Source organism: Lonchura striata, chromosome 2 (genome assembly GCF_046129695.1).
Source record: "Lonchura striata isolate bLonStr1 chromosome 2, bLonStr1.mat, whole genome shotgun sequence".
Taxonomy (NCBI): domain Eukaryota; kingdom Metazoa; phylum Chordata; class Aves; order Passeriformes; family Estrildidae; genus Lonchura; species Lonchura striata.
In genome coordinates, this window is record NC_134604.1 from 22797330 (window position 1) to 23374045 (window position 576716).

General features: G+C 41.2%; 8 protein-coding genes, 2 long non-coding RNA genes and 6 other non-coding genes across 25 annotated transcripts; 7 read left to right on the forward strand and 9 right to left on the reverse strand.

Annotated features, from left to right (window-relative positions):
• Positions 1-40834: 40834 nt before the first annotated feature.
• LOC144248658 (uncharacterized) lies at positions 40835-186870 on the reverse strand. Its single transcript, XR_013341972.1, has 5 exons — positions 186793-186870; positions 166110-166196; positions 101874-101970; positions 52882-53106; positions 40835-40888 (listed from the first exon to the last, which is right to left on the reverse strand). It is a non-coding gene; the product is annotated as an uncharacterized LOC144248658 (long non-coding RNA).
• Positions 186871-201923: 15053 nt separating this feature from the next.
• Positions 201924-309005, forward strand: COL8A1 (collagen type VIII alpha 1 chain). 2 transcript variants are annotated; one of them, XM_077781217.1, is made up of 5 exons: positions 201924-202013; positions 218649-218775; positions 258745-258859; positions 303380-303695; positions 305470-309005. In XM_077781217.1, exons 4-5 carry the CDS (start codon positions 303383-303385, stop codon positions 307374-307376), a joined length of 2220 nt encoding a protein of 739 aa, XP_077637343.1. In that variant the 5' UTR covers positions 201924-202013; positions 218649-218775; positions 258745-258859; positions 303380-303382; the 3' UTR covers positions 307377-309005. The 2 variants fall into 2 exon arrangements, with proteins under 2 accessions (XP_077637343.1, XP_021404531.1); XM_021548856.3 differs by lacking the exons at positions 201924-202013; positions 218649-218775; positions 258745-258859 and adding an exon at positions 299118-299149.
• A 1045-nt stretch (positions 309006-310050) lies between these two features.
• On the reverse strand, positions 310051-357194 carry ST3GAL6 (ST3 beta-galactoside alpha-2,3-sialyltransferase 6). 2 transcript variants are annotated; one of them, XM_021548858.1, is made up of 11 exons: positions 356828-357194; positions 333477-333576; positions 332628-332708; positions 331294-331371; positions 329188-329291; positions 327357-327420; positions 321693-321788; positions 321098-321284; positions 319920-320057; positions 316286-316438; positions 310051-314580 (listed from the first exon to the last, which is right to left on the reverse strand). In XM_021548858.1, the coding sequence occupies exons 1-11, from the start codon at positions 356850-356852 to the stop codon at positions 314500-314502; spliced, it is 1107 nt and encodes a 368-aa protein (XP_021404533.1). In that variant the 5' UTR covers positions 356853-357194; the 3' UTR covers positions 310051-314499. The 2 variants fall into 2 exon arrangements, with proteins under 2 accessions (XP_021404533.1, XP_021404542.1); XM_021548867.1 differs by lacking the exon at positions 332628-332708.
• A 2005-nt stretch (positions 357195-359199) lies between these two features.
• Positions 359200-385564, reverse strand: LOC144245880 (uncharacterized). The gene is made up of 3 exons (XR_013339449.1): positions 385384-385564; positions 383212-383298; positions 359200-359376 (listed from the first exon to the last, which is right to left on the reverse strand). It is a non-coding gene; the product is annotated as an uncharacterized LOC144245880 (long non-coding RNA).
• Positions 385565-387913: 2349 nt separating this feature from the next.
• On the forward strand, positions 387914-397069 carry CPOX (coproporphyrinogen oxidase). 3 transcript variants are annotated; one of them, XR_013339448.1, is made up of 7 exons: positions 387914-388321; positions 388417-388560; positions 389253-389363; positions 389766-389907; positions 392694-392912; positions 394583-395363; positions 396529-396710. XR_013339448.1 is itself a non-coding variant. In XM_021548857.1 (7 exons), the coding sequence occupies exons 1-7, from the start codon at positions 387928-387930 to the stop codon at positions 396614-396616; spliced, it is 1203 nt and encodes a 400-aa protein (XP_021404532.1). In that variant the 5' UTR covers positions 387914-387927; the 3' UTR covers positions 396617-397069. The 3 variants fall into 3 exon arrangements, 2 of the variants coding, with proteins under 2 accessions (XP_021404532.1, XP_077637342.1); XM_021548857.1 differs by having other exon boundaries at positions 394583-394687; positions 396529-397069; XM_077781216.1 differs by lacking the exon at positions 388417-388560 and having other exon boundaries at positions 394583-394687; positions 396529-397069.
• Positions 397070-397528: 459 nt separating this feature from the next.
• Positions 397529-397600, reverse strand: TRNAD-GUC (transfer RNA aspartic acid (anticodon GUC)). The gene has a single exon. It is a non-coding gene; the product is annotated as a tRNA-Asp (tRNA).
• Positions 397601-397888: 288 nt separating this feature from the next.
• On the reverse strand, positions 397889-397962 carry TRNAI-AAU (transfer RNA isoleucine (anticodon AAU)). Its single transcript has one exon. It is a non-coding gene; the product is annotated as a tRNA-Ile (tRNA).
• Positions 397963-409126: 11164 nt separating this feature from the next.
• TRNAH-GUG (transfer RNA histidin (anticodon GUG)) lies at positions 409127-409198 on the forward strand. Its single transcript has one exon. It is a non-coding gene; the product is annotated as a tRNA-His (tRNA).
• Positions 409199-409714: 516 nt separating this feature from the next.
• TRNAS-AGA (transfer RNA serine (anticodon AGA)) lies at positions 409715-409796 on the forward strand. The gene has a single exon. It is a non-coding gene; the product is annotated as a tRNA-Ser (tRNA).
• Positions 409797-410597: 801 nt separating this feature from the next.
• On the reverse strand, positions 410598-410671 carry TRNAI-AAU (transfer RNA isoleucine (anticodon AAU)). The gene has a single exon. It is a non-coding gene; the product is annotated as a tRNA-Ile (tRNA).
• Positions 410672-410968: 297 nt separating this feature from the next.
• TRNAL-CAG (transfer RNA leucine (anticodon CAG)) lies at positions 410969-411051 on the reverse strand. Its single transcript has one exon. It is a non-coding gene; the product is annotated as a tRNA-Leu (tRNA).
• A 1290-nt stretch (positions 411052-412341) lies between these two features.
• TTF2 (transcription termination factor 2) lies at positions 412342-430287 on the reverse strand. Of its 2 annotated transcripts, XM_021549041.2 has the most exons (23): positions 430184-430287; positions 429991-430102; positions 429697-429783; positions 428551-428617; positions 427145-428092; positions 426115-426241; positions 425096-425278; positions 424720-424877; positions 423394-423475; positions 422982-423095; positions 422219-422369; positions 421402-421507; positions 420231-420421; positions 419184-419337; positions 418390-418481; positions 417608-417690; positions 416989-417125; positions 416341-416511; positions 415704-415762; positions 414695-414848; positions 414520-414602; positions 413486-413560; positions 412342-412684 (listed from the first exon to the last, which is right to left on the reverse strand). In XM_021549041.2, exons 1-23 carry the CDS (start codon positions 430209-430211, stop codon positions 412540-412542), a joined length of 3507 nt encoding a protein of 1168 aa, XP_021404716.1. In that variant the 5' UTR covers positions 430212-430287; the 3' UTR covers positions 412342-412539. The 2 variants fall into 2 exon arrangements, with proteins under 2 accessions (XP_021404716.1, XP_077637344.1); XM_077781218.1 differs by having other exon boundaries at positions 429991-430248.
• A 304-nt stretch (positions 430288-430591) lies between these two features.
• GPR161 (G protein-coupled receptor 161) lies at positions 430592-441014 on the reverse strand. 2 transcript variants are annotated; one of them, XM_077781219.1, is made up of 8 exons: positions 440919-441014; positions 440268-440357; positions 439316-439405; positions 438811-438924; positions 437563-438287; positions 435966-436070; positions 434604-434723; positions 430592-433296 (listed from the first exon to the last, which is right to left on the reverse strand). In XM_077781219.1, exons 3-8 carry the CDS (start codon positions 439336-439338, stop codon positions 433049-433051), a joined length of 1335 nt encoding a protein of 444 aa, XP_077637345.1. In that variant the 5' UTR covers positions 439339-439405; positions 440268-440357; positions 440919-441014; the 3' UTR covers positions 430592-433048. The 2 variants fall into 2 exon arrangements, with proteins under 2 accessions (XP_077637345.1, XP_021404767.2); XM_021549092.3 differs by lacking the exons at positions 439316-439405; positions 440268-440357; positions 440919-441014 and having other exon boundaries at positions 438811-439222.
• A 2030-nt stretch (positions 441015-443044) lies between these two features.
• Positions 443045-449773, forward strand: TIPRL (TOR signaling pathway regulator). 2 transcript variants are annotated; one of them, XM_021548836.3, is made up of 8 exons: positions 443045-443270; positions 445640-445819; positions 446632-446731; positions 447573-447704; positions 448109-448204; positions 448886-448948; positions 449221-449320; positions 449607-449773. In XM_021548836.3, exons 1-7 carry the CDS (start codon positions 443170-443172, stop codon positions 449308-449310), a joined length of 762 nt encoding a protein of 253 aa, XP_021404511.2. In that variant the 5' UTR covers positions 443045-443169; the 3' UTR covers positions 449311-449320; positions 449607-449773. The 2 variants fall into 2 exon arrangements, with proteins under 2 accessions (XP_021404511.2, XP_021404509.2); XM_021548834.3 differs by lacking the exon at positions 449221-449320.
• A 112-nt stretch (positions 449774-449885) lies between these two features.
• On the forward strand, positions 449886-462622 carry SFT2D2 (SFT2 domain containing 2). 2 transcript variants are annotated; one of them, XM_021548838.3, is made up of 8 exons: positions 449886-452779; positions 453290-453376; positions 453697-453782; positions 454878-454959; positions 456970-457005; positions 457130-457188; positions 457909-457938; positions 458532-462622. In XM_021548838.3, exons 1-8 carry the CDS (start codon positions 452732-452734, stop codon positions 458569-458571), a joined length of 468 nt encoding a protein of 155 aa, XP_021404513.1. In that variant the 5' UTR covers positions 449886-452731; the 3' UTR covers positions 458572-462622. The 2 variants fall into 2 exon arrangements, with proteins under 2 accessions (XP_021404513.1, XP_021404512.1); XM_021548837.3 differs by lacking the exon at positions 449886-452779 and adding an exon at positions 452850-453002.
• An 8527-nt stretch (positions 462623-471149) lies between these two features.
• TBX19 (T-box transcription factor 19) lies at positions 471150-484163 on the forward strand. Of its 2 annotated transcripts, none has more exons than XM_031504018.2 (8): positions 471150-471361; positions 476921-477185; positions 479055-479189; positions 479966-480027; positions 481051-481112; positions 481754-481942; positions 482945-483077; positions 483929-484163. In XM_031504018.2, the coding sequence occupies exons 1-8, from the start codon at positions 471165-471167 to the stop codon at positions 484161-484163; spliced, it is 1278 nt and encodes a 425-aa protein (XP_031359878.1). In that variant the 5' UTR covers positions 471150-471164. The 2 variants fall into 2 exon arrangements, with proteins under 2 accessions (XP_031359878.1, XP_077646823.1); XM_077790697.1 differs by having other exon boundaries at positions 471165-471361; positions 481826-481942.
• The last annotated feature ends 92553 nt before the right edge of the window (positions 484164-576716 follow it).

A 576716-nucleotide genomic window follows, 5' to 3' on the forward strand; every position in this document is an offset into this window, starting at 1 on the left:
ACTGTGTGTTGCTTTGCAAGAAGAATGTTGTGCTTATGTAGATCACACAGGTATTGTAAAAGACACGATGGCTGAGTTACGCAAACAAATAGAACAATGAAAAAGAGAGAGAGAATCCCAGCAGAGTTGGTATGAATCCTGGTTCACCTATTCTCCCTGGCTAACCACTCTATTATCCACCCTTGCAGGACCAGTAATTTTACTAATTCTAATACTTACTTTTGGGCCATGTATTCTTAGCAAGCTTATTACACTAGTGAAAAATAGGTTAGAAGCTGCACATTTAATGATAGTAAGGCCAAAGTATGAGCCACTTAGCGGAGTAGAGACTGAAGAGTATTTAGAATTGAGCAAAAGGAAATTAGAGCGCTTTAATGAACAAAAAGGGGGTTAAAAATAAAAAGGGGGGATATTGTTAGGAAAATAAGGCCTTTTTGTTCATAATATAGAGTCTCTCACATTCACAGAATAGAGTTTTTACTTAGAGTTTTCACTTGTCTGAACATGTTCTCATTTTGCCAGGCATTCCAGTAACTATCTCTCAAGGACAATTCCGTTACGAACTTTTTAGGGAGTTGAAACTGTTTTGAGAAAGTTGCTGCTAGGCACCCAAACACCTAAGCGAATAGATATCTTTCAAGGACAGTTCCGTTACAGACTTAGCAAAACATGTAAACGTGCCTAGAGATAACATTTCTTGTTTTGAGAAAATTTCCAGGTCGCAGAGACAACCTTGAGGAAGACCACTGGCGCCACCAAGAGGCAGAAAATGACCACCTAACAACAGGGTGCGCCTGCGCAGAAAAGACACCAGAACGTCACCAGAACGTCACACATCTGGAAGAGACAACCCAATAAGTGGGGGGGAAACGGGGAACTAGGCGCGGTAGTTGAAACGACTGCCGCCCAGCGCGCGCTGGTTTGCTTTCGCTTTCTGCTATTAATAAATCCTTTTAATTGGATTTGACAGCCTATTGTGCTCGTTTATAGCACCCCCTTAATTTGTTTTGGTATAGATTGTTATAAACGAGAGTTTATTTTAGCCAGATTAAAAAATAAAAATAATTTTATTAACGGTCAAATTCTATCTAGCCAGCCACACAGAAAGGACAGAGCCGAGCCCGGGGTCGACCCTGGGTGTGCAACAAGGAGTCAGCCTCAGCAGAGGTTTTCCCCTAAGCCCACACACCTCCATCCTGGCACAGGCGGTTTTTATAGGGAAAATTCTGCCTGAGGCCAAGGTTTTAGCAATCAGTCCTTTCTTCTATTCGGAGTCCATATGTTAATAAGGATTTCTTTTTGGTGATGAGGAGAAAAATTCAATGTTGGGTGTTTATGGGAAGGCTTCATTCACATGGATCTGTCTGAGTATTTCCATGATATCCATCTTGGACGATCAGCACAGACGATCAGCAGACAATGGCCCATCTCCCGGCCGAGCCACATCTGTTTACTTGTAAATCAGTTTCCAGTATACACTCAAGTCTCACCTACAAAAAGGGGGGGGAGGAACTAATACAACGGGCATGATTTAACAAGCATCCAATATTACATATTTCATACAAGGAATGGCGCAAATTATATTTACTATACATAACAAAATGAAACCAGATTGCTGAATCTAGTTGTAACAATCTCAGCCTTGTGGCTAATACCAGAAAACGGCTAGTCAGGTCTTGTTTCTGTTTAAAGCACCTTGCCCACAATCTGCTTGGTCTTATCCCTCCCCAGCAATGAGCAATCCGAACTTTATGACAGTATTCACTAGTGAAATGTATAAAGGGATAACAGTTACACTCTGGCACAGAACATTTGATTGAGATAGTCGTTTACTTGGCGGCACAGGGTTATTTTCAAACCTTCGGGGCGGGGCGGGTGGGGGGGTGAGGGGGGGGTGGGGGGGTGGAGGGGGAAGGTGATTTCCCACTCCGGTGCCCGGTCCTGGAGATTGACTTTCTTCACCCTTGACAAGTGTGTCTGCCCCTTTTCTGCAGTTTGTATAGCAGTATCTGTAGTTAAAAGGACAATATAGGGTTCCTCCTAATGAGGTGTGAATGCTGACTCCTTCTATACTTTTACCAGTATTCTGTGCCCAGGCTGTATTTTACTTATTGCTGTATCTTATATATCAAGAAGCCTGGGGGGTGGGGGCTGTGCTGCATGATCACCCCCTTGAGATTCTTCTTTAATGCTCTCAGGTATGGTTGTATCTGTCCTTTCTCTACTCCTGCATGCCCTACAGGCATACCAGGGGTATAAGGCATCCTATTTCAAAAGGTGAAAATCCCATTTCAGAATGAGGCATAGTTCTTATGTTTAATAAGGCCAACGGGATGCATTTTATTTATGACATTTGTTTCTAACATCAATTTGGCTAATTGGGCTTCTAACGTTTGATTAATTCTTTTGACTTGCCCGGAACTCTGAGGGTGCCATGGGGTGTGATAGCCCCACTGAGTACCTAAGGTCTCTGCCAATTGTTTGATAATTTTTGAAGTAAAATGTGTTCCTTAGTCCGAATTAATGCAGCTTGCTAACCCATATCGAGGTATGATTTCTTCCAATAAGAATCTCGATACTGTTTGGGCTGTAGCCCTGGAGCTTGGGAAAGCCTCCACCCAGTGGGTTAGTTTACCCGCTATGACTAATAAAGATTTGTTTCTCTTGACCTTAGGTAGATCAGTGAAATCTACTTGGATTCTTTCAAAAGGTCGGTAAGCTGCTGTGAGACTCCCTATTAGGTTTTGGGAGTTTGCCCTATTTATTTTCTTGCAAATTATGCACCCTTGCACCTCTTGTTTAGCCAATTGTATATACTTCTGCAGCTAAAGAATCTCAGGAATTGCTTTGTTAGGGCTTGGGCCACCCAGTGTGTCTGTTAATGTAATCTCCTTAGAATTTTCTTAGTATATTCCTTTGACAATAATTCCCTCCCGTCTGGTAACTTCCACTTACCTTCTTCCAGATGCCCCCCCAATCCTCTGACAATCTTTTTTCTCCTTTTTGGAGAGTAGAAAGTTGAATTATTTGGTTTCCTCTTTTTAACTTCTGGGATACTTACCTTTAATAAGGCTGCGCTTTTCGCCTCTTTGACGGCTAAATCCTGAACTGCATCCCAGTTTGGTTTCCTTTTACGTGAACCACAGTAATAGTTTCTGGCACTCTGATGGCTTTTAGGATTTGTTTAATTATTTCTTTATGAATCAGTCCCTTTCCCTGTATATTTAGCAGACCCCTTTTTTCCCAGATTTTTCCAAAGGTTAGTGAAAATTGTCTCCTTTTTATCAAGAAGTTTAACAGGGCTGTAATTCCTGCCCTTATATCTTCCTCTTTAGGACTAGCCACCAATAGATCGTCTATATATTGCAACCATTTTGTCCCAGGAAATGGCACAAACTCAGTTAATAATTTTTCAAGGGATTGGCTAAAAAGATAAGTTGAGTCTGTTATAAATTGTGACACGGCAATTTGAAGTGTCTTAATTCAATAAAGCAATTTTATTTAAAATTAGCAAGCAAGTAAGGCAGGCAAAAATTCAGCGCTGGGCGGCCGGGGAGTCTCCTGCTCCACCAATGGCGCGCAAAAATGTTCTGTCCTAACCTTCCTTTTATCCCCCCTTTTCTCTTTGCAGACGTGACTCTCCAAATGTAGTCTGAGTCTGGTCGTTGTGATAGCTTCTAAGTCTCTTCTTTTGAGATACAGCAAGCAGACCAGATACACACATGCCCAGGACTTTAATCTCAACCTCCTTATCACCTTGTAAGCAAATAAGCATTTCAAAGACACACCAGTACATTCTTAGCCACTATCTTATGCAAAACAAATTAGGTTAACATATTACAGTACATTCTTATGCAAACTAAGACAAGCAAGCATATTACAGTGAACAAATTATCTTCTACTTATTTCAATTTCCCCCTTTTCTTGTTCATCTTTATTTTGTTCACTGAATCTTTGTAACTCCTGGTGACTTAGTATTAGGGTCTCATCCACATTGTGTATGGGTTTATATTTTGCCCTAATGAGCATTAAATGTGCTGCCTCTAATCGTCTTTTTACTATTTTTATTGCCTTATTGAAGATGCATGGCCCAAAGGTCAGTCCCAATATTATCAGTATCAGAGGTCCTGCAAGGGTGGATAGCAAGGTAGTTAACCAAGGAGATTGATTGAACTATGATTCATACTAACTTTGCTGTGCCTCTCTTTCCCTCTTTCTCTGCTCTAATCTTCTCCTTAATTCTGCCATGGTGTCTGTAACAATTCCAGTATGATCAGCGTATGCACAGCATTCCTCTTTTAGGGCTACACATAATTCCCCTTGTTGTAATAATAGCAAGTCTAAACCCCTTCTGTTCTGCAACACTACCTCAGATAGGGACCTTAATGATTTTACCAATCCATCGATGGCCTGCTCAATTTTACTCAGATCTTCATCTACTGAAATTCTTAATGCTTTAAATTCCTTTTGTTGATTTACTAGGGATGCCACCCCAGTTCCAGCTCCTATTAGTATTGTTCCTTATAACTCGTGAATCCTCCCATCTTCTTAAAGTCTACTTGAAAGGTTCATGAGTAGTTACTTCCGCAGTATTACAATATATACAAAGGAAAATCACAAGCAGTAAGCAAATGGTATGTGGGGTCTGGTTTCTCACACTGCAACAATTATACCTTTGAGCTCAAAAACTATTTCTGCCTTTGTTACTCCCAGTCCCGGGGTAGTTCCGCAAATATTGCTTGCGTATTCTATCCTGAGGGCTCCTTCCTCCACAGCTGTTTACTCCTCTGCCTTGCCTGTCGACTCGGGTGCTTCGAGCCACAGGTTGTACTATCTTCTTGGCAGCAAGAGTATTCTTCAGGAGGGGATTTATGCCCTCTGGTGCCTTGCCGCATGCAATAAGAACGCCAGTTCTGATCTTTTACCTCTGGTGCGGTACAATTGACCCCTTTTAGGTCTTTCTTACAAAGGCCTTTTATGATCTCTGCCACAAATGGGCTCGGCTCGTTTGTATGGTAGCAGTAATTTGAGAAAATTTCCCACCACTCTTTAGATTCCAATCGGATTTCCCCTCTAGTCACTTTACAAGTCAGTATCTAAGCTGTAATCTCTCTTTGTACGTTCCAACAGGAATTGCAAGTTCCTCGTGGAGGATACCCTCTGTTGCAATGTGACCACCACCGTTTCCCACACACCTTACAGATATAGCATACAAAAGGATAGCAATTGCAATTTTGATTTTTACACTTTACTCTAACACTTGAATTACTAATTAGCTCACTATCTAAGTAATATAAGTCTGATGTGTATTCAATCTGATAAGAGTCCATTAGTTTCTCTGTAACTTCAATTTCAGGTTCCTGGGAGGACTGGTTACTTGCTACACAGTGTTGTTAACTGGTCCTTTTACTCGACTGGCATGTGTCCATCTTCTTTCTGCAGTCCGAATTGCAGTTTCTGTAGTGAGTAACACAAGATAAGGACCTTCCCATTGTGGGGTTAGTGTAGATTCTTTCCAGGATTTTATTAACACATAGTTTCCTGGGTGTATTTTATGTATTTTTAAATCTAAAGGGGGTCTTTGCGTAATGATTCCTTTTTCCCAAAGTTCATTGCGGCGTTTCATTAAAGCAATAATATATGAGGTTATTTTATAGTCTTTTAACTGGGGGTGGTCTCGGGGTTCTTCTAAATCATATGGCATCCCGTATAGCATTTCAAAAGAGGAAATCCCAACATCTGCTCTGGGTCTTGTTCTTATGTACAATAGGGCTAAAGGGAGACACTTGACCCATGTCAATTTTGTTTCTATTATTAATTTGGTTAATTGCTTTTTTAGTTCCTCATTCATTCTTTCCACTCTTCCCGAACTCTGGGGATGCCATGGGGTATGGTATTCCCACTTAATTCCCAGAGCATGTGAGATATCCTCAGTTATTTTGGACACAAAGTGAGGTCCCCTATCAGAATCTATTGTTTCTACTATCCCATATCTAGGGATTATTTCTTCTAATAATATTCTGACCACTGTCTGAGCAGTAGTCCGAGTAGTGGGGTAAGCTTCTACAAAATGGGTGAGATGATCTACTATTATTAACAAATATTTATATCTACCCACTTTAGGCAATTCAGTGAAGTCTATTTGTATTTTGGCAAAAGGCCTGTGAGCTAATTCCCTTCCTCCCATGGGTCTTTCCCTAAGATGTTTTCTGTTTACTTTTTGACAGATCAGACAATCTCCCACTACTCTTTTAGCCAAATCATAGATTCCAATACTCATATATTTAGTGGCAAATTGATCTACTAATGCCTGAGTTCCCCAATGAGTCTGGTCATGCAATCTTTGCAAAATTTCTGAGGCCTTGCTTTTAGGTAAAACAGTTCTCCCATCTGGGAGCTTCCATTGTCCATCAGACCCCTCCTCAATTTCCATTTTTTGTAATTTTTCCTTTTCTTGAGTGGTAAAACTATATTTTTGCCATTTTTCTTTGGGGGAGTTCACAGATACAGTGTCGCTCTGCCCCATGTTCCCCTGAGTTCGTAGGGCTGCTTTTTTGGCTTCTTGGTCAGCTAAATTATTTCCTCTGTTTCTAAAGTCCAATCCTCTCTGGTGTCCCCTTAAGTGGACCACAGCAATTTGAGCCGGGCCCCTTAAGGCATTTAAAACTTGGACAATTAGCTCTTGATGAATTAGATCTTTTCCCTGTGAGTTTATAAGTCCCCTTTCTTCTCAAATTTTTCCAAATGTGTGCACTACCCCATATGCATATTTAGAGTCTGTGTATATTGTTCCAATTTTTCCTTTTAATAACCTTAAAGCCCTGAGTACTGCATATAATTCACAAGCTTGTGCAGACCAGGAGTTACTTAGTGGTCCGGATTCAATTACTTTTAAATCTTTTTATGGATTTGTAACTACTGGAAACCGGGCCAAAGTCCTCTTATTTATTTCTCTTAAATTGTGCACTAATCTGTAGGACCCATCTGACTTCTTTACAGGCAGGATGGGAGTATTGAAGGGAGACATACAGGGCTCTAAAAACCCTTTTTCCAATAGCCTATCTATTTCAGGTTTTAGTCTTAATTTTTCCTCCCTAGGGATAGGGTATTGTTTTATTCTTATGGGTTTGCCAGGATTACTTATTTCTACTGAGAAAGGCTTAATCTGCAATTTCCTCACCGTTTCTGGGGTATACCACACTTCAGGATTAATTTTCTTTTCATCCTCCACCCTTAAAGGGCAGAGCTTTATCTGTAATTCTTTATTTACAACTTCTAAATTAATACCCAATTCTATTATCAGATCTCTTCCTAATAAATTGTAATCTGCTTTAGGTACCAGTAGTAAAGAACCTATACCACATTTGGAATTAGTTTCTACCATCACATCCTTGATAACAGATACCTTAAAGGGCTCTCCTTTTGCCCCAATTACATGTACAGTGTCAGATGACTTTTTACATCTAAGCGGCAAGGCTTGCACTGTGGATCTTTCAGCCCTGGTATCCACTAAAAATTCTATCTCTTGTTGTTGGGGTCCCACTTTAAGCTTTACCAAGGGCTCCTTATGATGTTTCTTTACATACGTAAATAACCCACCTATTTTAAAGTATCATAGCTTAAATAATAGTGTGTACACAATGATTTCAAATTACTTCCACAGAAATGCAAGGGGGAAGAATAGTTTTTGTAGTAGACATTTCATAAAATGACTGCACACTAAGCTGAATTTGTATAAGCTGAGGCAGGAATTCACTCTTCTAAGTTTAGATTGTCCTGGCATTATTCTAGCTTAGGGGGAGAGGATGGAGTCTACAACATCATTGATGTGGCTGCTGTCATTTTTAAATGCACGAGGTTTCACAGCATACAGCAGGAAAGCAGAGACCGCATTTGAAGATCATACAAAGGATTAACCAGTTTCTGCTTAAGAACACCTTTTTTTTTTTTTTTTTTTTTTTTTAGTGTCTTCCCTTAAATGCAGAAAATAAGTATCAAACGAATGAACAGCCTTACTAAGAAGTTGTTACAAGCTCATTAACTGTGTTTACATCTGAAAGGAAAGGGCTTTTTGCCTTTCAGAAGCAAATGAGCTGAATTACTCAGGTCATGTTTTGCACTCCGGCTGATTTTACCAGTGCAGGCACCAAGGCTTCAACACATGCAGTTCTGACAATGTCTGCAATTACTTGTGAAAACTATTCTTGCACACATTGTTTCCCTGAATCTCAGACTTACTTAAAATAGACATAATGCTCTGGCTGATAGCAATTTCAGTATTTTGAAAGTAATAAGGAAGAACTGCTTAGAAGAAGTTTTTTGTGCTGTAACTAACAGTTGTTTACAATGTCTCTAGGCACAAAACCCTATAATCTGTCATTAGCAGACAGTGATTTTCAGTGATGATATCAAAGTACTGGTTATTGAAAGGGAGCTCTTTCTATAGTACACTTCCCTGGACCATGCTCCCTGCTAGGGAGACTTACTTCAATACTTACTTCACTGTGTACCTAAGAAAACAAGTTAAGCAGAGCTCAGAATGAATTGACTAATCTAAGAACTTCAAAAAGCGGCTTCCCAACCTTAATTTCTGTTCCCCCAGACAGTAGCAGCAGCAGTGTGGGAAGTGTCCTGAAAGGGTGGAGGTAGGACCATGTTTGAACAGTAAGTTATGTGACAACTGTACAATTAAATGACAATAACAATACATTTGCATTTAAGAATTGAAGCTGCAGAAGCAAAAGGCTTCTTAAGGAGGGCAAGATAATGTGGTCCATTCTAAAAAGTAAATAAAAGCACTGCCAGCGTCTCACCCCATATAGGCTCCACTGCATGTCCCAAAATCTTGAAAAGGCTGAGCAGCTACACTGCAGTGTGGGTGGAAGCAGAAATTTTGGCACTGGAGAGTAATGCAAGAGTGCAGCTGTCCAAACAAGGGTGGTTTACACCATAAGCTCCATCAGGTTGACATTTCTAACCCCACTGCCACCTCTGGGGCTGGCAGTGAAGGGACCTTGCTGCTTCTCTGCTGGCCTGGGGCCTCACACCCCTAATCTTCCTTAAAGGCCTTCTCATCCACTATCTACATTCCTTGCATGGGAATTAGGGTTAGGCCCTTCCCGCACACTTCCATACAATAATGTATCATTTTAACTTTGTCTTTCCCTTTTCTAGATGGGAAAGCATCTCAATTAATTATCATCAAACCCAAGGGGCTTGGGAATCTGGGGAAACTTAGCATGGGTCCCCTCTCCCATGGGACCAGAGGGCTTGCTTTTCCTCTGTCCCATCTTCCGGAGTGCACTCAGTTTCTCACACACGTGCTCCCCTGGTTCGTGGCCCAGCCCCTCGCGGGGAATGGAAAACGCACTAATACAGAGTCCGCACTCACTTGGTCTCCACGAGACCTCTCACACACAGCACTCCGGGAAAACCACCCCAAACCGAGCGGAAAACCGGCCTATACTCACGCGTCCTACGCCTTCGCTGGTTCTTTGTGCACAAAGATTACAGGGGTAACCTGTTCTCTTTTGCCCGTTACTCAATTTAGGTTCGTCGGTGGAGAGTGATCAGAAAGCCTGGGGCAGCCGGGCCGCCATAAGGGCGGGGCGCCTCCCGATCGTCCCGTAGCGACTGATCTACTTCTCCATCCGAGTCACGGCACCAAATTGTTATAAATTGTGACACGGCAATTTGAAGTGTCTTAATTCAATAAAGCAATTTTATTTAAAATTAGCAAGCAAGTAAGGCAGGCAAAAATTCAGCGCTGGGCGGCCGGGGAGTCTCCTGCTCCACCAATGGCGCGCAAAAATGTTCTGTCCCAACCTTCCTTTTATCCCCCCTTTTCTCTTTGCAGACGTGACTCTCCAAATGTAGTCTGAGTCTGGTCGTTGTGATAGCTTCTAAGTCTCTTCTTTTGAGATACAGCAAGCAGACCAGATACACACACGCCCAGGACTTTAATCTCAACCTCCTTATCACCTTGTAAGCAAATAAGCATTTCAAAGACACACCAGTACATTCTTAGCCACTATCTTATGCAAAACAAATTAGGTTAACATATTACAGTACATTCTTATGCAAACTAAGACAAGCAAGCATATTACAGTGAACAAATTATCTTCTACTTATTTCAGAGTCTACAAACCCTTGAGGGAGAGGGGTCTATCTTAATTGCCGTTTTCTTTGTGTCTCCAGGTCTTCCCACTGGAAGGCAAAGTAGTCCCGATTTTCCTCAGCTAGAGGAAAAGTCCAAAAAGGCATTCTAGAGATATGTTATTCAACAGACTATAAGGATTAGAGACCGTGGGTAATTGCTATCAGGTTTTGTATTGCCAATATAGGTGTGTAATGTCTGGACATGCAGGGTTCCAATGTACCCTTCTTTAATAAATCTTCAATTATTGGCTTTAGCCCCCTCCTCCCTTCTAAAGGGATGGGGTATTGTTTGATCCTTATGGGATCTTCCGGTCTCTCAATTTCTATATGTATAGCTTTCATGTTCAATCTGCCAGCTTCGCCAGACCCTGGGATCAATCTTCTCCTCCTCAGTGGTTAAAGTATGCAGATTTACCTGTGAATCCCTTGCAATTACACTTATTCCTAGCGCTACCACCAAATATATTTCTAATAAGTTATAATCAGCTTCTTCTACCAATAAAATATCACCCAAACAAATGTTATTATCAGATTCAATTTCTACATCCTTTAGGACAGACACCAGAAAGGTTTGCACTTTTGCCCCAATCACAGTCATAAAAATCCTTGCCTTTGATACATCCAGGAGGCAGTCCTTGGGCTGTGTTTCTTGAATCAACTAAAAGATTTACAGTAAAAGCATTCAGGAGCACTTACCTGTTTTGTCTTTTGTCCTGGCTTCTTCCCTGGGGGCTTTTGAAGTAGCGCCGGTTTCCCGTTGTTTGGGCTTGCTCCTGTGTGTTTGCTTTTCTAATTGCTGCTACTAACACCCTGGCTTGTGGGGTTTTTTTGGGGTTTTTTGGGGGGTTTTTTTGGGTTTTTTTGTGTGTTTTTTTTTTTTTTTTGCTTGTTTGTTTGTTTTTTTGTTTTGTTTTGTTTTGGGTTTTTTTGTGGTGTTGTTTTTTTTTTTTGGGTTTTTTTTTTTTTTATATCCCCCGTATGGGAACGTTTACAAACCTGATGACTCTGGGGGCGGTTGGGAGTCTCTTAAAGGGTATAGATTAGGTTTGTCCCTTTCATTATCGCTATCCTCTGTGTTTTCTCTCCTCGTCTTACACTGAGTTCTACTGGCGGGAGGAGATGTGTTTTTCCCAAGTGAGAAGCATGTGTGTGTGTGTCCCCGTGTTGTGTGAGATGAGGGGGAGAGGTTGAGAAGGTCTCAGCCTGTCTGCAGCTGATATTTGTGCATTAGGTGGCGATACAGACTGATCTGGAGGTGCGGGTGGGGGGGTGGGCTGCCGAGACCTGTGTTTGTGATGTGCTTGAGGAACTCGGTATGGGGGTGGCAGCTTTCCCCATACTTACCTCGCAGCCAGTGGTCTTAACAGGGAGCAGATGCACGCTGGCATATTCCCACACAGCCTGGCAGAATGCAGCTCCTCATTGTCCCACTCCTATTTTAGGCGAAAATGCACAGTACAACTTTATACTGACCAGAAACAAAACAAATTCGATACTGAATTCCAAAAACCGCAGTTGAGAAGTGAAAGCACTTAGGTTTCAGCCCTGCAGAGCAGCAGCAGCAGCTTGTGCTGCTTTTAAAACTGCCGGCTGCAGGAACTGGGACTCCCCTACGCCATGTGGCCGAGCGGCGACCAGCGCCGCCCGTGCGTGGCAGGAAAGCCCTGGCTGTGCTTCCCCTCTGCCCACGCCCCCCCCGCCGCTATCGGGAGCCGCTGCTGCCTCCCGCGGCACTAACGGGGTAGGTAGGAGCCCCCTCCCCCTCTCCCTGCCGCCGTTAATAATTAATAAGATTTTCTTTTTTGGTGATGAAGAAGAACAATTCAGTGTCTGGAGTTGGTGAATCCCTTGATTGAATACGCTGCATTCACATGTATCTGCCCGAGGATTTCCATGATATCCATCTCGGGTCGTTCACTCAACGATGATCAGTGCATCTCTCCAGACATGGCCCATCCCCATCTCCTGGCCGAGCCACATCCTTTTACGTGTAAATCGGGTTTCAACATACACCAGGTTTCACCTGCAAGGATGGGGGGTAGTCCTAATACAAATGTGTATACTCCAACAAATATTAAATATGACATATATCATATTAGAAATGGCGCAGATTGTATCTACTACATATAACACAATGAATCATTGTCAATTTTCCATTTCTTTAGCAGTAGATTCCTACTTCCACTATGCTTTTCTATGAAAGCATGGTTTTGTGTAGCATGCCATTTTCTAGCAAGAGACATTTTTGCAACTGAGCTCATCTGTCTCTCAGAAAAGATATTGTAAGAAGTGAAAAACATATTACTATGCAGTGACAAATGAGGAAATAAAAGAGTATGAGAAGCAGCTCTGTGATACTAAGGTGAGACAAGAAGGAGGAGGAGGTGCTCCAGCTGACAGAGCCAAGAATCCCCCACAGTCCCTGGAGGACATCATAGTGAAGCAGGTTGTCTCCCAGCAGTCCCTGGAGAACCGTGAAGGAACACATACCTACACTGCAGATCGTCTAGGGCTCCATGCCACAGCAGGTGAATGTGCCTTGAAGGAAGCTGCACCTTGTGGAGCAGAAGGGCATCCTTGAGGTCTTCTTTAGTGGAAGAGTATGTGCAAATGTCCAACAGCTGCTAACTTGAATCTATTATCTTTCCACTTATTGCCATAAGTAAGAAGACAATGTAAGAACTAGAAGCCTCAATTCTTTTGCTTGAGGCTCCCATTCTCTCTGCCACTCCTTTAAAATTTTGTTTTCTAGGAAATAAAATCCAAGAGAAAGTCCTTAAGGCTTGATGTTCAGGCTTTTCAGAAAATAGGGAGGGCAAATAACTCTTGTCACTATCATTTTTTAAAAATAGAACTAAAAAAAGTTAAATTCCTGTTTTCTAAGGACTTACGGAAAACAATTGGTAGAAGTGATGAGATTGAAGAGTATCATTAATCTGAAAAGAGACTATCATTTAGGTACCTCAGTTGTGTACAAGGTTTTTACCAGGAACTCTAGACTTTTAAACAGACTTTGGACACAATAGTTATCTCTGGGAATATTTTAGGATGTATAGTACATTCATCTTTAAATAGCGCTAGCTGGTTTATAGTTATATATTTCATTTTAAATTTGATTTGAAAAGAAAGATTGGTGATCCGATCATTTACAATTCTGAAGCATTTCAGTTGTTGACAGTTGTTGCTGTCTTCTGAGGGCAGGAAAACAACATTTGTAGCAATACTGAAACAAACTAATTGGGAAAATAGTTTCCCTCATTCTTTTCTGTCTATTCTAACAGGAACAACAGCAAACCCACTCCTGTCGCGGCGCGGCATGCGCCCCCCCTCGCCGCGATACCCCGAGCGGTGGCATGCTGGGCGGCGAGAGGGAAGAGAACAGGTGGCCGCTCCCCCCGGGGTGCTCTGCTGTCCCAGTCGGTGGCGCGGGAACAGAGGGAGGCGACACGGGACTTGGGGGTGAACAAGATGGATTTATTCGATGAGCCCCAAGACCTTGTGAAGAGGGCGAACAAAGGTTTTATACAGAACTCAAGAGGAGGGGAGTAGGAACAGCAACCAATGAGGGTAGGGCTGGGGAGGAGTTTAAGGAGGGACTAACATAGCACAGACTAATCAGGGGAACCAGGGGAGTGGAGTAACACAAAGTAACCAATAGGGTGTTGAGCCTCACTAAATTGACAGGGAATGGTCTGGAAGCAGGGGAGGAGGCTGAGAGGAATGACAGGGAATGTTCTGGGGAAACTGGCAGGGAAAGGGAGGATTGACAACTTGGAGAGGAGTGGGTTAGGGAAGAGCTTGGGGAGATTGACAGCTGGGGAGAGGAGGAGACTGGGGGGTTGGGGGGTGAACAGACATTGAACAAATATTAAATGAAATAAAAACACACCACCACATCTCCCCCTTTCTTTTTACAAAAGGAAGGAGAGTTCTGGCGTTTAAAAATATCAGTGCATCATATAAATAATATAAACTTCATATACAAGATACAGCAAAATCATATGGTAAAATTATAAATTACTAAATGGACATAAGTTGAAAACCATCAGAAAAATATCATTGAAGTTCACTAAAAGGAAATTAGGATTTTAAACTGCTACTTCAAATTACTTTTTACTTAAATTTTCCAATTATCCACTCATTTTATGCTTGCTGCCCCCTCTGATTATCTCCCAGTGTTGCCCTTCTCCTGTCGTTCCTATATGGCTGCCCTCTAAAGTTTCTCTGATACTGATAGCCGTCATCTCTGCTTCTGCTGGGTGGTCCTTTCCAGGCCTCCTCATTTCTTTGGAACAGGTATCCTCCCCTGCTGGAATAACCCCTGTCAGGTCTGGGCCTTCTGCCTCCTCCGTAAGTCTGGTTATAGAACTGCTTGGATCTGCCACTCCTCAGCATGTCAGAAACTTCAGTGTCATCTTCAGAGCTCTCCTCCCTCGTTCTCTGGGCCCTGCTTTCCATCTGCACATTCCCAATGCCCTTGGACTCTCTCCCTTTAGCAGGCCTCTCCTTCCGGCTGGGAGTGCCGGGTTTCAGTTCATTTTTGGGAGGTTCTGCCAGCAGTGGCTGCGTGCCAGGCCCTGCCGTCGGCCTCTCTGGGCCCTGTGTCTGTGGAGAGCGTTGCTGCTGTTGAGCCAGTTGGAGATGGGTGGCTATGCGGAGGAGCTGGAACTGGCGGTGCTGGAACGGCTGCTGCTTGGCTCAGGTTGAGGGACTGGCCTGCCCCGCTGGAGGAAGCCTGGGCCACTACCATGGTGCTGGTCCAATTATAGCTGAGTGAGATCTGCGGGCGGCCAAAATAAACCAGTCCCCTTCCTCTGCAGCGCCACGCTCACAGGTTTGGGCGCAGCACCGAGATAACCGACAAGAGACTGGATGGTGCTCGGGCCTGCGGCAGCAGCAGCAGAGGGCCGGAGGTGAGTGGACTAGGAAGGGCACCAGACTGTATAGAAAGTGCCTGCAACTTTGTCTGGCTAAATTGCTCTTACATCAGACACAAAACTACCCAAAACTTGCTGTTTTGCTGCTCTGAGTAGCAATCCAAAATAATATAAATAATATTAGATGAAATGGTTAAGTGATTGAAAACAAACAAAAATAAATATTGGAATTTAATTGAAACAACTGAAATAAAACAATAAAAATAAAATATTTGAATTTGAATAAAACAATTATAATTAAATTAATTGGAATTAAAATTGTGTAATTGTAATAAAGAAACAATTGTAACAAACAATGATAATAAAGATAAGTAATGCGTTAAAATAATTTAAATGAATAAATCTAAGAAACAATTAAATAGAATTGAAATCAGATTAACCAAGAATAATTAAAAATCAGGTGATTGAAATAGAAGGAAATAATTAACAGAATTTAAACTAAATAATTGAATTAGAATGATTAAAATCACCACTATCCAATTTAAATAGAATGATTAAATAGAATTATTGGAATTAAATAATTAAATTGGACAATTTTTTGTCTAATAACACAATCAAATAAAGTAATTGATAAACTGAAAACAATTAAGATGTAGATTTAATATAAAACTATATTATTCAAATGATTCCAACAAAAACAACTAAGTAAGATAATTTGAATAATTTATATTAAAAGATCAACTAAATATAACTAATAAATTTTAAACCTCGCAGCAATGCAGCAAGCCTGAAGTGACGCAGCAGCTACGTGACAAAAAGCGCAGCAGAATTTGTAGCTCGATCCGATTTAGGCCTTGATTAATCGCGTCGCTTGTGATGTTTGGCAGAGTTGGAGCAACAAGTGGTGACATGGATTTTCCAGTTTTCTTGTTTACTTGCAAAATGGGTATAGTATCTTGGGTATTAATAAAATGGGATGATTTTTCTTTCTATAAAATATAACTCAACAAGTAGATTATTCGAAAAATAATTAGAAGCAAAAAGAAGAATTTGTAGTTAAATAAAAAGGAACATTGGGTAGGGTACATTAAGGAATAGGCTAGGGGAATCAGACAATCACTTAATTAGTGATTGCCATGATTAACAGGGGAATCGGTAAGGGGTGGACAGGGATGCCGCCATTTTAGGGGGAAGACAAAATGGCGGATCCTCAGTCCCGGGTTTCGGCTCTATGTCCTTGGAGGAAGATCCCTTCTGATCCTTCCGCTCAGAGGACGAGCCCGAAGAAGGATAGGGGAATATCCAACCCCGCCTCCCCCAATAGGAACTGGCCTCGTGCAGGGACGGTGCAGGGCTATTGGGAGAGAGATGGGACTGGCGGGAAACCAGGGGCGGAAAAGAAGGGTCAAGGCGGGAAAATGGGTTCCAAGCGGCGTGGCCAGTGCCATCTTGGGAGGGGGTGCCGGGCACACTGCCCTTGGCCTGAGCAGTGTCTGGCAGGGCCCTTGGGGCGGCTCGGCCACAGCCATCCCCAAGGGAGGATAGGAAAAAGGTTTAGGAAAGTCCGAGGGGATGAGGGTATGGGGAGCTTCACAGAAGCAAAAGGGAAATTTACAGGAGGGGGGCCCGACTCAGCTGGATATAAAGGGCCTCTTTTAACAACCCTCCCATAATTAACATGTCGCCCTCTTAGCTGTTCCCTACTGGTGTTTTTTCTACCCCCTCCGTCCAGCCCAGCATGGGGAGGGGAGGGGAGGATAGAAAAAACAACCCTCTCAAGAAAAAGAAAAAGTGATCAAATATGGGTCCCCACAGAAGACTAGGGGAAAAGTACTACTCAGGGGTAGCCCTCCCCCAGAAAAAGAAAACCCACCCGCCTGCCAGGGACATGCCACAGACAGCCCCTGTCTGGGCGCAGACGGGGGTTAAAATGCAAAAAGAAAAGTGGCAGACCCAGCCACCCGTCGGGGCGACCCCCACCCCGTATAGCCCACCTTACCTTCTGGGCCCGGGCAGTGATAACTTCAATCTTTTCCTTGATCCGCTGGAAGAATCGTGCACAAACTGGTGATGTTCCCTCTCGGTCTGGCCCTTCCGGAGGCCTGGGTGTTCCCGCTAAACCAAGACTCGTCCCCGAAGCCTTGGTTTCGGCCACTATCGGCCTCCGGTGGTCTCACTGCCGATGATGACTGAGGAACCCCTTCTCGGTCAGCCCTTCTTCAGGCTCCCCCGAGCCACTGCCAAACTGCCCCTCTTCGCCCTTAGGTAAGTCTACCCGCCAAAAAGCTTTGCAGCCCGGCCGTGGCTGCTCCTGGGCAGGTAGAGAGCACGATGACAAGGGTGAAAGAGGGTCCCGGAGCCTCAATCTTCTCCGCTCGGCGTTCGGCTCCTCTTAGCACCGGGCAGAGCTCCCACGGCCGCAGATGTTCCTCTTCCCTCCTTCTTCTTCTGTGAGGCGGGCACCCCCACAGATTTGCCCATTTTTTCTAAAAGATGAAGGAGGGAACCATCCTCTGCTACCATTTGTCGCGGCGCGGCATGCGCCCCCCCTCGCCGCGATACCCCGAGCGGTGGCATGCTGGGCGGCGAGAGGGAAGAGAACGGGCGGCCGCTCCCCCCGGGGTGCTCTGCTGTCCCAGTCGGTGGCGCGGGAACAGAGGGAGGCGACACGGGACTTGGGGGTGAACAAGATGGATTTATTCGATGAGCCCCAAGACCTTGTGAAGAGGGCGAACAATGGTTTTATACAGAACTCAAGAGGCGGGGAGTAGGAACAGCAACCAATGAGGGTAGGGCTGGGGAGGAGTTTAAGGAGGGACTAACATAGCACAGACTAATCAGGGGAACCAGGGGAGTGGAGTAACACAAAGTAACCAATAGGGTGTTGAGCCTCACTAAATTGACAGGGAATGGTCTGGAAGCAGGGGAGGAGGCTGAGAGGAATGACAGGGAATGTTCTGGGGAAACTGGCAGGGAAAGGGAGGATTGACAACTTGGAGAGGAGTGGGTTAGGGAAGAGCTTGGGGAGATTGACAGCTGGGGAGAGGAGGAGATTGGGGGGTTGGGGGGTGAACAGACATTGAACAAATATTAAATGAAATAAAAACACACCACCGCACACTCCTATCAGTCTGAGTTGCCCTAGCACTCATGGATGCAAACTTGTAGTGGCTAGTATTTTATAGCACACATTTCTGATGCTGCTTGTTAACTGTTGTGCAGAAGGATCTGTAATGTATTTACACAGGAGGACACGCCTGAATTGCTTCAGTTGTCTCTGAACCAGATAACTAAGCTGGCCCTCATTTTCTGAGATCTTGCTGTGCTAGCCCCCAAACTCATTTCCTTAAAATGTGTCTTACTTTCGACCAAAGCACTTTGTTACTTCATGATGTAATCTGTTGTTCTTAATGTTCAGGCGATTGTTTTATAACCATAAGAACATATTCCAGTAAGCAGGTAGAACATCTGTCTTAAGTAGTAGACATCACTTGGCTTTGGTTCATGGATCATAACATCTGCAAGGAATGTAATTTACAATCAATAGATGGGCTGGGTTAACTGGCCACAGGTTTAGGAATCTTTCTCCAATTCATTTGGCTTTAAATTTTAGCTCTTCTCATTTCAAGTGTGTCTTTATTAAAGCAATCAACTATTTATGACCTGTACCACAGTGAAGAACAATAAACAGTGGCTGAGCATCACACAACAAGTCTAATAAGAAGAACGGTCTGAGCCCCCAGTGTAACACAGGGGTTGCGTAATGAAGCCTGAGTCCTCCAGGCATCTTCTCAACCTGTAGAAGAGCAGACTCTGAAGAAATATTATAGCAGCCCTCCAGTATCTGAAGGCAGCCTAGCAGAAGGACGGAGATGAACTACACAAGGACACATGGTCAAAACTCATCATAAAAAAAAATAGCAATTATTCCCCCAGGGCCAAGGGGAAATCTGAAAAAAATCCCTCAGCATTCTAGTCTCAGAAGGAACTTTGGGGTACCCATGGGAGGGATACTGAGGAACCCCACAACATGTGGAATGCTTCTAGAGAAAGTATGACCAGATCTGTGTACAAGTTCTTCAGAACACCTAGTTTATAATTTCAATCAATCCAAATAGACATGTATAAATTACTACAAAATGTTTGTTCCAGAGAAAGCAGAGTGTGCTCTGTGTTTATCAGGAACAGGCTGGAATTGTAGAATGTGTATTGCTCTGAGTAAGAATCCTGGAATGAAAAGCTGAATTCTTCTTCCTGCTTGCTTGGTTTCCTTTTGGTTTGTTTGGGTTTTTTTTTGGGTTTTTTTTTTTTGGTTGGTTTTTTTTTTTTTTTTGGCTCAAGAAGGATATTGACATGATTTGCTGAGCCTTCCTGCATTACTGTGAAAAAAATTCCCTTGTCACAGAAAAACACACACCTTCAGTTAGGAGGCAGTAAAAGAACAAGCACACAGTTTGCAGAAATACTGCATTATAAACAGGTTGTAAAACATTTGAATCTGTAATTTTTAGAATATAATTCTGTGATTTTCAGTGAAAGAATAAAAGGAAAAATTCTTAGGATATAAGAGCAGGACCAGATAATTGGCATATTTACATTTGGGAAAGTTGTGGTCTTGTGTAGCAATTTAGTAGGTTTTCCTCAACTAACTCTCAACAGAAAAGATCAGCGCAAAGGAGATGTCTGCAGAATTTGTTCCAAACAATCAAGTCCCTTACAGAAAAGTAGAGTCCTCAGAAATTTGTCCGTTTACCACACATCATTTTCAGCTAGAATCAGTCTTCTGGTGCTTTGTAGGCTGAGATTGCAATCTTCCTGGAAAACTGTCAGGAAGCTATGGAAACAATGAAATCTTGGGAAGAAAAGATGTATCCCAGAGTGGATGGTAAAAAGACTGCAACCGCTGCACCTATTTTGGGAGCTGACTCAAAGATTTCTCCTGTTTCATGACTTGACTCTCTGCTGGGCTGTCTGGCGAAGGGCCAGCACTCCAATGACGCAAGAGCTGGTGCAGGGCCCACAGGTCAGGGCCTTTTCCTGGACACCAAAGGCAGTGTTAAGATAAAATCTGAACTGAGTTCTGGCCAACATCAGACTGCAACCATCATTTACTCATTCCTCATCTTTCACGATGTTGCAGCTGGATTTGTACATCTGAAAGCTGGGAGATAATAATGTGTGAAGCCTGAATGGAATTTTTCATATATAGGAAACAACAGGGAGGAAGCTATATGAGCAGGAGCAGCAAAAAACAGTGGAAGGACTCTCTTTGCAAAAGATAGCTTAGTGGATGGAGTTCACGTGACTGAAATAATTTCCATCTTTACAGCACGTTTTTGGAAGCAATGGAAACAACTTATCCATATCACTGCCCTTGGAAGTAAGCAAGCAGCATTTTTCTCATATTATGAATGGCAATATTGGAATAAATAATTTGAAGCCACAGAAAACAATGATAGGGCTGGGACTGGATAATCAAAACATGAAGTAACCAACCACTGTACACAGATTAAATGCACATTTTCATTAACTGGGCCATGCAAGCACTCACAAAAACTCCATGAACTGACCACCTCTGTAAAACAATAAAACAATATGATCCCCACCTTGTAGATAGGGAATTGAAATGCAAATATATTTTGTCACACAGGAAAAAGCAGGATCTGAATCAGATGTTCAAAGATCTGGCCCCATGCCTTAAGCAGAAAATAATGCTTTCAGTTCATAAAAGTGTATAGATAAAACTGTTCTTTCTCATCTTTTATGGTCTAGTTTAGTAAAGAAAATAGCAAAAGATCAGTAAGTGTGCTGTTAACTCAAAGCCAGCTTGCTGATAAGAGAACATGCTTTGATGTCTGAGGAATGTTTTTTGACTTTTTGTTAAGTTGGTGGGGGAGGGGGGGTGGAATGAAAGTGTGTTTTGTGTAGAGATGATTTCCAGACTTGAATTATTTCCCTCTGTAAACTCCTTTTGTCCTTGGATACATCTTTTTCCAAAATTACCCAGGGTTGACCCGTATGGATGGCACTGTATAAACTGCTTAAGCTTCTTTCCAAACTGCAAATTTCTGTGAAAACTTAGTAGGACAAATACATGGATCCATTATCTTCACTTCCCCGTCTGCACTGGGAAAATGTGTTTCAAAAGCATTGATTCCCCAGAATGTGTAAATAAATTTGATTAGGGCAGTTGTGCAGAGAAATGCTGTTGTGCTGTCATCTCCTCACCCCTCTGGATGCTGGATGCCTTGGCCCTGATAATTAGCATCAGCTCCCATGGGAGCAGAAATGTGCTGACTAAACTAGTGTTCCTCTTATCTGGGTTTCCTACTGTGCTGGGAGTTCTTTGCTTTAATTTCATTAACTGCCTTAAAGCCCAGCACGTGCAAAATATCATCTTTTTTCAGCAAAATCTGCATTAAGGCAAAATACACTGTTTAATAGCCTAGTTAGTGGGGTGAACAAAGAGCTGTGTGACAGTTTCTTAATGTGAGCGAATGCCAGTTCAAATCTATTTAACCACTGTAAATTGATTTGAAGGCAGCACCAGATGTGCCACTAGATTTCCATTTATTCCTTAGAAAGTCAATTAAATGCATATTGTCTGGAAATTGTCCCAGGGAAGCACATGTGATATGTGTCTCCAGGCTTTGACAAAAGACCATTTTTTGAAGCTTCAGACAGGCATAAAGGGTGCTCAGCATCTCCCATGAGACTCAGAGCATAATGGCTGGCCACAGTTTAAGTGGAATCTGCTTTGAGTAATATGACCTAGATTCAAGAAGTCTTTTGAGTAATTCTGTGAATGGAAGACTCAAATCAAAGCAGATATAAACCATAATAATCCTTTCCTACAGAACCCAGATGAAACTACTTTGCTTCAATAATCAACATCATAATTCTTCAGTTCTATTTTATTTTGCAATGTTCATTTCCTGTGGCTGTTTTCTAAGGAAACCTAACTCCCTAATACATCCACTTGGAGAGAGTTTCCTCTGCTCACAGAAAGGTACTAAAAGGTGCAAAAGTTCAAACATACTCAGCAGCAGATGAGCTCACCCTCCCCAGATCTTTGCAGCTGATTATAATAAAAACATCATCTCCAATGTGACCAGTTCTTGCCATTGAAAAGTAATAATGTCATCTCTGGTGGGATCCTGGATGACATACAGCTAGTATTAAAACACACATATTTCTCCAGATTTCTCTGCAGCCTGTAATTTCCTTTAGGGGAACGGCTATGTGATTGGGCAGAGTTTAAAGAGGGTAAAGGAATAAACACTCTGTTAATATTAAAGGGAAACAGAAAAGAGGACTGCCGTAGTAAAAGAGATTCTAGCTTGGTACTTGGGGTAAACATGTCAGGCAGCACTGATAATATGGGTTGATATCTATTCTTATTTATTATATCGGAAGTTACATGGCTTTGAATTTTAAAAGTTGATATTAGCATTATTCCTTCAAGCTAAAGATGTTATTGTCAAGTCTGATCAAATAGCCCATTGAAATATTTGCTTTATGGAGCATTCGTTCAATTGATCAGAACATTTAGATTAGCATCTGTTGTACAAGAAATTTGCCTTTCTGTGCAAGAATCCTATCTCCAAGATAGATCACAGACTTCTAAATTCTATTGGGCCTGGTGGCCTCAAGTAAGACCAGCAGTATTCCTGCAGAAAGAATAAAGCCCAAAATACTTGCTGAGTATGTGTCCTTGCTCATGATAGATGCATGATTACTTGCCTAGCATTGAATTTGTGGCAGTCTTCCTTTCTAGAGAAAAAAGAACCAAAACCATTATATTATGCATATCTGTCATGAAAGAGAATATTAAATACTATTACTTGCAGACAAAATAATTCAAAAACCTTAAGAAACATCAGATAAGAATGACAATATACCCCAGAGTTTGCTTGAGACAACCAAAGCTGCGGGAGGCTATGCCCTTTCCAGACACTTCTCTCAGCTAGATTCCATCACCAGGCAGAGCAATGTATTGTAATAAAAATGTAATATCATCCCTTTTAAGAAGATATCTCCCATCTTTTGGGAAGGCAGTAACATAAAGCTAAGAAAGGAATCTCCTCAGAAACATCCCACCCAGACTAGAGAGTCTGAATGCAAGAAACAGGGCCACTACATATTCATATTGAGTCACACTCTTTTTGTACACAGACAATGTATTTTCAAAGAAAAGGATACTGTGTTATTTTAACAGAGCAAGAGGAATTGCTAGCATTGCAGACTAATCAGCGTATTGGGAATTGTTCAGTAGGTACTGCTTTATCTTCACACAACCCAAACAGACCTTAGAATGTGTATTAGGCACTGATGGTTTCACTAACTTCATTAAAGCCTCTATAGCTCTTCCCAGCTCTTTATTATTTCTCTAAGAAGAGATCACAGAACTAAGTGGGCCTGAGATTATGAATAATTTACATTGTACTATCTATCATGACTTCTTAGGATTACTTTTGGGAAGTAAGAGGTTACAGAAAGTTTAAGGTAGGCCTACACCTGACACAGCTCAAAATTTGAGAAGATATGGGGCATTTGAAAAGAAGTTACTGCTGCCCATATCATCAGTGCTGAGAAAACACTTGGGATGCTTTAAAGACCATGCAAAAGGAGGATTAAAAGGCAAAGTCTTGGTTTGTTGAGATTCCCCTGTAGGAACTCAAACAGAACTTACAGAAATTGTAAGTCAGGTTAAACAGAACTTTTTATTCAAAACCAATACCCAGAGTCCTCTGTAAGGCCATATCCATACACAAATTACCTCTCAGAAATTGTTACACCTCAACTGAAGTAACACCACAACTTCTCTGAACTTTGGATGGCAAGAAATGGCTACCCATAATTCAGCTTCACTTCAAAACTGACACAAGTTGTTTGTTTTTTCCCCAGAGCTAATGAGTCATGTTCTATGTAAACTGTCACTGTACTTTCCAGGGCTCATCAATGTTCAGTAAGCAAATGAACATTTTCCTAGAGACAAAGCAAGGCAAGGCTGAAACAGCATTTCTGGGAAGGAAGTGTTTCTGTAGGGTTTAGAAGATGCAGGAAGAGTCAAATGAACCTGAAAATAGACATGGCTTTTCTGAAGTTAACTTAGAGACATTTTGTAGTAGCGACTTGGGATCTTAATTAGAGATATTTAATTATGTGCTGTTCCCAACAGCTGCATTTTTGAAAAGCTGCTCAATGAATACCAATTTTACTGCTCTGAGGAAAAGTGGCTGTGAGTGTTACATGTGTATTCAACATAGCACAGACAAACATTACAATTCAAATTCTAGTGGAGACAAACACTGAATTCCCTGTGAGAGCTGGTGTGACCAGACTCAGTGCATTATAGTGAGTGCCTGCAGAGGAGCAGGAACATGTGTGCCAAATGCTGTAGATACAAAACTGAAAGACAGAAATACAAAGTACAGGCAGACAGAGCTACAGACTCTTGGCTCTGCTTGTTGAATGAACACAAGAACAATCCAGTGCACCTTCAGAAGGGTTGCCCCTAAATATCCTGTTACCAACTCAATTTTTTTCAAAAAAACCCCAGAAATTCTCTTGTGAACCAAAAGAGATTAAGGGTTTGATAATTTCTTGCCAAGTAGACAGTGTTATGCTTCATACCCTTGTGTAGAAGCTCACAACAGAAACCTAAAGAAGATAAAGATGAAGTAAATGTGTAATGAAACTTGCAGTTTTCTGTGTTGCATTCTAACCTGGTTTTCACTCATCTCATGTAGAGTTACATGCCCTCAATCAAACAAAAACTTCAAAGCTTTGGCAAAGTCTAATTTGTTGCCAGCAACTTGCCCCCTGCAGCTAACAGGAGAGCATTTGACAAACTTAAAGCTTGGGTGGTTGGAAATCATCCTGCAATTTCATCTTAAATATTCATAGTTAAGCAGCTTTAGTAAAATAATTCAATAGTTCCCTAACAGTATCTACACCATTATCTATACCCAGCCACAGTGCATTTGTGCAACTCCAAAGCTGCATTTCCCAGAAGATGTTGACTTCAGTTTTGAATTTTTGGGTATAAAGAGTGGGAGTAGGCTTTTTTCAAGTCACAAGAGACCATTCGAAAGAATTATTTTAAAAACAAGCTTTTCATTAAAGCATCCTGACTTGGAAAAATTCTTGTCACATACTCTTAAAAAATAAACTACAAGCTTAGACAAGTAGGACTCACATAAGCAGGGATATAGAAATACTACCAAGGCAATAGTCAAAGAAAAACTTTTATGTTTTTTGTATGTCATTTTTATGCAGATTTTGAGCTACTGTGAGGTGGGTGAGTGTGAGGAACAGCAAAGTCCAGCTGTTCTCTAACACTGGGGAACAGCTGGAAGCCAAGCATAACAAAGACAATAGGGCAGAAGCTGTGTCAACCCCATGCTGCCAAAGTAAACCAAACAGGGCCAGCCAGGCGTGGCAGCCAGAGATAGCCTAGAGCCCAGATCATACGTGGGGGTGAGCTAGACCTAAGGAACGTGAAATAAGGCAAAAGCTGAAATAATGCGAGATTTAGAGCAATTCATTGTATCTTATGAATTAAATAATTCCTAGATAGAAAGGAAGAACCAGACACCTCCTGTGATTATCCACTATGAACTGCAGTGCAGAATCTGCAGCTCATCCCCTTACCAGCATCCTTTCTACCTGCCTGAATGGGTCAGATTTGCCTAGGGTAAGATGAAATATATTTTAAGACAAAGACCCTGTTTTCCTTAGTGCTTTTCAAAGCTGATGCAGTTTCTGTGTTTCCCATCTTGGAAAGCAACATCAAAAAAAGAATAAACTGCAGGCTGGTGACATCTGCAAACTGCAGTAGAACACAGCTTGTTTATCTGTCAGCCTGTCAGACTCACCTATGATTTAACTTCTGTGTTTTCTGTGTCCATGAGAAATGTTACAGGATCTCCCAGGTCAAAGGTATCTTGGAAGGAAGAAAACAGGCACAACAGCAGCTTTGTGAGTATGTTGATCATTAGAGATTTTTGCCAGTGATAAAAAATATGCTTAAATTTTACTTCACTGAAAAATATTCAGTAAGGATAGCAGGTATTCCTCTTGAGAAAAAGGTAGCAAACAAACTTCCATTGACTTTAACTGTTGGTTGAAGAAAGGAGAAAAAAAAGGTAGAGCAACTTTTGAGACCATAGCTGGGTTCGTGCTGTCCTCTACTGGTGAAGAACACAAGTTACGGTACGTGTAAGCAGTACTCAAATAGTATGAGATCTTTTAACAATCCTTCGAAGAAACGAAATTGAATACGAAAAGAAACGAAAGTGTAATAGCTGTCCAAACTAATCTATTATCAGTATTAAAATAAAATACTTGTGTGCATGTGTCTAAAAGCACAGTCCTCTGACTGCAGTTGCTTCAAGTAAATCCATCAGTTCAATGTAAACTTTCTGCCATTACTGTGTATGCAGGAAATGCTTCCCAATTCTTTCAATTCTCCATCTTCTTTTTCTTCTTCTTATATTTCTTTTTAAAAATCCAGCTACAAAATACAAGTAAAACAGGAAAAATGCAGTATATGCCTATACAAACAAACATCCCTTTCTCTTTCAGCTTCTGTCGGAAGAGACAACCTGATGGACAGCATGTATTCAAGCAGAGATTCTTGCAAATATATTCTAGAAAGGCTGACAGTGGCTTTTCATAGGCATGGGTTGTGTTTGGGTGGTTCTGTCCATCACTCTGCTCACATACCCAAGTGAACAGTGGAGTTCCAATTCCAGTGATGTTTGCTGAGCCCAGTACAGCCACCCAGCTCAGTGCCAGCAGAGCAACGTAACATCAGTACAACATCTTCATGCAGAACGACAAATGAGTCTCCAAAAGACATTAGGAAATGTCCTGCAGAGCCTTGTTTAACTGCAAGAGTAAACAATTGATGAGGAGAAGAACATGGCACACAGGCAGCATTCATCATAACAGATTGCTCATTGTTTTATCTAGAGTGAGATCCAGAAAGTTTAAACATCTGCCTCTCTCCTGCAAAGCTTGGGTCACAAAGTCTCCTATGGGTCTCTGCACAGACCTGAAAATTCATAGCTAGAGAGGCTCAAGCACAGTCTGATTTCTGAATCTGTATAATGATTTTAATTCTTTTTTGACTTGCACACTTGGTGTGTGGCTGGGATACAAGTTTAGTTCTTCATTCTACCTTCCTCTATGGCAGCCCCATTTCCTCCCATCCTCAGTAAGGATTCACAGGGATTAAGAGCGGATTTACAGCCTCTTCTGTGGTAACCATGGCAGTATACCAGGGCTGAAGAGAAATTCTGAGAGTTCAAAAAAGAGTTGCCCCTGGTGTGATGCAGTATAAGATTAATCAAATTTTTCCTTTACTTATCTGGAGGCTCCTGTGCTATACCAACGCCCAGGAACACCTGGAAACAGCTGTAAACCACCACTAGAAAGGGGTAATTTTGCCTCAGGGCAATCCAGAGGGAGCATGAGATGACATAACCTGCCTTCACAGATCCTTGAGCTGTTCTTGCACTAAACAAAGAACACTCTTAGAGTTACACCCTAAGGACAGAAATGGAACAGGATGAAAAGGACAGGATGAAGAGGTCATCTTTGTTGTGTTTGCTTTCTGAGGAAAGAAACCCCATCCATCAGAGGTTATCAGAGAAGGGATTTTATTTTTAGAATGCTCTTGTTCCCAAGAAACTCAAGAGATTTTTTATATTTGACTTGAAGGGGAACAAAATACTGCTCTTGGGGAATGAAGTCTTGCATTACCAAATAAGAAATATGTTTAGGAAAACCTTTGGAAAAATCCAGGCAATTGCTGTTGAAGAAATTTATCTATAGAGAGAAGTCTTCATGTCAATTCTGGAACATTATTTTGTCATGCTGTTACTTTTATAAGGTACTGGCTTACAGTATCTTCCAGAACCTATTAAAATTAATGGGGATCACACTTTTTTAATTAGCACTGGATTAGAAGAGTGAGAATTTTACAGAGGAAAAGAGAGAATATGATTTAATAAATTTAGTTAATCTTTTTTTGCAGTAACTGAAAATATCTTCCAACACATACAAATGTAATTAAAGACAAAGATAAAAATCCCATCCAACAAAGTTCTATACAGCTTAGATCTGGTAAAGTATTTGCACAATTACTGGAGACAGTGTATTTGTCCTTGTACAGCATTTCTGATATTGAAGAAGCCTTCATGTATTTTTCCTTTTGCTATTAAGCTGTAAATAATGATTTTCTGTTAGCCCTGGTTTGTAAAAGTATCAACAAACTACACTAAAACTAAAACTAATTTCTTCAAACAAAACCAGCTAAAACTGACAGTTAAGTATCTTTAAAAATGGTTTTCAAGCAACAACTGAGAAAAAAGGAATATATCACTGGAAGACAGTTTTCCTGTATTGGCATTTTTGCTGTTCTGTAAGTCAAATTTCACAGGTTTTCCATCTAGTAGTGGAAAGATGATTAGTCTGCAGGTGATTAATTCTGTGGAGGAGAGGACTGGTTCCAATTGAGGTTACAGTTATGGCTGATTCTCTGGAGTGTCAGGGATGGCTGTATGGCTACAGTGGGGGTTCAGGTTCAGGAGAGGAAGAGCTGGACAAATACATTTAATACATTTACTGCAGGATCTTGTCAGTAGGGTATGTCTAGGATGAGGGCTGGTGCTGGTAAGGATTTACAGCTTCTGGCTAGTTGCAATTGGAACAGTAGACCAACAGTTTCAGGACTAGATCAAGAGATCTAGTCCTGAATAATGTGTAATTCATCCTCTGACAGAAAACAGTGACTGGGCTAAGGATGCAAGACCGTTCACTGTCATGAATGCTCTTAGGTGGTTTAGGATCACAGGTCGAGTAAAAGATGGCTAAGGTCTTGGTTTTATGTTATGCTTCAAAAGCTAAGGAAAACCAGCAAACTTTGATATGAGAGAAGCCACTCATTGTGGTATGAACTCAATAGAACTTATTGGTATTGTATTTAAAAAAACATCCTGATCTTGAATTTTATGGTCTAGGAAAGGGGAGGCTACAAGAGCAATTTAATAGGTGGACCTACAAAGTTCTGCAGGAATAATGTATGAGCTACTATTTGTAGTGAGCTGTGTGGTTCTTTCAGAACTTAGTTTTTAGGGTGTCTGGGTTGGTGGGGTTTTATTTTGTTTATTGGCTAACATTATGCTCAAGGTAAAGAAAGATGAATGTAGAAAATGTTAGTGTGGTTTCGTGCAGGACATTGAGACCTAGAACAAGGAGATTGAAATTTAGACAAATTTAAAACTGCAGTTCAGGAAAGTGGGGGCAGCAGAGGTCAGCTTATTCCTGGAGCCCTTCAGTTCTCCAGTGCAGGATGAAAGCCATGGTTAGGAAGGGTGTGTGCTTTCTGCATGGATGAGTAAGGCTTCTGCTGAGAGGGGAGCAATGGTTGGTGCTGTGTTTTATATAAACAAAGCCTGAGAAACATGTTCTATGCCTGGGTTCTGTGAGACCAATAATTCCCATTTCACTGTTAATCTAAGTCGTGAAGAGCAGGAAAGTAATCTGTGAAAGAAGTTGGGGCATGGATAAAACTCTCGACAAGACTTTAAATTGGGATTTGCTTTAGGTCTCTAAGTTGCTCCATGTTCAAGGTATGTTTTGATAAAGCTGAGGTAAAGTTTGACATCAAGAACAGTTAATTAATATTCATTTCAGTATGGCTGGAAAGGAGGATCTGGAGAAATGTGATGTTGCCAGTTCTGTTGGGATAGAATAGGGGTTGGATTTTGGGATGGACACTGGATTTATGCCTTCTGGTTATTTTTGGAGAGGGGAAGGTGTTAACAGGGGTCTGAGGAAGGCTAAGATGATTCCTTTCTAGATTATTTTGAGACTGGATAGAATTATTTGCTGTAAAGAAAACCAAGCAAGCAAGAAATCATGGTTTTGAGCTGTCTGTGAGACTGGTAAATAGCATTGCAATTGTTTCATCCCATTAACGCATGTTTTATTTGAAAATTTAAAGATTCTTTCCTTTTTATTTTATTTGAAATGTATATATATGTTAAAATGTCAAAAAAGTTTTTAAGCAAAACAGTATATTAAATACTGACGGGTGGGACAAAACATGTGCTTTTATTAATGGTCATTTTTAAATTCGTGTGCCAGGTTTTCCAAAATAGATATTTTCCCCAACTTTTCCATTTGGCTAAATAGCCTAAAATCCTCTTTCATAGAGCTAAATTCCTTTGCCATACCTGATTTAACTTCATGCATGGAGACAGATACAGTCAGAAAAAATTAAAGAGAAAAATGTAAACATTGATGGTATTAGTGACAAAGTAAACAGTTTAGGTGTTTAATGTATCACTATGACACAGCACAGGGCAGCACAAGAAGTGTATTAATGGTATTGTCTGCCTAAGCTTCCACTGTTCACCTCTGTTGTTTTCCTTGTTTTGGAGATGAATGCAAAGTTTCAACATTCAGAATAGTCCTCCTGGCAAGCATTATGAATATTAAATATTTATGTTTGAAATCTGTTCAGATCCAACCTTGGAATAATTTTGAGTTTGTTTATGACCAATTAATATGCTATATAAATTTCAGATTCTGCCATCTGAGTAAGATGAATGCAAAGAATGAAGGACAATATCCTGTACTTCTAATTTGATTTTCCCATCAGTGTTTGTTTGAACTCTATCTGTAGGTCAGGACAGTGGATATCTGTGCAAATATTTTCTGCTTACTCCAGCCAGAACTGTGTGTATAATTCCAGTTAAAATTTCAGCAATAGTTTATAGTCAGTTAAGATGACTTTTTCCACATAGAAAATAACACTTTCAGATTGAGAACTTTATTAATGAGATATATGTGTTGCTTGCCTGTGGCAGAACTTTGTATTTATGCAGTCCAGACCTCCCTCTAGCTCCAGATCTTGACTGGAGTTTGAAGAATCTTAAAATCTTCAGAAAATGAAATTTTATTGAACATCAGAGATTTGCTGTGCACACAGAGAAAACAGAAGATAAATAATTGGCAGAAGAATGTAGTGAGTCAACCTGCAGAACGATGGTAAAACATGTGGAAGAAGACAGCAGCAGGTAGAGGACGCAGTTCCCCTTTGGGTCAGCTGGATGTGTTTCTCCATCACGTTTAAGTTTTGTCTCTCATTCCAAGTATGATCAGCCTTACTTATGAGTGACAGGGAGGCAGGAAGAGGGGGAAAAGGCATTTCTGTGATTTTCAGCTTGGAAAAACAAAGTGGGAATGTCTTCCAGATAAATCTGGACACTTTGGGTTTTCTTGAAAGATCTAAACATTGTTATTTCCTCTGATTTTGTATGCAGTATCTGAAAGAGAGTGACTTGCAAGTGTTCCCATGGTCTTTGCATACACAAAGAGAAATGAGACATTTTCAATGGCATTTATTTTAGATTGATGGAAGGAACAAGGAGCCAGGCAGCTTCCAAGAGGCTGTTACCATAGTGGGATCCTGAACAGAGTTTGAGAACAGTCTGGCTGCTCCCTCTGAGCACAGACACAGCTACTGGGAAATGGAAAGGTGTCTGCTATCAGCAGTAGACAGACATAGCAAGCTCATGAAGCAAAATTCATATATTAACAGGGAAATGTCCTCAAAACAGGAAAAGATGGAGTCAGGATTTTGGGTTTGATCACAGAGTGGCCCACTGGAGAGACAGGCCTGCTTGCAAAAGTTGGATGAGTAGTCAGATTGCAGCTTTGAACACTCAAAAGATACTCAGAAATGGGCAGTGGATTCAGATACAGCATCAAGTGGGTTTATGTTTTTCTACCAGTACTGTGTGCAGAATAAATGTGAAATAAATTCAGATCACCCCCATTACAGAGGAGAAAATAAATTAGTTTCCCCCACTGTGCATCTCATATCAAGATCACTTTGAGAACTGATAACTTCAAACCTGAGAATGCAGCTGTTTGTAAACAGTTTCAGGCCCAGTTTGCCCAGTCTGTATTTCACATCATCTCAGTTTTTCACACAACATATACGTTCATACTACTTTAGGTAAATACTCCATCCAATCCCCTCCTGAAATTTTGTAACTCTTTTGGTTCCCTCATAAATTACACAGAAAATAACAGAAATTAAAAAAAAAAAAAATCTGTTGTAAGTATTTGGCTATTGAAACACAGAGCAACCGGAAGATTTACACAATCCTCCAGATGTTGTCTTGGTATGAAGATCATGGTAGTTTTATCCATGACAGAGTAGAATACAAAGAAATTGTGTCATGTGTAAGAGAAACCCAAAAGCATTTAAACTGGTCATTGCCCAGCTTACTTCTTCTCCCATTATAGAGAAGGCTTTTCGTGGCTAAAATAGTATCTCCAAATAATCCAGATTCTTTCAGAGCATTTCTGCATCAGTTTACTGGTCCTCTTGTGCTGATTCCACTCCTCCCATGTTGAGGGTTGGGACTGGATGATCTTTAAGGTCCCTTCCAACACATAACATTCTATTATTCTGGGATTCCATGTTTCTGAACTGTGGAGCTTTCCACAGTCATGGTTTCCTTTAGGATGGAAACTGAAGAGTGATGGAGTGGACAGGAAAAAGGAAACAATACCCCTCAGAAGGAAGGACAGGAAATCTGAAGTTGGTTTTGGAAGAGAAAATATAAAAAATCTGAGAATCTAAACATTATATTTTGACAGTATCAAATGAAAATTATCTTGACTGCAGACTCAGAGATCTTTGGCTCTGTCTACATTCTTAAACTTCTACATATATTTGAAGTCTAAAAAGAATGAATCCTGCAAGACTGAGTTTTCAAATTGCAAGTGGGAGCCTTGAAGCTGTCCAGATTCTGAAAAAGAATTGCTCGAGACCTTACTTGCTGCACCTTTAACATTGTCATCCCCAGAGCTATTCAGATAGTGTTCCAAAGCTGTGACTCAGAAAATGAGGCCTCCAGGGAGTTTTTCTCACCTAGTAAAAGCAGCCAAAATCCAGGTTTAACACCAGAGCAGGCTTCTATTATAAGAGTGTTAGTGTAATGATGGATCCCTCTGAGACACTCTAGGATGACATCTGTGATGATAAGAGCTCTCCCCAGTCAGTTTTCCTCTGTCTCTGTTCAGTGACCCTCAGAAAAACAACATGAAATCTGACAAACACATTCCAGGAACATTACTTATGGTACATTTTAGTGACTTCAGCTACAAATATTTCCTCCTGTTTTTCTCATTGTTGTAATCATTGCATGACAAAATAGCTCTCAGTATTCACTATCACAATTGATTTAACCTATCTGTTTTATACAAGCCAACCTATCTGCTTCTAATTTCATTTTGCTTTCAAAACAAGTTTATATAATAGGCTAAGATGTTTTTTTGTAATTTCTAACAACTCCAGACAACCAATCTAGACTTCTATGTGTGGGAATCCAGAGCTTCCCTCTGGCTGCCCGGAAGGTCTGGGACCCTGGCAGGGGGTCAGGAACCCCCCTATACAGAGCCCCCAGAGACACTGTCTCTGATCTCTGTCCATAGAAAAGAGTTTTCAATCTTACAGGATGAATTACCAGCTCTGAGTGTTTGATATAAGTAATAATTAAGTGTGGCATGGGTGCAAAAGTAAAATTTTAGGATTCTAGATTAGGGGTCAAAGGGGACAAGATGGAGGAAATGGGGTGTGTCTTATCCTTTTTCTTCTTCTTCATGCCCTCCACGTTTCACTGTAGTGTTGGCATTTTTCTATTGGCTTAGGCTGGGGACACACTGTTCAACGTAGGTGACAGATATTGGCACATTATTGTAAATATAGCACAGGTAGTTTCTGGTATATAATGTTTGTAACATCCCACTGAGGGCAGAGCCCCACACGCTGCCCTGCAGGACAGAGCTTCGGCAGGGCAGCAGAACATGTTAGAGATAAGCAAGAATAAACATCCTTGAAAACAGCACAGACAAATTATTGCTTCTTCTTTGGCAACGGGGCAGAAAGACAGACTTTCTACAATCTCGGATTCATCAATACCACAGATTCTGACACTATGGATCTCAATCACTTGTAGCTATAATAAGATAAAATCTCTGAAGGAACTTTTGTCATGAGAGCATTGTGGCAGGCCAAACTGCATAGATGGAGGGGCTTCAGAGCAATACTTGGCAGAAAAAAAATCAGTGTATTGGAGACTTACAACTGTTCAGTTCAGTATAATAGGACTGAGTCCAAAAGAAAAAGGGGGTGCATTAATGATTTCGGAATTGGAAGGGGGGGGTCTGATTTCAGCTCATTTAATTTGTCAGGATTTCTGATTCTTTAATGGCAAGCTTTGCAGAATGGAAGATATAGCTTTTAAATGCATTTAAACACATTAAAATGCAGTGGAATGGAAGCGCATTTTCTGAAGGGTACAATTTCTGCCAAAAACAGAGAGAAGAAGCCATGTCATTTTTACCAGATGATAGCTTTCTAAAGCTACCAAATTATCTTTGCAGCTACAAAAGTAACTCTATTCTCTTTCCTTCAGGGATTTGAAATATTAAGAGCCAGTTTAGTTGTCTTTTATTCCCCTGATTCTGTCTTTTCTAGCTTTTGTACTTTCCTTATTACTCTGCATGTCTCTGAGCACACTTTTTTCTGTACCATTTTCCCAGCTACTGAATGCAAAACTTTGTAAGAAATCTCTAAAACTTTCATCCTGGGTAAACTAAATTACAGATTTAAGAGCAAAACAAAACCATATCTCAAGAGTTCTTTATCTTTACAATCTTCAGAAGCATTTCAGGACAGTGTCCAAAATTCATAATGCAATTAAGATACTGTCTTCTGGCATTGGTGCAGTTGAGACTAATCCTCTTCAATGTTTTGACTCAATGATAAATATTTCTAATGGCTATCTTTATTGAAAACTTGGGGCTCCTTCTATCTGGACATGGATTCCTATCAGACAGTTTAAAGCCTTGGATTAACCTTCAAGCAATCAAAGCATTAACTCTTTTTGATTGTGAAGAGCTAACTTCCCCAGACATGAGTAGGTATATGGCTCTTGGCTGGTTCTTAGATATATTTTACATTTGTAAAATGTAAAATATATCTAAGAACGGGAAGAGAGAAAAGTTTGAGCAAGGTTCACAATCAGTAAGAAGCTGCAGTGATCGTAACTCCAGGAAAGCCTTGCTCCCCATTCATATACTGCCTTTGGCCTGGCCAGACTGAAGCTGTTTGCATGTTCTTGTTTTGGTCTGAAACAAAAAGACATGAAGAGACCAACTGTGGAGAGTAAGAGCTTGTAGGAAATTGCATGTTTTAATTTACTGTACCAGTATTCTGCAATTCAAAATGTTGATCGTTTATGTGCGTACATTTTCAGACGTAAATTAAATACATCAGTTGTGCCTGGAACTAGCTGACACAACTGAGACGTACCATTTATTTTCCTTAAATAAACCAAGCTTATTTTCCTAATTTTTTCTTTAAGTTTTTATATGGTCCTATATTGTATATTGTAAAAAAATGACATGATAAATGGATGCCTCTCCAGGGTGTTCCACTGCAAAGAATGCATCTGCCATTTGGTAATGAAAGAAGAAACAGCTTTTTGTTTCTTCACAAGCCAGATGCAAAAACATTGGATATTGAAACTGCAAATAGAGTAGGGACAAATGGTAGATATTTAGAGGTTGTGCTTTTCTCCTTTGAGGGAAGATTTTTTATTAAATTCTGAAATTTAAACTAAACATAAAAGTCTTTGAAGTACAGACACTGAGGCTGTCATTAAGTGAATCTCATTAGAGTTAAGGAGAGATTCCCTGCAATGCAAGCCCTTGGAATAACATTTTACCACTTCAGTCTGAAGCACAGACCTGTTTACATAAGTGAGTTGATCAGAAATAGTTTCTGGCCAAACAAATGTTCAAGATTAATGGTGAACACATGTTGTATTTTGTTATCTAAAACAACACCCAAATTCTCAACTGAAATCTAGGTTATGTGATGACATGGAGTGTTGGTTAAGGGTATTTCCTGCTTTTGGAGTGTTAATTCTGTGCATTTTGATTGCCTTTTGGAGAATGCAGTTGGGCTCTTTGTAGAAGAATTTCACTCAATTACTATGGAAGGGATGAATTTTCTTTCCTGCTGTAGGGTAAAGAAGTGTAGGCCTGAGAGGTGCCTCAATTATGTATGTAGAGATCACAGAATTATTTTATCCACAAGGACAACAATGAGATTACTAGCAAAAGCAGCTCCTCCCTCAATTCAAGCTATTCTATAGTGTTAGGATACCAGCGGAGCTTATGGCACAGCAAGAGGTTTGGTATTACCCTGGTTCACCAGAAATCACAGTTACGTGCTGCTGGTTCTAGGTGGTTGACTCCATTCTGCTGAATTGGTCTACAGCCTGGAGGCCTTATTAGAGCTCCCAGTGTTACTGAATAATTAAATAGAACTGATGTAGAAACAGTCCATGATGTACAACAGACCAGGCATGTTTACCTTTGTATTAAAGAGAAACTCAAGCCATTAAATCAATGAAGCTAAAGGAAGTTGAAACTAGCCATTAATATGGAACTGGACATCAGATGGATATCCTGGTAGACAACAAGTTGAACATATAGAGATGTGCTTTTGCAGCAAAGGTGGCTGTTGCTGCTGTGTAAGGGAAGGGCATGGCCAGTAACTTAAAGAAGGTGGTTCCTCACTCAGCCTGGTGAGGCCACCTGGAGTGCTGGGCCCAGTGCTGGGCTCCTCACTACAAGAGGGATGTGAGCATGTGAGCATACCTCAGCCAGTCCAGGGAAGCACCACAAAAATCACAAATGGATTGGAGCATCTGACATAGTAGGAAAGGCTGAGGGCTGGGATTGTTTGACTTTGGTAAGAGTAGGTAGGAGTAGAGGGAATTCTTAATAGCATGGATGGAGACCTGATAGAGTGGGTGTAAAGAAAATAGAGCCAGACTCTTCTCAGTGGTATCCAGTGGAAGGACAAGAGGCAATGAGCACAAACTGAAATGCAAGAAATTTTGTTTGAACACCAGAAAGCTATTTTTTTTTAACTGAAGGATGATTCAGGATTTTCATAGGTTGCCCTGTGAGGTTGTGAGTCTCTGTCCTTGAAGATATTCAAACCCAGCTGAGTATTGTCCTGAGCAACCTGTTGCAGTTGAGTGCCGCGCTCCCGCCCAAATCCCTTTTCTCTCAGCCCCGGCTAGCTCTTGTGGGGCGAGGGCGGGCAATGGAGGCACCCTCCGCCACTCCCAGCTGGGGTTTGGAGAGTGCCTTTGTGGGTTCTGGGCAGCGCTAGCAAGCCTCGCGGTGGTAAATGAAGAGCGGATCCTGCTGGAGGCTAAGTCCGAGTTTATTGTAGCCCAACGGGGCCAAATATCCTAGAATGGTGCCAGCCAACAGGAACAAGCACAAGGTGCTTGCACTGGCTTATAAACTGTAAGGGAGGGGTATCCAACGACCAATGGGGATAGGGATAGGGGGTGGCTCCGGGATGGGGGCATATGGTGGAGTCCAATGGGGGAAAGATATGGGGGGAGCCCCAGGTCCTCGCCCAATCACCCGGTGCCCTGAGTAGAAGCTTCTGGATGGATGGGAAGGGGCACTGAGTGATAGACAAGGCACCCGGGGGGGGTAAAATGCCTCTTTCAGGGTGATGGATAGATACTGGGAAGGCGGGAAGGGAGGACAAGGCGGGAAAACTGGGGATAAACCAAGTTGCACACGGGGGTACAAAGGAATAAACCAATACATAATACAGGGATAATAAAACATACAAATAACGCAACTCCACAGTTGAGCCTGCTTTGACCAGGGGGGTTAGATTACATAAACTCTAGAGATTTCTTTTCATCCTAACCATTCTGTAATTCTGCAATTACAGACTTAGCCATGCAAGTGAGTGTGATACACTGGGGATTCATTGTCCATGTCTCAGCTGCACTCAATATTGACAGCTGAGCATTCCAACTCCTATACGAGTGATTATCACCTACAAATTTACTCCTCAGTGTGTCTCTGGCAGATGCTTTCTACCTTACAGTTCTGTGTCCTATCTGTCAGAAGGAGAATCATGAAAATGGAAAAGCAAGAGATAGAAGAGTGTTGGAACTCAAAATGTCTCTCAGACATTTTTAGAGGTTCCAGGACTTGGTCAGGAGCATTTTAGACCCTGGCAGGCAGCTGGAAACAGCTGTGATTTTGAGTTTGAGCCATGGAATGAGTTACCAACTTTGAAGGTGGAACAAGCAGTCACAAAGGGTTAGATAGTATAGTAAAAGTAGTTACAAAACAGAGGGAAAAATTTTTTAGTATTGTACGGGGGGGGGTTTTAGCACCTGTACAGGGGGGGTTTTATTTTGCACATGGTTCTAAGTTCCAAGAAGTTCTAAGATGGAGGAAAGCGGGCTGATCCTGTTCTTCCTCCTTCTTCTTCCTTGCCTCCATGTTCTTGGTGATGTTGGCACTCACAGATTGGTTTAGAGCAGAAAAGCACTTTGTAATATAGGTAGTAGGTATTGGGGGAAAAGTATAAACATGTAATACGTAATGTATCATATAAAAGATAGCAGCAGCCCTGGGCTGGCGGAGAGAAGAAGAAGACAGCAGACAGAGAGGATGTCCGGGTGTGTGTGTCTCTCTGCATGGGCTGCTGACCAAACAGCCGCAGACCGAGAAGACAATCTTTTAGATAACTAATAAGAAACTGCCTTGAGACCGAACAACAAGAGACTGCGGAGTTTTTCTTTGGAAGCACGGGTTGGAGGAGAGACTTTACCAGCACACAAGACCCCAGACCAAACCCGGGGTTCCCACAGAAGAGGTTCTAGGATATGTACCCACATAACACAGACTGCAGCAGATTGTCCTACCTGGCATAAGAATGACCAAATACATCATTGTTGCTGGATCTATGGACCAAAGTCACATTTTCAATTCAGCACGTCAAAAACTCTGCCTGCACTGGTTCTGTCCATGACTGCATTACCTATTTCAGGTTACAGAGCTGCCAGTATTAGTGTTGCCTTTCTATTATGTATTGTTTCCCTACAATGAAAACTGAAGAAATACTAGCCTTTGGCCCACACCAGCAACTTCAAACAACTTTGTCACGCACCAGTTGGTGGCCATCTCCCTTTTTTAGAGGGTAAACCAAAGTCAAAATATAATCCATGGCCTCCAACTCATGGCTATGGGAGTTTCGAGGAGTGACAGCTGAATGTCACTCCCACAGGTTGCAGCTCTGTGCAAAAAAGCCAACAGTGGGAATTGGGATGACAAAGGCTAAACCTGCTTTTGTCAGAGCAGCATAGGAAATGTATGGTACAGTGGAAAAAGAACCCAGGGGTGCTTGTTGCTGTATCTGATCTCCACTTTACATTTTGTTCAACAATATGTCCATCCCTTGCCAACTAAGTTCTAAATTATTCATTTTGTTGCTGGATAGTCATATTTTGTGGGTAGCCACTAGTCAGTTTGAGTTATTCACTTCTACAAAATACTTCCTCTAGAAGGCACTGTAAACAGAATTAATTTTTAAATAGTTTGAGTTTTTTGAAAGCCATGAGCAATGGTTATTAATATTGGCACAGAACAAGTCACATACTGATGATTCAAGGGATAGAAACTGGAACATTTTGGACAGAACTGATGTTTTTATATTCACTTGCCTTATATCCAGACACTCTGGTGGTATAAGTGTTAATTATACCCAAGACAGCAAAGTGAGGAAGTCAGGTACTAATACGTGTGGTAAAATAAATCTTTAGATGAAGCAAACCTTGTATATTCAAATTTCTCAGTTACAACATGCAATTTTGTCATGCATCTCTTCTGCATGACAGAGGAGGAGGAAGGAGTTTGTCTCATTGAAGGCAGTGGAAAGTGTGCTTGATATAGCATGCACAAATATGGACATGAAGTTGTGAGGCTGCACTGCTCACTGCCCTTACAGATGCAAAGAAGCATGCACTCAGATTCCCGAACAACCTACAGTGATGTTTTCACTTGAAATTTTTTTGCATTGAAGCTCATTCTTGTGATAAAAAATGGTCACTCCCCAGCCAGTTAGCTAAACAAGCCAAGAAAACTGGCCACTTGGTGATTGCAGCCTAGCTACTGTGAGCACAACTGCGCATTGTTTTGCTTCCCTAAAAAAAAAAATTAAAAAAATCTCCAAGGCTTGCCACTGTTTGGAAAGAATCTATAATTTTTTTGCACATATCTAGACTGGTTTACTGCTTTTCAGTGTGACTTCTTGTTATGGTATCAGCCAGCTGGTAACAGCCAGTATGTACTTTTTGACTGCTGCTGACCAAGGCAGACTCTGAGAAATCTTCAAAAGCCAAAGAATTTGCCTGTAACTGAGTCAGTTTAAGCAGCCTACCATGAATTTGTAGCATGCCATACAATAAATTTTTGAGTCACCATCTGAAAACAGACTTGATGAATAAGTACTTGACAAGAAAATGAATCTGAAATTTCCAGCTGGTCTTATGCCAGGATTCTGCCATGGTCCCTTTGTCTCCAAAGTCAAGACACTTGAAGTGATCTCAATATAAATGACTATTATATATATCCTAATGTCGCGTTCAATAAGGGGCTGCACAGGGGCTTTGACAATGCCACCTTCTGTGGAGACACACAGAATCTGATGCAACAAGACACACAAACACACACACACAGAGACACACACACACACACACACACACACACACACACACACACACACACACACACACACACACATTGCCAGGGACTGTATAGAAATGAGGAGCTGCTTGGGTGTCCGGAGCCATGAGGGTAATACCCACCTCTCTCTTGTTGCAGTCTGACCAAGGACAACATGCCTAAAACACTCGCAGATCCTAAGGGAAAGAGAAATTATTGGTGTTTAATTCACCCACTAGGTGTCACAACGTCTTCATTTTTAACCAGTCTACTGAGTTTTTCTATGCCTACCAGAAAGAAAAAAGCTTAAGATGAAGGCAGGAAGCCAGTGTATTAGCCAGATACCTAGGCCTGCTCCAATCTAAATTCTTTTAGTAAAGTCAGGTTAGTAGATAGCACATTCAAAAGAAATAAAAATAGAGAAATCATCCCCATCCCTTTTGCAGATTACTTCTATAATTACTTCTATACTTCACTACACCATAGTGAAACACCAAGAATGTTATGAATACAGATGATTGTAAAGTCAGCATGCTTAATACATCACGGGATTCCTTTTTATATTTGTTTGTATTACCCTGCCAGAAATGAGCCCCAGATGCAGTAGAATGACAGGTAGATGAAAGTGAAAAAGGTTTTCCCACACTTACAATATGATTCTTCTTTCCAGAGTGTCTTAGAAGAGCTGATTATTTGAAAGTCCATCTGTGTTGTTACTGACAAATACTGTAATTTTTTGTGGCTTTGTTGACCAATAAATATACAGACACAAGTCTATGTACATATTTTAATATACATTCTTGGGAAAAACATGGGTCAGGAAGAGTTAATGCAACTACCCCTCCCATTGCCACGTACATTTCCTATGCTGCCATGCTCTCCAGGGATGTTCCACCACCTCCTGATCTGCTGGCTTTTCTATTGAAAAAGCTAGTTTCATGTTCTCCATTGAGCTGAGAATTTTATCTCCTTTCTTGCAAGTAGACAAATTCTCTTCAGGGTAATGTTGGAACATATTGGATTTTCAAGTGTGTGTACTTGAGGCAGCCAGGAAAGGGGTGAGGAGCTCTCTGTCTCTGTCTCTGTCTCTGTCTCTCTCTCTCTCTCTCTCTCTCTCTCTCTCTCTCTCTCCACAGTTTCCACAATACCCTTCTAAATGGGATAAAAAAGAGTTGTGGCCTTGTCAGGAGAAGGACAAACAAATGGTTCATGAGTGCTTTGCCCCTTCTCTCTACATATTACATATCACATTTAATGCACAAGGGTCTGGGGTAGACATGAACCCACCAGCCCAGGAAGAGGCAGGAGACCTGATCCATCAGCCTAGATGCTTCTGGGCACTTTTAGGAATTTGGCAAGAAGAGTGGACTGAAGCAGGTGCCCAGTATGGGCAGATGTTTTTTCCTCTGACCCCTTGTAGAGTACACATTTACTGGATGATGTACAGCTTGTTCTCTGAGCCAAAGGAAAAATCCAAACATTGCTGGCTGCAGTCAGATTCTTTTTGACCTCTTAAGTAGCTTAACATGGTACTGGCCTTCTTTCCCATTTTAGGTCTTTCCCTTCCTAAACAGCAGAAGGGATTTAATGATATAGCTTCTCAGGTACCTACATAATGCCATGAGCTGGATTTGTGATAATTGTCTTTATATTTTGTTCACTTTTTGAGACATCCTAGAGAAACAGGGAAATACAGAAGGGAACCTCACAAGTGACTTTGTCTCTTCTAGGTGCAAAGAGTGTTTTTATTGCAATGTGCTATGACTTTCCATCTTCCTATTCTTTAAGTTAGGAAATTGAGAATCAGCATTTGCACGAGAATTTAAGACTCTACAGTTTCCTGCATCCTTCAAAGTAAAGTCGCTGGGTGGTCTTGGCACTGAGCTCTCATATGGGGCCAGTAAAGGTGACTTTTAGAAGTGCAGAAACCAAGAGATCTGATTCACATTAAAAATATGTAATTAATCTACTCCTTAAATTAAGATTGATTCATATTCCATATTTTGTGTGGAAGCAACACGAAAGACTTCACCACTTAGGATTCAGTGGGCATTTTGGATATTTGTTTAAAAGGGAGGCTGTTCCACTTTTTACTTTTCTTTTCATAGTTGTCTCTTAATTTAATAACATTCCCTTAATATTTCCTTTGCTATTACAGAAATTCATATAAAATTTTCTTACTATTTTTCCAGTTTATTTGCCTTGGGCATTTGACAATATCTTCTGTCTGTCTGCTTCACTTTTGTAAAATTGGAAAGTGTTATAGTAAAATCACAGAAAAGCAGGGGAATTCAACAGCAGGTGCTGGGACTAAGAATATTTTCCACCCATTCTCTAAATTAATGGAGTGTATTTCAAACTGCCATAGTCTTTAATCTATAGATTTAGTTCATTAATCACCATTCTTAACAAATACAGGGCAAACTGAATGTCATTATTAATTAATTTATTTATTTATTGCATCTGATAGGAAATGGGAATATAATGCCTCAATTTATTTTCTGACCCCTCATTTTCAGGTCCTGAAACAAGCCCATGCCTCCTAGATTGAAGAACCTGCCATTTCTATAGCTGTATGCTCCTTCCCTTCCAAATCTGTTCTACCTATGTCTTCTCTTGTGCAGATGGGTTGTTTCTGGTTCAGTAAATACTTGTTGACTTGCATAAGGACAAATTATTTTGGAGCATTTTTGCCCTATAGGAAGTAATGCCTGTCTAGTGAGAATATAATGGAAACACCCTCAGGATATCCAGATGCTTTGCTTTAGCCAATTATATCTGAACATCAAGTATCATCTGAACAAAAGAGGTACATAATTTTTTCAAGAATTTCACATAAACTAGATTATGCACTGAGGAGGAAATGTTAGAAATTTCCTAATGTTCCTACAGAAACGTTATTAACACTACAAATTGTTTTGATCTCCAATACAAAATCCTACCAATGCCAGTTTGCAAATTGTACTCAAACTGTAGTAGAAGGCTGCAATGGGAATTACCAGAGACCTCAGATTAAACTCTTGAACAGCAGATCTAGGAGTTGATGAATCTTGCCAAATCAGAAGCTCTTCTGAGCATATGCAGAAACTTGGGTTTAGTGCCCAGGAGATCCCTTCTTGTCAAGGCTAGAGGATGTGAGTGCTTAACAGAGTCAGTTTTCCACACCTGGACTTGGCATCTAAACTCTATTTAAATCCCACTTCAGAACTAAGAAAGGACATTATATACTTGGTCTGCACTCTTCTCTTTTTTGCTGTTGGAAAACAGGGAAACTTTCACAGTGCTCCTCGAGATATACTGCTAGTACCCGCTTTAGGAAAGGTAGGGATTGTTACCTGTAAGCAGAGCTCACACATCAGTGAAGGAAGGGGAGCTGTTCTAGGGACTATGAAGTACTTGTACACTGTGACAAAGGGGACAATGACAAGGACCTCAGACTTACATGGATCTGCTCTTATCTTCTTCTCACACATAACAACCTGAACTTGAGGAGTTGAACTTGAAGAGGAGTAGACAAACACCTAGAGGGCAAATATAAGGTTTCCTTGTATCCTTAAAGAGAGACCAGTGATGATTCTGAATGAGAATTTTGACTGCTTAGGAGAAAATTTGCTTTAAAGTAGGAGGTACACAAACATAGAAAGACCATTTCATAGACAGAAGTCCTTGAAAAGCTATACCTTAAAACAACAGACTGTAGGATATGAGAAGCTGTAGTATTTTCATTAGACACAGAGGGATCTGAAATACTGTGAGATCAAATGACAAAGAGAGAAACATAAGAACATGGCATGGATAAACTGAGTTGAACAGCAGTCCCTGGAGACTTTGAGTAGGCAGCTGGACTGCTCTTATCTTGCAAACTTATTCAAGTGCTGATTTGAGATGTGTGCATCTCTTCATGAGATGGCTGCAAATTAGGACATCACTCTGGCTTGTAGAAATTTAATGAACAATATTCTCTTGTTGTTGTGTAATGGTTTTTGGCAGATGAACCAACATATAACCCATGGATATGGTTAATTACAATGACTCTGAAAAAATGAAAACTAGTCAGGATTGAATTGCTAGAACACTGCAATCTGTAACATGGTGAAATCAGAAAATGTCTTTAGGAAGCAAAAAAATGTTGCTAAGAGTTAACACCATCAGAAGGCATGTATTTCAGGGAGCTAAAATAAACCCACTGAAGTAGTTTGGTGACCCCAGAAGAAGGCAGTCGGAGCTATGTCTTGGTGGACCCACTTAACTGTGGAACATGTCACTCCATCAGCACAAGCATCTGTTTCAAAAGTGTATGTCATCAAAGAGGCTGATGAGATGAAATTGCAACGATTAGCCAAACACATACCTCATAAAATATGCATTCAAAGCACAGAACTCAAACTGAAAAAAAACCCAAGTTCTCACTATTGCTCTATAATGTTCCTTAAATAGCAGCTGGGAAAATCAGTTGCATGCAAATCTTAATGAATGAAATCTAAACTTGCTATCTCCAAGTTTTTGAGTGAATGCCACTGATGGGTCATTTACCAATGATACTGTTCAGTCTATTGGCCTTTTTATTCTAGACTTGTGTGTATAAAGCAGTCATTTATGACAATGGCCTCATTTTCACAGCAAGTGTTCCCATATGCTTGTGCTGAAATTGTAGTTTTCAGAGTCTCTAAAACAAGCCTGATTTTCTGAGTGGTTAAAGATGGTTTTTAGTTGTGTAACTTTCAGGCATCCCATATCAGAGAGTTTAGGCTAAGTGGAGAAAGCTAGAGAAGATCTCAGGCAGTTACTAAGTCCTGCCAAACCCCAGGGGACAGCTTATTCATCACATTTTATATACTGAAAACTTTGTGTCTTTGATATCTGGGAGTCACACAGCCAGTCACAAATCTTGTCAGGAATGAACACTGCAAGCAGCACAAAAAAAAATTTGGGGGGTTTTCTGTTTGGTTGTTTTGTTTTTTTTTTAAGTCTCCAATCAGCTGGACTAAACATCCTGGGCAGCCCTAATGGGGACTGGTCTCCCTGATAACCACAGAAACTGCTGATACTCAAGCAGAGCACTGAGAAATAACCTACTGAATGATAAATTGCTGACCAATGCAATCACTGAGCAACTTGTTCTTAATTAACATTTTGCCAGTCAATGTTAATTGATCAAGTTTTAGTACTACTTCACTTTGGACAGTCTTTTCTTGCTTTGATTTTATCTTTTGGCTTTGTAGAGCTATCTTGTCATATTAATGAAAAGCTATTCAGGGCATTCAGGTGGTATTCACATTATTTGAGATTTCTATGTAAAGTGGCATAAATTTTAACCTGCTTCTTTTGTCCTTAACCAGGAATTTTTCTTTGCACTTTATCTTCCTTCTTTTGTCAAGGAGGGCAAGACAGATGTGCTGGTACCTGAGTTTTAGAAACAGTCATTTGACTGACCTGACTAAGATCAACCTGTCACAGACTAATGGACATCCATTTGGGAGTAGGTAGTGAAGATGAGAGTTACTGTTTTCAGACTTTTTTGGGTAGCATGTTTTTGCCAGGTTGTCAAAGTTTTTGCATGCTGAGCTTACTGTAGAGGGACTAACTCCTATATAGCCTGAGAGAAATCACATTTTTAAAGTAACATCTCTGATTTATTGGGCATACATGTAGAGACGTCACTTTGGAGCTGGTGTCACAGTTCTGGGATATGAGCTCCTATTACTGCCAATTTGCTTCTAATTGGATAAACACCTTACTTACCTTACCTTCTCACACTGTTCTGTCACAGTCTGTAATGGTGAGTGCCTATCCATGGATACTCCTGGGCTGAGCAATAACAGCTCCAATAGGCCACCAAAATCCTGTACACAGTATCCCAAATTTAATGGAACACGAGCTGAAACCTGGCTAGCTCTGTTTGATGTATTTGACAGATATCATGTGTTCTGTCCCTTAAAATGCATTGAATTGTACAATTCAATATATGGCTCTGATGCCATCGGGGGAAGCCAAAGGGAAAGGAAGTTACTCTTTTCACAGAAACACAAAGACTTTGTGATTTCACTCTCTTATGAAAATGAGGTCAAAGAGATAGTGTCAGTGAAGAAGTGCAGAAACTGTCTTGAATTCACTGGGTGAGCACCCACTGACAGCGATGATTCAAATCCCAAACATTTCACTATTTTCAGCAGACTGGTGTTCCTATAATCCCCTGACAATACTGTAATGGATGAATGCCCAGTTTTAAAATCCAGAGAACAACAGTATACAAGAAATGGGATGTATGGGAAGTACTACATGCCTTCCTTACAATTTACCTGCACTGTCTTTATGATGATTAGGCAACATTTCCCTGAGGGCCAACTGGGTCATATGAGGTAAATAATGTATTGAGCAGGGTTTTTTTTTTTTTTTTTTAACCAGACATTGGCAGCAATAATTGAATCTAACATGTTTTACTAGACATTAATCTCTCGTTCTCTGGCTCTGGCTCACAAATGTGTCACCAAGAAGCTTTGCCATTCCTTTATAACTAATATTATTCAGAGTTATAATTTATTGGAGCTTCTGTGCTCTTCTTGTCTTGACTAGAATGAAATAAAATCCAGAAATGTCCATTTCTGTTTATGACCAAGAAAAATATTGTAATGTAGAGAGGTAGAGAGGACAAAATACCTAGAATTAACAGGAGGAAGTTTTAGGAAATTAAATTTATTTGAATAGCTTACACAGGAGTCTTTTTGAAAAGGTCATTTTAAAAAGAGGGGTCTCATATGCTTGAAAGGGCAGGACAAAGTGATGTTAATAATAATGAAACAGATTTGATTTTTGAATCTGTGCTTGAATGTATTTTGTGAGCAGTTAATTCCATTGATGGATTGTGTCCACAGATTGAAAGCTGAGGGTTTATTGGAAACATGTGTTTCTACAAAAATTGGTTCAACACTGATTTAAAAAATTATCTATGTACCCTGTCCTTTACCTTTACTTTCTCAGTGGAAATAGATTTAAAATTGAAAAAACTTGTCTTTTATCTAGTTTGCTATTAGTGTACTACTCTCATTTTTCTTTTGGTGGTATCATTAAAAAAAATTGTCTTACCTTCTTAATCAATATTCCTAGTTGTAGGACTGCTTCTGAGCTCACTCTTTGGTAATCAGGTGCATGATTCTAAAGCAGTTTTCAGTACAAGTTGTGCACATTACTGTTCATATGATTCTGTCTATCCTTAATAAAACCTCCTTGTAGTCAATCTGGAATTGTTAACTTTTCCACATTGTGTAGAGGACTGACTAAAAGCATGGCACAAACAAATGCTTTACTTATATTTGTTCCAGGTCTTTTCAAGTATCATCAGAGACAATCACTAAAAGGCAGTTCTTTGAATCCAGGTTTGTCAGCATTTCAGTCAAAATGCCTTGATTATTACAAACTCTTTGTCAGTCTCTCAAAAAATGTTTTGAAGGCACACTCTTCAAAAAGCAAGAAGCTTTTTGCAAAGAGATGTGTATGTTTTTCTCCACATGTTCTCCAGTGCACTGCAGTTGGAAAAAATACAGAGATTCAGGAAAAACACCAGAAAACATTTCAAAGCATCAAGTCATTTCAGCCTGGGATAAATGACAAGTAAAAGCAGCAGAGTTTCTATGGCACATGTCTAGTATCAAGCTGGATTTTTTTCCATCAGCCACAGCTAGAAGAACTACAGTACAGTGTAGTTCATCCTGTACATGACAATGGGTAGGCTAAGCAACCTTCTACAGTCCCTTTCTATTTCTGTGAGTGTGCAATTGCAAGGACCAAGAATGTCTACACATTGCAATTCAATCTTTTGAATTCAGCACTAGATTTGAAAATATTGCCATGTAACTCTAGGAAGTGGGGATCACTCAATCTCATAGACATTTCTATGTGTATTCAATGATTCCTCAACCAAATGCTATGAATTGAAAAGAATTCTGTTAGCTCAGACAAAATACGATAGACATTGATCAGCAATTGTTATTATTCCAAAGACTTTGGATTAGACTCCTGGTCAATACTCAAACCAAATGTTATATACATAACTGTAAATTATAGAATAATTTCGCACAAAAACAACACACCCAGCATACCATTAAAACCAGTTTTTGATAGGCCTAATTTTGGAAAATTAGCAGAACATCTGTGAAGTCATATATCAGGACAAGAATTATGCTCAATAAAAGACTGCAGAGTAACATCTATAAATCTCCACCTAATGTACTTTACATGAGCAAATATGAGGAGGGGAAACAAGGAACATACAGCTCTTTACCAGTGTTCCTGGTATTTTTAGTGGGTACCATGGTTAATACATGCCCTTATCTGTTCTACAGCTTCTGAGGAAGAGATTAGCAAAAAGTTTGTGTCATACCTCAATACAATTCTGAGAAAACTTACTGCTGTTAATTGTGTGTGATGGACTAAATTTGGTGCAAAATCAAACTTTGGCTCTGTATCTGCACTAAAAATATAGCTGTAGAGGGAAAATAGGACATTTTTAACAACTTAGCATTTATTGGACAAGGAAAGGTCTAAATAGTGCAGAATGGAAAAATGCTAAACATCTTTCACAAAAATAAGAATTACCCCTCCTTCATAGGCCCAGATAGCTTGCATGTGTGGTACAAAAATGTGTAATGGAAACCTGGGAAACAAAGAAGTCTTTTCAGGCTGAGGACTCCAGCTGTTCGCAGACTGTGGAAAAGAAAACAGACTTTATTCAATGTCTGCAGATGTTTCCAAACTTTCATAGTTCTAAAATTTAAATTCAGTTACCTAATCAATATTAAAGATCTGAGGGAAAATATGTTGACTATTGGATACAATTTAGGTGGTGAGGAATACAAAGGATTCAAACATTCTCAGGCAGAAAGATCTGGTGGCTTAGAGGCAGCAGCAGTTGAAAACAATGCTGGGAGAGAGCTCATGTTGGAATGATACATGAATGTTCATTTCTCAGCTGCCCTGATGCAACCTCGCTGGCTTTACTTGGAATGTGGTGTAACTCAAGTGTAGTTTACCTACTAGGCCTGATCATCTGGAAATGAGGACAAATTCCAACTTCAGTGGTGCTAAGATGTAATTCTGTGTCTACAGGATTCACAGCTGACAAAATACCATCAACAATGTGTTTTACAAATTTGGCAACAAAATCATGTGCAGCCTGAGATTAAAACATATGGATTTTATGCTGTCCACTCAAACAGGCATTAAGTTTGACATTTTACAGGCAGTAACTTGACATTTTTGTATTACATCAGTAATACAAACTTGTTTTACTGAAAAAGCACACATGGAAGAAGTGAGGCCTCTTTTCATCTGACAAGTAAAGGTATTTTTGCCTGGTGTGCACAACATCCCATTGCCACATATCTGACTTAGATTTTCTGCCATGTCTGTGCTGAATATTGTTATCACTGTTCATCCCTCAAACATTTGGTTTTTTAAACACTCCATTTTATAGAAACAATTAAAGCAAATCCCTTTGCTAAATTATTCCCAAGTGCAGATGGTGGTCCATTAATAAAAGGGGCCTAAATATATCTCACATCAACCCCAACACACTAGGCTGCATTACAGGATAGAAAAAATTCTTTCCTCTCTGCCAGCTCACATGAACAGTCTCTGTTCTGATAAACAAAAGATGGTAACTGGTGCCCTTAGCAATTTCTGAGATTTTTGGTTGATAGTATTATGGAAACTAAAGAAACTTCAGTTTCATTGGTTCTGAAAAGGACCAAGTACTACATGAGTTAAAGCCTCTGGATAAGAGCAGTGCAGCTAAGTAGATGTTCTTTGGAAAACCAAATTCATATGAGAATGAATCCAGAAGTTTTAAAATAATCTAGATGAAGTGGTTCAGTAAAACACTACAGGCTCACTTGGTCTATTGTCAGTTTATTGTCAATTTAAACATTTTTAATTTTCTTCATGTGTAAGAAAAATTAGTTCAAATCACCCATATCTGGATTCAGTATTCAAATCAATACTATATTGCTGAAGATCAGAATTTTAAAAATATTTGTTATAAAATAACAGAAAAAAATGACAATGCAGAAGTATAATGTTGGGGGTTCAGGGGAGATTAAATGAGGAGAGAAATCAGAGTGTGCTGTTCTGTACATGGATAGGCAGATAGTTTTATATGCTTGGCTTTTAATGATGATATGAAGCACCTTTCTGCCACATCACTATGTAAGAAGGGAGGGAGGTAGGGGAAATTTACTTTATTCTCTGTCCAAGATTGATTTAGCAAACACTAGCTGCTAAGCCTGTGAGGAACAGACTTCAGCTTGTCTGACTTCAAATGTGTTAAAACAAGTTCTGTATTATAACTGGACAAACCCCAAAGCTTTAGTGCTTTTTGGAGAAGGAAATTTTTCTTCTCTGTGTTTGTATAAAACCTAGTGTGCCCAGAAGTAGCACTTCCTTCTAATAATGAACATGGAAACATGTAACCAGTCTTAAACCAAATCCTGAATTACACGACCTCAGTCCAAGACCTCTTCCTGCAGTCTTCCCTGTGTCCATGTATGTATTACTCTCTAAAAGTTGCATTCAAATTTGTACTTTTTTAGAGCAATCAATAAGAAAGCCACCACAACAAAATCCTTGTCCTGCAGATGTCATTAATGGCTTTGTACGGCACGTGACCTTTTGACGGAATAACCTCTGTCCAGCTGCCAAAAGTATCTGATGAGTAAATTTCTTTTGTTTTTAGTGGGCTCCTTATGGATGAAGGTAGCTGGGAACTGAAAATCCTGCTGTGGTTAAGATCGCAACATACTTTACTTATCGTATCTTCCCAGATCTTAGAAGCATGTTGATTTGCTTCTCACATCAGACGGCTTGTCTTACATCTCATCTTCTGACAAATTCTCCAATTCCTAGGCATTTTTGGGCCATTGTTTAATATATTTTTATAGTGTGACTAGCTCAAGACCTTCCCTTCCTCACAAATCTAAATTTTCTTACTGCTTCACAATCCAGGGTTGGCACAATTATTTCAAATTATCTGCTTTTCAGATGATTCCCACACCATTCCCAGACTGTGAGACAGCCTGTTTATATGATGGAAGATACCAGAGGGAACCTTAGACTGATAGGCTAATTGTTTACATGAATGAAAAAAAAAAAAAAAATCAAAGTAATTTGACTTTCATACTCTGCATGTTCCCATGCTTCTGTCTGATTGTATCATCCTTGGTTTCCTGTGCTGAGCATCTCTCTGTCAAGTTCACTTCTTCCCCTTCACCTCTTCACTGTGGCCTATACTCCCTGTACAGGACCACCTTAGTTTCTGGAAGATCTCTTGCTTTCTAAGACTTACTATCTCAGTATTCTTGTGGGCAAGACAGGATAACCATAAGGAAGTAGCAGAGTGATGACTCTGAATGGAGAACGGATGATGCAAGCACAAAAAAAAAAAAATTACTGAACCATGTTAGGAAGCTAAAGGATAGTGCATTTATGCAGCTAGAAACAAGAAGTCATTGTTAGCCAGCCAGCCTAAAAGTCAGGTACCTGTATGTGCCCCAGTTCCTTTATTGGGTATCATGGATTTCTCTGCCTCATCCTTTGTTTTTTCAGACTGTTAAGTTCCATGTGAGAGGGATAATTCCTCTGCTTGTGAAAAGCACCTTTTTACACTGCTGTGATATTCTGCCCAGGATATTGGGCTCTGAAACTATTACAGTTTAAGCAAACTGGGAATCTCCCACTCGTGTTGCTTGAAGTTTGTGTTACAGAGTGTCTGAAGGAAAAAATTCCCAGTCTTCCTTTGTAGTCTGGCATGTACGTTTCACTCTTCACTTGGAACTGTTCCTTTCTTATTTACCTACTTCCTTCATTCTCAGAGCTAAATTTAGTTTATCCAGATGTTTCTTTTCTGAGACTACTAGCCTATCTCTACTTAATCTGTCACTCATTGCTTATGGAGTTGGCAAGGAACATCTAGAAAGTGAGGTACTGCTGAAGAGGATAAGAAAGATAAAGCTAGACAATAAAAATAGCAGAAACCTGTCCTGCAGTGGAACAAAATGAGTATCAGTTTAAGTTCTATATTAAATATATGTTTCTGTGAATGTTTAAAAACAAAAATGCAATTGATAGTACATTAATTCTTTTATAAAGAATTTTAGGACATTTTGAGAAAACGTGCCCAAAAAATACTGTTGACACTCACCTTATATGTTTCTCTGTGTGGACTCAGCTGTTGGTAATCTTTGTTTGGTTTACATGTTCTTATTTTTTCAGCACTTACATAATTTTAGACTAAGCTTTATAAATTACATGAGTGCTGAAAAGGTAGAGGAAACAAAGTTGTCTTGGTATGGGGGGAAGAACCATTTCAAAAGTTCTAGTCCAGCTGGCTTCAGCCCTGCAGTGCCTTTTGCATTAATCAGCTTCTCTGTGGTAAGGGGAGAGAGAAAAGCAAAGGAGAGAACAAACATTTTTCAGCTGAATTAGTCACAACAGCTGAATATGCACCCGGTTCAGTGAAACTTAAATTGCGTGATTCCATTCCATGTACGTCTGGAATCCTCAAAAATGCTCAACCTCTCAAGGCTTGCATAAACTTCTACTGTTCAGGTGCTAATAAACAGAATTGCACCTTGTTGACATACACTTTCACGGGAAAAATTTTAGTCAAATGGGTTTCATTGATCAGTTTTAATGCCCCTTGGTGAGGTTGGATTTTTGTCCCATGCCTGGAGCACAAAGCAATATGTAGCAGCAATGCTGTAGTGGCACAGCAATTACTTTCTGGGGTTCCTCTTGCTCTTTATAAGTAATAACCACAAGTTGCCCCACTGATTCAGTAAGCACTGTCATATTAAAAAGAAACAAAAGGAAAAAAACTGGCCAATGAAATTGTCTGACTTTCTAAGTTTCACAAGTAAAGAGTATTTTCAGTTGCCAGGAGGGCATTAGTCTTCCTGAGCTCCAGCAGCAAGAAGTCTCTAAGTTCTCCATATGGAGCCACACAGCCAGGCAGGCTGGAATGGTTCCTGTGGCAGGGCAAGTAACATCTTCTGTAGTAGACAAATCAATCTTAGAGAAGACCCTTTTGTATCATTCCTAGCAATTATTGCTTTCTGAGTCTCTGCAAAATGCACACTTACATGACTTTGGAAAATATTCTTTAAAGTTATTATTTCTTCACATATTCCTGATGCCAAGTCTTTGGTCCAATGACTTGTCACATGTCTGTCTGCTTTAGACTTTCATTACTCATGACTGTTCATTTTAGCATTTGTGTAATTCTAATTACTGGTACTATGTAAGCAGTGAGTCACACTGACAAATCAGCCCAATGGAGCGTGTAAAAGAAACTTAACCATGATGGAGTATCAGCAGGATTTATTATCCAAAATCACAATAAATTTACATGCTGATAATCAGAGACATAACTTCTCTACTGTAACTAAAATTCCACTATTCTCTCAACATTAAGCCTGTAATACATACCACTCCTGTGGATGTAAGCTGAATGAGGCTTTTCTTCCAAGGAATGCTACTAGTCTAAAGAGACTTTTTTGGATATGAGACCCACTACCATTAGACTTTTATATAGCACATCATTAACCTTAACATGCTGTCCCAATTTTAGTGGATTAGCTGTTCAGCAACTCAGAGAAGCTGTTGCAGGTCTTTTCATGAAGAAGAAGAAGAATGAGGAGTCCTATAGTATTACAAATTATAGAACATAATTGGCAAAATATTCAAGTGTCCTCCTGAAAAAAATCTGTGTTCAGCTAAGAACTTACAATAAAAGAAAATGTTTGTTTCCCATTTGGATTGGTTTCTTGTTAGTATTTGTTGTTTTCAATAATTTTTAGATAATGACTTAAACATTGAGCATACAGCATTTGATCCTGGTGTCTTTTGGAAGCATGGCTAATAGGTAGATGTGGCAAAAGGGAAAATACTTCTGAGTTAGGTGACACCAGAGCATACATGCTATTCTCTACTCTGGCCAACCAGCAGGAATAGGCACTTTGCAAAGTAATTCACAAAATTATATGAACTGTAGAATGAACTGCAGAATGAATTAAACAGAAAGCAATATGACATCCAAGGAAATGAATGTACCTGTAATGTATTTGCACTAGACAGAGGTTCAGTGACTCCTTATATTCTCTTTTTCCTGACAGAACTTAAACACAATATCATCTCTGCTTCAGATAGTCTTGGAATTGCAGATAGATGATGACATGTATTAATCTGAAGTTGCCCTCTTCTGATGTTCTTATCCAGACATCTCTTTCTAGTAACTTTTTGGTTGTAAGATCCTGGATCAGCTAGAGTTCAACTCAATTTGATATGATACTGCCATTTACTTTTCCATATATAACTAGTCCCAAAATGCAAAATATCAAGATAGAGGTAAATTAAAAATTACCTCCTTCAAGACAGAAAAGAAGGCTGCAGCTGTTCAAATTACAGTGAATAAAAATGACACAGTTTGTTATAGTAACAATTATTTTGCCTTGAATGCCTCACTTATTCCTATCTTTAAAGGATGCATTGGGGTCAACTTCTTTTTAGCAGTGAAAAAAGGATGTTTTGTGCACTGTCAGTAAGAGTTGTTTAAGGCCTTCACAGGTCTTTCTCTCTTAAGCATTTTGAAACCTTGTGTTGATACTTCACTGGGCCTCCAGGCTTCCCATATTAGTGAAGATTCTGTCTACTTTGCAGCCAGGAGAAAAAACCCAAGGCACTCTGAAATTAACCATCTGCCTTCTTGGAAGCAGGTTAACAACTAAAGAGACAAGTCTTGACTGACTATTTACACAAGAAGATTATGGCTCTGTAAGTAAGCTGGTATAACAGATTTGGTATATTATCTCTAAGTGTAGAGAGCCTAACAGCCTGCAGAACACCTACTTCATCACAAACTGGAGTTTACAAGAGGTTTTCAGCTGCAGAGATGTAACCGTGTGGGACTTGCTCATGGTGAATAACACTGGTTCCCTAATAATAGATGCTGCTACAAATATGATGTACTAAGGTCAGCGTTTCTTTAAAAATTCATAATCTAGAACTTTGCTCCCTCTGACTACAGTAGCAGAACTGTGACTGACTGGAGGGAGACCAGAGTGCTTTCCCAGAATGCACCCCAAAGAAATTGCCCAGGTTGTTTGGCACTCCCAGACAATGGTGTCAGCGCCCTTGCAGGGCCAGCCTGGCTTTCTGCTCTGTGCAAAGGCTTGAGCCCACAAGTCTCAAATCCTAGTCCCAGTTCTGCTGATAGAATTTGAGGCAATCCTTTGCCGGCAGTTTACAATCAGTATCTCAGTTATTCCATCTGCAAAATGGAGATGAAGACTTCATCTGTGTAACACTCTGAGACCAACTCAAAAAATTGCCAAATAAGATCTAGATTTTATTACTGTAAATAATAGTATCTCCAGGTCTACAGGGGTGCCATATTACAGAGCCTCTTTCTTTCCAGAATTATATAACTTTATTAGTTCTTTCACTGTTTTCTTTAAGGATACTTTTGGCAAACCTCTCAGGAATTAAAAAATTCCAGGTCCCATGCAATATTGATAACACAATGCAAAAGCCTGAACAAATACTTTTCTTTCTATTCCCTCTCCACCCTCCTGTTGCTGAAACAATATGAGGTTGTGTGATAAAAGATCATATCTGCTGTTCCAGAAAGACAGAGTTTTGTCCCTGTGCTACAGCTAGACTGTACATAAAAGGTCATTTCCAGGCAAAAGACACAATTTTAAACTAATTGAGTTCACAATGGAAAAGTCTTCAACATGGAGAAGTTAGATAATGCAATTTGAGAAAGACCAAGCTCATTTCTAAGGACAGAAAAGAGGCTGACTGAGACAGTTTGGTTTCTGTTTTATTTTAGGGCCTGACCTCTGTTTAAGTATTTGAGGCAATTGTAATGGTCCATGTTCGACACAGCAAAGAGCCAGGTGCTGCAGCAAGCACTAAATTGTTAATGTCACAAATGATCAATATATTTTTAAGTTCAATATCTGTCTGTGAAATTCCCATTCCATGGTTACATGCATTGATGGGTGCACTAAGGAATTATGAAGAGCAAGGTAGGACTTCTTAGCTTCAAAAAGTCCAGATGAATGTCATTTAAAAACCCTTACACTGCTTACATTTATGTCCCTTATATTACTTATGTATGTCTGTAGGGAGCGCTGTGCTCCTGGACGGTTTAGATGAATGGAGACGAGTGATCTCTGAAGGCTTCTCTTAGGATATAAAATTTATTAGGGATGGAGAAAGGTCTTGCTTGGAGCTGCCAGACGCAGCACGTGGCAAGGCTTAAGGGGACGGGGGAGGGGAAAGACAAGAAGATGCTCTAGGAGACAGTGGAGGTCCTAAGAAGGGGGAAGATCCAAGAGGGGGGGAAGTTCCAAGATGGGGGAAGTTCCAAGAGAGGGGAAGATCCAAGAGGGCGTCTGGCCCCTCGGAGACCCCTTATCAGGGGGCTTCAAGGTGAGCTGGAGCAAGACTTGGGCCAATGGGGTCACAGACACTTGATGTTTCAGGGGAGGGTTACAGGTGTAGGATGAACCATACATTTTGGGGATTGAGATGGAACAGTCCATTTGACTTTTGGACTTATCTGTAGGTAAGGGTATTGTCCAGCCAGTATGGAGGATTGTTTTCATCCTGGCTGTATTATTATGAATAATTATATTATCCATCCTTCCCAATATATGTCCTTATATCAATAATAGAAAATTGAATCTCTAATACTGATCATACTGGTTTTATCCAGAAAAAGCTCTAATTGGGATTTCAGTTCAGAGACAGAGGAGAAAAGGGGCCGCTGTAAAGAATTATGCTGAGACTGTTAAAGTTCAGTGAATTAGCATCTTAATATCTTCTGTATGGTCATTTTTGAACAATCTCTATGCTTTAAGCCTGACCACATTCCTCAGCCTCTTTCCTCCTCTCCCTCTGATCCCTCAGACACCTTTTCTTTAAAAGAGTTATGGCCTATGCAGCATTAGCTGTTCTTAGGACTGCAGAATAGTCCCTGCATATCTCTTGGTACTGCTTGGAGAAGCACTGTAGGCAACTGGAAGAGTCTTTCACTTGAATTTTGTCATGCCTTGAAAAAACATGAAGGTGGCTACCAAGTCTTAGATATTACCAGTCTCACTAGAAACAGACATTGTTGTGGTTACTGAAAGCACTACTTCCAAATATTTCTTTTAAAAAAACCCAACCATGTAAATACAAAGGACAAAATGAATAAAAAATAAACCAGCACACATCCTACGGGAAAATCCTGACATAATAATATTTTTGACTCCAGATAACTTGCATTTTGCAAAAAAAAAAAAAAAAAAAAAAAGCTCAAGGAAACAAAAATAACTACTCAATAAAATAAGAATTGAATGAGTATTTTCATATTATAATTTCATAAATAAAATAGATGTAAATTACTACAGGATGCTTATGCCCGCCTCACAGAGATATTAGATGGAAAGGAGGGAAGTGTCTTTTTAGGATCTTTTTAAAACAGCAGCAACTTTTCACTTGATGTTTAGCTCTTAGAAATTACAGAAATTACACAGCTAAGAAAAGAGTTGTTAGAACAAAATGGCAAAATCAAACAGGTACAGACAAAAGAAAGAGATAAAAAAATGGCTGTCCAAAAAACAGGTTTGAATGGAATTGTCTACTTTGATGTTCTTTTAAAGGGAACCCCTTTTCAGAAGTTGTATTTCCTGAAAATCAGGTTAATTTATGGTATCTAATGATATTATCCTTCCTCTCAAACTGAGAGATTCAGCATCAGCAGAGGTTTAGATTTCTGATACATCCCTATGACATATGATCATCCCTATCGTTTAGCCTTTAATTTTGTGGGTTTTTATTTTGTGAACACTTGCCAGACAGAACAAATAACCCCATAAACCTTTTGTCCACTGAGAGGAAGCCATTTTGCTATCAGTCAGCACAAAGAACAAGCAGAGAAGCCAGTGCAAATAAGGCAGGACAGAGCCTACAGGCAGGCTAAACTGAAAATTTGTGTTGTTCCTAATATATGTATAAATAAAAAAAATAAAATCATTATTTCTTCAACTTTGGAGATGAAAACTGTAATATATTTGAAACACTGACCAAGTCATGAGCATTGCTTTTTTAGTAACTGCGAGATGAAAAAAAACAACCAACTCTATAAAATTATTAAGATCATTCCTTGCTGGAATAGCAAAGGCCAAAGAAAAACAGTCAGAAAGGTTGACTTCCAGAAAGACTAGCAAAAAGATATCATTTAGAATCTGGTCTCTGTTAAAAAGCTGGAAATAAAAATGCTGTTTTGAACTGAGTACAATTTTTCCCAAGCTTTTAACAGACACGACTGGTTTGTTACTGTAGCACAGCTATTATTTAGAGGCTTGTCAAAGGCTGTTTTATCTAATAGGTTCTACAGACAAGTTTTGTGATAAACAGGAGAAGGTATAGAAGCGGCTCTAACTGATGGACACTGAGTTCAGTGTCTCGCAGGTGTGACTGTGTGGTGACATCCCCTGGGAAATGCTCATCTGTTTGCAAATCTGCCTGCATGCCTGCCTGCCTGCAGACAACAGAGATGTGGGTGGAAATTACTGCCAGAGACGGATGAATTCCCAGTTAACACAGGGCCCTTGATTTTTCTTGACATAGTGAAGGGACGGCTCTGCTGGCATGCTGACCTCCCTCTCTGGTGATTCAGACTCATATATTCATAGTGGTGGGCAAACCTCCCATGCTTCTGTTTTGAGTTTAGAGACACATCAGACTACTTTGAATTGGTGAACTTTTTCTTCCTGATTTAAACATGTTTGTTTGCTTTTCCCTGAAGGGAGGTTCAATGTGTAGAACATGTTCTTTTTCTAGCTAATCAGAAACATATTCCTGGTGGTGTTGAATGAAGAACATACCCAAAAGGTAAGCAGGTACAAGTGGTCCTTTTGTGCACAGACACAGAGATGCACTCTTAGCAGGCTTCTTCTGGTCTGGAGTCAGATGGAGTGGAGATTAGCAGGAGGAAAGAAATGAGACTTTGGATAACTCTCAGTTTATCATGTGGACTCTGAGTAGGAGAGCTATATAGGGTAAATACCCTACATTTACATCGGGGAATTACCATTTCCTTGTCATCTCCCTCCTCCTTCTCCTCCCCACACTGAGTTTGATTCTCTTCTCCCTTTCTCTACTTGTTTGCTTCATTCACATGCTTGAAGTATTTCTTGTTTGGTCCCATGTCCATCAGATGACCTTTACAACACACAATGTGAGTTAGGAGCTGCGTGAAAATCTCTGCATGATCGTTGCTTTCATACAGTTGCATAGCATGCAGGTAGCATCTATTAATATTTTAAACATGCTGAAAGGATTATGCTGGCTTCATTGCACACAGAGCATTTCACTACATTTATCCTCTGTTTTTCCAATAAGAGATATAAACCCAGTGATTTCAAAAACCTGTCTTAAAGGATCATTTCTTAGACCCCAGAGTTCACTTACTCAGTGGGGCTGTTTCCCAGAGAGGCACTAATCCTGAAAGAACCCTGATGGGGACAGTGGATGATAAATTTCTACAGCTGTACTGTAATATAAATTCAGGACAAGAAAGTTAAATGCACTTCTGTCCTGTTTTTGCAGAGGTACCTCATCACAGAGCAAGGGAAAAATAGCCCAAATTCTTCTTGGCTCCCATACATGTGGGCTTTGAAGGCAATTCTTAGTTCCACATGCCCAGTGATGAAAAAGATGGCAAGACTTCAGAGAAGCAAAAAATGGCTGGGAAGAGCAATACCCAGAGGAAAATGAAGGTGATAACATATAAACTGGTAAAAGAATGAGAAATGTTTAAACACAAAGAGGAAGATGGGTAACATTAATATAATACGCAAGATAGAATAGAATCACCAGGAAAAAAAAAAAGAAAAAGACAAGAAAAAGGTTGGTATTAGGGAAAACTTCATTAAACCGAGCTCTGTTTGTTGTTTAATAAGTAGATGGGCAAATGCAGTAGTGGAAACCCTGGGAGATTTAAAATGAGACAAGGAGAAGCACCATCAGCATGCAGAAGGGAAGATTATTCTACTGCTGGGAGGTGGAATGAACCATTCATTAGAACATTCATCTGTAATATTTTAATTGGCAAAGTGACAGCAAAAAAAAAGAAGTGGGAGGTAGAGGCTGATGCTTTATTTTAATTGAAAAGAAAAAGGAGTTACACCAATTAGCTAGGAAAAGACAATGGGGACCTCCCTGATACTAATTCTAATGAATTCAGTCTATGACAACTCAATGAAATATCTTCTATCATTGTGTTATTCAGAGAGAATATTTGCTATTAAATTTTATTGCTATCCTTTAAAATTTTAGATTTTATTATTAGTATGCTAGAACTTTCTTCACAAAATATTGACAAAAGAGCAGAATTTTCTGAGAATCTGAGAATTATTTAAGTTGAAAAGAACCTCTGAAGGCCATCTAATACAAGTCCCTGCTAAACGCAGATCCTTCTTTGAAGCTAGAACAGGTTTCTCAGGGTAGTACACAGCCAAATCTAGAATATTTCCAAAAATTAAAATTATAATATTTCCTTGAGCCTCTTGCTTCAGTGTTTGATCTCCTTTGCTGTAAATTTATTTTTCTGGAATCAAATCAGATTTTCACTTGCTATGTCTCTTCTCTTGAGCCATTAAATTGTCCCTTAAAATGACACCGTAACTATAAGATATATAAAGTGAAAGTTAGAAAACAATAAGGACACATTAAGGCATATTTTAAGATTAGGAAGTCTTTACAAGAATTTGAATTCTTCAGCAATCTCTCAGCCATTCTAGAAACACTTTTCTAGAATGAAAATTTCTTTCTGTCTGCCTGTAGTTTTGTAATAATTTGTGAAAAATTTCTTTTAGTGGCTTTCTCTGACCCCAAGCTCATAGCAGTAAATTAAAACCCCAAGTAAAATACCAGTAAACAGATCCTTGAATAATACTGATCAAGTAATGCATGGCTAAACATTAACTGAAAATAAATGAAGAAAAAAAATAGTGTATTTAAGATTACTAAGAGGGTAGCACAGTGTGGCATGGTGACATACAAGTAGTAAACCTAATCAATTTGTAAGTCAAATTGATTTACAAAAAAATATAATGAGATTGAAAACGGGCAGTAAACAGTGGTAATAATTATGAAATTCCCTATTGAGACAAGTCCTATTTCTTGGCACGCTGGTCTTGGTTAAATTGGTCCATGGACAACCTAAACAAGAATCACCAGACAAATGTCAATATTTGAAGTGAGAGAACAACAGGCATTTTGGATAGCAAGCACATTTTCTTTGGATCACCCACCTTTTCAGCTTCATGTTGTTCAAATATCAACAATATATATTTTAAGAGAATATGTATGTGTCAGACTAGGAGCACAGGTCTGTCAGAAGGATCATCCAAGAGTTTAGAAGAGGTTGCAAGTCTTTTCTCCAGCCTAAAAACTGAGGCATCCTAAAACCAGATTATTTCTTTTTTTGTTTCTTTCTTTCTTTTTTTTTTTTTTTAACTGTACTGAAATACTGTGTTTGTTCTTTTTAAACTACCTTATGACATTTCTATATGAGCTATAATACAAAAGGTTTTGGACACATTGATGTAACCTTACTCTGGTTAAGAATATATCAAATTCTACATTTGCCTCCACTATTCATGTCTGTGCCTCAGAATTTTTCAGGGGTTTCACTCATATGTTACTGATAATTTTCTCCACTTTAGTTTTCAGGGAGACAGCCCAAGGAGCTTGGGCAGATAAGTGTCTCAGGGATATTTACAGGGGTGCTCACAGGGAAGAGCCATGGGGTAAATGTATGGAGATGGTACTGAAAAAATCTTTGTCATTTTAATAAGGAATAAAGGAGTGCTCATGCTCATCTCTCACTGACTTTCCCCACATTCAGTGACTGAATTCAGATTTTGTTTGTATCAGTCTGGGGATTTAATAATCTGTCACTGCCTAATGGCTCTGCATGTAATCAAATACAGATATTGTGCTATATAGAATTCACCATAAAATTTTATGCTGGTTATTGTTACCACTGTGTCTGTCAGCTTGAACACCTGCTGTTTGGGGAAGCAACTGCCAGTTCTGACATCTGAATACAACCCGCAAAATTATAACCATGCATCACTCAAAACATCCTTTTCGAAGACACAGTCCAAGCATCATAATTTCCTTGGTTGGTTGCCTGTTAGTATCATTTGTACTAAGATCTTGGAGATAAGTAGAAAAAGTTTCCAGATCTACAGCCATGTATCCTAACTCTCAGACCACAAGAAAAAACATTACAAGTAAGGGGGTGAGGGGGGGAAATTACATTTTTTAAGCTATGAAATTATTATAAAGGTAGGAAAAACAAAGCCTTAGTTTTAGGGAGTTTGTCCATATGTTGGGTAGAACAAAGCAGAGAACTATCTTGATTATCTTTTTGTTAAGCAGCCAGCTAAAATTTTGCATGAAAAATCATAAAGCAAATTTTGCAATATTTTCTCAGTTTTGTGTGAGGGGAAAAAAAGAAAATTCTCATTTAAAAAAACCAACAAATATTAGATTTCTAAAAAAGTTTTCTTTCTCTTTTAAGGACACATGAACAACACACTACTTTGAATAGACCTTCAAATCAATACCTAAATAAGTACATTTAAGTGATTTTGAGAGTAAAAGTGAGCCCCATGGATTTACTTGGGGAGGGTAACAAGAAAGGATTTAGCACCCATTTGAAATGTGGACAATCCTCCATCATGTGACATGGCAACAGAGGAAAATAACTTTCAACCCAAAAGAGACATATTTGGCCTGTGAAGTTTCCTACCTTGTCTAAAAGCAGCCCTTGTCCTAAAGCCACCCCTGTGTATCTGCTAATACAAATAATGGAGATAGCTTTGTACAGAAAAGAGGTTTAGAGGGTTAAAGGTTCTGAGCAACAAGGAAGAGCCTTCTTATTTGTAATCATAAAAGTAAAAAGCTCATGTTCTTAATCCTGCTTTGGTTGAAGCTTTAAAATATTTTCATGCTGGTTTTAAGGCTTCATTGCTACAACTTATTGTTGCAGTTCTGCCCAACCTGTTAAATACAAGTTTAACTGCAGCTGCTAAAATATTTGTAAAGTCTTACCTCACAGCAAAATGGACTTGCACAGATGAAGACCAGGAGGAAGGCTATTAGTGATTCAAATTACAGGTCTCCAGTCCCAAATTCACTAGTGAATAAACAATTTGGTAAAACATCACAACTACATAGGCTGCTGAAAATCCTCTCTTTTTACTAGCACTAGGATGAATGAAGGTTTGTTAACTGCACCCTTGGTATGGATCTGGGTACTCAAATTACTCTGGCATGGAGTTAAATTACCTTAAGTGAATTGAATCTGCTAAGTAGAAACTCAGCATCTTAGCTTGGGTGACTAATCTAGTCTTCTGCTTTCTGGACAAACTGAACATTGATGTCATTCTTCTGAAATTAATGGCCTCAATTATTTGGGGCGGCTGCTGGCCCAGTGATTCAGCTGGACTTCATCTGAAATGTCTGTGAAAATGAAGTTTTCTAAAAGCATTTATTTTAAGATAGACATCATTATGTCACCTAGTAAAACTAAAAAAAAAGCACACACACATCTCTGCAAGAATTAACAATGAGATTGTCCTTTCAAGCCATCACATTGTAAGAAAAACTTCCTGCCAGGAAAGTCAGGAAATGTTTGACCAGAAAGACATATCTTATGCTGAAGTCTGGGAGCTTCTTTCCAAGTGGAATTAATTCCACTACTCAAACCTTTCAGCTACTCAAGAGTGAATATGTAAGCTAAATCATCATCATCATGTTTCCCAGCTGCCCAATACATTGAAATCTCTCCAGCATTTCATGGAAGAATGTTTTCTCTTGTCCATACTGAATAAAGTTCTCAATAGTTAAAAAAAATCCCTTTCTGAAAATATTCTGCCTGAATAATTTTAAAAGATTTTTTACACAAGTTATGGGTTTCACCAGAAAGCCCACAGCAATAATTTTTCACTACTTCAACACAGAGAATTTCAAATGTTTTGTTCTTTCACTGAGACTAGGAGGACACAGGTTCAGAAAATTGATTTCATTATATTTTTCAGCCATTGCAACAAAAATGGTTAAAAATCCAGAACAGGTTAAATGTTCATTCTCAAATAGATGAGAAACAAGATAATAAAATACCTCAGACTAAACATTTACACATTGTCTGCTTGGGCTGGAGTGCACGGACATTTGAGTTCTTTGGATTTCTGGTGGAGTCTTATGCTACAGCAAAGCATTTGGCTGAACTGCCAATGGCACCAGTTTACTCAGGAGGTTGCAGGCATCATTCCATCATTTCAAGATTCACATTGTCTGAACAAACATAAAAAATGTGGAAAAGAAGCTGAAGAATGTCAATGCAGCAGAGAATGAAACTGGACTTTGTGCTAGCTGGATGCCAATGCAGCATATTTCCCATCACACCCACACCTACTACTCAGATTGTGCAACATTTCATTTTCTATGAAGTGCATGTTCATCTGCTGAACAATTCAGCCTGAAGCATTTGGATTAGGAGGTTATAATGCCTATCAAAAAGGTTGAACTGCTTCCTCACATTTTAGCTGGACTAACAGCAAAATAATTTTAATATTAGGGAATATTCATCTGAATTTCAGGCTACAAACTAAGTCAGCTTTTTTTTCCTGAGAAGTAAACAACATCAGAGACTTAAAAAGTCATAAAGCTCAGTGCTACTGATAGTTCCAGACTTCCTAGCAACATATGAAAAAATCCAATTCTGTTGTACTAATGATGGAGGAGACAAAGAAGGGTAAAAATCCTTTTTCTGTCTGCAGGTTGGATGTAGCAAAATTAAATTCTGCATAAACAGTAGAGCTGTTCCCTTCTTCTTCTTCTCTGTCCCCTGGCCAGGTCTTGAGCCCTTCCTCCAGCTTTCAGAGACAATGCCAGCCCAGGAGACAGGAGAAGGAGAGAAACTTGCTGTAAGAATTGGTGATATTCCCCCTATAACAGGGTGCCTACCAGGATCCCCCTCAAAAAAGAGGCAGGTGGGAACTGGACATTACTGGGAAGCAGATCTTCCTGAGGCTGTGACTTCATTTTGGCTTAGTGCCCTGAGCATCTCAGTGAAAAGTGCTTGGTATATTGATCTGTTTCTAATGCTGAACCAGACCTAGGCTGAGATGGGTGTGCAGCCCTGGGGTGTCTTATCTCAACACGACGTCTAGACTTTGCTGTTCATATCATCATTTAGCTGCCATTACCATCTTCCTTGACCAGCGTGGGACATTTATTGTGTCCATTGGAATTGACCAACTGGCCAAAAGGGCCTGTAAGCTGGATGTTTGTACAGGGACTGGCTCCATGGGCCACTGTACCAGGGGCTGCTGTGTGTTACCTCAAAAATGCAAAAAGTGAATAAAGAAAAATTGCCAAGAAAAGGTTAGTAACACAACTGGGTCTACATTGTCCAAAGCCCATTACCTTGCTGTAAGAAATTGAAACCAATGCACTTCTATGAGGCAGTTGAGCAAATGGGAGTTTTCATAGGCTGAATAGAGACTTCTTGATGCTGCTCAAGAGGAACTGCAGGAAAATCCCAAGTGGATATAAGAAAATATAGACAAGGCAGAATTTACTGAGAGACACCTTAGCTCCAGGACCTCTTCCAATGATACCCACAAATTAAACTATGGGTGATTGGATATCTCACTTTCCTTGTAGAATCCTGAAGGATAATACACAAAGCCATCAAAATACTTTATGCCCTGGTGTCAATAAGTGACACATCCCTCTGTGGATAAGGTGTGATGGAGTAGAAGTGCCAGAGCACAGAGAGATCCTTGGCTTAAACACAGTGGATCCTCCCCACATCTATTTCTCTTCCTGGGTAGCTAATTATTTTGACTAGAATAGCTCTCACTAGTAACAATAGTTATATTTCCTACTAATATTTGTAGTGTGAAACAAAAGTGGTCAAACATTTCAATTGTTTTTATCACACAATCAGCATGCTTGGCAACAAGCTGCATGTAGATTCATAAGAGCATTCAGCTACTAACCCTCCTCTGAAATACTTATTTTTAGTGTTAGTTTTAAATGCAGTATGTACTGACCAAATTCTTGTTTTGTATTTTTGCATTCCCTCTGAATTTTCTCTTGCATATATTGTTACTCCTTCTGTTCTCTCCTAACCTATTTTGAAATGTTATTGTTTGTCATTTTATAGCTGCTGTATTTCACCTCAAAATTGGCTGCATTTCAGTTGTGGTCACTCATTACATCTAGTTTATCAGTCTCTGAAAGACTATGGGGGAAAAAGTGTTTAAAAGGAATAAAAATCACTATTATTATTTTGGATGAATAGATCTTTCACTATAACGACATGCCATAAAGAAGACTAGGATAATTAAGTTTAATGAAGACTATTCACCATTTCTACCCACACTGAAAATAATAGAAACATTTATTTTCTGAGAATGTGAGAATGTTTGCTGTCTCTGGACATTAGGCCCAAGAGATGCATGGCTGCAGCTAAGAAAAGTGCTGGTTAATAACTTGAGTCTTGAAAACATGATGTGCCTGATTAATAAGGCATGAGAGTTTTGCTGTGACTGTTTGAATCTTCAGCAACTCAAATATTTGCTACACACAGCCCCCAAAGAAAAGTGTTAGAGGCTAAGACATAGAAAAATCAGTCAAATTTAGTGCAGAAAAGCCAAGAAGATCTGGCAAGAGATCCCACACTTCTCACATCCCTCTGCTGCTAAAACATTCAGCCTATGTTCTACTTCCTGCAGCTTCCTTCAGGCTTCAGAAAAGACCATTTTTTAAGTGCTGAAAATGTAGGTCCCTGAAGAAAATTTAGATGCCAACGAGTTAGCAAATTTGTTGAAAAATCCCAAAATGGGATTGGACAGCTGATCACGAACAGCAGGAATAGCAATGCCCTTTGCCTCAATTAATTTAAACAACTAATTTAAACTCCTGTCTGCTTTGGATCATATTTTTTGTTCAGAATGAACCCATGGTCTATGGGTGTATCCTTTTCTATCCTATTCTGCCAATAATTTGTTGACTGCCCCTCCTGGGGGCAGGGGACAGTTGCATCTCATTTCCTTGGCCAGGGAATTTCCTCTTTTCCAGCAGTATATCTGCCAGCAGCCATCACATGAGTATTTTAGTAGTCTGAAAGATTGCATGTCGTTAGCTAAACCTAGGGAAGGCACAAGAGTTAGCTGGCCTGGATTTATCACCCATCAAAATCCTTATTAATTATTATGTAAGCCTGAACTAATATGAATGCTGGCCTCCATTATGCATTATATATGGATAAAACCCATTAGAAATAACCCTAACAGTTCTCAGGTAATCAAATTTTAAGGATGATCTCATTACCAACACACAGACTGTTTCATCACTTATTAGTGATTTTGTTTTAGATAGTGTTTGGGGAGAGTGTTTTGGGGATCCATTTGGGCTATGGAATTCTTTACGGGGGAGCAAACCAAGTTTTAAGATCATGTAGGTCAAAGGAATAAAAAGACCACTTCTTCAACCGGGTTATCTTCAAAACCAAACCAAACCAAAAGAAAGCAAAACAAAACTGTCCTTTTGCCTCCCATATATTAACAATGACCATTTCATCTATCCACAGGGGAAAACAGATACTGCTTATTAGTACTTTACGTATGTCCTAACACCTGCTGAATACACTGGCATACATTTACAGTGAATCATAAACACTTTCTTTATCATTTTTGCAAACCAGATTTTCTTTGAAGCTATCAGCAGCTTTGTCATAATATAATACTTCTCTATTCTCATTTTTCAACATACTAAAAATAAACACACAAGCCAGAACTAATAAAAAATCCAATAGAAGTATAAATAGGAATACATTTTTCAGAAACTTCTTCCATTCTTTATAGAAAATAATTCTGTATGCATCTGGTCAGAGAAAGAGCATGTTGGTGGTCTTGGACTCCCCCATTGCCTACCTCAAAGTACAAATAACAAGAGAAACTTGATAAGCACCTATTCACAAAGAAATGGCTCAAACCGAAACAGAGTTGTGGCAGATGGCTTGCACATTTCAGAGGAAGCACAATGAGTGATTTCAGTTTGGAAATTCTGCATGGGACTGGATGTGTGCTGATATGTACAAAGAGGTGAGAGGAAGGGATTCAGACAAAGTCACTGTATCTCTGACTTCTCTGGTGGTTGGTAATGTGTGTGGTATTCAGTAGAACATCAGCAATCATTCCAGGCTACAATGCTTTCTGGTGCCCCCAAGCAGTGCTTTGTAAACCCTGGGAAGATTTCCTCATACATCTGTTCATGGTTGTCACATGAATGAGCTATTTTTGTCATACCTGTGGACAGTAGTTATTTTCATCCTAGTTTATTTACTGCATAAGTGGAAAAGGAATCTTTTTTTAGTCACTATTCAGAGCAACATTCTAATTTTTTTCCACACAAGCCCTCTGCCTATCTTGGTATCTGGACATTTTAGTTCTCTTTTAGGTTAAAGGCAATTACATTGCTCATAACTTCAGCATCACTACCATACATACCATACCATACATAGATCTTTATAAGCAGAAAAAATAACTTATTTTCAAAGGTGAAGAGTTACAATGCAGACCCCACAACACACTCACACATGCACACGCGCATACACACACTTGCCTTTAAATAGAAGGCTTAAAATATTTTTCATGAAGCATTATTGGGATTTGGAACTTCAAGCAAACGTTTCTGAAGACAGGCCAGCTTTTAGAATTCTTATTAGATATTCCTCATCAAAATCTAGGAAATCTGCTTCTATTGTCTTTGCTGCTTTTTCTTCCTCAACTTTAATCTAGTCTCTCCCACTTTTACATCTCGTGAACTGTGGAACCTGCCTAGGTCATGGGATTCATGATATAGGAGAGCCAATATAACTGAAACATGCTGGGATTTCTCCTGTTTTGCAGGCTTTGTAACAGTCTGCAAATTCAGCTATAGTTTCAAGCCGACTTTATTTCCTTACTCCTCCTGCCAAGTGTCTCCTGTGGGACAGCACCCTGTCTTTCATAATAATGGTATGTTTTCCCCAGTGAGCATCTTATAATATGCTGGAAGCTGTATATCACGTTCAGAAGTGCTGACAATTAGTTTGTGTGAAGGAGAACACCATGCAGAGAAAATCAGGAGGCAGTAGTCCTGTGAACAACCACTCTTTCACAGAGATTTTCTTTTCATTTTTGGAAGAAAACAAGTTCTGAAGCAGAATTCATTGGCTCCTATCACAAATCGGATTCAGAATTCCAGGGTGATGTGAGGTGAAGTATAAAAGCTTTGCCATTTTTAGGCTATAGGAAGCATTTACACATCAGAATTAGGCAACTGGCATACGCATGTAAGCAGAAGCAGACCTTGCATGCTTTCTTCCAGATTTATTTAAACATGTCACCATGCAGAAAAGCTGCAGCCTTTCTTGACCAAATTAGAGTTTTACAGTGTCTGTGGTCAGAAGATAAATGGGCAGAAGACCGTGTCCTTAGTTTGATTTACAGGGACATTTTACACTATTCCCTTACCAAAGCAGGGTTTAAAAGGGGTCTATATCTGCTTTAAGACCAGACAAATGCACTGCCAACTTTAAATGCTTATGAAAATCAGGGCATTCATATTTGTGTCTCCAATTTCTCTATCAGATATAAAATATTATTTCCTTTAATTCCTTTATCTCTTATCTTTCTACAAGTGAAACTGTGCTTCATTACATGGTTTGAATTACTGAATGCAGGAAAATCACCATCTTAGCTTCATGTGTGAGATGGTGTGACAACAAGAACACAAAACTGCAAAAGAAAGACCTTTGTACAGACCCTACTTAGATTCAGTGTTTCTATTGCCCTTCCAGTCTGACTTAATAATGTATATGAACAGTTTAAGATCATAAGCAGCTCCTGAGAATATTTTTGTAACGTGTGTTCTGAATCATGTCTGGATACCAGCCAGCAGTGCTGACTCTCTGCTGCTGCAAGTTGCCTCCCTTTCTCTGCATCTCCTCAGGACTGACAGAGTGTGGGAGGAGAGTTTGAGGCCAGAACCTCCCTGCCCTCTTGCCTCCTCCTTTAGGGGCTGGAGGTGGGAAAGCCCTTCTCTGACTTCACTGGAGGAGCATGGGGAAGAATTGGCCTTGAATCTACACCTGTGTATCTCCTGTAAGCTGTCTGATGTAGAAAGCAAAGCTTCCCATCTCAAATGAGGCTGTTAAAAGGAGTCTGGATCTCAAGGACAAAGAGTAGTATCCCTTTGGGAGAAGGCACAGTGGATACTAATAAGTATTTAAACAAAGTTCAGGGAAAAGGAGCTAGCAGGTAAATGGAAGAGCAAAGGTGGAATATTAAGCTGCACAGTGGCAGTCTCAATCACCTTGTGAATTATCAGAATCAGAAATCAGTGAGTATTGTAAGTCATGTGCTATTAAAGAAAGGCAAAGTTCATTCTTTGTTATGGCCCCGTGTTGAACCAGCAGTGGTTCCATGCATAGTTCTCAAGTATACCTGGAAAATAGATTGCACATTCCATAGGGGAAAAAAAAAAACCTGAAAAATAAAATAAAATGGATACAATAAATTACCCACCAAACCATGTGCACAAAGAAAATAAAAAGACTGTTTGAACAGCTGGAATTTAAAACTTGTTATATCCCTGAGTTATTTATATTAATAAATGAACAGCTACAATTAAGGTTAAAATTATCATACACACTGGAAGAGAAACAGTCCTGTTATTATGGCTACCAAGAACTCATACCCTGCGACTGTGCTGGTAAAGGGCTCTGTGTTATTGGTGGTAACTTTAGATAGACATAAAAGTGTTTTTAACCACAACCACTTGAAGCACATGAACCGCTGTCCCAGCCCGTGGGGATCAAGAGAGTGCAGGGCTGAGGCTGACGCATTTCTGCTTTCATATTCAGTCCCTTAATACTTTTCTGAAGCTTCAATATTGAAACCAGACTAATGACATTCTCTGTAGCAGCTGCAAAAGTGGTTAGAAACAACCTAACCAAAGTGTACATAGAGGGGTTTTTTATGTTGCCTCTGCAGTTGTTTCTGGACAGAACTTTACTTAAACCTAAGGGAGAAAATGTAGCCTTAAGTCTCTTGGGTTTTTTAAACAAATTGTCTATTATGAGAAGTATCCAGGTTTTCACTCCCAGTCCTAAAGGAGAAAAAGCAGGTCACAAGGCAGCTTAAACCTTTTAAAATATCATTAAATCTTTCCAATCTGCAGTTGGAAACCCTGACTGTGAGGAGCAGAGATTGTGGATGTGGATCATTGTACCTGCACAGAGCCCTTGGAGAAGGTAGTAGAAATTCCTTAGGCAGAATCAAGCACAGAGAAAAAACCCTCAGTATCTGCAAGATCTTGATAAGAGAGATGCAGGAATTCAGCAGAACTGCTTGAAGTAAATACATTTGATCTAATGCTGTCTGAATTCTGATTCCACATTGCCAGTGGAGTTGGTATGTAGCAAGCACAGGGAAGCTCCTCACTTTTGATGAAATGCTCTGGAGGTAGTAAACACTTTTATGTGGACCTCATCCAAGAATGACTAAAGTTAGTGAGGGCAGGATTTCAACCTCAAAGTAATTTATAAAGGTCAGTGAAGTAAAAAGAAAGACTGTTATTGATTTTTATGGGCTTTGAATGCACTTGTTTTTCACCTTTGGGAATTTCAGTCAGATCAGAACTTTGTAAGTCTGATCTGAGCAACAAGAAGTTGTCCTTTTGTTAGGTATTTTCCCACACCCAAAACCACTAAAAACTCTCCCACATTTCAGTATGATTAGCTGTTGCTGTTCAGGTCTGTGGAGAAGGTCCAACCAGAATAAATAAAACCAGGAGAGAAAGCTATACATTTTGGAATCATATTTCATCACTTATGCCACAATATGCATTTTTTTCCAAATGACATTTAATTGCTTTCTTCGGAGGAGCTCCGTTTAAAGCAAGGTTTTCCTAAATAAATCCAGAAGTTTCTACATCTCAGACAAATGACACATCCTGCATTTAATCTGATTTCAAATAATTCCACTTGAAAACATGTTTTCTAATTTTTTTAGGTGGGTAAAATTAAGATAATAAGAATTGAGAAAAAGGATTATTGTTTCCCAGTTCTTTCAGTCAAATTGCATGTTTTCTTTTTTGATTCTCTACGGGGTTTTTTTAATGGTCTGTAAATGAAGCACAAAACTCATATATTAGGGCAAGAAATGAAGGAGATACATCTTGTGCATATGCTTAATAAGGGCTCAGGAAAGTAGTAGGTATTCTGGAAAACCCTGTCTTTCCTATCCCCTTTCTCCTTTCCACACACATGGAGCAAACTCTTCAAATGAGAGAATGGATATGCCAAGTCTAGGAAACACCTCCTATTTCCCACAGAAGGGTAGCTGAAGAACATTATGCAATTTTACATGCTGCACCTGAAAGTTAAGAACTGAAGAAACATTCATGGTACAGCATTCAATGACAACTGCAGATTCACTTGTTTCAGCTCGAGTAGCCACTTGTATGGACTGTGGTCTGTCCTCCTTCAGTCAGGCAGTGGTCCCAGAGAGCTTGGCCAGGCACCATAGAATTTTCCTGTGGAACAGACCTTCCCATAAGTGCTGCTGTATTTCTCATGCAAAACATTCACTATTGCCTTAAGTCCAAGGCTGCCTTCTTGTGGAGTCCATTATTGTCCTACTGTGCTTCCATTCCCTGCATGCAATTCAAGGTCATTGACTTTGGTGGATGGCCAGTTGTTGGATCAGAGCTGCTGAGGCTCTCAGCTGTGATGCAGAGCTCTGGTTAAGCTCCTTTTGGAGCCTGTGTGGAAGGCAGGAGCTGCCTGCCCCTGCACTAAGACTTGAGAAGTTTCAGAGAAGCTGCTTGGATCCTTTGGGTCATGGAGCAGGCTCCTGTATGCAGGAGTGCTGCAGCTTTGCTCAAAGGTAACTGGGGTCTAGACCAAGAGGGAGCAATTATCAACTGCTGCACGGAATCTGCATTACCAGAGCACACAGTACCTGTATAAGCATTTATTTTGAATAGAGTTAGGCACTTATTTTTCTCTTTTTTTTTTCCTTTTTTTTTTTTTTTTTTTTTTTTTAAAGTGAGCAGTAGATGTGGTAAAAGAAATGGAGCTCTGGAGGCAATGAAATAGACAAAAATTTGTTCCAAGATCAACTGAAAGAATTTTGAAGGCTAAAAGGCAATTTTCCTCATTTTCCTTGTATGAAACATTTGTCTACAGAGACAAATGTGCCAGAGTGGTCTGCTGTCGTGGTTTGACATGGAAAAAGAAATTTTCTTAGAAGGAAGAGGTCAGTTTGGATATTGATCAATTGAAGGTGGACATGCCTCTGAGAACACAGAGGGGTTAAAAGCAAAATTCTCAGGAGAACTCGCTCTCTTAAGTTTCAGTCAGCGTGCAGTGCAGACTCTCCCCTGCCTGGTGACGAGCTGGGTGGGGGAGGGGAAAAGCCATGTGGCCTTGGGAGGTAGGCCCAAAGGCGCAGGGACTGGGACCGGGCTGACCCCCTACAGATGGAAGGCTGGAGAAAACTGAGATGTCTCCATTCCCCCTCCCTTCAGAGTCTCTCTCTCTCTCAAGAGAAAGAGACAGAGGCAGTTTTGTCAGCAGTATGCTGCGGGGAAGGAGAAGAGCGGAGGGGCCTCAAGGTGCCCAGATGCCTGTGGGAGCCGGAGCCTGGGCAGTGAGCCATCCTTGGGAGTTGGGACTTTTAACCCTTCCTTGAGAAATGAAAGCTTTGTGAAATTTTTCTCCTCCTTGACTTGAAAGAGAGGAAGAGAGACAGCTTAGACCCTAGGATGTCAGAAAGAGAAATTCTGGGTGGGAGGAGATGATGGAGTAGCTTTTGGCTAGACTTTTTCTTGGTAGTCACAGACTAAACCGATCTTCTCCTCCAAGAGAGACTCCATTTTAGGAAGATGCTGGTGAGCCAAAGAGACCTGCTTCAGCTGAGAAAAGACAGAAGTAGAGCAAACAGAGAAAAGTTAGGGAGGTTTGTGGTGGTACCTCCTGTCTTCAGAGAAGAAGAAGAGAAGATCTCTGTTCTTAGACCCTCAGCCCCAGGGGAAAATGGGGGGGACTGTAGTCCCAAAAATGAAAAACTGAACTGTTGTTTTTTCCCCTCTTGGCAGGGCATCCTTGAAAGGAAAATCCTAAAAGCAGTCTGTCCATCTGTGCATTGGTGGTGAGAGCACTGTGCATGGGAAAGGAAAAGGGTCACCATGGCAAACTTTTTCTCCAGGCGGTGCCATGTGTGACATGGAAACACATGATGTGGCATCTGTGTTTCTTGGGGGGTCTGTGGCACAAGAGAGGCTCCTCTCTTCCTCGATGGACTGAGTATCGATTGTCTGGAGGGTGGAAACCTGACTGGGGTCCAGATTGTGTCTCGCTGTGGTTTGTTGGAGTTAGGTAGTGGGAGGAGGAATGCTTTGCAAGGTTTTCATTTTAATCTTTGTGTGTGGGGTTTTTTTTCTTTCTTTTTTAATTTATAGTAGTAGCTTAATAAAGTTTTTTTCCTTGTTATTAAGCTTGTGCCTGCTTTGTTCTGTTCTCAATTTCATTTCACAGCATTCAATTGAGAGATTGCATTTTCATGGGGGCGCTGGCATTGTGCCAGTGTCAAACCATGACATCTGCTTTGACATTTTTACTTCTGGTCCTTTTTCATTAGCATACCTTATAAATAAGGAAGCACAAAAAGCTTATTTTAAAAGCAATGATGACCAAAGGGTGGATTAAAATGCTTTGTTTCAGAGTAAATTAAATATCTGGAGCTGTCCAAAAATACCTGTTTGTTGTTTCTATTCTGACCTCTCCAAATGGAATCTAAATAATATTTCTTCAACTTTTTCCACTCACACACCAAGAAAAAAAGCCTTTATTCTTCTTACTGTATTCAGAAGTTGTCAACCATACATGAATTATGTGAGCTATCTTGAGGTACAGTTATGTGACCTAAAATCTATAACTTACCAGGCCAAATACCAAGCATTCTGTATGCTTGAACAAAGATTATTTTGCATTTTAATGAAAAATATACTGCAAGTAAGCTGAGGATTTAGAATTTTCTTATTCTCCTACCTAGAGATACTGTGAACGTCAAACACAGAAGTTGCAGTTAATAAAGTTTAGAAACTTAAAAAAAAAAAGAGAAATTGGCACTGGGGAGCTCCCATGTCTAGTTCTGGTGAGACAGTGGATCTGAAACCTGACATCGGTTCAGACTGGTTTATTGCAGGTGCCACTTGGATATTTATAAATCAATGGGACCAGATGGGATCCACCCTAGGATGATGAGGGAGCTGGCAGATGTGCTTGTGAAGCTGCTCTCCATCATTTATCAGGAGTCGTGGGTCACTGGTGAGGTCCCGGATGATTGGAAACTGGCCAATGTGACACCCATTTGCAAAAAAGGTAGGAAGGAGGATCCTAGTAATTACAGGCCAGTTAGCCTGACCTCAGTACCAGGTAAGATAATGGAACAGTTCATACTTAGTGCTATCACACAGCACTTAAAAGATGGCCAGGGTATCAGACCCAGTCAGCATGGGTTTACAAAGGGTAGGTCATATCTGACCAACCTGGTCTCCTTCTATGACCAGGTGACTCGTCTGGTAGATGCAGGAAGGGCTGTGGATGTTGTCTATTTAGACTTCAGCAAGGCTTTTGATACTGTTTCCCATAGCATACTCCTGGAAAAGCTGACAGCCCATGGCTTGGATGGGAGAACCCTTAGCTGGGCTAGGAACTGGCTGGATGGCTGGGCCCAGAAAGTGGTGGTGAACAGTGCTGCATCCAGCTGGGGCCAGTCACTAGTAGTGTCCCTCAGGGCTCTGTGCTGGGACCAGCTCTCTTTAATATTTTTATAGATGACATGGATGAGGGCATTGAGTCCTTCATGAGTAAATTTGCAGGTGACACTAAGCTGGGAGATTTGGATCGATTGGACGGATGGGCAGAGTCAACAGCATGAAGTTTAATAAGTCAAAGTGCTGAGTTCTGCATTTTGGACACAAAAATCCCCTACAGTGTTACAGGTTTGGGACAGTATGGCTGGACAGTGTCCAGACAGAAAGGGACCTGAGGGTGTTGGTCGACAGCCGGTTGAATATGAGCCAGCAGTGTGCCCTCATGGCCAAGAAGGCCAATGGCATCCTGGCCTGCATTAGGAATTGTGTGACCAGCAGGAGTAGGGAGGTTATTCTTCCCCTATACTTGGTGCTGGTGAGACCACATCTTGAGTGCTGTGTCCAGTTCTGGGCCATTCAGTTCAGGAAGGACATAGAGATACTTGAGAGCGTCCAGAGGAGGGCAACAAGGCTGGTGAGGGGCTTGGAACACTAGACCTATGAGGAATGTTTGAGGGAGTTTGGGTTATTTAGCCTGGAGAAGAGGAGGCTTAGAGGTGACCTTATTGCCCTCTACAGCTTCCTGAAGGGAGGCTGCAGACAGGTGGGGGTTGATCTCTTCCACTGTGCAGCAACTGGCAGAACAAGAGGACACAGTCTCAAGCTACGTCAGGGAAGATTTAGGTTGGATATTAGGAAAAAAATTTCCACTGAAAGAATAATAAAATACTGGAATTGTCTTCTTAGGGAGGTGGTGGAATCACCATCTCTGGATATGTTTAAAAAAAGACTGGATTTGGTACTTGGTGCTATAGTCTAATTGTGGTGTTAGGGCACAGGTTGGACTTGATGATTTTAGAGGTCTCTTCCAACCTCATTATTCTGTGATTCTGTGACTGTGATTCTGTGATTCTGTGATTCTGTGATTCTGTGATTGCCTGCCTTACATCTGGGTCAATGCAATTAAAGCAAAAGAACACAAGAAAAGTATCATAGTTTGGTACAACTGAAAGAAAAGGTCTATGATAAGGGGATAATTTGCAAAGTTTTTCAGGTTTTGGAAGTTAGATGTGGTCCTTGTAGGAGACTGGGAGGACCAGGGACAGTCAAAATATGAATGACATTTCCTTCAGTACATCGACATTATTTTTCATCATGCAAAGTGTTTGTTATTTTAGTGCCCTTTAAAGAGCACTGCTCTTCAGAAGCCACAATCTGCATGAATCAGGCCCCAGAAGTTATGAGAACTTCTACTCTGTGACCTCTACCAAAAGCACAGTGCACAGGGCATACAGGCATTTTGTGTGCACAGCCCAGCAGGCAAAGGGCTGCTCACAGCGCTGTGCCATATCCATACACCATTCATGTCTGCAGGATTTAAGATGCATTCAGACACTGGCATCCTAAAGATAGAAGGTCAGATATTCCCCAGACACATTCTCTGTGCCACAGGGATACTTCAACAGTAACAAAGTGCTACTACAGCTGTCAATGAAAAAGACAACTACAACTGCATCCCTTCTTCTCATCCCTTAAAAAAGGCAGCAGAGACAATGCAGGTATTTTGACATGTGAACCCAACTACTAAGAAAAGCAGGGTGTTAATACGTGTATACACTCAGTATGTGTATTTGTGTGTGTGTGGCTGGCATGAATGCTCACAGCAGTCAATTACCTGTATCAGGTGTGTTCCATGGGACTCTTCACAGTCCTGGCACCTTGACTGCTCAGCCTGGTGACCTGGCTCTGATCCCCCTGAACCTGCATTCTATACAAGGAGTTGTGACAGTGTGTATCTCTGAGAGTCAGGATGCAGCCAGAGTAGGTACACAGAGCATACAGCTGAGAAGTTATCCTAGATCTGACTGATGAGAGAACATCTACACAAACAGCCAGCAATGTTAAGCCTTGTAGTAAAAACTTATTTTCTCAATTTTCCATTAATACTTTTCACTGAGGTCATGGCACTCATGATCCTAATTCCACAGACCAGAAAGCCATCTGAGCAGTGAGAGGCAAGCAACACTGCTGCTGTCCTCCGGCAACAGTGATGGAAAGGAATCTCATATCTTTTTAGTTCTTAGTCCACTGGCAGCCTTATTGTTGCACAGATTGAGAGCTCTACTCCAGGTCGCTGAGGTATCATGAAGTGTGTTGTACATTAATTACACAAAGAGACAGGAGAGCCATTGCATCCAGAAGTATGTAATGTAACATATTAAATTCAAATATATAATATTGGAAGCGCACATACAATCGAAAATGCATAAGTTGATATGGAGACAAAATTTTTATAGTAATTTAAGTGATTTTTCAGTTACTTAGACCCCCTGAAAAAGAGGATATAAAGTCACCCAGTTCCATGCACATGAAATAGCAGACCAAAGACCTCCCTAGGTCCTCCGTCTGACGAGAACAAACAGTGAAGCTCTTCCAAGAGCAATTCAGTGTCAGTGCTCTGGGTCAATTCCTCTGGGAGCCTTTCTCTGAATACTGTCAAGATGTATTGGTGAAATTAAGGAAGCAGTGAGTTAACCTAGATGATAAAAGATAACTGGTAAAGGTAACATCTTAATACATCCATAGCTTTTACTCAACACTAGCTACTAAATTTTTTGCTTTATTTTCTCTGTTACTTTAATGTTTAGGATATACTGACCTCTCAGTCAATTCTAGACCTCTTTGCATACCAAGTGAGGGTATGCAAAGCAATTTATTCCCAGCACAGTATATGGAGAATATACAGACTTTGGGTTGGTTTTGGGAAGGATAGAGTTAATCTTGTTCATAGCAGTTCCTATAGAGCTTTGGATTTGTGATGAAAACAGTGTTGAGCACCCAGGCAGGTTTTAGGCACTCTGATCAGTGCTTGCACAGCACCATTTCTCATGACAGCAAGGCTGAGGGTTCACAGGAGGCTGGGAAGAGACACAGTGGGGACAGCTGATCCCAAATGACCACAGGGATATTCACACCGTAAGACGTTGTGCTTAGCAATAAAAACTGAGAGAAGAAGGAGGAAGGGGGGGCATCTGCAGTGACGGTGTTTGCCTTCCTGAGTCATCAACACATATGATGGAACCCAGCCTTCCTGGCAGGGCTGAACACCTGCTTGTCCATGGGAAGTAGAAAATTAATTCGCTGTTTCACTTTGCTTGTGCATACAACTGCCTTTATTATTAAACTGCCTTTATCTCTAAACACAAATTTTCTCACTTCAATCCTCTCAATTCTCTCCCTCATTCAGCTGGGAGAGAGTGAGTGAGCAATCTGGGTGGGAGTGAACTGCCTGTCAGGGCTAACCCACAGCATCTCCTAACATGCATGTTACAGTACATTTTTCCTTGGCACTCACTGTACATGCACATCTATCATGTCACAGCTCAGATGTGCTTAGAAGTCATCGACTTGGTATTATGAGATTTCACAGCTTCTGTCCGCAAGGGTGAGATGTAGGTTAATACTGTTTTTCAGAGTCTTAGATATACAATGTAAAAGCAAACAAATAAGCCTCTGAAGGGCACAATTTTTGCTACTGTGAACTAGGAATTGAGGCTGTGATGTGAATTTACCAAAAGAAAAGCTAGTACACATTCTGCTTAAGAGGTACCTTTTCCAACTTTAATGATTCTATGATTCTACCTCAGTTAATATCTGATAAAGCAAATGAACAACCTACAGAAACTGGAAGCCAAATGAGACAGGTTTTATGCTTGCACTGTATAGCTATCCAGTTGACAGCCATTGTTAGAGACAAGTGCATCAGCAGGGAGAATTTGTACAGCTGGCTTGCAACATGCAGTCAGCACAAAAGCTTAATGGATCCTTGGCAGAAATTAGGCTGGCAGAGCTTTGACCCAATGAGCACAAATCAATAATCTGATCAATGACCAGAGACCTCTGCCAGTCTTTAGGAAACAAATTACCCATCATATGCCAATCCAAGCAATTCACTTTCTGATTTTGTGATGGCTGTGCAGGGAGCATTGCTTTCATTTCCCTCCCCAGAACACCCCCAGCAGCAAAAGCAGAAGTTACAAGCCCGTTGATGGCCACTTACAAAGCTAAGCTCAACTGCAATTTGCTGCTGTTGAAGTCTGTAAAGATAAATCTGTGCTCACCACCTAAAGGATAGGTCTCTTATGTTCTTGAAGAGATTATTCAATGCACACAATGACAAAATTACCTCTTTTTAACAAAAAGAGTTTTCTTTAACCTTTCAAAACTGTGGCAATCCTATCCACTCCTTTTGGCTCGTCTGGCTTGGTATGCCTCCAAGTGTGAGCTGCAGCTCATTTTCTCCAAGGCAGAGAAGAAAGGACTTGCTGAAATTACTGCATCAAGGCATAAACTGTCTTTGGACATTGCAAATACTAAAATTTTACATGGGTTCAAAGAGAAATAGAAATTCATAGAAGACAAGTCCACTGAGGACTGCTAAATTCAACCATATGTAGCTCAGAAACCCCTGAGCTGCAAGTGGCTGGCAGCAAGGAGGGTATTTGGGGAAAAATACTGAGCATGCCTGTTTTCTTTGTATACTTCTTGGCTCATGTTGGAAGCAGGATACAGTGCTAATACGAACTTTGGTCTGATTCAGAGCGGCTGCTCATATATGTTGTATTAGTTAAAGAATCACATCTTCCATGCAGAAAAACTCTCTGCAATTAAAATAAATTTGTATTTTCCTGGCTAGTTTCAAAACTGCAGAAAGCATTTACAGCTTCCACTTTCCCCGACCCTGAATGACCTAACACCACAACCTCCCAGCTTGTGGCTCTGCTGCTTAACCTAGAGTCCACGGCTTGGTGCCACAGGTGGCATGAAGCCAGCAACACTCTGGTACCTCGTGTCTGGTGGAGAGCTGTGCCTGGGAACACATACGGCTGTGACAGGGCGTGTGCTTGTGTGGCACAGCATTTCACCAGCCAGGCTAACCCCTCTTGGCTCCGGAGCTGTGACTGCCCATCCCTGTCTGGGAGCCTCCCAGGGCTGGTGTGTGGGACAGGAGCCAGCAGCGGGCAGGAAGGGCAGGGGCACCTGGCACCAGTGCTGCCACCAAAGCAAACCCGGTGGAACCATGGCTGGGCTGCCTGCGATTATCATTTCTGCAGCTTCCAAGCCACCCTTCAGTACTTCCCATGGCCCTTGGGGGCAACACGACCTTCACTTCGAAAAACACTGTTGCAGGACAAGCAATCAGGGAGGGAGAGGCTGCTGACAAGGTGCAGCTGTGGATCTGGGTTAAATAAAAAGTTATTATTCCGTATTAATGGCTGCTCACTGGTCCCGGCACACAGCAAATGGCAAATGTGAGCCATTCGCAGCAGATATATATTTTTTAAAATTAGCCTGCTAAAGTAAAACCCAAATGTAAGTGAAACCAAAAACAAGGCCTTGGGCTTTAAAAGGACATGAAACAGAATGAGTGCATACATATTAACTTTCTGGTGAGAAGATATCTTTTCTTAAGCAGAAACAAGCACAAATATGGTTTCTGAAAAACCAATGCTAGAAATCAAGATTATAATTTATGCTTTTTCTATATTTACTGTTTTGTGGGGTTTTTTTCCAAACTAATGGCCACAATCCTTCTCCCTGACTTATTTTGCTTTGGGTAAAATAAAGCATACTCCTTAGGGGTGCCAGCTCCTGAAATTGCAATAATCACTAATAATGACCATGTGCAACCATTATTGTTTAGTCAGATCTTCTTGTGATTCTGATCTTCATCTGATTCTTCTTGTAGCTTTTTTTTTATGCAACACAAAACACAATAAAAACATCCCTCTGCCATCAAAATGAGAAATGAAAATGACTAAAGTATTTAACAATATTTCAGAAAAAAATGCATATTTCCAGCTGAGGGTGGAAAATAACAGCACTAAATGATAATTACAGTATAAATAAATAATGAGCTAATTAACAGGTCTAGGCTGGGAGATGAGTTGAAATACATTCGGTCATGTCTGGCAAGGTCAGGAGCATATCAACCTACTGAAAACTAGAGCATTTTTTGAAAGTTCTCTCCATTGAAAAATTCTCCTTAGATTGTCAGTGTCTCTTCGTGCAACATCTTGGGAGCTACACTAGGTAGGATTTACTGAATCCTAGCCATCTACCAGGGAATTTCTGAAGACTTCTGCCACATCTGCTGCCCAAACTTTACCACATTCAATACATGCACATATTTGGAAAAGCAAATCTAGGCAAGTGAGAAAATATTATGATGCATTCCACTGTTTCATGTTAAAGAGACAGTATGAAATCAAATTAAGCCTTTTTTGGGGAAAAGTATATTGGAAGAGAAATTAAGCCCAAAGCTAAGGAAATATTCTCAGGAAATTAAATACAAAAGCATTCCTTTCTTTGGAATATGCTTTTCTACTCTTTTGTCAGAATGTACTGTATTTGGAATACAACGAAGCTCCAGCTTCTACAAAGGCTTTCAGACAGGCAATGTTGCTGAAAGATCTGTGTGGAGCCCTGGAAAGAACCCTGCATGGACTGGGACTTACTCCTTTCTATTTCAACAAAAGAAAATATAATATTTTTTCCATTGTTGTGCAATCTAACTCATTACTGTTGAAAATGCTGAAAGTTGCACCAGTGACTGTTTGGAGGTCCAGCTGGATTTATGGCTGATTACACAGTTTTGAGAAGCTGCTATTTTTTGTCTAGTAAAATAAATCCCTAGAATGTGTTGGTAACCTCATAGTACAGGACAAGGCAGCAAAGTTGGCTGACAGAATGGAATGGTTAGAAGAGACCAGTGTGAGCTGATGTTCCCCAAAAGACACAAACAGCTTTTCCAAGAATAGGTGGGAAAGGAGGTGTACAACTGTCCCAAGATATTTTTTGCTGCCCAAGAACTGACTAATGAAAAGGCCAAGATGTCTCATTCATACAGATGAATATCCATAGGAATCATCTCCAATGCAGATGGACAACAAGAGGGACCCAAAAATGTATAAATAGTTACTCCTGAGTCCTAGACAAGATCAGGTCCCAAGAATCAGGGAAATTCAGTAGTTTTGGTAGGGTCTGTACTGACACACTCAGAGATTTATGACCTTTCATAAGCCACTGTGTGGGTATAATAATAGGATATGACAGTAAATGGTTGCTTCATCTTTGTTGCCAACATCTTTGCCTAGCAACTTACAGGTAGTCTTTCCTTCTGAGCAGCAAAGAACTTCAGCTAGAGCCACTTAATCTCAGTGAACACCACCTATTTTTTGCTCTGATGCAAAACTCCTCTTGGAGAGCAAAGAAAGGGAATCCACTCTTCATTTTTCAGCAACAGAAAAGAGGATGCATTGGTTGATTAAATTAACTTATTAACTGTTGGTTAAATAGGTAGAAACCAAATGCAAGAGAGGTTTTCAGAAAGCTTTGTCTATACCATGGTTTAGATGTGTACTAGTAGTGCAATTGGTGTCTAACAATCATACATTACAATGCATAGGAAAGGTTGATTTCCTATAGTTTTGTTTCCTACAATGGAGAGTTCTCTTTGTCATGGATGGGCGAAATGGGACCCAATACCACTGTAACTGGAGTGGCTGCCACAGAGTTGACAGACATACATTTTCCTGGTTTACAAAAATATCAGACTGGAATGAAAAAGTTAAAAGCTCACCCAAGATATTATTCTTTAGCCATGAAAATAGTTACATGTTTGAAAGCATTCATCACTTTATCACCACTTTGCAACATTCCAATGTGTTTTACATTTTTTCTTACTCTTATTAAATATGCCACTAACATTTCTTATTATTAGAAAAGAATGTATTAAGAAAAAAACACTCTGAAATACTTTCTAAACTTTTCTACAACTTCTATAGCTTGTGTGTGCTTCCTATTACTACCCACCATTCATTTATTTCCATTTTTTTCTTCCTGTGATGCTATTTGTTAACTAATCAACCATTCAAAACTAAATGCTGGATGTGCTTCACTGTTATTCTATATCTACTAAGAGACTTTTTGACATTTCATGTTTTAAGATGCTGTTATAACTTAGTTAAACTTTTACTAGTTCAGTTGAATTTTCCATGCCTGGTGTTTGTTCCAGGCTGTTGTTATTAGTGTGTTTTTAAATTTCAAGAGTCATGGTTGAATTGTTTCTAAGAAGGAAGTTAGGGAAAAATAAGTTTTTCCCACATTTGAAAAAAAATTAGGCCATTTATTGGACGCAACTTGTTTAATACTTTAAAGAATGTATATAAAATTTGGCAGGGGAAGGGACATCCCTGCCAGGAGTCCTTTTTGCTGTCTTTGTGAAAGCTTTTTAAAAAAATGCATTTCACACATCCTTAGTAAAGCCCTTGATTTTCTAGTATCTATGATCTCTGGAGACTCTAGCCCCACAAAGCACGGTCAGCACTCCCTAGGTGGGCCCTGCTGCCAAGCCAGGCTAGGGCTACTGGGGCCAGGACAGCAGTGGTTGCTGTCCCAGCATGGAATAGGAAGCCCACTGAAGCAAACTCAGTAGTGTATGTGCTGGACAGTATAAATAAAAAAGAGTTATTGAAAGTAGTGACTGTAATGTCAGACTGAAACCAGTGTTGTGTGCCTGTGAGAGACTGGCTGAATGGAGAGACAAGTGACTGAAGGAAGAGTCAGTGGGATCAGACAAAAAACACAAGGGTTGCCAAATTCAAGGGTTTTTTCTTGGTTTTATTGTTAAAACTGAAAAATGTTGTTAGAAACTGATTTCTGATTTTTATATTATTCCAGTGCAACAATGTTGATGACTTCAAGTGGAGTTACTGTCATTTTTTGGCAGCAGTATGAAGAGCAGAATTGGATCCTCCAGTTGCACTGGAAAACTTTCTGCCTTTCAAATGCACCAGTAAGAATTATGGCTTTCTATGTGCCTGTTACAAATGTGTTCAGCCCTGGAACACATCAAGTTGTTCTACAGACCTACAACAGTTCTCAAATGTCACATGCAGCAAACTAGGATTCTTTCAGCAAGAACAGTCAAGAAAGGCAGAAATGCATGGACCTTCCATAACTTTAAATAATGTTCTTCCAAGTGAATAATGACATATTTGGTTTGCTGCATTTTTCTTTATATTGAAGATGCCTTCATAGCAGGTGAAGAAAAGAAGCAAACCAGTTGCTTATCAGACAGGTTGAGCCATACAGAAGTGTTTGAATTAGAAATGTCATGAAAGCAGCCACTTAGAAGCTTTGTTTCCATATGAATATTGGTCTATTTAATCTACTTTGATGAGTGTTTACTTTTGAATAAAGTATGTGTACCCAAGTAAAACAAAAACCACTGCCACACCTGGCCATACTCTCCAGAGTGGATATAAAACACTTGATGTGTACAAAGCTCACTCTGGGATGGAGCACTACAGCAGGAGGTGAGAGGCCTCCAAGTCCTGACTCACAAACCCCCCACATTCTGCTCCCTAAATATGGCTGGCTGTCAAGTAAGTCTTCCCCAAAACTGGAAACTAAGCACATTATTCACCTCTGAAAGGCTCCATCGGTCAGGTTTCTGTTAACCCTACATTCTTCATTTGACCACTCATACGGGAAAACCCGATGACTTTACACAAAAGGGAAATCAGTGGCCTGGATATTGCATCCATTTTTAAAGCAAGAGATTTTGAAAAGAAAAAAACCAAACCTCTGAGCAAAACCTTATTAAGGCACATAAAAAATAAAATTTGTGAACACATGCTGATGAACAGAAAAACTCTGTTAAAACAGAGTAGCTGGAAGAGAGAGAACAAATGGGAGAAGCAGATGAAATGAGGAACAAATGTAGACATAATGATTAATTTATTTTAGAATGGACAGAAGCATTTATCCATAACTGTCTGCAATGAAACATACATATTTTTCTATGTATACAGTTTTGAGTTGGTACAGAGGCATTTTGTGATCTTGAGTGGAAAGGCAAGAGGGAATGTTTTTCTGTTTTTCTGGCCCTTGCTCAGAAAAGGATGTGATTTGTCTTTTGTGGGAGTTAAGAACATATTGTATCATTTTTCTGAACTGGAGTTTCTATGAAGAGATTCTTCATGCTATGAAAATGTTATGTCTCTAGCTATCAAAAGTCTCTAGATCTCAGTGATACTTTGCACTTACAACCTAATGATATTTTGAAACCTACTGAGTTTAAACTGCTGATTTATCACTCATTCATATCAAAACAAAGATTTGTTTATTTTTCCAGTTTTATGCTGTGATAATTCACTTTAGTGCATTTAAACTAGGAAAACATGGCACAGAATGTAAGTAGAACTTTTGATTAAAGAAAATATGCAGAAACAACACTATTAAGACACCAGTATCAAGCACTAAAATGTGAGGGGGAGTTTCAGAATCAATTGCTGCTTGATCAAAATAATTGTGGCCTTCCTGCATGCAGACATTTTCTACTGCAACCTTTAATCATATGTCATCTATTACATTTTCCACACAGAAACTCTATTTGTCCAATGGACAAAAAGGATGGTTCAAACTTTAAACAAAATACTGAATTATTGTCTTTGTCATGTGATGTGCAGCTGCCTCAGTCCCAGAACCTCTCCATTTCTCAGAGGAAATGACATTGATCTCTCAGTCAAGGGCCACAAGGCCTGCTGATTAAAGCATTATACACAAGCTAAGTATTGCTAATACCTTAACATAAATCCAGATGACAACTAAAAAACAATCAGAAAGATTTTGCAGAGAACCCATTATTGACTGATATAAGCAAATAAGGCTAGTGTAGGAAAATACTGAATTTTAGCCACATTCCAGAATTTGTATAGAACAGCACCAAACCATGTTATGCCCATAAGCCCCTTGCTTAGCTGACATAAATCTATCAAGATGTCACTAACATGCTATCTGACAGCTGTTACATGAAAAGTGCTGGCTCTGCTACAACAACTCGGGGAAAAATAGCAACTATGCAGATGAGAGGAGCTGCCTGAAATCCCTCTCAGCAAAGCTGAATTTCAAGGACAGTGATTCCATCATACCTGGCCTTTATAGTATCAGCTGTGGGCAGATGGTTTTTTTGATCAGTGGATTTTAACACAACTTCAAAACAGCAACAGAAACGGTGGTTCTGGTGTTGTTAGCTGTAATTTTAACATCATGTAAGTACGTATCCTCATATTCAGAAGTCATTCATTCTTGAATTCTTGCAGAAATGACAACTGAAGTGACAATTAAACTGGGAGACAAAAACTCTTTTCTGGAGGGTTTTCAGGAACCAATTGAGAACTGCTGTGCCTTGAAAGAAATGAGAAGAAAATTACTGCCAAAGGAGATTTCTTTCATTCAGAATTATTTCAAGATATCAACTTCATATCACTTTCAGGTCTTTTACCAAGCTCTCTTACTACAGATAATTTCTTAATATGTTTAAAGCAGTGATTGCCTGACTACCTTTGCTCTTCTAAGTTTTCAAGGGCCCAGTTACCAGCAAGGTAATAATCAGAAGCCACACACTCTAAATGCCTAAGAGGATGTAAAATATGGGATGGATAGTGTTGGCATGGGGACTGTGAGGTCAGGATTTTACGATTAGTTTTCGCATACCCTTTCAGGATGACTTTGTGAAGATCTTCTCCAGATGAAAATGTTTGAAGGTGTAATACTTAAGATCACCCTATAAAATTACCTTCCTCATTTCCTTCTCTGACTTACGTATTTTTATTGTGGTCAGGCAGATTTAATGTTTTTTTGGGAGATCCAAACAAATTGGGTTCCTAAATAGGGTTCTTTCCACAGCATGAGTAATTAACAAAAGTAATTTAATTTATATCCTCTTCATGTATATTCTTTTGAAGTCCTCTTATCAGTTACAATGTAAAAATTATAGCAATGTCTTATTATCCAGATTTATCTTAGTGGGTGTGTGTGTTGGGGCACATCCTTCCTCTTTCAAGGTTAAAATGAAATACATGACCAAAAACGATGGGCTGTGGTACAGCATCTTATGGAGAATAGAATTCTCAATAATTCATAGTATCAATTTAAAATGTAAAGGCAATGAGCACTGGGGAGCCTGTACCAGAGAGAATGGTGAAAAGCCATTAACCTGAAATATTTATGGAGAATCTTCAGTTCAACACTATGTCTGCACACTGATCTATCACTTGAAGGAATGAGTTAGAATTATTTGCTTTGTCTGCCTCTCAAGACCTTTTTGGCCCATTAGAAAAGAGTGCTTGTTTGGGGTTTTTTTTTATATTTTTGATCAATAAATGCATTAATTCCACATTTCTTTAGGTGTCCATTCATGAACCTGCTTCATGGAGGCAAAGGTTATATCTAGGCACCTAGAAATTAATAGCACTGATGGGAAAATACATCTACTTTCTCACATTTATAAAAATGTTTTCATAAGAAAACTTTTTTTAAAAGCAAGCATTTTTAGTCAACTAAATATTGCTTTGTGTCAAGAAAGCTGTTGGGAAAACCTCCAGTGCTGGTAAGAGCCATGTTTTCATGGATTTAGTAAGAAAAAGACATCAAAGTATTGGCTGGATTGTTTCATTTTTATTGCAGTTTTGGGGAATATTTAAAACCATGGTGCTAGACTTACTGCAATGCCCAATATCCCTGGAAACCGATGATGCAGAAATGGAAGCAGTGAATGGAAGCACATCAAACTAACAGTTACAGTCTCCAGAAACTTGAGCCACTTCAGTGCTAAGCCCAGCAAGGATTAGTGATCTCTTTCCTGACTGGGAACAGCATGCAGGAGGCCAGGATAAATGGCAGGGGCATGAGGATGCAGTGTCTTTATATCCATGCTCACTGTATCAGCAGCTTCCCTGAGTGTCTGCCTGAGAGAGATCTAAACTTTATGGGATGGCACCCCACAGCAGCTGGAAGACCAGCTGTGGGAAGTTCAAATACTGGGGTCCCATTGAGCCTTTTTTTAAATAGGAATTTAAAGGAAAATTATTTGCTAAGTCCCTTCAGTGGTATTATCAGGGCTCCAAGCCAGACCAGTTACAGAGACCCAAAGTAACCTGGAATTGCATCAGTTTTAACTTGCTGTCCAATAAGAGAAAAATATGATACCAGGGGGCTAGAGAGACTTAAAAAGGTTTCAGTCAGAGAGACCAGATGAAGAAAGGTGATCAGAAATGAATTCCAGGGCCTTTCCAATGATAAACTTCTTCAGGACAGCTAAGAAAATGAGGTGGAAATTATGTGATTTCACCTTCTCTGGAAGGGGGAAGGGGAACTTTAGGAAGTTCAACACCAAAATGCTCTGTTAAGAAAGTGGACACTTTTTATGCCTGGCATATTATGGTATATGGTGAATTGTGTAAATCATACAGTATATCCAGGATAATGGTAGGCTTTTATGCAGATATAACCTATATATAAGACTCTCGCACATCCCCTCCATACACTGCATTTTTACAGAAGGATTATTAAATTGCAGCTGATTTTTGTTTTTAAGATGGAAGGACATTGTGGGATAAGTAGGCTCCTTTGCACGGTTGGGGTGTAGGGAGGCAGAGATCTCTGAAGCTTGCTCTTAGGGAAAGAGGTTTATTGGGGGTGTAGGAAGGCCCGTGCTTCGTGCTCTCAGGCGTAGCACGTGGTCGGGCTTAGGAGGACGGGGGAGGGGAGAGAGAAACGGAGGGTTTAGGAGAGGGGAAGCCCCAGAGGGTGAGGAGGGAGGAGGTCCAAGAGCCCGCATGGCCGCTCAGAGCCCCCTTTTCAGGGGCTCCCAGGTGGGCTGGGACAAGGCATGGGCCAATGGGGTTACAGACTCTGTTTTAGGGGCAGGTACAGAGGTGCGGGATGAACCACAATCTTTTGCGGGGTGGGATGGAACAGTCCATTTCACTCCAGGATTCATCCAAGGGTAGAAGTGATATTCGGCTAGCTAAGATAACAATCATATCTATCTATCCTCTGCAACAGGACATAAATCCTATATTAATGTATTTTCATTGTTTGTCCCCTATGAATCAAAATAATGAGTTTTTCCAAATATTTCCATGGCTGATACATTTTTATTATTGCATATTAATAACACCCTTTATCTTTACACAGTCATGCAAGGTGAATCTGCTGTGGAGTAAAGGTCCAACTCATTGCTGTTCTCCAAAAGACAACTTGTAGTCAATATATTTGAAAGTTTTTCACAGACTTGTCACATTATATAGCTTTTAAAATTAATTTCATGTTGAGGAGAAGTGGAAGGAGGGAAAGGACTTCAGACAGGGGTCCCCAGTTGCTGCAGTATAATACCATGAAGAGATAAAGAGACAAAGCAATTTTAGAAATGCTTTGCATTTATTTGTGCATTTGTGATATCTTCCTATCAGCATGTGCTTCTACCAATGTTCTAATTTCACTTAATCAGCTCTTCCCTTCTATAATGTTCTGTATGTGAAAATAATCATATCTGCTCTCAAGTTTAATCTCATGAGGCCAAAGCAATACAGCTCTTATAAACTTCCCTCATAAAATATGTTCCTCACTTCCCATTTTAATTACTGAGCCTCTACATGTCTTCCAGTGTGAATTCATCTTTGTGGAGCACAGATTACTTGAATTTTCCACTAATGCTTTGTACAACACTGTACAGGGAGAGATGCTGTGTTGTTTGGAATGTTTATCCTAGCTCCACGCACACATCACTTACTTAGTGTGACAGTGACAACTGACAGTCATGTTCAGGCTGCTGTTAGGTATTTAATGCTACGTGTTCTTCTTGACTTCCTCTGCTGTCAGTGGTGGGAATGATCAGCTGGGCCCACTTTATCCTTTCCTCAGAAATATATCTGAAATAACTGGCCAGGACTGCCCTCAGAAAAGGTCTTGGCCTCTCTCAAAGGACCTCAGAGAGGATGCTGGGAGGCATTTCAGATTATGCATCTGTCTTTCAGATGTTAGGTGTTAGCTGTTTCAAGTGTTAGGACTCTTGGTCACAGGATCTTTTCTCCCAAGGGAATGAAGTCACTGACATGAGTTTTCACGACAGGAATTCACAGACCCAAATGGATTCTTTATCCAGCGAATGAAGGAAAGTTAAGCACACAAGAAAACAACTAAGGAAAAAAGGCGTGTTGGGCAAGAGCTGCCTAAAACAGATGAGCAAAAATGGTCAAACGAGCAGAGCAACTACAGTCCTGCCACTTACACAGTTACTGAAAACGGCATGGTTTTTGCTACAAGTCATCCCTTTTGGCACAACTGCTATTGCTTTCTTTAGAGAAAAAAAAAGATGGGCAAAGGTGAGAACAGTGCTTTGTTTCCTATCACAGTGCAAGGAGTGGAACACAGGCTCTGAAAGGAGAAGCCTCACAAGTCCAGGGGGTTTGAGCTCATGTCTGTCCTCTCCCAAGGTAATAATCTCAGCTCCAAGTATCTAGCTGTGATGTGGAAACTATAGCACTTAGGAAAGCCATACAATGCTGTAAGGCCTGGAAGTTAACAAATAGAGAGGACCTACTTTTTATTTCAATTCTTTTGCTTACTTATTTTTGTCTTGCTCCTGAGTATAGGCACCTAGATTCCTGCTGAGACTAGAAGCCTCCATTTTTTTCCAGATTTCAGTCCTCAGTTCCTTACTCAGCAAAGTTTTCAGGGATGCTCTCAGCTTTCCCCAGATTGCTGGGACTGCAACTCCATTCCTGGAGATCTAAAGAGGCTGCCAGAAACAAATTGGAGTCTCTGGGAAATAGCGTGGAAAACCAGAATTGTTCTATAACTCTAAAATCAGACCCCTGTTTATTTTGATGTCCAAACACAGATTTAAATATTTAACTTCAGGCTGTGCACTTGAAAGATCTGTCTTTAAAAACCCTTTAAAATCCTCTCTGAGGTGGTTTGGGGTCACTGAATCTCATCTGGCTTCCCATAATTTCCCCTCTGACAGCACACAAACAGCACAGCTCTAGGACAGCCCATACAGACGCCATGGCAGCACAGGAGGCAGCAGGAGAAGGGCAGTGGTGGGGTGGAGGCAGTGGTGGGGCTCACTGTCCTCACTGGTCCCAGCACCCTGCAGACACTCAGCCCCAGCACAGGCCTCTGAGCAGCTCCATGACAGCAGAAACAGCCCTGGAGGATGAAAGGACAGTCTGCCTCCTCTGTGATCTCAGGGACGAATAACCTGGTTTGGGTTAAAAACATCCATTATACTTTTACTTATGAAACACCTGTGGAAAGGCAATGTGAGCCTCCTGAGGCACAGCAACCCTTACTAGAAGCTGCAAGCCTCCAGCTGGGCACTCTGTAATGAACCTCCATAATCATCTTGGGGTTTTTATCAGGCAGCTTGAGCCTTGCCTGTGTGCACCAGTCAAGCGAGGAGAAAGAAGCTCAGATTGGGAGGCTGGCCAGAATAGGAAGCATGGCAAGACCCTCCACTGCCATGTAGGCACTGATGACTGTGCAAAGAGGGATACAGGCAGCCACCTCAAAGTAGCAGGGCCAAAAATCAATCTCAGTGAGCAAGAGTTCACTGGCTGGAACAGCACCAGGCCGCTTGGAAATAGATAATAACACTGCCTCTACTTCACTTTCATAAGTTGGTGTTCACTCACCTTACAGTGAGAAATTCATGTTGGCAGAAGAAAAGAGAGAGTTTGACACAAGATATTCATCTTGCTTTTCCCCTGAACGCAGAGCCCATTAGTGTTCTCCAGACCATGCTTTGGCAAGAACAGCTTTTAACATTTTAAATTAATGTCTTATTTTACCTCAGTGAAACTTGTTGAGCTGGCAGTCTTTATGACTGAAGCCCTTTATTGAACACAAAGCACTTCCTGGGATGACACAACCAGAAGTGACACTGTTCCCTCCCATTTTATACTGCACAAAAAGAAGAAGCTGCTGTACTAATGATAGACTATATCCAACTACGAATAAAAATACTATGTTCCCACCACTAAAGCTACTCCTGGAACTCCTCAGGGTTCTTTTATTTCTAGGACCTGTCAATCATAAAACAGTTACTTCAACCCTCTGATGGTATTTATAAACTGATATACACTCCTATAAAAGATAGCATTTTAAAATTCTGGATGACTGCCCATGGGCTTGCAGTCCCTCCCTCACTAGACATTGATTTGTTCTCCTTCAAGGAGAATAATATTCACTACGTGTCCTGGTTTGAAAAACAAAACCAGTGAGAGGCTCTACGTCAGAAATACAATCTACTAGGAAAAAGGGAACAAAGAACCAAATACATACAATAGCACAAAAGAAGAACCACTGACAGAGTTAGAAATACAACCTGACACTTGCTGGCTAGGGCGGTGGTGGTAGCACATATGGTTCTGTCTAAGCAGTGTCTTGTAGACTGATGCAGTTTCCCTCTGGAGTTCCAGTGTAGAGAAGGTCTCAGCTGTTCTTCTTGGAAGAGGGGATCTACTTGCTGTCTGCACAACCCTGCTTATATCCTTGATGGCATCGTTTGGCTCCTCCCTATGGGGCAGAGCATCTCACAATAGAATGCTGTGGTCTTATCAGTCGTGTGGCTAAAAGAACAGGTCCTCCTGGAGGGATTTATCTCTGAGTCACGAGATAAGGAAAGAAAGGGATTGCAGCTCAAGGTGGTAATGGAATACACCCCAATATTATAACCTAGGACACTACATAAAGGTTACTATTCAGAGCATATTTGGATATGCTTGACTTGAAATCACCCATACACTTCTTATGAACTCCTGCTGCAGCTTCCTGGTGGGGTACATACGGAGTGAGGATTGAGAAAAGGTTTTCAGGCTTTGAGAAAAGCTATGTTGGTGCAAGAGTTCAGGATTGTCAGAGGAAGCCAGGCTGTTACCATACACTAATCCAGGCAGTGCCCTCCTGATCTGATAGACCTTTTGGCTCGACCTGTATTTCTTCTTGTATCATTTCCTGCAGACTGTAGCTGGTCTGCCTAGCCAAGATTTTCCTAGAAGATCCAGCTCCTGAAATTCTCACTGCCTATGGTTACATGGGATTTGCTGCACCTTCAAAGTCAAAACATGAGTTTGGACAAAAAATCTCAGGCAAAGTTTGAATTAGGGAATTTATTAGCTTTAGGTACATGATTGTATCCTTCTAAATGGTTATCACTTCACTCTCCTGTTGAAGAATTTCTGAGAGAGAGAGGGCATGATTTATGTCTGGAGTGAGAATTGAGCTACTCCACAGACTAGGCCTTGGTGGGGCCTGGTAGCCTTCGACGCAGTAAGAAATTATTTGTGGCGCAGTTAGAAATTATCTTATGGTAACTACAAAGTAATGAGCTATCTGAGTGTAAATTAGGGTAGAGCTGCAGTGTAAAAAGCCTGACCACCTTAAGGCAAAGGTAAACAATGTTAGCTTGCCAATGAGAGTGCCTTTTGTAAACTGTAAACTATATGGAAGTGTATATAAACTGCCATCTCACTAATAAATGGAGAACGTTTGATTGACCATATAGGCCTGACCTATTTTTGTCCTGTCCAGCACGCCCTCATATTATAAGATGTCCCTGCTTTTCTCTCCAGTTCAGCAAATCTGAATTTGTTCCTAAAATTGTTCTCTCCTTGAGCTTCAGATCTAAACTTCCTCTTCATCTGGGTGATCATACCTGGAGCACAGGACCTGGCCTAGCTATAATCTTTACCAGCTTCTTGGAGTGCTTCTAGCAACATCAACTGGATGTTCTTCCTTCAGATTACCATAGCATGGTATATGCTGTGGGATTCACTACTAAAGCCACAGCTCTTCTTACATTTTCCATATTTCTTCAACACAGAAGACTTTCTGGAAGGTGAAGAGGTGGCCCCAAAACACAGCCTCATCTTGGAACAAGCATGGGTTGGTGTGGTGGATCAGCATTTGTCTTGAATAGAATGGGGGGGGGGGGGGGAGTGTTTTTTTCAGAACAATAGTAAGGAATTTAAGCCTTTCACTTGAACCGAGGTAGAACTGTTCAATATGTAGACCAGATACCTTATGGGCATTATCCTGGGTTGTAAGATAAGCTTGTATTCTATTTGCCATCTGTTGGAAGTTGGGCAGGTTTGTTATCTCTCAAGAACAATGGTTTGCTCGAAGAGGTAATGGTTTGTTAATGGGCCATTGACTGACTCACTGCAGGCCTGGTAACATAACACCATCCCATTGTGAGATGTTCCACCCAGAGGGGGAAGCCAAGCACTCTTTTATAGTATAAAGGGGTAGCTTTTGGGGAGACGAAGCAGCTCTATCTTTGCGGGATTTTGCGGAGAAGCAGCTCCTTTGGCGGGATTCCCAGAGAAGCAGCTCCTTCGGCGGAACTCCCAGAGAAGCAGCTGGAGCGCGGTGAGGCAGCAGCGGCGGAGCTCGGAGGCGGCCCCGGCGCAGAGGCAGACCGGCCCCAACTGCCACCAGATCTTCAGAGAAAATGATACCCTTTCTAAAGATCACCACTTCAGCTGCAATTCATCAGCCACTGCAAGAGGAGCAGCTATCATTTCAACCGGACTGCTACCAACACCCCGAATCCTCAGGTTGTGGACTTTATCACTAGTTTTGTTTGTACCGATTGCATTTGCCTTTTTAAATTGCTACCTAGTTTTCTCCTAGTAAAGAATTGTTACTCCCATTCCCATATCTTTGCCTGAGAGCCTTTTAATTTAAAAATCCTAGTAATTCGGAGGGAGGGGGTTTACCTTCTCCATTGCACAGGAGGCTTTAGCCCTCCTTCACAGACTCCTGTCTTGTCAAACCAAGACAGGCATCTAGGAAAAACTGTCCCTCTCTAGACGACAAGAGTTGTTTAAGCCCCAGGCCACAGCTTTAGTGAACAATGAACCAACTTACAGGACCATTAGCATTGCCAAACTCCCAAATACTTTCTTGTGGAGATCAGTTCATGTAGCAGGTCATTCAGCTGTATTGTAATGAAGTCCTGCCTATAATTCCTGGCCTAGTGAAATAACATTGCTTAAGCTCTCACAGCATTGGGTAGGAGGAAAAACTCCAGGCTGGATTATGTTATCATCTGTAATACTATAACACACATTTTTCATCTTTGGCAGTTTCAACAGCGTTTGAAATCTTGCTGTAAAGTCCAAGGAAAGCAGAATATGAGACCTCTGTTGAGAATTTTCCTCTGACTTACATGTTTGTCACAAAAAGAGCTGACTTGAAGCTCAGAGAATTGAGAAAATTGAAAATAATACAGTGCAAAGATACTGAAAATTGCTCTTTTGCTTTGGAGAACCGGGGAGGTTCAGGGAAATAACACTGTAATAGTGCAGTAACTTTGCTGAAGAAGTTGTAGCATAATTGTTGATCTGCACTTCATTAGTGTTTTAAGAGTACTATTTTCCCCTGATTTAACTCCTGAACTAGAAATTAGGTAGTGCTCTTTTTTAACCAATTTTATCTCACAAAACCCAGGCATCGTCCTCTGCACCTTTGTTGTTATTTTGTTCCAGTGAGTTACGTTTGGACATTGAGCAGTCAAACCACCAATGCTTATGAGCTGTAAGTTTTAGTTTTCTAAGGAAGATACACAAAATGGAAATTGGCAGACTTGTGATTCCATTTCAGGGTGTCTGGCGAAAATATTTTGGATCAGTAACATATCTGAGAGAAGACTGCAGAATTGGCCAGACATCCTGTATGCAGTTTGCCAAAAAAGCCAGAGCAGCATCCACTCACAATTCAGATGCTTTTTAAGGTTCAGAAACATTTAATTAGAAGAGTATTCACTCTTTATGAAGTATGACTTATGGAACAGGGAAAGCTGAAATTAACCATTAATTGACAGCTTTATCCTGGGGATTTTTTCCTCTTCAACATAAACATTTGTCTTGAGCATTTTTTAAAAATTACAGTAGACTAGAAGTTTGCCAAATATTTAGTGGTTTTGTGAAGTTGTTTGGTATTCACGTCTACTACAGTTCTACAGAAAACAGTTCTAAGAGCCATTTCTTTCACATGGCTGGCAATCTAGAGAGGGGTGAAGGATAGCAAACATTAAAAAGATGTGCTAAAGAAAAATGTGATTTGAGCTGCAAAAACAAATAAAAGACATTTTTGCAGGGGCTGGATTCATGTCTTGCCAATATTTATTATAGTGTTTATCATTAGAACAGTGATTTTTCACATGTACAGTCTATTCCAAAAGATGTTGCCATGTTTTCAGCTCTTGAGCTTCCCGCCTTCCTGAGAGGAGATCAGAGGCTAATGAAAGCTCTCTCCTTCTCCACCCTTGTTTACATCCTCACAGGCCCATGCCACAACCCAGACAGCAGAACACGAGAGCTTCAGCTCCTTTTGGTTCTCTTCCAGACACATCACACACACACCAAAGGTCAGACCACATCTGAACTTTGAGGAGCTCCAAGCTTCACTTGACATTAAAAAGGGGAGAGAGTGTGAAAGAGGCCTGTGCTGCATTTTGCCCTGTCAGGGGTAACATGGGTGAACAGAGGTTTTTCACTCCTCATTCAGTCAGTGTAGAGGTCAATCACTTCCTAGCGCAGCCTACAGCCCAGAGCTGCACTGATCCATCTTCCCTTTTAAACAAACAGGTGACTTGATCCACCTTATTTGGCTCCCTAACTTACAGTTTTTGCTTCCACACCTGCATCCTGTAAAGCTCTGAGAAGGTTTCCTGCTGTTCTGTGATAGCTGTTTGCTATCTTTTTACTTCATTTTTAAGAGCCAGAAAGGTGCATGACAGCAGACTCAGCTGGTAGGCTTTGGTAGATAACTTATGCCACTTCAGTGTAAAAGTTAAAATTGAAAGCATTAAAGATAGAACAGAATTTATTTTAAACGGTAGCTGGACTCTCAGATTAGCTATTCTGTAATCCCAGTTCATTTTCAAGGAATGCCTGCCTGGGAAATCCTGAAGACCATCTGAGGACAGCTTTCAGTAACCACATATTACATGGAACTTTGCCAGGAGAAGGTGGAGAAAAGACCCCAGACACAGTGATCTCTCAGGAAGAAGTGTCAGGCCATAGATAGGAAGCTGTGCAATTCAAAGCTAAACAGTCAGTGCAGTTTTGAATTCTCTGAGGACCTGAAAAAAAGGTTTCTATTATGCTTCTGCAAATCATCTCACTGGAGATTTTATGAAGTGTTTTAGAGACCTATGATCACAAATGAGCAAATTTGTTTCTTGCTACCTGCATTTCAAAAAGCAGGTGCCAAGTTTTTCAGTACATGTGCTCTATCATGTGTAAAACAGAAGCCTTTTGTGGCAGGAATTAAGTGAGAACAGGCTATGTTTATACTTATCAAGTAGTGATGATATGCAAAAGCAGCTTTTCTATTTACAGGCTTGGCCTTTTGTTCTCACAGACTGTTCAGAAGGAATATGAAGAGAGGCCAGACTGCAAGACAAACTGCAACATTTCCTCCACGTCTCTGTGAAGAGGCTACTGACTAAAAAATCTAGTACTAACTAAAGAATCACTGATTCATTTCCAGATCTTAAACATTTATCCTTAATTACTATTTACTTGCATATTTAGGAACATTGGAATGGCCACAGATAAGAACCCTTTCATTCACAGTCTTCAAGATTAGATATTCATGCTAGCTGGCAAAAGGAAAGAAAAAGAAAATACCAAACCACCACTGACTTCCCTCTGTGCCAGACAGCTGCTTGGTCTTTCCCTCTGTGTCTGACTTCAGCTTTTGCTACACCATCATTTAGTTCTGCTCTCTCCTCTCCTCTTGCCTCGTTGCAAGAGCTGACAGGGTACATGGACTTCCATCCTGGCTTGAAAAACATAAAGTGTCACTCAAGACCATCTGAACATCATGTCCAGTTCCCATTCTTTATTAAAGAATGACCCTATCTTCTGGTACTATCTTGGTTTGAAAAGACAGAAGTCTGTGAAGGAAGGTAAGAGCCTCTTGTAAAATGGAAAAGGTAAACCCCTTCCTTCCAAATTACCACAATTTTAAAATTAAAAGGCTCTCAGGTAAAGATATGGGGATGGGAATAACAGTTCATTACTAGGAAAAACCTAAATTAAAAAAAAAATGTAATTAGTACAAACAAAACTACTGATAGAGTCAGAAACCTGACACCCTGAGGAGTCAGTGTGTTGGTAATAGTCCAATTAAATGGTGGCTGCTCCTCCTGGAGTGGCAGATGAAATGCTGCTGAAGCGGTGATCCTGTAGAAGGGTGTAGTTTTCTCTGAAGGTCTGATGATAGAGTAGATGGGCATGGTCTTCCTCTGGGAATCCAGCAGAGAAGACAGCTGCTCTTCTGGGAATCCAGCTAAGAGGCTGCCCTGACGTCCCAAAAAATGCTGATTTTATGCGGGTAGGGGTGCTTGGCTCCTCCCTCTGGGTGGAGCATCTCACAATGGGATGATGTAACTTTACCAGTCATGCAGTGAGTCATTCAATGGTCCATTAACAGAAGATATCTCCCCATAGGGAGACACTGTTTGTAGAGTTGTGTTTGCATCTGTATATCCCCTCATAATGGTTTGTCCTTCCATATCTCCTCTTTGTATCTGTCTGGTTCATCCCAGCTTTCCCATCAGTACCTGTATGTCAATCAAACACCAACCCATCCCCCTGTCTCCGCCCAGGTGAAGTGTCCATCACCTGGTGATCCTTCCCCTTTGTCCAGATCCTTCCCCCAGGGTCACCAGGTAACTGGACCCTGGCTGGGACTCCTCCCCCACCCCCTCCTCAGTGGTCTGAGGTCTTGCCCCCAGAGAGCCACTCCCATGTCCTTCCCCCATTGACTGCTTGGGTTTCTCCGCCCCCCTATATCTGGATGCTATGGGCAGGGAGATCCTCTGTCTTGCTCTGGAGATCCTTTGAGGTCAGATGTGGCCTGGGATCTCTCCAGGCCCTCATTAAACTTCGGAACTAATCCTGAGGGAGAGCGCCTCTTTCCTTTGCTTGTGGGACCAGCTCGTCTTTGGACTCACGTGGGAGCTTCTCCAAGTCCCCCAGGATCCAAGGAGAAATTCTTTCCCTCTGCCCAACTTGCCCCACTGCCCAGCTGGCCAGGGTCCACAGGGGATCTGTCCCTGTGGATTCAAGGGTGAGACGCAGCAATTGTTCTTGGAAGAGATAAGAAAACTGCCCAACAGGAGATACCTGCCCCACCTCCAACAGACGGCAAATAGAATACACGCTTATCTTACAAGCCAGGACAGATACAAACAGAATAACAATTTAAATAGAATAATAATTTAACAAACAGAATAATAATTTAAACAGTACAACTTTCCACTTTTAAGGTAGTTAGGCCATGCATTTATTTCGTGCACTACCAGCTAACGCCATATCACACTGTGGTTTCAACCAGAAAGTCCATTCTCAAAGTCCATTTCTGCTTTGGAGTCTTAACAAGATCTCATCTTTGTTCCACAGTAAAGATAAAGTGTAGAATTACTGGTGGATTAACTGCATCTTAGCTAGGCTGCAACCAAAGGGGTTTTGTTTACAACTTTTTTTTTTGTTTTGTCATTAGCTGACTAATTGACAGCACTCTAAAAATGTTTTGTGCTACTCTTTTCTAGGCTCTGAAAAGTTGTGCACTTTTTTATACCTGGTGCAAAATTCATGCTCTGTGACAGATTATTCTTGAAGACACATAGCCAAATCTAGGTTTAGAAATCCTAACACCCTCTTGAGCTTTACTTCCATCCACAAACAAAAGAAATAGTTGCAGTCTGTCAGATGCCCTTATTTGAGAGAACTTGTATCATTATTAATGTTGGTGTGGTTCCAGATCCTCTACTAGGAATAGGATCAGCTGTACAACAAGTTTCCATGCTGGAGATTTTCCAGTATTTGGAGCAGTGCAACATAAGTACTATAAATGTCAGCAGTGCTACTAATTGTTACATATTCGGGGTAAACAGAGTAGAAAGGGCAAAATTCAGTAATTTTAGGCCTCCATACCCCAATCATCACCCTTCTCCTAACATAGTCTATTACATCTGTACTCCATCAGTGGGGGGAAAAAAAATACTTGGCACCATCAGAAACACATGTAAGGCCAAGACAGTAATGTAATACGGATATCATCAGATAATCATAAGATATATTTAATTCAGGGCTTGATGACATGCATAGTTTTAAGAGTTTTGACCTAAGGAGAAATGAAACCTCATTTTGAATTCCCGAGGACTTTCAAGACTTCAGAATGCAAGGCTCTTTGATATATCTCAAGATTCCTTATTTTCCAAGACCAATAAATCAGGTGCCTTTTACTTCCTACCTGGTGCTGAATATTTTCTTCTCTTGCTGAAGGTAGTGGAAATTCAGGATATTCTTCAAATCCAAGGGGCTTTCAGCACCTCTGAAGGGTAGAACCTCTGTTAACACAAACACAGTCTTAGGTTATATTTTAGAAAACACATATTCTGGGAGATATTTATCAGAAAGCTTTTCTATGCCTAAAGTAAGAGCAAGGTAGTTTTAACTATGCATGAATTTTGATCCTTTATGTCCAATATAATCCTACTCATCTCCCTAGTCTTGACACAGAGTCTGATACAAAGCAGAGTGAATTTTTTTCTCCCCACAAACCCTATTTCAGGATTGATCCTAAAGTCATACGTTTATCCCTCTTTGAATTCAAGAAGAGAAGATGATCAGCACAAATTAGAATATTTTGTCTACTGTTGAATTTATTACAGAAGCTGCCATTTCATTATTATAAATGAGGTTTAAGCAACAATCTTCTTCTGTCAACGCTCTTTAAAGCATCTGCAGATGTCCTGTATTTCCAAGAAAAGACACTGAGTTTACGAGGTAGTCCTTGTGTGGATGGGCAGCTGTGCCAATAAAATTCCAAACCTTTCAGTTCTGAAAAAGTTCCATGTACTACTGAGACTGCATTCCTGAGACAGTAATGACTTCCCAAAGAGAGATGTACATTATTTTTTTCATTCTTTCTAAGCATAGGCAAAATTTTCCCTTTACACGTACTTTCTCCCTTACATATTTTTAAGACAATTTCCTTCTTTCTTCTTCTAGCATTGGTGATGTAAACCAGTTTCCTATGCCATGCTGAAGAGAGAGGGAATAACTGTCATTGTGAATTCTTTCAACATTATTTCACTTCAACTTCACACAAAATGACAAGAACACAGTTGGATAATTTTTGAAAGCTGAATAATATGCTGACACACAAAAGGGAGATATGAGTATCTTTGGTCATGATCAATACTAGCATTGAGCAACTGCATAAATTTCAGAACCTGAATTCTCAGATTTTTTTTGTTTACAGTTCTAAATTACATACATACAATGAGGAGAGTTAGAACACAAGTTTCTAGCTGATTAAAGATCTAACAGAACTGGATTTTAGCAGCTTTGTTCCACTCTTAACAAAATCTCAGCTGTTGTATTTTGTGTTCGCTATGATGAAATGAAAAAAAGCTAAATGAAATATTTTTACTCTATAAGAAAGAGAAACATGCTGTTTCCAAGTTTTTCTTCAAAGCAAATGTTATTTACTGTCTTTAAAAAATATTTTTTTATACTTCTAAGACAACATCAGAAATTAAATATGTACATGTACCTCACTGGTATAGATGCTCACACCTAAAAACAACCCATATAATATCAACCTAAATATAGAGTGATTGAAAAACTCTTCTATTGAAGGGGAGGAGGGAGGGAGGGCTGCATCTTCAGCTGGAATAGCCATGCTTAGTGCCTCTGTGTACTTTTGCAGCAAAGGGCCTGTAGGTGGATGCTGACTCCCAAGCAGGAGGTGTGATGTGAACAGAAGTGCAGCTCACCTGTGAGACACAGTCAGTTCTGGCTGAGCTTTCACATGTGTATTTGCCCCTCTGTCACAAGGCATTGCTGTATCTGTGTGGGCTAGATGTTATAATGCAAGCCTTGTCAAGAACATTGTATAAGGTCTCCATGCTCTTAACATCTCATGCTAACTCTCCCCTGCAGCTGGCAGACCTGTGTTCAGTTAGTCCAGCACTGAGGAAAACCAACAGTGGCAGTACTGCCAGCCTCGCTGTTTCTGTGCATTGCAAACAGATCCCTCTCCCATTCACTGTCAGGAACGGGAGCAGTTCTGTGATTTCTGCCATTTCGGTCTTGCACATCAAGGTGTGATGGCTGTGCTGCACTCACCTACACCCTCTAATACAAGGTGTGAGGTTCAAAGTGCCTGATCCAGGAGATTCTGAGTGTGCTGCTGCACCTGCCTTCTGCATAGTTTTGAAGAGGGAGTCCTTATAGTTTCATTTTTGCCCGTAGGACAAAGCATGAAAAGTTCAAGGGTTTCATGTTGGTATTGAGGGGATTTTGGCTGAATGTTTCAAGCTTGTGTGCTTAAATTTGCATAAATAAGGGAAGCTACTGTGTGTGTTCAGGTACACTTGTTTCCGTAACAATGTATAGATGAATTCTGCAGAATTTAAAATTTATATGCTTTGACCTTTATGAGGCTAAGATTAGGAACACTGAGCTATCTATTTCAGGTGGCTAAAATAAAAATCAATTTGAACCATAGTTCCAAAATCTTTACAGTAGTAAAATAGCTCCCATCCAAAACTTAATGAAATTAGAAGGCAAGTGTCCATGTGGACGCCAGGGAAGTAACAGCTACTTGGCAAGAACTTTCTTGGCTGTTGCTCCTCCAGATCATCCCTTAGCTTGCATTAGTGTTCCTTCACCCTCATTAATCAGTCACTAACCAACTGATTATATGAGATTGCCATCGCATACCAATTCTTAGATCGTTACAAAAAATTATACTTGAGATGTGTTCCTTCTGTTTCAGGAATTAAAAACTGGGCTTGAAAATTTGGTATATGACTGACCTCATCAAGGAATAAGTCTGGTCCTGCACTGATGGGAACAATCCTGGTCTCTTGGGAAAGGAATGTATGAGACAGAAATGCCCTTTTATCTCCTGACTGTATTTTGCTTAGACAGAGTAGAAAAATACTAAATGAGAGAGGTTAAACAAAAATAGAAAATGAATTTGATAAGAAAAAACAATAAATGAATGGGAGTTATGAAAAGTGACTACAGACTAAAAAGAACAGAATGAAGCCAAGAATGTGAAAAGGATTAGATGTTATGGAAAACAAATTAGTGAAATATCAAGAGGAAAAATAAGTAAAACATGAGATGCCCCTGAGAACTGCAGGCTGGGAGAAGGGAGCTAGTCAGGAGTAAGTAGCAATGATCAGAAAATTCAGCATGTATTTTAATTGGCACCAACAAGAGAAAATTACTTCAAATATGGCAAAAATATTTAATGCCCTGTAAAATACCAGCTTTATGCATATAACAGACTGACTGGTATAAAAATGTTTTTCTAGCTCCAAGCTTCACTTGACATTAAAAATTCTTGGAAAGGTAGGCTAGCGCTCTGCTTTTTCTACTCCAGGCCTTTTCTGAACATGTTAGGAAATACACATTGCTTTTTCTGGGCAATCTCATATGGGTGCCTCACTTTGATCAGAATGTTTCTCGCACACCAACATAGACCACAGAAGAGATACATAATCCTAGGTGATAGGTCTGACCAGTCACAGAATGTACCAGCCTGCTACAATTGCTCCAGTAAATTACAGCTTTTGTGAACAAATAATGATGATGATGATTATGATTATTATTTTTCCATATGTACCATGATCAAAATAAGAACCTTGACCTAAGGAATAATCTCCTACTTGGGACCTCCTAGTGATTTCTATGCCATCAAAATTATTTTAAGACCACATCATGATTCAATTTACTGTTAATTATGTAATATGTAGAACATATATTTTATCCTTAAAAACCCCTAGGTGTTAGAGTGACCCCATTGAAAGTATGCTTTACATTTAGGAGATAAGAAACATGTGGAGAGGCCACTATGCAATTGAAATTAGTGAAGGGACGTAGTGCAAGGCTTAAAGGCAAATATCAAATTCCGTTCAGCCTTGAGCAAAGTATATTGATTTGGGGGTTTTATATATATCTTCCAATTCTCTTAGTTGGAAAACAATTCTCTTGAAAAATGTTCTCTGCAAACTGTGCTAGAAGTCAGGAGTTTGGGTGGCTGTTTCTTCTTTGTTTGGGTTAGGGTTTTTTTTTGGTTGTTACAGGGTTTGGAATACAATGCGTGCACTCTGAGAGACTCCAGGGTGTGGCATGATGTCTGGTTACATGAGGTCCTTAGTGAACAGAACATAAAACACAGAGGTCAGGGAGTTTTCCAAAACTTCACAGAAGCATAGAATATTTTATGTTTTTCTGTTCAGCAAGCCATTATCCAGACTTGCCCTGAATTACATAATAGTAAGTTTTCCCAGGGCAGGCCTGAAAGATGAGGGCACTTACCTCCAGATTTGCTCTTGCTCACTGCACTCATGGTGGAACACTCTAAGAAACAGCTTGGGGTTGGGTTTGGGAATTTTTTTGAACCCCCTTCCCCATGATTCACAGAACTGATACTCATGTGGTTAGCCATAATTTTGTAAAAATGGGCTTTTGCTTGTAGCACTGGAAGTTGTCCTTAGTTTACAAGAGAATTTGCTAATAAAATGCCACCTAAAACAACCCAAGTACAAAAACTTTCTATGTTCTTACCACAGACACAAGGGGCTGCAAAGGAAGGATACTTTCGCACCTTGGACACTACAGCAAAAACTGTGGAACAGGATATGCAGAAGTGACTGGAACCTGACAGACAGATTTTACTACATTGTAGGCATTGACCTTCCAAAGGGCATGTAAGCTAAACACTGAAGCCAGATGTATCTTAAAATACAGTTTGAAATCATGCACACTCCCAGAAAAATAGCTCCCTAGTTTCTAGCCTCTTCCTCCCCTTTAGAATTACCATCCTAAGAGTACAGCACCCCAAAACCATTATTATTTTGATAATCTGAGTCACAATGTATTCAATTTCCCATCTATAAATACTTCATATAAAATTGATTTTTTGTTGTTGTTTTGTGGATATCCCATGGTTCAGGCAATTCTGTCTCAGTATGGATGTGCAAGCAGGAAAAGCAGCAGCTCCCTGACAGACTTATTGATGTTTACTGCTGACCAACAAAATGTAAAACAAATCTCTGATCATTTGCCAGGGTCACATCTGGGTGCAGAGAAGCAGCAGGATCACAGAGATTTTCCTTGTTCCTGTTACCTGGATGGATTATGACATGTGTTTTACATTGGATAGGCAAATTGATTCATATAAAATAAAAGCTTGAATATAGTCTATTTCTTAAGCTGTGCTTTCATAAGGTTTGTACAGATTCAGAGAGGTATGTCTTACTTTCCTTTTCAAGCCTTCCTGCTTGTGGCCTGGGCTTATCACAATATTTTCCTAGGGGGCTGTGTAGAGGAGACTTTCAGTATTTTTAGCTATTTCTGCTTCTAAGTATCATAGGATATTCTTACAAGCAAAGAAGCCCACAAGTTCTTTAACTTTGCAGGTTAAGAGAAGCAACAATGAGAAAAGTGTTTAAATATTAAGAAGAGATTGAACACAATTAGGAAAGCTTTATACTTATGAAACACTTTTTGGTCACTTGCTCAGCTTTACTTTAGAAGGCTATAAAGAGAGAATACTGCATTTGAATTTGTGAGCACTGTTTCTATCTGTCTGCAGTTTACTGGCTCCAAACCTACTGGATTTGTTAGGCATACTACCAAAGGGGTTAATGCAGACTCAGACAAATTCCCTGCCACAAGACATTCCCATGGCAAAAGTAATGAAAAAATCAGGAACTCTTGACAATTCTTCTGGCAACCACAGCCATGGAACCAGCAAATATCAATTTCTTTCTTTGCAAACCAGGCTTTGGGCACAGGGAGTGTTTTCTAATGCTGGCTTGCCTGTGCAAACATAAACTGCTGCTGTGACACAAGATGATCTCCTGTGCTTATTTGTGAGCAGTGTGTCAAGAAGAGGTAGCCTGCACCAATGGAATAAGGAGGGCTCCTTGTGCACCCAGGTATCCTTGCATAGACCCACAACAGGGCTTACAAAACTGCTCCTTGTACTCATACTTGTGGTTTGTTTTCTTTTGGGAACTTCAAAAATTTTTATTAAGCTGTTCAATAAAATTTAATGGGATTGGAGTTTCGTGCTGTGTTGAAGAGTTTACAATGTATAAAATACTGGCACTAAGAGAAAAAAAAAATAATTTAAATTATTTAGACTTTGTACTGATGCAGCCACTTCAAGAATTTCAAAACCCCATTTTGATCATTAATCACCACTCCCAGATGTCATGTATAAAAAGTATTACTAAACCGAATGCAGATGAGACATAGCAAGGATGCTAATTGGCTCGTCTGAGCTCATTCGGGATCTAATCCAAATATTCTGTTTAAATACATGACTATGGCTATTGCAGTTGCTGTTGCCTTAACAGCAGGATCCAAAGGATTGACTACAGCTCTGGAAAAGAATCAAGGAATCCATACTCCCAGCCAGCCTGCTCTGATCATCATACCTGGCCTGATCCCTGAATGAACAAGGGGACTAGGTATTGTAGGTCTATACTGAAAAATAGCTTAGAAATTGTCACTGTGTGATTTTATATTTTTAATGGATCTTTCATTTCTAAACAGATTTTCTATTTGCACATGCACACTTTTTTGTGTGTCTTCTGGTTTTTTCAGTTTAATCTTTTGTTTTGATAGTAATTTCCCAAGCCAGGTACCTTGAACCTGTCTGCAGGTTCCTGTCCTGATAGAGAAAAAAAAGAGTTGGCACATGCTTGTGAGGGCTGAGCTCAGCGTGGAGCCCTGCTAATGGTGCAGACTGAAACAGAGATTCTCTCTGGCTCTAAGCCTGAGCTAAGCCTGCATCTCCAGTAGCTGGGGATGCCAACCTTTCTGTATCAAGCCTGATACAGCACCACTACCAGGAAGTAAAATCTGCAAGCTCCTTTGACCACCATCCTCTAAAGAGCTGTACTGGAGAGGAACAGTGAGTCAGTTGTGATGGGATGCCATTTACTCCAGGCAGAATGAAGGTAGAGACAGGTTTTTTTGGTAGTATAGATGACATCCCACTTTCTGGGTGGTAGGTTGATGAGGTTCCTGCAGCCACCACCCTATTGCTGACAGGGATGCAATAAAGCAGTAACTGGCAGGTTGGATCCATGAACAGGGCTGCAGTGCTTGGAGGCACGCAGACCTCCCAGCACGGACCCACAACAAACCTTGTGGGAAGACCCTCCTTTATGTTCATGCTTCTGGAATTTGTTCACTATTCTGCATCCAAAGCTTTTCTGTGACATTCCTTGGTGGCCCTCAATCAAAAGGCTTAGTTTTTTGTCAGACATATTTGTGGTAAACCTGTTAGGGTCCAAGAAGACAGATTTTCAAGGAGCACTGCAACAGCAGCTGGATGCCCTGCACACAGTGCAGGACAAGCCCACAAGCCACACACTGCTGTAGGTTCTTTATGTGAGAAAGCTCCCCTGGACAAGCATACATTCTTCACTGTGTATGCTCTGTATTTTGATCTCCATCCTACACAAATTCTCAAGTCAAGAAATCATGTACACTAATTACTCAGATTTTTTATAGATAATTTCACTTCTTGGAAAAAAAAAGAAAAAAAACCAACCAAAAATAAGACAGTCTGAAATGGGGATTATTATTTTAAATCTTCTCTTCCTCAGTGACATCTGCTGGAAAGAGAAAAACAACTAATGTCAAGACTTTATGCTAATATGTCCTACATGCTGTACAGCATGCAAATGCTATCCACAGGACTCATTCAGAAGCTTTAATTCCAATAATGTCAATGTCTAATATCTAGTCAAAATTTAGAGATTACCCACAGTGAAAACCCATGGGAAACTCTCACCAGAAAAATTGCTGTTGGTGCAGTAATGCTCCTTTCAAAACAGAAGCAGGAGCCAATAGTTTGACAGGATCTGTTCTTGACTTAAGCCAAGTTTATTATTTTAAACTGCTTTTGAGAATTCCCCTGCATTTTAGTTGGTAAAAATAGCAAGCTCTGCAAAGACACAACATAAGACTTACAATAAATAACCCCTTTTAGAATCATTAGTCTTATTGTTCCTTCACAAGTTTAAAATCTGCGGAGAAATTTGCTTAAGGCCATGTTATTATTCACACTAATACCCAAAGAATTAACAAAATAACTATGTTTATGTGTTCAGAAGTAATTTATCCTTTGTCTGAGATAGCAATTCCCAACTGTGAGAGTTTCAGGAAAAGGTGGTTAAGAAGTTACTGCCAAAGACTCACATGTAACAAATGCCCCTCTCAGTTAAAACTGTATTGGGTAACAGCAAGACCTTTCTGGTTTGGAAACTCTAATTTTCATCTAGACTCTCAGTTCCTAAGAGATTATTAAAGAAGATTTTTGGCCCACTGAATGGGATTCATGGTGTGTGCTTGTGCTATAGAAAGAGGCCTCAATAATAAATGCTGTACCTTGAAGTGAAGTTCACAACCTATCTGAGGTCTCCTCAAAGTGCAAGGAAAGTACTGCTGCAGTTTTCACAGTTCCTCACACTGAACCCCACAAATACCACTGCATCCAAAAGTATCCTATAACAGAGAGGGCCACAAACATGTCATGTGTTCTGCAAGTTAATATTTGCTGTGTATGGTGAGTTAGGTGATGAGGATTCTGTAGTGAGGTACCTGCTGCTGAGTTATTTTCCAATCAGATAATATCCTCCTGGCTTCTGCACTGGAACAAATGAGTCCTTTTCAAGCTTCATCAAGGCTTTTATGCAGCAGAAGGATTAGGAGCCAAAGACAGAAAAGAAAGTTACAAGTTGAAAAAAATGCTCAGCATAAAACATCTGATGTGCCTCCTTGTTGTGAGTTCAGTTGCAGAACCAGTTCCGATTGCAAGTGTCACACAGTTTCTGCAAGGCAAGAGAGAGCGACATGGTGGACACAGGTGGGCAGAGCAAAGACTAAGAGATGGATTGCTGTGCAGGTTACACATGCAGGAACAAGGGATGTGGTTCTTGCCTTTAACAGGAGGAACGCGTGCACCTCTCACTTCAGCTTCACTGACAGCAGATAATGGGGGATATTCTCTGTAGATTGTTTCAGTGTCTAAACAAGACACACATATAGAGCTCCAAGGAGATATTTTTCCTTTGATAATTCTTCACCTGCTTATGTATTGCATAGCTTTATGTCTGATGTAATGGAAGAATCACAGAACAGGCAAATGTTGACAGCTCCACCATGCTCTAAGACACAAAGAGCCCAGGTCTACACACAGTCAAGTACTGTGACCCATGAGCAGTCAGAAGCCAAGAACAAGGGAATCAGAAATAAGAGGGGTATGGCATAAGGCAAAATCCCTCCCTACTGAGGGCAAAAGGAAAACTTCATAACACTGAAATGCTTATGAGCTCAGCCTGGCTCAAGGTCATGCTTGTTGACCAGGACCTGCAACAGAGAAGGTAAGAAAGAACAAAAAATGGAGAAGAGAGAAACTGACAAGATTTAGGATTGATTGCTTTGCAACTTGCTTTTGCAACTACAGAACTCTGCCAGCTAGACACAAGGGTCAGAAGTAGATGGGATATGGCTGCCTGAAGCCAGCTTGAGACCCACATGTTGGTGCAATATTCTACCTCTGAAAGTATCCTGATATATTTTAGTTTACCCTGTCACATCATCTGTCTCCTCCAGGCAAACAGACAAGTTACTTGATTCCTAAGAACTGAGGCAGATGAGAATCCAGCCCCAATATGAAGAAACCTTAAAGCAAGTTTAATGTCTATCAGTTCTCTCTCAGAGGAGAATAACGTTCTTCTGCATAAACTAGAGGCCCACAGTGGCTCTGAAATTCTTCTGGAGTACTGGTTTTTGAAATCTTCTCAGGAGAGCAAGGTAGGTCCATGATCACTGCTGGCAGGATGAGGGGCAAAACAGACTAAATTACCCAGTGCCCAGTAAAGCAGTGGGTGAAAGGCTTTTGCTCCTAAATCATTCATCAAAGGCAAAAGGCAAACCTCTGAATGTATGACCTCAAAGAAGGATAAGTTTTAGGTCCCCATTATAAACCGTAAAAATATTCACAATACAGAGGGAAATTACAACTGCACATGATTTGAACATCTAAAAAAAAACTTCAGATGAATGTACTTACTTAGAAGAGCGTAAGTAGCAGACAACAGATGGCAATGAATGTTTGTATCCAGACTTGAAATATGAAGTGTCAAATTAATACCTCATGAACTTTCTTAGGTCTTTCCCACATATTCTCTAAGAACAGCAACACATTCCCAACCAAATGTTAATGTTACTTACATCAAATAACTTGAATCAAGTAAAAAATAAGTATTGTTAATGCCAAAATCAATAAAAGTTGTACTTTTCAGTAAAAAACTGGAGCTTTAAACTTTGTAAAGACGTATTGTATCAGTTGTTACCTAGGAGGATGATCCTCCTATTATGGAGTTTTTTTATCACAGCTCAAAGGAAGCAAATACAGGTCTTATAGTTTCCTGGAAGCTGATAGTTTTGCCAATGTGATGCACTGAAGTGCTACCAGAATTATAGTTTTTTGTAGCAATAATTCAAGTCAAAAGGACCTGGAAATGAACCTGACTTTTGCCCTTGTATCTCAGACACCTTACAGCCAGGCAGAGAAAAAGTTACTTCATTCCCAGGCTAAATGAGCTGGAGGATTGGCTCCTTTGACTGCTGAAATCCCAAAACAACTCTGACTCAAAGGCAACAAACTATGTAGAAGGGATCCTGGCTTGGAATCTGATTTTCCTCCTGGAATTACATGATACTGAAAGAAAAATATACAGAAATTGATAGGCAATTTTTTTCACAATTGCCCAGAATACCAGTGGTTGATTAGACACTACTTGATAAGCCTGTGATTTAAAGGAAATCATAAACACCTCTACAATTAATCCAGGGAGAGAGGCCACTTCAGAAAAGGTAGGGAAGGTTCAGTGCCCTTCTGTTATGCAAGAAAACAAAGAAACCATCAGGGTTTGGACATGGATTCAACCCTAGGTGTGTACTGTAAACAGCAAAGAGGAAAACAGAAAGTAGGAGAAAAACAGCATTGCAAAGCACCAGTTTTTTATTGTACTTTGACAGAGAGACAGGCATGGATCTAGAGGTCAAGTAACTGCTTTTGTTCAAATATGGTCACATGAACATGGCTTGTGTACATCCTTCATGCATAAGCAGGACTACTTCTCCCTACCATCATCAGGGTGTTTTTTCCACATGGAAATAACATGTAGGAACTTTTAATTGCCTAATTGCTGGCATTTAAACAGGGATATCAACTTCCCCTACAAAAGGAAACTACTTTGGTAATTCTCATTTTCCCTACAAGAAACTAATAGTATGATATGATTAGCTGTTTAGTTTTATGCCTATATTTTAAAAAGAATACAAATTCAGACAACTAACAGGCTAATATATCATGGTCTGTATTGAGCACAGAAAAATATCAAACCTAGTCAGAACCTTCAGATTACAATCAGAGAAAAACTGTTGAGCTCCAATCCCAAAGCAGTTTGCAAGGAATAGTGATGTCCACAACAGCCAGTAAAACTGCTAGCAAACATAGCAAATGTCCCCTGATTATCAATGTCCCAGAGGGAAATAAATTGAAAACATGATAGCAAACCAAAATCAGCTAATGGACTTGACTGGAATACAAGGGAAAGGAATCATACCACAACTCACAGTAAGGATGAAGTGCCACATGTGCCACACAAAACACACTTTTGCAACTAAGAATGGAAACAGGGAAAAAATTCAGTAACCAGACAGATGGATCTTTGACCTGAAAATTACTGAGGCACAACAAAGGACCCTTAGCCTCATTTTTGCTATCACTTTCTGGATCAGGAACTTGGACATTCTTACCGCAAGAAAGACTGTCCCTTTGCATAGCCTTTTGGTGGCTTAGAATGCAGAGTATCCACAGGACAGTTTTTTAGAAGTTTGCAAAGTTCCTTAGACCATTAAGAATCAGGGAATGCTTTAATTGCTAGAGTGGTAGCTCTACCATAAAAGGAACCAACCACTCATCCTTAGGATGGTTCTAAAAGGTAAGGATAAAAGAAAGGTGGGTTGGCCAATTTTTGTGAAAGTTATTGATGGTACGGAAGTGAAATGATGGAAATGGCTTTTCCTGCCACTTCTTTTTTTTTTTTTTTCACAGTGCATTGAGATATTGAATATTCTTAGTTTTCTATACTGTTTCCATGTTCCCCAGACAGAACAGACAGGTAGGCCTCCTCACCCAGAAGCAATGGATTCCCCTCTACCATAACATTTTAAATGGGTGTCATTTCTTTTGGATGCTGACCCTTTTTTGTTTTTTCAGTTAACAAATGACATATCCTGTTATGACTATGTTCTCCTTATTTTATGCATTTTAACTTTCCATAAACCTCCCTTTCTAGGGAAATTTTTTAAAATGTGTGTGGCAGGTTCTTTAATTCATTTTTAGCTGTATCACAATATTGTATTTGGCTGCCTGATTAAGACTAAGATTTACATAACATTTAAGGCACACTATTTTCTGGACTGTCTGTCATGAGTTGATGGACAGCATAAAAGCCTGGACATCAAGCTGTGTAAATTCATATGGAAGAACTGAGTGGGGTCTACTTGGATTGGAGGGGGGAAGAATCTGGGGTTTGGAAAGCCCTATTCTCCTGTGTCTAAAAGGGTGCGGGAAAAACATCTGAACAGAACTCGTGTTACTATCCTACAACCGGATCATTCATCACTTTAGGTAAACACATCTTTCTTGAAACATTTGGAGTATCTTTTAAGATTTTTAGACTAAAACAATATATTTAAGAATTGTGGCTGGGAATTTCAAATTGAGATTAAGGTATACAAATCTCACCAAAAAGGTTATTTGGCAGTCATTTCCCTTTCAAATTCCAGTTTTCATTCACTCAGTAACAGTACCTACACACTTCAATTAATTTTTTTTCCCTATACACAAATAATTTCACTCTGAAATTCTTCCAGTTATTTTAACAACTTATTGTATTTGGTAGATGTTAATATTAAGAGATGAGAAATTATTTATACACTCTATGTATACAGACTCTATGTGGAGTGTTGTTCATTTGCAATCTGATTTTCCCATGAAAATCTGAGAACTGCTTCTGAAACAACCTGCAGGAAGCTCTATCGCTTTGTCAAAGGATACTGTCTGGTATTCATTTTAGCAAAGCAGAAGAGAGGGGCAGAAGAAAAAGGGAGGAGGAAATTGGCTTGCATTTTATCTTGATCCTTGTAGCAGACATACAGTATTCTGTGCCAATAGATAACTTGTCACAGGGCATTTCTTGATTTTAAATCAAATTTAAGTTCTTAGCCCATCAGCTAGCCAGTTAACAGGCAAGGGAATTGACGAGGAGATAAGCATGAACAAGACTTACCTCTTTGTCTTTTCTCATTCACTCAAGAAGAGCAAGAGCAGAGAAAGGGCAGGTTACACCAGGCAGCTTTAAAGGATATGTCTGGGTCATACTTAGCATTTTGAGACTTTCAACCAACCCTACTCCATGCCAGATGGACAAGACAGAATGAGCAACCAGAGCGGCTCTAATAGTTTGTCTTCTCCACTTGCAATACTTCTCCACTGTGCTTTTTATCCAGGTATACTCTCTTTCAGATAGCCAGTTGTCATTAACCAGTGTGCTCAGAAACCTTTCCTGTTTGCCACACCAGAAGGATTTTTAACATATCCTCAGCCTATTTTAGCCTTTTGAGGAGCATAGGGAAAAACATGTAGATGTACAAAATAAGATTCCGGCTGAAATCCCACAAATCACATTATCTTTCATCTCTACTGCTTTGTGTTCATTCAAATCTTCTTTCATCTTATTTGAAAATGCTTATTACTCATTTAACTTGAATGTACAAGCAGGACAGCCCAAGGCAGCACATAACCTTCCACATATCTGTTCTAAGTTTGACTCATTCTATGCATGTATGTATAGTTACAAACTGAAAGCAAGCAAACAAAACCCAACAACCTACTTTAGAAACTAATTATAGAGTCACACACTCAAAAACTGGGAAATGTCAAAGGTAAGGTTAAATTTTCCTAATTCTGCATGTGTGTGATGACAGCATGCTTAATTCTGTGATCCTATCTTTTTTCCTTGGGATTGTTACAGATGCTGTGCTGTATCGCCTCAATCTTCCTGCCTTCTGCCTCATCTTTTCCAACAAGGCTTCTTCCCAGACTTTTTTGGGCTTTTCATTTTTGATAGATCTTGATAGTCTATCCTTAGTCTGAGCAACTTAAGAGAGCTGCTCTCAGTCATGGAGGAACACAGCTGTTTTGGGGAGTGATGTGATGCCATTAGGGCTGCAGCTTCTGTCTCTGTACTTGACTCAGTAAATTGTGTCCAACGGATGTGAACTCTGGCCTCCATGTGTTCCTGAACCTTTCCAGACTCAGAGATCTTCCTCACCGAAAATGTGTTTTACTCATCTTTGGCTATGATTTGTGGCAATGCAGATCTGTGAAATATGCTGGACTACATGAAGGGAAAATGTTTTCTAAGCACCATTTTTTTTCCCCTGCAGACATGGGGGAACTGTGTGAGCCAAGGATGAAGAAAAGGCTTATTAATATTCATCTGTTTAAATGTGTAAAACAATTTTCTTTGACAAATTTATTTACCATTACATTGTTTGTGCTAAAAATGAACTACAGAACAGGGTTTTCCTCTCCATATGCAGAATCTTCATGTTTTTTCTGGCTAATTCTTTGGCATTTACTTTGGAAGGAGACTTAAATTAGTGAAGGTGCAAGACAGAACCATGTGGGTCACATGGAGTTGCCAGGGGAAAATACCAAGCTCTGCAAACACAGGGTCATTGTAGACTAGAGTAAGTCATGTGTTGCAAGATGCAAAGTCTCTGCTTGGAAAGAAATAATGACTATGTGCTCTGTAAAAACTGAAAACTCAATAGGAAAAAAATATCCCTATCAAAAATAATATGCACTAGGGTTTATCTTAGTATAAGTCAAAAAAAGCTTAACAAATAATTTTTATTTTGTTATTTGTTTGGGGTTTTTTTTGAATGGGGGGAGGATGTTGTTTGTTTTTTGTTTGGTTTGGGGTTTTGGGGGAGGGGTTTGAGGGTTTTTTTTTGGTCAGAGATGGATGAAGTAATTACAAAGTTTTATTTACTCATGAGTTTACAATCTCTTATTCTGGTGAGAGTCATCTTAAAACAAGTACTCATGTGAGCCTTGTTTTCAGTCTTCCATTTTCCTCAGAGAGTCTATTTTTATACCAAAAAAATCTAACAAATATTTTATACACACCTTTTTTTTAGCCTTTGTATTTCCCTTGTTACTGTCTGCACTACTATTCTTCATATGTTGCATCATTGCTTACACTAAAATAGGAGCTCTCTGTGGAAGTGCATTTCTCTCTTCACCTTTGCTTCAACTGCCTTTGGAACACCCTCATGATATAAACTCCATGCATAATTATACAAAAGGAAAAAAACTAACATGATATCAAGTTAGTTACAATCCAAAGCTTAAAAAGCCCCTCAGGAAATGCCACAATGAAGACTTCCCAAAAGGCATCAATAGGCACCAGGAAGAGACTAATAATTATTATCCAAAATGTCTCAGAACTAACTGCCAAGAGCAAGGGAAAGAAACACTTGGGACACGCAGGTCCAAAGCAACATTCAGGAGGAGAACATTGTTTAGAGAGACTGTTTGATACCCTAGGGCTTGTTTCCATCTCATTTCTTTTTGCACCTCCTCCTCATGGCTTTCTTCTTATCCTAATGCTTCAAATCCTTGTTCCAGAGAATGAAAGGCACCAGAAATTCCTGATGGACTTATGAAAAAAGATCAGCAACAGATAACAATGCAGCTATCCCTAATCTTGCCCTTGGAAACATCTGTACCATTTAATCTGAAACATTAAAACAAGAATTTCAGGCTAAGAGCAACATGGAAAATACCAATATAAATAGCTCAAATTTGAAAAAGTTAATTCAAATTAAAATAAAGACCTATAAAGAGATCTCTTAGAAAATCTTGAATTTAAGAAGGGAGCATTTGACAGCGTTGCACATAAAAAAAGACTATATATAAAAAACTCCAGTATAAGGCCATAACAAGCATCACAGAAATGTATTATGAAATTCTTGTGGATGGTATGATCTTCCTAATTGTTCAGACATAGGAAAAAAACAGATTAATAATGACAAAAAAGAAAAGGATAAATCTGATTAAAACCTCAGCAATCTAAATCAAACTTCGAAAAGTGAAAGAATTCAGGGACTAAGTCAGTTTTTAATTTCTGGGAGTAATCTACGTAAGTGAGAATTTAAGACTAGGAGAAAATAATGCCACAAATTGGCAACACACCAGCTATGTTTGTTGGTTTAGCAGCCATGAAAAATATACGAGTAGGACTCTCCACCTCCAATGTTATTTCCATCTAAAAGATGAACATACAACTGCAAACTGTCAGATAGACAAGTTTCATATGCAGATCAATTAGAAATGCATCAGGTATAAGCAGAATGCATTTGCAACAAATTATGTTGTTGTAAAAGTATCTGTCAGAGCTCAATGTTTTCTTGTCTTTCTGTCTTCCACTGTAAGACCCATAATAAGAAATATGTACAGACTCTTAAACCTGCTAGTTACCCCTGCTATTCTTCTGCATTGAGTAAATGTTGCTGTTCCCATGCATTCTTTGACCAGGAAATGAATTTAAAACAAGGAGGGTAAGTTCATCTTGCTGTGCTGTCTGGCCAGTTTGCCCTGCTCTCACAGATAATCACTTAATCTCCCAGAATGGGATCTGTAGGTAGAGTTTCTGTTGTATGAGGGAAGATCCAATACCCCCATTTACCCCACAAATGCCAGTGTCTCTTTCAGACCATGGAAGTCCTACAGATTCAGTGGAATATACTTCCTTCAAATGGGCTCCTGAAAGTCTGGTTTTGTTATGAGTCTCTGGCAGTGCAACTCAGAAAATCCAAATCAAATTTCCTCTTACTTAGCTCATTTTAAGTGCAAAAATCAAAACCATTGTAAAGTCCAATAGAAAGTATTCTTAATTCTAGCCAAGTGATAGACTTCCCCCATACCTTATCAAGTATGCGAAATTCCTTTTTTACAAAATGAGTTTTCATCTTAAAAAAAAAAAAGTCTTGAAGTTATTACTCCTTTAATCACAGTGTTTGGTTTGCAATAAGGTCATAGTGTCTTTTTTACAATTCCTGGAGAACCATATGGCTCTGAAATGGAGACTGAAATGGTGTTAGAGTCTGTTTTCACTTATCCACTCTTTAAGTTTCTTTTTATTTAAGTTGCTGCTGTCTGGCTTGGCATTAAACTTCCTACGAATAGTGCTCATCAGTGTTTTCAGCCAAATACTGAAGGTAGGGCACAGTTAGCAGGCTTGGCTTCTAATATTCTATGCTAAAAAGCAGTATTTAGCAAGTAATCTGGGGTCTATCTTCTTTTTTTTCTCTCATGTAAGACTACACATTAGTCATTTCATAGGAGAAACTATTTGTGTTCTTCAATTTCAAAGAACTTGCCTTTTGGCTTTTTTTTTTTTTTTTTTTTTCCAGTGTGACATTATATGACCCATTTACATCACACTGCCTTTAGTTTTTCCTCAGCAATCCCTCCTCTCAGACCTCATAGAACAAAATGCATATCCAGGCAACAAAAACAATCCAATTTCATATGTTATACATGAACCAAAGTACATGTGTGTAAGGTTGGACACCTGTGCTTGCATGGAAATGCAGCAGATTCATGACTAAAATCCTTAAGGAAAAAGGAGGTACAGATAAAAAAAACAGAATATGTTAAATTGCATGGTCACGATACCATTGTGTAACTTCTAATACTTCCCCTGCCATTAGGTAAGATTGTCTACAGGCATATTGCATAATTTTTTCTGTCAATACTGGACATGATAAACTGAGTAATGTAATGTTACTCTTAGTATCTGTTTATCTTCTGACTTCAAATACAGAGCCATTGAGCTGCTTCTCTGGAGTCTGTGAAAGGTGAAAAGGAAACATAGACAGTGTAAACTACCACAATCTCCATATGAGAAGAGAAAAAAAATCAGTGTTGAAAATAATTGCTCAAAATGAATAAATGGTCTCAGATCACAAAAACTAAATATCCACCCTTACTGTGATGTTTTGCAAGAAGCCTCTTCACGCAACACAAAATTAAGTGGTTTTATTTTTACTGAGCTATAAGAATACTAACATTTTATTTTGAAAATAAAATCATGCCTTATTATCCTAAAATTGATACTCTTAGTTTCACTGTTTTAAAAACTATGAACTAGATTAAATGCAATTTGCATTTAGTTTTGCAGAATATTGTATCTTAGCAAAATTAACTAATTTCTAATATACCAAGATGTTTCTCCTGGATATGCTGCTTAAAGTTTCCATTTTTCTTGAGTTTTGAGAGAATATTAAAATTTGCAAATATGAAACACAAATGTGAAGTAGATAATTTTTACGGTTTAGAGGAAACACATAACAAAGAATCTAAAAAAACCCCCAAACCCAAGATCTGAATCCTTGCCAGCTTTGTTGCAAGATTTAAATTTTTTGAATAATTAAGTTAAATTTCCAGATAAGTTGAAACTTAGAGTTAAAACAACATTAAAATGCTATTTCAAAATTATTCTCTTATTCTACCATATAGGACAATCTGATTAATCTGGATGGCCTTAATTAGATTTTTTTTATATATAAATATATATTTGTAAGGAATATCCCGAGCCCTTTAAAAATCCACCTTGACTTCTGTGTCTTTGAAATTGCATGTACCAACAAACAAACAAACAAACAAACAAACATTTAGGTGTGTTCTGCACAGCTGGTGTAAAGAGAATTACTCTATATGAAAGTTATGCCATTGATAGCACAGTTCCTCAGATTATATATACAGAAGACATTAACAAGAGAGCAGTTGCCAGTGATTCTCACTCTAGTATAGATCTCTGTACTGTTCTGAGAACAGCTGGTACAGACTCAAAATTAAAAAATTCTTAAATTAGCTAGTGTAAACAAAGGAAAGCTCTGGACTGTGACTTTTTTTTTCTAATGCTTCACTCCATTACTGAACCTGCTCTGTCACCCCAGGACAACAAGGAATCAAGAGAAAGAAGCTGAAAGAAGCCTTAAATCATCCATACAACCTGACCAAACCTGGGCTAGGATGCCAATTTTGTTTTGCTTGAAGAAGAGAACAGAGTTCTGATGATGAGTGCTGTGTATTTTTGCAGCCTATTCGGTGAACAGAACATGTGCTTAGTGGACATCACTGGGGGCCACAAGGTGTGGCCTCTGCTGTCTTAGAGCATCTCTCTGACCTGTGTGTGTACTGCAGATCAGTAAATTTAGTAGGCTGACTCCTCAGACAGCCAGTGGAGCTCTTCAGCAATATGGTAAACTTGTACATCAAATCACAGAAACTCCCTTACCTGCTTGGGGCAAACACCTTACAGGAAGGAGGTATATTTGCAAAGGACAAAGGAAGATTCTCATGGTCAGTTTTCACTTAAATGTGTGGCCTCACTGTGCAACTAAACCTAGAGAGTTCGGAAACTTCATAGCAAAAGTACCTTCCATATTCTTTGGTGTAAGACAGGACTTTTGCAACATTGCAGGAAGAATTGCAGGCTGATGCTCACACACAATATGAAATCTGTGTATGCTCATTTGCTGCTCACATGCAACACTACTATCACATTTAGCCAGAGCAAATTGGAAAAGCCATTAGGCTTTCAAAAAGTGACTACTCTTTGAAATAGAGCTTCACAAGTCCCTAAAAAAGCACATACAATTATCAGGTTGTAAAAGAGGCTGAAATGCAATTGGTGTTGATATTTCTTCTGAGATGGTCGATTTATAGAAGAGCTTAAATATGTGTTTGCTGAACAGATCCCAAGAGGAGATACCAGTGGAACAAAAGTCTCTCTTCTTTCCAATTTTTTTCTTATAATCCTCTACCTCCTCAAGAATACTTACTGCCCAGCTTCTAGACCAGATGCGTACCTTTTCATTGTAAATATTAAAAACTTGCTAAGAAGAAAATGCAAGTTCTTTACTATACACAAACTGAATTTCCATTATAAAACTGATGAATGTATTAGCCAAGCTTCTTGGCAGATAAATATAAAGGGATTACACACAGAGAGGTCTTCAATGATCCCAGTTTAATGAATGGCATCAGGTCATTGAGAGATATTAGTTTTTTACTTAATTTAGCAATTCTGATACATAAATCTCCACTGTATCCCCTTCTGTGAATGCTGACAATGGATATTAAAAGTGAATTAGGAGCTCCTCTTTTCAGCTATAGCTTTGTGCCTTCCAGAATATTACTTTAAAGAGTTCAAAATTTGTATCCTGTGCTCTGACCTTTCCTGTTGCCAATGGTAATACATATTGCTGTTTCCAATAGAATAATAGATTCCTAGAATATTCTGAGTTGGAAGGGACCCACAAGGATCATCAAAGTCTAGCTCTTGGTCCTGCACAGGACACCCCAAAAGTCACACTATGTGCCTGAGAGCATTGCTCAAACACTTCTTGCGCTCTGTCAGGTTTGGTGCCATGACCATTTCTCTGGGGAGCCTGCCTGGTCCAGTGCCAAACACTCTCTGGTTTAAGCACAGCTTCATATTATTTCCTCATGTCCTATCACTAGTCACCAGAGAGAAGAGATCAGTTCTTGCTCCTGCACTTCCCTCATGAGGAAGCTGTAGACCACAAGGAGATCTCCCCTCGATCTTTTCCAGGCTGAAAAAACCAAGTGACCTCAGCCACTCTGCAAATGACTTCCCCTCATCCCATCAGCATGGATGGCCCAGATTAGAAAGGTGTGAAGGTGACAAACTGCAGCTAGGATGTGATCTCCTTGTCATGACTCTGAGCCCCGGTGTCCCTGGGACTGGGAGCTTTCTGGCTCTCTGAGCTCTACACCTAATGGAATCTTGGGGCAGCAGGTAAGGTCTCTTTCACCATGGTTTTCCTGGATTAGAAAAGCATGGAGGCATAAATGTGGGTATCCTGCCGTGATTCCCTGGCCTTTTCCAGTCTCAAGTGTCCCCTGGCTGAATCCTTGCTAGTAGATATACACAACTTTAAATAAAACATAGGGAAAAAATAAGGAAAAATATCAGAAATGCAGAGTGCTTAAGGTTTCAGATTTTGGTCTTGCCATCTGAACCCCAGTTGAAACCATAAAGATATTGGCCTCTGCAGTCCACTGCACATCTGAAGATGGTTGAAGCCAGCAGCTGGTTTTGTTTTGGGTTTGTTTGCGATTTTTTGAGATTGGTTTTTAAAACAGAAATTTCTGTTCCACTTCAGCATACTACCTTGCATCCATTTTGTTCAGAATTCCCAAACTAGAAATAAAAATGGTGCAGAAACAGCATATATTTTTATGGTTTATACAACATAAGATGTGAGGGCAGAATGATGTGCCCAAGCATTCAAAGAGAACAGCAGAGCTGGACATTGAATATGTCTTTCAGTATAATATTCCTACACTTATACAAGTACCTGTCTCTCTGCTTTCTCAAAGGCTGACACTGTTACACTTAACACCTTCAGGTCTCTTTCCATATGCCTAACATTGGTATTCCAAGAATCAGTCTCTCTGCATGTCCTACACACCTCTAACCATGCCCACCATGGCATACTCATACACATACATAAGGACAGTTCATACATAAACTAGTGTCATGGTTATGTATGAACTGTCCTTATGAATCCCCTTTCCATGGCTGTGCCCTTTCCCCAGAAGGACAACTACAGAACTGCTTTCCAAAAACTGTAACAGTCAAACAAAATCTCCATAGCACAAGGTGTACTTCCTACACCCTCATTTCAGGTCTGGCTCTTTTGGGCTGACAACCATGAACATCGATTGGCCACCCAAATCCATTTTGTTTTGTCTGGTGCATTTCTCTAATACCACCACTTTGTGAAACAACACACTGTAAAACTCAAACATATATATATACTTATTTCTGGCTTTTTTTCTGACACAATGGACCCTTCCACTGTCACTAGTCAACAGAAAGATATGATATTTCTTAAAAGACTTTTCTTTTATACAAGACTTTTCTCAAAAAAAATTGTTTGAATTCATGTTCTATCTCTTTTTTCTGAAACTTTTCTCTGGGCCACCCACTGCCCTCTAGGCAGTGGCACCTATCCAATAACATGCTGAAAAAGCTTTACAAGCTCTGGCTTTTCCTTATCTATAGCCTCCCAGATCCTATTCTTTCACCCACTAAAACCTTTGGCAAAACTCCATATGACTTCAATAGAAGCAGAATCAGGTTGCTGATGGATAAATGCACTTCTTCCATCAGATCCCCATAACAGATATAGAGTTGGTAACTGTATGGGCCTTTTATTTTTCTCTATTGTATTATAAGAGTACTGAAAAGTATCATAAATGTATAATGCTGTACGTGCCTCTAACACCATTTTCTGAATCTTACACAAAGTACTTGGCTTCTTCCATTTTACTTCTTTCGATTTCAGGTTCACATTCCAACAACCACTTGCAGAATTAAAAAGGACTGACTATCTTGGCCAAATGAAAAAGTACATTCCTGATATGGCATCCAGCTGAGAATTTGAATAGGAAGCAATATACTCAAAAGGCATTCTGTGTCTTCCTCCAACCCATCATCCCACCAATTTTCTGTTCTCTCAACACTCTCAGACTAAGCAGTTCCTTTACAAGATTAGCTTACTCCAAGATATTTTATTACCTTAACCATTTGTTTGTAATGGTGGTTGCTGCATGCAACCTTACGAAGGCATGGATGAAAAGAAAGGAAAAGGTTTGAATGCAATAAGCTGGCCTGAACGTCAGCCTAGAATGTGTGGTGAACTGTTCTACGAACTACAGATTTATGAAGTGTCTCTACATCCTTCTCTCTCAGTGCATTGCTTAGTTACTTTTGAACACCTAGTTCTGTGTGGTTAATGTCAGAACTAGCCTGCTGTAGCAGGGCCTCTCCAGATGTCCTAGTTTAGGGCAAATCTGGGGAAAACCCTCTTGGAGGGAGCCCCCAGAAAACAAATCCTCATGGCCCCTCCCCACCCACCTGGTTCAGGAAAAAGATTTCACAGAGACAAGTGGAAAAGAGCCAGTTTATTTAACAAACAAAGCACTCCCCAGCACTAAAAAAATTAACAAACTCTTTCACCACTCTGAAGAGATGAACAAATCCAGAGAGTCTTTCCTGGGCGTGGTTGCCCAGGTCTGGACACTGGGGATTGCTCTCCGGCACTGGGGATGGCTGCTGCAGATCACAAAGCGCAGGCTTTTGGTATTACTTGGTGTTTCCCAGATCCCAGTCTAGAGCAGGTTGGGTGGCATTCAGGAAAAGGAAAGGAAAAAAAAACAGTCCAGGGAAAGAATTGGATTGCTTAGCTAAACTAACTAGAAAGCAAAGGCAAAAGCAGAAGCAAGCAAAGCAAAGCAAATGAAAGCCAGCAAGTAAGCAAAAGCAAGCCAGCCAGCACTAGCCTCTTCTAGACAGCAGACCATGCAGGGAGGTGAACCGGCTGATAACAAGGCAAAACAAACCTTCACTTTCAGAGTCAGTTCTGAAAGTACAGAACATAATATCAAACATAAACAGAACACACAATTGGGGATAAAAACACCATAACGTCACCCTACGACACCAGTACACAGCCCTTTTCTGCGTTTTCTCCCTCATACTGCTGCCACAGCAGATATTCCTGATGAGACCAAACATAGCACTCCTTTCAGGAAAGACATGTATTTTGTCATGACTGGCAAAATTTGCTGAAAAGGGTAATAAAACAAGTCATATAGGCTTAACACTGGCTATAAGGAAAACGGCCATCAAAGTGAGCATAAGCCATGATAATTAAGACTTGTGCTGTGAGCGTCCACCAGAGAGACTTGGGATCTGGGAGCTCTCTCTCCTCTCCTGTTATGGAGCTAGCCAGATAAACAGGGGAAGCTTGACTGCTGTGGTATGCCTTTAATCATACCAAAGTGCATTTATTATGGAGACAAAAATCAAGTTTGCTTGTCAGAATGTCATTATGAAAAACCTAAAATATGATGGAAGGTAGACTGACATTGTTGTACGCTTACTTAATAATATATAATTGCTTTATTTATCAGTGAATTCCAATGAATGTGCTGTGATGTCAAATGTGCCCAAGATTTTATAACCAATATTTATGAATTTTTAGTGCTGAGTAATTCTCACTGTTGGTTTTTATTAGCAACAGATCAGTCTGTGCTCTACTCATTTTCATCTTGGGACAAAACTGTTTTCATTTATTGCATGTCCGAAGGAAGTGACATCTTCATTTAGTCAGTCAAACAAGATATCATTACCATTCCCTGCACATCTGCAACACTCAAGTATAGCTACATAAAGAAGAATGTGCTGTTTTATGTATTGTCATAAGTCAAAGAGAAATAAAAGTAGTTGTGTTTTATTGCCTTTAATATAATTATTATCTTATAAGGCTTATATCTTGCAAAATAATCTCTATAAGGCATTTGTTTGGATTTTTGTTTGCAAACCTGACCTGGAGCATAAAGCCCAGAACTAAAGAGCTGCCAAATTAAAACAAGAAAACAAACAAATAAACTTCAAGATTTTACAAAAGTACTTTTACAAAAGCTTTTACAAAAATTCCGGTTGTGGTAGACATTTTGTTTCTGGCATCCATTTTGGTACAATACCCCATGGGAATGCTAGCAAACAGAATTAGGGCCTTAGATATGGGAATCCAGGTCTTCCCTCTGGTAGTCCTGGAAGGTCTGGGACCCTGACAAGGGGTCAGGAATCCCTCTGTACAGAGCCCCCAGAGACACTGTCTCTGATCTCTGTCCATGGAAAAGAGTTTTCAATCTTACAGGATGAATTACAAGCTCTGAGTGTTTGATATAAGTAATAATTAAGTGCGGCATGGGTGCAAAAGTAAAATTTTAGGATTCTAGATTAGAGGTTCAAAGGGGACAGGATGGAGGAAATTGGGTGTGTCTTGTCCTTTTTCTTCTTCTTCAAGCCCTCCATGTTTCACTGTAGTGTTGGCATTTTTCTATTGGTTTAGGCTAGGGACACACTGTTCAACGTAGGTGACAGATATTGGCACATTATTGTAAATCCAGCACAGGTAGTTTCTGGTATATAATGTTTGTAACATCCCACTGAGGGCAGAGCCCCACACGCTGCCCTGCAGGACAGACCTGCGGCAGGGCAGCAGAACATGTTAGAGATAAGCAAGAATAAACATCCTTGAAAACCAGCACAGACGAATTATGACTTCTTCTTTGGCAACGGGGCAGAAAGACAGAGACTTTCTACAATCTCAGAATCATCAATACCTCAGATTCTGACACTTACAGCTTTTATACACAAGAGCTCAGTAGTGGCTAACAAAGAATCCAAGAAAACACATGTCTTTGTTACCCAGATTAGTTTCACAGATAGCAAACTTAGCATCTCTAACAACTAAGCTTACCAAAACTTATGCTGGGATAACTCCCAGAGACATACTATTGCATCACAAGAGTTGTAAAACCATACACGTGTCTCTGGCAGTCCCACAATCTCTCTACGACACTGCAGATCTCAGACCTGAATTTATTTTCTTGTTAATGCATGCACAAACTGCGTTGGGTTTACCAATACCTCCTACACATTTTGCACTCCTACACATTAACAGAGCAAGGTCTTTTAAGAAAAAAAAATCTCACCGTAATTCTTCTTTGCTTTTTCCATTGCACTATCCTAGTCCAACCGGAGACCCAGAAAGAATCTTACCCTACAGTCATAACAGGAACAAACAAAATTGCCATTGATCAAGATTGCTCCCTATCAGGATTTTTCCTATAAGGGCAGATCTTCTTTCATATGTTCTTTGACATCCAAGCAAAACTTCTAGCTGCTTTAGGCAGCCCAGGACCTCACCCTTGTTTTTGGAGAGAGTACCAGTGCTGCTGAGAGGCTACAAAGAAGGTCTAAACAACAAATACAAAAGAATGAGAGAGAAAGAGTAGCTTGAGAAAACATGTGTTACAGCATTTGAAACCAGAAGTATTTTCTCATGACAGAACGGCACCAGCACACTGTGGCACTCAAACAAAATCAACAGCAGTGCCAAAGGATATGGGATAATGGAGAACAGGAATTTGGGATTTTTTGTGCTGCAAAATCAGGCAAGAGTTTCCAAAACAAATGTTTCAAAGGCAGAAATGACCATGCAAACCACTGATAACTCTGCATGCTGAGTGATAAATAACCATCTGAGAATTTGCTCTGCAGTATTTATTTCTCTACAAGATTTTTTATATTATAACCAAAACCTAAATTCATTTATTTAAAATTTCCTTTAGAACTAGATAACTGATTCCACAATACTGCACTCAGAGTGCTTTAGGAATGGTTATTAATTAAGTGCAACATTAAGTGCCCTCAGAGACTCCAAGGGAATCAGAAATGGAAAAATAATTTTGACTTCAGTCCTTTGAGTCCCTCTTCATGCTATTTTTTTTGTTTAACCTCCAGAATGGCAGAATTTATGGCAGAGATTGTTATTCAAGAAAACGACAAACATCCTGAACAGTGCAGCAGTTAGTGTAGTGAAATCCCACTGTTGCATTTGCATATTTCTAAAGCATTTTACAGCAAGGCTGCTGTCTATGAAATACAAAGGGTGATTTTACACAGTCACAGCTATGTAAAGAACATTTTGATCATACAAATATCACTCCATTACACCACAAAGGGTAAATGAATGAAGGGAAAGAAACAGCTGAGCATTATATAGGGAGATGCAAAAAGGCTGGACCACACCACTAAAAACATAAAGTAATTTCAACAGGACTATGTCCTATCAACCTCTAAACCTCTTCCAGACACAATCAATAACATTGTAAACCAAAAAAGTGAAAATCACAAACCACATTCCTTGCAGGATTTTGATACTCAAGAAGTTAATGACAAACTGTTTAATGTAAAATGGTGCCCTCATTAACGATGTTGATGCGACTTAAATAATTCATAGCATAAAATTATGGGCTCTGAGGAGAACTAAGAAATAGATATTAGCACTCAGGAAAACATGAGAGAAATATGAGCACTAACTAGCCCTGGAATGCTAAGAAATTGGCTCGTCAGTTACAGTAGTTTGCAAAGTAACTGTGACCCCTCATTAGAGAGATGTGTGAGAAAGGAAATCAGAACCAACAAAGGACCTAAGTTTATAAACAGTGAGTAAAGAAGCAATGGTAATGGTTTCCAGCATGATTTAATCAGCCTGCACAAATGAGGCCAAACATTGGTCCTTGTTCAGATGTATTAACTTATCACAAAGGAAAAGGAATTCAACTAAATTAACATTTTTTGTTGGTTCACAGGTTGTAGAGACCTTCCATACCATGAAACAGGTTAGGCAAACTAAGGATGACCTGTAATCTGGTCACAGAGAATTTGGAACAGTTTTATATATTCATTCCTCCTACTATGATGGCTGCCCAAGTGGCATCGTGTCCTTTTACTGCTTTCATAGATAACCCCCCTTCAAAAAAAATATGTATGAAAGTGGGATCTGAATACTTGTAGCAAGAACTTTGATATACGTGTATGTTTACAATTTGTGATGTTTTTCAGCACTCTCCACACTAAATTCCTTGGTTTGTACAAATAGTGTTGGAATACTAATAGAGGGCATTATGACCTCTGTGTAAAAACTGTGTTTTGTTTAAACATAGATTAAAATATTTTCATCTCCCTGTTTCTCCTTCTAATGGATTTTGGTTCAACTGGAAGTAGTAGGAACAACCAAATTAGAACTCCTCCTACCAAAATATATAAATGCCCTCTAATCTGTCTTTTCCAAATTCTTCTGTGATGTGCTTTAATCTCTCAGGAAATACAAGCCTACACAAAAATGTCACCAAAACAGATTTATAAGCAGAGTTGCTATTGTTCACCTTCTTACTTTGTTAACAAAATGACCTCACGTCAGTAAAACATGGTGGTTTTCAGCATCATATAAAATGACTTCACTTTTTAAGACATAGTCTGCTTAATTTCTCTTTGACTACTTAGTAATAAAATACCTAGAAAGAAGAAATAGGTACTTTTAAAATATACTATCATGTTCTGCAGTCATGATATAAAACATTAATAGGAATGATACTACATATTACATAGTATAGTGTGTCTTTTTTCTCAGAGGAAAAAGAAATAATAAGTTTAGAGGACACAGAAAATTTTATGGGAATGATGGGCTTCTATAAACAACTCAAAATCAAGTATTAGCTCTCTGTACATAGCTGTGAAATTACTGCCGAATGCTATTGCTTGGTGTATCTTCTTCCATCCAAAATATAAAAATCAAGCCAGTAGAAATGAGCAAATAATTGCTTTTTGTTGAACAGAAAATTCTTAAAATATTAAACTGAACCAATTGCTATTTGCTTTTCTCACTTTAGAGGAAAACTGGGGAAAACAAGCATTTTCCTGCACACTTAACATTTGATTTGAGCATTAACAGAACATTACATTCTGCAACAGTTGTACAAAAAGTGAAGAAAAAGCCAAAGGGGGAATACTCCTTTTTTAGTCTCAATACTCTTTTTTTATCTCCCAGCGCCAAAACCTCCTTACTTACTTTGTCCACATTCCTCAAGTCTAGTTATTCATCTCCACTTACCTGTTCTCTTAAATACCAAAATGTTAATTTGACTTACAAAACTCCCATCATTTATTCACATTGGTCAGGAATAGATAATTCAATTTGGATCTGATTTTTAAAATATTCAACTACTGAACCAAAAATCAGTTGTTAGCACAATACTCAGCAGGGGAAATCTGGGCTAAAGTTAGTACTTTTATTTGATGGCAGACTTGACTTGATGAGAGCTTACATTGGGAATATATATAGACTACAAACACATACACACTATATCTGGTGAAGAATGGAAAGACCATCTACAAAGAATAACAAAAATTTCCTTTTTCAACTCTGAAGTTATACACTTGAATCTTAATCTAAAATAAATGCTTCCCATTTAGACAGGAGAAAGCTTTTGGATTGCTAAGGACAAAAGCTAGTTTCCTAAGTGACCAAAACTGAACTCACAGCTATAGTATTCAAAGTCTATATTTTCTTTAATTGTGATTTTATAATCTCACATGTTAGAAATCAACATGCATTTGGCAGTCTGGCTTTATGTAGGTTGAGTATAATATGCTGGCATACTCTATTTGACTCAGGAGTTAAGATAACTTGTAACAAAGCTCCAAGTTTGAACAATTTTCCTTCATTATCAAATCAGAGCATGTTTATTAAAATATTCTTACCAGGTTTAAAAGGTCAGCTGACTTGACTTCCCTTATTACTGTCTCCCCTAGAGTTCAGATTTTGTTCACACTTCTGGCAGGAGTATTAGCAGGATATGATGTAAAGCTTTCACTCCTATGAACTCACAGAGTCTCTGGAAAGGGCAAAAAACTCTCAATCTTAAAACTGGAGACTAGCTCAAAGACAGAAAATGAAATGCTGAAATATGCTATAGCAAAGGATGTAGCTTTGCAAATTTGATACCCTTTTTGGACTAATGTGTCCTGTACTCTGTAATGCCACTTCTTATCAATGTTCTGATATCAAAACTCCATTCATTTTGTCAGCATAGGCGTATTTTCAAGTGTCTGGGTACTATTCTGCTCATGCCCCGCAAATGAACTTCAGATTTCTGCCACCATCCAGATTTCTGCAACCTACTCAATGAAAACAACCTATGTTCCATTCCTATCTTAGTCAAAAAGTAAGATGCCTGGCCCTATTTCCCTCTAGGCTATTTGTTTTTCTGTCTAGAGCTCTTTTTCTCCAGGGAAGAATTTCTTCTGGCACTGCTTCACTTTCTCCAGCTCCACGCCCATATTAAGTTGAATACTAGGTTCAACTCCCTGTCACCACTGTCAGAGAAGTCCAGGAGAAAGCTCCTGCCCATGCTCAGCCTATTCCCTCCTGGGGAAATATCCATTTGCCTTGGGGCACTTGTCTTCCAAGCACAGATGGTGTAATGCCTCCAGGCAGTCTTATGCTGTAATCAGCCAGTATTTCTGAGGCTTTCTCACTGCAGAGGTCCTCTCCCTGGCCACCATTTGATATGATAAACAACTGAGAGAATTAAAAAAAAATACTTATCAAAGGGGTCATATCAAAAGAAAGGGGAGGGATCTTATCAAAAGGTGTAAATAGTGGAGGAGGAGAGTAAAGAAGATGAAGCCAGAGTCTTCTCAGTGGGTTACATGGACAGAATAAGAGGCAATGGGCACAAAGTGAAATACAGAAAGCTCAATTTAAATGGAAGAAAAATATTTTCTTTTGCTTTAAGGCTGGGCAGACATTGGAAAAGATGCCCAGAGAGGTTGTGGAATTTTTATCCTTGGGCAAACCCAACTGGATATGGTTCTAAGCAGCCTGCTTTGAACACACAGACTGAATTAGAGACTCCAGAGAGCTCTGTGTCACTCTAGGATTCAGTGACAAAGATGTGTAGGAATGAATGCAGCTGCACAGAAGAAAAGATGAGTTCCAGAATAAAAATAAATGAAAATGCAGATTTAAATTATGCAGGATGGAGGATAAAAATACACTTTAGGAAGCTGGAGTGAGAAACAGGCAGTATAGAGGAAATAATGAAGAGAAGCATGGTAGGACATCCTACCAGGCAAATCTAGAAGCTCAAGGTACCAATAGTTATTTAAACTAAGCCAGCCAGCATTCTTGCTAAACAGGCATCTTGACCTGGTGGGACTGTAAATCTTTGCTTGGACACTTCTCAACCTAGCAATCGGTGGGTGACAACCCAAACATTGGTTAGGTAGATGCTAAGAAACACACTGAACTAATTTATTAGTGTGAAATGCCTGTAAACACAGAAGGAATGCTAAATTGCTGAAAGCGACCCTTCCCTTTCAAGCTATTTTTCAAAGTATTTATTATTAATTAACTTCTATTTTTCTGATTCCCACATTGTGCTACTGGAGGTTTGTCAAAGTTTTGAAGTTCTAAACACAAAGCTTCCATTAGCCATCACCAATCCAACCTTCACCAACTTCCCTTCCCTCCCCAGCAGTGTGTGAAAGTCAGAGCAGTCCAGGAAAAGGGTAGTATGTAAACAAATGAGGAACATGTGTTTCCAAATGGAAAAGGGGATAGTGCAGACAGTGAAATTAGAGCAGCAAGGCCTGAACTAGCAGCTATGGTAACAGAGGAGTGGGAGGGTTTCCAAGCCATTAGAGCGAGCTGACAAGGGAGCAAGAGGTAAAACTTACTCACTAGATGATAGCTCTATGTCCCAGATCCAGGCAGGCCTGGATTTTGATTTTTTTCTCTTTGATGCAGCTAATATGGATTTTTTTCTGCTTTCTAGTGGGTATTTGTTTAATTCAAAAAGCAGTCATATGGGAACAATTTTCACTCTGTTCCCAACTCTGAACGTGTGCACTGAAAGAAAAGCATGAAGCATATTACTTTCAGCTTTATGTACCCTTTTTACAATATAGATGGTCCTAAAGAAGTGCTTACTCAGTGTCTATATAACATTTGACTACAGCGTACAAACTTACAGACTGGTTTCTACTTAGACAACATTCAGATAAATTGTATACAACATAAAAGTACAATACTGGCTTCATAGCATTTTTCCTCTCTTGGTGTCAGAGACTTCCTGGAGGGACGGCAATATCACAATCACACTTTAAAGGAATTCAAAACAAGGCAGATAAAAGCTGAATATTGATTCTAAAATCAAAGATCAAGCCAGGGCTAGAGTAAGCAGCAGGACTCAGATCTCCTGACTCCCAGGCTGCACCCTCCTACATTTCCTTTGTCAGCTTAAATTTGCGAACTTCCCTACATATGTTGCTAGGAAACACTCAGGGTTTGTAAGCTTTTAATGGGTTAATTAGCACCAAAGCATTTTTTCTTCTGTGGTCTAGACATAGAAATATCTGGATTTTGTTTCCCTTGAAAGGCAGCCCATCCTGGAATTTGCACTCGATCATCCATTGCCATGTTTTTCTAGGGCCAGATGAGGCTAAACATGATTTGAAGATTTTTTCCCTTTCCTTTCTTTAATGTTTCTTGTCTATTCTTTCACTGACTACCAGCTTGTTTTGTTTTGAGGATGATACCAACTGTAAAATAAAAAATGTAATTTCCAAGGTAGAGAAATTAGAGGATGATGGATTAGCTGTTGCCAAGAAAAAGTAATAATTCCTGGACCTAACAAGTCTGAAAATAAAAAGAAGGGATTATTAAGCGTTACATAATTTCAGTAGGACAAAAGCAGAGAACTTTCAAGAGGCTGCTCTATTTTAAAGTTATTTTACCACTCTGGAGACTGTGGACCATATTGTTCTTTTAGGCATGCAGCTGTAAGTATGTGGTTCTTCCTACTCCAGTTGAAACACCCCAGATATCTCTGGTGTATCAAAACATGATCTATCTTTTACCAATATCTCCTATGTGTACATGCTTGCAGGCAAATACTGTGTTACATGTCTGGACCTCAGCCAGGCACCATGGAATCAGGTTTGAATTTTCCCAGAGGGCAGGGCCTTCCTGTTTGTGGGGTTTTGTCTCCAAATTTAGTGGTCCAAATCCACGTACTTCAAAATTTGTTTAAGCACCAACTCTAATCTAGTTGTCACTATTATTCTATTTATATATCAGTATTTCTATTGTAAATTGGAAATACGAATTTTAAGCACATTCTTGAAGTAGTTTTGCTAGTATACATACCCTAAATATGTAACAGCCAGTTTGAAAAGAAGGTGTCACTGGCAGTCATTTCTGATTAGCTGTGCAAATCTTTCCTTGTGTTCCCATTAAATAAAATGTTCCAATTGGTACTTCTAAACTGTGTATGCCACACCACACAACTTCACATCCTCTTCTTCCTACATTGCATGTCACTACCTGCTATAGGCTGATGTACTCAACCAGTTTAATTTCTTTTAATCACAGACACACTGTCAAATACCTCCTACTTGTCGTTTTACTGGCACACAGGAAAGCACCAGCCAGGAGATTGTCAGAGGTGCTTGACCAAGACAATGGCAGAGAGCAGGGGTGTGTTTGTGTTTATTTTTTAAAATCAGCTATGCACTTGTTGACACAAACTGAGGTCTGAATTTATTAATATGATTTTGTCTGTTTATATGTCAAACCTGGATAAAATAAACACTGTCAGAAACAAATTGCTTTCATGTACTACAATAGGAATGTACAGTATTAAGACTCCCTATGGACACAAAGGCCTTGGGATCTTAATTAATATTTACTGGAGATAAAGACCTATTGTCTTCCTATCAACATCAAGTTTATGAATGCTGACATACAATAGTAAAATTTAAATCCTTAAAAGGTCTTGAATGGTGAAGCTTCAATGGTAAAGCAAGTATCAATATGATCAATTTTTATTTATGAAATTATTATTTTTTGAAATGAAAACTTACCATTTTACCACTAAAATAGTAAGATAAATGTTTAGAAATGTAGTTAATTTTAGCTTTCATGATCTGCCAAGGCTTCCAGTTCTTTGCTAGTGTTACTGTCACGATTACAGTGGTGTAAAGCTATAGCAATGAAGTGCCAAATGAAAGCCAAAAAACCAAAGGAGTTACCCAGCAATGAAAAGCACTTAATTTTATGGTTTTGCATCCCAATCTCATTTGTAAAGACAACCCTCAACTACTTCCCTTATGATTCCTTTCTAGTCAGACTCCTAGTCCATCCTATTAAAAAATAAATAACTAACAATGTAATGGCCAAAGATCACCTAGAAATGACAAGTATTTTAGATAACATTTTGCATGTCTTTGACTGTTGACAGTATGATCCATATGTAAGCCAGGAAACCTGGACACTAAATTAGGTTTTCCGCTGGACTGATCTTGATTTCACATGTTTTTGTACCTCCCTGTCATATCTTTCCCTCCTTTCATTTACCGAGATTGCATTTCCATGGCAAGAACACACCACACTGGGCCCCAGTCTTTTTGTGAGTATTAGCTATGGGATTGGTAAGACCTCAATTAAGGCTCCACTTGCAGGTTCACTTTCCTGTCTTACTTGATGTGGTGTGGATGAGCAAGAGATACAGTCAGGCAAGGGCATAAGTACAACACAGCTCAGACAGAACCAAGGGAGAGCCCCTCTGCTTAGGAGCAGCTCCTGAGAAAAGCAACCAAGAGCTCACCAGAGCTTCTCTTGGATTCGAGGCCAGCTGTAGACACTGGAGGAGAGGAGAGGAGAGGAGAGGAGAGGAGAGGAGAGGAGAGGAGAGGAGAGGAGAGGAGAGGAGAGGAGAGGAGAGGAGAGGAGAGGAGAGGAGAGGAGAGGAGAGGAGAGGAGAGGGGAGGGGAGGGGAGGGGAGGGGAGGGGAGGGGAGGGGAGGGGAGGGGAGGGGAGGGGAGGGGAGGGGAGGGGAGGGGAGGGGAGGGGAGGGGAGGGGAGGGGAGGGGAGGGGAGGGGAGGGGAGGGGAGGGGAGGGGAGGGGAGGGGAGGGGAGGGGAGGGGAGGGGAGGGGAGGGGAGGGGAGGGGAGGGGAGGGGAGGGGAGGGGAGGGGAGGGGAGGGGAGGTGTGACCCATGTCAAATTGCCAAATTGACTGCTGAAGAGCAGAAGATCCTGCTCCTGCAAAAACTGGGGCATAGAAGCACATGCTGCCCTGCATATCCTGTCTCCTCCTATATCATTGTTAGAAGCCTGTCAACTTCTCAGGGCTTTAGCATGGCCAAAATATGCAGCAAGAAAATGGACTTTGCTCTTCTAAGTATTTTGCCTGTGTATAGGGCCAGATCTGCAGGGTTCATTTCCTCACTAGTTCATTTTTTGAAGTCATTCCCTAGGACTACAAACCTAGCACCCATCTTCTGGTACAGGAACTCCTAATTTTATTCTTTTAGAGGTTCTTTCCTTATTTCTGTCACTTGACTAGTCAGATAATTCCTTCATATCACTTCTATATCTTAATATAATTCACATTTATTTCTTGTTCATCTCCCTATTTACTCCCATCTCTTGTCATAGGTCCTACTTTAAGTGTTTCTTTTGTCCAACCTTAAGGTGCAAAATGGTCTGAGCAGAGATATAACTTAGGACTCTTAAACTGTTACATACAAGTAGGCCTTTTCAGAGTTTATGCAACATGTTTTCTCTAAGAGGCTTATAACTTGACCATATGTGCCCAACACTGAGTGGAACAACAGAAATTATGTCACTGACACAAAGCTTTTCCCCTGCTTTCAGCCTCGTCACCCCAGAAAATGGTACACCTGTGCCTAAAAGCACTGGAGTTCTAGAGCTTTTCAACAAAAAGTTTGCCACAGCTTTTTAGACATAGTCAGAACCAACATATTTTCCTCTAGTCTTATTTTTGGAAATGGTTGAACTGAGTTTTCCAAAATAATCAGCCTTGGGCAGACAGTTGACATGGAAAATTTCAGCCTAAACTGTCTGAGTTCAACATTATAAAGCAAGGTTTTATTATGGGAATATGGGAAGCAGACAGATCATGCTCCCAATCCCAATCCCACCTGTGACACAGGCATCATTATTATTTATCTTACCATTGGTTATCAAGAAATTTCCATGATAATATATTAACCTCATAAAATACTGGTCTTTTGGGCCAAAGTCTTCCATGCTTAGTATTTGGCCAAAGGCATTTTTTTCTGGAGAACATTTAGGGAAAATGAAACAAAACAAAAATCTACTGAGACACTTCTGAGATATGTGTGTGAGAAACACAATATGTATTGGATACAATACATATCAATACAATACAAAATAGATTGAACATTTTGACCATTGTTACAAAGCTTTTCCAGGAACATTGTCCCAGGATGGCTAAACAGCAAAACATAAAACTTGGCATTTGAATAGCCTGTAATGAGCAGTGCTTGTCTAGATAAACTGGGAGGAGGAAGAAAGAGGAGAAAGATCACCACATATGGCTTGTCCTACCAAAACCTTGAAGACCAACATGAGGGAGTTTTCCGCAGTTTCTGAACTTCATATTTAGTGTGTGAGCCCTCTGTTGCCTTCCCTTTGCCACTGAGTGAAAATGAATTCACACCCTGGGTCACTCTTCTGAGCCCTAACTGAATTTCCGCTGTTTAACAAACTCCTAGAGCCTGCATTCATACATTGGTAATGATTATAAATGAGTCATCACAGGTTGCTATCTCTGGTATTTATATCTAGAGGACAGGCGTACCAGACTCTCCTCCAATCAATCACTAAGATTTTTTGCTATCAAACCAGTGTCTCACTCTCTGCTTGGCATGTTGGCTGTGAGCACTGTGAGAACATAGCCATTCATTCAAACTACTGTCATTATCTTAACTTTCTAGCTACTTGTTCGTACCTTTGACCAATGTTACTATTCTTCCTTTAAATCTCACCCAAGCCTTCTTTAGAAGTGCCCACTTTACATAACTTAAAACCAAGTCTTATCAAATCTCTACTTTTACCCCATTCAGACTGGCACCCCTTGTTGCCACTATTTCAGACATGATCTGGTGCCATTTTGAAGCAGGAAATTTGGATTACTGAAACTGTTATATTGTTTCATCTCCAATAAGAACAAAAAATATTTGATAATCAATGCCATTTCTCTCAGTTCTGTGGAAAAAAAACCATGCTCCCTGCATCTTCAGCGTTTTCTTTCCACTCTTAACTAATAGATATTGTCTAATAGATTGTTTTTGTTCAATCTAGAAGACATTTTGAGGCAGGATATAAAATCTTGAGTGCAATCACACAGCACATACAGAACAACCAGAGGATCAGGCATGGGTTTAGGAGAGGCAGGTCCTGCTCAACTAACCTAATCTCCTTCTATGACCACATGACCCACCTGTGGGTGGTTGAATGAGGGAAAGGCTGTGGATGTTGTCTAGCTGCACTTCAGCAAACCCTTTGATATGTCTCCCACATTGCTCTCTTGGAAAAGCCAGCTGCCCACAGCTTGGGGAGATGCACCCTTCTCTGAGTTAAGAACTGGCTGGAAGGTTGGACCCAGAGGATGACGGGACATGTTCTGCAACCAGCTGCTATCCAGTCACTAATGCTGTCCCCCCGGGATCAGTACTGGGAACAGTCCTGTTCAATATCTTTACTGATGATATGGACATGGGGACCAAGTACACTCTCAGTAAGTTCATGGACAACACTTAAGTTGGGTGGAGTGTTGATCTTCAGAAGGGTAGGAATGCTCAGCAGAGGGATTTGGACAGGCTGGATTGATGGGCTGAGGCCTATTGTATGAAGTTCAATAAGATTAAGTGCCAGGTCCTGCACTGGTGTCACAACAACCCCATGCTATGGACTGGGAGAAGAAAAGTGACCCATTGGAAAAATAACCTGGGGTGCTGGTCAGCATTGTCTGGACATGAACCAGCACCCCAGGTTATTTTGGCCCAGGTGGCCAAGAAGACCAATGGCATACTGGTTTGTATCAAAAATACACAAGCAGTGTGTCCAGCAGGACCAGGGTAGTGAGTATCCCCCTGTACTCAGCACTGGTGAGCCCACATTTCAAATTTTGTGGTCAGTTCTGGGCCCCTCACAAGAAGAAAGACACTGAACATTTTGAAATTCTGAAAAACAGAAGGAAGACTCTGGACATTTGTCCAGAGAAGGGCAAAGCTGGTAAAGGATCTAGAGGGTAAGTCCTATGAGGAGTGGCTGAGACAGCTGGGGATTGGTCAGCCTGGAGAAAAGGTGGCTCAAGGGGGACCTCATTTCTCTCTACAACTACCTGAAAGGAGGGTATAGCCAGGTGGGTGTCAGTCTCTTCTCACAGGCAACAAGGGACAGGACAAGAAGACAGAGCCTCAAGCTCTGCCAGGGGAGGTTCAGGTCCGATATCAGGAAGAACTTCTTCATGGAAAGGGTTGTCATGCATCAGAATGGGCTGCCCAGGAGAGTGATTGAGTCACCATCCTTGGTGGTATTCAAGAAATGACAAGACATGGCAGTGACATGGTCTAGTTGACAAGGTGGTCATCAATTAAAGGCTGGACTCAATGATCTTGGAGGTCTTTTCGAACCTTAATGATCCTATGACTCTATGAAAATACCGTGGAAGAGGACCAGGCTATATTCTCATTTTCTACAGCACACAGCAGATGAAACAGCAGTCATTAATGTGTGAGGGTGCATGTGTAATTAAACAATTACCCTACCCTGGAAGGCAAGGTTCTAGGCTGCAGAAATGGGACAAATTTGGGATAAGCCACAGACATGTGTCTGCACTCTGTGTATGACAATAAAACCACATCAAACCACTCTGCATTCCCTGCGTTCTCCAAGTCTTCTGTGCTGCTTATTGTACATATACATTACAGTACTGGGTGAATTTATCATAGATACCTGTAGTCACTTATGCATGTAGGCTTGGCTGATTGTACTGGCTTCCTCTGTAGTCAATGAAAGGGACACAAGATACCTCAGGGAAACTCACCAGTTTCCAGCATAGATGTCAGAGGTAATTAGAATAATTGCCTTCTGGAACTGTCTATCTGCTGACCCCATGAAAAGAGTACACGTCGAGCCAAACTAATGGTCTATAGTGTAAGACATTTCATACTAGCTGAAATAAATATTCCCCAGCATGTTGGCATACACACACTACAGAAACACCATAGAAACGTTATTAACCTAATTTCACTTAATTCCTGTATCCCTGATGGTCAGAATACATCCAGCTTTCTAATACATTCTGAAATATGACCATTGGCCAATGATTTCTTTTTCCAGGAACATCCTTACTCTAGCATAGTGTGGAATCAGACTAACACTGCCAGCAGTAAGTGGCAGAAATATTTATTTTGGCTTCTAAATATGAAATTTAGCTCATTCAGCATTCAGGGTGTTGGCAGGAGAAATGGTATACTGAAAGCTTTGATTTTTAGAGTGTCTGCTCCATCTGACACAATGGAAAATATAAGGATTTTCCTTATACCTATGAGCTCTGAGCAAGAACATTGCAAAGTTCGATAATGGTTTAACAGAATCTGAGCTGTGAATATATGCACATTTGAAATAAATGTGGTTGATAAAGAGAACGACTATATTATCAATGACAGGATAGTACTTACATGTCTGCCAGCATTATTCTCAAATTCATCAAGGCTTTTGCTGAAGATATGGTTTCACTAAGTATTTCTTTCTTACATCTCATCTGGCAAGTACCAAAATAATATGAATAGTCCCTACAAGACTAGCTCCCAGATCACAGCTGAATAATTCAGACACTAGGAGAAGATTCTGGCATGGTCACAGAGTCAGCAGTACAAGTCAGGTGTTCTCAACTGCATGGCTGGGCATCTTCAGAGGGCCCTCTCCCCTTCCCTGCAGTGTTCAATGCCATCGATGCCATTCATATGCTTGGTTCAAAAATCTCATGGTATTTTTTTCTCTGCCTCTATCATGCCTGACTACCTAGTCTACATGGCCCTTTCATCACCTTCACTTTGTCTTTTGGACCTTTCCTGGAGCTTCACTGCAACTTTGCTCTCCCCTCCCTACACAGACAGAGCTGCCTGTGGCCTTTGTAGTCCTGAGCAGGTAGAGAACTCCCTTCCTCAGGTTGTTTGCAGATCACTGCAGAGAGCTCAGATTTTATCATTGTGCTCAGGCTCTTCTACAGAAGGTCGTAAGTTCTTTGGGAATACCACCAATCACAAACCTCTGCCCTTGCAAACTGTGAAGGTCTTGGAGATTTCTTTTGCCTTCGGTAAGTTTTTCCCTGTCTTTTAAGACATATAGACCATTCCTTACAATGACATAAAGATATTTTTTCAAATGTTTGCCTTTGAAAAGTATCAGGTATCTTCTGGATAAGAGACCACATTTTTAAAAGTAGGATACTGTTATCATCACTATTTGACACAATAGTACACAAGGTACATACTGTAATATTACACCCACAGAAAGACGACACCATTTTTGGAAAATATCAGTTTCCAGTTCCTTCCTTATTCCTTCCTCCTAAAGATAATCACACAAAACTGGATGATGGTCCAGAAAGAGAAGTTTTACTGCTGAAGCAGCAGAGGATCAAATAACATGATGTTACCTGGAAAACAGAAGACATCTTCCCAAACAATGTTAGAGAGATAATATAAAGGTAAACCTTTACTTGAAAGCTTTCAGGTACAATATGGCAAACAAAAGCTTGTGGTACAGTAATTTTACAATTTTACAAGATTAGTTTATTATTATACCTATTATATATTGTCCAATTTAAAGGTTAGTTGGTTAGGTAATAATTCCCTGCATTCTGACCCACCGGAAATGATCCAGGGGCTTCTTTGGTCACTTTACTTATGTCTGGTACAGATTCTGGTTGGAAAACAGAATGTCCTTGTTGGCTCACTTCTTGGAATAAGACTAAACAATATTTTAGGAATGTGTTTAGAAGGTTAGTTTATTGTTCCTAAATGCAGGGAAAGAGGATAGAAAAGTACTAGAAGCTACAGCCATTCATTAGCAATTTACAAAACTACAAATATATGAAAAATATCAAAAGGCATCAATAGATTCTGGGACATTGAACAGACTAAAGAACACCTTTAAAGTTCTAAGCTGGTAACAGACATATTTTTTTCATCAGATGTTCTCATTAAATAGAAGTTGCACAGCCAACAGATGAGCAGTTTGGAGGCAGGAAGCAGAGCTTGTATAAAAAGGAGCAGGAGCAGCACATGTTTTGTATTCAGCCAACATCAGCGTTCAATGACGCTGCTTGGAGCCACAAGAGAACTTTTTGGCCAGGAAAACTAGTTAGCTGTGTGCCAATGTCTGCAAAGGTAAAGTAAGAGGGAATAGAGGGGGCTATTGGAGACCTGAGAGTCTGCAGATAAATATCCTGTGAAGGAAGAGGGTAAATTACTCCCTTTCAAAGAACTGTAACAAGTGCTCAGGCTCAGAGAAGTAATGTAAACAGAACAGTGGAAATTTTTTTCAGATGGAAAATTAAGCTAATATCTCTCATTTTGGATCAAACCACATCCTATTTTCAGGATCATTGAGCCTAGCCACATTAGACATGCATCTGGCCTAAGGTACTCTTCTCAGCCCAGCAGTATCATAGCAGACACACAGTTTTGCTCACAGAAGTTGCTACATTCCAGTTTTCCACCATTAGGGACTAAAAAATTAGCATGAAAGGATAGTCCAAAATGAACAGATAGGCATTCAATGCATAAAAGCCCTTTAAGTCTCAGTCTTGATCTTTAATCACTTAGATAATTTAAATCTCATGCTCAGCCTAGAAGATATCAGGCAGGCCAAACACAGATATACAATTGCAATCTCTTCCTACATAAGTATTTACATCTTCCCAACTTTGATTCGAGACTGTACACCAGTATTACCTAATTTAGGTTTTTTTACTCAATGCAAAGAACAATCTTCTTCTTTAAACAGATTTAAAGCAGCCCATGATAACTCCTATATCCTATGCACTGACTTATTGCATACAGATATTGAACCAATATAATAGTGGCAGAGTCAGGCTGTAAAATTATTGTGGGGCTAGATTAAGACTCTTCATACACCTGAGACATAAGGGAAAAGCCTAGGTTTTGTTTTGGTGGTGCTTGCTTTTTTTTTTTTTTTTTTTTTTTGGGGTTTGGTTGTTGGTTTTTGTTTGTGGTTTTGAGAGTTGTTTTTTTTTTTGTTTGTTTGGTTTTTTTTAATAGAATCTGTAATAGACAAACTGGAATAGTTTGGGGTTTTTCTATTTTGTTTTGTTTTGTTTTGTTTTGTTTTGTTTTGTTTTGTTTTGTTTTGTTGGTGGGGGTTTTTTTAAGAAATAAGCAGTTGTTTCAGGGCAAGCAAGAATACAGGGATTCAATATTTTTTCAAGAAATACACTTGAAAGAAAGTGCGAAAGATTATGTCTTGAAACTAAGAAATTAGACTCTTTTGTATGAGAATTTAGGGGAAGGTTTACCTTCTAGGAACCCCAGGAAGAGGAAAGTGAGCTATGTACAGACCTGGTATAATTTTATATCGTGTTCCTCTAATGTTATCCTTTGCTTCTGCTGTTAGAATTATACAACAGTTTATCTTGAACAGACTGGCATTTTCATTCCCATTAAGTCAGAAATCTGCTAGCCCAAGAGAAGAATCACAGTTACCAGAAATAAATGAGACTCTGCTGAGTATGCTCAACTGATTGATAGGATGCTCTTCTGTGATAAAATTTTTTTAAAAATGAAAAAGGAAACATAAAGACTTATAAATGCCTAGGGGGTACTTGTGGAACTTGTGGAGGCACAGAAGGGACCAGTTGAGTCTCCTCTCCTTGAACTTACCAAGATTTTCATTCCTTTATCAGCAAACTTCTTGTAACATGGAGGAAGAAGGCAAAGGATGAAGGAGAACGTGAAGGCAAAGGAGAACATAAAGGAGAAGAAAAAGAAGAAATAATGGGGAAATGTATATTCAAACTTGCAGATACTTAAATCTCTCCACCTCCTAGTGAGAGATGACTGCTGCTTATGTGAGTGAATCATGCTTGTACTACTGAACTAACAACTTTCCCTGTCTCTTATCAAACAAGGCCCTCCACAATTTAGGACTGCACCTTTTTGCGTGATTGTTATTGTCCTAATATAAAGCCTCATATGTGTAAATCATAGAATCATAGAAGGGTTGGGGTCTAAAGGCCACCTAGCTCTAATCCCCCTGCGATGGGCAGGGATACCTTTCACCAGACCAAGTTCCTCAAAGCCCCATCCAGCCTGGTCTTGAACACTTCCAGGGATGTGTTTCCACAGTTTCTCTGGGCAACCTGTTCCAGTGTCTCATCACTCTCACAATGAAGAATTTCTTCCCTATATTTAATCCACAGGGCCTCATAGGAAGTTCCTCTCCAGCTTTCTTGCAGGCCCCCTTTAGGTATCGAAAAGCTGCTCTAAGAGGGTCTCCCTAAAGTCTTTTCTTCAAGCTGAACAGCCCCAGCTCTCTCATCCTGTCATTACATGAGCAGTGCTTCAGCCCCTGATCATTCATCTTCTGGCCCTCCTCTGGGCCAAATCCAGCAGTTCCTCATCCTTCTTCTGTTGGGGGCTCCAGAGCTGGATACAGGTCACCAGGTAGGGTCGCACAGAGTGAAGCAGAGGGTCACACTTCTCTCCCTCACCCTGCTGGCTGCGCTGCTTTAGATGCAGCCCAGGATGTATTTGACGTTCTGGGCTCTCAGTGCACATTGCTGGGTTCTGTTGTGCTTCTTGTCCACCAATACATTAATACCCCCATGTCCTCAGGGCTGTCCTCAATCCATTCTCTGTGCAGCCTGAATCTATGCTTAAGATTGCTCTGACCCAGGCACAGAACCTTGTGCTTGTGTAGAAGTCCATGAGGTTTGCACAGGCCCAGCTCTCAACCCTGTCCAGATCCCACAGCTCCACAGAATGGACCTCATTGTCTCCATGCAACTCCCTGCTTCTGCATTCAGTGTCTCCTAATTGAACATAATCATTTATGGAGTGTGAAAACACAGCCAATGCTATGCAAATTATATGAAGTATTTATTTTCTCATATATTGCTGACAGCACCAGAGAGGCTGAGCACATGAACCAATGTTCCTGCTGTGATTCAAGCAGTGTGTTTATCCTGCATTGCAAATGCTTAAAATTCAGTAATCTGCTTTGATGCTGCATGTGACAACACAACTTGAGTCATTTCAGAGCAGTGTTAGGTCTAAATCATAACAGAAGCAAAACACAGTAAAAGGTTACTTTTTTTTCCACTATGCCTTTGATAAACACAAGCTAAATCTCTGTTGAATAAAATGAAGCTAATGTTTTTGTGTTTCAAAGCTGAGTCACATTTGAAAAGGTTTCTACGGAAATGAAAGAAAGAGGCCAAAAGAAAATTGTGTTTTCTTTTTCCTTTCAAATGGACAAGCTTTGCAGTGGTTATATAATATTTAAGTTACTGAATACAGAACATTACTCTGTTCAAGAATAAATGGTTCACATATGCAGAATGATTCAGCCAAATTTACATTCTGTGAATAAATGTTTATTTATGAAATTACACATGCAGCATAACCAAAATGAAGCAGGGACAGGCTATGACAGCTCTTCTAAGATATGTGCAATACCAAATCTTTCACGGAGCTACTAAACTGGCATATACATATACAATATGTAGCTAAAGCCACAGGAAGCAAACAGACAAAAAACAAATGTGTCACTACAGTGCTCCTGCTTCATTTTTTGCAGGCCATGGACAAACTAGGTGGACCTGCAGAGACATTATCTCAAAATAGGTCTTTTGAGACACTGGTGAGACAGAAGAATAAAGAAAGAAATAGGATAAATGTTCAAGACAGCTGCCTTCTAGCTCTGCAGTTAGGGCAGCATTCTAATTGAGACCAGAAGAAAAAGCAATGATTAACAACTTTAATAAAGTCAATATAAGTAGAAACCTACATAAAAAAACTTTCAAAAGCATGGCTTTCTAAGCTGCTGGAAAGGCTGAATAAGTTTCTCAGTGTGAAAGCTCCAAAACAAATTTCTTCAATTTTGGCTTGAATGCATATTTCTTTGAAACTTGAGGACAGAACCACATAGGAAAAATACTGTACTGAAACCTACTGCACTTGAACTTTGCATAATATAATGTGTTGACTTACAATTTACCATGGTGGCCTCCCTAGACCTCTTCATATAATCAACACAAAAAGGCTAGTAAGAAAATGAAGAGTCTTGCATTAAACAACTGACAGATGTTATTTTTCAATTACCTGTGGGGTTTTATGGTTTTGCTTCAATTTCCAGGTAAGAAAGCAGAGACTGAAGAAGCAATTTCCCAGAAGGTAAAAAAACAGCTAACATATGGGGCTTAGAACTTTGCTTATGATGGAGTTGTGTCCTGTTTCAGATGTCAATTCCTTCCTCACACATACATGCCTGTGAATCCATATCCTTTCCTGAAATTCCATTTTCCCATCTGTAAAGTGATTGTTAATAACCAGTCACAAGAGATACCTATTTACTTCTGTTAATGGAAATATTTGTATGTCCAGGTGACAACTAAGTGGAAAACAGAACTTGGGAGCCTTCATCCCAACACTTCTTGTGTTTCTAAGCCTCCTAATTGAGCAAATCAGCAGCAGCACAAAAATTCATGGGTTTCCTAAAGTGTTTATGAAAACATGTTAAAGAACCTGTAAGACTTAAATTGCACAAAGGCATGCTGCTCTATGAAAATCAGAGCTCAGTATTACAAAAGGAAGACCAACATCAAAACAGAAGAGATGAAGAATATATTTTAAAAGAACTATAGTTATTCCTTCCCTTTTGCAATTTCCAACAAAGCTGAGACAAAATTTAAGTACTGACACTGCTAAAGCACAGTATTTCCTATGTCCTTGACACAGCTTGTAAACATTAGGGTACTGAAAAATCTAGGCAAGTGTTTATAACTTTAAAGCCTATTTTCAAAGTTTTGGGACTCCGTGACAATTACAAAAAGGCAAGTGGTAGCATATGCAAATAAATTACTGTCAAGATAGGCACACACACATTTATGTTTTGATAGGAGGAGTAAAAGCATTCTTCATTGAGGCTGTGGTTTCTAATACTTGGCATCAGTATGACTTAATAAAGGGTGGATGTGTTCTGTTGAAAATCTCCCGACAAATTTTTTGCTTGTCTATAAGCAAGAATGTAATAATTCTGCTTGAGTGCTCTGAAAGCTATGACTATCTGAAAGAAGCAGCTTGCTGAGGCACAAAAATAATTGAACTTTTAACTGACACTGTCATCACCATCCTTGTTCTCATTATAAAAATCCTGTGCAAACAACAAGTCTGTTTAATTGACAATTATAGAAACTGCTGTTAGGTAAATAATTCTATTGTGATCACATATGTTCTTATATGTTATTTTGATTAGATGATGTTCATAGTGCGTAAGCTGAGCACTTCAATGGTAAAAAATAGTATAGATAAAGTTTATCTAGATATACTTTATGTATAGATAAAATTAATATTTGTTTTTGGAGTAGCAAAATGAAATGTTTTTTATTAATGCCACACAGTTACAATTTAATGTATGATAAACATTTTTATGCAGAGATAAAAAAATTCAGTGTTGCCAGTGGAAGGAAAACAAGTTTTCTGAAGTGCTTTTGGAATCTTGCACATATTTAGTGAGCTTGGACCATCTGACACTTTACAAGCTTGGACAGCCTTTGTGTAGATTTCTGTACATGTGAAATACTTCAGTTCTATTCCAAAAGACTTCAGAGAAACTAGATCAGTCACCAAAAAAGGGTCGAATTTTCATTCTGTTTCTCTAGACAGCATATGGCAAATTAATCTACACCTAAAGGTTTGAATTTACAGTCATTTTTCACCTACAGGTCTTGACCTCTCTCACAGATAAAATATCAATATTTCCACTTTTACAGCTGAGCCCAATATAAGGCTGAGAGAAGCAACTTCCTCAGAGTCCTGTGGGGAATCACTGTGATGGGTCTCCAGGAACTTGTTCAAACCTCTTGTCTTGGCCAAAATGAACAAGATCATGTATTAATAATGTAAAGTACTAACAAGTCTCCTGCCTTTGAATGGTTACAGAAAAGACAACCCCAGCAATGAAGGGCGGTTTGCAAAAACATACCACAGGAATCAGCTAAACTAGAGAGCCTACATGAGGTATTTCATGACACAATTGCATCTGTGTTTGTCATCAAATTCAGAACCATCAAAAATCTGCAAAACTGAGTTGTTTTGCCACTGTAATACCTCAGACATTTCTGGGAAGTTCAGATTTTTCTAAGAAGTACAATAGAGTGCTTATCAGTCACTGTAAAATTAGTGTGAACTGGGACAAGAACCTGCAGCGTTCAGCAGTGCTTGTCTCTCTCAGGGCCTTAGACCCAAACAGTTAAGTTAATGTTTTTACATATATTGCAGCATTTGTTTAAAACTATGAAAAGGTTATCCCATATGCATGTAAGCAACAGTCAAGCAATCAAGCTTTATTTATTTCAGCTCTTATAATTTGCAGATAATAAAAGAGATCTAAAACACAACATAAATAACAGCAGCCTGATAAGAAACCACAGCTCTCTCACCATGATTAGGAAAAAATGCAATTAATCACCATGACAGCCAAGAGGACTACGACTCCATTTCATGGCAGCCCTCTAGAATACCAAAATAAAATATGCTTTGCATATAATTAAAGCAAATTGATGTTTCATTAAAAAACAGAAGTAAGCAAAGTGTTGCACAGAAACTTTGCTAGGACTTGGAAAGTGTTTTATTTTGTTTTAATTTAGTCTTTCTGTACTGGTCTCGCTCTGATTCTGAGCAGAGGCTTCATTCAGAGAAAACAGGGACCAGTCCTTATATAAAGTCACTCTTCCTTCGTCTTCAAAGTTTTCCCAGGGAAAAGTTTTATTGAAATATAAACGTTTCTGCAGTGCTTCTTGAATGACAGGGACACTTTTTGTTCAGCTGAAAATTTTCTCTCTCCAGGTCTAGCTTCCTAGAGCACGGCTGGAGAGGCAAGGGCGCATTCCCATCCACCTACTGATCCACGTCCCTCTTCTGACCCGCAGGACTTCAAGCCGTGAGGGTGCTAGGAGATTGGACGTATCCATGGGGAATAGCTACTCTAACAATTTTATCCATCCCCCTCTACCACAGCTCATTAATTTGTCTAGACACGAACAATTTTCCCCAGGGCAGATCATCCTCCTCGGCCCTTCCTACTCCTGGGCCGGACTCAACGGCGAGAGTAAGGCGACGCGGGAGGCAGAGCCCGCGGTCCTGGGCACCTTTCCCCAGGACAAGCCCTCGGCAGGTCGCGGGGACTCTGGGAAGCGCCTGGACGAGCGCCCCGGGACACGAACCGGCGGTGGCGGGACACGAACTCGCGGCTCTGGACCCGCTGCGCTGCCTGCGCGCGGGGGACGGCGCCACCTGGCGGGGCCAGCGCCCCCTGTCCCCCCCTGGCTCGTCGCTGTCCCCCCGCGGCTCCTCGCTGTCCCCCCGCGGCTCCTCGCTCTCGCTGTCCCTCCTTAGCTCCGGTATCACCCGTCGCTCTCTGGCCCCGTTTCACCGCCTTTCGCAGAAGATGCTAGTCTCACCCCTCGGCTTTCCGCGGGCGGCGCCCTTTTCGGTAGCAGGCGGGGCTGTTTGCGTACATGCCTCTCCCATGTGTACGGAAAGACGACATTTCCCGTATGACCAAATGCTTGTGCAAGAACAGGGGAAGGAACAAATTAAACCCGTCTCATTTACATAGCCCCACGCTGTCCCCGTGTCTGTGAGGTGCTATGGGACAAGCATGAAAGTGCCCGCGTGAAAGTCCCTCTGCATCCCACCGGTGACCTGGCCTTGATGGGTGGCACCAGAGATTTGTGAGCCACTGACATGACAAAGACTTCTAGACCAAGACAGGCCTTCCTCTGTGCCTCCTCTGCTCCCAAATGGTACCTGTGGCAGCATAACACATGTCGTGCTACTGCACCTCTAGAAAGGGAAGATCTCTGTTCAAAGACAGCAGTTTACCCGAGCTTCTTGTATCGGTGCTCCATAGCCTCCTTTCCACCACCCTTCACGGCCAAGTGCTGTTAATAAGCTGGCGAGCCTGCCTGCAGCTGATGCTAAGTGACAAATAAGTCAGCATGCCTCGATTCCCTAAATGCCATTGCAAACTTTTCATGATGAGCTGCTAAGCTCCAGTAAAACCGGAAAATTTTGAGGCTATAACAGCATCAGAAGGGATGTTTGCAGCCTCAGGTACAGACAAGTGTGAATTTGTGCTGCCTGTCTTTCCAGAAGCTGGGATGTGCACTGCTGCAGAAGATGCTTGGATGCGCGAGTGTGGGACTGGCACCTGAGACACCAGAACACAGACATGCACCAAAATGGGTGCCAGCCTGAGCTGTCACCAGCCCCTGTGACTTGCAGATGGGGCGGAGCTACCATCACTATGCAGATACACTCCAAAAACATTGTAGCTCAGCTGTGTTTTTTTTAAAACATTAAGTGGGGGGAGGGGATGAAAGCAGCACATTTGTGTAAAAAAACAGAAGCTTTTTCTCTCAGTCACTGAAACAGCTAGGAGTGCTTGGGTAGAGGGTGAATGATGAGCAACACTTGACCAAGTGACTGCATCTGTTTACACACCACAAGAACTCCACAGATGCCATTGGATCTATTCCTTTGGCACTCAAAACAAGAGGATGGGTACCCAAGTCCTAATCTTACAGATACCTGCAGGTATGTGAGCATGTATTACTGCTTTGCCTCCTCTCTTCTTCCCCATGTTCAACTTTGACTTTTCAACGTTACATTTGCTTGCCATGTAGCAAAAATTGTTGCTTACTGTGGAGGTGCGGTTTTATATGTTTTATTACATCTTTATTCTGTCATGGTTTGTTCCAGTGTACCCCCGTACTGTATTGGTTTCTCCCTGAGTTTTCCCGCCTTCCCTCATGTGTCAGTCTCCCTAGAAAATGCCAAGCCAGTCCCCTGTCCCCTCCCAAGTGCCTTGTCTGTCACTTGGTGTCCCTTCCCCTACCTCTAGAAACTTCCATCCAGGGCACCAAGTGATTGGATGAGGTCCTGGGACCCCTCCCCTGTCTCCCCCTCACTGGATCCCCCAGATGTCAATCCCCACAGAGTCACTTCTGTATGTTCCCCCATTGGCTGATCGGCCCCCCTCCCTCTCCCTATGTAACATGTTGCCAGCACCCCTCAGTGGCTCTTGTTGGCTGGCCCCCTTTGATGCTGTTGGATCCTCGGGACTTCAATAAACATCGGATTTTTGCCCCCAACAAGTGCCTCTCCTCATTTCCTTGCCGTTGGAATCAGCAGTGACCTCAGGACCCACAAAGCACTCTCCAAAGCCCAGCCGGGTACAGCGGAGGGTGCTTCCACTCGCCCTACTCGCCCCGCAGGAGAGCTAGCTGGGGTTGAGGACAGGGGTCTGGGGCGGGGCTGCGGCAGTTTACCATGCAACATAGGCATATTACGAATACCTAAACTGTCAGGAAAGGTAACTTCTATTATGCAGTGGTTCTGGAAATCAGCCCGTAAGCCCTGAATATAGCCAGACCTGAGTGCATTTTAAGGCTAATGCTTGTCCTGGTTGGGCCATTGAGGGGTGGGCTACAAAAAGGTTCAAAATGTTCAATATGAATTGGCTCCTCTCAATTGCTCCTCTCTAAGTGTTAGGTTTGTTTTTTTCCTCCTTTTGAAAATCCCTTAGAGAAGTTCTACAGGAGAGGAAAAGGAAGACTAGAAAAAAACCTCACACTTTATTTATGCAATCCTCATAATGGCATATGTTCATGTCTGAAGGATGAGGTTAGATGTTTTCTTCTCATATTTTTTTTAAAGGACAATACATCCTCTTGTTTTAGATGACACATATGCAGGCTAAAGGAGCTGCCAGAAGACAGCATTTTTGGGAAACATGGTGCACAGAACAGCATGGGAACCAGGCTTCGCTGTTTCTAAGGATTCAGCACATCAGCTTTGTTGCAGATGGAATAATGAACTAAGTTCTTTCTTTAATGCATACAAGGTAATCTGTGCTTCATCCCAAATGGCATTTGTAATTAGACAATCATCTCTTCTATTGTCTAAATGGGACAATGACTCAAAAACAAAGTAATTTTAAAATGTACAGTAGTCCCTAGATCTAGAAAACATGCCATCTGGAGTATAAGATTTCAAACAATACAGTTCAGAAAACACATCTTGAAAAGCATAGGGCATAAGAATCAATGGGGAAAAAAATTAAAAAGAGCAGGACATTCAGTGTTTGTTTGCAGTTGAACATTTACTTCAAGGTTATTGCTTCAGGCAATTTGCTAGCTAATAAGTATTAAATTTTCCCACTGTAGTGTCACATTTTCTGTCTGTGTGCCCTGCCATTACCAGTCACACAGCAGCTTGTAATATTCCAAGAACCTCTCGCTCTCTATGTTTTGTCTCCCCAATCTGAAGGTGCTCACCAGATGCAGTGACAGTTAAACAAAAGCACCATAAAAAACAAACCAAAGAGAGGTCTAGCTAAATGCAGTATTTCTCAGTGGTTTATTTTCTAGTGGGTTATCCTTGCTGGAATGAGTATGTAACTCTGCTAACCAGTGGAAATTCCAGATATATGTTCATACCAGAGATATCCTGCTCCATGCAGTTCTGGGCAACTGTTGTGCATCAGTTAATCTAAACATTAACTTGAATAAAGAACTACTAAATGCACTTTTTGTGTGTGTGTGTGTTTTATTTTGCTTGTAATTCATGTGGAAGCTCATAGAAATAAATATGTGGCTAAGAGAACAATCATGATGGCAAGGTTTTGTAGATGTTTGTGAGAAGGCAACAGAAACATTTACTTATCATGCTGGAAATTATTTTTAAGCTCAAGAATTATCCATTCAAGACCAAGCCCTCGTGTTGTCTGGCAATATACCTTTTTGCAGACTCAAGAAACAAACTTTCTTGGTTCTTGGAGGAAATTATTTGAAAACAATTCATTGCGTGGCTAATATGTACCCATCTGAACCTTTCAGTGAACCCTTCAGAATAACCAATTCTTCCCTAACTGTATTTCTTTATTGCTTATTTTGAGCAATGATGGAATTGAGTTGTGAAGAGAATCTGCCTGGGGAGCCTCTAGCAGCAGATAATGTATGTGAAGGGAGGAAAAAGTGCAAGGATACCCCCAACCTTCCCATTCAGTGAAAAAAAAAAAATTGAGTAGGGGCAATATTACCAGCCATGCCCCTGAAAGGAAAGCCCTGAGGTGTGGTCAGACCAGTTATGTGATGGGAGAAACAGACTGGAGAATACATAAGGAAGAAATGCTAAACTACAGAAGTGGAACAGGTAGGAACTGTCATGTAGCTTCTTCTCTGTGAGGTCTGTCGCTTGTCCAAGGCTCAGAAGTATCTCTGTTACACTCCCATGTGATGTATTTAACACCAGCTCTGCAGAACTGCCAAATCATATGATGAAACTAAGGAAAACACGAGCTAAGGGAATAAATCTCACATCACTTCAAGCTGCATTTCAGGCTCTTTCCCTCCTCCCCTCCCCTTCTAGAAATGTTCTTTTTGAACACTTGTTTCACATTCTAAAGCCCTGGGGTCCTGATACTCCGGGCAGGAACTGATACATAGTGCATCTGTAAGATGCATGCCTTGTAGCCCATTATTCAAATGGTGGTGTTTCATTAGCAACAGCTTAAAAATTGATTCAAACATTATGTTCATGGCACACAAACACTTCTCACAAAGCCTTCTGTTCCCATTGAGGCTAAAAAATTCCATTGTATGTGTAATCTTTTATGAGTGCATTCTTTGAATACTTTATTTCTTAGAACTGTAACAGTTCTGTTTATAAAAAGAAATTATACTGATAGCAATGTTAGGAACTTTCAGAAGGGACCACTTAGATCTTTAAATTTCCATATTAGTCCTGTTTCAAGAAAAATACAAAACAAAACAAAGAGCCTCAATTACATAGTTTAAATTCTTTAAGAAGCAGCTTCACATGCCAGGCTAAGAGGATAGAAAACCCAATCTTTACCCCCTTCATCAGATCTTGCAGCTGTCTAAGGACAGCTTCACACAGGAGTTTTTAATTTGACTACCAAATCAGGTTTTCATGTTGGATTGGGATATTTAAAGAAGATAGCAAGCTGAGGGCTGAGAAGAAGCATGGATCTGACTGCTTCCCCAGTTTCACAGGGAGCAGGGAAAAAATCCCCAGGGATTCATGTATGTCTGTGTCCAAGGAAACAGATGGAATGGTGTGCCCACTGTCCTCTTCTTAACATCCATACACTTTTTAACATGAGTTGCTTCTATTGAAACAACTGCAGCGCAACACTTCAGGACAGGACCTTGGAGACTAATCTGACCACCTGAGTGCTGTTCAGAAAACAATTCCCACTGAATCCCCTCACTTTGAGCACAACAGCTGTGTAAATCTAGCATGCAAGCAGTTGGTTTGAATTACAACTTCTTCTAATTTAGAAGAAATATTCTTCTTTTTAATTAACATCCTATCTCTCTGTTTAATGAGGAACAATGATAAATAGCACATTGCTTTAACTGTTACAGTTACCAAATAATCAATCTCATGGAAATATTCCCCCAGGGAAGTACTCACTCTCTCACAATGACACGTTGGAAAAAACAGCACTGCCATGGGTGACCCATTTTTGTGTGCTTCACTCTACTGCTGGTAAAGGCTGTAGTCTTCTACAAATATGCTGAGAAATGAGGACACGTGGGAGGATGGCGATAATGCTCTGCTCCATTTCTTCTGCAGAGGTAATTATGCAGTGTCTGAAAAGCATGATATCACTGGACAGGGAGACAATTAATTTCATAATTCAATAACTCAACAATCAGGGAGAAGAACTAGATCTGACATCCTTCTTTACAAAAAAAGTTCTTCAATGCCTCAGTCCAACTTTTCAGAATTAAGTGCAGATTTAAGAGTTCTCTTTCTACAGAGGCACTGCACTAGATTAGAAATAAGGTCATTAAAAGTTTTCAGCATTCAAAGCCTTTGTTGTTATGGATCAGCACTTCATGGGCAAATTAAGACATTTCTCTGCTCTACCTGATCTCCTTCTATAGCTTTTATTTGATTAATACTTTCTTCATGTTGCTAAAACACTGTTTTGAAGGAAAACAGCAAAATATGCTGCTGCAGTAAAGCCTTGGAAAGAGTGTGCTGGACAAAAGTACCCACAGTGACTGTGAAATATAATATATGAAAAGCTTTGCTAAAGCTACTGCATGGACAATACATGGCCCCCTTTTTGCCATGATGTCTAAGTAATGGCAAAATGAATACATCTTCCATAACAGAGAAGTAAGCCTCTTTGATCACTTGGTTGTCTTGATTTGCTTGAGATCTCTCTTTAATCCTCACTCTAGCTTCTGTTTTCTTTCCACATCAAGCAAGTCAAAACACATTGATTAATCACTGCACAGTTAAACATTGATATTTAATGAGATTCCCTCCAATTAGCCTGATTTGAATGCAAGCAGTCACTCTGAAGATCCAGGTGGAACTGAATGACTCTATTACCTCCTAATCCAACTTAGAAATACCCAACACCCCATCTGAATTAGCAGTTGTTGTATGATGCATAGGAGTCTCATGTTAGAGGAAGCAACTGAATTGTACCTCTAACATCAAGGTGTGACCTTTTTTACCCAATCTTGGTCTCTGTGCTGCCTGTAGCTGAGAGAACCTTACTTTTACTTTGTTGCTCTTTCTTTTGCCATTTTCCTGGTTCTCCCCTTATACTGTTGCTGGGGGAGGAAATCACTCCTTACTTACAGCTTCTGTGAAGATTGGTAGCAGCACTGGTCTGAGAAAACCAAAGAGAAACAGTAATATTTCAAAATGTAAAGGGCTGTAGCAATGTGAAGAGGATTCCACTGATTTTTGTACTCATTGGAAATAGCATTGGTAGACAGGCTATTTGTTGAAGGAAGGGGAAGAAGCCATCTGGTTTAGTTGTTTTTTCTGTGTTTCCATGAGAATTTCTTTCAACTTTTGTGTATTCTGTCCTTTTCACTACAGACTGTCTTTCACTAGACTTAGTGCAGATTCTTTTATTCTACAGTACCAATTATCACCATTTTAAACTATCTATGTTGCTATACTCAGAGAAGTGAGCCAGAATTTTCCTGGATTTCCTTTGATTTTAACTGTAGTTAATTTTTTCCTTCCTTTTCACACCTCTTCTCCAATATACTGACTAGGAGTACTCTTCTGCAGGTTGGAAACCAAGCTGCAGTGAGGATGATTATTTGGAAACCAACCTGAAGTGAGGATGATTATTTGAAATACATTGCTATCCTCACACAGGAACCTTTGTGTTTAATGTCTACACTATATTCTGCCTGGCTGCCAGCCTGCTGAGCAGCACTCCCAGATGTAGCCAGGTTACTGTGCACCATGAGCCACTGGCTTCAGACAGTGCTACACCTTGGAAAAGAAGGTATATTAACTCAGATTCATCCCTATGGAGATGAAACCATCTAACTTTGAACTAGCTTGAAGAACTGCAAGAGTAAGCTCATCATGGCCCACAATATATCAGAGTGGTCATCAGAATTTCAGCACCTTTGCTTCCATTCTTGAGCCACTTCCCTGAATGATTCTTTTAGAACTTGCAACCTAAGCAGTAAAAAATAATGTTCAGCACTTGCACTGGCATGGCAGCTGTTCCTTGATGGTCTGCAATGACATACATGCTTGTACAGTGTGTCTCTGTGCAAATGGTGGCACATATGGGACTCTATTAGAGCCACAGACTCATTCTTTAGCAGAGCTAGGACTAAAACAATTACCAGGACTAAAACAATTACACTAAAGCAACTGTATTAGCTAGGACTAATACAATTCTCACCTTTACAGAATAGCTTACACAAAAGTGCCCAAAACCTCAATTCCTTAAGATTTTCTGAGGAGTCACGAAATGTATTTTGTAATGGCAGGTTTTATGGGAGAAGTTAAAATTTTACTTTTATCTTGCTTCTGTGGTTTGTTGTAGGGTTTTTGTCTCAGCCATTTGAAATTCATGCAGCTATCAGCAATGTCTGAAATACATTTTAGCAAACAGCTCTTTGTTGTTACAGGGGAGAAAAACAGTCAAGAAAACAAGACATCCTGATCTTTTCTGTGGTAAAGCCTGACTATAATTTGGCAAGGGTGAAAAGGTCATTCAAGAAGGTATTCTTTAGCTCAGAAGTAATGAGAGGCATGAAATGTCAGTGAACTGCCAAATACCAGCAGGTCAAGGAACACTGTGGCAAAAAATAAAAACTTGGTTTTAACCCAAGTATTTTATGTTTAAATTGTAATTGAATTTAGAAAGTGAAAATAAATGGGGGAGAGGGAGAGGAGAGACAAAGCTATATTTTACATTAAATTTACTGAGTTATTTGAAGAGTGGTATCAAAGCAAAATTGCTGGGGTTTCCCAGAACACTGTGGCCATAACAAATCTTTGTATAGGAGAACAAGCTAACCTAGCAACCCAGTTAGCTGACAAAAGCAGAAATGACAGTATCTACTGCATTTTTCACCCTTGCAAATCTCATGCCACCCTTGCACAAGGCATTCCTACCCAGTAAATGTAACCAGAGAACTGTAACTATTCTGTTATGGCTATTTCTGCCATAGCTCTCTCCTGTCGACACTCTATTCTGAAACAATTAGTAAGAGTAATTATTTCAAAACAAAGTCCATTTTATTCCAGAGCACAACATCCACATGAGGGAGTAACACTGAAGTAAAATCATTTCTGCTGTAGCAATGCTGATCAATTCTCCATGTAAATAAACCCTTTGACTCTGATACTAAATTACTTTAATACAGATGTCTCTTGAGATTAAAGTTCTGTAGTCCAAGAGAATCAATATTCCAAACCTAAGAGTGTGGCTTCAAAAAACTGCCCATAAAAGAACACAGAAAGACATTAATTCATGGATTTGTGCATCATAACTCAAGTTACGTTATGTGAAATGTAACAGAAATAACTGTAGTATTAAGCAACTCTCTCACACACATATACACTTTGGAGTGTGTTTGCTATAAAATTACTAGAAAGTTGGACGGGTGACAGGAGGAGAGGTCAACAAATGATAGGCAAATGCTACACATAGATGTATTAAAAGTTCAGTAGTTGCTGCCCTGTGCTATAGACATGCAAAGGCATAAATGTAATGCCACAACATGTCGTAGTTGTTCCTGACTGCCATAAAATCCTAAGCAATGTATTGGAAAGAAGTATTGATCCTTTTTCCTATATTTCTAGTCATTCTGTAGGATGAAGATGGGGAGAACTGTCTCTTCTAGGGAAGAAGCATTTTTCTCCCATCTCAGGATAGTACAACAGCAGCTTCCTAATTCTTTTCATGGAAGCTTGTCTTACCATAAAAATGAAAAAGAGCAGGCTCCAAGACTCTAAATCCCATGTGCAAAAATGTGCAACAATGGCATGAGGGAGAGTTTCTCTGGAGCTCTTTTCATGCATTAGCCTTCTCCTGAAGGCTTTATGAGTCCAGAAAGGGAACAGCCTCTGGTTTTCCTGCAAAGGCAGGTTAGCTTTGCATTGTTCACAAACCTGAATCATGCCAAAGTGACAGCATTTAGCTTATGAGGAAAATAATATATTGAGAATATTCTTCTTTAGTTATCAATCACCCTACAAAAAATTAAATCATTAAGAGCTGTGTTTTTCTAAGCACATTCAAATGCACAAAGCTCTTTCTGGCAACTTTCCCACCAGATTTAACATCCTACCCACACCTACCTCAGGAGTACATCTGTTCTAAAAGACTGTAGACTTTTACTTTAAGAGTGAAAAAATTATTTTCTTTCATTCTCTAAAGGGATTTGGTTACTGAAGCTGAACATTATCAAACTGATTCATTTGAACATTCAAAAACATGTTTTCCTTCTCTCCATAGCCACAAACTGAGGAAGTCTAAGAAAATCTGAGGCCCTAAGAGATGAAACTATAACACAGATGTTTTAGCCTAGGTTCATACAGCTGTCTGCACTTTTCCATTTATATATGAGTTTAAATGACAGTTCCAAGAAATTCTCATATGCAGGTAAGGGGCATTCACAAAATCACAGTAATGCATTCAATAAAACAAATGCAGATTTCTTTTATGCAGATCCATTCCATCAAACTCCTACAGTTTTTCCCTGGTTTGAAGAAAAGATACAAACTTATGTTAGTAAGAGACTGAGGGCAATAAAGCTGCAATAGAGTGCTGGTAAATCTTACTGCTCTTCTCTCACAGTGAAGAGATATGTTACATCTACAGACACTGAATGAAGCTCTCACTGCAGCCACTTGGCCTTGTTAGAAATCACCATAAACAAGTTGTGAAACCAAGAGATTTATAGGAAAACACTTGAAAAGTGTTCAAGGACTGTACATATTAAATCAATCCTGATTTATTCAACAAAGCTGTCAAAGTTATTTATACAGGGGAAGACACATACAAGACTATTTTCCAAGACTTTCATCCTTACATAACACAAACAGATGCACACTTGAAAACACCACACAGAACTTGTCTACCCCAGTGGATGCAGATTGACTCAACATCACTCTGCTTGTACCCTCACTAGGAGGGACAGAACTCAGTCCTGGTCTGAAATTCATGCACCCTTCAAATATTGTGCTCCATCTACCATATTTTTTTGCCTTTTTGCCTCTCAAAACCAAACAAGAAAATGAAAAATCTAACAGTCCACCCCACCCCCAGCAAAAAAAAACCCAAAACTAACCAAAACCCATCTGTCTGGCCCAACACCCTAAAACAGTATAAAGAAAGTAATCTGACTTCTTCTGGTACTACTGTTCAATAGACCACTTTCTACCTCATGTCCCAGTAGGGATGGCATAATGGTGGCAAAGAAAAATAGATCACCACCTTATAGATTAGTCTTCTATGGGAACTTTGGCGTCTTTTTATTTGACTAAGTACAGAATTACAGTTTTGGTCAGCAGCATTATGCATTTTGACATATCTAACCTGAAGAATACTGATGGCATGTTTTGAATCATACCGAGAAAGCAGATCAGATGACATATTTCTGACATACCTCAAACACCTGCTCTTGGACCCAAACAGAAAATAAGAGTCTTTTCTCTCAGAGATTCCATTTGGTTTCATGTGAGGAAAGAAATGTCAACAATCACAGTATAAGGAGTGACAATTTCCTGATTTGCTATCATCTAATGATAACTACAGTAAATCCTGGTGTAAGTAATTTAATGTCTTTTCTCAAAATATGTCCATTCATTTTGAGGGTCCCGCTTTGAGACATCTTAGTCATTGTGTTTGTACCACCAAGAGAAGGAGAATGAATCCTCAAAGGGCAGGTACTAAAGGCTTTGGAATACAAGGCAATGTAAAATTGCTTGCTTTGAGACTCAAGTATAGGGATGGTCAGAATGTAAAAAATTTTGAAATTTTAAGAGCGACAAGCATAAGGTGCTCAGCACTGTTAATACTAATTTTAAGTGGAAATGTAATGATACAGTGTTTCTGAATAGCAGCCTAGAAAGTCTGGAATGGAACATGTGGAGCAGGTACTGGTACAGTCTCTTTGGTGTGTTTTTCCAAACTAGTGAAACAGGGGCAACAATCTTCATGAGTTTAAACTGTTTTAAATTGGAATTAAGATTTTGCCACATTCTCAAAAGATAATGCTGTCTGTATAAATTACAGAAAATCATTTCAAATCCCCTACCCTTTATTTTGTACTGTTCATAATGTGGTTCATAAAATAAAAGTTTATGTTAATTGGCAAATAAATCCAGCTCCAATTCAAGAGAAACAGTAGCAAAGACCTTCAGGAGCTATAAATATTTTTGAAAGATGCTTGAATAACCCACAGATCAAATGAATATGCTTTTATAAAATAAAGGAAAAAATACAGGAAGAGGACACCCTGATTACCAACATCAAGAGAATCCAGAGGAGTCTATGTGGATATTCAGACTCTTAACCACTGTATTAGTTATTCCCTGTAAGAATAGAAAGATGCTGAGGTAAAGTTGATTTCTTCCTGATTGAGGACTTTGTAATCAAAGTTACTGACCTCAAAGTGTTTTAAATAGGTTGAATATCCTACAAGCAATGCAATGAAAATCCATGGAGAAAGTAAAAGGATCAGAGTAGAGATTTCATCCCTTAGAGGTGTCAATCTAAGACTGTTCTTAGATGCCAGATGAAGAGATGGAAGTGCAGCTAATGATTTTAAGTTCTTATTTCAAATTGTCCAAATCAAAATATCTCAAAACCACCCAGTTTCACCAAATAATAAAGCTTGGTGACCTCTGTGAGAAGCAAACTCTAAGGTGAAAAGAACTAAACTCGAAGTGCCTTCTAAAACAACAGACTTGTTTCCTTTGATAAATGGTTATGCTTTCTATGCTTCCAGAATGGCTTTCCATGTGTTTCCTCACATGAGCAGATTTGCTTTTCTCCAAAACTTCATTGCAATGAATATATCCTGCAAGTCATAAGGAAGGGGAATAAAAGCCAGCAGATCTTGGAATTTAGGACTCCCACAGACACAAAGTAAGTGCTATCTTAAATGTGAAGAAAAAAAGCAGAAATCTTTTCAGTTAAATTCAAAATTACTTGCACTGGCAAAGGGTCCAAGGCAGAGCTAATATATATCCATAAAAAAATCTAATTAGCTAAAACATACACTGAAATATACTCCAGCCCAAATGACAATATTCAATGTATGTACTCTATTTTCCATTTTCCAATTCTGTTAAAAAATTAACTAATTAGGTTGGCTGACAGTCCCTGAAGATAAACAGCAGTATAGATTATAGTGTTTTTAAATGGGAAATAGCATGAACATCATAAAGCAAGGAGGCTCTCCTGACTCTCTTATAGGCACAGTCTTGCCTTTCCCCATGTTGTCTACATAAACAAAGGTGATCTGATATTTATGAGCTCAGTTCATCCATTTACTAGAAAATTAAGACAGTTTTCCTTTCTAAAACATGTAACTGTCCAAATATAAGTAACTTGCATTTACTGTTGCTTGCAAAGTACTGAAAAACATTCTGAGAATCTGCACATTTTCATGTGCACAGAAAATATTGAGAAAAGACCAAGTAGAAAATCAGCATTTTGGGTGGCATGTGATAATGAAAGTAATTTCAGCTTCCATTTTACAGCTAAAAGGCAGCAGGGGTTTCAGGCTGCTTTGGATGAAATATCTTTCTTTCCCATTCACATGCTACAAGGTTCTGAGTAAAAAAGTGCAGAGTTTGCAAGTCCATGGCCAAAGAAACCTCTTGGCCTATGTCTGATAAGAGTTGCAGCTTTCTTCTTGTGAGTTTGTTCTTGGTCTGTGTTTGCCACATATTAGTGCTTGTGTTTTAGACTTCCAGATATAAGACATTCAGCTACCTTCTGCAGTGCAGAGTGAAATAGTGGTATTATGGATTTTTCATTGGTTTAATTGTCAGGATTGAATTAAAAACCTTAACAGTGGCACAAATAATGTCAAAGGTGGAGGTTTTCCCTAATAAAGTATTTTTAAAAATGCAATAAAATTTTAGGATTCTTGATTACAGTGTCCAGAATAGGAAGAAATACACTATTCTCAGTACAAAGACAAACACTGCCAAAGGAAAATGCCAGAATCAAATCTTTTCAGCTCAGAATGGAGAGCTAAGAAAATTTCAGTCCTCTTTATTCAGCATTTGAAGGCTGTCTTGTATTCCTTTCAGACTCTGGTATCATACTTCTCTTTTGGCAATGGGTGCCTGGCAGGCAGACCTGGCATGGCTTCTGGTGTAACCAAACGGGTCCTTCCAAGTTTTGGAGGTCATGGCTTTCACACAGCAAGCTCATGAACAGTAAGAACTTCTGGGGTTCTTGCCATTGGTGAATTTCCCAGTGAAAACAGCACACTAGAGAACCCCTGGACAATTGAAAGCAGTAACTGAACTTGCTGGAGTTTACCAGCCATCCCAAATTAACAGGAATCTTTCCATTCCCATCTACTATCATAGCAAGTTAGAACTTGCAACTTAGAACTAGGAAAGACCTTTATCATAATAATTTACAAGTAGGACTTTCTATCAGAGACTCCAGATATCCCCTGCACGTATGTGCAGCCCTTGACTGCCCTGATTTACAGGTGAAGCAAGAGAGGCAGAAATAGCCAGTTTACATCCTGTGTAAAGGAAAGCCTTTAAGAAGGACTTTGAAGTCACTGTAAGTGGTAAGATAAAGATTGAGCCTCAAAAACTACTGTACTATGGAGCTCTATAAAGGGCAACTTGTGATTGTCTATGATGTTACCGGATCAAGAATTTCATTTTCAGAGGTTCCCACTGCAACTTTTTCCCCACTGACACTGGACGCTTAGGCTACCTTAACATTCACCTACTGATCCTATGAGAAGTATGTGCTTCAATGCTTATGACACAAGACCTGACCTGCAGTAATGAAAGTAATAATGTTGGTTCAAGGGGCAGAAAGCCACTGAACCTTCCACTTACACAGACTGCACAGTAACAAGAACACTCAGGTCTTCACAACAGGTATTGTGCATGTAAAACTATTCCCAGTCATACGATTTTTAATTATGAATATATTCTTAAAGAGTATTTAATTCATTCTTCAAGAAGAAATGTTATCTTCACAAGAAAAATGAAACAATTAATTGAAAGGAGTTTTGGGAATTGAAACAGAAGCTGCATGCAAAATCAAGATGGAGAACAGAAGCCAGATATACAGTTTTCTTCTGGGATCATGAACCCTTCCCTAAAACTTGATCCAAGAATCCATATCACCTACATGTCAGTGGGGACCTGCAGATTTGCAGGGATACCAGTGCGAAGTTACACAAATAAAAGGATCTTCTTGCAGGAACAGGCTGGAGGCTAGAAGAGTTCCCATGATACTCATACATCTATTTAAGAACAGCAGATTGGAAAGGACTCCTGGGTCATTGAGTTCAGTCCCTTGTTTTTGTAGGCAACTATGCCATATAATCTTTTTCATATGATGGCTCTGCTTATAATCAATTAGATTTTCTTTGGTTTGGGGGTTGGGATTTTTTTTCTCTTAGGGAAGAGGTTAATAGAGTCTCATTTCTTTTAGCATCAGAAACCTTTTTAAAATCCAGAATAATGGTACACAAATAGTTTATATCCATCTGTTCTTGTGTCAGCATTTCCCTTAAATAGTACCTTTTCTAATATATTTATAGAATACAATCTTATCCATATTTTTGTTTTGCCTGAACATGCTAGTTAAGCTTTCTTACTTTTCCTTATAGGATCCTTCCAATCCTGGACAATCTGAGCACTTTTTGGTACCTGTTTCTTTTTTTAATTAAGATTTCTTAAGTAACAGGTAATCTGGCTATACTGAATATTCCTGACTTATTAAAACCATCCGCTATAATGTTTCCCAACAATGATTTTGGAAATATCTTGCACTGAAGCAGCATGAAGCCCATTTCTGTCAGACATACTAAATGGAAATTTCAGAAAAAGTCCCACTGCCTTCAGTGGCTAAGCCCTGTCTGCTTTTTGTTTTCCAATATCCAAACATCATTTTCCAGTAAAAATTTAATTTTCACCAACAATTAAAATTTTGGATAATAACAAAAGCTAGCAATATGTATTTGCACACATTTATGAAATGAGAAGCAGTAGTACTTGTACCATCTTTGGAACAAGATCTTTCTGAGATTGAATGTTAAGTTGGTTGAGTTCAAAGGCAACAATAGTACTTTCAAATTATTTGTGGAATAAATTATTTGAGCAAAATTTGTAACAATATATATAGAATATTCATCCCAAATAAGAATTTTAAAACTCCATTGTAGCTCACATGAAAGAATTCAGCCTTATCTCACTGCTGGATGCTATATTTGGCATGAATTCCAAATTTGCAACAAGGTGGAGTGTTTGATCAAAATATCCAGAAAATTTACATGGGTAGCCAAAGTCAATCTTTTTGGCAAAACACACAGATAACGTTTCTCTCACATGGCTCTGGTATTTTGGATAACTTGCAGTATCAAAGGAAAAGTGTGTATTCAATGCACTGGAAGCAGTAAGTCATTAAAAGGTGTTTTCTGAAGGAATAAGTAAGCATAGAAGACATAGGATTTGAGGCTGCAAATAGTCTTTTTTAGTACACTCATAGTACAAATCCTGGAAATTTAAAATTGTGCCTCCATCTGCTACACTGCCCACTCTTTTGAAAGTGGCAGCTGATACTTCATACTGACGGATACTTGATACATACGGAAATGATACACATTTCTGATTCTGCTGAAAACTGCGCTCTTTGGACTAGGTCCTAAACTAGGGCACCTCAAAACACTCATAACACACAAACAAGCTCGTAAGCATGCTTAGTATCTTCATATATTGCATATACTTGTTGAGAACAATAGAAGAATAATCCAGCTACAGGATTCATCTAATGATGAACGCTCATTTATGAGCATTTCTCTTTTTCAACCATGTTCCAGTTTTGGAACATGGACTTAATTGATTTGTAACATTTTTATGGCCAACTCATGCTTCCAGAGTAATGGCACTAATCATACTGTAAATCAGAACTGGTCCTGTATTTACTAGATGTGCTTGCAAAAATCTTTGAACATTTTTAAAAGACAGATTCTTAAGCTGGAAGTCTTCCCATGTTTCCTTCTTGGTAACCCTATGTAATCAATACATGGGATTAAAAACGTCACACTTTCTTCTAAAATCAAGTTGTATTTGTTATTGATGCAATTGCTAATGCTTACATTTCTATCAGTCAGAAGGAGTCTCCATTTAACAGCAGTGATGATCCAGCTCTCTCTTGGTCCTCAAAAAGTGCTGAGGTAAATTAGCTGTCAAGATAAAATAGACATGTGTTCAACAAAAACTAGTTCTAATCTTACAACTATGTTTTTACTGCAATTATAATTACTGCAAGACATTAATTTATCAGTACTTCCAACATGAAAAAGGAAGGGTATGTAGACAAATTATTATTGTCAAATATCAATCAATTTAAAAAATAGTATCAAGAAACCCATTTTTGTGTAATTACTGAAAGTCATGTGGAATTTCCAATATTATCTGTAACTAAGTCTAGTCCTTCTCTAAGGTCTTATACTAAAATGTGATTGAACTGGGAGGATTGGGAAAGTGACAGCTTATGTGCCTTGGCTGTTGGTGTGTCTCAGCACAACTTTGATATAAAGCAAGCCAACTCTAACCCCAGCTTTCAGGAACTGGGCAGTGAAAGAAGAACAAATAGTTTCAGCTTCAGCTTATCCAGGAACTCAAGAGGAATGAGTTATGCTGTCAGTGAAAATTGCTTAAGCCAAGCAAATTTAATTTTTCATCTGTGTTTGAGTGCAGACATGCACAAACTTGGCACACAAAAGGCACAGGAAGTGTATGCTATTTCATGAATATATCATCAGCAGTAGCAGTGAGATACCCCTAAAAGCAATTTGTGGGTGCTTTAAATACACTCCAGCACTTGATCAGAACAGGACTGAAAGGCAGAATGATATAAAATCAATCAGTGACACCCTTCTGTCCCTCCTTGAAGTCTGATTTCAGTGGGATCAGAGTCAAGACAGTCCATGGCATAGTTGAAATCTGTAAGATTCAGATCTGTCTGGACTACTGCTGCATTAGTCATGGATCTCTCTGGCCTCCCTTCCTTCCTCCTCTTCTGTGCCCACCCTGCCAGACCTTGTGTTACTGTTCCAAAGGTGCTTCTGCTTTAAAAAATGACCTATGAGTCTGTTTGCTTTTCCAAAGGCATGGCTCTTACTGCAATCAAATCCTCCAAATCCATTAGAACAGAACTGAATCTCTTAGAAGCCAAAGACTACTCCTGAATTTCCATCGTTCCCTGAAGCAAGCACCAGAGACCAGCAAAGAAACATTTCTCACCTCAAAAGAACTGGCCAGGGAAGGGAGACCGTACATACCACAAATTGTCAGAAGACTCAAATCTCTACTACTTACACTATGGGAAGGAAGAGGGGAAAGAAGAGCAAACTGCTTCCTAGCATGAGAAGATGATTAGAGACTAAGAAGAGAAGGCTTGATGCTTAGCTAGGTTAATCATCTCTGATTAAAGCATTTGGATGTACAGTCCAATGAATTCTGAGTGTGTCTGCCCATTTTCATGTCCAGCTCTGACTAAGGTTACATCATTTTAGCACAGCTGTCCAGTGGAAACTGTGCTGCACGGCAGCAATAAAAAAACAAAGCCCCCGAGCTTTCCAGTCACTTGGGCCAAATGTGCCAATTCCAACCCAGACAGAAATAGGCTGATTTTGCATGGGAGGGAGGCATTAATTCTGTATATTAACAGATCACATCTCACACTTCACATGGCTGTAAAATAATGTTATTAATTTATTTAGGGCGCTATGTTATTTGATTCAAGAAAAAATGCATTTTGATTCTATTTATATAATGCTTGTTTGTTGGTACACTGAGTACCTTTAAGCAAAGAACCAAATTATTCTCAGACCAAAAATAATTAACTAGGACATCTTTTTTGATGAATATGCTCTCTTGTTGCCAAATGTTTCACATTTGAAGTAATGGCTTAAATCTTGGCCGTGCTTCCTAGGTAAGTCTATTCTCATAACCTCTTTAGAAAATATTTTCAATCAGTCCTTTTACTGTATTATAACTTCACATGTAGTTGTGATACCAGATATTTGATATTTGACCACAAAATTCAAGGTTTCATTGTGGACTTCTCATTATGTAGGTGCATTTGAATATAGGGGTTTGGTTTGGCATCCCCTGCTATTTTTTCTTAAACCAATTGTCTTGCTTGTTTTATTTTAAAGGTACTTCCCTACTTTTATTTTTGTAGGCACAGGGTAAAGCAAAAAGGAAGTAACATTGTCAGAAATAATGACAAATGCAATTAAATGCTGTCATGAGGGAAAAAAATGAAGAATCTCTGTTTCAGGTTTTCTCTTTCCTTTTGTATTTAAACTGAAAATATCTGTTAATTGAACAATTTGGCTAATGTCAGTGACCAGAAGCAGCTGAGTACTGCATGCAATAAAATAATGAATGTAAAGCTGACTTCCATGCAAAATAACCAGCAAAACTCATACTCCACTTTAGCTCTTAAAACAGGACTTACATGAAATTCAAAGGGTACATCAGTTTATGGAAATAGTTCAAGAGCTGTCTACTTCCTTTAAAAATACAGGGGACAAAAAAATCAAAATCCTATTTAATTCTTTTGTCATTTATAATTTTACCACCATGTTACTTTGACTTCAGAGAGACAGAGGAACAGCCAAGCTGGAGTCTGCAACTCTAGACAGCATCGTCACAGTAATGGAAACATAGTGCAAAACAGAAGTACTAACCTGAGAGATCATTGTATCAGGGAGCTCTCATACAGACTTAAGAACTCCTGGTCAAGGCTCTACAGATCCCTTTTGCAGTTGCTGACAATTAAAAAAAATACAGAATAACAATCTAAAACAATTCAAGTCTTCAATTTTTAGCAAATCAAAAGGATGATGTGCTTAATTTGTTTTTGTTTCATTTATTTTTGCTTAATTTATTTTCAAAACAATGGTTTCAAAAGCATACTTTCAAATATTTCATGTGTTTCTTTTTCTGTCTGAAAAAACTTTGTTTCAAAGTGTTTCAAATACAAAACTTTAGAAATAAGAGACTACTTATTTTGAACAGAAAACCTCACCTACAGTAGTATATATTTATGAAATGCTTTCTTTCACAGTTTTATGAGCAAAGTTCTGACCAAGACATTTTTTAAACTGTTTCATTTTCACTTACTCCTTTCTGTAAATGCACAGTATCAAAATGTCAATATTTAGGTCCAAAAACCATTAAAGAGTGCCAAGATGAATGGATTCCACTCTATAACTTGACAAGTCACTTGCCTCTCCCAAATTTGTATTTAATGCAGCAAGTATTTGCTCTCTTGCATTACACACAGAGTTTGAATAGGCACTTTGGATCTGTAGAGTCAGACTGAGAAGTGGAAACCTGTCAGAGAACTTAGACAGAACTATAGGAGAGAATCATAGAAACATTTACATTGGAAAAGACCCTTAGGATCATTGAGTCTGACTATTAAGCAGTACTGTAATGCCTTTGGCAGATTTCAAAATCTCTGCTCCAAGAGAAAGCATACAATGAAGGAGAAATTTTGAAAGACAGCAAGAGTGTGTGTCATTCATGCATATAAAGAAACTGCTTCATTCACACCATGCCTTCTGAATTTCTAATACTGCAATAAACAGCTAATGGCATAACTCTATCTGTAGCTGTAACCTCACAACAAAAATGAAATGTAGTTATACTCATTGTTACCACATGCCTTTACTTACTTGGACAAGACAAAACAAAACGATTTATTAGTTTCAATTAGCTGCTGCTTCTCTCCATGACTACCAATATTTAGCTGACTGTACCCCACAGCTCCATCTTCAGCTTCATTCATCCAACAGACACTGGAGTGAAAAATACTGCTTTTGCTTTAACTGGCGCAACCCCTACCTTAAACTAGATATTTAAAAATGCTTTGTCTTCTTCTGTCAATGAAGAGATAATCTATTACAGCGCAGGCTCTGCAAATGTTACTCAGCAAAACCAAGGTGATAGATAGCTTTATTTATTTAGCAATTATTCAAAATAATTGACTGGTTTTGGAGCACCAACACCACTGACTGTCACTGGGATTTAGACAAAAAAGAATACTAGGGGGAACTCCATTTTGACTGTTTTTTTTTTTTTTTTTTCTGCTATGCTACAGAGTAATTTTGAATCTTTTGGGGGGATGGGGGAGAAATGTGCAGAAAATATGAGGAAAGTCAAGAAAAATAAATTAACAAACAAACAAGAACAAAAGTCCCATGAGATATTTAAAGAAAGCAAGCTACTTTGGGAATAGCTGTTCTGAACAATTACTTATTTGAAAGTTTTTTAATACCACATTCCAAAGTTATCATTTAAATGTCTCCTTCCAGTTCTAAGAGAACAAAAACCTGCATCACAACACCCACCTAAATAAATCTGCCAGAGAAGCCAGGGATTGCATAAGCTGCAGATATTTTCCCTTCCTGGCAAGGTGGCTGCACAATTCTAAGAGCATGTGCAGACAGCATTTTTTTCCAGTGTCTGCCTCCTTGATGTAAGAAAACCCCCAGTGCCCTACCCATGCAGATTCTCCTTGATAGTGCCCAAGTGATGCCTTGCAACTGCTGAAAAATGCCCAGGGAAGATGCTCAGATCTGTGAATGTGTCATCATGCCTCCTTCAGTTTGTTATCTACATTCAGGAAAGGGACAGGCCTTGATCTACTTTATGAATCAATTTAAAAAACAATCAAAACCACCATACTACAAAAAAAACTTCATCAAAAAAACAATCAAACAAAAAAATCAAACAAAAAAAACCCCAAAAAACTTACAAATTAATCCTACTACCATCACTTGTCTATGTTTTGTGAGGTTTTGAGGCATTTTGCAAGTTACTGTTATATTATCATTTGGATGGCCTAGGCAGAGAAAAAACAACCATACCTCTGGCTTAATTCCTTTGTTAAAAAGGAAAATATATTTATGCCCAAATTAGTACATTGCTAAATCAAAAGATAACATCTGTAGGAAATTTAAATGGAAAGTAACATGTGTCTATCAGAAAAAAAGTAATTTGTAATAAGTTTATTATCAGGAGCTCAGGCAAACACCCGCATTATACTTTTTAAGAGAACACTTTAAACATGGAATACATCACTAAGCCACAATGTATGCACACCCTTTCTTAGATAATGGAATGTCCTTTGCAATCAGCAGGTTTAAGTCCTCTCTACACCATTCACACTTTCATTGATCGAGTCTACTCATGGTTTACAGATGTGAGAAAACTTTTCCAAGTGTGAGTGCCACAGTACTCATTTCCATGTTTTACACTTTACACATGCAGCAGTCTGATACTGCGCGGATGCTGCTGAGCATTTACTTTTGCAGCTCCTCAAAACAGCCTGCTCTGAGAGACAGCAGAATTTGTCCATCTCTCCCTCCATGTGGGAAAGGGATACAGATGCCATTCCTACAAAGCTACAGGTCATATGAAATTTAACCCTAAAAGGCAAAGATAATCCAAAGCAAAGAAATCTTGTGTCCACTTAGATGCCCAAAAAACAAAGTTTCTATGTGTGATTCAGCAACTGATCAAAATAATTGTTTTGTTGCTGTTTTGAAGGTTAACATTGCTGATATACAGAGACTACATGTAGCCCAGTGACATGCAACTTCAATATTTTGTGAAGAGAAATCTAAATGCTGGCTCTCTTCTTATTTCAATCAGTAGCTAATAATAAGTTCTTTCTTTTCTGTCTAACGAGATCCTTCCCTTTGTCCTTCCCCAGCTGCAGGAAAATATGGCTGGGATGTGGGTGTTTTATTTCATTCTGTAACAGGTCTAAAAGAGTGCAATTGCTGTGCTCTTAGATATTCAGATTAATAAATCTGTCAAGATTTTTAAATTCCATGGGGATGTTTTTTTCATATTACTATTTTTTGTACAAGGCAAAGAACAAAGAAGACTTCATCTAGCTTAAGAAATATATGAATTATTGTAAAACAAAAAAAAAAAAAACCCAAACATAAATCTCACCTTTGCCACTGGCACGTGTCTGTACTGAGGATGCAGCTATTATGGAAGCTGATGAAATCAGCAACAGCTGCAGCCTTTGCCCACTGAGGGTTTAGAATTTGACACTTGTGACAGACAGCCAGTGAATGAAAGGGTTACACCGCCCTATGGCATTTGCTGGATCAGCTGCTGTTCCCATGAAAGCAAACAGTGGTGAGGCCAGCAAGCTTTGAACTGTGCCACTTCCACCAGAGACCTGGGAAAGGGGTTCTGCTAATGGTGACAGGAGGGAGCACTGCTAGAATATGGCTGGGAACAAGTCTGATATACCACTGAGGTCTTTCCATATGATGTTTCCTTCATGTATGTACACTTCTAGATAGAAGAAAAATCTATAGCAGCCATACAAAAATCAGAATCTGGTTTTAACACATAATTATTAGCTCTAAGTGCTAAATCAACATCATTAAATACTATTCCATTTTTATCATGCAACAGATACCCTTTCAGTTGCTTTTTTAAGAAACATTTTTTTTGCCTTAAGTTCTTGTGTTTGGTCTGTAGCCAGAGGAAATTATTTTGGGAAAGTGTAAGGCCACTTGGACAAGAGATCCCTGGGAAAGTGGAGTTAAAAAAAAAAGAGGTGTTGTCACTTGTCACTTCAGAAAAAATATTGCTTTCCTTCACTCTTTTCTTGCTTACAAGCATATCTTCAAAACCTGGGTTAGAAGACAAACTCTATAGATTACCTTTTTTATTATGTAAGAATGTCCAGGATTTTCTCTCATAAGAAAAAGCACAACTTTTGGAGATGATCACCAAACAACCCAGACTACGACTTTTCCATCATGGAGTATTTTGCACCTATCTAACATGTCGCTACTGTATATATAATTTAGAATTAGCATTGCATTTCACTCACAGAGGGTTTACTATGCATGGTAACAGCCTATTAAGATAACAGAAGCTTCCCAGACAAAGATCTCTTCCATATCCACCACTATATTACAATTCTATCACACCAAAGAAATTCAACAGTTTCTTCACAGAAAGAGAGCAAAAGGAATCACATGTCTGAAAAGTATTTTCATTTCCTCAGACTAACCACACATACCTTCTATCACCTGTTTGCCCCTAGCACACGTAGCACAGAGTTTCAGCTACAGTCAATACAGTGTAATTCAAATTTACCTTGACTGTACCAGATATCAGTTTTCAAAAACCATCTAAAGATTTAAGTGCCACTTAATCCTCCCCAGGTTTTTATAAACACTGTGCCTGGAATATCTTCCTTTATGGGCTATTCTAAACCAACAAGGAAAAGAATGCAAAATATTTCTGTTTCTTACCCAGAAGACACAGAGTGCCTAGTTAGTCCTTCTGCAAAAAGGGTCAGCTTGATGCCTTCACTTGGTGGCATCTGTGGCATTTAGACACAAGGAAGAAGTTGTCCATACCTTTTAACCACCTGACAGTAATTTGTTTTGCTGGGGCTAAAGAATCGCAGTTCAGTGTAGATAAGGGCATCAGGCTCTCAGAGGTTTAAATAGACAAGGAATCTCTGACATGGAAGGGATTTCAGTGCAAGCAAGGAAGGATGAAGGTCCAAGACAGATCCAGGCATATGAGCATCTTACTCTTTCTACTGTTTTTCTAGCACATGTGAAAAGGGTAAGTCCCCTTAAGTGGTTCCTAGTGACAGACCTACCTCCTCCCACAGTGAAGGGTCTCACAGGTGTCCAAGTGGACAAACCAATACAACTGGGAAAGGCTCCCCTGTTATCCCCCAGCAACTGGTACACATGGCTCTGTCCATAGCACTATTTATTTTCTAACTGTGCCACAATATTACATAATTCCCCTTACTAACAATCTGATATTGCCCTTAAATATAATTTTCCTACATGCTCAGTTCTGTGGTTCAGACTCAGCAGTGAACATCCATATCTAAGTGTACCTGCACTGCAGCTGTGATAGAAGATCTGCAAATAACCCCAATGCACATAAGTTCAGGTACTTTTCTCTCCTAAAGACTCACTGGTTTAACTATATATTCAGTGACATTTTCACTATTGTAATGATTCCATAAGCACATTTTTAGGATTCTTGCCAGGGCTTTTCCTACACTAAGTGCTTGTATAAATAATTTTTGTGTATGCTAATTTTTATAGTAAACTTTTTAGTGTACTATTCTTTCTGACTGCCTGATGCTCAGGAATGGCTGTCCTACACTGAGGTTTTTTTTTTCTATGAGGCTTTTCAGTAACACAAAAATTATATCCAGATGCATTGACTCAGTGTTTGTTTTGTCAGCTTCCCCCCTACCTTAATCATGCCTTTATACACATCACTGTGCACAAATATAAACTCCAGGTGTATGTCAGAGTACATGCCACAGGCTACTTTACAAGCCTACAATTATGGATGTGATCAGGTATCCTGCACTTTGGCTCACAGACCAGGATATTTCACCCAAAGAGCAGTGGATATTTGGTGAGGCCCACAGATTATTATCTGGAAAAAATATCAGCCAAGAAGGGTTATAGTAGTGGCCCATAAAATCATGACTGTTACAGGGAAATTATGATAGTTCTTCATTGTCTCTTCCACACAAGAATTATAGGGCAAAGTTGTTGCTCAAATTCAAATTCTTTGGGTGGCTCTGGCAGCAATAATAAAAGTTAAAGCATTTGGGAAAACCATAATCTCTTTCAGAAATACATGCACAATGTGCTAGAAGCTCTCTGGAGAAAACTGGTAAGATTCTGCCCAGTCACTACATAGAAACGGTTTCTTACAGATTTTCTTTCATTTAAGGGAGTGAGACTCCAAGAAATAGGTAATATTACACAGACTCAAGTGCTCAACAGGTGCAAACTGAATTTTACTTGTGAGAAAGAGCTTAAAAATGGCTTAATCAGGTAGGAAGACTGTGCACATCATGAAAAAATATATGAGGAAGCTCGGAGTACAAGCTGCAAGAAGTCAGCTGTATTGAAATAGTTGTATTTGGGATCAGTTACAAACAAGAATGGCAAAATGCATGTCATTGCCTAATTTACGTCTTGCAAGTAGTTGGACAAAAATAATCAAATACAGATAAGCAAGCATTGAGCCCACAGGAAAAAAAAAAAAAAAAAAAAAAATAGCCAGCCAGCAAGCCCCTCCCCAATGCCAGATATTCTGCTCATTGACAGAGAGCAGGTAGCTCAGTATTGGAGCCTTCCACAGCAGTCAAAGCCCTTTATACACCTGAACATGTACAATAAGATCTGGCCCATGTCTCCATAGTTCTTTATAGAAACATTTTTCCCCCTCATTTCACCACTATTTCAGACATTTTAAGTTATTTCAGATTTTACTCCACAGAGTGCAATAGCAAATGCAACATTTCATTTGTATTCTCAGGTAGCACAAAGCATATTTTGTGATGCATGCAACAGAGAAAATGAGAGCAACAAAATGGTGGGGAAACAGTGGGGAAACTTCCTCCCTTAACTAAAGGGAGGAAGATAAATAAGAAATAAAAAAACCCTTCCAAACAAACAGATGGACAAACCATTGGAATTACCAGCCTTTTGCCTAATTTACATTCAGTTCTTTCATAACTACAGATTTGAGACTTTACATTGCTTCAATTTCTATATGATTGTTTATCCCTCATTTTCCTCTTTGGATTTTGTATGAAGACTTCCTTCTCTCTGAAAGGAATCCTTAAGGGAATAGCTGCCCTTCTTTTAAACTATCCAGAACTGTGATCTACAGTTACAGTCTCCATCACATGGGCAATAAGAACCTAGATTTATATTTTGCTCATTGGTGGTCCTAAAAAGTCAACAAGAATCAATGTTCTCTCTTTGGTCTCCTTTCTTCTCTTTGCAGAGGCACCTTCTAGGTGCTGTGGAACAGGCTTGCTCTCACAGACCCTGAGATGTGACCCCCCCTCTGTATGGCCTGCATGTTTTTCTCAGGCCATAGTGATCCTTCTGAATCCTTGCAGCAAAGAACAACACCCCTGCAACTCCCCTGCAACACATGTGCAGCCCAAATCTCTCTTTTCAATGACTCTTTATTGCTTCTTTAACTGTATTTACACTAATTTTCATTTACTACCCATTCTCCTGTGAGTACATATCACCTCTCCCTTATAAAATATTAAAGCATCAGTTTTAAGTGAATAAAAAAATTGAATTTCAGATACAACTGAAGGTTTAAATAGATAGACAACATAAGTTTGAACAGGGGATGAGAAGGATTCTCCAAAGAAATGTCTAAATTTATGACATAAATAAAGATGCAACAAGTTTCAGTTTTTTAAAAAAATGTTTCCCTTGCCAATGTTTAACTGGCAACAGTCAAACTACGAGACAGTTCACTTAAACAAAAAAATGTCTACATTATATTGTTCTGCTAAGGATGTCTACAAGCAGTAACACACATGCACACAGTAACTCTGAACCACAGCAACTTATAATTTAATTTATTCTTCAAATTAAGAGAGTATTGGATCATGATTCACAACCAAATATAGGGTTCTGTAAAAAATTTTTATAATTGTTTGTTATCTTCTGATACTGGCCCTGATTCCCCATTTTACACCTGTATGCTTCACAATTAGGATATAATGTGAAAAGCCTGGTTTTGCAGTACCCCACTCACCTACTGGAAGTCTGCACATTAGGTAAGACCCAGGACTTGCACACCAATCTGTCGCAGTGCCTCCCCAAATGTCAGCTAGCCCAGTGTCCTTGGCACTGCAGGCAGCAAGGGCCACGTTCACATGCCACTGCGGGCAAGAACTATGGCCTGTGGGCCCGAAGCTGCCAGACTGGGAGAGATGCAGAGCGATGTTGACAAAAGTGAGGAGTGGTCCTTTTAGGGGTATCCATGTTCCGAGTTTATTAGCAGCCTTAGGAGACAACTGTAACTTGAAGGGAGATAAGCCCCAAAAGACCCTGAGCACTGTGTGCACGGCCTTTTATATGGGGGAGGAACAAGGGGAGGGAACAACAGTCAACCAATGGGATGACAACTGGGGGTGAAAACCGAGGTGACAAGCAGGGAAAACATCCAATGGGGTGAGAGGGAGGGAGGGGACCCCCGGGGACCAGCCTATCACCCGAGGCCCTGGGTAGAACTTTCTAGGTGAAAGGGAGGGGCCTCAGAGTAACAGACAGGCCCCAGGGAGGGGTCAGGGGAGTGACACAGCATAAATGAACCAATAGGGTAGAGGGAGGGATGACTGGCAGATGGAGGGGGGAGGAGAAGAAGGGAGGCCGGACTATTTAACATAAAGAGGGGGAGAAGGAGCAACCATAAGTTGGGGGGAGGGGGGAACAGGGAACTTAAAACACACCCCAACACCTAGCCTGCTTTCTTCTCTTGCTAAAAGCATCAACATGCTATCAGTAGAATCAAACTTATTACCCATAAGGTTATTAAGTTTCTCTCCTAACATCTATTTTCTTAACTTACTGGGATAGTAATCTGATTTTTGGAGGGGTGAAATCACTTCAGGAAGAAGATGAAAAGTAAAAGGTAGGGGGAAATGTCATTTAGAAATTGTAACTTTTTTTTTTCTGAGTATTATGGGATTTATCTGATTTTTGTGATACTGAAAGACAATGTGAAATGGGACAGTGTTTCTCTAATATCTTAAAAGATAATTTCAAAAAGACCTTTGGCACATATTTTTTTTTCCAAGAGACACATTATTCTTTATTAACAGCTCTACCAACAAAGGGCATAAACTGGAAACAATAGGCAACTGAAACAGATGAAGAACATGGACATGGGAGACAACAGAAAAAAACCACACTTTAAAAAATTATGTTCATGTGAGAGGAAGTAATGTGAAACATGAGGATTGAATACATAGGAAAACCTGGAAATGTTAATGCTGAATTATTTACAAAGAAAAATAAATACTGAGTGTGGCTGGAGAGCTCATAGGAATAACTTGGGCCTTTTAGTTCAGAAATTATCCCTGAACAGATCAGTGTTCAAAATTACTTAAGTGACTTTTTAATATGGGTATATTCCACTTTATAGACTGGACACAAAATTTTCATAATCCCAATGGCTCTAAGTACCTACTGCTCAAAGCATGTAATGTCATTTAGTTTGATACTGATTCTCACACTGTATAACTTCCAGTGCGACACAGAAGCCTCTAAAGTTGACTGTACAGATGTTTCAACACAAATAGATTAGTTGAAATCCTTCTGCAAATAAAGAATTTATATGACAGCAAACTCTGCTTTTTGTCAATCCAAATTTTGACTTTTTATTCATTTGCCTCTTCTTCTTTGTAATGTGCTTTTACATACTTCTGAAGGCTTTTACATACACTGAAGGCTTTTAGTGTTCCCCATAAACTTTCTCTTTCAACCAAACTACCCAATCTCTCCTACATTTCTCATAGGTAAGAAGTCCCAGACCACTGTGATCCTTCTCTGCTGTATTCTGACTACTCTGCCTCTGTAGAATCATATCTTTAGAAGCTGGGTGCCTGAAGTGGGCCCTTGTCAGCTCTGTGGAGAATATGAACAGTTTCTTATGCAGAAAGACATCTTCTTGCAGAAACAGTCATGTTTCTGTGTTTTATGTGACCTAACAAATGCAAGCAGAGAGAAGGTGGCACCCCAAATATTCAGATGATAAAAGCCAGAATTGGTCTTTTTTAGTTGAAATAAATTAATTTTCTGTCTCTGGATATATGGGTTTTGTTTGTTCAACTGTGTCATTAAGCACCAATTGAATGACAGTGAATAATCAATCAATACGAACACACTGAACCCATTTCACTGCTGCATATGTATCAGTTGCTGAGCAAAAATCCAAATACTCCACCTAAAAAACAGCAGGGTGTTTAATAGTTGGGGAGCTAAATTAAGAGCTACAAGCCACCTCTCTAATGACTCACTATGAAGATTTTTTACATCAACCCATTATAGCACAGCTGCATATGTACATGCATACAATAAAAAACCCACACTCCCCAATGCTAAATCAAACATATGGAAGCAACACTCAAAACCTATGTTCATTCTTATTAAAAGATCACAGATTCTTTCCTCATATATAGTATAATTTATTCTCAATTGTCTTAGGAATGTGGAAAATATGATGACATGAAATGTAATTTGGGAGCATTAAGAAAGTTAAATGTTTATATTCAGTAAACACCCTTGATCCTTCTGTACCCAGTGTGCACAGTGCGTAGTATTTTAAAGCAACAGATTTAAATATAATTGCATTACCATTTTACTCACTAGCCAATCTACAGACCGTGACTGGTTCCCAACTCTCATTTTTAAGTAAATAAATTAATACATATGCTGGAAGTTCCCCCACCAGACAGTCACACTTGGAATACACTGTTCCCTTTCCTAAAGATGCAAAGTTCAAACAAGGAAAAAAAAAAGCTCTTGAGGACCCTCCTATTTCCCTCTTCTCATAAGTCTGGGAAAAAAAATATGTTGAAGGAAAATGAGCTCAGATTTGAAAATGAGAACCTCTTTTTTGATTGACAATGAATATTATATAGGTGTTGTGGTGTGTTTTTCTTTAATTTGATATTTGTTCAGTGTTTGTTCACCCCCCACCCCCAGTCTCCTCCCTCCCTCAGTTGTCAATCTTCCCAAGCTCTTCCCTAACCCCTTCCTCTCCAAGTTGTCAATCCTCCCTTTCCCTGCCCCTTTCCCCAGAACATTCCCTGTCATTCCTCCTAATCCCCTCCCTTGTTTCCAGAGCATTCCCTGTCTATTTAGTGAGGCTCAACACCCTATTGGTTACTTTGTGTTACTCCACTCCACTGTTTCCCCTGATAGGTTTGTCCCTCCTTAGACTCCTCCCCAGCCCTACCTTCATTGGTTGCTGTTCCTCCACCCCTCCTCTTGAGTTCTTGTATAAAACATTTGTTCCCCCTCCCCGCAGGGTCTTGGGGCTCACTGAATAAAACCAACCTGTTCACCCCCAAGTCCCGTGTCACCTCAGTCTGTCCCTGCGCCGACAACTGGGACCGCAGAGCTTCGTAGGGGGACCAGCCGCCCGTTCTCTTCCCTCCCGCCGCCCAGCACGCCACCGCTCGGGGTATTGCGGTGAGAGGAGCTGCCCCCGTTACAACATATAGGTGTGTTAATGTTAGGGGTTTTTGGCAGAATTTCTACAGAACCTAAATGTTATACAGAAATTCTTCCCGAAACAGTTTTACTTGAGTGAAAATGTTGGAACTGCATAATGCCTTTCCAAAATTTGCCCTTTTAGTAGTTTTTAGGGATTTTTTTTTTTTTTTTGTCTAAGAGATCCATACATTTGTTAGCAAAGTTTACTACAATTTTAGCAATTTCAGCAATGGGACTATGACCCATTGTAGGGATCATTTTTACAAAAATAACCCCCAACAAACTAACAAAAAGCAAAAAGCACAGTCTAAAAAAAAAATTAATAAGATATTTCTGAAGTATAGCCATATTTGAATCCTCAAGTTGTAATTTTGGAAAGTTGTGAACTCTTAAAAAAAGTTATGAAAAATGTAACAGGATCAGCAAATTTCTGGAGTGTTATCTGACATTGGCTTCGTCTTGTCTCCCTCTTGGATTATTCCACAGTCAGAAGCTTTGATCAAGTCCACCTCTTTGCTAGCTCTCGTGAACTTCACCCGGAAATTTGCTGCTCAAGAATCATAAAGTTGGTCTACAGAGACACAGTTTGCAAAGGCCTGATGGAAACTTGTCCTCATTAACTGAACACCATAGAAAAAAATAAATCACTTTTTGCTGTTACCACACTGTGACATTGCTATTACTGTACTACTTCACCACCTGCAGTATAGAGGGAAGAAAATAAAAAATTTTTTTTGCTGGGCAGAGGAAGTGAGTTTGAGGGCAAGAATCAGAGTAGAGTATAAGACTAAAAGTGTTAAAAAAAACTTTAAAATAATCTTAAACAAATGGTGACAAATCTAGACTTAATGAAAAAAGAGTGCATTACATAGCCTTTGTGCTGCCTGCAACTTCATCTCAGTTTGATTTATTTTGTTTACCATAATTAAAGAAACACTAAAAATTTTCATTTGCTTCAGGCAACATTACTGTGATTTCAAAGTACATCCAAGTGCACCCTCAGTTGTTCAAAGACAACAACAAGTTGGTGAGTGTTGATCTACTGGAGGATTATGCTCTGCAGAGGGATTTGGACAGGCTGGATTGATGGGCTGAGGGCAATTGTATGGGGTTCAATAAAGTTTAATAAGTGCCAGGTCATGCACAGGGGTCACAACAACCCCAGGCAGCACCACAGGCTGGGGGAAGAGTGGCTGGAAAGCTGCCTGGCAGAAAAGGACCTGGGGGGGATGGCTGACAGCAGCTGAACATGAGCCAGTGTGTGCTCAGGTGGCCACAAAGGCCAATCACATCCTGGCCTGTACCAGCAATAGTGTGGCCAGCAGGACTGTCCCCCTGTCCTTGGCACTGGTGTGGCTGCCTTGAGTGCTGTGTCCACATTTGGGTCCCTAAATTCAGGAGAGATATTGAGGTGCTAAAGCCTGTACAGAGAAGGACTATGAAGGTGATTAAAGGTCAGGAGCACAAGTCCTATGAGGAGTGGCTGAGGAAGATGGGGGTGTTTAGCCTGGAGAAAAGAAGGCTCAGGGGGTCACCTTATCATTCTCTACAAGTGCCTGAAAAGAGGGTGTAGTGAGGTAGGGGTTGGTTTCTTCTCTCAGCTAACTAGTGATAGGATAAAAGGAAATGGCCTTAAATCTGTTTAGATTGGTTATTAGGAAAAAAAATCTTCATTGAACGTATTGTAAAGCCCTGGAACAGGCTGCCCAGGGAAAAGGCTGAGTTGCCATCTGTGGAGGGATTTAAAAGATGTGTAGATGTGGCACCTGGGCAAACAGTTTAGTGGTAGGCTTGGCAGCATGGGGGTAATGGCTGGACTTGATGATCTTAGAGGTCTTTTCAAACTGAAGCCATTCTGTGCCAACAGAAGAAGAGCTCAGTACATGTGATTTTCTTTCTTCCATAATACTAAGCAAGAAAATTAATATGAAAATATTATTGAAGAAAAATTATGGAGAAAACCAGTTGATAGTTCCAAATCATTAGCCAAGTACATATAACAATGCCCTCCTCATCCAAAACTACTCATCATAACAGCCTGAGAAAGAATGCAGTTGTGGTATTTCCTCCAACACCAAAAAAGTTGAAAGAATCCTATGAGAAACTTCTTTCCAGCATCTATGACTTCTGATGACTATCCAAACCAAAAAGTGAACAAGAACGTAACCCCAGAGTTTCTCTGGAATGTATATCTGATTAGACATTTTATCATTCAAAATTGTGATAAACCATGGCACAGACATAGGGGTGCAGCACGTTTGACAGCATCTTACACCAAATTTCTCTTCACCGAGTGGTTCTTTGTTCAGAGCTGCCTCAGTTTTGCTGCATGGTAAGAATATGAAGAGTTGTCAAGCAGCAGCTGACTTGCCAAACAAACTACTTCCTTCTATACTCAACTGTGTACACCCAGTTCATTTCTGAACATCTCTGGGAGGAGTTACTCTAGAATTGTTGCTTGGAAGCCTAATGGAGCTACAGAGAACTGACTCCATCAGTTTAAAAAATCAGAATAAAATAGATAAAACCCCACCCAAAAATATAGAAATAGAAAGCTTCTTTAATTCACATAAACTTCATCTGATGTCTGTGGGACAAAACAATTTTGGCTTAGAGCTTATGCAAATGTTAACAATAACATACAAACATTGAACTGTTCGAGAAAAAGTAATGCTTGTTCATTCCATCCAGTCCAACATAAATAGAAATAAATGCTTAAAGATATGAGCCTTGCATTTGGATGGAGTAAAAAGGCTTTGACATAACATGCTATGCTGAGACATAAAGCTTCAGTAGTTCAGCCTGCCTTTTCTTGTTCCAAATGCATGAATGACAGATGCTAGAAGAGTTCCTGTTCTTTTGTAAAATAAACAACCTTGAACAGAGCACTCACAGAAGTAAAACAATGTCAAGTTCTCTATTCTTTTAAAAGTTTGTAACACTGACCTCAGACATGGAGATGGGACTATAAGCAGTATGATAAAAGAGTCTAAAAGTGCAAAAGAGCCACATTGTTAGAATAGTGTAAGTCTACATATCTCGCAGAGGAGAATGCAGGGTCTGTACTAGACACATTACTCTACTTCTCTGGCAGTGGAAGTACAATGTTATTAAAAAGATAAGATAATTTTGGATGCCTCACCTCCCTGACATTAATAGAACTGATCTGCACTAGGAGAAAAATTCTGTGAAAGAACATGGAATGTTCTTTCCTTTTATTGATGTTCCTCTTAATATGTTGGCCAAAGGGAGATTGGAGATGAAGAATACTGGAAAATCCTTTCTGCAGGTTGATTTCTAGGTTGCCACTGAAGTCTCACAAAGAGAAAAACACAAGTGAAAAACGAGCTTACTAGTATCATCTTAAATGAAAAGGTCTCAGTTAAGCAAGTGGTGAACTTTCTCTCCTGTCATTGATCTAGCATTACTGAATGCATTAATAAAGGCTACTTAAAGCTTTAGATAGATTAAATAAAAATAGTAAACACTGAGAATGTATCGATTATGCAAAATGAGACAAGTTTATAGAACCAAAGAAATTGTTATGAACTCTATGAGTTGTCTGAATTTCTAGTTAGGAAAAGGCCTTTGTCCAGAATATAATACATATTTTCTATTCATTGTTTCAAGGTAATGTGTTGAATGGTCACAAGAAAAGAAAGTTTCTTTCCAGATGAAATGCCATGGCAAAAAAAGAGACCAAAGTATCAATTTCGGAATGCCTGCAGAAATGCCAATGTCTCATTAAGCATTTATTTTTTTATACTCCTTTTATCCTCCTGGTGAAATGGTGGCAAGCAAATTTCTTACTCAATAATAAAATTCAAACAGTTTAAAAAATCTTAAGAGTGCTGAAATTTACTTGAGTGTTGTATGTGCTCACCAGCAATGTAAGACAAACTTTTCCTCCACATCAGAACTTTTTTTGTTGTAGCTGCTGACCAGTAGCAATGATTTCAAAGATCAGACACAAGCTGGACAGAGCACTCAGGTCTTCATCATCATGCTAAGAAGAACTCAGAGGATTTGTTTCCATAATTGATGGCTCTAGTAGAAGCCCACTAAAGTACTTTATTCTTAAAAATACAGAAGGGCAGGGGAGGGCAGGATGAAAACTAAACTTGGGGTAAAAAAACCTGTGTTGGTCCTTCACTTCCATGAACTTAGCCAGCCTATGGATCTTGGGAACAGGTTAACATTGTTTAATGTCTACACTTGAAGCAATCAATAGAAACACTGAACTGTGAACCGAAATCAGTAATTTGCAACTTAACTTACTGCAACTTAATATATAATAAAAATAATGGAATTGATGAAAGAACTGCAAATGGCATTGAGTTGACAGGCTCTTTGCTAAACACTCCATAGGCCATGCTCTGATGTATTACAGCAAAATTAGAAGATTGAAATAGAATGATGGACTGAAAAGCAACTCTACCAAAATCTGTGAGCACTGCCAACAATGTCTCTGCTCAAGCTCCTATTTTTCCACAGTAAAATGGAGTGCAGAAGCTGCCCTGTTTCCTTCATACCACATTCTCAGGAGTTAGAATAAAAAATACTGTATATCCCCCATCAGTAAAATTTTATGCAATTTGAAGAAAATACCTACTTCTGACAAGACTAAATATGCAATAGAACTATGTTTTCACCAGCCCTAAAGAAAAAAAAAATGTTTTGATGTTTGGAATCAAATTCCTATGGTTTAGTGATTTTTCTCATAATATTAGGCAGTTTGAACATTAATTAACATGAAAAATTTAATTCTGTCTACAGCGGGGTTTTTTTTGGGTTTTTTTGGGGGGGTTTTTTTTGGTTTTTTTTTGTTGTTGTGTTTTTTTTTGTTGTTGTTGTTTTTTTGTGCAGAAGGGAAAATAATTCACTAATGATGTAACCAAGATATCAAAATAGTCTATTATTTCAAAGCTGATGAATTGTGTAGTTAGAAAGTGAGCAATATCTGTGAGATAAGGCATAAGACCCATGCAGTAGAGATGGATTAGAAAATATGAACATTTTATTCAGGTTCTGTTTCATTCCCTTTTTAACTTTGGTGTCACTGGGCCAAGTATTTCTTTTCATCATGGATTTATTTTCCTAAGGAAGCTATATTTCATTTGAAACAGAGCACAAATTATCTTTCCAAAACAATTTTTTCAAACCCTATACAAACTTTTGGCAGAGAATTTTCAAAGAATATACATATCTTACAGACAAAATGTGTGCCACTTGGCTTCATTAATAAAATTTCAGGAAGCTTATTTAAAAGAAAAATGTTCAAAATGCACACACAGAATGCATAATGCTGCCACCAAACACATTCTGGTGGAACTGAACACAAGTTCTATTTAATCCTCAATCATGTGTTAAAAGGTTATGACTTCCATGTTTTATTGTGGTTACTTCTCACAAATGAACAAACACTAGATTTTAATATAGGGTCATTTTATCAGCTTTGCTCATCATCTGGGCCAATGTCCCAATCTCTGAAATGTACATAAACTGGCACTCATCTAATCTGAACTCCTGTACAATATCACCTGAGCGGAAACTCAGTGTTTTTGTACAATGACATAAGAATACAGCATAATTAGGAATATTATAAGATCTTTAATGGAATCAATTCCTGCTTGAAGAAGGGTCAGCCATGAAGTCAGAGCACACTTCTCTAGGTTCATCCACTTGGCTGTTGAAAGCCTCCAAGGATGAAGGCTTCACAGTGTCACCAAAACCCAGTTGCACTATCTGATTGTTTTTGAAGGGGAGAAACTTTTCCTTATATCCAGACACAACCTCCTTTTTTTTCAACTTAGGCCTGCTCTCAGTTGTCCTTCCACCACCATGGAGCCCATCTCCACCTTCTAAATAACGTCCCCTTAGGTACTGGAGGCAGCTGTTTGACAAACCCCAAACCTGACTGTTGCCAGGCTGGACCAGCCCCACTCCTGCAACCTGACCTCCAAGGGCAGGGGCAGCAACCCTGGAGATAATGTCAGTGGTTCCCCACTTACCCTGATGCAGTTCACTGGCATCCTTCTTGCACCAGGAGGCTCAACACTGGACATGTCTTCTAAATATGGCCTAGTAAGTGCTGAGTAGAGGGAGCTAATAGCTTTCCCAAGCTACTGGCTGTGCTCCTGTGATTACAGTCCAAGATCGTGTCCTTCGTTGCTGCCACAAACTACTACTGGCTCAAATTCAGTTTGCTGTCTAGCAAGACTCTCAGTTTCAGCTTCCCCAGAATTGCTTCCCCAGTTAGTGAGCTCACAGGTTTTATATTTTCAATTGGGTTAATACTGTATGCTCACCTTCGAGAAAAACTTCCAGTCTTTAAGTTAGCACTGCAAAGAGTTGCTCCATTAATTTTTTTTTTTTTTTCTGTTTTGGTATGGCAAGCATCAACATCAGCTAGAAAATCTCAGTGGAAATTCCAGAACTGACACATAGATTAAGGAATTCAGTAAATATAGGATGTGAGAAACCACAGACTGAGGTATTGTTTATTAAGATATATGTAGAGGATAGGAAACGGAGTATGAGAAACTACAGACTGCTTACAGACTAAGGTATTGTTTAGGGAACAGAGGATACGCAAATAGCCTGCGGGCACAGCATTTGCAAGATAAGAAAACCACAAACACTTACACCTGGGGACTGACGATACAAGATAAAGATAACCACAAATACTCACAGACTGCTTACGTAAACAGAAGGAAACTGCAAGATTATCCAGGAATTAGCTTAAACAAAAGGAGGCCCCCAGGACTTCATGGAAAGGATGGAATAAAAAGAAGGCTGTTTGAACGAATCGGCATGGCAGAGGGGGAGCAGAGACTCTCCGGCCGTCCAGCGCTGTCTTTGCTCATATCCTACATGCTGTAATTAATAAAATTGTAATTGGATTATGATCCATTGTGGCGTAAATTTATAACAATTTCTGGTGCTGTGACTCAGATAAGGAACGGTGGGCTTTGGTCCTCCGGGAAGGCGCCCCGCGACATTTCGCGGTCCCGCGACCAACAGCCTACCCTAACCTTACTGAAGAACCTAAAGTCTAGGATAATGAGCAAAGGAGAGACCGGTAAAATCCTATAAAAATTCTGTACACGGGAGTCTGGACGAAGACGCAGGATGCGTAAGTAGTGAAATTATTCGCAGAGCAAAATTGTTCACGGCAAAATTTTTCATGGGTTTTCCGTTCGGGCGGGATTGGGTTTCCTGGAATATAACGAATGAGAGGTTCGATATACTGAACCAAGCAAGTGTGGACTCTTAAGTACTGCGTTTTCCATCTCCCGCGAGGGACTGGGCCAGGAACAAGAGGAGCGAGTGCATGTGTGTGGGGATATTCCAGAAGATGGGGGCGAAGGGCAGCAAGCCTTCGACTCCCATGGGAAGGGTACCCACTGTACCTAAGAATACCCCTCTGGTATATATCTTAGATAATTGGAGATATTTCTCTGGAACCCTAGGGAAAGATAAGCAAAAAATGATAGAATATTGTACTAAGATATGGGGAGGGAAGAAGATTTCTAAAAATGTCTTTTGGCCAGTCTATGGGTCAGAAAAAGATTGGGTAAGACAGCAGTTAAACCTCTGGGTAAATAATAAAAAACTCCTTAACCCGGAGGAGAGACAATATGCAGAAGTGTGGCTGGAAAGACCGGGAGCTGGACTTTATCCGCTGAATGAAATAAAAACTAAACATAAGAAAAAGAAGGAAGAGTTAGACGAAACCCTTCTAACCCTCCCTCCTTACATTCCTCCTCCTGTTCCCGCAGCCCCTCCAGAGGTCCCCAGAGCACCCACTCCCCCACCAGAGTCAGAAAAAGGGTCTCCCCCCACTCCTAGATGCGTAACTAGAAGTCAAAGAGGGGAAGCTCAGACGTACCCCCTAAGGGAAATACCCATGGGGGGACCTCAGCCTGTGATCGGATATATTTCTGTCCCCTTAAACTCGGCTGACCTATGAGATTTTAAAAGAACCGAGATGGGAAGCTTAATTGAGGACCCACTCGGAGTAGCAGAAAGACTATATCAATTTTTGGGACCAAGCCTTTATACTTGGGATAAGATGCAATCTATCCTTGGTCAATTATTTAATACCGAGGAAAGAGATATGATTAGATGAGCAGGAATGAGACTGTGGGATGCTCAACATGCTCAGGGACCTCAAGCAGATATTAAATGGCCACTCCAAAGACCTAATTGGAATAATCAGGATCCGGCGCATAGAACTCTTATGCAGGACCTGAGAACTATAGTAATTCAGGGAATTAGAGAAGCAGTACCCCGTGGACAGAATATCAATAAAGCATTTAATGAAATGCAAAAGAAAGATGAAAGCCCTACTGAGTGGCTGGAATGACTAAGGAAAGCCCTTCAGCTGTACTCTGGGGTAAATCCAAACGACCCTTTAGGGCAAATGCTCCTCAAAACTCAGTTTGTGGCAAAATCATGGGAAGATATCAGGAAGAAGACTGAAAAGTTAGAGAACTGGCAGAATAGAGGGTTAGATGAATTATTGAGGGAAGCTCAGAAAGTCTACGTAAGGTGGGAAGAAGAGAGCAGCAAGCGACAAGTAGGAATGATGGTAGCAGCAGTCAGAGAAGATCGCAAAGGGCAAACTGGTGAACACAGATCTGCTAGGATGAAACAAGGGGATGTAATAATAGAAAAGGAGCAGAGGTGTTGTTTTTACTGTGGAAAGAAGGGACATATAAGGAAGAATTGCAGAGAAAGGATCAGGGATGAGGGAATATTGAAAACAGAATAGGGGAGTCAGGGGCTCTATATCTTAGGGGACCGGAGTCATCATGAGCCCTTGATAAAATTAAAAATAGGTCCCCATAAACAAGAGTTCACCTTTTTAGTAGACACTGGGGCTGAGAAATCAACTATTAGGCAAATACCTGAGGGATGTAAAATTTCCCCTGAAAAAGTACAAGTAATTGGGGCAAAAGGGGAACCCTTTAAAGTAAGTAAAATCAAAAATGTGGTATTCGAAACTGAAAATAAATTTGGAATGGGTGAACTCTTGCTCATTCCTGAAGCAGAATTTAACCTGTTAGGATGAGATTTAATTATTGAATTGCAATTAGAAATTAAAGTGAAAAATCAAGAGTTGGCAGTGTCTGCTTATCCTTTGACCGTGGATGATCAAAAACAAATTAACCCCAATGTCTGGTACTCTCTGGACACAATTAGTAGACTGGAAATGCCACTGATTAAAATCCAAATTTCCAAACCCCACATACCTGTGAAGGTAAGGCAATATCCCATATCCTTAGAAGGACGGAGAGGATTGAAGCCAGAAATTGATCGATTGTTGGCACAAGGAATCTTAGAGCCTTGTATGTCACCCTTTAACACCCCCATTTTGCCTGTAAAGAAACCAAATGGGAAATATCGGCTCGTACATGATCTAAGGGAAATAAACAAAAGAACTATTACGCGGTTCCCTGTGGTAGCAAACCCATACACATTGCTAAGCAAACTAGGAGCCCATAATTCCTGGTATAGTGTGATTGATTTAAAGGATGCCTTTTGGGTCTGTCCACTGGCAGAAGAATGCCGTAATTATTTTGCCTTTGAATGAGAAGACATAGAGATGGGCCAGAGACAGCAATTAAGATGGACCGTGCTCCCTCAAGGGTTCACTGAATCCCCTTATCTGTTTGGACAGGCCCTAGAAGAGCTCTTAACAGAATATCAGGTACAAACGGGGAATGTGCTGTTACAATATGTAGATGATCTGCTCATAGCGGGGAATAATAAGGAGAATGTAAGAAAAGAAACCATTCGACTCCTAAACTTTCTTGCACAAAAGGGACTACGGTATCACAAGAAAAGTTACAATTTGCAGAGGAAAAAGTAAAATATCTGGGACATTATCTGTTTAACGGCCAGAAGATATTAGATCCAGAGCGTATTAAAGAAATTCTGGAATTACCTATGCCTGTCACTAAGAGGCAAATTCGGCAGGCATTAGGGCTATTGGGGTATTGTAGGCAATGGATAGAGAACTACAGCTTTAAAGTTAAATTCCTATATGAACAACTGCTTAAAGACAAAATACTCAAGTGGACTCTTCAGGATCAAGAGCAGTTTGCCAGTCTCAAAAGGGAGCTAAGTCAAGCACCAGTTTTAAGTCTCCTGGATTTAAAACGGCCATTCCATTTATTTGTTAACATACATGAAGGAACGGCATTCGGAGTATTAACTCAGGAATGGGCCAGACAAAAGAAACTGGTGGCATACTTATCAAAGCTGTTAGACCCTGTGAGCAGGGGTTGGCCGAGTTGTTTACAGATCATTGTTGCTGCTGCCCTATTGCTTGAGGAAAAAAATCGCATTACTTTTAATGGAGAAGTTGTCTTATATGCGCCTCATAACATCAGGGGAGTGTTACAACAAAAAACAGAAAAATGGCTTACAGATAGCCGATTATTAAAGTATGAGGGAATACTTATAGAATCCCCTAAATTATCTTTAAAAACTACTGGAGCAGTTAACCCCGCTGAATTTTTGTACTCAGGAGAAGGTAATGAACCATTACACAATTGTTTTCAAACAATTGAACAACAAACACGCATTAGGTCAGACTTAGAAGAAGAAGAACTACAATGTGGAGAAGTATTATTCATAGATGGGTCATCACGAATAGTAGAAGGTAAACGATTGTCCGGATATGCCATCGTTAAATGGGAAAAAGGGGAATTTAAGACAAAGGAATCGGACCCCCTGAGTGCCAGCTGGTCGGCTCAAGCCTGTGAGCTATATGCATTGTGGAATACATTAGTGTTACTGAAGGGAAAGGATGGGACTATATATACAGACTCACGTTATGCGTTCGGAGTAGTACACACCTTTGGGAAAATATGGAAGGAAAGGGGATTTGTTAACTCCCAGGGAAAAGAACTGATACACCCGGAATTAATTCGGCAAGTTCTGGGGGCATTGAAAATGCCAAATAAATAGCAGTTGTACATATAAAAGGACACCAGCGAGGTACAAGTTATCAAATTAGGGGAAATAATGAAGCTGATATAGAGGCAAAACGAGTGGCAGGCAATTGTAATATAATTTTGACTATGCAACAAGTACCTATTAGTAAAAATTTGAGTTTTGAGTCTGCGGAAAAAGAAAAACTAGAACAAATGTGAGCTAAGGAACGGGATGGGAAATACATATTGCCAGATGGGAGAGAAGTCTTGCCAAAGGGCATAGCACTTGAAATATTTTCAAAAGTACATAGTAAAACACACTGGGGAACTCAGGCGTTAGTTGATCATTTCAATCAACAGTTTGCCTGTATAGGCGTATATAATATAGCAAAGACAGTCACGGCAGCCTGCGAGACCTGTCAAAAGGTTAATCGAAACAACATAAAACCAAGACCTCTTGGAGGACGTTCCCCCGCATACAGACCTTTCTCACATATACAAGTAGATTTTACTGAACTACCTAGGGTGGGGCGTTACAAATATTTATTAGTAATGGTGGATCACTTAACACATTATGTTGAGGCTTTTCCTACCTCCAGGGCAACCACTAACCAAGTCACTAAAGTGTTACTTGAACACGTTATACCTCGATATGGAGTACCTGAGGTAATCGACTCAGACAGAGGAACACATTTTGTGTCAAAAATTGTTAGAGATCTGACAGAAAGCTTGGGTATAAAGTGGGAATACCATACACCATGGCATCCACAAAGTTCAGGAAAAGTTGAAAGGATGAATGGATAAATTAAAGCTATTTTGATTAAATTAATTATAGAAACCAAATTATCATGGATTAAATGCCTACCCATGGCACTATTAATTCTCAGAACCAGACCCCGAGCAGATGTAGGAATATCAGCATTTGAAATGGTGTATGGAATGTCCTACAGAATTGAAAGCCCACAAACAAATGTTTTAATTAGAGACCGTGTGATTAATGAATATGTTTCACAAATAGCAAAACATCGTAACCAGCTTTGGGAACGTGGACTGATTGTGCAACAACCTCCATTGGACTTAAAAATACACAACGTTAAACCTGGGGATGTGATATTGATTAAAGTGTGGAAGGAAGAAACCCTAAAGCCCAATTGGGAGGGACCTTATCTTGTTTTGTTGACAACAGAAACAGCTGTCCGGACTGCTGAGTGTGGATGGACTCACGCCAGCCGCCTTAAAGGCCCAGTAACGAGACCTCACTGGAAAGTAATCAGCACCCCAGGTGACACCAAGATAACCCTGAAAAGATAACATAATGATAAAGACGTTATTTGATTTTTTTTGCTGCATTACCTTATGGTATAAAGTGTGTATTGCTGTTTATATATGCTATAATTATTTTTTTTTTATCTATTATATATGGAAGCGTACAAAGTGTGTTGAAGGAAATTGCTAGACATATGTAGCCACACCATAGTGAATATAGAAGGTATGCTGATGTAAATAATATATATGTACTCTAAATATACGAATTTGTGGTAATGATATAAATTGTAATTGTTATCCATTTGCTTGTTTTAGGTATAAGGTATGCCAGGATAAATGGTGGACACACTGTGAAGGTGGATACCTTCAATATTATTGTTACCATTCCAACGAACCAGTCCCCCTTTGTGGTTGAAATCTTGGCTATAAAGTGTAGAGGGGAAGTACTAACTGTGTCTTGCTTTGCCCCATTAGTTCAAGCTGCAAAGTGGGAAGCCTATATAAACAGGCAGAAATCCCGAAACAACTGTTCTCCTGAAGAATTCCCTTGCTGCCGAGAAGATGATACCCCCCGTGACTCGACGCAACCAAGTTGACAGGCGAGGCAGAAGAGGAACAAACTGTGGAGAAAAGAACCAGAACAATGGGACGCAAAGGCAGCAACGGCCGAACTTCCCCAGGATTGGTAAAAATATACTTAAATTGGCAAAATGGCCAGACACCCTTTTTCCTGGTATACCATTAGTCTTGATATTGATAATAACCCAGGCAGAAGGGGGAAATCCTCATGAACCATTTAAATGGGAACTAATATCTTGGGAAGGAACGAGAACAATAGCCACTCTTAGCAACCCAGGTCCACCTGAATTCATAGTAAAACTTTGTGATTTAGTACCAATACATTGTAAAAAAGGACCTCCATTTTATATATGCCTGGCCTCTGGACCGTCTTACTGTAATTATCCCGGACATTATTATTGTGGTTATTGGGGATGTGAAACAATAGCCTCGGGCTGGTCGGTAAAGGCTCTTGATAAATATATAAAAGCAACCTGGACTCCTAACGAATGTGTGCCTGAACAAACAGGTGTAGATCTTACAGGTCTGCGTAACGTAGATTATGTAGCTTCTTGTGACAAGGAAGTCTGTACCTGAATCAAATTTCAAGTATTACATCCCCTAGAAGACAAGTGGTTAGTGGGACGAACATGGGGAATACGGGTCTATGGAGGAATTCCTAAAGACGTGGGAGGGCACTTTCTCATAAGAAAAGTTAAAATACCACATGATTCACTCCCTGTTGGGCCGAATAAAGTATTGAATTTACCCACTTCCCCTACAAAAAAGATTGTCCCCGCAAGTGTTATAACCACTCGTCCAAACTCCCTATCAGTAACAGATCGAATAACTAATGACATGGTGACAGTTAGGGATTCAGGAGTGTCAAAATCCAAAGACCCTTTATGGGATTTAATGCAAGCCTCTTATCGTGCCCTTAATGAAAGTAAACCGAATATAAATAAGGAGTGCTGGTTATGTTATAATGTTAGACCACCATATTTTGAGGCAATTGGAAAACCAGATAAGATTCAATGGTCTAGTGGTTCAAACCCACGAGAATGCCCATGGAATGACCAAAAAAACCATACGCAAGGAATTACTATTCAATTAGTAACAGGTCAAGGAAAATGTATCAGTACAGTGCCCAAAGATTATCAGCCTCTGTGTAACCAAACAACAATAATCACTACAAAAACTATAGAGAGACAGAAGAAGAGAAATGACAAATGGGCTATCCCGGCACCAGGAGCTAAATGGGTTTGTTCAGACACCGGAGTAACGCCTTGCCTATCCCTAAAAGTGTTTGATCAATTTCAGTTTTGCGTACAGGTGATTATTGTTCCTCGTCTGATCTATCACACCTCTGAGGAGGTGTTACGCCACTTTGAAGGAGACCTGAATATACAAAAACGAGAACCAATTACAGTGGTAACTTTAGCTACACTGCTGATAGCGGGTGGAGTTGGAACAGGTACAGGCATAGCCTCCCTAGTAAAAAGTCAGGAATTACAAAGTTTACAGATGGCTGTAGATGAAGATTTAGTGAAAATAGAACAATCTATCCAAAATTTAGCCACTTCAGTAAAGTCTTTATCAGAAGTAGTACTGCAAAATAGAAGGGGATGAGATCTGTTATTCCTAAAAGAAGGAGGATTATGTATAGCTCTCAATGAAGAATGTTGTTCTTTTGCTGACCATACAGGAGTAGTCCAGGATACTATGTCTGAACTCCGGAAGAGGTTAAATCAACGTAAAAAAGATTGTGAGGCGGGCAGGTCATGGTATGAAAATTGGTTTAATGTTTCACCTTGGCTAACCAATTTGTTGTCTACCTTAGCAGGACCACTGATTATATTGATTATGGGACTTATATTTGGGCCTTGTATATTACGCTGTATTTTACACTATGTTAAACAACGATTTGACATAGCTAAACTACTTATTTTAACTACGAGGTCGGGGGCAAAATATAAAAGTGCATATATTGATGAGGATGAAGATTGGTGTCAATGTGTTGTGCCACGTGGGGACTACGCCTATTGTAATTGTGAAGTATTACCTTGTGAGTGCTATGATAAATGTTGGGATTGTGGAAAAAGGTTTATTTGCAATGCCGAGAGTGAAAGCAGCGTCTAATAAACAATAATGGGATAAAACAAGAAAATGGGGGATTTGTGAGAAACCACACACTAAGGTATTGTTTATTAAGATATATATAAAGGTTAGGAAACGGATTTGTGAGAAACCACAGACTGAGGTATTGTTTATTAAGATATATGTAGAGGATAGGAAACGGAGTATGAGAAACTACAGACTGCTTACAGACTAAGGTATTGTTTAGGGAACAGAGGATACGCAAATAGCCTGCGGGCACAGCATTTGCAAGATAAGAAAACCACAAACACTTACACCTGGGGACTGACGATACAAGATAAAGATAACCACAAATACTCACAGACTGCTTACGTAAACAGAAGGAAACTGCAAGATTATCCAGGAATTAGCTTAAACAAAAGGAGGCCCCCAGGACTTCATGGAAAGGATGGAATAAAAAGAAGGCTGTTTGAACAAATCGGCATGGCAGAGGGGGAGCAGAGACTCTCCGGCCGTCCAGCGCTGTCTTTGCTCATATCCTACATGCTGTAATTAATAAAATTGTAATTGGATTATGATCCATTGTGGCGTAAATTTATAACATAGGAGATAAATTATGCATTTGTAGACTGGATTGACTGAATTGATACTAACAGCTTTGCACTGCATTACCTTTTCACTGGTGGGTGTAACAGAATCAGTACAGTCAAGACATACAAAATGGCATTAGTTACAGCTACAGTATGGTCTGTATCAATTCTTTTCTTTCTTTTTTCAAATCTCCCTCTATCAGGTGATATGATAAAGAATTAAACTTGTAATACTGTGTCATGGTTTAACACTGGCATAATGCTAGAGCCTTCATGAAAATACAAACTTCTAAATTATTTGCTGTGAGATGCGATCAGGAACAGAGTACAGTAGGCTTAAGCTTAATAATAAAGGAGAAACTTTATTGAACTACTACTACTAAAAAGGAAAAAGAAAAAAAAACTAAATCTAAAAAAATGAAAACCTTCTAAAACATTCCTCCTCCCCCCTCCTCCCCCCCCCAACCCCCAATTCTAACAAACCACAGTGAGACACAACTTGGACCTCTTATCAGGTTTCTATTCTTCAGATAATCAATACTCAGTCTATTGAGGGAGAGAGAAGTCTCTCTTGTGCTATAGACTTTTTAAGAAACACAACTGTTACTTCTTGTGTTTCCATGTCACACATGGCTCCACCCAGAGACAAAAAATTGCCATGGTGACACTCTCCTTTCTATGCACAGTGTTCTCACTACTAATGCATGGACAAACTGTTCTTAGGATATTTTTTTTAAGGATGTTTTGCTAAGAGGGGAAAAAACAACAGTTCAGTTTTTTACTTTTGGGACCACAGTACCCCTATTTTCTTCCTCCCCTGGGACCGAGGGTCTCAAGAACAGAGATCATCTTTTTTTCTTCTTCTCTGAAGACAGGGGGTGTTACTACAAACCTCTTCAACTTTTCTCTGTTCACTCTACTCCTGTTTTTTTTCTTTAGCTGCTGAAGCAGGTCTCTTGGCTTACTGTGCATCTTCTTAAAATATAGTCACTTTTTTGGAGGAGAAAACTGGTTTAGTCCATGGTTAATAAGAAAAAGTCTAGCTAAAAGCTACTCCATCATCTTCCCCCCCAATTTTCTTTTCTTAACATTTCAGGTCCCAGGCTGTCTTTCTTCTTCTCTTTTAAACTGAGGAGGAGTAATATTTTACAAAGCCCTTATTTCTCAAGAAAAGGTTAAAAGTTCTGACTTCCTAGATAGCTCTCGGCCCTGCCCCCTCCCCCCCCCCCCCACTTTCTTCTTCCCCGGGTGTACTGTTAGCACTGCCGCTGTCTCTTTCTTTCTCTCTCCAGAGACACTCTGTGAGGGGAATGCAGACATCCCAGATTTTCTTCAACCGTTCTATCTACAGGGAGCTGGCTGGTTCTAGCCTCTCTACCTTTCGCCTAACTTAACTTGGCCACATGGCTTCCCCTCCCCCACCCAACCCACCGGCCGCGGGGGGGGGGGTTGGGAGGAAAGAGGCCACACTACCCTCTGACCAGAACTAAAGAGAGGAAGTTCTCCGAGGAGTTCTGGCTTTTAACCCCTCTGTGTTCTCAGAGGCGTGTCCAGCTTTCAATTGGTCAGCTTAAGTGTCAATATTCAACCCTAATCACTGACTGGCTTGACCGTCTTCCGTCTGAGAAAACTCCCCTCGGCGTCAAACCACGACATACGGCAAGGCGTTTGAGGTAGACATGTGCTTCCTCCACGTGCAGTAAGGCTCTGGCTGCACGCTCATCTACAATGCAAGATCTACATTTTCAAAATGTGTTCTGATTTTGTATCCTATACTGGATGGCATACAGTGGTTTTGTAGCCAGACCATCCCACTGGAACTAATCTACAAATACAAATGTGAAAGGCAACATCAATCAGATTCTCAGTATCATGCAGATAAAACTTTGAGAACTCTCTCCCATTACTCTCCCCTCTAAGTTTATGAATCTACTATTAAAAAAAAAAAAAACAACAACAGAAGCCAACAATACTCCATAAAAACTGCAATACTCTCACGTTTAATTCTTTAAAAGGCAAACAATGATGGGAAGCATGACAGAAGACAGAATGTTGCCTGAAGCCACAGGTTCATAAAATATACCACTGTTGAAATGGAGACATTGCTCGTGTCTGTGGTCCTACAGTCCTACAGTCAAATAAGATGAAAAGAAGAATATATTTACATGAGGGTTGCATAGGATAACAGAAATTTATCTGTAGGCTGTTTAGAATATTTTTATATTAACAACCACCAAAACAAAAGCCTGAAATGTTTTCCTCTTTCCTGAATCATAAATTTTTACATTTATTGCTGAAATTTGGAAGTGTTAACTTTTACCTCACAAGGCTGTTATTGCCTGTGTTATCCCACTTTTTGTTAGGAAGTCTCCTAATACTTTTTGGGTTGTGTTTAAAAACAACATTGACACCTTACCTTGATAACCAATCTTCTGCCATCACCGTGCTATCTAGCTGCCTGGGGACTCTCCTCATTTGATAATATTGCCAAACAGCAAGTAGCCACCTACCCGAGCTACTGCTGTGATGCTATATAAATGATCATTTATTTCCAGAAGTTCAACCTCCCAATCTATCCATGGGTATTCTTTCCACTACCGACATATTAGGCCACATTATTTTAGCTTTGTCACATTCAGTGCAAACTGGGGGTAATCAATTCCTTTACGGAACAAATGTAGGAATTTTGGCTTCTCTCCTTTTAAAAGACCTAGTGTGAATTGCATGCCAGTTGTACAGCTATAGTTTTAACCTGTCTCTTAAGGATGATGCCACCTCTGTTAAAAATTGCTCTTTGCCATACACTTTGTATGCTAGAACTAATTTAATTTAATAGAAGACTCTACTACTAAACAAATTTACAGAATACTCATTGAAAAGAAAATATGCATTGTTCTCAAAAGTGTGATGAACCATCTATCCAAGTTTGAGTACTTCATTAAACTGATTCTCTTACTAGCATTTCTGTTCTGCACTATGTGTATAGCTCTACCCTCAAGAAGTGCAAGTAAATGGTACAGATTTTGGAAAGGACGGGCTGCCTCAAACAATTCTTTCAAGCTCATAGCAAACCAATCTAGATATTTTGAGGCAAGAATGGAGTAAGAGTGCTAGAGCACTGGAGGGCCTTACTGAAAAAGTAGATTATTTTTAAAATGCAGATGGAAACTGAAAGTATTGATATCACTCCTGATGATAATAACATGACAACCTTTCCTGCCATGTGTCCACATTGAATTTACTGCCTGACAGTGTGCCATGAAATCCAGTTGGTTGTTTTCAAGTTTCCCATGGATTTTTTGGTAAAGTTTCATCTACTAAAAGTCTCATTAGGGAAATAACTGTTGCAATGATCAGAAACCCACAGGTCTCGGGACAGGGCAACCATGGGTGTGTATACAGATTGGGGAACGAGAGGCTGGAAAGCAGCCCTTGGAAAGGGGGTCCTGGTCAATGGAAAGTTGAAGCTGAGCCAGCAGTGCCCTGGAGCCAGCCCCATGTCCTAGGGCCATCAGGCCCAGCATCACAGCCGGGCAGGGGAGGGGATTGTCCCCTCTGCTCTGAGTTGGGGCAGCCTCACCTCCAGTGCTGGGGGCAGTTTTGGGTCCCACCATGTAAGAAGGATATAAACCTGTGAGAGAGCTTCCAGGGGAGGGTAATAAAGATGGTGAAGGGCCTTGAGGGGAAGCCGTACGAGGAGTGGCTGAGGTCACTTGGGCTGTTCAGCCTGGAGGGGACGGAGGGGAGTTTTGTCACAAGGAGATGTGCCAGGAAAGGAATTGGTCTCTTCTCTGTGGTGACCAGTGACAAGAATTGAGGAAATGGCCTGAAGCTGGGTCAGGAGAGGTTTAGGTTGGATATCAGGAAAAGGTTCTTCCCCAGAGGATGATTGGACACTGGAACAGGCTCCCCAGGGAAGTGGTCACAGCACCAAGCCTGACAGAGCTCAGGAAGTGTTTGGACAACACTCTCAGGCACATAGTGTGATTCTTGTAATGCCCTTTGCAGGGACAGGAGTTGGTCTTTGATGATCCTTGTGAGTCCCTTCCAATTCAGGGAATGAATAATTCTGTGAAGTCTTTGCATACTGTTGTAACCTCATAGGATAATCTACCATATAATTTCATCATGATGGTGCTTTAATAATCATTAATATAGCTCTAATACTTTACATGGTCTATACCATGTTATACATTGGTATTTAAAACTTGTAAAGTGCTTTAAAATTCCCCAAAGGAAGGAACTAAAGAAAAATTTTAATTATTCTCTTCTAGAAGTATAAAGAAGTAAGGCTATCCTTGAGTCTGCAGTACAGTAGGATACGTGATCAGTGCATGCAACCCACAGAGTAGGGAATAGTATTGACTCACTTCTGAGAGCTGAAGTGGTGCTTAGCACCTGAAGCTTATGGTCAGGAGTTAAAACAACAAACAAAAAATATACCAACATAAAGCTAGTCCTTTACATTCAAACTTTTGTTCCCAAGACAATAAAAAATCAGAACTTGATCTCTTGAAGGTATTGAGTTTATAAAAGTATCCACTGATTGTAGAAGGGACCTACAGAAAGCTCAGCAATTTTGAGACAGCCGAGCAGGTTAATAGTCAAATAAGAATGTGGGTACCTATTTACTCTAATTTCTGAAAATCTCAAGCTAGATTTGTCTAAGTACAAAATAATCTGATTATTTAGATTCTAGCTGAGTAGAATTCCACTTTATGCATATCATTTAGTCAGTTGAAACATTACCAGGTGCCACAACTGAACTAATGACATTAATTTATTGCAGTAAGTTGTACCCTATTCCCATGTTATAATTGCTTTCTGTAGCCTTCCTAAAAGCACACCATAGTCTCTTCACAGCAGAAACTAATTTCTTAATGGGAACTGTAAAAATACTTTAAGTGCTGCAGAAATAACAAAATAACATTAATTCTTTTCCCAATTAGTTGCAATAATGTAGAAATGCCCTAGCCAACAGCAAATCAATACCTGTGAGAAATATTAGCAATTAAACCCGTCCTATTCAGCTTGACAATTCCAGGTCTCAGAGGCTACATAACCAGGGTTATGCAACTTCTTTTGCCATATAACATTGCCATCCAAGCTGATGGGTGCTTGATTCGTAAGCCTTTTTGTAAAAAGACAAGACTAAATAAAGTTGTATGCAACTTGCTATGTTCTGATCAATTCCCTCAGTACTGCTTTCTGTAAAATATCTTTTAACTTCTTAAGCAGTGACCAGTTTGGCCCTTTTGCGAAAGAAGTAGATATATCTCCACAAGCCCTGCTACAAACTTAACTCTCTAACTAAGATACTCATTCATTTTTCTACCTGGTCCTTCCCAGATTTTAAGTCAGGATGGACTGCTAGACTTTCCCTTAATTGCACACTACTGTTCTTTTCTTGCAGTTCTATCTTTCCAGCTTTCTCCACCCATTATATGTTCCAATATGACACAGGTTTTACTTATGTATTATGGAAAGTAATAGAGGCCCAGATGCCTCATGCAGGAAAATACATAAATAAATAGTGTATTTGAGATGGGTACAACTGTTTCACCTGCAGGAGCTGGTGTGTGGAATCTGTGCCATCCACTCTTCTGAGCTGGAAAGCAGTGAATGAGTTAAAATGAACAATTAATGATTTTACACAGAAACCACCAGGAATGCATATTCCTACTGGTCTGTCTTTTTGGCTACATTTGCCTTTTGAGAATACCAGTGGTGAAAATTGTTTAGAACTCCGACACAGTGAACAATAAAACTGCTCTAAACTGCTAAACTAAACTGCTAAAAAGTCAGTGTGTAGAACATGTTACAACTGCAGCAAGAAAAAGCTGTGCAGCTCAGCAAAACAGAAACTTAGGAGGGTTCCAGAACTGAGATCTAGTAGATGTTTGGAATATAAAGGAAGTTCAATCCTTGAGAAAACAGACAACTCCAAAGATCAAGGGGCTGATTCTTCATAGCTATCCCTCTTCAGAAAGGGAAACACTGACCTTTCTGATAAAGACTTTGCATTAGCATCCCACTGCCACAAAAATCCTCCCAAAAGATGAAGTGAGATTCAGAGATTCATATTTAGAAAAATAAATACAGTAGAAAAGCTTTCATTGCTTACAGATTTACAGAAAACAAAAAACTAAAACAAAACAAAAAAACAAACCAAAACAAAAAACCTCCAGCAAATAAATCCAACACTATTTTTCATGTATATGCCATCCAGCTTGCTTTTCCTCCCTCTCTGTCCCTAAAGAACAAAAACCTATTCTACAATGCCTTCTGAAGGCTGTCTGCCTGCTATCCTCACTGCCCACCTACCGTAGGGAGCAGCTCCTCCCACCTGCACATAAAAGCCAAGTGCATGCTACCAGCAGCAGATCAGAGCACTTTCTCAGTCCTCCGCTGTTTTGAGCCAGTGATCTTCTCTCCTTGGATCTTGTGTACTCAAGGTAAGATTACTGCTACTTTAGGTTTTTGTTCTAACCAGCTATTGTGAGGGAGTCTTAATGTGAACTAAGCACTGCCTCGCTGGGTGGTGCTGGCTCCCCCCTGCCTTTTTTTTTTTTTTTTTTTTTTCAGATGTAGTGTCATCTGACATTTAAATTAGTAACAGTCTGTTGTTTTAGCAGAGAAATAAAAACAGATCTTGCTGGGAAACACTGTGGCTGGGAAAAGGTCTTCTCTTCCTTTCTGATGGATTTTGAAGAGACTAGTGTACCCCAACCGATTTTAATGATTTATTATCCCTCTTAATAGCCTCCTTTTCAGTTCAGTCAAGTTATGAAAAAAAAAATTCACTGTAAAGCTTCCTTAAATTCTGTTTGAGGAAAAAAATGCTTAGCATCAATTTAAGGAAGGAACTGGATTTTATTACTAATGCCATTTACTAGCCAGATTGAGGCAATCTTGGGACTGAAGTGCATCTTCACAGGTTTCATTGCCTTTAAAAAAGGTGTAATGGAACTTAAGCCCTCACAGAAGCACAGTAATAAGACCGATGGAATTCATTATTTTGTACCAAATATACTTAAAGTATATATTTTACAAGCAAAGTTCTGTTTCTTGGAAGAATAGACCTTGTGTCTCTGAAACTTTTGGATCAGCTTGTTTATATTTTTCTGCAGTTTTCCTAGACAGGCATTTCTAGCATTATGGGGAGGAATAGTTAAGAAGCCTCAGACACAGCTACTGAACAGTTAAAACATTTAAAAGTGGTTTCAAAACTATATTTGCATTCCCATCCATGCATCTGTCCATCCTCGCAGAGATTTCACATTGTGTGAGTCAGTGCACTTTTAACACACAGTCACCTGTTTAAAGAAATTCCATCACAGAAATCTTAATCCTACAATACCTCTCTCCAGTGCTCAGAGAGGAGGGAAAGCATGAGTTACCAGAAGCAGCAGTTAACACTGTCTGTAAATACAAAATACAATCTTCAGTTAAATAGTGTTATTTTCTTCTTAATGTCTAATTCTCTTTCTAAACTGAGTATTTTTTGGTCTTTCACAAATAGAAAATCTTTTCTAGGTAAGAATTATGTCCATATATAAATGTAATCACATTAACTGCAATATTTTAAGCTATAGCATGTATAACAGTAGAACTCTGCTCGAAGTACCCTTTTCTGATACTGTAGCTAAGATTTTTTCTTATTTTATATGCTATCTATTCTAACTGGTGGAAAAAGAAAAACACTGCCTTCAGCTATTTGCCTGCAAGACTACATAAGTATCTTTAAAAAAACTCAAACAACAAAAATCCAAAACCCAAATAAATTGAACTATTCAAAAACCAAAGTACAGTGCTTTCTATAGCAAATTTCCAGTAAAACTATTTTTGCATCCAGGTAATTAATATAAATTGCCCATAGAAGACAGGAAGAGAACCCAATGGTTTTCCTCATAACTGGCATTAACTCTGAGCTACAAAATTTTATTTCTTAGTTAGCATGTGATTTTTACAGCAAACCTCCCCATTCCAATAACATCCCTGTTGTAAAACAGAGATATATGATTTTAAGTTCAATGCATACAGAATTTAGGTCTACAGTGTGGGCAGTAAGGCCTCATTATTTTACTCTATCAGATAAATCAAATTTTTAAATTGAGAAAATTTCATGAAATAAATGTATTTGTCACAGGAAATGTATATGTAGCAAAATACCTTTTATTAAAGCCTGCTGTGAAATGTAATGTTTTGGCATTTGAAAAATGGATTGCAGGACATATTAAGAAAACTTTACTCAAATGAATGCATCTAATTTAGATCAGAATCTCCTCTGAGCAGTTTCTCTCAGGCTGAGTAGATAATTCATCTTAGCATCACTTTGCAGCAAGTGATGAAGGGAAACTGCACACCCACCAGGTCTCCAAAAGAACCCAGATGTCTAGGAATGCATTTACTGACCTCTGTGCTCATCTGAAACTCCGTTTTACAAGATCAAAGCACACTGATAATAAGATAAAAATACTAATTAAAGTAATGCTACAACCTGAATTAAGGAAAAAAAAAAAAAAGGCAATCACTGGGAGAGCAAGGAATTCTGATTTTTTGAGTAATGATCATAACATTTGAAAAATAATAAAGGCAAAGAGACTATCTTAATTTTTTCAGCCAAAGACCAGTTAAGTGTTAAGCAGGGATGCTAACCCACTTCTCCTGGCAGTTATGCTTAAGTTTTTAAAGTGTTTATTTAGGGCAGTAATATCTACTTAAGCCACTAGTGTAACTCCCAGTGCTGTCTAAAGTGCTAGACTAGATACATAAAAACAGAGGATAAACATATCACTGTCTGCTTATCTATGCATAATTCTGCCACTACCACTGCTTGGGAGAAATTCTTACCTTCAGGAATTTATTTTCACACCTCTCTGTAGGGAGAGATTATGTTTTCCTCTGTCCCTGCTGTCACTAAATATATAAAATATTTTACTCATGGTCACAGTGAAAATTCATGGTAGAATGTCAGATTTAGCTCCTCTGGTTTCCAGGCCAGCACTAATCCCACACTTCATTTTGTATTTAGCCTTTTAAAGTCGACTCCTTTGTAGCTTCTCTGTCTTTGCGTGAGTCTTTAGGACTAAACAGCAGGGAGAGTTCCAGTGACAAATCTTGAGAGAGGTAATTTACTCCTAACACTTTCAAACTTCCTGTGAAATCCTTTACAAACCCATTAAAAGTATTTACAAGTAAATCATTCATGGAGGGTGTAAATAAACAATTAAACAAATAGCAAATGCTCATCTCTTTCTTGCACTCTGTGGTTAAAGGAGACCAGCCCAGTCTTGGCAGGCTGAGGAAGCAGAGGTCCACTGCCATGGCCCAGAAATGATGGGCAGCATCCGACTGTAAGAACTCAGTCTTGGTAATTCAGGAGCAGTAAAGAACTCAAAGAAAAGTTCATAGGGCTTAAGCAAAATTATTGAATTATCTTGTAGGGGACATAAAGAATAATCTTCCTTTCTTTTCTACATTCACTACCATATGCCCCTTCTATAAATATATAGGATATAATTTCATACCCATTAAAACAAACAAACAAGCAAGCAAACAAGCAAACAAAAATCAAAGCCCCAACCACCAGCTTTGTCCTATCCCCCTAGTTTTTATCCCTTAAGTTAATTTATTAGGGTACAGATTAATATTTGCTCCTGCAGCCTTGCAAATACTGCATTTTAAAAAAAACTCAAAACCAACAAAACGAAAACCAACCAAACAAAAAACCACACCTCACCCAAGACATTTCGGTGCTCAATTTCCAGTTATTACCCTAGCAATAAGGCATTGTCTCATACTCTTTTAACTTAAAAATTACTACTAAGCATGCATTGTTCATAAAGTAGTGAACATGTGAAAGGTAGCTGGAGGACTAGAAAAGGAACCATTAATGGTCGTCTCACTATCTGCCACAGAAGACAATTTTTATATATCTATGTGTATGTCTGCATGGCAGAATTTTCTGCCCACTTATTCTGTCTCTTGCTATGTAGATCAGGGGAGGTAAGATTTAGTTTTATCTCTTAAGCTTAAATATATCCCTATACTTTCCCTTACTTCTTTTGCCTTCCTGCTATTGTAGGCTGTGGGTTCCTTCCTTCTACAGGGAGATAATTTACACTAACATCATATTTCTAAAAGAGCAATAGTTCAATGGAGGTAATGTAGTGAGGAGCAAGACAAGACAAAAACATTAGAGGTGGTGTGTTCTGCCTGTTAAAAAAAACAGCCAACAGCTGTACTTAACTGTACAAAAATTCTTTATTTTTGCCACTTATCCTTTCTAGAGTTTTGTGTAGCTGTTGTTGCCTTTTCTGTGGCTTTCTCTCTGCAAACAGAAATCCCAGAAAATGTTGTGGGTCTATATATATGTTCAAAAAGATAATAACTCCTGGTTCTCAAGCCTTTCTTTGGGTCTTGAGCAATAACTATGCCTATTCCCTGTAGTCACCAGTAAACATCTATGCTTGCTCTCCCTTCACTCCTGAAATGTTGGATGTGTTTCTCTAATTGTCTTGTATAATGCAGTTAATGTCTCATAATTGCACTGCAGGGAGTTAATACCACTATGAAGTTTTGGGACATCTTTAGGTAATTAAAACTTCATGCAAGTCCATATTTTATAGCAAAAGCAAGACAAGTTTGTCACTTATGAATGGTAGATGAAACTGTTCAGGGGTGACATTACACAGACCCTTTTCAGAAGGGAGTGAGAATCAATGGCCTCTCTTGCTTATAAAAAACACATAAAGCAGCCCTATGAGAATGTTTATCAGTTCCCTCTGCTGGCTACAAAGGCCGGGCCAGATGAGCAGCTGTGTTTGCGGAGGCAAAGGTCTGAGGTTCTATTCCCAGCGCTGTGAGCCTGTGGTGAACTGATGACTGTGCTGTCTGTGCATGTCTGTGGACATCGTTCTTTTTTGGGGTCTCATCAACAACCACACTGAGTTCAACATGAAGGCACCCAAAAATAATATGGACTGCCTGGTAGGTAAGAAACTTTGGATTTGGGAAACACGCTAGCAGCTAAGCCATTTATAATTCTGCACAGCTAGGGCATTCTTCTGTTCTGCATCTTACACACACCTTGCTTTTTCCACGTCTTCAAGACAGATGTGTGTGCGTGCTCATTACACTCATTTTAGAGACATCTGGGCAGTTAGCACAAATATTCTTGGCAATCCTGGAGTGTAACACTTCAAAATGTCAGCTTCTGAGAACTTCACATTCTGGAGAAACCGGTCATACAAGTTATGCAGCCACTTTGAAATAAAGCTGAGATTAAAAAAATGTACTGCAAACTTAAGAAATTTTTTTTTGTTTTAAAAAAATATCCACAGCACTAAAAATCACAAACTCCTGGATCAGCTATGCCAGTTTACTTCAGCTCCTAGGAATCTATCATTGCAGCATATAGGATACATAAAACCTATCCCATTAAAGGGAGAAAAAGGCAAAACTAGCAGCTTGATATAGTAGATATAAAAGGTATATTAAAAGCTAGAACTTTGAAACATCTGCAGCATATGTTTCCTGCTAACTAAGAAAGCAACCATCCTCCTCCACACTGCTGCTTTCTTCACTCTGAAAGTAAGAGGTTGACAGTAGCACACTGTGGATTTGCATAGGGAACTCCAACCAAAGCATTTGACCATTTTTGCAACAGAAAATTCTGGAGAGTAGCAACAACATGTGTATGTAATACATATTTTCTGGAATGGAGATGCTTACTTTGCCTCTCACTTGACATAGTTTTCAAAGAGATAGAATGGATGGTGGCACAGCCCCAGGGACACATAAACCAATCATCAATTCACCACTAAAGAAATCTAGCAGTTAAGTCTCCTTATGCCAGTACATAACTCACCTCTGTTCTGCCCTTCCATTCCTCCCACCATGAGTGGAGTTCCAGTGAAGGCACAGTATCAGAAGAGTCTTTATGTAGCTTGGAGACCAGAAATTCTCTTTCAGCTTGCCTTAAAGAATAGCAGCAACAACAACAACAACAAGAAAAATGGCTCAGATATTTCCTAGTACTCCTTTTTAAATAAAGTAGGTGATCTTAGTTGAACTCTCAGTTGATGGATATTAATGTAAAACACATAGCTGGGACCCTTGTTGGCAAATCTCAGCAAAAAGTCAAGAGGTAGTTGCTTTAGGTCAAAGCTGAGCAGTAAAAGCAGGTGTGTGAGGAAAGTCTATGTTGCCAGCACTGATAGATCTGCCATTTGCAATATAGATGAACAGCAAATGAGAAAAGAGTAGTTAAGGAGATGTATCTCACAAGCACTAGCATTCACACAAAACATATTTTAGAAAATGAAGGGGAAAAAAAAAACCAACATTCAGTCCTTATTTCCTTTTAGTTAGGGGCTTGAATTAAATTTACCATAGTAGCACGTCACATTGTTTGCTGCAGAAAAATGCAAAGCTTAGGCCTTTAGGAATAAGTCTCTTGTGATTTACTGATTCCAAAAATGTCAGTGCTTGTCAAAGTGTTTTTGAAATAAAACCAAAACCATGTTAATAAAATGAACTTTCCAAGACAATGCTGGCCAAAACTGATTCTTAGATTTCTTTTCAGTAATAAACTGCCTCTGTGGTTGCTGAGTTGATAGGGAAAAGGATTTAAAGAATCAAAGCCATGTTCTGGTTAACTCAGGGTAAAAAAAAAAAGAAATAAAAGCCACCACTGAAACAGAACACAAGGCCTACAGTGAATGGACAGACTTTTGCTGAAGGTGGGCAGAGCTCAGCAAAATCCACCTATGCTTTTAAAACTGGCTGCAGTCATTACTAGGCCCTAACTGAAGATATTCCAGGACTGCAACATTCATTGTAGGTATACCTTGTGATATGCTACTGTAGGTTACTGGACAAGCCTCAGTACTTTAATATGTAATCACAGGCTGAATGTTAGTTGAGAAGAGCTACCCTGCCTATTTATTAAGTAGCAAATCCCTAATTGAATTAACAACTGGAAGGCTTCTGTCCCATCTTAGCTTAGCCTTATGGATTAATAGCTCAAAAAATAAGCTGCAGTGAAGGCTGAAGGTGTTCATGATGAGCTGAATTCCTGCTGTGTACACAAGCTGCAGAGCCAGGCAGTGAGAGCTCCAGACTGTTCTGCTGTGTGTTCCTATAGGTGCAGATGCAGCAGCAGTTCCTGCCTTCCATGGGAATAAAGTGGTGCCATAGTTGGACATTCTGTGTCTGTTCCAGGAATTCCTACTCTGCTCCAGTTCAGCCACCTTACCTAAATGTAGGATGTCTGTGCAGTACAGTCCAAGCTCTGCCACTGCAAGGATTTTTTTTTTAGTTTTTTTTTTTTAGTGTTTGGTTTGGTTTGTTTGTTTTGTTTGGGTTTTTTTTTAGTTTTTATGCTTAGGAACTCTGAGAGATTATTATTATCTTTTGGATATCTGAGCATAATTTATTACATCAGGAAACGTGGAAGACATTTCAGGATTGTTCCCTAAGCTTGCATTACTATTCTCAGCTGAAAACACTGTTCATACAGAAAACTGTATGTTTAACATTCAGTCATCATACTTGAGTAAAGAGCAATTTACAGGAGTAAGTTTTTTTTGGTTTTTTTTTTTAATGCAGTGGTATAGAATTAGCAGATGGCTTTTAAACAGTAGTTTAAAGGAAATCTATTCATCTCAGGTATGTTTTGTAATGTCACCTTCATTCCACTTTGATTTTAGATGTTCTTAAGCAACTAGCTGCAAATACTCAGTGTTTAAAAACCAAGCAGTGGTGGTTAATTCTGGCCTATGATTCTTATGGAATATTTCTATTCCACAGTCAGGACAAGATAGCTCTTCAATTCAAATTTCAAGCACAAAAACTGCCTTTCACTGCGTTCAGAATTCCCTTACAATGAATATTTTATTTTTCTAAATACCCTATTTTCAGCATCACATCTCTTACTTCTATGCTAAACACTGTCAAGAGCTCAATACAAAAGGACTGACAAGCAAAATAAATTAAATTTGTGACTGTTCAAAGGCATTTTCTTTGCTACATGTGCTTCGAACTTTTTACTAACTCCTTATCTCATGAAAATAAGTGTTTCAAAAATAAGTAAACAGAAACCTATTATATTTTCAATGCTCCACTTGTCAAGCATGTTTCAAGAGCTTGGATTGTAGCTTGATGGACATTCACAACAAACACACAGCCTTATCCTTCAAAACAATGACCACAGCTGAGACCAAGAGCTGCTCCTGCAATTCCCCCCAAAGCTGAAGGAAACTGAGGAAGTAACATGGCACTTTCTGGGGGCACTCAGCATCACAGACCTCAGCTCAGGGTGCAGCAGCACTTCCTTCCTCGCTTCTCCTTCTCTCCACCAGACATGATGAAGAGAAATATTTTTGCTCTCTCAACTGATTATAAGTTGAGAGGGCTTCAGGAAAACATGAAATGTTGTACTTAGTGTCCAAAACCTATCAAGATAGCAGGAGTGTGTGTCTGTATTCTATGCATTCTGCATTCTTTGTGTCCACTAGCAGTGGGCATCCTTCTTCCCAAGCTTTGTTGACCTCACCCCAGGTCTAAGATGACAGAAGCATGTGAAGGCCTAAACCTTAGCATCAAGGCCTAAACCTTAACCTTAATTCTACCAACAAGCAATTAGTTTTTCTACCCCCTGGCCATTACTTAGAGCTTGCTTGTTAGCTGCTCTCTGTTTTGTTGATTAGGCTTAAAAGTATAAAAAAATCAAACATTAAAGAACATCGTTTCTTAAGAAAATTTTACATATTCCACTCTTTGCAACAAGCGAATTGCATTTAGTGACGATTGAGTTGAAATGGTGTTGCAGTCTGCTCTGAAACAAAACCAAACCACAGGGCATCCTGAGGTCTCCACCCTGCATCATGGCCATTACCTGCCTGTAGCACGGTCCTGAGGAAAGGTGCCATGGCCTGGTGGGGTGGTGACAGCTCACCCTCACCAGGCTGTGGTGACATCTCACCCTCACTGGGCTGTGGTGACAGCTCACCGTCACCAGGCTCTGGTGAGGGCAGGGCCAGCCTAAGCATGGCTGTGGCTTGGGACCCCTGTCAGTCAGGCTGGGCCCCCTCACCCTGGAGCACCTCTCAGTTCCTGTGGTGGTTGTGGTTCCCTCACACTCCAATGTCAGCACCATTTCTGTGCAGGGGCAGTCAGACAACTTATTTACAACCTGCGCCTTCCATTCCCAAAGGAGAGGCAAGGGTTGAGGAGAGCAGAAACTCCCTACAGCCCAGTCAACTAAGAAGCATTTATGGAAACACAATGCATTTGAGGTTTCTTGGGTTTTGGAGATAACAGCCCCAGGGCTTTGCTTCTGCGTGCCAGCCCTTGGTGCCCCTTGGAGAAGGATCTGGGCAGCATTAGCTCACACAGATGCCGACAGTGCTGGAAGGTCAAAAATGAAGGGAGCTGTGCTGCGGGGGCTCCACTCTCAGCTGGAAAGAAAATGTCACATCATGTTAGGGAAGGCTGCTCAGAAAGAGAAGGAAGGCTGCTCCAGCACACAGTACAGGAGGTTCAGGACCTTTCAGATTTCCACATCTGGAGGCAAAACTGAAGTTGCTGAAAGTTAAAAAAAAAACAAAAAAAAGTTTTTGAATCTTAAAATCCATAAACCTAGCTGCAAAAGATACTACTGTATCTAGTATAGGAGTACTGTATCTAGTATAAGAGTAACCAGTCCTGTAGAGCTAAAATTCTAAACCCTCGGAACTCCCCCAAAAAATACCAAACACTTGGCTGGGATGTGAGGAAAGAAAATGATAAAACTACTGTATTGAATAGGCAGAGAGTTCAGAAGGCAAACAGCTGAATTGAACAGCTTCATAATTTCTTTACAATGTATTCTCCTGGTTCTTTATTCAGCACCCCCTAGCATGGTGAAGTCCTGACTCATAATCAAGGGTTTGAGACAAACAAAAAGCAGCAGCTCCTGAACTCCAAACCTTGTAAATTGTACACAGAGAAAAGCTGACTTCTGGACTCCTGCTCCAGTCACTTTAACATAGTCCTGTTTACACAGATGATTGGTATGTCTGGAAAGACACTATGCTACAAATGCTTCACCTCCCTTTCCTGGCCTTCAGAAGCATCCAAGAACCTCACACACAGCAAGTTAATAAATTTATCTTTACAAGCACTCTGGCAACATCACTCTCATTTTAGAGGAAATTGAGGCACAGAGAAAGTTCCTGGTGTAGCATTTCAAGAGATTGCTCCTGGTCAGATTCTCAAGTGTCTTCCCATCATGATGGGAGCTAGATGGAGAGTTTGGTTCCCATCTGGGCACCTCAATGAGAACCAGATTTTCACAAGTAATCAGCACCCAGTAGCTCTCACAGCAACACTTGCAGACAGATTTTCTAAGAAGTTCCTTTGATCATCTGGCCACTGCCTCAGTGGAGGCAGAAAGCTTTTGAAAAATCTGATACCATTTGTGGGTGCTGAGTACTTCTCAAAATTCTTCCTTAAGCGACCTGGCCAAGGATGCAGACTAAAATCTGAGCAGAACCATTTTGCCTAATCCCTGGGCCAGTGATTAAACCACAAGTGTATTCTTCCATCCTCAGCAGGGAAAGAATAGAAACTAGTTGGGGCAGCAATCAAAATGCCAAAGAGCTGCCAGTATCCGTGCCTGCCAAGAATAATGCCCGGATACTTGTGGGCAAACCAGACAGCCACATTTTGGTACTTTCTTGAGAAATAATTATTTCTAGTAGCAGTGCCAGTGTCTGGCAACCTGGTTTATGCTCTTTCCAGATGTACCTCTTTCTTTCTGGGCTAAAACCTTTGTGAACATACCCCCATAACAGGCACACCCTCCCCACTCTTCAGAAAAAACAGCAGCTATCCAAACACTGTCCTGTCTCCATTATTCTTAGAGAGCCAGGCACGCCTGGGCAAGACAACACTATTTTGTGTAGCAATATTAAGAAGCAGTGATCATGTCAGTGAAGATTCTTGTTTTCATTTAATATTTCATTCATTTTTGAACATAAGCAATCACTTAAAAGCAGAGGCAGAAACACATGCTATTCTTGGCCGGACTTTACTTCTGTGGGAAGCAGCAGCCTCCTTAAAGCAGTCTCTGTACACTGTATGATTTAGCTACATTTATGATTGTCCTGAACCTCAAGCAAGGACCTGAGTACCTGAAAGTGTAAATGTGTGCAAAATCTTCAAGCCCCAGCATGGATCCTCTATTGTGGCAAGCACATTTCTCTCTCTCAGGATTTTTCATAGAGGTGAGAGAGAGAGAGAGAGAGAGAGAGAGAGAGAGAGAGAGAGAGAGAGAGAGAGAGAGAGAGAGAGAGAGAGAGAGAGAGAGAGAGAGAGAGAGAGAGAGAGAGAGAGAGAGAGAGAGTGAGAGAGAGAGAGAGAGAGAGAGAGACAGACATGTACTTGCCACATTCTATTTTATGACCAGTTTGTGTGGGCTCCATTTGCAAATCACAGTTTCCAAAGCCATGAGCTAAAGGCTGCCGCGCTCCCGCCCCAAATCCCTTTTCTCTCAGCCCCGGCTAGCTCTTGTGGGGCGAGGGCGGGCGATGGAGGCACCCTCCGCCGCTCCCAGCTGGGGTTTGGAGAGTGCCTTTGTGGGTTCCGGGCAGCGCTAGCAAGCCTCGCGGTGGTAAATGAAGAGCGGATCCTGCTGGGGGCTAAGTCCGAGTTTATTGTAGCCCAGCGGGGCCAAATATCCTAGAACGGTGCCAGCCAACAGGAACAAGCACAAGGTGCTTGCACTGGCTTATAAACTGTAACGACCAATGGGGATAGGGATAGGGGGTGGCTCCGGGATGGGGGGATATGATGGAGTCCAATGGGGGAAAGATATGGGGGGAGCCCCAGGTCCTCGCCCAATCACCCGGTGCCCTGAGTAGAAGCTTCTGGATGGATGGGAAGGGGCACTGAGTGATAGACAAGGCACCCGGGGGGGGGTAAAATGCCTCTTTCAGGGTGATGGATAGATACTGGGAAGGCGGGAAGGGAGGACAAGGCGGGAAAACTGGGGATAAACCAAGTTGCACACGGGGGTACAAAGGAATAAACCAATACATAATACAGGGATAATAAAACATACAAATAACGCAACTCCACATCAGGCTAACTTAAAACTTCTTCAAACTGATTGTATTCATTCAGCTGCCAATTCAGATGCTGCTCTCTGTGTTGTTCAGCAGCAGCTTGTTGGACTGTCTATCACAGGACTCCATGTCAGAATCCAGCTTTAATTAAATGTTCTGTTTTGCCTCTGTCCCCATCTTTCAGACTACCTTCCAAGTAAGTATCTGGCCAGTCTGGCAATATGAAGATAAGGCACCCGTCACTAGTATGCTTTAAGGGAGCACAGATATCACATGGTAACTATTGAATGAAAATGTTTACAGAAAATAGTTTTGTAAAACAGCTCAGACTAAGCTGTTGCTGAATGGTTGAGCTCAAGCTTCAGGCTGTATAAGCCAAAAAACACAGCTGTATATTTTCTAGCTGCAGCTAAAACCAGCAAAGTGTACTGGAAAAACCTTTTTGGGGGTGAGGGGGAGGGAGCTACTCTCCTAACAGAGGATTACATCTAGAAGCAAGTGTGAATATTTTTCTGCTCTGCTGGTTCTGTACCTGCAATAGCACACCACATAAGTGATGATTGTGGTTTGCACTTTGATTGTTGAATGGCTGCTTTCACTTGATTTTGACATCTGCTGCAGTAATTATTGTAGCAACTCTTGTCGGAAGCTGGACTTCAGAGCACTGCCCCTACAGCCACAGCTTTACAAACAGAAAAAGTAAGGCAGGAAGGGATGAGCTCATGAAGCACATTTATGCAGGCAGTTAACAGCACACGCTTTGATGGAGGTTGTAACCTAAAATGTTAGGGGAAATAAATATATTGGGGAAACTTGGTTTATGATTAGTTGCATTATGGGCCTTACGGTTTTGTTAGTAAATTCATCACAACTTTTCACTTCTTCCATCCTGCAGATTTTTGTTTATTTTAAATTCTCTTATCCAAGAGAAACCAAGGCATTTCATTGTAAAAGCTGGGGTCAACTAGGGTGCAGGTCAAGATGTCTGTCTTGGGTGTCACCTCCTGTAAACTCAAAATCTAGCAACAGTCCAAAGAAAGGTCTTAGTTCAGAGAGCAGTGAGGTAATTAGGACACACCTTGCTGGTGAAGGACTGGGAGATGTGATGCTGGAGCAGAGGTATCAGAAAGAACCCGTGAAAAGGGCTGGCAGGTTTGATAGTCCAGCCTGATATGCCTTTGGAACAAGAGCAAACAGGAATTCCAGTGGTGACAGGAAGGATGCTGACAGTAAGCAAGGTTGATATGCAAAAGATGGACCCTTCTGTGCAATTGACTTACTCTGGAGTCTAGGTCTTGGGAGAGTAGGGCTGTTCCATTTTGCTTTTCAAGCTATATAGATCAGCACTGACTTTTTGTCCTGGTCTTAAATGTAATTTGTGGCTTACATCTTTTGTATTAACAAGGTAACACAAAGACTTAAAGGTAGGATAATCAACTCCAGATAATCAGTCTCATTATGAGATTATGTTACTCTGGGAAGTCTGTGTTTCTGTCAAAATTTGTCAAGAAATGCATTCCAAGAATTGGGAGATACTTCCTTTTACTACTAATGCTTGCATTTCCACTAGGAAGCTATAGTTTTGAATCTACATATTCTGTGAAAATGTTTTGCTTATAAATTCCTGCTTATTCCTTCAGGAAATAATTGGAACTACTCACTAAATATAATCACTTAGAATTAGAAGAAAATTCACTGTCGGGAGAGAACAGTCAGCATTTCTGAAATAATTCTTTGCTCTATGCCCATGCAAATAATCACTTGAAATCACTGCCTGACACATATCTTGTAAGAATCCAAGTCCCATTTTTAACCCAGACAAGAGAAAACTGTACTTCAGGAAACTACACAAGGCAGCCTCCCTAAACTGAGTAGTTTTCCAGTCTTTACAGATTCACTCATGACAAAGCAAAACAGCCTCCTGACTGAATTTACACAGCTAAATGAATAACTTTTAAAGTGTTTAAAGTGTCATTATGAAAGTAAAAATATGTGATGTGCTGTATATCATCTCTACAAAACCAGAAGTAGTTATATTATAAATAAACAGAGTTTGTTTGGTATTAGGGACATAGGAAATTCCATTCAAGAACAGACAAATGGCAACATCTTGTCTGGTATCCTGCATCTGGCACAGGCCTATAACAGATGCTTAAAATACTTGGCTGCCCTGGTCCCATAGTCTCCCCTGTTCCACCTCCCACCAATGTTATAAATCACAGTTTTCCTAACCTCTGGTGGAAGTCCCTGCCCTGCTAACTTGCATAACATGGGAGGTGGAAGCAAGGGCCAAGGGAATACATTTGCCCTCTGTGATCCTTACTGCACTATTTGGTACCAAGTTTGCCCAAACTGTGGTTCTGACTGGTGCAGAACTTGTAAGGCATTGCTGCCTGTGTTGCCCACGTAGCCAAAGAAAGCAGCTCATAGGTGAGGACTGTGCTTGGCTCCAGGGAAAGGTGGGGAGCAAACCCCTTCGCACCCTTGTTTGCACACAGGAGGCCAGCACAGCTACCATGGGCCTGGTACTATCAGCTGCCGTCATTCTGTCAATTATAGAATATTTTATATTATAGGCACTGCCTCCTAATTGCACCCTACTGCTTAATGATATTTATATCCTGGTGTTGCTTTCTGGGTAACTTTGAAAGTTTAACACATGATGACTAAAAATTCAATTAGTTTATTATTTATCAAGCAGAGTTCACTTTTGTCCTTATTCCAAAGGTTATCAAAACGTGGTTCATCTACCCAGTGGGCCATTTCATGCAGGTTCCCGTCTTTAGGTGACTGGTGCTTCTAGCCATTGTCTCCAGTGTGACATGCCTGTATCCAACAAAACTGACTGTGACATTCTCCCTTACTAGAAATGTTACTTGCCACAGATGATCTCCTTCATAACCAACATTAAATTCAATGGTACAGTTCATTAAAGGCCTCTAAAACAGACAAATGAAAAATCAAAACATTCATATTTAAAAAGTTAAAATTTTTAAAAACCTATATATTAATTGCATTAAAGCCTCTCTGTATTCCCATGCAAAATATAATAGTATTTTAAAAAGGCTAAAGAGAACTTATGACTATAGATAATGCAACCAGCTAGGGAGAAAAAAAATGCATTTGAAGGAATAAAATTGTGCCCCTCAGTTTGGACATATTGTCTCTACAGTTGCCAAACACTGCTTATAGAGACTGGCCTAATAAATTTTTACATCCTAATAAAGAAAAACTGAATTAGCATGGTGTGCAAGGGTGCAAGGACTGTTTAATATAGTTTGATATGTCAGTTTTCTCCATGCTCAAGAATTCTCTGATTTTGGTTCCATTCAATTGAATATAATATTCAGTGTCAAGGTCTGAATCTAGAGCAGACCTTTGATCTAGCTACCCCAAATTTTGTATCCACTAAGGACAAGATTTGGCCACATCTTCTTGAAGGAGTGGACATTTTAAAGCTGTAACAGTACCCAGGAGAAGTCTGCATCCTCTAGCATATATTCCAAATCAATATTACATTCAATGAGGCTCAGTATTAACAGCAGCTCTGTGACTTTCTGTACTTCTTTCCTGTTTCACAAGAGCAATGACTTTCAGAATATTCGTCTTATTCCAGTCAGGAACAGTTGTAGAGGTTTTCAAGGCAGACAAATGAGTCAGGCACTAGTTCCAAATAAATAAAAATGGTGTTCCAAGTTTCCTAGACAGCTTTGAAAACTACATACAGAAATTCACTGCTTAATCTATTATGTTCTACATCTCACATTTAAAAGGACACAAAATCACTTGCATTTTATTCCAGATATAGGTTGTTTTGTCCACAGCAGTCCACAGCAATCTCATTTTGTCTCTGCTGTTAACATACATGCTGGCCACCTTGCTCATGCCATTTCTAAGAACACAAGTAGCACTCTTCAGAGCAAAGAGAAACTGCTGGGGTTCCCAGACTGCCATGGATATCCTAAATAATAGTGAACCAAATTTCCTAATGTCTGTGATTGCATTTGCCCGTTTGTTTAACAAGGATGTTAATATTTTGGTTTTTGAGGAGAAATGTTGTAAACTTCAATTAATATATCCATTACAAAAAGGTCATGAATTACAGCTTTAACTGTGCAGTAAAACAGAACATCTGTGTGAATAAATAATTATAAGGAGATATATAAAACTATAAAAATAACTTCTTTACTGCAAGTCTTGCCTTAACAAGAAACATAACTTCTTCCCTCAAGAAATCTGAATACACTGACTCATGTCTTTGTTTAAGTGGCATGGTAAATTTGTTCTTTTATAACATGTAGTAGTTTAGCTTTGAACTTTTGAGTTTTGGAAAAGGCAGAGTGGAAAAATGTTTTCATAGGAGAGGAGTGCACATTCCAGAGCTGTCGACTGTTACTTGTTTATGAGGCAGGGGGAATACTACTTTGGTTTAGGCTTTGGTTGATGCAATTTGTTGTCTGGTATTTTGTGATAAACCAGAGCTTCAACTGTACACTGAAGTAGTTCAATTTTCTCTCTCATCTTTCCAGCTTTTGCTTGTTCAGGATTCTGACCAAGCTTGAAACTGACTGCTGTTGAGGAGAGAAAAATTAGTTGTGTATTACTAGAAAGGATGATCCTTTGTAATATGCAAAATAGTCCAGTGAGAAAATAACACATAGTTTTTGGTGAATTATAGAGCTGCACCAAAACATATTGGAGGAACGCAGATGATACTACTTGTGAAAACAGAGCAAACCAAAATGTGAGCCATTCATGGTGCCTTTGTAACCTGAGTAACAGTTTTAAACACAATTTTCCTGGGCTGTTTCATGTTTATTTCATGTATTAATGTCTGATTGTATCAAAAATTTTAAAATAAGAAAATAAAATAAACTCTCAGTAGCTTATTCATTCAAGTAAAGTAAAAAATATCTTTTTGCTCTCCTGCCTTTTTGAAGGCTATTAACATACATTCTTTCTTCTTCCTCGTTCTAGACAAGAAAATGCAGATTGTCAGGATTCTTCAAATTTGATACTCAGCACTGTTTTGATCTCTTCATTACTGGATGTGGAGTCTGGATATCAGAATTGGTATAAGGAAGTACTCTCCTATTAAACTGAGGTAATTTTCTGACAATAAGTGAAAAAGTCTAATGCTGAAACAATGCAATTAACATGCCTAAGTTCCATTTCCTAAGAAAAATTATTGCCATCAAAAAGGATTTATCTTGTCAAAAATCTTCAGAGACAAGAGGTAGACACTACGTGAGAATGCTAACCTCTAGCCAGAGATGAGAACTTCTCCATTCACAATGCCAGAAAATGTCAGGGTATTCTAAGAGAGGGAGGCTTTGCTGTGGACATTATCTTTTTTTCAGACAGAAACTGAGATCAGTTTCTACTTATTGCGATAGGCATCCCTGCAGTGGCCTGTTTCATAAACATGACTCACTCAGCAGGGAAGGTGCCTTTCTGAAAGCCCACCAGTCACTGGTCAGCAGTGTCACCTTTCCCCTGGAGAAGGGAACTGCTCACAGCACAGAGGTGATGTAGGCACAGTACAGGAACATGCAGCTGAGGATGCACACAGGAAGGCGCTCAGCTGCAGAATTGTAGTAAAAAAGTACAACCTAAGCAGGTGGCTCTGAGGCTTGCCCAAAAGCATGCAGAGATATAATTAACTTCAGAACCAAGTCATGTAAAAAAGATTTTCGAAAGTATCTCTTCCTTTCCTGGCACACCAGTAATAAAGATACCAGTAATAAAGATGTCAGTTTTGTGTCTATTGCCCTTATAGCATTGCACAACATTCTTGGTATGTCAGCGTGAATCCTAAAGGGGTTAAAATCATCACTCCAGACAAAAAGAAATAAAATGCAGAGCTAGGGGCACAGGAAGATCAGTGAGAGGATAGATATATTCTTATATCTAACAAAGCTGCTGCAGGCTCCACGTTTGCTTTCAAAGTAAAGGAATTCCATTACAAAACAGTAATCAAAATGGAATATAGTTCTTTGAGGTCACTGAAAGCCTGTCTGTTAAACAAATGATACTACAATTTTATTTTTTTTCCAAGGCTTCATATTCCTTATATATTTTCAACAATTTTTGTCCTATCTGTCTCCTAAACCAGAACTTTGGACTGCTGAAAAATTGTTTGCTTAAAGCCAGAACTCTGATTTCAATACCTTTCTGTTATTAATATTCCTTAAGTTACATTTCAGCTTCCAATCAAGGTTTGCTGCACCAGTTTCTCTTTTGATGTGAGTCCACTGTACAGTACCTTGGATCTCAGCTAGAATGCACACCATGTCATATGAATAGTAAAAAACAATATAGCTCAACTTCCCCAAAGTAGGTGAATCAGAAGTTTTAAGGATAATTAAAACCATATTTTTACCAGCAAGCAGAGCCAGTAAGTAATTGAAGCTATACAAATACATTCATATCCACATTGCACTTCATTAGAAAAAGAATCTCGCACCCAGAATACAAAAATTCAGAATATTGAATAACTGTGGAACCAAAAAATGGAAGAATATGGTGGTCTTTGCATGAGAAGTGCATCGTAAAACGGATCCAATAAAACAAGGTGATTCTTTAGACTTTGTATAAACTTTTTTATGTCTTTCTTAGGAGACTTTGGAAAACTTGAAGGACTTTTTACAGAGTAGTATTACTTACAGAAGAATTTATTACTTGTATTGTTTAGGTGAAACTTAGTTATGTATGAATTGATTTACAAATACATGCAAGTATGGAAGTGCATGTATATTTTCTGGAAAGCCTGTACTGAATATTTAAGACCACCTGATAGTCTGTGTTAATGTCAATAGATAGGTGCCAGTCAATTTGATATTTTATGTCAGCAGGTTATTCTACATGTGATAATACGTCTGTGTAAATGCAACAGTATGTGTCTTATAGACGTTGTTTACATGCAGTTCTCAACAGGACTTGTGTCTAGACCAAATCTGAATTTAGACTGCTGTCACTGAGAGCAGAATCTATGATTTTGTACAGTTTCATGTTTATTTTTATTTTAAATACTGGCTTTCTTTTCACTGCTAACTACAAAGGCTGATTTATCAATATAAGTGGAAGTTACCCAAATAGCAGCCAACATAGAACAAAGTCAATAGCAGCAATTCATGGCCTTGTTTAGTTTGTTGTGGTTTTTTTAATGCTCAGAGCCCATACAGGCAAGAAACTATTTCCCATACTGGGGATGGAAATACTGCTAACCCCTTTAAGAATACAAAGCTAAGAAATTAAATTTAAATGATTTAGTAAAAACAAAACACTTTCCTCATTTCAAAAAGGTAGCACTGCCCAATTCAGCCAACTTGTGGCTACCTGCAAAAGGGAATAATTTGATCACCTATGCCTGAAATCACACATTTTTAAATTGTTCTAACCACAGTGTAGGCACAGCTTAACTGAATGATTTCACCATCCAGAGTTATTTCCCACATTCCTTTGTTGCTCCACTAATATAAAAAAAATTCAGGAACTGGAAAGTCATATGATCCATAAAAAAGAGAATATTGTGGTTTTAAAGAAAAATATTTATTACCAAGTAAGCTTTTTTGATTTATTAAATGATAGCTTCCCATCATAGTATTTTTTGATATGGTGTTTGAAACCACAATGATTGTACAAATCCAGCGCCTTATTTGTTTAAAGGCACTCACTTGTGTTTTTCTTAATAGAAATATCAGTTCATGACAATGCCAGGTTCATAGAAGTTTGTCCAGGAATAAATTATTGAAAAAATATTTTTTTCCTAAAGTGTCCATTAAGCCAGGGCAGGCACTGTGTCCCAGTGCTAGTCTTCTAACATCAGATTTATGGGATGTTATAATTAACAACAGGTGATGGGTAGCACTACATGCACCGCAAGCAAAGTGAAAAGACTGGCAGCTAAGAGCCACTTGTGAATCATCAAAGCTTTTCCCTGGATAAACTCAGTAGTAAACCTGATAGGTCTTCTGGCAATTGTTTTGGGTTGGGTTCTTTTTGTTTGGTTTGGTTTGTTTGCCCGGGTTGTTCTTTTATTTCACCACCACCCTTGATCCTTTTTCATATCAAAGATTAGGGACCATCTGTCTGTTTTTACAGTTATGTTGCTTTTCCACTTCTGTGTGTACTATCTATAAAATGAGACAAATTATCCTTCTCTACTCACAGAGGACTTCTTGGAGGATTACAGACAAGTCTACACAAAATTTTGAAACTACGCTGATTTTTAAGAGACACTTGTGTCTCTAATATTCCAGCTCTTTCAAACTTGTGTTCTATACAAATAACAGGGAAAAAAAAAAGTTCAAAACACATGCACCCTCCACTTCAATTTTAAGAAAGGCTGTGCTTCAGCTTAGGGCTAAAAAGGATGAAGAAAGACACTGAAACACATGAATTGGCAAAACAAAAATATGTCCCAAATGAATTTTTGTTTGTATTGCTAAACAAATACCTTGCTAAACAAATATAAACATTGCTAAACAAATATAAACAAGCAAGGTATGTTGGGAAAGGCAAAGATTTTGTTCAACCAAGTGAAGAAGGACATGCATCCCAAATCTACCAACAGATGTAACTTTTATGAATAATTCTCAATGTAGTAACTTGATGTGATCATGATATTCATATGTTAATTATATGTTATAGCATATTGATTATAACAAAGGAGTACTTTATTTTAATTAAAAGACCACATCTGTTTTGGATAACCTAAGGTATATTTGTATGGACACTAATAAATACTTTAAATGCACTAACTGGTAGAAAGATATAAGAAAGAAATCTTTAAAAAAAACCTTAAAATAAGAAATATTAACAAGGGAAAAAATCCGTATTTGTGATGTAGAAAGGATTGGAGATTTTTAATAGATATCATGCCAATAGTCCATGATTTTCTCTACAAATAGCTCTTATATGTTAAATTAATTTCTGCTGAAGTTCTTTTACTGTGTTTCTCCCCTCCTTTCATCCTCCCCACCTCAGAATACACTCAAATCAGTGTCAGCCTTAAAGTTTTTAGTACTATTATATAAGAGAGAAATTGCTATTACTCTAGATTTATATTACTAGGTTATCAAGAGGACCACATGGTGCAGTGGTGAATTTATCCTGCTTGCTACAGAGTTTGCACTTCATTAAAATTCACATAGCAGTGCTTATCTATAGCTGAGACAAGACGTGGCCCAGGGGAACACTTGTTACTCTGGGTAATTAATGAGAGGTGATGGGAAATTTTTCTTAGTGTTCTTGATAATCTCTAGGGCATCATCCAACTGTAAAATTTTGGCCTTACTGAAGTGGAAAGCAAATCTCATCAGTAACTAGAACAGGCCAAGACATTTCTCACAAAGCACTTCATGACCTGGTGTCATCTGGCAGTTTCTTTCTCAGTAGTCTTTTTTCAGAGGTGGAGCAACAATTCAGTTCTATTGAATATTTCACATGCATACATTGAAAGTCTTCTTTTCTTTTGGCAATCATAAGCATATTCTAAGAAAGGTGCTGCACATTTTTTAGGGTAAATACCTTTCTAAAGGGCTTGAATCTATACTCCAAAAAAGTCTCTCAGCTTAGTGAACTTGCAATCACATCCTCTATAGGAAATTCGTGGTTTTGCATGGGCAGGAAGAAAATGCCTGTCAAAATGCTTGAAGACTCAAGCACATAGCTTGACAGAGCTGGAAAACTTCCTTTTTCTAGAGTGAGGCTAGCCTCAAAGATAATTTTTTAATTAGAAAGAGAAGAATCACTCCCTCCATCAGATGCTCAAAATTAAAGTTCTGTTACTGAAAAAATAATACCTTTAAAAAAGAAAAAAAAACCCAAACCAATAGCATTTTATTGTTGTGGTTGCTAGGCAGAGGTTTTCAAATTCATTTGAGACCAAACAGAAGTGTGTTGTTCTTACTGAAGTGCTTCAGGATAGCTAAACTTCTACTGCATAAAAGTAGGAGGAAGTTTAAAAATACTGAAAACATTTTCAATTCAAAAGAAGAATCTTCCCCAACCCAAAGGACTATTCAAACATCAGTCAGGTCTCCTAGAAAAAGCTCAGTGATTTAGGCAAGTGTTAGACAGAGCTGAAACTGACTCGGCAATTTTATTTCCCTTTAGCTCTTCCAGGTACAACTTTATTATTACCAACTGTAAATAATGAATTATCATTTATTTAATATTTTATGAACAATTCATTAGTTCAGCCCTTCTTGTCCTAAACCTAAAGATTTTTCCCAGCCTTATCTATTTAAAACAACATTATTTGAAGAGTTATGAATATACAAAATAACTGAATCATGAACAGTTATGTATATGGGACAGAAGTTTACAGGCCAAATTTAAAGTGACTGATATTTCATTTAAGTGTTGCTGCAACATAGAGAACAGCTGAACAGATACTGATGGGCAAGTTTATCGAATCTTACAAAGAGAGCTTCAAGCTTCCTATTCCTTTTTTTGACTGACCCCTGGCTCACAGTAAGATTTTTCTGATTAAGAACACACTGTATTACTGCTGGATGCTCTTGTTTAGTGTTGTACAAATTTCACTGTGACAGGAGCTAAATGAAAGCCCATTTTCTCAAATTACTAAATAGCATCATGAATTCTAGCATGGACATTTCAAAAAAGTTTATTTCTCATTGTGATGACTGATAAATGCTCTCCGTAATAGATTCACAAAGAGATTAACAATGTTATGAGTTTAGCAAAAGTAACTGGCTCTCAGCATTAATTGCTGCCTTGAAATTCTATTCTAAACAAATTATTGTACCACCTTGGATCCAAAAAAGAATCAGTTCTCATCTTAACAGGTAGATACTTAGATGGATGTAGCTTCTTGATGCTACTTCTTCTAAATCAAAGTTCATGCTGGTATTGTGCTTTAAGAATGAACTACATATCACTGATTGAGTAAATTATGAAACAAGACATTTCTGGGGTCAAGTTACCATGTGTGCCAAGATCTGCATTTCAGATGCAAGGCCTGGATGAAAGATCCGTACCCACACGCATGAGGCACATAACTTTCCCTGAATACTTCAGTGAGCAGCAGCAAGGCCACCCACTGCTTGTGTAAGTCTGAGTACAATTTTTATCAATTCCTTTGTGTGAAAACACACTGGTGATACACTCCTTAATGTAAGAGTTAGGATGATAAACTGGTTACTGTTTCTGAAATAATAGCATGTTGAAATCTGCTTAGCTCACCTCCCTGAACTCAAGGATAGAACTATATGAATTCTATCTTAAAGAACTTACAGTCTTGCTGTTTAAGACAACCACATTGCTTATCTAATCTTTTGGTGTGTCCTGAGACCTGAATCAGCTACCTCAGTCTGTGAATGGCTGGAGTTAAAGCAATGTATACTTTTCACACCAGGGACAGAATTAAGATCTCCCTGATAGTTTGTTTAATATTTATGCAAGCGTATATGTGCTTATATCTACAACTTTCTTGATGGGGAACTAAAATCAAAAGTCACATAGAAACAATACAAACTCCACCATATTTGGGCTACAGAAATAAGAGAAAACTAAGATGAAGGCTCTCTGCAAAAATAAATTACCTTTAAACTTGTACAGCACAACAAAACCCATAAATTTTCCAATTCAGCAAAAATATTCTTTATATTTTTCTTCTCTTAATAAATGAATGAATACTACCAAACCTGCTAGAGACTATAGGTGGTGTGTCCTTGTCATGCTAACATCCATATAGCTACCGAGACACTTGCTGTCATTGTATCAGGAAAAATCTGTGGCAGCAGGACAACAATTCTTCAATATGAATTTTGGGGAGAATATCTGTTGAAACCAAAGGTTAACTGCCTCAGATCAGGTTAGAAGGACTGCTGAATGAATATCCTGCAGTGGAAAATAAGTACCATGTCACTAGTGATTTGCCCCTTTGGACATAAGGAAGAGGCCTGAAGAAAGCAGAAAAATACGGAGAAAAACATTGGCCCAGTGGAGACTGAATACAAGCCCAACTGTGCTGGATCAATCTACTCAGGAGAGTATCACATATAGGTACAATATTCACAGTCATGCTATAGACACAGTAGCCCACAGCAACTCATTCCAAACAGTTCTCTTATTAACAGAGTAGTTGTGGGAAAGATTTATTACCACTCAGCAGGCTGTGTGCACACTCAGCATCGTGAAATGAGAGATCCCCCTGCAATTCCTGCAAAACCTGGTGATTCCTAAGGAACCACAGGCCAAATATGGCCTAAGAGTTTTAGACATCTGAAGAGTCAGGTCAAGTAAGGAATATAAGTGTGGTTTGCTGAGTGGAAGTGTTAAGCTTGTCAGATTGAGTAATAGTTTTTTAACCTGAGCAGTCCAAGCCTGCTACCTTGATAACAGCATTGTACTACAGGTCATGATAAATGTCATTCTTGAACTAGAGGCTTAGCTTTGTCTTGGAAGAGCCTTGCCAGAGTTCTTGGGGATATTTTCTGAGAACAACAATGAATGTTAAATATCTTTTTGTTCTTGAGATTTGAGCAGGTGGACTTTGTAGTCATTGGTCTTGCAAAACAGTTTGCAGCAGGGAAGGATTAAGGTTCCATTACCTAACTCAAAAGACTGGCCAAATATAAAACAAAAATGATGAAAGAATTTGGTTGTAATTTGGTCTGGGTCTTTGAAGGGATAGAAATATTCTTGGATGTGTCCTTTGTTTTGACACATTTATGCTGATTACAAATGGAAGGGCAAAGTTGGAGTATTATTTCCTCCAAACTGTCTCAGCCCCACTTCGTTCTAGTGTCTCTGACAGAATCCCTTTGACAGTGAATGAACCTCCTCTTTTAATGTAATTGTTCTTGAAGGTGTTTAAAGCATCCAAAAGAGAAAAATAAATAGTTTTACAAGTAATTTGTGGAAATCTGGAAAGTATCTATAACTTGTAACTTATACAAGGAAATGTAATTTTAATAAATCTTTTGCTGCTCTTTTAGAAAAAAAAAAAAGTAGAGACAGAAAAGCTGCATCAGTACTTTATTTCACTTAAAATTCAGAGAGCTAAATCTGTGTCTTTTCTCTTATGTTTTACTGAAACTGCCTTGGGTGCTGCTTACTTCAGCAGCATCAATTTCAGGAATGAAAGCTAATTAGTGAGAATAAATACAAGCACATCTGGAGTGAAAAAAACCAGGCTAAAATTAGATCTTTATATACTTCATTTGAAGAACTGTAAGAGCATTCAAAAAGGAGCAAAGCTGAACAAAAGTCCTGTGAAGCACAAGATTTTTGTCCTAAACTACCAAAAATTGGATGATCACCAACTGACATCCAATTTCTATTTTAAAACATAGGTCAGCCTTAAAAAAGGGGGCTCTTTAAATTTTGATGTAAGTAGAAAAATATACACTTGTTGCTTTGAAAAGAGGGAAGAAAATATTTTAGTGTGTTTTGCAGTGCTGCATTATTAATTAGCAACACAGTAATCCTTGCTCCCACCAGCACACAATGCTTCCTGCTTCAGTGATGCACTCCCTGGGAAGGGGCAGTGAAGCTCCCTTGGGCACATCTGTGCAGCTTCATTTGGTAGTAGATTTAGGCTTTCAATGAATTCTTTCCTGGTAAACTGTGGAAAGGCAGTTCCTGGGAAAGCAAAGGAAAACTTGTCCCATTTTAGTGGGCAAGCTTCACCCATGCTACAGAATGTTTTTGACAGCAAATGATGAGGTATCCTCAACTAAATTTTTATCTGCGCCCTGACAGGAGGTGAAGTAAAGAACAGCCATCCAGCTCTAGTGAAGATTATGTTTATGGACAGGATTGCAGTTTGGGCAAACCTCCTCCTATTAGGGCTCACAGCACAGTAGCACTGCAAAGACCTTAAGATCAACTCAATATTCATGGTGAGATTAAAAAAATAAAAATACTTTCTATTGAGTCAACAGTCACAGGAACTGTGAAAAAGAAAAAAGGAACAACTTAGAGCTATGCATGGAAGTTACCATCTGTAGTATTTCCAGCTATTCAATCAAATGCACAGTTAGCCATAAAATTTACTGAAAGAAGCACAATTCCCCTGAAGAGTCAGAGGGAAAAGAAATCAGATTCACAGTTTTTTTTCTCCTATACAAGCAGTAAAACAAGCAGGTATTTGCCAGCACTTCTGTGAGGTCTATAAAACTGAAAAGAGGGACAATTCTAGTACTTGCGCTACTTCCACTCCCACCCACAAAAAGCAAAAGCTTATTCTTTTTCTAATTCACAGAAATCAAAGAACTTGCGTATCTACAAATTTAGGAATTTATCATCAGAAAAACTAACAAAAAAGTAAAACCCAAAAGCCCAAATATCCCAGACACCACACATCCCCAGACACACCACAATTAGTTTGGTAGGTAGGTATAAAACAGAGATGTAGGTGGGCAATATAACACTGGTTAAGGCTATTTGATTTTCACCCTAGCAAAATAGGTGAAGTCTGTGTAATGAAACATCATCTTTTAGAACACAGGAGAAACATTTCCTTGAGATGCATTTCCTGATATACTCTCATTATTCTTTAGATTGGAGAAGGATGGTGCTTCCTTCTCTAGCTGGGGTAGATGATTCTGCAGCTTGAGCTACTACTTTGATAAAAGCAGAGGGGGAAAAAAGCTTTCTAAGTCCAAATTCCCATGAATAAGCACATCAAACATCTTCACAAATACTTCACAACAGCTTCCAAACTCAGTGGTTGGCACTGGAAACAATCAAGTGAAGAAGATGAAATCAAGTAAATAAAACAAACTGTAATGTGCTTATAATATTTTTTTCACATCTAAAATAACTTCTTTTTAATGCAGTTATGTTTTTCCTGGAAAGACTCACTGCAGAGACAGATTATAAGCTGCTTCATTCCTCCCTTCTCCCGCAAAAGAACCTCTGTTCACCAGAAATAACTCTTGTAAGGCAAATGACTTCTAATGCAGTCGTGGGCAGCTTATTGACTCTGTATCACTACACGTGCATAAACCACCTGCCTTAATAAGCCTTGGGGATTTTACATTGAGCAGAGCAATTGAAAACCTTTGTGGCTAAGCAGTTGTCAGTATGGGTCTTCCAACAGAAGTCACCTAGACATAAATAATTTCCATTTAAGTTTCAGTTGATATTCCATGTAATTTATTTTATGGATGCTGCCTCATCCCAATCCTTTAGCTGCTCTACATCATGGAACACAACCCATTAGAAGTGCAAGTTGTGGCAACCAGTAGAGGCCCTGAAAGCTGATTAAAAGCTCACTGCTGTTTGTGCTGTCCATTGCAGCACCAGCTCAGCCCACAGAGCTTTGTCAGGTATTTTAGCAATGCTGCGAAAACCACAGCCCTCCCAGCTTTGTACACAGCTACACAAACCACTGTTGCTCTTGGGTGTGAATGATTGCTGACAGCACCCAACTGTGAGGAGCAGAGGGCAGTTTTTCATTATGGAGGTCACAGTCAAGTCCTCTAAGAAAAAATTCCACTGACTTCAGCTCTCACACAAAGCAAACATACTGGCTAGTAACACTTGGCCTCCCTTCTCTCTCAGATATGACAATTAAGCTCTGCCAGCCACCTAAGAATTGCTAAAATAAATATGCAGTGCTACTAGCAGGTACTGTTTCCACTTGTTTTGCCCCCATTCATGCTGTCAAGGCTCTTTCTCCAAAAGAAAAAGAAACCCTGGGGTTTTTGACAGGGAAGGAAGACCTCAAATTTATATCTGCTTTCTTTAATTTACCAAAGCTTACACATTATGTAGTAATATTTGTCCAGTGAGTTTGACAGGAGTGACAGTATTTAGTTTAACACAGTCTCTGCAGAATAATTTCCCTAGATAGCAGTGTGCTAGATTGTATGATGTTCAGACTCCCTCTTTGTGTTGTCTGTGTGGCATGAACACTGCATTCAAATCCAGGAGACATATTTTATCAGATGTACTGCTTTCTCTTCTTTAAGGGTATTTTGAGATGCAAATTCTCTAAAAAACTTGCAGAAACATAAACATACAGACCTGAACTCCAGGCCTGTTCGCACACAACTAAGTTGTTGTTTTTCTTTCCTTCCTTTCTAAACTGTTTTGGTTTTATCCCATTATTTCATCCAAGTTTCACAATTGTTGTACTTTGGAGATAGGTTTCTTAAAGCAGGTTCCCACTTCCATGGCAAGGTCTATTGAACATTTCAAATTAAGTGTTCCTGTTAAGCTATATGTAAAATTTGTATGTGATAGTTCACATTTGTTTTATTGGTTTAGTAGGAGAACTCAGATTATGTTTTTCTTATGAATATCTAATAGAAAGATTCCAGGGCAGAAACACAGCTAAAGCAGAAATGAGATGTGTTAATATTTTGTAATGTGTTTCTGTAGTTAATTCCTTAGCTGGTTCATCTGATTTCTGACTGATTTCACAGGTCACTGGATTTGCCAACACATTTTTGCTCTGAGTCACTTCTTTACCAAACCAAAGAGAAAGGAAACAAACTTGCCTTTCTACCTCCACTGCTAAATACAAGACAGGGCAGGAAATAATTATGGAGACAACAAAAGGAGTACAAGTACTTTTACTTTCTGTGCATAAGCACACATGTACTCTTCCATGAAAGATGTAATTTGATGCATAAAATTTTAGGAAATATTTCAAACCCAACAATACTTGACTGTTTAGTCCTGAATCAATTCTTCCCTGTGACACTTCAAATGTATACCTCTGAACTAAAGAGCTTTATATTCCAAGCTAGATCCTCTAGTCCTCCATCAGATGCCAGTGGGACGCACAAATGTGTCAACGTGACAATCCACCCTTCAAAGTGAAGAAAATCCTGTATTGAAACCAGAACACATGTTACTAGATACTTGGGTAATTTCCTATTATAAATTTGGCCAAAACAACGCACTACAACAAGCAGTCCCTGACAGCAGGCAGAAGTCCTCTCCATAATGTGATAGGGACAGGTTATACAACAGTTCATATCATTTGTTGGGACACCATTCACCATTTTTTATGGATATGAAACTTTAAAAACGTTAGCATTTATTTATTTCTACCCAGACCTCAGTATGCTAAATGAAACAGAGTGGTTTATTGGCATCTGTAAGACCTTAGATTTATTAAGGGATGAATCTATGGTAAGTTCAAATGCTAACTCAATTAGGGTGCTTACATAGGGTCTTTGCACAATGTTTATGAGATGAAGTTTGAAGTAAAACCCAGACATATTCTGTTTCTGTTTTGTACCACAAAAATTGCAGTGCAGCTAGGAAACATACTTCAGTGAGTCACATCTTGGAAAAGAAAAAGATAAATGGCTAAAAATGCAATAATAGTAGGATATCTGGAAATAAACTAACTGAGCTAGAAGATTTTTTTGTAGTCCAACTCACAATCACTTCATATTCAGGATGTTGCTTCTGCTACCCAACTTAAAAAAAAAAAGGGGACAAACCCTTCTCTTGATGACATTACATCTGAAAAAAAAGCAACAATTAATTGCTGTTGCTGTCCTGTATTCAGCTGAGTAAGGCTGTAGAGGTTGAGAGTCCAGGTATTTGCCATTTCAGCTTCTATCTTATAAATAGCCCTTAATGTTTAACTTAATTTCAGATCTTGGAGCTCCTTGCAAACATAATGAGCCAGTGCTTTAGCCTTGCAAAGACACACATCATTGTGCAGGTTCCCCTGCCAGGAAACAGGAATCAGTAGCAGAAATTGCTTATGTACTTACAGCAGCAGAAATTGAGAGGCCAAGCACCAATAATTCTGTTGGTATCATATACCTATGGGGGTTTTATTTACACAGAGGCATTCATTAAACATAAACATCAAAGGAAGAAGGAGAAAAAGGTTGCAGTAAGTAATGAAAAACAATGTCAGAATTAAGGCCCTTGATGTGTTTGAAATATTTCCCTCAGTGTTTTAACTTTTCACTTCATCCCTGCTTTTTGGCCAGGGTAAGAACTATGTAGGAAGTCACAGTCCAGTGCCTCTGTAAAGCAGAGGAGTCCAGCAGGTTCTACAGGTAAATTTCTGACAGTGTTTGGCTCCAAATGTCTCTTCTTCACCTAAATACATTGCCACAGTTGAAAGTTTGAGTTAGGCCTACACCCTTTGTCACAAGACACTGCCTTACTCATGTCCTCTGCCTCAAAGCAGGGCTTTCTTAAATTGTAGAGGCTTAACCAGAAACAGGATCAAAGTAATCTTTAGCCTGAAGCAACCTTTTTTAAAAAGTGTATTACTAGAACAGCTGCTTGCTGCATGCATTGCATTTGCAAGCATATACTGTCACCTTTTCCAAGTGACTAGGAATTTATTTTGAAGCAGAAGGCAAAGGGTAAGTATCTAACAAGTCATCTGATTTATTGCAGTAACCCTCACATACATGTAGTGTTAAAGTGATCATATGGTTGACTGTAGAAATGCTATGTAATTCAGTTCATTGGAAAGGTTTAAAGGATTAAGTGATACACATATGCTTTTGTAATTACATCAAGATGTTAAAAAGCCCATTTTTTAAAAAAAGTGTGAAATCACTGTATAGGATATGCAAGCTAAACCAAGAGCCTACTTTGGAGAGAAAAGTGAAAAGATATATTTGCCAAGTTAGATATCAAAAGTTTTGGCACCTCTGAAGATCTGGAATGTGTCTACATGTAGGTGTGATTCAAAACAGTATACACACATTTCCAACAGCAAGATCTGCAATTCCCCACCATCCTACCAAAAATGCTAAAGGATTCTGATAGTCTCTGTAGTATCTTGGCTGAGCCTGCCTGTTCACTGGTGTCACATGCCACTCTGAGTGGTTTTAGACTCCAGCATGGATAGCAGGACTTAGTATCCAAAAAGTCCTTAATGCTGTGTTATTTGTAAGAAGTAAAACATGGAGGCTTACTTTTCTTTTTATTGTTTTGTTTGATTGGTTTTGTTTTTTTGTTGTTGTTTTTATTAGTTTGTTCTTCTAAAAAGCAATGTTTCTTTAGTATGATGTTTCCTGGTCTATCCATTTGTTCCTCCCCTGAATAACTTTCGAGATTGCTGGGCAATTTGAAACTAATCCTGAAAGTCTAAAAGAAAACCATATCCTTGCACAAGTTCCTGAAAGTCAGTGGGTGAGCAATGGGTAAAGACACAACTTGGCATCTTCACAGACAGAAAGGCAGACAAGATTCATCTGTTAGTCATTCAGTTTGGCCTCAGGAAAGCAAATAATGCAAATCCAGGAGAAATCAAAATTCATTGGTTTTGCTGCTAACATAGCAACTTGGAAAATCCAAATCTTGCTATCTTGGGTGATACATAAACAAACCATTAGGGATCCAGTCCTGCTTCCTCACTATTGATTGAGATAGGAAGGGAAGAAATACAGTCAGCAGAAATACAGTGAGACAATACAATACAGTTTAGGAACTTATTATTGTATTGCACTCCAACTCTTGTATTCCATCTTCCAAACATCAGCCTGTTTGGTTGGGTTCTTTTGTGCTGTTTTTGTTTTAAAGTGTCACAGGAACGTTACATGTTCCAGAATTATGAATTTTTCTTCAGGGAATATCTGTTTGATGAGACTATTCCTCAAGGATCCAGTTTAGACTGATGACACTAAATAGCAATGATAAACACATAATTCACTTTTAGCCAGCATTCTGCTTCAAGGTGATCTGCATGGCAGAAAATCAGAATTCATTACAACATTTTTCATTGGCTTAAATTGTCATGTAAAATCAGGCTAGGACTCCCTTGTAGGCTAACTCTGACTACAGCTCCTGGGATGTCACCTAAAGGTAATTTCCATTAACAAAGCAGGTATTTTCCTGGTTAGGCTGTAGACTGAGCAAGAGAGAGAGGGGGATAGGCTGGTCTTAAAGGAAAATATCTCGAGAATAATACATTATGAAAAAAACAGACAGGGATAGGAGTTTATATCCCACTTTGAAATTACCTTTTGCTAACATTAGTTACTCACAAAAAATGGATAAGTTTTTAGCCACATGGATGTTACACTGGATTTGAGCATGATGAAAGAATTTGCCAACCTCAGTCCATAAGGTAACCTAGTTTTGACTTGGGTTCTATGTTCCCTTGAATAAAATTACAATGATCTACCACAGCCTTCGTCCTGCTGTTTAAGTAATCTGAAGGCTTTTTTTCCAAAACTTCTTCTATTGATCTATTAGGTTCTTGTAAACACTATGACAAAATATGAATCCTGATCATAAAAAATCCCAACCAGACAAAGATGAAAGATGGCTTTTTCACTTCATTTGTACTGAAGTGTAACCTTCTACTCTTAACAAAGTGTTTGTAATTAGTTTGTAATCAGAATTTTATTTAAGCAGATTCAGATTGTAGCATCTGATATTTGAAGTTCAAAATATGAGTGGTCCTTATGAACATATAAAGACATATATTTCAAAGATTTTTTTTTTCTTGACTCAGTAAGGGAATGCTCAGCCTCACATTGTAAGGGCCAGAACTTGCCATTGCAGGTTTAAAAGCCTGCTTGCAGACGGATTCATCTGCAACTGGCTGCTACAAAGAGCATGCCCAGAAAACCTTTTTGTCATTTAGAACTTGAGCAAAGAAGCCTAAAGACAGTCAAAGAATTCAGATGAACATTTCTGGATTTTGTTTTCTACTGGTAGTGTTTGCTCAGAGAGGCAGCCTTACCAGGGAAGCAGAGTGAAAATGTAGGTTGTCACGTTAAGAACACCACTGAATATGGCATAGCCAACATACACACCAGACTGTTGCTATTATGCTAAACACATTTCTGTCTAACTTTCCTTCCCATGTACTGGTTGCATCCAGCATCCTGCCTCACCAGCATATGTGTCCCACTGAATTGATTAGGAGGAATGGTAATTATTCAGATTCTCTTAATTATTTGTTCTTCTGCAGTGCACATTCTCCTGCCTGGTCCTTCCACTGCTCACTCATCTTCAGCAATGAAATTCAGCTAGTTTTCCACATGCAGATTCTTATTAATATTGTCCTCATCCTAACCATGGCAAATCAAGGACACATTACCTGGGTGCAAGACCAATGTTAAGATAAACACAGAATCTGTGGAAACAGCCTGAATGATCTATCTTTTTGAAAATGAATGAAATCTTTCCAGTACTCATTTGTTTTTCCTCATGCAAAACCATCTATTTAGCAACCCATTATAATCTGGAGGACAATTTAAAGCACTTCAGATTTGTAATTAAATGGTTGACGGAAAAATAGAGAAACCATCATTCTCATCTACACATCCCACAGGATGGAAAATAGATGCCAGCGTCTAGCAAGAGGACTGTGTACTGAGTTTGAAAGAAAAGGTGAAAGAATTATTGCACTATTGGGGAAAAAAAAAAAGCCTTGCCTGAGAAGTGCTGTACACATAGTAGAAACCCGAAAGCTTATCATATATTCTGCTATATTTACTACTGTTGAAATACCAGATTTTATGTTTTGGATTTTTTTATCTAGTCCTACTCAATCATAGGGACTGAGCAAAATGAGTTAGTAACAGAACACCTTAAAAATAGTAAAACATCCTTTAAAATGTTGAAGTCTGCAAATTTAGAAATAAACAGTTAATTACCAGAGAATGTACTCAGAATGCAGAAAAGAGATAAAGTGGTCATCAGTCCTTCATAAGCAGTATTGCCTCTTACAGTAATACATACCTTTCCTTTTAACACTCTGTCAGAGTCCCTTCTCTCTTACCTTTGGTAGCTTAGAATCTTATCTGCATCCACTGCAGGCATATATCAAGCTTGACCATTTTCAAATATTTGCAGTAAGCTTTTACTAAAATATGGAAACCATCCACATAAGGGCCCAGTTCAACACTTTGTCTTCAGGTAACACTCCTGCTTTCTTGAAAACAGAGCTTTGCTTAAGATGGATCTGGTACAGACACAGTTCACAATATCTGGTGCTTTCCTGCCAGAGGTTATTTAGAATGAAAAATAGAAACAGGAACTATGCTTTCTAAACTAACTCTTTAAAAACAGAGGCTTCATAATTATGAATGCCTTATTCTCCTCATCACAGTATTTTTTATCAAACTCAGAATGGTAAAAAGAAAGAGTTGGGTGGCATCAAATCAAGGCACTTCAAGAGCCTTTGGTACAACATGGCTCTTCATGTTATGTAAATCCATCTCTATAGTCCAGAAAAACATGGGAAAGACCATGTAAATTACTCTGCCTATAGGTAAAAGACATGCCACCAGAGGAGGAACACAAGATGCTTTCCCTCCCAGGCCTAGGGAGAGAGACACAAACACAAGTAAGCACAGTAGGTTTAGCTCCCTGTGCTCCATTTTCTACAGTCACCTGCTGAGGTAGCCCTGGTAGTGTTTGTGAGGTTGATGTGCCATTAAAAATAATAAAGCTGTTGATAATTTTCAAAAGTATTTTTGTTCAAAACTTACTACCTTTGAGTTATATTCAATTAATATTTTTCAGGGTTATTTCAAGCCTTCCTGAAATATGAGGCTCACAACCAGATTTACCAAATAAGATATAAAATTCTAATACAATCCCTCCTATTTCAAGAGAACTAACCAATACCTTTATAACATCTCTGCCTTTATTTTATTAACAGATAGAGGATGGAGAAAGTGTATGTATGTATGGTACAGAGAATAGGGAAGTTGGCAGATTAATTCAGAAGTAGTTAAGTGTTCATCCTCCTTCCTCCCCTCCCCTAAAAGTACAAAACCAAACCACAGCACTTTTTAGAGGCCTAAAGATTGACAATCATTCCTCAGTTAGTGTTATTTTTTTTCAAAGTGTGGTTTGGCAGAAAGATTATCAGCATGAATTTTAAAAACCATGTATATATATATGCACACTCGTTATTACTTTTCCCCCAGAAGAAAGACACTTAACAAATATAAACCCATTTCAAAAGCCTTAGTGTTTCATTCTGGTTCTGAAATTCATATTTCTATTTTCACTGTCTCCTTAAGTGTGACAAAGAAAAACAAATAAGAGTATTAAAACAATATAGCAGGAGTCAAGAGCACTTACCACTTGGAAGACAGAGGTGTAGAAGCTGCAGCCAGCTCCAAAATGGCCCTGCTAGGGCTGTAGCTTCTTGGCTCTACCAATAAAGAGGAGAAAGCCACAAAAGAAGCACAGTGGGGAGAAAAATTCTTCTTGCTATCTTGCCAGTTTTCAGATTTGGTATTTTTCATTAATATCTAGATGTCCTCAAGAGACTATATGATTTTTCCATTTAGAAACCAAAACAAAGACCCCAGATCTTTTTGATTAAAACATACTTACATAGAAATGCAAGCACAAAGAATCAAAACAATCCTCATGCATCCAGCTTCTGAACCACTGTAACTCCAGGGAGATGGCAATAACACACCATACAAACAGGCTGTGGGAAGGGTTAAGTGAGACCAGGTGTACCTCAGTACAAAGGAGGAGTCAGCAAGTGTTTTCTATTATCATAATTCTACTAGTTTCTTCCCTGCATCTTTGGTTTTCATGGTCTGTTCTTGTTATTATTCAGTATCAAGAACATTTTTTAGTGTTTTTCAAATGCTGTGCAAGTTCCACGTCATTAAATTAATTTAAGGCTAGTTAATAACTAAACAAGCTTCTATAAGCTCCTGGAAAGTAGCAGAAAATTATCACTTAAGACAAAACTGAGTGAAGTTAGGCATAGTTTCATGCAGGAGTCAGGACACTTGCACATAGAGAAGTGGCTGGTAGCCAGCTAAGAAATGAACTTCTGGTGCTTTGGCTAGTTTGTGTTATCTGCCCATGCATAAGCACTGTAATAAACATGAGATGATTTCTGTCTCAGCAAAAATAAGAAATAATTATCTCTGATTTTAATTGTGGAAGGCAGTAGTAGATAAATCTATTAGCATGGACAATGTGAAAAAAAAAATCTCAGGTTATCTTACAAAAAGTTGTTCTTTTGCCTGTTAGAGAATATAATGCTGCTGCTTAACTGCAATACACATACTTTGGACTGAAACTCTTAACAACACCCTTGAGCTGCCACCTAAGCATGAGGGACCTAAACTTCAAAGATGCCTCACTTCTAGAACTTTCTTCTGTGATGAAGCCACTTGCCTAGAAGAACGTGAAAGGCAAATAAGTTTACTGGGAGACTAGCTGCTGCATCTCCCCCTCGAATCCACAGGGACAGATCCCCTGTGGACCTTGGCCAGCTGGGCAGTGGGGAGAGTTGGGCAGAGGGAAGGAACTTCTCCTTGGATCCCGGGGGGCTTGGAGAAGCTCCCTCATGAGTCCAAAGACAAGCTGGTCCCACAAGCAAAGGAAAGAGGCGCTCTCCCTCAGGATTAGTTCCGAAGTTTAACAGAGGCCTGGAGAGATCCCAGGCCACATATGACCTCAAAGGATCTCCAGAGCAAGACAGAGGATCTCCCTGCCCAGAGCAGCCAGAAATAGGGGGCGGGGAAACCCAAGCAGTCAATGGGGGAAGGACATGGGAGTGGCTCTCTGGGGGCAAGACCTCAGACCACTGAGGACGGGGTGGGGGAGGAGTCCCAGCCAGGGTCCAGTTACCTGGTGACCCTGGGGGAAGGATCTGGACAAAGGGGAAGGATCACCAGGTGATGGACACATCACCTGGGAGGAGACAGGGGGATGGGTTGGTGTTTGATGGACATACAGATACTGATGGGAAAGCTGGGATGAACCAAAGAGATAAAAAGAGGGGATATGGAGGGACAAACCATTATGAGGGGGTATACAGTGCAAACACAATTCTGCAACTAGCCATGCTTGAAGTATGAAGTTAAATGAAAGTAAGAATATATATAAAATAAGAATCTGTGTCTTGAGAAAGGCTTATTCCTACTGTGTGGCTTTGAGGGGATGTTCCTTTAATGTAACACAAATAAGAAAATTTTGCAGGAAAATATAAAAAAAGGAGATCTAAACCTGTGGGGAAGTGAAGCAAATTTTGAAATTTGAATGAAATAACATTTTGCCATAAACATTTCCCATTCCTTGCACTGCTATGCTAAGAAAATGCTTGAATCTTGGAGGTTAGTCACATTTATATGAATTCTACTTTACATTTCTCGCCTTGAACCTGACCTCTTATGGCTTCAGACATGAAATCTGAAGTCAGCCCTCCCTTTCACTTAGCCTCACTTCTTTCAGAATGACTCAACAGAAAAGTTTGTTGCTTAATACTGTTCCATAAAACAGTTAATCCAGACCTGACCTTATAAAGCCTGACCCCTGTACATCATACTTCGGGCACAGTTTGATTGGTGAAGATCTGATCCCACGCACATATGGCTGGATCATAGTGATTTGCTTTACGTTTTCATGGAATCAGTGCAGTCTGATTTTTTTTTTTCCTAATTATCCAGTCCAGGAAGAGTAAGGTGAAAAAAAAACCCAAATAACTCTCATACTGATCCCTGTACTAACCTAGTTTACACAATATTTATGGTCCTAAAACAGTAACATTTCCAGGTCATCAGCTATAAGGCAAGGGTAATTCCAGTCACTCCTTCTGCCAACAAAAAGTCATACAGGGAGGACTTGTCCTCTTGCAGGAACTCATTCTTGATAGATAATCAGTACCTACAATTTCCTCTGAAGAAAACCAGAAAGAAAAATACCTGCAAGACAAAATAGACTTATGCATCAATATTGTGTCCATAAAGTATTACTGTTCTTATCATTGTAACAGATCATTAGTGTATCCTAAATATTCACCTTACTTGCATGTGTATGATAGAAGCTCTGTAGCTCAGCCCTGTAACATCTAGTCCCTAATGCTGCGTCTCTCCCTCGAATCCACGGGGATAAAACCCCTATAGAGCCCAGCCAGCTGGGCAGTGGGGCAAGTTGGGCAGAGGGAGTGAACTTCTCCTTGGATCCCGGGGGACTTGGAGAAGCTCCCTCGTGAGTCCAAAGACGAGCTGGTCCCACAAGCAAAGGAAAGAGGTGCTCTCCCTCAGGATTAGTTCCAAAGTTTAATGAGAGCCTAGAGAGGTCCCAGGCCACATGTGGCTTCGAAGGACCTCCTGAGAAAGAGAGCGAGCCCTGCCCAGAGCAGCCAGATATAGGGAGGGTGGGGAAAACCGAACAGCCAATGGGGGAAGGACAGGGGAGTGGCTCTCGGGGGGAAAAGCCTTAGAGTGACCAAAGGAGGGGAAAACTGGGATAGACAAAGCTGGTACAAAGAGGGGATATGGAGGGATAAACCAATATGAGGGGATATACATTGAAAACACAACTCTACAGCCTAACCCTAAACAAAAATACTGAGTGCCTGGACCAAGGTGCTTAAATCTGTGCTTATCCACAGCTGAGCACAAAAAATCATTCTCCAGGTCTCTAGAAAGTTTTGATGCTCAGCACCACTGAAAAGAAGCCAGGCTTTAGGCAATGACATTTGGAAAATGTTGGCCAAAGCTCCTTGGTAACTAAAGCTCTACATATCTTGATAAAGAATTTTGTAAACATGAAGCAAACAAGCAATCATTGTTTGGGCTGCAGGCAGCAGTGCTTGAGATACACACTAAGGAGCATTTTGATTAGAAGGATGTGATACCAATGCAGCATTAACTTGGGGTGGCTGAGAGGGGTCTACCTGCTGGCTGATTCATTTAAAGATTCATCTTAAAGGCTCATAAACCTGAGGTTACTTGTTCCTGGTTGATTTTTTTTTAAGAATTACAAGTTTTGTTTTCCCTATTCCATGGATTAAACATGCAAAGTCCTTTATACAATATCTCAGGGCGTAAATAGGGCTTTTCCTGACATGATAGGCAGCACGTGAATAATGGAAGAATTTTTGGAAAATTTGACAGAAAAGCAAAAAGCCCAGACACTCTTAGTGTACCTTACTTACTTGATAACTGACCCTCTTCTTTCTCTTTTGAAACAAATGCTTCTTTCCATCTAAAGAAAGAATTGTTCTGTCAAAAGCAGATATTCCTTTACAAATCATAGCATTCACTAGTTTTTTAACTCAAGACAGGCTTCTGTTGGCTAATTGCCATAATTCATGACCACTTGCCACAATCTTGGTAACAGTGATAATAAAACTAATGGCAACAGACTTGTGTTTACAGAGTTTCTTAGCAATCTTTTATTTAGGTTGGTTTCAGCTCTCAAACAGTAACTTACTTTTCATTTGAACAATCACTGATAATCATATAACTGATTTCAATTTTTGTTCCTGCAATCAGTCATTCCGTTTGTGGGCACATATTTAGCTGCTTCAAATTCCACACACATCAGATGACTGGAACATGCATTCAAAGGAAAGAGAGATTTTGTATATTTGGCTTTCTGAAGGCCCAGCTGCAGACAGCACAACATTCACCAAGTATGGACCACCCATTTCTGAGAACAAGATTGCCTCAAAATGTCTCAAGCTGAGGATCAGACACTTTTACAACTTAGGCATAGTGTCGTCATTTGTATCATGCATAATGCTAGAGTTACTATTTTTTTAAAAAGTAAGGAAGGTGAGACATAAATGTTCATTACTTTTCAAAAACAGGTGTGATTTTCTGTTTGTGATAGTGTCATGGATTGCTCTGCAAGTTTCAGCACCTTGGAGCCACGAGTAAAATAAGACTGGAGTCTTAATCAGACAAAGCCCTTTTTTCCCCCCTGCTAGTTTAAGCTGGAAAAAGAGGAATAGAAGAAATCTATAATATATGAACTAAATTATCTCTAAATGGAGTGTTTAAAAATGTTTCCATCAGGCATCAGTAGATGGGTCGTTAAATGAAAGCCAAGTATTACAATGGCATCTATTTTAGGTCTTGCATTCCAAGAGAGAAAATATGAGCCAGATAAGTTCATCTGTGTTGACATGTAAAGTACATCACTCCCATTAGAAGGGCTGTTGTGGATCTGAATGACTCAAAAGATGATCTGTGGCTCAAATGAATACCAGAGAACAGAAGCATAAATTAATCTGGACATGGATAATTCAATTGTAGTTACTGCACTTCTGAATCAGCCTGTATGTAAACTTCCACCAGACAGAAAGCACCTGGAAAAGCTCTGCTAAGAGGGCTTGATTCTTTGACAGCTTTGGATGACAGCCTACATAGACAGCCAAGAAAGAGAGACATCATCTTGTTTTTTCACTACAGCATTGTTTTCAAAATCACCTCCAAAAGCCCAAATTTACAATTAGAAAGCATTCTCTACAAGGACAGCATATTACATGCTTGAGTTTTCAATATATGCTTGATTCTTTAAACACTCTTCACTCCAACTCATGCTGGTTTTCTTTCAGTGTTTATACCTCAATCTCCCCTGAAAGCTCTAAAACTGAAATTTTCACACACACAAAAGCTTCACTTCTTAGTTATTAACTTAATGTATGATATCACTTCCTTTTGTTGTTTATAAGCAAGAAGATTTTTCAGAAACATCCTGGATTTGTGTAATTTAAATTAATTGAAAAAATAATCTTCATTGAGACAAAATAATGTGAAAATCAACATGATGTCAAACTGAGACTGATTTCAGTAGTAATGACAGTAACTCATTACCGTCATTCTGCTTAACAATGCTGCTTACATTCTCCCTGCCTCTCCTTAAAAGTCAATTATTTCAAAACTCAAGGGATTTCTCTTATGCACATCTGCAAATGTCAGATCTAGATTTCTCATTTTGGTGGTGAATCAAGCTGGCCTCAGTTCACCCAATGAGAGCCCAGTTTTTACCAGACAAACAGAGGTGATTTAATACTTGTAGGATTTAACTGACATATTTACTTGCTTTTGCCATCCTTTTTTCTCTTCTAATGAATCAAACATATTACTACACACTGCTGATAAATTGAAAATAATAGGAGAGAACAGATGAGATAGACATTAACAATGTTAAACAAAAGACGCCCAGTTTAACTCACTAATATCTGACACCACCAGCCCTTCAAAGGGAAGGCTACATTTTTTTTAAAGGATTGGGAAAGAGAACTAAGGTTTAAGGATATTTTTTTTAAATTTAAACTATGTTGATGGAAAACTAGGCATGCTAGAAATATTTGAAAATACTGCACCTTCAAAATTTTGTCTCAGTAGCATACACATATTGCTTAATGACCCAGGTTATCTATATGTATTCTCTTTATATAAATGTTGGTAATGAAAGACTGACTGGCACATCAATAGATTTACTTAAATTCTTGGAAAATGAAAAAGCCAAGACCTGTACACCAATGTATATGATATGTATATGGTTATTATTTAACCACACTACAAAGAAAGTCTGAGTCTGCTTTGTAGTACAGAATTTAAGGATTAAAAAAAAAAGAGACAATTTGTTACTTAGTGTCTAGTCATGACCTAAGCCAAGTTACAAATTGACATGAATTGGACTTTTCCCACCAATGGGAATGAAACTTGGCTGCTAAGATCTCTGTTCAAAGAGATACGTGACTCTGCACAGAGCTCAGCAACAAGACCTAAGCTTGGCACTGCCAGTGACTTGCTGAGAACCTTCATGCAAACATTCTTTCAATTTTCCTTTGTTTTCCTAACTCTAAGGTGGTAGCAACATTTTCCTAACTCTAAGGTGGTAGCAACATTTTCCTAACTCTAAGGTGGTAGCAACAATACCTGAATAGTTATCCTATAAAGTCTCCTTGCTGAAAGTTGTCTTCAGCTCTAAGCAGCATTACTACACAACTGACAGTGTTAGGCATTTTGTTGAGAGCAGAGGCATAATTTCATTTTCTCTGGTTGTGGTATGTCAAAGGAAGCAATACCCTTTCCCAGTTGTTTTTAAATCCTGACTGAAAACGAGAAGTCTATCTGATAATGCTGTTTTCAGCAGGCTTTTTACATCTTTGCATACATTTATTGTTTTACTACTGGTTCACAGGCTTTTCCATCAAGTGGAAATGAGATTGGGCTGCTCATATCAGCAGTATCAGTCTGCTGCTGAGCAATAGTAACTCACAAGACCTGAAGAGTGATCTTGTGCATTTTGCTCATGTTGACTTGTACTGATCATTCCCTGAGTTCTTTCATGAGAGGCACTGAGATTAATTAATAATCAGAGGCTTGCTCAGGCTGAGAGAAGCAACAGCATCCACGTGTAAACCAAATCAGAATAATCTCCTGATGTTACCCTCAGTTTTCTGCTATAAAGACAGACTTTCTTAAAATATTGTAGAATACTTTCTTGGTCACTGAGTTTTCTGCTGATACCATTTGATGCAGTGAAAAAGTCAGAGGACCAGTTTAAACTGAATTACAGGCATTTCTGCTGAGAAAGCAACAGCTGCCTCAGAGACATTGAACAATGAGGTCTGCTTTGAAGAGCAAATGCAAGTTTATTTGCTCTGCAACAGAGAAAACCTTCAGTTCTGATTTTTTTGAAACATTCTTTCAATAGTTTAGCCTAGGTTTTGCACAACCTTTACAGAATTAAGCACTCTAGCAGACTGCTGCCAACAAAGGTTGCTTAATTCCTCGGTAAAGGGGGAGTCTTGTTGTTTAAATAAAGTAGCTACTGTAGTAGATTTGCAGATATGTTAAGAGTATTACAGGATCTAGAGGTAGATTTAGGAATACTATAAAGCAAAAAAAAAATTAAACAGAGTACTTATTGAAACTTGAAAGACATTATGACATGTGATATGATTGCATCAGATACGAACAGGTGGAATTGTGTTACTTGCAGTGTAACGCATCTTGCAAAGTGACACTTGATCATAGTTACACTTCCCTTTAAAACACAGTCACCTTTTAAGTCTCCCACAACTTGTTGGAGGAAGAAAACAGAAGCCACAGGGTTCTGCTGTCTGCAAACCATCATATTATGTTTTCCCAAGCACCAGTATGTTACCCACCATTTTTTGTCTGAAACTGGACTGGTGAATTAATCTGCTTTAGGTTCATTGTGACAGGACAGCAGCTGCTGTTACCAGAGGAACCACGGCAACACAGACTAGTCTAATGCCTTCACTGTGGTGATAGGGTCACTTTGCAATAGCCATTCTGGAAAAAAAAATTTCCAGAGTCAACTCAGTTTCCATTCCTCATTCTGCTTTACTCACCTAAATGGAAGTAGTAAGTACTTCACCATGGTACATTACAGCAGATGGGCTACTTGTTGCTGGTTGATGGCTGACTGTGCATGCTTTGAAACAAGGTGACAGGCTCTTGTCCAGGCTTTACATAAAAACCTCACCTAAATCATACATCTGTGTGTTTAGCTAGTAATATAGACACTGGAAAGTCACAACCAGTCTAGAATTTTTTCAGCTTCTGAAAGTTCATCCATCAGACATCTCTTGAACAAACACTCTGAGATTTTATTGGAAAAAATTACTTCAAGAGAAACATTCTCCCTGTATGCAAATTCAGTCCCTTTAGAGACTAAACAAGTGTTTTAGCAGACTCAGCTGCAGAGGTTTTATTGGCAGGTTATTAAAAGCTGCAATTTTTAAAAAATATAATTTCAAGAAAAAAAAATTAGACACTTACAGGAGACTGATAATACTAAAATATAGAGGAAGAAATAGATACTTAGCAAAATACATGAGCAAAACCCAGAGCTGGTTCTCCTCAGAGCTTGCTTTGCATAAATTATTTATTATCTCCATCAAAGCCCATGGATTTGCATAAATTTAAAGAAGAGTCAGTCAATGTATTTGCTGCGTAAAGTGAATGGAAAGGAATTCTTTCCTTTCCCCATATTCTTAGATGACATTTTGCTACAAGAAATTACAAATCAACTAAGCATTGAAAAGTGCTTTTCCCCGACACCACTCAATGGTCTGGTTTATGACTTTTGTTTGGGATGATAACAAACTCTGGAATCAATCAGTTGTTAATGTAAAGTGTGGTCTTTTTTTTCTCTAGTAGATATTTATTATGCTAATAATATTCCTTTGGTATCTCAGCATCCCCATTATTTGACGCTATGGATATCTGCCTGTGTATAAATATTTCATGAACTACCCATCCTACCTTGTGAATACACATAAATCATTAGCAATTGTAAGAGAAATTCTGGCATATTTCAAGTCAATGGCAAAACTTTCCTTGACTTCAGCAAGGATCAGATTTTGCCTCTGCCCTGTTTGCAATATGTCTAGCAGGCGTCACTGCCCTTTTAATGCCAGCTGTCAGCAGGTGGCTTTGCTAGAAGTTCCAAATAACAGCATTTGCCTTATTATCCAGCTTATTAAAACTGTATTTTCTGCTGGCTCACACTGAGCATTCAGTCCAAGGTGGAGGTTGTGACATCTGCTCAAATGAGATTGCATACTGCTGGAATAAATTCCCAGATCATTCCTCAGTGTGTTTGGAGCTAAGAGAATCATAAACTGAAGTTGATTTGTATTCTATATGGCCAAAGAGTTGTAATAAAGCCTCAGGATGGTTAGACCTTCCAAAGCACCCTGCCAGTTAGAACTGTTGTTTATACCATTGACCTCATCTGAGCAATTGTCCAACACTGCATTGCATCCAGTAGGTTTCTGTGCTGGCATGTGGCAAACATGTGAGCAAATCCTCTGGGTATAGAAATAACAATATTAGCAAGTATCTTGGCTCTCTGGCACAGCTTTCAGTTCAAGAACTTTAAATAACTACACATGTTAATTAATCTCTTCCAGCTTTCACTATGAGGTGTGTAAATGTTAATACAATCATTCTGTAGATGGGAAGACATTAGCACAGAGCTGTTAAATGACCTGCTTGCTGGCTGGTATAACTTCTGTGGGAGGTGGACCCTGCACCTAACAAGGCTGTATGCTCTCAAGCAAACCAAAACAGCTGAAAATAAGTTGACAACATACTCTCTACATGTTCTGCCTAATGTACCCATCTTTTTTCAGTCTCAGAATTGGGTCTACCAGGTAGGTGATAAATGGCTTCTTGAAAACCACTTTTCATATCCTCGTGACCTCTGCAACAATTCATACCTCTAAGTAATGGAGAGTTCATCTTTGGGGGTAAATTAACCCACAGGGGTATCTTTCTTTGAAGAAGAGCTTATATTAGGAGAATGAAATATTCATTTTCTATTGTGAATTTTTGGATTCAGAGCATATCCGATTTTCCCCATCCTTGGTCATTGTCATCCCATATCTGTCCTCAGATATTTTTACGCTTCTTTCCCCAATAAAAATTAACCTGAAAATAGTGATATAAAAAGAGGATGTCCATAGCTGTGCAATTCTGTTGCTAGTTTTGATCTCTAACACAGCTATACTGGTCAGGCACACACAAAGCTAACCCATCTTCCTTCATCAGACCTCATCCTAGTCAAGTCCAGTATTATATTAAAATAACCATGTCCTTCGTTTTACTGTTTTCATAACCAAATATGGCATCTACTAAAACTGACACCTTTCCTGGTAAGGTCTGAAATATCTTTTTAATGTTTGTCAGACCTAAAACTTATCCCAGTCAACCTTGTACTATTATTGCCTAAGAAATTAACCAGCTGCTGAGGAAGGTAAGTAATTTTATGCTTTTGTTTGCATTTGTCAGTTTTTGAGGGAAGAAATAGCTTGTATTTTTCCAGCTTCCAAAAGCTAGAGGTTCCATTTAACTCCATTAACTCTGTTAGCTTCCATAGCATTAGACTGTCACTTCTGAGCATAGCATCTGAGGTCATCCCACATGAACTCAATAATAATATATAAGTTCCTAGGAAACATTTAAGTCCCAAGGAAATTCAAGGCCGGGTCAGATGGGGTTCTGAGCAGCCTGCTTTAGTTAAAGATGTCCTTGCCCACAGCAGGGGCGTTAGAACCAGATGATCTTCAAGGCTCAAACCATTCTCAGATTCTATGATCCACATCTCCCTATGACTTGGACACCAGTGAATGTGTTTAAGTCCGCTATATTCTCCACACTTCAAGTCATGGAAACAGAGGATAGATTTATTTTCTATCACATATAATACAGAAATTTGCTACAGGTAAGGTTATATCCATGTTGGAAGTTACAGGTTTATAGATTGTTTATACATTGACTGTAATGTCACTGTGATGTTATCCAGAACAATGGGGAACTTGCCTATAAAGTGGTTTACAACTTCTGTAATATATTACTTCAGATTCATTTAGATTAAAATACTGAGGAGAAAAGTAAGTGGGCCTAACTCCTGGGGAGTTCTCCCGCATGCATGCAAATTTTATTTTAGTACTAATTACAGTTTGAACTCTCTAAAAGAGAAGTTATATTGCCATGTTCACATGGCTACAATATGTAGAACAGTTTAGATCTCCATCCCATTCTATCAAAATCTTCTTGCTACCTTCTGAAAAGACAGACATCAGATTCAATTCTATATTTATGGAAAAGTAAAATGAAATAAATGGAATTTGTTCTTAATTAAAGTGATAAACATCTGATTTATACTTTAAAAGACCATTTCCATTCTGTTGGCCAGCATATTGTCAGCATTTTACAATCCATATTTATTCAAGATCTGTACTTTCTACACATCTTCATAAATTCACAGAACTGTGATTAAAACTATTCTACCACCAAAATCTTTCTGTTAACTCAGAAGAGGTATCTATCTTTAGAATTAGCATTAGTAAATCTTTTATTCTCAGGAAATCATCAAAACCTGGACTTCTGTGGTTTTGAATGGCTGAAATATTTACAGAATCTCTGCTTAGTTATGTTTCCATCCAAATGTTCTTTCTGTTGCTGTCTATAGGACTTCAGCTAATTCAAAGTACTTACTTTATTTTGCAGTGCTTGTGCTATATCTTATTGTATAAATTAGAGAAAAAATTTTAATGCTCCTTATGAGGGGGGCTGGAACTAGGGGTTCTTTAGGGTCCCTTCCAACCCAAATCATTCTATGTTTAATTAATGTCATCATTCTTATCAGCCCATGTTATTAATTATAAGTATTCAATGGCACTTGCCATGTTTCTTGCATGACTCATGCCTGACACCTGAGCATTGTTGCCAACTTTTCACACAACTCACCTTATAACTGCTGTCTCTTTAAATCTTTTAATCTGCCCAGCAGTACAGCTGAGAGCCTAATGCAGTCATGTGTGTAAATACCACCTACATAAATAAATGCAACAAGGTATGAAACTTCAGAGCAGAAATTCCAAGTGTGACAGAAACACAGTATGTGCTGTAAGTTTTAATTAGCAAAGTACACTCGTAAGATAAAAATAATTCAGTGCTTGGAAAAGTGGAGGTTAGGGAGTGGAGTTAGGGAGTCAAGGGGAAGGGGAACATGAGATCTGGCTGAGTTCACAAGGACATATGCTAAGTGCAACACTGTTCAAGAGGTGGGATATGTCATAATTCCTTCAAACACAAGCAGTGTTTGTACTGCTGCTCCTGGATAAGGCTCCATGTTGCTGTAGAAGGAAGGCTGACCCACTAAGGCAGTACCCTGAGACGGGGAATACTTCTTTCCTGTGCCCTGCATCTCTAACCTATCTCCTGACCAGCCTTGGGGAGAGGACTTAGCTTCATTCCAGCCATAAAATGGGAGTAGTACCTCTTCCCTATGTTACAAGGTACTGTGAAGATAAATATGTGAATATTTAGGTACTGTAAAGATGACCAAACAAGCCACTGGCACGAGCTTATTGGGTACTATATTAGTGTGGAGAGGAATTCTCCTTCTTGCCTGTAATGGGAAACTCCTAGAATCCTGCCTTAAAAGGAATAGACAACAAACAGCATGGATCCCTAAGGGGAATTAAGAGGTCATGCTTTGCAGTCCATGTAGGCATTTTACTTTTAAGGGGAACATTTTGAATGCATTCTCAGTACTTTTCCTCTGTAAACCTGAAAGCATTTTCCTCTGTGATGAAATGTACAAATACAACTTTTTGATAAGTAGTAGTAGAACATGTTCCTTTTCATTTCCTACTCCCAACCTGAGTATAAAACAGGTCTGTTTGAGTATATTTTATTACTTTGTTTTTATTTAAGAAGAAAAGTATGGTGGAAAAGAAAACCAGACATACTTTCTTGCCATTAGTATTTTGCTCTCTGCTAAATATGAGGGCATTTCTACTGCTTTAATATAAGCCCCTATTCAGCAAAGAATCTAATCATGCACACAACTCAACATCTTAAAAATGAAAGAGGCCTGTTTAATTACTTCATCAACTTAGTGCTCTGGACACTTGAACAGAAAAGTTTTGCCTTTCCTTTTCAATGTGAGATTTTATAAAGCCAATATAGTAACTGTTTGGCAATTTCATCCCCTTTAAGCTTTTTCCATTTGCAAAAAAATCAAAGGTATAAGAGTGTACTATATTCAGTTATCTGGGTATCAGCAATTTAAGGTAGAACTTACTTTTGTTTATTTGCTTGTTTCTGCACATGTACAGTATGCAGATGACAGTCAAAGTTGTTCTCTGCCCTGATATATTTTATCTGGATTACATTTATAGAGTTCAGATCACTTCTTTCAAAAATACACTACAGAAGTTAGCATAGTCCTTATGGCTCTACTTAACTTTTAGAGAGAAACTACATAAAAGGATGTGGTGTGGGTCATGGAGTTTAGCCAAACAAATCAACAAAGCACTAGGAATTGCCCCGTGCCAATCAGGGTAAGGACAGTATCTCTACCTGTGATAAACAGAGCACATTGGTCATTGCACAATATATTAGAAAACTATGTATTTTAACTTTTTATTAGATTACATAAAAATGTGCACTTCACTTCATTTTTCCTTATAATATGAGACTAAGCTGATAAAAATTCCAGAATGGATAAAGAATTGGTTTGTTGAGATTGGCAGCAGTAAGGAACTGGAAAGTTTAATTTTCTCTTTTTTTTCTTTAAGAGGCACACATAAATAAACTGACTAAATTACACTATGCCCTTTATACCTACTATTTCCTTTTACAAGTACCGCTCCCAGAAACAGCTAGTCTTGGCTGCACTAGCAATCCTTCTATGTGCTAGAATCAGGAAAAATTTCAAGACAGAAGTTTAGTAGTCCTAACAGAAGTTTAGATTTCATCATAAATTGGAATTTCTGTCCAAGTTCATGGTGTAGAAACATACCAGAGATAAACATGCAGTGATACATACCTCTGTCCTGAAGGCCTGGCAAAATTTCTCTCTGGACCAATACCTCCTTATAATCTTCTTGGCCCTCAGAGACCTATTCCTTAATTGCAGTTCAGCATGCTCCAACAAACCTTTCTAGGGAGGTGGCTTTGGAGGAATTGCTTTGGCTGAAACACCTGAAAAGCTTATCACAGTTATAAGCCACTATTAACAAGAAACACATCTTGTGATAGCTCCAGTATCACTAAAGAAATTGTTACCCCTTGTGCTTGTGGCTACCCCCAGGCATGGCTCTCACATGTTGCCTGGCAAGCAAAAACTAAATTATTGCATTTGCATGGACTAAACAAAACACAGCAACTATACATATTTGCAAAGAAGTTGCAATCACACCCCATTAGCCTCTGATAGCCCAGTCATGAAGAATCAAGTTACTGATGTTCGATGGATTATAAAAAATATGTTTTATACCAATAGCATAAGTCCAGAGTGCAGCATAAACTAAAGTAGGAAAATTCTTTGGGCATGAAGAGGTAAATTAAAAATGGAGAAAAAGGAGAACTTTCTTTTACTGGCTTAAGAGAACACCTTTACAGCTCCATACTGAAAGTATTATGCTGGTTCCTAATTATTCAGACATGTATTTCTCCGAATAAAGTCCTCAGGAATTGTCTGGTCAAGACCACCCATTTAGTTCTTAAATTTTCACCATTTGTCCATGAAGTGTCTGTTCACATTCCATGTTTAGTGTCTCCTACACAGCTTGAAAAAGCAGAATAAAAGCAGCCCAGCACAGAATGTGTCAGAACTCGTTCCCATACAGACCACCAATTGTTGGCATCAGTGTTTAGCACCAATTGATAGTAGATAGGAACTGACTATCACCACTAGTTTGTTACCTGTTTGTTACTGTAAAACTTTCATACCTTCTCTCTGTGAGCTCCCACAGACAGCTTCTCTCAACCCTGACTCCTTTTCTCTTTTCTCTGCATGGTTGACTGACTTCTACCTGTCCCTATCACAACCATCTGACCCTTTCTGTCCCTAGGAGCACAAAACAACCCTTATTGTCCCTAACACAAACACCTGACCCTTTCTGTCTTTAGCACAACTTCCTGACCCTTGCCCCTCACAGCAGCACAGCCAACAACTCCAACTCTCTTCTCAACCAACCAACCCACTCTTTTGTAACACCCATCCTTATTGGCCCTATTGGCCCATCCTTATTGGACACAGCTGTGCCCTATTAAGGGCGGGGCTGTTCCTACTCTTTAGTTAGTACAGCTGCAACTCCTCAGGCATGAGATTGCCTTCAGCACTATCTCTATTCTCTCAAAATCCATTCTCCCATCAGATAGGATGGATGTTCCACAGGAACAGCTACTTTTGTTATCATCTGAGGAAAAGACAGATTTTGGTGGGGAGTGGGTAGGAACAGGGCCCTGCTCATAAACCAAAAGATCAAACAAGTGGTGTTAAGCAGAGCTAATACTTATCTACCTAATTCACTCTCATTATGAGAAATACAGCTCCACTTCAGTCCTAAAGAGTAACTTGGAGTTTACTGCACATATACAACTGCACTGAAGTTATCATAAATGGCAAAATACAGGTCTCCATGTGGATGCTTACATCCTTCCCCACTGTTTGCTGGAGTGGGGCCTGGCAGGCTGAAGTGGCTGTCAGGTCCATATGGAAGCCCCCATGATGCAGCCAGGGAAGCTGGAAGCTCTGATGGTGCACAGACCTTCCTCAAGGACTCTGCCTGCCTCCATCATGTACCACAAAAAACACATCTTTCCCAAGAGCTGAGCCTGCTGACAGGCTCATGAGGAATGTTTATTGTCTTGCTGACTTGAGCCCTTTGTAGGATACTGGATCAAGAAGAGGGAATAAAAAAGAGAATACTCAGGGCCTAGGAAACAGAATACCTTGTTCACCCAATAGTGAGTCAGATTATTGATAATATACTCTGATCACATCAGATGGAGTGAGTAATGTTTCTTCTTAAGTCCAATAATGGGTAGTAACCTACTGAGAGTGTACCTAGTGTGATTGATCCTAATTACTGTGCTCCAAACATGTAACAAGATTATGATTCATATGCAGACTAACTTAGCTACATATACTGAAATAGTAAATTCCCTTTAAAAGGCAGTCAGAATGATTCTTTTCTAAGACAGAAAACACAAGATTTTTTAAGCAGCACAGAAATCCCATAAAGCTAACAGGAGTACTATCTCAATGATTTTGAATTTACTACAATGGAAAAAATAATATAGGCAAGAGGATGCCATGACATCCTTTCCTTCTGTTACTACTTTCAATCACTGGTAGAAACTTGCCACACCATTTCTGAAGCAACTGCAACAAACTCAGTTTTTCTTCTTTCCTATTTTTTTTTTGTGTGTGTCTGTGAACGAACATAAAAATACTTTTACCTCGGTGTTGCTCAAAGTTTTGGTTATGATTCAAGCATCACAAAATATTGAAAATAGTTGCAACATTATGTGCTGCCAACATTTGCAATACAAAACTCTGTGTCTTTCTCACACTTTACTTAAAAAAGAACATTTTGCACCTCAATAACTAGTTGTGGTTTTGGATCGTAAAACAACTAAGGGTTTTGATGTGTTCTGATACCCACCCCTTCTGTCTCATTTTTCTCGTGGCTTAGAACAAAATATTAATGTGACTCATCTGTCGTAAGTAATTTTCATATCCTCTACCTTCTATTTTGCTGTGTGATTAGAAAAACGCTGTAGTTATGTAAAATAATTTGTGTTTTTTTTAATAATAGATTATATGAATCACAGGTACTTTAAGCAAAAAAGAGAATGTCAGGAGAAAAGTGAATTAAAAATGAAAGCAACTTATATATGTCATAATTAATAAATACTTTAAAACATGCTATTTCAATTTACTATTCCTTAGTATTAAATATTACAGCTGTCATCTCTCAAACACTGTAAAAGGAAGTAATAAATGAGAAAAAAACCTGAGTTTATGGACTGTCTTATTCAAAGTGAGTCCCAACTTTGATACCAAAACATTTACAAGGACGCTAATTTACTTGGAAAGCTGAAATTCAAAACTGTCAATGTCAGCTCCAGGATGTTAATGTTTCCTGGTACAGTTGAGGAAATCCTATGTAGTATGCTACTTTCATAAAAGGCAATTATGCCTATATATCCTGTAACTTTTCTCCAGATCAAACTTCTATCTACAGTAACACTTTTTCACAAAAAAACCCTTAAAAATTCCTTAGAAAACAGAACAATCAATGAGTACAGAAGTGATTTTGCTACAGAGGCATTTCCAACAGTTGACCAGATTCTTCTTTTCTCCCTCAAATAGCAGACTGAAATATTTTACTAAATGGATCCAGTTCAGTGCAAGCTTCACTCCATGAAAGTCATTTGCATTTGGGCTGAATACTGAATCAGCAGGACTTAAACACCTGTTTAAAATAGAAGTTATATTTCTGTGACTACTTGAATTAACTAGGTGTCATGGTTTGACACTGGCACAATGTCAGTGCCCCCATGAAAATGTGATCCCTCCCTTGAAGGTTGTGAAGTGGAATCTAGAATAGAGCAAAGCAGGCCCAAGCTTAGTAACAGAAAAAAACAAACTACTACTACAAAAGAAAAGAGAAAACTAAAGAAGGGAAAAAAAACCCACACAAAGATCAAATGAAAACCTTGCAAAACATTCCTCCCCCCACCACCCAACTCCAACAAACCACAGTGAGACACAATCTGGACCCCAATTAGGTTTCCACCCTCCAAACAATTGATACTCAGTCCATCGAGGGAACAGAGTCTCTCCTGTGCCACAGACCCCCCCAAGAAACACAACTCCACATCCTGTGTTTCCATGTCACACATGGCACCGCCCGGAGAAAAGTTTGCCATGGTGACCCTTCTCCTTTCCATGCACAGTGCTCTCACCACCAATGCATGGATGGACAGACTGCCTTTAGGATTTTTCCTTTCAAGGATGCCCTGCCAAGAGGGGAGAAAACAACAGTTCAGTTTTTCATTGTTTGGGACCACAGTCCCCCCCACTTTCCCCTGGGGCCGAGGGCTCAAGAACAGAGATCTTCTTCTCTTCTCTTTCCTTTCCAGGACAAGGGGGTGCCACCACAAACCCCCTAACCTTTTCTCTGTTCACTCCAATTTTGTCTTTTTCCCAGCTGAAGCAGGTCTCTTGACTCACTGGCATCCTCCCAAAACACAGTCCCTCTTGGAGGAGAAGATTGGTTCAGGTTGTGGCTAACACGGAAAAGTCCAACCAAAAGGCACTCCTTGTCCCCCTCCCATCTAGAATTCCTCCTTCTAACATCCCAGGGTCCAAGGTGTCCCTCTTCCTCTCTTTCAAACCAAGGAGGGGAAGGAAAAAATTCACAAGCTTTCATTTCTCAAGAAAGGGTTAAAAGTCCGAACTCCCAGGATGGCTCGATGCCCGGACATCCAGCAACTCCCACGCACTGGGCACCTTGCAGCTCCCCCCGCTCCTCCTTCCTCGCGGTGGAATTGCTGACAGAACTGCCGCTGTCTCTTTCCCTCTTGGGAGAGAAACTCTGGAGGGGGAACGGAGACATCCCAGATTTCTTCCACCCTTCCATCTGCAGGGGCCAGCCCGGTTCCAGTCCCTCCACCCTTGGGGCCTACCTTCATCAGGCCATGGGGCTTCCCCTCCCCCACCCAGCTTGTTGCTGGGCAGGGGAGGTTTGCACTGCACACTGACTGGAACCAAAGAGAGCGAGTTCCCCTGGGAATTCTGCTTTTAACCCCTCTGTGTTCTCAGAGGTGTGTCTACTTTCAATTGGTCAATATCTAAATTGACCTCTTCCTTCCGGAAAAAATTCTCTTTCCGTGTCAAACCATGACACTAGGGATCATGCTGTTTCTGTGCTATGAGAGAGACTACAGTGATTTGGGGATTTTCTACCTTCCTGCTTTTATCATTCTGCACTTGAATTGCAAACAGAAAATGTTCTTCACACTCAATACCTGCAGGTAGCAGAGTGGAAAGGAGAGAAGGCCACAAGCCACCTCACTATATTTGAAGATTTAGTACACAGAAAATAAGTTCTCTCCTCTCTTTTCAGATACAATTTTGCACAAATGAATTCTTAAAATCAGAGCAATTAAATGAAACTATCAATCAGGAAATTCAATGCTTAAATGTTCTCTTAGGAATGATTTCTCTCATTCTCTTCTCTCTCATATTCCCTCCCTCCCTTCCTTCTCCAAGAAGCCTTCTTGGGATTTGTTTTCTCCATAGCAAAAAAAAAAGAGTTGTTGCTTCAAGTTGCTCAGTGTCATGGCTTGTACTTGGAATTTCTCCAAATAGTTCTAATCTGAAGATCAGGATCTGCACATGACTGAATAACACAGGGGAGACAGTGATTGTATCATAGAAAATCTTTCAAGAGATTATTTTTTCAAGTTAAAAGAAATTATCACACCATTACAGGTTATCAGTTCTGAAAGTAGTGAAGTAGAGGAATGCACATCAAGTGATTGGTCTCAGAACACAAAAGCTGAATAATAATACCAATAATAATACCACCACCACCACCACCATCACTACTATTACTACTACTACTACTACTACTACTGATAATAATAATAATAATAATAATAATAATAATAATAATAATAATAATAGATGAATGTTAAAGAAAGCATCTCAAAGTGACCAGGAGTTCCCCTAAGAAAAAAACAGTAGGAGCCTGTTGAGTGATCTACTGGAACTGGAATTTATCTCTTTATTTGTTACACTGTGTAGCAAAACCAAACTCCCAGCTGAGGGCATCCTTGGAGCAGACAAGGCAGGCAGGGGTAACAGAGGTGTGGAAAGGGGAAAGATGTGAAAGGTGGGGATTGAGTGGCCTCTGTGTGAGGAAGTTTAAAGGAGACAGGGCCCTTTTCCTGCTCATGAAGGTGCTTCTCCTCCTTGTGATCCCTTCTTTTTCTTCCTTTCTCTCCTCCTCAGAGGGAGGACACCCTGAGACCTTCTGTTTACTTCCATTGTTTCCAACATCACCATCTATACATTTTTCTGTTCTTTCTTGATTGTCAAGGACAGGTCAGTCCTGGTTTGGAGGGACAGGAGCTAGGCCAGGACCAGGGCAAAAAGGCAGAGGGATCCTGCTGCAGATAAAAGGACAGATGTGACTGCTGCTGCTGTACTGGGGCCCTCTGGTACACACTGGCACTCCTTTACCCTCTCCCTAATCTCACAAAGGCAGTAACGGCAACATGGATGGTACAAACAGGAGGCAGGAATGAGCTGTTTGGCTGAAACGCCTAATCCCTCTCTCCTCAGTCACAGGCAAAGTAGCTGCCATCCCCTTCAGTCTGGCAGGTTTCTATTTTGCTAACTATACAAAGCTACTTCTGACTTGGTGACTTCCCCTCATTCATTCAAGAAGCTGAGCAAAGCCCAAACCTTAAATACCTGCAAGTTGTAGGGAAATTTGTATCCCAAGCTGAACTGCAGGGCACAGAGGTGTCTCTAAAAGTTCTGATAGGGTGTAGATGTATTCTGAATTACTGCCTCATCATTTGAAGCAGAAGGCCTGTTTGGCAGGATAAACAAGGAGAACTTACTCTTCAGAAAACTAGGAATCATATAACAGCAAAGTTCTGCAAAACACTTGCAGGGGAAAAAAAAAATTGGCAGTTACTGCTCTTCAGGCTTTAGATTCCTCTCAGAAAGGTGGCAAATGCACATTTCATTGTACAGCTCCAATGAATTTGATGAAATAAATTGGAAATAATCCACAGTACTCAGGCATTATCTTCTGTTGGTTCCCCAGGTGATCGTATATCTCCTAAACTGCACTGCAAACTCATAAGGGATCTGCTTGCAAGAGATGGATGGAGTCAGGAGAAAATCAACAAGATAATCTATAAAGCAAGGGTCAATTGGAGACCAAATTGGTATTTCCAATCTTCTATCATTAAAGAGATTTTTTAAAACAAATTTTACACCAGAGTCCAGAAAGCTTCGTCATTATTAATCTAATCCATAGTTTAAGTCAAAGGGCCTGAAAAGCAGCCAGTTTCTGTCTGAAAGGGATTTGGGCTTTGAGAGGAAGGTGCCTACCTGGCTGTTATGATGCAGCAAGTGCAGTGCATGGTGAGCAGCTGATGGCAGGGGCTATGCAGAGAGGTGCAGCGCCTTCCCCAGCTCTGATTCAGCACAGCACTCGAGCATGTGCTCACTTCCAGCTGGAGCACACTCACCCAGAATTTTCCATCCACAACTGAGCCCTAAACAGCTCAATGGCAGCTGAACGCAGTAAATAACAGAGACTTCCCAGTCATGTCAGTGGGATTTGTGTCAGGTAAAGCACATAGGACTTGGTAGCAGCTGTGTGAAAATGATCAGAATATAAATAGAAAAACAGATTTTATTTTATATAGGACAATAGCATTGTCTGTGACTCCCCTTGTTAGTATCCACACATTATGAGTGCAGTAATGCTTGGGACTTTGGCAGTTTCCAAGCACAATGCCTCTCAGGAACTAATGATTTTATTTATGTGTTGCATGAAAGGGTTTGTATGTACATTTTCATAGGCATGACACACATGGGGAAATATAAAATAAGGTAAAAGTTTTTCATCTGTATTTCAGACTGGTAATTTTATACCTGGTAATCTGAAAAAGTTATGCAGTGTCTCTGTAGAAGGGTGGGAACAAGGCTCAAGGCACTTTTGAAATCCAAACCCATATTTTGATTTGCAGCATAATTATTACAGGACTGCCAACAAAAACATTGAACACTAGGATTTTTGATCCATATTCAAACTCCTACATCGGTTTTCACAAGCACTGAATAACTAAAAAGGCTACTCAGAATGAAGAGTTGCCAGGTTTTCATACTTCTGAACAGTAGACCTTGAATAAGAAGCTGGAATGGGGAATTAAAAGACTAGGTTAAGCCACTATGTTTGAAAATTTTGACTAATGCTTCTTAGTGTTTGGGGGGGGGGGGGAAGGATAGTATGCATATATGTTTCTTAAAAGCTTTCTTTTTCTCCTAGGACCAACCTAAAATCAATAAAGTAACACCCGGCCTAACACAATCAGGAAATCTGTGTCTCCTAGAGTGAAAATCAGACAACCTGTCCATCTTCTGCCCTTTCCCAAAACGTCAATGTAAGTAACCTTTGCAATGTAAGTTTTTCTAATGTAAACTTTGCAATCCTAAGGAGTTCTATGTAATGCCAAAAACAAAGCACAAAGGCTTAAAACTGAAGTTGTCTTAAAGACATCACCTATACAGGGTTTGATAAGTTATTCATGTATTTGCTATACACCAAAGCTTTTGAATTTTGAGTGGAAAATTATATGGTACATAAATTTTGGTGACCATCCTCAGCACACTTTTTATCATAGACAAAGAAATCTATCCTTTCAATCATTCTCCATTGTTTGATAGGAGAGAACATGTATGGCATTTGGCATATTTGTGTTTCTGTAAAGCAGCTTGGTTTAAATATACTTTTCTGGTTGGAAAAGAGTAAGGAGTTAAGTTTCATTAAAAAAGAAATGTCAAAAAACATGTTATCCTGGAACTAGAGTGAGCCATGCTGTTGATGTGCTTTTGATCCCCAAAATGCCTATGTACATGTGTCCACTTCCAGATGTATGTACATGCTAAAATAAACACCAGTAACATTCATTGAGAAATCCATACTTGATACACTGTTTAGTTTAGCTCAATAATGGGAAGAATATGTTAAACATAATTCTGAGCCTTAATGGAAAACTTTCTGACAACGAGACATTAGCTCATACTGTCCACAGTCATCTTATGCCTATGAGTATTGTTTGTTATCAAGTGTGACTTCTGGAAGAAAAGACACATGATTGCTTAACAAGTTGCATTGCAGTAGTATCCTGCACTGTTTTGATTGAATTAATTGAAAGAATCCACATGGCAGGAATTAATCCCTCAGACTTTCTTGACATATTTTAAGGAAAATGAGCGCCACATTCAGTAACATTTCTCGCTTGAGGAGAAGTCATACGTGATTTTTCTGAGATGAAAAACCAGCAGGGTCACACAAACATGGAAACCCACTGGAGACCTCTGAACTATGAACCCAGTGGGGTGGAGTGGTGCAGTGACAGGATTTTAGGATCTCTGACAACTCCATTGCTGGAGCTGTCCCTGCTAACTGTTTTCACCCAGCATCAGCTGCTGTGACCTACCCTACATCAGGTGCTAGGAAAGTCTAACAAGAGAAAAAAGAAGGAACAAAAAGAGAAAAATAAATGCTCAAGACTCTAGCCCACAAACTACTGACAGAGGATAAAAAACTTCTCAGTCATTATTTACATTCTCCCAGATCATCCAAAAATTTTAGAGCCCATCCACTTAAGAAAACATCCATCCAAGAATGGCAGTGGACATTGATAATTCAGCTGTGAAGTTTCTGTAGCAGTTGATGAAAAGACAGTATAACAACACTGCTTTGTTCATTAGTAATTTCTTTAAACCTTTCAATAAATATCTTCTGGTGTTACATAATATAGATCACTTTTAAAAAGTATTGAGTTTTCAGTGTTTTAGAGTTCTTTATTACAATGGGTGAAACAGTAATATAGTCTATTAAATGTAGCTGCTAGACAGAAAAAAGAGACAGTTAAGCTAAGCATTACAAATTAGCACCCATTACTTTGAATGAGTGGCAAAATTGCTTTTAGAAAAACACTGTCCTCAACAACTCGCAGATATCAAGGAACAGAGAATTAAGGGGAAAAGAAACTTAAAAAGAGGTTGAAAGTTCTAGAAAATATTTTTTTCTTTTAATCTGTTTCAGTGAATGGAAAAGAATTTCAGCAAAACATTCAGATCTGGATAGAAATACACCTCAAATGAAAAGGAAAGAAAGCCCTCTATTGGTAGCAAGAATACAGAAAATTTTCAGACTTAAGCATCAACTGGCAGATAGATCTGAAAGGCATTTGGGTCAAATAGAAGTCCTGAGCTGCTACCAAAATCAACAGTCTAATTGTCTCAGCTGAAACTGGGACTTAGCTGTTGGGTTTCCCGTAACTAAATCTTGCCACAAACAGCTCTGTGAGGTTTTCCTCCAATAATAAAATAAAATACAGCAATATTAAGATGAATACAAGAGACAATAAAGATGAGTATGTAGTTCCCAACATAAGGAGGAGAGCAGATGTTGGAGAAAACTCATGAAGATATCAAAATAATTCTTGTCAGTTCTAAATGTTTGACATGACAGTTCTTTAAAAAGAAACAATCAAACATCTGAAAGTAATTGCTAGACTAAGGGATTTCTTTTATTTAAGCAATAAGGTATTTTTAAAATGTACTTAGAAGGTCTAGCTTGCTTCAGATTGCTTTGGTTTTCTTCACAGTGTCATGGTAGTCACTACCCACCCAAGAGTGGTATTTTAATAATATTTTTAAATTGAAAAACAATAACTGAAATTAAGAAAGCAAAACTATTTAGAAAGGTTGCCAGAATGCACAGCTTGACTTCAGAGGCACTGAGTCAGGTGATAAAGTTATACAATTTTATGTGTATTTACAGAGCTTGTATCTCAAAATCCAAAACAAACCTATGTGATTGAAAGCAATGTTTCAGTTTATATAGTCTGTTATTTTTCTGTCTATCTTTTTTCCTGTTGAACTGCCTTTTATGCCTCTCAGTGTATAAACTTCTTGAACATAGGCATCTCCTCTGTCCACAGTTTCCTCCTCGTTTTCTCGTGCTTTATGTGCCTCCATTCAGTCCCTGCTTATCTGATAGTAAGGATTAGTTTACTGGTCTGCTTTTTCTCTGTCTTCCTTGGGGAGCTGGAAATACTGGAAGACCTTTAGTGGAACCTAAACCTCAAATTACTCAAGTATTTATGGAAATGTTACCATACATTTCAAGGACTATTTATTTTAAATAGGAGACAGTTGCTGGACTCCTTCACTTACTCATGAAAAGCTAGCTTCAGACTCCTCACAGCAGCTTTGGATGGGAGGAAATTAAAGGAGAATTACAAAAAGAAAAATCTTTTCCAAACATAGCAGTCTTATTCAATAGCTTAGAAATTTACTTTTCCTATTGATGAATGTGGTTTCTTTAACTAATCCAAGCATTATTGTGAATAAACCCAATGGTTGCTTTTGTCTGTGTTTTGCAGAAAAGGGGCTTGTTTAGGACTTTAGTAGTGATAATTGACACAAAAAGCTCCAGTACAGAAGAACACATAAAAAGAACAGGATGAACTTGCCTCCGCGAATCATTAGAATTGGGATGTTGTACGAAAACCTCCTGCTTGCTGTTAGTAGCCATGATGACAAGTTTATGATCCCAGGCTGTGCAGAGCAGAGATCTGAGGAACCTGCTGCTCACTAAATTCTCTGCTTCTGAGCCTCACTACGCCCCATACCAACTCAGCTGAAAAGAACTTGAAACCAGTAGGCAGCAGATTTTTATACTGATAACAGGAAGTTTGTGGAAGACTGGAACAATGTGCCTCTCTGATCTGGGAACCAGTTATACCAAACAGTAAATGTTTGCATTATGCATAAATCTTCCTGTTTATATGCTAAAGCATATGGTTTATTAACAGCTAGCTCATTAACAGTAACATATAGAGCATACACCTGCCATCATCACTTTGCCAATGTTTTCCACACATTTTCCACAGCTTTCACATTCAGGAGAAAGTAATACTAAGTGAAACATCTTTCAAAAGTCTCATTAACATCATGTACCAATGAAATGATTCCTTGTGAACTCAGTTTCTTTTGGAAACACCAATGTATTTTCTGTGCAGAAGTCTCTCAGGAAATTCTCATGTTAAGACGGTCTTTTAGACCCTAAATAGTTCAGACACAACTCTATTAATGCCTTTGCCTTGTAAAGTTCAAGGAATGCTACCACAGTGTGAAATGAAATTTGAAATACAGTCAGAATAATTGCCCATCTAATACTAAGAATTCAGGTAAAACATTTGTTATATAATTCAACCTTATTTTAAGTTTCAAAGGAATTTTATGTAGCTGTCTGGTTTATTTAAATAACTGATTAAGGCTGTTCTGTTTTAATTGGCAAAGTTATGCAAATAGCAACAAATATTACAGTTCACAGTAGTCTTCCATAAGAACAAGAATGGTTGAGGTCTAAAGGCAGCTCTGGAAGTCACCTTGTCCAATCCCCCTGCTCAGGCAAGGACACCTAGACTGGATGGCCATGACCACATTCAGAAAACTTTTGAATTTTTCACATGATGAGACTTCACAACCGCCCTGGCAACTGATGCCAGTGTTCAGTCAACCCCACCCTCACTCTACTCACTCTCACAATTTCTACTTTATACCTCTGAAATCTCCTCTGCACTTGTTCTCTGCAACAGTCTAGCTCCTCATTTACAAGGGTGGGTGAATGTTGAAGCACAAGGCTGAAATCAGGGATATTTAGTTTAAGAAGGTGATGCAGTTCTTTGCTGAACGTATTTTGGACCATTTAGTGGGCAGTCACCTGTGTGTTCCTGTGTTAACGGATGATGGTGTAAATTGAGTCAGCTGTGCAGGATTTGAGACACAACTTCGGAATGTGAGCTATGCCAGCTGATGGCAAAGCTAAAATTTTCTATAGAATATTGCTTTTGGTGCAAACAGCATATTTCATGCTACTTTGCTCTCATTGCAGCCATTTTTAAGCAAACCACAGAACTGAAACAAAGTACTTTGAACGTGCAAAAGGTCCAGTATGTACTCAGGTCCCTCATCCTGTGCAGTGTTTGTGAAGCTGTCCCTTGATAAATGACAAACTGAAGAGACAAAGAAAAGGCAACAGCATGTTGCCTCTGCTGACAGTGTAAATAGAAATTTGAGTTTAGCAGACGAAGTTCACAGTTTGCAGTGAAAGGTCGTAAGGATTTCAGGCATTTCTGGTATTTTGTCTCTGCTGTCTGCTCAATATCAAGCAAATAAAAAAACCCTGATAGACAGCTTCCAATTCTGTATACTTGGCATCCCTGCTCCACCTGAAGGAACACGGGAAGTTCTGTCTTTGGCATTCTACAATTACTTTAGGACACGCCATTCTAACAAAACTTTAACACTTACTCAGTCCCAACTTTTGATGTGATATTTGGTAAGCTAAAAGGCTTACCCAGCTCAGGTAAACCCAGTGGTCTGCAGCTTTTCTGCTAAAAATTTAGCATGATGAGGAAGAGTTATGTAATAAGTGAACTCTCAACAGGTTATGTTTGGTTTTTTCCCAACCATTGTGGAGTCACACTAAAATACACCAAAGACTTTTAAGAGAAATCTAAATTCAGCAGTTGTGCCAAATGAGACTTGGAGCAGTCTGACTTTTTATTATTATATTATAATTTTTGCCTGCAGTAAGTTCATTCCCTCTTCTGGATATTATTAAAATCTCCTTTAGGAAAAGTTTAGCTCTGGCCTGGAAAACACTGAAAATAACATTTTTATTTCTCAAACTCAATTAAATATATACCAAGTGGACATTGTTTTCCTGGAGGTATGTAACCTCAGAAATCTAAAAAAGAGTTATATTACCTATGTAACTCAGATGTGACTGCAACCACTGCTTTTTATGAAATCACTACTTGCTGTATTCAGGACTGTGCTGTGGAAATGGAAAGAAAAAAGAATCTTCTGTATTAATCCTGTCTTTGGGTTCATCTCTCCTGGACTCAGAATATTCAAAGATATCTTAGGAGTGTGATTAGGATTAAACAGTAAAAATAGAACAGTGGGTGAGCCAGGTGTTGGCTGAATTTTTTGCAAAGTGTATCCTTTTAATCTTCCAAGTAAGCTTTTTCTTTGTCTTCCTAACTTCACAACCTGTGACATAGCTCAGCATGATCATACATGTGGAGAATGTTGTGCACATTGCGAGTGCCAAACACTCAAGCCCACTTTGTGTCTACAGGTGCTGAACATGCTTGGTGGGGTTTTCCCTGTTCTTCCCACAGGCATACTTGACAATGTCATGAGGGATCTATTTCCAATCTCAGATGCTCACATACTTTGCACACCTTGTCTTTCAGGCTTGGACAGAATACCCGTTCTGGTCACTGTGCAACTTATTCCTTCATATACTTCTTGAGACACATATTTCTGTACCTTGAGATATTAATTTCTTTACTGTACCTAAGACCTCATGACTTTTGTACTTGGCTCAGAAGTTCAGTTACCCACATGGGTTACAGTGAAGAGCTAAAGATTTAAGGTCTCACCAGACAATCCTCCTTTGACTTCCCTTTCTTTTTAATTTCCTCTCCCTCCTCACTTTTGACCTAGATATGGACAATTTTTCTCTGAGATTCAGTAGTGCTGAATGGAGCAGAAAAGATACCTGAATGTAGGCGTTACCTCCTCCTACAATGGCCAGATGTGGAATACAAACTACATTTCACACTGTGATTAAACTCAGCCAGGAATGGATGTGGCCCCTAAATGGAAGTTATAATGCATAGGAACTGTAGACACACTCAAACTTTGTTCTTTTTCCCCTAAATCTAGAATAGTTAAGATCAAAAGAATGATGCTCACCATTTTCTACTCACCACCTTGTAATGAGCTCTCTGTAGGTGATCAAAGTACCTGAAAGAAAGGCAGACTCTCCTCATTCAAAGGCACAAGAAAACACTGTCTTAAAATACTATTTTACCTTTACCAGAAAAAAGTATCTTTCAATTATCACAACATTGAAGGCAGTGTAACACAGCCGTGCATCAGCCAACATGGCCCACAGCACCTATATAAAGGACAGTTTTGTGAGCATGTTTTTATTATTTTGCTTTTCTTCTTTGAAACACAAGCGGAGCGTTAGAGCTGTGCCTGTGCTGAGCAGATGGCTCACGCCACCTGCAGGGCAGCTTCAGTACCGAGATGTGTCTGCTCCTGAGGACCGCCCGTGAAATGCCAGCACAGTTTCCATCCTGATCAAAAATCGCTCTAACAGATGTTTGAACTAGCTGTAGCACCTGTCAGTATTTAAACACATATACATCGATAAGAAACATTTGATCTTCAGATGCTACACCATTTGGCATTCAGTGTGCTTGATTTTGTAAATATACTTTATAAATATTTTAAAAACCCCATTTTTTATCATAGTTACAAGTAAGTTTACAAAGACATCTAATTATCCTTTGTTATTGCCACAAATTAGTTATGGTGACTGTATCTAGAGTTAGAAAAATTATACAAGATGGGTTTTAAATGCCAAACCCATTCTATCTACTAAAGACTGCAGTAGGGAATTGTCCTGGTTTGAAAAACAAAACTAGTGAGAGGCTTTAAGCCAGAAATAAAATTTATTAGGAAAAAGGAAACAAAGAACCAGATGCATACAATAGCACAAAAGAAGAACCACTGACAGAGTTAGAGATACAACCTGACACTTGCTGGCTAGGGCGGTGGTGGTAGCACATGGTTCTGTCTAAGCAGTGTCTTGTAGACTGATGTAGTTTCCCTCTGGAGGTCCAGTGTAGAGAAGGTCTCAGCTGTTCTTCTTGGAAGAGGGGATCTACTTGCTGTCTGCACAACCCTGCTTATATCCTTGATGGCATCGTTTGGCTCCTCCCTATGGGGCAGAGCATCTCACAATAGAATGCTGTGATGTTATCAGTCATGTGGCTAAAAGAACAGGTCCTCCTGGAGAGACTTATGTCTGAGTTACAAGATAAGGAAAGAAAGGGATTGTAGCTCAAGGAGGTAATGGAATACACCCCAATATTATAACCTAGGACATAATCCACCTCTTATTCTATTACCACCTATACCCAAATTAACATCTTTTTACAAATACAGACTGAAGCTTCACATACAATTCTCACTTAAAATTAGGTTTCCTTGTGGTACACAATGGGTTTTCCCATCCTTCTGCATTACCTACTAAGTGTAACCAGGTCTTTGAGCAAAAACAATCTCATGGATGGGTTTGCCCCTGCCTGTGGTGGGGTTAATTTAAACAGTCTTTCTTAGAATAGCTTTCATGTGTATCACAGGAACTTTGTCTCCATCTACTGTGTGCAGGGGTTTAGACTGGGCTGGTCCAGCTCAATTGATGGATCCTCGGGTGTTGACTATCTAGGTGGCTTTTGCCAAGTTCAATTTCTATTTTTTGAAGCTTCTTCTACTAAGTGCCTTTAGGGTCGTTTTAAGCAGTCTGTTACACCATTCAACTTTCCCAGCAGCTGCTGCATGATAGAGGATATTTCCATTCAATACCATGTTCCCTGGCCCAGGTGTTTATACGGCTATTCTTGAAATGGGTTCCATTGTCTGACTTCATTCTTTCAGGGGTGCTATGTCTCTACAGGACTTGGTTTTTTAGGCTCAAGATGGTATTCTGGGCAGTAGCATGAGGCACGGCATAGGTTTCTAACCATCCTGTGGTTCCTTCCACCATGGTCAATATGTAGTGTTTATCTTGGCAAGTTTGGGGAAGCATGATGTAGTCAATTTTCCAGGCTTCCCTATACCTGTACTTCAACCATCGCCCACCATACCACAGAGGCTTTACCTGCTTGGCTTGTTTGATTGCAGCGCAGGTCTCACAGTTGTGGATGACCTGTGAGATGTTCTTCATAGTAAGGTCCACCCCTCAGTCACGGGCCCATCGGTATGTTGCGTCTCTCCCCTGATGACCAGAAGCATCATGAGCCCAATGAGTTAGGAATAATTCTCCCTTATGCTGTCAGTTGAGATCTACCTGTGATACTTCTACCTTGGCAGCTTGTTCTACTTGCTTGTTGTTGTGATGCTCTTCATTAGCCTGACTCTTGGGTATGTGTGCATCCACATGTCAAATCTTTACGGTCAGCCTTTTTATCCTGGTGGCAGTGTCTTACCAAATCTCGGCAGTCCAGATGGATTTCCCTCTGTGCTGCCAGTTGGCCTTTTTCCAGCAATCAGCCATCCCCACAGAGTGCTGGCTACTATCCATGAGTCGTTGTAGAGATAGAGCCTCGGCCACTTCTCTCGCTCAGCAATATCCAAAGCCAGCTGGACAGCTTTAAGCTCTTCAACCTGACTTGATCTACCTTGACCCTCAGTGGCTTGTGTAACTTGTCGTGTGGGGCTCCACACTGCAGCTTTCTATTTCTGGTTAGTGCCTACAATTTGGTAGGAACTATCAGTGAAAAGAGCATATAGTTTTTCAGTCTCTGGTAGCTTATTGTATGGTGGAGCTTCTTTAGCACGTGCCACCTGCTCTTCCTCTTCAGAAGATAATCTAAAAGTCTCCCCTTCAGGCCAGTTTGTTATAATTTTCAGAATCTCAGGGCAATTCGGATTTCTGATACGGGCGCGCTGAGTGATGAGGGCAATCCATTTACTCTATGTGGTGTCAGTGGCATGATGTGTGGAAGGAACCTTTCCTTTAAACATCTACCCCAGCACTGGTACTGGAGTGCCAGAAGCAGCTGTGTTTCAGTGCCAATTACTTCTGAAGCAGCTTGAACTCCTTCATAGGCAGCCAAGATTTCCTTCTCTGTGGGAGTGTAATTTGCTTCAGAGCCTCTATAGCTCTGACTCTAGAATCTCAGTGGTCAACCCTGAGTCTCACCAGGCACTTTCTGTTAAAGGCTCCAGGACAGACCATGGTTCCTGGCCACAGAGTAGAACACATTCTTTACCTCCGGTCCTGTTCTAACTGGGCTGAGGGCTACCACATGAGCAATTTCCTGTTTGATCTGGGTGAAGGCTTGTTGCTGTTCCAGGCCTCAGTGGAAATTGTTCTTCTTGCAGGTAACCAGGTAGAGAGGGCTCACAATTTGACTGTACTCAGGAATGTGCATTCTCCAGAAACCTATGGCACCTAGGAAAGATTGTGTTTCCTTCTTGTTGGTAGGTGGAGACACAGCAGTGATTCTGTTGATTACTTCTGTCGGGAACTGATGATGTCCATTTTGCCACTTGACTCCTAGAAACTGAATTTCTTGAGCTGGTCTCTTAACTTTGCTTTGCTTAATGGCAAAACCAGCTTTCAGTAGAATCTGGACAATCTTTTTTCCTTTTTTAAAAACTTCCTTTGCTGTGCTCCCCCATATGATGATGTCGTCAATATATTGTAGATGTTCAGGAGCCTTGCTCTTTTCTACTGCGGTCTGAATCAGCCCATGGCAGATGGTGTGTCTGTGTTTCCACCTCAGGGGCAGTCGGTTCCAGGTGTATTGCACTCACCTCCAGGTGAAGGCAAACTGAGGCCTGCATTCTGCTGCCAAAGGAATGGAGAAGAAGGCATTGGCAATATCAATGGTCACATACCACTGTGCTGCCTTGGACTGTAACTCGTACTGGAGCTCAAATATGTCTGGCATGGCAGCACTCAGTGGTGGTGTAACCTCATTCAGGCCGTGGTAATCCACCGTCAGTCTCTGTTCTCTACTGGACTTGCACAATGGCCATATAGGGCTGTTGAAAGGTGAATGAGCTTTGCTAACTACCCTTTGGCTCTCCAGTTTATGGATCATCTCATGGATGGGAATCACAGAGTCTCTGTTGGTAAGATATTGCCAACAGTGTACTGTTGCCTGTGGCGATTGGTACCTGTTGTTCCTCAACTCTCAGCAGTCTCACAGCAGAAGGGTCATCTGAGAGACCAGGCAAGATACTCAGTTTCCGGATGTCTTCTCTTTCTACAGCAGCTATCCCGAAAGCCCAATTATGTCCTTTTGGATCTTTAAAATATCCATTTCTGAGGTAGTCTATGCCAAGGATACATGGGGCCTCTGGGCCAGTCATGATGGGGTGTTTCTGCCACCCATTCCCATTTAAGCTTACTTTGGCCTCTAATACAGTCAGCTGCTGGGATCCTCCTGTTACCCCAGAGATAGAAATGAATTCTGCTCCTCCATAACTTGATGGCATCAGGGTACATTGGGCAGCGGTGTCAACCAAAGCCATATATTTTTGTGGGTCAGATGTGCTAGGCCATCAGATCCACACAGTCCAATAGATCCGATTGTCCCTGTCCTCTACCTGGCTAGAGGCAGGGCCCCTCTATTCCTGGTCATGGTACACATTGCTCTCTTTCTGCAAATAGCTTCCTGAGGTTCTTTTAAGAGGGTTGATCATATCATCATTCCTATATTGTCTAGAATTTTATGTGTGAGAGACTGGAGCAGCATTGACCCTAGATGAGCTTCTTGTGTTGGGGGCTCTTCTTTTTAGTTCATGTACCTGGGCTGCTAAGGAGGAAGTGCGTTTTCCTCAGGTCTTCTCCATGCTCCTAAAGGAAAAACCAGAGGTTACCTCATGGAGTGTATCCTCTCTCCTTGGCTGGGGAACACTGGCTCCTAATGGCAGAGACTTTTGTTGGTTCTGGTGAGATGTGGTAGACTTCTTCCTTAAGTTCCTTTTTTAGTTTCTGATGGCTCTCTTCAATCAAGCCCCGGACTTGCTCAGCCAGTTTTGTTTCTGTGGATGAGACATTGGTACGAAACAGGGCGGTGACAGTGTCCTTGTAAATTCTTAGTTTATTGGCTAAGACACCCACCCTGTCCTCACCTTCTCTCCATTGCAGCGTTGCCAGGAACGGGAGTACATCTCTGGTCTAAGCCGTGCAAATCTCAACCACATCTGTGATGTGCACTGGACACAATCTGGGCTCTTAGGAACTCTCTCGTCTTCTGAGAAAATTATCTCCATCACAGCCATTTCCCTCAGGCATCAGATACCTTGTTCTATTGAGCTCCATTTTCCTTTGTCTACCTGGAGGTCTTCTTTGCAAAGGTATCTATCCCTCATACTTGTCAGCAGTCGTCGCCAGAGGCTGAGAGTTTCTTGGGTTCTCCCGATCCCCTGGTCAATGACCTCATCCCTGGACAGCGCTCCCAGTTGCCTGGCCTCACTCCCATCCAGAATGGTGTCATTGGCTGCAGTGTCCCAGATGCGGAGCAGCCAGGTCAGGATGGACTCGTTTGTCTGGCGGGTGAATTCTCTTCACAGGTCACGCAGCTCACCCAGGGATAGAGAGCGAGTGATGATTTCTGGCTCTGTCTCTTCCGCTGGGTGCAAGGGTCCTGCCGTGTCCTCATCGGTCACTATGCAGACTGATTTGCTTTTTGATTTCTTCTTCTGAACTGGGGCAACTGCTACTGGTTCAGGCTGTTCTGGTTCAGTGATGGTCTGTGTGGAAATGTTGATGGTGCTTTCATTTTCTTCCTCCTCTGTGACAGTCTGCGTGGACACAGATGCTGTTTCACATTTGGTTCCTTCCTCTTCTGTTACAGTTTGTATAGACACGGATGCTGTTTCACTGCTGGTTTCTTCTTCCTTTGTGGCAGTCTGCGTGGGCATGGATACTGTTGTTTTGCTTCTCCTTTCCTCTTATTTAAGAAAATGCTGCACCACATCATATAGTGCTTTGTTCCTAAGCAGGTTGCAAGCTGTGCAAAGAAGACAAAACAGAACTAACAGCAACACTATGCTATCTTTGGTATCCAGAGGGAGCTCAACCTTTTCAAAAACTGCTGTGTCAAACCTGAAAGGCTGGAAAAAGTAATTCTTTACCACTCCCCCCAGGGGCTGGGTGAGATTGTTGGGGCCTCAAACATAGCAGCTTTGATTAGGACAAGAAAACAAAAGTGAATATATATTCCAAATTATGTTCATTGTCTCTGAGGTTATCATACTATAGACATAATAGACCAATAACACAATTTTATACTGTAGCCTGATTTACACAGGAGCATTACAGTCGGCATATAATGCCCTGTGCACGGAAAAACAGAGAGTTAGGTATGAGACCCATATAAACATGTTAAGCATCATAGCGAAATTGTAATTCTGACTTTCTTAGTAGCTTCTAGCCCCACATTGGGCACCAAAATTATGTCCTGGTTTGAAAAGCAAAACCAGTGAGAGGCTCTAAGACAGAAATAAAATTTATTAGGAAAAAGGAAACAAAGAACCAGATGCATACAATAGCACAAAAGAAGAACCACTGACAGAGTTAGAGATACAACCTGACACTTGCTGGCTAGGGCAGTGGTGGTAGCACATATGGTTCTGTCTAAGCAGTGTCTTGTAGACTGATGTAGTTTCCCTCTGGAGGTCCAGTGTAGAGAAGGTCTCAGCTGTTCTTCTTGGAAGAGGGGATCTACTTGCTGTCTGCACAACCCTGCTTATATCCTTGATGGCATCATTTGGCTCCTCCCTATGGGGCAGAGCATCTCACAATAGAATGCTGTGATCTTATCAGTCATGTGGCTAAAAGAACAGGTCCTCCTGGAGGGACTTATGTGTTGTGACGTGGCAGGCACTCCCCTCGCCGCGGCACCCCGAGCAGTGCCGTGCTGGGCTGCGAGAGGGAAGAGAACAGGCGGCTGCTCCCCCTGCAAAGCTCTGCTGTCCCAGTTGGTGGCACGGGGACAGACGAAGGCGACACGGGACTTGGGGGTGAACAGGATGGTTTTATTCAGCGAGCCCCAAGACCCCCTCGGGAGCGGGAGCAGAGGTTTTATACAAGAACTCAGGGAGACGGGTGTAGGAACAGCAACCAATGAGGGAACAGCAGGGGAGGAGTTTAGGACAGAACTAACATATCACAAACCTATCAGGGGAAGCAGGGGAGTGGAATAGCACAAAGTAATCAATAGGGTGTTGAGCCTTACTAAATAGACAGGGAATGCTCTGGAAGCAGAGGAGGGGGCTAGGATGAATGACAGGGAAGGTTCCAGGGAAAGGGGCAGGGAAAGGGAGGATTGACAACTTGGAGATGAGGGGGTTAGGGGAGAGCTAGGGAAGATTAACAACTGGGGAGAGGAGGAGATTAGGGATGGGGGGGTGAACAGATATTGAACAAATATTAAATGAAAGAAAAACACACCACCGCACTTATGTCTGAGTTACAAGATAAGGAAAGAAAGGGATTGTAGCTCGAGGAGGTAATGGAATACACCCCAATATTATAACCTAGGACAGGAATCAAATTAAACTCCAAAGCTTACAAAGCTGCAATTGTTCATAAGAGCTGACCATCCCTGAACTTCCCTATGCGGTGTCTGTATTAAGCAAAGATGAATCCCAGAATGCAGCTTTGGTGCTAAAGAGGAAAATGTCTTGGATTATAGCTGTAGAAATAGTACCCTTTCCTTAGGACTAACACTGTTGCCTTTACAGAACTATGCAAGCACCAGCCTTCCCAGTGCTTTCAGAGGCTCATTTCTATCTCCCATTTCAGCTCTCTTTTGGCTCACTCTCACTACCTAGTCCTTAAGTCACAACAGGTCACCTCCAAAAGCAGGTCGCAGTCTGAGCCGCTGAGCTTGAAGGTGGGACCACTGCTGGTGGTAGGAGTCCTGCCCCCTAGAGCAAAGGGTCAATCCTCTGGGACAGCGGCCCCAGGCTGACTTGCTTTGCCACCCTGGGAAGGGGTGGATGGAGGTGGAGGAGCCAGAAAGTGCATAGGTGAAGATACAAGGACTGCAGCACTCCTTCCCCACCCATCCAGAGCACTGGAAACAGCCCATGGCAGGTCTGTGCATGCCCGAAACATGGCCTCCCCATGCATTTCACCCAAATCATGCCCTCCTTTGTCTTGTCTTCCTTCAGCAAACTGGGCTCTTCACAGCATGACAAGGACTTACATGATTAAAACAAAAAACTATTCCAGACCGTATTACACTTTTTTCTCTTTTTAATGTACTAATCTGCAGCAGGTCAGTGTGATTTTTGGTCAGTGCTTCTTTACCCTCTTCACCCCCTACTCTCCAAGACTTCTGCAGCCTCAGTGTGTGCCATATTGGAAAGTTGACAGTAAGGAGGACTCCCTTCCTGTTTGTCAGGAGATAAATTAGCTACAAACATGAAGCACTGGTTCTGTTCAGCCATGATATCCTCATTTTACACATGGACAATGTCATTGATGCAGTGAAGGATTCTTTTAAATTACACTACTCAGAAATGAGCATCGGGGCCTAAATTTTACTCTCTCATAAAGTGTAGAGTTGTTGTAAAGTTTCCTTCAGTAAGACCTGTCATCTTCTTGACAAATGTCTTTTCAAGGAAACAACTATTTTGCATCTCACAGCCTTGAGAACCTGAAGAATTGTGTCTGCTCATCAGGACTGACTCATGGTCTCTGTGTGGCTTTATTTGAAGTCAGAGGTTCAGAGACACCTGTAAACTGTCAACTGCAGGGACTGGATACTGTGGGAGACAATGCAGTGCATAAAACAGCTTACTGCCACTTACTGCCACACTTACAGTAAACTCATCTGGAAAAAGTGTAAACCAGCATTTCCTTAGTTTTCTTGGGACAGCATGTTCTCATAGGAGAAGGGAACAGTATTTCACAATGATAATTTTCTAACCTTCTCTCCTCCAGCACTGTGGGAAGAAATATCCAATGAGAATAGTAAACATTCAGCATGTGCCTGTTTCAACATTCTGAATCAGAGCACCAGCCCCACATTCAGAGATAACAACTGTGGGAGGCTCTGTTTTATCTGCAGTAAAAAACATTGGCTTTTCTGCATACGAACACTTCAACTCACAATATGCATCCTTTGGTAGCACACATCTAAATAAGGTCATAGAAATATATTTTAAAATGTAGTAACATTCAAATTGGGTTTTTCTTGAGAATCATCTATGCTAAATGACAATTACACTGTTGCATTTCTTTACAAGACAATTCAATTTAGGATTATTACTTTAAGTCAGTGAGGCATCATCTCTGTGTGAACAAGAACATCTCAAGAGTGAACAAGGCTGAACTATGAGAAAGTTTAAGAAAGCATCTTAGTAATGAGTTTAATATATTTGGAAGCCCTGGATCCCCCCCATGCTTTTTTTGCACTAATTTTCTGTGCTCGGACAAAGATAAAACATAGTTGTGTAGCCAGCACACAAATATGCATGATCACTTTGGTGAAATTATAAAAAAGGCTAACATCTAACTTGTCCATGTCATGTTACTTGGCAAAATAATGATGTAATTAAATGGTTTTAAGTACCAAAAATATATGTATCCACTTACATTTAAACTTTTTTCCTCCCCAATTTACAAAATAACTTTTGTTAGAGAATAAAATTCAATGAGCATCACATGTAAGTGGTGGAATTCTGCAATGCAATTATTTCTTCATCACAATGGGAAGAGAAGCTTCAGCACACAAATAATGTAGCAGATTTATAGACCTGATTGCAGCACTGACACTTGGCCTGCAGAACTCCCAAGCAAGCCAGTGAAGAGTAGCCTTTTCCACAGGTATGAAGTGGGTGTGCCGGTGGCATCAGCTAACCCACGGTGAAGGATATGAGCAGAACATTTACAGCCCCGCTTCCAGCTAAACCAAGAAATCTTTGAAGTATGATATGTTGATTTCATGAGTGTTTAAAGAGAACCTCTGCAGGCAGTAGGATCCACATGCATGTTTTCTTGGGAGTTCCTTGTAAAACAATAGTCAATTCTGAAATTAAGTATGTATTTTTAATGTGATATGTTCACATTACAGGTTCTTTCCTCAGTCTCCTACTGCATTTAGTTCTGTACATCAACGTAGACATCCAAAATCTGCTTTCATTTAATTAAATGGGATCTTTGTCGCCAGTAAAAAAAAAAAAAATCAGATATTGCGGCTTTCGGGGGTCACTTGTGGCTGTTGCCCGTCCCTCCCCAGCCCCCTGGGACCCCTCAAGCTACCTGTTCCCTCAGGGCACCGGGGTTTGCCATGGTCCCACTGCACTGGGCTTACCAGGCAGCGGCTAGGTTGGCACAGTCTGAGCGGCAGCACGCCTCAGTCGCTGCAAGGATTTGGGATAAAGAGACAAAGAGAGGTCAATTGTGTGCAGTCCAGAGAGATTGTATTGCCTGAACGGTTACAGGGACAAAAAACGCTGGGCTACTACCCAGATACAGTTTTATACAGCAAAATTAAGATATAAGGTCTAACAATAGAGACAGTGTCCAGCCTGGGCACATCAGAACCACCCCAGGGGTCAGGTCCAATGAGAACTGCTCAGGGGTGGGGAGAAGGGGGTTACAGAAAAATGCTGAAGCTAAACTTTCCTGAAACAATGGGGCATACATAAATATATCTTTTCCTCAGTTTCCCATTCCCAAGGCCTTTCTAAAACCTTTCCTCCACACTACCATGCCAGCACGGTAGCAACATCTCCCTCTTCTTTACTTATAAGATGAATGGTGCCTTGGGAAAAGGTAAAACTGCGGCTCTCAAACTGCGGTGTCATTCTGCTTGTCATCTTCTCACCAATTGCCTTCCGTGATGGCAGCAGCGATGAAAACAGGTGCGGAGGCCTTAGGCTTGGAGGTGATGACTTGGAGATGATTTGCTTAAGAATTCCGAATGCTAACAGAACTAAAAACAGTGCAACTAGAAAGTAAAAGATGTCTTTTAAAAGAGACACTGCCCACCCAGAAAGGTCCCAGTTTTGAACAGATCCCTAAACCAATCCTCATTTTCCTGCTTCACACTCCCAATGAGGCTTCTTATTTCTTGAATGGATGAGTGGACACTCTGACCTTTAGATGACAGATCAAAACAACACAACCCATCAAACTCTTTACATCCATGATCATGTGCCAACAGCAGGAAATCAATAGCTGCCCGATTTTGGAGGGTAGCCTTTCTGGTTATTTCCTCATCTTCTAGGAGGTCACTCAGGGCTGCTGATGTTAAATTTGCCTGCTTTTTCACCCAGCATTCTAGATTGCCTAATTCACTCAATGCTTTGGCTGCCGCAACCCATGGTAAAAACACAGAGACGGCAACTCTTTTGGATTTTGCCCAATGGTAAATTTCGGCATCACAATGTTCATCAAATTGTCTTGCACTTCACTTAGTAATTTTTGTCTCACCTTTTGCCTGCCCGATTGGAATTTGGGTCATGTTGGGGGAAGCAAGGGTCAGACGCCCGAAAGTGCATGAACCTCAGATAAGACAAGAGGGGATTCCTGGGTATGCTCTGTCCCCACAGATAAGAAACACTCCCTTGTCCAGCTTGTGGGGGCGGAAATCAGTGGTGGATGTAAATCTCAGCTTACAGACAGCTGTGCACCATTGACCCGCTCTGAATTCTACCTTGTACTGTTTGACTTGCTCATATAGTTTTACTTCTTTGGTTGGGGAAAAATCAAATTGAATGCAATATTCAGCTTTTGCAGAGCCCAGTAGTTCTAATTCCTGGGGCTCTCCCTTGGCAGTGGGCAAGTGTAGGACCCATCTTTGCCACAAAATGAGGGGGTTTTGCACTGGTATTTTAACTTGTTCTACGGCTCCTCGGCGCCTGTAGAACTCTGCCCACACCTCAGGTGTTTTATTTTCGTTCACCTGCTTTTGCAAGCGGACCAGACCGATTGAGAACTCATCCCCCTTACTTGGAACCCCTACTAAACACGTGGACATCGGATTTTCTGCTGAGGCAGTAGACAAACACATGTGATCTTGTTTCAAGGCTTGGGCGAGTGTGACCCACACATTTTTCTTGGGCTATGGAACAATCCACACATCCACCACGGATGGGTAGATGGCCATTTTCTGGAACCAAACGATGAGCAGGAATGTGAAAATTTACATTCTGCTAGTCTGAAAGAAAGATAAAATCATACAACCACGTAAACTAACTCTGAAAAAGATACAATTTGCTCTGCCAGTATAAAGGAAAAAGATTCCCTCCACTCCCACCTTCCCCCCTTGTGAAGGAGGAGGCCCTGCAGACCCCGGAGTCCTCGGGGTTGCTGCTGCTGAAGCAACCACCCTTTCCTGTGGTTTTATCACCAAATCCTCTATCATTAGGGTGGCTTTCCTCGTGCATTCCTCAATGAGCTGATTGAGTGTGGGTGGAGGCGATGCTGGAAGGGCCAGGATGACTCGCCAACAGGCTTCATTTGCATTTGTGGTGACAATTTCTAATGTGAGCTGATCTTGGAGCTCTGGATTTTGCAACCTTTTTTCCAGTGAAGCTTGCACTTGATCCACAAAATCCATGAATGGCTCTGTAACAGACTGCTTTAAAGCGGTATAAGAAACAATAGGTTTTTTAGAATGCATGTTAAAAAATGCATGTTCTGCCGCATCCCTGGACAGGTCTAACACTGCTCTGGGAATGCCTGCTGCTTGCTTCTCAGCTTGGCTCCAATCACCCTCACCCGCTAGATGTTCTAAAGCGATCTTGTCATCCTCTATATCTGTGGAATGGGTTGGACTCTGCAAAATCTTTGGAAGGAGATCTCCTGCAAGCCTTTTCCAAGTTCTTTCCCACATTTTAAATTCAAACTGAGGGAGCAAGCAGCTGAAAAGACGTCTCAAATCAGCAGGGACAAGTGTTTTGGAACTTAGAGTAGCTCTTAAAATGCTCTTTAAAAATTTGCTCCTTTCTCCAAATTCACACTTTGTTTTACAGAGCTCCCTGATACTGTCGTATGACAGGGGGTCCCATCTAGGGTTTTGTCCTCTGGCATTATAAACAACTGGGGCCATGAACGGAGGATGTCTCTGACTGGTTTCTGTTTCCTCAAGCTGACAGTCCTGGAGCTGACAGCTCCGGCTCTGCCGTTGCCGTGGGAACCAGGAGAGAGAGAGAGAGAGAGAGAGAGAGAGAGAGAGAGAGAGAGAGAGAGAGAGAGAGAGAGAGAGAGAGAGAGAGAGAGAGGGAGTAGCTTGTGTGGGAGTGGCTGCAGCTGGCGGGGCCGTGTGGAGTGGGGCGGGGGCAGGGGGTGGTGATGGAACTGCGAGGTGAGGAGCTGTGGGCTGAACTGTGGCCTGGACCGTGGGCTGAACCGCCGCAAGGAAGGAGGGGTTGGGATTGGGGATGGGCAAAGGGAGGAGTATGAGGGCTGGGGGTGTGTTCTGGGCTGGCACGGGGAGCAAGAATTCTGGGATGAAGAAGGGAATGTGGCGTGGCCACTTCCATCTTCTTGTGGCTGCACAAGGGGGATGGGAGGGGTAAAGCATGGATTTTGAGCTGCGGGAATGAAATCAGGGGATGGAGAAGGGTTAGGAACTGAATCTACATCTGCATGACTAGTTTTTTCAAAGCAGGGGATGTGGGGGGTTATAGGGGATGCGACAGGACCTTTCTCTGTTCCCAGGGCATCCTGAGTGTCTGCACTTTCTTTCACAAAGTCATAAACGAACAAAAAGATTCTCATAAAACAAAACCTTCTTTCACTGAGGAATCTCCTGCCTTTGTCCTTTCACTCAATACTGCACCCACATGCTTCCAAAATTGTCTTTCTTTCACTTCTTGCTCTGTTACCTCCAGAAAACTTACTGATAACCATCTGACAAATTGTTCCACAAGGCTCTTAGGAAGTTTTGCACCTGCTCTCTGCAGGGGTTCTTGAACTTGTTTATAAATCTCTTTCTGCTGTGTTGTCAGTGTAACACCCATCGCTGGCTGCACAGCATAGTCTCACCCAGTTACTGCAGCAAAAAACCCAAAGTTCTAAAGCCACGACAGAGACTCCTGCCACGCCCGTGCGTTGGCGTGGCCCTCCATGGGAGCACGGGAGCCTAACTCCAGTCTCCTGGCCAGACCCCTCCCCGCCAGTACCAAGACTTAGCCACTGCCGTTCTTCAGAAAACACACTGCAGCAACGGTCCCTGTCTCCGCAAACAGTCTTCCAGGTGTTAGGAAGGTGCCATCCACATCCGCGGACACTGCGCCAGACAGAAATCGGCATCTCTGTCTTCGCGGCGACAGTCCTGTCGGGCTGCGTGGAAGAGTGAGTGCCCACACCACCAGCGCAGCCGAGAGCTTCTCTCCGCGGAGCTGACAGCCTGCATGGAGGCTTTTTTGCACCACTTGCCACTCTGTTGCTCGCGGCGACACAGATTGCAAAGTGTCCAGAAAAGCTCTTAACCGCGGGCTGCCCTCGGTGGCTGCAGTGTGTTCGCTCGAACTGGTGCAATGCCCCTATGTTGATCGCCACTTACGGCTTTCGGGGGTCACTGGCAACTGTCCCCTGTCCCTCCCTGGCCCCCAGGGACACCTCAGGCTAGCTGTCCCCTCAGGGGACTGGGGTTTGCTGCGGTCCCGCTGCACTGGGCTTACCAGGCAGTGGCTGGGCTGGCACAGTCCGAGCGGCGGCGTGCCTTGGTCACTGCAAGGATTCAGGATAAAGAGACAAGGAAAGGTCAATTGTGTGCAGTCCAGACAGATTGTATTGCCTGAACGGTTGCAGGGACAAAAGACCCTGGGCTACTACCCAGATACAGTTTTAAACAGCAAAATTAAGAGATAAGGTCTAACAATAGAGACAGTGTCCAGCCTGGGCACATCAGAACCACCCCAGGGGTCAGGTCCAATGGGAACTGTTCAGGGGTGGGGAGAAGGGGGTTACAGAAAAATGCTGAAGCAAAACTTTCCCAAAACAATGGGGCATACATAAATGTATCTTTTTCTCAGTTTCCCATTCCCAAGGCCTTTCTAAAACCTTTCCTCCACACCACTGCGCCAGCGCGGTAGCAACAAGATATATGAAATAATGTCTGTTGTTATGACATTTCCAGCCCAATTTCCAGGAAGACTTAGGGATAATTTTGAATAGATGAAAAGAATGATAAGAAAAACATTTCCTTAAAAGAAAATAATTAAAGGAAAGCAACACTCCCACTTATATTCCAACTCTTCCATCTTTTGAAAATTTCTTTTTAGCTCAGAGGGGCTAGGCTAGTGAAGCTGTTCATCTGAGACATCCTATTAAATATCATAACTAGCAAGGTAAGTTGCAGTAAATGGACTCAGTAGCAATCACTGTTGTCCACTTAAAACCAGATACATTAACCACTCTGATAATTTCTACAGCAGAATATCAATATCAATAAATTAAGTACATGCAAAACTTGGGATTCAGTAATATTGGTTTTTCTCCTTATAAATGGGTGTTACCTCCACTGCAGTCAAAATGCTTCTATAACTGAGAATAGAATCTGGGCCAGTAGTGTATACCTGTTTACTTAGCTGCACAATAGCTGGCCAGGGTTTGGGTATTTTTAAGTTAATACCAACCAAAGTGATTCTAATTTTATTGCCTGAAAATGGTAATTTCTTAGATCTAAACTGACATTTTTTCCTTGCCAAAATATTTTACACTGGCACTTACTGTTGGAAAGACTTTTTTTTTTTTTCTACTGCCAAGAATTGAGTACAAGTCAGCCAAATTATTCGGTTCTCAATTGAGCAGAATTCTCATTGTAATTTTTCTTGATTAGGAAAAACAGGCTACAGTCTACTGTGTGGATAACTGTCTGGGTATGTATAAGTTGAGGTTAATTTAAAAATATTTAACAACTAGCAAATTTTATACAGGTAACAGTTCTCATTGAAATTAATGGGGTTATCTACATATGTCTAACTGCCTGTCTGCACAAGTGACTCCAACTCCTGAATTTCACAAGCTTCTGGTGTTGCTAACTGTTACATGGAAGTAATTAATTTAATTACTTGAGAAAAATCTATTCCAGATCATGTAGTGGCCCAAATTACTGAACTAAGAAAACTACTTTTTACTTTATAAAATAGATATTCACCAGTATAACCAATGCACAGGAACTGGTGGGACACAACTTTCTCAAAGTTACAGTCTCTACTGCAGATAGTTTTCCATCATGCCTGTTCAAATTTCTGCATTTTATCTGTGTCGCAGATCCTCCCAAGGAGAATTACTAGACCTTCATAGTCAGGAGGTTTCATAAAGTATTAAACTTCAGCAATCTTTTTTTGCCTGAGGCAGAGAAGGGAAAACTAGCCAGGAAATTCTTCAACAGTATTGCGCTAATAATTTTGCATTTCCAAATGAAAAACAAGTAGGTTTGTCTTCTCTTCCATAACAGTTATCACTGGGCTATGAATGCCACAGCAATTTTGTATGGTCATAAAACACTGATGACTGCAAGTGCAGGAAACACAAGTTATCCTTCCTTTGGATAACTTGTCATGGCTTAGATCTCTGAACACAAGTTCATTTCAAGTGTCACATTTAATCAAGATGAGGACTTGAGGACTTCATTCCAAGCCAAAGACATAATGGCGTATAATCCTTATTACAGTACCCAAAAAAAGTAAATAATTTTCAATAGACTATTGCTAAGATATTGATTTGGGGAATAAATATTAAGCACAAGAAAGGATAAAACAAGATATAGCTATTAGTCATAGAGAGAAAAGAGAAGAAGGAATTCAGGAAGACAAGAAGCAGGAGTAGAATTTAGCAGCAGTTCTCAAAGGTGATTTATGAGATTTGTACACATATTAGGAGAAATCCAGTCTAGAAGCTGAATAGGCAAAAACCCCAAAATTGAAAAAAAAATTAAACATACCAAGTTGAGGGTTTTTTTTTTTCAATTTCTTTGTGATTTTGATTACTGGTACTGCCTTTTAGGTTGAAAAGGAGGGTCATAATTTATTTCTATAGATACTATTTGAAACTAATCAATTTAAAGGCAATGACATTGTTATGTAGCAGCAGTTTGTACATTCTGACCTCTGTTTCTTAAAAGAAAGGATGAAAACTCTCTGTAAGTTTGCCTTACTTCCCCTCTCTGCCTTGTCTTGGTTTGACAAGACAGGAGTCTGTGAAGGAGGGCAAAAGCCTCCTGTGCAATGGAGAAGGTAAACCCCCTCCCTCCAAATTACCAGGATTTTTAAATTAAAAGGCTCTCAGGCAAAGATATGGGAATGGGAGTAACAATTCTTTACTAGGAGAAAACTAGATAACAATTTAAAAAGGCAAATGCAATTGGTACAAACAAAACTAGTGATAAAGTCCCCAACCTGAGGATTCGGGGTGTTGGTAGTAGTCCGGTTGAAATGATAGCAGCTCCTCTTGCAGTGGCTGATGAATTGCAGCTGAAGTGGTGATCTTTAGAAGGGTATAGTTTTCTCTGAAGATCTGGTGGCAGTTGGGCCAGTCTTCCTCTGCACCGGGGCCGCCTCCGAGCTCCGCCGCCGTCGCCTCACCGCGCTCCGGCTGCTTCTCTCAGGAGTCCTGCCGAAGGAGCTGCTTCTCTGGGAATCCCGCAAAGAGAGCGAGCTGCTCTGTCTCCCAAAAGGTACCCCTTTTTACAATAAAAGAGTGCTTGGCTTCCCCCTCTGGGTGGAGCATCTCACAATGGGATGGTGTTATGTTACCAGGCCTGCAGTGAGTCAGTCAATGGCCCATTAACAAACCATTACCTCTTCGGAGCAAACCATTGTTCTTGGAAGAGATAACAAACCTGCCCAACCTCCAACAGATGGCAAATAGAATACAAGCTTATCTTACAAACCAGGACATTATCCACCCCACATTCTATTTCCATCTGCACACAATGAAATCTTACACCCAGTTCTCACTTAAGACCAAGTTTCCCTGTGCTACACAGCAGGTCTCCCCATCTTTCTGCATTACCCACCAAGTGTAACCATGTCCTTGAGCAAAGACAATCCCACGAATGGGTTGGTCTTTGCCTGAGGTGGGATTAATCCAAACAGTTTTCCCTAAAATACCTTTCATATGTACTACAGGGACCTTATCTCCATCTACTGTGTGTAAGGGTTCTGACTGGGCAGGGCCAGCTCGATTGACAGACCCTCGAGTGTTGACCATCCAGGTTGCTTTTGCCAGGTTAATTTCCCAGTTTCTAAATGTTCCCCCACCAAGTGCCTTTAGGGTAGTCTTAAGGAGTCCGTTGCACCGTTCAACTTTGCCGGCAGCTGGAGCATGATAGAGAATATGATATATCCATTCGATACCATGTTCTCTGGCCCAGGTGTTGATAAGGCTGTTCTTGAAATGGGTGCCTTTGTCAGACTCAATTCTCTCAGGTGTGCCGTGTCTCCACAGGACTTGCTTTTCCAAGCTTAAGATGGTGTTCCGGGCAGTGGCATGAGGTACAGGGAAAGTCTCCAGCCATCCAGTGGTGGCTTCCACCATGGTCAGCATGTAGCGCTTGCCTTGGCGTGTCTGGGGCAGTGTGATGTAGTCAATCTGCCAGGCCTCCCCATACTTGTACTTGGACCACCGCCCACTATACCAGAGGGGCTTCACCCGCTTGGCCTGTTTGATGGCAGCACACGTCTCACAGTCATGGGTAACCTGAGAAACACTGTCCATGGTTAGATCCACCCCTCGATCTCGTGCCCACTTGTAGGTGGCATCTCTGCCCTGATGACCTGAGGCATCATGAGCCCATCGAGCCAGGAACAACTCCCCCTTATGGTGCCAATCTAAGTCTATCTTTGACACCTCTATATTTGCTGCCTAATCTACCTGCTCGTTGTTTCAGTGCTCCTCATTAGCCCGACTTTTGGGGACATGGGCATCTACATGACGGACTTTCACCGTTAGCTTTTCCACACGAGAGGCAATGTCTTTCCATATATCAGCAGCCCAGATTGGCTTTCCTCTACGGTGCCAGTTAGCCTTCCTCCACCTTCCCAGCCAGCCCCACAGAGCATTGGCTACCATCCACGAATCAGTATAAAGGTAGAGCTTTGGCCACTTTTCCCTTTCAGCAATGTCCAGAGCCAGCTGAACGGCCTTGAGTTCAGCAAGTTGGCTTGATCTACCTTCTCCTTCGGTAGCTTGTGCAACTTGGCGTGTGGGGCTCCATATGGCTGCTTTCCACTTCCAGTTCATCCCTACAATGCGACAGGAACCGTCAGTGAAAAGAGCATAGCAGGTCTCCTCTGCTGGTAGTTGGTTGTATGGTGGAGCTTCTTCAGCCCTTGCTACTAGTACCTGCTCCTCATCATCAGTGAGACCAAAGTTTTCACCTTCTGGCCAATTCGTAATTCTCTCCAAAATCCCAGGGCGATTCAGGTTTCCAATACGGGCGCGCTGAGTGATGAGGACAATCCATTTGCTCTATGTGGCGTCAGTGGCATGGTGGGTAGTAGGAACCTTTCCTTTAAACATCCACCCCAGCACCGGCAGTTGGGGTGCCAGGAGGAGTTGTGCTTCTGTGCCATTTACTTCCGAGGTGGCTTGAACTCCTTCAAAGGCAGACAAGATTTCCTTCTCTGTGGGAGTGTAGTTGGCTTCAGACCCTCTGTAACTTCGGCTCCAGAATCCCAGTGGTCGGCCTCGAGTCTCCCCAGGCACTTTCTGCCAAAGGCTCCAGGACAATCCATGGTTCCCGGCTGCAGAGTAGAGCACATTCTTGACCGCTGGTCCCGTCCTGACCAGGCCAAGGGCTACAGCATGAGCGAACTCCTGCTTGATCTGGGTGAAGGCTTGTTGCTGCTCAGGGCCCCAGTGGAAATCATTCTTCGTTCGGGTAACCAGATAAGGAGGGCTCACAATCTGGCTATACTCGGGAATGTGCATTCTCCAGAAACCTATGGCACCTAGGAAAGCTTGTGTTTCCTTTTTGCTGGTTGGTGCGGACATAGCTGTGATCTTGTTGACAACCTCAGTGGGAATCTGGCGCCGTCCGTCTTGCCATTTCACTCCCAGGAACTGGATCTCTCGGGCAGGTTCCTTGACTTTGCTCTTCTTGATGGTGAAGCCAGCTTTTAGTAGTATCTGGATGATCCTCTCACCTCTCTCAAACACTTCTGCCGCTGTGCTCCCCCACACAATGATGTCATCAATGTATTGCAGGTGTTCTGGAGCCTCACCCTTTTCTAGTGCAGTCTGGATCAGTCCATGGCAGATGGTGGGGCTGTGTTTCCACCCCTGGGGCAGTCGGTTCCAGGTGTATGCCCCTCCAGGTGAAAGCGAACTGAGGCCTGCATTCTGCTGCCAGGGGAATGGAGAAAAACATATTAGCAATATCAATGGTGGCATACCACTTTGCTGCCTTGGACTCCAGCTTGTACTGGAGTTCCAGCATATCTGGTACAGCAGCGCTCAGCGGTGGAGTCACTTCATTTAAGCCACAATAGTCCACAGTCAATCTCCATTCTTTGTCAGATTTGCACACAGGCCAGATGGGGCTGTTGAAGGGTGAGTGGGTTTTGCTGACCACCCCTTGGCTCTCCAGCTCCCGAATCATTTTGTGGATGGGGATCACGGCATCTCCATCCGTCTGATACTGCCGGCAGTGCACTGTCGAGGTCGCAATTGGCACGCGTTGTTCTTCCACCCTTAGGAGTCCTACTGCAGAGGGGTTTTCTGACAGTCCAGGCAAGGTGTTCAATTGCTTAATGTCTTCTGCCTCTACAGCGGCTATTCCAAAAGCCCACCTGAGTCCTTTTGGGTCTTTGTAATAGCTGTTCCGGAGGAAGTCTATGCCTAGGATACACGGAGCATCTGGGCCAGTCACTATAGGATGTTTCTTCCACTCCTTCCCAGTCAGGCTCACCTCGGTTTCCACCAGAGTCAATTGTTGTGATCCCCGTCACACCAGCAATGGAAACAGGCTCTGCCCCCACATGTCCCGATGGTATCAGAGTACACTGTGCACCAGTATCAACTAAAGCATCATATTTTTGTGGCTCTGATGTGCCAGGCCATCGGATCCACACTGTCCAGAAGATCCGGTTTTCCCGTGCCTCTCCCTAGCTAGAGACAGGGCCCCTCTAACATTGGTTATTATTCCTTTCCTGGGCATACATACTAGAGGTCCCTTCAAGGGGGTCTGACAGATCGTACCCACAAGCTTGGTCACGGGAGGTTGAGGCTACCTTCACTTTGGTGGAACTCCCCCGGTTAGAGTTTCCCTCCTTAAGTTGATGGACCCATGCTGCCAGGACAGAAGTGGGTTTCCCATCCCAACTCCCCATGTCTTCCCCATGGTCACGCAGGAAGAACCACAGATTAGCCCTTGGGGTGTACCCTCTCTCTCTAGCTGGGGATTGTTGGGCGCTGATTCTGGGGCCTGTGACTCTCATGGGTGCTGCATTAACCTTCCTTATCTCCTCCCTCATCTCCTCTTTAAACTCCTTAATCACAGCTGAGATATGAGCATGCATTGGGCCATTAATCATACTCTCATAATTCCTAAGTTTGTTGGCAACAGAGCCCACTGTCTCTCGGTGAGCGTCAGCATTGATTGTTGCAATGAAAGTGGTGTATTGAGATGGCCCAAGATTTGCTAGACTCCACAGCATTTGTCCTGTACACCTGACCTTGTCGGGGTCATTATTGTGTCGTCCATCCCTCCCAAAGAGTACCTCCAATACTGCCACTTCCCTCAGCTGTTGGATCCCTTCCTCGAGGGTCTTCCAGCGCATTCTATGATGGTGCTCCTGCATTCTCTCCCTGTGGACAAACCTCTCCCTGACACTCATTAAGAGCCGCTCCCAGAGAGAAAGGGACCCTGGTTCCCTTACAAAAATCTGATTTATACCCAAGTCCTGGGTCAAGGGTCCCAAGTTCCTTGCCTCACCACCGTCCAGCTGCACGCCTGTACCCATAAGATCCCAAACCCAGAGTAACCAAGTAGTATAAGCCTCACACCCTCATCGCACAATGTCTTTATGCAGATTACGAAGACTTTCGTACGTCAGGGACTCGGTGATGATAGCAATCTCTGGCTCCCCTGTGGGTTGTGAGGTTCCTCCATTCCTGTCCCTATCTGCAGGGTGCTCTGCTTTCATCTTAGACTTCCTTGTTTCTACCGGGGCAACTGCTGCTGGCTGTGATTGCCTTTGTGGTTCAGCTGGAACCTGGACAGTTGTAACATTTGTGGGTTCCACAGTTGTACTATTAGACTGTCCCTCCTCAAGGCAAAGGGCCGGTTTCTCACCAGCTGGGGAAATGCACTCCTTCAGCATCTCTCGTATCTCCTGAAGCAGAACCCTCACCCAATCTGGGCGGTTCATTTCTGAGGTGGGCTGTGGGGCAGGGTCAGGCTCTGGAGCAGCAGCATCTCGAGTCTCTGGGGCAGTGTCAGGTTCTGCAGGAGCATACCTAGCCTCTGGTGTAGGTGTGAGGGTAGTTATCCAGGTTAATCTTCCCTTATCTCTGAGTGCTAAATATAACAGGCCTATCAGCAACACCACCCATTGTATGATATCATTAGCACTTAGAGAGGATCTTAACCCTTTGAGAACTGGTGGAGCAGACCCAAAAAGATGGTTAAAAGGTTGGGAGAAAGTTTCCCCAGGTGCTATTTCCTCGCAGTAGGTACCGTTATTAAAGTAACCCCAAAAACATACAGTTAACGTGTGATAGCTATGAATCCATGTACCTGCCTTCCAGAGGAAATTAAAGATCCATGAATTCCTCACCCAATTAACCCAGAAGCCAAACTTGATAACAGACACAGTAAGCCTTAGTTATAGGACCCATTTTTAGATAAGGGTCTGCAAATGGGAAAAGTATAGCTACGATCACATGCCACCCAAACCAAGGTAAACTAGACCACATGGTGATGCTTAAGATGTTTCTACACACAACAAAAAACCAAATTACTTAAGAACTGTTAATCCTTTTTCCCTCTCAATGCCCTCGAGCCTCACGTTGGGCGCCAAAATCTGTCTTGGTTTGACAAGACAGGAGACTGTGAAGGAGGGCAAAAGCCTCCTGTGCAATGGAGAAGGTAAACCCCCTCCCTCCGAATTACCAGGATTTTTAAATTAAAAGGCTCTCAGGCAAAGATATGGGAATGGGAGTAACAATTCTTTACTAGGAGAAAACTAGATAACAATTTAAAAAGGCAAATGCAATTGGTACAAACAAAACTAGTGATAAAGTCCCCAACCTGAGCATTCGGGGTGTTGGTAGTAGTCCGGTTGAAATGATAGCGGCTCCTCTTGCAGTGGCTGATGAATTGCAGCTGAAGTGGTGATCTTTAGAAGGGTATAGTTTTCTCTGAAGATCTGGTGGCAGTTGGGCCGGTCTTCCTCTGCACCGGGGCCGCCTCCGAGCTCCGCCACCGCCGCCTCACCGCGCTCCGGCTGCTTCTCTCAGGAGTCCTGCCGAAGGAGCTGCTTCTCTGGGAATCCCGCAAAGAGAGCGAGCTGCTCTGTCTCCCAAAAGGTACCCCTTTTTACAATAAAGGAGTGCTTGGCTTCCCCCTCTGGGTGGAGCATCTCACAATGGGATGGTGTTATGTTACCAGGCCTGCAGTGAGTCAGTCAATGGCCCATTAACAAACCATTACCTCTTCGGAGCAAACCATTGTTCTTGGAAGAGATAACAAACCTGCCCAACCTCCAACAGATGGCAAATAGAATACAAGCTTATCTTACAAACCAGGACAGCCTGTTACTTTCAAAAAGCTGTACTGAGAACAGTATCTAATGAAAGAGCCATCCATGGATGCCATGGATTATAAAATCTTTTAGATTTTTGTCCAGTACAATCACTGCTGATTTATTATTAAAGCTTAAATCAATGACGATGGAAGAAATTGGATGACCTCCCAGTTCCAAGCAGAGAGCTGTTATATCTCTGGTATCTCGGTTATTTCCTTCACTCATTCCCCTTCATTCCAGACCCAGTCCTCCTCTGGGTGTTTTTTCCTTTGCCTGCCATGAAGCTGCTGTGCTCTGGGGTCCCCTCAGTGTAAAACAGTTATGCCAGCACAAGCTACCCATATAGTTGCAGAAATACCAGCAAAGCTGACTTGGTGTTTTGATTTCTTTATTTGAATTCTTACTGATTGTTTCATTTGTGTGCATACACTCAGGTGTGTGTGCTTGGGCTGTCCCAGCACTCTCCCAGCACCTTGCTCAGGGCTGCTGGTTTGGCTGCTTTTCACCTAAAAGTACCTTGTCATTTAGTGTTGTTCCTGCTCTAAACACAGCCCAAACTGCACCCTGCATCCAGTGCTGGCACTTGTCCAAGTGTCTCACAAAACTGCAAACACACCTTTGGGAACACTAGCCCTTGGGCAACTTTACTAATACCAACTGTGAGTACAGCTCCCCTAAGGAGCTCATTCCTGCAGGATCTAATCAGTCTTACTATTTAATTTACTGAGAAATTTGTGACAATTTTCAGGCAATTACTGTTCAAACCAAAGTAAAAACCATCTCGCTCTGATCCTGTGGGCTATAATTATACACTCCAGATACCTCTTTCATTAGCATAGTTAAACCTACCACAAAGCAGATCAGAAATATTTCTATCAAGAACATGTGATTTCTGCTAACATTTGAAAATCTGAGCATGTTTCTTGACTAAAGGCAAAATTAACTTGGAATTAATGCAGGTGCCCCATCTCAGAGTCAAACAAAACACAAAAATGAAAATAATTTTAAGCACTGCTGATAGCCATCCTGCTGTATGAAACATAGCTTCATTTTGCTTTCTAGAGAAATACTAGCCTAGTGGATTTATTTTTGAATTTGGTTGAACCATGGCCTGTAGGTAGCCATAACCCTTTGGTTCTGATGTTCAGCAATGACAATCTGGTGGAAAAAGTTTAGAGGGAAGGATATGATATAATTTAAGTCCATTGCTTTTTCTAATGCCAGATTTTGTGGAATTAGTCACTGTTGATCTAACTGCATCATCCTGGGAATATCCAGCACATGCTTAACTACACCTTTACACAGATAGAAGAATAATTTTTACAAATGCTTATCTGCTTTTAAAAAGTCTAGATTTTGAAACAAAAAAAAAAAAAAAAAAAAAGGAGGATGGGGCAGGGAATAAAGGCCTTAGCTGATTGGTAGTACAGGATATAGAACCTTTCAGATCCTAATCCATGAGGGGATGTTTGCATCTGGCTCCATAATGGAGTCCACATGCCTGAATTAGATGCCATTACTCCATGCATGTGTGTAAGTAAAGTGCCTTGGAGGGGGATTCACAAAAGCCACTCTTTGGGGAGTTGCCTAAACCAGCCAAATAGGAAGGCTGAAGATTGCAGTTCTTCCTAAATCCTAGCTCTCTCCTGGGTTTAAGTGCCTTCTGGTGAATAAAGTACACAGGCACAAGTCCCTCCACTCTCAGCTCATAGCTCACAATCCTCTTTTGAAAGCAGGTGCCAAATTTTTCTTTCAAACTCCAAGCAACCATCAGCAGCTCAAGCACAATCTTACTTGGGCTGAGGACCATTGGTCTAATTCTTCCTTTACCAAAAGGCGCTTCTGAGGTTTGCGTTCCCTCCCTTCTGAGGTTTGCGTTCCCTCCCTCCTGGGCATTCCTGATCTAGCAGGCATCAACTTCCAAGAGGTGGAAAAGAGCTGGCACAGGTCACAGCAGACCCAAGAAGCCATAGGGAAGAGGGAAAGCAAGGAGAGACTTTGAAAACCTGGGAAGTGTCCACAGGTAAAGGGAGCCTCAACTCCACACACAGCACTAAGAAAGGCTTGTGCACTGGGACCAAGATGCCTTTGGGGAGGACTTCAGTGGTCTAACAGCTCAGGCATAAGCTTCTCAGGCCCTTATCAGGGGCTTGGATTTCAGTTGTGGATTGAAGTGCTTTAATTTCCATCACCAATCCTACATTGTTTTGTGCCTCCAGGCTCAGGTCTACCTTGTAGTGCTGCAATAAGCTGAAGAGAGTCTGATGTCCACCTTTGATCAAGTTGAGAAGCTGGGTAGCTGCACATTTGTCAGCCTATCCCTTCATCCCGGCTGCAGCACAGATGAAATCCAAGTGACGGCTACCACTAGAGATATTTTGTAACTATTAGTCCCCAGAGCTGAGCACTGACCAGCTTTGCAGCCTGTGCATTTGCTAGTCTCAGTCATCATGGGGCCAAATGGCTGCAGTGAACATTTCAGATTGTTTTCCTTGAGTAGAATTGAGAGACTTAAGTGTGTGACTGATAATATTTGCTCCTCAGGGCTTGGCGCTTTGCTTTCCTTTGACCTCAGTTGGGTCGTTCCAAGGTGACAGATGTGGTAATTTCAAGTCCTTTAAATCATAGCACATTGGATTGCATATAGGGAATTAATTCCACCTCATGACATTTTTGGAGTTCAAATGAGTGTCTAGTTTCATGGATCCAGGATAAATGTGTGTGAGTGGGATGGGGAGGGTCTCTCCTCTGTGTATGTGTGTGTGTGCTTCAGAAGTTTTATTTTGTTGCTGTGCTTTTGAGAGGTGTGGTAAGCTCTTGCTGTAAGTATTCACTGAATCAAACCTACAGGGAGTATTTCACAACTCAGGCTGAAAATTTTTTTTGTTGTATCCTGCTACCCTTAGTTCTGCACTTGCAGAGCAGGAAGTGGGTGGTACATGTGTAGGCCTGTAAATGTAACAAATAACAATTACTTCAAGCTTTGTGTGTTTGCCCCTCCACTGATGTGTGCTTTTGTGCTGAAGCAGACTTGAGTAAGATGCATTTCTTACCTGCTGCATAAAAGGAAAAGACAGAAGATGTTTAAGAACAGATCTGTTCCTGCATGACAGAGGGATGTGTATGTGCAGTTCAGCCATGATGGTAGCATAGAGGAGTTTTTGATGATTTTCAGCGGTGTTTTTTACCCAAGTGCCAGATGATGAAGGGACTTACATTGGTACATCCACTGCAAACCATCTAGCAACTTCCACCTTCATGTCTGCCCATAGATGTGACCCAGAGCACAGAGGATCTTTCATGAAAATTACAAGCCTGGTTTTGAAACCATTTTAACCAAGTGAGTGTTTCGTTGTAGTTATTGTAATCTTAGTCTTTATCAAGAAAAGCAGCATAAAAGTAAAATAATTTATCCATTTAGAAAATATGTTTGTGAGGTAAGACCTGCTTGAATTTTGTGAATGGAGTGTCACATCATGATTAACACATCCTAACAAATATGATACCTGCAATATTTGACAATAAAATAGGAAAATAATTACAGCTAAATAATTTTAAAACATGCTTCTGATTTCTGTCTGGGTGGAGTAGTCTAGTATGTTTAACCTTCTAAGGCAAGACTATTTCTTCTGCTGTTTAAGCAAAGGTAGGAAAAGCATGCAAAGGGCAGGAATTTTTTTAATGGCAAATAAGTTCCAAAAAAAATTTCTGAGAGGAAATTTTTTCAAGAAAAATATTTTACAGACATTTGTTACTGTTTTCCTATCTCCCTTGGACTGGGACTTTGGGTTTCTGGGAAGTGGCAGAGTTAGAGCACAGCAAATAAAATAAGGGAGGGAGGAGCTGCTCTTTTTCTCAACAGGCTCATCAAAGCACAGTGAACGGAAATATTGTAAAATAGTAACAATTTGTCTGCAAAATAAAGCCTCCAAAGCCTCTTGCTTTTATAAAAAAGAAAAAAAAAGTCATGAAACAGCATGAGGGCAAGAGCCAAGAAAACACATTTTGTATGTCATCAAAGTGAGAAAAGGAACAGAAATGCTGTGCTGTGCCAGTTTCAGACAGAGGCAATCATGCAAATTTTCTGGCAAGAAGGCAATGCATAAGGCCACAGGATTGCAACAGGAGTCCCAAAGAACAATAAATTATTTCAAACTAAGATCAGACCAAGTACTTCAGGAGTTCGACACAGATTTCTTGCTTTGTAGAGCAAGAACTCGCTGGACTATTAAAGTAACCACTGGTGAGATTGCAAAAAATGGAGTATTATCACTACAAAGGGGCACAGGAAATAAAATTTCTTTATAACCAAAAGACTACAATTAAAAAAACCTGTGCACCCAGAATTAGGCTCTCTTTCTTAATGAGATTTCATGATCTTGATTCCTTAATAGGGGTTAATGGCTCCCTGTAGTGGATCACTGTAAAGCATTTAAATTTAATCAGTATGCATACTGTGCTAAAAAGACCTCAAGAGAAGGTCCTGCTTCATCCTGACTATAAACAGGTAGAACTTACCCCTTTCCAAGGAGCCATCCCTCCTGTCTGCCCCAGGTACCCTAGAGCTGCCAGGAGCCCTCACCTCTCAAACTGTCCCACAGCAGAGCAACTGGCCAGAGCAGGCATTAGCAGAGACTGACATCTGCCTTTCCAAAGTTGTGGCTGTATTCTGTCCACCCACCACAGAGCAGCCTTTGCTGCTTCATTTTCATCCCCAAAATGAAGACATGGTGACAGTGGCCATGGTGTGGCAGGATGTCCCACCACAGCAGGGTGTTGTGGGTGGCTCACAGGCCATGCAGGGCAGGTCAGGCCTGAAGTGGCACCAGCAACTGAAACAGTGCTACTCAGGATCAAGAGAAGCCCAAGAGCAGCTTGTGGCCACTTTTTCCTTGTGTCCTTAGGTTTGGCACCAAGTGTACCTCAGGCCGTAAAGTCTAGCCTGCATGAATATTACAACTGCAGACAGCTGCACTGCTTTACATAAGACTTAAACTAATAAAACAGATTATCTTCCCTGCAACACTTGCAACAATCAGTCCCTGTTATTATCAAGAACACTTCTATAATCAGGACTTTTCTTTCCACTGCCATCTTTTGGGAAGTGTTTAAGAAAAAGACATACTCCAGCACCTCTTTATGTCTTGCAGGTGTCAATGAAGGGAATTTTTGCATGCACATCTAAGTTTTCCTAAAGGTGTTGAGATCCACTAATTCATAGAATGCTCCTTCTCTAAGCAATCCTTCAGAAACAAGACATAAAATCCTAAACCATGCCATATTAGAATAAAATATATATAGACAGATTTAAGACTCAATACACTTTCACAAAGCTGACAAAATATTTTTCTGCTTTTAGTACAGTTATTCAATTAATCAAATGAGGAACAAAGAGTTCTCGGACTAGTAAAACTGGTAGATATCCTTCAGAATAGTATTCTGGCACTTACGCATATTTGACCAAAGATTCAGTTTGTTAATTGTCACAGAAAGAGACAGTCTTCTTCCCTCACTTCTGTCTACTCCCATACATCTGATGAGATGGAGCATTCCACTGACTAACAAGTTTAACAGTGACTGTGTGGATTATTCACTTGTCATTTAGAGCCAGTTGCTAGCCTGTGGCTTGTTCTCAAAGCTGTAGCTGTCTAACCCAAGAGGTAGTGAAATGGAAACTTTTTACACTTTTACCAGTGAGTGTAATTCATAGCAACACTGCTAACAGCACCACTTTGGATTAAAACAGTAAAATGTTGTGATACACTATGCAAGCGATTGTACCATAACACACAAACAATTGTATCATCAAAATTTGGGAGACTTCTACTGCAGGGAGCCAGCACAACCTATCCCAGGCAGAGCAAGTCCAAGAATGATGAGTGACAGCTGAGAAGGGAGGTTTCCAAAGCAAGCCTGCAGTTCCCTATTCAGACTGCTATGGAACGAGCAATCACCCCAGTTTGTTATCAGCACCTCAAGTTTCAGCCTACTGATCACACACTTCACTCTGAAGTGTGTCAGCAGTTGTTTGTATTATTGTGGAATTAATAGACTGGCAGTAGATGTGAAGCATTCTCACCAAAACAAAACCCAAATCAACAACACCCATAGGAAATAGTTGTTGACTATACAAGCAAGCACTTCCATGAAAACCAGCCTCCTTTCCAGTGTGTTGTGCATGGCAAACCCATTCCATCTGATAAGGTGAATTTCTTGGACGGTATCAGTGGCTATGGCCTGCGGGAAGCTGCTCGTGCAGTGCTCAGTAGGACCAGCCCTGCAGAGAAGGAGCCCTCAGTGCAGTTCCCACATTGAACAAAGAGCTCGGACACATCAGCGGCCAGGCCAAGGCTCCGTGCCAGCAGCATGATTCCGGGCCGATAAGCAGGGAGGTAGCTTTGCACTTTGATCACTTTGGGTGTTCCATGTAACTGGGTCTGGCTTTGTGCGCCAATCGCTGCCGATCGCTGAACGGGGAGCTAGTGGCAGTCATTTAAGTGTCTCCAACAAATCTGCTTGTCACCAAGACTGCAGGCAGATTGTCCAGAAGAGAGCATTAGGCAGAGGATTTGAGTGCATGCCATATGGCAGAGAACGGGAAAACATATTCAAAGGCAGGTATTTGCTAAATCCTACCTATAATTAATTCTAATCCCATAATCAAAGTCGCATGCTTTTCTGCAAACATTCCCCCACGTTGGACCTTCCTCCCCAGCCCGAGGTCAGGCACCGATTCATGCAAATGAGTACATGCCACCAGGCAAGAGAGCTGCATCCCCGGGGACTGTGGTCAACCGGCCCGTGGTGCCCAACTTGCTGATCCTTGTCACGGCTCCCTGCCATCTGACTCAGAGTAGCTTTCAGGCATTTTCCAGCAAACAGCATCTGGGCCAGATCCTCAAAAACATGCAAGAGACGAAGCCGCCTGGAAATCAATTACCAGCACCAAGCATCCTAATACCATCATAAATTGTGAGCTTTGTGTTTGTGCTGAGCCAGCAGAGGCCTGTGCATGGGAGTTGGGGCTGTGATGATGTGAAACTCATCATGCCCAGATTTGCAGAGAGATGAGGAGATGTCTACCTGAGCCCACATAGGTAGGCTCACAGCAGACTGGGCAGGAGGAGAAGACTAGAGACAACATAATTATGTCTGCGTGAGCTAAAAATCTCCTTCTCATTGTAACTGATTCCACTGCCAGGGTGTCTTTTCACACATAGGCATATACAAATACCTGCACACAAGCAACAGATACAGGTCCACCTGCAGATATACTCAGTTTGGAAGTAAGAAACTGGGGAAGCCCAAGGGTGCCATTTTCATACAGAAGGCTGGGTGATCATCCAGAATGAGCACACACATGAATGTGTTTGCAGAATGAACTGGAGCAGAGGCAAGAGCTTTGTTTTTGCAAATGCTTTTATAAATGGATAAACAGAGACCTCCCCAGGAATTGCAAGAAAAGATCATGTAATTACCAGTGAAGCCAGAGATAGCTTATGGATGACCACTGGTTTTTAAGATGAAGCCATTTATTTAGATGTTATCACACTTCTCTAAAAAAGAAGCTCTAGGCACCATTTTGAATTTTAAAAAACGTAGAAACAAGCATCTGCCACGTGTTGAATATTCTCCATTAGCAGCAGGTTTATGCATGCATGCATTTTGAAATGTTTATTATGACAATACTTATTATGACTGTCTTAGATTTAGTAAATACCACATGATAATCAGACACAGTTGTTAGACCTTGAGCAAAATATGATTTATTTTTAACATACTGAACAATAGCTGTTTCTTGGTAATCTAAACTGAACACAGACACTTGAGACTACTTTGTTTCCTTGGAGGGGACAGTGAAAAGGAGGGAGAGAAAAAAAATAAACTTGATCTCTGTGGGAGAGTTTCTCAAGAAGCAAAAAGGCAGGATTACATTTACCATAAATCCTACTTTCCTCCCTACTGAATGAACAGGCTCTTACGGACACTTTAGCAAGGTAAATTCTTCACCTGCTCAAGAAACAGGTATCGCCTTCAGTGAAGCTTTAGGCACTGTTACAAGCAAAATAGTGCAGGACCCCAAAACCTGCTGGGGCATAGATCAACCATCTCGTGCCAGTAGCATGGCTGGGTCCTCGCCCAGGGGCTGTGCTCCCTTTACTACCCTCCTGCTCTTCACTGCTGGAAATAAGATTAAATCAGTGCAGCTAGTGTTAATTTGGGTTACAAAATGGTTAGCTTTCAGAGGAAATACATCTCAAGGTATATTTGGTTGCCTTCACTCCCTGCTTTTATGTGAAATATGATTGAATTTGCAAAAAAATAAACCCCCTACACTGGTGTTTAATTAGTTTGTTGGCAAACTGGAAAACATATATCCAAATGACATAAAGACTCATTTGGCACAGAAGGAAGTGTGGCAATGTGTGCATTAAATGGCACTTGAGCATGTACAAAATTATTTGTCATGCAGAGGTTTTATTTTTTCCTGTCCCTGAAAACACAAGTTTCCACTAAAATTCAGTCTCTGTACAGTACACGGTAACCTCAGATCTCTTCAGAAAGTACTCACTGACTGACAGGTTAGTCCTCAAAGGAGTTAATGATCCAGAGATGAATTTAAGCTGTGATGAAGCTTTGAAATAGTGTCTTTGAAAACTGTGGACAAGAATGTCCTGGGAAATTCACTGCTCAAGTCAGGTACACTTTACAGCACCAGTGCTGACAACAATCAAGATTTGCTTGATTCTCACATCTGAAAACACCCCACCCTTGAAGTCACAAGCAGCTATTCACTGGAATAGCTTAGCTCATTCACTACAGGAACTAAAGCCTAGATAGCTGCTCTTCTACTTTTGTGCTGAGAATTCTTCCAAAAAAGGTAGCTAGCTAACAGAATTAGTTTACAAATGCCAACACCCCCATCCCCAGTTTATAAACCCAGTGCTTAATCCAATGCTTTTCAAGTGGTGGAGACCTTAAGAAAGACATGTATGTGGTGGGGGGATTCACATGTTTGTGAACACAAATCAATCAGTGGTTTAAGGGTATGTAGAAAGCAGGGACAGGACAGGTACTTGTTCCCAAAGTAGCACTAAAAACGAAAACGTAAAAAAAAAAGTGCTGTCACTTTGTGAGGACTTCAGTTCTCTCTTACAAGCCCTTCTGTGACATCTCTTGAGCTGCCACGTACCTTTGTGTAGAACTGGGGCCAGCCAGTGGAAACCCCCAGAGAGCAGCTGCACACCTCACCCACTCTGCCATTTCCATTACATTATACTGCTCTTGCATGTCTCTGTATGACAGACACTTTAGTTAAGTGTATAATGCTGTTCCTGTGGATACACCATTGTAGATATTTGGTAATAGGATCTGTTATCAAGATCACCCCAAAAGTCACCCTAACCACTTCTGATCTCAAGACAAAAACACGCTGGAAAATTTAGCTTTTTATCGTCAATCTTCTCTTAGTAGCACTCTTCTGGGAACAAAATCTCCAGAGTCAGTAGGATTTTTATTTTGCAGCACTCATTGTCCATGTGGAAACCAGAGCACTAGCAAAGTCATCCCCCCAGTGCAGTGGGGAACTGGTGCCTACAGCTTCAGGCAGCCCCTATGGAAGGGACTGCAGGGAAAAGACTTCAGGTCACTGAGATCTACTCATGCCTTATGCCTGTTTGGGAAATACAGCAATTCAAAAGCAAGGGCTGGTAAGTTAAGCCCATTGGGGTAGTCCTTGGATGAGTATCTTAGAAGTTCTCAGACAACCCAACGTTGGTTGCAGAGTGATGACTTTCTCATAAGAACCAATAAATCAAGGTCTAGTTTCCACTCTTTGCAAGACCACCTATGATTTCAAGTCCCAAGCGGATGGGCATCACTCTTTCCATACATTCTTTATATAATTAGGCTAGAACAGCCATTATTTCTTCACACCAATTTAAGAATTATGACTGCTGGTACATTTTGTTTTGTCTCCTGTTTCTGCTGACAAACTCAAATAGCCAGAGGAAGGTCCTTTAGAGTTTTCTCAGGAGAACAGCTCTACCAAAGAGATGATTGAGAAATGTTTTCACTCAAGCTTTGCCTGTAAAAATGTGTTTTTTCAGGGATTCTCTCTCACCCACAGAGCCAACCAGATACCTTCACACAAAGCAACTGAACACTGTAGTTTAGGATAATGTTCCTTCACCCTCAAATGTCTTGTCCCACCCTAGGTAAAGCAGAATGTTTGTTGTGGCTTAATCTGAATGACTAGTGCAAAATGACATGTCATTGTGGGAAGGCTAAGTGGCTCCTCTCCTCCATCTTCCTTCCAACACCCAAAGGTACAGTAAAACTTTGTTTTCTCCAAGACCTTGGCTTCTCTAAAGGTGCACTCGTGCACTTACTAACCTGCTACAAATACACAGACACATTCCTAATGCTTTCTGACAAAAACCCTGGAAAATCCCAATCCAAAGCCAAATTATTGCTCCAGTCACCTTGGAAAGCATGTTAGATTGCATTACATGAATGGATTTGGAGGTGATCCCTAAATTGCTGAGATCTGGGTGAAGGGGGTGGGAAGTTTCATACTTTGGCTGCATCATCAACACAGGTTTCTTCTTACTCATTCTGTTTTCCTCGAGTTCTGTCACTGCTAGGAAAACATCTCCTTTTGCTGTTCAGAAGCTCTGGAGAACCTGTCCAACATTTGGGATCTCTAGGCTTCTTTTTAAAACCAAGAGCAAGATTTTCAGTAGTTTTTAGGCATTTACAGATGCTTGTGGTTTCCTAATGAGGTCTTAAAACTAGAGCTGTGCACCCAGGCATTCAGAAACAAACTGCAAGGCAGAAAAAACACACCTTCAGGTTCTCCCAGTACATAAATAACTTTTTAGAGAAGCTGAGCAGGATGAGAGGCAATAAGCAGAAACTCTGAGGACTATCCCTTGTCGCTGTCGAGGCAGGGTGGGAATGAAGAGACTCTGACCCAGAAGGCTGTAATACTAAAAACTCAGATTTATTCAAAATGCACTGCTCTTTTATACAGAGCTTCGCAAGGACCAAATCCATTGGTTCTGAAGTGAAAACAACCCACAGCATTGGTGCAGAGTGCTTGACGCACAGTGATAGAACTTAACTATAAACAATGTGAAAAACAAGAGAGGTAAAGAATTATTTACATTCTCTCCAGCTCTTTCCCAGGCGTCTGCCTGGCTAGAAATTCTCAGTTTCTTTCTTTGACTGAATCTTAGTCCCACAATCCCTGGCATCACTCATGCTTCTGGGCAGGCTTCCCCTGTAGTGATGGTATCTGACAGCAGTAATCCAGCAGCAGCACATATGACTCTACCACATCTCTTGTCAAGACTAATTTTGTCTGATCCCTCCTTCTTTTGGGAGCAGGGGGAGACAAGCTGAGCAGACACAGGCTTTGTCTCCAGTACCTGTGGCAGACCCCAAGCCCCAGACAGCTCACAAGGCCACAGGGGAGGCTCTGACTTCCTCCCACAAAGATGTCAGCCAAGTCCCATCTAGCCCAAGGTTGTTCAGTAAATAAACCCCCACCTTCCACCTCAGCTACTTCACAACTCCAACTAAAATCAATAGATGAGAAGCAATCTGTCATTTCCAGGCCACACTGGTTGGGTTATGGATGAGTCAAAAAACACTACAGGAAACACAGATGTAGTGAGATTACCTCCTTCTCTGGAGCCTTGCTATCTCTAGAAGTCTTGCCTGATCTCCCTCAAAATGTCCATATGCATACACAAAACGACCTCGTGTACCTCATGGCCATGCCTGTTCCAGTGCAGGTGCACTGAATGATGCTTGGCAGGGCCAGGCCAGCCTGGCATGAGCAGCAGGAGGCCGAGTTCACCCTGAGCTGCAGGCAGGCTGGTGTCTCCCTGTAGAAAAGCTTTTTCAAATATTTAAAATACCTCCCACTCACACATAAAGTCCATATTTTGTAATAAAAACAAGGAGAAAATCTCATCCAAAGAAATTTTACCTATTTCTCCCTCTACTTATTCCACTGAAGTTATCTTTTATTAAAAAAACAACATCCCCAAAACTGGCCAGCAGAACAACAGAGTAGCCAAGACACTAATTTAATAACCTCATTCTTCAAAATTCACCTAACAGGTTTCAAAAATAGTCCCATATTATCCAGTATTTTATAATTTTTTTAAAGGTTTCACTGTATTTCTCCCTTCATACAGATAATGTTTTTCCTTTGAGAGAGGTGCAGAGAATAGTGCAAATTTTCCAGTAACTGGGATTTTCCCTGCAAACTTGGGCAGGCATTATCCTATTCAGCTACAGAGAGGCAAAGCTGTTGCAAGTTACTCCTGTACAGAAAGGAGCAGGAAGACCAAGAAAGACAAGGGGGACATATTCCTGCCTCCCCCATTTCCGCCAGCCACCAACAACAAAAAAAAAAAAAAAACAAAACAAAACAAAAAAAAAAAAAAAACAACCCAAAATGTTGCTTAGGATCCATGTGCCCAGATGAAGCTGCAGTGGGTTAGTTCAGTCACACCACCCCAGCCAAGCCACAATAACTGATCATGCACAGGCTGTCCTTCCACTCCAAAGCTCACCATTGAGCTTTAAGCAGAAATACCACATCCCAAGGCCCTAATCCTTTAGCTCAGAGCAGCACAGCCAGCTGTGGGCTAAAAGCTACATTAAACTCACTGGAGGAGAAGCATTTGCTGAAATGCTTTGTTGAACAAGAATGAGAGACTGTGCTTGGGCTTTAGCTACACTTAAAAACTCCTGTACATCCTGGCTCTGGTTTTCTTTGCCACATGGCAGCTGGTTATGTCCAAGAATTCCTGGCAGGGAAAGTGACTGTAGAAACTCAGCTGTGCAGCATATGCTCCATCTAGTGTTTATTAATAGTATTTAATTTTCTTAAAAAGGTTTGGTTTGCTGTTAACACGTTTCCATCTTTTTTGTAGTTCATACGTCTGTATATGATACTGTTGAAAATAACCTTCTACTTGTTTCAACTACACCATTTTGATCTAGCCTCCACTTACACCTTCAGTAAAGATTATACACGGATTTCCATTTAGAGATTAAATCTCCTAAAGCAAAATGAAGGGAAAATGTTTTAAAGGAGTAGCAAGGGTTTCCCAGGTGCTTTGCTAACACAAAGTGAATGGAAAACTTCAAGGAGGAGTAAAACATACAACCTGAAGGACACATAGGGGAAAGTTTCTCCCGATAAACAATACTTCCCAGAAATGAGAGCACAGTGCTGAACCCCTTTGCCATAGACTGAGGTACTTTTTTTGTCCTCTGTGTCAAGCCAGGCTGCTGGGGAGGGAAGGACAGGAAAACAAGCAGGTGACACAATGCCCTTGCTGTCTCTTCAGCTGCCCTCATCACACCAGAGCACAGCAGCTTCTGGGAGCCAGTCCTGATCAGCAGTTTGGCAAAGCTCTGGAATACAAATTACCTAGAAATGAACCCAGGTTGGGTGCATTTGGATGCAAGGCATCTTTGCATGGTAGAAAAAAGGGACAGCAGCAACAGCCATCAGGCTTGGCAATTGCCATGTGTATTTGGAAAGGGCAGGACTTGAATGTCGAATTTGGTTGTGGGACAAATATTCCAACACAAAGAGTCTCTTTTTACCATATGCTCTCCCCTAATTTGCATTACTTGAGGGAGTTCCTGGTTCCTAATTTGCTGCTCAGCTGATGTTAATGCCCTTAACTGAAAAAGGTAAAGCCAACAGCAGGTGGGACAAGAAGTCCCAAGCTAACATTTTGATAAATTAAAGGAAAGCAAGCCCAACCCCATTCTGTTGTGTTAGCAGGATTGATGAGATGCTGGGGTGGGCTGCCTTGCAGTGGGCCAGGATCTGCAGTGGGGGACACCTTGAGAAAATATTTGAACATTCCCAGAGAAAGACTTGGGTTGGCTGATCCTACCTGGAGCAGTGGCAGCCTAAGCAGGCCCACTTTTTCTGCAAGGGGGCCGAGAGAATCCCAGCCCAGCTAAGAGGAGAGCTGGCAAGGAGCTGCTGTGATAGAAGCAGACAGCCCTTGCACACTGCAGCCACAGGGCACAATCCCAGGCACAGATAGAAGCTCAGAAACAAAGCTTTCCTTGCCGTAGAAAGCAGAAGGGGAACTGACAGTACAGCTTCCTTGGGCAGAACACATTTAGGAGATCCCCACATCCCCTGCCTGCTCTTCCCCTGTGTCAGAGCTTGCAGCAGAGCTCCTCAAACTGTGGCAATCACACAGGTGAGAAGGCAGCAAACTGGGAGCAAGCCCTTGTGTGGAGTAACCACAGAGGGCTCCTCTGGGGTGGCATAAAAGTAAAACATAAAAGAGCATTTGCTGTAATAGTATTGCTTGAGTAGAGCCTCCAATAAACCAGATACAAGCCTGCTGCAGGATATCCTCCAGGGCAGCACACCACCCGGGGCCACTTTGCAGAGATTCAGGTCCAGTTTGCTGCAGAAAATGAGAACAGCTTGCCCTAATGAGGAATGCAAAACATGAAAAAACATCTTCTTCCAACTGTGTGTTTTGTGGTGCTTTTCACAGGTGATGGTCATGCTACTCTTCCCTGTGCAGCTGCTCACAGTGGCTGTAACTGTTTACCTAGAGCTGGTGAGGTCTGCTCAAGGTGGAGCCTACTATGGGATCAAGCAGCTGCCACCTCAGGTGCCCCAGTATCAACCCCTCGGACAACAAGTACCTCACATGCCACTGGGCAAAGAAGGCATCCCGATGCAGCACCTGGGCAAGGAGATGCCCCACATGCCCTATGGGAAGGAGTACCCCCATCTCCCCCAGTACAGGATGGAGGTCCCGCAGATGCCCATGCTCAGCAAGGATATGGCTCCCAAGAAAGAGAAAGGTGGGTCAGCACGTCCCTCTCCACTCCTGCTTGGTCCCATCTGTTTGTCGTGGGGAAATTGGACATTGGAGCAGGCTGCTGCTGCAGGCTGGGCACAGCACTCTTGTGCTTGTACTTTTGTCCACCTGTGGCCAGGCTCATACCTGGCCACAGGTGGACAAAACAGGTTCATGGGAGCTGTGGGGCAGTTCAGGGCTACCAGCACAAGATCACAGTCATTCTCTGGGCTGCAGCACACCTCTGAGTAGTCCTACCTGCAGTGAGCCTCCAGCACACAGGTGTGCTCAGGTGCTGTTCAACTCCAGGAAAAACTTTGTCATCACACCTGTTTGTAGGAGACCCTCTGATGGGGTTTCCTTCAGATGATGGCCCTGTCTGGATCTTCTCCCACTCTCACTGCAACAAGCAGACAGACATAAGAACTAAGAGCCCCAAGATTTGAATTTATGGGAACATCACTGTTTTGTCTTTGTCCAGACCCTGTGATTTTGAGATTTGCATATAAAAATATACAACTGCTCTTCATACTCTAGAGTTCTCTTTCTATAGGTTATTTATGGGTGTAACAGAGGCATTGAAAATACAGAGGTTTAATGCACAAGTCTGCATGTACAAGCACTTTCCCTATTCAGTAAAGACAGTCTGGACAGTATTAAGATACTTAAGAAAACATGAAAAAAGTACAAAATACAAAGGGTGACCAGGAATACCCAGTGTCATAAAATCCTTGTGAGGACTGCCAGTGTCTGTGCAATTGCAGACAAACTGGGTAACATCGTCTTACTGAAGCCCCAGCTAACCACAGCCTCCACTGACTTCAGAGGAAAATGGAAGATTTCAAGACCTATTGTTGGGAGTGTTTGAATAAGCACCACTAACTATAGTAAAATCAATCTATCTCATGAGCAAAGATTTTTGATGTGCATAAAACACAACATATACAGACAGGGAAGGTTTCTGCCTCCCAAAGAACAGTTGTCCTGAAACCTCATCTCCTATCCTTCCACAAATCTCTCACTTCTTTGTGCATTTTAGAGCTGGAAAGAGTTTCCAGGTAACTCAAAAAGCAGCAGCTTGAAAAATAACCAACCCCTGCAGCAACTTCCCCACCCTGACCTGTAATGATAAGTGGTCACATACACAAAAATGTGAGTTTGGACAATAAAATATTTTGCAAAGTATTTAGAAGAGCCATAACTAGACATGGCTATGCCAAAATAGCAATACTGATTAAGGCTGCAGGTTTCCAGTAATATTCTAATGGGAATCAAAGCCTTTGGATAAATCAGACATGCCCTATGTATAAACTTCTTACTAATACAATCTTTTTTAATTGATCTTGCTCATTTATGCCACTCCAGATAAAGCACTTTTATGCCAGGATTCCTCCCACAGCACGAGAGTACCGAGTTTCCTGCAAAAACTCCTACAGGTAGATTGATCTACAGCAACATGGGACAAAATGCAGATTTTGGTGTTTAAGATTGTATAGGTAGAAAACACCACCAAAGCCCAAATGGCTTTTATATATGATGCACAGTAATTACTTTGTGGAAGCAGAAGCATACATGGAAGTTTGGAGTATGAAAAACAGTAGTAATATCCTCTTCATTCTCAATACCAACCTGTAACTCAGTAGCTGTCTCTGTCTACCACTACACCACGAGGCATCATAAAAAGCATATTCAATTCAAAACTGCCTGTTTTTTTGAAAAATGTGACTGCACTCACCTTTTATCTCTCTCTCCCCTTTCTTCTTTTCTTCCTGATCCAGAAATTCCCATGCGCAGTCTGAGGGGTGAACAAGGCCCCCCAGGTGAGCCTGGACCAAGAGGGCCACCAGGGCCACCAGGATTACCAGGTCATGGTGTGCCAGGAGCCAAAGGAAAACCAGGCCCACAAGGATACCCAGGAATTGGGAAGCCGGGTTTGCCAGGGATGCCAGGAAAACCGGGGATCATGGGGCCCCCAGGGCCAAGAGGGGAGATGGGGCCGAAGGGGGAGATTGGGCCCATGGGGATACCCGGACCACAGGGACCACCAGGGCCTCATGGGCTTCCTGGCATAGGAAAGGCGGGTGCTCCGGGGCTGCAGGGGCAACCAGGGCCAAAGGGTGAGCCTGGGATGAAGGGGCCACCGGGAATCCCTGGGATCCCAGGGCCAAAAGGGGAGAAGGGGGTTGGGATCCCAGGTTTGCCAGGTCTGAAGGGTCCACCTGGGCTGCCTGGTCCCCCTGGCCCCGTGGGGCTGCCGGGGGTTGGCAAACCCGGCATGGTTGGCTTCCCTGGCCCACAGGGACCGCTGGGAAAACCCGGACCCCCAGGAGAGTTAGGGCTGCAGGGGCCTCCAGGGGCCCCCGGGATCCAAGGCCCTCCCGGCTCGCCTGGCATTGGCAAACCAGGCCAGGACGGCATACCCGGCCAGCCCGGCTTCCCAGGTGGCAAAGGGGAACAGGGATTGCCGGGCCTGCCGGGGCCCCCCGGCCTCCCCGGAGTTGGGAAGCCGGGCTTCCCCGGGCCCAAAGGGGAGCGAGGTGTGGGCGGTCTGCCCGGGCCCCTGGGGCCGAAGGGGGAGAAGGGGCACGCGGGGCCACCTGGCATGGGAGGGCCACCAGGGGAGCCCGGCCAGCCAGGCCTGCCGGGCATCATGGGCCCCCCGGGGGCCGCCGGTTTCCCAGGACCTAAAGGGGAGGGGGGTGCCGTAGGGCCACCAGGACCAGTCGGCCCCAAGGGGGAACCCGGCATGCAGGGTTTTCCAGGAAAGCCAGGCTTTCCTGGGGAAGTGGGTGGCCCTGGGCTGCGGGGGCTGCCGGGCCCCACAGGACCCAAGGGGGAGGCCGGACAGAAAGGCTTGCCGGGGCTGCCGGGTGTCCCGGGACTTGTGGGACCGAAGGGTGAGCCCGGGCTCCCCGGTGCCCAGGGGCTTCAGGGCCCCTCGGGCATCCCGGGCATTGCGGGACCAAGCGGTCCCATCGGCTCCCCTGGGCTGCCAGGGGCGAAGGGCGAGCCAGGCATGCCCGGCCCCCCCGGCTTCCCGGGGGTAGGCAAACCTGGTGCCGCGGGGCTGCAGGGACCCCCGGGAAAGCCTGGGGCGCTCGGTCCTCCCGGCCAGCCAGGGCTCCAGGGGCCACCGGGCCCGCCCGGGCCCCCAGGTCCCCCGGTCATCATCCCGCCCACTCCACCAGCCGTGGGACAGTACTTGCCTGAGGTGGGGCCAGGGATAGAAGGCTTGAAGTCCCCCTACGGCTACAAGGGCAAGAAAGGCAAGGCTGGCGGCATTGTCTACGAGATGCCCGCGTTCACGGCAGAGCTCCTCACTCCCTTCCCCCGCGTCGGGGTGCCCGTCAAGTTCGACAAGCTCCTGTACAACGGCCGGCAGAACTACAACCCTCAGACTGGCATCTTCACCTGCGAGATCCCCGGCGTCTACTACTTCGCCTACCATGTCCACTGTAAAGGCACCAACGTGTGGGTGGCGCTGTACAAGAACAACGAGCCGCTCATGTACACCTACGACGAGTACAAGAAGGGCTTCCTGGACCAGGCTTCGGGCAGTGCCGTGGTGCAGCTGATGCACGGAGACAAGGTTTACGTTCAGATGCCATCCGAGCAAGCGGCAGGACTCTATGCTGGGCAGTACGTTCATTCGTCTTTTTCAGGGTATTTATTGTATCCCATGTAAAACAAAACAGACACACACAACACACACACAAAATCAAAACCTATATCCTCTGCTTCAAACTTTTATACAACAAAAGACGCATTTTATGACCATTTTGGACCATCTTGTACAAAAATAAAAAAATAATACAACGTTTAACATTATGCACAGCTAGTTATATAAAAAAAAGGTATGGTGAACATAACTAAAGAAGTGTATCAGGATCAGGTTCATAAACAGTTGTTTTGCACCCAAGGGGGACATATTAGCTGTACATTATATATTTCTGCAATGCCATGCTTACTTAATTTCATTCACAGTAATTCAGTACTAAAGTTCAAATCTGTGTATTTCACTCACTCCTGTTGCATTGATCATAGTTATAAGATGAAAAACAGTGACTTAAAGCAGAGTAGGTCAGACTCTAATTATATTTTAAAAAATTGAGTGGCGTATTTGTCTGGGTGGGGGGTTTTTCTTGGTTTTTTTACAGCAGGTCTGCCTGACAAGCAAGGGTTCACTTAACTGGAGACTTGTATTTCACTTCTCCTATAGTAAAATAATCCTGCAGGTGTGTTTTTTTCCTGAACAATTTATTTATGATGGAAGAGGAATCCTGATGGCATGACCATTCCCCCTGAGCCTTCTCCAGCAGTCATTGGACCTAAAATGTCACCACAAACTTCAGCAGACATTGGTTTCACCTCCAAATGACACAGCACTTGAAAAGCCTCCATTCTCTATTCACACAGCTCAAGTAGATGAGGTCAATCTCCCTGATTTACTTCTGCCAAGTCTTTGAGACTTTTTGGCCAACACATGGCAATACTTCAGGGTGGCATAAATCTGCTTGGATTTCTGTGCTTGTACCAAGAACCCATTTGGCTTGTTAGAAGAGACACCTATTCTGCCACTCAGCAAAAGCTCAATCAGTTTGCTCTTCAATGACTAGGCAAAGCAGAAGCAGCTCTGTTTGCTTAACTGATTTGTTGCTTGAGATCCACCAATAACTTTTCTGGCAATACTGATCATACAAATTTATCTGAGAACTTGGTTCTATCTAAAAGCTGATTTCCAATCCTTATTTATATGTTACCAGTTGTCAAGGAGAACCTGCAGGCCTCAATACTTTTCTGTACTTGAGGACAGCGACTTCTGTGTGCGGAGTCTCTGCTCATCAACGGTGCTAATCTCACCTCAGCAAGTGTTCTGTTTCCAGAGGGCAGTGGCCTTTGCTGTGGTTCCCTGTACAGTGCTGCACATCACACAAGGCTGCGCTAGTTCAAGGAGTTAAGTGCTCATCACTTCTTCCATGTCTTTAGCTACTGCTACTGCTTTTGATTCAAAAATTACCTAGATTTTCTCATGCAGAACTAAGATTGGATTTAACTGGCATTACCATTATTTAAATGCAGAGTTTAATGCAGTCTAACATTGACTAAGGACTCCAGTAATATAATGTGGTGCTTTATCTCAGAAATTTCATGGAACAGTGGAAGGAATGGATGGACAGTTTACCAGACACTGGTGACTTCAGTATGTTCCCAGAATATATGAGATATGTCAAAAGCAAATAATTTTGTATTTAAAATTTTTGTACTGATTTGAAAGAAACACCTTATTAAATATCTTTAAGAATAAAACCAAAAACCAATTCTGTCTTCATTCAGAACTATCAGAAGGAACATTCATCCTGGTGACTCATTTTCAGACCACAAGGGCTCTCTGAAACCACTGACAGCCTGATATAGGGGGGAAAAATTAAGAAATACACCCTTTTCTCTAGTTCCCATCTCCTGGCAAAACATGCTCTAAGCCAGAGAGGGAACAGGTCCCATTTGGTGGGAGGGCACAGCAGTGTCTGGTGGGTACACGAAGAGGGAGGGGCTCCCTCAGGCAGCCCCTGGGGACAGATACTGCTCAGCATGAGCCAGAATGGGAGTGCAGCTGAAGAAGGCAGACAGGCAGCCAAGGAATCGGAGGCTGCTGCTAAGGGCTTGTATTGCCTTAAGAGGCAGAACTGTCTGCCCAGGATGAGAGGTGCTGGTTCTCCTGATGTGGCTTCCCCACCTCACCTCAAAGGCAAGCATTTCGTCCAAGGTGGTGAACTCCTGAACTATCCATACTGAATACAGAATGCACTGAATACTTACTGTGCCAGAGAATTGTTACCTAAATTTCCCTTGGACTCCCTGAAGCCCTCAGCATCTTATTTTTACTGCACAAAGGAAAAACAAGTAATTAGCTAAATACTGCACTCAGCATCTCTCACTTTCTATCTATCTCAAGCCATTTTCACTTTCTGAAATGTTTTAATCAAACACCATCTTCTTCGTTCTAGGTCTCTTATTTTAGCATTCCCCCAACAGTCCACAGTAAGACAAGCAAGATTCAAAAAACAATGAAAAATTCAAATCACAAGGATGCTGCTCTTGATCTTACCCACAAAAAACATGTCCCAGCTCTGGCTGAACTCAGCCTAGAGTTAGATCTCTAGCTACAGTACAACTTAGCCCACCTAGGTTCAAAAACTTTCAGCTGTTTGCTCTATAAAGCACTAAAGTTTGTTCCAAAACTCGATACCATATCTGACAACAGCATTTATCTGGCACACGAATAATAACAGCCCTGGGCATACCCACACACCACACTCACACGCAGAGCACCAACCTTGCAAAAATAAGTCTGAGGACACTGTCTTTAACAGTTTATTTACAGGAAAATAATCTCCTTCCATATGTAGTATTCAAAATTTCATTTGAAACAACTTGAAGAATTCTTCAAAATACAGGTGGCACTTTAAAGGCATATAAAACATAAGACAAATGGCAACTAAAATAAGTATTTCCCAAAACCATAAACATATGCTAAGCTTCTGTATGTTCTTAAAAATCAGAGTCCAGTTCAAAGTGAAGGTATTTATACTCTCCCCAGAGCATTGCTAAAAAGGAAAGTACTGGAAACAAGAAGTACCACATGCTAATTAAACATCAAAGTTGTGATTCTGTATTATTATCACCTATACAGTCACTGGAAATGTCATTTAGTAACATCTTTTAGGCACTCTCAGATTCGTATTTAGTGCAATAGTCTGTGACTTCCCTTAATTATTACAGCAGAGGAAAAAAGAGTTTCCCAACAAAGAAACCTCCTGGAAGTCTGAGCCAAACAGAGCTTTCAGCCAGCATATGTCATCCTGCCTGTTCTGTGCATAGTTTGGTATCTTAGAGCTATGTCTGTTTGACGGTGCAGCATTTTGAGAGGGGTGGCAGATAAAATGCAGAAGCACCTTTGCTGTAAGGTGATGTCCAGAAATTCTGCAGGCTGCCCAATAACAGGAACAGAATAAGAAGGGAGGAAGGAGAACATCTAACTTCAGATAGAAAAATGATGGGAGACACTGGGGACCTACACAGTTACATCATTATCAGACACAGAAATAAAGCTGGCAGCTCCCTGGGATTCAAAACTGGTGGCTTCATTCCTGATAATAAATAAAAAAAACTTGGATAGCTTTTAAAGGGAAGTTTCAGTGCCGATTTCATTTTCAGGAATGGCAAAAAGGTAAAAAAAGTCTTAATAGCAGCTCAGGCTCAGAAACTATCTAAATATTTGGTGTTAGCACAATTGTTTTATTCCAAAAGCCCCAAGTTAAGTCTTTGGTACTGCAAAACACCTGTGAAAATGTGTGCCCAGATAGAAGAAACACTATCTGTGAGCACTGCTGAGAAACACACTACACATGGGTGTTCCTGCCTGAAAGAAGTTCAAAGCAAGACCTGTCCTCGAGGCAGAGTAGCAGGAATGATGTACATGAAGCAGGTGCTGGAACAGGGCTGGTGGACGCAGGATCCTACAAAACATCTTGTGGGGAGAAAAATTCTATAGTAAGCCCACTGCTTACTATAGAAAAAAGCTACTGGCCTGCAGCTGGGCTTAAAAAAAAACAACCAAACCAAAAAAACCCCACCCAAACAAACAAAGGAACAAACATACAAACAACAACAACAAGCATCCAATACAAATACTCCATAGTTTATCAGCAGCATCAGCTCTTGGCTTGATCCTGAGGGAACAGGTTTCTTTCAAAATGTTACCCACTCACTCAGGGACAATAACTGTGGGGGACTCAACACCTCTGGCAGGAGCATAGAAGTGGGAGAAAAATATCCTTGAAATACTGCTTTATTTGAAAAGTCAGCCATACCATGAGAAGGCTTATTAGGATATAAAAATAAACAGCTGATATGGATAAATGCTTGTAGAGAACATATTCAATTCATTGAGAACACCAAACATTATTTAAAAAAAATATTTTAGGGAGATTAAAAAGTTGATGTGGCAAAAGTGAAGAAGACTAAATGGATTTTTTTTTTTAAGTACAAAGAGTTTGGGAGACACCATTTCTTTGACAAGAAGCTGCTTTTTTTTTTTTTTTTTAATTATTATTTGTTCTGCTACAGCTAGAATCCAAATCCCATCTTCCCCAAAAAAGCGGAATACCTACTAGAAAAAAATGGAGAAAGGATCAGTTTAGATTAGTGGAAGGAGTATCTCTGGAGATGAAAAAATAAATAAATGAGAAAATAACCACATCTTCAAAAGCAGAGTTCCCTACCCACTTCCTGGAACTGGAGAAAGAGGTGGAGAAGCAGAGGGATGCAGCCTGTTCCACAAGAACTCTCCTCACAGTGTCTGGCACAAATTCAACAGCTCTCCTGGAAAAAAATCCTCCTGGACAGCATCCTGCAAGATGTTACATGGATGTAGCTAGACCACAGCAACAGCCATTGGGAGAGCCAGGGGCCCCAGCTCTGGAAGCAACGTCACATTTTGACGGTGAAGAGCAAGCCCCCAACTTCTGCTGGCCTTGGCTCTCACCAGAGTCTAAGATCTACATGGGGTTCCTCCACAACAGCTTGGAGAAATCTGCTATGTCTGCAAAAATCCCTGCCACAGCAGCTTGCGCAGTGGAATTACTATTGTCAGGAGTTAAAATCACTGTAGGTCTGGGGCTGCAGAATCACATACAAACCTTTTTAATTAACTGAAATTACCAGGAGAAATAAATGCTGGTAGAGGCACAAAGACAATACTGTCACTATTTTCTTAAGTGAAACCCCACCTGTTTGTACTGAGATTTTCAAGCAAAGATCTCTTCAAAATCTCAGGAAAAAATAAAGGAAATACAAAAAATTAAGAGCCCTTCTGCCAGTTGGTGAAGAAATTGTGATTTCCTCCATTGTCACCACCAGTGTCACCTGTTCCAGCATCCCAGGACCTGGGGACACACTCTCCTCTCCTCCTCATCCCCATCTGCCACCCTGCACACAGCTGGAGTGCAGCTGCAGCCAAGCGACATGCAGCAGACAAGACACCATGGCACACCCTGTCCCTTGCTGGGATATCCTTCCCCAGCCCATGCCACAGATTTTTCTGATCTCTCAAGTTATTTCAGGTATGTCCAGCTTGCCTGAAACAAAACAAAGCTCAGGAATCACTGGGTGAAAACACAAGCCTCCTCCCCTTCAGCTGTGGCACCTCTCCAGACCACACTGTGCTCCCCCTAACTCCTGAACTGCAATTCCTCTACATAGCTACAGCAAAATAAAGAAATTGTGTTTAGTACTCTTGCAATCCTCACCTTCTGAAAATAACAAATAACATGGTTTATGTTCAGATTGTGATTGTTTGCATTACTTCTGAACGTCCTCGCTATATAATTTTATTTAAAACCAACAACGGTATTCCTACCAACTTCAAAGACTTTTTTATATTGACTTATTTGTGCTTTCTTCAGGTTTGAGTGATGAAGATAACCACAAAATCTTCCAGAAATTCTGCCATAATTAAAATAAAAATTTTATATAGATGTCATGTGAGATATTGGGACTGCATATTGTTGTTCTTTGACAGCTGTCAATCATCTTCCCAAGCAAATTTAATTTTATTCACAGGCCTGTCAGAGACAAACCAACACAGGAAATATAAATACCTCATTAAATGTTTCCACTAAAATCTTGAGTAAGTTACCATTGCTAAATTATTTAGTTCAGCCACACACTTAAAACTTAAATATCAACACAGAAGAGGTAAACAGATGCCAAATGATAATTCAGCTGAGGGTACATCCTGGATATTCCCTACCACACTCTACTGCCAAAAATGGGAACACTCCTTGCTTGTATTGATGCATTACCGCATCTGAGGAAGGAGATTATCCTCATTTGGAAAAATACACCCGTTCTTGAGGAGCAAGCAAAAAAAATACATGAGATGCTGTCATGGAGAACTAGTACTCCAACACACATTGACTCTAAACTCAGGCATGAACATCTCTGTCCAAGCTACTGTTTCTGTTGTAGTCTGGGGGATGACATGCAGCTCTTCAGTCTTCATATCCCCTCTTTTTTAAGTCAAGTCAGCAACTGTAAAATTTACTGGATGCACAGCACAGGGAGTATGATTTTTCCATAAAATGGGAACAACACAAGCATTGTCAACACCAACATCTCCACAAAGGTTCTTCACCTTCGGTAAAGGCAGACAGAAGCTCAGAGTTAATGGTCAGTGCAGAAGCTGCGGCTGCTTGGCTGAAGGTGGATATCCTCTTCTCAGGAGTATGGCAGAACAAAACCTGTACAGTCTGTATGTTTCCCCCTTCTCCAAAACACACAGTAATGATTTAGATGCATAGTTTTAAAGCAGTTTTCATACAACAAGACAGGTAGTCACGACTCTACATCTACCTGCTGACTGACCACTGGTCATCTCAGTCTCTTGACAGTGGAACTCTTTCGGAGGACAACATCAGAAACAAAAGTATTCCAGAGAATTAATTATTTGGAAAGAGTTTTCACTGGTAAGTAAGTGATGTGCATCACATTTTTAAATATCCCTGATACTTTCAGTTGAAAGCTTCATGGTTTTCCCACTATTAAAAAGCTTCACAGAAATCCAGTTAACTCTGTTTGCAACAGTCCATTATCCTCAGGCTTAGACACTTTTGCCTTGATGAGGTTTCTGGGCTCCTTTAAACAGTAAACAGTTATGCTGCACTTAAAAAATAAAAATGCCATACAAAAAATTAAAATGTTTCAAATCTTGAAAATAGTGATTGTTCTTTGTATTTTCCATTCAGCTTTCAGGTCAAATTGACCACAAAGTTCTTGTCTATAAGCTTCTTCAAAAATTTCTGCTCAGCAGTGATGTTGTGGTATTCATTCTAAAGAGATGTGAGGGAATAATAAAATGAATTATAAAATCAAATTATAACTAGCAGCATCACTTGCTAATCCTTTCTATAACCTGTGATACTTGGAAGATGATAAGAACAGAAAAGGTCTGTGTAAAAGATTTCTTAGCAAAGGCTTAGCACAGTTTCCCAAGAAAACAAGATGCTCAAAACTAGATTAGATATTTCCATAAGGACACAACCAAAAAGGATGATCCTTTGGTGATACAAACAGGTGAAATGTGGTCTCACAGAAATCCTTCCATTATTAACTCTCCCAACTCCTTGCCCTGCTTATTCAGAACAAGAGCTGTGTAAGAACATTTACAGCACAAGCAGTAAGAAAATGAGTACTCCTCAAAGCTCAGAGCAGGCTCTTGAAAAGCACATCAGGCATTGTGTTCAGATGCATCCTGCCAATTAGGTTCAGCAAGCCCAAAGCAACCCATCTTCTGTGCTGTATCCAGGTTCTGGATACATAGGAGACCACTAAGGTTAGTGGAGGGCAGCACAAGGTAAGTAAATTTACTTAAAGACACTGAATCCTGTAAATTAAAATGAATATAATATGTATACTGCATAAAAGATTATACAGATGTAGTATAGTATTTGCAATTTATTGTCCTAAAGAACTAAAAGAAACCTTTCTGTTTAATAGTTTGGTTTTTTAAGTTTCAAGAACTTAGGAAACTTATGGATGTCTATTCAACTAATGATCAGCCTTACTTAAACTTAGTATATGTTGCAGAAAAGCACCTGCAGAAAGGAGACTCCAAAGGAAGGCAAGCCCAGTGTCAGAGGAAAATTATCTCAGAATAGCAGGCATCTAGGAGTTCTGAGAAAAACATGAAAGGCTCCTATGGGCATTGTCTCTACCCTTCCTCTTCAGCAAATGGAAGAGGAGGAAAATGGTACTCATATGCTCTGGGCAAATGGCAAATAAAACTTCACACTGCAGTGAAGGGCTAAGACGGGGTTGCTTGAAATGCAGAGATGAAGACAACTGAATACAAGAGCAGAGACATAAAAGAAAACAGAGGCATGGCCTTAGCAAAGCAGCAGGAAAGAGAAGGCATTCCTGATGTTTTCCAGGCTCCTTGCTGCTCCTTCTCCTGCCGAGTTATGCCTTCCCTCTCCTAGAAGTAGTTCCTTCTCTTCCTACCCTCCTCCAAGAGCTGCTTTTCTTTTCTATTTTTGAGTTTCCAAAATTCAGTTCTTTTCCTATGCAAGACATATACAAGTTCATAGGTCCTAACTCCTTGCATTCCCCTTTGCTCTTCTTTCTGCCTTTTAAGGAGTCTGACAGCTACGACATACAGTACAGCAGGAAAAGGAAAAAGAGAACATCAACAGAAACAACAATGCTCATGTGCTCACGGTGCCGACAAAGACATCTCTAGGACAAGAGCTGTGCAGCCTAAGGAAAACACCAGCAAAGCAGAGCACAGCACACAAATGGACAACTCATGCACACACTGCAGAATATGGTACAGCAAAAGGGACACAAAGATCAGTATCTACAATTTTCAGAAACAACAGCAGACAAGAAGAGATTCAAGCAACATTAACTCACAAGCAGCTGAACCAGGAGAAGGTGGGAGGACCTTCTGACCTGCAGTCCACACCTCTATCTATATTGAAATGCCTTCCCCAGTGACCAGCTCTATTTCTCTCAGCACAAACAAGTGTTACTCACCTGCATCATCTGAGACATGGTTTCATTGCCATAGTAGTGCAAAGAGCTATTTCTGTCAGTGAAGTCGTACTTGAAGCCTGCCAGGTGGACTTCATGGCATATATGAAATGCCAGCGTAATGGCAATTAACCCCGTTGTTGGATGCTTGGGTTTCTGCAACAAAACACAAAGAGAACACACACATACATACCTGGCAGCTTGATGGGAACAGTGAACTTCAGAACAGAGACAAGGGAAATCAAGCAGCCTAGGTCTTCTACAGATGTTTAGTTTCACAGGTTGATCCCCTCCTGTCTCTAAAGGAATAAGGTACTGCTCCCACAGGTTTCCTATGACTGGGGCATCTGTCATGTCAGCCTTCCTGGAATTCCTTGGTTTTTAGTGAGGGCTGAGCCTACAGTGTAGCCCTTCCCTCCACAGAGGTATCAGGAAGGTCTCCCCACTGCTCTGCTCAGCTACTTTCATAAAACTGGGTAGGCTTCACTATACTGGAAAACAATTTACAATTTCCACAAATTTTATTGAATTATGAGATGTGTTCAGAAGTTGCTAGATGATGGAGACTCACATGAAAAGAACATGATATGCCCAAATTTTCATAGCAACAAAACTAAAAAAAGCATGAAGACTGTGGCTACACAAATTTGACTGAATTTGCACTTCTTCAAAGCAGGGAAATTCCAAAAGAACTTTGCTTTAGACCTTCTCCTGCTAACCCCATTAGAAGAAATGAAATTGTAAATAAAATTATTTCTTCCTACAATAAGTTCAGAAGTAAATGCAATGTAAAATGAAGAGCATGTCATAAACAGCTTTTAATTGTGCAAGATTAAGAGCACCTAACCAAACGGTAGCTTTTTACCTAACTAAAAGGTAGCTTTTCTCACAAAAGCACGGAAGAACTCCATGCAATTTCTGCCCAATCTTGTGTTCAGATACATGACTTCTTTAGTAGCAGCAGAGGCTAATATGATCTGGGGAAGTAAATGAGGCAAGTTTTTTTAGAGAGAGATGAACTCATTCATTTAACCAAGATGAAGCTAAGGTAAAAATGTGTCCCTAGAAATGGACAAAACTTTCAGGCAACAATATCCTTCTCAGCTAAAGGAAGATTTTTCTCAGAGACCAAATAACCTATTAGACACTCTTGGTAGCTGCAGTCAAACCTCAAACAGAGCTCAAAATCATGGGCTTTTTTTTTTGAACTCTGACCCCAAGGCTCAGTTTTTTTCTCTGAAAAAGAAGCAGACAAACCAGAACTAGACAACTCTGTGCATGGAAAAGGCAGATACACTCAATGTATTTCTTTGTGCCAACACAAAAAATCCCCAAGAAGAGGTTACTATTCTCAGCTCTTTCAAGCCTAACTGAAATCACAGAAAGGAATTATTGCCTTTTAGGGAAAATTTTTTGGTACCTTTATGCAACTCTTGGAGTATTCCAGAAATAGCATCTGCTTAAAATGTTCACTATGCCCAGGGTTCCTGCCAGCAAAATAACTTTCTGCCCTAGGGGCCCAACATCATAAACTTAGTGGTGACTCTGTTGCAACATCCATACTAAATAGGACCCCAGTACTATGACAGGAATGCTACCTGCCAGGATTAGTGCTATTTGGAAATATCATGAATACCACAGGTTGTAATTAGCTCTGTTCACCTGTAGCTATCGTAAAATTCACCTCAAAAATATAATTTACAAGCAACTACTTTTAAAATGTACTCTCATGCAATATCCAGATATCCTTCACCTGTAAGTAAGTATTTTCAGCCTGTTTAATGAGAATAGGCACAGCCCTGGAATGACTCCACTACACTTTCTGAGTTTAGTGGTGCTGAGGCAAGACATCCAGTTTTATTCCTGGCTCTACTAGCAATCAGAAATGCTTGCTGGCTGTGCAGTAATGTGCTCACTGGGAACGTGAGACTGGTTTAATGGAAAGGCAGGGACAGCAGGAAATGCAACAGTGGTTGCTGGCATGTCCTGCAGGCAGAGGGGGCTGAAGCATAGGACAGTGAAGGCAGCACCAGCCCTGCCCAGGGACAAGCAGTGCTACAGAGGGCTCTGGTGTGAGACCTTCCCACCCACAGAGCCCCTGGTGTGACTTGCAGCTTAACCAAGCTGTGCCAGGGCCACTGCAAATGTACAGGCTCCCAGCCACAAGATGGGAGGAAAAGGGAGGAAGGACTTGTTTGAGATTGATCATTGCTGCACAGGCCTGAGGAACTGCAAAACCCCTGGCATGCAATAGTAGGAGATATATATGGAGGTAGCAGAAGGGGACTCCAGGCATGGTGACACTAACCTAGCTCTGTGCAGGGGCACTCAAAGGCAGGAGAGAAGCAAAAGATGACCAAGTGGCCTGTGCCTCTGTATCAGCTGTCACCATGCACATCTCTCTGAGTCACTGACAGCACTGCTTTTAACATCTACTCCCACTGAGAGGGGAGCCCCAGAAGAGTCAGGAAGGACTTCTGGACCCATGGAGGCCATGCATGTTCTGTGACCATTTAGGAGATATGTCAGGCATCCAATTACTATGCTGCTTTCTTGCCACACTTCACTGGAAACCTGAAATTCCAGAGGCCCAAGCAAGCACATACCAAAATGACTATTCCCGTTTGAGAGTTGGTAAGGGAGAAAAAAGGCATTATTAGGCTCAGAAAACAGACAGAAATTTTAGAAAGAGGTACAGAACCTAACCCCATACCACCCCCTTAAATATTAGAAAGAGTAAACCAGAAAAAAAATAGTGGCAGATACTCCACAGTGACAGCCTGTTGACATTTCCACATGTGTCACTTGGGTGGTGTTGGTGAAGTGGGGATGTGACCCCAGGTTAACTGCCTCTGTGCAAAACAGCACACAGCTGATCCTGACTGCACAAGGCAGGTCCCCAGCTTGACGCTTTACCTTTCATCAAAAATATTTTTCTGTAAAGAACTGACAATTAAAATGTATTTTTATGCCCAAATTGCTGGTTAGCTCATTACAATGCTTGGCATCAAATCAATAAGCACAACCATGCCACCACACATTCATCATTAGCACAGGGCTGGAGTATCTTCTGTGTTCCCTAGTCCGTCCCCAGCCCCAGGAGGATGAAATTGCAGAGAGTTAAAATTACCAGTTTGCTGGGGTTTGGAAGGGAGACTTCGATGTGAAGTTATTTTTGGTGTTTTGGTTTTTGGTGGAGGTTTCGTTGTTTGTTGGAGGGTTTTTTTTCTGTTTGTTATTTTGTGTGCCTTTATTTTTTTTTACTTTTTTTTAGGAAAAACACCCAATATTCAGTAGTTCCAGACTCCCTATTATTTCTAGAAGCACTTTGGATCTGTCATGCTGCACTACCTAACTGTCTTCCCCAGTTTTGTGAAAGGAATTTTGTCTGTCTAGAAAGCAGTCTTATTTCATACCAATTACAGAACCCATGAAAAGGTACTTTTGGCACATAAGGCTAGCCACTCTTTCTGGGCTCCATTTTCCCATCTTTTTAAACCACCATCTAAATGGCAAACGATTTCAATGCAAACCTAAAATGTTTTCTACATTACAATCCACTGTAATAAAGATATAATTGCCTCTAAATACACATTTGGTTGCACAGAACTAGAAGAGACAAAAGGAAAAAGCGCACCTCCTTCTTTGGAAACCTTGTTGGGAAATGAAGCCACTCATAAGCAGTTTTCCTGGTGATGCTGGGATCAAGAATCCTGATTTGACTCGATTTGTAGATCATATTCAGAGCTGGTTTCTTCCAAAAGCCCTTCGCGCTCTGTGACAGACAAGTAAATACACATTTTTAACAACCGAAAATAGCTGAATTTAGTTTCATAGCAACTCTAACCAGTATAAACTCCAAGAGCATGAAGTTAAGAAGAAGAAGAGTGCTTAATCTCCCTAAGTTCCAAAACACCTGCTCCTGCAACAGGAAACCCACTGCTGCAGCTGTGTCCAGCTGGCTGGAAAACAGCTTTGCAGAATGGTCCCTGATGGACAACACGTACCAACAATATGCCCCAGAGGCCACAAATGCTCACTGTGTGCTGGCTATGTTAGTAAGAGCACAGACATTCTTAACTGCTTTGCACTGTGCCCTTTCTGCAGTCCCAAAAATGCTGTGTTGGGCTCCCCTCTGTGCAGGAGAGTGTCAAACAGCAGAAGGTCACTACAACAGCCAAGGGGCCAGAGCTCACAGCAAACAAAAAGGGTCTGAGCAGGCTGGGTTTGTTCAGCCTATCTTCAACTATCTGGAAGGGGTTAACAAAGATGAGATAACACTCTTCTCAGAGGCACACAGTGAAAGGATGAGGAGAAATTTTCTCCTGCAATTGTGCTGAAGTACTGAAACAGTGTTTATAGAAATATCCTTGGAAATACTCAAAATTTACTCAGAGAGTTCCCTGAGAATCCAGTATGTCTTTGAACCTGGCCCTTAATGAAAAGTACTAAAAAAGATTTTGGACTTAAGACTGCTTGAGAGAGGTCTCTTTTAACATTATTCTGCATTTCCTGCAAGTGCACAGGGTAAAATAACCTGTGAAATGTCTGCAGCACACATTAAAATATCAAACAATACTAGGGAGAGGATAAAAATACATTTCCCAAAAGTAAACTGCTTTGTGGTGAGGAACTAATCAAATACGTGCATTAGAAAGAAGACAAAGCATTTATGAAGAGGGATATTAAATAAACTAACTACAAGGAGATCCAGAACTCCTCTCAGCTGGGAGGTCTACAGTTAAAATCAAATGTGTATTTCACAGGAGAGATGTGTGGCAAGATGAGCCAAGGCACATTAATAATTGAACTCACTATTTTCTGACCACCAAGTATCTCCCAAAGCCACTTCAAGTCCTGTGGTTTGAAGACGATGAGTACAACAGTGGTATTGGGGTCGTAGTGGATGGGATCTGAGAAGATAGATTCTGGATAAGAAAGGCGGAAAGTCGTCCTCCTCCCAACATCCTCTTCATACCCTATCACAGGGCCATTATTCATTCTGCAGAGGACAGAGGCACAGAGACATCAGTGACTGCCCTACTTATGTTCCTACTGTGCAGTGGCTGCCATACTTGTTATTAGTCTGCAGGATACCCACTGTGTCTAGGTACAGGAAAGTTCAGCAGCCCAGCTTTTACGTATCATGTTACACAGCAGAGGAGCAATTATCAGGTGCACTCACCCTCTAAACTCAGAGGGATCAAGCACACATGGGAATGTTTCCAAGGTGGTTTAGAATACAGTCACACAATTGCTTATCATGTGTCACTTGACAAAGCAAATTTTCTCATTTGGCTCCAACACACACACACACAGAAACACATTAGAGAAGGCCAGAGACAGTACCTGGCCTTGGAGAATTACCCTCTGCTCCATGTACACAAAATGAAAAGGAGATAGCATTTACCTTATTATGACATCATATGAGTCAATTTTCTCCCCTAATGTCTTATTTCGAAGAACTCCTCCATTACCGACCACAACGCACCGTCGACAGGGAATGCTGTGAACAAAAAGAAGTTTTGATATTTGTGACTTCCCTGGCTTCATAGTATTTATGATACTTCTGCATGTTAACTGGCTTATTTTCTATGTGAGGTCCTGTATCTTTTGTAGCCCTTGGCCCCTACAAAGCAGATTCAATCCTGTATCATGTACTACAGCTGCTTAAAAAAAAAAAAAAAAAAAAAAAAAAAAAAAAAAAAAAAACCACCAAAGCACTATTTCAGGAACTGACAAAGTCAGTAATCGGCTTCTCTCTTGTGAGACTGTTTTTACACTTCTTTTTCTAGAGGTCTGCTGCTTCAGATCATCTAACCAGTTCATGATATGGATACCATTTGATCAATTATTTGCTGCAGTCCTTCAAGCTTGTACCAGTCTGGAAAAGCTAACTCAACATTAAGGTGCTTCTGCAGTATTGTAGAACTCCACATCTCCAACACAATCTAAAAGCAGCAAAATTTATGTTCACAAATCACCTTAGAGGCCTATGAACTGTAAATGTGAAAAATCTTAGCCCAATGACACATGACAGCTTTACTTAGAAGGTGCTGTCAAAACATGTTTACACAAATGATGTGTGTACTGTCATAATGTAACAAGATGGGTTCCTTCCTTAAAGGTTGCATTCTCCTATCAGATTCAAATGAGACAGCATTACCAGGCACATAAAATACTATGTGCTAAAAAATAAGATTTTACACTACATCAAATCAAAAGGGAAAGTTTCAATTTACAATACATTCAAAGATAAAAAGCATGCAAAATAGGTATTATGGAGATGTTAAACTTATGAAAGTAAATTCTAAGGATAAGATTTTCAAAGTTATCACAGGTTTTTCAGTACATATTTAGCTTTTACCATCTTGTTCAATGCCAGCAAAACTTGCTTAAAAAAAGGAGGGGAACTCACAAACAGGCTTGCTGGTTTTTTTACTCAATATGTTTTGCCTTTTTAGGAAAGGTTTAAATCAAATATGTAAGACTGCAAACTCCTTTCAGAATAAGCACATAATTTTTTGTTGTTGTAAACATGCCTATTTGTTTAGAGCAAAAGCCATTCAATTTGGTTGCAGCAAGAACAATGAGAAAATATGAATCACTGCACAGTAACACCCCATTCCTTTAGTTCTTTCTTCAAGTAATAAAAAGGCTCTATACCACTTCTTGCTCCAGGTTCAGGACACCAAAACTGTGTCTCAAAAAACACTACAACTTATATTGAATTCCTAGCATGGCACTTCATGCAGACTAATTAACTTCTTTCTCTTCAAATAGTCCAATTTGTTTTTTCAGCTCAGAGTTATTATTCAACATCAACAGCTGGTTCCAGCCAAGACTGAGCAACATCTCAATGGACAAAGCAGTTCACTGAAATTCCTACAGAATTAACAACATCTGCAAAGATAGCTGCCTTTAAATACATATGTATATGCATAAACACACACACATACATACATATATATATACATATATAAATAAAACCAGTGCTCTAAATGCAGCTTTCAAGGTTGGGTGACATGAAAAAAGCTGGCATACATTTCTCTCCTGTTTCCTGAATAGCTTAGTAGAAGGCAAGCATTCATTAAATTACTTCCAGCTAATACCATAACTCATGTGACCAGGTATCTTGAAAATTAGAGGGATGAAAACCTGTTATACCATCCTGTCTGCAGTACACTCATTCCCACTACACACCTAAATCCCTTCCCTCTATACTCCTTTTGCCCATTCATTTTCCATTTTATTTTTCTATCTAGTTTAAAAGTATCTTAAGAAAGTAGGCTGATGAACATATGCCTCTTACAATTTGCAGCAGGAATAAGAAAGCAGAAGTTGCCCTTTTCCTGAATTACACCTTGTTGGTCATAGCTATAGCTTAGAGCTCAAAGTAAGAATGGAAAAGGGAACACTGGATGAAAAAATATGATCAGTAAGTGATGAAGGTGGAGTGAGTGAGAGAGGCAAAAAGCACAGGATTAGCATATGGTTCTATCATGTGTCTTGGCATCTACTTTGAGGCAGCACTGCTTTTTCTGTTCCCTGTAGATGAGCTTAAAGTAATTCCTTATTACATACCTTTCAACTTTTGGAAGAGGTGATTTAAGATACTTGCCCAGCAAGCTAATCTCTAGCCATTGAAACAATGCCTTTCACTCTGATATACAATTAAGAGGTCTTTGCTTTCTCCTCTCTCTAGTCATGATGCAGCTGCACACACTCAGGGCAGGAAGGGCAAAATAAAATGTGACTTCAGAGCTGAGCAACTAAGGTTTGCTCAGCTACAGAAGTTGTGGAGCCGTTCTCAAGTGAAATTCAACTTTTTTTCTTACTGATGAATGCAGACTAGATTTTGTTTATGACTAAAGAGTTGACTAGTACTCCTTGGAGAGAAAACAGAGTGAAATTTGAAGTTTGATTAAGTTTTTGAATTACAGTGCCCTTTATAATATGCATACTCAAAAACAAAGTTAGCAGCTGCCATCACATACCCAATAAAGAATCTAAAATAAGTATTTGAACTTTTGAAATGGGTAAAGTCAACAAGCAGATCAAATATGCCCAAAGAAGTGCACACAAGTACAGTCAAACAAACAAAAACAAACAGTAGTACTGAGCGAACTAACAACAACAAGCAGGGAGGGAAACTGTTTATGTTAAAAATCAAAGCATAGTCTCATAGAAAATGAACATACAACATAGAGATAAAACATATGTAGCAAGGCTGAACTGCATTTAAAGGTTCTTAAGTTAAATAAACTGATCTGTACTTACAGAAGATCAGAGGTCAACACACTGATTTTCAGCAGACTGTTACTCCCAGATACTTAAACAATTTCCTTTTCCTGTTTTCAAATTCAACAACCCCAAACATGCACTCTTTCTCCAAGTCAATATACTGACAAGAAGAGAAATTAGTTTAGATATCCTTAAACAACATCAGCTGTGCTACAACTAAAATATAACAGTATATACAATATCCAATGTCTGGATGTCTAGTAGAACCATATTTGTGACAGTGAAAAATATTAAGACGTTGGCTGTACCAATAGCTGTAGAAAAGGTCTGAGTGAGAAATGGATTGCCTTTATATGTCAGAGATGTACCAAGAATAAAAACAGATTCCAATGCAAACACCATGGTAACTGATCTCCAGTGTCTGCAGGCAGTAGTCACTCAAACCATTGCCCCATTCAGGTGGTGCACAAGAGCCTCAATCTCAAGGCCAAGCCTCGGATTAAGTATTTTGTTTATATGGTGAAATGCTAAAAGAAATACTTTCCTAGTCTACAGAAGAAAAATATTGCTAAATGGAAATGTAGCCGCTAAAGGTCAGAAGACTTGCATCCTCCATATTCCACTGAAATACTGTTTCATTGGAAAAAGAAAAGATCTCAGACTCCGCTCCTTTAACACACCCCTGTAGTCACTTGAGGAATGCAAATTATTTCCTTCGAGGTTATTTGGTGAAAAGAGGATGCAGAGGTCACATTTTGTTGACTCAGTACTGTGTAAATGTGTTTGTAAGAACTGTTGAGCTCAGAGTCCTTAGAGCACTCAGCAAGGAATTGAAGTCACAATCGAACTGAAGTCAGTGATACTGTTGATTTCCAAACTCTCTGGGAGAGCTACACCTTTACAAAGTGAGAATTTGATCTTAGTTTGACAAATGACACTGCTTGGGGAAAAAAAAAAAACAAAAAAACAAAAAAAACCACAACTCTGTACAGATTTACCTAAGTTGTACACAAATACAGCTATATAAGCACCACAGACTTTGTGCTTATCTAGCCTAATACTTGTCTGCCTTAAAAAACGTTTACAGGGAAATCTGATTTGTGTTATGCCAAGAAGGCTGAATTGGACAACAGCCTTACAAAGCTGCTTAATAATTCTGTATTACTGGAGAACGTTGTTAGGATTAATTCCTAAAGAGTTTCACTTTTAAAAGCCACTATATCTCAGTGAAATATGTGCATAACAACTCTTCCTGACTACAGTGATTCAAGCCCTTAGAGTGCTGTACACAAAACCTGATGGATCTGGAAAGAATATATTCTATGAAGTCATTGCCTGCTTGATTTGTTTATATTGCTGCCTATTAAATAGTAATAGGTGTCATTTTGCTTCAGTACCACTGAAGTATGTTACTTTTAATAAAATGAAGCGTACTTCCCAGAACTACTAACCATATTTACATCTCAGTGGATCTACATTTAAAGGATGAATACCAATTTCCTCACTTTTCTTCTACAGGACAAGCATTTACATTTAAAAGGTACAAGCATCTCTGCTTTACAGCACAAACAATTACAGTCATGAACTTACAGTTTCAGGGAATTTCTAATATAACATTTGGCATTCTCCTTTAAACTCCAGACAAAACAGCAGTTTCTGTCAGCCTCTTCTGTATTAATTTACCCCATTATACACCCTTGATAGAAAATACAGTTTTACTTTTTTCCTTCCTTTTCTTAAGAGTAAACTTGAATATCCTAAAGGAAGGAGTAGAGTAGGGAAAAAAGAGAAAAATTCTGTATTATAACAAATCCTCAGGTTTGAACATATTCCACCCAAGTTAAATTAAACTGTGATCCTGAGATTTGGCTTCAAGCAGCAATCTTTCATGATCTCTGTAATTAAAAAACAAAAACAAGTACAGCCAAGCTCAGCATTATTTGCATTCAACTCTACTAAGAAATCTGTATATTAACATCACATCTGGCAGGCTGTCAGCCCATTTGCTAGACTGTAAATCTAAGGAATCATTTGCATCACTTTGTAAACACAGGACTTTAGTCTACTTGCCAACCCTACCTTCAAAAAAACCCAACAAAAGCCAAGCAAAAAAACAAGACACACAAACACAAAGGCCCTCTAGAACAAAACAAAACCTCCTGACAGACGTGGCTTCCAATGAGAGATTTAATCTAATTAAAGATTTAACCTAATTTAATCTATCTAATCCATGGGAAGCAAGTCATGTAAGGCATGTTCCCTTCCGTGCCACACCCTTGTTACTCCCAAAAGGACAGCCAGCCTTTCTTGTCTTCCTAGGTCTCCCTCATCCACAAGGAAAATGAAGTTGAGTGTATGTAGGAACAAGGGTGCACAGCAGCCAGTGGATCAGAGGTACAGGGATATGCCCAAGATTTGTTCTGCTTAAAAGCAGACAGTGGTTTGCACTTGCTTATCTCAAACATTCTCCATCTTACAGTGAATTTGAAAGAGGAGGACACATTCAATCTAAGTGTGAAAAGATACTACAGGAAGATGGGACTGCATTCAGCTGGCGAATTTCTAAAACACCTATAAAAGGAAATTTCTAAGTTAAAGCTCATTCACAGAATAATTTTCCTTGCATGCTGATAACTACTGAAGTGTAAAACCAAGCCTACTGAAACCTTGGAATCAGCTAAACACTGCTTGGACCCTCTAAGTCTGCTCTAACTACAAGTCTTGACTAATTTCAGCAATTTCAGGGTAACCCCACAGACATTCCTTTTCAGGTAAGTACTAAATATTAAAAACACAACTAACAGAAACAGTAGCAAATAAACCATCTCACCTGTCTTCTTCACTGGAAAAGCCACAGTTCTGCAGTCTTGAAAGGGCTAAACGAAAAAACTGCTCTAAAAAGCAAATATAAACAAGATTAATGTAAACACTCAGTATCTGCAATACAAAAATAAGCATGCCACCCTGACCACAATGTTTTTAAACACAGTTGTACACTGTGCATAAAAACATCAAAGTAAGAACACTTGGAACTTAGTGCCACAGATCAACCAATGCTGCCAAAGAAGCTGAGGTTATCACAGCTCCACTCTTGAGTTTTTTCTGCCTCAAAATACAAAATAGCATGGTATCTGTATTAAAAAAAAAAAAAAAAATCTTAGTTACAGTAAATAAGAAGTGGAAGAATTTCCAAGATCCACATTCTAACTCACTTTGGTTTTAATTCTACCCACCTTCAGCTGACTAAAGAGGGTTCATACAACCAGGGACAGTAATACCATTACATATCTTTGGAGAAGACACAGTCAGTGTGGCAAAGCTAGACAGAGACACCTTCCCAGCCCACCCCTGGTGGGCAGGCTCCTGCTGGACACTTAATTTGCCTCAGAGGAGAAATTCATTCCCAAATGTAGTTTTCCTCACTGTAATCCCAAAAGTACAGGAAAATGCACCATCTCTGTTACCACTGATGGAGGGCAAATCAAAAATCTAAAGCCCAGATTAGGAAGGTGTACTGTTAGTGTTAGAAACTCTGAAATTTGAGACTTTACCACCCTTTCCAAAAGGGTGGCTAAGGCTCTTAGGGTATCAACCCTATTTACTGTGGCCTGACCAACATGGGCAGTGGGAACGTGCCAGCAAACCTTTCCCTTCCCACAGGTCCAGCAGCCAGGCAATGTCATCAATTCCCCCCTGTGGCCCCTCCCACAGCAGGAGCAGCCAGCTCAGTGTCATGGTTTAGCCCTAGATGGCAACTAAGTGCCACACAGCCACTCAGTCTCCATCATTTGACAGGCAGGGAAAACAGAAAAAAGTAAAATTTGTAAGCAAAAGGAAAGATACAGGGGAATAACACCCAAGAAAAACAAGTGATGCGAATGCAATTGCTCACCACCTATTGAGGGATGCCAGTTCCCAGGGAGCAACCAGCCTCTCATGGACAATCCCCTGCCAGTTTAAGTACTGACAAGTTCTGTGGCACAGAACAGGCATTTTACAGCTGGGGTCAATTGTCCTGGCAATCCTCCCTTCAGATTCCTGTGCACCTGCTCACTGGCAGAGCATGGGAAACTGAGAAGTCCTTGACTCAGAATAAGCTCTACTCAGCAACAATTAAAACATCCATGTGTTGTCAACATTATTCTCATGCTGAATCCCAAACACAGCACCGTACCACCTGCTAAGAAGAAAATTAACCCTATTCCAGTCAAAACCAGGACAGCAAAAGGAAAATTTCACTGATGTAACCACCTAAACCTGAGGACTTCTGCCTCAGTAGGACTCTGGATTCCAACCAGCTTAGGTGTGCTAATTGAAGCCCATCACACTGACTCAGTATTTCCCCCAGCAAATCATAGCTGAGTATCTTTAGCACTCCAGCCCACATACAAACAGAAGGAAGGTGAGTAAGGTCCACTTTTCCTCACTCACACCTTTCTGGAGCTTCTCTGCTAAAAGAGACAACCCCAACCCAGTGTTTTACTTGTTAAAAATATGAAGGTGTCAGGTCAGAGGGACTGAACAAAACTATTAAGACACTACTAGACACCCCAAAAGGATTAGCATCAGTGCACAGGAAAGATCATGGCCACAGATTCAGGTGGCTTTAAAAACCAGTTAGGTATTTCTGATTAAAAATAAGGTACATGGGAAATACAAACCTGCTCTCTTTATTCCATAAGGTAGTTCAAACTTATTGCTCCCTTGGAACTCTGCCACTCTGATAAAATCATTAGCGCACAGGAATGGGTATATTTTGTCAACACTGATGAAGGAAAAAAGGAAGAAGTTTCAAAATCGCATGATGTACCTGCATAAGCCAGTAAGTCATGCAAGTGCTTTGTAAAAAGCTCTCTTTATCTTACTGTTAGCATTTTTATTGCATTATCACCCATTTTTAAAAGAAAAAAAATCCATGAACACAGGGAAAGCAAACAGATGATGGAAAAGGGTAAGATCTTGTAACAGAAAATATAGGCAAAGTGAGATAAAAGATTTGTCTGTTTGTACAATTTATATAGACTCATTAAAATTGTGTGACTGAAAGCTTATACCACAAGATCACATATTGAAGAAGACAATGAATAACGAAGACAGTGAATAACTTCAGGTTTGAAAAGTACATAGTAAGAGGTAGAAAGGAAAAGTAAGAGTTATTATTGTACACAGCAATTTAATAAATAAGAACAGGGTTTGAAGTAAGATGTTTTAAATTGAAAATAGCATCTCCTGCACTCCTATTCCAAACAAGTGACACTATATGACTGTGTTGACGTTAGTAAGTCATTTGGGGCAACAGGGGTGTATCCAAGCAGCAAAAAAGGATGGAGTTCTCATGTCCACATTACATGCATCTTGGGTATTTTATATTCTGGACTAACTCTAGAAGGGTCCCAGCCCTCAGCAGCTGCAGCAAATGCTGGGCTGTGCTCCTGCAGTGCATATCCTGGCTTTAGCAGATGTCTGAAAGGATCCCAGAGCATCCACACCAGGGCCACCCTGGGAAGACAAGCACAGAGTGTGGGGATCACAAGGAGGTTTGCCTCACAAGCACATTCTTCCTGCAAACTAGAACATGATGGCATTATACCCTGTGTTGAGCTAAAAAGAATGGGCCACTTCTTTTCTTGAAAGACAGGAACCACGGAAAAGGGTCTCTCATAGCAGGGAAAGGAGGTCTCTTACTGCCTTAGTGCCAAGTCCACCCAAATGAGTGAACAGCAGACAAACATGTCACATGCTACCATGCCCTTGGCTTCACCTTTGAATTAACTAAGCACACACTCAGTGTACTGGTTGACTTTGTAATGATCCTGCATAATCAAAAAAAGCCCCAGTCAGCACATGACTTGTTTGTCCACTAAGAATATAAAACGCTGTTAAGAAAACCTTCTCTTTCGGTTTCCCAAATCAACTATCTCATTCTTTAAGTTCTATTTATTCAGAAGATACTGACAGTAAAAAAGGAAAAAAACCCAAAACCAAAACACTACAGCTCACACACCAAGAAATGTGCCATTGCTTAACTAAGCAAGACCAGCTAGCTTTGAGACATGATGCACTAAATACCCATGTCAAATTTAGTAACCTGCTTTGCTGTCCAGAAACAGCTGCTAAGCTTAGACATAATAAATAATTTACCTACTGAGAAAAGATCCTTTTCTAGCTCTGGTTCCTTGCCAATAAATAATTCTGCAAGGTTAGAAATCCTTCCAACCTCCCCAGGCTATTACCGAAGTGCACAGAACAGATCTTCAGCTCATGCAAACTGTCTCTAAAGAAGTTACAGGAATGTGTGAAACTGTCCTAGCTGTGCATGTACCTTCTTTTCCTGTGTACCTCGGAGCCCATTCCTGCCCCTCTGCTGAACACCAGAGCTACTCTGCTGCACCCAACACACAGCCTGGGCACAATCCATGGGCAAGGGAATTAGGATCACATCACCAGACCCAGGAGCTAACTAAAACTCAAAGGGTACAAGTCTGCTTTGGATGGCACAAAGTTTACAGGCTTCTATGTGCTTTAAACCCACAACAGCACTAAAATTATAGCCATATTTTCTTACATACAAAAAGCACCAGAGAAAAAAAAAAGCCACAGTGTCTTTGTACAGAGGTTTAAGACTCCTTCAGCCAGTTCTTGGTCTAATCTTCCCAAGCTTTCTCAGGGCACTACTCAGTATTTGCTCCAAAATGTGTAAACAGCCCAGCTCTACCTCAATCAACACAACTGTTCCTTCCCCTCCTTAATTCTCATGAAAGACTCACCCCAGTAAAGATTCAAATGCTGGTTTCAGGAGACAAGTGTCCAATGCATTCCTCCTCTCTACAGCTGTAGGTGGCAGCCTGCAAAAAAACAATTCCAAATAAATAGCAAGACCAGGAATGGGTAGCAGAAACAAGATAAGGGAAGTTGGACAAATCAAATTAGTAAAAGCTGACTACTGTGTTAAGATCACATCAAGATTTCATTACTCCCACTGTGATAGAAATTAAACTCTTTCATTGCAGCACAATTACCTTTACTAGCAAAGGCTTTTATCTCACACTGCTGCTCCAAGGGGGCTGTGACCTCCTTTGCTCAGCAAGTATCAAAGCAGGAAAAATAAGTGACAACTGAGGCCCACCCCCAGAGAAGCAGGACTCCTGGGCTCAACTACCCCTGCAGCCATTCCAGACAGCATCCCCATCACTCCTCAGGGAGGAGACAAAGTCTTGTCTGGAGAAGGAAACAGGGTACTTAAATGAAAATTAGATTCTTTGGGGATAAGTCATTCCACCCATAATTAGGTTAAGACTTGCACTTCTAAGCACATTCCTGACTTGAAGATTTAGCCCAATTAATCACAAATATGAAGCCCAGAAGGGAAGGTAAAGTTCAGTGTGAACAACACATACCACTGGATCGCATAAAGGACAGAAGGATGAAACCACCACATTAGAACCACAAGTCAAAGAGACCATTAAGATTAACTGGTTTTGATAACCTCAAGTTCTTATGTGAATACTGACGCTGAGAAAGCACCCTGTGAAATCTATCAGCTGGCCATCTTGCTGCTTTCCAGCATCAGCCTCACAGATGGCATTTTGCAGTACAGCTTCAGAGAGAAGAGAGGACTGCTTTCAAGTTTTAGCATGGGTGCTTATTAGTCTCACAAATGTAACTGCAGGAAGTCACAAGCACAACAGCTGCCTATACACACACTTGAATGTGACAAGTGAAAGATACATCTGGTTTAGTAAGTTTTAAGCACTGAAGTTGCTCTCCAAGCTGTGCTAACTTTATTCAGGTAAAATTCAGAATTGCACAGATTTGAAAATTGTAAGCCAATGTCCTTCCAACAATTCACTGCTTGATAGAGACAGCTACTGAAAGTGGCCATAAATATTAAACAAACACTGGAAACATAACATGGACAAATTCATTTTTGACAAACACCTTACCACTTGTTTATAACAGGAACAGCCACTGGACGCAAGTGTGCAATTGAGCAGGTAGCCTGTCAAAAAAGGCTACAGATTTTAGCCTCAATCCCTCCCACCTATCCAAAACCAAAAGAAAACAACAACCCCCCACAAAAATACTCAACTACTGAACTTACTGATTGTAACTGATTGTAACTTCACTAGTCACATAAGAAGGAGAAGCCCTCACAGGGGAAGTCTGTCCATAAAAACTAAGCCTGCAAAAAGGGAAATGTCACAACACTGGTTTGCTGTAAATAGAAACCACAACAGAAAGTTTGCATCAATTCTACACCCTAAACAAGAAAAAGGGAGCACATTAACCACTACTTTAAAAAATTACCACTTATCTTCATAACAGTCTGGTCAGTCCTTATCACAGCTGTGTAAAGACCAATAGAAACTGAACTTCTTCCAGTAAGTCACCCAAATTTGAGGTCCCAAGCCACTTGTCTCATGAGCCTGGAGACAGTAAAGCGTCACTGCCCTCAAAGGCTGCTGCTGGGCCTCAACAAACCACCTTTTCAAAAGGTGTCCCCTGCACCTGCAGTTACTCCCATGTGTGGAAAAGGCCTCTCCCACAGCACTTATGAGACATTTAATAGAACAAACTAACACTAAACCCAAATGGGGTAGAGGGACATGCGGACACCTTATTTCTTAACTTTATGTAACTCCTCACCTGAACACCTATTTTCATGAACCTCAGACGGGCTCCCTACCGCTGAGGTCCTGACCTCTCCATACTACCAGATTCAAATTAATTACTAGGTTTGAAAGTGACACAGGAAAACAGGTGACAGGACAAAACAATCATATAGATTTCCTCAGAGTACTAAAAGACCTCAACCACAAAACACACACAGAGTACTAATCACTTACAATGATTACTAGTAACACTTATGGTGCAACACAAGAACTCACAGCCGCATCTCTCATACAGGCATGAGGTGTCTGCACTCTGAATGAACAAAGCATCACCATACCAGTAGAAGTTATTTCTCCAGAGATTTCCATGCAGGATACCATACATAACAGCAGCAGCCAGGATAAAAACCAGAAGAATTCGTTTCATGACTGATAAACCTGAAATATAAGAAAAACAAAACAAGAAACTGAAACACAAGATGAACTAATGCATGAACTTTCTCAAAAGCTTCTGGAAACCTACAAGAGAGAAGTTATTATTATTACAGACATTTGCTACCACCAGAAGTCTGATAGGTGATCCCTCCACTTTGGCTTCTCACAAAGACCCAGTGCCAGAAGCCGAATGCTGCTTTGCACCTACCATGTGTGTGTTCTCTGCATAGAAGCGTGGGTTCACTCTAAGTTCTCTCTGAGGCCATGTGAGAGTAGAACTCTTCTGTCCACTGGCAGCCCAAAGAAACCAGCTGGCCTTTATAGGTACCAGTACTTCTCCTGTTTCTTGTGCCACACACTATCAGTTTCCATAATTACACAGTTAAACAAACACTGGCACAGTGCAGGTGGCAGATAGGCTGATGCTGGTGAAACAGAACAGGGTATGAGCTGCCACAAATTTCTACTGCCTTTTTTAGGATCACTGAATGTTCCTGAAGTCCAGTTTTGACATTTGAAGCTGCACTGAAACTATCTGCTTATGCTGCAGTCTTCAGCTACTGACACAAGTCAAACTTCACTGCTCAAGCAACAGGAAAACGTTATTTTCGCACATTACAAAGTGAGGAAAAAAGGTTAGGATCCCATCTATTGAACCTGTGAAATTATGGAGAAATATCAGAGCAAGTGTCTATTTTTGAAGTAGTCTTCACCTTATTGCACCGTCTAGCAAAAGAAAAGCAGAGAAATAACAGAAACTCATGTATCTGGCAAGACAGACCCAAGGAAAATCAAATCCTATATTGCTCACATCTTACCAAGTGAGCAGCCTTTTCAGTAGCTATGAATGAACTGTTGTTGCTGTCTTGTGAAAGTCCAAAATAGCCATTTCAGCCACAAGTTACCATGGAAATTTACTTGACAGGTATAGCCTGCTACTATTCCACTTCTCCTCTAACAGTGTCATGATTACCTCACTTGAGTGCAACAAGCAGTACTTCCTTATTCTTCTCCACTCATATCTTTCACCAGAATTTAGCTGTAGAGTTAGAGACCTGGTTTTATAACAGTACCTACCAGTAACAAAGCCATACAATGAACCAGGTAGAATCTATCAACCTTAAGTACGTCCTACAGGCTATCCTGCTCTATTTTGGAAGAAATACTTCATAGGCTGCAGCTGTTGCAACTCCAACCTTTCAACACTCTTTGGGAAGTAGCACTGCCACGTTTCAGCTCCAATTCTCTTGACTCTACTTGAAGGATCACTGCAAATTTCTCTCGATAGTCACTCCCACCTTCTAGAACAACCTCTAAATTTTTGCAGTAATTCAGTAAGAGTTTTTCCCTAAAACTACAAAAATAGAGGGAAAACTCACCTACCAAGTTCAGTCATGTGTCATTAACAGCAGATGGCTCATAATCTCGAGTGCCATGACAAGACACATACAGGACAAGTGAGGGATCAGGCCCAGCAGCATGGGTTTATGAAAAGCAGGTCTGGCTTGACCAGCCTGATCTCCTTGTATGACAGGGTGCCCTGCACAGAGGATGAAGGAAAGGCTGTGTATTCTGGGTACCAAATCCTTCATAAAGCCTTAGACAGCATTCCCCAAAGCATTCTCCTGGACAAACTGGCTGCTCATGATTTGGATGGGTGTGCCCTCCACTGGAGAAAAAAGCGGGCTGGCTGGATGAGCTCAAACACAGGTGGGGAACAGAGTTACATCCAACTGGCAGCCAGTTAGTAGTGGGGTTCCCAGGGCTCAGTCCTGTTTAATGTTTTTAAAGAAAATATATGGTCTGGGCAAGGGGATTGAGTGCACCCTGTCAGTTTGCATGTAACAAGCTGAGTGGGAGTGTTGGTCTGCTGGAGTGCAGAAAGGCTCTGCAGATCTGGAGAGGCTGGATCAATGTGCCAAGGCCAACTGGAGGAGGTTAAGCAAGACTAAGCTGAACTCCTCTGGGTCACAACAACCTCAAGCAGCACTGCAGGCTGGAGGAAGAGTGGCTGGAAAGCTGCCTGGCAGAAAAGAACCTGGGAGTGCTGGTCAGCATTGGCTGAACATGAGCCAGTGCATGCCCACATGGCCAAGACCAATGACATCCTGGCCTGGATCAGCAAGTATAGCCAGCAAGATGAGGGAAGAGATCACTCCCTCCTCTGTTCTCAGGACTGGTGAGGCTACACCTTGAACCCTCTATTCAGTTTTGGGCCCCTGACTGCACAACAGAGACTGAGGTGCTGGAGCAAGTCCAGAGAAGGACAAAGCTGCTGAAGTGTCTGGAGAAGCAGCAGTTCAGATGGAGACCTTGTCACTCTGTACACCACCTGAAATGGATTTGTAGCAAGGTCTACAAGTTGGTCTCTTGTCCCAGGCAGCAAGTGACAAGACAAGCAGAAACAGCCTCAAGTAGCACCAGCGGACATTTAAATTAGTCATCAGAAAAAAAAAATTCTGAAGGGGTTGTTAAGCACGGAACAGTCAGCCAAGGGAAGTGGTTGAGTCACCATTTCTGAAGGTATTTAAAAGATATCTAGGTGTGACACTTGAGAACATGTTTAAGTGGTGGATCTGGCAGTGCAGGGCTAATGGCTGGACTCCATGATCTTTTCCAACCTAAGTAATGCTATTATTTACTTGAAAAAGACACTACACTCTCTAATAGTTTTTTCCTTACACTATTAGTAGTTTTACCCACTCCTGCTTTGAAAAGGTTTGCCAAAATATCCACTAAAGTGTTTATCCTTACTCCCTAATTCAATCAATGCAAACTTGAACTAAACAGAACACAACAAACCAGCTCTTTAGATGAAGTTGCTAAACCAGCAACTGATTAAATTGCTGATTTTGCTGACTTTAGTGTAAGAAAGAACCTTGCTGAAGAGTCAAGACCAAGCTACAAAACAGAGAAAATTCAAGGAAAAGCAGCTCAAAAAGGATCTACTAAAAGCCAAAAAAATTACTAGCAACAGTATTTTTCACAGAGGGGAAAAGAAATTGTTCCACTTGTGAAGTATTTACAAAGATATTCATACAGCCTGGAAAAAAAAATCATTAAAACATGAGAAGATAAGTCAGCATCATTCTTCAAACAGGATCATAAGGGATCTATAACAACTTTCTGTGTTTATGTAAGACACTCAGCCTGGTACAGATGTGATAATGGGTCCATCCCAGCTCCAAACAACCAATCAGGGGTACACCCTTATGTACCTAACTCAGCCCTTAGACACATCAAATGGTCTTTAAGTATCTTCTTTCCATCCCATCCCCCAGTGCCTGGCTTCTTTCCATGTTTGAGAGAAAGTTCTGTAGCCAAGAAAGTCTTCACTAAGAAGACTGTTTTTCTTAATCTGGTTTAGTAAACAGAATCATTGCCTTGTTTACAGAAGAAATTATTCTGGGAGTATTTATAATCATGACAGCATCTTCCAGCTCTTCCTTTCTATTTTAAAACAGCTGAACGTTGTAGAAAGTTAATTAAAGGGAAACAAACTCCTACAATGCAAATATTGCACTAGAAAATTCCCATAGTCAGATGCAAGAAAATAGGGAATTGAGAAGACACAGTTCAGATGGAAAACAGCAGGTCCATTCCAGTTTATTCACTTCAACACAAGAGCCAGCAGATTGATTTAAGCCCATCAACCCAAGTGACAGAGGACACGGCTCCCTCCCTTAGGTCAATGTCAATCAGAGTTAAGGAAGACAAAGCTGGAATTCAACTATTCCATTTCCTCCTCTTTCTTAAAACCCTACAGTGATTTACACAATGAAAGGAACAAGGAACCCTGTATGACCATGCCTGATGATCACAGTGTCAGCTGGTCAATTTTCTGAAAGCAAGCAATGGGATATGGAAGTGCTGCAAAAAATGCATGGGCATTTTTTTAATAGTAATCTAAACTAACTTCTGTGGGTCAACTTCCCACCTCCCCCAGAGGACAGAATAACAGTTACAGAATTAGATAAGATAGACTCGGTGATGGTATTAAGACAACCTCAGAGATCAGCCTGCATCTCCTATTGACAGATGGATTCCCCCAAGCTCCCATCAACCCACCAGAAAAACTCATTTGGGTATATGATCTATTAACTATATAAGACCTTGTTCTGGTTTGAAAGCAAAACCAGTGAGAGACTCCAAGTCAGAAATACAATTTATTGGGAAAAGGGGAAAAGGACAAAAATACATGCAATAATACAAAGGGAAAAGCTACTGACAAAGTCAGAATACAACCTGGCCAGCGTGCTGGTAGCAGTCCGAATTGGAGTAGCTGCAGTCCTCTTGGGATGACAGATGTAGTTGCTGTGTCTTCTCGGAGAACCTGTGAAAAGGCTCCCCTCTGTCTAGAAATCTCCAGTTTTATCCAGGTGGGAATGCCTAGCTCCTCCCCTTGGGCAGAGGATCTCACAATGGGTCATTATGAGTCACAAGGTGTGTCCTTAATCACCTCCTCCTCCTGGACAGTGTTATCTCTGAGTCATGTGGCCAGGCATTGATGGGGCCATTAACAGCAGATAAGGAAAACTGCTCTAAGGCAACTCCTACTCAGATGGGAATTGGAAAACAGTTTTTTTTTTTTAAAAATCTTGGACATTATCCACACCTTTTTCCTATTTCCATCTTCGTCATGATGAAACCTTACACATAGTTCTCACTTAAGACTAAGTTTCCCTGTGGTACACAACGGGTTTCCTGCGGTGGTGTGTTTTTCTTTCATTTAATATTTGTTTAATATCTGTTTCCCCCCCCCAACCCCTCAATCTCCTCCTCTCCCCAGTGTCAGTCTTCCCTAGCTCTCCCCTAACCCCCCCCTCATCTCCAAGTGGTCAATCCTCCCTTTCCCTGCCCCTTTCCCTGGAACCTTCCCTGTCATTCATTCTAGCCCCCTCCTCAGCTTCCAGATGTTAGTTCTGCCCTAAACTCCTCCCCTGCTATTCCCTTATTGGTTGCTGTTCCTACACCCGTCCTCCTGATTTCTGTATAAAACCTCTGCTCCCGCCCCCGAGGGGTCTTGGGGCTCACTGAATAAAACCATCGCGTTCACCCCCCAAGTCCCGTGTTGCCTTCGTCTGTCCCCGCGCGCCACGAACTGAACTGCAGAGCTTGCAGGGGGAAGCGGCCGCCCGTTCTCTTCCCTCACCGTCCAGCCCGGCACGGCTCGGAGTGCCGCAGCGAGAGGAGCGCATGCCGCGCCAAAACAGTTTCCCATCCTTCTGCATTACCCACCAAGTATAACCGGGTCCTTGAGCAAAAACAATCCCACGGATGGGTTTGTCTTTGCCTGGGGTGGGATTAATCCAAACACTCTTTCCTAAAATACCTTTCATATGTACCACAGGGACTTTATCTCCATCCACGGTCTGCAAAGGGTTCAGATTGGGCAGGACCAGCTCAATTGATGGACCCTCTGGTGTTGACTATCCAGGTAGCTTTTGCCAAGTTCAGTTCCCAATTCCTGAAAGTTCCCCCGCCATGTGCCTTTAGGGTGGTCTTAAGCAGTCCATTGCATCGTTCAACTTTCCCGGCAGCTGGAGCATGATATGGGATATGATATATCCACTCAATCCCATGTTCTCTGGCCCAGGTGTTGATGAGGCCATTCTTGATATGTGTTCCATTGTCTGACTCAATTCTCTCAGGGGTGCCGTGTCTCCACAAGACCTGTTTTTCTAGGCCTAAGATGGTGTTCCGGGCAGTGGCATGAGGCACAGGGTAGGTTTCCAACCATCCTGTGGTTGCTTCCACCATGGTCAGTACATAGTGCTTGCCTTGTCGGGTTTGGGGAAGCGTGATGTAGTCAATTTGCCGCCAAGCTTCCCCATACCTGTATTTCAACCATCGCCCACTGTACCACAGAGGCTTCATCCGTTTGGCCTGTTTGATTGCAGCGCAGGTCTCACAGTCGTGCATGACCTGTGAGATGTTGTCCATAGTAAGGTCCACCCCTCGGTCTCGTGCCCATCGGTATGTTGCGTCTCTCCCCTGATGACCAGAAGTGTCATGGGCCCAACGAGCTAGGAATAGTTCTCTCTTATGTTGCCAATCTAGGTCTACTTGTGATATTTTCACTTTGGCAGCTCGGTCTACCTGTCCGTTGTTGTGATGCTCCTCAGTAGCCCTACTTTTGGGTATGTGTGCATCCACGTGTCGAATCTTCACGGTCAGCTTCTCTACTCGGGAGGCAATGTCCTGCCAGATCTCGGCAGCCCAGATGGGTTTCCCTCTGCGCTGCCAGTTAGCCTTTTTCCAGTGACTTAGCCATCCCCAGAGAGCATTAGCTACCATCCATGAGTCGGTGTAGAGATAGAGCCTCGACCACTTCTCTCGCTCAGCAATATCCAAAGCCAGCTGGACGGCTTTAAGCTCTGCAAGCTGACTTGATCCACCTTGTCCCTCAGTAGCTTGTGCCACTTGTCATGTGGGGCTCCACACTGCAGCTTTCCATTTCCGGCTAGTGCCTATGATTCGTCAGGAACCATCCGTAAAAAGGGCATATTGTCTTTCAGTTTCTGGTAGCTCATTATATGGTGGGGCCTCCTCAGCACGTGCCACTTGCTCCTCTTCTTCAGAAGACAATCCAAAAGTCTCCCCTTCAGGCCAGTTTGTTATAATTTCCAGAATCCCAGGGCGATTCGGATTTCCAATACGGGCATGCTGAATGATGAGGGCAATCCATTTACTCCATGTGGCATCAGTGGCATGATGTGTAGAAGGAACCTTTCCTTTAAACATCCACCCCAGCACCGGTAGTCGGGGTGCCAGAAGCAGCTGTGTTTCAGTGCCAATTACTTCTGAAGCAGCTTGAACTCCTTCATAGGCAGCCAAGATTTCTTTCTCTGTGGGAGTGTAGTTGGCTTCAGAGCCTTTGTAGCTCCGGCTCCAAAATCCCAGTGGTCGACCCCGAGTCTCCCCAGGCACCTTCTGCCAAAGGCTCCAGGACAAACCATGGTTCCCAGCTGCAGAGTAGAGTACATTCTTGACCTCTGGTCCTGTCCTAACTGGGCCAAGGGCTACAGCATGAGCGATCTCCTGCTTGATCTGAGTGAAGGCTTGTTGCTGCTCAGGGCCCCAGTGGAAATCACTCTTTTTTTGGGTGACCAGGTAGAGAGGGCTCACAGTCTGGCTGTACTTGGGAATGTGCATCCTCCAAAAGCCTATGGCACCTAGGAAAGCTTGTGTCTCCTTCTTGTTGGTAGGTGGAGACATAGCGGTGATCTTGTTGATTATTTCTGTCGGGATCTGACGATGTCCATCTTACCACTTGACTCCTAGAAACTGAATTTCTTGAGCTGGTCCCTTAACCTTGCTTCATTTAATGGCAAAACCAGCTTTCAGTAAAATCTGGATAATTTTTTCTCCTTTTTCGAAGACTTCCCCTGCTGTGCTCCCCCACACAATGAAGTCATCGATATACTGTAGATGTTCGGGAGCCTCGTTCTTTTTCAGTGCAGCCTGGATCAGTCCATGGCAGATGGTGGGACTGTGTTTCCACCCCTGGGGCAGTCGGTTCCAGGTGTACTGCACTCCCTTCCAGGTGAAGGCAAACTGAGGTCTGCATTCCGTTGCCAAAGGAATGGAGAAGAAGGCATTAGCAATATCAATGGTGGCATACCACTTTGCTGCCTTGGACTCCAGCTCGTACTGAAGCTCCAACATGTCTGGCACGGCAGCGCTCAGTGGTGGCGTAACCTCATTCAGGCCGCGGTAGTCCACCGTCAGTCTCCATTCCCCACTGGACTTGTGCACTGGCCATATAGGGCTGTTGAAAGGTGAATGGGCCTTGCTGACCACCCCTTGGCTCTCCAATTTACGAATCATTTCATGGATGGGGATCACAGAGTCTCTGCTGGTACGATATTGCCAACGGTGCACTGTTGTCATGGCAATTGGTACCTGCTGTTCTTCAACTCTCAGCAGTCCCACAGCAGAAGGGTCATCTGAGAGACCAGGCAAGGTATTCCGTTTCCGGATGTCTTCTGTCTCTACAGCAGCTATCCCAGAAGCCCAGCGATGTCCTTTTGGGTCTTTGAAATATCTACTTCTGAGATAGTCTATGCCAAGGATGCATGGGGCCTCTGGGCCAGTCACGATGGGGTGTTTCTGCCACCCATTCCCAGTTAAACTCACTTCAGCCTCTAATACAGTAAGCTGCTGGGATCCTCTTGTTACCCCAAAAATAGAAATGGATTCTTCTCCTACATATCTTGATGGCATCAGGGTACATTGGGCACCGGTGTCAACCAAAGCTGTATATTTTTGTGGTTCAGATGTGCCAGGCCCTCGAATCCACACGGTCCAATAGATCCGATTGTCCCTGTCCTCTACCTGGCTAGAGGCAGGGCCCCTCTATTCCTGGTCATGATACACGTTGCTCTCTTCTGGTAAATAGGCTCTTGAGGTTCCTTCAAGAGGATCAGTTATATCCTTATTTTTATATTGTCTGGAACTCTGTGTTTGAGAGATTGGAGCAGCATTGACTCTTTTTGTGTTAGGTGTTCTTTTTAGTTCACATACTCGGGCTGCTAAGGAAGAGGTGGGTTTTCCATCCCACTTCCTCATGTCTTCTCCATGCTCCTGAAGAAAAAAACAGAGGTTTCCTCGTGGAGTGTATCCTCTCTCCTTGGCTTGGGAGCGCTGGCTCCTAATGGCAGAGATTCTTCTTGGTTCTGGTGAAATATGGTAGCCTTCTTCCTTAAGTTCCTTTTTTAATTTCTTATGACTCTCTTCAATCAAGTCCCGGACTTGCTCAGCCAACCTTGTTTCCACGGACGAGACATGGGTACGAAATGGGGCGGTGACCGTATCCTCGTAAATTCTTAATTGATTGGCTAAGACGCCCACCCTGTCCTCGCCTTCTCTCCACTGCAGTGTTGCCAAGTAACGAGAGTACATCTCTGGTCCAAGCCGTGCAAATCTCAACCACATTTGTGATGTGCACTGGACACAGTCTGGACTCTTATGAAATCTCTCATCTTCTGCGAAAATTATGTCCAACACAGCCAATTCCCTCAGGCATCGGATACCTTGTTCCATGGTATTCCATTTTCCTTGGAGCACCTGGAGGTCTTCTTTACAAAGGTATCTGTCCTTCACACTTGCGAGCAGTCGCCGTCAGAGGCTGGGAGTTTCCTGGGTTCTCCCAATCCCCTGGTCAATGACCACATCCCGGCATAGTGATCCCAGTTGCCTGGCCTCACTCCCATCCAGAATGGTGTCATTGGATGCAGCGTCCCAGATGCGGAGAAGCCAGGTCAGGATGGACTCATTGTCTGGCGGGTGAATTCTCTCCGCAGGTCACATAGCTCACCCAGGGATAGAGAGCGAGTGATGATCTCTGGTTCCATCTCTTCCGCTGGGTGCGAGGGTCCTGCAGTGTCCTCATCAGTCACTATGCGGACTGATTTGCTCCTCGATTTCTTCTTCTGAACGAGGGCAACTACTATGGGTTCAGGCTGCTCTGGTTTGGTGATGGTTTGTGTGGAGATGCTGATGGCGCTTTCGGTTCCTTCCTCCTCTGTGCTGGTCTGTGTAGACATAGACACTTTTGCTTTGCTTTTTGTTTCTTCCTCTATGACAGTCTGCGTGGACACGGACACTGTTGTTTTCCTTTTGGTTTCTTCTTTCTCTATGGCAGCCTGTGTTGACATGGATGCTGTTGTGGTATTCTGTACAGGCACGGACACTGCTACTTTCCTTCTTGTTTCCTCTTCCTCAAGAAGACGCTGCACCACATTATGTAGTGTTTTGTTTCTAAGCATGCTACAGATTGTGCAGAGAAGACAAAGAAGAACTAACAACAACATTATGCTGTTCTTGGCATCCAGAGGAAACTTAACATTTTCAAAAACTGCTGTGTCAAGCCTGAAAGGTTTGAAAGAATCAATCTTTACCCCTCCCCCCAGGGGCTGGGTGAGGTTGCCGAGGCCCCAGACGTAGCAGCCTAGATTAGGACAAGCAAACAGAATTGAGTACATATTCCAAATCATGTTCACTGCCTCAGAGGTCATAATGCAATAGACATAGTAGACCAATAAAGCAATTCTCATACCATACCCTGGTCTACACATGAGCATTACAATTGCCAAATAATTCCCCACATTTGGGAAAATATAGAGAGCTAGGTAGAAAACCAAAAAAGCATGTTAAGCATCATAGTGAATAGGTACCCTCTACAATACAAGATTGTAATTCTGACTTCTCTCAGTACTTTCTTGCCGCACATTGGGCGCCAAAAATATGTTCTGGTTTGAAAGCAAAACCAGTGAGAGACTCCAAGTCAGAAATACAATTTATTGGGAAAAGGGGAAAAGGACAAAAATACATGCAATAATACAAAGGGAAAAGCTACTGACAAAGTCAGAATACAACCTGGCCAGCGTGCTGGTAGCAGTCCGAATTGGAGCAGCTGCAGTCCTCTTGGGATGACAGATGTAGTTGCTGTGTCTTCTCGGAGAACCTGTGAAAAGGCTCCCCTCTGTCTAGAAATCTCCAGTTTTATCCAGGTGGGAATGCCTAGCTCCTCCCCTTGGGCAGAGGATCTCACAATGGGTCATTATGAGTCACAAGGTGTGTCCTTAATCACCACCTCCTCCTGGACAGTGTTATCTCTGAGTCATGTGGCCAGGCATTGATGGGGCCATTAACAGCAGATAAGGAAAACTGCTCTAAGGCAACTCCTACTCAGATGGGAATTGGAAAACGTGGTTTTTTTGTTTTTTTTTTTTTAATCTTGGACAGACCTGAGGCTAATATTTTATTCCCTTGGTGGAAGCAGGGAACTCCCATACTTGTCAGAGGCAAATCATTACTTGAAATTAGTTTTTATTCTAGTACAGTGTGGTATCTGCTATGAGCCACTATCTCACACCCTGTCTTCCAACTTGCACTTGCAGTTGATGCAGTGATGACAAATAAACCCTGCAGGAATCTACAACTGTTGGACCAGGCAGTCAAATGATCCCACTACCATCACCTTTCTTTCATAACACTTCCTTTCTTCTTTAAAAATTACTAGTGTTAATAGCACAATGCAGGAAGATTTTCCATCTATCCTACTTATTTTCTAAAGTACCTCTGACTACTACTGAAGTTGATGTAAGAAGTATTTAACTATAAATTGGTTGCTACTAAATTAAATACTAGGCAGCTTAAAACAATCTTAGCTCCATAAACTGTCATAAGACAATGTAAGTTCTTTGCTGGTGCCATTAAGTGACAGCCTGAGAATTTCAGCTCACTGGGGCCCTGGATTCCTAGCCCTTGTAGCTGTGAAGGAGGAAGTGAGCTTGAAAGTATGCTTTGAGCAGACCTTGAAATTTGAAGGGACGGCACAAAAAGCAGTGGGTTTGAGCTTGTGACCTGCAGCACTGCTTCCTTTTGGTCAGGATGTAGCACATGCCTGGTGAAACAACCACGCAGCAAAAATATTATTGAGGAAGGAGCCCTCACGTCATCATCCTTCTCAACCTGTACAACACGAGCACATTATGGCACAGATGTATTTCTTCTGCCAAATCTAAACACTGTTCACTCTTCCAGTTCTTGCTCTAAGTAAGAATTGCACTGTTCATTAATTCTTCCCCTCTTCAGGAAGAGAACGCTGCAGAGAGACTACACAACAGCAGTGCCACACAGTCTAAAAGGTACTGAAGTGGCTGAGTCAGTCTAGTGCTTTCCCTTGCTCCCATGCACCTGAAATTCTCATCATTTTTAATGTTCTTTTTCATTTTAGTTTAAGAAAGTCCTCAGAAATACTGTCTAAGCAAGATTAGGTTTAAGCAAGTATTGGGTTATCCTAGCAAAGTGGCTCAGAATTAAAACTAGTTTTCTAGCTCTCCACCAATGCAGACTTGGTTTTGAAGTGGTACTTTTGAAGTTGTACATTTATCAGCACCAGAATTGGAAAAGGTTCTTGTTAACCTGTCATGCCCCACACCAAACCAAAGCAGTCATTCCTGTTCCTGAAAACCTGCGCAAACCATGACACTAAAAAAACTAAGGTTTTACTGTATCAAAATGTCACTAAGGTCTGCCAGCATCACACCACACATACAAGTAACTACTGCCAAAGTTACTCGTTGCACTGGAAGAGAAGACACTTTCTGCCCTAATCTCTTCCAACAACATGGAGATAAACAATAGAGGAACAATTTGCTGTCTATGACAACTGATGTCTTCTTCCTCTCCAAGAAAACACCAAACTACCCATTTACTTCCACAGTATGCAGGTACCTGAGGAAAAAAAAAAAAAAAAAGAAAAAAAAAAAACCCACACAAACCAAAAACTAGTCTTTATCCAAACACAACTTCTCTCTGTTAAGGAAAGTTTCCAATGTTTCCCCTATCATTCCTTCTCTGTCGAAATATTGCAGCAAACCTGCCAACAAAAAGCAAAATAAAATTTTCTCCAAGTCCCCAACAGCAAGCAATAATGTCCAGCAGATATGACATCACAGTAGTAGAGATGTTTAATAGATTTAGTCAATCTTTGTTCTTTATCAGCTCCTATGGCCAGAAATGTAGCCTCTCTTGACATTAGAGACACAGACTAGAGCTGTGCCCGTCTGTGACTTTGTGCAGCATTTCAGGACAGGCTGCAATAGATTGATTTTAAGGCCTAAGTGCTTATCTCCCTCCCCTTCATAATCCTACTAATGGTGAAACATATTCTGTACCACTAGAGACAGCAATGCATTTATTACTTTGTGGACAATTCAGGATTCTTTTATTCCATTTTTGTCTTTCAATACAGACAGTGGTATTGTGTTCTTCAGAGCATAACTGCCAGCTAGGCCAAGCAAAATGAAAATGCAACTTAGTATTTTTCACTGATGATTGTTATTTCAGTTTGCTTTTGTCCAGAGCCCAAAAGATTTCTGCATCACTTTCCCTCTAGTGTGGCTGTGCAGACGTACTTATAATCTCAGAAACTCTTCCCACACAAGCATATCCTTTGGCAAAAGGATACTGATAAAGATTTCAAGTTCAGTTAAATCTATTGTACTTTCACCCCCTCTAATAATGATTTACCTACACAGCACTGCTGTCTTCCCAAAGGCTGCAGGAACAAGCACAGTTCACCGCTGTGTTTTGGGCAGAACAGATGACACAGCACCTACAGCTCTCCAAACCTGATCTCCATCTCCACACATCCACACATTCTCACCTCATCAGATCAAAAAAAGATCAGAAAAACAAAAGTTTGTAGCCTTCGCAGAGTACATGTCATCAATACAGAGGGTTTGGCAAAAGCTGCAAAAGACCTGCAAGTCCTGACTTACAGTCTCATCACCATGCTCAGACTCCCTTATTCTTACTGCATGAGATAAGGTGTCATCTGTTCAGTGGCTAACTCCCTTTTCCCTCTTCTTCCCTCCTTCTGCCCGAGGACCCAGGAGCTTTTACACATACACCACGTGGACGGGGGGGGGGGTGGAGGGGGGGGGGGGCGCAGAATCAGAAAGAAATTAGAGGCAGCATGCACTTATCAGACTATTTCCTGGAGAGCAAAGAGGCATGTGTACAAGCCTAGGTCAAGTTAGAAGCTTTTAAAAGCTTACTAAACAGGTCCCAATTTGGCTGCAAAAGAAAATGCCATGATCCTGTTCTCGGAGGCACCACAACCAATTATGTGCATTGTTTCACACAGATATCACTTTTGGGCCTATTGATGCAAAATTTCACATCACTTCTAACTGACATGAAATACCAGCTCCACAGATGAGAAATAGAAGCACAAAGCATCAGCCAGCGCATTCTGCCAGAAAATCCTGGTGAGCAAAATACAAGAGAGCACAGGCACTGGGCTCCACTGAAATTGCCCTTGAATAGGAGCAGTATTCTGGCTGAGTTCTTCAGCCCTGCTGAGAGGCAGAATATGTCACCTCCAGCTTGGGGCTATCACAGGGTTGCTATGCCACCCTTGAGATCTGAGCTAGTATTTTGGCTGATGATCACAGTGCAGTGTGGATGCCTGGCACTAGATCAAGGTGACGGCGCTCTCCATGGCATGGTGCACACACACAACTAAAACTGCAAGCACAAAAAAGAGATAACTGAACTGATATTTTTCATCTGGTAAATGATGTTTTTAATTCTTTTTTCCCTCCAAGATATAAAACTATTCTTTAATGTTCCAAGATGGCTTAGGATTTATTCCAATAATGGACACACAGTTAAACACTGCTAAACCAAGCTTAAAAGTCAGCCCTGGATAGATCCAAATGCAACTTGTGGCTTTGTGGGGAAAGAAAATAGTAACTACTGGATTCTCATCTAACTGGTACTTTGTCAGTATCACAGATTTCCAGAAACCTTGCCTATTACTGCAACCAAGAGTAAGATCAAGTCCACATCTTCTTGCTGGTCTTTGTGCCTTGAGACGAGGGAGGACAAGAAGCAGACAATCTCTGCAAAGGCACACGTAAGTTGGGAACAGATGTTTCCATACGCTTTCCCTGTCCTGACCCTCTACAGCCCTCCCACTAGCACACTTCACTTCTTTTCCCCCCTTCTTCCTCCCGTGGGCTTGGAATACAGACGAGCAGTTACTGTCACAGCCAGCAGCCACAGAGATGCCGTACAGTACACAAACAATTATTTGGGGTTTGGTCAGAAGCTAACATGTGCACACAAAGTCAAACACAAGTATGAGCTGAGCACAAATAGCTCTGCTTCCTCAACTCCCAAAGCTTTAACCAAACATAAAAAATCCAGGTCTAACTGTATCTTACAAAAATATTAAACCCACACACACAAAGCCAATAATATAACCTTAGCTGACAGACTTTTTTGTAGCACTCTTATGCTCTCCCAGATTAACCTTTAAAGCTTTAGCCAGGTTGCTAGGTTGCTAATTATGTTTTACACATCAGAGATGTCTATATAATAAATAAAAGAACAAAGAAACAGAGTATTATAAATCCATGCAACTCTTCTGCAAGCTGTGGTGACAACACTGCTCCTTCCCAGTCTGTTTCCCCTTTTCCTTCAGCTCTTTTTCCAGAAGGAATTGAAATATAAACAAGCCATGGAACATGTTCTGGGGGTCAGAGTTCAGGTAATTTTCTTCTCATACTTTGACTTACACAATGGAAAGGTTTCAGTCAAATTGAGCTGCTCTTCCTGCAAGGAACAGAGCATCATGACTGAGTTGTTTTGTTTCTTCACCTCCTTTTTAAAAAGCCAAGACTACAGAAATACTACACAGTGCTTGAAAGAATAGAAAATTATTAATAGAAAAATATGCAACCTAGTACTAAATCAGTTACTCGCTCACACCACTTTGCTCTTTGTCCGCAAGTACCTGCAGAGTCAGAGGACTGAGGTCAAGCCAGCAATCCTTCTTAGGTTTCCCAGAAGAAAAAAATGGAAAAAAGTAGGAGAAATGGCTGGAAAAAGGCAAATTAGTCAGGTTTCAAAACAGTTCAATTAGAAACCCTACCTGGCTCATCATTTTTTCCTCCAGGAACTATGATCAATCTAAACAAATAAAAGGTCCAACCAGAAAATTTGATCTGTATTTATTATGTGCATACATTCACTGTTGCATTAAGTTCACCTTAAAACATGCCACACCTAGTCTTCTAACAATGCCTAGGATATCCAAAACATCCTGGCTGATTTAGAACTAGTGATTTAACCCCAGCTCTTACTAAAATGGCTGGAATTATAAAACTAAATCTACCAGTCAGGGGGAAACAAAGAACAAATCTCAACACTAGGTTAAAATAAATCCAAGGAAATAATACACACAAAGAAAAAACCCACAACACCAAAGCCCACACACAAGCAAAATTAGGGCTCTCAGGGGCATGGAAAAAACATGGTAAGGTTTTTGTTGCCTTCCCCCCCACCCCCCCACCCAGTGGATAACAGAGGGTTAATTTTCTTGCTTCACTACCAGCACCTGAAGAATTAAATGCTCCCCATCTACACTGACAATAAATCCCAAGTAGATCAGACTATTTTCTCACTTCACTGTAACAGTACCAATTCTGATCCATACTGGTGTCAGAATCTGTCCCTAAATAGAAACAGATGCTTTTTGTATGACTAGTTTTCACAGTAATATTTGTAAACCTCAGTCATGACAAATTTCAAATGCACTAGGACTCCCATCATCAGATGGCAGAGCTTTTTACTGTATTTTTTTTGTCCATATTTCGCTACATTTTAAAAAAGAACAGGTTACATTACTCGGGTTTGTATGGATTAGGAAGCACAAAAAAATAGGTGTGAACATGCACCTAGCCAGCATACAAAACTGTTACATTTTCATTTAAATAACATGCCAAACATGTCTGTAGTCAGAGCCCCAAACACAAAATATTTCATTTTTGCAATGATGCTCCCTGTCTTGCCTCAACTGCCAAAGAAAAATGAAAAAAACCCCTATCACCACCACCCCAAAGAAAGCCCCAAACCAGCCACCAAAAAATCCCCTAAATCCCCAGCTGTATGTGATGCAATTTGCCCCACTAGCAAATTCTGCTAGTCAATCTGCTGCAAGGAATCTGTGCAGAAGAGAGCTCTGGGATTCTCAGGAATGCAGCAAAACAAGTAAGTGAAAAGTGTAAAGCCAAATTAATTCAGGGAGAGAGGAAAATGGAGATAAGTGGTAGCACTTACCCCCACACTACTACAAAATCTTGGAAGCTTGTCACAGTAGGGATCCTGACAGATCGGGAGAAATCTGCAGTACACCAGCAGTTTGAGCAGCTTCTCTGATAAAGTTAAAGCCTTACATTTCCCAGTGCTCTCAATGAACGCACTGACTTTGCCTTTGGATGAAAATCAGAACACAAAACTTCAGTGCTAACTACCATCAGAAAACTAATTTCACACTGACAGTGCCACACCGGAAAAACTTGAATATTGTAAACATTAAGACTATTTTCACAAGCCTTCTTTATACACAGCTTTGTTTTCTTAGCACTGAAGTTCAAATATATTATCTACAATAGCAACAAAACCACCCAAAATAAAAGCTCTAATGAGGCACTTCATAATCATGAGATTGCTCTGTGGACATAAAATGTTTTAGAACTCACAAAAAAACATTGTACAGTTTGCCTCAGAGCCTGTATCTGATCCCCTAAAGGCTTTTAGTGCTTTGTTTTGTTTTTTAAATGTGACAGGAAAAACTACCACATAGAATATCCAAACAGTGCATATCCTGAGGACTGAGCGCTACAAGATACACATCAATGCAGAAAAATGTAGGCCTGTACAGCATTTAACACTAGGTAAAATCCTGGCATCTTCTCTGAATGGGAAAGGTTACCAGTGAGTCTACATGCATAAAAATGTTAAAAAAGATAAATTGTTTGTAAGGTAGTGAGCTTCCCAAGTGGAACACAGATTAAGGTGTATCTGAGTTCAGCATTTAGAGTATCATTCATCGTGTTTCATTAAACAAAACTGAAATCAAATTTATAACAAAGAACAAATGATCAGGCTAAACAGTGTAAACCCAGAACTGGAATTCTTCACAGGGCAACTGTTAGTTGCTGTAACAGAATTCAGCCCCTTGCAGAAGTTTGCACATGTTCATTTATGTATTTGTGTGTATTCAGAGCAATGAAGTGATACTACAGCAATCTGTACTGCAGCGCCAACTTCTAGTGGGTATCCATCTTATAGTGCAGCACATAGCCCTGAACTATGCACTTCAGTTTTCTTACCCATGCAAGAGGAAAGCTAATTATATCTGATGGTAATCTTCAACTGCCATCTGTCTGGAAGGAAAGCTGCCTACATTAGTCACTACAGCATGCTGGGAAAGCTTATATGCTTTTTTCAGTGCTACAAAGGCACCCATTTAGAAGACTTTCAGACCTCAGTCCTCACTAAAGGTTAAACACAACCTCTTTCCTCCCCAACACTGACACACTGCTTCTTTTTTCCCCTTTTTTTTTTACTTACGGGAGTCAAAGGTGCCTGTCACCCCACCCACACATCCTCCCTGCCGGTCTCACAGCCCTCCTGCTGGGGGCTGCCAAAATTCGTAGAAGGCCAGATGAGAGCAAGGAGGTAGGCGGGCAGCCAGGCAGGAAACTGAGGGGAGGCTTGAAGACAGGAAGCCTGGTCACTGCTAGAGCAGTGGCTTTACACAGTACCTTCCCCTGCATATCACAGCTCACTCGTTTGTTTTGTTCCTTTACAATCCAAGTCAGGTTTGTTGTAGGTGAAACAGTGTGTCTAGTTTTGCTGTTCAATTCTGTTTCACCAGTCCTTAAATGCTACAGCAAAATGAAGAGCAGTTTCTTCAGGAACACAGTCTCTTTAAAGAGATTAACCTCTCCTACCTGATCTTCTCTGAGCACTGGATATGCTCAGGGCTGCATGAGATTATCTTCTCTGGTGACAAGAGTAAGAGTCCAGTAAGACAGGGCTCACCCCACTGTGAGATCACAATAGGGCAATGGATTCTGTGGCACAGATCTGCTCTCCCATAACCAAACTGGCCCATGCTGCACAGTAAACACTAAGTCTAACACTTCCTTCAGCATAAATTTGAAGTCCTCAAGAGCAATATACACTGCACCTGCTGTGTTGCCTAGTGACATCTTTTCTTGCTAGCCTGACCACACCAAATGCAGTTCAGCCTCAGCATCACCATGTCCTATCAGATTGCTATCCATACCACAGATGATGCAGAACTCCATTAGAGCATGAAATGCCATACAGTAAAAGGCTTTTTGTTCTGTTATATTGCATGTGTTCTCAGCATGAAATGAGATTTATGCAACCATACCCTCTTCGTGTCCATGCATGCCCTTTTCTTTCCTTCCCTAAAAAACTTTTGAACCCCTTTGGCTGATTTTAGTCAAATGCAAGAGATCAGGAACCTAATGTATTTGAGACCTCCTCAAGTTTGCAAAAATAAACACCCAGCTGGGTAGAACAAAAAAACCTCTATAAATTCATTTTCCATTACATATAAGAAAGTACATACAGCATAAAGACATCAAAAATATGGTTTCATTTTACCTTGTCACATAACTGTGTGGTAGAGGTATTACAAGACCATCTAGCCACTGAGGAAAAAAAAGTGCTCTAATTTTGAAATGCCTTGTACATACATGTAACTGTCCAAATTTCCCAAAGGAGGTGTATGAAGTTCAACAACTTAGATACCCTTTTCAGCACTTAACAGGTAGTGTTAGCCAACTTCCATCACCCAGCTTCAAAAAGTCACTTCAACACTAACCAGTATTTATTATAAGTAATGTTCTCTGTGAAAACTGAAGAATGAGATATTCTATTTCACTTTACATTTCTTTCTACAAAGCCCTGAACATTTTCTATTTAGGTTAGAAATCTTTAATACAAAATCTACCTTAGCTGGAGGCTAAGCCATCTAAGAACTGATGTCCAAAGTTGAAAACAAATCACAGCGTGCCATTGGCACAGAAGAATGAAAATAACTATTGTTTCAATGAAAATGAAGTAACAGTATTTCCTTAACATGTACTACAAGAAAAGGCAGTCACTCTTGAGAAACTGTGCTAATAGTATGTACACTAACCAGCATTTTAATCAAAACACGGTTTACACACCTCACCTGTGCTCCACAGCACAAGGCGAGCAATGAAAACACAAGAAACACTCTGCTATGTCAGACCAGTGTCCATCCAGCCCAGTTCTGTCTCCAGCCGGAGATTACTTAGGGACAGCATTTCATGGCCATTTTGTGTTTCATTCTCATTATCCACCGATACCCGCACATCACAACTTTCGGAGAATGGAAAATTAAAACTGCCATGGATGGTTATAAAACAGGGAGGGGGTAAATGACAGGCTTATAGAGCATTCCAGCTTCTCAGCTGAGACAAGTGTCACCCTAACGTACAAAATACTGCAAAACATTTGGGCAAGCAAAAGAAATCAAACCCGGGCTTTTCCCAGATACAAAATGAGAAGGCAGTAACTTGTCTACACAAGGGGCACAATCCAGACTAGCTACCACATGCCAGCAAGCCTTGTGCACATTCAGCAATCTGGACAAATCCTAACTTGTTCCCATACTTCACCCAAGTGGATTTAATATTATGTCTCCATTTAATCTTGTGCAAATGTGTTCAAACAAACCTTACAGCCTATCTCCCATCTACACCACCCTGCTGGTCTCAGTCCCACACATCAACTTCAGACTACCCAAAGCACTGCAGAGATAGAAAGGATGTTTCCAGGATGCTCAGATGTGACACTGGTGGATGATACGAGGTTGGCAGGTTCCGCAGCTTCAAAGAACCAGGAAATACCTATTTTAACTGGCAAATGATGAATAAGGTTTCATTCACCAACAGCTCCTGGGCAGCAAACATATTTCTGTCTCTTCACTGCAGTGAGAAAAACCCACAGGATCTTCTCTTGCACTGTGCTTCAATGCCCCTGTTCCAAAATAGGTCAATTCCTCCACAGACATCATCGTGTAGGCAAAAAACTGTCAGTACAACCCACCTTGAAAAAATTACCTGCCCAGGAGGGAGTTAAGTTAACCTACAATTACATAAGAAAATAAAAGAAAAAATATTATGGCAAAAATACAACTTCAATTTCTTTCTTACCCTGTGAAAGTGACTTCTCCCCTCATCCCACATGTGATGCAATTTGTATTTTATACATATACACACACACATGAATTCCATATTGACTATTAAATGGCCATCACATTTCCTCTGCCCAGCTCTGCTAGAGCCCAGGGTAAGCTCATGCCCCTCACACCATTCTCATTTCACTGCTGGCCTCAGGACTCTGCAAAAGCAGGCAAACAAGCAGTGTCTGGATACCTCTGCAATGCAAATGTCAGTCTGTAGATCCAGTCTAACAAAGAAATTTTCTGAGCTCTGCAGTAGATCTCTGTTTCAGTGTTTCTGACCTGTACTCACAACAAGGGCTAAAACTATTCTTTTAAAAGTGAGTTGAAGAGTCTGTGGAAATCTAAGACTGCTAGCCACATGCCTCACAAATAAAGTTTTCTAATGGCTAGTGGCCCAAAAGAAAGCAATACTGCATCTCAGGAAATGGAAACTTACACTGCAAATCAAGAGATATTGAGTTTCAGTGATTAAGAGAGACCATAATTTCACTCCTGCCTGCTCTTAAAACCAGTTCCTAGATTACTCCATTCTGGCCCTCCTAACAGAAGGGAAGATCAACTGGCTCTGTAGGTTTTCCAGCCTTCCCTTCAAAGTCAGAGCAAGTTGAGAGTATTCAATTTTTTTTTACCTTGCTCTTCCTGGCTCTCCATTTACACTAGAAGGTAAAAAACAGCCCTGACACACCATACTCCAGTTTTACTGCTGCTGTTAGAGACTAAACAATTCCACACAAACTTAGTGTATTATCCAGGGACACTCACAATTTGCTCACTCTGTTACAGTGCTGTAAAAGGGCTTCCTCACAGGATACCAAGGCTTCATTTTTGCCTCCGAGACCAAGGAACAACTGAGATTGGAACACTGAAGAGGCAATCCACCTGAGCAAAATTAACTTTAAAAGGACGTGGTATTTTAGAATGATAGGTACAGAGCACAACAAGAAGTACTCCTGAAGAGTATTTTACCACATTCTTTACCTGCGTTTTTTCAACCTATTTTTCAAAAGGTAATAACACTGCATGCGACCCATGCATTCCCTGCTTTTGCTTCACAGCCCACACTAACTAATATTGCCCATCACTTTTCAACCTCTCTGTACAAATACCACTACTGGTATCAGTGATTAATACACTAAACAGCAAAATGAGAGCTGTTGAAAAGTGACTTATAAAGAAAACAACAGCATGCACATCCTGTTTTCCTCTAGACCTCAATATACATCAAATCAAGAAATGCTGAGGTTTTAGGCTCTTCTGGATGATAAAATAAAAATTTAAGCTTTAGGAAATTCACACAGCAAATAATATGTTCAAGTAGCTTTATTTTATTTTATTTTTATTTTCAATTCCTTTGAAGACTGAATAGGTAACGCAAGCAACCATATGCAACATTGCAAAAGTAGAAGAAACTGGATTAAAGGGGAAGGTTAAGGGGGTGGTTTATTCTGCTACACAGCTGCTGGTATTCTGAGAAAATTGATAGTAGAAAAGAGACACTCTGAAAAAGGAAAAAATTCTGTACATTCAGTTACCCCATAAATTAGTTACTCAGTATTACTATACTATAGCTTATCTATAAAACTAGAGAAATTGATGAATAAATTATTCAAATGAATGACAAATTACATGTCATAAGCTTGAAAAACTAAAGTCCTCCTCAAAATACAGGGTACACTTCAACCAATTTAGTTGAAACAGTGCAAACATCTGTAGGGAAAGTTCTCCGTAAAAATGGTATTTCAAAAAGTCTTGAGCTCATCCCTAAAATGCATTTAACTAGGGAGGCAAGGCAGAGTATCTCACACTACACATGAAGCAAAACCTTGTAAGTAAAATAACCTTAAATGTTAATGTACAAAGACAAACCTAAATCCTGTGCTACAGCTAGCAACCTATACTGTGGAGGAATGAAAAAAAAAAAAAAAAAAAAAAAAAAAACACAAAACCAAGAGCCTTTCTTCAAAGCCCTTTTAAATCAATGGTGTAGACAACCTCATGGAGACTCATGGTGGTCTCATAAGTTTTATCTTCAAATGATCCATCTGATTCCATCCTCTTCCAGGCCAGCGTATTTGAATCAACACTCAGGACCATATGAAGCAACACCAAGAAGAAAAACACAAATCAGCCAAAGCAGGTTTATGTTAACTTTTCCAAACCTGTTTTGGGGAGACAAACCAAACTTTTACCAAGAGACACCAATCACAGCATGCTCAGAAACCAACAAAGAGAACAAGCCTGAGATAGGAACACTAACTGCACAAGTAAGCGATCACAACAGCTTCTATCCAAAAACAAACGCCTAAGGAAGAAAGCAATCACTGGAAATCTTCTAAAGCTGCCTCTGCTTGCGAGCTATCAAAGTCTTGAGGAGGAGGTGAGGGAGAAGCATCTCAAGCACTTTCCACTGTGAAGATCTGTCACCACATCAGCCACTGTATTTCCCTCTTCAGCCAGGCAACTCCCCTGCAAAATTGCTAAAACCATTACTTAACAGCAAACACAGTACCTAGCAACATAATGTCTTGTCCAACACCTTGTTCTAGCCAAAAATTCTGTAACTCAATTATCTCCCCACCTGTTTATAACTTAGGACTCAGGTACTGGTGATCTTTCTTACAGGTTTTAGTGTCTCACCTGAACACTCTGCAACTGCTCCCATGGGCACATCCGCAACTGGCAAGCAACTGGCAACTGCTTCCAGAGAGAGCTTTTCCTCCTACCTTTGAACAGGTAGAGATAAGGACACTAGGCGACTCAAGAGCCTCGGGGGATGATTCATACATCCCACAAGCCAGAGAAGTCTGCTAAAGCCAATATGGCCTTCGGTGAGACCTGTAACTTAGACACCTTTAATTCTGCTGCCTTAATAACAGCCATAAGCCTAAAATGTAACTTAATGGACTGTTTCAGTTCAGCAGAGACAGATGAGCCAAAAGAGCAGGTACTGCATCAGACTGGGGAAAAAAGGTAAGCAGATTTATTTAAGTGAAATAAAAACCAGAGGTACAGCTGGTGAAGTCCTACATGTGAAAGGAGAGTTATTTTAGTTTTACAGCTATCACTTCTGAGACCTAGTCAGACAAGCATATTGCGTGTTGATGGGAAGGAAACCCTGCTCCATGTACATGTCCTTTTCCTTCAACACCTCTCTGGATTTAGTTCTTTCAGTTTAGGAGTGACTAGTCTAGTGCCATGGCACTCTCCACAAAAAATATTTTATATATACATTTTATCTGTTAACATTTTCATATTTTTTATCTATAACATTTTCACACAGTTCAGCTGAATTATCAGGTTAAAGTAAGTAATCTTATCCCACCACAAAATTCAATCTTAATAGTTCTGCAATCACACTACACAAGAATAGCTCAGTAAAGCATGGATGAAAAGAGACAAAAATTGAAGAAAACTGGATAGAAAGTTTCAGCTGGGTAACAACACAACAGGCACAAATCTCAGACCAGACACTCATCTCCCTGAAATTTTTGAGAAAGGGCCGCAAGACTGATCTCACCACTTGCTCTCATTAAAACAGAAACAGCACCCCCATTGTCAAATAATACTACTAAGGCAGAGGACATAAAACTTCCAGGGTTTGTTTCTTTCCTAAAACGCAAATAATGGATTTGCATAGCTTAAGGCAGAGTCTACTCACAGACCTATTGTTCCTTCCCCGAGGCCTTCGGGATTTCCAAGGAGTAGCTCCCTTTTAGTACCCTCGCTAAAAGCAATCTTTTATCCGAACCTGCCTGACCGGCAGCCATGCCAAAAAGGTCGTGGATTACCCGAACCAAGCAATTCAGCAGAAGCCACGAAATCCCCGTCTACTTTACTTATGGGTCGTCGTGAGCTCCGCCGGGAGGCTCCCCCTGCGCGGGGCTGCTCTGCCCGCATGAGCCCACCGTCCCCCAGCCCTGCTCTGCCCACCTCGGAGCACCGGGCCCCGCCGCCCTTTATCCCCCTATCTCCCCACCCCTCTTCCCGCACTCGCCTCCCGCGATTCACCGCCCGCGGGGAGCCTCGGGGCGGCTCTGCCCGCCGCCCCGGCCTGCGAGCGAAGCTGCTCCGGGTAGCCGGGCGAAGGCGGGCGGCTCCCCTGGCCCGAGCCCACCAGGAGCAGCCGGGAAAATTCGGGCGGCCCCTTCCCTCCGTGAAGGGCCCCCCACCGGAGCTGCCTACCTGTGTGCGGAAGCGCACGGCTGCCCGCCGGACCCTCCTGCCCTCCCCGCCGCCCGCCGGGGGCGACACCCGGCCCCGCATGCGGACCCGGGCAGCGCCTCAGCCTGGCCCCTGACCCGCTCCCCGGCGCCGGCCGCCCGCCTGCGGCATCAGGCGCATCCAAGCGCCGCCGGGAAAGCGGAGGGCGGCTGCACTTCGGTTTCTGTCCGGCTCATCCCCACCGGGAACCGGCTTCCGGCTACACCACCGTGTTAAGAATTTTCTTCCCGTGAAGTTCCCAAGAATCTCTGGGAAGGGTCTGGGACGTCTCATCTCACCAGCTCTCAAAACCGATTAAAATTGTGTTCTCTTCAAAGGAGGCTTGTTAGAGGCAGGCTCCATCCCTCTGGAAATTCAGTTTAATTACTTGAATGTTTGCACCGAGGAACACGCTGATGTATGCAAAGAGCCAGCTCTGCCTTTGAATACGCAGTAATTTACATAGAATAACAATGTTTTTGGCAGCTGCTGCCATCAACATTCACCTGAAGGAAATTTTAAAATTGGAAGCATGGGTACAAACTCTACATGAGATTAAAGCTAGCAGCTTTCCCGTCTAAAATGACGCAAGAAGATCATGGAACGGTTAAGGTTGGAAAAGACCCCTGAGATCCGTCGTGTCCAACCGTGGAACGTCCCCGACAGCCGTCACATGTCCCGTGGCAGACGCAAACTCAGGAACAAGCACTTCAGCGCACCCAGGCTCAGGCACTAGCCACGAGATCTACTCAGCCTGTGCACGGGTTACAGAACCACACTTTATAAACCGGGGGTGTTCACTTACCGGCTGTTAACAGAGCATCTTATTTTATCTCTACATCATCCCCGAGAAGAGGACAGAACTCATCGCTTCTGCTCAGGGCCGCCCAGGCTGTTGCTGCAGCCTCTGGTAGGTCCAGCCCGGTTCCCGCATGGTGGTGCTTACGACAGGATTCAAGAGGAGGGCTTGTTCATCTGAGCCCCGTCTGCAAGAGAAAACGTAGGAGGCACGTTCTGCTTTTAGACAGAAATTTTTAGCTCGAGCCTGCTGAAATTTCCCTTCCATTTAAAGCAAAGCCCACCAGAGGGAGGAGACACTCACGTGAAGACAGATAAAGCAGACGCTACGTCTTCCCCTCAGTAGTGTCTTTTCTGACTGTAGTCAGTCTTTTCTGACTGACTTCCCTGCGGAGCCGCAGACACTACTCTTCCTCCTTCTCCTCCCCCTCCTCGGGCCGGCGGTGGTGGGAGACTCGCAAAGCGGAGGACAGCGAACCACTCCCAGCCTCCCGGAATATTACCATCTATTAAGAAACTAATCACCACCGTGTGTATGTCGAGGGGGTTTGGGATCCTTCAGGGACGGGATTCTCTCTCCCCTAATACCTTTGCCCCCTGTCATGAAACCCTCGGGAAAGCCGGCACGGGAAGAACGACCCCCTGAGGAGCTGCTGCTAGGAGCAAAATGAAACACTACCCAACGGAGGCGGGAATCACTGGGCTCCTGGAAAATCTCTCCGTACCTCAGCGCCCAAGCGTCTGGGACTGGACCTTACTATTTCAAAAGAAAGTTATTAAATAATTCTCCCTCTGATAAAGAGGATGAAAAAATGTGTTTGTTTGGAATCCTGTGCTGCATGAATTTTATGTTTTGCCCAGAGGAGTGTATCCTGCTAGAAGAAATCTGAGGGGTTGTTAATAATTTAATTTTCCTCTCCTGTTTCTATCTTTATGATCCTGACTGCTTCCAATCTAAATATTCTCTTTATGATGCTTCTGTGACCTCACAGTATATTTTTAGCATCATATCAGAACAAGATGCTCCCTTGACTGGAAAAGCAGCTCCTGCTTTTTGATGGCTGTCATTGGGAATGACCAAAGGTGGATTCTATTCTGTGCAGCACTTTTCTAAAACCTATGTGTACATGTAATAAAAATAACAGATTGAAAGCTGGGAATTTTTGTTTGTTGTTCAGGGGCTATTCCAGTTGTTAGCCTGCCGAGGTGCTTTTCAATCTGTTCTGGGCTGGGAACCAAAGTTCAGACCTCTGTAATTTGTCTTCCCTTGAGCTGAAAATACCTTAGTACTTTTCCCTCTCTCCCAAGAGGCTCCTCAGGTCTTCATCCTTCACATCCTGCCCTTTACAAAACCAAGCTTCTTCCAATTATATAGCTAAATTATGTACCGTCTAAAGTTACTTTATTTAACTCTGCTATATCTTTTCCCATTAGCTCTCTGCTTTTCAGTCCTTACCCTTCAATTCACCTAGGTATCAAAGGCACACAATCAATTAAAAAGCAAAAAATCATTAAGGTTGTACAACAAAGGACTCAGAATTAGGATTTATTAGAAGACCAATTTTGTGACTTCATGTCGATCCCCCTGCTCATGTTTCAGAACATTCTTAAATTATGTAGTCCAGTATTATTTTTTTCTTGCCTTGCTTTATTTTACAAGGCCTTGTCTTTGTTTAGAATACAGGATGGATTTTCAGGATATATCAGATTTTTGCAGAACAAGATGTTGGAGCTATTCACCACAGAAGAGTGTAGGAAACATTGAGGAAATGGATGGTATTCCTGCCTCTGTTCCAGACAGGATGTGTGTGCTGCAGCTGCAACTTTTGTGCATGAATTCATGGGCAGGAGCTTCTTTCACACTGGATAAGGTAGGGTATCAGTACCAGTCCAGCAGGGATCTCTGAGCAGGCTGACCAGCACAGGAGGAAGATCAGGAACATGCTGTGGGCAAGACTGAGCCATGGCTCAGAGGCCAGCTCAAATTACTGGTGCACCTCTGAAGCGAGCGAGACACATGCAATGTGGTGGTGCCATGTGGCAACTTAGAAGTCATTTGATTTTACAGCTGACTGCAAGTTGTCAATTTTCTTGGAGTCTTGCATGAGGCATCTAACTCTAGGAAGAGCTGGGTGTTCACAATTGCAGCCCAAAGTCCATAGAAGATACAGTTCACTCACAGTTTTATTCCCAGTGTGTGTAAGAAATACAAAGAATTGTCTCTAAGGTATCTGAATACACCTTTATCTGGAATAAACTGTGCTATATTAGTCAAGTAATATAATACTCTAACTTGCAGTGATGTAATTTCACTTTAATTTCTTCTGGCAATTGTAGCTATCCCACATCAGCATCAGAATGAAAGCTGGTGTATGTTGTCATCTCAATATGTTGAGCTAAATTCAAGGATTCAAATGGCAATTTGAATAATTAATATAATGCAGAAAAAGTTTAGTTCCTAGTTGTTTCCCAAATAGTCTGTACAAGCAAGAAGTCAATAACTAATCTGCAACCCAGTGAATTTTTGGGTACAAAGTACAAGGAAAATATAAGGAATCATTGGTATATAGCCTATTGCAAACAAATTATTTGAAAACAATGAGAATCTTTCAAAATGCTTTTGAAATGGTTGACTAGCAGTAAGTCAAAGGAATGCTCCTGCAAACAGATGCAATGCATGTGACCAAAAAGTCAACAGATTTGCTCTTTCAGTTGAAAATCAACATTCCTGACACACAAACCTCTCCCCAAACCAAAGATAAAACCCCATAAATCTTTAAATTTAAAATAATAAGTAAAATGAATCTGAATAAAATATAGTTATATTTTAGTTCCAGAAGAAACCATGCACCTCCTCAGCCATTACTAAACTAAGAAAATGTTGTTGCCTCTTCCCCATCTTGCAAAATCAGAGAAAAACAAAGAGGAAAATTACAGGAAATGGAAGGAAAAAGTGCCGAACATGGGAAAATCAAAAAAACTAGAGAGAAGAAAGCATAAAGAGAATGGAAAGTTGCAGCATCACAAAAATGATTTACCCATCAATCTAATAAGAAAGATGACTAATCAAGCTGCGTGTAGGCAATGCACCATATCTATAATACACATCTGGTCTTAGAAGTAAAATGCAACAGAACTGTCACCCTTCATAATTACTTTGGGAGATAATGCATTTACAGAATACAGATTGTCACAACATCCTTGTGGGTCCCTTCCAAATCAGAATATTCTGTGATTATGTGATCCCTTCTCCACCCATCTTCTAGCTTTACTGCCTACCATCACAGTCTGATCCTAATCTTTATGTCATGCCATGAGAACTGCCCTGAGTCCCACGCATGCCCAAATCTCTCCTACTGAACTCCAAAACGTGTCTCAGCACGACTCTGTTTTGTACAGGTTCCCAGATCCCTTGCCTAGGTGCTCGGGGCTGCCCCCAGGTGCTCTTCACTGTAGTTACAGTTCCAGTTATAGTAAGCACCAGTTATAGTAAGCTTTAGTCATCAATCTGTGGTTGGATGATGTTTCTTCCAGAGACTATTTGCCAGGAAAAAACTTGCTGAAGCCTGTCCCACATGCTTTAAAAAATGTGGTTAGTGGTTGTAGCATATCTCCTCAGAACCCAGTGTTTGTCATGAGCTCACAGTGTGCAACCCCCATCTGGTTTGAGGTCACTTGTTTCAAGACCTGGTCAACCAAAGAACTGCTGAGACAACCAAAGAACAAAAGTCACGACTTTGACTGCTTTCTCAGGCCCCAGGGCCTGCCTTTGCTGGGAATTGCAGAGTGCTTTCCCCTTCCCTGGCCTGTGCATTGCTCCTCTACTCAGTCTGGGAGACAGGAGACCAGCAAACAAAACATGATGTCAGGAAATGTCCTCAAGGTAACCCAGATAGGCTGAGACAGCCTCCCTTTATTTTTACCCCAGTAAAATGCAATCTGGGGTGGTGAGCACATTAGGAAGTGCCATTTGCCAACCAAAGTGAAGCCTTTAATGCACATGTTTATGCTTGAGCATCTACAAACCCATGAAGAAATACATTATCTAATAGACACTAGGCATTCTTGTGCTTCATTAGGCATATGCAGAGGAAGAAATAGGTCAAAGCACACCCACTTCAAGAGCATTGCAAACAAAACAGTAGAAAGAAAAAAGGAAAACTGTTTGGAAAATTATAGAAAATGTGTCATGAGCAGCTTGTGGTTTTCACCAGGTCAAGAGCAACATTAAACTTCAGGTTTCACTGCACCAATTGTTCTCTTGTTTCCATTTAATTACGATGTCATACGGAATTCAAGTTCTCTGCTTGTCCCTTCATCCTCCCAATGGATGTCAGCATACTGAGTTGACTCCACCTCTATGCGTGTCCATGGGTAGCCCAAACTGAAGCTTCATGGCGCCAAAAGCAGCAAAGCAGGCAAGAGCTGCTGCTTCCTTCCCTGGCAGAAGACAAACCTCTCAAGATCCAGTTCTCCTACCCATCTGTCTGGGACACAGCAGTCTCCTCCCTGTAGCTTGCAGGCATGCAGTGGACTTCTGTTCCCAGAGAATGTCAGCTGTGGCATCTAGCACAAGGGAAATCTGGGAAAAGGAGAGAGGTGAAGGAGTGCATGGGAGAGATAAGCAGCTGAGGGGAGTAGCAGGGCAGTGGGAAGCTCTTATGTGCAGTCTGCTGCTAGGTCACAGCCCCAGTGCCAAATGCAGGGGGGCACTGAGCTCAGGAGAGAACAAGTCCTTGATCCTGTGGCTCTGGGTCCCTACCCACTTGGCCTGTGTGTTCAGATGACTGACATAAGCTGCTTCCGGAAGATGGAATCCTTGCCCTTTTATGATAGCTCTGTCAGTCCTACCGTACCATGCCAGGACCCACTCTCCTTGTCTGCTTTCCAAGGAGAGGCCTGCATGTAATATGCCTTTGCTGTTTAAAGCACAGCATAATGCCTGGTTTATTTCTGTGTTAATTTTATGAAAATCTTTCCCTGTTTTTCCCGCTGCGTTCCCATAGCACAAGCTCTGGTTCTGGCCTTTAGACTCCCAGGTTTTTGTCCTGTGTCCTGCTGGGTTCACCTGTACAGCCAAGTCATTATTTCAAGTGCTCAGGCAGCTACTGTAGCTCTCAGATATATAAAACCTTTCCACTTCAAACTTTTGGCCCACTTCTTTGGCCAGTGTTAACTGGCCTGGATTTCTTTACTGGTTTGCTGCCAAAGATCTGGGAGCAGGTGCACAGTCTTTCTGCTAGGTACTCTTCAGACTGGTCTTTACTTGAAAATAGGATGTAGCAAGTTAGTACACAAAACAGGGCTATAAAAGCAATACAAATAGCTATGATTAGATTCCAGGGAGAAGGAGAGTGAGAAGTTAGGAGAGCTTCTGTAAGTCAGAAATAATATGACAAACTGCTAGAAGCCTTGTCATATGTGAACACCATGCCAATTTCAATGAGACACAGATACCTACTGAGAAGCATGCTTTGCATGTTTCTTATTTTTAAGACTTCAAGTTTCACTATAAGTCTTGGATGTAGGCAAAACATGGGAAAATTTTAAATGCATTTCTTTCCATGACTGACTTAAAATTCCTGCCAGATAATGACCATGGCTAGTGAGCAAATGGTTACTTGCCACAGTTTGGAAGAATCAGTAGGAACCCACACAAAACTAGGCTGGTGGCACAGGAGAAAGAATCCTCCCTTCATGGCACTCCAAGTTGAACAGAGCAATCCTATGGCAGAAAAGGCTGGCTTAGTCTCTGTAACTCAGGAGAACAATAGCTCATGGAACAGACTTTTCTTTTTTGCTGCTCTACTCCTGTTCCAAATGGAAGCTAGACCTGATCAATAGGCAATATCCAAGCCATGTGCAATCTTAGTACAATACTCCTTCTATTTCAGTGTTTAGCCATTTCATCCATGCAAGTGGAAAACATCAACTGATCTTTGCAATTTGTTAAAAGCCATCTGTCAGTTAATTCACAATCATTTAATGAATCATAAAATCCCCTATTGTATGGATACAGGAAGCTCCACTTCCAGCAGCCCGAGCCACCTGCTCACAGCCTCTGTTTCTTGGGGAGTGGTTGTTTTTGATTTGGATATATCATTGAAACCTGGCCTTTCTTGTCTGCAGCTAAAACATAATGGTTCAAGAAAAGGTCTGTCACTGAGATATTATTATAGAAACACTACTGGGAATTGTGCCATGGCCAATTTTAACTTCCCAGATACTATTTGGGAAAAAAATGCTTCTAATAATAAACTTGGGCCTAGCTAGCCATGTGTGTGATAGCTGCCAGATTCCTTCTCAGTAGTCGCTGAAACAAAAAGGGACAACCTGAAATTAGTATGGAATGAAGACACTAAGAAAGAACTGGTAATCGAAAACTGCATTGGGCTGTGTACTCAGCAATGGTTTCCATTTCCTTAGACAGAATAACAAACACAAGCAAAGGGCAAACACAAGCAAAGGTCAAACAAAAGCAAACTGTCAAATTAAGGAAACTCACTAACAAATTCACCTTGACTGAAGAGCTGGAATACTTGACTGTGGAGGGAGATTGGAATAGATCTGGTTCAAAGATACAAAAAACATCTCAATGTATATTTTCCTGTCAAGAAAAAATCTTATTGGGAAACACTTTAGACCTGCATAAGTGAGGGAAAAAAAAACATTTCAGAGAGGTTCTTAGGAGTTAGAAATAGTAAACAATCATGGTCAACAGAGATCGCTTTAGAGCAGAGATGCATAGGATTAAGGTCAGTTTTGTCAAAAGTCAAATGAGCTGGAACATGCAAAGACGATTGAAGTAAAGAAGAAATAAATCTTCAACCACTCACAGAAAAGGAGAACACGCCTTAGATAGTATTTCCCTAGCAGAGGCAGGGAAGCAGTAATGCAAGTGTACAGAACTCTCTATGGTGCTTCCCCTAGAACACAGAGTATGATTTGTGTTCTCACACTTGAGAAGAAAGCAGTTCTGGAGAAGATACAGAGAAGTGTTACATCGAGCATGGATTGTCTGTCTTGTGAGAGCAGCTAAAGAATGCTGGTAGGAGAACAAAGGGATATAAACTGACTGAATTTGACAAATTCCTTGCCATAGCAGAAACCTGCAGACTTGTTGGTACCCTTTCTGTGCTTTCTGCTCCTCTGTCTGTGGCACATCATCCTTTGTTTGTTGGGCCTTTTCCTACAATCCTCAAGTTTGTTGTAAAGCACTTGAAAAGACCCTTGGCATTACATAAATTGGTGGGATATGAAGGAAATGTTTTATGGACATTTTTGAACAAGAAATTCACTGTGCAAGGTTGCATGGCCATGCCTCATAGGGTGGGGTTCATCCAATAAAATTGGCATAATTTAAAGCCAAATGCATTTCACCTTTCTTCTTCCCTTAAAAGCAGGGAAGGGCTAGGTCAGAATACTTACACACAAAAAAGAGAGCTCTTTGTAACGGGACAGTGGATGTAGTAACCTTGCTAATAAAAAGCTGCAAACTCACACCTTCTCTTACCAAAATATACCCAGAATTAAGCAGCTTTCAGTTATATTACACCCGGCCAAGCACAGCATATGTTTCCACAACTACTTGTGCTTTTGAGCTGGTTGTTGAACTTGGTATGACCATGTGGGAGTATCTTATCTCCAGCAAGTACAAGTGAAGCCAGTTATCCTTGCAAAAGAAGTAGTGACAAGCAGGCACTGCCCATCTATTATTCACAGCTAAAAGCAGAATCCACCTCATTGCCTCTTTTAACAACATTTTTTTTTTTTCTTCTAAAGAGTCTTTTGGGGTTTGTTTAATTCATTTTCTTCTTTTCTATTTTAGTAATTGGGAAACTCAGTTTTCTTTTAACTTTCTTATGAATCTGCTCTAAACCACAGCAGATTCTTGCCCTGAAGGCATGCAAGAAGAAGGAAAAGATAATTGCAGAATTAAATTACCTGTGACAAACAGCTTCACTTTATGAGTTTATGCAGTTGTCCCATGAGCTAGATCAATTTGGGTAGCACAGTATTTGGGATGGTCAGAAGTCTCTAAATAAATTCTAATGTACAAATGTGATAGTTATTTCAAAATAATTCCACCTAAATAAATAGCTCTATTAAGAATTTCCCATTATTGTGCTTGGTAGGAGCTGCCAGGAATTAGCCTTGTATCCCCACAGCAAACAAAGACAACCTTGGTCAAGTGTTGCCAGTAAGATTTGCTTAAATATATACTTAGAGCTGAATTAATAAACCAGAGAATGCTTTATAAAGTGAACATCTACCTTTAGGTGACAGAAAGTTTGATCCAAAGTCAACAGTAAAGTCCAAATCCCACAAGTAGATATGTTCTTGTAACTCTCGTCACATTGAAGAATCATAACCATAAACATGACAATTATCCCACTATTATTGTGCCACTGTTGCTGGTGAGAAATCGCAATCAGTGATTTACAACAGAGCATTACAGAGATAATGATAGAGCAATTTGAGAGCAGAATCTGGATCATTTATGCTGCAAGTCAAAAGGAACACTTGATTGGAGAGAATGGTCCTGTGACAGAAGAGTCAAGTAGCACAGGATGCTAGCAGTTGCAGAAGTTACATGCCTTTCATTTTTTGACAGAAGCAGAAGTGATCTTTGCAGAAGTCATACCAAGGATTAAAGACACATTTTCAGAATGAAGAGGAGTCATAAGATTTTATCTTGTCCAGGATGAGCTTTTTTGCCTTTACTCTTTCCTGTGCTTCCAGTTTTCTACTCCAACAGGCTGTTCTTCTTGTTTATCCAGTGTTTATTCACTGCTTGTGATCAGTGCTTCAGCATGGTAGATAACACAGCCTGCTTTCTGAACAGGCTTTCTTCCATCTAAAATGTCTGCAAAGTGGATTATTACTAATATACACCAAAATAACTATAACTTGTTACTAGAACTTGCCTGATTATTTTAGATTATCTTAAGATTTATCAAAATGTCTTTCAGTGATAAGAAGCTTCTGCAAAGTGAATGCAAGTGAATGATGTCATGTGCCATTCTAAGTGGAAACTTTTTGCTTTTCATAAACAAAAAGGGGATTTGTTTGGCCTCTTCAAAACACATGCTCAGTCATGTCTTGAACCAAGACAGCAAACTGCTCTCACATACATGATAACAGCCATCTTGATTTTTCAGGTTTTCAAGACCAGTAGGCAAAAACAGGAAGAAGACAAGGGTATTTGAAGGTAAAGAAGAAGGGTGACTTAAGAAAACCTCAAAATTTTGTTGAAAAGGGGTTGGTTTGGTTTTTCTGAAACTGCACAGTTTTAGTTAATTTTTTCAACATTACCTGCTATTTGACAATAACTTCTATTTATGTCCAAAGTGTCTGGAAAAAGAGGTTTTGGGCCAACACTGCAGTTCAATTCAGACACATAATGATTTATATCAGCCTTCAGTTGCTGCAACCAGTGTGTCTTGTGGACAGCTATCAGCTGACTCTGAAAGCATTTCAGAGCTTAGGAATAAGAAGATCAGGACAAGCTGTAGCTGAAAAACTAAGGAAGGGGATCAATTTAGTTTTAAGCTGGTTCAGATGTGATGTCAATGTGAGACACCAAGAGGCAGAAATTCCATGAGAAAAGTCGTATTAGCTGCATCTGACTCTGCAGCCAGTCACTGCTGCCAGTTTTCCCTGGGAGGTTCAGCTACTGTTATGCAGACTGCTTGCTTCACCTCATCTAACTGTTGTAGTTGCTAGCACATTTTTAACAATTACATTTTCAATCAAAGTCAAGGGGCACTTTTCCTTTGGGATCCTGCTTGAACTCCTGCTGATTTACTCATTAAGATCCTTGTAAGTTCGACAGACAAACTTCGGAGAGTGCTCCCAGTGTCTTGGACTGCAGTCAGCCTCATTAGCAGATTTTGTTTTCTTTCAAAGTCAGGAATATTAGGAGCCCAGCAGATCCTGGCAGCTTTCTAGGGAAGGAGTGTCTGGGATTTTCAGATTCCTTGCCCTCAATAGTTTAAAAATCAAAGTATGTCAGGTGCTTCCCTCCCTCTCCTGCCATCCCACTGCATGCACTGAAAGGGAAGGTACAAACAAGCCCCAGCTTCTATAGCCAACCTAGAAGATTTTGAAATTGGAAGCTCTCATTTTCTTAATCTTCCCAAGTCCTAATTTGTTAAAATCAGCAACCCAACATTTTTCAGATTGTTGTTCTGTGGAGAGCTTAGCAATTATCTTTCAATTCAGTTTGGAATGAAAACAGAAATGTCAATTTTCAAAGTTGTCTGTGATGGGAATTGACTGTTTCTCTTCCTGCCTCTGGTTTGGGAAGCATCAGAATTGTGTCTTTGGAGAGATAGTGCACAAAAGGCTTCTCTCCTTCTTCAGTCTTCTTTTTACCACCCACATCCCTGATTTCTGTCCAACTCTTTGGCCATTTGGAAAGAGACTTCCCTGATCCTAGGATATGCCCTCATAAAAAGTCCATCAATACAAAAGAGAAAAATACCCCAAAGAATTAAAAAAAAATGTTTTTGTTGTATGGTATAGAATCTGTGAGCCTGATCTAAAACACTGAAGGCCTCCTGAAAACCACTGAAACACTTATTCTGATTTAAACTGAAAGCTAAATTTTACAAAGGGGAACAAAATAAGAAGCCTTCTATAGACCAGCTCTTCTGCAAGTCAGTGAGCAGAAAGCTTGGGTTGCTGCATCCCTGTGTAAACAGCTCTTGCTGGAAAGGAGGATTGGGAAAAGGAAAAAAAAAAACTTATTTTGAGGTAGCTACCTGTTCCCAAAGCAAATGACCGAGAAGATCTGTTTTTGCACAATTGTCCTAATCCATTGTTGATTTTGCTGGTATTCTTTCTATTTTGATCAATGTAACTTTCCTGAAGGCCTAAATGGGAAATGATTACTTCTTTATGCATTTATTTACCTTCAGAATCTCAACAATGATCCTCATGCTCCATAGAATAGGACAGCTGGCCAAGCTTTGTCTCTAGCCACTCAGACTCTTTACTCTGACTTGGTTGTACTGATTTAACTAAAGTAGACTGACATTCTGAAATTAAATTAACCACCGATAATAGACTGAACTAGCTTCAACTGTTGATGACTTAGAAAAAATACCCACAAATATTTATTAAGATAAATTGATTGAGTCTAACTAATGCAACCATCTTGATCATCTTCTTCTTGGTTTCTCAGTCTTGCATTATTTAAGAAGGGCCATGACATGAGCTTTTTCCTGGAAAAATGCATATAAAACAATTGCCTCAGAAGACTTTTCTAATTAGGGTCCATGTGGTGATCACCTAATAAAAGATCACAAGGTGGAATGGAAAGAGATATAAGGCAAAAACTGTTACACTTAAAGCCTAAAAATGCTTGGTAAAGCAGTGCTTTTGTGTCATTTCATTGGTTGGGGTTATGCACTTGCTTCATATGTCAGTCAGTCTGCTGGTGAAAATATTTAATGATGTTTCCTTCCAATCTAGGCACTTCACAGTCTCTTTGCATCAATAAAAACTGAATAATGGCAGAGCTAGAAGAACAACTAGGTGAGTTTAATATGTCTGGGTTAAAGTAGTTTTCTACTTGAGACCTCATAGTGTAATAAACACATGCAACAAAAATAAATACATGGTTCTACACAGTTTCTCTATCACACCATGTGGTTTCACATATTGCCATCTATTATGCCATGGATGCATGCCATATGCATGCAGTACATACCAAAAAACCTGGGTTAGTGTACACTAATGAGATACCTGATCTGGTAGGAGATTAGAAAGAGCAGAGGGAACACAGGTGGGCTGAAGTAAAAGCACAGCAATAGGAGGAGACACAGCAAAGGAAGAAAACTATGATAGAAAGAAAATGTATGTGAAGATGCATTAAAAGAATAAGACTGAATTAAGAGAAGAAAACAGTAAGATACTCCAGAATTTCTTCAATAAGTACACTTGAATAACTATAAAAGTAATAAACACATCACCAAAATGATTACTAGGGCAGAACTCTCAGTCCAGTTTTCAGGCCTATACAATTCACTTTTCACTTTTGACAACTTTACCTGGAATACAGGCTGCTTTTTGCTGGCATTAGACACATCATGGCTACCTGGTGCTTACTATTTCAGAGAACATTATGCCACATGGACTCCTCAGCCCAAAAGGTTCCTGCATCACTGAAGATTGCTTATGTGATCAAACGTTATACAGCAATGCATGGGCCAAGACTAGGGTATGTCTTGGAGCATATACATCCCCAGGCTTAGACCTGAATTCTGCTGTCCAAAAGGGAGAACTGAGCCCTCTGTATCAGAACATTTGTATACGCAGCCACGGACTGGTTATGAAATAGCCACAGGGGCTCAAGAATAAAACAACCAGCCCTCTCTGTCTTTGCTCCCTCATGCATGTTTTGTAGGCATGAATAAACTTGAAAAGTAGCCAGAACATCTTGCATTCCAATCCTTGCCTTGCTGGGGACTTCGGTGTGACCTCAAGAAACCTATGTCTGATAAACCCCTGATTTCAAGTTTCCCTATCCTTAGAAGTACAGCCTCTATCTTGTTAGCAGTTTTTCTAATTGCTGTTGCTTTCCTTTTGTTCATAAGGAGTGAAAGCAATTTAGATTCTTTAACATACCCTTCAAAAAAATCCTGCCCCAAAATCCTACATCCAAGCTCCAAAGCCAAGGGGGATCTTAAGACACGTTAAAACAGCCATCAGGCTAGTGTAACTTGGGCTGACTACAGTAGTTGAAGTTTATAGAGAAGACCATAGTGGAACATAAGAGGCTTTTCCCAAGTTCTGTCTGGAATTGCTGTCTCCACTGTTATTTCAGGTGAATGCCAATGTAAATTCATCACATGACACCTTCTGATGTACAAATGTATGTTTTAGTTTTTGGACAATGATAAAATAGCAATGTATGCATACAACTTTAACTTCTGTATGGAGAAATAAGGTATACTAGTCTAATTAATTTAGTATCTTCTGATTTGATTTAACCTGAATCCTGGAGAATGGAAACAAAGCATAGATGCAGTCAGGATACTCCTTTCCTGTAAGTAAGGCTCACATGGTGCCAAGGCCTGACCTTGAACTCAGGTGCTTGGGAGTATGTGGCCATTGGAATGACTGGTTGTAGACTTGCTGCCTGCCAGTTCCCTCTGCAAGGTTTAGTGGAGAGGAAATGCTGACAGAGGTTTTGCATTTTACAGTTTAGGTGTGTGTGGCTTTTAGACTACAGCAAGCCCACCAAGGAAATCTTGGAACCAATTCACTCAGACCCCATTTTTACTATCATGAATGTTGCCAATCACAGAGGAAGAGCCATCAAGAGTAGATTAAAAAGAGGATGGTTACTGTACATCCTTATGGTTCTCAGTAACTTTCACTTTCAATCTTTTAGAGTCATGAGAGTGCCTGAATCATGGCTGGTATTTTGCAAGTGCTGCTTTAACACACATGTGACCCTGCAAAGAAACTTGGATGTTTCTTTAAGGAAGCATTCATTCACTTACACACACGCTGCTCCAATAAGTGTTTTGTCCCTACATCCTACAAAATGTGATCTTCCTATGGCTTTAGGGAAAACTCATTATCATTCCTTGAGATTACAGCAATAAGGGAGTCCATTCATATTCTCAGGAAGAATTACTGGACATACCACCTTTCACTGGTGCCGAAAAGCAATTTAAAAGGAAAATAAAGCTACTCCGCATTGCTAAATAGTGCAATATCTGCTCTTCTATCTAAAGGCTAACTCATGCAATCACATGACTACTACACATAACCTTCAGCTGCCTTGACAAAAGTAGTCTTTCATAAGCATTGTTAAAGATAAAAGGCTGAAAAATCTGACACCCCCCCACCCCATGGCACAAAGAGAAGAACTCTAAGTTATTGTGTATTTTAATTAAATCTTGTGACTTTGAGTGATCTTTGAATGGATGGCTTAGGCAATGTCCCATCTCCTAACCACTCCTTAAACTCTGCTGATAATCACAGTCCCCAAGTACAAATACTACAGGCGATCTCATTTTAAGAGAATTGTGTGGAAAATATTGTACCTTCTAGCATGTTTGTATTGAACCTGGTAGGAGGCCTCATTTGCAATTGCACAGTGCAGAATTGTAATTGCCATATGTAATTGCCATAAAAACCACAGACACTGCATCAAGTATTTTCTTTGCATCTCATTGTTTTTATTTTACTTTATGGGAAAATGCTGTGTCTAGAACTGAAAAACTACTGCAATGGATGGCCTGCTGCTCAGATAATGAAGGCTGAAGTCTAGAGACTTTGGATTTCTACAATCAGCTCTGCAAGATTTGAAAATTATGAAATCAGAAGCAGCAAAACCATATTCCTTACTAATGATTACTATTAATACCTAGTGTATTGTATAGCTCAAAGGACACTGGATCCAGACCCCTATAATATTACACATTGCATAAATGCAGAACAGGAGACTTGGCTCAGTCCCCAGGGTCTTACTGCTAAATGACTCAAACAGTAATTTTTGGATACTTGGCTGGCAACACATTCTGCCAGTTTTCAGAAGTCCCAAGGGGAAGTAGCTCTCAGCAGTAAGAACCAGGGCTGCAGGTCCTCAGTATCTTTCTATTTGACTTAAGAAGGGAACACATTCTAAGATCCCATGGCCAGTGTTTTTGGTTAGCAAAAATTTTTTAAGACGTGGTCAGACAACATGAACTCAAGTTGTTTTAACAGAGCCTAGGAAATGTCCCAGACATTGAAGCTTACAGCATTAGCAAACATCCTAAAAATGTTGGTAGTTATCCTTATACTCATCAGAATGCAATGTGAAGCAGAACTCACCTACATTCTGCAAAGAGTTCATTAATCACTGCTCAGTCTTTATAGTTAATATGATTGGATCAACATACTTCAAGAACACTAATAAAAAAATATGAATGGCCAATTTCTCCTCAGCTAAAGCACCCCATATACTATCCAGGTAGTTAATGTTATTAATGAAACAACAGCAAACATGAAAAACACAGCAAACATACCAGAAAAGCAGTGTGAGCTCCAAACTGCTGCTGTTTATATTCATGCTAGCACTAAGCAGTGCAACCATATGCTAAAAGCTGAGGGTGAAGGCTTTTTACTACACCTGCACAACAAAATATAAGAAGCAGAGAGTATCATGACAAGTCACTTTTTAATGGGAAAATAGGTGATTACCACAATTTCTCAAGGGCTATAATGTACATCAACAAACCTTGCAAAAAATGTTTGGGCTCCACTCTCTCTGGATCCTGCTATGCTAAGTCTGAAACCTACTGAAACCTTTGGATTCAGTTGTTGAATTTGTGTATTTTTCCTTTTTCTTTCTTTCATTTAGGAATCCAAGCCTATCTGAGGTTGTGTTCCAGTTAATTTTGTTTCATTTTTTGTCTGCACCCAGAAAAGAGGCCAGCATTTCTTGTTCAAATGCTGGGTATTCTGCCTCTGATTACCATTAAGCTAATTATTCAGTAGGTTTAGCCTCAGATATCCCATGCACTCAACTATTTATGCATTTTAGTCCCTCTCATTACAATGCCAATACAATGTAACACATGTTTGCAGCACAGGCACATGAAATGGTTCTTTGTGCAGGCCATGCTCCTTCACAGCAAACATGGCAGCTGAAGAACTGGGGTTTATTTGATGACTTGCCAGAGAGCCTTTGAAAGGTATCTTTTTCAGTAGATGTATATGACTTGCTTCATATAGTCTGAGTTAAGCATTCAAGGTTTTGAAAACAGAGGTCACAGAGCAAAATAACTGCTGTGTGAAATTAGCTGAATATGCTGTCACTTGGCCCCACACATTTTTTACAACAACAAACCAGATACCTCAGTTTGCTTCTCCCTCAATGCTACTGCCTTGCCCCTTCTCCTAACACTAACACTATCCTATGGTATTGTTTAAACAAAAAGTTAAGTTGATCTTCAAAAGGAAAAAAAAGTCATTACGTATATGGCTAACAAGAAAAATATATCTTATGGTTTCCTTTGATGAAATTAACTAGTGATTTATAATATAAAAGGAAGAGAAACTTATATTTCGAAAGCAGTGCTGCTATTTTTTGAGCATCTTTCATGTTGCCAGCAACATTTTCTTGAATATATGCCTGTCTTCCTCTGAAAAATGTGTGGTGGTTTTGACAAGCTTTGTACCTACAAAGCTTTCCAGAACCTATATCTATCTACCTTTTTCACAAGAGAGGCAGAGTGTGCATTGCTCCTCCATGTATTTGATCTGTCTCCTTCTCTATAGCTTCAGCATTCTTTTAAAACCTTTCATCTGAACAGAGCTGTAAAAAAAAAAAAAAAAATAGCAAGGTATATGCTCATAGTTATGTTCAGCAAAACTTGAGCATCAAGTGTAAAATATGTCCTATATGTCATTTATGGTTGCAATTATATATGTGATACAGGATGTGGCTTCTAATGTATCTGGTGCAAATTCCATACCTTATATAGGTCTTCTTTGTAAGGTAAGACATGTAGCTGCAGGTGAATCCTAGCTTCAGACATAAATATCCCTCAGACCAAGAAAAAGCAAGAAAGCATGAAAGCAACACTGAGGTCAACCTTCTTCCTCTCCACCCTTTCCTGCCACCACAAAAAAAGTGCAGCTGTCTGATATGAAAGACTAAAGTGTTTTTCAGCCACTCTATTTTTGACAGAAAATAAGTGATTTTGTGACATTCATGCCTGAGTTAGTATATTTCTGTAGTGGGAGGCACCAGCAAAGTACAGCACCATCCATGAAAGCTTCTTAGCATTGGTGCTAAACAGTGTGGCAATAGAATACTGGTACCAGCTTAATTTAACTACATCACATTTTGTTTACTTCATCATAACATCAATGGACCTGAATGGGGTAGGCACTGTGAAAAATCTGGAGATTGAAGCTCATATTCTTCTTATTTGAAAATAATAGCCAATAAAATGTTATCCATACACCCTTGGTATTCTGTAAGATGTGAATTTTGGGTAAGGTACAGCTGGAATTTCTAAATTAGCTTCTAGCTGATCTTAAGGACAGTTTGTCAGTAAAGCTAGAGGAAGAGAATACAAATAGAGTAGTAAAACACAAATGTATTACTTTAGAAATCATTGGCCATTTGTCTCTTGCAGAAACAACTGGAGAATTGCCTAGAAGGGATGAGAATGTCAGACTCTTTTCTGCTGACCCCAGAAAGCAGCCATGTTGGACAGAGAGAATCACAAAACCATAGAATGGTCTAGGTTGGAAGGGACCTTAAAGGTCATCTACTTCTGAAATCCCTGCTACGGGCTGGGACACTTAAACTAGACCAGGTTGTCCAAAGCCAGGAATGAGGCATCCACGTCTTCTCTGGGCAACTCGTTCCACTATCTGAAAGAAGGAGAATGTGTCAAAATCAACATGTCTGGTGTAAGCTGAAAATTTTCTAGTATAAACTAAATAAATAAAGAGTTCATAATTTTTCCTTTTCCATAGTGGGAAGCTTATACCCATGCCAGTACCCTAGTATAACAACTTTATCAAAAATGGCCAAAAGCTCACTCTCTAACTTAGAGACAAATGGGAATTCACCTTGACAAATAAAGCAACTATTGAGTTCCATGTAATTCATGCCTCAAAAGAGGCATGATATATATTCAAGACCTTACAGTTCTACAACTTCCTCTTATTGGAATTCCTTGTGTAGTCGAGTATTTAGTTTACAAAAGTATAAACACCTTCTTACGGTAAATTTAACAAAACAATCAATCTTTGAATTCTGGTCTTGGTTGTATCAGAGTGAACCTGAAACAACCCTGCTGTATTCTGCAAGTTCCTTCCAACCAACAGAAAAAATAGAAGTCAGGCTCTGGAACTCAGGACCCAGCCTGAGGTGGAAGTGAGACAGATAAGTACTTTTAGCGCAAAAGAGCAGCTCAATATGCTGACAAGTCAATCACCTTCACTTACTTCCTTGAACTGTCATCAGGCACCAAACAGTTCTTATTTTAGTACTGAAATGGACTGCTGTAAGACACTTAGGAGAAATTGCCCTTTTAATTTGTTTTATTTTGAAAGTTATGGCCCATATTGACAGACCATTTTGTTCCTGCAGGAGCATAGAGTTGGGGCATTGATTTTATTGTGAATCTTTTATTTTCTCTTTCTGGCAAATGTTGGGAAGGATGGATAAATATAATTATTCATAAATAATATAGCCAGGATGAGAACAGTCCTCTCTGCTAGCCGGACAATGCCTTTGCCTACGGATGGGTCCGGGGTCAAGTGGACTGTTCCATCTCACCCCCTGAAATGTATAGTTCACCCCGCACCTGTATCCCTCCCCTAAAACATCAGTGTCTGTAACCCCATTGGCATAAGCCTTGTTCCAGCCCACCTTGAAGCCCCCTTGCGGTGGTTTGTCTTTTCTTTAATTTGATATTTGTTCAATATCTGTTCACCCCCCCATCCCTAATCTCCTCCTCTCCCCAGTTGTTAATCTTCCCTAGCTCTTCCCTAACCCCCTCATCTCCAAGTTGTCAATCCTCCCTTTCCCTGCCCCTTTCCCTGGAACCTTCCCTGTCATTCCTCCTAGCCCCCTTCCCTGCTTCCAGAGCATTCCCTGTCTATTTAGTGAGGCTTGACACCCTATTGCTTACTTTGTGTTATTCCACTCTCCTGCTTCCCCTGATAGGTTTGTGATATGTTAGTTCTGCCCTAAACTCCTCCCCTGCTATTCCCTTATTGGTTACTGTTCCTACACCCGTCTTCCTGAGTTCTTGTATAAAACCTTTGCCCTCTCTCCCAAAGGGGTCTTGGGGCTCACTGAATAAAACCATCCTGTTCAACCCCAAGTCCTGTGTCGCCTCCGTCTGTTCCCACACCACCAACTGGGACAATAGAGCACCCTGGGGGGAGCGGCCGCCCGTTCTCTTCCCTCGCTGCTTAGCTTGCTTCCACTCAGGGTATCGCGGTGAGAGGAGCATACAGCGATACAACACCCCCTGATAAGGGGTCTCCGAGGGGCCGGACACCCTCTTGGAACTTCCCCTCTCCTAGAGCTTCCTTTTGTCTCTCCCCTCCCCATCCTCTCAAGCCTCGCCAGGTGCTGCGTCTGGCAGCTCGAGGCAGGACCTTTCTGCATCCCCAATAAACCTTATACCCCAAGAGCAACCTTCAGAGATCTGTCATCTCCATTCACCTAAACGGTCCTGGAGCCGGCAGCGCTCCCTACAGGCAAGCATCCTAGATTTTTTTAATTTAATTTTCCTGCCAAAAGCACTGGAAACATTTGAGGGGATCCTCATGGGATTAAGAACAAACTGTGGATTACATTCCTGGCATTGGACTACATTGGAAGCCATAATTTTTCTTGCTATCCCTGAATATTTTGAGCTAACTAAATAAGAACACAGCAGATTTAAGAGTAATTTGATGTTATTTTTTTATTTCTTCTCAAACCATCCCAGGATCTAATGCATTTCTACTCTTAGTCTAGGGAGTGTGTTTAGGTCCAGCAGATGTGCTTATGTTGATTAACCTTGCATATTAACAAAGTGAGAGCAGGTTGTGGTGTGGCTGAGGACATGACTTTCACCTTTTTTTCTGCACACTAGAAAATGTGTGCTCAGCCTTGAATCCTGCATCCTGCTTCCCAGATGTTGGGGGTCAGTGACTTAAAAGAGAGACACAGTGTATCAGACCAAACCTATAAAAAGCCAGTCTCCTTCCTCTGACAGTGGCCAGTAATGGGTATTTTGGGAAAGAATACAAAAAATGGGGCAAGATTTACTCTTCTTCTAATACATCATAGTGAGATCTGCTAATTGGCTGCTCAGGGACAGACAGAGCCAGAAGCTCATTTTACGTCTGTGGATTTAAAAGCTTTTCTACAATTTTCTTAGTTCCTTTTCTAAGCTCATTTACACCCCTGGTCTCTGTAACACCCCGTGCCTCTCAGTCTCAGTTTATTTCAACTGTGCTGTGTAAAAAAACTGGCCTTTGCTTTCTTTAAGCCTTTAAGCCTTTAAGGCTTCCTTTAAGCCTGCTCCTGGTAGACACTCTGACTTGTTCCTTGATAGAATAATCCCCCCACTAATCACCCACAAGACCATATGCTGAATACCAGGTCAGCAGTAGTGGAACCACAACCACCAGTGTGTGTCCCACAATCCTCTGTGCGGCAGTGGCTTGATTTACAAGTACAAAAGAAGATACAGAGACAAAACAAAGAACATAAAGATAAAATATATGTTTTATCTTTTGTCATCACCGTACTGACAATACGGAGAAAACTTTCAGAAAAAGAATTGCATCGAAACTCAACAGTTTCTGAACTCACGAAATAACAACCAAACACTTCAGGGATCCAGTAGGTCTCCCTTGCAGAATAAGCCCAGGGTTTTGTACTTTAAATGAAGAAACTTCCCAGACTAAGGGTCGACAGCTGTTAGAGCTCACTTTCCAGTACTTCCAGAAGGGCTGGAAAACATGCTAGTGGGAAAACAGCTTTCATGATCCAAAGATTTCAGCATTAAACAAGTCAATCAAATATATAAAAATGTTCAATGCAAGCTGTAACCTGCTACCTGAGTTGATGGAGAACTTGTCAAAAATTACACAAAAAATTATACAGCAAACATTAAGACATACAGAATGATTAAGGAATTCGTCTTTTACAAGTGTAAGTGAAATATCTAAGCCTCAGATAACATTGCCTTCAAATTAGCAAGAAATCAGTCAGTTTAAAAATTACAAGATTTAAAGAACCTTGCCTATTTTCTATATTGTAAGATTATTCTTCAGTAAAGGTGTCTGCTCTCTAAAATGCTCATGCTTTCATGAAGCCCTCAAAGTCATCCAGTAGATACTATCACTATAGTCCTGTGAGAAAACTTCCATGGAAATATAACAGGAATGAATCAATATGTTTAAGAACAGTATCTTCCACAATTCCGCAGTCTAATAGAGAGTACTGTATATAGTTTGAATTACCTAGAGAAATGCTACAATGCTATTAAAATTAACTCACTTTTCTGTTACATTGGACAAAATAATGCTCCACGAGAGGTTAATATTTGATGTCCAGTGTCTCTTCTTATAGCTAAATATAACAAAAGAGGCACCATGCTTGTGTGACAGGTCATATCTGACATTAGTGGAGAATGAGGAAGTCCAGAAGAGAGAAGAGGTTTAAAACTTGTGGGAGAGAAAAAGCTGCAGGAGTGCTATACACAAATGAGTAGAAAATAGCTCTCTCATGAAAAGTAGTCTCAGTACAGCAACTGTAAAGACTTCTATTAGCAGCAGACATGGGACCCACGGGGAAAACCAGTGATGAACATGTGACAGGGGTTTTCAAGGGAGTTTTAAGGAACAGGAGAAGGAAGGTCTTGGGACAGGGCTATGGGGTTTATTACACTGAAGAAAAATTAAATAGAAGAGGTCCCAGAAGGGGAAGATAATGCAGTGCTAAGATCCAGTATTGTCTAAGACACTCCATTTCATTTAAAAGCTGAAAAGAAAATGAAATCCCACAAAACTCATGACAAGGCAGGCCCTGGCAAGAAGGCCAACTTTTATAAACAGACAAAAAAAGGAAGTCTAATGATGAGATGGTGCAGCTGCCCTACAACATCCTACACCTTATCAGCATTTTTTAAATCTCTGGTAGGGAGTTGTACAGAATAAGTTTTGACAGGCTTTAGCATCAGTTAGAATTTGACTCTGTTGTTTTCAATACACTGACTCAAATCCATTAAAGTCCTTGCAACCCACACTTACCCAAGAGGACTCCCTGGCAGGAGTTCAGCCTGCTTTGGAAAACTAAATTTTAAAAACCATTAGAGTGTCCAAGCAAACTATCCCAACCTTTCCCCAGAAGATTCTGCTTTCTGCCTCTACTTCTGCTCTCCTCAAAGTACTCCTATCTTGTAGGGTAGGAGGCTTGCTCCACTTCTCTACTCCAGCCCAGTTTCCGTATTCCTGCCTAGATTTGTCTCTAAAGTCCTCAGGCTCATCTCTGGCATGATATTTCCGCTTTGGTGACATTTAACCATTCACAGACCTAAACCAATGTGAGGTGAAAGATTAAGAAATTCAGGCAACAAAGGAAGTGATAGCTGTGAGTCAAAAGGTGGTGATTCACTTTAGGCAAGACTGAAATCTGAGTGCTGCCAAGACTTTTACTAACTGGCCTTTTAAAGTGTTTCTTTTCAAAGCAGACACAAGAACAGGGAGTAACAAAAAACTACTGTTCTTTGTATTTTAGAGTTTTGAGAGAAGAAAAGTGCTGAAGGCAGTGAGTTCATTTAGGAATCCACTAGCCTGCTGATGAAGTTTCAGGTTGAGAAACACATGCATTTTTATGGGTAAGCAATGTGTTCCTGACACATCTCTTGCATGTGGATGGGGACAATGGTCACCATGCAAGGTCTTAAAGAGTTATGATTCTCCACTCTGGTACAGAGACAGGTCTGATAGCATGGATATGAAAACCTCTTCACTGTCTCCGCAGATATTCAAGAATAAGGAGCCATCAATTATGCTAAGAGAAGCTAAATTCTAGGCAATCCCTACAGACCACAATGCTGCTTGCCTGAGGACTTTTTAGCTGCAGAAAATTCTCAAGAGAGACTGAACAAGCATTTAGAAGAGAGACCTGTTGACAGTCACTAACTAGATCAATCACACCAGGTTTAGGAAATCCCTAAAGTGAAAACACACATAGTCTGGGAACGTATCTGGCTGAAGTATTGTGCCTTATTGCTATTATTCTACTTCCTGGCATCTTCCTTTCAGATTTGGCTTGCTTTCAGTCAGGTCAGATATTAGATCTGGTAACTGAACCTTGGCAAAACCTGTAGTTACTACTTCTATGAACTAACAGCATGAAGAAAGAGTCACCTCTTACTTGACAGCAAATAATGGACTAAGCAGATTTTATCATTAGTTTTCTGGAGGTGATGCCAGAAAAACAGTTTGTCTTCTTTTTCATAGAATTCCTGACCTTATCCCTGCAGTACAATGTAAGGGTCAGATAAAGATGGTGCATTAAGCCTATAGTTCTACCAGATGGTGAATGAGTCCCACTGCACCAGGTCAAAAATGTTTGAGCCAGGGATCATCATGAATCCCAAACTGCCAGCTTTAAAATAACCACAAAATCCCTCTTGTGTGCTGTCCACAATTCTTAATATTGGTCACTTTCCTTGTCAGCAAGGGTGAGCATAGCACCTTTTCCCATGGGAATTGCTTTTCTGTCCTAAAACCCCTGCTGACTCTCAACATATGCATCACACCCTTCCCTGCCTCTAGTCTTCCTGATAATCCTGAGCTGCCCAGACAGTAAAGAAGTTTCAATTATACTACCACAATATATGTCTGTTACTCGAAACTAGCTGCAGACACAAAACTCTCAAGACCTGTGAGCTAATTCAGCCAGTCCTTTACCTTAACCATAAAAAAATGTACCTATTATTCCAGGAAAGACAGAAAGTTATGTATTCTGGCTTCTAGATGGACTTTCATAACAGTAAACATTACATTTAGTGTGTATAAATAGCTACCAAAAAAAAAATTGTGACACTAGGGCAGGGGAGTAACAAAAAAAGAATTCTCACCAACAGATCACTTCTGTTCATTGTTTCCCTTTCCTTGGAAACCTGTGAGAGAGGTCATGCTTTGGCTTTTCCTGGATGAAGTCACACATGCAATAGCTGAGGCTGGGGAAAATTCCTAATGTTTTATGAAGATGGTGCTATGTGACAGCAAATCTGAAGGCAGAGCTCAAGGGCGGGCACAGAGGAAGTGGGAAAACAATGAATCTCATCACAGGGAAGATGTAGTACCTGACCTGGAGAGGCTACACACAAGCACATTTTGAGGCCTAGTGCACTATTGCACTAGAGGTTAGTGCAAACCTCTATATTTCACATTTTCATTTCTCTTTTATCAACTATACAAAGGTGATCAATCAATAGTGGAAGAAAGGGTTTCCTAAGGCACTGCATAACTACTCTTACCTTCCAGGAGGTAGCATGAAAGAATTCCAGCAACTTCTTGTTCTGTAGTTATCCTTTCCTTCCTTCATACATCTGGGAGAATCAATCCTGCATTTTAAAAAAGCAAATTAAAAAAATGAGGATTCCTATGAATGTGCCATCCAGACAAATTACTGAGATGACAGGTGGAAAGACAGGTTTTCATCTCTCTCCTACAACCTTCACAACACCTATTGTTTCAGCTCAGTCACCAAAGCTTTCACTTCTCTCTCACTGAGAGAGTTAAACTGAGATAATAACTTAATTCAACTTGTAGTGTCATGCAAAACCTTTGAGATGACCTCTGTTAAACAAGAGCACTTGTCTAACTGCAAGCCCTCAAAATCTTTTTGAAGTCACAATCAATACTTTATGTGATAAACTGGATGAAAATGGCTCTTTCGATTTCAGAAGAGAAATGTCAATCGATGGGGAATTTTTCTGTTCTCAGTGCATCTTTTTCTTCCTATTTGCTGATAAGCAACTGCATTAATTTAGTAATCAAAAGTGTCCAACAGCCTCAGTGAAAGCACGTACATGTCTCAGTCTCAATGAGACCTGGTCATGATTTGCTACCTTAGAACACACAGTGTCTCTTGTTCTTTCGTTAATATAATTTTTGTCCATAAATTCTCCGTAGAAAGAAAAATAAAACAAAGGTAGATGACACCTAAATACAAACAGTAGCAGAGAAGCTTCAGAATTCTTTTCAAAGTATAGGGAAAGACAATAACAACACAAAATTAAAAGCATACTTATTTTATAAGAGGTCACCTTACATAATACTGTAAATAGGAGTCCAGTTCTTGAAATCTATTTGAAATCACTGTAGCCCTACACCTTCTCTAGATTCACATTAACTTGCACCAGTAGACTGATTACAAAGCAAATCTACATGGCTTTGCTGTCACTGAAAACAAAACCTATTGCAAGACCCTTACAGCAAAACACATACAGGTATGAAAATGGACAACACACTAAGAGACAAAGTATTCAAAGTCATTTCACTATGCATATTTTCAGTCAAACTTTTAAAACTGACATGGGGATTTTAAGGGAGGCCAAAACCTTGGAATTTCATGTAGCTCTCTAAAAAAAAAGCAAAAGGTACATTTCCTCAGATTTAATTCTTGTTCCGGTAAATGCAAGACCAATTCCAGGTTTTTGTCTTGGCCCTAAGCTAAACTCCAAGTGCCTTTTTCCTCTTCCCTTCATATTTCCACAGAAAGGTCTACCCTACACACCACCACTATGCACTGCAAAAGCAGGTCAAAATGTGAACTGTTGTTTTCTTACCTCATATCACTGCTGAGCATCTCAGTCACATCAGTACTTGGCTTACATTTCAGCCTTAACATGCTGCCAGAGAGGATGTCCTTGCAAAATGCTAACATGACAGGATTCAGCACAGAAACAGTGTGAGTGTTTTACACTCTGTCACTCCTCACCACCATCAGAGAGTGAAAGTCTAACTAGGCTTCTGCATCCAGCCTGAGCAATCCCAGTGTGTAAAGCAGTCATGCTTTTAAACTTCAGCAGCAAGAGCAAGACACTGACCTGGCAATGTGGTTGCAGCAAAGGAAATTCTCACCATGATTCTTCCTGGTGGGGCTGGTGGAGTGTTGAGGCAGGAGCCCAGGCAAAATGAGGAAAGAGGTTTTTCTAACTGCAGCTGGACAAGGAAGGCCTTGCACAACCTCATCCAGCCTGGGAATGGTGAACCCCTGGGGCTGGACTAGAGACCTCCAGAGGTCCCATCCAGCTGAATTACCAGATGTTATTAATTAAAGATTGCATTCAACCTAGTACAGAAAAAAACCCACCAATATATTAAATCAGCAGGAATGTGTTTTACATGTCTTGGCCCCGACATTTATTTGTTTTTAATAGTGTTTAAAAAAAAAAAAAAAAAACACTGAAAGAGCAGAGCTTTACTACAGTAAAGAGCTTGGAAGGGCACTACCATCTGAGGGATTTTGGCTGCTCTAAGCAGCTCTTTCCACAGTTCTTTATCCAGGGCTAGCAGTGAAAACTCAGTTTCTTCTTGAATTGTATCTACTGAGTATATCTAAACATCTTTATGATAAACAGTATGCATTATGCACTTCCAAACTTTTTACAAGCCACAGAACTCCCTTAATACTTCACTCCTACCTCCACCGGGTCGGGTTTCCTTGCTCATCAGATATCATATTCTCCAGCTGATGGCAAAAGAGAGGTGAGCTCAGAGAGACAAGCTGAGATCCGTTCCTCGTTACAGAGTTTCAGCAGTTTCACAGCATCCTCTGCTGCCAAAAAGCAGAACCAGATCAGAATTGAGAAGATGGACTATGCCTTCAAGCAAATGTTATCACTTTATACAGACAGACACTCCCACATAAATACTCTGCAGTGAAAAGAGGCAGATAATGAAGCCCAGATGCATAATAGGGATTAATCTCCACACTTGAAACTGATCTATGCTCTGGCACTACAGGTACAAATCAGTTCAGAAATACCAGATTACTATTTCCAATGAACAGTCCCATACTAAATTGCAATCTTTGCAGGGCTGAGGTGTTTTTGTGCTATGCAGTACTTTTCAACACCTGGCTCTACACAGACCTTCTCTTTGTTATTCTGAGCTCTTATTTTCACAGAATCACAGGCTGGGTAGGTTGGAAGGGACCACAATGGGTCATCTGGTCCAACCTCCCTGCTCAAGAAGGGCGATTCCAGAGCACATGGCATAGGATGCGTCCAGATGGTTCTCCAGGGAAGGAGACTGCACATTCTCTCTGGCATCCTGTTACCATGCTTGGTCACATTAAAGAAGTTCTTCCTCCTTTTTAGGTAAAATTTCTTGTTCATCAGTTTCTACTCAATGCCTTCTTGTTCCATTACTTGGCACCACCGAGCAGAGCCTGACACCCTCCCTTCAGTTATTCATAGACACTGATGAAGTCTCTTCTCTGTCATCTCTTCTCAAGGCTGAACAGACCCAGCTCCCTCAGCCTTTCCTCATAAGAGAGGTACTCCAGACTCTTAACCACTTTTGTCACCTGTTGTTTCTCCAGCGGGTGTCAGGGTAGTTAAAGTCCCCCACCAGAACCAGGGCCTGTGACTGTGAGGCTGCTTCAAGCTGCCTGGAGAAGACCTCATGCACTTTCTCTTGCTCAGGTGGGCTGTAGCAAACACCCACAACAGTGTTACCCCTATTAGTCTGCTCTTTTTTCCTAACCTGTGAGATCTTGACTTGCTTGTTGTCCACCCAAAGGCAGAGCTCCATACATTCCAAGTGCTCTCTCACAAAGAGAGAAACCACCACTGCACCTTTCTGGTCTGCTTCTCCTAAACAGAATGTAGCCCTTCATGCAATCATGCAAGCTATCCCACCATAGGGATAGCTGTAATTGCAAAGAGATCAAAGCCCTTTCACTACATGTCTCTAGTTCCACCACTATATTAGGGAAGAAAATGGGCTTCAACCTTATAAAGAACAAAGGATGTATAAGCACGTGCCCTCCAAGATCCACGGGAAATAATACTATTGCACTAAACTGGTGGTTCCACAAACTATTTGGGTTCTAAAAACTCATTACTAGAGTAGAAAAACAGAAATGCCATACACAGAAGAGCAATTCCACATGGTTCACAGGGACAGCTCAGTAAAATACAACTTTACCCCTATTCCAGCAATGCCTGGCCCTACACAAGCCATTACTCACAAAATGATTCTGCAATCCCATTTAGTTGCATCAACAATATCAAGTTATTTGTAAACAGTATGCAGATGCTTTTTACAAGGTTTAAGGACTGCACAGCCCCCTCTCCCAAAGCTGCACCAGGCAAGGTGTGGCACCTGAGTGTTGCATCCATCTATGCCTCTCCCTGTCACAGCACCCTCACACAATGGGCAGCCCAGATCCAGATGGGACGATTATGTGAAGCTTGTACTCTTTCACAGCAGTCAGTGTGGATGGGCTTTCTTGTACAGACATGTACAAGCCAGCTGTGTGCCAATAGCATTCTGGCCTGTTTCAGAATTCGCATGACCAGCAGGGCTAGGGAAGTGCACTGGTAAGGGCACATCTCAAACACTGTGTCCCGTTCAGGGCTCCTCAGTTCAGGAAGGCCACTGAGGTGCTGGCCAGGTCCAAGGAAGAACAATGAAGCTAGTAAAGGGTCTGGAGCACAAGTCTTATGAGGAGCAGCTGAGGGAGCTGGGGTTGTTCAGCCTGAAGAAAAGGAGGCTCAGGGGTAACCTTATCACTCTTTACAACTACCTAACAGGAGGTTGTAGCCAGGTGGGGATTACTGTCTTCCAGGCAACCAGTGACATGATAAGAGGACATAGCGTTAAGCTGTGCCAGGGAAGGTTTAGGTTAACATTAGGAAGAATTTCCTCACAGGAAGGGTGATTAGACATGGATTGGACCACCCAGGGAGGTGGTGGAGTCACTGTCCCTAGAGGCGTTTAAAGAAAGTTTGGACGTGCTAGACAGTGCCCTGTGGTCTAGCTGACAGTGTGATGATAAACGACAGACCGGACGAGATGATTTAAGAAGTGCTTTCCCTAATCGTTTCCGTGGTCAGACACACGTTCATACCCGGCGCGGCTGCCGCGCCGCTCCACCCCGCCCCGCCCCGCCCGCTCCGCCCCGCCCCGCCCCGCCCCGCCCGCTCCGCCCCGCCGGCACTGCGGCGCCGGTGCCGGTCATGGCGGGGGCAGTGCGTCTATTCCGCAGCGCTGCCTGTGGCCCGCCCGCCCTCGCCTTTGCCCGGGCGCTGGGCTCCGGGCCGGCGGGCCAGGGGAAGCGGCGGACCGCGCTGGCGGCCGCGGGGGCGCTGGGCGGGCTGGCGCTGGCGCTGGGGCTGTGGCGGCGGCAAGCCGCATTGTCGGCGGCTCGGGATGACGAGGAGGAGAAGGAGCTGCGGCAGCGGTTCATGGCGCCGCCGGTGAGCGGGCTGCGGGAGCTGCGGCGGCGGCGGCGGGAGCTGCGGAGCCGCATGGAGCTGCTCATCATGGAGACGCAGGCGGAGGTGTGTCGCGCCCTGGCCGACCTGGACCCGGGCGCCTCCTTCGCCGTTGACAGCTGGGAAAGGAAGGAAGGTAGGTACCGGGCAGCCGCCGGGGAGATCGCGGACACCGGCAGCCCGGGTTCGGTCACCCCTCGGTAACCCTGACCTGGAGCCTGGCGTTGGCAGGCGGAGGCGGCATCAGCTGCGTGCTGCAGGATGGCGAGGTTTTCGAGAAGGCGGGCGTGAACGTGTCCGTCGTGTCCGGGCTCCTGTCCGAGGAGGCAGCGCGGCAGATGCGGAGCCGGGGGAAATTTCTGAAGGCCAAGGACGGTAAGGCGTCTATCGCGCAGTTGGGATAGGGAGCCGGGACGTGTTCACCTGAGTATTCCCATTCAGGTACTCTGAAAACAACCTGGCCTTTGAGTAGAACATGAGGAAAGCCAGACTGATAGTTAAAAGGTTTGCACTTGTATCATAATGATTTCTAATCAGTAAGCCTGACAGGTGGACGGACATTCATGTCCCTCAAAAGCCAGGTACGGGAGTGCTTGTCTCTGTCTTGCTGCTTTGAGGAATGTATTGTAGGCACATGTGGCTTCTCAATAATGACAGTGTAGCGAAACAGTGCAGGAAGTATGTACCAAAGAGGTGGAGGGAGAAATCCAACATTTGAAGGTCAAAAAGGACTCAACACACCTTTGTGTAACAAAGGGTAATTGTGAGGACTGGGGGTGGTAGAAAGTCTTAGCAGTACCTTATGTTTTAAGTGGTATTCATCTAGTGGGTTCTCCAAAGTACTGTCACATTTTAGAACAATTGCCAAAGAAATAGCTGACTTAGGTACACAGAAGTGTATGGATGAGAAATAACTTGTCCACCAATTAATAATTATGGTGACCCAACATGAGACAATTTTCTGTTGTGGCTTGGAGCCTAAGGGAAAATAGTGATATTCCTTAAATGATAACAAATGAAGTTTATTGAAAAAGTGAAGGGCTTTCTCTGTGCATCTTTTTATCTAGGGAAGCTGCCTTTTTGCGCCATGGGTGTGAGCTCTGTTATCCATCCAAAGAATCCTCATGTTCCAACCATGCACTTCAACTACAGATACTTTGAAATTGAAGAAGCAGATGGTAAGGATTATAGTGCAGTGAGAACTGTATGAAATGTCTTACTCTGCCCCAAGGAAGTGTGAATGCATGGCTGGGGTAAGAGATCAAGAACCAGTGTGAGTTTGCTCCCAGCTATGTCAAGAGTCACCAGCCCATTTTGTGAAACCGTTATCCTATAGTCAGGGTCAGTGGTCCAAAATGGTTTTCACTATGTTGAAGTTTGTTTCATCTTTTTCTGAAGTCACTGATTGTTGTGCTACCTTGTAGTCAAATATTTCACTATTGAAGTTTAGGGAGGGATACCACTGAAAAATGATTTTGTTTTGTATTGTAAAAGTAGTTGTTACTTCCTGGTGAATAATTAGCAACAAGTTGCTGTTCAGAAGTTTAAAAGAAAAATGTTGTTGCTTGCCTCTGCTATAGGAACTAAACAGTGGTGGTTTGGTGGTGGGACTGACCTCACTCCAACTTACCTGAATGAAGAGGACGCCGTTCATTTTCACAAGACTCTGAAAGAAGCCTGTGACAAACACGATGTGAAGCTGTATCCCAAGTACAAGAAATGGTATGTGGAGGAAGGTGTGCTTGGGGGGAGCAGAAAGCAGTACTGGATTTTGGCAGTTAGGTGTATATTAGGAACTGTAGGTTCTGCTGCCTTTTGAAAAGTATCAGAAAACTCTAATGAAAATCAGAAGTATACTGGGACAAAACGTTATCTTAAGGAAATATCTTATTTACATAATCCTGGATTTTTCAAATCAGAAGGCTGACAGCTAGGATCCTAAATCTGTAGCCCAAAGAAAAAACAAGCTGAGTCATCAAGGTTTTGTTGCACTAGACAACTTAAAATTCCTTTTATCCTCTGGTGTTAAACTAGGATAAGACTTCTGCCCCATGGACATGCACAGATTCTGTTTACAGTGAACTCATGGTAAATGTGTATGATTCAGTGTGAGCTCTTGGGCCATCACAGCAGTTTTGAAAAATCCCACTTTTGTTTTTCTGCCTTCAGTCTGGCCTTCATAGCCAGGTAATTTCCAGGTAAGCGAAGGATATTGTCCTTAATGTAGAAGCTTTATAATTTGATGAAGCTGTAATTTTTTCTCTGGTAACACATTCACTGGGAGTTCAACAGCACATTTTCTAAGATGCAAACTTTAAATGTTCTTGAGCTGAGAGATACAAGTGATGCGATCTTCCACTACTAAGTGGGAATTTGCTGTTTTGTGTCTGATAATCCTATCTGCCATGAGCTGTGTATGCAGGAAGGTGGGGATACCCTTTTGTAAGCTACTAGGTCTTGTCTGAGGACAAGAGATAAAATGGGTGTTATAGTTTGGGTGGCAACCGCTAAGTAGAGAGACATATCATAGAGCCTTGAGATTACAGTCTTGCTGTCTGAGGATTTTTTGCATGGTAGTTTACCTTAATGGTCTGGTTCTTTGCTTCTTTAAATAGGTTATCAATGCCAGCTGCAGGGGGTAGGAGACGTTTTCCCAATTTGCTAAAGATAAATGTTATTACACTTGCTGTGACCTGCATGTCACAGGAATCGGCTCTTTCCACCGGCTTCTTCCTCTTGTCCAGACACAGATGTTTATCTCTGGAGGAATTTTCCTGGGTTCTGGTTTTTGTCAAGGGGTCCTGGTAGAGTTTCTTCTTGCTGAGCTGCCACTTTTACACGGAGGCACCAGTTTGTGGGTTCTCTGCTTGTTTTTTTTACCTCTCTCGAGGTTAGGATTGAAGGTATTTGAGATGGTAGTTTGTGTTTAGACTTAGGTGTTTATTGTTTTTATTTATGTTACAGTCTCACTGCAGTGAGTTTTGTTGCCTTTCATTAGTAAGGCACAAAATCAACAACTGTCTTTTCTTACAAGGTCTTTTAAGACTAAACCATCTAGTTAAGAAATGACAGATTATTTTCTCTTTTAACTCAATAACTGATCTTTTCGAGTTTGCAATGTGGATTGTTCTAAGTACAAAATACTATTTAAACATATGAAGAAGAATTAAGAAGAAGGTGAAGAAGAACAACTGACTTCTGCCCTAAAACCTTTATCTTGCTTCATATTTATTTCGGTATTCTAAAACCCTATACTCTCTAAGTTTTCTACCCTGTGATATTACACACTTCTAACCAGCTACACACCTGTAATCCCAGTGCTATTAATCAATTTTGGAAGTCTTCTCCACAGCCTGAGGTCAACTGCAGTGCTCTCTTGTGAGTCTGTGCCTTTCAGCACAGAAAGTTTAAAATTCTCAGCATCCAGGGTTCCAACAACTTACCATATTGTCTACCTGATCTAGGTTTAAGATTTTTGTCAGGCTTATTTTTTTATGTTTCTGAAGTGGTGTTTTTCCCTAACTTTTCCTGTTACCATAAAATAGAAAACATTGATCATCTCGGTTAATAAAAAAGAGGGTAGGTTATCTGTTACATCTCCATGTTTCTCTTATTATGGCCATGCCATATATAATGCTTGAGAATAATTGTGGATATATGGAAAACTAGTCCAGGAAGGCCAGGTTTTCTTGATGTCAATGGGTTCTACTTCCTACTTCCCTTTGCTTTCTCCTCCATGTGAAGACTTGCATGCCCAAGCAAGGAATAATAAGAAAGATAGGGTTAAGTCATTTAAGTTACAGTAATTTCATAACTCAACACTCCCCGTAAATACAAAAGAGATTAATTGCTTTTATGTTAAGTTGCCCTTACTCATTTATAAACTTAAACATGACTCACTAAAAGCCACTGCTATAATGACTCAATCTTTCAAGTTTTAACTATTAAAAAGCCTTTCTCCAAGGAGGGGTACTGTGACAGTTGCTTTCTTATCTGGTCTTGGGGCCTTAGATTACTTTTGTTTTGATGAAGAAAACTTTTACTTGAATGGCAAACAGAATAAATTCTCATCCAAATTTGCGTTCATATGAAAGTTTTCCAAATAATTTGAGAACTATATATAATGCAGAGAACAGAATCTATCAAGAGCCATTTAGTTTTGAAAGTTTTAAAATCAGATGTCCCTGTTCCGAGTTGGTAGAGGATATGGATTGGATCAACCCACATGGACGCATCTGCCATGGTGTTCAGCAACTTTGTGGTTGTAGCTTTACAGAGACCATTTAATCAGAGCTTTTACTGCAAGTGACACAGGAGTGCTTTCCAGGTGATGCTGCACCGTCCTGGCTCTGGGCAGTCAGGGAAAGAGTGGGACTCGCAGCCCTGCAGAAACTGACTTGTGGGCAGTGTTTCACTGGTTCTGTCCTGCAGTGTGCAGCTCTTTGGAGTACTGTTCATGTCTTTGAATACTCTGGACCATATTAGTAATCATCTGTTGCTTCTTCTAGGTGTGACGACTACTTCTACATCAAGCACCGTGGTGAGCGCAGAGGGATTGGAGGCATATTCTTTGATGATATGGACTCTCCCTCCAAGGAGGAAGTATTCCAATTTGTCAAGAGTTGTGCCAAAGCTGTTGTGCCTTGTTACATTCCCATTGTGAAAAAGCACTGCCATGACTCCTTCACACCAGAGGAAAAGTTATGGCAACAGCTTCGGAGAGGACGGTAAGTACTGGAGGAACAAAAGTATACACAGGAGGTGGATTGGGCTGCCAAGAAAAAAATGTGAGTTACTTCTTTATGGTTACAGGTTGTGTGGGCCAAAAAAGCTCACCAAGAATTTCAGCATTTTTGTGCATAGAACTTATTCTGAAATCCAATGCTAGATTGCTAAAGAGGGTGCAAAGAAGGCATTTTCCACTCTCCCAAGTTCCAACACAAGCAAACCAAACAAAGTGCCACGATTTTTTTCTATCTCCTTCAAAAAGCAAGAGAAGCGTCTGCTGTGTAACAGGCAAAGGGGTGTGAGTGTGCTTCGTGTCCTGAATTCTGCCCTCTCCTGCAGCCCAGAGGTATTGGATATAGGGCTGCCCTATCACATGAGGACCTAAGGGCGAGGGAGTGGTGGCTTCCTATTAAGTAATGCAGGAAAACCCCAGAAAGTCAGGAAGTAATTGTACTTGAGTACTGTCAGCTCCTTACATACATATGAATTCCATCTGATCTTGGCATTGAAATTCCTTAAAGGAATTGAGGATTCCTGTAAAAGAATACAGAGGGTTGTATTTTTTTTTTTTTCTGGCATGGTCCAAGGTTACTGTAAAAGACTTGGGAGGATGCTTGTTAATGTCACCAACTGTTAATGCTGCAAAAGCTTAAGTACGTTGGTCAATACACTTCTTCATGTCCCGTGATAGTTTGAGTGTATGGAGAAATGAAATTATACGTGCTTTTTGCTTAACTAGAGTCTTCAGTTTCTGCCTCTTCTGCAGAGAAATGTGAGACTGGCATGGAAAGAGTGTAAGCATTCAAGTTCAGATCATTGACCTGCAGCTGTTGGTCACTTAGGGAAGCGTCCTTAATTTGGTTGGACTGTTCTTGGGAATATTGGGCTTTCAAGATCCAGTCTGCGGATGGGATTTAGTAAACCTGCAAAGTTTAAAAGGGGGAGTAGCTTTTCTAAGTTGCAGCCAGGACCAGCTCCTGAGGCCTATCTATTTCTCTAAGTCTGTCTGCAGTTTGTGGGGCTATGTAAAGCTTTCCATTTCTGCAGATAGATAAGAGCTTTTCCCTTCCTATATCTTTAAGTGCAAACAGCCTGTACTGGCTCTTGAGATAATACCTGATGAATTGTCACAGCTCTGTTCCTATGCTTACAAGTCCCAGCCAGCACTCTGAAGCTATCCGACTCCCGCTGCTTTTCAGATCTTCCCAGGAACCAGGAAATACTGTTCTGACCTTGCTGCTTACGTGTCCTTCAGCACAGAGGACTGCACAGTAGAATTTTTTCTCTGATTATTTTCAGTACCTTTAAGGCCCCTCTTTAAGTCTGACACCCCACAAGGAACAGAAGAATCAAGGTAAATATAAGTGTCGAGCTTGCCAGCAGGGCTGAGGCCTGGGAGGAGTACAGTACAGCACACGAGCCTGCAGACTGTTCTCCTTTGAACAGTTGGTCTGCTCTAGTCTCTTAGCTGAGGTCACTTCTTCCTGTGCTCTGTGAAGTGGCAAGGTCATACCTTGCATTCCTATGCAGAGGATGCTAAAGGACAGTTGACATCAACTCAACAGAAAGACAGACTGGTTTTATTTGATGTCTGCCAGTTGAAGAAAGCACAACCAACTTCTGCTAATAAACTAGGTTTTTTTTCTGTTGTATCTCTTAATTCCTGTAGGTATGTAGAGTTCAACTTGGTTTATGACAGAGGTACAAAATTTGGCCTCCTGACACCAGGCTCAAGAATAGAAAGCATTCTTATGTCTCTGCCACTGACTGCAAGGTAAGAGTGTGGTTATGTGGGGGTCACAGCAGGCACTGTTCTTAGTAAAATACTTCATAGGATTAAATCAAAGGTCTCTCCTGGTCTCCAATCTCTTAACAGTGATGAGTTCATGCCTGATACAACAACTGGACAAGTACAGTTCTCTATTCTGCAAATGCAGATGCTTCTCCCTTGTACTCACCTAGTTGCCAGTAGTGTGTGGCATAGAGATTTTCTGACAAATAAAAATTGGTTTTGTGCTTAGTTCCTCTTGATAGATTTATTATTCCTGCTCCATGGGTTTTTGTTTAGTAGCCCTTAGAAACCATGAGAGCTTCTTGTTGCCGTGCTGCCAAACGTGTGGCAAGAAGCTCCACAGTTTAACTAACTGTGTGTTGTATGAGAAAGTACCTCTTTGTTTTCTGCTTGAACCTGATGACTTCATCTGACTTTTCATTGAGTAACTTCATTTTCTTCCTGTTCATTTTTCCATAACAGTTTTAATTTTACTTCTGGGGATTTTTAACTGTTTGTTTTCCAGGCTGACAGTTTATTTTTCTGATCATTTTAATCTTTAATACAGTTGATGTTTCATACTTTTGCTACTTTTTCTAGGCTTAAGTTTTCTGTGCCCTTTCTGAATTGGGAATAAGGGACAGACAGTGTAAGCTACGTATCTGGATACAAGATGCAGGTGTGCTCCTGACTCATAGTGGCATAGAGATATTTTAATTCAGTATTATTTCCATAATCATAATACTCTGCTGGTTTTGACTGCTCTTCAGCATTGAGGTGGCTTTTTCATACAACAGTTACAATGCCAAGGGCTTTTCTGGGCAATAAAATTTAACTCAATCTGTATGCAACTTTTTTCTGTGTCCATCACATCAAGCAACAGTGAATTTCACCTGCCATTCTAATGCTCAGTTGCTTGGCTAAATACTGTTTTAACTGTCCTTTTAGGTTTTAACCCATCTTGCTTACACTTGACACACCAGCAAATATGGTCATTTACTATTTATTCCCACTTTCAGGTTTCTTTTGGGTATCCTATCATGAATTCCATAATGTTCACTAGTGGCCTCCCTCTGCTAAAAAAACTGCCTGCTGCCTTGTAACTGTGAAGGCAGTGCTTTTCTCACCATGTATCTTCATCCCACTGACAACACCTGATATGTCCCTCTCCTGGTAGTGTAGCATGTCCTATGTTTTGATTTAATTTCTGTGATTGTCTGTGTTTGCTCTTTTTCATCAATGTAACTAGCGCACTTCACAGCATGAATGGATCATTCCTTGGGGGGAAAATGGAAAGAGGATGTACCTATCTCGCTGTGACTGCTGACACTTTCCTTTCTCTGTTGTGCCTCTTTTGATTAAAAGAAAGGGATCTTTCACCACTTTTGTTTTTAAAACCAAGACTCAACAAACATTCATAGAGTTTCTGGTCCAGATTCTGAAAATAGTTTGTGTCATTGTCAGAATTCTGTGTGTTCCTTTTTTTGTTCATCTTCCTTGTGATACTAGTGTGTCACAAGAGACTGTTACAAGATTTTTGCATATAAACCTGCATGCCTTGTGGGGAATGGGGTACTGCTCCTTCCTTTTTCCTTGTCCTTCCAACTTTTTCAAAAGTTGGCAAAAAGATGAACCTAACATTATTTCTCCCATCTACCCTGGTGGCAATATTATTTGTTTTTACTGAATTTGTGATTTGTAACCATATCTATCATCTCAGACAAGAGTATGAACACTGTATGTAGCTTTACATCCTTATAAAAGGGGACTTCAGTCCAAACCCAGCCTGCTGCAGAAGTGGCTGCCAGCTGGGCTGTTTGAGTGAGTTTCCCCTCTTCTTGCAGGTGGGAGTACATGCACAACCCACCAGAGAGCTCAAAAGAAGCAGAAATCCTGGAGGTTCTGCGAAATCCCAAAGACTGGGTGCACTGACATGGATCATGAAGAAGATGGATTGCTTCCACTGAGCCATTCTGAGAGAACAGGAATGCCTGCAAAGCAGCCCATTAAAGCTGCTGTTGCATGGTGTTTGTGTGTCTATTTATACTCTTACCTCGTGCCTTAATTATGCTGTAGACTTGTTAGAACTTACAAATGTCTGAATTCGTTCTTTTAGATTGATGGGCTAATGTCATCCCCTGTTGCTGTTGCCTTGTGAAGGACTGGTGAAGGCCTCACAGGGCTACTCTGCATGCTTTAGATGACTGCAAAATGGTAAACTACCGTGGTGTCTTCAGGGAAATGAAAACATTATCTGTACCTAAATAGCACTGGTTACCCTTATAAAATGTTGATATGCTTAAAAACATTTTTTTAAAGAATAAAGGGAATATTTGGTATTATATTAAACCTTAAACTGTGCTTTCAGAAAGCTATGGAAAAGTAGTACTGCATCACATGTATTTTAATGATGTCTTGTTGATTGTAGAGGGAGGGGAATGGTTTAAGATGTGCTGCAGCAGCAGCATAACTTGACTGATGGGTATGTGGGAGAACGTGGGTTGAGATCTCAGTGTTACTGCATAAGAACGGAAGGATGGCTGTCCGTTTGGCAAAATCAGCACTGAGCATCTGTGCTGCAATCACACAGCGGAAGAAGGCTGCTCGGGCCAGCTCCCTTGCCAAGGAGGCCAACGGTGGATAAGGATGCTGCTGGGTGTTGCCCTAAGGCGTCCACCTTTGCCTTCACGCTCCTCCCAGTTCTGGACTGATTGTGACTGATTGTGACTGGTTGTCTTGTCTCCGAGCTAGAACTCCGTTGAGGATTCAGTAGGGGGAAGAAAAAAAAGAAGTACGGGGCGGGTTGCATTTCCCCCCGTTCGAGGGAAAAGTTAATTATTCCATCTCCCCGTCGGGGAATCGAACCCCGGTCTCCCGCGTGACAGGCGGGGATACTAACCACTATACTAACGAGGAGCCGTGTGGTGCTGTTGTCTCGTTCCACCTCCACGTTCTACCACCCCAGTTGCAGTGGGCATCTAGCATGCGGTGACGCTTGGCCGGGCCCCGGGCCGGGGCACGGTGGGGAGAGGCACCGGCCCGGCTCGCACTCGCTGTCCCCCCATGACTGCCCAAGTCCAGCTTCCTCGTGGAGAATATCGCGTTCCTTTCCGTGTTACCCCTCCGCCCCAAATCCAAAATAAAGCGACTCTCTGTTAAGTCAGCAATCTCTTCATGTCCATGGGGAAAAACAAAAAACAAAATTGGCCCGTACGGGGATCGAACCCGCGACCTTGGCGTTATTAGCACCACGCTCTAACCAACTGAGCTAACCGGCCACTGCCTCGAGCGCTTTCTGAGGACCGGAACTCGAGGCATTCCCAGGGACGCGCCGTGGGTGCAACCGGCGACCGCAACTGCTGCCGAACGCTGCTCAGCAGCATTACCGTGATGGCCCCTCCTAGACACCGCCTCGGCGAATTGTTTCATGGAGCCGTGGTACAGCAGCAAGGGCATTAACTAGGGTGACGAGCATTCCTAAAAAATTAGACTTTCATACCTTTCGTTTTTCTCTGCCTGCTCCCTCCTCCGGTGCGCGGGGGGCAGTTACCGGCGGCGCGGCGCGGCTCGGCTGCACCCCGCACACGGACGCGCACCTTCCGGCGGGGCAGCAGCACCACCACAACGAACCGCCGCACTTCGCAGGAACCATTCCCGGCCCTTCCCTCTCTCCCTCGTTTTGGCCACGCCGCGGACGGCGATGCGATGGAAAGAGTGATGGGTCAATTCCCCCAGGGATGGATCATTTGGATCACTTGTGAAATCAAGGCATTAATTAGAAAAATGCAGAAAATATTTCAGAATTAAATACCTCTGAGTCAGTGAAAAAGCTGTAGAGGAAAAGGACATAATGAAATTCTCAGCCCTTCCCTTCACAAACCGTCAGTATGAGTACTAAATTGAGCTCTTCTCCTTTGTTGGTTCATTTGCCATTAACATGACCTATCATTAAATACATCAATAAAAAACATACTAGGATGCCAAATATAAGGTAATAGCTGCATAGAGGAGCATATATAAAGGTATTGTGACAATACAAGAGCTTCCTCAAACCCTGGGCAACATTTAACAGAGATGGTCCCACACGCTGCAGAAAAAGATGCCACAGCTGCCACTAAAGCAATGAGCAATACATGGTGTGAGGAGATGGTCACAAGATCATATGTAAGAAAATATGGAGTGAGTAAGGAAGGAAAAGGACAGCCAGTTGAAAAAAGGGCAGAAAACTCCAGATGTACAAGAAGAAGAAAGAAGCAGAAAGGCCCACAATAAGGGAGCTTTTTAGAATAGACTTCTAAGTTGAAAAGGCATAATTTACCACGGACATGCTGGGTGGGACTTAAAAAAAAGTGGGCAGTCCACAAAAAAAAATTATTTGATTAGCTGCAGGAACTGGAAGAATCTGCAAAAAGTCACATACCTAAAAAAACAACCCTGACGTGGTCTAAATTCAATAGGTGCTGTTTTTCTTTCCTTAAGCAGCAGCATTCAATCACTAATACTGTGGTGTGGAAAATGACGGGAGACAAGTACATTCTATAATGATCAACAAGTCTCAGTTTATTCCAATCACACAATTATACTCGTTATAATGAAGCTCATACATATTGCAAAAGTTAAGCTCCTCATTGGTGTATCCTAAAAGGCCAACCCTGCCTTTGGGGACTTTCTATGCTTGCTTTGTTTCCCCTTGGGGACTTTCCATGTCCGATTATGCTCATCTTTTTGCTAACCGTTCTGCTGCTGGGAACTAGCTTACCCAAGGACATGATATTGTTGCTACATATCCGCCATTGCTACACTAACTGCAATTTTCAGCTATTGCTTCACTAACCACAGGTAGTCATGGCCTCTCTCCTGCACCCACTCATCCACAAAACTCTCCACACTGTGAAATTCCAAGACTGTAGGTTTTCCTCCATCAGAGACCACAGTCTTCAGGAAGCAGATAAAAAAATTTTAGGGAACAGGACTGAAGCAATAGAATCACTCCAGAGGCAAGATGAAGAGTCCTGCTGTAAGCAGAACATGGACTTTAAACTCTGTCTCATGCTTTCTCAAAAACACTTTCTCAAAAACACTTCTAATGGATTTTGTTAGAATTTCAAGCTCAAGAAGCATCATGACAAAGACAACAGTCAGAGAAGAGAGAGGCTGTATGGTCACTTTGTGTTTCTGCTGCTGTGAGTAGACCTCATCTCACTGTTAAATAATTTCAGAGCCACTGGGACTAGACCTTTTCCAGATCAAACTGCTCAGTAAAGAAAGAACAACTGTAAATTTGTGTGCCAGGAGCCAGAAGATGCAATGCAACTGCAATGAAACCTGGCGTCTTTCTGCAGGAGAAGGGATTGCAGCCCTAACTCATTACCAACCCTGATCCTTTTTTATTAGGTTATCCCTAATTTATTGATCACTCAGTCCTTTAAAATACCATTTTCTAAGAAAACTATGAAATAACTATTTCACTATTTAAAAAATGCAAGAAGCGCATTTTGTTTTGCTGCAGTATATAGCTATTGAATCATTAGAGTTCAAAATACATTTCCAAATACATTTCCCAGTCTTTCAGGATAAGAAGGATGCCTAGGGAGAGGTTTACATTATTTTTTCTTTCTGGAGTAAGAAATAAGTAATTGTCTTTTCAACTGTTGCATCAGGAGTGTACAGGTGAAGATAGTGAATCTTTGATGACAAATGTTTGTCTAAATGCAATACTTAGAACTACATGTTTGAAATGCCTGTTTCCTTTTCCCTTCCCCAATGAGTCAGATATAATAAATTTAATACTTTCAACATCTTTCCCAGGAAAAACAACTATCCCAAGATAACCACATAAGAAGAACTAGTCCAGGAATGAGGAAGTAAAGAATGACATTTACTTTCCCCCTCTTAATTATGATACATTGCAGGTAAGTGATCATGTTCATAAAACTAATTTTTGAACTTCAGTTTAGCCAAGAACTCTTCTACCATATAATGTTTTTAATTAGCTTTCTAATTAATTGTTTTTAATCAATCATAAGCAGTGTACTACTCATAAACAGTGTGATTTTCCATTTTAACCAGCAAACAGCAAAGGTTTTTTTACAGACTGCTACTGTTAGAATAGATTGGGAAAATCACTGTTCTGGTTTGAAAGCAAAACCAGTGAGAGACTCCAAGTCAGAAATACAATTTATTGGGAAAAGGGAAAAAGACAAAAATACATGCAATGATACAAAAGGAAGACCACTGACAAAGTCAGAATACAACCTGACAACCCTTTGGTCAGCGTGCTGGTAGCGGTCCAAATTGGAGTGGGTGCAGTCCTCTTAGTGGCAGATGTGGTTGCTGTGTCTTCTCAGAAACCTGTGGATAGGCTGCCTCTCTGTCTAGAAATCCCCAGATTTATCCAGGTGGGAATGCCTAGCTCCTCCCCCTGGGCGGAGCAGCTCACAATGGCTGATGTTATTCTGAGTCGCAAGGTGTGTCCTTAATCACCTGTTAAACAGAACTGGCTCCTGGAGAGTGTTATCTCTGAGCCATGTAGTAAGACAGTGATGGCCCTATGAACAGGAGATAAGGAAAACTGCCCAGAGGCAGCTCCTACTCAGATGGTAATAGGAAACATCTTGGTGCTTCAATCTTGGACAATCACTGAAACTTTTTGAGTTTTGCTGAACTAACCCTGATGAGATACAGTGAACAGTGCCTGGGGGAGACAGGTATTGCTACACCTGGAATGCAGAATTTATAGCCTTCTAGGACATGTTGCAGGAACCAGAAGTTAAAAAAGAAACTAACAATTCAGCATTTGTGGAAATGCCTTATCAGGGAAAAAGACAGTAAGAAGACTGAAAATGTGCATAATGAGAAATCAAAAACCAAAAGGATACAGAATACTGATTGTGAAAAATTCCAATCACTTGGTTTTTAAAAATTTTAAAAGTTTAGTAATAATAAAATGGCTATAAAAATAGTACTACAATTAGAGTAATAAAATTTAGAGTTAGGACAATTACAATACAATAAAAAACAAAGAATTACAGATATCCAGATGCTCTCGGACACTAGGTCACGAAAAGCATAGCTTGTGAACAAAGGAATAACCTTAAAACAATACATTTGTTGCGTAGTCATATATCCTTCATGGTTATGCATACATTCTATTTAAAACAAGAAACTCTGTCTGTTGTATGTCAACTATTTCCATTAATCCCCATGGCATCTTTGAGTCTGAGCAAGGCCTGAAGAAATTAGCTTCTTCTAATAAAAAAAGCCATAAATTCCTCTCCTCTGGAAGATTTAGGTGTTCCTCGACGTGAGTATCTCATTCCTAAAAAAAACCCAAACTCTTCTCCACATACATAGTCTATTTTAACTACAAAAGCACAACTAATCAATATAACATAATACATATAGTAACTATCTGCGTAGAGCCATATAATATGCATTTTTCACACTCATTAATGAAACATTAATTTCTTTGTTTGATAAAAGTGTATAAATAAGTGAAAAGTTTTGAAAGTGGTCCTGCATCTAGGCAGAGCTATATCCATGCATGCTGGCACTGTGAACAAAGCAATGCCCACTAATACATAGTGTTTGATTTATCCCGAAGCTTTCAGCAACAGGTGAAGCAAAACGATGCATGTACATGGCAGAAACTGTTCACAAACGTGCCTTAAAAATGCCAGCTTCTGGTGACAGCTTTCTGCAGGTTCCTGACCCCCCCTAAACTGTGTAACGCCACAAGAAATCGTATTTTTAAATTGTTATCTGCCTCCCGCCCCCCGCTTTTTGTTATCGAAACCAATTACACAGTGCCAACCTTACCGCCTTTTTAGCAAGGAAAACCCAATTACCCCTGGGAGACCATGTGAAAGTTGCAAATGTAAACCACGCCTCTCACGATGGCAGACAACTGGTTGACGGATTTGTGGGCCAGGGGGTGGGTTTCCCTGTCAGCCGTACCCTTTAAATCCACTCCATGAGGCAGGAAGTATCGTAAACCTTGTGTTCAAGCTCAGAGCAAGGCAAACGCAGGATGTCACAGGTAGTTACGAAAGCCTTGGTGGGGTATCCCTTTGTGACCGCCTGGGCACAGCAGCATGGAAGCTCCCTGAGGGCACCCGGGCCGCGACCATGTCCCCTCAGGTCTGAGATGCGGTCCTCATTGTGAGAAACTGCATTGACTTGTTTGTTCATCAAAAGTATGAAATTAAGATAAAAGAGTGGGGGGGTCAGGGCATGGAATTTGCAGGCTTGGGCAAGGCTGGAAACCGCAAACAAAGATTGTGAAAGATCTTGCAGGAGTGGCTAGAACTGATAACTGCAGCGGAAGGAGATCCATCACCCCCACTTGTCAAACCAACTGCTGCTGGAACTGATAACCACAGTGGAAGGAAACCCATCACCCCCACTGGTGCTGGATAAAAAGGGACTGAAGTGAAGTAAAGGTTGTCAGCTTTTGGCAGAGCCATGCTCCCAGCTGCACCCAGCACTGTTTGCTTGCTATCGCTTGCTGTAATTAATAAAATTATTAATTGATCTTAAAAGGCTGAATCAAATTATTCGCCTCAATTTATAACAAATTTGGTGCCATGACTCAGATCGGAACACCCGGAGAGGAGGTCTCCTGAGGAGGTGCCCCACTGCCTTTGCTTTAACAGTGGCCTTACGGGGACACTCCTCCCCAGACTCCGACCGACAAACCTAAAATCCGATAGCAAGCAAGGAACTGCCGGCTACCCCCTTAATCTTTGTGCACGAAGCCCCGGGCGAAGACACCGGATGGTGTAAGTATTTTCCCAAAGGCCTGGAGTCCGGAGGAGGCCTGTTCTGGGAGAACGGGACCGCCTGGTCGGGGGTGGGGATCCTGGAGTGTGACGAGTGTGGTGTATGAGAGGGGGGTGGGCAGCTCGGACTCCCCAAGCAAGTGCGGACTTCATAGTAGTGCGGTTCCCATATCCGGCGACGGACTGGGCTACAAATTGAGGGAAGCAAGTGTGTGTGTGAGAGAAGGCACTCCAGAAGATGGGTCAGAGGAAAAGCAAGCCTGCTGAACCCATGGGTGGGGGAATCCCTGTAAAACTTCCCCATATTTCAGAGGATAGTCCATTAGGCTTAATGATTAAATATTGGAATGCCTTTCCTTCTAGGAAGGGAAAAGATAAAGTAAAAAATGGCTCATTACTGCATAGAAGTTTGGGGGGGGAAACAAATAAGAGGAGATGCAATCCATGTTAGGGATTTTGTTTTCTGCAGAAGAAAGGAGAATTATTAGAGAAACGGGCATGAGAATCTGGGATGATGAACATCAACAGGGAGCATTAGCAGATATTAAATGGCCCCTATAGAATCCCCAGTGGAATAATCAAGACCCGTTACACCGTACCCATATGGGTGATTTGCGAAATACAATAATACAGGGAATAAGGAAGGCTGTCCCTCATGGACAGAATGTACAAAAGGCATTCAAGGAACAACAAAAGAAGGATGAAGATCCAACTGAGTGGTTGGAAAGGCTGAGAAAAGCCTTTCAATTATATTCAGGAGTGCACCCTATCCTGAAGGAGAGACACTGTTAAAAGTTCATTTTGTGGTAAACTCATAGGTAGATATTCGAAAAAGTTGGAAAAGTTAGAAGGGTGGCAAGCAAGGGGGCTGGATGAGTTACTGCGGGAGGCTCAGAAGGTTTATGTTAGGAGTGAGGATGAGAACTACAAGAAGCAGTCTAAGATTATGTTAGCAGCTGTAAGGGAAAGACAGAGGCCATCTCCCCAAGGAAGGGGTGGTGGTCACCCAGGAGGTTTGAGGGGAGCTGGTCGACAGGTGCATGAAGGAAGACAAGATGGAGGAGATAGAATTGTTTGCTTTTACTGTGGGGAAAAGGAACATATGAAGCGGGAATGCCGACAAAGGATGGCTGATGAAGAGCAGTTTAAGGAAGATTAGGGGTGTCAGGGGCTCTATCTGCTGGGGACAAGAGAAAGAACAGAGCCTCTGGTAAAATTAAAAATACGTCCCCAGCAGCAAGAATATGAGTTCCTTGTGGACTCAGGGGCAGAAAGATCAACCATCCAGACCCTTCCCCAAGGGTGTAAGATTTCATCTGAAATAATACAGGTGATTAGAGCCAAAGGGAAACCCTTTGGAGTACCTATAATCAAGGATGTACTCTTAGAAAGTAACTCCAAATTAGGAATTGGGTTGTTTTTATTAGTACCAGAAGCAGATTATAATTTACTGGGAAGGGATTTAATGATTGAATTAGAAATAGGGATAGAGATTAATAAGGGAGAACTGACAGTAAAATTGTGTCCTCTCCGGGCTGAGGATGAGAAAAAGATTAATCCAGAAGTTTGGTACACCCCTGATAATATAGGAAAATTAAGTATTGAACCCTTTGAAGTAACTATTAGGAACCCGGAGATACCTGTCAGAATTAGGCAATATCCTATATCTGAGGAGGGGAGGCAAGGACTGAAACCAGAAATAGAAAGGCTTAAAAAAAACAAACAAACAAACAAAAAAAAAAACCCAAAAACAAACCAAGCTTACAGGCAATAGTGGCCGCTGCTCTCCTGGTAGAGGAAGCTGGGAAGATAACCTTTAGAAGTGAGCTAAAAATCTTATCTCCCTATAACATTTATGGAGTTTTGCAACAGAAGGCCGACAAATAGATAATGGATGCCAGATTCCTAAAGTATGAAGGCATCCTAGTCTCCTCTCCTAAGTTAAGAAACAATGGGCCTGAAAAACCCAGCCCAGTTTTTTTTATATAAAGAACCAATTACAGAACTAACACATGATTACCTCCAACAGATAAAGGAACAAACAAAAATAAGGCCAGATCTTGAGGAAGAAAAACTAAAAGAAGGGACTCAATTATATGTAGACAAGTTCTCTCAAGTTCTGGAAAAAAAAAAAAAAAAATCCGGGTACGCTATAATAGATGAGAAAACATTTATGACAGTAGAATCTAGTCCCCTTAGCCCCAGCTGGTCAGCCCAAGCATGCAAATTATATGCTGTGCTTAAAGCTCTAAATTTATTGAAAGGAAAAAGTGGGACTATTTTTACTAATTCTAAATATGCCTATAAAGTAGTTCATACTTTTAGTAAAATCTAAGAAGAAAGAAGACCACAAGAACGGCAATACGGACAGCCGAGAAAGAGTGGACGCATGCCAGTCGAGTTAAAAGTCCGGCCACCACAGATGACCAGTAAAAAGTAGACAGCCAGCCTAGGAATTTGAAGGTTACCATTAAGAAAAATCTATGAACTCTGTGTGCATCATTTAAGTCGATCGCAAAGGAGAACAAAAAGGGATATAATTACCTACTTATTAGTAATTATTTAGTAGTTTATAATAAGGTAAATTATAATTATTATCCTTTTGTATGTTTTAGTAATTATTTTAATGATTATTTGATAATTTATAATAAGGTAGATTGTGATTGTTGTCCTTTTAAGTGCTTTACATGTAAAATTTGCCAAGAACAGTGGCAGGTCCATTGCCAAGGGGGGGAAGCCGCCAACTGGGGTCTGAACAGAAATTGTATTAAAATCAAGAAAATTGAAAAATCAGTAGATTTGTTTGGAGTCTGAGGACTGGTAAAAAAAAAAATATACACCAAAGGAGTGCATCAGGAAACTTTTGTTTCCATACTAACAAACCCACTCCATTTGTTGTCCAAATTCTAAAAAGGTGTTGTCAGAGGGAACTAAAGGGGGTCCCGTGCGACCCACCCCCGGTCAAAGATAAAAATAGGGAACAGTACAAGGTTAGGCAGGAGCAGGGGAAGGGACGCCCAGGCGAGTACCGCTGCTGCCAAGAAGATAATTTACCTCGGAGCTCGAAGCACCGGAGTCGGCGAGCAAGGCAGAGGGGAAAAAGCCAGGTCCACCAGCAGATAGAATAATGCTGAAATGCTCCAACTATTGCCAACTGAGTACTAGGCTCCCCCAGATGACTGGTCTGATTGCCTCTGAAACACAAGAAAGGCAACAAACCCAAGAGGGAAAAACAAGATATTATGCAATAAAAACAAGGTCAGGACCCCACCCTTATTGGCAGATTATAAGTATTTTAATGCTTTGTATCATACATAAAGGGGAGGGTTCCCCAGCTCTGCACCAGCCCTTTAAGTGGACGCTAACCGGAATAGATGCCAGTGTAATTCGGAGTCAAATAACATCCGGACCCCCTAGTTTTACCCCACAGTTATGTGAACTAGCCCCTGTAGAGCCCTGTTTTAATACCGCAGGATTTTACATGTGTCCAGCATCGAACCCAGGGAAAGGGTATTGCAATTACCCTGGAGAATATTTCTGTGGGTACTGGGGGTGTGAAACAATAGCCTCAGACTGGCAAGCAGCAAGAGATAAATTTCTTAAAGTATCATGGGGACCCTATGGGTGTACACCTCCACAAAAGGATTCTAGTGGCGCCTTCTTGGGCAGGTGGAAAGGGAGTTGCCAATTTGTACATTTAAACATAACTGAGCCCACAGACCCAGGATGGATGGTGGGAAGATCATGGGGCTTTTGATATTGGGAGCCTGGAAAAGACAGAGGGAGCGTATTTACCATAAAGAAAGGGCCTGTACCAGCAGACACACAGGCAGTGGGCCCTAATCCTGTAATAGTTGGGGATTTAACAGCTAGGAACCTGATAACGGATAACCAAACTACAACTCCTACAACACCGCCAAGTGGAGATTCCCAGTTTAACACTCTCTGGAAGTTAGTTGAGGGAATATATAAAGTCTTAAATGCTACTCAGCCAGAATTAACAGAACACTGTTGGCTCTGCTTTGATATTAGGCCTCCATTTTACAAAGCTGTAGGGATATCTGAAAAAGCGAGACGTCTTAATAGTAGCAATCCCTCGCAATGTAATTGGAAAAATTCCTGGGGTAAAGGAATGACTTTGGCTTCAATAACAGGAAGGGGACGATGTATTGGCAGAGTACCCACACACCTGGAAAGCTAAACGGGAAGATACTCCAGCTAAATGGCTAGCTCCCGCTAAAAACACCAAGTGGATCTGCTCAAAAGGAGGATTCACCCCCTGTATTTCCTTAGAAATATTTAACAAAACCTCTGATTATTGTATACAGGTAGCTGTGATTCCCAAAATTATCTATCACCCCAACGAACATATGTATAATGTACAAAACATCCCAGAACGCCACATACAAAACCAAGAGCCTTTCACCGCACTTGCAGTGACAGTTTTAATGCTTGCAGGGGGAGCAGGTGTTGGTACAGGAGTAGCCTTCCTAGTAAAACAAACAAAGGAGTTTAATTCCCTGAGGATTGCTGTAGACGAAGATTTGGAACGTATAGAACAATCAATATCAGCATTAGAAAAATCAGTAAGGTCCTTATCGGAAATAGTTCTGCAGAATAGAAGAGGACTAGATCTTCTATTCTTACAACAGGGAGGACTGTGTGCGGCTCTCCGGGAAGAATGTTGTGTGTATGCAGATCACACTGGGGTGGTACGAGACACCATAACAAAACTAAAAGCAGGACTTGAGAAAAGGAAAAGGGAAAGAGAGGCCCAGCAGAGCTGGTATGAGACCTGGTTTAATCACTCTCCTTGGTTAACTACCTTGCTATCTACAATTGTGGGTCCTTTAATATTATTAGTGTTAGGATTAACATTTGGCCCATGTATATTCAACAAGGTAATTGAAATAGTAAAAAGAAGATTGGAAGCAGCACACCTGATGCTAATCAAAGCCAAATATGAAACTCTCCCTGGAGATCCTGAAGTAGAAGAGACTTTGATTCTAGCCCACCAAGAAAAAAAACGATTTGATGAACAAAATGATAAAAGATTAAATGGGGAACTGTGAGAAACTGCATTGACTTGTTTGTTCATCAAAAGTATGAAATTAAGATAAAAGAGTGGGGGGGTCAGGGCATGGAATTTGCAGGCTTGGGCAAGGCTGGAAACCGCAAACAAAGATTGTGAAAGATCTTGCAGGAGTGGCTAGAACTGATAACTGCAGCGGAAGGAGATCCATCACCCCCACTTGTCAAACCAACTGCTGCTGGAACTGATAACTACAGTGGAAGGAAACCCATCACCCCCACTGGTGCTGGATAAAAAGGGACTGAAGTGAAGTAAAGGTTGTCAGCTTTTGGCGGAGCCATGCTCCCAGCTGCACCCAGCACTGTTTGCTTGCTATCGCTTGTTGTTATTAATAAAATTATTAATTGATCTTAAAAGGCTGAATCAAATTATTCGCCTCAATTTATAACACTCATTAGTAAAGTGGTGAGTGTCCTCGTTTGTCACGCGGGGGACTGGGATTCAATTCCCCGACGGGGAGGCGGACATACCATCTTGGTGTGCCATCACTTTACTTTTCGCCACCACTGGGAACATGGTTGGAAGAGTATGGAAAAGTAAAGTCAACGTCCGCGGCGGTGGCGCTGGGCGGCCGTGATCGTATAGTGGTCAGTACTCTGCGTTGTGGCCGCAGCAACCTCGGTTCGAATCCGAGTCACGGCAGAAAAATATATGGTGGTTTTTTTTCCCCCCCCCCCCACCTCTGCCGCCGTCGTTGTCTGAGAGCGCCTTAGCCGGGATGGGGCCGACCCCGGCTACGGCGTAGGTACGGCCAGGACCCATCCCTGGGCTGGAGTGGTTTGAGACCGAGAATGCTAAAACGGCAAAAAAAAATAAAGGCTGAAAAACAAAACTCCAGAAAAGATACCACCCAACCAAAACAAAATGCCTAATGGCTAATACGGGAATCGAACCCGCGATTAGGGCGTTATTAGCACGACGCTCCATCCAACTGAACTAAGCGGCCTGCTGCCCAGCACCCCCCACGGGACTAATTGACAGCCTATCAGCTGCCTCGGCGTGCCCCCGCCCGCGGGGCCTGCGCGCAAATCCCGGCGCCCCTCGCCGGGGGCGGCGGCAAACAGGGAACTCATCAGGAGAAACGCTGGAAAAAGCAAGGGGGCGGAGCTGCCGTCAGGGCGGGGAAATATGGAAAAGCCAAAACCAAATATACATCCGGTAGTCGTGGCCGAGTGGTTAAGGCGATGGACTAGAAATCCATTGGGGTCTCCCCGCGCAGGTTCGAATCCTGCCGACTACGAGGAGCTTGTTTTTAATTTTTTTTTTTTTCTGATTTTGAATGTTCTTCTCTCTTCGCTGTTCCAAATCCGCTCGCTGTTTGCCTTTTTTATTTTTTAGCACACGATAAAAATTTTCACCAGTAAGAAATAAGGAAAACGGGGGAATTCGGAGCCACGCCCTGAGAGCCCCAGCTCGGAGCAGGGACCCTCCAGCAGGGAAGGGGCCGCTCCCGGCCGCCACCCGCCACCCTTTTGGGTACGGCGAGGCGGGGCTGCCGAGGGCCCGCCCGGCGCCGTGGCTTAGCTGGTTAAAGCGCCTGTCTAGGTTCGAATCGCAGCGGTACCTGGGTTGTGCCCGGCGCTCCTCGCAGGTTTATTCTGGGGGGACCGCCGCTGTTCCTTGGCCGGGCTTCTTCCCGCTCTTCCCGTATCCGCAGCCTCCCAGCGCGGCCCGAGTGGCTCGTCCCTGCTTTGTAGCGGCATAAGCTGGGCAAGGCACCGATTGTTTTCATTATTTGACCCGCAGAGACGGAGGGGTCCCCATGTACCCAGCTGCCGCCCCCGTGGGGCCGTCCTCTAGCGCGGACTGGGATGTCAGCCCGTATCGTTTCGTACAGGAAATTGGGCTGTGCCCTCCTGCAGGTCAACCCTAAACAACGCCTTTCCTTCAGCCCCTCGCTTCCGCCTCACGTCCGGCTGGGCACCGTCCTCCCGAAGACCTCCAAAAGGGCGACGCTCTCTGCCACTTATGTTGATGGGCAAGGAGTGCAGGAAGAATCCGCACCAGCATCCACCACGACGGGCGAGGCCCAAAACGAAGGTGGCCCGTACGGGGATCGAACCCGCGACCTTGGCGTTATTAGCACCACGCTCTAACCAACTGAGCTAACCGGCCTGCTCATTACCTGTACTACCAGTATTTTACATGTCGGACTACAGCCGGAGTGATGCCGACCTGTGCAGACGTCGGGGCGCCGATCCCAACCAAGCCGATGCTAACTGCGACGGCATCGCCTGCACCGAACGGAGGCACAAATGCATGGGCACTACGTGTATTCCTGGCGCACTTCCTTCCTCCGCTCGCCCACCCGCGGCTGCGCTGAATGGGGCTCTGTCCCGGCCCACCCGCGTTTGGCAGGACCACGCATCAACACAGCACTGCGCGGAGCACAAGAAAAGGGGAAAACACTAGTGTCAGGAGTGGGATTCGAACCCACGCCTCCAGGGGAGACTGCGACCTGAACGCAGCGCCTTAGACCGCTCGGCCATCCTGACACCTGAGTTACTCCTCCAGTCGGCCCAATTCGCTTCCGTCACATCCCGGAGTTTCATTATATACAGCATAAGCGTGTATCATTTATAGCACCTGAATGGACGAGGCAGCGGCAGAGCGATGCCGGGATAGCAGGCACCCCAGCTGCCCAATGCAGCCTCCAGGCTCTGTATAAACACCCCCGACAGACCACCCTGAAACACCGTTCAGCAGCAGGAACCACTGTTCTGTCACCCCCTCAGTGAACCAGAGGTGAAGGGTACTTTCAGCCCTCCCCAAGAGACCAAAAATTTTTGGGTTATAAAGACCTGCTTACATTAGAGTAGTCCAGAAACCTGGACTAACAATAGAGATACATTAGAGATACTAACATTAGAGCAATAGAGTTTTGCTCAGATCTGTAGATAACTGTGCAAACCAAAGTAATTTATTATTTAAAATAATTTAACTTTTAATACCAAAACCACACATTCACATCACTCTGCAGCAGAAATTTGCCAGTTCATGAGATTGCAGCTAAAGGTAGATGCTAGACCTTCACCTTCAGAGTTTCCTCAAAACTAGCAGTTACAAAATAAAGTCCCCACAACAACTAGAAACTCAGGTTCTGTTTCACAGAAAGTGAAGTATTTGTGGTGGTGGAACAGCAGGCCAGAGGCCTTTCAAACTGAACCTGGACTGGAGGCAGCAGAAGCTGTGAGAAAGCTGACAGCGCTTTGTGAGAAGAGTCCTGCAGCAGTGGAAAACACCTTGCTTTCCCTGAGAAAGAACTCTAGGAACTAGCCACCTGTATGAACTTTTTGCAACCATTAGGTAGAAACATGAAAACAGTATGTCACAAACAAGTCTTTCTGCACGTAAACACCAGGGGATTGAGCGACCAATCAATACAGGGAAACAACTTGTTATTATAGTCAAGGGGATAGTTACAGGGTGCTCTTTAAAAGTCTGTATAAAGAGATGTGGGACTAAACCGACATCTTTTGCTCCATTAAAAGTGTATCCCACATCTTTCTTTAAGGAGCTCAACAGCAACAGTATTCTTCTAAGTCGTTCCTTAGTTTTGTTACTCACAATTATAAAATGTATATAGTCTTCTTATAGAATCATGTTCAATTTTTTCCCCTTTCTTCATGTCCACACAACCTTGCCATACAACCTCTGAACTGTTTGTCTGTTTGTCTCCCTTGTTCTTGTTTCACTTACACCTGTGCAACTCCTGTCCTGAAAGGAAAATGTTCTAACTAGAAGGCATTTAGAGAAAGCCAAGAAGCATTTTTGTTTCAAAACAATAGGTTAAATTAAAAACTTTATTAATCTTTGCATAAATGATCAATATTTAAACTAGTTATTGAAGTTGATAACTTTCCACAACAGTTACAAAAATGAGTTGTTTGTTCAAAATAAATGACCACCTCAGAAGTCTCATGATTAAATCTGCAGTTACTCCTAGGCATAAATTACTTTCTGCTGGGTATTGCAAATGATAATTAGATGCCAAAGAGAATTTTGAGGTCAGCCAGAGTGAGCTTAGTGAAGGTCTCTCCTTTGCCTGACAGAATCTGCTGGGCAAGACCTTTCTTCCTCTTCTGGAGTTGCAGGATCTTTTCTTCTACTGTTCCTTCACAGACAAACCTAAAAAAAAGAAAATTTAAAAAATGACAAAACAAATCCATACCATCTCAAGTGCTACAAAAAAATGTCAGTGTTATATAAACACTTCCCCAGTACACTTCAGAGGATTCCTAGAAGATTCCTCTTACTTAGAAATTATTAATTAGCCAATTATGTGACTGACAAAATACTTATCCTCCTATTTTGTCTCAAACCCAAGACAACCTCTGAACAGAAAACACCTATTCTCATATCCAACCATGACGACATTTCAACTATAAGTCTGATACACTTCAGATCTCAACTTTGGTAATCTGAAGTAAATCTGTGAAAAAATCCTGTAATTATTGCATGATAACTGATGGCACCTATTATACAAAAAACATTGTACCCAAAATAGCATTTTAGATTCCAGTCTTTGAATGTGCTGTGCATTTATAATAACCGAGTTAATCTTCAGTACTTAGTTACTGATGCTTTTTATAAAAGTCAATTTTAACACTTATTAGAAGTGCTTTATATGTTTTTTTATCAGTGATAATAGAAAGGCTCAGGCTTAGGGATCACAGGCAAAAAAATCTCCATTCAATTAAGAGAAATGGTCTGGCACCCAAGAAACCCTTGCTAGCTGTCGGGACACCAACATGCATGCAAGTGTCACACAGAACACATGAAAACATTTTTATCTCACTGCCCAAATCTCAATGCCACTGTTAGGCCTTGTGTCTAGCTCTAAGCAGAGAAACCAAGGGCTCATCTCACTGACTAAAGCCAGACAGTATATAAGCAGCAGCTCCTCATTCTGGTAAGTAAAATGCTGACCTGTGTATCACAACATCCTTCTTCTGCCCCACACGGTAAATGCGGTCACATGCCTGGTCCTCCAGAGAAGGATTCCTACAAGGTAATTAAAAAAAGTTGCCTCATTTTCCTGACTCCAGGGAATCCTGTTTTCTTCCTCTGTAGAACTAGAACTGCTCCCAGGCTACCTTACGTTTACCAGCTTGATGGTCAGCCATCATCCTGACTGTATTTCCCTTTGCCCTGGGTTCCACACAAAGACAGCTGTGTGACTGAGACCACTGGTCCATGTAGCCCCAGGCCTGGCCAACAGTTGCTACTCAGAGAAAGCTGAGTAGGTGGTAAAATGAGTGAAGCAAAAAGGCAAACCCCAGTGAAAAAGGCCATCACTCAGGAATGTTTACATATGAGGTAGGTCCATCTGATGAAGTTAGAGGGAATACTTGTTGGTGTAACTTCCATATTGTAGAAGTATCTGCTTAATGCTACTACTCAGCAGCTGGTTTCATATGAGGCATATTAGTTCGCTTTGTAAGTTCTTATGAGTAATGTTTAGTTTAAGAAAACTGTGATTTTGACTTTGATGGGACAACACAAATATTAGGAGGTTGCACAGACTCTTCTTATATGTAAAACCCAAAGGTACATTGGCTGTGCCCAGTTACTGACTATGCTCAACACCATTAATTTGTTTCAAGCCAAATTGCCTGCAGGCACTACCACACCATTTCTATTACTGCAAGAAATTAAGCCAGAGACTGCCAAGTTGCCAGTAGCATTTTGTAATACAGAGCTGCATACCTGGATTGCTGTTATTCCTCTGTTTTTTCTTGCCCCTACATAACTGTATTTCAGGGAAGTGAGAACTGGATTGACAAATCAGTATCTTGGATGAAGATCACATTAAAAACACTTTTCCCCAACTAACCACTAACCCTGACTTTAACCTACACACCTCTCTCCTAACCCAGTTGCATCAGACATTACATGCAGTGAGAAAGCAAGCAGCATGGCCTACATATCCTCTCCAAGATAGAACTTGTATTTCTCTTTACCAGTGCATATCAAGGAGAAAGAGATGGTTTCCTCCAGTCAAGTTCAGGCCAACACCTCCAGCCAGCAATGAGACCAACATTACCTTCAAAGGCCAAAAGAGAGTTAGTCACAGAGTCAGACATCTCAGCTGCTCATAGCAGGGCTAAGGACTGCTTCCCTGGCCTGAATGGATACCTGAGGCCCTTTAGGATTGTTATTGAACTCTTCCACCACATCCATCCTCTGTTTGGGATTGACAGAGCCATCCACTGTGGCGTACTTCAGCCCCAGGCGCTGCAGGTGCACAGCCACAACTTTGAGCATGCTCGTCCACTGAGAGACAACCACGCTGGAGAGAGAACAGGGAATTCACAACCAGCCCTCTGCACTGGAACAGTTTGGTCATTGCAGTGTCTCACGAAAGGGGCTACAACAACTCAGGCACCCTTCCCCACTGCAAACTGGAGCCAAGCCCCTTCACAATTCAGGAATAGAGGTGTAGTGGTAGAACTTGCTGTGGAAGGCAAATACTCAAACTTCATATAAATTGATAACTTTCACCTCTATTTTTGGATTTTACATTTTCACCTCCTAATCACAAACCTGAGTCACAACACAGCTTTTTCTGAAAAACACAAAAATCAATACCAACACCAAATTTAGATTCACTATAGCCTCACTCCAGTTTCTTGAACTAAACAGTTTGTGAGGCAGTAATTTTTTTAACAGTTTCTTGAAAGAATAAAAGCAATGTTGGTGCTCCCATTCTTATGGGGGGAATGCTTTTTGGAAAAGACTGGAAAAAAGCTTTGTATAGGTCCTCTGATCAATGCATTCCTTTATCTCTAACAGGTTCAGTTTTAATCTCTACTTTAGTGCTCCACTTCTTTTGGGTTGTGGGGTGGGTATATACTTCTCATCACAACCAAATTATTCTCAATCCTATTACTGGAGAATAGTCTTCCTGGCCTCAAGGCCTGAGATTTCTCACACATTCCCTTATATTTACACTTATCTGTATCTTAAACTCCCCTCTTTTGTCTTAAACTTTTTTTTCCTCAAGACTTCTGTTCAACTACTGCAGAACTGTCACCATTTTATCATACCACGTGTTTCGTATTCAATTATATTATTTCTGCTGTTGTCAAGAAATAGTCTGCTTCTCTCAATCACTATGACTAAAGAAAAGAACATGGTTGCTAACCTTTTCTGAGGCTCTGGGTGACTCTGAATAGTTTTCAATTCAGCCAAGAGTTGAGCTATCTGCAGGAAAAAAAAAAAATCCAAAACATTAGCCTGCTTGCTCTCATAATCCAGCTCATCCTTGGATATTCTTTATTAAAAGTAGAAAGTTATCAGAATAGCTTTTCAACTGGAATTTCTTCTGTGTTTAGAGTTTGAAGAGATTTTAATAGTCATTGGTAAGAACACTCTCCTCACAGAAAACAGGGCCAGGAAATCAAATCATACAAGCCTGTCTTACAGATTCCAACCTTCCCGTGGGAAGTTCTTACAACCTCTCCTCTTGCTGCCATCCCTTTTTTGTAGCTCATCACAATCACCATGATCTCACATGCAAGCTCTTCTGAGCTTCTGGGAATCCAGTGCTTAAGATCTTCACTTACCATTTTCCAGCAGTCACATTTTCACAGCTTCACTATAAGTACCCCTCAACGTGAGAGAAGTTGGAGCCTTCCCAGAAGGGGTTCAGCAGGCTATCAACCTATTCAGCTGATTTCATCTCAATTGGCAACTTAACCTGATCTGCAATTACCATTTAAGAGCCAAAGTGGCGAAATCCAAGCTTCACAAGGAAGGTAAGAATGCCACAACCAGAATACCTTGGTGCTCTCCCTGGTGATGTCAAAGATATCTGTTTGAAAAGCTGTGCCATTGAGGTAGACTGTTGATTTGGAATCAGGAGTCTGGAGCTCAGACAGTGTCAAAGCACCAAGCTGTTCCTCAATGGAGAGTGCAAGGCCTTCACTGTTCAAGTTAACTTGATCCAGAGCCTGTGGGAAGAAAACAAAATAATAAGGGATCACAGTCAAGCCTGAGATCCAATTCAGTACTGATCCAGTCAGCACAGCATCTGCTGAGGAAACTGGGTTTAGAGGATACTATGCAATATGAAGATAGAAAAATTAAGAAACACTACTGGATCAAAAAGTCACTTTGGACCTTTATTCTGCCCCAAAAGGGGCAGTGTATGGAAACCATGTGAGCGTAGCCATTTCCATGGTCCAGTCTCTTTAAAGACACAGCTGGCCACATAAGTCACGCTGGGTATTGCAGCATGTAGTCCCTTCAGTAGAAGGTAAACCCATATAAAACATCTTGGGCTTCAAAATAGAGTCCTAAAATTGACTCTGTTCATACTCTCATGGCTAAAAGAAACAGAGGTGTTACCAAATCTGTTAACTTGTATAAACACTTAAAAAAAAAAACCCCAAAACCACAAAAGCCCCATACTACTAGAATGCAATTACCATTTTCAGTAAGGAGAGATGGCAGCAGCACTGACGGAGTCTCAAGAGCATGGACAAGACATGGACAGTACTTGAGACCTGGGAGGCACTTGGTGAGCCTGCTAGAAATTCCTTTTGACTGACTCCAAATTCTGTAACTGTCAAGGAAGACAAAACACCAAGGGCACTTGGAGGCATTTCCAAGCACTGCCCATCCACTTCCAGGAAGAGGTTCACAAAGAGGAGTCAAGAATAAACAAATTCAAATTCAAAATCAGTCAAGCAAATACCTGATTTAACATAGGAACCCATCAACCCCCAATTCAAGTAAAAAAGGTAAAAAAAAAAAAAAGGCAACAACACAAGTCAGAGTATGATACACCAGACACTAATGCTGACATATATTATCTGAGCAACTAGACCTTTATTTCAAAGAAAAATTTAGGCCCAGAAGGGTTAAAAGATTTTTCCAGAGCCACAACAATGAGAACACACTTAGAATACTAAGGTATAAGTTTTTGTAACATAGAAATCCTTAGGAAAATGTTACAAGTCCTGACCCCAGGTCTGTTTCCCCCTTCTGAGCTCTGCACTTAAGAGCCACTTCTGAAAATGTTTTGAGGGGAGGGCATGCTCAAACCTTTCTCAAAGGGGTTACCACTATCATTCTCTCTGTCTTCATTTTTCTGCTCTTGTCTCTTTAGGTACGATTGTAGTGTTGACCTGTAAAAACAAGACAAAGACACTGGGATTCACAGCAAGAAAAAAGGCAAGAGGGACCTGACCTTAGCAAGCTGATGATGCATTAAGGTAAGGAAGGTTTCATTAATCATTCAGTCACAAAAAAAAACCCGTCTTGTTTAACCCGAGTATGATCAAAACCAAAGATGCATTTTGGAAATCACAAGAGAAAACAAGTCTGCTTTTTGAGTATGAGAACACTTTTAAATATATATTTAAAAGGAAGGAAGATTCTTTACAGTGAGATGGGAAGAGCCTAGGAGAACACAAAGTGATGCCAACTTGCATTACAGCTATCTGGAGAGGCCAGCCTAATTTTTAACTGTTCAAGCAAAGATCATAATTCTCTCTTTTACAGGTGCTCACACATCATCATTTAAGAACTACTTGTTGCAATTTGAAGTCTTTGGAGTCTTAAAATTAGTGAGATTAAGTGGAAGGCTAGAATACAAAGATCATATGAGGCATGAAAACATGGGAGAAAAGAAATTAATCAGTTTTGCCTACTACCCAAACAAGCAGTGTATTTTCAAACACGCTAGACAGATAAATTGGAAGACGAAAAAAATTAACAGGAGTTTGTCCAAAAGCTCTCCTCGTCTTAAGTGAATTTCTCCTCTAATTTCCACAGCAATAAGAAACAAACTGACAAAATACCCTATTCTCTACCCACATGCATACCTGGATCTTGCAAAGAGCACATTGTATACAGATTGCTCCTCTGCTGTAAGTTTTAACTGATGCAGCTTCGTCCTACGCTGGGGCAGAGATACCTGAAGTCAGAATTCACAGGATCAGATGTATGTAATGCAAAAGTCTTAGAGAGCATCACAAACAGCAGCAATCCAAGATTTAACACAATACTCTAAGTCTCAGGAGATAGCTTTTTGTTCACTATATCTGTGTATTAATGCAGTTATGACAAAACAGACACTTGCAATAAAATCTTTATTCCAGCTCATGCAATAACAACTGCTCAACAACTACCACAGAGGGATTCATTTTTGTGTTGTTAAAGTACCTTATTTCCCTATTCAAAATCAGACAGTACAGCAAAACTATACATCTTAAAGGCTAATGACACACCTACGACTAATACTCCATTCAACAGACTGTTTATAAAAAGCAATGCAGAAAGACAATGCTCCAGCACACACCAGGTCCATTTGACATGTGGCAGCTTGGATTCTCAGATCTAGATTAGTCCAGTGATCTAGACTAAGTGGCCATCTACATGCAATTACTTGGCATATTTTTGTCTGTATGTTATTTATAATTGAAAGGTTTCATTATTTTCTTTAATTCTGCTTTCTGAGTAAGCAACCAAAGCACGCCACAGACATTTGCTTCTCTTACTCAAGAGGCTGCAGGAGATAGGAAACCCCAGCCATTAACAAATTTATGCATATAAATAACTGTCTGCTGCAGGGAAAATAATGGAATTATGGTATAGTTTTGGAGGGTAAAGTTCTTACCAGGGGCTTGCCAGCTGAATCCAGCTGATCCTTAGTTCTCTGCAGTAAGAGGCTCCTGGTTAAGAGGCTTAGCCTCTCCCCTCCCTTCCTTGTGTTGTTATCTACCTGGTACTTCCAAACTTTGTATTCATCAAAAGGAGAGCAACGTAGAAACCTGTGACAGGAAGGAACGAGACTTCATACCAAGGGAAGAAGAGCTCTCCACTTACTCTGGAGTGACCAGAACCAAATTTCTTGCTATTCCTTGCTACCAAAACAAACCACTTCCAAATGCCATAACTGCATGACCAAGGACAACTAAAACATTTCCAGTGTAATGGTGGTGATAACTTGTTTGCTTAAATGCCCTACCATCACTAATACTGTAAGAACCTGTTTCTGATTCTGTACCTATCACTTCCACTTAACCCATTATGTTTCAGGCATCACCAGCAAACAAAGGACATCCAGATGCAGAAGCACTTGCCAAAAAGCATATTCATATGTTATTTCAAAATAGCAAACTTCTTACTTGACAGTTAATTTCAATTAATTATCCAAAATTAATTTCAAATGCAAGTTCCCTCTGGTTCTCCAACACCATTTGTAAGCTTTCCCCCCTCAGCAATGAGAAGCACCTGTTTATTACTGTTCAGAGAACCTAAAGTTTTCACCCTTTCCTCCAATACTGTTGTAGCACAACACTTCAAGAAGGTCCTCCCAGGGTGCCCTGGTAAGAGGGATTAACTCATAATTAACTCATTTAACTGTTCATTAAACTTGGTTTTGTGCATACTCATCCTGAAGACAAAGGAGATCCAAGGTAATTTCCCCTTCGTTCTCCATGGAGGCAGAAAAGCTACATGCTGAACAGCAGACACATGGTCAGTCTTGTGCAACACCTTAACCACAGCCTTTGCAATCCAGTGCTAAGCATTAAATATAACTAATCCTACTACTCCACATATCTTAGAGACATCTCAAACTTAGAAACAACTTCAGCACTTCACCAGAGAAGAACTACTAAGACTGGATCCCTGTTCATGTGGTGATGTGTAGCCAGCTCACCTCAGGAGAGAGTACATGTCCAGCAAGTTGTTCTGTATTGGCGTCCCAGTGACAGCCCATCTGGCACTGGCTCTTAATTTGCACACAGCTATAGAGGTTTGAACCCGTGGGTTTTTAATATTGTGAGCTTCATCCAATATAATTCGAGCCCAAGCTACCCTGAGCAAAGGGGAACAGGGAGATGATCCACTCTGAAAGAAAAAGCAGACTATAATCTGAAGCAAAACCTAGGTTCTCTAAGGAGGCACAAGCAAACACATTTTTCCAGCATGAAGTATTTTCCTGATGTTAGTCAGCAGCAGTTTGTGCTCTTACTATCATGTAAGAAATGGTCTCCAAAAATCATCTCTTTAAACCTTCCACATTTAAAGTTTATAAGACAAAAACTAATTATTTGCCTAATCTCAATAACAATTTCTAGTATTTTGTTAGTTTTCTTGCTTTTGACATTTTATCTTCTAATGTTGTTGCTTCAAGAGGTGTTTCACATAAGTAAAGTTTTGCTATGCTGAGATGAAGGACCATATATAATTATGCTGATCTCTCAAAATTTTATAGATGCCACCTAGAAATTGCGGGAAATTCCAAGTCCTGTTTTCTTCAAGAGCTACATCTAGAGTTGGGCAGAGAGGTAGGAGACAGCAAGGGACTTCCTCTACACTGTGTAGTCATTTCAGTCAGCACTCAGCAATCAGATTATTATTTTCATAGCCCAGCCAGGGCTTCTTCAAGGCAGCATGAAAGCTGCCTCAGTCTCAGTTCACACTGACCCAGAGCCTGAGGTTTCTCGTAGTTTTGGGTGACATTAGTGCTTTAAACAACAAAGAACATCAAACAGGAGATTCTATAACTCCTTCACCTCAAAAGGAGAATGAGATTCTCCACTGCATTCTTAAAATTACTTAAGACATTTCAACTGTCTGTATTCAATGTAGTACATTCTATAATTCTACAGAACAAATATATTGTGAATATATCTGTTCTTGCTCCACTTCACAGCACTTCCTCTCATCACTTTGCTTTTACAAAAATAATCAACAGTGGCTTATGGAAAAAAAAAAAATCAAGCTGTTGCTTAGTGTAGCACATATAAGGTGCTACTTGAAACAACAATGGTTTGTAACACCTCAGAACTTTAAAGCAATTCCCTATTAACATTATGGCTTCTCACCCCCACATCATGGTCCTGAGCAGGGACTTCCCCCTCCTCTTTGGCTGTGGGAACCTCCTTGGAGAGAAGGCTGTAGGTTGTGACAACAACATCATATCCAGAAAGCCTGAATGCAAAGAAAGTAGTGATCAGGAGCAAAAGGATCAAAAAGAAAGTAGTGATCAGAACCAAGAAGGAAATTATTTTGCAAGAGAGACTAAATGCATGCTGAAGAATGCATTTAAGAACAACACAGTGCTACAGGAGCTGAAACCCTGTGTTTTACAGAAAACTGAGCTCCATTGCAGTTAAACAGGAAAAATGCATCATCCCCATTTTATGGACACTGGAAGTAGACACATCAAGCTCAAGATGATGGTAAAAGCCCATGGATCAGAATGCACACCACATGGCATGAGCCCTGCTTAGAGCCTGGCACCCAGAACACTGCTCAGCATGGCCTGAAGAGGTCTACAAAATACGCTGAATCATACATACTTCTGATAAAAAATACAACTACAAAGCACAAGCATGGAAGAACCTGCCACTGACAATCTTTGCAAGCAAGAGACATATTGGAGAATATACACCTTTTGTTTTGCTATCAGAAGCAACAACAGACCTCCACCAGAACCACTAAGCATGGGCACAGGCCATAAACGTTTTACTAAATACACCTTGACAGCACACATCAGCCTGACTTTCTGGACCTCCCACATTTCAATACTTCACATTCTCCCATCATTCTACATCCACTTTCATTTCAACTTTGAGAAACACAACCTCTTGCTAAATAGTATTTTTCTTTTTATGATCATATTTATGGTTTAACACTTACACCTCTGCATGCTTATCTCGATTTGCCCCGTGGTACAGATAGACCCTCAGTTTGCCAAAGGCCACACGTCTCTCAATCTCTTTCTTCCAGTGATGGATCAAGGAAGCAGGACAAATGACTAAAGTGCCATGGGAAGGCATAACAGTGAAGTCTAAAAGAAAATATTGTGGACAGTTTTCAATGTCTTCACATTAGACTAGAATAAAGACAGAATTTTTGGAAATTTGCAGTTGAGAAGAGTGCCCAACCAATTCCATGACGATACAGACATTACAGACTATGGACACAGAAGCAATACTCTTTAAAAAAGCACTAACATCACCTGTATCTGTAGACAAGATAAAAGTAATCTTTAGGGGACAGCTAGAAAGAGAAAAGATCAGCTACAGAGAGGTGAGTAGTAACTGTTTGAAGTACCCATGAAAACTATGCATATGTTTTAAAAACTATGAAATCTTTTCAAACCTAGCATATGCTAGCTTTAACTATTTCAGGAAAACAGTAAAAAAAAAATCTCCAAACAGTATAAAGTAATGGGTTGGAAAATCCTACACATCCAATGGGAGACAAAAATGACCCTGATCAGAGAAAGACCATGCAAGGAGGCACTGTAAAATTTAGCCAAATGAAAGCTTCCTGCAGAAGGAAAGTGAGCACAGATACAGTGTGTTGTTCTACAACCCCTTAACCTGTAAGGCTTTAGGCACTTCAGATGGCACTTTCATCATCATGTATGTGCTGTAGGAGGGAAAAAAATCTGTACCATTTTTGGATAGCCATATTTCTATTGTCTCCTTTCTTTTCTCTGTCTTCAGCTGCTTCTGGGCCAGAATGAGAGCAATCATCGTTAGAGTTTTCCCCAAGCCCATGTCATCCGCTGCAAAAAGACGCACACAAGTTATCAACTGCAGAAATGAGTGCCCTGGATCTACACTGAGGAATATACTACAACAAAGTGTCCTGGGGAACCCAGAAAATCAAAAATATACAGATGAAAATTTCAGGGTACAATTTAGTAATTGGTTAATACCTGTACTTGTTAATAAGGCACAAAAACCAAGCCCTTTTGACATATCTACAAAATATTCAGTTATTGGCCCCCAAGTAAGTTACATGCAAACCTTTCTTCCCATAGATCTGCCCCACAAAATCCACTTTGCCATTCTGTTGCTCACCCAAAATTCCTCCACATGGCTTCTGACTCTCTCTCCAGAGGAGCCATGCGAGCGCCTGTTTCTGGTGCTGCAGCAGTGGGACCTGAGGGGTGAGTGAGACACAGGATTTGAAGGAAACACCTGGCAAAATCTAGACACTTCTGCTTCCTGTACCAATTGTCACATTCAACTGTTTTACTACAATCCAACTAAAAGGAGTTTACCTACCTGTTCTCCTTCCAGACAAGCTGGGATACCCAAGGTAAGCAACTTCTGCAGACAGACGGTCAGCAGTACCACAGATGTGTCTTCCTAAGGTTTCCTGCACTAACCAGCCTAACGCCTCAGAGTGCTCTCAGAAAGCAGATAACGATGGCTTGTTCAGCTGGAAAATCCACCCCAGACTACCTTGCTTACCACACCAACCACCATCAAGGAAAGGGATTGAGAACACTTCCACTTTTCTCACCGAGTCTAAGACCCCTACAGACTCCTGAAACAGGAAGAGGGATTACATACTGCCACTATAGGACATGCAGTGGCCTTCCCCACCACTGAAAAGGTCCCAAGGCAATGTGATAAGTGACACAACATATATGCACCTACATACCATCCTGCATGTGCCTTTGCTGCAATACCTTGCATATAATCTCAAAGAGATCAGAACTACTCTGGAGTCCATCACATTCCATGAATGCAATCACCTGCAAACCTTTTTGGAAAGATTACTTGTCACAGGGACATTCTTCTTTCTCTCAGGATTTTTTCATAGAGCAGCACAGCAGAAAGAAAGAGAAAATTTCTATTTCTGCTCCTTGTTTTCCCATGTGGAATGTTTTTGGAGAATGGTCTACCTGGGGTGACTGCTTGATTGGATTCTGGTGAGGATTGTTTGAGCCTGATGGCCAATCCAATCCACCTGTGTCTGGACTCTCTCGAGAGGAGGGTCATCAGTTGTGAGTTAGATATGTAGTAAGAAAGAATAAGTACATAGTTTTAGTATCTCCTTTAAATAGTATATTAATGTATTATAGTAAAATAAAGAAATCATTCAGCCTTCTGATCTGGAGTCAGATATCATAATTTCTTCCTACTGGGTTTGCCTGAATTTACAGTAATTAATTCTTATAGCTCACCAGGAAGAATGAACAATGAGGTTCTCAGCCTGTTCCTCACACCTCTGTTCTGCCAGACATGTACAAACCACACAAATGGAATGTAATTAGAGTATCTCCTTCCAGCAGGATGCAAAGTATATTGAAGTGGGAAAGAAGGAATGCTCTACGGTACTACTCAGAGGTTATGATTTATTCGTCAGCATGACAGCTTCCATCCTTGCCAACCCACCTTCAGTCCAGAGGGATCTTCAGCTGCTGTCTCCTCTGTTGGACAAGATTCTAGAGATTTGTGAAGATGATTAATAGCCTCAAATGTGGCACTGTGTACAGTCCTGATTTGGTCGTCTGTCATTCTTCCCCCATACAGATTCTGCACACCAACACTCACTGCAAAGATACAGTACCAGAGATATGTTTATAACGCTAACTTTCCCAAACAGACCTTTCACCTCAGAGATTGACTTCAATGCCTACAGATGCCTGAGGGACAGCATGCAGCAACAAAACGGGCTTAGTACTCTCACATGTATTCACAAATTGCAGGACTATTTCAGAAATAGTACTCAACAGGGTCCTCTGTAATGGCAAAGTCTTTCTATACTTACTTCCAAAACTTTGGCCACTGGAACCCAAAGTAGCAGCAGCCAAGGGGTGACTGTGTGAGCCTGCAGAGGCCTTTGCTGTAGGATCCTGGAGCTGGAGAGGTGTTATCAACTTTGTACCACCTGGCCTGCCAACTGGGTTACAAAAAGACTCTTCACAGCAGCTGCTGCTTGTGCTATCCTGCCCTTAAGGAGAAAAGGAATCACAGGCTGAAAAGGTTGCACAGAGAACCTTGGAGCCTTGCTCTACAGCCCAGAGAAGAGCCTATTTTGCCCAATAGTATGCTTACAAAATACTGTGGTGACACCAGTTTAATAGCAGATTATCACATCACCTGAGTCACTGCAACTACCAACGTGTGTTCTTGGCCTGCTGCTGTGACAGACATTGTGTCCAGCTGCAGCCTCAGTGTGTGGTTTACAGCAACACAGTGAACCCTGCATCTGTGATCAGAGTAGCACAGACAATGTCAGTTTTGCACCCAGATGATTCATTAATTTTGAAGGCATCTCTTGTCAAAATTTTGGACATAAAAACTATTGAAACATCCAAGAACAAATGGACTAAGTGAGCTCATAAGCTATTCTTTCTCAGGAATGGCACACTGGAAGCTGCTCATTTTGAATCTGGTAACTGGGATATTCAGTGACAACAACATGCATGAACAGCACAGTTCCATAATGCAACAGGGAGTTAACCATTCATTGGCATATTCTCAGAGATACCGCCTCAGTCACATAGCCAAAGCTGGAAACCTAGATCCTAATGGTGTGAGGAAATTCCCTTGAGAAGGCACTACATTATGGAGGGAACATTTGAATTGTTCCATTCATCTGCTCCCAGACATGTATTTTGCAATTAACACTTTTTTATCTTCAGTAAATCCCAACAGACAAACATTTTATAGACCACAGGCCATATATAAGTATATGCTAAATTCCTCCATATTAACAACTATTTTAAGACAAACTGTTTTGTAAATGTCTTGAGCAAAAAAAAAAAAAAAAAAAAAGAGCCCTACCTTTTTCACTAGTATCTGCTGTTGAAATGCTAAGAGCACTGAGTGCAGCTTCCAAATCCTGCACTTGCTTTAATAACCGCTGCCCTTTATCTGGCAGCATCTGAACGTTCACTGTAGCCAATGTACTCTGCAAAAAAGAAAGAAACCAAAACTTGTGTGGTCACCAAGCTCTCTGCCAACACAGAATAATCAGGTCAGAAGTCTAAAAATAACTAATCGTATCCCATTTTCATTTTGATACTGTTCTGTAGTCTCCAAAAGCTTTCAAGTGCCATTCAGTGCAATTAAACAGTTTTTAGCAGAAAATAAACTAACCATTAGTTTTCTTTAGAAAACTAACTAGTTTTCTTTAGAAAACTAACCATTCGTGTTTCATTAGAAAATATGGAAGGACACAGGGACTCCTCCTTTTTATGAAACAGGCAGTCAGGCGAGTCAGACAAACTTAACATCTCCCAAAACAGCCACAACATTTAACTTACTTGCACCTTTCTTTCTATGCTTACACAAACAGTTCTGACTTTATTTCGAGGTTCTGTTCTAAATGCTAGACAAACAGGGGGGTTCATAATGAAAACTGTAAAACAGTGATTGGCAATTACTGAAAAAAAGGCAAACAGGCAGGTAATTTATTTCACCCTAGAGTAAGCTTTCATAACTGGATCACTTCTACTGCACAAGGCCAAGAGAGGCTACCAGAAACAGCCATGTTATTTATAAAGGTAAAACTGGCTGTGCAGTATTCCATTTTATGCAAATTACTTTCCGGGTAAAAGACAAGACACAACCTCAGGTGGGTCAAAACTGAGCATCCCCAAAGGCAGAAGATTGTACTACCTTAGAAGTAATTGGTGTGTAGCTGCTTAATACAACCAGTGTGTACAAAGGCTGAACTCCCTCCCATGCCGCATCTTCCTAAACCCCATTTTGACTTTCTGTTGTAAGGAGACATCACATTCTGTCACGAGTAAGGGAAGTCACCTTGAAAACAGAACAATACACTCCCCAAATAATAGATGCAATAAATGACCTTTTTCTGTTTCAGCTGGACTAGAAGATGGTTATGAAGCACTTTAGGGTCCTGGGGTCCTTCCATGTGATGTGATGCTGCTGCTCCTGGCAAAGGTGTCCCCTGCACACTCTTTCCTGATGGAATCTCAACTGATTTTTCAGGTTTACTTTCACCTGATGAGGAACAAACAAATTGCTCTTCATCACTGTCACTGCCAGAGGTGTCACCAGGAGGCTCTGGCAGCCCTGGCTCAAGTTGTGCCTTGGGCAGCTCTGCCTCTGCCCCTCCCATCAGGGCAGCACACTTGAATGCTGACTGTGCTCCTGCTGAGGAAGGGGCGTCTTCCTTAGACACTGGCATCATGTCATCATTCTTCTGCCCAGTGTAATCTTTCTTTCTTGTTTCTTTATCCCTACAACTTTTTAAGCTTTTTTCTCCAAGCTGCTCCTCTCCTGGAGGCTTGGTACTTGTACTTTGCTTTCCAAGACTTAGTGGGAAGAGTTTTGATCTTGCGCCTGGCTCCTTGTCCACACAATCAGAAAGCTTCTTGGATTCCCTGCCACTGCCACCATATTTCTCTTCCTCTGAAAGTGTATTTTCCCCATTCCCGGTCTCAAAAAGGCAAAGTTTAGATTCAGACACTGTAGTCCCCTGAAGTTCTAGATCACTTCTACTTCCTGTGGATGACTGCCTTTTATTTTTCAGCTCTTCTAGAGATACTGTCTCTGTGAAGGAATCAGAGATTAAATTTTTTTCTTTACATGATACCAGCACACTCTCATTCTCTGCTTTAGCTCCTTTTGCTTTACTTTCCTCTCCATTTACTTGCTTCATTTGTTTCCAGGATGATGGTGCACGATTCTTGTCTAGCACTTTGAATGGGTTTCTCTGTCTTGTGGGGTTGAAGAAAGGTGCTGTTCTGGGCTGGGATTCCAAGGGTTTTGAGACTTTGGTAGCTTTTGGATCCTACAATATGTACATGTCAGTAAATGGCTAGTGTACAAATTATTAAAGCATGTTAATAACACACACAACCTGATCACATCAAGCAAGACTTCATCCTCTACCAAGATCATCTTTCCTATTTTTTTAACAGAACCAGGATAACATTTCATAAGAAATCCAAAACAAAATGGCTGGTTTTCTACTTTCTTTGCCATTCCCACTGTTTTTTGGGATCAAGTCCTGTAGCACAATCTCTAGAAAAGAGGACAGCCAGGAATCAAATCCAAGCTTCTAAGACTGAAGAATAGTGAGTACTTCACACAACTTAGAGACATCTCACCTAGAGGACAGCAGGCCTGACACACTTTTCAAGGTGGAAAACATAAAATCTCCCACTAAGTAGTCTCAGAGGTGATTATGGTATATGGAATGAAAAGTCACACCAGAATAAGGCAATACTATAATACAAACACTCTTACCTGCCATGGGACGCTCCCACACCATTTCTTCCTATTCAACTTACTCTTGAGGCACCGATAAAACAACCTACCAAGGATTAAAACAAGATTTCAATCCCAAGAGCCAGTAAAAAAGCTCTAAGCATTATTTTAAAAGTACTTTGCACCAGAGACCATCACAGCCAAATTCTACTAATCTGCACTTAACATTCAGACCTTTGCATAAAAAAAGGCCATGAACACTGGCAACAGTGCTTTTTACAGGAGTAGTGTTCTCTGAATAAAGATTCCTAGGGTTTGGGTTTTTTTTTTTTTTAATTTTAGCAATAGAAGAGTAACTGCTCAGGCAAAAATACTGTCTATGTTTAGAGCCTTAGATTTCAAGGTGCAAGGAAACAGCTCTTCTTTTACTTACACTGCACAGGCCACCTCATCTTTATAGCAACTTAGGGACAGAAATACTTTGGATGTGATTTCTTTTTTAAACTAACAGCCAACCTGGACTGCTGCAAATACTTTATCAGAACTAATATTGTGGAATCTGACGCTAAGTTTGGATGAATCCAACCACAGAGCCATGTTCAATTCTGTTAAAAACAAACATTATCTGATGACCCAGGTTTATACTATTAGACATAACTGCTAACAAAAGTGGCAAACATTTGGAAACAGGGTAAGTGCAGGCCTGAAGGCTCAATGACTCTTCAGTTTTAGAAGGAAACCAAGTTCTCTCTGGTTCTCTGGCACCATTAGTTTCAATATGTGCAATAAACCCTGTTTTCACTTTGAATGACTTGTAGTTCGACTCTCTCACTCCTTCATAAACTATAAAGACAGCTAAGATGCTCCTGATCCTAAGAAAAACAATCTTTATTTTTAAGAGGCAACAGCCTGCAAAGTAAGCCTTCAAAGACGCCATAAAAATGAGATACTCTAAATAAGAGCCCTCCTTTTCCCACAAAACACAGGTACAGCTTAGGTGGACGTTAAATCCTCACTACAGAAAAACTACTTAAATCACAGGATTCAAGTTTTTCTGACATAAACTTGTAAAAACTATATGATCATTAGTCAGAATCGGTTTGAGAAGATTATTTTAAGCACTGAACATAGGCTTTACCCGTTTGAAGGCAGACATACGCTTTTTAAAAACTTTGAGGAACTTACTGGTATTCATCTCTGTCCGGCTGCTGAACCAGGACTTGTAGCTCCACCACGCACCCCTCATGGATCAAGCAGTGAGAAGCAGGAACCCTGAAAGGAGGAAAGGAGAAGCGGAAGAATACAGACAAGACGAACTGCCCAGGGGACTGCCATCGCAACGCAATCACTTGCGACAAAACAAAGGCTACATAAGAAAACAAGTTTGCGACTGCTGACACAACAGTGAACTTCCCTCAGGACAGCCAAGTGTGCCCCTGTCCCATCGGCCCCCTCCTGCCGCCCCTGCCCTGCACCTACGGCGCTGGGAGGACGAAGCCGCAGGCAGCGGGGCCCTGCGTCCCGCACACGTATAAGCTCTTCCCTTTGTTGGGCCCATCGCGGACGACCGTTTTCAGGAAGCAGAGGGACCCTGAGGAGCGGAGAAGAGCGGAACGGGTCAGGCCGAGCCCCCCAGCACACCACCCCGCACGGGAGCCCGACCGCCCCTCACCGTGCTCGGAGCACAGCACTGCCTCCATGGCCGGGCAGTGCGACCGCACCCGCCCTTTGAACCGGCCAATCCTGCCGGGCCGACGCTACCACCAATCAGCGCGGGGCAGGGGCGGGGCAGCCAATCGCCGCAGCGCTGCGCTCCCCTCGCGCATAGCCCTCGCGCGCCCGGGGGCGGGAACGGGCGGGAGGGGAGATGCGAAGGGGGCGTGGCCTCAGGCCCGCCGCGGTGGCATACTCGGAGCGGAGGGAGCCGTATTCCACCCGGGATACTCCCTGTCCTGGAAACGGCTCCAACTGCCGCGCCGGACAGGCTCATCCTGCCAGCTGGACATACGTTTAAAAGTAAAATACTTCAAGATGAATGTAAGTTGAAATAATGGTACAAACACCACAGACCATCACGAACTGGAAGCAAGTTGGATTTTTTCTTCTGAATTTAAGACGGGAAATAGTTTTACAAAACGTGTGCACTTCTCAATTACTGCTTTTGTTAATGACAACACAAGTGAGAGAACGGCTCTGGTAATAACAATTATGGAAGGGTTATAACGTGTGTACAAAAATAAGAACAACATTTACACTAAATAACAGATTAGTGACATTAACACTGGCAGCCGAATTCAGCTATGGTGTAAACTTGCAACCCCCTTGATCTGCCTGAAGGCTGCATTTGTCTCAGTACCTGTGTGAAAAACGTGCTTTTTTCACGATACTGTGGATTTTGTGCTTCCACGCGTGCCTTGGAATTTCTCCTAAACACAGTGTTTTGGGCCAGCACCTACTCCACAATGCATTCAAACTCGTGTGTGCCTTTCTGATATTCAACCACGGCTCTGCTCAACTTGTTTCAAGCAGGAGTACGGAATAAAAGGGAGCACACAAAATACTTCCAGGCAAGTGTACAGCTTAAGGAGTGTTGAGTACCCGCGACTGTGATTGTAATGTTAACGACAGCAATAATGACCTCGATGCAGGGCGTTTCCGGCAAATCCTGGGATTTTTGTTTTTTTTCCTAATGAGTGCCCACAGGTGCAGTGTCTCTAACACATTAGAAGTAAAAAATGCAGGAGTTAGAACTTCCCTATTATTAATTGATTTATTCCTGCATTATGCTAAGAGCCACCTTTCTGGAGTTTAAGTGTTCTTGCTCTAACAGCCTGTTCTTAAATCAGCAAACCATGTACTGAATTTTAAGCATGCTGTTATATTTTGCACGGGAACACTATGGGATTCAGGCTAGTTCAGAAAGTCAAGTTGCTTTGTCCAGAGATGGACATAAGCTTGTGCTGAAATGCATCTCTGAGTCAGGAACAAAGACAAATAGGATGTCTAAATACAGTACTGGACCGAGGCTCTGCCTCACAACACTTTGCTTCTGTGCTTCTGAATAAGTTGCACAAAGACAAAATTCAATGAGTGCACACCCTGGTTTTTTGCCCAGATGGAAATATCCTGCTCCTGGTTTCCAAACAATCTGCATCAAAACCTCATACAAAGCACTTCTGGGGAAAGGTAGAGGCACAGACGAGCAGACATAGAGTAAACAAATGCAAACCCTTGGTCCTTAACTCCATTTGCTACTGACACCCACCCCCAAGGAATGATCCTGCTCACTTATGTCTCCTCTTTGAAATACATGGTAAGGCAGGGCTTTAGCGCCCCAAAATAAGGAAGGGGGTAGCCCACAAAGGCAGAGAAAGGTTCCTCAAGCTGGATATTCTTGAATGATCCACCTCATCCCTCTTTTCCTTACAAAACTTGCCAGCTTTGGAGTTTGTTTCACTGCCAGCATCTTGGCTGTGCTGAGTTCCCCTTCTTTGGCAAGCAGGGCTGATCAATCAACCCTCTCACAAAGGCCTAACAAGGTAATGTCTGTAGAGTGCTTAAGAACATGCAAAGTGCAATATAAGTGCCAAATGTTCTTATTTTTGAGATTAATGAATTAATACTCCAAGAAATAGAAGCACTGAGGTAACTACAGCTTAAATACTACATTCCCTCATGATTAAAAAAAAAAACAGAACAACAGCTCTCTTCTCTCTAGAAGATGAATCCTGAATATGAAATGATAATATCTTGTTTATATTCTGTCAACTTTAGCACAGCCACAGACTGCCCTTTAAGTAACAGCAAAACATGAGCTGAAATTCTCAGGGAAACTAAGAATTCTGCACTAATGATTTCCTCAAATCCCATCTCTGTGCTGTTCCCAGCACATGTTTACTCCCATTTATCACATCCAGAAGAGCTGATATCCCATGCCACTGAAGCAAAGCACAGTCCAATGTCAGATCTGGCATTCTGTTGGCTGAACAGACAGAAATATCTCCAAGTAAAGGTTAAGTAGGACCATAATCTGCATGAGCTCTCTGAAAAGTTCAAGTTTTGTCCTTAGTGAAGTCCACGTTGCTCAGCTGGGAGTAAGGCTTTATTTCTTATCCAATCCAGAGCTATCAGAGCACTCCAGCTGTCAAGTATCAACTTATTATCCTGGTGGTCAGAAGAGGATGGATGTAACAATGCACATACCTTTTCTGTTTTGTTTCCTGTATCAGCTTTGGCCAATGGGCCCAAGATTCAACTGACTAATGATGTGGTCAATGAAACCAAGCCCTGCATTCCTAAGCACTTTGTGATAATGATGTGGCAGAAGAGTCAGTAGCACCTGTTGCTGTTCGCACCCCAACTAGTAAACAAACACTGCTGTAAAATGCTAATGCAAGTACCAGAACCCAGCTGTTTCCAGGTATTGAAAAAACACTGGAAACATCCCGACAACGTGTCCTGGTTCTGGTGAAACACTACTAGCTGCAGTAGACCCTTCTTAGTGGTTTCATTCTGTTTTCCTACTCCAGTGCTCATATCAAATGTTCCCTTCATCGATGCTCTGCAGCTTCAGTCTTTGGCTGGCATGGGGCCTGACACCACGCCGGGTGTTCCCACTGCTTCCTGCCAGAGTCCACGAGGGGAACAGAGCTCCTGGTAAAGCATCTTCCCCAAACAGGCTGAGTTTCACATCAGCTTCTATAGCTTGGGCCAGACTGGCTGCATAACTGTCCAGAGATTTATGGACTTCAGCTTTTACATGAAGAACAGAATTCTTTGCAGCCTCTGGAAAAAAAAAAAAAAAAAAGGTAACAGTTGGTAAGCAGGGCTGTGCAAATGCTTGAAAACTAATATAGATCCTGCTGGAAAGGCATGATCATGCCCTCTGCAAAGTAACTACACATTTACCAACAATACTCAGGCTCCCTATATCATTCTATGAACACAAAGTTTCAGAGTGACCTGGGATAATGTGTCAGTGCACCTATTTTCGTAGTATCTGTACACCTCTCTACCCACCAACATGTTGAGCAATACAAGAGTTCATCCTAAATGTAACTCTTCAGTAAGGCTGCTGAAATAATCTAAAGCCTCAGGGATGCTGAAAAGCCTGAGATTCATCAGGGAGAATTGCAAAACCTGTGGGGACTTGTGCACTGAGACTTCCCTCTTTCACTCTCACAAGAAATTATATGTCTGCTCCTACATAATCACTCAGAAAGATAGTGGGAAATGTATGCTAATGTGTTTCCACAAGGAAATATTCATCTCATGGTGGGAAAAGGACAAAAGAGAATTCTGCCAAGATGTTTAAAAATTCCATAGAAACAGTTTTCTCATTATATCAGGTTTTATTATTACTTGCTTCTTAAAGGCATTCTGCTCATTTTCATCCTGTCCACAATCATGTATTGTTTAGACAATTCAGTTGTTATTATCAAGTCTTCTATTGAAATTATTGTAACTATCAGCATAAATTAATGTTCTGACATTTTACAGATGATCATAGCAATGTTCTGCTATCCCAGAATCAACAAGCAAGTTGCATGTGATTAATCTGTTTTCACCCATACCTGCTGAGGAACACAAAGTAAAGAAAAGTAGAATTTAAGTTAAAAAGTAAATGAAACAGGATAAAATTATATTCAAGATTATTGAAGTATGTAAATGGAAGAATTTCAAGTCTGTAAGTGACAAACTTGAGAAGAGACAGCAAATGAGAAACACAGGGATGTTTCTCATTTGAATACAACCAAAATATGAGGGCAGGATAATATATTCTCCAAGAAACACAAAACAGACAAAACTTGTTACAGCCACCAAGATGAGTGAAATTGCAGACAGGATACTGCTTTGCAATTTTATATATATGCAGGGAATGCCAGCTTCTAGCTCTTGTCCTTGCCTGATGCTACTTGAGATCTGGAAGAAAGGCCTGATTTTGCTTTCTGTTGTACCTGCATGAATGATCGGGTCTGTCAAGGCACACAGTGGTCAGATACTTTTCAAGACAATTCTCAAGGTCCTGGGAGGCTTCCTGAGCACTCAATATAGTTGACTCTGAGCATTTTCATACTTACCCCTATACTCACCTTTAATTTGTTCCACTTCATCTTCAAATGTCACTGAACTCCTCCTTCGAGGGGGACAGATGCAGTGTGGGGCATGAGGGCCATCTGAGCTATAGTCTTCAAGAAGCATTGTATCTGTTCCTGAAAAGAGCAAGAACCCTCAAGTTAAACAGTAACACTGAGATACGATATGGTGGCAAAACATTTTCAGCCCATTTTCAGCAATTCCTTCAAAAGATGTCTAAACCCAGATTTTTTGAGTAAATTTCAGCTCAAATTAAACACCGCACAGGAAAAGAATGAGGTCAGTTTTCATTGAAAGGATTGGGAAATCTCCTTAGAGACTGGGCATAGCAGGCCCCAGGATCATGTATTACATGCAGCAAGCAACACGTAAGACGGATTAAGGTTTCCTTCTGCTCTGTAGTAACTCACAGTAAAAGCATCCAAAATGAAAGAGTATTTCACAGTGGACAACTGTGTATCCATTCCCAGGCTACAGATTGTGCTCCCTCCTTAAACAACAGTGGTACTTTAAACAGCATTTTGGTATCGCTTTAGTTTTGCTCATTTGTTTAAACTGCTGTCACAAGGTGGTAACACGACGTCCTCTTAACTAAGGCAGGTTTACCAGGAGGCTGCTCTCTCTTTATCACATAAAACTGCAGAATATCCACAACAGACAGAAAACTACCACCACAAAACAACTACCAAAAATAAATCCCAGCTCCACAGACTTCCTTTACAAAAGTAGGACAGAAATCCCTTACACCAAGCAACCTTTAAAAGATTACCCTCTGGTGTCTCTAAAATAACTACTGCAGTTAAGGACTGGTAGCTGAGTTAACTGCCAGAAAAATCTAGCAACAGATCTGGATAGAAAATTACCATCAGAACTCTTTTTCCCTTTTCCAAACCATCTTTAGTTGAGAGATCTTAAGTAGCAATGAAATCATAAGCTGAAACCATCCTAAGCATTTATGTTTATGATGCAGGATGAACAAGACAAGGTCTCTTACAAAATAGGAAACAGAGAAGCACATTCTTCACAGCACTTTGTTGCTCTGTTCCTTGTGGATACAGACAAAGTCTCCAAAGAACAACAGAAACTGAAGAAGAAGGGCACAAAAGCAGTGAGTCTTGTTCCCAGGACACATTACCAAGGGAGGTTCACCATTCTATAAACAGCATTTTGCAAGTAAATCTATCAAGAGCAAGGGGGGGGCGAAAGCAACTGCAGCAGTTTTGTTGGAATAGCTAGAACAGATGCTTCATGTCATTTGTCCACCAGGAGGCATCTGTTTGTGTAAATATTGACTGTCCATGAGACTGCTGCCAAGTGCAAACTTCTGCCCAAGTAGGGAGCAAGAAACTTGCAGTTACCTGAATCCTGTGAGCAGCTGAAACCTGTGTCTCCTGTGCTGCTGCTGTTTCCTAGTGGCCTCCCACCTGCCATGAGGGCAGTAAGGTGCGGAGATAGTCCCAAATCTGCAAAAAAGTTTTGTTTTGTTACACAGTGAATGATTAAGGAGTTTGCAATGGTAAAAGCTTTTTCCAGTAATACCCACACTACTGCCTTATTTATTATTCTGCATATAAAGCTTACTTTGGTGAAGCAGAGAGCACAGCTTCTGTACTCATCTTGGAAATCCAGTCAGCAACTCTCTGGTTTGGAAAGGCAAGTCTCCTTTCTCTCTACACCATCTCCCTTCCACTCTTGTTGCAACTGTGTGTGTTTTATCATCCAGACAGGCTGAGCACCAAGCATATGCTCTCACATGGATAGGGATATTGGCCAGGGATCTTCTAGACAGAGAATAACCTGGTAGCCACCAGCAGCTCTGACAGGCCATTACTGTGGGAAGAAGCTTAGGAGCATGGTTGGGACACAGAAATGCCCAACTTCTTTCAAATCTCCAAAACAAGGGAGGAGATTGTGGGATTTTTACAAAGGTGCTGCTTTGGATCCCACCTTGAGAATTTGTTTGTGTTTGTTGCGGGTCTTTTTCTCTCCCTATCAGCCTCCAGCTAAGAAGCTGACAGCTTCAAGTGTATCGCTTTGAAAAATAAAGAAATTTTCTGTCTTTTCCCTCCCCACCTCAGTTTCCAATGTATTAATCCATAGCATTTCCAGAATACAGACTTGACAAAGCTCCTGGAGGTTGTTATGTGGCTACAGCTCCAAAACTCTTTAATTTATGTGACAGTCTCTCCCAGTGTTTCCAAGTTGCAGAAAAGATAATGGATGCATTGCTGGTCTCATCTTCCTTCTGCATTTTAGATCATCCTTCCAAATTAAATAATTTCAGTTCTGGCCTTTGCATGAAATATCCCTTGAAGATATTTTATTTTTGGAAGCTTCTGAACATGACCAGGGAAATTAATAAAAATCTGAATGTCACCACATTGATACTTTAAAAAAAAAATAAACAAGCCACCAAACTGAGTAACTGGAGGTCTGGTCTCAGTCTGCAACTTGGGAATACACCAAATAGTTCTACGGTTTTACCCAGTTTTACTTTGTTTATGATTTTTTCTTCCCAACCATTAAACCTAAAAGCTGAACTTGCATAAAGTTACGCCAGTGGAACCTTAGTGGATTTTAGAGAGTTGTAGCATAAGGCCATTAATCAAAAAAGTGCAGTAAAAAGTATTGTCGGTAGAGCTCAAATCTGGGCAACACAAAATGGAAGGCACTCAAAAGGAAATGCTTGAGAAAGAAGAAAATAAATTATCTTTATTAACCTCATCGCTATGTCTTCTCTGCCTAAGGAAGTTTTACTATAGTAGGAGAATGATATTAACTATAAAAAAAGAGAAAAATTCTCCTTTCAAATGTAACCTGACTGATAAAAGACTGCTGAAAATTCCAGAAACATCCAACTCTCTTTACAGAGCCCTGAAACATGCCAAACACAGGCAGACAGGAAGCCTTGCTCTTGGTGGTATTAAAGAAGTGTCTTTTGCAGCCACATCTCACCTGTGATCCTGTTAGAAATGCTGAAGAGCCTCGATGTCCTGTGCTGCTGAACAAAGGACTTGCGGTAATACCGATCCCCAAAGCACATTCCCAGGAGCTCCTTGCGCACTGTCTTGTTCCACAGCCCATAAATTAGCGGATGGCAAATGGCACTGGAAAAGGACAGCCATGTAGCCAATGTCTCCAAAGCAGGGGAAATACTGTTTTTACCCCAAAGTGCCTCTGATGTTATTACTACCATGTAAGGTCCCCACGTAACAACGAAAGCCCCGATGACAACCAAGATGGTTATGAAAGCTTTGCACTGGTTGGCTGAGTAAACAACCCCTTGGAAAGTGTTCCTTCGGCTGCCAGAGGAGGACGTGGAGGTGCTGGAGTTCTTCCTCCCATTCTTCTGCGAGTCCTCCTCTGCAATGACAACACTCCCACAGTGTATTTTGCGGGCCTTAATCCTGGCCACACGGAATATGAATCCGTAGCAGATCATCATGACTATGAATGGCAGCAGCGCGCACCAGATCTGCCAAAAGGCCGTGTAGGCAGCCTCCTTGTGCCAGGCTGCCACACACATCCACTTGAATTGGTCAAATTCCAAAGAGGACCAGCCAAAAAGGGGAGGGAGGCAGCCAATAAGGGAATGCAGCCACACGTACACAAGAGCTACCACTGCTCTGTTGCCCGTTATCTTCATCGGATAAACCATCGGGTACAGCACAGCATAGTACCTGTGGGGCAAGAAAAGAAGTAGACCACAGGAGCATAAAAGACATGCAATAAAGAAAAGAACATGCTTTAATGATGCTGGTATCTAGTTCTTTTTTCTTCGAACAGGCTTAGAAGCCCTGTTTCTAGAAATAGTTACATATAAAAGTAGGTATCACTGCAGTCAAGACTGTCAAACTTGGCTGAAGGGACACAGGCAACCATGAAATCTGTACCTATGTGTGATTGTATGTTTAGGGTATAATCTGGAATTTTAAGTCACTATTTCATGTTTGTTAAATAGTGTGTTATTATACCATCAAAAGCTTTAAAAAACTCTAGACGAATGTCTGCATTTTCCAGTATTGATGAAATCACGTTCTCTTGCTCCACATTAAAATTTCATGAGGAGCTGAAGTAAAAATGACACTCTGGCAGTACACCATGTAACCCTCTGCAGTGCTTCTCAACTCTGTGAACAAGCCATGGTTCCTCTATGAGAGGAGCAGGCAATTTGTTACAATGCATTACTGAAGAGCAGCTTACCGGTCTATAGCTATGAGTCCCAGAGTGAGCATGCTGGCTGAGCTGATCAGCATGTAGAGCAGGGCTGAGAAATTGCACCAAACAACGCCAAAGATCCATTCTCGCCTGATGGAGCTGGTCACGACAAAAGGCAGCACCAGCACGGAGAGTAGAAAGTTGGAGAGGGTCAGGCTGAACACAAACTTGTTGCTCAAGGTGAGAAGGTATGACTTGCGATACAGAGTGACAACAATCACCAGGTTGCCCAAACAGATGAAGATGGCAATGACAATTATAGCAATGGATTCAGTGACTCTGACTGCCCCGTCTTCCTCCGTGGTCAGGTTCCTCAGGCCCTTCCCATTGCTGAGGGAGGAATTGCTGCTCATGGTCAGAGCATGCAGACCTGGAGCAGCCAAGACATGCTGAGCAGCTAGAAGCAGAACAACGCTCAGAAACATTCAGGTAATAGCTCTTCAAACTCCTTCCCAAGACTGGAGGCCCTTTTGCCTGTGTTAAAATTTACCTGTAGTATGCAGGAAATTGCATATTTTATATGGGCAAGTGAAGGGGCAGTAAATTGCCTGTGAGCACACCAAAGAGGACAACACCAAGCCTGGAACAGGGAAGACAAGAAGAGATAAGGGGGGAAAATAAGAAAGAAAATACAGATTTTCTACAGATTTTCTACAGACCTTACTTGTTTCTAAGTCCTACTTACTAGCCCTTTCATCTAGGCTGTGAAAAAACAAGAATGTAATTTATTTCTTCAAGAAACAAGATAAATATCAAATATCTTTTTTTCTCTTACTTTAAAGAAAGTTCTTAGAAAATTCTGCCTATCCTGATAGTTACTTTGTATTCTGCCTATACAGCATTTGCTAGTGGTCTATGGATGCCTGGCTAGTCATACCCTGCTGACTCTTAACAGTTGCTAAGTAACATTCAAAGACTCAGGGACCACTGCATGTACTCTCCTTACATCTATTATGTGTGTTCACAATCAACTTAGCTATGCTGCTGATTGTATTTTACTGCCAACACCAAAGGATTGGAGGAATTGGCTTTCTGTACATGAGGTCTGAAAGACACTTCCTTGCATTAAGATAAGGTCCATGCTATAGAAATGCTTTAGAACCTTTAAACCTTGACTTCTCAGTGTTAGCATCCATCCCATTGATTCACAGCCTCATTTTATGAAACCTTGTTATTTCTTCCAATTCCTTAGCAATTCCTCTTTTCCCTGCTGCCTCTAAATGGTACTCACTAACTACTTTGTTCAGTGCTTCACCCATCTGCAGGACGGCATAAGAACTAAGAAAGAAACAAAAAATTCAAATACACAGACCAAAAAAAGTAAAAGAGTCCACCAATGAATATAAAGTTGATTTTAGCATTTCTAGGAAGTAAGGGCCTCAGGAAAGTTATCTTAGCTAATTCTGCAACTGTGCCAAACATGGGTCCCAGACAGTACTCACAGAAATGCTTCCATCTGCATGGCTGCTGTGGAATTACGCAGGGCTGTCAGTGTGGAAAGACGCCTTTTTTCCATTTTTATCTGTACTTTCCTAGGAACATAACACATTACTTGGCCATGCACTGAAAAAATGTAATATAGCTGTTCCCTAGCCTCTGACTGAGGATGTGTGCAAAAAACACTTCCCCTTGAGTTTCTTTCTGTCTCAGCATGCCTGTACCACCTCTGTGTGCCCTTCCAACACTTTTTGGCCGGAGCGGGTTTTGGAAAGGCGGCTTCCCCCGCAGCCGCTCCCTGCGATAGCGATAGCCGGGGCACCTGGCGCTTCCCCTCACGGCCCTGCTGCACCCTGAGGGGGAAAGCGACCTCTGGCCCCTCCCGGGCCAGGGCTGCCCGTGGCGGGGATAGCATCCGCATCCTATCCCGGCCGCGGGCAGCGCAGTCAGGCTTCCCGCACACCCACGAAGCGGGTGGGACTGAGTTGTAAATACGGTGGGGAAGGGGGGTTTCGCCATTTTGCACAAGCGCTCCCTCCGGCAGCGAACAAAGGGCTGGAATAGGTCGTCCGCCCCGGGCATCCATCGCCTCCCCCTCACCCGCCGGCGGAGAGCGGGTCCCGCCGCCTCTGTCTCCTCCCCGGCTCCGCACTCACCGTCCGCCGCCGCCAAAGCGGGACGTTCCTGGCTGAAGCACCCAGGACCCCCGACACCGAGCGTCCCCCGCCATGGGCACGGCCCCGGCCCGTGCCTGCCCCTCCCGCCGTCCCGCCCCGCCGCCTCAGCCCGCCGCGCCCCCTCCCCGCCCGCCATGTTCCCCCTGCCGCCCTGGGTCGGTCCGCGCGTCCCGGGAACTCGGTTAAAAGGCAGGGGGAAAGTACTTCACACGGATGAGGTAAAGTCATTTGCCCCGATTTGTAGTGCCATGCAGCTTTAGAGTCTAAGTGGTATACTTCCGAGACCCCAAAACACTATTAAAAGTAACAAAAAGAAGATTTGGGGAAGAGTTGTTCCCGCACGCACCTCTGAAGCAAGATATCGGATATAGGTTCAGTATACAGGGCACAATATAAAGGGTGAACAAAAATTAAATACCGTGCTTGTGTCTTCCTAGTTCCTGCCTTTCCTGGCAATGCCCTTGAGTGCAGAGGGTGACTGCCCTGATGTGAGCTGTGCTGGGTTTTGATTGCTCTGTGGAGTTTTTAATGTTGTGGACATCAGTTTCCTATGGCTGTTGCCTCAGTTCACTCCAATGCTCCAACAGCAGGAGCTGGACGGTGTGTCTTGCTCCTGTGCCAGGGGAAGGCTATAGGGAGTTAGTCTGCCCTTTCAATGATGCAGAAAAGCAAGACAACCACCCACCCATCAGTGCTGGAATATTAAGGTGATCTATAATTTTCAACCAGTTCTACTGATACTTTTCTACAGGACTTTTTTAAACTTACCACATCATTGCACTTCGACATTTTAAAAAGACCATCTTTGGACAGCATTCAAAAATGTATCAATCCAGCACAAGAGATTTCACAACCAGCAAAAACTGATGCACAGTTGTGCCTGAATGTGAGGAAGAACTTATTTCCTGTGCAAGTGACTGTGCACTTGTTGCCTAGAGAGGTTGTGGAGTCTCCCTCACTGAAGATACTCCAGACCTGTCTAGGCACAATAACATGCCATGTGCTCTGGGATCACCCTGCTTGAACAGGGAAGTTGAACCACATGATCCACTGTGCCCCATTCTAACCTTGCTCAGATGTGATTCTGTGTGCACACATATGTGTGTACTAACACAGCACAGGGCACCTGTGTGATGGAGCCACGTAATGCTTGCTGCAACTGTAAGTGTGGCCATGGAGATGGCCCAGGGCCACCAGAGGCTCCAGAGCTCCCCAAAACTGCTTGTACCCAGCCGTCCCACTCCTCTCAGCAAAGTACCCATGGGGAAGTGGCTGGAGGCACAAGCACTTGTAAGGCACACAAAATTCTCAGCTGGCTTCTGCAGTCCAGCTTCACTGGAACAGAGGCTTGGGTGAGTTTGCTGGCTCTTCATCCTGAGCAGGGGAGATTAAAGAGCCTACTCTCGCTACGGAAGCTCCAGCAGCACAGAGAAGTGTGGACCCCCTTTCTCACCCACCTGCCCCTCACATCACCTCCCAGAGTCACAGCCTGGGTAGGTTGGAAAGGGACACAACGGGTCATCTGATCTGACCACCCTGCTCAAGCAGGGTCATCTCAGAGCTCATGGCACAGGGTTGTGTCTCGATAGGTCTGGAATATCGCCAGTGGTGGAGGCATCACAACCTCTCTGGACAACCAGTTCCAGTGCTCGGTCACCTGCACAGTAAAGAATTTCTTCCTCATGCTCAGCTGGAATTTCTGTGCATCAGTTTCTGCCTGTTGCCTCTTGTCCCACCACGGAGAAGAGTCTGGATCCATACTCTTGGAATCCCCTCTTTAGATATGTGTACACATTGATGAGTGCCTCTCTCGGCCAGCGATTCTCGAGGCTGAACAGGCCCAGCTTCCTCAGCCCTTCCACCTAACGGAGATCAGTCGCTTTATCATTTTCGCTGCCCTCCGCTGGACCCCCTCCAGAAGCTCCATGTCTCTCCTGTCCTGGAGAGAAAATGCAGATGTGGGCTCACTAGAGCTGAGCAGAAGGGCAGGATTCTCTACGTCGCCCTGCTGGCAGCGCTCTTCCCGATGCCTCCCAGGATTCCTCCACAACCGCCGCCGGGGCTCCGCGCCGCGCGGCCCTGGAAGCGGAAATGCTGCGGGGCGGCGGTTCCGGGGCCGCGACGCTGCCGTGAGTGCCGTGCGGGAGGAGACGGGAGGAGAGGGGCTCCTCCGCTCCGCCTCTCCGCCCCTGCCGCCTGCTGCCTTCTGCTCGGCGGAGAGGAGGCCGCCATGCACCCCGTTTTCCAGAGCAGCCGGCGCGACTTCACCTTCGGGCCGTGGAAGCTGAGCGCCGCCCGAACGCACATCATGAAGTCGGCGCAGGCCGAGAGGTGAGGCGGGCTCCGGGCCGGGGACGCAGGGGGACACAGCACAGCACGGTGTCCCCGCTGCTCGGGGAGCCCCCGCTGCTCGGGGCTGCGGCCTCGGCCGTCACAGCGAGGGGCTGGGGTTGTCGGGTGGCCTTGCAAAGGAAACACCGAGCGTTCCCAGGGCGGGGGAGACCCTGTTCGGCCCCCGGGGTTGTTCCTTCTCTTCAAGCTTGATTCTCTGGCTGGAGAATTTTGGGTTACAGGTGATTTCCAAAATTTTGTTTTAATGATTGGAGAAGTCAGCCTACAAGAAGACGAAGAGGGACGTTTTACAAGGGCAGGTAGTACGAGGACAAGGGAGAATGGATTCGAACTGAAAGAGAGGAGATTTAGATTGGACCCTAAGAAAGAAATTCCTGATTGTGATGGTGGTGAGTCACTGGAACAGAGTGCCCAGAGAAGTTGTAAATGCCCCATCCCTGGAGATGTTCCAGGCCAAGTTGGATGGACCTTTGGGCAGCGTGGTCCAGTGGAGGTGTCATTGCCCATTGCAGAGGGGTTGGAACTTGACCTTTAAGGTTTTTTTCCAACTCAAACAATTCTGATTGTATTATTATAATGGTTTTGGATCCAAATCTCTGTGAACTGAGACCCACTAATTAGAAGGCTAATTGTCTTAATTACTTTTGAAAAGGAATATTTTTAATGTCATATGTCTTGGTAATAGCTATTTTTAAATAGTGGTTTTCATTAAAAATTTATAATTTGCTCTCTTCCTGTAGGAATTTCCAATCCAGTGAAATAATTGGAGGAAATGTTCCTGTACCAGCATTAAGTACTTAAGTCAGATTTGCTAATGTGGAACTGGAGAGTTCAGCTGTGCCATAACTGACCTTAATGGCAGATGGATTTGGCAGATATTTCTTAGTTTCATTTTCTGGAATAAATTTCAGTGTACATGAGAATCTCATTAGTCTTGTTAAATGTACTTTCATTTATCTTGCTTTTACCTTTTCTGAGGCTAATAAGGCATTCTCTGGGAGGAACTGGCTGCTGATGGCTGGGATGTGTGCACTGTTTGCTGGGTAAAACATTGGATGGCTGAGCTCAAAGAGTGATGGTGAATGGGACTTACATCCTTCTGGTGACCCATCAACAATGGTGTTCCCCAGGGCTCAGGGGCCAGTCCTGTTCAATATCTTTATTGATAGTCTGGACAAGGTGATAGAGTGCACCCTCGGTAGGTTCACAGATGACCCCAAGCTGGGTGGAAGTGTTGATTTGCTGAAGGGTAGGAAGGCTCAACAGAAGGATCTGGGCAGGCTGAATCAATGAGCTGAGGCCAGCCACATTGTAGGAGGTGCAACAAGGTCACAGCGACCCATTTTGTCTATTTTATTGCTTGGAGGACATTATTAGTATCCATAGGAATTTTATTTCTGGCAAATAGATATTGTAAAAATTCCTCAGCAACCTGTGTGGAAAGGTGAAGGATTAAATGTGCCATAGCCAAGAACTCTCTTCTATGCAGGGGTTGGTTTTTGCAGGGAAAGGGTTCTTACACTTGATGAAATGGAAAGGTTTCATTGTCTTCTTTGGCAAAAATGTAGAATCTTAATTCTCCAGGTCTGTGAATTTACTGGTTTTATTTTAGTTAAGTTAATACTGTTCTTTTGTATTCAGGGTTACAGAAATAACCATTTTTGTTCAGGAATGCCTTGTTATCAATGTGAACATTATGATTAGGACACTCTTCTCCCTCCCCTCACTCAAATAAGTGTATTTCCTAAAGCTTTCTTCTCTCCAGATGTCATGTATTCCTTTTTGATTTTGGGAAGTCAGGTAGGTAAGGAGGAAAAGAAGTGTGAATTTCTAAAGAATTTTAGGAAGTGTGCCAGTACATGTCTTCTACCAGCAGAGCACAGTAGTGTCTTCTGCACTTTTTAGATACTCTGCCAAGGTTGTCATAAGCATCTTTTTTGTAGGGTTCTAAATTTGGAAGTATGGACCACTGTGCAGTGAATTCAATCTTCCTCATGATAAGTCCTTGTTCCTAAAAGTTGCTTTGAGCACCTACTGAAGTTGGTCCACTGCCCATCCAGGGGTTTGCTAGGACAGATGGAAAATTGCTTCTACATGCTTCTCACATACTCTTGATTCCTCATGTGTTAGAATTTTGTCTGAGCCTGATGGTGTAGGAATGTTTTAGGAGTACTTCTTTTGGTGAAAAAGTCACTTCAGATCAATGACTCTGCATTTCAGGTGAAATTATTAACCTGGTGATGTATCTTCTAAGTTATCATGGTCTAAAGAATCCTTCTTCCAAAACAAGAACTGCTTTAATTGAGCTGTGGTCAGCTGACTGATACCTCTTTTATTTTTCTCTGCAGGTTGGCTGATGAATTACACATGCCTTCCCTGCCAGAGATGATGTTTGGAGACAATGTCTTAAGAATACAGCATGACCATGGCTTTGGAATTGAGTTCAATGCTACAGATGCTTTAAAATGTGTCAATAATTGTCAAGGTATGATCAAAGTCGCTTGTGCAGCGGAGTGGCAAGAGAGCAGGTACAGTAATTTTATCACCAGAGGGGAAGTACTGGTGTGTTATATATGAAACTGTTATACAGTAGTTAAAGGAACAAACTGAACTCTTGACCACATTGCATTTGGTTGTACCCTAGATACAGCATGTAATCACAGAAGTCACTTTTCTTTGCTGTGATCATCCTTTCTGTTAAATTGGGCCAGCTATATTTTTCAGCTGTGTCATATCTTTCTTAAAGTAAATGTCAAGTTTAATGACTTAATGCTGTTTCTGTTTATTCAAACTCATAGAGCCTTGAGCATTACAAGACTGTATTGTGTGGTGTTGCAAAGTGCTGTACGTGTTCAAAATCTTAGCCTTAGGAATAAAGCAGAACAGTCACCATGCATGAGAACTAATTATGATGCTTAGTATTTACCAAATTTGATTTAGTTGTAGAGCATCTGGAATAAAGCCCAGAAACAAAGCAAAGTTATCATGAAAACTAAGGCAAATTGCAATTTTAATGATTGCTGTGTGTTGTCAAGAGATCACTTTCTGCCTACTTAAAGAAATACTGATCTTGAAATACAAATTTCTCAGCAATGTTGCATGAGAATCTTTATTTTGAGTCATAGAATGGAGATAGATGGAGAATTCTGATAATTGTTTTCAAAGTTATTATGGAAACAGATGTGAAACCATGATTAAGTCTTGACGTGATTGCAGCTCAGACAATGCTGCTGTTTTTCTTTAGGAGCAGTGTGGGAATTCTAATGCACAGTCTTAAGTGAGGTTGTAATTTTTTGAGAAAAGCAATTACTACAAAGCTGTTTTCTCTTTCACTGTTGAGGAGTGAGGCTGAGCACAGTAAGGAAGTTGTCAGGCCATATGACTGGACTTACACAACGGATTACAAAGGAACTTTGCTGGGAGATACTGCAACATTAAAGGTAATAATTTCCTTCTTGTTAATTGCTGACTGCATCTTGCTTCAGTCAAGCTTTTTTTTTAAAAAGCTGTCATTTACCTTTCAGTAGGCTTCTGTAAAACCTTTTGTGCTTTGCAATTTCTGATTTCAAAGTGTAATTTGGGCTTCTTATGTCTTTCAGCTCATGATTTTATTGTAATCAAATCATGGCTTATTTTAATAACGAGGGTGGGTGGTGTCCTAAAGCATTTTAGGATTAAAGCACATCAGAGGCTTCAGCTCTTGCTGGGGTCCGCTCTGGAGCCCCTCACTGCTCATGTACAGCAGAACTATCAGCTGTGTCATTCTGTAGTGCCTTCGTGCTCTGCTGCTTGCATGTTTTATCTGCTTTCTGACCTGGCTGCATTCAATGACCTAATGTTTTTCTGCAACAGCAATTCGGTAACTCCTCCTATTTAAACTTGCAGGCCTTCCCATGTCTTTATTTTTGTGAAAATAAGACTGAAGTTCCCAGTTTCTGTGTACTGCATGCAGGTTGCTTGCTACTAAGCAGGTGTTCAAATGTTTTGAAAGAAAGTGAGCAGAATTGTTCGCAGCTGAAACCCTAGTTAGCTTGGTACCCAGAGAGAAGTATAGTCAGAATTTTCCACTCTTAGTTTTTGGTTTTGGTTGATGCTATTTCCAAGAAGAAACTCTTGGAAACTTTGATTTTAACTTTTTCTCTTAGAAATTTGGGGTGTCTTAAGCTTAATGCACTAGAAATTTTTTCTTTTTAAAATTCTGGAATTCAAAATATCAGGATAAACTTTATGTAGTTTGGCAAAAAATTAATATGCTAACTGTTCTTAATGGTTTTTCTCTAGGTTGTTCCTACAACAGAACACATAAATACAGAGAAATTGAAAGCCAGGGAACAAATTATGTTTTTTGAAGAAGTACTCCTGTTTGAAGATGAACTCCATGATCATGGAGTATCAAGTTTGAGTGTGAAAGTAGTGAGTATTGGGAGGTGTATAAAAGATACCTGGGGACTCAGTTGGCTGATTAATGCAAAACACAGCTCCTTTGTGCATGTTATTCCTTCTGGGATTTAAACTTTAAAGCACAAAGTTCTTCATCCTTGCTCTTGAAAATATGATCTTACTGGAGATGAAGTTGTTTTGAAGCCTTTGTCATCTGTCATTTGCTCCAGGGGATAATCTTTTCCCTCCTAATAGTCCATTGAGATATCGTCTGCCCCCCTGGCCAGTCATAGCTGTAGCAGATCAACAGCCCAGATTTTGACTTCATTCTTGAAAACTTCTCATATTGTCTTCTACTGTGAATATCTGATGTCGACAAGTACATGCTTAAAGTAAGCCTTTGTAAGGTGCTGATTGGGCTGTCTTTATTTTTGCAGAGAGTTATGCCTTCCAGCTTTTTTGTGCTGCTGAGGTTCTTCTTGCGAGTGGATGGGGTACTCATCAGGATGAATGATACAAGGCTTCATCATGAGGTAAACCCTTACTTTCCATCATGAGATATTTTACAGAGGTTCCCTTGCCATTTTACTTCCAGTGACCCAGTGATATTCCTCTAACTTAATACTGATGTTTGAGGGCACAAAAACTTCTGAGTGTGTTTTATTACTGTGGCGGTGCTGAGCTAGGAACCAAGTGCTGGATGCCATGGTGTATGAGCAGAGTAGTTTACCCCTCATGTGATGTAATCATTTAAATACATTTGACAGACACAGATTAGAGAAGGAAGTACAAGAGGAAAAATAGGCAGCAGTAAACAGTTCAATACTGTCTTGTATCCAAGTACATTATTTTTGTCTTACCTACTAGAATTAGACTGTAAGTGTAACTTGCAAATAACTGTCCATAATACATTGAGTTCTGGTATCTCATAAATAATACAGGATGCTAAGATTTGGGGTTTGGTAATCATGTGTAGGAGTTCTAGCTGAGTAAAAATTAACAAGTATATTCAGTCATAGAGTTTTTTTTGAAGCATGCACACAGGTGGTTTTTGGAAAAAAACAACATTGTTATCAGCTGTCTTAATGAACTTGAATGTGTGTTTCTTCTCTTAGGTGAAAATATGTGGTCAACCGAATTCCAATGCTTTCTAAATTCAGTCTATTTAAAATGCTTGTTTGTACTGATACCAGATGATTGCTTTTTTCCATTAGGCTGACAAGACCTACATGTTGCGAGAATACACATCCAGGGAAAGCAAAATATCAAATTTAAAGGTATTGCATTTTAAAAACTTTGTTTCTTTTCTTTCTGTGTGCTTTTAGTTTCATGGTTAGCATAGAAAATACTGTGTCTCTTAAGTCCTTCTTTGTTCAGTTTAGGACTAATACAGAGGAAAGTTCTTTCTACTTATGCAGTTTTTGTTTTGGTGATTTTAGAGCAGATTTACATATTGTAAATGCTCAGATCACATGACAGGGTATGGGATCAGGTCACTTTTTCTACTGCTGAGTTAATAAAATGTTTTTATTATTTTATTTTTTCATAGAACTGTTCAGCTGCAAAATCAGGTGCTCCGTGTCCCATGATGTTAAATTTCATGGCTGGTTGTGTGCTTCCAAGCAGTATTAAGGGTTAAGATCTGTTTGGTAATAGACTCTTCCAGTTTTTCTCAAATATTTGAGGCTTATGGGTCACCTTAAAACTCTGGTAATGGCTCAGAATAATTTGTGGTACATTTGGATTTTTATTTGTGACAAAAGCCTGAACTTTCATTTTCTTGTACCTTTCCTCCTCCCTTACTTTTCTTTTGCCTTTGAAGCTGGTGTTTGCCTCCAGTAAATTATAAATTGTCTGTAATAGTTTGGGGGTGGAATAGCTTTTCTTATCTCCACTTTTCTTTCACTCATGTAATGTAAAATATTTGCTTTTTAGAACGTTCCACCTTCCCTGTTCACGGAACCTAATGAGATCTCTCAGTATCTACCCATAAAGGAGACAATCTGTGAAAAACTAGAATTCCCAGAGAAGCTGGAGCCTCAACCAGAAACATCACTGGAAACCACTTGTGCTAAGCCTAAATAAATGTGACTTTTTAAGGATTTGAAGTTTACTGGAGATGATGTGATTGCAGTTGTTGACATGGAGGGCGTTTCACTACTAGTGGAATGAAGAATTTGGCTCATTTTTCTGTAGCCTTGAGAGAAAACATTTCAAGCAGGTTTTACTAATGTGGTCTTTTTTGTTTGGATTTTTTTTAACCTATGTCTGGAGTTGATGATAGACTGGTGGTGAGTTACGGTTTTCAACAGCATTGGAGAAATGACTGTTGGGAGTCTGGGTTCTGTTGAGTTCACAAGCAGGCAGGACTATTGTCTGGACCCCTCATCCACTAACAGTTCTAAAAAGATTTTGTTACTGCTGCTTCAGATACTAAGAAACTACCAGAGTTGTAAAACTGGCATGATTTTATTATTTATTATTGAGAAATAATCCACAGTAAAAAAAAAAAAAAAATCCTCTGCATTTATTTTGATCTGTTTGTCCTAAACTACCCATTTTGCTTGGCTTCCCCTACTGATAATCAACAAAGTTACTTCTTGTGGTTTCTGGTCCAGAGTCTCACTTTAAAATATTCATTTCATCTGAGGATAGGTTTAAGTGTAGGGAAAAAAAGTATATTTGTTTGACACTATATAAAGGTAAAATTATTTGTGAGGCATTAACTCCAGAGCAGGAAGAGAGCTGGAGGTTAACAGAGAGACACTGGTAAGTCTCTTCACAAATGCTGGTTAAATCTGGTGTCAGCTGGAGTTCTCTGGGCAGTTCTGGAGCTCTCACTTGGGGTCCCTGTGCTACTCCAGTCATGTGTGATGCTGGAAAGGCATTGCCCTGTACTGGCCTTCTGGATGTGCCTATATGGGGATGGTTCTGCTGCCCTGACGGCCAAATTGCAAAACTGCAGTGGGGCTTAAGGCTGGGGAAGTCTGATCCCTAAAGGATGCTGGTATTTGCAGTTTGAGAAATGAGATCCTGTAGGGCCTTAGAAGGATGCCAACATGTATTCCAGACACATAATTTTGGTTTAAAATTTTTCTAAGTTATAATATTGATAGAAGTGTGATCACTTGTATAGTCATGGTTTCAACACTCTGTAGATGAAACTGAATACTTGCGTTGCTGGTGGAAATCCTGCAGTACATTACTGGTTTGGCCTAAGAATGGGGCAGCTAAGCAGGTTTGTCTGGGTTTGCTGCTGACACTCAGTGCAGGAAACAAGTAACTGCAGTGAAAAGCAGTTACAAGGTGCTTGCAGATAAGAACATGGACACATTCTGATGTCTTGGGGTTTTTGTTTAAAAATCTTCATATTCTACACTGCATGGCTTAACTAGAAGTAACTCGCCACAAAACCTAGTATTTAACCATTTCTTTTGTGATGTGGTTTTCATTGACACTGATGTTTTTTTTGGTGGGGGAGGAAAGTGTACTGCCATCTAAGGGACTGTTTACAAATCACACACAAATTTCACTTTTATTTGAGGCAGCCTGGTCTAGTGAATTCTACAGCAGGTGGAAAGGCAGGAACTAACTGCAATTTTTCCTGTGTCACTGATTTACTCTAACCATGGCAAAGGCATTTTCCTGTGCCTCCATTCCCTGTATGTAAAAATGAGTGTTAATATATGCCTACATCACAGAGAGACTGTGAGGATTAATTTGTACAAAGATATTGATTAGAATATTTTTTTTCTGAAAACACCTTCAGCCTTATCTTTGGAATCCTTTGGAAAGGATTACTGCAAAAAAAAAAAAATCCATAGGATAAGTGGAGAGAACTGAAACAGTTTCTGAAAGAAGTCAGTGGTGATAACTCAGATAATTATCAGACATGATCTGGGTGAATGAATTTATGGCCACTTTGAAATAGAAGCAAGGTCCTCTATGTGCCCCATTACAGTCCTAAATTCTGTTGGATTTTTTTCATCTTTCTGCCCTTGTTTCCTAAACAGTTTAGAGTCAGGATGCAGAAGGGGACTGCGAATGAATGCAGCACCAAAGGGATTAAAATCCGTTTAATAACAGAAGATTCTTTGGGTCCACTCCAGTGATAGAGGGAAGTGGGGAAAAAGTGAAAAGGAAGGGAACAACAAATGGGGGTGAAGAGATATTTTCCTGGTAGAAGTAAATCATGGCACTTACTCTAAGCATATATTATTGTACATGCCTTAGAGCTTATAAAAACACTTTACAGCTGGTATGACTGGGAGCAGAGCTTATGTAGTGCTGGCATGAAGGAAACTATATCTGCATTTGTTAATTCAAACTGTGATTTGAGCTTGGTCAGTGATGCTAACATTAAACTCCTTTGGTCTGAAATAGAGTGTGGGGGGAAAGCCACAGAGTGGGGAGGGAGCAGTGGAAAGGGTGCTCTGCATGTTTAGCTTATACTGTGTGTTTTCTCTTGTCCGTCATACATCCTAATTTGTAACCTCTTGGTAAAGTTTTATGGAATGGACTTTTATCCTGACTCTATACTCTCCATCTGTTCTAAAGGGTGCTGTGCATTTCAGTGGAACACACCTGTTGGAGAAATCACAAGAACACCATTAGCAAGTTACAGTTACAACAAATTCAGAAGTGGAGCACTTTGTGACTTTCTTACACCATGCAGATTACCAAGAAGCAGCAGTAAAAACTGTTGTACAGCAAGTGTTCTGACACAAAATTTCCACATTAAAGCACCACTTTGTATAAATAACTTCAGTGGGGAGGGAGTGGGGTGATTCTCCAGCTATTTTGTGTCGAGTTTTATGTGGCAGTTTATATTGTTCCTTGTATGTTGCTAAATAAAACGTAACAAACGTTTTACAGTTCTGTTTTTAACTGAGCAAAATAAATTGAAATAACAACTTGTAATGTTGAATTTTGGCTTCTAGTAGGACATTGCATCCACATCCCTTAATCTGGCAGGAGACTGCTAGGCTCATTACGAAAATAAAGTGAGCAGGAGAAGAGGCACAGTCGTGGGATTAAAATGAAACCTCACCGACTATAAAATGAATTTTGCTACTGCCAAGCGATGGATTGGAAAGTGCTGGGAGGAGGTAGGATATATCACATCTGGACTACATCCCCCGGCAGGCTGGGCGCCGCCCCGCCGGCCTTCCCCCTACCTGTGGCGTGCAGGTGGGCGCGGTGGCTGCCGGGGCTGGTAGTCCCTGGGGAGGGTAGGGCATTCCAGCCGGCCGGGCGGGGTGCGGAGCCATGGACAAGCTGAAGCGGGTGCTGAACGGCCGCGACGCGGAGGAGCCGAGCGGCCTGGCCGAGGTAGCGCTGCCGCCGCCGGGCGGGGGCCCGGCCGCCCGTCCCCGGTGTGCTCGGCGCGGGGGCGGAGCGGCCACCCCGGAGCCCGCGCGGCGGACGGTCCCGCGGGTCTCCGCCAGCGCTGCCCCGCGGTTCCCGGAGCCGCGGCATGGCCCGCGCCCCGCGGGACACTCGGGAGGGTGCCTGAGCGGACACGGCGCGGCAGAGCCCAAGAGGAAGTTTTCGCCCTCGGTAAGACGCGGGAGCGACAAGTAAACAAGTTTCGCTTTTGTTTTTCTCCTCGTTTCTAGGTTATCGATGCCACTTCCTTAGGTTGGGACACCCGAGTGAAAGGTTTCATTGCGTGTTTTGCGATCGGATGTCTGTGCTCGATCTTGGTAAGGCCTTATTAGCAGATCTCCCCGATATTTTTGTTTCGGGAGCCCAGATTATTACAGCCTCCCTCTGTGCTGTTGCTTGATTTTCCCCACTCTCTGCGGAGACGTTTGACTCGCTTCCAGTTAGATGCAATACGCTGACTCTTAACAAGAATACCAGTAAATGCGATTTACTTTCCTATGCGTGATTTTACAGTTTGGCTTGAAGTTTTCTTAAGATTTCTTTTGTGACATGACACTTCTTGAATATTTATATTTGTTTCAGTTTAAAACCTGTTAATTTCCCCCCAACTCCTTTCTCTCCAAATGTTCCTTTTTAGGGTAGTTGTCTGCTATGGATACCAAAGAAAGGGCTGGTACTCTTTGCAGTGTTTTATACCCTGGGGAATATTGCATCCATTGGGAGGTAACAACCTTTATATATATTTCTGTAATACAGATGAGAAACAAAAGCAGAATGATAGTGCATGAGTGGTAGAAGCTGTTGCATTTGCAAGAGAAGATTTGCTTTTGTAGATAATTTTCTTGTTGAATTCTACAGAACAGCATTTCCCCAGTAGTGCAGTGAAATGGTAAAGAAAATTTTAATTTTGTTTATTATTATTAGTAATGCATTCAAGGTAAAAGTTGCTCATCAATAAACAGGAATCACACTCATGCTGTGAACATGAGGTTTTTTGATTTTGTTCGTTCCTCCTCCCCCAGATAAAATAATTCTTTGCCATTTTGCATTTGGAAGTGCTCCGTGTGTTTTGGTGATTATGTTTGGGGCAGTCTGTCAGGGCAAGCATATGTAGTAAGACTTCATGGCCATCTAGGTTCTTAAAGCAAAGCCCTACATACTCCGTGACAGGCCCAGCTTTCTGTGATTGTGGAAACTTGTCGTGATGCAGGAAATCATAAATAATGCTTCCAATGGATTTGGAAGTAATATGCTAATGAGCAGAATAATATAGTATATGAGGCAGAAATATCACTTTAGATAAAAGTTTCACCTTGTATAATTCATCCAGTATCCATCACCAGGGCCCTAAATGAGGCTGCAGATCTGGTAAGGGATCAGAGAACGGATCCAGGCATGAAAACAGCCTTTTATGTAAAGGAATTGAGCTGGATTACCTGGCAATCCATGCAGAGCCTCTGTGGATGGTGTTGTTGAAAAGCAGATTTAAAAGGCATTTTTGAAAAGCAGGTTAGAAAAGCATCTGTCAAGGATGATCTGATTTGAGCTGACCTTGGCCTGTGCTTCTAACTTGATAGTTGTGCTCTGCTTCTGTTAATTTTAACAGAACAAGTGTGAATAAAATTGTAAATACTTTGCACAAAGAAAAGGAGGAATGGATTTAGTCTCATTATATAATCCCATTTCTTTTGTTATTCCGCACTGATTGCCATAACAACACAGTGTACTGATGCTCCTATGGCAGCAGACAGTCTAATCTTACCGAGTTTCACTTTTGCCTTTCTCATTTCCATGTTCATCTCGACTTGTTTTTCCCAGCACCATGTTTCTTATGGGACCAATGAAACAATTGAAGCGGATGTTTGAGCCCACACGTTTGATTGCTACTATTGTTATGCTAGTAAGTATCCAGGGAGTCACTTTGAGCTCATACAAACCTGGCAGCAATTTTCATTCGAGCCAGCTGTGGCTCAGGATGTGTCTGGAGGTGTTTTTTTGGTTGGTGTTTTTTTGACTTTTCTTAAAATGTCAAACACTGCATATGTGCTGTAGTGGAACGGTAAGCGTGACACCAGAAAAACACCTCTCCGGTAGGCAAAACTGAGCTGAAGCCAACTTGTTTTGCTAAATGAGAATTAAGGGTCTGTGGCTGGTGTGTGTGAACCATGCATGTGCTTTTTTAGGGTGCTTGAGGTCACAACATTGTATTTACGTATTGCCTAAGAAGTAAATGATGGGAAACGAATTTTTTTTAAGTTGTACTATGGATGTTGCTAGATATTTTATTTTGCATAATTTTGTCATTTTATATTCTGTCTAATTGCCTTGAAGGATCTGTGTAGGTATTTCTACCTAGATAAATTTATCTCTTCATGACAAAGCAACTGGGGAAACTGTGCCTTGGTCACCTTGCATTAAGGATCATCCCAGCTGGCTGATAGCTTCAGGTTTTGAAACTTGTATGACAGAATGAAATTGCAAATTCAACATTCAGTGGAGTCACCCTTGGAATTACTTTATTTTCAGAAGATGGAAGTTATAGCAAACCTTGTGTTGTGTGTGTTTCTCTGTCTAAAAGTTGCTGATATGTTTCAGACTGACTTCTTTAAAGTACACAGGTTTTTTTTGTCTCTGCAACTTTCCTGTTTGCTTCTGGCAAGTCAAAAAGTTGAAAGGTGCTTCAACTTGCATGAAACTCCCATTTTCAGTCTGAATATCCTCAGAGTGCTTGCTTGTATCAGCACTTCCCAATTTCTCTTTACACATCCAGAGATGCTGCAGAGCTTGAGAAATTGACTGTGTATGCTTGCAGATCCAAGCAAGAAGCTACTGTGTGGTGTGTGTGTGTGTGTGTGCTTTGCATGCATTCAGGATGCCTGGAGTAAGGAGAATTCCTGGAATGTTGTTCACTGGGATAAAGCCAGTCATTACATGTATGATGCATATTTAGACCAATATACAAATCGCCACCTTAAAACTAATGGAAGAACTGCATTTGTTGTCAGTACTGATTGATCTCAAGTGTATGATTTCATTGGCAATGCATGTCTTAGTGTCTGAATATGCAGTACTTGATGGGAGTTTTTTTTCCATTCTAGCAGCAAGATGCACATTATAATCTCTAGTTGCACAATGGTGCATGTGTATCTAAAGGGTGTTGGATGCTGATGAAGGGAGAGGAATTATCAGCATCTATCATAGATAAATGAGCTGTCAATCTTAAATTGAAAATGAAAACTAATCGAAGGCTTCTGTTAAAACTGAAGATTAAAGCAGAAAATGATCCTACTACCCCCCAAGATTTTACCTATAGTAAAGAAAGTAAAGTGCAACTCTGAAAGGAGAAAAAGTGCTGGTTTGAATGACTGTGCCTTACTTCAATATATACACAGGAGAGCTAGAAAGCAATAGCCCAAAATTCTTGAAAGTGTAGCATGGTCTTAATTGGTGAGCTTTTCAATGCCATAGTAACCATGTAATCATCAGGAACTGTGCAGAAGCAGAAAGACTAAGAGTGGTATATGAAAAGTATTTTGAAAGTATTATGTGAAATGATGAATTATGGTGTGTACCTGTGACACCAAGAAGTGTGTGGGATGGAGTAGGGACCTGCAAAAGAGCTGTAGGAACCTCTTCCTCTTGCTCCTTTGCAGCCATAAAATCATTTTCTGGAGATACCAGGCTGATATTTCCTGATTGCTTTAATTCACTTCAGAAAGGTAATAGCGAGAGCACTTTAAATGCAAGGAACCTTTAAATACAAGGAACTCTTATGATGCAGAATTTAATTAAACTGGTAAATGATGTAATTAATTTCTGTCTCTGTGAAGGACCCCATTACAGTGTTGCAAATATTCATAGAATCTGGAGTTGTTTCTATTTTTAATTAAAATAATTTGCTTTCTTCTAGTTGTGCCTCATACTAACACTGTGTTCTGCTTTCTGGGTGAGTACTCAAGTCCTGTATGTATATATAACTGGAGTTAATGTAATTGGAGTGTGTTTTAAAAGTAAGATTCTTACACTGTTGTCTCTACTGTGTTTCTTCCCCCCTCCCCTCTCCCCTCCAGTGGCGTAAGGCAGGACTCGCGCTCCTTTTCTGCATCTTACAGTTTTTTGCCATGGCATGGTGAGTGATTTCCTCCCTGCACACTCTACTTTCTGTTGCACCTGACACCAGTAGCTGAATTGTGAGTGGATTTTGACATGGAGTTAGGTGGAAGGTAAATTTTTTGCTTGTCAATCCCTTAGATTCAAGACAATGCGTCAGTGAGGAGCTGGCCTTTTCCCACTTCTTGGTCTCTCACACAACCTCTCAACAGAGGCTCTGGAGACAGAGCTCAGGGCTCCATTTCTCTGAGCTTGAACTGAGCTTAGTTTTTTTCTTTTCCTTTTAAATCAATTTGTTGCCTACTATCTGGTATTTCTCTTTTACACTGTCCTGAATTTGTCTCGTTCAGAGACCAGATTATGCCATTCAAACTGTCAGTGTTCTTCATGTTAACATATGATCTGTTTAAGTCACCTAAAGAGTGCACAAACTGATATAGACACCTAGTCAGCCCTTAACTCTAATCTTGCCTACCTGTAGGTGTTGGAGCATAAAGAATACTGGATGCAGGAGAGCTGTGTTTAAAATGCCTTCATAACATCCCCCTCTATTTTGCCAGTGTTTGATATTCTGGCTGGGCTAAGATGGCTTGCAAAGATACTCCTTCCTGTTACTCACAAACTCAAAGCTTCATTTTGGTTATGTAACTTGCAGTTTAGAATATCAGAGAGGTTGTTCTTATTTGTGATTCTAATAAAATCTGACATGAAAAGTAACTTTCAAAATCTTTCTTCTTAGGTACAGCATTTCCTTCATACCATATGCAAGGTAAGCTTTCCTACTCTTTTACCCTTTGTCATTTTGAGGTTTAATCATACAGAAGATTAGTTTAGAGAAGCATTGTCGTATGTGGCTTTAGAAAGTTTTCCACAGTGCCAGAAATAAAACAAGCATCTTCTCTAGTGGGAGAACACAAATGGAGAAAATGAGAGGGCTTCCCACAGAAATATATAAGCCTGCTGACCAAATACTGAGCATAAGGCTTGCCTTTGGAATGCCTGAATGCTGGTCCAAACTGCTACTAGACAAGTGTATTCTTCTGTGTCCCTTTTGTCCTGTTCTCCCCTATGAGCACCGTCCTGTGTGAGCACAGAGCTGTGTCTCCTGCCCCACCTTCAGTGCCTTGCCTCACTGGCAGCCTTGCAGGTGTCACTTCTGCAGCAGGTGGGCACTGAGCAAACCTGCTGTCTCTAAGGCATTTGTGTAGTCGTGCAAATCATGTTAATGCAATGAATACATGGTAAACTGATCTCTACAGTCCTCAGTGTCATTGGGATAGCAGCATGGAATGACTCTTACCAAATAATGTAACTGAGGTGGCTCTAATTCTCTTGTGTTTTTTTTCTTTCTCCTACCTGTAGGGATGCTGTGAAGAAATGTGTTTCAGTCTGTCTGTCCTAACAGGAATACTGGATGCCTCTCAAAGTTCTAGGCAGTTCTGGGTAGAACTGTGTTTGGATTATTGTGTTGTGTGTAGTTTCCTACTTCTGTCTTGAACATGTGCCTTTCAGCTGCTTGTTAGAAGCTCCTAGTGTTACACCCGGCGTCTGCAGTTGCTTGGGGTTGTAAGTGGTGTCTGTGGGACAGGGGGCTTGTGATCAAATGGAATTCAGTCTGGCAGAAGAACTGGGCAGAGGCCCATAATTTGTTATGGTGATTCTTGCATAAATTCATGCATTTGGTTTTGCAAAAGTTTCAAAGTAATGGGTGAAGTCTATAAGGTGAAGACCTTGGCTGTGATGGGACTGTGCCAGTTCTAGAGTTGAAAACTGATTTCTTACCAACAACTTGGGATTTTTTTAAATAGCCTCAAGTCACTTAATCTTTGCACTGTTTGCCTTGGATAATGGAATATTGGTATTCTTTCTTTTCCTGTCTCTCTTGCAAAATTTTAGGTTTATGAAACTTCTAAAAGATGTAATTTGAAAAGCAAACACAGTTGTGGACTAACCATGAAATGTTTGCATCTTTAATGAAATACTTAATTCTCAGTCCATACTGTTAGTATTTCCTAAAATACATAAAGGGGACATTTTCATCTGAAAAATCTTGATCCTGTTGGAAAAGCACTTGTGAAATAAGGTCCATTGATGTTTTCAGCTACCAGGAACTTGAGTTCTTTTCCTTGTTCATGATTGCAAGGTAGGAAGCTGACATTTTTCACATGAAGTGAGGTGCTTCTCTTCTCCTTCAGCTGTAGCATAACAGCAATGCAAAGGGCTTAGTAGACAAGCAATAAAAGAGTTTATGTATATCCTTCCTCAGAGGACAAACTGTCATAAGGTAGAAATGGGCTATTGTTTTTAAGGAGCCTGGGTCAGGGAGAAGACATTTTCTGAACTTGTAAATAAGTTAAAACTCCAACATTTTTCTTTGTTTCTTTGTAAGTGGAATCAGTTTTCTTTCTGTTAAAACTCTTACACACACCAGTGAACTTCTCTGCCTGGAGGAGAAAGTACAAAATTATGTTGCCTGTAGTGACAAGGAAAGCGTGAAACAATCCTGCTGCCAGCTACAAACAAGTGCTGAACAGTCTGTATCCAAATTCCAAGGCCACTCTGTGTTCTCTTCATATTCTGAGCTATGTATAATCATTTACTCCCACAGCACAGTAGTGGTCAGTTTAATATCTGAGCACAGATTCCTGCTTCTGCTGTGTGAGATAGTGTTTAACTGCTTTCCCCTTTCCTCTTACCAGACTGTCTTGCTGAAGCCCGTGTTTAAGATTATAGTTTTCCAGTGCACTCTGGTGGGAACTGAGGAATCTCTTCCTCAATCTACCAAGAGTTTAGTTGTTTAAGAGTATTGTGTTTGCATGCCATGTGTATCCCTGACTTGTATTACAAAGACTTTAATATAGGAAAAATCTGGATCTCCTTGGCTGTGAAGTATAAGCTCACAGTGAAGGCAAATAGCTTTGTGAAAGTGCCTAAGAAATTAATTAAGCCAAAATCTTAAATTAAAGTGTCCTTCTGATAATTAATAAAGCGCACTACCACCCACCTGTAAGGATCCTCTAAAAAAAAAAAAAATCAAAGATTCCCTTTTGCAGATAGTATGAAAGGGAGATTTTGACAAGTGTTCTGTGGATTCCAGGTGGCCAGAATTATTGTTGCAAAGGCAATTGAATGGAAAGATGGCATTGATGTTGGAATGAAACAGTTATGCAGATTCAAGTACTGTGTCCTGGCACTTTTTTTACCTCCCAGATTTAGAAGTTAGTTTTGAAATAAATGTGTTGACTATTACTGTTCTTGAAAAGATGATTTGGTTAAATTCTCAAGAGAGACTGGGAATTAAAGAAAATTGTTCTTTCTTTTCCCTGGCTGATCTGAGACAAGTGTCTAAACTGATGTATGTCTTTTTTTTATCAGGGACTAAGTTCAAAACCTAATTTACATCAGTCAAAGAACCTATACCAGTCTTCTGTTAGGACTTTCATAATGTTTACAGAATTCCTTTATATAAGGGAAATTGAAATGCAAACCTAATGCCTTTTACATTCCAATTATTCCTTTAATTTTAGCATCTCTGAATGTCCCTGGAAAAAGGTACAAGCACAGTATCTATTATTTCTCCTTCCCTCTCCAGCTAAATTACATTAACTCTGATCATCATTCTGGGTTCAGCAGCCATGATAACAGAATTTGACTTTTGGGATTCTTTTTGATTACTTCAGAGTAGGAGGAGTACATGTCTTTTGCTTATTCCTTGGCTAGCTTGGGCAGAGTTCTGGTAGCCTGACTGTCTGGCAGTTCTTCTGGAAGAACAGTGCAATTGGGCATGGTGAATATTAGTTTTTCAACGTGCACTAGTTCTAGCTACCTAGAACCTTTTAGCTGGCTCTTGTGAACACAGCCAAGTAGGAAGTTTATGAAAATACCAGTAGATGGCACATAAATGGATTTTTGTCCTTTCCCCCTCTCAGTTTAAAACTGTAATTACAGCTCCACAGCCTTTTATTCAGGAAGAGAGAGCAAATCTTCATTTGACTTCACAGCACATGAGGCTAAGCAATTGTGCCTTTACAGAAAGGGAACTCAAGGGAAGATGGCAAGGACACAAGGATCACAAGAGTGCCACTGGAGTTTATGTTGCCCTTTGGTGTTGTATTATGTTCCTGGCAACATCAAACAGTAGGAGAGACTTGCCATATTCTTGCCAATATGTGAAACATACTCAGGGTTTGTTGCTTCATCTACAAGTAGTTCTTACTTAAAATAGCTCTCCCAGAACAAAACTCTTTAGATTCTTATTAAATTTTAAATGGTTGTAGTGAGTCTGTTGACAAGTTTATCAGCAAAAGAAATTTCCACTTAACTGAAGTACTTTATTTTATTTGATTTTTACATAACTGGGGAGTAAACTATATGAATATTCCCTCCTGAGTAGTTTTCAATCTGAATTAGATGATATCATGATACCTTTTTTTTGGTCATTAAACCTACTTTGTGTTACGTTTTGATATCATCAGCTTTGGTTATCTGCTTGGCAGGAAGCATGGTGCGTATTTCTGAAGCCTTCCATCTCACTGTCCTTATGGGTAGGAATGTGTTGTTGTGTGTGCTCTACTGCAAATAGAGAGTTTGTGGTTGGAATCACAAACTCCTTCCTTCCCAAAGTCCTTGCTCTGTTGCCTACAGCACTTAAAGCTGACTTCCCTAAAGAAACTTTTCGATGTTGAGTGCCCATCTCAGTAGGATTTGGTGTTCTAACAGAAAGTGCTTTTTGCTCAGCCTGTTGACCAATTTGCCCACTTTTTTTTCACTTTTTGCTGTACAGATAACATAACCTCAACCAAGCAGCCTTAGCATACAGTTCTAGCATGGAATTTGTATGTCCTGGATCAGCTGACTTTCCAGCTATATTAGAGAGGGAAATAGGGAGGGTGGTAGTCATCTGTTCCCAATGTACTGAGACTCTATACATTGAAATGTGGGATTTTTTTTTTACTACTTCAATGTTTTGCTGTTTCATGTGGTAAAGTCCATTATGAATACTTGTACTATCTGAAATGGTTCAACATTGATGATGTGAACAATTTAATGTCATTTAGTATTTATAGTAATAAGATTATTCAGGAGCTGTTACAAAAACCAAGGAGGAATTTTCTGCCACAAGTTGAAATTCTTTTCAGAAACCATGTTTTTAAAAGGAAAGTGTATTGGGCTCTATGTGTGCTGCAGACTTCCTGAGAAAAGCTCTTCCTTCATTTTGGTACTTAATCATGTTCATGAAAGTGAGATCACTGTGCTATTGTAAACTGAGGAGGAGGATGTTTAAACACGTTTGTCTTAAATACTGATGTTTACATCCATAGCAAATACTGGCCATTTTGGAGGGAAAACACACAAATGGTTTATTGTCTTAAAACCATGTGCCTTGCTGTAATGTGACTAATTTTTTTACCAGCTGTGGAATTGTTTTGTAAAATAAAAAACAAACTCAGAAATTCTCTGCAATGTTTTATACTGTTACTGGTTGTGTTTGCTGATGTGCTTTTTCTGTGCATTTACACAGTTTGATTTCTACTTTGATAAACATCTTTTTTTCTGACTTACAACTTTCTCGTAAATGAAGTGAAACCCTTACAAGTGCTGTTTATTTCCTTCAATAAAGTTATCACTGCATTAAATTAATTGTTCTTATGGTCAATGTTCTTAATGTTCTTAGGGATTTTTAAGCAATGCTGATTCTCCTGATGATGCTGAAATTGCTGTGGGTAGTTTGTTTCCTTTTGTTTGTGTGTTTGGTTTATTTAAAATTATTGTCCTGTCCTCACTTCCTTTGCTGTGCACACAACTTTTACTGCTTGGGGGACTTTTTGTGTCACGAATGTTTTGCAGCAGCTTCATCCAGCAGTTACAGGCACCTAGACATCTGGTTGGCATGAGTGGAGTTGTTAAAGTGAGGATGATATTTTTATTACTTCTTACGTATTGACCTCAAGAGTCAACCTAGGTATGCCAACAAGCTATCCTTAGCTATCCATGCTACAGAGGAAATAACACCTGGTGTTATTCTGTCAGCAAAGACAACAGGAAGTAACATGCTTCTGAAATAAATATGCTTTGAGTGCTGATGTACACTCAATAAAATGTAAATGAAGTAAATTATCAATGATTTATGAAGTTGTGTTAAAAATAATTAGAGGCAATTATTTTATTTTTATTAGCTTTCAAAGAGCTGGTCTGTTTAAGTGTTTGCCTACTATGCATCAAAGACCTGGCATGGTTTAATATTCTTTGGCAGTGTATCAAGGCTGTGTGTGCATTAGGCTGTTCATGGTAAGTTACACTTTCTCCTAACTGACAGGCAGATGGGTTTTTTCCCTGTCTGCAAGGGTGGTGGTGAGACTTGTGTGCTGTGGGAGACTGTGTTAAGTTTTCACTTATCTTTTTTTTTTTTTTGTTTTTTTTATTGTTCTTCTAAGCAAGCTCTGTCTCACAGATGACGGAACTGAAATTTCTGTCCTACAGGAAACTCCAAAGTTGTGTTTGGAATACTAGCAGTAGCTTGTCTTCTGTAGTGTAGAAACCTAAGGGTTTGCATTTTATCTTTTTAAAAAGGTTAGTGTCCCAGGAATGTTGAAAAGCTGGATGCATCTGTCATATGAAGGCAACTGCGATTTCTCAAAGGGCAATAAATCCTTTCCGTGTCTAATAGCTTAGAGGTATTTTGCTTGCCTAACTCAACCTCCTGCATAACAATAAAGCTGTTGAACTTTGCCACTTCATTCATGCTGAGATCTTAATACTTGAATGATTAAAAAAAAAAAAAAGGTGAAATCTTCATTTGAAATCCCTAAACAATGATCAGCTGCCCTAAAGCGCATTCTGTTGATGCATGAATTTGCACCTTAGAAATGCTCTGAAATGGTTTGTCAGTTCTGCTAGAGCATCTAGTTCCTGAGTCTCATTGCCTTGCAAAGTCACCAGCATTCAAATTCAGTGACAAGGCTCATGGAAAGCTGCTGTAATGTCTACCCCTTTCCCTTCTTCCTTGAGGTCTGATTTGCAAGAGAAGGTATTTCATGGATGTGAGCCATCCCTTTCCTGTTGAGCTCAGCTTTGATTGCAATATGTGTGGGGGTACAGGCTTGTAACTGCCCAGCATGAAGTGCTGGAGATTCCTAAAGGGAAAAAAAATCTGGTTTTCTCACTTTTCAGAAGTTAGCTGCTGGTGAATTAGAGATGGAATAGTCTATCTAAGCTGCCAATCTTTGGGATTGCTATTTTAAGTTAGCCTGGTTGAAACCCTTTTAAGTTTCTCTTGCATTCCCTTGTGGCATCTCTAAGAGAAGTTATTCCTGAGAATTCATGCTTCAAAGCCTCTGTGGGAATAAGTGTGGAGTAACATGGGGTAGTGTAAAAATGGTACAATGAAAGTATCACCTGGTCAGCATGATTTTATTGCAGCTGAGGGGCTGTCATGCCTTAAAAGCTGGGAAGTACTGGAAGATGGAGGGGGGCATTGTACAGGGCACATAATGACAGGACAAGGGTGAGCAGCTTCATACTGGAAGAGGGGAGGTATAGATTAAGGATTAGGAAGAAATCCTTTACTATGAGAGTAGTGAGGCACAGGAACAGATTGCCCAGAGATGCTCGTGATGCCCTATCCGTGGAAGTGTTCAAGGCCAGGCTGGATGGAGATCTGAGCAACTTGGAAGGTGTCCCTGCCCATTGCAGGGGGCTAGAATGAGAAGATCTTCGAAGTCCCTTCCAACCCAAACTATTCTATGATGCAATATGTGGTGTGAAAAGAAAGTATTTTAAGATGGGCATGTGCTCCTGTGGTTTCTGTTTGTGTGTAACAGGATGTGTCAGGCTTACCACTTTTGACAGAATCAACTGCTTCAATGAAGTTATTGTTGTAGCTTGTTAACCCTCATCATTAGCTTTAACCAACACATCCAGGTCAAAAGTGCATGTTTGGTTTGCCCAATAAACATTGAATGTGTTACTTTTGTTGTGAAATGTTGTAGGTAGAACTTAAAGCTTTGCTTAGAATCTCTTACCTTTAAAATTATTTTCTTTATCTTAAAGATGCGAACAGTAATAGTTTCTTCCTCTAGGTTGTAATTCATGTCTGAAGACATTGCTGAAGATCTTCAAGTAAAAAAAAACAAATGAGGGAAAATTATAATTATTGTTTAAAATAAACTAAGTTACATTCATCACCAGCCTGACTACATATACTTGGTTTGCTGTCAATGTTTTGGTGAGGGGGGGCCACAGGGGTAGCTTCCCTGGGAAGTTGCCAGAAGCTTCCCATACACTGATAGTGCCCAGGCCAGCTGGTTCCAAGATGAACCCATTGCTGGCCCAGGCTGAACCCACCAGCAAGTGTGGTAGTGCCTCTGGGGTAATGTATTTGAGGAGAAACAACCCTTGCACTACCGCAGCCAAAGAGATGGGAGAGAATTTGTGAGAGAAAAAGCCCTGCAGACACAAAGGTCAGTGGAGAAGGAGGGGCAGGAGGTGTTCCAGGTACCAGAGCAGAGATTCCTCTGCAGCCCATGAGGTGAGGCAGCTGTGCCTCAGCTGCCCATGGAGATACATGGGGATAGAGAGACCCACCTGCCAGAGCAGCTGGATGCCCATAGGAGGCTGTGATTTGTGGGAGACACAAGTTGGAGCAGACTCCTGGACAGAGGAGCCCACACCGGAGCAGGTTTGCTGGCAGGACTTGTGACCCTGCAGAGGACCCGCACTGCAGCAGCCTGTTCCTGAAGGATTGCACCCCATAGAAGTGACCCATACTAGAGCACTATGTGAAAAACTGAAGGCTGTGGGAAGAACTGATGGAGAAGTTAATGGAGGACTGTTTTCTGTAGGAGGACTCCTATGCTGGAGCAGGGGAAGAGTGTGAGGAGCCCTTCCCCTGAGAAGGTCACTGGTAGGGAAGGAGAAGAGAAAACCAGGAGAAAAGTTAGGCCTAGGAATAAATGAAGGGTGGAGGGAAGGTGTTTTAACATTTGGTTCTATTTCTTATTAGCTTATACTCAGTTTTGATTGGTAATAAATTAATTACCCCAAGTCAAGCTTGCTTTGTCCATGTTGGCAGCTGGTGAGTGATCTCTCCCTGCCTTTATTTCAAACCATGATCCTTTTGTAACATTTTCTCTGTCCCTGCTGAGGAGGGCAGACGATGGAAGAGACAGAGCGGTACCCATCATTTGGCGGATACCTGGCACCCATCCAGGGTCAACCCATCACACTACATTAAGGTTTTTTATTTGGGTTTGGTTTTTTTTCTTCCTTCTCCTTTTAAAAAGCAGAAAGATTGTTGTAGAAAACCTTCCCTGCTCTCTGGGCTCAGAATTAATCTCAGTATAATCTCAGTTATAACACCAGACAGGGAGGTACCACTCAAACAAGCTGTGTGCTTTTCTGCTAAAAACATACCCAGGGGAAGTTATTGAAACTGTGCCCTCACCCTGACATTAATGAAAAGGCTAATCTTCTTTAAGTCTCCTCTGGCCTAGCAATCTCTTAAGGGGCTAGACACATGATTAAAAAACAGAAGGAAAGCAGCTGTCTTTTTATCCTTTGTCAATTTTTCTGTGGTAGTTGATAGGTGTTGATTTCCTTGGAGTGTCATGGTGATAAAGGTTACATTTCCCTGTGTTGTTGGGACTCAGTGTTCAGAGGGGGTTTAGTTGAATGCTGCAGTGAGAGCTTTGGAGATGGAAAGAATGAGTTTTATTTTCTGCAATTTCATCTAATGATGAAGGGCTGCCTTTTCTTTGGAAACAGGCAGCTAAAGGCCAAAAAACAGCTATCCAATGTCAAGGCAAGACAGGCCTCTTTAATTGCCTTTTTTTTTGTTTGCTTTTCCCCCTTCCTTTCTGTGTACCTCTCCAGCTGGTGGCCAGGGGCATATAAGAACAAGCTTAATTAGAAAGTCAAAAATAACCCCTTGCTTTTTCCTGCTGAAACTTAGTGAGTGAAGTCTAATAAGAATTGCAGGATTGTTCTGATTGCTCTTTCACTGCTCTCCCCGGTCCTCATTGCTTCATTTAAAATGTGAGGTACTAAATTCTTATTAGTGAATTGGAGATGATCATGAGTGTTGAGTTTGCATTCTGAGCTAGTTCTGCCTGTCTATGACCCACAAGGAGTCTGATACCTGCTTGGAAGGGCCCAGCTCTCCCAGCTGGGTTTCAGGGAAAGCTTTCAAATTTACAGGTTTTGTAGGGGCATTTTCTGTTCCTTCTTCCACCCCTACTGATTTGCTTGTCCAATTAAATGGGTGGTAAGTGCAAGAGGGGCAATAAACAGTCCCCCCTTGCAGTGACACTGGCTGTCAGACACCAGAAACATCTACTGTGCTCCTCTGTAAGTCAAAGCTACCTTTTCTTCAAATGTTAGGTTCAGGGAATTTTAGCATCCAGCCCAAGAAATTACCTACATCTGAGAATGGATTGTTCTCTCTGTCCTGGCAATACCTACAGCTAGTGACATTAATCTGTTTGGGCCTCTGTTCCAGCACTTGTAGACATGGAAAAATCAATCTTGAAAGAAAGTAGGATAAAGAAGGGTTGTTTGGAAAGCATTCCAAGTTTTTATTTAGGTGAATGGAGGGACAAAACATTAGAGGATGTCTCTCACGTCTCCTAAAACAGGCTAAAGATTCAAAGTAAATTTCCACAGGTAATATTTTTGTTAAGGGAAAAGCCAACAATAAACAAATAACTGTGATTCTGAATCTCTCTGGTTTCTGTTCTGCAGCCCTCTCCCAGGGCAGCTGTGTGACACAGAGACAGTGCACAATGCAAAGAAGTCTCATTCATGGAATCTGGAAGTATGTTTTTAAGTAAAATCTCAGGCCCAAGTACATTCAGCTGGTCATGTGCTTGCATATGTGTAAACGTTTTTTTTTTTTTTTTTTTTGATTAATTCTTTTAGGTTGGAAAGATGGAAAGATATGTCAGTGGTGAACTCTGCCTTCTGCTACATACAACATAAATTGCTCTTAGGCTGAACTCTTAGAGTTGAAACAACCTTCCCCATGCTGAGAATAGTAATTGGGCTGTTCCCACTAACCAACCACAGGTAACTACTCTCATTTTGGAAAAAGTTATGGTTTCAGATGTCCTGAGCTATGGTAACATAATTACTAAAATTCAAACTGTGTGAAAGTCAGGTATCTTAAGATGTTAGATTTGTGATTTATTTTTTCCTCTGGACACTAGACTTTCAAGAATCAGACACCTTGTATGAGTGGTAACCATAAGCACACAAGTGTTACCCACTTCTGGGATCTGAAAGTGCATTTTATTACTGTGCAGAATACAAGTTTTAGTATGATACTCCAAAGTTAAAACATTCATGCTTCTCCCTTAGGGATGCTATCTGTAAAAAAATCCAGTCTTATTGATGAAAAATTCTTATCCCAACCCATTACTGGAATAGGTCCATTATCCATTCCTTCCATACAGCCCTTCTTCTCCACAGCTCAGTCCCAGGAGTGCTTTGGGCAAGCAGTGCTCTCCAAGCAGGACCTGCCTTTCTTTTGCTTTATGGCAGCCTCCATTTCCAATCCATTTTTGCTGAGCATATTCTTTACCTACTACTACCCACTACTTTATGGTAGTGATGTACCAGTGTCTGCTGGTGAGAGACTTTCACTTCCTCATGTGGAAACTCTTGCACCAACGTGAACTGTTGTTGCTTTATCATATGCTTTTGGTTTCCTTTAAGTTCTAAGCATCTTGAGGAAGGTAGATGGGATCTGATTTTTTGAGGCTCTATCCAGTATCACTCCACTCACAGCCCTGCAGGAGAGATGGGCAGTGAGTACTTCTGAAAGCCAGGTTGCTTCTCTTTTTATTTGTCTATAGAAAGAACTGTGTGTAACTACTGGATTATTATGGCTTTTATGAGCTGTTGTCTCTTTACCTGCTTTAACTTTGAATATCCTAATCTTTGAGCAACTGTATCTAAACAGGCTGCATGGAAATAGGGCTTCAGCTGAAAAAAAAATCCCAAAGTAATATATACCTGTTTTAGAAGTTCCTGAAAACCTGAAGATGTTTAATTAAAATTCACGGTACTTTCAGCAGCTCAAATTTCTCTGTTTATTTGCATCTATAGTATAATAAAATTTTAAATTCTCTCATATATTTTCCCAGGCATTTTCTATGCCATTTGATCACATGTGGGGAAAAATTACAGCAGTAGCTTCTCTCTCCTCTTTGAGTATTTGGAAAGGGGAACCCAAACATAAAAATATTCCATTTACACCACCATACCTGAGATGCAATTATTTTTCCAAATGCAAAGTGATACCCTTCCAGGTACCCAAATATCCTATAGATTAGAAGTACATTCTTTAGTTGTTCAGCAGTGAAAGTGGGCTGTTTATTAACTAGAACTTGCTAACTGACACCTACTAATGTAACTCACCTGGGTTCACTTATAGAATAATCTAGGTATTTTGGTTATCAGTTGACAATTAAAAAAAGAAGAGGGGAGGAGGTGTCAGAATGTGAAGTTTGAAAGCAACATAGAATCACAGAATTATTTGGGTTGCAAGGGTGCCAAATAAGGTGCCATCAAGCTCTGGCCATTGTTGTTTAGGTGGATGGTACCTCTCAGTTTTTTTAAAGGCAAATCGGTTGAGCTTTGTCAAATGATGGATATAACTTAAATTTTCTTTTATGAAGTGTGCCATGCTCTTTTTTGTCTGTAAAAATCCCCAAAAAGGTCCACCAAATCATTTTGTCTTTCTAAAAGAGACAGAAGCACAGAAATCCAGCAGGGACTGTTGAATGAAAGACTGCAAAATTCTCAATAAGCAGACAGAAAATGTATTTGTCTAAAAATGACCTCTAGGACTATGTTTTCATAATCAAGTCCCTGACTGTGCCTTGTCCAACAGACTGGAAATTTTAAAGACATAAGAGATAGATGTATCAGGAAAAGTTAGGTACTCCAGCATTTGTTCTATTCCAAAGCCCAGTGTTTACAGGGCTTTTTACACTGTTTACACTGTTTACACTGTTATTTGTGGGGCTTCCACTTAACCCTCCAGCAGGGGACTGAACCCACATGTCTTCTCTCCTTGAATGCTGAAATTGTTGGAGTTCTCTGTAAAATGGTGTCTTTTTTGTGGAGGGCATATGTTGTTGGATCAGAGAAGGTCTGAGGTTCAGGTGAGAGGGAATGACATTTTGGGATGCTAAAGGAGCTTTTGCTTAGATGGACCTTGAGCTTGTCAGCAGTGCCAGGTCTCAGACAGTTAAGCTCATCCCAGCCCCAGAAGTGTGTGGTCTGTCACTGGAAATGCAGCCAGAGGGGCATTCAGCCACCTGTTTTGTGAACGACAGTGGGACCAAGGGATGGACACAATATCCATCAACAATGGAGCTTAGAGATGCTGCCTTCTCCTTGTGCACTGAAACCTCCGTGCAGAAGGGTATTTAAATATTATATTTTGATTTAGGAATGTAGAGGAATGAGGTTAATGCATTTATGCAACATTCATGGTGAAAATATTTTAAGACAACCTTCTCTGTGTAACTATCTTGACTCTTCCCAGCTCCTTCAGTTAGAGTCCACACCAGCGTGAATGCAATTTCCATGCATTGTTTCAGTCTGGGAATGAAACCATTTTCATTAATGGAAACCTGGTTCTCAAGCAGAACAATTAGACACACTTCAGGTTGAAAAAAGATAAAAGCATGCTAATTTGGATGGAGGACTCTTCTTTCAAGGCAGCCAATTGAGTCATCAGCCAGCCACCCACCTGACTGTCTAACAGGTAATTAGGAGACAGTCCTCTTTTTGTGTGGAGCGTGTGCGTAAACCTCCACACACTGGTGTCACTGCCCATTGGGACTTCCAGGGGAAAGAGCTAGGCAGTGGCAAAAGAGTGTGGAGAGCACGTTTGTCAGACGGTGCCCAATGAATTGACTTCTTTTTTAATTTGGCTTATTATTTTTGTCTTTTCAGCAGCTACCTGAAGTTTCTGGCAGTAAAGCTGTCATGGCAGAGCTGGGCTGCAGAAAACCCAGCGACTGCACCATCTCCAGGCTCCTCAGCGTAGTGGAGAGTGAACTCCGGGCTGGGAGAGACAAAGGCGACCCCACAGAGAAACAGCTCCAGGTTGTCTTGGAGGATGCAACGCTCTGGCAGAGATTCAGGGAAGTCACTAATGAGATGATCGTGACCAAGAATGGCAGGTGAGTGATCTGCTCAGCACTGTGGGCTCAGTGGAGGTGACAGCCAGGGGGGTTAAGCTCTACAGTAATAAACTGTGTCTGCAGACTCGAGAGAACTGCAGTGAGCACACCAGAGTTTATAGGGGACTGCAGCCTTGCAGTCTGCTAAAACCAGTGTATGAAAAAGACGGGGTGACCTTGCTTCTTTTTGGTCACTGCCAAACCATTCCTCCTAAGAAGCATGCTGGAAAAATAGATAGACTAACTTGTGATTGCATAAAAAGGAAACTTTTGCAAGAGAATACCTCTCAAAACCTTTGTAATGGCTTCTTATTGCTAATAATCATCAGTCTATATTAGCAAGTCCTCATCTGTAGGCTTCAAATTACTGCACAGAAGCAGATTGGTAGTGTTAGACCCAGCTGCAGTTCCCATCCCTCTGGGTATTATTAACAGCTTGTACGAGCAGCCAGTACCACAGTGGGTGCAATGAAACTGCCCTATGTGCTCTGTCTGTATGTGCAGTCTGAATTGCATGGTCCCAGAGTTGTTGCTGGTGCCCTTAGAAACAAGTGTGGAATATTGCTTAGTATACACTGTTTAAGAAGGGGAAAACATTGTGGTATAAATGGATCACATGTCTTACTATTTGGGGAACACAGAAAGGTACAGGAAAAGAGTGGAAAATCTGGTGAGAAGGATGCTAATTCTGAATCAGGCACTAGCTTGAAGAAGGCTCTCCACAGAGGTTCTGCTCTGAACTGAACTGAACAGAGTCCAACCCATAACAGACAAGCAGCTACCAGAATAAGATTTGCACAGTGGCGCTAAGGTTTTTATTTAATTTATCTTCACCAGCCTTTTGCTGCTGCCCACCCCAGCTGTTTCCTCAACATGCACATGTTTTACAAGAGCTCTCAGGAGATCCACATAGAAGAGAGAAATTAAGAGTCACAGAGAAAGATTTATTCATGTGGTGTGACTTTCAGTAATTTTGCAGACTTTGATTTTGCAGAATTTGTAGAGGAAATTACTGTTGACTGTAACTTAATTAGGGACATAGGTGAAAGAAGTAAAAAATGAAAAATCTAGTCTATTGGCTCAGCAAGGTGATTCTGCAGAGAGAAGTTACCTTCCCAAAGTACCAGCTCTTGGTGTAAGAGCATTGTTGCCATTCTGATTCCTCCTAACAACCTATGCTGATATAAATCTGCTGCTGAGGTTCTTGTTATATTGTGAAACTGCTTTTGCTTCATTTAAATTGCTTTGAAAACTGCTGTTAGGCTACAGATAACTTCCAAGTGGACTTTCACTTGGTGTACAGTAGATTAAACTGTCTCTTTAGCAGTGTAAGGGACTAAAATGGGTTTGTTGCCAACTAATTTAATTGGTACAAAGAATCACACCTTACCAACAGGGTTTTTTCAGTTTCTTTCCTCACAGCTAATGAAAATCATGACTTCATGGTGATACTAGTTCCTTCTGAAATGTCAGGGTGAGTGTGTAGATAAAATATTTTTATAATGTTGGTAAGGGAATATTTTGTTATCTGAATATGCCTGGGTACTTTTTATTTCATTGTCTAAGCTGCCTGATTTTTTAATTTTAACTTATACACTCCTTATCAGCCTGATTCTACTTTTCCTATAGTCAGTGTCATCTCTAGAAATGTCAGTGAGAGCAGGAATAGAATTCCTTATGATTAAGCTACAGCAAGATTAAAAATTACAAAAGTATGTCACACTGCCATTTGCATTTATCCTTTTAACATAGTTACTGTAGCAGAGACCATGAAAAAGTATCTCTGCATTTCTGAAAGTATTTTTCATCCAAAAACACAGCATCATACTAAAACAAAGAAAATACAGACTGGCCTCAAGCAAAGAACTCTGAACCATGCTATTCAAAAGAAGACAAACTTGAGACAATTTCCTGTGAGTGCTGAGTTTTTCTCAGGTTCAGAATTCTTCAGTGATTGTCTCCAGAGAGAGTCTCAGTTGAAAAAAATATTGATCTTATTCTGCTGCTGCTAAATGAGTACAACTAAACCATTCTTGCTGAAGGGTAGATGAATACTTTTGAAAACTGTGTTCAACAATGAGAGAGAAGAGCCAACCTGAACCTGTGAAAACTAAAACAGTTGGTGTGGACAGACACTTTGTCAGCAAAGCTCAGAAATTAGAGAGAAACCCAATACAGGAGTGTCCCAGAGAAAGAAAGTCTAATTGATTAGTGTTTCTCAAGTGTCAAATTCTAGCATGCACAATTCTATCTGCTCTGAGTCATCTCTAATTGGTACCGAGGGTCCCAAAATGTCACAGTTAGATGAACCAACTTCAGTGTTAATATACAGATATGTCTCCATGGCTGTATCATACTTCATTGTAATAATCACCTGCCCTAGCAATATGCCTAGGGGAAATATTCTGAACAGGATAGACATCATTAACATTGAAACATGTGCTGTATCACAAAATACATCCCAGTGGGTCTAGCTGATACAGTGGGAAACCATCTCCTATTTTACTCAGACCTATTGAATTCAATTGACACTTCAATATCAAATGCAGTGTTATCTGACTGAGCAGGTTTCCTCTCCCAGTGTTTATGCCATAATAGCTAAGCAGTATCCTGAGACTTTGCAATCCTTGTTATTGCCTGGAGACAGGGAGGTGTCACTGTTCCCCTCTGTGTATGGGGAGAATCTGTATGGGATCAGTGCAGGCAGCCATGAGTGGGGGAAAAGGAGCACTTCCCAGGCTTGAATGCCAAAGCAACTTCACTGGTTACTGCACATTCAAATTTGATATCAAACATCTTCCCACTCAAGGTCTGTACTGTGGAGTAATTGCAGCAGATTTGCTCCAAATAAAATGAAGAGGATGAAGTGCTTGGCTATTGCAGCGATGGAGGTCACGTGTGCACCTACCTGATCATTGAAACAAACATTCTGACTGAAACAAATTTGGAGAAATCACAATTTGCCATGCTAAAAGACAGATTTTAACAGTAAAGCCACTTAATCAGCAGAACATGTTAGGTGGTAAGTTTTCCATCATTAGAGTCTGTACAGTCAAAACATGCTGGTCCAAGTGAGGCAGGGAATTACCGGGAGCGAAGCCGGTTAACACAGGGAAGTGCTCTAATCTTAGTGCTACAGGAGGTTAAAATGGATGGTGACAGTATTCTCTTCTGGATTGGTCTATAGGTCCTTTGAGGATAAACTTGAGCCTCTCAAATAAAAAGGCAGAGCAGCCTGCCTGCATTGTGGGCAGAGGAATTAACAATCTGCGTGTAACACAAACAGCTCTGCACAATCTAGTGAAATTAAATTTTCATGTGGATTAATTTTCTCCTCTAATTAAATTTCAGCTATGTATCTAAATGTGTTCCTTTAAACCTTGACTGGAGGAGATCTAAGCATTGGAAGGAGCAATGCTTCCATACTTTTTATCACATCCCAGTTTGGTGCATCCTGATCAGAAAGACACGTATAGTGTGTAAACCCTTGATTAAGCTTCTATTTAACTAGAAAGGTTGTGGCTCACAGTACTTTGGAGACCAGTGGGGAGTGCTGCTCCTCAGGGATCAGTACTGGGACTAGAGCTTTTCATTACCTTTGTTGGTGACAGGGGCACACCATCAGCAAGTTTGCCGGCACCCCCCAGGTGTGTGCTCGAGTTGACATGTGGAGGGAAGGGATGTCATCCAGAGGGATCTGGATAGGTTTGAGAGCAGGGCCTGCACAGACTTCATAAAGTGAACTTTGTGGTTCTGTGTTAAAATGTGGGTTGGATGGAGAATAGGTTCAGAGCAATCCTGAGGACAAGGACTCAGGAGTGTTGGTGGGCAAGAAACACAACATGACCCAGCAATGCGCACTGACAGTCCAGAAAGCCAAACACATCCTGGGCTGCATCTAAAGCAGCACAGCCAGCAGGGTGAGGGAGGGGCGTGTAACCCTCTGCTCCACTCTTTGTGACCCTACCTGGAGTGCTGCATCCAGCTCTGGAGCCTCCAGTACAGGAAGGACATGGACCTGTTGGAGCAAGTCTGGAGGAGAGAACCCCTCCTATGAGGAAAAGCTTATGTAGCTGAGGTTGCTCAGCCTGGAGTGGAGAGAGACATAGCATCCTTCCAGTACCTAAAGGGGACTGCAAGAGAGCTGGAGAGGGACTTTTTATAAGGACATGGAGTGATACAAGGAGTGGTGATGAACTGGAAAAGGCTGCCCCAAGAAGCTGTGGATGCCTCATCCCTGGAGGTGGTTCAAGGCCAGACTGAATGAGGCTTGGAGCAACCTGGTCCAGTGGAATGTGCTGGGGACACCAATCCAGGGACTGCAACAAGATGATCTTTAAGGTCCCTTCCAACCCAAACCATTCTATGATATCTTCTTCAATACTGCACTGACCCTGTATCAGCAAGTATTAATATTAGATGAAAAATCTCAAATTTCTCAAATTCTGTCTTTTCCTGTCAGCAGAAGGTGCTGAATACATGCAGCAAAAACTATATCAAGGTATCCAGACAGGTGAGTGGGATGTCATGATTGTTAGCCATTTGCATTTGGGTGTCATTAGAGAGTATGATTGCAGGGGAAGAGGCTTCCAGTGTCCTTTGAGACAGCCTGGAGTTTCAGGTCCCTTCTTATGTATTTTGGATGTCTTGTATGGCTGCCTAAGTCTCAAGAATGACCTTACCTTAACCCCATGGCTACGGACCACAGGGTATGTCTCTGGTTGCTCAGTGTACTCTCTCTGTACCCATAGAGCAAAGGGCTTCAGAGATTCGTTTGCTTTCGTTGGAATTTATGGTCCATAAAAATGTGGCATGGAGAAATGGCAGTTGCCAGAAGAGGTCAGCATGGAGATGTCTGGGGCAGGGAGGCTGGTTACTCATGGAAGAGGAATGTAGGAGGTGATATGTAACACCAATTTCATGTATTCCTTGACAAGCTAAGAAGCTTAATGACTAGGAATACCTTTTATGGGAGACACCTCTGTTCTGATGTCCACATGTTATTCCCAGCTGCTGAAAGTCTTGGAGCCCTACTAGCTCTATTGCTGCAGATTTTCAGGCCCTGAGGTGCCAATTCAGAGCTGTGTGGCATAGATCACAAGCACTGGGACAGATAAAAACCCACTGAAAATCAAGTTGTGAGCTCCTGCAAATCTCCTTTACAAAAGAAAAAACAATATAATAACAGGAGATTGAGGAAAGGTGGCATTGGACCTTTGGGCACAAAAGGACCATTTTCCCAAAACGAAGCAAAGGCAGGATTTCAGTTTTAAATACACAAGATAATGGAAGGCTGGGTAGAAGTTTAGAGCTCTCACGTAAGATGGAACTAAAAGCAAAAGGACATGTTCAAGCTGCTGAGGTCAGGGAATATGGAAGTATGGGAACAAATTACTGGATAAACTGCCAAATGCAAGGTCTGATGGCAAGGGTGGACTGAAGGAAGGGAGGATGTTTTTTATACTGAGCTAGTCAGTGAGCATCTGGAAACAAACATACTGAGGAGAGTCTTTCAAGAGCACTTTCCAGTGGTGTCCTGGTTTTTTTTTCCCTGGCCAGGCGGATGTTCCCTGTTTTGAAGATCAGTGTGTCAGGCTTGGATCCAAATGCCATGTACTCCTTCCTGCTGGACTTTGTTCCGACTGATGGCCACCGCTGGAAGTACATCAATGGAGAATGGGTGCCAGCTGGGAAACCAGAGACACCGAACCACAGCTGTGTCTACATCCACCCAGACTCTCCCAACTTTGGGGCCCACTGGATGAAAGCTGCCATTTCCTTCAGCAAAGTCAAACTTACCAACAAGCTCAATGGGAATGGGCAGGTATGGCCTGATGTTTCCACATCACCTTTTGGCTTCAATTGCAAGCACCTACAAATCAAGAAATATCAAGGGTACATTTATATAATTATGGAAGCCCTTACAGGCCTCTTCACCCACAGATGCCAATTATTCTCTGGAGGCCAAATGTAAACAGGGATAAACAGGCCTTAATTGGCACTTTCAGATTTTAATGGACTTCTTGATGTTAAGAGAGACAGAGTGCTGTGGTTTACTTAATCGTCAGGGGTCTTTTCAGATTTGGTCTTGTGTGCTGGGGATTTTTACATAGGACTTCAGAGAAAGGGGGGAAAAAGGGAAAAGTGGCCCCGGGTATTAGGTTTTTGTTGTGCTCCCCAATGTTGTTTGGTGTAAGTGGAATGTTGGCAGGAGTCAGATGGCAGAATAAAAGGCTGCTCCTAAATGAAATAATTACTATGTCTGTTTCTGCATCATGATAATTATCAATATTCTATTGAATCAGCTTTGGCCTTTGGAAAGAAACCACATGTACCAGAAATAAGTGACTTTCTCTTTGAATTGCTTAAAAATGCAAACAGGAAAATTAATTTTGTTTCATATTTTATTTTTGATGATGCATCTAAAGACAAAATGTTGCACAAGACCTTTTGTTCACTTGTTTGTTTGGTACAAAACTCTTACAGTGGATAATACTTGTCAGCCCAGAATCAATTTCTTTCATGTAAATGTTATGTGCTTTCAATCTGTTATTTCCATTAGGTTTGTGAGGTACCTCCGTAAGCTTAGTGCTCTGATGAGGAAATTATCTCAGGTTTTACAGATTGGAGAACAGGAAGATGATCTGACTTTTCCTTAGTCATATGGAACCAGCACACAAGAATTATTGTAGAGCATAGAACAGGATCTGAATTTGCAAATGCTTGTCGTGTGTCTAGGATCTCAGAAAAGTCAAAAGTCAAAAGTCAAAAGCATAGAAAAATATGCACTTGGGAGAAAAAAGCTACAGCCAACTTGGAGGGTCAAAGAGTCCCTGGGGAAAAAATCAGGGGAGCACTGTATATATATGAAGGTCAGGAAAATAGTAGAAAGTAGGAGAGAAAAAGCTGTATGAGAAACAGGATCCAAACAAAAGTTGCTAAATAACAAATGACTGAAACTTCCTTTGCTTTCTTTTGAAATCATCACCACAGAGTTCAAGTAAACCATGTCCCCACTCTATACTTCAGCTGCCCCTTTTGTGACAGTATTAGAAACTGATGACTATCAGTTTTCTGCTAATAGCTGTGTTCTTTCTTATTTGTATATATAGGTATGTATATATGAATGTATGTATGTATGCATCACTTTGCAAAGTACAAATTTAAAAAAAAGAATACTTTTCTTACATTAGAGCAAATAAAAGAACCTAATAGACTTCCTGGAATCAATGCTATTCAGAGCTTTTAGTGCCAGGTTGGATCTGCCAAGGCCTGTTTAGATACACTTTATCTTGCCCAGAGAGGAGACTGCATGACTGCCTTAGCTTCATCCTGGCACCTTTTCTGTGAGGGTGATTCTGAATCTTTCATACAGCAGAAGCAGGACAAAGAGTGTCCCTGAGATGCTTCAGCAGCCTCTAGTGCAGTTGGAGCCCAGTGGTTTGAGGGTCATAGCTGCTAACACAAATACTCGGTGCTGCTGCTGCATCCAAAGCCTTAAATCCAGTCCAGTGAAGTCTCATTCTGTTCAGCCCTGTGGTTATTGCCGGGGAAGAAGGCACCTGCCCTCCTGCTTCAGGAGTCGCTGGCTTGGGAGGTTCAGCAGTGACAACTGCTCTGTCACAGAGCCAGGGGGTGGCTGTGAGGTACCATAGTGGCACTGGGGGCTGTCTCTCTGTTTTGTTTCCTGCAGATAATGTTGAACTCCCTGCACAAATACGAGCCCCAGGTGCACATAGTTCGCGTAGGAGGCCCCCACCGGATGGTGATGAACTGCTCCTTCCCTGAGACGCAGTTCATTGCGGTGACTGCCTACCAGAACGAAGAGGTAGGCGGGTGCCACGCTGTGCTCTGGTCACCACTGATGAGATCTGCTACAAGCTGATTAACTGCAAGACCAGTGTGCCATTTTCTTGTTTCCCCACCAATCCCATGCAGTGTAATACTCCATCAAGTCTAATACTCTGTCTTTTCTCTGCAGTAGAACATTGACTAATCTAGTGTCTGGCTCCAGTACTAAGCCAGGTTTAGCTTAATATACTGCCATAGCTATTCCAGACTGGTCCATCTGTCCTGGCATCCCAATCCTTTACTGGAAAAAAAAGACAAACAGCCCTTCAGTCAAGCCCAATATCTTTCTCCAGCAATAACTGATAGTCATAATGATAACCCTATCCGTCCATGTTTTATATCATACATATAACTGCAGAATAACACAATACTTAATGGGAAAATTTCTGCCCTTGAGGGATGCTTTGGACTGTAAGAATTGCTAACTCCTGTGTCACATCCCTTAGTTAATGTTGCTGCAGATTTTATTTGTACTTGATACGAATTCAGTGTTTAAACCCTCTAGAAAGGGTCCACCATTCCACCCCATTTACCAGACAAGCTCATGCCAGGCTGCCCCAGCTGGTTTTTTGCCTGTGGCACTGATCAATACACAGCAAATCTGTCTCCTACCCAGTCCTGGGAAACATCAAGTGTGGGGATATATTTTAGGCTAACACAGAGAGTTCCACTCAGATTACTCTGGAGGATGTTTTGTCAAGTTTCTATTTCAAATTGCTTTCACTAACATGTCTTGTTTTCTGTAAACTCAAGATAACAGCTCTCAAAATCAAGTATAATCCCTTTGCCAAAGCCTTCCTGGATGCAAAGGAAAAGTGAGTTCATCTTTTGTTTTTTTGATCCAATAGCTTTTTGCTGCTGATATGGTTAAAACTGTGACATCACCATATGAAAGATAAATTACATGACTGTATCTTGTTTCTGCTGTCTTAAATCCAGAGTCACTCCAATGGTATTATTGCGGAGACTATATGATTATTACAATAGGTGCTGAAGTGGGTGAACATGTTTTCAAGGATCCTGGCATTTATCTCTGTCTATACAGAAAGCCTGAAATTAGATGGTGTGAGCTTTCCCAGTAGTGTTGTACCTGACATATGTCCACTACAGTGTACTTGCACTCCAGTGAATCCTGTAATTTGATAGGTCAGAGAGAAAAAAATGTTAACTCCAAGTGTCAAAAAGCATAGTTGAAGTGAAATTACATTGTAACTGTAATGTAATTGCACTGCTGTTATTAAGTCTGTGTGGTAATTTATGATGGATTTAGTAAAGGTAAGATGTCACAAATGCTTCCATCAGAAATTAATTGTAGTTTATCTTGCAGAATTTTCTATGCATCACCTATGTTAATGCACAGTGGCATCCAAATGGTACATTCCATCCCATAATTTCTAATTAATTTTGTTTGGACCTGCTTTATCTTCTGACATGTGAAGTGCCCCATGTGCCCACAGGAGAATCTGTATTTCCTTTTATTCCTCTCACCACTTAAGAAGCTGCTGTGTCTCAGCATCAGGGTTTCCAGCTGGGGAAGGGGGGATGCTGCCTTCTGCTTGCCTACAAGCAGGAATGGTGCCCACAGGCAGATTTAGAATTCCATGTTCAGCTCCCAGATATGGCAAAAAATTAGGAACATTTTTGTTTATGTCATCAAACAAAAGTCCAGCTTCCTTTTTGGCAGAATGTGGGAAGGTTCTACTGCTGCCTAGCAAGGTTAAAGAAGAGGGATTTCCCTCCTTTTTTACTCACTTCTTCAATTTTTAATGAATAGTTCTGGTTATAACTTCTGTAATTTTTCAATGAGAACACTGACCACTAAGTATTTTGCCTTTCAGAAACCATTCTAAAGATGCTCCAGAGACAGTCTCTGAAGGTCAACATATGACATATTCTCACTGTAAGGTTTTTATTAATGTCAACTGCAGGTTCTGTGAGATATGATGGGTGCTGGGAACCTGGGCTTTGCTTAACTGATTCCTGCTGGTCACTTTCTGAGTCCTGAATTGTGTTCATAGAGAGGACCCTTTAAAAAAAATAAGAAGATTGAAGAGACCTCACAGTAAGAAATAATGGAAGAGGTCCTGTAGAGGGATTGTTTTCCATACAATCCAGTTTTTCAATATTAAAAGGAATCTGGAACCAAGAAGATATATGACATTTTAAGGGTTTTCTTACCCCTTTGTTTTTGCATTTGTGAATGTTTTTGTTGCCTATAAAATTATCTTTCATAGGTAACAGGTAAAAAATGAGGGGGGAGCAAAAGTTGCATTTGTTTTACTGATAGCTTTTCTTTCATTTGTTCTTTAATGTTTGTGACATTTTCTGGTTGCTTTCGGGTCTTGTTTTCAGAGTTGGTGGGTTGGGAGGGGAGTGGAGGGTTGCTATTTTTTTGTCAGTTGTTTCACAAACCAGCATCTTAGTATGCTTGGTATTTCTGAGGCACAGCTGATTCTGCTAGAAGGCTGGTTATTTCTTAGTTGCATTGTAGCACTTTAATGGAGCAATAGTAATAGTTTTGTTCTCTCTTTTCCCTTGAAGTGGGTGGCTGGTTGATTTCCAGCCCAGACCCAATGTGTGCCTCGGGAAGCTCTAATTACCAGTACAGTGGAGCTTTGCCTCTGCCCGCTCCGCAGGCTCCCCACAGCTGTGAGAGATACTCAGCCCTGCGAGGCCATCGTGCTGCTCCATACCCACCCTCCTACATGCAGAGGAATCACTCCCCTACAGGTATTCCTGGAGCACTGCTTTGCTGCCTCTGCCTGCCTGCCCCTTGCCTTAGGTTAGCACAAGCACTGGAGCCAGGCTGAGCTCAGGCTAGCAAAGGGCAAGGTGAGCCTCTGGGACAGCCTGCACAGAACCCTTCATGCACCCAGAGTGACTGAAGCAGCAGAACAAGAGGTACCAGGAGCTGGGTGCACTCTTAGTGATAAACCAGAATGTATGGTCTTGCTTTCCTAAAGCTTCCAGTTATACAAAAAGAGCATTGCAGGTCTTCTTTCCATGTCCTGCCATGACCCAGTTGAGCTCTCAAGTCAAAGGAGGAGCTGAAGGAGGTGAAGGCGTTTTGGTATTGTCAGAACATCCTTTGAGTCTTGTTCCCTTTCTAGATCTGGGGCACATCCAGAAATTGTTTCTACTTCACTCAGAAGAAGTGGGAAAGAAGAGTAGGAATAAAGTAACCTGCTTGCTAATTATAATTTAGCAAGAATTCCTGTTTAATGGAAGTATTTATAATGGAAGGGTTTGGCTTAAAAGGATCCTAAAGATCATCCTGTTACAACCTCTCTGCCATGGGTAGGGACACCTTCCACTAGATCAGGTTGCCTAAAGCTCCATTCAACCTGGCCTTGAAAATTTCCAGGAATTGAACAGTATTTATAAAACTTTATTAAGTATTTTAGCTCAAATTGTAAGAAAATCTGTGTCAAAACATTGCCTGACATGTCAGTTATGAAAAACTATTAGTCAGATTTACAGAAATGCAAATCCTATGTCTGTCATGCTGTCTTCTCATGTATCACACCTGGGATTGCGATGGCACCTTGCTACTCTAAATGAACATGGGAATTTTACGTTCTCACCTGTGGCTGGGACTTTTGTCCTGTTACTTGTGGTTGGGCACCTCATGATCAGATTGCTGCCTTAAGCTTGCCCACTTTTTGCTGTCTTCAGATATTGTCTGCAATAGTCACTGAGGATTTGTTTGTTGCTTTTTTTTCCTCCCCAAAGTTAACTTATTGGAGAGCTCCAGCAATAATCTTCAGGTATTCTCAGGACATGACACCTGGACTTTCCCATCCTCTCCACACACTAATTTGCTCTCAATGCCACACACAAAGGGAGGTGCCAGCCCTGGACCCAGGTAAGGTTACAGGAAAACTGCTGGTTTGAGGAGCACAGAGGTTTGTAGGACTGTCCTGGTGATTTGCCCATTTTTCCAAACTTTAATTAGTGTTCAGGATTTGAAATGTTTCCTAAGTGCCCAAATCAAGACTGCTGGGCAAATATTTCTGAAAAGCTAATTTTCCTCTGCTCTTAAGTCTATGGGAGCTTCGTTTTTTCCCAGCACTGCTGAAAAACAGGATCTTGGAACACCCACAAAGAATTCTGGTCTCTACAATCTGTGAGCATTTAAAAACCAAATTATTTTTCTTCCTATATTTCTCACTGTTATCCTTCATGAAATGAGAAACCTATTCTAGGGGTAGATGGAATTTAGACCTAGCGAATCAATTAATTATCAATTATTTTCCCTTCTTTTCCTGAAATGAATGCAATAATTTCTTCTCTAACTTAGGTGTCAGGAAAACAAGCTGGAACTTCAAATGCACTGTTATTTGATTGAGTAGGTTTTATTTTCAGTGTTTATACCCTAGTGGCTAAGCAGTATCCTGAGACTTTGTGATTTCCCTGTCTAGAAACTCCTCTGACTCAGCTCCTAAGATGGGCACATAAAAAGATCCTTACATTTTGAAATCTCACATATACTTGTACATTTCTCTCCATGCCTCGCTCCAAGTCACTAGGTGTGACAGTTACTGGTGATTTTTCACTTAGGACCTTAAAGGTTGATCTAGTTTGGTAACCTGATTTGAATAGCTGCCTTTGAACAGACAATGAAATTGACTTTACTGTGGCAAGTCTTATGTGGGCTAAATGCTTTGAAATAAATAATTCAATCTGTGCTGCTTTTTTTTTTTTTTTTTTTTCCAGCCACTATCCTTACCTGTGGACAGTGAGCAACAGTGCTGTAAATGTTGCCAACCCAGGAAATGAGGTGAACAGCAGCCCTCCAAGTGTGTTTTTAAGGGGTAATGCCCCCTTACCTGCTGCATCATCAGTGCAAATTCCTCTGCAGGGAATGATGTCTGGCAGCATGGAAACACAAGGGGACGGCACTCTCACCAGACTCTCTGACTCTGCGTGGACATCCTCACACTCCTTTTAATATACAGGCAGCTCCCGAGGGAAGCTCAGCTAACCAAGACTGACACAAATGGCAAAGGATCCCTGAAGATTACAGTGCAGAGATGTATACAGGAAAAGGACTTAATCACTTCCCATAATGTATCTTTTGTGTGCCAGCTAAGCCAAAATGCAAAGGCAGGAAATATTATAGGAACTAGCTTGTTACTGCAACTTTTATGCATCATTCAAGATAATGTCTAGAAGGAATCTTTTTAGTTAGCTTTGCTTCTATATCACAGTAAAAATGATCAGAGAATGGGACTGTGTGAAGCAGACATGGCAGCTGGATACCAGCATGTAATTTTAGAAGTTCCTTCTGTAACTAACAGTCAAGTCTGTGGAAAATTGTGAGTAAGTGTGCAACTAGTGATTTGAAGGGACAGCACTGCTTTAAAGGCTTTCTGAATCTCTTATATAGGGCTTTCACAATACCTGAAACTAAACCCCTCAGGGGATGATCTGACATCCTAATGCCACCTGCATACAGGATTCTCTGTCCCCTTCCCTTCTCTAGCTGCTGTTTGCTCTGTGTGTGCCGTGGGGACAATGGGCACAGTCAAACTGCTAAAGTAGCCTCATTGTAGCAGCAGCAGCAGAAGGGCAGCTAGTTTAGCATTTAGAGTCTGATGTTACAGTCTCAGAAATGCAAAGCTCCAGTGTTTCCATTTTTGAAAGGGTGGAGGGAAAAGAATTATAGAAAAAATATTCAGCTTGCATTTCCACTTTGCTTCAGCTATACAGTACAAATATACTATGAATACATGGTGTATTATCTCCTCAATGCCTTTCCAAGGTGTAAACACACACAGAGTCTTTCTCACCTAACAACCTCTGAGCTATTTAAAGCAGCTCTGCCAGCTGTCTGCTGCTTCAGCTCCCTTTTTCAGGCTCCTGGTTTTTGTGAGTGTACAACATTCAACACAGTGGAGTCCTGATCCTGTCTGGGATTTCTAACCACTACTGTGATGCAAATAACAACAGTCATCCCCCAGTCTCCTGTCCTTTCATGTATGTCCTGGGGCAAGCCCTGTCAAATTCTCAGAGAAGACTTTTGCTGTTTGGTCTCTATAAAGAAAAACTAAAGAAATCTGCAAGCTAACTCATGTAGATATGTCCCTGTATAATGAAAGGCCCAGCAAAAATTCTGGTCTGTTTAGAGTAATGTGCATTGGTAGGGGACCATTTCCAGCATAGAAGAGGATTCTCTATATCTCCTGTGAGCTGATGTCTCTGCTTCTGCTAGATACAGCAACATTCCTTTTTTTAATACTCAATTACTGCATACAGACTCTGGGAGCGCCATTCTATTTTGGTAGACACTAGAGGCAGCAGCAAGAGAAGCCTTTTGATACACATCTGCCTGGTGAATTCAGCAAGTTTCTGTTTGATATTCTATTACCTGGCCTGGAACCCCTTTAAGTTGCTCTCAGTGTTCGACATTTTCATGCCTTCCCCATCTGGTTTTTCAGGTCTGCTGCAGGCAAGAGCATGTGCTACAATGTCCTCAGTATCACTGTTAGCTTTGCTGACTTGTGCTGCAATCCCCTAAGATTAAAGTAATGAAGTTGCTTTGGGTGTGCATTTTTATTAACATAAAAATGTTTTTGTTAATATAAAAATAATATATAAAAATATAAGTGGAATTGGTCAAACAAGATTTAATAGAGTGGAAAAAGCTCTGCATCCTGCTATCAGTCAGTTCTGACTGCAAATCTGCTTTCCCATATCCTGACAAAAGCTTGGTGATGAGTTTTTCAATGTTATGTTTCTCTATCTTGCAGCAAGAAATGTAAGTAGGTGTTTCTCTCAAAAATAACTCTGCTTTACAGATGAGGTTTATTAACTAACTTATGCTACCCTCTTCTGGCTGTTCAGGTCCCCACAGACACACCACACACAGAGTCTACATAAAGATGCTAAAAAGCAGGCAAGTGGTGATTTCTCAGTGTTCCAGGACTTGCAATGTTTCTTTCATAGTTAATAATTTGGATAATTTCTTATCCCATATACTGCATTACAGTAATACATGAGTAATTATAAGGTGTTACTCAAACTGTATTTTTATTTCACAAACGTTTGTTTACATTGTTTAATGTAGGGGAACATCTAATTTGCTTTCCTGGCAGTCCCATAGGATTGAAAAAATTAAAAAATTATCCAAATGAACAGGCAAAGTAATTTTTCTTCCTTTCCACTGTAAAAGCAGGCATGACTCCTGTCAGAGGAGGCAAAAAGTTCTGAAATCTCAAAACTGAGCTAAGTCTTTGTCCTTGCAGAAAAACTGATTTAGCATGACCCTGAGAAATAGCACAGAAAGATAAAATACCCTTGGTTTTCTCACTATCCATGCCCCTATCTCAGTACAAGCTGGTATTTGTAACCCAAATCCTTTGGCTTGAGGATAGCAGGGAGTATACTGACCTTGGATTTCGTGTTGGGGAGTTCTGCAAGGAACAAGGAGTAGGACTTCATCCTTATGGGTTCCTTCCAGCTTGAGATTTGTGAGTCTGATCTATAATTTTGCAACTCTGGTAAATGATTTGGGAACTGCTATCTGTTTTGGACAGATTACTTCTAAGCAGCGGAACCACTGGAGAAAGCTTTTGCTAACTATTCGCAAGAAAAGCTGCTGTTCTATCTTCACAGCTCTCCTTATCCAAGCACAATGGACTTCCCTACAGTGAAGTAACAGGCTGGGATGCTGGCTGCAGTGTTCTTCTGTGGAAGGCAGATTCCCTTAAACTGTGTGTGAAACTGTTCCTCTCCTAATAAACCATTACTGTGGATTTGGTTTTGCACCAATAGTGCACTTGTTTCTCAGCAGATTTCTGCTTGGCATTAAAACCCATACAAGGATAATTTCTGAATGAGTATTTCCCTGGTTGTTGGAAGCAATAACTGAAATGGCAGTATGAAAAGAGAGAAAAGAGCCCTCTCTGCAGTTTTTATATATGTTTTGATAAAATCACTTTCTGACTTTGTGGAAAAGGAATATATTAAAACACTGGAATAGCTCTTTAGAGGTTTCCAGGGTAGATATGCTACCTGGTATTAATAATAGTTGTAGTTTTTAACCTGATTTGATCACAAAGCCTACACAGTAGGTTTTTATCCTGCCAGAAGCAATGGTTGGTGCCTCTCTGGCCTCTCCCCAGGACAGCCAAGGGGCCAGGGCTTGCTCCATGCAAATCTCCATGTTATTAGAGGAAGGAATCCTTTACTTTTAGTTTCTACAGGGCTTTAGCACTGTACTCACCTACTAAATGTGAGGCTGCAGGGTGGTTTTTGTGACACCTCATTTAAGTGCATTAAAAAAGAAGTGGAGTGTAGGTGCACAGTTTGTGGTGATTGGGAGTGGGGCTGTGGTTGAGCCTCATCCCCAGTGGGCACACCTGTGAGAAGCTGTGGGAATCCAGGGCTTCCCTCTGGCTGCCCTGGAAGGCTTAAGACCTTGATAGGGGGTCAAGAACCCCCCTGTACAGAGCTCTGAGAGACACTGTCTTTGATCTCTGTTTATGGAAAAGAGTTTTTAATTTTACAGGATGAATTACAAGCTCTGAGTGTTTGATATAAGTAATAATTAAGTGAGACACAGGTGTAAAAGTAAAATTTAAGGATTTTAGATTAGGGGTCTATAGGGGGACAAGATAGAGGAAACTGAGTATATCTTGTCCTTTTTCTTTATGCCCTCTATGTTTCACTGTAGTGTTGGTATTTTTCTATTAGTTTAGGTTAGGAACACACTGTTCAATGTAAATGATAGATATTAGCACATTATTGTAAATATAACACACCTAGTTTCTAGGATATAATGTTTGTAACATCCCATTGAGGGGCAGAGCCCCACACGCTGCCCTGCAGGACAGACTTGCGGCAGGGCAGCAGAACATGCTATAAATAAGCAAAAATAAACAACCTTAAAACTAACACAGACAAGTTATGACTTCTTCTTTAACAATGTCTTGGTTTGACAAGACAGGAGTCTGTGAAGGAGGGCAAAAGCCTCCTGTGCAATGGAAAAGGTAAACCCCCTCCCTCTGAATTACTAGGATTTTTAAATTAAAAGGCTCTCAGCCAAAGATATGGGAATGGGAGTAACAATTCTTTACTAGGAGAAAACTAGATAACAATTTAAAAAGGCAAATGCAATTGGTACAAACAAAACTAGTGATAGTCTACAACCTGACACCCTGAGGAGTCAGGGTGTTGGTAGCAGTCCGGTTGAAATGATAGCTGCTCCTCTTGCAGTGGCTGATGAATTGCAGCTGAAGTGGTGATCTTTAGAAGGGTATAGCTTTCTCTGAAGATCTGGTGGCAGTTGGGCCGGTCTTCCTCTGCGCCGGGGCCACCTCCGAGCTCCGCCGCCGCTGCCTCACCGCGCTCCGGCTGTTTCTCTGGGAATCCTGCCGAAGGAGCTGCTTCTCTGGGAATCCCGCAAAGAGAGAGAGAGCTGCTCTGTCTCCCAAAAGGTACCACTTTATACAATAAAAGAGTGCTTGGCTTCCCCCTCTGGGTGGAGCATCTCACAATGGGATGGTGTTACATTACCAGGCCTACAGTGAGTCAGTCAATGGCCCATTAACAAACCATTACCTCTTCGGAGCAAACCATTGTTCTTGGACGAAATAACAAACCTGCCCAACCTCCAACAGATGGCAAATAGAATACAAGCTTATCTTACAAACCAGGACAAACAATGAAGCAGAAAGACAGAGACTTTTTACAATCTCAGAATCATCAATACCTCAGATTCCAACAAGAAGCAGGTGAGCAGCACTGAAGGTAATGACCTGTGGAGGGCCCAGGTGCCCTGACCAACCACCAAAGGGAGCAGAGGGCACACAGGTGCAATACATGAACGTGAGGGGTATAGAAGGTTGGGCTAAAGACCAAGAAGGGCGGATGCTTGAAGCCTTCTGATGGGGTATGGTGTTAATCTGTGTGGGGATGCTTAAAGGTTTCTGATACTGTGTGGTACTGCTCTGTGGATTGTGGCCGTATTGACTGTGACAGAAGAGGGAAGTGGTTAAGGAAAGCAGAGGAGCTACAAGGTGAAAAAACTGAGCTGTCAGGACAGGTTGCCCTGTGGTCTGCAGCTACTACTTGTCCTCAGTGTCCCTGTCCCGGGAGCCTGCCCTTAAATCCTTCCTGGGAGCTGCAGTGGCCCCTGGATCAGGGCTTCTCAGCCTTCCCGCCGGCCTGAGGCATGTGCCTTTTGTCTCAAGCTTTTTCCCTCCACGGTTTGTTTTCCTGGCCCTGGGACACAGTTGTCCCAGTAAGGCAAGGGAGTGCCTCTGGCTATGCCCGAGGAGGTGTGGAGCAGCTGTTCCCTCAGAGCCCCCAGCTCCCCTGACATTCCCTTTGGGAGCCCGAATGGAAGGCTGGTGCCTGCTGCTCTCTGGGCGCTGTGGGGGGGTGCTCAGCAGCCCGTGTGTCCTCATCCCAAAAAGTCCCTTCTCTCTCCTGTATTCTACTGAGCCTCTTTGGGAGATGGGCTGCTCCAGCAGCACCTTGCTCAGGCCAAGAGAAGGGCTTAACATGTGGCTTCAGGTGTTCCCTTCCATGACTGTGGTGTCTTAAGGGAGTATCCCTGTGCTCTCTGATAGGCAGAAAATCAGAGCACAGTTAAACATCCCCTGCCTGAATTCTCCAGTACATGCCCAGATATTTCTTCGCAGCCAGCCCTGGATGCCCATCAAGGCAGACACCCATAGCCCTGTCAGTTTAAGTTTAGCTGCTGCTGTTTGTTCATACTGGGTGCTCGGTTCAGCACTCAGGTGTACCTTTGTCCTGAAGCTGGATCTGGATTGTCATCCTTGGGCAGATCCTCTGCACAGCTCATTTGGGATGTTTGTTCTTAAAATAAGCCTGGTAACAACTGCTAGTATTTAACCATTTTTATATTTCAGCCATGTATACTGGTTATACAAGTTAAAAATAAACCTACATATAACTTATTGGTACAAATATACTACCTAATGGTTTCTACCTAATGTTGTAGCTGTTGCGTGTCATAGTAGGTCTACGGCAACAGTAAATAATAGTCCTTACCACAGAGATGCTAATGCTTGCAATGTGGTTTGAACGTATCTCATTTTGAGTTGTCAAAACATAAATTACGAGTGATATTTATGGCGAGTTCAAGGATAGCTCATTTTTTAAATGAAGAGTTAATGGGACTACGGGAGAATATGAATTTGTATGGACTGAGCACCTATAATTTTCATAGGCTTTCTGTAGGACTTTATGTAAATTACTTAAGACTCATAGGTCAGGTGCCTGAGCATCTTTTTATTGTCTTGGGCAGTGTTGCATCAACCATCTCGGTTTGTTATCTGAAAACTAGGCACTTTGCCTTCCTCTCAGCCTCTGTAAAAGAAGACTTCTGAAGTAGGAGCTCCCTTTACTGCCCATACATACAGACATGACAAAATGAGGTCTTGTCTTGCTGGGGCCTTTTGGTGCAGTCTTACATGTAAAATTCCTTATCCTTCAGTGTTTGTATGTGTATCATCAAGCAGAGGCAGAAGCAGTAGCACTGTGGTCTTAATACTCTAAAGCCTGTGAGTTGTGCTCTGAACAAGACATTGCTGCTGCTCACAAGACACAACTTGACTCCAAGAAGGAAGCAATGTGCCCAAATAATCTTCAGTGGGGAATGATGTCTCTAAAAATGTTTTAGAAATCTGTTTGCTAGGCTGTACATCTGCAGTGAAATCCAGGAAAAGCCGTCTTCTGTTGTTCCAGGTTACTCTGGGAAAAACTGAGGAAGCTTCCATGTAATTCACCTCACCTTTACTTTTGTGATGAGTCTCATACAGATGTCATGTGCAGCCCTGGACCAGGACAGACTGGGCTTTGTGTGTTGCATTGGGTGCCATCACCAGGAGTACCAAACACTGTGAGGACGAAGGTGCTGTTGCAGAAAATCTGTCACAAAAAGTGCTGCTTTACTGGTCAGGTCTGGAGTTTGTGTCACTGTCATCTCTGTGGCTGTAGCTGGCACATCACCCCTAGAAAAGGAGTGACGAGTCAATTCCACAGTGTGCTTGCTGGCTGCTGTGCCCTGTACTTACTGGATTTTACTATTAGATTGCTTTTCAGATAGGATGTGGTAAAATACAGAATACAAAGCCATAATTTCTGGTGATGAGACATTTACAAAGTGCCTAATTTAAAACACAAAAATATACTGTAACCTTTGCTTTTGTCAGATCCCTGGCTTCACTAATTAGCCTTAGTTGTCCTGACCAGCCTCACCTGGAGCCACCACCCACACTCCTGGAGCCTTATTTAAGCTCAGCCCAAGGGTGTTGGTTGCTGCCTGGGCTGTTTTAGGGAGTATGTGCTCTGGCCCTTGAGTTGGTGTTTGACTTGCCTGGACCTGATGCTTGTTGGGCTGTTGGTAGGATGTGTTTTCCATTCCGGTCCTGCCCTGCCTGCTGGGCTCAGCTGTGATAGGTTTGTGCCCTGTTGCCGTTTGAGACCAGCTCCGGGCAGCCGCTGGTGGGACATGGCGGGAGGAGGGGAGAGGCAGCAGCCGCTTTTCCCCTTTGGCTCTGCGAGACTCAGTTCTAGCGCGGGAGCAGACGAAAGGGCGACATGGGGCTCGGGTGCAGACACGTGTTTATAGTGGGAGCGTGTTCCCGAGACCACGGGCACCGACCCGGGCGTCGGTTATACCCCGTGCCGGGGGCAGGGGGAACCTGAGCTGCGGCCAATGGGACAGGAGGCAGGGGACAGGGGCAGGGAAACCCTGGAAACAGTGATGGGAAAGGCGGGGGGCGGGGGGGAGGGCAAGGACTGACCGCGTGGCGAGGAGGAGTGATAAGGGAACAAAGGGTTGGGACAAGGGACCGCAGGAGGAAGGAGGAGTGATAAGGGAACACAGGACAAAAGGGGGAACGCGCGGGAACGAGAGAGGGGGAATGGGGAGGGGGAGAAGAGAAAATTATAAACCCTGCAGCTCAGTATTTTGCATTAACATAAAGGAAAGGGAGTTCTGAGGTAAAAACAAATTAGCAATGTTACAAAGAGACATCAGAAAGTGATACACCAATCATAGTTACAATGAATGGGGCAAAAATCTTTTCCACATTACAATTTAAGATAAAGGGTATAAAATTATCATAAAAACATTCTGTATTGAGGATGAAAGCAGGATTTGTGATGCGATGCTTGTGGTCTTTAGAATTCTAGCCGAGCAGAAGCAGGCAGCAAACAGTGATGTGGTTTCTCCAATTTGATTATTTGATTGCAAAGTTGGCATAGCAATGTGGGCAGTAATTAGAGAGGATGATCTTTCCTTCTATAAGATGTAACTCAGTCCAAGAATTTATTTCCAAATTATTAAAAAGCAATGGGGAAAACTTGTATTGAAATAATAAGGGAACTTTGGGTAAGGTACATTTAGGAGATGAGATAAAGGGTAAACCTGGTCACCACTGTTTCAGGAGAAAGAAAACAGTGAAGCTCTGGTCCAGGTTTCCAGCTCCACTCCCTTCGAAGGGGGCCCCTCCCACAGCAAAGGGGAAAGCTCTCTTACAAAGGGAGGTGCTCTAACAGAGGGGCCCCACTGGCAATCCCTCCCATCAGAGGGGGGCCAGAAGAAGGACTGAGGGATTAATCCAACCTCACCTCCCCCCAACAGGGGCTGGCTCGCTGCAGGATGGTGCAGGGCCATTGGGGGAGGAGTGGGGCCAGCGGGAAAACTTGGGGCGGAAGAGAAGGATCAAGGCAGGAAAAGGGGATCCCTGTAGCGTGGCCAGCGCCATCTTGGGAGGGGGTGCAGGGTGCACTGCACCTCGCCCAGGGAGGCACGGCCAATGCCATCCCCAAGGGAGGATAACAGTGTCCGGCAGGGTGCTTGGGGTGGCTCAGCCGCTGGCATCCCCAAGGGAGGAGGTTTGGGGAAGTCCGTGGGGAAAAGGGAAGGGGAAGCTTCGCAGAAGCCGAGGGGGAAATCTACAGGAGAGGGGCCCGATGCGGCTGGAAGCCGACGAAATGCATGGATGTGAAGGGCCTCTCTTAGGATGTTAACAATTCTCCTATAGCTGACGTGTCGCCGCTTACAATTCTGTCCCATTGGTGTCCTTTCGACCCCCCCCCACCCCCATAGCCCAGAATAGGGAGGAGAGGGTAGAAAAGGCAGCTTTCTGAGAAAGAGAAGGAGCTTTCCAGTATGAGTTACCCCAAGAAGACCGAGTGAGGTTGCGTCCTCCTCAGAAAAGAAAAAGCCTCCCGGCTGCCAGGGACATGCAAGGCTACAGCCCCCATCTGGACACGGACGATGGTTAAAACTCAGAAAAGAAAAAAAGGTAGCCCAGCCGCCCGCCAGGGTCCCACCCTGCTCTGACCCAATTTAGCCTCTGGGCTCTGGCGGTGAAATCTCTATCTCTCTCCTCGGTGGTCGAAAATTGTGCTGAACTGAGGATGTATTCTTTCGCAGTTTGGCTCTCCCAGTAGCCTGGGTGTTCCAGTTAACCAGAGCTCGTCCCTGAAACTCTGGGTTCAGCCACTGTCAGCCTCTGGTCTCCATTCAGATGCCATCCCCTGACAGACCACTCTTTGAGCTCAGTCCATCGAGCCACTGCCAAACTCTCCTCTTTGTTCCTTGGGTAAGTCTACCCGGCTCCCGGCCCCTGCAGTCCGGCTGCCCCCGCAGCGCGGCTGCTCCTGGGCAGGTTAGAGAGCACACCGGGGAGGACGGAAGAGGGTCCCGGAGCTTCGGGTTTGTTTTCCGCCCAGCGTGTCAACTCCACTTAGCGTCTGCAGAGCTCTTGCAGCGGCAAAGTTCCTTTCTCTTTCCCCCCTTTCACAAACTGATGGAAAGAGCCATCTTCTGCTACCATTTGTTGCTGTGCAAGACCAGCTCTGGGCGGCCGCCGGTGGGACACGGCAGGAGGAGGGGAGAGTCAGCGGCCGTTTTCCCCTTCGGCTCTGCGAGGCTCAGTTCTAGTGCGGGAACAGATGAAATGGCGTCATGGGGCTCGGGTGCAAATACATGTTTATTGTGGGAGCGTGTTCCCGAGACCATGGGCACCGACCTGCGCGTCGGTTATACCCCGTGCCGAGGGCAGGGGGAAACCTGAGCCGCGGCCAATGGGACGGGAGGCAGGGGACAGGGGCAGGGAAACTCCGGAGACAGCAATGGCAAAGGCTGGGGGTGCAGGGACAGACCGTGTGGGAGGAGGAGTGATAAGGGAACAAAGGGTTGGGACAAGGGACCGCGGGAGGGAGGGGGAGTGATAAGGGAATGCAGGACAAAAGGGGGAATGCACGGGAAGGGGGGAGGGGGAATGGGGGGGGAAGAAGAGAAAATTACAAACCCCACAGTGCCCTGCTGCTGAGAGCCCTGCTTGCCTTGGGGCAGCCCTTGCCTCCCCATCCTCTGCTTTTGCTTCCCCTGGCAGGTTTGCAGAATTTTAATTTCTGTCTTGCTTTTATGTAGTCCCTCCTGGCGAAGGAGAAGTTCAGCAGGGCAGTTTTGAGTGTATCCTGACCAGTTTCAAATACGTGTGGCTTTGTCTGTATAATAGGTATGACGCTTGAACCTGCAGAAGGGTGACATACTTAAAATGTCCCTGGTCATGGGGTGTTGGCTTTGTTGTAGATGCTGCTCGAAGGCCCAAGGGAGGGCCTTTGTAGGAAAGTGCTTTTTTACTGTTCAAATCTATACTTTGCTTGGTAAAGCAATTGTTCCTCACTTACATTGTGGCATCTGTGGAGTGTTGTTGCTCTCAGAGCCAGGTCTCTCAGAGGAGGAGAGGAAAAAGAGGTATAAACCTGTTTAACATATCTGTGTTGCCTCTACTTGTTTGAGCTGCTTGTTCAGGCTCTGAACCCTTCTGAAAATGAACAGTCTCTCCCTGTATTTCTCTGTTTTCTCAATGTTTTGGGAAAAACAGTAGGACTTTTAGCCACAAATGTAATGACAAATAACTGGAGTGTCTTAAATTTGCATTTATTGATAATGTGGCGAATTGGATGTGTCTGCAAAGAGGTAATGACTTTTTATGGCCAGTATGCATTGCTATGAAGGACTGGTTTTATCAAAAGAAAAATTTTCTTTTTGGGAAAGGCCTATTTTTATGGATATAATTTAATTGTTTTGGAGAGGTGGAAGTTGCTTAAAATGTTCAGAAATTGGTATTATTGCAGCTTAAACTGACTTTCATTTTGGAATTCACTTGTTATGACTTAAAAAATTAAACAAGAGAAACTCACTTTGAGTGTACTGAACTCCTTCAGTGGAGTTCTTTGGCATAATTTCTTTCTAGATTGCTGTTATACTCTGTCAATTTGGAATATGGAGACTTCCAGAGTATTCTTTCAGGGCAGGAAAGGCATAAACAAATGTCAGTTCTTCCAGAACTGTACAATCTGGTAAAATAAAGTGGAATTGTACTTCTGAAGAATTGGTTATTTTTTCAAGTAACTACACACTCTAATTAGAAAGGACAAAAATCCATGGATTTTAAGAGTTTTTGGAAGAACTGCTTTAGAAACTATAGGTGAGCTAACTTGAAAGAAAGACTGAAGTGTATATACCTATCTGCAAATATTTACGTATGAAATTTTTTCTTTCTTCCAGCAAGGTCAGTTAAAAATTATTAAATAAAGCAATTTTTTATGTAGCTAATCCTTGGTTCAGAAAAACCCCAAAAATCCCAACTAATCAAAACAAACCAACACAAAAAAATCCAATCCAAAAACTTTTGAAAAAAATTCTGCCCTTCTTTTGTTTATATATGCCATTGCAGACAGTTATGACTTTGGTCTTTGGATGCTGTATCTCGGAATGTCTTAGCCTCTCTTGTGTTCATGAGTTGTACCCAAGGGCAGTATGAAATGCAGAAGGTGCAGACTCAGCCTCTTGCCCAGAGGACTAAGGCATTGTCAGAGCAGAAGTGTGGCAGTTTAACTAAGGGTAGGTGTGTGTGTCAAGCCTTGCTCTGTTTGAGGTGGCTGTGTAATGCAGCAGAAGGGATGATCTGACTGTGGTGTGAGGATCAGGGAACCTAGTTGTTCTGAGGCAGGATTTCAGTTACTATGAAATTCCACTCTGCAATGGAAAGGGTTTCACCAGCTGAGCACTTTGCTTTGAAACTCGAAAGTCTCCAGACCAGCCAATTTTAGCCCTTGGATAGCTGTATGCATGTGTGCCTATGGATAATCTCTATGTGTAGCTCGCAGACAGGAAACTGGACATGTCCTCAGGTCCTTGCTGTCTCCTCCTATAGAACTTCCTCTCTACCCGAGTAAATACCCAGGCAAAAGAATGCATTTGTGTAACATATGCTGGTCAATAGGAATAATTTTGCCCTGAAAAGTCTAGTGTCCAAAAGGGACACATTGCTTTTTTATTTATTATCAGCTTGCCATAAAATGCTTTGTCAAGATTTGTTCAACTCTTCAGTTTGAGTCACCTTGACCAGTTTTTTTGTTTGTCTGTCTTTTTGTTTTGCTTTTTATATTGCTTATAGCAAGAAACCTAATTTTTGGAGCTTTTAAATGTGTTAAAAAATTTCTCTGTCAGAAAGGTTGATATAAATAGATGATCAACATAGGAATGTAGAAAGGTCAGGGAGCTCCAGGAGTATGCTCTATTCCCCTGCCATTGGAAGGAAAACATGATTCATTTTATAAACTAATCAAGATGTATTGGAATATTAATTCACGCTTAGGACCCAGTAGGCCATGGAGAAAAGGCTGACATTTAAAAAGGTTATTTCTAGCTTAAATGTGTTTATGGCTAATTCATAAATATTAGTTCTTGGGCTGGTGCTGTCCTTTTGCTGAAATTATTAATTTCTTTCATTTTTTTAATGTGGTATTGGGTATTTTGGCTGTGGTTTCTTTTTTTAAACTGCTGTGCTTGGCAGAACTTCACAAATTGCCTTCTGAATACAGTTTTACACTATGTCTCATTTGGCCTTTCTTCTGCTGAAGGGGGAGAGATGCTTGCTCTTCCCTCAGCTGCACATTCCTGCTGCTGCCTTTGAGGCTGCAGCATGGAGAGGCTGGACAGAGTGAGCTGCGTGGACTTGTGATCTCCCTCACTTGATGCTGGGGCAAGTGGGACTCCTTTCTGATGGGCAGCTGCTGTCAGAGCAGATTAAAAGTGTTTTGTAACTGAAATCCCAGAATTAATTTTGCTGCCCAACCAAGAAAAGGTTTAGTTTTATTTTGATCCCTTCTGGAGTATTTTGTTTTTCTGTTGCTGTGTTCATCCTAGTGCACTTTTCTGTGCTGACTCAGTTGGAATTCACCCATCCTGAACTTGGTGAGCATAGCTGTCTGCAGTATTTCAGAGTCATTCTTACTAGTATTTTGTATAGTGCCACAAAAACCACCCTTTTTCTTCTGGAAATACCTCAGATTCACCCTATGGTCATATTTGCCTCTCTCACAGAAGGTAAGTTTCCATTTTGGGCAGCACTGATACATGAGGAATGACCTTTATTTCCCCTTGCTGATGAGGAGAACCTATGATTTGGGACTCTTGTAGCTTTTAGAATATTATCTGAACCAGCCTGCTTACTGCTATGAGGTTTTGCTAAATTATTGGTGCTATCAAAAAAGGTGTAGCATAGGGAAACCTTGAACAAGGGAGGAGATGCATTTTACCCACAAAGGGTGAAATCCTGGTAGCATTTGTGCTGGCATAATAGATTTGCAATAGGAGTCAGTAGAGAACTTATCCTTTCCCCCAATGTCTGACTGACTTAGCCAAGACCTTACATAAAATCTGATGTCTGACTGTTGAACATGTGATTCATCCCTAATTTCAGCATAGAAGTAGGAAAACAGAGGGGGAAGAAAAGCAGTGGGAAGTAGGAAACTCAACCTCCACAGTATGGTTTATACCCGATGTGATTTTGGCCAGTGTTCACCTCAGTGAAACAAAAAGCTTAGCCATTTCATCTCATGTTGTAAGGAGCCAGGTGATGTGGGAAATCAATTTGACCTGAAGAAAAAAGAAAGGGGGTGCAGTCTCCTGCCCTAAATAACTAATTAAAGGTATCTTGCATCTGACAGCAGTGGAAGCTGCCTAATTGTATGTTAAAAATATGCCTGCCACTCTTTGAGAAGTACATATTTGCATGGCAGTGAGAGCTGGGCCTTTGGCCTTTGTGTAGGGTGCTAAAAACCAGCGTCTGATGGCTGAGATAATGTCTGAATGTAATGGCTGTTTCCTCTCACTGCATAGGCTCCGAATCTCCAGCTTCTGACTCATACTGAGGTCCCAGATTTCAGCAGAAAGCCAGCTCATTTTTACACTCCTGCAGAATTCTATCCTGACTTTGCAGAAGCCTTGTTTTCAGGATAGTTGTATGGTTTTGTTGGCTTTTTTTCTGGTGTTATTTAATCAGGAATGGTTAAAGCTGGTGAATAGGTCAGTGATGCAGAAGTGCTGCTGCATGGCACAGCTCCATGTAAAATTTGTCCCTCTAGAGCAGGGAACTTTGTGACTGGCTGTTAGTGTCAGCAGCCCAGATTTGCCTTTCAGAAAGAAGCAAAAATAAGGTATGGGTGAGGGAGAAGAGAATTCAGAGCAGAGCCACAGACACCTCAGTGTTTGGGGTGGTATTTTTTCCCTGTCTGCCTGTCAGTGAGCTGCTGGTATCAGTTTTTTCTTCCAAGTCCAGCAGATGGTGTTAGATGGCTATTTAATGGTTTGAATGGGATGGAAAGATACTGGTGACAGAGCTGAGAGGATGCAAGAAGGAACAGTTTTGTAGGGATGTTCAGTGAATCTGAAAGGTGTGATAGGCTCCTATTTTAAGTATCTGTGTATATGCTTTCAGCTTACTACTACTAGGGGGTGGGCTGTAGTATGTGATTTGAGGTTTCTGTGACATCTATCATTTTCCCTCTAAAGATTTAGGTGTGCTTGAGTGCAGTGGAGCAAAATGAATATAACTGATGGCCCTCATTGAGCACTTTGGGACTGGGAGTTGTAGAAGTTATTTTGGTATTGATTTTTTACATTGGATTTTTCCTTGTGTGCACCTTAAATGGAAAAGTTTAGTGGTACAAACTCTGCAGGAGATTCCCATGACAGAAGTATTTCCTAAATCCCACAGTCCATACAAACGAGGTAAGTGAGGTGGAATGAATAAGATGTGAGCTCAGCAGGTTGTCCACTGTCCAGCCAGGCTAAACATGGCATCAGTTTCTGACTGTTTTCTGTTAGCTGGGGTGATGAATGCACTGGGCCTTGATCAAGCTCCTAGAGAGCAACTGTCTGTCTATAGTGACCTGGATCTGTTACAGATGATACTACCTGAGGAAACTGATGCCTGAAATTTGAGTACTTCTTGGTAGAAAAAAAAAAAAAAAATCAGCCTGGATATATATAGATACAGATGGGCTGTAATTTGCTATTGTTCAGGAAAGATCTTGGGTGTATTGTGGATATTTCATAGATTGTCTGGTAAGCACACAGCAGTTAAAGTTAAAAATTGTAGAGAAAGGTAGTCAAATGTCTGTTTTGTGGCTGTATATGTCAGTGGTGTAATCCACCTCTTGAACACTGTAGCCAGTTCTGACAACTGTCTTAGGAAGTTTTTAGAAGAGCATGAAAAATGTGGAAGAGAGCATAACTAGTTTGACCCTTCACTCTGGAAGCAAAGGGACTGGGGTAGGATTTGGTGGAATGCTATAAATAGGGGATATGCTAAAGATGAACAGGGAAAGATTGTTATTTATTCATGTAATTGGAGAAAATACCTTAAAACTTTGTGTGGATTTTTCTGCTTGGGGTTTTTAAAGCCTGCTGGTTCCCATAGTGCATGAGGAAATTGTGGAACTTGTTTTCACTTGATTTTTCTTGCTTCTTTGTGGAATTAGGAGAAATGAATGTATCTAAAAAAGGTTGGGCAAATTCAGAAGATCCATTGTTGACTGCAAGGTATATCTGCATGAATGCAGGTTCTGGCAATATAAAATGAGAGGGGTCAGCCTGTGAGTTCCCTTTCTAGTCTTTTGCCAAATATAGTATTTTCTGTCAATTTCTGATGGATCACTATAGGTCTGTTCAGTGGTTACTGAGTGGCTACTAGAAATGGGATTACAAACTTTCTTTCCTGTGAGATGCATATTTAAGTGATGGATTTTAGAGGTGGGGCTCTACAGGTCTGTTACTGTAGGTTTAGAGGTGTCTCCTGCAGCCTGTGACTCAGCTGCTTATAGAGCTCAGCCTGCATCTGCTTCTGCCTTTTAAGCAGCCTTCAGCCCTAGGCCTGGTCCAAGGATGCTGGTAAGATTCACCTTAACTTCAAACAGCTACCAGGCTGACACAGAAAATCAACACAAAAGTCTTGATGTGCCAGTCAAGGGAATAATTTATTCAGCTCCAGGAAATTTGTTTTTATAAAGTGACAGCTTTTAATGGTGGCATAATGTACTCTATGTGTTAGGCTTGTTCCAGAGCAGTCACTAGAAATTGCACAAACTGGGGAGAGGCACAAAAAATGAAAGGTAGACTAGCATGACTTGTCTTTTAATAAACTGTAGGACTGCTGGGTTTTGCCAAGAGTTGTTTTTTTTAAGAAGTTATTCCTCTGACAGGATGGGGCTGTTTTCTGTCCTGCAGTTCATAAATCCACACTCAGTAATTAGAATAATTTATACTATGGTATTTAATCTTAGAGCATCCTAAAGCAATTTACAGCCTTCTGTCCACAAAGAGAGCGTTATCAATATCTGATCTTGGAAGCTGAGTCATCCCTAAGTGTAACCAACCCTTTCCTAGCTGGAAATCCATTCCTGCCTGCAGAGGGAACCCCTCCATCTGCCCCAAAGAGAAAACACCCTCCTACCTCTATTCTGTTATTCCTAGTCAGCTTTCAGAATCCTTTAGAGGAGGGAGGGATGTGATTTTGCCTCGTGCCCTGAGTTTTCACTGGGGATTTGCTTTCCTTCATGTCTTTCCTTGTGTTGAATTGTTCATAGACAATATTGAGAATGTTGTAGATACTAGTACTGCCTTGATATGTGATACGTGTGCAATTCTGCTTTGCAGATCTGATGTAGATGGGCTGGCTGAGTGTGTAATGTACTGTGCTTGGGCATTAAACTTCCTTAGGTTTGCTTGGCTCTTAGTTACTTTAGAAAATAATCTTAACTTATTTCATCCTTTCTGGATGTCCACAGATATGTCCTTGCTGGAAACAGACTTATCCTCACATTTGCAGACAATAATTCTGTTAAGTTAGTGGGGTCTGATTGGGTTTTTTTTCATTCTGCTGAATTCATTCAATTTAGTTTATGAGTTTCTGAGGCAGCTGTCCGTGTCCCCACACTGTGTGGGCTGGAGGGGAACAGAGGCTCTTGAAATGGCCCTTGGCAGCCAAGAGGGTGCAAGTTCATAAATAACTGTTGCTGTGGTAACACATCAGCACTGTCCTTCTGCTGAGTTTTCACTGGTAGGTGCTAACACTTAAAATTATTAACCTGGACTGGGAGTGGTAGTAGTGGCAGTGAACTGCAAAATGGGATTAACCACTTGAGCTGTGTTAAGCAGTCCTTGCCTCGATGGCTCTGCAGATCGGTGAGGGGATAACACAGCTTTTAGTGTGTTTGGGCTCTTTAGTGGTCCAGACAGAAAATGTGGGTATACAAGTGGATAAGTCCACAGCCTAAGCAAAAAGTCCAAGGGCTCAGATGAGAAACTGGGGTACCTGGATGTGTTAAAAATCCTCCTTTCCTTGCCAATGACCACTAACCAAATACTGTTGAGAATCTACACTATACTGTTGAGGCACTGAACATGCTGAGGCCAAGTTGTCAAAATCTTTGGGATGATTTTAGCACAAGCATTACTTAGGAATCTAAACATCTTAATTTCTTCTCCCAGTTATGCTTATTGAAAACAACTTGTTCTATTTTTAGAGGCCAGCTACAAATAACATTTTTATCTTACATGTATTAATATTCTCTCTGGAGTGGAAGAACAGCATGCATTATTCAAATGACCTGTATGTTTGTGTTTTGGTCTTCATTATCAAATCAAATTGAGTGATATTAATTGTATTTATATTCAATTTTATTTTCTGGTGTGTATGCACTAATTCTGTCCCTAAGTAACCTTTCTGGGATTAAGCAAGGCTTATTTTGTCTTTTTTTCTGGATGTGTTCTTGTTTGTTTGGTGTTTTTTTCCCTTTTTATATGAAAAGATGTTTGTTACTTCTAATTGTATAGCAGCTCTGGACCTTGAGAGGTCTATTTTTTCTAAAATATATCCTATTTTCAGGATTAATTAAATCATACATGCTTCAGTTTATATGAAGTATCTTTTTTCTGGAAGTAGCTTTGGATTTCATGGGTTATAAGCCTGGATTTAAAAGGAAGTCTTTTAATAACTTCTCACTGCTACCTCATCTTTTCTCACACAAAATATGTTTAGTTAATATGAAGCGTGTTGATTTCTTCTGGACTTCTTGATGGTGTCTTAAGATGTTTACTCCTGTACTGTGCATGCAGGGTTACATTAAAGCACCTTAAATTACCATGTTTTCCATGATGATTTGGTACAGGGCTTTCAGACATTTCAGATATGGCAGTTGCTATACGATATTGAATCCTATTCTATTTTTATGAACTGTTGATCTTCTGTGAATGTTTGGCACCAGCAGATTTTGCTTAAAGAATTTTACATCCTCCCTGTATGTCCTTATGATACATATCTCAAACTTAACCAAATCTCTTATTCTCCCTAGTAAAGCAGTGTTCCTGTCTGGTTTAGATGATTCAGGAAATGCTTCTCTGCCTTTGGTGTGAAATAACTGCAGTAACTCAACAGCCTCATACTGATTTGGTGTCTGAGAACTGATAGCGGTGCTTCTTTGCTAACATGGGCAGTGTAAGCCTGTAAGCTCCTCTGTGACCATCACTGAAGAATATGTATTTTTTGGAGGTGCGTCTGGGTCAACATGCAGCCTTACAACATGGTTTTTAAATTGATTCACTCTATATTTAAGCCAAATGTTCTTCTGGAATGATTGGAACAGGTGGGAATTACCTTTCCTGCAAGTGTGTGATGCAACCTGCCTGTCCTGCAAAACCTTCTGAACTTTGATCAGGTCAGAAAATCTGCTTTGCCAATTTACTTTTGGCTGCTTCAAAGGTAGAGCATCAGCTGAGGGATCTCCTCATGCTGTTAAGGACTGAGTGGAAATAACTAATAATATTTTTCACCTAAGCTACAGAGAGCTTAAGTATTTCTTCCCACTTTTCTCATCTGAGACAAAAGAATGCAGCTTCATTCTAGAAATCAGTAAGGTAATGAAGATAAGGAAAGCTTCTCACTGCTGAAACCATGCCCCTGTTTAAGGCTCAGTATTAGAGACTTCAGCTTTGCAGTCTTCCTTCAGTTCTGCCCTCCAGGCCTGGAATTATCTGTCAATATGTTAAGGGAATTTAAACCATGAAATGAAATTTGGGTGAATTGCAAAATGCCTGATGAATTCTGGAAGGGAGCCAGCACCCACTTTGTCCTTCTCTGATATCTTATCACAAATGAGAAACTACTGTTGACAGCTGGAATTAGTTCTAGTATGAGTGGAAGGTCCTATATTCCTCCCTCCTCTCTCTTCTCCCTGCCTCCAGCTCTGGGAAAGAACAGGAGTACTCCAATTAGTCAGTTAGAATTTGTGCTGGTCTTCTTGCGGTTCCCTCTGTGGATGCCTAAAGCAATTAAATGGCACCAGAAAAAGGTGCCTGCATTAAAGATGAAGTTTATATGCACAGTAATATTAAAATCACACCAGTGTAGTCCTGCTGCAAAATTCTCCTTTGTAGGAGAAGCTGATGGCTGTCATACTTCGAAGTTTGATCTGAAAGGTTACACTAGGCTTATGCTTTGCATGGTCAGCAACATAGTCCAGTGCTTTCATATGAGATCCAAAATGCTTAGAAGCTCTTATCTTTGGTTGTTTATGCCAAAGTGCTGGACATGAAAGACCAAACTATGTTTCATTTTTTGCAAAGCTTTCACAATCACTTCTGCTTTCTTTTTGCTATGACTCCCTTACTGAGTGGCTGAAGGGTCTGCTGTCATTCCCACTCTACAGCAACTGTTCTGTCTCCAAGGTACACAGCCTCTTCCATATTGCAGACATCCTTTCACAAGCTCATCCTCCCAGACCTGTAAGTGCTATCTGACAGGAGCCTTTGGGCACTTTTTTCACCCTTGTGGCTTCTCTGCTCAGTCTGTAGGGCAGACTTGGATCATAGCTCTTTAGAAAAGTAGCTGCTTTCCTTGACTTCCAGCTGTATATGTCTTATGCTCTGCTAGTGGGAGACTGCAGAGCAGATTGGCTAGTTTTTGCTTTGAAGCTATCACTGGGCCTCAGTATAAAATGGGCTGGAATGTTTTGCTGAAAGTATTTCCCTGGTGGGATTACAGAAATTTTAATCCTTCTTGTTGCTGTTCTTTGTCTTGCTTCTCTGTGTGACTTGTTTTCATAATTTTATTACTGTATGATGCTGGAGAAGGAAAGAAACAGAAAGTTGTTTCTGTGAGAGTTGTCACAGTAAAGAGGTCATCAGCAAAATGTCACAGTCTGCATGGTTGAAACAAACCTTTTTGAAGGGTGGTAGCAAAGATTGTGTAGAGAAGCCATAGCTTCAAAAGCAACTTTAAATGAATGAGTTGTGGTCTTGCTCATATATCATATCACATAGTGATACACATAAAGAGCAGAAATTAAAAGAGTATCTGATTGTTTCCCCCCCTGAAAAAATGCAGGAGAAAAGAACAGCTTACCCCATCTACCCTTTCACAAACAAATGCTTAAGTATTGTACCTGATGCTTGAATTTTAAAGCCAATCTAGGAGGTAGACTAAGGCAAACTGCCTCCTGCTGAAAAGACATGTATGCCTACTGGATTGCTTCAAAAACAAGGGAAAAAAAAAACAAAGAGGGGTGATGGCAGGAGGGGGTGAGAAGCTAAGACATTATAGCCTAAGTTACCATCAGATTGCTGCCATGCTCTAAGTTAACCTGTCCTGCCAGTGCAAGAGCTTCTGTCTTAGAGAACTCACTTGCACCTAGATGCAAATATTTTCTTCAGATGATATGCTTGGAAGAAAACCTGGCAGATAAGTGATTTGTAAGTAATTCAGGCCTTGATGTGCCTATGTGACTTCTCTTCTTCCCATCTTGGGAACTGAGTCAAAAGAGCTTCTACTGAGGGAAAAATCTGTGTTCTCCATTCAATTATTAAATGACTCTGAGGAGTATCACCTCAAGCTGATTATATATAGAGAACAGAAATGAGAGCTGGATGGTAGGTTCTAAGGTTTGGATGCTCTAAGGTTGAAGCGTGTCCACTATATGAACACACCAGTAAAGGGTCAACATTAAAATCACCATGACAAATATGAGTCTTGTCTATGCTTGCTGCAGAAATGTTTCCCTGGCTGACTTTCCCTTTTTTGTTTAATGGGGAGGTTTGCCTTATCATAGCTTTCACATTCCTGTAGATAATCTTGGACAAGTGGATGGCAGGGCCATCCATTACACTGACAGGACAGCATCAGATTCTTAGCAGTAGCCATTTTAAACTGCCTCAGGGAATAAGTTAATTAAAAAAGGTTTGAAAACCAAGGGTAGCAGATAAACTTCACTGGAAGTATTAAGTGAGCTCTATGACACCTAGAGATGACAAATACTCAGAATTGTTTCTTTCAGCAGAGGTAACCTAACATCCACCCCATTTAACCCAGAACTTTGGTAGTGGAGGGTTAACAGATAGGTGTTGAGGACTTGAGTATTGCTTAGCTACAAAGTTCCAAGCCATCAGCAACCCTGTCTTTGCACATAAGAAGTGGTGAATAGGGTATTTCCAAGATGAACTGCCTTGCTTGGGGTCATTTTGTCAAGGCTGGAGGGGAAAGGTGGGGTGGAGAAGCATTAACACTTTGGCCACTTGCCTCTGAGCATTAGGCTGCGCCAGCCCCCACTTCAGAGTGTGAGTTTAAATTATGGCGCATCTGACAGAGATGAAGAACATCGTATGCTAATGTCTGGAAGAGGATATTGTTTTATTTATAGGTATTGGTAAGTGGAAAATGGTAGCAGACTAATTTGTTAACCATGCCAGTATGGCAGTGGTATGAAAGTTGACTCAAACCAAGCATTTGCTGTCTCTGCCCTTCTGCCCCAACTCTTATTTCTCCTTCTGTAAATCTCAGGACTAGCACATTCAAAAGGTAAATACTCTTTGATAGGAATTTCTGTGCAGCTCCTGCTTTCAGGGGACCTGCACACAGACAAAATTGATCAGCAGCCGGAGGAGGAAAGCAGCCGTTGCTGCAGCAACCGGTGATGACTCACCCGGGTAGCAGGCAGTGAAAACTGTGAGGCTGCAGTAATTTTCCAGATGCTTAATCCAGCTCTTGAGGCTTGTTTTCCCCTCTTGCTGACAGGCAGAAATCCTCCTCTGCCTTTCTTTGCTTGGAGAACCACGTAGCTTGCAGCCGTATGTGATCAGAGCAGTCCTTTTTGGTGCTCACCTAGGATGGCGTCACAGAGACGTGTCTGGGCTATGTAGATGAGCTACTCCACTGACTGAATTGTAGCCCCCAAGGGTGGTAAAAATAGAACTGTAAACTGCCCGTCTGCAAAAATACCCCAGTGTGTCATTGGCTGCCCTCAATTTCTATCTCCCATCTAACAACACATTTACTGTAACTACAACTATGAAATATTAAATCAGTTCATCTTGATTCTCTTCATAATGAGGCTGTCCCTGTGCTGCATACCGAATGTGCTAAAAAGGGAAAAGTGAGCTGTGTTCAGCACATGCATTTCCATGAATTAGCTTCTCATTTCTGACCCACTAATTTTTGTGCACAAATTTCAGTCTGCATGTAATGAAATAGAGCAGGTTAAGAGCCTTACCCAAGAAAAGGGCAGTAAAAGGAGCCGTGTTACTCAGGGGATACCTGCCTTGTGGTTTTCCTGCAATGACTGCATTGTAATGCAGGCTTTGCCTCAGGTGGGGCACTTATGAACATCTGGGTAGTTATTTACCTGCTCTGGTGGTGATGTGGAGTTCTCTGTGGTTGCCATAGGATGCTGAAGAATCAAAGTGTAACTAGAATAAAAGTAGCTTCAGCTTGTTTATGTAGAAGGTACACGTTCCTCCCTAGAGCTGGGGGTGCAATTAGCACAGTGTAGTGGTGGAATTCAGTTTCCCTGTTCAAGTCAGTTCATCTAGCTGTGGGGAAAACAAAGCTGCTCTGTGGCATGTGGAGAAGGACAAGCTTGTGGGGAAAACAGGGGAAAATAGCAATAGAACTAACATAGGGGACAAAAATTATTGATGTAGCCAGCTGCTGACTCGTGCAGTCCTTGGAAGGCAGATGGCTTTCTGTGGGTGAATTGAGGCCATCAACTCCTTCTTCCGCAATGCAGCCTCTTGCTTTCAAGTCCTCATTGTAGATTTGTGAGGCTGTGCAGCTGAACCAAGCTGCTGTATTGCTGACAGGCTCTGCAATGTGTTGCTGTCTGAAGTTAAAGCCATGTAAAGTCACCAGCTGTATGGGGCATGAGAAAGTTGTCTGTGATGTTTTTCTGCTTCTTGAGGTTGTCATCTATTAATAAGTACCTATATAACATGAATATGTATTGTTTTGAGTGTGTCTCTTGTTAGTTGGTGGGATGTGTAAGTATTTAATGAAGTGTGCTGTGGCTGCCCTTCAAGGAAAACCAGTTAGAAAGCTCACCAGTGGAAGCTTCTCTTGTTCTTGTGAGATCCACAGTTCTTTCTTGGTGTGCAGCTGTTCCTAACTGTGGCCAGATCTTGGATATCCAAGTAGAAATCTGTTCTATGGTCAATGCCTAATGCTGCAACTTTGTTCAGGTTAGAATATCTGGTTTAGGATGCTAACTCTGCTCCACTTCACATCCTTTCTTGAGGACTAAGAACACTATGCATGGGTGAATTTGTTGATGTCCTTTTCAGGAGCAGACTGTTTTGGAAATAAAAAAAATGGAAAGCCAAATATGAGATTTTTGATTGATTCATCTTGCCCCTCAAATTGGGGAGCATTTGCTACCTGGCTAGCATGACATGTAATAAAAATACTGTTAGTCACAACTGCAATTTCAGCAGAAATTAGTGCAGGCCTGCCTAGCTGTGCTAGTTTTATTATAATGTGTATCATTAATGTATTTCAAGTTAGCATCTAAACCTCTGCAGTTCTAGCAAAACCCTTATGTGAAATATCAAATCAGTTGTGTTAAGATCATATATATTTAGTGGGTTCTCTGTCTTGTTGGAAAAGCATTTTTAATGATGTTATATTCCCTACTGATAAGGATATATTGAGTTGCTAATGCATTTTGTGATCAGTTAGACTTCAGTAAATTGCCTCAAATCTCATGGAATGACATATGCTATGCTGAGAGTACATAACAGTGTTATAAATGAGAATTTATTCAGCCAGATTAAAAATAAGGAAAAAATAATTTTTATTTGCGGTCAAATTCTATCTAGCCAGCCACGGAAAAACACAGTGCCGAGCCCGGGAATCGGCCCTGGGTGTGCCACAAGGAGTCAGCCTCAGGAGAGGTTTTCCCCTATGCCCACACATCTCCATCCTCACCCAAGCGGTTTTTATAGGGAAAATTCCACCTGAGGCCAAGATTTCAGCAGTCTTTTCTTCTATTCAGAGCCCATAGGTTAATAAGATTTTCTTTTTTGGTGATGAGGAGAAATAATTCAGTGTCTGGAGTAGGTGAATTCCTGATGAGATTTTACAGGAAGGTTGCATTCACATGTATCTGTCTGAGGATTTCCATGATATCCATCTTGGGCTGTTTATGCGATGATCAGCACCCAATGATCAACGCCTGGCGTCCCGATGGTCAGCACATGGAGTCCCAAGATGGCCCATCTCCTGGCAAGCCACATCCTTTTACTTGTAAATCAGTTTCCAATATACACCCAGTCTCGCCTGCAAGGGGTGGGGGGGGAACTAATACAAACAGGCATAATCTAACAAGTATCCAATATTACATATTTCATACAAGGAATGGCGCGAATTATATTTACTATACATAACAATCCCTCCACCTTCTATATTAACCCATTAATTTGTGCCCTAATTTCTACCTCTATCGACTCTCAAGGTAGTGTATTGACTACCTTGACACTGGCTTCTAGTCTACATCTGGAATTTCCTGGTAAATTTTGTAGTTTTGTTCTTTTCCCTTTATTCACCCTTCAAATTTTGCTAGAGCCTCAGCCACCCTGCTGTGAGGAATTTCTTCTCCCAGTGTCATTATTTTTGGTACCTGATTTTTTTTTCCAAGGGCAGCTTCTGGGTCTGTGGGTAAAGCTGCTATTTGCATCCCCTGTACCGCCAAATGGATGAGTCTTATAAAACAGGGGATAAGACAGGGTAGGAATATGACTCCTGCTACTGAACATAAAATGAAGAAAATTATTTTTTTCCACCAAGCCCCATCAAACAAATGATCCCACCACGCCTGGAGAAGTGAGTTCCACCTTTGTACTGGAACATGGGCTACCCATTTAATTTCTGTGGCCAGATTTCTAATGGTTTCCCCATAATCATCTGTTACCACACAGCACTGAGATTTGTTAAATTTTCCACACACACCTCCTTCTCCAGCTAGTAAGTAATCAAGGGCTATCCTATTTTGATACAAAAAGACCCTCATTTGAGAGTGTTGCTGGGATAATAATTCAAGAGCACCTGAAGTGTGATTGGATACAATCTCCACTACAGCCTGCAACCTTATTAAGCAATTCAGTAAAAAAATGGGGGTTCGGTATCCCCACGACCCATCCTGAGCCCATGTGGCAGGACCATAATATTCATTGATCCTTTCAGCAGGCCACTCATCCTCTCCCCATGTTTTCCTCTGATGAGAGGGAATTTTTCCTTTAAGCTCCTTTTCCCTCGGTTCAGGGATTCATACAAGGGGGCTCCCAGTGAACTACTCTCTGACTTGGGTAGGGTGAAGAAAACAGGTCTGATTAGTCCTACCGTGCAGGATCCCTTCCAGCGTGGAGGTAATTCACTGTAGGCTTTTTTCCCCCAGATCCAGTGTAATCCATTAGGTGCTTTCCATCTGATTGTTATGCTCTCAGGCTCATCCCAATACTTACTTAGTTCGCTGATTGACCGATAGGGGTTAGCTCCGGGGTTTTTGTACCAGCAGAGCCCAATTTTGTCACTCCATTCACAGATATCCTCTTTCTCCTGGCTCCAGTACCCAGTAGGGCTTTTGGGCTGCCAGACCTTGATATGACTGGTGGAATTTATAGATAGGGTGGAAACACATGGAGTGTATCCTGCAATTTCTGAATATAACCCTCCCTCTCTGCTAAGGCAGAATGTTCCAATTACTTGTTGGTCTAGTATCCACCCCTCTGGTCTCTGAATTATTTTGCGGGTCCCACCAGTTTCCCATTTTAGTAGTTGCTCAGGAGTCAAACCCTCACCCCTCCAAGGTCATTTTCCCATGGATTTTAGCCCCCCACAGATACAGATCCAGCAATTAGACAACGTCAGCTCTGTGGAAATTTCCTGCATCAGATCCACAAAAAGATTTTGATCTGAGGCAGGCAATCCCCATTTTGCGTATTGTTTTTCCAATTGGTCATACTGTTCGCTTAGGGATTTCAGCCTTTCGTGTTCTATTCTCTTTTTCCTCATCTCAGCTTCTTGTCTTTTTACCTCTTGCATTACCTGTTTCATCTTATTTTCCAGATCCACCCCTTCTTTATCCTTGGTGAAACAAAACATTTTATCATACTGCAGACAGACTCTGTCATCCTGATCCCCTAAGAGGTCCAGAATGATTGGCTCAGTGTTGGACTCAAAATGTCTCACAGACATTTTTAGAGGTTCCAGGCCTTGGTCAGAAGCATTTTAGACTCTGGCAGGCAGCTGGAAACAGCTTTGATTTTGAGTTTGAGCCATGGAATGAGTTACCAACTTTGGAGGTGGAAAAAGCAGTCACAAAAGGTTAGATAATATAGTAAAAGTAGTTACAAAAGAGAGGGGAAATTTTTTTAGTATTGTACAGGGGGGTTTTAACACTTGTACAGGGGGATTTTTACTTTGTACATGGGGGTCAGAAGTTCTAAGATGGAGGAAAGTGGGCTGATCCTGTTCTTCCTCCTTCTTTTTCCTTGCCTCCATGTTCTTGGCGATGTTGACACTCACAGATTGGTTTAGAGTAGAAAAGCACTTTGTAATATAGGTAGTAGGTATTGGGGGAAAACTATAAACGTGTAATACGTAATAGATCATAGAAAAGATAGTAGCAGCCTTGGGCGGAGAAAAAGAAGAAGAAGACAGCAGACAGAGAGGATGTCAGGGTGTGTGTGTGCCTCTGCCCAGGCCGCTGACCAAGCAGCCGCAGCCTGAGAAGACAATCTTTTAGATAACTCACAATAAACTGCCTTGAGACTGAACAGCAAGAGCCTGTGCAGTTTTTCTTTGGAAGCACGGGTTGAAGGAGGAATTTCACCGCCACATGGGACCCTAGAATAAGGCTGGGGTTCTCACAGCTCAGCTTCTTGAGGTATCTTTTTTTTATATTTTAGGTTATTCCCCACCCAGTAGGTTTTTCCCCTCATTACACACATACTAATTTTATTCGGATTGTAACACACTGGGTTAGCTTGGAAATAAGCAACAAAGATAGACTCCTTCTTTCCCCCAACCCATACAGTATGGTTACATTCGTTACAAACCAGAATTGAGATTTCCCCTGTGCTCCTTTGATGCAGTTGATGAGCTGACTGTCCATTTTCATGGTATCTTTTTGATTTCCCCTTCAATTTGTATACCCCCTGTTTAGTGTTTGTTTCAAGACACGGTTTATTAGGCTTACCCCTGCTGCAGTTCCATGAGGTGAGGGGTAACTTCTCTGGTATCTGCCCCCAAATTCCCCCTTAAGGCATGTGGCTAGGCTTAGGCTCGGCAGGACTACTCCCACTGCTAGGATCCCTCTGCCATTCCCAGCGCCGACTGGGGTGCCTCCAGCGGCGGGGCAAACCATCTTCTTGGCAGCAGGAATCTTCGTCTGTGTTTCATGTTCAGGTTGAGCTGCATACCTGTTTAAAAATGCCTCCCTGGTGTAGTTCAGCAGAGCCTGCGCGTTGTTCAACCTATGACACTCAACAATAATGATTGTAGTTTTGCTGGTAATTTCTCCCTTAATCCATTCTAATATGGGAAAACAGCAGATTATTGAGTCTAATTGAAACAATCTCAGCCTTGTGGCTATTACCAGAAAATGGTTAGTCAGGTCTAACTCCTGCTCAAAGCATTCCATCACAACCCACTTATTCTGAACAGTCTAAACTTTACAACAGTATTCATAAGGAAAACATACAAAAGGATAATAGTTACACTCTGGCACAGAAAGTTTGATTGAGATGTTTTCAGTCATTTACTTTGCCGGTGCAGGGTTATCTTCATATCTCCGTGGCGGGAGGTGATTTTCCACTCTGCTGCCTGGTCCTGGACTTTCTTTATCCTTGATGTGTGTGTCCACCCCTTTTCTGCTGTTCATATAGCAGTATCTGTGGTCAAAAGAACAATGAAGGGTCCCTCCCAATGAGGTGTTAATGGGGATTCCCTCCATGCTTTTACAAGCACTTTGTCCCCAGGTTGTATTTTATGTATCGAGAAGACAAGAGGACTGTGCTGCATGATCACCCTCTGCTTTCGCAATTCTTCAAGATTCTTATTTAATGCTATTAGGTATGGTTGTATTTGTCTATCCTCTAATCTCGGATGCCCTACAGGCATACCATGGGTATAAGGCATCCCATATAACATTTCAAAAGGTGAAAGTCCCGTTTCGGAGTGAGGCATAGTCCTTATATTTAATAAGGCCAACGGGAGGCATTTTGTCCATGACATTCTTGTTTCTAACATCAATTTGGCTAATTGGGCTTATAAGGTTTGATTCATTCTCTCAACTTACCCTGAGCTCTGGGGGTGCCACGGGGTGTGACATTCCCACTGAATGCCTATATCTGCATATAGCTTAATAATTTTTGATGTGAAATGTGTTCCCTGGTCCAAATCAATGCAGCTAACTAACCCATATCATGGTATAATTTCTTCCAATAAAATTCTTGACACTGTTTGGGCTGTAACCCAAGAGCTTGGGAAAGCTTCTACCCAGTGGGTTAGTTTGTCGACTATGACTAATAGGAATTTGTATCTCCCGACCTTAGGTAGATCGGTGAAATCTACCTGGACCCTTTCAAAAGACCGGTAAGCTGCTGGGCAACTCCCCATTGTTAACCTTTGGGAGTTTGCCCGATTTATTTTTTTGCAAATTTTACAACCCTGTACCTCCTGTTTAGCTATTTTGTATATACCTCTGCAGCCAAAGAATCTCAGGAATTGTTCTGCCAGAGCTCGGGCTCCCCAGTGTGTTTGTTGATGTTATCTTTTTAAAATCTTCCTAGTGTATTCCTTTGATAACAATTCTCTGGTAACTTCCACTTACCTTCTTCCAACCATCCCCCGATCTCTTGATAAGCCTTTATCTCTTTTTCAGAGGGGTGGTGGGAGAATTCCTGAGCTTCTCCTTTCTCAATCTCTGGGGTACTTACCTTTAACAAAGCAGTGCTTTTTGCCTCTTTGTCAGCTAAATTGTTTCCCCAAGTCCTAAACTGCATCCTGGTTTGGTGTCCTTTTACATGGACCACAGCAATAGCTTCTGGCCCTCTAATGGCTTTCTAATTATTTCTTCATGAATTAGCCCTTTTCCCCGTGTGTTTAGCAGACCCCTTTCCTCCCAGATTTTTCCAAAGGTGTGAACTACCCCAAATGCATATTTGGAGTCAGTAAAAATTGTCCCCTTTTTCCCTTCAAGTCCCAGCAGAGCCCTGTATACTGCATACAGCTCACAGGCCTGAGCCAACCACCCTGCACTCAGGGGCCTGGATTCTACCACCTCTCCTGTCTTCCCGTTTATGACTGCATATCCCGACTTTCTTTTACCTTCCACCACCCTTGCAGAACCATCCACAAACCATTTTCCCCCTTCCTCGAGTTCTTCCTCTTCCAAATCTGGTCGTATTTTGGTCTGTAATTCTACTATCTCAGCACAGTTATGGAGGGGGTCCCCTGGGACTGCCCCAAACAGGAATTGGGCAGGATTTTGTGCCGGGGTAGTCTTTAGCTCCGGGTCCTGGAAGTGGGTTAGAATGGCTTCATATTTCAGAAGCCTGGCATCTGTCAGCCACTTGTCAGCTTTTTGCTGCACGATGCTTCTTACATTATGGGGGGAGTAGATGGTTAATGAAGCCCTGAACGTTACCTTTTTGGCTTCTTCTACTAATATTGCCACTGCCACAATTGCTTGTAAGCAGGTGGGCCACCCCCTGCTGACTGGGTCCAGAAGCTTGGATAGATATCCAACTGGTTTCTTGGCCCCTGCCCAGTCCTGGGTCAGAACCCTGTGGGCAGTGTGGTTACTAATATCCACAAAGAGCTGAAAGGGCCTTTTTATCTCAGGAAGACTTAGTACTGGAGCTGCCATGAGGGTTTCCTTTAATCCTCTGTAACTCTCTTCATCTTTTTCAGTCCACTTAAGTCTGTCCGTGGTAAGTTTGTCATATAAAAACCTTACCTTTTCAATGTACCCTTCGATCCATTGTCTGCAAAAGCCCAAAAGTCCCGGCAATTGCCTGATTTCTCTTTTTGTCTTAGGAGAGGGCAATGTAATTATTCTCTGCCACCTCGTCTGGATCTAGTTTCTGTTTCCCTTTTGTCAGCCAATGCCCCAAATATTTTACTTCAGGTTCAGTGAATTGTAATTTAGACTTTGAAACTTTCAACCCTTGTCCTCCCAGGAAGTTTAATAAAGGGTTCCAGCCCTGACTTCTTCCTCCTTAGAGCCAGCTACCAATAAGTCATCTACATATTGTAATAGTTTGGTCCCAGGGACTGGCACAAATTTGCTGAGCACCTTTTCAAGGGCCTGACCGAAAAGATTTGGTGAGTCTACAAACCCTTGAGGGAGGGAAGTCCATCTTAGTTGTTGTTTTCTGTGGGTGTCAGGGTCCTCTCATTGAAAGGCAAAATAATCACGGCTTTCCTCAGCTAGAGGACAAGTCCAGAAGGCATCTTTTAGGTCGATCACACTATACCATTTATCATCTGGGGACACATTGTTCAGCAAAGTATATGGATTAGAGACCATGGGAAATAGGGTTTTTGCTCTTTGATTTACTGCTCTTAAGTCTTGTACTAGCCGATAATTACCATCTGATTTTTGAACTGCCAAGATAGGTGTATTATGTCTTGACATGCAAGGCTCCAAGGTGCCCCTTTTTATTAAATCTTTGATTATTGGTTTCAATCCTTTTCTTCCCTCTAAAGGGATGGGATATTGTTTCACCCTTATTGGGTCCTTCGGTCTCTCAATTTCAATGTGAATTGGTTCCATGTCTAATTTTCCAGCTTCCCCTGGAGTGTGCCAGACCCTGGGATCAATTTTCTTTTCATCCTCAGTAGTTAGGGTGTATAAACTTACCATGAGTTGTGAGTCCTTTGCAATTATACTTATTCCTAACATTACCATTAAATCCCTCCCCAGTAAATTGTATTCTGTTTCTTCCACTAATAAAATATCCTCAACACAGATTTTATTATCAGATTCTCTTTCTACGTTTTTTAGGACAGGGACCTGAAAGGGTTCTCCTTTAGCCCCAATCACAGTCATAAAATCCTTACCTTTGATACATCCAGGAGGTAGTTGAACTGTGTTTTTTTCTGCTCCAGAATCAACTAAAAAGACTAGCTCCTGGTTTTGGGGTCCAACCTTTAATTTTATCAAGGGCTCTCTAGATGTCCTTGACCCCAAATTGTAAAGCCCCTGACACCTCTATTCTTCTTGAAAGACCATTTCATCTATTATTCATTTCTTACAATCCCTCTTGAGGTGTCCTTTCTTTTTACAGTAAAAACATTCAGGGGCACTTACCTGTTTGTCTTTTGTGTGTGTGCCGGCTTTCCCTGAGGCTTCCGGGCTGGGGCTGGCATTCCAGCCATCTGTGCTTGTGCTTCCCTTACTGCTGCCACCAACACCCTGGCTTGTGTCTTTTGTTTTTCCTCATCCCTCCTCATATACCTTTTGTGCTTCACTCAATAGTTCCTGTAAACTTTTCTCTTGCCAATTATCTATTTTCTTTAACTTCCTTCGAATGTCCTCCCATGATTCAGCCATGAATTGTGTTTTTAAAAGGACCACCCCCACAGGAGATTCAAGGTCCGTACTGGAATACATTTGAAGACTTTTTCTGAGTCTCTCCAACCACTCGGTGGGAGTTTCATCCTTCTCCTGGCATTCCCACAATGCCTTGCTAATGTTTTGTCCCTTGGGGACTGTTATAAATTGTGACATGACAATTTGAAGTGTCTTAATTCAATAAAGCAATTTTATTTAAAACAGCAAGCGAGTAAGGCAGGCAAAGCACAGCGCTGGGCGGCCGGGGAGTCTCCTGCTCCACCAACGGCGCGCAAAAATGTTCTGTCCCAACCTTCCTTTTATCCCCCCCCTTCTCCTTGCAGGCGTGACTCTCTAGATGTAGTCTGAGTCTGGTCATTGTGATAGCTTCTAAGTCTCTTCTTTTGAGATACAGCAAGCAGACCAGATACACACACCCAGGACTCTAATCTCAACCTCCTTATCACCTGGTAAGCAAATAAGCATTTCAAAGAAACACCAGTACATTCTTATGCAAACCAAGGTAAGCGAGCATATCACAGTGAACAAATGATCTTCCACTTATCTCAATTCCCCCCTTTTTCTTGTTCATCTTTATTTTGTTCACTGAATCTTTGTAACTCTTGGTGACTAAGTATTAGGGTCTCATCTACATCGTGTATGGGTTCATATTTTGCCCTAATGAGCATTAAATGTGCTGCCTCTAAGCGTCCCTTCACTATTTTTATTGCCTTATTGAAGATGCATGGCCCAAAGGTCAGTCCCAATATTATCAGTATCAGAGGTCCTGCAAGGGTGGATAACAAGATAGTTAACCAAGGAGATTGAGTGAACCATGGTTCATACCAACTTTGCTGTGCCTCTCTTTCCCTCTTTCTCTGCTCTAATCTTCTCCTTAATTCTGCCATGGTGTCTGTAACAACTCTAGTATGATCAGCATATGCACAGCATTCCTCCTTCAGGGCTACACACAATCCCCCTTGTTGTAATAATAGCAAGTCTAAACCCCTTCTGTTCTGCAACACCACCTCAGATAGGGACCTTAATGATTTTACCAATCCATCGATGGCCTGCTCAATTTTACTCAGATCTTCATCTACTGAAATTCTTAATGCTTTAAATTCCTTTTGTTGATTTACTAGGGATGCCACCCCAGTTCCAGCTCCTTATAACTCGTGAATCCTCCCATCTTCCTAAAGTCCACTTGAAAGGTTCATGAGTTGTTACTTCTGCAGTATTACAAGATATACAAAGGAAAATCACAAGCATTAAGCAAATGGCATGTGGGGTCTGGTTTCTCACACTGCAACAATTATACCCTTGTGACTTCTTTCCCTCTATTAGCTGGTTATCATCAAAATACCCTTGAGCCCAAAAACTATTTCTGCCTTTGTTACTCCCAGTCCCGGGGTAGTTCCGCAAATATTGCTTGCGTATTCCATCCTGAGGGCTCCTTCCTCCACAGCTGTTTACTCCTCTGCCTCGCCCGTCGACTCGAGTGCTTCGAGCCACAGGGTGTACCATCTTCTCGGCAGCAAGAGTATTCTTCAGGAGGGGATTTATGCCCTCTAGTGCCTTGCCGCATGCAATAAGAATGCCAATTTTGATCTTTTACCTCTGGTGCGGTACAACTGACCCCTTTTAGGTCTTTCCTACAAAGGCCTTCTATGATCTCTGCCACAAATGGGCTCGGCTCGTTTGTATGGTAGCAGTAATAGTCTGGGTGAATGCCCTTTGAGAAAATTTCCCACCACTCTTTAGATTCCAATCGGATTTCCCCTCTAGTCACTTTACAGGTCAGTACCCAAGCTGTAATCTCTCTTTGTACGTTCCAACAGGAATTGCAAGTTCCTCGTGGAGGATACCCTCTGTTGCAATGTGACTACCACCGTTCCCCACACACCTTACAGATATAGCATACAAAAGGATAGCAATTACAATTTTGATTTTTACACTTTACTCTAACACTTGAATTACTAATTAGTCCATTATCTAAGTAATATAAGTCTGATGTGTATTCAATCTGATAAGAGTCCATTAGTTTCTCTGTAACTTCAATTTCAGGTTCCCGGGAGGACTGGTTACTTGCCACACAGTGTTGTTAACTGGTCCTTTTACTAGACTGGCATGTGTCCATCCTCTTTCTGCAGTCTGAATTGCAGTTTCTGTAGTGAGTAACACAAGATAAGGACTTTCCCATTGTGGGGTTAGTGTAGATTCTTTCCAGGATTTTATTAACACATAGTCTCCTGGATGTATTTTATGTATTTTTAAATCTAAAGGGGGTCTTTGCGTAATGATTCCTTTTTCCCAAAGTTCATTGCGGCGTTTCATTAAGGCAATAATATATGAGGTTATTTTATAGTCCTTCAACCGGGGGTGGTCTCGGGGTTCCTCCAAATCATATGGCATCCCGTATAGCATTTCAAAAGAGGAAATCCCAACATCTGCTCTGGGTCTTGTTCTTATGTACAATAGGGCTAAAGGGAGACACTTGACCCATGTCAATTTTGTTTCTATTATTAATTTGGTTAATTGCTTTTTTAGTTCCCCATTCATTCTTTCCACTCTTCCCGAACTTTGGGGATGCCATGGGGTATGGTATTCCCACTTAATTCCCAGAGCATGTGAGATATCCTCAGTTATTTTGGACACAAAGTGGGGTCCCCTATCAGAATCTATTGTTTCTACTATCCCATATCTAGGGATTATTTCTTCTAATAATATTCTGATCACTGTCTGAGCAGTAGTCCGAGTAGTGGGGTAAGCTTCTACAAAATGGGTGAGATGATCTACTATTACTAACAAATATTTATATCTACCCACTTTAGGCAATTCAGTGAAGTCTATTTGTATTTTGGCAAAAGGCCTGTGAGCTAATTCCCTTCCTCCCATGGGCCTTTCCCTAAGATGTTTTCTGTTTACTTTTTGACAGATCAGACAATCTCCCACTACTCTTTTAACCAAATCATAGATTCCAATACTCATATATTTAGTGGCAAATTGATCTACTAATGCCTGAGTTCCCCAATGAGTCTGGTCATGCAATCTTTGCAAAATTTCTGAGGCCTTGCTTTTAGGTAAAACAGTTCTCCCATCTGGGAGCTTCCATTGCCCTTCAGACCCCTCCTCAATTCCCATCTTTTGTAATTTTTCCTTTTCTTGAGTGGTAAAACTATATATTTGCCATTTTTCTTTGGGGGAGTCCACAGATATAGTGTCGCTCTGCCCCATGTCCCCCCGAGTTCGTAGGGCTGCTTTCTTGGCTTCTTGGTCAGCTAAATTATTTCCCCTGTTTCTAAAGTCCAATCCTTTCTGGTGTCCCCTTAAGTGGACCACAGCAATTTGAGCCGGGCTCCTTAAGGCATTTAAAACTTGGACAATTAGCTCTTGATGAATTAGATCTTTTCCCTGTGAGTTTATAAGTCCCCTCTCTTCCCAAATTTTCCAAATGTGTGCACTATCCCATATGCATATTTAGAGTCTGTGTATATTGTTCCAATTTTTCCTTTTAATAACCTTAAAGCCCTGAGTACTGCATATAATTCACAAGCTTGTGCAGACCAGGAGTTACTTAGTGGTCCGGATTCAATTACCTTTAAATCTTTTTATGGATTTGCAACTCCTGGAAACCGGGCCAAAGTCCTCTTATTTATTTCTCTTAAATCGTGCACCAATCTGTAGGACCCATCTGACTTCTTTACAGGCAGGATGGGAGTATTGAAGGGAGACATACAGGGCTCTAAAAAGCCCTTTTTCCAATAACCTATCTATTTCAGGTTTTAGTCCTAATTTTCCCTCCCTAGGGATAGGGTATTGTTTTATTCTTACGGGTTTGCCAGGATCACTCATTTCCACTGAGAAAGGCTTAATCTGCAATTTCCCCACCGTTTCTGGGGTATACCACACCTCAGGATTAATTTTCTTTTCATCCTCCACCCTTAAAGGGCAGAGCTTTATCTGTAATTCTTTATTTACAACTTCTAAATTAATACCCAATTCTATTATCAGATCTCTCCCTAATAAATTGTAATCTGCTTCAGATACCAGTAGTAAAGAACCTATACCAAATTTGGAATCAGTTTCTACCATCACATCCTTGATAACAGATACCTCAAAGGGCTCTCCTTTTGCCCCAATTACATGTACAGTGTCAGATGACTTTTTACATCCAAGCGGCAAGGCTTGCACCGTGGATCTTTCAGCCCCGGTATCCACTAAAAATTCCATCTCTTGTTGGGGTCCCACTTTAAGCTTTACCAAGGGCCCCTTATGATGTTTCTTCCCCAACAAATAGAGCCCTTGACACCCCTAATCTTCCTTAAAGGCCTTCTCATCCGCTATCCGTTGTCTGCATCCCCTCTTCATATGTCCCTTCTTTCCACAGTAGAAGCAGACAATTTCACAACCTCTTCCTTTTCCTTCCCTAGAAATATAACTCTGCTCCCGATTCTCCCTTTGTTCTACATTCCTTGCACGGGAATTAGGGTTAGGCCCTTCCCGCACACTTCCATACAATAATGTATCATTTTAACTTTGTCTTTCCCTTTTCTAGATGGGAAAGCATCCCAATTAATTATCATCAAACCCAAGGGGCTATCCCTGGGAATCTGGGGAAGCTTAGCATGGGTCCCCTCTCCCATGGGACCAGAGGGCTTGCTTTTCCTCTGTCCCATCTTCCGGAGTGCACTCAATTTCTCACACACGTGCTCCCCTGGTTCGTGGCCCAGCCCCTCGCGGGGAATGGAAAACGCACTAATACAGAGTCCGCACTCACTTGGTCTCCACGAGACCTCTCACACACAGCACTCCGGGAAAACCACCCCAAACCGAGCGGGAAACCGGCCTATACTCACGCGTCCTGCGTCTTCGCTGGTTCTTCGTGCACAAAGATTACAGGGGTAACCGGTTCTCCTTTGCCCGTTACTCAATTTAGGTTCGTCGGTGGAGAGTGATCAGAAAGCCTGGGGCAGCCGGGCCGCCATAAGGGCGGGGCGCCTCCCGATCGTCCCGTAGCGACTGATCTACTTCTCCATCCGAGTCGCGGCACCAAATTGTTATAAATTGTGACACGACAATTTGAAGTGTCTTAATTCAATAAAGCAATTTTATTTAAAACAGCAAGCGAGTAAGGCAGGCAAAGCACAGCGCTGGGCGGCCAGGGAGTCTCCTGCTCCACCAACGGCGCGCAAAAATGTTCTGTCCCAACCTTCCTTTTATCCCCCCCCTTCTCCTTGCAGGCGTGACTCTCCAGATGTAGTCTGAGTCTGGTCGTTGTGATAGCTTCTAAGTCTCTTCTTTTGAGATACAGCAAGCAGACCAGATACACACACAGGACTCTAATCTCAACCTCCTTATCACCTTGTAAGCAAATAAGCATTTCAAAGACACACCAGTACATTCTTATGCAAACCAAGGTAAGCGAGCATATCACAGTGAACAAATGATCTTCCACTTATCTCACCTTCCACCCAGTGAGAGATGATCTATGATCACTACTAAATGTTTGTACCTCTGCACAGAGGGCATTTCAGTGAAATCTACTTGTATGTTTTGGAAAGATTTTAAAGCAAGTTTTCCTCCTCCATGTGCTGTTCTTCTGACCTTTTGGACAGTTTTCAGGCAAATCACACCCTCTTGCGACTGTCTTTGCCAGGTCATAGACTCCAATACATAAATTTTCCTGTAAAAAGGGGTCACACAAACCCCCCAGTGGATCAATTAATGTAACTCTACTAGCACTCTTCAAGCTAGGGCTTTATTTAGGAACTTAACGCCCATCAGGAGTTAACCATTCTCCTTGTTCCCCTTGATGTAATCTTAGTTCTTTTATTATCTTTAGTTCTTTTTCACTGAACCTTGCCTCTTCCTTTCCTTCTCTACTTAATCCTACTTCCATTCTAAAAGCTTTTACTGGACGAGCTGAGCCTGCTTCTTTAGCTATCTGATCTGCTAATCGGTTTCCCTCTTCTTCACAGGTGTGTGCTTTCTGATGTCCCTTTATATGCACTACAGCTATCTCTGCGGGCTTTTGTAAGGATTCTAATACTAGTTTTATCAGCCTCTCATGTACCAAGTTCTTCCCTTTGGAGTTTAGGTAGCCACACTCTTCCCAAATTTTTCTGAAGGTATGGATGATCCCAAACACATATTGTGAGTCTGTGTAAATAGTTCCTTGGTCTCCCTCTAATAGGTCTAGTCCTCTTTTCAAGGCATAGACTTTGCAACACTGGGCTGACCAATTTGAGTGCAGTTTCCCTTTTTCTTCAACTTTCATGCCTTCACCGTCTATGACAGCATACCCTGAGGCTCTTTTTCCTCCTACTATTCTTGAAGACCCATCTATAAAAAGGGATCTCCTGTATGGCAGGAGTACATCTTCTAAATCTTTTCTCACTTTGGTCTGTAGACTTATGAGTTCAACACAATCATGTTCTAGATCAGCCAGGGGTTCTCCAGCAAGAAATTGCACATGGTTTAGACATTTGGAGGTGACTAACTCTAGGTGACCTGTGTTCATTAAGATTATCTCATACCTCAATATTCTAGAGTCAGTCAACCATTGCTGAGCTTTTTGGCTTTTTGAGATCGTGGGGGTGTGGACTTTAACTTTCCCTTGCAGGGTCAACTTTTGGGCATCTTCTATTAGGATGGCTGCTGTTGCGATTGCTTGCAGAAAAGTTGGCCATCCTCTGGCTACTGGGTCTAGTAGTTTTGAGAGGTGGCTATTGGCTTTTTATGTCTTCCCCACTCCTGAGTTAATACCCCATATGCAATTCCTCCTTCTGTGCTCACAAACAGGTTAAACTCCTTCTTAAGGTCAGGCAGGCTTACAACAGGTGCTAGGATAGTTTAATTTTCAAATTTTGTAGTTGTTCCTCATCTTCTTTTGTCCATTTTATAGGCTCAGAGTCTACTAATTTATCATAAAGGAACCTCACACTTTTGGTGTATTGATCTAACCACAGCTTACAATAACCAAACAGGCCTAGTAGCTTCCTTACATCTCTCTTTGTCTTGGGAGCTGGGATAGACAGGATACCTGAGATTCTTTCAGGACTTAGTTTCTTATATCCTTCTCCAGTTATATGACCTAGGTAGGTCACCTCAGATTCCACAAATTGTAGTTTTTCTTGGAATACTTTTAGTCCATTTTCTCCCAGGAAGTTTAGGAGTCGAACACTGGTGGCTTTGACCTGGCCTCACTCTTCTCCAGATACTAATAAGTCATCTACATACTGTAAGATCTGAACATTTTCCTCAGGGGTGAACTGCCCTAATGGTTCCTCTAGTGCTTACACAAAGAGGTTTGGGGATTCTGTAAACCCCTGTGGGAGACGTGTCCACCTTAGCTGCTGCTTTGTCCTTCTGTCAGGATCTTCCTACTCAAATGCAAACCAGTCACGACATTCTTCTGCTAGCGGGCATGCCCAGAAGGCATCTTTCAAATCTACAACTGTGAACCAGGCATGCTCTCTTGGAATTTGGCTTAACAGGGTATAGGGGTTGGATACCACAGGGTGTCTGGTAATAGTTTTCTTGTTTACTTCCCTTAAGTCCTGAACTAGCCTGTATTTCCCTTCTGCTTTTCTTACAGCTAATATAGCAGTGTTATGGGGGGACATACATGATTCTAGAATACCTTGCTCTAGTAGTCGTCTGATTACTGGGGCTAATCCTTTCCGTCCTTCAGGGAATACTGGGTATTGCTTGACTCGGATAGGGGGTGTATCTCTTTGCATTTCTATTTTTATTGGTGTGATGTTCAAGTATCCACCCTTACTTTCTTCCGCCCATACTTTGGGGTCTATTTCTTCTATGTCTCTCTGGGTCAGTCTCACAACCTGGACTACCATCCTTCTATCTCGTGGGATGATCCCTACCCCCAGTTGGACTTGCAAGTCTCTTCACAAGAGATTACTTCCTAAATTTGGCAGATAGATAAAGTCTGGCAAACATTGTCTAGAATTCCCCTTGATTTCTATATTTTCAGCTATAGATGCTTTAAATGGCCTTTCCTCCTCCCCTAAAACCTTGCAGACCTTCTTCCTAATGGTGGCTCTTACTGGTAACTTGTTTATGCTGGACCTATCTACCCCTGTGTCAACTAAGAACTCAAAATCTTCACAGTGGGGACCTACTTCAAAGTTTACCAAGGGCTCTTCTTGATGGTTCATTGGATCCCCTAACTTACAGAGCCCCTGACACCCCTAGTAGTCTCCCCTTAAAATATCTTCTAAGACTTCTTGTTCTTTATGCATTGCCTCATCAAACTGAAACTTCTTACAATTTTTTTTAAGGTGTCCTATCTCGTCACAGTAATAGCACCTCCTGTTGCTTTGTGAAGCCTCAGATTTCCTGAACTCATTAAAGATCTTATTTGGTTTATATGATGGTGTTGGTTGGTTTCTACCTTTTTTTGGTAATGGCCCTGGTCTGTTCCAGCTTGACTTAGAAGGCAGTGCTGGTGATCTGTCTGTTCTTATACTTTCTTGAGCAATTGCGACCATAATTCTAGCTTTAGTTTTGTCTTTTTCTTCTTCCCTCCTTAAATATACTCTTAGGGCTTCTTTGAGCAACTCATTCATGTTCTTTTCTTGCCAGTCATCCATTTTTTCTAGCTTCCTTCTAATATCAGGCCAGGATTTGGCAACAAACAGGACCTTTAAGAGGCCTTGACCCTCTGGGCTATCTGGGTCTATATTTGAATATAACTGGAAATTTTGTTTTAGTTGGTTAAGCCAAATTGCTGGGGTCTCATCTTTCTCTTGAGTACTATCAAAGGCCAGTTTCATGTTGCTTCTTCTGGGAATAGACTCTTTGATTCTCTCATCATGAAGACCCTATAATCTCTCATGTTTTGCTTTCCTTCTTCCTGGTTAGGATTCCAACTGGGGTCTAAGGGTATCTTTTGGTGACCTGGGGACCCCAGTCTATTTTCTCTTTCCCATATCTTCACCTCTGCTGTTTGGATCATCCGGACCTCTTCTGGAGAGAACAGGATGCTTAGAATAGAGTTCAGCTCTCCCCAGGTATAAATATTTGGCCCTAGGAGTTGGTCTAACTGATTAGATATTCCAACAGGGTTTTCTACTAAATTTCCTAGCTCTTTCTTAAATCCCCTAACTTAAGAAGCGGTCAAAGGTGCATCTACAAACCTAATTCCTCCAGCTGCCCCCCACGCATAGGAACTTCTCTAAGGGGAAAGAGCTTTTCTACCCTTGGTGCTTTGGATCTGGTGTTACAATGTGGTCCTTCTTTTAAGGCACCGGGTGGGGAAATAGTAGTGGAGATAGATGCTTGTTGGAGGCTATGGGGCATACTAGGTGGTGAACTATCACTAGGGAAGGGTGGTCTCAGCTCCCAAGTGGGAAGAGGCAAGGAAACTCTGGTTGGAGAAGGGAAGGAGGGAGTTGGGGAGATGGTTGAGGAAAATAGGGGAAGGGATAATGGAATCAGGGACTCAATAGGAGGGGCTGAAAGATTAACTGGGGAAACTGTTGGGGAGGGAACAGGAGTAGAGAGGGGCAGGTAATCAAGGGGGTCCATTTTTTTTTCTTTTTCTAGTCTCTTTTTCTATATTCTCTTCTTCTCTATTTCTTTGTAACGTGCAAATTCTCACAGTCCCATCATTTCTAGAGTTCTCCAGCCAGCAAGCTGCATAAGATAGTTGTTCTACATCAAGGTTTTCTCGAGATTCTAGGTGTTGGTTTAATTGATTACACAACCACTGATCTTGGGTTCCATACCATGGCCACTGTCCCTGTAATTTTAACTTCGGCCATACTTCTGTACTGTAATGTATCATCTTACTCTTGTCCAGACCCTTTGTGGTCTCCCAAGAATCCCATTGGTCTAACAATTGCCCCAAGGGGCTGTTAGGAGAAATTCTCTTTGCTTTCTCTTTTGAAGGATATACTCCTTTGCTATAACCTCTTCCCATTTTCAGGCCAATCCGTCGCCCATCCGTGTTGCTCCTCCTCATTGCTTGTCTCATGCTGATCCTAGGGTCTGGAGGAAGCCAGCAAATCCCGAGGGTCCCTCAAAGCAGGTGGTCGAGCTGTCCAGCTGTCCGGGGATCCTCTTTGGGCGTGGCTATCCTGGACGAGCCCCCAAAATTGAAATGAACAGGGCTTATGACTTTATTAATGTTCAGCTCTTTATTAAAAAAATCAGCTGGGCAGGGGGCTCGACATGGAGTTTGCTCCTGCTGTTGTAGCTTTTTCCAGGTAGCCGAAGGGGGAGAAGGCGTACAGAGTGTGTCCCTGGAGTCTCCGTGGCACACTGGTAGCTGGAGGTGAAGAGGCATGCAGTCTGTATCTGAAGTCCCAATCAGCAGACCGTCCTCTCTCCTTTCCTCCTGGCACACTGGTAGCCCAAGGGTGAGGGGATGTGCAGAGCCTGTTGCCAAAGTCCAGCAGCAGCTGTCCCCTCTCCTTCCCTCCTGGTAACACCAGGAAGAGTTGCTTCTTTGCTCCTGCTTCCCATAGCCCAGTCCAGTCCTCTGGAAGCTATGGTGACAGGTTAGACATAGACTAGGGATGTGGTTCCTTTTTCCCCAACCAGCACACCCATCCAGTCCGCTCCACTGTGCCCAGCCATCCAGTTAGGGGTGTTTTCATCCCCAAAACCCCCTCCCATGATTCCAGTGGTCCCTCTATTTTGCATCCCAATCCTAGAATGGTAGTGGGGGGGGGAGGGGGAGGGGGTCTAGGTGATCCCCAGGAGCAATTAGCTAATTAACATTTCAATATCTGTACTTAGCTCAAGACAGCAGTGTCCCACTATTGCCACAGGAACCAGCAAGGCTGGTTTTGTTCATAACAGATACTACTGTGGAAATGAATTATGTTGTAGAAATACACCACACTGTCCTCCTACAGGATTCTTCAATGCTTTCATTTTACTTGGAATTCAACTGAGGGCTAGAGATCCTTTTGTTGTCCTGAAGGGAGAGTATTAAAGCAGGCCTTGAAGTGTTTTCAGTTAAGAGGAGCACTGCCTGAGGCTACATTCCTATCTACCTTGGTTTTTTTTACAAGTTCTGCAAACCCTTGGCAAAGTGGGGACAGCTGTACCACATCACACGGGTGCTTCTCTTGCTGATTAACTGAAGATGAAACACATAATAATTTTGCTAATACCTGAAGGCCACTGTCCTTCAGCTCATTGGGAGTGTGAGAACATTACAGAGGCACTGCTATAATGAAGCATGAGCTTGCTTTTTCCTTTACCTTTACTAATTCAATTCATCAGATTTAGTAAATGTTCTTGAGATTGTTATTTATGATACTTGTAACTCTTGGTCTAGGTTTGTTTTTTGGGTTTTTTTTTTGGTTTTTTTTTTTTTTTTTTGTTATTACTCTGGAGTGGCAGTTCTTTTCAATAAGAATGTATGCCTTTATCTGACATGTTGCATGTTAAGTATAATTTAAAAAGTCAATAAACAATATGGTGAAATAACTCTTATTTGAGGAATCAGCACAGCATAGCTTCCAGAGCTTTGTGCTCTTGCATGGAAGCTTTATATGCATTTAAATAGAACTTGCCAGGATTTGACCAATGTTTCACAAAGGTGAAAACATGATGCTTTCCTCAAACACAAAGAATAACTCAGGGGGTTTAAAATCTTATTCTGCAGTTGAGGGATGGCAAAATGTTGCTTATTTTTCAGAGGATAATATTTTTATTCCTACACGTGTTGTAGTTATGGCAGATCATGCAGAGTGTACCATGCAGTATTTCTTCACTTGCTAAATGAAATGGTGTGACCACGCCTTGAATATGGGCAAGTGTGAGCTCAATGAGCCCTCTGCAGGGTAGGTGAGGAAAAGTGCCTTAAGGAATAGCGTTTGGATGCAGAATGCTCCATTCCTGTACTCGGCAGTGGAGGAAAGCCCATAGAGTTTCCTCCTTGAGAGGATTGCACTCAAGACTGCCAAGGGTTTTGATGCAGCAAGAAAAACAGTTTTTCCCCAGTATATCTTACTTTGAGGCTACAGCTTTTCATGTGATGTACACAGAGGGTCCCAAGCCTGGACTTTGTTTTGGGCTTTCCCTGCTGCTGTAGCAGTGTGTAGTTCTTGGGAGGGATCCTGGATGGTGTGAGGAGGAGGTGGTAAGGATGCTGCTGCTTCCAAAAGGATGGGCATCTCTCACCTCCCCTTACAGCTGCCTCCTACTCGTTAAAAGGCAATTATATACACAAAGGGAAAGGCTTGGAAGCTTCCCAATGGATGCAAATGCATCTTAACAATTCAGTAGTGTTGGTTCAGCCCTCAAGTTTCACCTGACAGGCTTTCCTGCTGTATCCTAAGAGTAAGCAAGGCCTGGATACCATTTTCAGTCCCTGTCTGAAAGGTGCTTTTAATTATGAGCTGCTGAGCTTGTCAGTTTTGCAGATGTCATCAAGGACAGTTTCTGGACCCAGGCCATCTAATCACATTTTCACTGCTGACAAAGCAGAGAGAATGATCAACTCCTATTTTTTTGATTGTTAAAAATTAATTAGTCTTTCAAATGAAAACCAATTGAATTTACTCTGGGTGTAAAGCATTCAAAAACAATCCTTGACAAACAGTTCCCAGGCTTCAGCTGAAAATGCAAATGGTAGCTAATTCCACTACATTTTCTTGGAGCCTAGGGAAAAAAAAAAGTGACAGAAACAGTTACAACTTACAAAATGTCAGTGAAAATTGTACTCTTTATTTATTGTAGTATTAATTAGATCATAGGTGCAGGATTTACATTATTCTCTAACATGGGTTATTTAATATAAACCTTCAGGAAAAAAATGTTCCAGGATGAGATCCAGTAATGTTGGGAAGTTATAAAGTGTTTGATATTGGAGGTGTTTTAGAACTGTCATACTAACATGTTGGGTATTATCCTGGTAGACTTGATCTTGTGTCAGAGAAAACATATGGACTAGATGACTTGAAGAGCTCCCCTTCAGCTGTATCTTTGGAACAGGCAGTTTCCCTTTTTACAGTAAATCTGACTGTGATGATGTGATACCATTAGTACCTGACAGACACAGAAATGGCTTTAAATAGCCAGGAAAAGAGAGCTAAGATGTTTAGGTTCTATTCCTGCTCTGCAAATTGACTGTAGACTAAACCTTTTGCTTTATAAGTTAACTTTCTGGACCTTATCCCCATCTCTCTAACTACAATTTCATTGGTGTGGGGCTGATTCTCAGCATGTGTCTGCAGAGAATTGAACAGAGCACAACTCCAGTCCCCCTTGGGGCTGCAAAATGATGATAATGTTGATTCTTGTTATAAATTGTGACACAGCAATTTGAAGTGTCTTAATTCAATAAAGCAATTTTATTTAAAATTAGCAAGCGAGTAAGGCAGGCAAAATCTAGCGCTGGGCGGCCGGGGAGTCTCCTGCTCCACCAACGGCGCACAAAAATGTTCTGTCCCAACCTTCCTTTTATCCCCCCCTTTCTCCTTGCAGACGTGACTCTCTAAATGTAGTCTGAGTCTGGTCGTTGTGATAGCTTCTAAGTCTTTTCTTTTGAGATACAGCAAGCAGACCAGATACACACACACCTAGGACTGTAATCTCAACCTCTTTATCACCTTGTAAGCAAATAAGCATTTCAAAGACACACCAGTACATTCTTAGCCACTATCTTATGCAAAATAAATTAGGTTAATATACCACAGTATATTCTTATGCAAACCAAGGTAAGCAAGCATACTACAGTGAACAAATTATCTTTTACTTATCTCAATTCTGAGTTTCATTTACAGATGAGGGAAGAGTAAAAGGCAGAACTTGAAACACTTGAAGTGTTGTGTCTTAATAAGCTAGGTCACTATTATTACTAACAGGGTGTGATTCAAAACATTGAGAGCTGCTTCTGAGAACAGGTTGTGCATCAAAAGGCAGAGCCAACAAGATGGGCAAATCCTGGCCTTGTAAAGCGGTGTCCTGGTTTAGGAATGGTATTCTCAATTCAGTACTCCCACTGAAAAAAATCACGTGCTGCTTCTTCCCCTCTGCTCCTTCAATTAGAGGCAGAAAGGGCAAAGCTTATGGGTTGAAATAAGAAAAAAATTACTGTAAACAGCAATGACGTAAGAAAAGGAACAATAGCAAAAGATACAAGGAAATAAATTATTCACAAGTAAAACCACCTAATATTAGACAATGTAGATGGCTCCCTCCATGACCTTTTCTCTACAGGAAGGAACTCTTTGTCCCCAGAAGCGTCCCTTTGCTTGGCCATGATGTGCGATATAGAATAACCTCCTTGTCCCAGCTATGCTCCCTTCTGGCTGCTGCAAAAAAACAACTGTCCTGTTCAGAACCAGGACACATGGGTATATTTGGCTGTGTTTCGTCCCATGTGGGGGCTAAGAGATGCTGTAATGCTGACAAATGATTAATGAGTAATCAAGATCTAGAGTTACTAGGATGGACTCAGCCTGCAGGTTTGAGTCCTGAGTTATTCTGGATTTGTTCTTTGTGCCTTTCCTCTGGCTTACTGACTAGATGTAGAATTTTTGTTTTGGTTAAGAGGGGAAATAGTTGCTTTTAACTTTGCTTCTGACATTTGTTTAGTGAGGGAAGTAATAAACTGCCTTGAGACTGAACAGCAAGAGCCTGCGGAGTTTTTCTTTGGAAGCACGGGTTGGAGGAGAAATTTTACCACCACATGAGACCCCAGAGCAAGCCCGGGGATCTCACAGTGTAGAGCTTCCTACCCTCCCTATGCTTTTGCCTGGTGTTCTACATTTTGCCCTCATGATGAGCAGATTGGATAGTACAGAGGGAGATGGGAACAGAGCAACACTTTTCCTTAAAACAATTCCATTGTTCATATTCTTTGTGTCTTTGCTTCACTGAGGGCACGTGTGAAGTGTTTTCTGGGTGCTATGAATATGTTGTGTAAGCATGTCACAAAATTAGCATTTGAGTAGTTTGGGTTTCTTACAACAGCAGTTTCTACTTCATAATACACACCAGCAGGAAGCTGTTCAATGATTTTGATTTTTATCATCATAATGCCTGACATTCAACTCTTGTTAATTTTCTTTCTATTTCTCACATGTGTCCTGCTGGAGTGACAATATCTGTACCTTGCTTCAGTCCTGAAACACAAGTGCTGTACAAAGGAGGGGGTAGAATCAAAAAGGTTTCCTTGGTTCTGCCTGCCACTGCAGAGGCTGGAGCAAAATATCTCTACAGGGGAAAACCTGTGATTAATTAGCACTGGTTCCCAAGGAAATAGCACAGGGTGGCTGAATAAAGCCCAGCAGTGGGAAGCTTTGTTTCTGGCAGCAGGGTGCAAGCCAGAGGCCTGGCTGTGAGAGAGCTCAAATTGTTGAGGTGCTTGCTTGTTCTCCCTGTCAGTGTTTGGTATGGCTTTGCCTCCCAGCTCTCTGCTTCCAGCCCTGTTGGGATACCAGCAGCAGGGAGAAAGCTCTTTCCCAGGGGGAGGAGGTACTGGGGTTTTTTTGCTCTGCTTAGGAAATTCTGCCTTTTTATTTATATCTATTTGTGTTTAAAGCTAAATACCCTAAATAAGCACAGATAAATAAATTCAAGCATATATTGTATTTTTTTTTCTCAAGCACTGCCCTAAAAAGGGGGTAAATTTCTGGACTGGAATCTTACTGGTTTTTATTTGCTCTAAAGTTAAATGAAATCTTTATTCTTAGTATTAGTGTAACAATTCCTTTTTAGAGAATGTTTTATTCTAAAACACATTGTGCTATGGAGTCTCTGAGAACTGAGGTACATCAGTGAAATATTCAGACATCTATGAATGATTCTTTTTTGAAGGTTACTTAAACCTCTTGGAATATGGATTTGCCCCCCACCTGGTTTGGATGATGAAAACATTGAGTGTAGATGGTTGTGGTTTGGTTTAGTGTTGCATTTTCTTGCAAGACCACTTTTAACTGTAGCTTCTTTAACAATGGTGTAGCTATATTGGGAGCCAGAATATGATAGAGAAGTGAGATGGGACAAGAAGGTTCCTTTTAAAGTCAAGGAAGCACATACAAACCTCATCCACAAATGCCAGTAGATCTGTGCAACTTGACAGATCTTTACTATATGTAATTGATGACATCCCTTATCTTATCAGTAAGAAACAGTACCCTACTGACAACACTTCTACTCTTAGTAGTAGCAAGGATGGTAATTAATAAATCATCAGGCATGAGGCAGACTGCAAGATGATGTCTGTAGAAGAAAAATCTACAGTAAGAAACACCAAAGTTATTTCTGGTTGTTCATTAAACAGATGGGCTTAAAAATAAAATGCAATGCTCAGTGTGATTGTAATACCTAAGCTGGCTGGTCCCACTCTTTGCTCTTTTAACAAAGACTCCTGTGCTGATTTTGTGACGCAAATTTAGCAGAGGCAGGCAGCCATTAGGAAATTGCAGGAATGACTAGGAAGAGCAATTTTTAACTGAGTATTTTTGGAAGCTATCTTTCTGTACCTTGGAAGAAGTGAAGACAAATACAAGTTTGCCAGCTATTATCCTGCTACTGCCATCTGGCCTCCAACTCCAAGTAACTATCTGAAATAATCGAAAGATTCCTGGGACATGATAGCTGTCAGGGAGATCTGGTCTGTAGAAGATACGTGTTACTGCCACTGTTATTGGGTAATTGGGTGTTATCTTTTTTCTTCTGTGACCCTGTAGGAGAGTACAGAATCTGTGGAAGATACATGGAATTAATCTTCTCTTGGTAGCTGGGATAGAAACTACAAACACCTTCAGTGTAAAAAGCTTCTAAAAATGTTTTATGTTTGATAGCAATACCTTTAAAAATGCACTCTTTCTACTTAAAAAAAACCCCGTAGTAACCTGATGCTTCTGTACCAAGTGTGTAGATTCTGTGAGTAGAAACCTGTGAGCCTTTTTTGTAATTATCTCCTCTGCAAACTCAGGCTCTGGCTCTGTGTCATGAGCCCCATGACAGAAAAGGACAGGATTATCCACACAAAAAAAGGGGTGAATTAGTAAAAACTCTGCCAGTTAAAAGTTTGGTTGGAAAATGTCAAAGGGGAAGTTTTATCTCCTAGATTTTATGCCATGTCATTTTATCTCTTCTTTGGTAACTGGGATAAAAGAATAAAGCTCACAGTTCTGTCGCATGTTCTGTACTGCTTCAAACTGAAGCTGTAACTAAAACTGGTCTGCTGTGGGTTTGAAAATCCCTTCCTCTCAAAAGGTGTTTGCTAAGGTTATAATTCCATGTATACTACTTCTAGTGCTGGTGCAATGTAAACAACTTAAAGTCCTGGGGTTCAGCTTCCCCCCACTTTAAGCAGTCATCAAATTTGAGTCTGGCACAGTTGAGATCAATGACATCTCTGAGGAAGAGATAGGAAATGGAGAAAAGAGAAGAATGAGAAAGGCCAGGGACAAGCATGAATCTTTTAAATCAGCTTTGTTATCAGAGAAGTAATGGAACACAGCTTTGATCTCAGAGGCATGTATACTCAAAGAAATCCAGACTGGGACTTGATAAACAGATCTGCTGATGTGGAGCAGATCTGTGTGTGCTTCTTCAGAGCTGAGCTGCCTCTGTGTGGTCAATAGGAACAGAAAGCAAACTCGGGACAGTCAAACCAATACATTTGTAAGAAACTTTTTTGAGGGAGAAGAAATAACAAAAGGATGGTTTTTGGAGTAATGTTTTGTTTTTTTCTTTCACATTGGTCTTTATAATGAAGCTCTGACACTTCAGTTTCAACATTAATCATTGAACATAAGTATCAATTCTGTGTTTGAGTTTTTATCCCTATCTGATGCTCACTGTCAAAACTCCAACCCCACAAAACCAGGATTCTGAGTATTTGCCTACTGCCTTTGGGATATATTATACTTTGGGTCTGTGCGCAGAGCAGACAGATTCTGGGTCCTCTCTGAGGAATGAAATGAAGAGGGGAGGACACTGCAGGCAGGCTGGATGCTGCTGGTCTTCCCTTTGGAAACCTGTGCATGATTCCAGAATGGTAAGAGGACGATACCAGGCTGGGCTTTCTTCTCTACTCCAAATAAATGGGTGCAAGATCATCCAAATGTGTTGCTAGAGCTGTATTCTTTCTAACACTAAATAGTGTATTTTACTTTTCAGCCTTTTCCTAGTGTTTACAGCATTTCAGTATTTGTGATGTGACACTGCTGTAGAAGAAAAGTGTGATTTTGTAAATTCTTGATCTTTCTTCTGGTGGTAAAACGGCAACGCTGTGCTTGGTGAGATCAAGCCACAAACAGTATTGCTGCAGGCATAAATAGAGATGGGGTCAGCAAGTGTGGCTGTGCAAGTGAGGCAGAAAAATAAGTAAATTGAGGCAGGGAAACAAATATGGTTGTTGCTGCAGGAAGATATTTGTGTCTGAAATAAAAAGGGCAAAGAAATGAAGTCTTTGTGGCCCTGTATTGTAAATTCTCAACAAATCTGGTGATGTGAGTGTAAGGTCAGTGCTCTGCTGAGAAGGTGGGATAGGTGTCTTAAAATAACTTTTCCCCTGCCTGTCCCCATACCCACATCAAAGGTGCAAAAACCTTCACATTCATTTGAAGAACCACCAACAGGAAATTGAGGCAGTCAGCTTATTTTTTTTTTGAGTTCTATGAATTTTTTAAAGAACATTTGTGTCCCATCATTTGGTCATTGAAGCCCTAATGTGCTCATGTAGATAATCACATTAAGCTTTAAATCCTTCATGTACCAAGTGAAACCCATTTTCCAGAGGTAATAGCTGTTTACAGACTGGTCATGACAGGAAAATGGATCTTGGTGTTTTGAAAACAGGACAGCTATGGTTCTCTGACTCTATTTGTAATTTTTTTTCTCCATCATCCTTCAATGTAATTTGTTTTTGTACTTTCTAGTGTAGAGTCCTTCATTTTCTTCCCTGGGAAACAAAATTTCCAGTACTTGTTTAAGAAATTAGAGAAGCTCTCTTTTAGTATTAGTGTGTGGACTTAAATCTTATCACAAGTTTTTGTTCGGAAGAATTAGTGTTGGTCTGATAGACATAGTTTGTCTCATATACTATAGTAGAGATCTGTCTAGAAAATCTGTCAGGCATAAGGACTTTAAATGGTTTAGTACTTGGCAATGTATTTTCTGAGTAAAAACATCTTATTTTAGAAATGAGTAAACTGGATAGAGGAATATAGGGGGTTGGTAAGTCACTTTGGCTGGGTAGAGAGGCTGAGCAGAGGAGTGTCACTCATTTGTAGATTTTAATTCTTTATTTCCTTGCTTACTGTTCCTTGTGATGGGATGTGAAGTCCAGATATCATGTTTGTGAAGAAGCAGCTGAGTAAGGTGATGGTCTGAATTCCCCACGATAGTCTCTCTTCACTGTTCATACTCTGGCGTGCAAGTATTTCCTGGCCTGGTTGATTTCTTCGTGCAGGCAATCTCCAGGCTAGTAGCTGATGCTCCTTGGCACTGCTGTTTGCTTGGCATCCAGGTGGGACAGGCTGAGAGCAGCCTGGGGCGGGGAGAAGGAGAGTTGGAGGGGTGCCCCAGGAACAGCTCTCAGCTGGCATAAGGTCTTCTCCACATACAGCTTATTCTCTTTCACCAGCTGATGCTGGGGCCGAGTTGCAGATCCTTGTTTGCTCTCAATAGGTCAGAGCCCAAATTTATCTGCAATAAAACAATTTCCAAGCTGGTCTCTGTGTAAATCAGTGTGAATTTTGCTACTTGTATTGCCATAGGCTCTTTCTTCATAGAAGTAAGAGGAGAGCAAGCAGTGATCCTTCAGCATATCTGTGCCATTTGCATCTCTGCAGAGGCAGTGCTGGGCTAGGAGTATTCCTGACATTTCAAATTATTTATGTTCACCCAGAGATTAGGTTTTCCAGGTAACTACAACACTGGAAGCTTTGTAGCTGTAAAGTATGATTTCTTATGTGTGAAGAACAGTAAGCACAATGGGATGGCTTTGTGTGTGTGTATAAACAATGACATTCCCTGGGTTCACACACCAGCAGAGGTCTGGATGCAAAACATGGAGCAAGGGAAAGATTTATCTTTCCTGGTGTGGAGTGCATCTTGCAGTGGGGAGCTCTAAAGGAGAGAGTGTAGTCTTTGGAGATGCTGTCAAGATCAAATACCTGCTTTGTTTGCTTCTTCAGTTGCTGTAATGAACTAATGGGTGTGCCTAGGGAGTGAGATAGCAAGGCCTTGCAGAAGGTTTGGGCTTGAAATTACAAGTGTCTCTTGATATTTCTGTTTATTTGATCTACTGCAAGGCTAGCCCTGCTTTACTGTGGGCAGCAGGAGCTGGATGTTAGACAGCACTCTAATTGCATTTAGCAATAAAAATACTGCTGGCATGCATGTCTTAATGGAGGTGATTTCCTGCTTTTTACAAAGTTTGTCACACCTAGAAAAATGGTTCTGAGGAGTGATGCCTTACTTATTAAGGTGTGTTTTCATATGGAGCAGATTGACAGGCTGTTGAAAGCCCACCAGAATGGTCTTGAGGGGGACTTTTTTATCCAGCCTTTGTCTGGGTATTTGTAAGCCTAATTAGAGTGAATAGGGCTATTCCTCATGCCAAATAAAACACTACTACTAGTGCTTTATTTGGCATGAGGAATAGCTCTATCCCCCTATGGCTGTGAGGGCTCTGTCACAGGGATTGCTGACCTGGCAACCTGCTGCTTGAAGTGTGGTTTATTTGGTTTATTTGCTTTTAGTTTCCTTTCTGTCAGTTGGCACTGTTGCTTGGGTGGGATCCCTGCTCAGTGTCCCCTGAATGCTCAGTGTCTGCAGTGGCCAGGTTTTAAAGCCATTGCAAGCTTGCTAGGAGTTCTTGTGGCATTGCTGCCTAGTCTGAGGTGGGCACAAAACATGAATGGAGCTCCTTGTACTCTTTGTGCAAGGAAACAAATCTGTTTTTGAGAAGCATCACACTTGGATCTGTTCCTGGAAAGTCACATGGACTTGTGTGCACTCACTTTCCCCAAACATCAAGAAATTTACAGCATGTAAAAGAAAGATCATAAGATATTAAAGTACTTCTCAGTCTAATTATCTTGTTTCTGTACAAGTGTTTTATGATGCTACAGAATATGCTAATCTGATGGTCCCCTCTGGTCTGTAGTTTCTGAATTATGTTCGCTGATTTATTTCTATTTTTTTGGTTTTTTGTTTTGAGCTGGGAGCCTTCATCTTTCTGACTGGCAATTAGTACATGCTTTTGCCTTTCCTAATTGAAGGTAATCTTTGCATATAAATGCGGACTTCATTAGATCCTGCTTTGTGGGAGAAAAGCTGATCAAAGAATATTAGAGTTCTGGATTATTTTATTTTATCTTGGAATGCTAAATAAGGGAATACTCTTTTTTTGCAGGCTACAGCTACATTTGTTTCCTTTTGCTATGTTGGTCATGTCTTTAACTGGGATGTGCAATGAACAAGTTGAGTACTTCTCATGCTTAATTCAAATAAGTGATTAGGGCCTCTAGGGAATTCAAGCAGTGTAATGAAATCCCATTCCTGCCTGCCTTCCAGGCTGGTGAGAGGGAGGAGGGAAGGTATCTATTCAAGATACTGTAAGGCACCCTGGGTAGTATGACAGTACATTTTATTTACACTCATGACAGCTCTCGGTTGCTTATTTTATGGATGGAAACCTGAAGCACATACTGTCACCTTTCCAAAGGAATTCAGGGAGGTTGCTTGTGGTTTTGCATGTGTGTTTTGTTCTGTTCTTCATGTACTTTTCTGCATTAAAATAACTGAAGTTGAACACCTTGGTCTTGTGGAAATACTGCTGAAAACTCTTCTGTAATTTTGGGTATGTGAATGCATTGCAGAAAATCATCCCAGGAGCAGGCTTTCAAAGGTCATGCAGGGAGTTTGTGCATTAATCTGATTATGAGGGAATGCAGAGCTGAATTTTGGCACCTGATCATCTTCTTGCATTTTCATTTTCCAGCCCAGGTAGTGATGTGGTAAGTGCAGAAGGGAAAGGAAGTGTTAACAAAAGAGTTTCAGTGGTGGCCAGGCCATCCTGCCCACTGCTTGACACAGTGCTGGTTTTCTGAGGAAAATGCACATCCTTCAGTGAAGCATGCTCTCACCTAAAGGAGCCAGGAGCACAGAGCTGTGCTGCAGACAATGCAGCTTTGGCTCTTCTAAACAAATTAGCCCAGGATTTCCTGGACCCTGTTACACCCTAGAGCTATTGTAGCAGTGCAGCTGCTGATGCAAAGTCCTGGGGATGCTGCAATGAGGAGCCTCCTGAGCACCAGCAAGCCCACAGGATGCTGACAATGGTCACACATCTCATACCTCAGCACGTAGCTGAGGATGTGTGTGTGCGTTCCCTCTGACAAAATTATTGCATGGTTACAGCAGAGAAGTGAATTACCTGATAGTTTTCCAGTCATCACTTCCTTGGATTAGTTTAGTGATAATTTTATGGCTGACCATGGGCAACAGTGTCATCTGGAAATGCAGTGAAGTGTAAGCTGGGATCTTGGTGATGAAGACAGAGAATATGATATCAAGCTAGAAGTAGCAGTAGTTGCTGTAAACAAATCTCTTCCACTGTGTGCACTGAAGGTTGTATCTAACAAGTGTTTACCAGACAGCCCTTCCCAGGTTGTGATCTAAGCTAGATGGTAGTATTGCTTCTTGTTTTACAGCTGATTGTTCAGCACAATTGTTGCACAGTGTATTAGATGCCTCAGCCCTTTGTATTGCTCATGGACTTAGTGGCTCCATAAGCTTCTTTGCACAGGCAACTCCATGCCCTGGCCTTCAGGCTGCCATGACTCTGCTTTTGCAGAGCCTCTAGGGCATTATTTCCTCTCCCTTGTTTGTGTTATCCACATGGCCTTGCACACACAGCCTGAAGGGACAATCACAGCTGTGAGCATTACCTGCTGGGCTGCAGCTCTTGCTTTTACCTGAGGGCACCCAAAGGTGTGTGCACCAAAGCTGGCACATGGCACCTGGCCCTGCTTAGCATGTGCTCTGATCTTTTCCTGTGGGAAAGAGATGGGGAGAAATGACCTGCTGCACTGGAGGTGTGCCTGGCAAGGACATTCATTTGGGGACACCATCACTTCTCATCCTGGATAGCCACAGGAGAGTATTTCCCCTTACCCTTCTAGTTCTGTCTCTCTTTTCTGTTTTGGTTTTTTTTTTGTTGTTGTTGTTGTTGTTGTTTTTGGTTTTTTGTTTGGTTGGTTTTTTTTGTTTGTTTGGGGTTTTTTTTTGTTTTTCTTTGTTTTTTTTTTTTTTTTCCTGAAATGAAAGGAGCTTTTACCACTACAGGCACACAAGTTGCACTGCTCTTTATGAGGGTGCTCTAGTCCTGAGTAAGTCAGTCCTTTAATAGATTAAAAGCATCTGATGCTAGTGATGGAGGACACTGGAAATGATCTTTCTGTCTTCCAAGCCTGGTTGTATAATAATTAAATAAAATCTCTTTAACTTTGAGTAGTGCTTGAGACTGATTGTGTCCAGATCCAAGGAACTACTGCAGCCTCACATATGCTGGGAAGGACCTGGGCTCTGTAGTAGATAATTAGTATATGGCAGCTTGTTCAGATAGGCTTTGAGGAAGGTTAAAGTGATCTGGACCCTGCTTTCAAGCTGTGTGCCTGGGAGTAGGACAGGAAGCAGCTATGGAGATGTCATTTTGCTGATGCAGTTCCACATTGACCCAAACTGAAGTCATAACAATCTCAAAAGAGCTTGTCTGTGTCTGGCAGAGGTGGCTTCATTCTTTACTGGTGTTATTAACCTGAAGGAACAATGGAGTCAGTGGTGCTGGAAATTCTTGTTCTTCCCTATTTCTAACTGACTGGGCACAATTGCTTAACTGTGCTTTGTACCTTGCTTGCAAAGCCTTTATTCCTTTCTGAATTTTGCTGCAGCCCTTCTGCTTGTGAGGTAGAAGGGCTAATGGCATATGTGAGAAGCCTGAACACTGAAGGCACAGTTGCAAGGGCTTACTGCAGGTGTTTATGCCTGCTTACGTTACCTTCCTGCAGCTTCTGTGTGCCCTGGGTAAGGGCTGTGCTGTGGTGGACACCAGCCCACCTGCATCTCTGCTTGCAGCCTGGGCACGTGACCTGCAGTGCAGCTGGATGTGTCAAACAGAAAGCAGGGCTCTGTCTTATCTCAGGCTTGGCTTCTCTCTGTTTTGGTTTCCTGTTACTTCCCAGTGGGAAAATGCTTTCTAATTTGTACCTGATCTTATGGTTGGAGGCTGTATAAGATGTATAAGATGTTTTTGAAGTGTTTCAAGATCTATTGTTTTACATGTAAAGCCTATTTTTATTTCCTTCTTATCTTAGTGTTTACCTTCAGAGGCCCAAAGGAAAGGCTTAGTTGGCAAATGTGATATGAAAAACCCAGCATACATTTCTAGAATGTCTTGTAAATGGGTCTGGGCAATGGATAATCCTTGAATAATACTTTGCAAATAGCATTACTGATGGAAATGCTGATAAATTTTATAAACTCAAGGGGTCCCCTGCAGATTCATCCAAGTGTGGTAAGTTTGCACAACCACTGTGAACTTGCTGTGGTTGGAATTTGCTTTCAGAGTTATGGCATCAAAACTGCAAAGAGATGCTTAGCAGGTCTTGCTGAAGCAGCTGGATGGACTTTTCTGCACTCCTGTTATTCAATGCTGCCTCAACTCAGAGCACACTAATTGCATAAATTCCTCTGCAATTTAGGAATTGTCTGTATTCTGCAAGATCCATTGATTCATTTAATTGGGTACCTTTCCTTCCTGAACAAAGCAGTGGGTGTGCTTGTCTTGTACACTACTTTGTAAAGTCATGATGGGAAAGTGAGCTTCTGGGTGTTGTTGTGCCAGTTATAATGACTAACTCCAGATGTATCTGAGGAACTGACTGATCATTTTATCTATTTTTAATTTTGTAGCACCTGGACTGTTTAATTAAGTCATGTTATGGTAAAGATAGCTCTTCTTCCTCTTCTTCCACTTTCATAATGAATCATTTCTTACCTGGAAAGTACCCAGAATAGCAATTATATAGTTGATGTCTTTCTGGTCACTTTGCTATCTGCAGTGTAGGTGGAGGTTTTTGTGGCTTGGTTTTTATGTTTTGTTTTTGGAGTTTTTTATTTTTTTGAGTCTGGTCTATTTGGCTCAGTGACTTTGGAAACCAAGTGTAAAACCACATTTCTCTTTCAAAGGCTCATTGTTTCAGCTTTGCTATAAAAGTAAGTAAAAGACTGCCCAGGCAGCAGAATTGCAGGCCTTGGATGCAGGATCAGTTTAAGAAGTTGTTTTAGGTCTTATTCACAAGGCAATGAAGTGACCATATCCAAACTCTTTAATTCATCTCAGTGCCATGAGGCAATTGATAGTCTTAGTGGAAATTACTGAATGTAGAGGCCATTTTGGAAAAACCCTCATGTAATAAGCTGTGGAATGATGCAGAATTATGCTAACAGAATGAGCCTGAAATCAGAATGATTGCTTAGTTATACTGAGCCAGCCAAGTTCAGAACTGACATCAGATACTGTCTGTTTTGTTATGGATGTGGAAGCCTTTTGAATGCCAGAAAAAGCTGTAGGGCTAATTTAATATAAAGTTACAAAACAAGCACATGCACAAAAAAAATAAAAACAAATTTTTAAGTCCTGGCCTTGTTACAGGTGAGACAAGGGAATTATTCTGAAAGACTGTATAGAGCAACAGCAGGTAGTGGTTTGCAGGGGTGAACCATGCAGTGTTAAGGCTGGTGGTAGGGAAAAAGGGGTAGCTATAAAATCCCACCATCCTGTGTACAGATGGGTCTGATTCCTTTCCTGTGTGCTGTAGTGGTAATGCAGAATGGATGGTACTGTGATTTCACACTGCTAAGTGAGGCATGAAGCTTTGGAGCTTTTCTGTCTCTAGTGTACAGGCCGCTCTGCATATCAGTTGAGCATATACTGAATATCTTAAGACCAAACCTGACAGAATACAGGAATATTTTGTACAAAGTCAAATTCCCACCTAACTTTATACCTGTTTCTGACAATGAGCAACAGTGAATTGCACGGGAAGCACAGGACCACAGCTCCATCATGAGTGGAACTTTCCCAGTGATACTGTCTCAGACCTGTTAATGGTTTATATGTATCCTAGTAATCCTTGTTTCTTTGAATTTGTCTAGCTTCACCTCAAACCCACATGAACTCTTATTGTCCACAGCACCCTGAGGTTGTCAATCTGATGCTGCCGATCTGTCCTTACTTGTTCTGTTATAATTGTTGTTCTCTAGTGGTATATTCATTGAGTCAGTCCCTTTGGTTTCACTGCAGCTGTTGCTGATTCCAACTGCTGCCTTCATGAGCTGAAGGGAAGATTAGATATGTCAAAACCTCAGCTTTCTCAGAAAACTCATCTGCATCTTCCTGATAGTGGAGGTGGGGCTTCCTGGTGGATCCTGTACCTATGCCATGACAAGCCAAACTGAGTTTTGGTCAGGTCTGTGCTGCCTGTTGTTATTTCCAAATTTTACTTCTCCATGATAATGTCAACTGTCAACTTGTGTGACCTTTTTGCTGTTTAGTTTGCAGTAATATTTGGGAATCCATCTGAGACACCTCCTCTTCCTGGCAGGTCAGCAATCCCATCCAACGTGTCCTTCCCTGCCAATCAGAAATGCATGTACAGTCACAAAGAGCTTAATCTTATGCTGCAGACCCAGAGCATGAGTTGCAGGATCAGGCTGATCTTTTATCACAGCCACATGTCACTACTTCTGAACAGGAAAATCAAAGCAAATGGGATGCTATGACAGGATACAGTGCACTCTTGTGTGCTATTGCCTCTAGAAGTAGGTGTGACTTGTCTGTTTTAACCTGAAGGAAGGATGCTTACAGTTTAGTGATTTATCTAACTTGCAGTAGTGTCTAAAAATTGCAGTGAAGGACTAATGTGCTGTTATGTTGGTTGTTGTATATGAGTGAGCACAGCAAACTTTAATGTGTTAAGTGACATTAAGTTTGTTTTTGGCACCAGCTCAAAGCTCTGCTGGTGCAGGGCTTGTCACTGATGCTAATGATTCATTACTGCTGTCCTGCTAAGTACAGAATTTTCTTTCCAAATTGCATTTTCTAGGTTACTTACATAAAGTTGTTCAGTGTTCAGAACTGGAACCCAAATTCACACACAGCTGGGTCTTTTCCTTCAGTGGAGTTTGTGCCTAGATTGTTAGGTAAGTTAAACTTCAGGCTGACTTTATGCTGGCAGATCATTGTTATCCAATTTGGTCTCTGTCCAGAGTAGCAGGGGTAAAGTGTATTATCCTATGCCTGCCTGCTGTTTCCTTCCTTCCCAAGTGGGAGTAACCTTGTAAGGGATTCTGATTAGCATAGATGGCTGTGTCTGTTGTTGCAGCCTTCCCTATGATCTCATCAGATGGAGTGGTCTTGGTGCTTCAGTGTTAGGAGCTGCAGAGGACATGTGTATTCTCGATGGAAGCAGCAGACTGAGTCACTCAAATATTTGTGGTGCTCTTCCTGTAGGAAAGACTAATGTCAAGATGAAAAGTGAAGAAAAAACTGCTACACTGCAGAAGTAACTGTGGTTTCCAATGTGGAACTATTGACAGCAAAACTGTGAAGGCTGATTTGTGAAAAACAATAAAAGAAGGAATTCTGATGAGCTCAGTTAAGTGATGACAACTGTTAGGCCATGATGAAGGCAAGCTGCTATGTAAATTGAGCACAAGGACACGGAAAAATTCAAGGGAAAATAAATTAGTGGACATATAAAATGCTGGCTGAATGTTGCAGAAATATTCTGGGCAGTGAGACCTCTCTTCTGCTTCCTAAGGAGAGTGGGAGAGAGCCCTAGCATGCTGGGAGGGAAAAGTGGATTGTTCACACCTCAGAGCTGGCTGTGCCAAGGCAAGTTCTTGCTTCTCTGCTTTGGAACAGATGTGTGAAGAGCAGCAGGTAGACACTGAAATTATGTGTCCTAAAGCTTCTCCCTCTCTTTGCTTCTTTTTATGAAACTGGGCTCGTTTGGCTCTTTTGTGAATCTCTTTTTTTCTTTCCTTATAGCCTGAGCCAGTTCTGGCTTGTAGAACCTGCAGGCTCTTCCTTGTTCCTGAAAACTTCTGAGGGGATTAATGTAAGCTGGAGCCAGCTGCTCAGACTTTCTTCTCATGACAGATCTGCTTGGAGTTTTGGAAGGAAAAGCATATGACACAAACTTTGGAAACAAATTCTAGGGATCTAGAGTCAGGTTACCCCATGTCTGCCTGTCTGAGATGGGAAGGATCATACTCCTTTAGCTCAGTCTCTATTAAGAACTATCTTAAACCATAGATTCTTTAGAATCTACTTATTCCTTCTCACAATTAAATCAGTGCAGTCATATCAATTCACTGAGTGAAATAGGTTTTGCAACAGGTAATTTACCACTCAGGTGGAATCAGCAGCAGTACCAGTTAAGTTGAAAGGTTATGAAGTTTGAAAGTGGTAGGAAAGTGAAATTAAACACAACCATTTAACAATGAAATATCTATGATTTTTAAAGTATTTTTTTCCTTTTTAGGAAGCATCTACAATACATGTCTGTCATCTACAATACATGACATCTACAGAGAAACCCCAAAATACTGGAGGATAACAAGGTGAAATTTCAGAGGATTATGTGCAATTCTCCTCAACAAAGGGTAATCTTAGTCTTATTCAAACACTTCTTTCATGTTTGGGTTTTTTTTTTTCCATTCCTCAGCTGCAGCCTACCTAGTTCATGTATTACTGCCTTCTTGATAGTTTGGCTTCTTACTTTTGATTGAAAAAAGAAGAGAGACCCAGACACATTTCCATGTATCCTTTTGGTTCCTTATTGATTCCTGCCAAGGAAGTACACCATTCACATTCAGTTTCCATGCAGAGATCTGCAGTTATGTACAATTGAGGACACATTTTCCTGGGGAACAGCAAAGCTGGTGGGTGTTACTGAGTTCTGAGGGCAAGTAGAGAAGCAGACCATGTATCCTGTGTGTGTTCTGGAGCTGCTGCACTAAATCATTGGGAAGAGTGGAGCTGCTGTCTCCTACAGGGGCCAATGTATGTTCTGTAGAAATAGGGATAAAAATCACTTAAATCACATCTCTATTGAAGGTCTCAGGCTGAATCAGTGAATAACTTTTCTTTCATACCATCTGTGCAGAGCAGCTTTATCATCTGAAGTAAGAGAACTGAGAACAAATTAGGATTTTATTGCTTGTGGTTTTATTTAACTTTTGTTGGTTTTTACAAATTACTGTATTGTGTACCACAGTTGCATCCCATATTAATAGACTTTTGGTTTTCTCTTTTTGTCTTCCTGGAATCTGTAATGCATAAGGCTTCCTCACTTTCTGCCATTTCATCTGGACTTGGGGCCAGAAAAAATGCCACAGTTTTAGCCTATGGAGGATTTTGAATATCCTATTGGTGAATTGGGATTTTTCTTCAATTAGTCTGTAAAAGGTTTTTTAGGTTACTTGTTTTCTCTTTCCTAGAGGGTTCTAACACTTCATTAACACAGGTAACAGGTCCTTGGACTGTGTCCCCCTCTGCTCTTGATTATGCCACAAAACTTTGCAGCTGGTCTTTGCCAACTGAGGACAGAGGCTGGGGTACCAAGTATAGTATTGCAAGGCTAAGTATATACTTGTTTGCAGGAGGTTTTCTAGCCAAACTGGGGCACCTGGAACATAGTTCTACACAGGATTCATATACCCTTCAAGTGTTCAGGTACAACACAATTTGACTATTCACTGTCTCTCACATTGCCAATTACTAATCATAGGCAAACTACAAAGAAGTTGTTTTTCCGCAACTCTGTTGCTGTTTGTCTATTTATCCAGATGTCCCTGGAGTCAGTTTTGCTCCAATTACTTATCTATGATGCCAGACAATGCTTGGGAGGATTTCAAAGGTGTTAGAGGGGCCAGGAGGTTGGTGTTATCTTAGTTATCCACAGGTATCTCTTGTCCTTCATGGAGAGCTCTAAGCTTCTGAGAATAAAAGCCTTTATTTCCAGGGACAGTCTGTACTTTACTTGTTTTATATAAACATGAACAGTACCAAAGCCTACATTAAAATTCCACTACTTCCTTATATTGCAGTATGTAATGTAAACTAATACATATTAACTGTTATAGTAACAACAAAAAAATATTTGTTATTATAGTTAGGGAAGGGGATTTTTGTAACAGTGTAACAGTTTAAAAGTATCTTAAACTTTTCTGGTGGACTTTGAGTATGATTTAGTTTTTCTATCAATCAGTGTGGCAAATTTCTGTGACTTAACCCATGATGATGGTATTTAAAATTCATATTTTTGTACCAGCACTGACAAGAGGGTGTGTTTGTGGTTTTTATAACTATATGGCCACCTAGCACCTAATGGTCTTTCATCCTGTTACCTGGAAGGTAAAATGATCTACCTCTTTACATATGTCTGATGGATACCTCTGGGACAATGCTAGCTATATATTTTGTCCTACAGTTAATAATAAATGAGCTCCTTTGAGGTTATTAGCAGGAGTCGCTCCTTCTATTCAACAATGTATTGAATGGATCATGGCAATCTTAAGATAGATTTTGGAATATTCCATTATGTTTCTTACTTGCCTGTAACAGTCTTATCTTTTGTGAACTGTTACCCAGTGCATACAGAGCACATTTATGTGCACTTGCTAAACTCCAGCTGCCACTGAAGACCACTGGCTGATATTGCTCTCATCCCCAGCTATGCATTTGATAGTGTACATTTTGGTGGGGCTTGATTGTTTTTGCTACTAATCCATAATACATTGTAGACCTCCTGAGAGCTCTCTCTTGTTACACACTTCTAAAGATCTTGCAGGAACTTAGCATTTTTTCTGTGAGCTGCCTGCTGCTTTACACTTTAGAAGTCAGACAACACTGGTAGAGTTGGCACATGAGCTTCCTGTTCTGAAATTTGCCTCTTTCTTTCAGATTTGGTGATCCCTTTTTTTTTTAAATTATGGAGGAGTGTGTGCCTTCCCTCAATACTACTCTTGGGCAGGTCACCTATCTTTGGCAGCTTTGCTATGAGGCTTCTTCCCCAGTGTCTCTCTTTCTTGTTCTGTCTTCTCAAAGTGCAAGGAACTCTGGAGGATTTTTCTGTCACTTGCCTGAAGCATCTCTCCAGTAATGGATTCCTCTCCAGACACTTTCCTATTTTAACATTTATTCATGGAGTTTCCATTCAGTGTTACAAATTAATTATACAGAAGCTCTAAATATTTTGGTCTATATTACTGCTTACTGTTGTCTCTTTTGAGCCCTCTCTTGAGCATTGGAGGGAGAGAAGAGATGGTTTCTATCCTTTTGCTTCAGGTATTTGTTTCATCTGTTACTCATTTGGAGGATTATCCCCCATTTGAAAAGTAATCACTCATTTTAATCCCAAAGCTACATGATAGAACTTTATTACTATTTGTAATCAGAAATATAAACTAATTATTACAAGGACAGAGTGAGTCTTTTGTTCTGAAGTATTAGAATCCTGGAAGTAGAAATTTTAGGGACTTTGTTTCAGATGTTAATCACATATTTTTTGCAAGTTTTTGATATGCATTTGCTTGAGAAATTGTGTGTTATATCTATATAAATTTGAAGGTACATTTGTAACAAATGATAAAAGTAGGGTTGTTCAGCCATTCTCCAGCTGAGATACAAGGCTGTACTCTGTGGGCAGCATGCCTTCAAACATGGATTACAAGGTCATCACACTTGTTTTAGAGCATAATTGCTGTCGGTTACCGACTTACTGCAGTCAATTCCAGCAGTAGCATGCATGGTTTAGCCATAAATTAAATTATTCATAAACTTCTTGTGCTGTTCCTATGCATGCATCTGATGCCTGGAGTCCTATATACAGTTGTGGAGAAAATGATGTGAGGTTTGTTTATTTTGTTTAATTTTTTTGTTTGCTTGTATCCAAGAAACTCTATTTCCTCTCAGGCCCAAGGCAAAGCAAAATAACAGCTAAATATTTACTGGAATATTTTAAGCACTGCTGATAGAATTTTCTGGCAGCCCATTGAGACAGATATTTGTCATGGGATGTTAAAGACATTTACTCAGCATTCAAGTCTGGCTTCTTTTCCAAACCCTTAAAGCTGACCTCATAGCTTCTAGGTTTACATGTCTCTGTATTTCTTTACAGCCTCTTTAGCAACTAGTAAAAATTAAAAGCAAATTTAAAATCTGATCAAAGTTTCAGAAGTCAAGAATATCTAGCATTTTTTCTGACTTGTTGTACTACACGCTTTATTTGTTCTGTTGTAAGGGTTTTTTCCCCCTTATGTCACAACCTGTAAGAAAGATTTGACTGATGGAAGTAATGTACTTGAAGTTTAATTCAACTAATGACCAAAGCAGAATGGAAGCTGTTTATTCCTCTTTCTTGTTCTGTGTCTCCTTTTGGTTAATTAGAGGATATCACAGAGGAAAAGCAGAGCTTTGCTCCCATATCAACTTTCCAGTGACTATAGAGTGATTCTTAAAATTTTATTTCTGTGCTTTTCTTTTTTATTGCCTGTGATGACATTTCCAGCCTTTTCCACATTAGAAGGAGTGTGGTGCAGGACATTCAAAGCATGTTCCAGGGCTCAGCAGTGGCACAGATGTGTTCAGCAAAGAGCTGCTGCTTTGGCCCCTGTCTGATGGGGCAGCATGGAGAAGATGATCTTGGCCCCTAAAAACCTCTCTTTTCAGAGGGCGTTCAGACTCCTCCCCAGCCATGGAAAGTAACTTGCGTGGGATTAAGTACCCTTCCTCGCTGAGTGATTCCCCCTTGGAAGCCTGGGGAAAGGTGTTTGTGAGGCAGGATTAGCAGACACTCAGTGGGAGCTCCCTCTCCCCACCTGGCCGTGCCCTGTGTCGAGATGTCTGTCCATGGAACACACGGAGCTGAACTCGGCTGTAACTCAGAATCACAGAATTACATGGTTGGAAGAGACCTTCAAGATCATAGAGTCTAACCTGTTCCCTGACACCTCAACTAAACCATGGCATTGAGTGCCACATCCAGTCCTTTTTTAAATACATCCAGGGATGGTGGCTTCACCACCTCCCTGGGCCATCCCAGTACTTTATCACTCTTTCTGTGAAAAACTTTGTCCTAATATCTAACCTATATTTTCCTTGACACAGCTTGAGACTGTGTCCTCTTGTTCTGTTCATTGCTGCCTGGAGACAGAGACTGACCCCACCTGACTACAGACACCTTTCAGGAAGTTGTAGATAAGGTTGAACTCAGCAGCAGGGCTGCCAGTTTTAGTGCCAGGAGTCTGGAATAATTAGAAAACCCCCAAGCAACAGCTCCTGCCTTTGCCATTTGCTGATAAAAACACATAGCCACAGGACTGGATTGTCCCTGTCATTATGCCTGCTGTTGTGGTTGCATCACACTCTTGCAGTTTCCACTGTGCTTGACTTTATCTGTCTCCACTGTCCAGGCAGTGCCTTATCCTGTTGCATCATGATATCTGTCTCCTATCCTTCCTACCTAGAACAAAAGAAAACCTCTCTGCCCCCTCACCTCTTCTGCACTGGCTGTCCAGTCTTGCCTTTCTGGGCTCATTCTGTGCTTTGTACCAGTCATTCTCACAGAGACTTGATGTCTGTAGAGTGTTCTATGAAAGCAAATGGCGCGGGAGCAGCCCGAGTTACTGCATCTGTGCTGCTCAACTGGCACCCTCAATTACAGTAACAGGTAGCTGTTACATTTGTTGTGCTTTTGATTCTTGCTGCCTATAGCAGCAATCCCTACATTATTTTCAATTATTTTGGAGAGCAAAAGACTTGAGATAGCAATGGATTGATTCTGAATACCACCAAAGCAGGTAATATCCCTATTGATGATCTCTATTTAAAATACAGTGGAGAAAAATAATTGATTTGAGGCTAGGAATGATAACTTCTGGTAGAAAAATGGAGTGGAACTCTTCTTTGAGTCAAAGGGGAAAAAAGAGGCAGTTGACTACTTTTGGTTGTCAGGATAAGTCTGCCCTCAGCTGTTGGGCTGGGCCTTAGCCTGTCTGACAGGATAACTGAAGGCTCTGTACATATTTTGAAAAGCTTTACAGCTTTGGGCATTGGATGAGATGGGTACCAGCTGGCATCCTGATGCTGAGAGAATGGCATCTCTGGCAAATGTGACGTGGTGGGACCACAGTGCTAGACAGTTTTTCTCTGTACGTGGGCTTCTGGAATTATTGTTAAATATCATGGGGTAATGTAAGGTGGGTTGCTCTTGGGGGTAAGCCACAAGAGCCACAAAAATAACCCAATCTACAGCTTGATTCTATTTGTTCAAGAAAAGAACTCTATGGAACGCTAGAGCTCTTGCTTAAGTTTGTTAAATGGATGAGCTGAAGAAACAACAAGGCATCCTTCAATGCAGGAAAACAACAGATCCTGGATTGTTGCAGATGATAGATAATCATGATTGTTCATAAATAATATAGCTAGGATGAGAACAGTTCTTCCAGCTAGCCGGACAATGCCCCTGCCTTTGGATGGGTCCTGGGGTGAAATGGACTGTTCCATCCCACCCCCCAAAAGATGTATGGTTCACCCCACACCTCTATCCCTCCCTTCAAACATCAAATGTCTGTAACCCCATTGGCCCATGCCTTATTCCAACTCACCTAGAAACCCCTGGTAAGGAGGCTTTGAGGGGCCATGTGGTCTCTTGGAACTTCCTCCCCTCTTGGAGCTTCCCCCCTCCTAGACCCTCCTTTTGTCTCTCCTCTCCCCACCCCTCTCAGGCCCAGACATGTACTGCGTCTGGGAGCACGAGGCAGGACCTTCCTACACCCCCAATAAACCTCTTTCCCCAAGAGCAAACTTCAGATATCTCTGCCTCCATTCATCCACACCGTGATGGAGTGTGGTATTTTCCTCACTCCATTATTAAGCTTAGAACTTCCTAATATCTCACCTGAGATACTTTTCTGCAACTTAGGGAGTTTTTCTACCCAAGCGTTAATACACAGACCATTGTTCTATTTGTCCTTTCTTTCTACTTCTTGTATAATTTTTCTGCTGACGAATCTTATAGCTACTGCTTAGCTCTAAATCATCATCCTTCTGTCTCTGAGGCCTGCCTTTTGCAACTTGCCCAAAACCCTCTGATTTTAAGGAATCCCACACCAGTCACCTGGGAAACAAATGGGAAAGCTTGGGTGTGCTGAGCAGCAGAAAGTCAATTCCCATTCTTGGCTGTGTGTATAGGGTCTATTAAGAGGGGATGAATTTTATACAAGCATATGGAGTTACCCGGGAGAGATTAAAGTAATCCTTAATGAAAAAGGCTCTGTGAATTGTAAGGCATGCAGTGGACTGTAAAATCAGAGTTGTGCTGCAAACACAGAAGTGCTCTTGGACTGCTGCTTTGAGACACTGTGTTGAGAAAGAATCCAGAAGAGGGTAACAAAGGGCTGGGTAAAAGGGGAGAAAAGTGACTCCAAGCCACTTCTGTTTCTTTTGCTGGGTGGCTCATTTAATCAAGTTTACCACAAATTGTCTTTTCTTGGTCTAAATATGAACCTTGCTAGCTCAAATCAATGTTGTTGAGCTTGCTCCTATCATGGCAAAAAAGTAGGGTGATGCATGAAAAATAACTGTGCTTCTCCACTTCCTCAGTAGTATGTCTAGGAAAATCATGGCTTCCTGAAGTATTTTCCACTTGTTTGTCTCTTGAGGTGCTTCTATTCAGACATGAGATAGCTGGCAAAAAAAGCCTTATTCAGAATCATGTTATGACAGCTTTGCACTAAGGTGGTATTTAGTTTCATCTCTCTGGAAATGGATGGAGAATTGCAGAGAAATGACCACCTAATTCAGGGCCACATCATTTGGATACCTGCAACCCCAAAATGCATTAATGTCTTTGTAGATATCAATTCCTGTTAATTCCTTTCTATCCAGTTAATCTAGTTAGTCACCCACTGGGCTTGTAGCTCTCCACAGCAAAGCCAACAGGATACAAAACAGGGTAGATTTCTAATCTTTCATTTTTTTCCTTTTGCATTCTTCTGCATCACGATATGTACTTGAAGCCAGCAGCTTGAATAGTCTTCAACATGAAGCCAAGTGAAGTGTGTGCTGACTGTGGAGGATCTGATCAGCAGAAAAATGTGGGTCTAGCAAGGGATGCTCTCTATCCCCATCAGCAGCGTGGAGAAGGAACAAGAGAGCAAGCTAGGGAATTTAGCCTGTCATGGTAATTTGTTTCAGTTGGTGAAAGCTGTTGAGGTTTGTCAGACACTCCAGCAGGAATTAAACATCTTGGCAGTGCAGTGAGAGAAGGGATTTGACATGGATAAAGGTACAATAATGCCCATTGGCATAAGTAATCCAAGTTCTCTTCACTTGCCTGGGCTCTGAATTTGCAATTTGCTGTGAAGGCAGAACATTTGAGTAGATGCTATCACAGATAGCTTAATGAAGTATAGAGCCACAGTTTTAAAAGGGAACTGAGCTGCTTGTGTGTTTGGAAAACTAATACAGTAACGCAGAGAGAACTCTAATGCATGGATATTCTGATTAAAAAGTTAACAGTGAGCACATGATGCTGTGGTTGCCTCCTGCTGAGACCCAGAGCTCAGTGGGTCAAAAAGAATTATCTGCTTGTATGGATATTAAAAGCACCCCCAATTAAATTATATGAGAAATACTTAAAAGGCTGTTCCATCTGTATTCTTCAGAGGCATAAGCTAACTCTTCTTTGAGGCATGGAAGAAAGCATTAAGGACATGAGTATTGTTTCCCAGAGGTTTTTTTAACATCTTTTCTTTGAAGAATTAGTACTGGCTGTTGCCAGTGAGACAATACAGCAGAATGGACTGAGGTCTGATCCAACCAGGAAAAAAGTTATACTTCTGTACCAAAACTACAGTGACACATAGTACAGTGCTCTGTTTTATTCAGTAAGCTCTCAGATATTTGATCATGTCATCCCTCCTCTAAAGTAATGTACTGTCATCTCATTAAATGCTAGATTAAATTTTGTGCTGAGTTGGGCAACATTTCATTCACCAGGATATAGCTTCAGAAGTCTCAAAACTCAGATGCAAGAGGTAAAGTCCTTAAAGAGCCTGAAAGACTCTGCATTTCTGACAAGAGCAGGTTTTTGGCTACCAGGTTGTTCTTCTCAGGAGCAAGGCACAGCAGAGTATATGAAAAGCATTTTGACCTCTAAAGGTGTGGTGTGTAAGGATGTACCATCCTTGTATTCCTATACAAGGCCAACAAAGGGCAGGAACTACACGTAGAGGTTGCATAATGCTCTATTATTTATCATGAGTGGTTTAAACATATAAAAGTAGGAAATACGAACATTTCTAAAATGTAGTTCTCTTCTTACAAATGCACAGGATAGACTATACTGCCTTTTCATAAAGTGATCAAATGACACTGGGCTTTAAGTACTTTACTCTTGATTTGTCTTTTCAGTGCCAGGTTACAATCCAAATGCTTTTTCCTGGAGCCACATAATTTGGAGCCATTATTGCACCAGATGGCACAACTTTGGCTTCTATTTTTTCTTCAGTTTGCCAGTCTGGATTTGTTTGGTTTTTTGCAAACATTATTGTGCTGGGAAAAGTGTTGTTCCTGCAATATAATGGTATTATTCTCCTCCTTGCTGCATACAGCAGTACAGGAAGAACCAAACTAAATTTCCGGGGAGCACACCTGGTGCCTGGCATGGCCAGTCCTTGTGCTGCTCATGGTGTATTGTGGGGACTTCAGTGTGACCAGTTTTCATTGTAGATCCCCAGACATCAAACTGAAGCCAATCATTTCACAAGGGCCCTTGGAAGATTAAACATTTCCTGTCACAGATCTGAGGTCTGTTCTTGCAGAGTCCCAGAGTGAACATGTCAGGTCTTTTTGCTTTCAGCATGAAAGAACCAGTGATGTACAAGCTGGTGTTGGTTGGGAATGTGAAACACCTTGTGTCATTTCTTCAAAGCTTTGCTTGCATCTACTTGTCTGGCTGGGTGCTCAGATGGCTTTACCTCAAGGTTTGTGCAATACATTCTAGGGACATATTATGCAAAAAATTTCATGCCAGGCTGTTCCCAAAGGGGCCAGTGGGATTTATTGGCTAGTGAGCATTTTCATTGAGGGACACCACTAATGCCTGTGCTGTGGGGTACAGCACAGTTCCAAGACACGAGTCTGATATATTTAGATGTTATTTAGTTTTCTCTTTGAGGAGGGAAAGCATGAAGAAATTCTTTTCCCAAAATCTTTTTATGTGCATTAATCACTTTAATTTGCACTCTGCATGCCTTCTTAAAAGCAGCTGCATGGTATGTCCCTTGAGCCTAGGCCATCATTTGTTGAGGAAACAAATCAAAGACTGACTGGATCCTCAGCTGATGAAAAATGGAATTGGAAGCTAATCCATTTTTGCTAAGGGCTTGACTCCTGCTCCTTAAGAGCTGCCTTCTTCCCTGTTTTAACAATTTTTGTCATGAGAAGCAATTATAGAGTAAAAGGTGAAAAAATATCCAAAACCATTCTCATGAGTGGCTATTCAAAAATACAGTTGAAGGATGAGAAGGAAGCCTGAATAGTGTTTGTATAAGGAAGCAATAAATCTTTGTCATGCAGCTATTGGCTATTTTGATGTAATAAAGCACAGGCTTTGAAATCTGTTATTGCCATAAAGGGGTTTTACTCCTCTAGGCAGAAATAGGCTGTAGTCTTGTCACTGTAGAGGGAGGGAGGCTCTGGCTATTTTCTCAAGCATTCTTATGGGAGTCACTGAGTACAGGATACTCAGCACTGCATTCAAAGCTGCCCCTGCTGAAGCAGTACCTAGTCCTTAGTGACTCTCCCAAAGCAATTGAATTCTGAGTGGCTGCTAGTGTTTTTGAAAAGAACATTTAATTCTTCGAAAACACAATAGTATCAACCTTTATTGATTTTCAGTTTGTGCTTGGCATTTGCAACAAACTGCTGTTTAAGCTGCCTGTGTGGTTAACCCATGGGAGTGGCGGTAATGAGCCACAGCTGTGCCTCTGAGCATAGAAAAGTGTTAAAAATACATTAACCAGGTTTCCTGCTGAGAGTCTTGGAAGTTTAAAGATGAATGGGCTCTACTCATGCAGTGTCTTGCAAGTACACATCATTGCCCCTGAGTCAGTAGGCTTCCCAGTTTGCTACCATGTGTTGATATAACCCAGCACTGTGCTATATTCAGTAGTAGACTGAGCAGATGCTGTAGAAACTTGACTGGTTTCAGCATTACCTGTCTTCGTAGCCCTGCTATGGTGCACTGGATTATCTAGAAAATTTAAAGACGCTGATTTCTAGGTTTCATTTCCTTTTCTTATTGCATAATGTATCATTCATATCATGAGGTGTCCTATGACCAAATGAATGAATTTTTTCCCCCCTCCCTTATACCCTTTGACTCATAGGGGGAAAAAAAGGCTGGCTTGGCACATAGGTATTAACTTCAGACCTTTGGGGTGAGCTGCAGTGACCAGTGTAAAGGTTTGCCTCCATTACAGACCCTCAGCACAGAGCCAGTCCTGATTATCTTGTGTTTATCATTCCCATTTGTACAGTGCAAGGAGTCATCCTGCCACAGGTTGTGAAGTCCCCAGAGGCAGTGACAGGCACAGACCTATCAGTGGTGTGGGGCACCACTGATAATGATGGTGGAAGAACCTTGGTTACTACTCCCTTTTTTGGGGCTCATCTTTCCACAGAGACCAGTGTTTTTCATTTATGAAATAATTTCTCCAAGTAATGTTTCAGGCCTGAATATCTTGCTGCTTTTGTCTTGTACCTTTTCTGCTCATCAGCAGAGGATTTTAGTTTCTGAAATGTGTCATTGTCACTACAGTTCACTCAGTCTATGACCAGCTTTCCTGACATCATAAAGATGGAACCCAAGGGCAAATCCATGTGGACTGGCCACTAATGCTCACAGAAACATGTTCTTGTAACAGAAGTGGCAGTCCCAAGAAGGTCAGAGTCTCACAAGTGAAAGTAAGGCTTGCCGAAAAGCTCAGTGGTCTTGTGGCCAGGAAATAATGTTTTTTTCATGGTGTGAAACACATGTGTGAAACATGGTGTATGAGGCTGCTTACTTGGAGGGGAAATGTTAGCAGAGGGGAGGGATAGGGTGTGTGGGGAAACATCTGTGTGAAGTGCAGTGGTAGGAAAGGGCTTGTGTGCAAGGAGGTTTGTGAAGTCTGTGTGAGTGAAGGAAAGAGTGGGCATTGCCAGTGACAGCTCTGTGTGCTTAGTGATTCTTTGGCTTGCATAGGAGGAGAAATGTGGGGAAGAGTGGTGTCATAGGGCTCTTTTGAGGTAATAAATAACCTGTGGTTTCAAGAGATTTATATATAGCTATGAGTGGCCATCTGAATTGTGAAAGTGAAGCCCATGGGTTCAGTTTCCTTCCCTCTCATTAGTGTCTGGAGTTTTTAAGCAGTGGCCTTGGGGCAAAGTCTTTCTGGTGAAGGATCATGGAGAGATTAAATACACTGACCCCAAACTGTACACCCTCCCTCCTCAGCATTTGAACTGTAGAGCATAGTCTGTAGAGTGTGGGGTTTCCAGGGCTTACAGCTCAACTTCCAAGAGGCTGCTGTGTCTCTTATCTGGTGGTTGTGAGTATTAGAAAGTCATTCAGACAGTGTTTGAATGTTTAACTAACCCCAGGTTCTGAATCCTGGGACAGACTGCAGAGAACTCAAATTTTTTGGCTAACCCCCTTCTGATTCTTCCATCTTGCAGAGATTCTTTGTGTGCTATAGTTGGTAGGGCTATGTTCTTCCTCTAGGTCAGCTACACCTCACTGAATTTGGACAATGATCTGTCACTGATTTACCTCCTTGTTTAGAGACATCTGTTTTAAAGTTAATTATGTCATATCCAGAGTGCAGTTCAAAAGCCAAGTCTAGTGCTAACAGTCTTTAAGTGCTACCCAAGGTCATCCTATCCCTGAAACTGAGGGCTAAAAGGCAAACAGCAAATTTAATTGATGGTAACAGCATTGTTTGTTTCCATTTCTTTATGAAGGAAGGTCTAAGCATAAATTAAGATGCCAGTAAGGTTTTATTTTTAGTTGAAAAGAACCAAATAATCTGTGTCTGTTCAGGTTAAATCCAGTAGCTTGCCAGGAATGGCTTATTCTTACAAGGCTGTAGGCATACATGTTTACCTGGCAATGTATTCACAGACATCTGTGCTGGCTGGTGCTCTGTGATATTTACCACGTTGCAGGCCCCCAAAACACAACCTGTGAGAACCAGCTTGTGAGCTGAAATTCTTCTGATTTCAGGCTTGATAGCTCAACTAAAAGAAATGGCTTTGCACTGAGAGGGGTGTTGACACTCCATGGTGGTGAGCAAAACTCAGGGGTCCTGTTCAAGGACAGCTTATATGACGCTGCCAGCTTCTGAGTGGTGATGTCATGACAACCCCTGTCTGCACCTGTGGCCTTCTTTCTCCCTAGCTTTTCAGCCTCTGCTTCCAAGCAGGTCTGTGGCAGCTTTTACCTCAGCTTTTACCTGGTGTTGTACGCAGACCTTTTCAAAACAGCAAATAAACCAAAGGATGATGCAAGGGTTTTGCATGAGAATGGCATAGAAGCACACAGAGGGAATGTGTGACAGCTCAGTTGCTATCTGTAAATTGGTGAAAGCAGGACTTCAGTGTGACATTGAGATATTGGTACAGGCAGTTGCAGACTCTTATTTCTAGAGCCAGGTTTGGGGGATTAAAGGAGTGATTCAAAGTGAAGTTGAAACAAAACTTACCAGACAATAGAGAGTTTTCTGTTTGACTGATTTTTTTATGATGAGGAACTGATAATTTCTGCTTCTGTTTCAGGTATAGCTAGTTATATAAAATTATAGTTCTATTGTAAGTGGTTATTTTTGTTGGCCGGCATGGAAGGCCAGGGAGCAGATGCAAGCCTTGTTTGCTGTGATTTTGAATTTAGCTTTTGGCAAAGGCAATTTTGTGTCCATGATCAGTCACTTCTTTTCCATCTGCTTATTATAAAACCAGGTAAATGAAAGTCTGTCAGCACAGAAATTGAAAGAAAAGAATCGAACTAGGATGGAAAGCCAAAGAGAGTGAGATTAACTAGATACCAGATACACTGTTACATCATAATTGATGGAGGATATTTCCTGCCTTGAGATACAAATGGATTGTGTTTCTTTGTCACATAAAGCATTGCCATCTTCTTAATGCTGAGGCTGGATAGAAAAGTGTGATTTAGTTCTTATGAGGAAAAACCCTTCTCTTAGTCCTCAAGTTCTGCACAGGAAGCAGAAGACTAGCAAAAGACATGGGCTAGAAAAACCATTCCCAGGCTGCATCTGGAGTCAATGAAAGAGGATAAATTTAGGAGCTATTGTGCTGTCACTTGTGTGTGCTTCTTTTTTGGTGTGGAACAGGAATGAGATGAAGAATTAATGGAATGAATACACAATGGTTTTAGGACTAGCAGCAAGCTTTTTAGAGCTTTGCTGAAAATGGCCTGAGTTGAATTTTGACCAGCTAAAATATTAAGCTAGTTGTCTGTTCATCTGACTGCATCTTGGAAGTACTTAACTATAAGGTGTATTGTGACTTTCCTGTTGGTGCATTCCTACTGGAAAGGCAAGTGGTTCTCTATGAACATTTCTGTTTATAGTAATATGTTCTGCACTATGGGAAGGTAAAGGAGAGGCAGATAATTCACAATATGGATTTGCCTCATTAAGCCCCATTTAGATTCACAATGAATTATCTCCATTTTGTGCTATCTTAAAAGAGTAAGTCTTGTAACAGATTTTTCTATTTTCAGTCTTGTCATAGGCATTTTGACATATTGCTTGTAGGGTGCCTAAGATGTATTTTTGTACCTGTTTTGTGCTATTTCTGTGAATGCTCAGCTGTGTTTGTTTGGTGTTTCAAGCCTATTTAAACTCAAACTAATGACTTCACAGAATATTACCTAGGGCCACAGCAAGATTTGCTGTACTTGAATCAATTGACTTCAGTAACCAGAAGGGGAGAATAAGTATGGATCACGGATCCAGTATAAGAATAGGTATGGAAGGTAGTTACTTTCTTTTAGGAAGTGCACACTGGAAACCTTCAGCTCTTGGTGAAAAGCTATTTCTTTGAAAGCCTCAGTTTGAAAAATTCCCGAGAATACCTCCAAAATCAAATGGGATTTACCCTCTTACACTGAACATCTTAGCAGCCTGTACTAAAACACAATTAAAATTTGTCCTTTAAGAACATTCTATAACCAATATGTACAGTATGGACAGGGACTAGCTTAGAAACATCTAGCCAATGATGCTCAGCTGTACATTTCTGAAAATGTTACCCAGACCTGGATTATCACCTTACATGATCTTCCAAGTCTGGAAATTTCTTTCATTTTCACTTGCTGAAACAGTTAAAAGATGAGTTGACTCTGAAGCAGATGTCACATGTCAATGGCAGTTTCTGCAGATGAATAGCAAAGCTCTTCAGGAGCACTGAAAATAGAAATAAACTATAGTTGGGAAAAGTCAATCACTAGCACTTAATCTATAAATAAACAAGCTATTGACTAGTATGATGGGTTTTTATCTTTCATGTATCTTAAGCACTTTGTAAAGCAGAGATAACATGATGTGGATGTTAAAACTATGAACTAAGTGAGGGCTTCTGACACATGGTTTAGGTGACTTGCAGTAATCACAGCCGTAGGTTTTTGGGACCTTGCAGAGCAGTGGTACTCTTTTCAGTCTTCACGAGTTTTAAAATGTAGTCTGATAAGATGGGTGGGACATTTTAAAATGCAATTCTACCACTGGATGGGGGGCAGTAGTTATCTTGAAGTACTTTATGGTCCCTCTTATTAGAAACAAAACAAAAAAGGCTTTATTGTATGTGCTTCTATACCCAGTATGCTGCTTTTAAGCCCAGCTAGTCTGACACAGTGTGAGTGCTTGCAGTCTGAGCAGGTCACTTGGACTCATATACAAGGGAGAACAATAGACACATCAGCAGTTAATTTCCTCTTTTTCCAAAGTAGATCTCTAAACAGATAGGCAGCTGAATGGCATGGTAAAAGGGCTTGTTTTCCCTGTCCTGGACTATAAAGGGATCCTAAGTGATCTCTCATCTCAGATGGAGGCATCTTCATTTTAGGTACCAAAAAGTGGATGAAGGAAGCCCCACAACTTTCTTCACTATTTGCAGGTGCTGTCTTTCACAATCTTCCTTTCTGGGAATGCACTTCTGCCCACTGAAGTGAAAGATTAGGAAAGGACCTCATATGCCTTTGTAATCCAAAAGTTTTGGGAGAAGTGTGTTTCTGTTTCACCATCACTTTCCTCTAAAACAGAGGAATCTCAGGGGTATGTAGTTGCTTTGCTTATATCACAGGGATCCCACTGTGGCCAGGGCTCCTGCACAGTACAGGCTGCTTGTTCTGTCTCATCAGTGTCACACATGCTCCAGGTCTCTGGTTAGAGCTGAGGGAGACATAATTTCCACACCCACTCCTTTCTCCAAACCGCATTCACTTTAACTCATGAAAATGTACAAATGTTGGGCGGGGGGGGCTTAAAGATGGATTTCTAGGGGCAGTGCTCAGTTTTGTAAGACTTATGCCTGTTATGATACTTAAAACCAGTTGAAAATATCCCCGCGGATAGTTCTTCACCTTTCAAGAGACAATTCTGAAAGACTATGTGGACTGAATCAGACCTAAGAGTATTAATAGCAAAATTGTTCTGAGTTTCACTGGCAATGGATAAGGTACAGGATTCAATCAACACATGCAGATGGGTTCCCATATTCAATTTTGCCAGCAGAAGTGCTAGCAATTACAGCTTCGTTGAAGGCTGTTACATTTGAAAAAGCATTAAAATCTCCCAATCTGTACCTTGCAAGGCTGTTCAACTTATCTATGTCCTTGCCCGCTTTGTTCATGCTAAATTAAAAGGACACAAATTATTGTGACCTAGCTTGCCAATTGTTTAGCTTCATCTTTCTTCCTGTTCTGCCTTTAGAAAGAGACTTACATGAGAACAGATGTAATATACCTGCCAGTAGCTTTTAAATTTTGCTGAGGCTTCCTGCTTCCTTTCTAACATGTGAAAATGTGGCTTACTTGTAAGCAATTAATGATGAGAAAATTTAAGAATTATGAACCTTTTTATTTCGAGAATGTTTTGTTTTCGTACTCCTTTTTTGTCCTTAGAAGTGATTGGTCCTGTAGGCTTTTAGTGAAGATCAGTTTAATAGCTATGTATGTACATATGGACACAAAAAATGCATCCAAAGTGTTTCTTGGCTCTTATCAAAGTGGTGCTCTTCAGGATGAATAGAACTTAAAAGGATAGCTTATTTGGATGGATACATATTTTTTTAAAATAAATAAATAAATAGCTTCTGTTTAGAAGGTGATTTTCTCAAATTGTCCTTTCAAAATGAAAAGCTTAGATCTTTAATTTTGCAGGTTTCAAACCAGAATAGCTCTGTTTTCTGAGCAGTAAAGAACGTAATGTCTTTTAATCTAAGTGCATTGTATGACTTTGCAAACATTATTGCTTGTCTTGAAGACTGCAATTCTGGGGAGAATAAGTACTTAAAATAGTGGAAAAAAAAGGAAGAAAAAAACTCCTGCAGGTCTTGCAATATAATGAGCAGTCTAATTAGAAAAGTCATGTACAGGTGTCATGGAAAAAGGTAGGGTAGTCACTTGAGATACAGCTAAAGCAGGGAATGTTTAGTTGCCAAGGCTGATAACCTTGACTTTTATTGCCATTATAAGTGATTTTCTTTCTATACAAGGTCCTGTTGAGAACCTGAATGTTTTTTGCTATGATTACAGGTCCAGCTGAGATGCTTTTAGGACCCTTCCCATTCTCTTGAAATAGGAATTCTGTCTGAATACCATGAAGTAGTTTTCTATCACTTTTCAATTCTACTAATGTTTAGAGAAACCTTCTGTCTTTCACTGGGAAATATATAAGTTCAGCAGGAACTGTGAAAGAAATATGCTGCAGTTTCATGATGGGAAGGTTGTTTTTCTACCTAAGCTATAATATAACACTATTTTTAAGCTTTCTATCATCCATCTCCTAGCCATGACAAAATTGTTCTTTGAGGGATGCATTCCTTTGTTCTGCTAGGAAGGCTCTGAATGAGGAGAGAGCATGATTTAGGCGCTGAGCTGATAACCAGGAGAGCTAGATTGAGTCCCTTGGACTGTCAGCCTCAGCAAGTCACTCCTTGGCTTTAAGCCACCCATAAAATGGGATGAGCGATGCGTTCCCTTGCTGTTTGTCTCACCTCTGTAGATTGTAGAACATATGGTGCATGAATTGTCTTTCCCTTGGTGCCAAGGACACCAGGGACCCAGATTGCAGTTGTAGCTTCCAAGACAAGCCATAAACAATAACAGGAAACTAGATTTTTGTCTTGTCTCTCTTTTACACAGATCTTGTTAATAATTTCTTTGTATTCTTCCACTTAATATGTAAAGATAACCAGCTGCTTCCAATGGGGAAGCAGTGAAAAGGTGAAAGGACTGAAGTCTCAAGGTTTCTTTGCCATGAGAAAGCTCCTCCATGCTACCCCTGCCCTCCTGCTGCTTTTTATTTTTGCTGGGAGTATATTTTGACTTGTGAATCAGCAAAGATGGAGGTACTATATGGCAAAGAGAGGAACCAGCCTGTGGGTGTGGTGAGAGTATAGAGATGGCATGCATAAAGCAGCAGCTGGTATCATGGGGAAGATGCTGAGCAGTGTGGGAACACAAATAGGACAGACAGGAGTTTTGTGTAGATGAGAAGGTTTTGGATAAAGCACGTGTGTGCATTACGGTAGTCCTGTACAGAGTGAATTTAGAGCCACAAAATCCTGTGACTTGTTCTGCTACAAGCAACATAGTAATTTTACTGAAAATTTTCACAGGAAAATACTGTCCTTAAATAAGAAGCTAATATTTCCTTTGAGGAAAAACAACCTGAAAAATATAAGGTTAAATCAGTATTTTGAAGGGAAATGAGGATTTTAATTAGGCTTTTTCTTAAGATGCTTTTGTCTATTCTTTGTTTATGAATAAAAAGATATAAAACACAATTCTATTTTAAACTGAAATGAGGCAGAAGCAATTGTTTTATATCAAACCATAGGAGTAGGCATGAAAGGGGATTTTTCTTTTCTTGGCTTAATAGTTGTGAATAAAGGGCTTTTTTCACATTTTCAGTTAATTTCAACTATCACTAAGTTTTACAGTGCTGTTTAGGCACATGTAATGTTTCTTGACAGTTAAGATAAAATGCTTTGTTGGAATGAATAGCTGCAGTGTTACACACTTCTGACTCCCTGCTTGGGATATGATCTCTCTCTTGCTGGATTTGGAGATGCAGCAGGACCACCATGTAAGCGGCACTGGTAGAACACAGGGAAATGGGTGGCCTCAAAGCTGTATAGAAATCCTTCTGTTTTGTCATCTAACCATATCTGCAGGGCCAGTTATAAAAGAGGTGGAGGCTGCTGTGGGCAGTGGGAGAGCTGCCTGCCTGCCCTGTGCCAAAGCCCTGGCAGGGAGGTGTGAGCTCTGGGGAGCTGTGGCTGGCCCCTCCTCACACCGCAGTGTTGGCCACCCTACCATGGGCAATTCAGCTGGGGCTTTGTGTCCCACAGCTCTTCATCCCGGGTTCTTGTCTTTCACCATGGTGAGAGCATGGTGGAATCTTATCCCTGGTGTCTCAGCCCTTGACTCACCCACACTGACTCGGGGTGTACAGAGGACCAGCCCTGAGCTGGTTCTGCTTGGCTGTGCAACAAACACGCTCTGGGTCTGCTTCTCACTGCATTAGGCAGTGCTGAAGCATTCATCACCTGCAGCTGCTGAGCAAAGAAGGAGACTGTTCTGGGAAAATGCTTCTCTACAGATTAAACTGTGCACATTGGCTGAGTCCATCTGATTTTTAGCAGGCTGCCACAAATCTATGCATGTCTTTCTCTATTTAGAACAGGATCTTCATCTTTCCTTATAAGATAAGAAGCCAGAAGAAAGGCAAGCTGACAATAAAAGTAATTCCTTATATGTGTATACTGTTTGCATAAAATACAGTCCAGCAATGTTTGCTGTGTCAGCTGAAGTACAGAATTGTTTTTTGAGTTCTGAAATGTTTACACAGGTTCCAGGCCTTGGTCAGAAGCATTCTAGACCCTGGCAGGCAGCTGCAAACAACTGTGATTTTGAGTTTGAGTCATGGAATAAGTTACCAACTTTGAAGGTGGAACAAGTAGTCACAAAGGGTTAGATAGTATAGTAAAAGTAGCTACAAAACAGAGGGGAAAATTTTTTAGTATTGTACAGAGGGGTTTTTACTTTGTACATGGGGGTCAGAAGGTCTAAGATGGAGGAAAGTGGGCTGATCCTGTTCTCCCTCCTTCTTCTTCCTTGCCTCCATGTTCTTGGTGATGCTGGCATTTATGGATTGGTTTAGAGTAGAAAAGCACTTTGTAATATAGGTAGTAGGTATTGGGGGAAAACAGTAAACACGTAATACGCAATATATCATATAAAAGATAGCAGCAGCCCTAGGCAGGGGGAGAGAAGAAGAAGACAGCAGATAGAGAGGGTGTCAGTGTGTGTGTGTGTGTCTCTCTGCCTGGGCTGCTGACCAAACAGCCGCAGCCCGAGAAGACAATCTTTTAGATAACTCACAAGAAACTGCCTTGAGACCGAACAACAAGTGACTGTGGAATTTTTCTTTGGAAGCACGGGTTGGAGGAGAGACTTTACCAGCACACGAGACCCCAGACCAAGCCCGGGGTTCTCACACTGAAATATCAGCAGCTGTGGAAGAGAGGGTTGGCCTCGTTGTGTATGGGTTGAAGCAACGTTTCCGTTCTTGGTGCACATGAGTATTAATGTCTTTGAGATATCGGAGAAGAAGCTGATTATGGAGTTGAGTTTTGAACTGCTACCCTGTTTTGACAAATGGCATGTGTAATTGGAAGCAGAAGAATAAGCTGTGCACTCTAATCTTGTTAGGAAAAAAAGGGCAGCTATTAGCAAGTAAATCTTACCTCTTGCTAAATGACTGTTGAAATGAGAATTGTATACTCTACATTTGCTTTGAACTGTATGGAAATAATAATCCAAAGCAAAATGTGTTATTGTGCTGGCATTTTATACATACAGGAAGCTGGAAATCAAGTACCAGGGAAAAGGAATTAGAATTGAAAAAGGAGAGCAGTATTTGAAACTCGTGATGGATTATTTTGATCTTCTGGTGGTCAGGAACAAAGGCCATGGGGATCTGTTCCTTATTGTATCTCCTCAATATACAATTGTAGTTGTGAGAGAGTCTTCAGTCTGATCTATGAATTAAAAGGCTGTCTTGAGGTGGTACTCTTGTACTTTCTGGTCAAAAGCTCTAGGAAGAAATGGACTTTTGATAATGTTCCACTGAAAGGTAGCAGGGAAATTTCTGACAATTTTTTTTTTTGTGGGAAAAGAAGTGTTTGTGACAGTTCTTATGGAATGACTGCTTTTATCATACTTGTTTGCTTTGTGGTGCTTCTTCTATCTCTGAATTTATGAGAAGAGCCTTTAAAAAACACTGAATACTCAGCCAAAAGTCAAGTCTTGGAAGCATGCCCAGAAATTCAATTTTCAGTTGTTTTTAGGGTGGTGTGGTTTTTGTTTGTTTGTTGTTGTTTAAAATTTTTCCCCCATCCTTTATGGCTGTAACAAAGGGATTTGGGGCAGTAGATGACCAACCTTGCTAATTTTTTTCTGTATCTCCGTGTTTTTAGCAGAAAATCTCTGAGAAATCATACTGCAGCAATTTGAAATGTCAGAATGCTGCATTTCATGGGCATGTAAAAGTACTGGCAGGTCTTGGTGTCTTTGCTGCGCCAGCTTGGTGTAATAATTTGTGCTCTGCTGGGCTGAGAACTGGAGCATCAACCAGACAGAGGCACCATTCTTAACTGGTATAAAATTGGTGGGATAACAGCAAAAATGGAACAAACCAACTCTGTTGCTCCTATCTTGGACTTGATAAGCTTGAGTGGGCTGAAGGGGCAAAAAATGTCAGGTGCTGGGCAGAATTGGCTTGAATATTTGTGCAGTTTCATGGTAAAGCAGAAGAATCTCTACTCAAGTGTTTGTGTTTCAAAACCTTCACTTTTAATCTGAGTAGGGGCTAGAGACTTAAGACAGAATCTTGGAAAAATACTCATTTGAAAATGAAAAAAACTACTTTAAAAGCAAATAAGCACAATACTCCCTGCCCCCAAAGTTTTACCGGTGCATTTTGCTGGTCCTTTTATAAAGCAGAGAAGAGTTTGAAAAAAGTCAAGTTTAAGTTGTATCATAGTCCATGTATCTCATGTTTCTACAATTCTTAAGCTAATATTGCTTAAGCTAAACTTAGTTTACTCTGTACTCTTCCCTTGGTCCAAATTCTTTCTGACTTTTGGGAACCAAGGCTTGATTTGTTACTTTCACTGCAATATTAAAGTATTCTGTCCCTCACCACCAAATAAAGATTTACGTTTTTTTCTGATAAGATTGTAATTTTGTAGTCTTCAGTCATGTTCACATTTATCAGGAAATCAGAGGAGTATCTCTGGTGATTGAGGCCCATAGCTTTAAAGTTGTTTTTATTATCTCTGTTCTCTAACTCTATCTCTGGAGGCTCAAACATGGCCAGATATCCTTCAAGTATATGCCAAACTTTCATCAGCCTCAATAAAGATATCGAGTTGGGGAAAAAGCTGCTTAAGTAGATTTCTTCTGGGAGTCCTGAGGTAGCACTGCTTTTTGTAGTCTCAGCTTGCATAAACCTAAAGCTACCAGAAACCACTGAGTGGTTTTGGCAAGCATGAAGGAGAGCAAACATACCTAAATTTACAATTGGCTGGTTGTATCCTCAGCCCTAGGTTTTTTCTTCACCAAGTCAAAGATGAAGAACAGAACAAAGAGCTATTGATAGTCCATGCTCTGCTGGTTTCTCATGCTGCTGCTTTTGGGTTTTTTCCCTTTGTTTGGGTTTTTTTTAATTCCCTCTGTTAACAATTGTAAAAGATATGCTTTCAGCCTCTCTGACTACCTCAGAATGGCTTCCTTAGAGATGTTTCATTAATCCAATCACTGCATTTCGCATACAGAGTGTGTTTTACTGGGTTTAGTATTTAATATTTATTTTAATATGTTAACTATTTTACTGATTTTCTGTTCTTCCTTCCCTCTGTAGGATTTCTCAAAGCAAGTAGCAAGCACAACAGTTATTTGATGAAACTAAACCCAGTGTCTGCTTCAGGGATGTGCTCATCTGCTCAGTCTTGTATGTGGCTCTGCTGAGCTAGATGGGTTCACATTTCATACAGCTGGCACACACTATGACCGCTCTTCCAAAAACCCTTCCAAACCCCCCTTCCTCTGGCTATTGTTTGTGTATGTAACTTCATTAACTAATAACCTTGGAACAGCACATGGGCTGTGGCAGGGTTCACTACTCTCACACAAGGCAATTTACACATGGCTGAGGTATGGGTTAGGTAGGCTATCACACCTGCAATCCTGGCAGTGTGGGTGTCTGTGCCCTTCCCAGATCATCCGGGACCCTACTCTTCTGTAGGGAGTTGTGTTATCTGAGGGAACTTTGCCTTTTGGGACCAGTATTCCTCCAGCACAGAAGTGTCTCTGCCTTCTCCTTAGATGAGAGTTTTAACAGGCTGGTCCTAATCTCTTAGGGGCAAGGCACGTTGTACAGGGCCATGCTGGGGGCTGGACACAAACAGGATATTGGAACTCAATCCAGCTATGAGGTGGTTTGGGAAGCTAAGCACCCCTTTTTGCCCTGTGCTTTGAGCAGAGCTTGTGAGAAGACTTGAGCTCACACTGTATTTATTTCTCCTTCTCCTTCCTTCTGATTTATCTGTTCTCTAATGCCACACTGGCTCGCACAGAAAGCCAGAGTGACCTGTGAAGCACAGGGACTCTGCTGAGGGCTGAGCAGCAAACACTAAGAAAAGATCTCAGGGTTTGGCTGGAAGATTTGTTTATGTGTTTGCTTTTGCCTTGGGCAAAGCACATTGTGAAAAGAAATGGATCTAAAAATAAGATGAGAGCTTAAATGAAATGGGAATAACTAAAAAGGGCGTGACAGAAGAAGCAGCAGAAATATATAGGACAGCAGCAGTAGCTAGAAACAGAAGGTGGGGTAGGAAAACTAAGGTGAAAGCAGTCAAACCCCCTCATCCTTCATCCTCTTACACGTAGTTGCACACAAGGCTCACCTTGTGTTCACACAAAACTCAGCCTGTTCCACTGGGGTTTTGTGTTGGTGTGAAGATCCACCTTCAGAGCTGCTAGCCACTTAGCTAGCTCTGCTTGAGGAAAAGGACAGTTGCCAGGAGAGAACTAGGGGCAGATAAAAGACTAATACTGGGTTGCAGACATACTTGCATCATCCCAGCACTAGCAGAAGGCAAACTCAACTCCTGTAAGAGAAAATGAGATTGCTCCTCAGATGATTGAAGAGATGCTGGTCTCTGGTATAAACCAGAGGTTTGGCAAAAGAAAAGTAGCAATTCAGCACTGGGACCTCATGCTGGGTTTTTTTGACACCATTAAAATATGTAAATTCCATTTTAATAGTGGAAAAATATCTGACTTTTAAAATAAGATTATAAAAGGTTTCAATTAATATCTCCTACATCTGGGAGAGTAGGAGGGACTAACCTTCAGGTTTCTGGATTCTGGAATGAGGAATCTGCTGACAGGGCTCTCAGGTAAGTCACAGACTGTCCTGTGAACCTGGGATAGACTGTCAAGGGAAAGCTCCCTGGCTACTCACTGGAAAAGCTCAGAATAAGAAGACTGAAAAATCGCTTAGCAGTTGAAGATCCCATTCAACTCCTTTACTGGAATGTCAGAAATGTGGGGGTCTTCCCTAGCTAAATCTGTATTTCATGATAGACCTATTGTATAGCTACATACTGTGGGCTGGTTATGAATAACCAGAAGGCTGCTGTTCTTTCTGGCATTGTACAGTGGTAAGAATCTCTCTCCATATATATGAATGTATGTAAAACGTGTCTGTTGCTATTTATATAAAATGAGGCGGAGGATGAAACACCACTGGTTATTTCTGAAAACTCCTCTACAACAAATGATCCATATTTCTGTGTAGTGTGTGCATGTCGGCCTAATACACAGTTTATTTTAAAAATAAATTTATTTCTTCAGAAATAGCTGTCATTCTTAAAAGCACTGCCCTCCCTGAGGATGTAGCTGATGTCTTTTTTTGGAGCTATCATTTATCAATGTTTTGGTTGCAATTTGGTTATGTTATCTGAGACAAGATGTTCAGTTACTGAAAGGATAGAGGAGGAGAGGTACTTCAGTGCTGCAAGGAATTTTGTTATATACTTGGTAATATTTCTTTGAATTTTTTCAGAAGCAACATAATAGACCTTCCTGTTAAGTAACTCTTAACAGCTTCTGAAAACTTCCTTTAAGTCATGGATTTCCATTTGACTGGCCAGCTTAGAAAAACAGAAGGTGGTTAGCCACCCATGCCAGAGGTAATCTGCATATTTAGTCAATGTAACAATGGCATAATGAAAAAAAGTCAATTTATCATATTTTTGTGACTTTTTTTCCTTTTGAATTTTAAACTAAAAAAATCATTCACAGAGAGATAAAAACTCTAAGGGAACAGCTTTGAAAAAAAACCCCCGTTACTCCAAGTTTTGGTGCTCCCTTCCACATCAGCTCACATTCAAACTGACTATTAGACACCACTGACTCAAGATAGTTTTATGACTAATTCACATGAAACCACAATTCTGCATACAGTATTCACTGTCTTTTTGGGAGTGTAATGAACCAAAGAACAGAACAATGGAGAATCAACTCCACTGTCAGTCTCATGCAGTCAAAATAACTTTGTCTTTCTTCCTAACGTTACATGTTTGTTCATCACTTTTTTTTTTAATTTATGAAATAAGTCTCTGCTGCGATGTGTATGTACATAAAAAATTGTTGGAAAAAATACATAAAACTGGTATATGGATGGACTGCAGTATGTTCGTGCATTGCAGATTAGAGGCCTCTCCTCATCAGATCTTATCTGGAAACGACTGAGACTCATGTACTTTTAAAGAATCCACTAAAGAGTAGGTAAGCAAGTGACAATTTACACTAATTGAAATTAATATGTAGTACTTAGGAGATTTTTAATCTGCTCTATTGTTTTTCCAAGACTCAGGAATACCTTTAAATGAAGATTTTTTTGCTCTGTTCTTAGGTCTAACACTTACTAGTAGTTTAATAACAGGTGTGGCACTCAGTTTCTGTGTCAATTTACTCATTATGTGATGATATGTAAGATTTATCAATACCTAGTTTCTGGGGTTATCATAACATCTTAAATTTATTATGCAACCAGACACTCTCAGGTAGGAAAGGCTATCTAAATGATAGGTTTTGACAGCTACAGGTAGTGAAACTCAAGGTTATTGACCCTTGGAAATGACAAAATTCTGTAAAAAGAAGGTGTTTCCACTTGGAAAGATAAAAAAAAGTAGAACTTTCTATGCAACAGATTTTTCTTTCCATTTTGAGGGGCAAAAAAGTTCAGCTATTTTGTTTATTTAAAACACATACCAGTTTCTCTGGGAGTTTTATTTCTAGAGGTTTTCCAGGCTACATCCAAAAATTTAAGAATAGTTGTATACACTTGGTATAGAGAGTGGATTTTGTAAACCATGACCCTGCCACCTTGAGCAAGGGTTCTTTGGCCTTTCTGGCTCCTAAAAAAACTTGTGTTCATACAATTGCTTTGGAGATGTGCAATGATATCTGCTTCCTTTTGGGTTAGGGTCCACAAAGCTTTCCTAATCTGAAGCGACAGAACACATGGTCTGTCCTGGGGCCAGGCTCACAGCTCCTGCATGCCCTGCGGCTCCAGATAGGTGGGTGCCTGGAGGTGTCACTGCCCTGCTGGCCCCATGGCAGGGGCAGCAGAAGCCCTGCCATGAAACCAGATTGAAATAAGTTGTCAGTGCTTCTCCTCTCCTTGATGGAGCATATCTCTCTTGCATCCTAATGCTGGGTGGTGTCCTGTTGAAGTCCTGGGACATTCTCAGCTTGCAGGAGTTTTGTGGGAGCCTGTTGGAGTTCTCATGGAGCCTCCTGAGGCTTTGTTTGGCCAGGAGGAATGAACTGGGCCCAGAATCAAGACAAACTCTTGGGCACTGTGACACTTCTATATTAAATTTTTGTCTGCGGAGATCACAGTGGTCTTGGTTAGGAGAGAAGTGTCAAGCTGTAATTACAGTTTTGGGATGGTGCAGCTTTGAGTCACTGTGCAAATCTCTGTTAGACTGACTTCAGGACAGCTCTGCCAGCACTGCCCAGCTCAGCAGCAGGCCCTTAGCATTTGTCTCTCAGTGCTGAATTACTGAAGAGTGTTGCTAGAGAACAGTGTCACAGAGCTCCTGAGTTTCAGTGCTCACTGATTTTCTGTGCATCTGTATTGAAGGAGAAAGCCTCTGTGTTTACTTCATAAACCTTTCAAATGCTTCCCTTGCTGGGAGATGTTTTGGGTGAAAGATGCCCAGATGACTCAAACAACAGTCCTAGAGGTCTCTTGTACCAGAGCTCATAGCAGCTCATAGCAAACCCATCTGGTTCTAACAATATTCTTTGATTTCTTGTTCTCTGCTAATCAGTTGATAATATAAGGATATGCAAAACAGTGACAGACTTGAACTGGAAATGAGTGAGTAACAAGCTTATCTCACATTGATTACATAAATAATCATGGAGGGGAGGTTTAAACATTAGAAAACTCTGTCAAACAGCTGAAATGAGTATTTGAGATAAGACCTGTCTTTGTGCTCAGTAGAAAGCATCTTATTTACACTGATGCTCATTGTCTGGCTCAGAGGGGTGAGGAAATTTTTTCCAGCCTCTTGATCTAAGCAGGGCAAGTGCATGACACAAGGCAAGCACATATTGAATTTCCTGCCTTGCATGTGGCATCCCACCTTCTGCACAGTGAAAAAGATAAGGAATGTGAAGATTGCTGTAGAAACTCTCTTGACCTCTTTACTGTTCCAGCCTTTGGCTACTTTTCTTGTTATTCACCAGCTGGTGACCACGGAGCCCATTCCCATGTGAACAGTAACTTGCTTTTATTACCAAAGACAGTGGTATTGAGATGGTCTAGGCTGAGAAGCCTAGAACATGATGTTCTCTCCCTACAGAGTACTTCTATCCTGAACACCTTCAGAACTAGAGTTTCCTCTTAGGATTTACTTCAGTCCTAAAGGGTGCCAGTAGAGGAAGCAAGGAGGAAAATTACCTGAGATCCTTGTTACTTGGAGTGTGGCTTAGGAAAGCACCCAGATGGGTTTATGAAGCACAGGAGAAGCTGAGTGATTGACATTTCAGTTCATCTAGAGAGTGATTGTGTAGGGAGGTCAGTTTTGGGCCCCAAGTTTGGTCTAGGTCTTTCCAGTGAGGTCCAAAAATTTTGGCCTGGGTCTGGCTGGCCTAAAGCAATCCTTTCATGTTGAACAGTGGGCAGATGTTTTCACAACTCCCTCTTGCTACTCCTCTACATAGGGTATGGAAGTAGTACAGGCTTCTTGCTTTTTTTGTCATATGTCATTTCCTTGGCCATTAGCAGAATTCTCCATGATTTCAGATGTAGATTAGAGTGTCAATTGTTACAAAGGATTCTTTTACATCACTAGCAGTACTCCAAGATATTTTAAAGTCTAAATCATTCATGATCAGCATGCAGCACACTTGGATACATTCTGTGTTTTCCTCATCATATGACATGTGGGATCTATTGCTTTTTTAATGGAAAACTCCCCTGCTGAAACAGTTAACAAAAAGCAAAACTGTGCTTTTGATGACACAAGGACCATTTGTATTGTGTAGTTGAGGAGAATTTTGCTTAGTCATCTTTGCAAGTAATGTTGGCAGAGAATTTTTTCTGGTGTAATAATGGCTTTGTAGAGATCCTGATGAAAGGACTGTGCAACTCTGCATCCCAGAGAAACACAGGAGACTCAAACAGTCACTGTGCCTCTCCTAGCAAGGCTGAGCTTCACTAGCTATTTCAAGTGATGGAGCATGCCTGCAGCCATCTCTTTGGGTGCTCAGACTTTCTTCTTGAAACCTTTTAATTTTAATTTAAAATCAGACAAATGTTTTCAGAATTAAAAACAAAGTGATTTAACAGATAATTTTGTGAGTTAACCTGTGAGTTTAAACTTCAGGCATATGTTCATTAGCTAAGCCAAAAGTTAATAGAATATTTGTCTTACACCAAAGAATCTGACCTACAGTAAGGAGGGACATTCCTTTGCCTATCTGGAAGGGGTTTATAACAGGATTAAGTTAGCTCTCTAACTCCAGCTGATCTGATCTGAGGCCAGGAAAGAGAGATGGAGCAGATCACATAAAAATGCAATTTCATACAGTATTATTTCATTTTTTGGCAGTCCTTTTGCCTTCTTGTCTTACCTAACTGTATGTGAGGATCACTGACTCCACTCTGACTGCACCAGCTTGTATTTGGAGTCTTGGAAGGACATTATGAATCTTGTGCAGTATTACTTGCCTGGCCCCCCAGGAGCAGAAGCAGAAAGGCAGTAATTCATACGGTGCTGAATAAATCCAGGAGAGAACTTGGCACAAAAAAAGAGCTAAAGGTTAGTTGATCTGAACAATCTGAAACTAACACACACCACCTGCCTTCTCCCCCCCTCCTGCTATCAGATTTGAATCAGCTCTTCTGAAGCCTAGAAGTGCTTTCCAGCCACCCACTTTATTAACAACAACAAAAAAATCCTATGGGAATACACAGTTAAAGCAACCATGATTGTTGTCAGTCAAAACTGCTGGGCCAAATTCTGCACGTCCTCCATCTGTATTCTGTTAAATGACTGCTGGCACCAAAAGGAATAATTTTGCTTGAGTCAAAGGGTGGTGATGGCACGGTGCTGCTGGACTGAGTGAGTGTGTCTGGGTCAGTGTACTACTTGACTGCAAGAGGACCAGCAACAATTATCTGTCACATCAGTGAGAAAGGACCCATGACTTGTGTTTGCCAAGTGAGAAAATGACACCAAATGGATAGCCAGGAGGACCCAAAATCACAGCTGAACTGTCAGACAAGAATTTGAGAAATAAATGACACTGCATGATTTGTCTGTATTATCTACATTTTAACAAGAGGATCTGGCAGCATTTTTAAGGATGTTAGGAGACTTGGAAGATGTGAGTTTTTGTCTGTGTTCACTGTACTCTGGGAAGCTCTCACCAGCTTCCCTCCTCCTACAGTGATGACTGTGAAGTCAGTTCTGTGGGTAAGAAGAGCAAGCCCCAGATGGCAGCAGGTTGATGGGTACAGCCTGGCAGAAAGGGACCTTTCATGGAGCCCTTAGAAGTAGCATTGTTTACTCCAGCAGAAGAATGGGATAGGGCTTCTTTTGTATATTTTGGAACTTTGAGGGTAGGTAAGTACTCTCCATGGCAAATATAATCTGAAATAATAGAAGAGAGAGGGGAGAAATTCTAGCATAAGGATGCAAACTTATAGTAAACTGAAGTAATGCTCTACTCCAAGTGTCTTTATCTGATGGTGGGCTTAGACTACAGTAGGACAGATTGCCCATCCCTGCTTTTATGCTGTTCTATATATAAAGGGAGTTTAGATCCCCCAAAAGGTCTTGGTACATTTGGCAGCTTTTTCAAAGTTGTAAGAAAGAAGTTGTAGCTTAGTTGATTTATAAAATATATGCTTTTAATTGACTGCTAGAATTGCAAACTTCTTAGGTTTTAGGGTGTCCTTTCTTACTTAGTTTCCCAAGTTCTCTAAGGTAATTATGTTACAGCCAGTTGAAAGCAGCCATGTATATACCCTGTGCAGCTTCTAAACATTTGCTGAAAGGTATAACAGGTGGCTAGATGGCAGGTGGTCATAAATAATCCTTTACTGTATTAAGTTAGGATTCAAACATGCAGATAAATTGTCCTCTGTCTCCTTTCCCTGCTCTTCTGTGAATATGGTGTCTCTGGGTTTTTCTGAGGGCAGTGTGTGGTGGGCATCATGGTGTTGTCAACACTGAGGCAAGCAAGATAATTTCCACAATTGTTATCTGAGTAAAAATGAGGTTTTGTTGGACCTTCCTCCAACCACCTTTTGTTCATTGTGGGTTCCCTATTCTGTATTTTCCCCTCCATTAGCCTCATTTAACCAGCCCACAACTTTGTCATAGGTGTAAATGTCAAGTGGCTTTAAAAATGAATCAGATAACCCAGGGGTATCTGAGTTGCTCCATCTCTGTATTTGCCTTCTAAAATGCTCTCTGTAATTACTTGGTATGGGCTAAGTTGGACTAATTACTAACATGTAAGTGTAAATTTAATTACTTGGCCAGATTTCAGACTTCTCATATATTTTTCCTTAGTAGTAACAGCTAATGTGTTTACTACCTCATCCCACAACATATTAGCATCATTGCCAAGATTTATGGGCATTTCCAAAAGTACTCATTTCTCATTTGGTCTCAAATTAAACCAAAATGCAAACCTTATAAGAACAAATTTTATTTTATTTCCAAGAAATTAGTCTTTGTAATTGATTTAGTTTTCAAAAACTTCTAAGGATATTTTATTTTAGAAGTGATATTATCTATAAATGTTATATTAAATTATAAAAACATAATAAAAATTTAAAGGTAAATATTATTTTAAAATTTAAATATGACCTATAAATACAAATGTAGACAGATGAAACTGTTAAACTTTTCAGGATTTTTGTGGGATTTACTTTTCATATTGCCAACCCAATAGTTTGCCAAGGTAAAAATTAACTTGCACAACATCTTAGTCAGCCTAAGATTTCTTTTTTAATTTCAGCAAAATCTCAACTATCGAATGTCATCTTCAGCTGTATGAACAGGATTCCATACTGGAATTAAATAATATAACTTTGTGGCTTCAAGGAGCTCTTTTGGTTTATTCAATGAGCTTGGATTTACTCAAAGAGCTCTGGAGGCTCAGGGAGCTCAAACCCCATTTTTCCATCTAATTAGCAATGGCTAGTATGATAGACACACCCCTTCTCACGTGATGTGGTTACACTGGATGGCTCTGAACCTCGTGTAGCTGGTAATTCCCAGAAAACAGAAGCAGAGGTGTAGGGT

Bases quoted from the DNA above. Each gene is read 5' to 3' on its own strand.
- ST3GAL6 (XM_021548858.1), bottom strand. From the start codon at position 356,852: ATGGGAGCAGTTGCAGAGTGTTCAG. The intron at 329,292-331,293 runs GTGAGTCTTTCA...TTCCTTCATCAG, and splicing joins GCATTTGAATCTTTACTGGG to TGTTGACAAAATATACCCAT. The intron at 316,439-319,919 runs GTGCGCTTTTTC...GTTTTGTTGCAG, and splicing joins CAAGGTTTCCAAAGAAGGAG to AAACCCAAGCATCCAACAAC.
- TBX19 (XM_031504018.2), top strand. From the start codon at position 471,165: ATGGCAGAGCTGGGCTGCAGAAAACCCAGCGACTGCACCATCTCCAGG. The intron at 471,362-476,920 runs GTGAGTGATCTG...TTCCCTGGCCAG, and splicing joins ATCGTGACCAAGAATGGCAG to GCGGATGTTCCCTGTTTTGA. The intron at 480,028-481,050 runs GTGAGTTCATCT...TTTGCCTTTCAG, and splicing joins TTCCTGGATGCAAAGGAAAA to AAACCATTCTAAAGATGCTC.
- TTF2 (XM_077781218.1), bottom strand. From the start codon at position 430,211: ATGGAGGCAGTGCTGTGCTCCGAGCACGGTGAGGGGCGGTCGGGCTCC. The intron at 428,093-428,550 runs GTAAGAGTGTTT...TACATATTGTAG, and splicing joins GTGGGAGCGTCCCATGGCAG to GATCCAAAAGCTACCAAAGT. The intron at 426,242-427,144 runs GTCATTTATTGC...TCTTTTTTGCAG, and splicing joins TCCAGCTGAAACAGAAAAAG to AGTACATTGGCTACAGTGAA.
- GPR161 (XM_021549092.3), bottom strand. From the start codon at position 439,178: ATGAGCAGCAATTCCTCCCTCAGCAATGGGAAGGGCCTGAGGAACCTG. The intron at 436,071-437,562 runs GTGAGATGTGGC...ACTTTTTTGCAG, and splicing joins CATTTCTAACAGGATCACAG to ATTTGGGACTATCTCCGCAC. The intron at 433,297-434,603 runs GTGAGTATAGGG...TTTTTTTTCCAG, and splicing joins TGAAGTGGAACAAATTAAAG to AGGCTGCAAAGAATTCTGTT.
- SFT2D2 (XM_021548837.3), top strand. From the start codon at position 452,940: ATGGACAAGCTGAAGCGGGTGCTGAACGGCCGCGACGCGGAGGAGCCG. The intron at 454,960-456,969 runs GTAAGTATCCAG...GCTTTCTTCTAG, and splicing joins TTGCTACTATTGTTATGCTA to TTGTGCCTCATACTAACACT. The intron at 457,189-457,908 runs GTGAGTGATTTC...CTTTCTTCTTAG, and splicing joins CAGTTTTTTGCCATGGCATG to GTACAGCATTTCCTTCATAC.
- TIPRL (XM_021548834.3), top strand. From the start codon at position 443,170: ATGCACCCCGTTTTCCAGAGCAGCCGGCGCGACTTCACCTTCGGGCCG. The intron at 447,705-448,108 runs GTGAGTATTGGG...TTATTTTTGCAG, and splicing joins CAAGTTTGAGTGTGAAAGTA to AGAGTTATGCCTTCCAGCTT. The intron at 448,205-448,885 runs GTAAACCCTTAC...TTTTTCCATTAG, and splicing joins ATACAAGGCTTCATCATGAG to GCTGACAAGACCTACATGTT.
- CPOX (XM_021548857.1), top strand. From the start codon at position 387,928: ATGGCGGGGGCAGTGCGTCTATTCCGCAGCGCTGCCTGTGGCCCGCCC. The intron at 389,908-392,693 runs GTATGTGGAGGA...TGCTTCTTCTAG, and splicing joins TATCCCAAGTACAAGAAATG to GTGTGACGACTACTTCTACA. The intron at 394,688-396,528 runs GTAAGAGTGTGG...CTCTTCTTGCAG, and splicing joins TCTCTGCCACTGACTGCAAG to GTGGGAGTACATGCACAACC.
- COL8A1 (XM_077781217.1), top strand. From the start codon at position 303,383: ATGGTCATGCTACTCTTCCCTGTGCAGCTGCTCACAGTGGCTGTAACT. The intron at 303,696-305,469 runs GTGGGTCAGCAC...TTCCTGATCCAG, and splicing joins GGCTCCCAAGAAAGAGAAAG to AAATTCCCATGCGCAGTCTG.